Source organism: Podarcis muralis, chromosome 13 (assembly GCF_964188315.1).
Source record: "Podarcis muralis chromosome 13, rPodMur119.hap1.1, whole genome shotgun sequence".
Taxonomy (NCBI): Eukaryota; Metazoa; Chordata; class Lepidosauria; order Squamata; family Lacertidae; genus Podarcis; species Podarcis muralis.
In genome coordinates, this window is record NC_135667.1 from 6054218 (window position 1) to 6496660 (window position 442443).

The window sequence follows — 442443 nt, forward strand, 5'->3', positions numbered from 1 at the left end:
ATCTTGGCTGCCGCTCTGCATTCCCCGTGCGCAGGGTCCCACAACAACAGTCCCGTGACAGCCAGCCTAGATGGCTTTAGGGGGAGCTCTCAATAGCTGCCAGCCGCCATGTCTGTGCTTTGCCTACATGGTTGATGCCTCTGAACGCTGGTTGTCGGAAACCGCAGCAGTGGGAAAAGTGCTGCACCTTTGCTCAGCGCCGTGGACTGACTGAGTGCAGGGAGGGGCACCAGCTGGGTGCATAGCTGTCAGCTTTCAGATTTGAAAATAAGGGATCAGCAGCCTCACCTGTCCCGGGGACAGCCTACGGGATATCTAACAATCCAGGATAGCAGCGGGAAACGGCGCTGGAATAAGGGAATTTCCCGCAAAAAAAGGGAAGGTTGACAGCTATGGCCCCCAGGGGAAGAAGGCTAAGAGCCTGTGGAGCTGTGGTGGGACAATTGCGAGTGGTCAGCTGGACTGGTGGCTGGGAGCGGCCACCAAAAAACCACATAACACCGGTCCTGAAAGACCTACATTGGCCCTCAGTATGTTTCTGAGCACAATTCAAAGTGTTGGTGCTGACCTTGAAAGCCCTAAATGGCCTCAAAGGCCCAGTAGACCTGAAGGAGTCTCTCCGCCCCCATCATTTTGCCCAGATGCTGAAGTCCAGCGCCGAGGGCCTTCTGGCGGTTTCCTCGCTGTGAGAAGCAAAGCTACAGGGAACCAGGCAGAGGGCCTTCTCGGTGGTGGCGCCCGCCCTGTGGAACGCCCTCCCAGCAGATGTCAAGGAAAGAAACAACTATCTGACTTTTAGAAGACATCTCAAGGCAGCCCTGTTTAGGGAAGTTTTTAATGATTGATGTTTTGTCGTGTTTTTAATATATTTTGTTGGAAGACGCCCAGGATGGCTGGGGAGACCCAGCCAGATGGGCGGGGTATAAATAATAAATTATTATCATCATCAGAGGGAGCAAACTGGAAGGAGTAGGTTTAGGAAGCTGAACAGGGTTTAGCGAGTGGGGGGAGGCTGTGACGGAAAGCAGCCCAGAATCAGGAGGCTGGAGAGGACAAGGGCCCAGAGATGAATCAGGTTGCTGAAGAGTCCAGGGAGTCTTCCCCTCCTGCTGCAACCATCTCCCGTCCCACCCTGGTCTCCCAGAACCAGAAGAGGCATGAAAAGAGCAGAGCAAAGAGAGACAAGACGAAGGAGCCTTGGGTTGCTTGGGAAGGATCCGACAGAGGAGGAAATTTCAGGAGCAGTGGGAAGGCAGAGAACTTCAGCCCCCACAACGGCCTTATTGGGGCCAGACCTACTGGGAAAGAGTTGCTGTAATCACGAGGCCTGAGCTGTTTTGGTTTCTTTGAATAAAGAGTTAACTTCATGGACATTTTGGGAGTTATTGCTGCTTCTGACTGTCGTCACAACACTCGGGTCTCGCTTCAGGGTTTACCCATCACATAGCCCCTGTAAGAACAGGATGCTATTATTATTGTTGTTGTTGTTGTTTATTTATTGAATGTACAGTGGTACCTCGGGTTACAGAGCTTCAGGTTACAGACGCTTCAGGCTACAGACTTTGCTAACCCAGAAATAGTACCTCAGGTTAAGAACTTTGCTTCAGGATGAGAACAGAAATCGTGAGGCAGCAGCGGGAAGCCCCATTCGCTAAAGTGGTACCTCAGGTTAAGAGCAGTTTCAGGTTAAGAACAGACTTCCAGAACTAATTAAGTTCTAAACCCGAGGTACCACTGTATAAACCGCCCTATACCCGGGAGTCTCAAGGCAGTTCACAGAATAAAATCAAGACATAAAACCACAGAATACATAATTAAAACCAACAACTCAATAGCCCCCCCCCAAAAAAAAAAACCCCACACATTTTAAAAGGGCATACGATGTAAATCAGATCAACCAAAGGAACGTTTTAGTCTGGCGCCGAAAGGTGTATAAGTTCGCCAGGCAAACTTCCCTGAGGAGAGCGTTCCACAGATGGGGAGCCACTGCCAAGAAGGCCCCGTTCTCGTGTTGCCACCCTCGGGACCCCTCGAGGGGGAGGCACACGAAGGAGGGCCTCAGAAGATGGACTCGGGGTCCGGGTGGGTTCATATGGAAAGAGGCGGTCCTAGAGATATTGCAGTCCTGAGCCGTTTAAGGCTTTATTGGTGAAAACCAGCACTTTGAACAGATGGGCTGTTGGCTTGATCGAGCAAGTAATCGTTTTCCTTCTTTGTCCCGCTGTTGCTTCACTCGCCTCCCGCGGAAACTGTGACCCAGATGATGAGCGCATCATGCAACAGTTTGCCACATCTTCTGCACGAGGCTGTTTGCTAAGAGGCCTGTTTGTTGCATCTCAGGGGCACGTCATGGAGCAGCTTATTTTTCTGCAACAGCCGTGGGTTTCCCCTCCTCCCACAAGTTCTTAGGAAAGCCTCGCTTTCTTTTTTATTTTCAGTTTCTTCTCAATTGCATAATTGGCAGGACAGGACCTGCCACAAGGTACGTGCTGGGAGGAAAACAAAGTTTCCACTCTTGGCTCTGAGGCTTAAAATGAATCCCCCCCCCCGCCCCCGCTGCTGATTAATCAATTATTTGAGTTGATTAATCTGCCCATTTAAGGCCATCCTCACAGCATACATTCAAAGCACTATGATGGCGCTTTAAGCAGTCCTGGTTTCCCCCAAAGGATTCTGGGAGCTGTAGTTTGTTAAGGAGACCTCCAGTCCCCTTAGAACCATAGAGTCGGATGAAACTACGAGGAATCTTTTGCCCAATGTGGGAATTGAACCCGCAACCCTGAGATTAAGAGCTTCAGTTCCCAGAGTGGTGTAGACAATACTGAGTTAGATGGACCAAGGCTCTGATTCAGTATAAGGCATGTTCCTATGCTCAAGTGTCCCTTATTGCTTCCTTGGAATAAGTCAGAGGTCGTTCCCAGTGCCGGATTTACGTACAGTGGTACCTCGGGTTAAGTACTTAATTCGTTCCGGAGGTCCGTTCTTAATCTGAAACTGTTCTTAACCTGAAGCACCACTTTAGCTAATGGGGCCTCCTGCTGCCGCCGCGCGATTTCTGTTCTCATCCTGATGCAAAGTTCTTAACCTGAGGTACTATTTCTGGGTTAGCGGAGTCTGTAATCTGAAGCGTCTGTAACCCGAGGTACCACTGTATAAGCTAAACAAGCTATAGCTTAGGGCCCCGCTCTCTTGGGGCCCCCCCCCAAAAAAAAATTTACATTTCCAAAATATAAGATAAAAAACAAATAAAATAAAACCTACATACAGCAACAGTGTTTTGTGTTGTGTAGGCTCCTATGATGTAAGTCATGGGACCCACCTGCTCGCCTGCTCCCTAAGATATCACTGGTTTGCTCCTTTCTATATATAGGGTGCCTACATTCTGCATGGACTGGTTGCAGGGCAACATGGGCAAATGGCTTGAGATACCTATGAGGTCCATCAATTACCATATAGCATATATTCAACCCAAAAAACAGCAACAATTTGTTGTTGACAAAAGGACAGCTGGACATATAAAGGGCCCCATTACCTTCAGTAACTGAGGGCCTCATCAAACCTAAATCCGGCCCTGGTTGTTCCATATACTGCACAGTGGTACCTCAGGTTAAGTACTTAATTCGTTCCGGAGGTCCGTTCTTAACCTGAAACTGTTCTTAATCTGAAGCACCACTTTAGCTAATGGGGCCTCCTGCTGCCGCCGCGCCACCGGAGCACGATTTCTGTTCTCATCCTGAAGCAAAGTTCTTAACCCGAGGCACTATTTCTGGGTTAGCTCTCCTGGGTTTCAGACATAATATTTTCCTGCTCTACCTGTGGACACCAAGGATTGATCCTGGTTTGTGTGCCCACCACTGAACTGCAGCCCTTTCCTCCGTCTTTCCTTGGTTAGCAGTAATATGGGAGAATGACGACACTTCCTGGTCACCTACGGCGCTCCAAGTTCTCTTCCAGGCGACCAGCAAAGGAAGCATCACCAAATGCTTCCTTCCCGATTTTATTGCTAAATGATTAACACAAGAATGCCGGGAATGCAAACAGCGTAGTAAAAATTCCTGGGGACTAGTAACATTGGAGATTTAATTGCAAGGTTGACATGTTCAAAATACCTTTCTTCCTCCTGATACTTATCTATCCACAGTTGCAAGAAAATTATTAAGGGCTATTTTAGCAACTCAGTTTGAAAGAGGGATCGTTCCACGTTCTGGGTGTACGCCTCCCGTTTTCGCCTTGGGTCATGCAGTTTTTTTCGCAGATTTCTTTGCGGTGTTCCCCAGAAACCTGCCAATCCTGTCCGATCAGAGTTGACAGTGAGAAGAAAAGACTTGGGCTGCAGACTGAATCAGACCACCATCCATGCGGTTCATTATTCTCTATTCTTCGCTGATAGCTGCTCCCTGAGGATCCCACGATTTTTCACGCCCCATTACCTGAGATATCTTTCGGGTGTGCAAAATAAAATCCGGGCACATCTTCTCCCACTGAGCTGCAACTCTTTGTGACATGGGCAAGAAATACCACGTTAAATGTCCTTTAAAACTAGACTCCAACCCACCTCTCTCTGTTGCAGGTGCGCTGAACCGTCATTTGGCCCAGTGACCGCATTTGTAAACTGTAAAATGTCCTTCTTTTTTTAAAATAATAATTTTTATTAAGTTTTCCATTTTAACAATCCAATCATATCACATTAATTATTCCAAATTATACCAAGACATGTCATAAAGTCCAAATATTTTGCCAAATTATGAATTTTAGTTGGGGGTTCCCATGCTTTGAGTTCAGTGGGGTCCAATCATCTCATATTTCTGCTGCTTTCAGCGTTCACCAGTCCCATCTTTCAATTTTCTTGTTGTTATCCTTTTTCTTCTTAATAGCTTCTGAGTTGTTTCCACAGGCGAGTTAAAGTAAACAATATTATGCTTCTGTGTGAACTTTGTATGGCTCTCCCTTTTTTTAAAGCAGGTAAGTCTTTTGTTTGCAATAAATCCTCCCACGCTGTTATTTATGCCAAATCCATCCAAAAGTCCTCGGGTGGCAGACGCCATCTTTCTCAGTTCCGATGAAATAGAATCTAGGCGTTTGCTCATTAATTTTCCCAGACAAGTTGCACCATAAATTAGCCTTTCCAGGGAAAAATTGTAAAATTTCCAAAAGCTTACGAAGGGGAAGCCTAAAAAGTGTGCTGCGTATCTAGGCAAAGCCCGAATATGTGCACCATGAAAATCAGGAGCCCCCAACCCGTCCTTTTTTCGGGGGGGGGGGGAGACGCAGAGGTACGCATATCCCTAAACATTTTGTGAATCTTTGTACTTTTGTCCATTTACTGTATTTATTTTTCCCGATTTGAACTATAAAAGGGTGAGTTTGAGTCAAAATGAGAGTACCCTGAAATAAAAAAATTAAGGTCTTATATAAATATATCATAAATGTTCATAAATGCCCCAACCAAGCACGCACATCAATATATAAACCACATGTCTGAAACCCCACAGAAAGTCCTGAAACAATTTTGTCCCTCCCAAATTGACCTCAAACGTTTCTCTGCAAGGTGGAAGGAAAATGGAAAAGCCTCCCCATTGTCTCCTCCTTCACAGATCCTGTCTTAATGGTATGTCTGTGTATGAATAGGGTGAGCCTGTGACCTGGCTCAGGAACTAAATATTTGTCATTACAAAAGACTGGCCAGGTAATCCAATCAAGTGCCCATTAACAAGTAACCTGCCAGACAGGAGATAAACAATGCACTCAGATTTCTGTTGTAGACCGCCCTTTCTGTGATGTAGGTATGATGTATCTGAGGGGTGGTCTTGAGCTATACCCCTTCTGTGATGTATGTATGATGTTTCTGGGAGTGGTCTTGGACTCCAGGGCGGGCAATTTTAAATGTCTATATAAGGGCTTGTTTAACAAAGGTCCGTATAGTTAAAGCTATGGTTTTCCCAGTAGTGATGTATGGAAGTGAGAGCTGGACCATAAAGAAGGCTGATCACCAAAGAACTGATGCTTTTGAATTCTGGTGCTGGAGGAGACTCTTGAGAGTCCCGTGGACTGCAAGAAGATCCAACCTCTCCATTCTGAAGGAAATCAGCCCTGAGTGCTCACTGGAAGGACAGATCCTGAAGTTGAGGCTCCAAGACTTTGGCCACCTCATGAGAAGAGAAGACTCCTTGGAAAAGACCCTGATGCTGGGAAAGATGGAGGGCACAAGGAGAAGGGGACGACAGAGGACGAGATGGTGGGACAGTGTTCTTGAAGCTATCAGCTTGAGTTTGACCAAACTGCGGGAGGCAGTGGAAGACAGGAGTGCCTGGCGTGCTCTGGTCCATGGGGTCACGAAGAGTCGGACACAACTAAACGACTAAACAACAACAAATAAGGGCTTGCACACCAATGTTCTGGGTTCCTCTCCTCCCTGCGTGTGGGGAGTGGGGACCCTGTTGCAACAGTTCAATAAAGATCAGGCTTACTAGCGGCTTTGCTTCTCAATATTCTCTGGTTGGCCTCTGTTATTTTCTCCGACTGATGGAGAACCTGCAAAGGACTCTGTAAGGGCTCTTGTGTTCCCCCATAAGGGAATAAGGGCAGATTTTTCTTTATTACACCCCTAAACATGTTTATTTAGGGAAAAAGCACTGCTCCCAAACCTTCTGCCCTCCCATCTGCAACCTGAACCCCCAAATCCAAACCCAGACTGACTCCCTGCCCCCTCTCTCCTCGCCCCCCCCCATCCCAACCTGCTCTCCCTGACGCTATTCCGGTCCAGCCGGCTGATTAATTCCCCAGTCGGCGTGGCCTGGGTGGGGCACCCTTGGGAGAATTTCAGATTGAAGGAGATCCACGAGGCTCTTCTTCTCACTTCCTTTTCCTCTGCATTCTTCCCCTGCCCTCTCCCTGATCCAGAAGTCAAAACCAGCTCCTCCTTATGCGCACTGGGAGAGCTTGCGGGAACCTGTTCTGGAGTGAACCTGTTCTGGGAATGTTTTGCTTCCTTCTTCCACTTGAGTCAGGGGGTGATCAGCAGGGATCTCTCCGGATCCCTGGCCGCACCAAGCAGATCCTCCTCCCTCCATTTCCTCTTCCCTTCCAGATTTCAAGACCTGGGTCCATTTGGTGCCTGCCTCGCTTTTCAGATCTCCGGAAAGGGCTGAACTGCAGGCCGCAATTAGGCCCGCCATACTTTTTAAAGTGCATTTGATGTGCAATTTAAAGCACATGACTTCATCCAAGGGATCCTGGGACCTGTAGTTTTCCCCTCACAGAGCTACCATTTCCAGCACCATTAGCAAACTACAGTTCCCAAGATTCTTTGGGGGAAGTCATGTGAATTAAATGTGTGTTATATAATAATGATAATAATTCATTATTTATACCCCACCCATCTGGCTGGGCTTCCCCAGCCATTCCGGGCGGCTTCCAAAAAAATATTAAAATACTGTAATACATATACTGTTGGATATACTTTGCCTTATTATTATTATTATTATTATTATTATTATTATTATTATCAAACCCTTTTCTCCTCCAAGGCCCTCAAATTGGGGTACAGTCATACCTCAGGTTACAGATGCTTCAGGTTGAGTTTTTTCAGGTTACGGACTGCCGAAACTTGGAAGTACCAGAACAGGTTACTTCCAGGTTTCGCCGGTCACGTATGCACAGAAGCCCTAAAACGCGCTTTGCACATGTGCAGATGTGCCGAATTGTAACCTGTGTGTCTGCGCAGGCGCGCAGCTGCAGGTTGCGAACGCTGCAGGTTGCGAACTTGCATCCCGCACAGATCACATTCGTAGCCCGAGCGTCCGCTGTACATAGTTCTTCCCCTCATTTAATCCTCACAACATCCTTGTGAGGTAGGTTAGGCTGAGAGACAGGGACTGGCTCCCAAATCACCCAGTGAGCTCCATGACCAAATAGGAGATTTGAAGCCTCGCCGCTCCCAGCTCCTGGTCTGACACTCTAACCACTGGGCCACACTGCCTAAAAATTTCGCTTGCTTCTTTCATTCGTGAATCGCTTCCGATGCGGCACCCCACACCGATTCGCAACAGGATAAAAGCATGCCTTAAGCGGTTACCTGTATAAAAAACAGAGTCACTGCCTTTATGAAAACATTTTAAAAAGCAATTATCTGTATCTTCACCAACTGGGTGCTTTTCTGCCGGGTGGCGGCTGATAGGAGTTGTAGTTCAAACTGGCTGCAGGGCGCCGGGAAGGCGGAAACAACAACATCCATTCGAATCCAATACAGATACCAGCTGTGGATAAAGATCTCCCTTTGGGAGGCTTATGGAAAGAGGAGTGCCTTTAGAAGGTGCCGAAAACAAAACAGAGATGGCGCCCGTCTGGTGTGTAAAGGGAGGTAGCTCCAGTACTCTGCAGAAGTGTCTCTGTGTGTGGTTTGGGAGCTGCACGGCCAGGGAAAAAACAATGCTGTCCAGGGTTGTAAAGACTGCGGAGAGAATAATTGGGAGCACTCTTCCCACCTGGGATCAAATCTATGCTTCCAAGTGTCATAAGAAAGCTGCAGAGATAGCGCAGGATAGTGCGCACCCCGGAAATGATCTCTTTCAGCTTCTGCCTTCTGGAAGAAGGGACAGGGTTATAAAGACTAGGACTAGCCGCCTGAGAAACAGTTTCTACCCAAATGCGATTTTGGTTTTAAACACAGTGTAAGGAGTCCCTAGACAGCATCTTAAAAAGCAGAGACATCACCTTGCCAACAAAGGTCCGTATAGAAAAAGCTATGGTTTTCCCAGTAGTGATGTATGGAAGTGAGAGCTGGACCATAAAGAAGGCTGATCGCCGAAGAATGGATGCTTTTGAATTATGCTTTTGAATTTTGAATTATGCTTTTGAATTTTGAATTATGCTTTTGCTTTTGAATTCTGGTGCTGGAGGAGACTCTTGAGAGTCCCGTGGACTGCAAGAAGATCAAACCTCTCCATTCTGAAGGAAATCAGCCCTGAGTGCTCACTGGAAGGACAGATCCTGAAGCTGAGGCTCCAAGACTTTGGCCACCTCATGAGAAGAGAAGACTCCCTGGAAAAGACCCTGATGTTGGGAAAGATGGAGGGCCCAAGGAGAAGGGGACGATGGAGGATGAGATGGTTGGACAGTGTTCTCGAAGCTACCAATGTGAGTTTGACCAAACTGCGGGAGGCAGTGGAAGACAGGAGTGCCTGGCGTGCTCTGGTCCAGGGGGCCACGAAGAGTCAGACACGACTAAACAACTAAACAACAACTGACGGCGGCTGATTCAGGACACTTTCTCATCCATGTGATCATCTCGCCCCTCATTTATACCCAAGTGATCTTGTTCTGCGAGAGAGGTCCTCCTGGAGATAATGTCCGATAAGATAGTCTTCTGTACTGCTCCAGTCAGGTCTCTATGGGAGTATATTGTATTTTTTAAATGGGGTATCGGAGTTTTTAGGGGGCTAACCAGGTTGGGATAGCTGGGATAGCAGGCTTGTTGGCTTTTGAAGGTCTTATGTAGATTTGTTTTGTTTTTTCAATTTCATTGTTCTGTATGGGACAATGACAATAAAGATTATCGTATCGCAAGGGAAACTTAAGAACACGAGAAAAGATCTGCTGGATCCGGCCAGTGGCCCCTCTAGTCCAGCATCCTGTTCTCACAGTGGCCAGCCTGTGGGAAAGCCAGCAAGCAGGATTCGAACACAGGAGCCACTCTCCCCTCCTGTGGGTACCCCGAAGCATTGCTACCTCCAAATGTGGCGGCAAAGGATCAATAGCCCTCTCCTCTGTGAGTTTGCTTCTTTTAAAGCCATCCAAGTTTGTGCTTCCATGTGGGAGGGAGTTCCGCAGGCCCACTCTGCACTGTCTGAAGATGGACTTTCTTTTATCTCCCGGCATTCAGCTTCCTTGGACGTCCCCAGATTCTCGTGTTATGAAAGAGGGGGAAGAAACTTTTCTCTGTCCGCCTTTCTCTATTTATTTTTTTATAATAATTTTTATTAATTTTCAATTCAAATATACAATTATATCCAATTTTAACAAACTAATCCTTTTTTGACTTCCTTCGGCTGCTCTGACAATCATCCATATCAGTCTCTCTATTTCGCATTCCTTATTTTTGTATTGCCATTGTCTTCCCTCCCCCTTCTATTTCCTCTAAGCAATACATCTTATAACTCACAGTGCTTCTTGAAACCCCACTAGTGTTGTTTGCACATCACATATACTTTTCAGATAATCCACAAATTTTCCCCAATCATCAATAAATTTTTGGTCACGGAGATATCTAATTTTCCTAATTTTCTGTCCGCCTTTCTCTAAGCCAGGCATCATTTTATAATCCTCAGATATCTCAAGGGCTGTCACACAGAGGATGGAGCAAACTCGTCTTCTCCTGCTCCGGAGGGTAGGACTCGAACCCATGGCTTCAAGCTGTGAGGAAGGAGAGTTCAACGAAACATCAGGAAGGCTTTTCTGAAGGCAAGAGCCGTTCGCCAGAGGAACTTACTCCTCGTGAGGTGGACCATAAAGAAGGCTGATCGTCGAAGAATTGATGCTTTTGAATTCTGGTGCTGGAGGAGACTCTTGAGAGTCCCATGGACTGCAGTCCTGAGTGCTCCTTATGGTCCAGCTCTCACTTCCATACATCACTACTGGAAAAACCATAGCTTTAACTATACGGACCTTTGTCGGCAAGGTGATGTCTCTGCTTTTTAAAATGCTGTCTAGGTTTGTCATCGCCTTTCTCCCAAGGAGCAGGCGTCTTTTAATTCTGTGACTGCTGTCACCATCTGCAGTGATCATGGAGCCCAAGAAAGTAAAATCTCTCACTGCCTCCATTTCTTCCCCTTCTATTTGCCAGGAGGTGATGGGACCAGGGGCCATGATCTTCGTTTTTTTGATGTTGAGCTTCAGACCATATTTTGCGCTCTCCTCTTTCACCCTCAGTAAAAGGTTCTTTAATTCCTCCTCACTTTCTGCCCTTATTCTGATTGCCCCTGCTATGAACCTAGCAACCTTTGCTGTTATCTGCTCATTTTGATCTGATAGAAGAAAGGACATTGTGGCAGTGGTTGAGTGCCCTGGGACGGTTAGTACGAGTGGGGCGATGATCTCATTCCTCGGGTCTTTGTAGAGAGTACAAGACAGGAGGACGTGTGCCGCTGTTTCGGTGCTACCATCTCCACAGGGGCAAAGACGTTTCTCAGGCGGGATCTTTTGGAATCGACCCTCAAGTACCGCAGATGGCAAAACATCCAATCTTGCAAGTGTAAAAGCACGTCTGTATTTTGGGATAGTAAGTTTGTGCAGATACGGGGCCAGAGAATCAAAATGGAGAGGTGGAAACTGAACATACCAAGGGCAGAATTTCCTTATAGTGGCCAGGTTGTTCTGATGCTCAATATCTTTTAGACGTTGACCAGTTAGACTGTTTGCTTTAGTAGGGCCCATCGTGAGTAGGTGTTGTGGGGATAGGACACAAGAGTGAAGTTGTTGATAGACAGTTTTAGCACTGTGGGTTAAACCACAGAGCCTAGGACTTGCCGATCAGAAGGTCGGCGGTTCAAATCCCCGCGACGGGGTGAGCTCCCGTTGCTCGGTCCCAGCTCCTGCCAACCTAGCAGTTCGAAAGCACGTCAAAGTGCAAGTAGATAAAAAGGTACCCCTCCGGCGTGAAGGTCAACGGAGTTTCCGTGTGCTGCTCTGGTTCGCCAGAAGCGGCTTAGTCCTGCTGGCCACATGACCCAGAAGCTGTACACCGGCTCCCTCGGCCAATAAAGCGAGATGAGTGCCGCAACCCCAGAGTCAGCCACGACTGGACCTAATGGTCCCTTACCTTTACCTTTAAGCCAGGCACTTTTATAGGAGTCTTGAAGTACTGGGGAGAGTAAACCAGGGGGATTTGAGTTTAGGCGGAGCCAGAAGTTAAGAGTTCTTTGCCAAGTCCGTACTTCTACTGAAGGGAGACTTGCCTCCAGTCTCAATGATGCGTTTGGGACACATGGCGGTACAGAAAAAATCTGCCTTCGAAACTTTGATTGAACAGCTTCCAAAGTGCTAAGGTGGTTACCAGTCCAATGGATGAGAAAGTGTGTCACAGTGTAGCGGGCAGAGAGTCGGACTAGCATCTCGGAGAGCTGGGTTCGAATCCCCATTCACCCATGAAGCTCGCCAGGTCAGACACACTCTTCATGTAACCTACCTCACAGGGTTGCTGTCGCAAGGAGAAAATGAGAAGCGGGAGAGGCCTGTGCTTTTGCGCTCCGTCGGATCTAAGCGCAATTATAAGATTATGTAAGTGATAGGTAATATTTCTGCGTTTGTAGAAATGGCATGAGATTGACACATGTGGAATAAGCTGGACCTGTTGCCTTTCTGCCTGCTGGGCATCTGTTCCAGACACAGGAGCCTTCCTGGGAAGAAATTCATCATGGCATGTGATTGCAGCAATATTTTGGCAGGGAGAACGAGGGTGATTTAATCCATTCCAAAGCCAATCTCAGCTGTCAACGATGATGAAGTACAGAAGCCTCCTTGGGATCTGAAGTCTTTTTAATCCATTAGGGATTTCAGTGCAAATGTTCGCCTTCTGGAATGCCGCAAAGACAAAGTGCCTCTGAGCAGCTGCAGAGTGCCTTTTCAAAGAATCACAGAATTGTAATAATAAAAATAATATTATTTATTTATTTATACCCTGCCCAACAGCTCCCAGCAGAATATAATAATAAAAAAGCGATAAAACATCAAACATTAAAAATTTCCCTAAAGAGGGCTGCCTTCAGATGTCTTCTAAAAGTCAGATAGCTGTTTATTTCCTTGACATTTGATGGGAGGGTGTTCCACAGGGCAGGTGCCACCACCGAGAAGGCCCTCTGCCTGGTTCCCTGTAACCTCAGTTCTCGCAGGGAGGGAACCGCCAGAAGGCCCTCGGAGCTGCACCTCAGTGTCCGGGCTGGACGATGGGGGTGGAGACGCTCCTTCAGGTATACTGGGCCAAGGCCGTTTAGGGCTTTCAAGGTCAGCACCAACACTTTGAATTGTGCTCAGAAGCATTCTGGGAGCCAATGAAGGTCTTTCAAGACCGGTGTTATATGGTCTTGGTGGCCACTCCCAGTCACCCGTCTAGCTGCTGCATTCAGGATTAGTTGCAGTTTCCGGGTCACCTTCAAAGGTAGCCCCAAGTAGAGCGCATGGCAGTAGTCCAAGTAGGAGATAACCAGAGCATGCACCACTCTGGCAAGACAGTGCGCGGCCAGGGAGGGTCTCATCCTGCGTACCAGATGGAGCTGGGAGACAGCTGCCCTGGACAGAGAACTGAACTGCGCCTCCATGGACAGCGGTGAGTCCAGAATGACTCCCAGGCTGCGCACCTGGTCCTTCGGGGGCACAGTTACCCCATTCAGTACCCCAAGGTCATTTAGTCCACCCCCTTGCAACGCAGGGACCGTGTCTCAAAACGCTTGACGTGTACATCACCACGCTTTTTTGCCACACTTACAAGGACCCGCAGCTAAAGACACACACCCAGCAGATTGCATCGAGGCGTGGATTGCGTGTTCATTTCCCTATGGGATGATGCTTCCAAAGCCGAGGCTGAATCTGCCAAACTGTTTTCGTTGCTCGGAAACAACCCTGTTACTTTTTGAGCGAAGAGTGCCTCTGAGCAAGCGCAGAGAGTGATTTCCTCTCCACAGTGCAGCAAGGAATCATTCCCTGTAGCCACATCCATACATGTAGTGTATGGCTAGGTCTTGGGAACTCTAGTTTGTTAAAGGTGCCGTGAGCGGTAAGCTACGGTTCCTGGGATTATTTGGCAGAAGCTGAGTACAGTGGTACCTCAGGTTACAGACGCTTCAGGTTACAGACTCCGCTAACCCAGAAATAGTGCTTCAGGTTAAGAACTTTGCTTCAGGATGAGAAGAGAAATTGCGCTCCTGCGGTGCGGCAGCAGCAGGAGGCCCTATTAGCTAAAGTGGTGCTTCAGGTTAAGAACAGTTTCAGGTTAAGAACGGACCTCCGGAACGAATTAAGTACTTAACCCGAGGTACCACTGTATGTTCTTCAAATGTGCCTGAGGCTCACAAGGTTCCAGAAAAGGAGTCAATTCCAGGATTAAGCCCCAGCACATCTTCATTTCAAAAAATTTAAGCCCTGGTTAAATGTGCAAGAGTTGGAGAATATTCTGGAAGGGCTGAGGAAGTCCAGAGAGAAATAGTTTAGTTTTGCTGTTTCCAAGAGCAGAGACATCCCAGGCAGAAGGTCAGCTGGGCCAATGTCTCTCTCTCTCTTTCCTCACACACCACCCACTTTTTGGGTTCTGTGACAGGTAGAAATTCAACAGGGGCTGTTTTCACCCTTGCGATATCTCCACCTGTGATAGGTAGAAATTCAACAGGGGCTGTTTTCACCCTTGCAATAACTCCACCTGTGATAGGTAGAAATTCAACAGGGGCTGTTTTCACCCTTGCAATATCTCCACCTGTGATAGGTAGAAATTCAACAGGGGCTGTTTTCACCCTTGCAATAACTCCACCTGTGATAGGTAGAAATTCAACAGGGGCTGTTTTCACCCTTGCAATATCTCCACCTGTGATAGGTAGAAATTCAACAGGGGCTGTTTTCACCCTTGCAATAACTCCACCTGTGATAGGTAGAAATTCAGCAGGGGCTGTTTTCATCCTTGCAATATCTCCACCTGTGATAGGTAGAAATTCAACAGGGGCTGTTTTCACCCTTGCAATATCTCCACCTGTGATAGGTAGAAATTCAGCAGGGGCTGTTTTCACCCTTGCAATATCTCCACCTGTGATAGGTAGAAATTCAGCAGGGGTTGTTTTCACCCTTGCAATATCTCCACCTGTGATAGGTAGAAATTCAACAGGGGCTGTTTTCACCCTTGCAATATCTCCACCTGTGATAGGTAGAAATTCAGCAGGGGCTGTTTTCACCCTTGCAATATCTCCACCTGCGATAGGTAGAAATTCAACAGGGGCTGTTTTCACCCTTGCAATATCTCCACCTGTGATAGGTAGAAATTCAACAGGGGCTGTTTTCACCCTTGCAATATCTCCACCTGTGATAGGTAGAAATTCAACAGGGGCTGTTTTCACCCTTGCAATATCTCCACCTGTGATAGGTAGAAATTCAACAGGAGCTGTTTTCACCCTTGCAATATCTCCACCTGTGATAGGTAGAAATTCAGCAGGGGCTGTTTTCACCCTTGCGATATCTCCACCTGTGATAGGTAGAAATTCAACAGGGGCTGTTTTCACCCTTGCAATATCTCCGCCTGTGATAGGTAGAAATTCAACAGGGGCTGTTTTCACCTTCGCAGTATCTCCAACTCAGGGCTGTGAGGAACCTTTTGACAGAATGGAACTCCAACTCCCATCAGCCCCATACATATCCCCCCCCCCCCCAGTTTTTGCAAATCCTTTATTATTTGATTCACATAATATACATTATTTCCAACAAACAACTCCAAAATAAACAGAGAACTCCAGAATAAAATCATATGTAACAGAACCACAAGTCTCATGTTTTCGTTTCCACTGATCTCCTCTCTGATACCTTTACTTGATATTATCTTGCTGCTTTCTGCTTCCCTTATAGAATCTTTATAAAAATTTAAATCTCTTAAATCCTACACCAATCTTTAACAATTTCAGTTAATCCCTTCACCTCCTCCCTCACAGCCCAGTACTTTACCCATGTGCAATCTTCTTTACCTACTACAGTGATATCTCGGGTTACAGACGCTTCAGGTTACAGACTCCGCTAACCCAGAAATAGTACTTCAGGTTAAGAACTTTGCTTCAGGATGAGAACAGAAATTGTGCTCCGGCGGCACGGCGGCAGCAGGAGGCCCCATTAGCTAAAGTGGTGCTTCAGGTTAAGAACAGTTTCAGGTTAAGAACGGACCTCCGGAACGAATTAAGTACTTAACCCGAGGTACCACTGTATTATTTTTGTTATTGTTGTGTTATTCGCTTTATTTGTTATTCCATCCTTAATATATTATTATCCTATCTCCTTGCGCATTTTAAACTTTTACACATACATTTTTTGTCTGTGTGTTCTTGTTTTTATTATGTATTTTGCGTTTTCGTCTTGAATTTTTATGTTGTGGAGATGAAGGGTGGTGTGAAAACAAAATAAAATAAAAACTTTCTGCCCGGAAAAAAGCTCCGGCAGACTCCTCCATCTCCCCACAAACACCCTCCAACCCGCACAGGCCTTTGGAAAAGCTGTGCTTGTTTCACTAACCGCATAAATAGATGTCTCAGACACTTGCTGTCTCCGCCTAACCTACCTCAAAGGGTTGTTGTGAGGGAGAATTGTCATCATTATAGAAGAGGGGGACCAAGCAAACCACCCTGAAGCACCTGAGATGAAGGAGGAGATGCAAAAACAATGGATAAATAAGAATATTTAAAAGGCATCTGTGTGTGTGTGTGTGTGTGTGTGTGTGTGTGTGTGTGTGTATACGCACTGCACCAGTTGAATACCTGCCTGCTGAACCACTCTTAAAGGAGCCAGGGCCCAGCTGATCCTTCAACAAAAGGCTTGCTGCCCCACCTTTCTGTATCCCTCCTGCCCTGCGCTGCACCCTACCTCAACCTGCCCCAACACGCACCTCAGCTCCAACAGAAGCTGCCAACACCCCTAGGAACAATCTTTCTCCCAAATCGAGCTCCGCCTGGCCCGGACTCCTGGGTCCTAGCTTCAGCTGCAGAGCCGAGCGGGTTCCCATGGGCCAAAGAGGAACGTTCGGCCCCATACACACATGCCATATTCTCAAGAAAACAGCCACAACCACGCACTCAAAACAAATGAAATACAGTGGTACCTCGGGTTAAGTACTTAATTCGTCCCGGAGGTCCGTTCTTAACCTGAAGCTGTTCTTAACCTGAAGCACCACTTTAGCTAATGGGGCCTCCTGCTGCCGCTGCGCCGCCGGAGCCCGATTTCTGTTCTTATCCTGAAGCAAAGTTCTTAACCTGAAGTACTATTTCTGGGTTAGCGGCGTCTGTAACCTGAAGCGTATGCAACCTGAAGCGAATGTAACCCGAGGTACCACTGTACCGTGAAAATCCCTGAAATGAGAAGTAATCGACTAGAAATATGAATATGTTGGGGTTAAAACTCCCAACAATTCTGAAATATAATCCTAACTTCAGAATTTTTGGGAGTTTTAACCCCCCTTTTTTGAATTTTGGTCATTTAAGGTTTAGGATTTTTCTATTTCCTTCTGAGGAAACTGATTAGTTCAGAGAAACGAGGTTTGTAGCCGGCATCCCGTTAAGGCTTTGTACAATTCTAGGTTATTCTAATTTTTTCCTTAAACTTTTTGATTTTTATTATTTAGTTTATTTCTATAATATAATATTTCTAGTCGATGACTTCTCGTTTCAGGGATTTTCACGGTATTTCATTTGTTTTGTGTAATTTCTCGGTTCCGTGACTGTCCTTTTTTTACTACAACCACGCACTCAGCAAGCACCCTGGCGACTCTATCAATCAATCAATCAATCAATCAAATCTTTATTATGGTCATAGACCAGCATAAGAAGGGATTGGGGTGCAATCATTTAGAATCTTACAGATTCTGGAAAGCTAAAAAATATAAAAACAGAAGGTATATCTGAAAGACTGTAAGAATCTAAAAGAAACGGACAGAATCTAAAAGAAGGGTTAAGAACATTAGAGGGATACGGAAGAGCGTAAAAGGTTAGTATATAAAAGACTACAACTATCAGTTTAGAGAGCACTCTGATGGAGTGTTCATTCAATCTAGTTTGTGGCCCAGGTCATCATCTGACAGATTTTGAATGCTGGTGTGCAGAATCTGGCAACGTCGTATGTTGTAGCAGGATTGGTATCTGACAGCAGCAGGGAGGTATAAGATTGTTTTGTGTGCCCTGGGTCCTTATGGAATAGTGGGGAGATGAGGCTAATACACATTTTTCTATATCAGAATGAATGAATTTTATTATTACAGTCACAGACCAGTTCCGGCTCACTTACAATATCAGGGAAATAAAAAAATAAAAAACAGGAATACATTGAATTGCAATTGGGTATAACAGAGACAGGGACACGGGTGGCGCTGTGGGTTAAACCACAGAGCCTAGGACATGCCAATCAGAAGGTTGCGGTTCGAATCCCCACGACAGGGTGAGTTCCCGTTGCTCAGTCCCTGCTCCTGCCAACCTAGCAGTTCGAAAGCATGAAGTGCAAGTAGATAAATAGGTACCGCTCCGGCGGGAAGGTCAACGGCGTTTCCGTGTGCTGCTCTGGTTCGCCAGAAGCGGCTTAGTCATGCTGGCCACATGACCCGGAAGCTGTACGCCGGCTCCCTCAGCCAATAAAGCGAGATGAGCGCCGCAACCCCAGAGTCAGTCACGACTGGACCTAATGGCCAGGGGTCCCTTTACCTTTCCCTTATAACAGAGACAATACAGACACAGCGGCAGTTAAAAAAATATATTAAATCTTGATCACTAAAATATAACCTAAAATTATCATTTAAAACCTTAATCATTTTGGTAGTACAGCTTGTTCCCTTGGTTTTATGGCAGTCGCACGGAATTTGGCCACCCTTAGCGTGATCTCTAGATCCTTGTCCTCTACCCGGAGTTTTAGACATTGAAGTTCGGACCCATTTGGAGATTTTTGTATAACAGGAGTGATAAATACCGAGCGTATATCCCTGTAGAAACAGCAGCGTAACAAGACATGAGAGACAGTTTCTCTATATCGTATAGACACTGGAAAAGCACATGCTATTGTTTCTGTTTGAACCTGGTGGCTGTAGTTTGTTAAGGGTGCTGGGAATTGTAGCGTTGCAGAGCGTAAACTACAGTTCCCGTGGTTATTGGTGGAAAATGCGCTTTAAATGTACACAGCCTGGGAATGAGTTTAGTCCAGCGGGAGAAAAAGTTTTGCTCAGGACTCTTAGGTTCCATTCCCAGGCTGACGCTCCCCCAAATGATTTATTGGCATCCCTTTCCGCGTGGGATTCTAGGAACTCGCAACAAGTCTTACTGGGACAGTGACTCAGCCTCGCAAGAGTCGTCCTTGGGAAGGAGGAGGATTTATGAGGAGGGAGCAACTTTCGGGAGAAGCGAGGGTGACTTCATTCCGATGAGGCTCACAGTTCTGCGCGGGTCATGGCACCCCAGATTGGGCAACTGGCTGCGGCTCAGGAACGCAGCAGCCGCTCTGAGTGCAGAAGGAAGGCCCCAGGGTTCAATCCTGACTGGAGAACTGATGCCAGTCAGTGCAGACATTCCCTTCTGGGTGGGCCAGAAGCCGATGACAAACCTAGACAGCATCTTAAAAAGCAGAGACATCACCTTGCGGAAAAAGGTCCGTATAGTGAAAGCTCTGGTTTTCCCAGTTGTGATGTATGGAAGTGAGAGCTGGACCATAAAGAAGGCTGATGGCCAAAGAATGGGTGCTTTTGAATTCTGGTGCTGGAGGAGACTCTTGAGAGTCCCATGGACTGCAAGAAGATCAAACCTCTCCATTCTGAAGGAAATCAGCCCTGAGTGCTCACTGGAAGGACAGATCCTGAAGCTGAGGCTCCAAGACTTTGGCCACCTCATGAGAAGAGAAGACCCTGATGTTGGGAAAGATGGAGGGCACAAGGAGAAGGGAACGATGGAGGACGAGATGGTGGGACAGTGTTCTCGAAGCTACCAGCGTGAGTTTGACCAAACTGTGGGAGGCAGTGGAAGACAGGAGTGCCTGGCGTGCTCTGGTCCAGGGGGTCATGAAGAGGCGGACACGACTAAACAACTAAACAACAACAAGGCCCTGTTTGCACTACTACGCCTTTAAGGACTCTTCTTTCCCCTCAAAGTATTCTGGGTGCTGTAGTTCGTTAGAAGTCGCTGGGAGTTGTAACTCTCTGAGCAGGTGAACTACAGTGCCCAGAATTCTCTGAGGGGAGCAATGTACTCCGGATGCGTTTTAAAGGCACAGTGTTGTATTCACAGCCTGGTTTTCTGCACACACAAACACTTTTCTCTTATCCGCCCTCCAGGGAAGCAATAGGCTTTACGAGAATACGAAGGAACCTCCCAGCCAGATAAGCATCTTTCCACATTGTTGTTATTTACTTATTACCGACACTTCACCCAGGTCGCAACATTAACATACATTAAAAGCAGTTTAAAACGAGTTGCCTCCATAAAAACAAAGTAATGTTTATTGGATTTTATTGCGCTCGCCAGAGGCCAGGGCAACATATAAAGAAATCAATAGGAGGTTGAAAAAACCACAGCGGTCGCTACATATGCAGTGAAACTACGGTCAAATCCACCAAATATTTCTTATTACACAGAATAAAAATCAATTCTCAAATAAAATGTGCAAATTAGATCTCAGAGTCCCTTTTGTAAATGACCCATCCAGTTCTTTCTTCCTAGGTAAAGGTAAAGGGACCCCTGACCATTAGGTCCAGTCGTGGCCAACTCTGGGGTTGCAGCGCTCATCTTGCTTTATTGGCCGAGGGAGCCGGCGTACAGCTTCTGGGTCATGTGGCCAGCAGGACTAAGCCACTTCTGGCGAACCAGAGCAGTGCACGGAAACGCCGTTTACCTTCCCACCAGAGTGGTACCTATTTATCTACTTGCACTTTGACATGCTTACGAACTACTAGGCTGGCAGGAGCAGGGACCGAGCAACGGGAGCTCACCCCGTTGTGGAGATTCGAACCGCCGACCTTCTGATTGGCTCTGTGGTTTAACCCACAGCGCCACCCGCGTCCTAGGTAATGGCAAATGTCCTCTACGTGTGGTTGCCCACACAGACAGAATAAAAGGCAGGTATGAGGGAGATCTGGCTGGTTGATACAAAATAAGGTGAGTTAAAAAAACACCAGCAACATAGAATTGCAGAGTTGGAAGGGATCCTGGGGTCATCTAGTCCAACCCCCTGCAATGCAGGAATCTCAACTAAAGCATCCACAGCAGATGGCAGGGGCGCCAACTCCAGGTGGGCCGGGGGGTGGGCACCCACAATTTTTTTGTTGTGGGTGCCCAGCCTCCCCCCCTCTGCTGCCAGCTGGCTGCCGCCGCCTTGATAATTTTTGTTGCCCTTTTCTGAACGTTTTCCAGCTCAACGATATCCGCTTTCAGTTGAGGCGACCAGAACCCTACACGGTATTCCTGATGTTCTTATACTGTAGATTTGTATTTGCAGTTTTATTCAGCGGGTCTCCTCTCCGCCTCCCTAGGCTCAGCTTTTCTCACGTGCATGTGCAAAGTGTCGCCCGCTCTGGTGCCACTGCAGGAAATCTGGTTGCAATAGATGATTAGAAACCCAGAGGATTAGAGGGTCCCAAATTCAATCGCCGGCCTGACAGTTGACTTTCTATTTCTAATAATAAATGATTTTATTATGGTACTCTTATTATTTAGACACATCTTTGTACACAAGAGAGACTTCAGTGCCAGAACTCGCCTCTGAAGTCAAATCCACACCCACACACTGGAAATCCTGCGAACTGCAGTCCACCCCTCGCAGAGCTACAATTCCCAGCACCCTTAACAAACTACACTTCCCAAAATTATTTTTTGGGAAGGGTGGAGATGCGTTGTAGATCCATGATAGACTTGGGGGTTTTTTAAATGTTGTTTTAATTCTATTTGCGTTTGTGGCTTTTTTAAAAAAGCAACAACATGTTTTTAACTCGTTGAGTTTTTCTCTGCACGGTTTTAACTTCCTGGAGCAGCCTTTCTCAACCTGTGGGTCCCCAGATGTTGTTGAACTACAACTCCCATCACCCCCAGCTAGCAAGGCCGGAGCTCAGGGATGATGGGAGTTGTAGTCCAACAACATCTGGGGACCCACAGGTTGAGAACCGCTGGTGGAGGAAAGGCAGGATGCAAAATATGGATGAGGGCCGTGCGCGCATTTCTGGGGAAGCCTTGTACCCGCCACAAACACACCCCTTTCTCCTTGCAGACCCAGAGCAGGGGCAGCCAGTTCATCCCCTCCTGCTTGCCTCCCCCTTGACTCACCCTGGTGGGCACCGTGCCAGCTCCCCACATGCCCAGAGCAGAGGACGCTTCCCTCTTCCCCCGTGGTGCAAGAGGTGCCTTTCCCTCCCCGGATATTTCTCATAGTTGTGACACCCAACCCAGGCGGCTCCACCCCGCGCTCCTGACAGAAGACAGGCGCTGGCAGAGCCCTCTCCACTTCAGAGAGCTCCGGGGAGAGGCAGAGGCCAGACGGGAGCGGGTCGACCTCGGCTGCTGAGCGCCAGGTGGGTGCCAGTCCGGGTGCGCCCTCGGTGCCAAGGGGAGAGCGCGCCCTGGCCATGCGCAAAGGGGCGCCCAGGGGACCGCGGGTGGGCGCAAAGGATGGCTTCGCCGAGAGTTTGGAAGGAGGGCGCGCCAGGGGGCACGGGAAGGGTGTGGGTGCCAGGGGGCACGGATGGAGCCCCAGGGGTGATGGACCCTCTGGAGGGGCGTCCAGGGATCAGTGGAGGGAAGAGGGACTTTGTTGCGCATGCTGTGGGGGGGGGGGGGGTTGGGGGGGTGGCGAGAGTGCCGGTGTGGGTGTTGGTGCCAGGAGTGGTTGGGCTGTGGGGGTGCTTGGTCCGCGTCGCGGGGAGTTCCGCAGGTCAGTAGGGCGAAAGAGAGACCTAAAGTGTGCCTGCGCGTTTTAAAAACTCCGGAGAAGTTGGGATAGGTCTCTAGATCTTAAGCATTCATTTGAAAGATGTGGGGTTTTTTTTAAGGGGGGAGAGATGGCCTGGAAGATCAGTGATGGGGTGAACGGGGGGGGTCTAGTCGGGACAGGAGAGGACAGGGCAGTCACAGGTGCGAACGGAGAAATCTGCGGGTGGAGAAGGTTTTGGGGGGAGCTGAAGAAGAGTTGGAGAAAATGCCTGGAAAGAGACGGGCGTTTTTGGTAAGGCAGGTGGGGCGCGCGCATGGAAGACGGTTCAAGAGGGTCTCATGTCGGGGTGGGGGGCAGAATTAATGTCCGGGAGGTGTGGGTGCTGGAGAGTCGAGCAGTGAAAACATTTTGAGGGTTTGGAAGAGGTGACTTTCCCAGTGATGCAATGCTGGGGAGTTTTTTTGGGGGGTGGGGAGGAACTGGGATGGGGTCCAAATGTGTTAGATGACCAGCTCAGATCAGGACTTTTGGGACAGAGGTCTCTGGTCCCACTCAGCAGAATGGGCAGTGGGTCGCACCCCAAACAAGCGCAATACTGTAATTTGCATTCCTCTCTAATGAGGGACACCCCATAAGCCCATTAAGTTTAGAATCCAATCTTATCCAACCGCCCCACTGAGAGGAATTCCCCCCCTCCTTGTTATCCAGTAAGTTGGTTTTGAAAACAGGTGGGCGCCCATTTCAATAGGGAAGGGGGCTTTGAGCCAGAGTTGGGATTTGGGGAGGGGTCTCGAGGGCAGATCAAGGGCTCAGCTTTTTCTAAGATGCTGCCGGCCCGTGTGGACAACACAGGGCAGGATAGAGCGAGAATCTGACTCGATCTTAAGGACTTCCATCCCAGTTGAATGATGTCAGTTCTGGTTTGGTGGCCGTGATTCCCCGGTGAGGATTTGCAAGTTGTTAGAGACGGGTGAGCCTTGTTTGGGAGGGCGCCTCCCTCTTGATGGGTGCTAGGAAAAGGGCAGGGCAGCGGTGCCAAGGGGCAGAGGGTGCCAGGCGATGCAGATGAGCTGCGGGTGTTGGTGCGGCGAAGGAAATGAATGAGCTGCTAATCTCGGCTGGAGGAATTTGAGACAGAGGAGACATTGGGAAGCTGAGGGCTTTGAAGGTTGAAAACAGGGCTCCCCCCTCACCTCTCTCTCTCTTTTAAATAGATATTTCTTTCTGGTCCTGTAAGTCAGGGCAGGGCGGGTAAGGGGACACCGTCGCATTTTGCAAAGATTCCACAACGACAGCCCTGCAAGGCGAGTTTGGCCAAAATGGAGAGGGACTTGCCCACGGCATTTGGGGATTATTCCACGACTGAACAGGGGATTTCCTTTACAGGGGCCCTATAGAGGGAAGCTTTTAAATGTGTGGTGTTTTATTGTGTTTATGTTTCTATATCTATATCCCACCCTGTGGAACGCCCTCCCACCAGATGTCAAAGAGAACAACAACTGCCAGACTTTTAGAAGACATCTGGAGGCAGCCCTGTTTAGGGAAGCTTTTAATGTTTGATGCGTTACTGTATTTTAATATTTTGTTGGAAGCTGCCCAGAGTGGCTGGGGAAACCCAGCCAGATAGGCGGGGTATAAATAAATAAATATATTATTATTATTATTATTATTATTATTATTATTATTATTATTATTATTTTATCTGTTGGAAGCCGCTGCAGTGGCTGGGGCAACCCAATCAGATGGGTGAGGTATGATGATGATGATAATTATAATTTTTACTCTGCCCTGTTCTGGAGTGCGGCCCGAAAACAGGCAAAGGGGTGTTTTTGGTAATTTTGGGTATTGTTTATAATGGGATACTTCAAGAAGAGGGGTTTTTGGAACTGGATTTGCAACGGAGGCTGTTTGGAGAGATTCGGAGGCAGCAACATCCCAGAAACCAGGGCCGAATCATTCAGAAGGTCCTAGGAATAATAATAATAATATTATTATTATTATTATTATTATTATAACACTCTGGGCGGCTTCCAACAAAGTATTAAAATACAGTAGTCTGTTAAACGTTAAAAGCTTCCCTAAACAGGGCTGCCTTCAGATGTCTTCTAAAAGTCTGGTAGTTGTCCTTCTCTTTGACATCTAGTGGGAGGGCGTTCCACAGGGCAGGTGCCACCACCGAGAAGGCCCTCTGCCTGGTTCCCTGTAGGATGTTGCCCTGTCCTGAGTCAGATCATCGGGATCCACCATTGCCTGCTCGGGGTGGCAGCAGTGGCTCTCCAGAGTTTCAGATCAGGGTCTCTCCCAGCCCTCCAGGGATTAAGCCTAGTGGGACCTTCTGCACGGAAAGACGGGCGCTGCACCCCTGGGACACAGCCCCGTCACCCTGGTTACACGGCAAAGGGAAAGGGAATCCAGCAACAGGAGGGCCTGAGAGCTGATGCAAGCCTTAAGATCTAGAGATCTGGAAGGGGAACAGCTAAAGCAAATACAAATCCACAGCATAAGAACATCAGGAACACCCTGTAGGGTTCTGGTTGCCTCAACTGAAAACAGAGCTGGAAAATGTTCAGAAAAGGCCAACAAAAATTATTAAGGCGGTGGCAGCCAGCTGGCCGCGGAGGGGGGAGGCTGGGCACCCACAACAAAAAAATTGTGGGTGCCCGCCCCCCGGCCCCCCTGGAGTTGACGCCCCTGCCATCTGCCGTGGATGCTTTAGTTTAGATATCTGACTCAGTTGGTGGTGTAGGGGTTTTGGGGGTGCTGAGGAAGAGGACAAGCCGTTTTGGAGGAGGGGGCTCTCAGATAACCCCTGAGTTCTTGGGGTGCAGTATGTTGAGTTTCAGGAAGCTCCTTGCATATTATTATTTTTTAATGGTTCATTGCTGAATAGATGGGGCAGTTTCTAAGCTGCGGTTTCTGGCCTAAAAGCCCTCTCTGTCTGGTGTGATACCCTGCGTCGAAAGAAACGTACCGGTACTCTGTACACGCTCAGAAATGCTCTCTTCTTGGGTGAAGTTGCAGCCCTGTTTCTCTGCCGGGGTTTATTTCTTTATTTCTTCAGCGTGTGTGGATGTGTGGGCTCCTCCAACCGTCAATATTCACGCTTTATACCATATCTTATGCTGTTTTTTTGTAGCATCAATTAAGTTTGTTGTTAGCCGCCCTGAGCTCGGTTTTCTGAACCGAGAAGGGCGGGGTATAAATAAAAAATTATTATTATTATCTATATTATAATATAATATTTAAAAAATAATAAGGCAGCACCCAGACGAAAACGAGATCAGAGCATTTCCTTGGTCGACTTCCACTTTCTGTTCCTCTGTCCTGAGAGAAAAGGAGAGTTATTGGAAGGGGGCCTCAAAGTTTAGTCCAAAAGCAAGAGAACCACTTTGACCGGCATCCCTTCTAGCAGGGCTCCTGTGTGGCAGGCGGAAGTTCAACAGAGGCAGATTTTTTTTTCCCTCCCCAGCTGCACCTGTTGGATTTCTGCCTGTCTGTCCTTGTTCGAAGGCCTTGCGAGAGATGGGAGGGATATGGCAAACGTGGATCGAGGACCCTGGAGTTCTTTACGAACCTCCACCTGCTGTTGGGAAAAGGATTGCAAGCCGGGACTCCTGGGTTCCCAATTTTGGCCCCGGGGCTTGTTTAGCTGTTGCTTCATTACAGCAAATGGCCCAACCAGAAAGTCAGTTTCACCTGCTCCATCCAGCTGAACCGGCAAACCTCACCGTTCGCACACCTTGGCACCCTCATTAGCTGCACGGAGCCCGTCCCCATTGGCTACCTGGCCAGCAGGTGGGTGGGGCACCCTGGGAGATGAGCAACTTTTTCCTGGGAAGGGATATTCCCAAGTCTCCAGTCCTCCCAACGCACACGCAAGTCCCTCGCCTCAGCCGCGCCTCAGCTGCTTCCTGCATTCCAGGCCCTGAGGACGTCCACCTGTTCAGCCACCCGGATGAGAGAGGAAATTAATTCTCCGAATGTCGCCCAGCGCGCAAGAGGGCCCTTGAGCATGGGCAGAGTGCTTTTCTTCCCGTGCAGGGGAAACCCAACCTGCAGCAGCCCTTCTCCCCACCTCTTAAGACTCCTGGGCTTGGTGGGAACATTGGGAAGCTGCCTTATAACTAAACGGATTCATTAAGGGCAGTGCTGCCTGTTCTGGCTGGCAGCAGCACTGCAGGACTGCAGAGAGGGGGAATTGCAGGTGCCCAGCCACTGAGCCAGGGATGCGGGTGGCGCTGTGGGTTAAACCACAGAGCCTAGGACTTGCCGATCAGAAGGTCGGCGGTTCGAATCCCCACGACGGGGTGAGCTCCCGTTGCTCGGTCCCTGCTCCTGCCAACCTAGCAGTTCGAAAGCACACCAGTGCAAGTAGATAAATAGGTACCACTCCGGTGGGAAGGTAAACGGCGTTTCCATGCACTGCTCTGGTTCGCCAGAAGCAGCTTAGTCCTGCTGGCCACATGACCCGGAAGCTGTGCGCCAGCTCCCTCGGCCAATAAAGCGAGATGAGCGCCACAACCCCAGAGTCGGCCACGACTGGACCTAATGGTCAGGGGTCCCTTTACCTTTACCTAGCCACTGGGCCGCAGCCCTTGTTGAAGAAGACAAACACTGGGCTGCTGCTAAACGGACTTCCATCTTGATGCACCCCATAGTTGGAAGGGACCCCTAGGTTCATCTAGTCCACCCCCTGCGATGCAGGAATCTCAGCTAAAGCATCCGTGCTTAAAAACCTCCAAGGAAGGGCACAGACACAATTGGGCGCTTGGTTGCCACAACAACTCCCAGGTGCTTGAAACAGAGTCTAGCCCAGCACCTTAGGGAGTCTCTGAATTAATATCTTGCGAAATGCGTCTTTGGAGATAAGGATGTTAATATTTCTTCCCTGCCGACGTTCATCAAGGCTGCCACAAAATGTTTGTTAGCTCTCAGGTTGGCATAGGAAACCTTCGGCCAAGGACTCTGCGGTGTCACCCAAAGTGGCCTGGGCAGGATGTGTGCAAGGCAGAGGTATTTCAAGCATGCTAACTGGTGGTCATGGGAACAAGCTCTTAAAGATAGCGGCGTTCCCAGCCGGCTGAGTGGAGGTTTAGAGAAAAAGGGACGGGAGGGAATGAGAGAGGTGCGTAAAAATCACGGCGGAGAACGGAGAAAAGCTGTTCTCCCACAACGCCGAAACTCGAAGACATCCAGCAAAGCTGAATGTTGGGATCATCGGGCCTCACAAAGCAAAGTCTTTCTTCGCCCGGAGAGCAGTTTAGCTGCGGAACTCACTGCCACTTGACGCAGTGATGGCCACTCACTCGGATGGGCTTGAAAAGAGGATTGGCCAGAGAGAGAGAGAGAGAGAGAGAGAGAGAGAGAGAGAGAGAGAGCGCACTCAGGAATGGGGATCTGGCTGGCTGCTGCGAGGACAGAATGCTGGATACGTATTTATTTATTTCAGCCAAGAACCAGTTGAGATGCCGGACTCGATGGGCCTTTGGCCTGATCCAGACTCCAGACACTCTCCGTATATTAATTCTGAGCCTTCCCCATCCACTCCCATTGCCCCCAGTTGCGTGAACTGGACGTTCCATGCTGCCTAAGGCGTCATTTGAGAAATATTTGGCCACATCGTATGGAAAATAAGGCTACCGCCCTAGACAGCTATCCCAGATCGGAGGACAAAGGGTTCTGAATACTAGCCGTTGACCACGGAGCAGCAGAAATAACAGGTTATTGCTCTCACCGTCCTGCTGACGGGCTTCCCAGAGGCATCTAGGTGAGCCACTCTTTAGGCCTTTGGCTTGTTCCAGCAGATTGTAAGCTCCTTGGGGCAAGCTACTCTTGCGCTCAGCGAAGCTGATAATAGCCCTATGGAAACAAACAAGGATAAAGATGTAAATTCCTGCGTGTGCTGTCCTTAAAGGACCTAGGGCACCTTCTCCCTTGCTCCCAGGCTCATTGTGCTGGTTTTGAGTGAGGCATCCTTGATCCAGCCTTGCCCCAAATGGTGCAACCTCCAGAGGGACCACAACCCCCATCTTGAGGGCACCAGGTTGGGGGACGCTGTATTTCTCTCAGGAACCTGCCTGTTGATGGAGGTGAGCCCCCAGAAATCCGGTGCTTCCACCTCTGGAAAGCACCGGAAAGGAGCTTCCACCTTTGGAAGTGGGTGGCTCCCAGATGCGGGGCCTTCTTTGTGGTGGCACCCCAGCTATGAGTTCCACTAACACGCGCCTACGAGGGAAAGGTTGGAATGTTTCCTTAGTGCCGTCTCTGTTGCCTTTTGGGCGTCAGGAACAGTCTACGGTGTTTACACTTTCCAAAGCGAGTAAAGCTGTTTGCTTAATCATTATGGATATTGCTTTTTTAACGCCGCTTGAGCAGCAGGTTTTACGATGCCTCATTACGTTAACAGCCAACTGCGGTTTTAATTGTCAACAGGTTTATCATTTTTAGCTTTTCTCTGGGGTTGTGCCAGGTGCCCTGAAGGCAGCACGGAAGAGCAGAAAGGTCTAAAACGAATGAATAAAGTCCATTTCGGGGGGCAGGAATATTCCACCCAGACCCAAGCCTTGACCTTTCCGTGTGTGGATATTTTTCAGAAAAGGATAGACCGTGCAGCGTCAAAAAGCCGTGGCGAAAGGCAGACCCGCACTGGTAGAGCAAGAGACTCTTAACCTCAGGGTCGTGGGTTCGAGTCCAGCAATGGGCAAAATATTCTTGCATTGGAGGGAGCTAGACTAGATGACCCGTGGTGTCCCTTCCAGCTCTACAAATCCATGATCGCTGGGTGCAAAATAATAATAATAATAATGAATTTTATTTATATCCCGCCCTCCTCAGCCGAAGCCGGGCTCAGGGCGGCTAACAACAATAAAATAGTACAACATTCTAAAATCATTTCATTATAAAATTAATTCAACTCAAATTGATGGCAACCATTAGGCTAAAGTTCTGTGAAGATTGCCAAAGGAGGGAGTCAGGCTGTGCCCTGGCCAAAGGCCTGGTGGAACAGCTCTGTCTTGCAGGCCCTGCAGAAAGATGTCAAGTCCCGCAGGGCCCTAGTCTCTTGTGACAGAGCGTTCCACCAGATCGGGGCCACAGCTGAAAAAGCCCTGGCTCTGGTTGAGGCCACCCTGTGGCCAGGGACCTCCAAGATGTTATTATTTGCAGACCGTAAGGGTCCTCTGTGGGGCATACCAGGAGAGGCGGTCCCGTAGGTACGAGGGTCCTAGGCCATATAGGGCTTTAAAGGGGAAAAAACCAGCACCTTAAACCTGATCCTGTACTCCACCGGGAGCCAGTGCAGCTGGTATAGCACAGGTGAATGTGATTTCGCAGTGAGGACCCCGTAAGGAGTCTCGCCGCAGGAGTGGGTTTGTAAAAACAGCACTCGTTGCAGGATCAGCTTGCGACAATAAAAAGCAAGGCGTGTGTTGCGCAGGTGGCATCTCCACGAAAGGCTCGCAAAAGAAACCTTGTCCGAAACCGTAAAGAGCTGCTACCAGTCTGTGTAGACAGCACAGGACAGGGTGGATCAATGGCCCGACTTATCTAAGCATAGCGTGCTCGGACAGGCAGCAGCACCCCAAGCCCTCAGGCAGAGGCCTGTCACCACCCCTGGCTATCTGGTCCTCTGGATGTTGACCCACCCAACTCAGAACTGTTCGTGTTGTTCCTGTGAGGTTTATCGCCCACCTTTCCCCCTAAGCTATTATTCTTGGGAGCAGTATTTCAGACAGGCCCTTCCTGGAGATAACGGGGATTTCAACAGGGACCTTTCGCCCTTCCACTTTGCTGCGGCCTCTTCCCAAAGTCCTGTTTTCGACAGGCAGGGAAATACCCAAGGCTTCGAATGGAGCCAATTCCAGCTTTACGAAAGCGTTTCTGAATTGTTCTCTCTCTTTCGCCATCCCGGCTGGGCGAAAGGCCCTTCTGCCTCCTCTTCCCAACTCCTGACGTCCCTCCCTTCCTGCTTTGAAACATCTGTCCACATCTGGAGTGATGTCAGCTAGAGCAGAGGGCAGGCGGGCAGAGGTCGCCTGGTATGTTCTCGGGCGCCTGCCCAGCCCTATTTTTGACCCTCGGATTTCCACATCCAGAGATGGGAGCCCTCGTGTCCAAAGTCACCGGACAGCACCGCTGAGTCAGGAAATATTTGCACGCGGAAAGGGGAAGGGAGCCTGGAAAACAAAACAAAAACCCGAGGGATTAAGAGGTTGGGCACTGGATTTCAAGGAGGGAAATTCCAGGGTGTCTGGCTTTCTTTGGGGGCGGGGGGTCCGGGTCATCACAGCCAAGATTTCGGGTTTCCCCCTGGACACATTCTTGGAAATGAGGTGGAAGAAGGAGAGAGGGTCATAGCTCAGTGACTGAGCACCTTCAAAGCCGCTTGCTCCCTCCAAAGAATTCTGGAAACCGTGGTTTGCTGGGAACTGTAGCGCTGTGGCAGATAAACTACAGTTCCCAAGCTTCTTTGGAGGGGCGTTGCCTGCTTTAAATGTACACTGTGTCCACATCCTGTGAGCATTATAGCCAGGGCCCGTGGGATTCATAAAGCCAGGATCCTGCCATCTCCAACCTGGTGCTCTCCAGATATTTTAGTCCAGGGGTCCGCAACCCAAGGCCCATGGGCCACAAGCAGCCCACGGGGGTCATTTTACCGGCTCACGAGCCGCCCCCAAACTGAGCTGCCCGCTTGGCGAGTCCCCACGCGCTGCACAGATGCCAGAATCCGGTCCACGGAGGGGGCTCCGTGGCAGTGAACTGGCCCAGGCATGGTAAGCCTTGCCGACCCCTGTTTTAGTCTATAGCAGAGGTCAGCAAACTTTTTCAGCAGGGGGCCGGTCCACTGTCCCTCAGACCTTGTGGGGGGCTGGACTATATTTTGGGAAGGGAAAAAATGAACCAATTCCTTTGCCCCACAGATAACCCAGAGATGCATTTTAAATAAAAGCACATTGTCTACTCATGTAAAAACACCAGGCAGGCCCTACAAATAACCCAGAGATGCATTTTAAATAAAAGCACATCTTCTACTCATGTAAGAACACGCTGATTCCCCGACCGTCCACGGGCCGGATTGAGAAGGCAATTGGGCCGGATCCGGCCCCCGGGCCTTCGTTTGCCTACCCATGATCTATAGCAACCCCAGGCAGCATGGCCACAAGGGCTGTCCGGGGACTGGTCTCGGTCAAAAGAGAACGTCTGTCCTTCCGGTATCCTCATCCCAGAATGTTTAAGATGGCCTTGCCTAGCCTAGTCCCCATCCAGATGTTTCCAACTGCATCCCTGCTGGCTGGAGCTGATGGAAGTTGCAGTTGAGAACATCTGGGGAAGCGCCCGGTTGCCAAAAAACAGGTTGAGATCGAACAGGGAGACCGTGGTCTTGGATTCCAGAATCCTCTGGGACGGGAACTGTTGTTGTTTTTTGCAGATTAGAATGAGGCCAGAGATGGTTTAGAGGGCCGCCAATTTTGCCAATCCAGTGCTTTGCACTACAACTCCCATCAGCAACCCTCCGGGGAAAAAAACCGGGAGGGCACCAGGTTGGCAAACGTTGTGCTTGAACCAGCGGATCTCCAGTGTCAATAGACTCTGGGGCCACAGACACACCATATATTTAGAGCACCGTGACACCGCTTTAAACAGTCATGGCTTCCCTCAAAGAATTATGGGAGCTGGCGCCGAGAGTTGTCAGGAGACCCCCTCGCAAAACTACAATTCCCAGTGCTCCCTGTGAAGAGGAATTTTTAAAATAATTATATTTTATTCTTTTTTTGCCATATGGAATACGTTTAAAATTATATTCCAGTTCAACCAAACTAGTCACTTCCCACTCACCCAACATCGATTTTCATAACCCAAATTACATACGATTGTATTTTAAGGTTCTAATTTCCTCCTCTCCAGCGTGTTTCTTAATATCGTCTGCTATTTTCTTGCACTTCAAACCCAGTTGTGGCCTTCACGCACGGGAATTAACTTTTAATATAGACTAGGAAAGGTTCCCAGTCTTCTTTGAAAGACTTCAAATTTGTATATTCTTTCAGTGCCGTCAGTTTTGTCATCTCCCGTGAAGAGGGGTTGATTGTTTGTCCACTCTGGGAATTGTAGTTTGGGGTGTGAAGGGCGCTTTTAAATGTATGGCCTGACTGTGGCCTGGCTTTCACCAGCCAGTGGTCAGTGGTCAAGGATGACAGTCGGAGACAGGGTGGATTTGATTTAAATCACAATTTAAATCACTAGTCAGTAAGACTTGATTTAAATCATTTTTTTTTACAGAAAGACTCATTCTTGCTGGTATCATCTTAATATTTACAACCAGGTGAAGGTTTCATTTTCGGAATAATAAATTTTCAGAGTAGTATTTACAGTTATCTCAAAAATTACAGATTTGGTTATACTCTTACGAATGCATAGACCGATCATTATGAAATTATTGTGAGGTTTGATAAATTAACTGTTTATAGTTGAACAACTTTTCTGCTGCACCTTATTGGAAGGAGAAAAATAATAATTTCCTTAATAACAGTTTAAACAATTTATTTAACTAAAACAATAACATTATAGCATATGTGTTCATGTTTGTTAACTGATGTGGTTAAACAATTTTTTTAAAAAGAAACAACCTTAAGTTTTAGCAAACATGAAAAACTTGAAACAAATCCTTATTTCCTGATGAATAACCTTTGGACTATAATGTAACTTAAATAGAAAACTGTCTTTAGAAGAATGGCAGATGATGACAGAATATGCAGAATTGGTGAAGCTGACTGGGAAAATCTGAAACCAGAGTGATCAAGATTTCCAAAAAGACTGGAGTAAATTTGTACAATATTTGAAGGATAATTGTAAACATAGAACTACACTAGGTTGAATTAACAAGACTTTTAAATAGATATAATAAAAAGGTAATACTCATTAACATTACATCTATTTAAAATTTGGGATCATTAGAGAATGTGAAATGTAAATTGAAAGAGGCACAAATACTATAGCATAGAAATAAATTATGAAAACCACGAGACAGGAGGGAGGGAAGTCAATTAGCTCATAAGAGCAAGAAATAAAGTTAATAATAAGGTTTATTTAAATACTATAAAATGGAAATTAATATATATATATTATTTTAAAAAATAGAAATATTTTTCCTCCAAAAGCATTTTATTTTTTTAAAAAAACAATTTAAATAAAAAAATCCAATTTGTTAAAAAAAAATAAAAATCTTTGATTTTTAAAATCCACCTGGATTGGAGATCAATCACCGTGCAAGGGAAAGCTGTGAAATAAAGCCAAGAGAGCAGATTGGAACGCAGAGGGGAATATTGCTTTAAAGAAGGGATGGGCCCTTCAAATGACTCTCACCTGGGCAGCATCTTCTAGCCATATAATCCTAGGTTTTCAGAGGCTGGGGAGAACACCCACAGGAAGTGACAAAGGTGGCTTAAAAATGAATGGCAGAGCTGGTGTTTAGCAGCGTCCCAGCCCTGGATAAGAATGTAGAAAGAAGCCGGGCTTGATGATGGAAGAGGCTTTAGAGTGGAGTCATACTCTCACTCAATTTATTTGTGTACCAATCCGTTTCCCTGGCTGCCAGGAGGAAAGCGAGGCTTTGTGGTTTCGGCTGGTGGCAGCCTGGGGTGGTTGCCACCTTTTGCTTCTGGCACGGTTCCTGTGCTCTTGACAGAGGCGTGGCAGTCCCACATTCAACAGGCGGTGTGGCAAATTGGGGGAAACACCCCCTGTTGAATTCTGGAATTCCATGCCTTCCATTCAAGGTATGAGAACCGATTCCCCCCCCCCCCAGGCTGAGCCTTAGAAGTTTGAAAGCCAGGACTTCTGAGTTGTTTAAGCTGGGAGGGAGTCTTTGCAGGTGGAGCAAAGGGGAACTCTGATTCCAAAACTGCAAAAAGACTGCTATGTTTCTTCTGCAGATGGGAGGAAGTTTTATTCTCTGTTAATTAATATTAATTAACGATTTGGTTGACCATCTGATAAGGGACCTCGCCTGTCGAAACGGGAAAAGTTAATTCAATATGTGTGCAGGAACTGATGGATGGATGTTGCGATGTTCTGTAAGGTTTGAAGATAAACTAGAATTAATTGGGGAATATGATGGGGAACCATCTAGGAGGGCGTGCGGGAAGTCAGATTTGGGGGGGGGGGATGCTAAATTTGTTCCGATTTGGAAAAAACGTTAATTTTGTTTCGATTTAATTTGTTTTCATTAGTGACCAATTTGTTAAAAAAAATTGAAAATCAATAAAAAAAGATTTGCCAAGAGAACTCTGATTGCGAGTTTTGGCACCCCTTTCTAGTTTTGGAAGGGAAAATCTGGGGGGAAGCTGTGGGTTTCCCCCCCTGCTGACATGGCGGTTCTGTAGAATAAGTCCTGCCTCTGCCAAGGTGCTATCAGATAGTAAGGAAGACCCACCATCGCTGAAGGAGATACTGGGTTACTGTCCCAGGTACTGTGCCAGCCTCTGAGAGCCAGTGTGGTGTAGTGGTTAAGAGTGGTAGACATGTAATCTGGTGAACTGGGTTTGCTTCCCTGCTCCTCCACATGCAGCTGCTGGGTGACCTTGGGCCAGTCACACTTCTCTGAAGTCTCTCAGCCCCACTCACCTCACAGAGTGTTTGTTGTGGGGGAGGAAGGGAAAGGAGATTGTTAGCCGCTTTGAGACTCCTTCGGGTAGTGATAAAGCGAGATATCAAATCCAAACTCCTCTTCTTCTTCTCCTCTGTCCTGGGGCCTAGTAGTCAGCTACGGATGCGATGACTCTCCAGAATGCCCATTGCATGCTTCCCACACAGTTGCCAGCCTCCCAGCTGGGGAGAAATCGGGTTTTTCTGCTGCTAAAATGCATCTGTGTCTGGAATGAATAAAAAGAGCTGAGTACAGTGGTACCTTGGGTTACAGACGCTTCAGGTTACAGACGCTTCAGGTTACAGACTCCGCTAACCCAGAAATAGTACCTCAGGTTAAGAACTTTGCTTCAGGATGAGAACAGAAATTGTGCTCCGGTGGCGCAGCAGCAGCGGGAGACCCCATTAGCTAAAGTGGTGCTTCAGGTTAAGAACAGTTTCAGGTTAAGAATGGACCTCCGGAACGAATTAAGTACTTAACCTGAGGTACCACTGTAGTAAAAAAGGTAAAGGGACCCCTGACCGTTGGGTCCAGTCGTGGCTGACTCTGGGGTTGCAGCGCTCATCTCGCTTTATTGTCTGAGGGAGCCGGCGTACAGCTTCCGGGTCATGTGGCCAGCATGACTAAGCTGCTTCTGGCGAACCAGAGCAGAGCACGGAAACGCCGTTTACCTTCCCGCCGGAGTGGTATCCATTTATCTGCTTGCACTGGTGTGCTTTTGAACTGCTAGGTGGGCAGGAGCAGGGACCGAGCAACGGGAGCTCACCCCGTCGCGGGATTCGAACCGCCAACCTTCTGATCGGCAAGCCCTAGGCTCTGTGGTTTAACCTACAGCGCCACCCGCATCCTACCAATGTACAGTGGTACCTCGGGTTACATACGCTTCAGGTTACATACACTTCAGGTTACAGACTCCGCTAACCCAGAAATAGTGCTTCAGGTTAAGAACTTTGCTTCAGGATGAGAACAGAAATCGTGCTCCGGCGGCGCGGCAGCAGCGGGAGGCCCCATTAGCTAAAGTGGTGCTTCAGGTTAAGAACAGTTTCAGGTTAAGTGCGGACCTCCGGAACGAATTAAGTTCTTAACCCGAGGTACCACTGTAGTACAGACTCGAAATTCTGCCCCCCGGAGCTACAGTGCCCCTAGTGCCGGGAAACGGCGTTGCATTCACTGTTTCTTCTCTTCCTTCTCTGCAGACAAGATGCCGGTGGCAGATACTCGAGGGGACGCCGGTCGATGGACCAATGTTAGTTACCGCGTGCGGCAGCCCAACCAGCCGGAGACTGGGCCGAGGAGGAAGAAGAGGAATTGGTTCCACAAATGCTGCGCCTGCTGCTCAGGCCAGGGGGATGACGACTGGGGTCCCTCGCCCGGGGAGGTCCCAGGAGCACGGCGAGAGCCTGTCATCCGAGGTGAGCTTCTTGGGTGAGGGTGTGCGAGACACTTGCTAGGCGAGAGAGCCGGGGCGAAATCAGAAGGATGTACGGAGTGTGCAGACATGTTTATTTTTTTTTTCATATTAATTTTTCTTAATTTTTCAACAATAATTCAACATACTTTCATATCTTATACCATTTTTTTTTTACTTCCATCAATCACATCTGAAAATTTTCCAATCTATTCACTTAATATACTTTTCTTTTCTTTTTTTTACAAGATTTTTATTCATTTTTCATTTTCATTCCTTACATACATCTCAAATTCTTAACATTTACTATATATTCCTCCCTCCCCTCCAAAACTTCCCCAAACTTACATTTCTGGTTTGTTTCTATTTTCACCCGCTTTGCTATCGTTCAACAGAGAAAGTTATGAATAACATAACATCAAACCTTAAAAACATAAAATTAAAATTAAATACATCATCTTATTTCACTATCTTCCAAACATTTTCTGGTGCTAATAATGTGGATGTTTATTTAAATCCTGCCATCAAGTCTATTGCCTTTCTTTGTTTCTGCAAATATAATGTGAATGGTTCCCAATCTTTTTCAAAGTCTCTGTTGTCTTTTTCTCTTAGTCTTTCTGTCATTTTTGCCAGTTCTGCATAGTTCATCAACTTCTCTTGCCATTGTTCTTTAGTTGGTATTTCTCCAGTCTTCCAATTACATTTCTTACCTCCACTATTACATTTAAACCTCATAACTAATATCTCTATCCTTTCTGTGCTTTGCAACGTTTCATATATTTTTCCTTACAAAACTTCTGGTAGTCCTACTAGCTTAATTTGATGATTACAGTTGCTCTTCAAATAGTTCGTATATTTCTTCCAGTCTTCTGTGAATCTCTGGTCCCGCAGGTTTCGAATACTTCCTGTCATTTTATCTAATTCTGCGTAGTCCATTAATTTTGTCTGCCATTCTTCTTTCGTCGGGATTTCTTCTTGTTTCCGTTTCTGGGCTAACAATACTCTTGCCGCTGTTGTTGCATATAAAAACAATTTAACATCTTGCCTATTAATATCTGAGTGTGCAGACGTGTTTAAATCTTGTTCATCATCATCCCTTTTAATTTGTATGCCGTCTTTCTATCTTACAATACCCAAAGCGGTTTCCAAGCTGAAGAAACAAAGAATGTCCACCTTATAACAATCTAACTCAAGACAAAAATGTGATAATGAAATGTAACTTTAAAATAAGCAACCTACATCAAATAAATTAGCGTTCAACAATCATTAGAATAGCATAGAATAATAATATTAGCATATAAAAATTAAACCGAAATCCACTCTTAACAGTTACAACAAATAATTTCTAAACTACAATCATCAATAAGACAACGGCAAGCCACAGAGCATAAAATAATACAATCCAAATTGAGAAGCAGGGACTGGAGGGTGGGGCAAGGCAGGTGGGAAAAGGCCTTGCCTGATGAAGTCTCTCCCCTCCCCTTCTGCACTCTGGTGCAGCTGCACAGATTTTGGGCTTCTCTCGAACTTTTGAAATGGGAATTTGTAGGAAGGTGTTGATTTTGAAATTCAGCTTTGAGAGAGAGGCTTTAAAACACACGTGCTTACAAAAATAGAAGTTCATCTGGCTAAATCAGCCTTTACCAGCCCAGTGCCATCCAGGTGTATTGGACTACAACTCCCATGATGGGAGTTATAGCCCAGAACATCTGGACGGCGCCATCATGGGAGGTGCAGCACAGAACATCTGGACGGCGCCATCATGGGAGTTGTCGCCCAGAACATCTGGACGGCACCTTCATGGGAGTTGCAGCCCAGAACATCTGGACAGTGCCATCATGGGAGTTGCAGCCCAGAACATCTGGGTGGCTCTCTCTTCCCCAAATGGAGAAATCCGCTGGCGATCCTTCGGCAGAGTTGTACGCAATGCATCGGAATAAATTCTGTACCCTTCGATGGGTTTCTGCTGTACTCCTTCCATATGTTTTCAGGGCCTCCCTGTTTCCAACGGAGGAGTCTTGCCAGGCGAGATGTTGACATTGGTCAACGGTGTGATGCGGCAGCAGAAAAAGCTAACACAATTCTATGCTGCACCAGATCAGGGAAGTCATAGACCTGTTCTGTTCTGCCCTGGCCGGACCCCACCTGGAATATTGTGTCTGGTTCTGGGCGCCACAATTTAAGAAAGATATTGAGAAGCTGGAATTTCAGTTCCTTCCAGCTGACTCAATTTCACTGGCAGAGGTGGGGTGGACATCTGTCAGGGATTCTGTCTTCTTAATAAATGTAGTCTTTTTGATTTCCAATATATAAATTACAAAAGAGAGAGAAAGCTACAGAAACAAAACCCCAACTCTCTCCACTCCAGGACGGATCAATCTGTTATTGTTATTTTTAAATTTTTATTTATTTGGTTTTTCAACTTAAAATTTTACAGAGATATATCAAACGTAAATCATAAACACAAGATTCCAAGAAATCTCCTTCCATCCTCCCCTTTGTGGGTCCTATTATTAATCATTTCCTCCCACATCTTTTATGATCATCCGAACCCTTTACCTCTTCCGTTATGTCCAGAATTCAACTTTAAACTACAAGTGATATCCTACTAACAATTGTAACCATTCATCTAGTTAAGTTTGCCCAAGTCCAATCTGTGATTTCGGTAGCTGCCATTCTTTAGCATTGCCAGTAAAGTGTTTCACAAAAGGCTGCTGTGTTTCAACAAAATCGCCCGCATTATTTGTATTATTTGATGCGTGTATTCTCTTGGTTAATGTTAGCAGTACCAGATTTATGTATAAGCTAAACAGGCTATAGCTTAGGTCCTCACTCTCTTGGGGGGGGGCCCAAAAAAATTAAAGGAAAAAAAAAACCCTGGGTGTACATTTCCAAAATATAAGATATAAAACAAATAAAACAGGCGTAGGCAAACTCGGCCCTCCAGATGTTTTGGGACTACAATTCCCATCATCCCTGACCACAGGTCCTGTTAGCTAGGGATGATAGGAGTTGTAGTCCCAAAATATCTGGAGGGCCGAGTTTGCCTATGCCTGAAATAAAAACTACATGCAGCAACCGTGTTTTGTGTTGTGTAGGCTCCTATGATGTAAGTCATGGGACCCTCCTGCTCGCCTGCTCCCTAAAATATCACTGGTTTGCTCCTTTCTATGTATAGGGTGCCTCCATTCTGCATGGACTGGTTGCAGGGGAACATGGGCAAATGGCTTGAGATACCTATGAGGTCCATCAATTACCATATAGCATATATTCAACCCAAAAAACAGCGACAATTTGTTGTTGACAAAGCACAGCTGGACATATAAAGGGCCCCATTACCTTCCATAGCTTAGGGTCTCATCAAACCTAAATCCGGCCCTGAATGTCAAGGGGTTTTTTAGGCGGAGATTTCTGCATTGCAGGAGGTTGGACTAAACGAGCCTTAAGGGTCCCTTCCAACCATACACTGCTGGGATTCTAATAATAATAACAATAACAATTTAATATTTATACCCCGCCCATCTGGCTGGGCTTCCCCAGCCACTCTGGGCGGCTTCCAACAAAATATTAAAATACAGTAATGCATCAAACATTAATAGCTTCCCTAGGTTAAACCACAGAGCCTAGGACTTGCCAATCAGAAGGTTGGCGGTTATGAATCCCCGTGACGGGGTGAGCTCCTATTGCTCGGTCCCAGCTCCTGCCAACCTAGCAGTTCGAAAGCACGTCAAAGTGCAAGTAGATAAATAGGTACCGCTCCAGCGGGAAGGTAAATGGCGTTTCCATGCACTTCCTTGGTTTGCCAGAAGCAGCTTAGTCATGCTGGCCACATGACCCGGAAGCTGTACGCCGGCTCCCTCGGCCAATAAAGCGAGATGAGCGCCGCAACCCCAGAGTTGGTCACGACTGGACCTTATGGTCAGGGGTCCTTTTACCTTTACCTTACAAGTGTCTTAAAAAGCGGGTGGTGCTGTGGTCTAAACCTAGGGCTTGCTGATTGGAAGGTAGGCGGTTCAAATCCCCGCGATGGGGTGAGCTCCCGTTGCTCTGTCCCTGCTCCTGCCAACCTAGCCGTTCAAAAGCACGTCAAAGTGCAAGTAGATAAATAGGTACCGCTCCGGCGGGAAGGTAAACGGCTTTCCATGCACTTCCCTGGTTCGCCAGAAGCAGCTTAGTCATGCTGGCCACATGACCCGGAAGCTGTATGCCGGCTCCCTCGGCCAATAAAACGAGATGAGCGCCGCAACCCCAGAGTCGGCCACGACTGGACCTTATGGTCAGGGGTCCCTTTACCTTTACCTAAACAGGGCTGCCTTCAGATGTCTTCTAAAAGTCTGGCAGTTGTTGTTCTCTTTGACATCTTTTCCTTCCTCCCTTGAGCAGAGGGCATGCTGGTGGTCAGCGGCGTGGACTTGATGAGCGGCCGATCCAGTAGCAACCGCCGGGCCCACCACACGAATGAGTTTGAGTACGAGAATCTCATCCTCCGCCGCGGCCAGCCCTTCGACATGAAGCTCCAGTTCCGCCAGCCGTACGACCCCGAGGAGCACCGCATCTGCCTCGAGTTCCTTATCGGTGAGCGTGCCAAGAGATGGCGGGATATCCAGCCGTCAGTCGCGGGGGGGGGGGGAGTGGGGCAGGGGCCTTCGCTGCTTTTAAACAGAGCTTCTAGCCCTCGTGACGGAGCTGCTGAGTTTGGAGGAACTAGGCGAGACAGAAGCGGGCCAGAAATAGCCGCCCGATGTTCTTCAGCACACCTCAGTGTTGTTCAAGTAACTCCGCTTTTTCTCCCAGTTGCGGAATCCATTGCCACATTGTACAGCGGTTCCTTGGTTCTGAAACTTAATCTGTTCCGGAAGTCCGTTCCATAGCTGTCAACTTTTCCCTTTTCTTGCGAGGAATCCTATTCGGAATAAGGGAATTTCCCTTAAAAAATGGGAAAAGTTGACAGCTATGGTCTGTTCCAAAACCAAAGCGTTCCAAAACCAAAGCATGCTTTCCCGTAGAAAGTAATGCAAAACGGATTCATCCGTTCCAGACTTTTAAAAGCAACCCCTAAAACAGCAATTTAACATGAATTTTACTATCTAACGAGACCATTGATCCATAAAATGAAAGCAATGAACAATGTGCTGCAGTCACACAACCAATCCACCAGTAGCTGAACTGGGTTGCGCACAGACACAAGAGCAAAACAAAAAAGCCACAAAAACGCAAAATAAATAGCCAGAACAGACAGACCTCAGTAACACTCCAAACGGAAGCTTGGCACTCAAAATGGAGCACGTTCAGCTTCCGAAAAATGTTCGCAAACACTTACTTCCGGGTTTGCAGTGTTTGGGTTCCAAGTTGTTTGAGTACCAAGGCGTTTGAGAACCAAGGGACCACTGTATTATTATGGTCATTATGATTGTCATTCATTGATTCGTCAGCGGCCCCTTCAGCCCGAAGGCACCAGGGCAAGCTGCAAGATGGAAAAAAGTTCGCAAACCGGAGCACTTACTTCCCGGTTTGCAGTGTTTGGGTTCCAAGTTGTCTGAGTACCAAGGGACCACTGTATAGGGTTGATGCCTAGCTTAGGGAAGTTCGAAAATGCACAAGGGATGTGTCTAAATGGACCTCCTCCTTCTTGGGAAGTGAGGATGGGTGAGAGGGCTGTTGTTTTCGTTCCCCGATGATGGGCTTCCCAGAGGCATGTGTCTGAAAGTATAGAGGGGCTGATCTAGCATAAGGTTGCCAGACGTCCCCGTTTTCCAGGGACAGTCCCCGGATTCACAAATCAGTCCCCATACAAAATCTGTTGAAGTTGAAAAGTGTCCCCTGATTCATTGAAAAAAATCTGGTACCCTTAATCTAGCAGGCCTGCCCTGTTGCGTATTTTTTACAGGAGTTTGTACCCCTCTTTGCGCAAATAATATTCCGAGCAGAGAATGTAAGTTTCCCCTGGTGCAAATCACGATGTTTATGTTTTATGCCTAACACAAATAGCCTCAAAAGACTCAGGAGTGGGGTCTCCAGTGTGGGGTTCCAGGCTTGCACCGCGAGGGGGTCACTTTGGTGCTGCTACCTCAGCAAAAACAACGCAGGAGGCAGCAGCTAGGAGTTCTGGGTCTCTGCAGCTGCAGCAGGCGCTATGATTCTCCAATGGTTTGACTCCACCCTTGGAGGTGCACTCCATTGCCTCTCGAGACAGATATCAACGACGACTTCACACAGCCCAGCTTCCTGTGATTCTAAAGTGTGGTGTAGTGGTTAAGAGCGGTAGATTTGTAATCTGGGGAACCGGGTTCGATTCCCCGCTCCTCCACGTGCAGCTGCTGGGTGACCTTGGGCCAGTCACACTTCTCTGAAGTCTCTCAGCCCCACTCGCCTCACAGAGTGTTTGTTGTGGGGGAGGAAGGGAAAGGAGAACGTTAGCCGCTTTGAGACTCCTTAAGGGGAGTGATAAAGCGGGATATCAAATCCAAACTCTTCTTCTTCTTCTTGCAGGGCAGGGAGGGGGTCAAACTCAATGACCCTCTACCGTTCTGTTTTGCTGCGATCCTTCCCAAGGTTCAGAGATGAGCCAAAACGCTCAGCAGGGCTTTGCTCAGCTGCCTGAAGTGAAGCGAGGTTGCTTCTGAGCATGTGCAAAGTTCCTTTCCCTCTCCTGCCCATTCCCACCCACACCAAACATTTCTTGGTCAGAAAGTAACCATGACAGAGTTGAGATGCTTCTCAGCATCCCACAAATTTCACTGAGGCCACGGCTGCAGTGTTCCCTCCTGCCACGTAGTCGGCCGAAGCTGCAGGCAGAAATTCACCGGGTGAAGCTTGGTTCTCAGCCTGCCCTCTTGGATTTCTGCCTGCACAGTTGCACTGGGGCTCTGCAGCCAAGAGCTTTCGCTCCCAGAGGACGTTCCCCGTTTAGTGGCGGAACTGGTCTGTGCTCCTTATCTGCTCAAGTGGGCGAGGAATGTGGCTCTCAGCGTCCCGGGACGCGTTGCTAAACTTCGCTCGGGAGCGCAGGGTTTGGTAGTGGGGTTGGGCTGGCAGGCAGCCTGTTTTCTTGGCTTCCGGCCCAGCCGTTCCCATAATTAAGCACTCGTCTCCCCCCACCCCAACACCGCCGTTCTGTTCCTCCTTGCCCAAGATTAAAAAACAGAAAACATCCCACCCTCTGATTAGCTTGCAAGGCCAGCCGCCTCTGTAATTTCTTGGGTTTGGGGCCTTCTTCATTCCAAAGCATCTGCTGGGAGGGCTCCTTCGAACGGCCCACCCAGAATCACAATACGGCCCCTGCCCTCAGAGAGGGCGGACGTGGCGTTTTAGGAGAGGCACATTTTTGAAAAGAGGTAAGAGGTGGTTTGCAGAGGTCAAGCAACTGCTCTGCATGCAGAAGTCCTGGGTTCGTCCCCGTCATCCCCAGGTACAACTGCGGAAATAATAATAATAATAATAATAATAATAATAATAATAATAATAATAATTTATTTATACCCCACCCATCTGGCTGGGTTTCCCCACTCTGGGAAGCTCACAACAGAATACAGTGGTACCTCTGGTTACGTACTTAATTTGTTCCAGAGGTCCGTTCTTAACCTGAAACTGTTCTTAACCTGAAGCACCACTCTAGCTAATGGGGCCTCCCACTGCTACTGTTGCTGCCGCCGCCTGATTTCTGTTCTCATCCTGAAGCAAAGTTCTTAACCTGAGGTACTATTTCTGGGTCAGCAGAGTCTGTAACCTGAAGTGTATGTAACCCGAGGTACCACTGTATTAAAAACACGATAAAACATCAAACATTCAAACTTCCCTAAACATGGCTGCCTTCAGATGTCTTCTAAAAGTCAGATAGTTGCTTATTTCCTTGACATCTGGTGGGAGGGCGTTCCACAGGGTGGGCACCACCACCGAGAAGGCCCTCTGCCTGGCTCCCTGTAACCTCACTTCTCACAATGAGGGAACCGCCAGAAGGCCCTCTGCGCTGGACCTCAGTGTCCAGGCTGAACAATGGGGGTGGAGACGCTCCTTCGGGTATACTGGGCCGAGGCCGTTTAGGGCTTTCAAGGTAGCTGTTGGTTGGAAACCCAGGTCAGATATAATCAAAGAGTTGGGAGGGATCATTTAGTCCAACCCCCGCTAGGCAGGAAATTTTTGCCCGACGTGGGGCTTGAACCCACGACTTTAGAGTCTCATGTTCTATTGACCAAGCTATGGGCCAACGAGTGCACCATACCTTTAAATCACATAGCTCCCCCCCCCCGAGGAAACCTGGGAACTGTAGTTTACCTGTCGCAAAGCTACGAGTCCTAGCGCCTGGAACCAACAGCAGTTCCAAAGAATCCTTTGAAGAAAACCATGTGCTTTTTCTTAAAAGCAGAGGTTGGGTAGTGATCTGTCGGGGATTCTTTAGCTGACACTCCTGCAAGGTTGGACTAGATGGGGAGCCCTTCGAACCCCACAGTTCTCTGAGGCTATGAAATGAGCTTGGAGGGTTTGGCCTCTGTCAGAGGAGATGGCACTGGGCTGGATGGTCAAATAGTGAGACGTGATGTAAGATAGTTCCTACTTGGGGACTTCCCTGGCTTTTTTCTGGCCCACGTAGGACCAGTCTGGATAGTTAGCCTTAGTGAAGACGTTTTCGTCCGCCAAAATGTTTTTGAGTTTCTGCTGAAATGAGGCTGCATTTTAATGTTGTATTTTATTCTTGTTTTTAAGTTGTGTTTCAATCATTTGTTTCATATTTGTTGTTAGCCGCCCTGAGCCTGGTCTTGGTGTGGAGGGTGGGGTATTATTATTATTATTATTATTAATAATAATAATAATAATAATAATAATAATAATAATAATAATTCCTCAACCCCGTGCTCAGTTCCCAGGGAGCAGAGAAGGGGCACAATTTAGGGCAGGGGTCGCCAATGGGAGGGGGGCGTCCATTGACTACGGCCATCAACTACCCCTCTATTCTGTGTTGGTCAGGCCCCCGCCTGGAAAACTGTGTCTGATTCTGGGCGCCACAGTTTTAACAAGGATATTGACAAGCTGGAACGTGTGCAGAGGAAAGCGACCGAGACGATCGAGGGTCTGTGAAAACAAGCCTTATAAGGTCCGTTTGAGGGAGTTGGGGATGTTTAGCCTGAAAAAGAGTAGATATGATAGTCATCTTCTCAGGGGCTGTCACATGGAAGATGGAGCAAGCTTGGTTTTATTCCCTGCTCTGGAGGGCAGAACTCGAACCCAGGGCTTCAAGTGACAAGAAAAGAGATTCCGACTCAACATCAGGAATAAATTTCTGGCAGTTAAGAGCTGTTTGACAGGGGAACGGACTCCCTCGGGAGGTGGTGAATTCTCCTTCCTTGGAGGTTTTTAAGCGGAATCTGTTATGGATGCTTTAGCTGAGATTCCTGCATTGCAGGGGGTGGACTAGATGACTCTAGGGGTCTCTTCCAGCTCTGTGGTTCCTTCGGCCATTGCTTGGAGGTAATGTGAGTTGCTGGTCCCATCAAGAAGACACCTGCTTCTTGGGGGAAAGCAATGAGAAACCTAGACAGCATCTTAAAAAGCAGAGACATCACCTTGCCAACAAAGGTCCCTATAGTCAAAGCTATGGTTTTCCCAGTCGTGATGTATGGAAGTGAGAGCTGGACCATAAAGAAGGCTGATCGCCGAAGAATGGATGCTTTTGAATTCTGGTGCTGGAGGAGACTCTTGAGAGTCCCATGGACTGCAAGAAGATCAAACCTCTCCATTCTGAAGGAAATCAGCCCTGAGTGCTCATTGGAAGGACAGATCCTGAAGCTGAGGCTCCAAGGCTTTGGCCACCTCATGAGAAGAGAAGACTCCCTGGAAAAGACCCTGATGTTGGGGAAGATGGAGGGCACAAGGAGAGGGGGACGACAGAGGACGAGATGGTGGGACAGTGTTCTCGAAGCTACGAACATGAGTCTGACCAAACTGCGGGAGGCAGTGGAAGACAGGAGTGCCTGGCCTGCTCTGGTCCAGGGGGTCACGAAGAGGCGGACAAGACTAAAGGACTAAACAACAACAATGTGAGTTGCAGGCTGGCAAGACCTGAAAGGCATTGCATTGTCTGCCTCTGGATTGGAGAGATGGTTGGCTTTTGGATCAGTGGGGGAGCTTCTACTTTGCATACAGACAGTCCCAGATTCAATCCTAGGCATTGCCAGCTAGGCCTTGCCTGAAACCCCAGCGTGGTGCTGCCAGTCAGTGCAGGCATCTCTGAATTAGATGGGCTGGGGTTCTCACTGCACGAGGAAGGATTACTCTGTCCCTTCCTTTGATGGTGAAACACGGAGCGGCCCTGTTTTGCAGGTAGATCTGAGATTTAGTTTATGGTGTCACCGCTGCAGCCTGGAAGGCAGGAAGAGGGAGTCGGTGAAAGGGACCTCTGAGCAAATGCAGAGTTCTCTCACTGCTGGAGAGACTTCTCACCCCAAAGACCCCGGAGGGTCCCAGTTACTGGTAGAATAGATTGTCTGAGCTGATGATACAGTGGTACCTCGGGTTAAGTACTTAATTCGTTCCGGAGGTCCGTTCTAAACCTGAAACTGTTCTTAACCTGAAGCACCACTTTAGCTAATGGGGGCCTCCCACTGCCGGAGCACAATTTCTGTTCTCATCCTGAAGCAAAGTTCTTAACCTGAAGCACTATTTCTGGGTTAGAGGAGTTTGTAACCTGAAGTGTATGTAACCTGAGGTACCACTGTATTTGACAGCTTCATACATCCCTAGGAATTGGTGTTGGCGATGGAGGGCGATTGGCAGATCAAAAGGCGGTGTGCTCTTTTTGGAGAAATCAAGCATTGGGCAGGATGCGTTTAATAAGATAATTGAGGGCATTGGTCCCAGGGACCATCAACATCAAAGGGAAACCACAAAACTGCCCGATGCTTCAAGGACAATTGATGGGAACGGCTGCTCCTGCCCAAACGGCCCAATTTGGTGCCCACATAATTATTTGGCTGGAGGAAACGAGACCCAGCAGAATCCTTTATTCTCTGCCTGGCTAATCACACAGATCCTTACCAACCCTTATTTGAGGCTGCTTCCGGACAGCCCATTTCCTTGACCGTTCAATCTGATTTGCTTGCAGAGAGAGGAGATGACGTTTGCCATTTATGGAAGCATCCTTCCGCCCCGATTCGTTTGTGGGGAGGTTTGAGGTTTGATGGCGTCGGTGTCACACTTTCTGCCTCGTTTTCCTTATTACAAAAAAAGCACCCCATTTTGCCGAGGAGCGGGTTCGTTGCACCACTGGCGGTGCGCGATGGAGCCCCAAAATAGTGACAGTCTGGGAGCACTCTTTGTCTGGGAACTGAGCAGTCCTCCATGCACGCATCAAACTTGGTTTCTGGCCATAAAAGCATGAGTATTTTAGGATGTATTTGAATTGATTGCCTGATTTTATGTTAATGTGTTATACATTTGGTGTTAGCCGCTCTGAGCCGAGTTTTGGCTGGGGAGGGTGGGGTATTACTTCTTCTTCTTCTTCTTCTTCTTCTTCTTCTTCTTCTTCTTCTTCTTCTTCTTCTTCTTCTTCTTCTTATTGGTTCATTCATACATTAAGTTGTGTTGGGAGTGGATTGAGAATCCATGTTGTTGTCAACATCCCTTGTCCGAATGAGAGTCTGGGAAGATGTGTTGGCGTCGGGAAGGAGGCAGTTCATAATTAGGAAATGATAATGACTTGCGCAAGCCCAACGTTCCCAGTATGTGCTTGCATCCATCCTGCAAACTGCTGAGAATCTAGAGGCACTCCAGAGCTGCTTTTCATCCAGCTGTTTTGCACATCTGGAATTAAAGGGAGCTTCCAAGCCATTGGAGGGGGGAGTCCCTCAAATCCCAGAGCCTCTCATTCAGGAGGCCTAAAATGGGACCGCAGCAGCCACTGATGGTATCAGAAACCTGCCGGGCATTCGCCAGCTCAGATCTCCTTGGCGGTGTTGCTGGCAAACGGGTTGCCCCACCCCGATCCCTGGCAGGATTTGTGCATCAAGAGGATGTGGCCTGCTGCTGGACCGAAAGGTCCATCCGTCGTCGTGCCTTTCGTAGTGTGTCCACTACGTCCCTCCAGGAAGGCCTGCTAGGAGCAAGGGGATGCGTGAAGGCACTGGCTCTCTCCTGCTCTCTGGGCCCAAGCAGGTAGACTGCAGCTCTCCATGGAGTCTCCACGGCAGGATTAATGATAGCAGCCATCTTTCATCATGGTTGGAGGGGAGGTTAGATAATGATAATGATAATGATACGGTGGTACCGCTGGTTAAGAACTTAATTCATTCCAGAGGTCTGTTCTTAACCTGAAACTGTTCTTAACCTGAGGTACCACTTTAGCTAATGGTGTCTCCTAGTGCTGCCGCGCGATTTCTGTTCTCATCCTGAAGCAAAGTTCTTAACCCGAGGTACTATTTCTCGGTTAGTGGAGTCTGTAACCTGAAGCGTCTGTAACCCGAGGTACCACTGTAATGATAATTTATTATTTACACCCCGTCCACCTGGCTGGGTTTCCCCAGACACTCTGTGTGGCTTCCAACAAAAGATTAAAAACATGATAAAACATCAATCGTTAAAAACTTCCCTAAACAGGTCTTGCCTTCAGATGTCTTCTAAAAGTCAGATAGTTGTTTATTTCCTTGACATCTGGTGGGAGGGCATTCCACAGGGCAGGCGCCACCACCAAGAAGGCCCTCTGCCTGGTTCCCTGTAACCTCGCTTCTCACAGGGAGGGAACCGCCAGAAGGCCCTCGGAGCTGGACCTCAGGCTGAACGAAGGGAGTGGAGACGCTCCTTCAGGTATACCGGGCCTTTGAGGCCGTTTAGGGCTTTCAAAGTCAGCACCAACACTTTGAATTGTGCTCGGAAACATACAGTGGTACCTCGGGTTACATACGCTTCAGGTTACAGACTCCGCTAACCCAGAAATAGTGCTTCAGGTTAAGAACTTTGCTTCAGGATGAGAACAGAAATCGCGCTCTGGCGGCTCGGTGCCAGCGGGAGGCCCCATTAACTAAAATGGTGCTTCAGGTTAAGAACAGTTTCAGGTTAAGAACAGACCTCCGGAACAAATTAAGTACTTAACCCGAGGTACCACTGTACTGGGAGCCAATGTAGGTCTTTCAGGACCGGTGTTATGTGGTCTTGGCGGCCGCTCCCAGTCACCAGTCTGGCTGCCACATTCTGGATTAGTTGTAGTTTCCGGGTCATCTTCAAAGGCAGCCCCACGCAGAGCGCATGGCAGTAGTCCAAGCAGGAGATAACCAGAGCCTCTGCCTCACCCTCCCTGGTTAAGGCTATCCCGCAAAAGGGATCCGTGAGGAATTGCTTCCGTCCGACGCCCAGATGGGGGCTAGGGCCAGAGAACTCCTCCAGGGGAGACCCCTTAGGGATACACCAATTGGATGTAATCTCGTAGATGAGAAAGATCCAGATAATCTTCTTGGAAAGATCCTCTTGCCAAGTCTTCTGTCGAGCACATTAAAAGAAAGATGTTAATTATACTTTGAGTCTTTTCCTGTCCTGGAATGCCCTATCGGTCGGGTTTCATAGGCCTTCATCACAACTCTGCCCTCTGGAAGTTGTGCAACTCCCATCAGTCCCAGCTGGGACCAGTTTGGGGAAGGCTCTCCTCCAGAACGGGGGCACCATTTTGTGCACCCCTGTCCTCCTCTGTTGTTCCCCGCCGGCTGCCCCCTGGAAACCTTTAAAACGAATGTGTTTCCACCTACGGTTTAGCCACAGGTGGAAATCCACCAGGTGCAGCTTCTTCTAACAGTCCCAGGAGAAGAAACCCCACCAGTTGGATTTCTGCCCGCTGCACGGCTGCTTAAAGGCACGAGGCTTGCGCCACAGGGTGGGAAGGAGAGTCGTGGCGCGCCCACAGCCAGGGAGGAGAAGGGGAGACGCGGGTGACACAGCGATGGGACCTCTCGCCAGCTGCAAGCTCTCTGGGTGTAGGAGGGAGGAGAAAGGAGTCGATATGGAGGTGCCGCGCCCCACTTAAGAACAGGTTTGGCTTTTTCCTGCCCCAACCTGCTCGCTGGAGGCTGGGAGAGAACATGAGGAGGTTTGGGACACAACCTGTTCCCGATTGCCCTCCAAAGGACGCGAGGAGCCACCTCGGCCCAGCTGATGGGTGTGGGTCTACTCTGAGCAGGGAGTGAGCGTGCTTATCTCTCTGATGTGGTTCTTTTGCACAAGAGCCGAAGCAAGCTTTGTCGGCATACGCGCCGCAGTTCAACAGGTGCTGTGCAGGGCGCTCTTCTCCTTACCTCCAGAGCCCACCAACCAAATATTATTTTCGGATTGCGTGTGTTTTCCTCAGAGAAGCTCAAAGTGCAACGCCTGGTTCTCTCCCTCCCCACACAACAACCCCGCGAGGTAGACTCCTAGCTGTCCACTTTCCCCTTTTCTTGCGAGGAATCCTATTTGGAATAAGGGGAATTCCCTTAAAAAAAGGGAAATGTTGACAGCTATGGGTAGGCTAGTGGAGAGACGGGCAGGGACTGGGCCCAATGTCACACCTAGTGGGCTTCATGGCTGAGAGGGGATTCGAACTCAGGTCCTCCAGGCCGTGGTCTGACACTCTCTAACCCAGTGGTGTCCAAACTTTTTTCAAAGAGGGCCAGATTTGATGAAGTGAAGGGCCATGAGGGCCGACCAAAGGGCCAACCAAAGTTCTTAACCTTTTTTTTAGGATTGAGGTTGTTGAGATTTCTTTAGGATTGAAGTTGTTGAGGGTTTTTTAGGATTTTACCCCAGGAAATTAACTGCCACAGGGGCCGGATTAAACCGACCAGCGGGCCAGATTAGGCCCCCAAAATGGACTTTGGACATGCCTGCTCTAACCGCTACACCTCCCGGGTACTCGTGACTGTACTATATATCAAACTCAGTTACAAAAACCCCTCTGATACAAATACTTCTATCATTTTTCTCCTGTGCTCCTATCTTGAATCCTGCCCGCAGTTTTGTTTGTTTGCAATGCTTTTCCAAAAAGCCCCCCATTCTTCTGTTAAAAGCACCTTTCCATCTCTTAATAATGCTACCGACATTGCCATTTCCGCATAGCCCATTGGCTCTCTGTCCCCAAGCTTTTCGTTCGTCGCTCTGCCCATTTTCGCCTCTGGCCCTTCCCACCACCAGTTTGTGGCCCCCGGAAGGTCTTGCTCAGAAATAAATGTGGCCCTCAGGGCTAGGCGGGGGGGGGGGGGGACGGGACCCTCGCGAGAGTAGCCAACTTTCTCGGCACGCCTTGCTCCTGTGCCTCTCGCGAGCAACTCTGATCTGATTTTTCTGGTGGCCGAATATTTGTGAAAGGCAGAGGAGCAGCCTCGCTGGGCTTTGGGAGGGTCATTTGGCGATGTCCTCTGTTTACAGCGCAGCTGTGTTCTTTTTTGGTTATCTGTTCCCGCTTCTGCGGTCGGCCGAAATACATCTTTCTGAGGCGGTGATGGGTCAATACCTCTCAAAACACAGGCCCACCAAGGCTGCAGAGGTGGAGCACATTTTGTTTATGCTTTTCGGGCTACCTGAGGTGAAAACAGCCACATCCTTGGCTGCTCCCAGGCCTTGCTTGATAAAGCCAGCAGTTCCTGAAAACCTAATATCAACAAACAAAGGAAATTGAGCGAGAAAAGCAGCCAGGCCTGTGTTTTTTTGTGGAGAAATGGTCTGTGACCCAGCCAAAAAAAAAAGAAGACTCTGAGTTCTGGCTGTGTGCGGAGAGATGTATGTTTCTCATGCCCTTGAGGTTCAGGGTACCTCTGAGCATGAACAGAGCAGAAAATTTCTGCATTCAGATAGGTGCGTGGTTGCCACCTTTCCCTCCTGGGCAGAGCTCTTGCGCTCTAAAGAATTGGGTGGCAGGCAGAAATCTGTCCGTGGAAGCTTCGAAACAGGCTCCACCTGGTGGATTTCTGCCCAAAGCAAGTTATTCAAAGATGAACTGCTGTGCCTTAGAAATCCTGCTTTAAAAGTAATGAAAGAAATTGCCTGGGTTGCTTATCGGCGAGACGGCGCTTGCAATAAGTTGCACTTTGGCAAGAAGTATTAGCAAAGGCAGCGTGTTGCAAGAAATTATTTTATACGGGCTGCTTGTTCATAGAATTTGGCAAGGAGATCGGCAGCCCAGCGGTGCGTACGAAAAGGCATTGCACAAAAGGGGGGAGGCGGCTTTGCGAAGAAGGGGTGCCTTGGGCCGAGTTGCACACTGGACGTATATTGGGAGAAATTCGCACTGAGGACTCAGAACTCGCAAGCTGAATTTGAGATGAGAGAAGCGAGAGGCTGAAATGCACCGCGTTCGCCCCTCCCTCTCTGTGGGGCGGCAGCCCTGCCAGGCTGCCAAATCCAGGGCGAGGCACATTCCTGTAGGTAAGGCAAGCAGGTCCTGGGTTTGAAACCTGAGAAGGCAGCTCAGCGGAGGAGGGCAGCTGCCAGGGCTGAAAGGCAATGATCTGGACATTTTGCGGCGGGACGTCCCGGCTTGCTAGTGGGCCGGGGCAGCACTGCTCTGAGTTTTCTGCCCTCCGCACTGGAGACCAAGTTTCTCCCTTGAAATAGAACCAGTGCCAGAGTTTGCTTCTTTCCTCCTCCCTCCTCCCTCCCTTTTCCTTTAGTGTCGTATCTTTTACATTGCAAACCTGAGGGGCAAGAACTATAAGCCCTTCCTGGAGCCTTTTAGGGGGCAGGGAGTAGCTGCTGAAGAGCTACAATTAAAAAAAACCAGTAAAATTATTATTTTTATTATTAATTGAATTTATATACCGCCCTATACCCGGAGGTCTCAGAGAAGAACATGCTTGTTCAATCCTGGCTGTTCCTCTGCCCTCAGAGATTCTGGGAATGGCGGGTGGCAGGGCCTTCTCTGTGGTGGCCCCTGAACGGTTCGAATCCCCGCGGCGGGGTGAGCTCCTGTCTTTCGGTCCCAGCTCCTGCCCACCTAGCAGTTCGAAAGCACCCCTAAGTGCAAGTAGATAAATAGGTACCACTTTCTAACGGGAAGGTAAATGGCGTTTCCGTGTGCTGCGCTGGTGCCAGCTCGCCAGAGCAGCTTCATCACGCTGGCCACGTGACCCGGAAGTGTCTCCGGACAGCGCTGGCCCCCGGCCTCTTAAGTGAGATGGGCGCACAACCCTAGAGTCGGACACGACTGGCCCGTACGGGCAGGGGTACCTTTACCTTTACCTTTATTTAACTAAATAATCATTAAATTTAGTCCATTCTTCCTGATACTCCTCCTCCTTCTGGTCACGGACTCTTCCGGTTACGTCGGCTAGCTCCGAAAAATCCATCACCTTCATCTGCCATTCTTCCACTGTTGGTAATTCTTGTGCTTTGCGTGACTTTCTGTGGGAAAGCGTGCCTTGGTTTTGGAATGCTTTGGTTTTGGAACGGACTTCTGGAACGGATTAAGTTTGAGAACCAAGGTACCGCTTTAGTTGGTGGACACAGGAAGCAGGAGGTGGATCGCTTGGCGAAACGGTCTTGCGTTTGCTTCTCCCCGCTAATCTCTCTCTCTTTCTCTCCCCCCGCAGGTCCATCACCACAGACCTCAAAGGGGACGTACATTCTGGTTCCAGTGGGCAAGGCCATGGACGGAGGGCTCTGGTCAGCAGAGGTGACCGACACAGGCACAAACACCATATCCCTGCGGGTCAACACCTCGCCCAACGCCATTATTGGAAAGTACCAGTTTGGGGTCAAGACGCGGACCAAGGCGGGCGAGTACCAGATGCCCTTTGACCCCCGCTACGATATTTACCTCCTCTTCAATCCCTGGTGCAAACGTAAGTTGGCAGGCTTCCTTTTCTCTCTCCCCCTCTTTATGTGCATGTGTCAGTAGAGAACGAGGCTCCTAATCTTAGGGTTGTGGGTTCGAGACGCATCTTGAGCCAAAGATTCCCGCATCGCAGGGGGTTGAGCTAGATGACCTTTGGGTTCTCTTCCATCTCTATGATTCTATGAAGCTGCAGCGGTTTCTAATAGCCAGTAATTGGAAGTGTGCGCTGTCTCTGACAGGGGAGGCAGAAAATAGCCATTGGGGTCCGTGGCATCAATTTATTAGAAGAATTTCATTTATGAAAAGATAGAGTGAGGAAAAGAAAGAAAGAAAAGAGTGAGAGAGAACAGGGGGGGATGAAAAAAATACTGTTACATTACCATATATTAATATAAGGTAAAGGTAAAGGGACCCCTGACCCTTAGGTCCAGTCGTGACCGACTCTGGGGTTGCGGCGCTCATCTCGCTTTACTGGCCGAGGGAGCCGGCGTTTGTCCGCAGACAGTTTTTCCGGGTCATGTGGCCGGCATGACTAAGCCTCTTCTGGCGAAACAGAGCAGCGCACGGAAACGCCGTTTACCTTCCCGCTGGAGCGGTACCTATTTATCTACTTGCACTTTGACGTGCTTTTGAACTGCTAGGTGGGCAGGAGCAGGGACCGAGCAACGGGAGCTCACCCCGTCGTGGGGATTCGAACCGCCGACCTTCTGATCGGCAAGCCCAAGAGGCTCAGTGCTTTAACCCACAGCGCCACCCACGTCCCAATATATTAATACACAGATGTGTATATTATTGCCTTACTGTCCCAACACACATAATATATTCTGTGTAAACTCATTATGAATATCAGTGTCTTTATTTGCGCAGATAAACATATTCAAAGTAAAATAAAAGAAGTTTACTCACATCAGTTCACAGTTGGATTCCTGAAGGCAGATTTAGTTACCAATATGTACATGTGGATCTACCCCATATGGGGGAATAATCCCAGTGCTTCTGCTATCTGAGAGCTAGCAGAGCAGTCCTAGCTAGAAGCTGGTCAAACGCAGAAAGAAGAACAGTGGTACCTCGGGTTAAGTACTTAATTTGTTCCAGAGGTCCGTTCTTAACCTGAAACTGTTCTTAACCTGAAGCACCACTGTAGCTAATGGGGCCTCCCGCTGCTGCCGTGCCGCCGGAGCACGATTTCTGTTCTTATCCTGAAGCAAAGTTCTTAACCTGAAGCACTATTTCTGGGTTAGCAGAGTCTGTAATCTGAAGTGTATGTAACCTGAAGCGTATGTAAGCCGATGTACCACTGGAAAAAATAAAGAGGGAGGTGTGCTGCGTGACTCGTCCTTTTGTTACCTGGACAGGTTAGGCCACGCCCACCTTCCATCACATGCAAAGGGAAGGATGCTCCAGCCAAGAGGACCAGGAAGTTTTGACTGGCTGGACCAAACATCCCCTCGCATGTCTTCTCTATCTTTTCAAGGAATGTTGTAGTTGACTGACTCTCATGGATCACATCCCACATTTCAGGCCAGAGTCTTTCCCCGATTATACGGGAGGGTCTCGTTTTTCCTAGCCTCCTCGCTGCTGGGTCTGGCCAGCAAAAGCTTGTCCGGATGCCAAGAACCATGGGGAAACGGCCTTATCTCTGTCCCACGCACACACCCTGCACAAAAAATGGGAATGATCTGCGGGTGGGAGGGGTGGAGAAAGGAAAGCTTTTATCTCCAATGGAATATGTTGAATAAAGCACCAAAGAAAATAAATCTCTTGGCTCCGCATTGTAGACTTATACAAAGGCCAGCCGAGCAGAACATTCAGGGAGTGTCAGGATAAGGGATGAAAAATAACAAAAGGCACTCTGCGCATGCCTCTGGGACACGTTCCAGAATGTCCGGCGCTCATCAGGGGACGGCCAGCTCCCTTTCCCTCAAAAGGGAAGAGTCAAGGAACTTAAGTTGAGTTCACGAGAAGCAGAACTCCATTGCACTCCCGAGGCAGAGCTGGGTTTGGAAAACCCCAAGCAAAGGGTGCCTCTGAGCATACGTAGAGCACCCATTTTCCTTCCCGCTGAAAAAATGATTTCAAAACACACACACACACACCCAAAAAAAGAGTGACATATGTCATATAAAAGCATAAAAGCAATATAACTATATAAGCAATATAAAAAAATCAACAAGACTCACTCGGATGCTACTAGCCCAGAGATAGAAAGAAGAGTCGCTACCAGAGAAAAATGACAAACTAAACTGATGGATTACGCCGAAATGGCAAAGCTGTTTGGAAAGCTCAGGAACCAAAAGGACAAAAACTTTAAGAAAGAATGGGAAAGATTCATAATTGATTTAGGGGATCGCTAAGCAGATGAATAGGGACGCGGGTGGCGCTGTGGGTAAAACCTCAGCGCCTAGGGCTTGCTGATCGAAAGGTCGGTGGTTCGAATCCCCGCGGCGGGGTGCGCTCCCGTTGCTCGGTCCCAGCGCCTGCCAACCTAGCAGTTCGAAAGCACCCCCGGGTGCAAGTAGATAAATAGGGACCGCTTACCAGCGGGAAGGTAAACGGCGTTTCCGTGTGCGGCTCTGGCTCGCCAGAGCAGCGATGTCACGCTGACCACGTGACCTGGAAGTGTCTCCGGACAGCGCTGGCCCCCGGCCTCTTAAGTGAGATGGGCGCACAACCCTAGAGTCTGTCAAGACTGGCCCATACGGGCAGGGGTACCTTTACCTTTACCTTTAAGCAGATGAAAACATTACCAGGATTTTAATCACACTTGCAATGCAATAAATACGATGGACAATATGGATAGATATAAACAGTGGGGGTTTTTTCTGGGGGAAAGCAGGGGGACACATACCCCTAAAAAATTTGTGAATCTTTGTCCTTTTGTCCATTTACTGTATTTATTTATCCCGATTTGAACTACAAAATGGTGATTTTCTTGAGTCAAAATGAGAGTACCCCCTCAACATTTTTTTAAATAAAAAAAGCACTGGATATAAAATATAGATTATGATATGAAGTGGAAAACGTTGACATTAGGACCCCTGGAGAGGGGGGGGAGTCGTGAGATTCAGAGAAATCTCTATCTATGGAAATGTATTTGGTTTTGTTATAAATTTGTATTTGAAAAATCGGATAGAAAAGATGATCATAAAAAAAAAATCAACAAGAAAACACAATTAAGATGATAGGGAGTCAAAATATTCTCCTTCCATTGGTGATTTTTGCACACGCGTTCGGTGCTCTCTGTCCTCCCTTAAAAGACCTGTAATTTTGAAGCTCCTGAATTTGCCCTAAACTTCCCCTCTTCCATTTTTCCCCATTCAGAGGATCCTGTTTACCTGGACCAGACCGGTTGGCTGGACGAGTATGTGCTGAACGAGTCGGGGAGGATCTACTATGGGACCGAAACCCAGATTGGGGAACGCACGTGGAATTACGCCCAGGTAGGATGCGGTGGCGCTGTGGGTTAAACCACAGAGCCTAGGATTTGCCGATCAGAAGGTCAGCGGTTCGAATCCCCGCGACGGGGTGAGCTCCCGTTGCTCGGTCCCTGCTCCTGCCAACCTAGCAGTTCGAAAGCACGTCAAAGTGCAAGCAGATAAATGGGTACCACTCCGGCGGGAAGGTAAACGGCGTTTCCGTGTGCTGCTCTGGTTCGCCAGAAGCGGCTTAGTCATGCTGGCCACATGACCCGGAAGCTGTACGCCGGCTCCCTCAGCCAATAAAGCGAGATGAGCGCCGCAACCCCAGAGTCGGCCACGACTGGACCTAATGGTCAGGGCCCCCCTTTACCTTTACCCTTTAGGATGCAAAGTGGTCTAAGGTCTCAGGGTGCTCAGTACTGTTTACATCAGCCCTCAGAGATGAGGGTGTCCGCCACTACCAGCACCCCTGTGCAAGGTGAGAGGGGCCACAGGTTCATTGAACCTGCTTCTGGCTTCCACGACTTCTCCTAAACTTCCTTAAAAACTCTCGAATCGCCATTCAAGGCGGCCTTAACAGAGTGGAGAACTGGGCCCAAACCAACACAATGGATTTCACTGGGGACAAATCTCAGGTTCTGCACTTAGGCAGGAAGAACCGGCAAATAGAAGATGGGGGGACACTTGGCTTGGCTGTGTGAAAAGGATCTAGGGGTCTTGGTGGACCACAAACTGATCATGAGCCAACAGTGTGATGCAGCAGCAAGAAAGGCTAATGCTATTCTAGGCTGCATCAACAGAAGCATGGCGCCCAGGTCAAGGGAAGTGATAATATTGCTGTGTTGTGACTTGGTCAGTCTTGTGTCCAGTTCTGAGCAGCACAGTTTAAGAGGGATGTTGACAAGGTGGGACATTTGCAGAGGAGGCCAACTGAGATGATCGAGGGTCTGGAAACCAAGGCTTATGGGGGATGGATGAGGGACTTGGGTATGTTTAGCTCGGAGAAGGGATGAGACTGAGAGGAGATACGATAGCCATCTTCAAATATCTCAAGGACTGTTACACGGAAGATGGAGCAAACTTGTTTTGTAGGACCCGTGCCAATGGATTCAAGTTACCAAAAACGAGATTCCGACTAAAGTTGTGGGTTTTCCTTCCTTGGAGGTTTTTAAACAGAGGTTGGATGGCCATCTGTCAGGGATAATTTAGTTGAAATTCATGCCTTGCAAGGGGTTGGACTAGATGACCGTTGGGGCCCCTTGCAACTCTTTGATTCTATTAATTTTCCTCCTCTTTAGAATCATTTGCACCCCAGACTGTCAGACACCCATTTGGAGTGTTTAGCAGTGCCAACTATGTTTTTTTTTATAAAAATTAAATAAAATTAAAAAGTATGAAAAAACTGACATTTTCAGTTATTAATGTGTTGGGGATACACCCTGAGAAGCATGAAATGAAAGGAAATATGGATAAATGCCCCACAAGCAAACTGGGAGGCGTGAAGGATAAATGCTCATATAACCTCCCTGTGTGGGTTAAACCACAGAGCCTAGGGCTTGCCGATCAGAAGGTTGGCGGTTCGAATCCCCACAATGGGGTGAGCTCCCGTTGCTCGGTCCCTGCTCCTGCCAACCTAGCAGTTTGAAAGCATGTCAAAGTGCAAGTAGATCAATAGGTACCACTCCGGCGGGAAGGTAAACGGCGTTTCCGTGCGCTGCTCTGCTTCGCCAGAAGCGGCTTAGTCCTGCTGGCCACATGACCCGGAAGCTGTACGCCGGCTCCCTCGGCCAATAAAGCGAGATGAGCGCCGCAACCCCAGAGCCGGCCACGACTGGACCTAATGGTCAGGGGTCCCTTTACCTTTACCTTTAAGCAAATCAGAACAGACGCTCAATAAAGGCCAGATAAAATCTAACCCCCATGTTAGCTCTGGGCAAGCAAATCAGGATGATGGCCTATTATAGGCCTTCTGGAGGAGAACTAAAGGTCCCCTCTGACTTCTTTTGAAGACAACAGGGCAGCACTGAAGCGCCTTGTGTGGTTATTCTGGTTATCTGCCAGTAGGAGGCGCTGTTCCTTGCATGGTGGTGCTTTGCAGTTTTGTTTCGGCGGGAGCTCTTGACGGTGCCTTTACTGTAGGTACCCAGAGTAGTTTGGTGTGTGCATGTGAGAGATCTCTGAGTGTGTTCCCTTCTCCTCTCCCTCCCACAGTTTGACCAGGGTATCTTAGATGCCTGTCTCTACGTCCTGGACCGGCGTGGGATGCCGCACGCGAGTCGTGGAGACCCCATCATGGTTTCGCGGGTCGTCTCTGCCATGGTGAGCCCTTGGGACAGTTTCGGCTTCTTGCCCGACAAAACTTGCTTGCGCGTTTCCTTTTTTAAAAAATCGCCGTCTTACTTTCTGTCTTCAACTTGCACCCCTCTCTTCAGAAAGCTTGTAGCACCTGCCGTTCTGCATGGAGAAAGTCCGTTTGTTTATTGCATTCATATCATACCTTCATCTCCATGGAGCTAGAGTATGGGTAGGCAAACTAAGGCCTGGGGGCCAGATCCGGCCCAATCGCCTTCTCAGTCCGGACTGCGGAAAGTTTGGGAATCTGCATGTTTTTACATGAGTAGAATGTGTCCTTTTATTTAAAATGCATCTCTGGGTTATTTGTGGGGCATAGGAATTCATTAATTTTTTCCAAAATATAGTCCGCCCTCCCACAAGGTCTGAGGGACAGTGGATCAACCCCCTGTTGGAAAAGTTTGCTGATCCCTGAGCTAGAGGGTAGTTCTCTGCATCTTGTCATTTTATTCTTACAACAACAATGCGAGGGAGGTTAGCCTGAGAGGCAGGAACAAGGTCACCCTGCAAGCTTCATGGTTGGGTGGGGATTCGAACCCTAGTCTCCCAGGTCCAAGTCTAACCACTATACCGCCACAGTCTCCCTGGTAGAAACCCTAATATGCTTCCTGCCTTTGGCCAGTATACTCAAAGGAGCGTCTCCACCCCCCATTGTTCAGCCCGGACACTGAGGTCCAGCCCCAAGGGCCTTCTGGCGGTTCCCTCATTGTGAGAAGTGAGGTTACAGGGAACCAGGCAGAGGGCCTTCTCGGTGGTGGCACCCGCCCTGTGGTATGCCCTCCCCTCAGATGTCAAGGAAATAAGCAACTGTCGGACTTTCAGAAGACATCTGAAGGCAGCCCTGTTCAGGGAAGTTTTTAATGTTTGATTCTACAGTGGTACCTCAGTTTAAGAACAGCCCTGTTTACAAACTTTTCAGTTTACGGACTCCGCAAAACCGGAAGTAGTGTCCCGGTTTGCAAACTTTACCTCGGTCTAAGAACGGAAGCTGAGTGGTGGAAGGGCACCAGCGGCAGGAGGCCTCATTAGGGAAAATGTACCTCAGTTTAAGAAGGGTTTCAGTTTAAAAACGGACTTCTGGAATGGATTAAGTTCGTAAACCGAGGTACCACTGTACAGTTATAAAAAAGGGAAAAGGAAGACACCTGAAGGCAGCCCTTTTCAGGGAAGTTTTTAATGTTTGATGTTTTATTGTGCTTTTAATATTTTGTTGGGAGCTGCCCAGAGTGTCTGGGGATACCCAGCCAGATGGGCGGGGTATAAGTAATAAATTGTTGTTGTTATTGTTATTTATACCCCGCCCATCTGGCTGGGCTTCCCCAGCCACTCTGGGCGGCTTCCAACAAAATATTAAAATACAGTAATGCATCAAATATTAAAAGCTTCCCTAAACAGGGCTGCCTTCAGATGTCTTCTAACAGTCTGGTAGTTGTTGTTCTCTTTGACATCTGGTGGGAGGGCGTTCCACAGGGCGGGTGCCACCACTGAGAAGGCCCTCTGCCTGGTTCCCTGTAACTTGGCTTCTCGCAGTGAGGGAACCGCCAGAAGGCCCTCAGCGCTGGACCTCAGTGTCCGGGCAGAACAATGGGGATGGAGAGGCTCCTTCAGATATACTAGACCAAGTATATCTAGTAATAGTATTCCTATTGCCTACACACTTCGGATCCATATTTCTGCGGCACCACCAAGTGGACTAAGCGCCGTGGAACTTCTTAATCTTAGCACACCTCTCTCATTGTAGAAATGAACCGTTAGAGGTGCCGCCATAAAAGTAGCGTACTTGCAAAGCTAATCTGGAATCTGTACAGGGAACCATGAGCTAAGATTCCTGCATTGCAGAGGGTTGGACTAGAGGACCCCCGGGTCCCTTCCGACCCAACAATTCTATGACTCTACTAAAGGCGAAGCAACGAAACCTTGTGTCCCTCCATGGCTGACACGGCACTTGCTAACCTTGCTGATTCTCCCCACCTCTCTCTCTCTCTCTCTCTCTCTCTCTCTCTCTCAGGTGAACTCTCTGGACGACAACGGTGTGCTGGTCGGGAACTGGACAGGCGATTACTCACGCGGCACCAACCCTTCGGCCTGGGTGGGCAGCCGGGATATCTTGCTGAAGTACCACAAGACGGGCTACCCGGTTCTCTACGGGCAGTGCTGGGTGTTTGCTGGAGTCGTGACCACAGGTAGCTGCCGTCCGCGGGGAGGCGGGACGAGAGTGGGCTCTGGGGATGGGAGGGGAAGGGCATGGACAGAAGGAGGGCCTTGCAGGATCGGGTCCATGTGGTCCAGCACCCTGGTCCTCAAAGGAGCCGACCAGAGGCTTATCTCTCCCCGTTCCTCCTCCTCCTCCTTGTCCCTCCAGTCCTCCGGTGCCTGGGCATTCCAACGCGGACCGTCACCAACTACAACTCGGCGCACGATACGGACGTCAGCCTCACCATGGACATATACTTTGACGAGAACATGAAGCCGCTGGAGAACCTCAACGCCGACTCTGTTTGGTAAGTACGGCGACCCTGCCGCCTCCGTCTCAGGTTCCTATGTTCAGGAGGAAGGGCGAACTCAGGACGGCCGCCACCCAAATACCCTGCTTTTTTTTAAGAGAAACTCTTTATTTACCATACTTTTCTGTGTATAAGACTAGGTTTTTTTCTTTAAAAACTATGCTGAAAAGTGGTGTTCGTCTTATACATGGAGAGTGCATAGGGCGGACATTTGATTGGTTACTGCCGCGGCTGTCAGCGGCTATTGGGCGTGTTATTAGTTGCTGCGTCAAGGGCGGGTGTTGACTGGCTGACATTGGGGCAATTGTGCGGGTGATTGGCAGCTTCTGCTGGCGAGGGGACAGACGAGAGGCGGTTTTTGTGCTGGGTGCAGATGAGCGATTTTCAGCAATCCACCCTAAAAAAAAGCTCAACTCTGAGCCATCTCCCCCCATTTTCTTAAATTTGAGTCCCCCAAAATAGGGGGCGTCTTATACATGGGGGGGGGGGCTTATACATGGAAAAGTACGGTACACTTTTCAATTTTACACATTTCATTAGTTTTACAATCAAACATTTCAAAGTCTGACTTCCTTCCCCCTCTTTCTGCGGTTCTTTAAAAAAAAAATTATAATATCTTCTGCATATCCAAATTCATTTAATTTGCTTATTTAATTATCTACTTTAAATATATACTCTTATGTAACAACTGCGGGTTATTACAATAACCCTGCCAATGTTTTTTATCTGTTTGCAATTTATCTATAAACATTCAATAAACCATTTCCATTCTTTTATTTAAAAGTTTCTTATCTTGATTTCTTATTCTTCTGGTAAGTTTCGCCATTTCTGCATATTCCATAAGTTTTTGTCTCCATTCTTCCTTTGCTGGGACTTCTGCTTCTTTCCACTTCCAATTACCCCATTTTAATTCTTTTCTCCCCCCCCCCCCCCGTCCGGATGCAGGAATTTCCATGTCTGGAACGACTGCTGGATGAAACGGCCCGATTTGCCTTCAGGGTTTGATGGGTGGCAGGTTGTAGATGCGACGCCCCAAGAATCCAGCAGCGGTGAGTCAAGGAAAAGTTCCTGCACATAAAGACTCTGATGTCCAAAACACCTGGAGGACACCTGGCCAGCTTACAACTTTTGGGGTCGCAAACTAGGTGGAGTGGACCTTGGGCCACTATAACAGCTAGGGAGTGCCTGGGCTGATCTCCTTACTGCACTGACACACTAGCACTGCAGGTGGCTGGAGGCCGGTACTGCAGCCATCCGGCCAGTAGGGGTCAGGTGACTTTGTGAGCCAATCAGACTCTGCTTGGCCCCATAAAAGGTGCTTGAATCACTGGGGGAAACTCCTGAGTTCGAGTATTGAGGAAGAATCACCTGGTTGGGAGAACAATTTGCTTCGTGGTTTCATTTTTAAGCAACACCTGCCACGGTATGGACACCAGTTCAAATTGTGCAGGAAGGAGTTCCGCAGATTAACGCTGGAAGCCGTTGTCTGTTCTGGAAAAGGGGACTGGGACTTTGACACAGTGCGCCATCTCATCTCTCCCCTGCTTTCCTCAACAGGCATTTTCTGCTGCGGTCCCTGCTCCGTAGAGGCCATCAAGAACGGGCTGGTCTACATGAAATACGATGCCTCCTTCTGCTTTGCTGAGGTACTTGTTTCTGAATGATTTGGCATGTGCGAATGCTACTGAGAGATCCCCTAGTCATGTCACCACATCTCTGATTAAGGCTGGAACCTTCAGCACCAGGGAGAGCTCCCCAGGAATGCAGACGTCAATTCCATCAATAATAATAATAATAATAATAATAATAATAATAATAATAATAATAACAACAACAACAACAACAACAACAACAACAACAACAACAACAACAACAACAACAACAACAACAATAATAAAATTATTTGTACCCTGCCCTTCTGGCTGGGTTTCCCCAGCCACTCTGGGCGGCTTCCAACAAAGATTTAAAATACATCAAAATGTCACACATTAAAAACTTCCCTACACAGGGCTGCCTTCAGATGTCTTCTAAATGTCAGGTAGTTGTTTATCTCTTTGACATCTTGTGGGAGGGCGTTCCACAGGGCCCTCTGCCTGGTTCCCTGTAGCTTTGCTTCTTGCAGTGTGGGAAGGGCCAGAAAGCCCTTGGAGCTGGACCTCAGTGTCCGGGCAGAACGATGGGTGTGGAGACGCTCCAACATACAGTTGCAATTGAAATTATTTCACCCCCCCCCCCATTGCCAATCAGGTTTATTCTCAAAAAATTGCAGACTTTCAACGGTTTGCAAGGAACAAATTCAACAAAACAAATGGCAATAGCTCCACACAACGGGTGCGTCGAGTGGTTCCACCAAATTCAGCTGAAAATGCAACTTATAGTGAGACTGGAGAAGCCAGGATAAGTTTTCAGCTGAATCTCGCCGGATTTGCAACAGGGTGGAATAATTTCAGTTACAGCTGTGGATAAACAAAAGGTTAGAGCAACCTTCCCCAACTTCTGCCCTCCAGATTTTGCTGGACTCCAGCTCCCATCAGCCCCAGCTAACACAGTCACAGGTTGAAGGTGACGAAAGGTTTCAACAGCACCCGAAGACACAATCTGCAACACAATCATAATAATCCTTGTCATCACTAAACTGGTTTTCTGCTATAGCATCCAGTGAAATTGAAATGTCCATCTATCTATCTCGATGGGTAGATAGACATAGATACACAAGGTCTTTGCCACAGAAATGGGGATGAATACCTTATATCTCTCTCTTCAAAGTTTACCGTAGCAATTTTGAGCTGGCAACACTTTGCTGTGGACTGCTGGCCTGTTGAACTTGTTGTGACTTGACTTCTGGGTAAACCTTCTCTAGGGATCATGTAGCTAAAGAGGAGAAGCAATAATAATAATAATAATTTTATTATTTATACCTCACCCATCTGGCCGGGCCTCCCCAGGCACCCTGGGCAGCTCCCAACAGAATATTATAAACACGATAAAACATCAAACATTGAAGACTTCCCTAAACAGGGTTGCCTTCAGATGTCTTCTAAAAGTCAGATAGTTGCTTATTTCCTTGACATCTGACAGGAGGGCATTCCACAGGCCCTCTGCCTGGTTCATTAAGCGAGCTTCAGTTTTGGGGCAAGTTTAGCTCAGTTGGTAGAGCATCAGGCTGTGACCCACAGGGTTAGGGGTTCAAGCCCCACGTTCGGCAAAAAATTCCTCCATTGCAGGGGGTTGGACAAGATGGCCCTCGTGGTCCCTTCCAACCCTACAATTATGTGAAAAGACATGGGGCAGAGAGATGCCCCTCTACCCCCAAACAGAACCATGGGCAAACACAGGTGTTGGTTTTTACGGCGGCGGGCCTGCTGATGGTTTTCTCTGACCCACTTTCTGTCTCTCTCTCTGCAGGTGAACAGTGACAAGGTATATTGGCAGCGCCAGTCTGACGGCAGCTTCAAGATCGTCTATGTGGAGGAGAAGGCAATCGGTCACTTAATCAGTACCAAGGCAGTGGGCTCAAATCAGCGCCACGATGTCACCGACATTTACAAACATCCTGAAGGTAATGTGCTGTGTGGACAAGGGGGCAGACGGCTGGGATTCCTGAGGCAGGACGCACATAAATTAATAATAATAATAATTAATAATAATATTAATACAGTGGTACCTCGGGTTAAGTACTTAATTCGTTCCGGAGGTCCGTTCTTAACCTGAAACTGTTCTTAACCTGAAGCAACACTTTAGCTAATGGGGCCTCCTGATGCTGCTGCGCCGCCAGAGCACAATTTCTGTTCTCATCCTGAAGCAAAGTTCTTAACCCGAGGTACTATTTCTGGGTTAGCGGAGTCTGTAACCTGAAGCGTATGTAACCCAAGGTACCACTGTAATAATAATAATAATAATAATAATAATAATAATAATACAGTGGTACCTCAGGTTAAGCACTTAATTCGTTCTGGAGGTCCGTACTTAACCTGAAACTGTTCTTAACCTGAAGCACCACTTTAGCTAATGGGGCCTCCTGATGCTGCTGCGCCGCCGGAGCACAATTTCTGTTCTCATCCTGAAGCACTAATTCTAGGTTAGAATAGTCTGTAACCTGAAGCGTATGTAACCTGAAGCATATGTAACCCGAGGTACCACTGTAATAATAATAATAATTTATTTATACCCTGCCAATCTGCCTGGGGTTTCCCCAGCCACTCTGGGCGGCTCCCAACAGAATATTAAAAACACGATAAAACACCAAACATTAAAAACTTCCCTGAACAGGGCTGCCCAGATGTCTAATAAAAGTCAGATAGTTCTTTATTTCCTTGACATCTGATGGGAATAAAACCAAGATATAAAACCATAAAATACCTAATAAAAATAAAAACAAGAACTCAATAGCGCGCCCCTCCTCACAAAAAAACCACCACATTTTAAAAGGGCATAGGATGTAAATCGGATCAACCAAAGGCCTGGTTAGAAAGGAACGTTTTTGCTATAAAATATGCAGGGATTTGTGTTTTGCAAAACGAACCGTGGAAAGAGAAAAAGGGAAGCCGTTGGTATTTTAAGCCTGCTTGAATGAATACAGTGGTACCTCGGGTTAAGTACTTAATTCGTTCCGGAGGTCCATTCTTAACCTGAAACTGTTCTTAACCTGAAGCACCACTTTAGGTAATGGGGCCTCCTGCTGCTGCCGGAGCACGATTTCTGTTCTCATCCTGAAGCAAAGTTCTTAACCCGAGGTACTATTTCTGGGTTAGCGGAGTCTGTAACCCGAAGCGTATGTAACCCGAGGTACCACTGTATTCGAAAATGGAAAACGGAAAATTAAATTAAATTAGGGGGGGGGGGTAAATAAAAAGCACCATTCCAAGCAGTTTGGAATGAAACCATCTTTTCACCTGGGATCTTCACCTGCCTCCTTGGCTGCAGCAGCAGCAGCATCTGAGCATCTCTCTCCATCCTTCTCCCTCTTTTCCTCTCCCAGGCTCCGAAGCAGAGCGCAAAGCAGTTGAAACGGCCGCCAAGCACGGCACCAAGGCCCACATCTACACCAACAAGGAGTGGGGCGACGACATCTCCGTGACGGTGGACACCCAGGAGGCCTACACGGGCCAAGACATCTCCCTCAGGGTCATCCTGAAGAACCGCAGCTCCATGCCCCGCAGTGTCTCCCTCAACCTCTTCGTGGCCGTCATGTATTACACCGGCGTAACGGGCAGCAACTTCAAGCAGGAGAAGAGGGAGGTCCAGGTGCCGGCCAGCGGAAGTACGACACCTTATTTATTTGGTTGTTGTTTTTTCAAATTCGTATACCACCTTCTTCCAAGGATCTCAGGGTGGTGGGCAGTCTTCTCCACCTTTTCACCCTCACGACAGGCCTGTGAGGTAGGCCAGGCTAAGAGGTCCAAGGTCACCCCAGGGAACTTCATTATTATTATTATATATTGAATTTATATTCCGCCCTTATACAGTGGTGCCTCGCAAGACGAAAATAATCCGTTCCGCGAGTCTCTTCGTCTAGCGGTTTTTTCGTCTTGCGAAGCAACCCTATTAGCGGCTTAGCGGCTTAGCGCTATTAGCGGTTTAGCGGCTATTAAAGGCTTAGCGGCTTAGCGGCTAAAAGGCTCTTAGCGGCTTAGAAAAGGGGGGGAGCGAAAAAAATCGCAAGACTCGCAAGACGTTTCCGTCTTGCGAAGCAAGCCCATAGGGAAAATCGTCTTACGAAGTGCATCGAAAAACGGAAAACCCTTTCGTCTAGCGGGTTTTTCGTCTTGCGAGGCATTCGTCTTGTGGGGCACCACTGTACCCGGAGGTCTCATGGCAGTTCACAGAAAAGATCACAATATATAAAATCAAAATAAGAACAATAACCCAGTAAGGTAAAGGTAAAGGGGCCCCTGACTATTAGGTCCAGTCGTGGCCGACTCTGGGGTTGCGGCGCTCATCTCGCTTTATTGGCCGAGGGAGCCGGCGTACAGCTTCCGGGTCATGTGGCCACCATGACTAAGCCGCTTCTGGCGAACCAGAGCAGCGCACGGAAACGCCGTTTACTTTCCCGCTGGAGCAGTACCTATTGATCTACTTAAAGTGCAAGTGCTGGCAGTACCAAGGACCGAGCAATGGGAGCTCACCCCGTCGCAGGGATTCGAACCGCCGACCTTCTGATCGGCAAGTTCTAGGCTCTGTGGTTTAACCCACAGCACCACCCGCGATAACCCAGTAACACCCCCTCAAAAAGAGCCACATTTTAAAAGGGTATAGGTCGATGTCCATCAGGTCAACCAAAGGCCCGGTCAAAAAGGAACGTTTTTGCCTGGCACCTAAAGGTTTATAATAAGGGCAGGTGAACTTCCCCGGGGAGAGCATTCCGCAGATGGGGAGCCACTGCAGAAAAGGCCCTGTTCTCGTATTGCCACCCTCCAGACCTCTTGAGGAGGAGGCACATGAAGGAGGGCCTCAGAAGATGATCTCAGGATCTGGGCAGGTTCATATGGAAAGAGGCGGTCCTTGAGGTATTGCGGTCCTGAGCTTCATGGCTGAATGGGGATTCGAACCCGGCTCTCTCCCAGGTCCTGGTCCAAAACTCGAACTGCTACGCCACACTGGCTCTTGGTCACCTTAAATCACCGGGCCACATATCTGCTTGGGCCCCCTGTGTCACATCAAACAACCCCATTGCGAGGGGCCTCCCCATGGAGGGGAATAGTCAATGGACATGGCAAAACGGGTAGAGGCGGGACACTCTGCTCCCCGGGTGGAGCTGGGGGGGGGAGGAAATCCACGGCGCATGGTGCGTTCTCTGTAAGTCAGTGGTTCTTGAAGGAGAGGACAGCAAGTGTAGCAGGAAGAATCGAGGAAAAACAAAAGAAACAATTAAACATTTCAATGTAGTGCAGTAGTTTCAAAATAAGTTTTATGATTTGCAGAATACACATATTCTATGCTAAAAGCACTGCTCTGAGTTATAATCATCATCATTTGTTATTTATACCCCTCCCATCTGGCTGAGTTTCCCCAGCCACTCTGGGCGGCTTCCAACAAAGATTAAAAATACATTAAAATGTCAAACATTAAAAACTTCCCTAAACAGGGCTGCCTTCAGATGTCTTCTAAAAGCCAGATAGCTGCTTATTTCCTTGACATCTGGTGGGAGGGCGTTCCACAGGGCGGGCACCACCACCGAGAAGGCCCTCTGCCTAGTTCCCTGTAACTTTGCTTCTTGCAGTGAGGGAACTGCCAGAAGGTCCTCAGAGCTGGACCTCAGTGTCCAGGTAGAATGATGGGGGTGGAGACGCTCCTTCAGGTATACTGAGCCGTTTAGGGCTTTAAAGGTTAGCACCAACACTTTGAATTGAGCTCGGAAACATACTGGGGACCAATGTAGGTCTTTCAGGACTGGTGTTATGTGGTCTCGGCAGCCGCTCCCAGCCACCAGTCTGGCTGCCGCATTCTGGATTAGTTGTAGTTTCCGGGTCACCTTCAAAGGTAGCCCCATGTAGAGCGCATTGCCGTAGTCCAAGCAGGAGATAACCAGAGCATGCACCACTCTGGTGAGACTGTGGGCAGGGAGGGCCTCTGCGTACCAGATGGAGCTGCCCTGGACACAGAATTGTCCTGCGCCTCCATGGACAGCAGTGAGTCCAAAATGACTCCCAGGCTGCGCACCTGGTCCATCGGGGGCACAGTTACCCCATTCAGGACCAGGGAGTCCCCATATCTGCCTGTCCCCCCAAAAACAGTACTTCTGTCCTGTCAGGATTCAACCTCAATCTGTTAGCCGCCATCCATCCTCCAACCGCCTCCAGACACTCAGGGTTACCGCAGAGCGGGTTTCAGCGATCTTTGGAACTTGCCGAAGACTCTTCCGCAGACTGTGGCAATTGACTGAGTGTTTAAGGGATAAAGTAAATAATTACTAAAGCGGTCCGTCTCTCAGGGAACCTGGTCCTGAGCCACAGGTTGGGCCATAGAGCTTGTCGTGATTTTCGGTCCCAGTTTGCCTAACCCTTCCCCTGCCTTTCCCTTCCAGGCCAGTCTGTCCCCATGGTGGTCTCGTACGCGGAGTACAAGCCCCACCTGGTTGACCAGGGAGCCATGAAGCTGAGCATCTCAGGGAAAGTGGCCGAAACCGGCCAGGTGATCGCGAAGGAGCACACCTTCCGTTTGCGGACGCCGGACCTCACTCTGACGGTAGGGCACACGGGCTGTGGTTTAAAATCTGGGGTGAGGGAACTCTTGGGGGTGGGGGGCTTGAGGGCCGCATTTGCTTCTGGGCAGCCTTTGGAGGGCCAGATGCCATGGTGGGCGGGGCCAGCGACCAAAGTGGGTGGAGCAATGGATGTAAACATTGCCTTTGTGTGCACCGTATTTTTCGCTCCACAAGACGCACCTGACCATAAGACGCACCTAGTTTTTAGAGGAGGAAAGCAAGGAAAAAAATATTCTGCGCAGAGCATGTAAGCGGCTCTTGCTATTCTTGCTTTAAACCCTTCCGTCCCTCCTCCCGCTCAGCTGAGAAGCCAGCAGAGCAAGCTGCGCAGCTCTCGCTGAAGCTAGCAGAGCAAGAGCGATAGCTGCGCAGCGCCTCTTCTTCTGCTGGCTTCCCAGCAAAGCGGGATGAGGGACAAAAGGGAGCCATTACAAGGGAGTGATGAGCAGAGCCTGGCAGTGGCTCTTGCTGGCTTTTCCTCGAGGAGGGAGAAGGGACTGACGGGCTGCCCTTCTCCCTCCTCGGGGAAAAGCCCCCAAGAGCCGCACACAAGAGCCGCTCTTTAAAGGGAGCGCTGAGCAGAGCCTCCCGCCTGCATTCGCTCCATAAGACGCACACACATTTCCCCTTACTTTTTAGGAGGGGGAAAAGTATGTCTTATGGGGCGAAAAATACGGTAATTACCTCGCTGTCCTCCGTGTAAGCAAGCCAAAGGGAATTTGAGGGGTTTGAGGACAGATTTGAGGCGTGGAGCAGAACTAGCAAGCAGGAGTGTCCAGAGGAAAGTTTTGAGAGCCAGATAAAGAAACGTGGGGGGCCACAGAGATGAGGTCCCACACCCATGAAAACCAGGTGTTTGTAGTGGGGGTCCGGGGCCACAGGAATGCCAGTGGATCCCAGGCAGTTTTCAACACCCCAGTTGACTCGAATGGATCGTTAGCGAGCATTTTAGTCCTGTTAAAAAAAAAAAAACAAGAACTGCAAAGAATACACAAAATTTGAAAAAAAATATGATTATAAAAAGGGGAGATAAAGAAGAAAATACAGTAGTACCTCGGTTTAAGAACAGCCCTGTTTAAGAACTATTCGGTTTACGAACTCCACAAAACCGGAAGTAGTGTCCCGGTTTGTGAACTTTACCTCGGTCTACAAACAGAATCCAAACAGTGGAAGGGCACCGGTGGTGGGAGGCCTCATTAGGGAAAGCTTGCCTCAGTTTAAGAATGGTTTCGGTTTAAGAACAGACCTCCGGAATGAATTCAGTTTGTAAACCGAGGTGCCACTGTACAGTTATAAAAGGGGAAACCAGTGAAATTTATAAAACGTTAGTAGAAAGGGAAGATCAAGAAGACAAATTCAAAGAGAAAAGGAGGCAATGAGGCAGATGGGTGGTCAAAGCTGTGTGGGGAGGGGGAATGGAAGAATCATACATTGAAAATGTTGTCTATAAGAATAAAAGAAAATATGCTATATGGTCATTTATGGACCACATAGGTATCTCAAGCCATTTGCCCATGTTGCCCTGCGACCAGTCCGTGCAGAATGTAGGCACCCTCTATATAGAAAGGAACAAACCAGGGATATTTTGGGGAGCAGACTAGCAGGTCTTACATCATAGGAGCCTGCACAACACAAAACACTGTTGCTGCATGTAGGTTTTATTTGTTTTTATCTTATATTTTGGAAATGTACATCCAGTTGTTGTTTTTTTAGTTTTTTGGGGGGCCCCCAAGAGAGTGGGGCCCTAATCTATAGCTTGTTTAGCTTATACGTAAATCCGGAACGGCTCACCCTTGACAATGCTTTCTCTGTTCTCTCCTCTCTCTCCCCCCGACAACAGTTGCTGGGCCCAGCTATCGTTGGACAAGAAACCCAAGTCCAGATTCTCTTCAAGAACCCTCTTCCGGTGACGCTGACCGGGGCCATCTTCCATATGGAGGGCTCGGGGCTCTCCACCCCAAATACAATGACAGTGGGGTGAGTAAACCTACCTTTCCCAGGATTCTTTGGGACAGGGCTGCCATTTAAGTGTGTTATGCATCTGAAACAATAACCATCTTCCCTTCGTCGGAAGATTACCAGGTGCAAAAGCGTTCAGCAAAATTCACATCCGCGTAATACAGATGCCATTTTAAACACTCAACAAATCAGAGCTGAAAGGAGGAAAAGGGCATATGAAAAACTCCCCAAATTTGATTCAATCTACAGATCAAAATAATAATAATAATACATGATTATTGTAATATTCAGTGCTTTTTTCCTGGGGGGGGGGGGCGACACAGGGGTACGCATACCTCTAAACCAGGGGTGTCAAACTCAAATTCATCGGGGGCCGCATCAGCAGTTTGGTCACCCTCAAAGGGCCGGTTGTATCTGTAGGACTATGTGTCCACTCTTTATTATCATAAATTATTGTCACTGCATTCAATTATTACTGTTTTTTGTAATAATGTAAGTAATAACTAGCTCTGAAAGCAGAAACATAGTCAGAATAATGGATCTGTCACATCACAGGATGGCATGCGCTCAATATAAAAACAAGTGGAGGTTTCCTGAATGTGTGTAAAGTGGAGGTTTCCTGTGTAGAACAGCCGGCGCCGCTAGAGGGCAGACGTTCTCTGGCTTGTAGGCTGCCGCGCATGCGCTGAAGAGGCGGCTTTCTTGTGTCCAAAAAAAAAAAGCGAGAATAAAAGGTGAAGGCTGGCGGCCGGCGGCGGCTACACGGGCCACATGACGAGGTCTGGCGGGCCGAATTCGGCCCGCGAACCTTGTATTTGACACCCGTGCTCTAAACATTTTGTGAATCTAAATTCAGCCTCATTGAAGGGCAGTACTTCAATATGAGTAGGAAAATGAGAGTACCCCTAAACATTTTTTTAGGGGGGAGAAGCACTAGTAATATTTATACCCTGCCCATCTGTCTGGGTTGCCAGATGGCTCCCTAGTTTTCATTTTGTGCTTAATTCAGGAGTTGCTTATGACAGAGGCTTTGAGGTGGAAGCTGAAACCAAATTAGCGAAGAGTTGACCAAGTAAGGCAGAATGTTTCTAGTAAGAACCTGCAATTAGGTTCTCGCATACCCAGAATTGGAGGATTGGACTCCTCGAGCCCTGACACTGGACCAGAACGTTGGTGGCACTGTGGGTTAAACCACTGAGCCTCTTGGGCTTGCTGATCAGAAGGTCAGCGGTTCAAATCCCCGTGACGGGGTGAGCGCCCGTTGCTCTGTCCCAACTCCTGCCAACCTAGCAGTTCGAAAGCACACCAGTGCAAGTAGATAAATAGGTACCGTGTGGCGGGAAAGTAAACGGCGTTCCGTGTGCTCTGGTTTCTGTGATGGTGTCCCGTTGCGCCAGAAGCGGTTTAGTCCTGCTGGCCACATGACCCGGAAAGCTGTCTGTGGAGAAAGGCCAGTTCCCTCGGCCTGAAAGTGAGATGAGCGCCGAAACCCCATAGTCACCTTTGACTGGATTTAACCATCCAGGGGTCCTTTACCTTTTTACTTCTGAACTCTGGCCTTTCTGAAAACACAAGCTGGGGAACCTGACTCTCTCTTTCTCCCCCTTCTGCAGAAATATCGGCCCACACCAAACCGTGACGCTACGACAGACCTTCACACCTCTTCGTGCAGGCCAACGCCAGCTGGTAGCCAGCCTGGACAGCCCTCAGCTCTCCCAGGTCCACGGGGTGCTGACGATCGAGGTGACCCAGGGACCCCCACGAGGCCCCTCGTCGGCTTCTCCAGCCCCGGTTCGGGGGTCTCCGGCCCGCGGACGAGCTTCCCCGGCCCACGGGCGGGCTTCTCCGGCCCCCGCCCGAGCCTCGCCTGCACCTTCTCCCGCCCTCACCAGGGCGTCTCCGGCTCGCCAGCCGACAGGCCGCAGCAGCCCAGCCAATGCCCGCAGGTCTCCGGCCCGCCAGCCAGACCCTCGAGTCTCCCCCAATGTCCGTGGGTCGCCTGCCGTGCGGGCAGGGCGGGGGGTCTGAGGCAGACCTTTTTAGCTTTTTTTATTTTTAACGTGATGTACTGTGTGATGAATTGCATACGGTGCCAGCAGAACTGGGAGCAACATGAGTGGGGGCGTGCTATGAATGAGCCACAGGACCACAGCAGTTCTGCAGGATGCGGCCATGCCAAGGCCTCGATATTCGGTTGTCTCTCAGCCGTCCATCACCCATATACAGCCACCCTGCCCGTTATTTGCCATTGCCCAGTTATATCTCTGCTTCCCCCATCCCCTCACGCAGTTTGTTCTGTTCTTCCTTCCCCTTTTCCTTGCTCTCTGTCCCCGCTCCCCACAAAACTCGCGACTCTGAGCCCGTGTTGACCTGTCCCTCTCTGCCTGTCCGTCCATCTTCCGCCTGAATGTTTGCCATCCCCTCACATACCTGCACTGTCAATTTCACTCTCTCCCAAGCCCAAGGGCCGAGCGTTGCCAGCACCCTACAAACCCACTCCCTCTTTCTTGATCGCTGGGATCCCCCGAAATGTTTTTGTACTCGTTGTTCTCTTTTGCTCCTTCGCACACCTTTTGTTTTTAAATAATACACTGAACCTCACTCTCTTGCACAGGCACAACACTCGCTCCCCCAAAAAGGCAAGCAATGAGCTTCCGAAGGGAGAAGATACACAGGGTTTTTTTTAAGTCCTCCTAAGTAAATCCAGCTTGATCCCACCATATCCACTGGAAATTTAACGCCACATTTACATTAGATGAATCTTGCCACTTTCTCCTTGGGTCACCGGTACAAGGAGGTTATCATGCACTGGTTGTAGTGGGGGAAGGATTTTTCTCCCTGCCCTCCTAAAATGGTAACAGCAAGGAAGAGTAGGGAAACTGCTTGAGGAAGACTACTAGCCCACCGCAAAATGCATTAATTGGCCATTGGCTGCCTTGCCTCTGTTCACTTATTTAAATGTATGCAAACACCAAATGTCCACAATCTTCCTTAACTTTGCACTGAAGCCAAGCTGTGCGTGCTTTTAAAAAGAAAAGCCAAAATAACATGTTTGTAGCTAGCCAGAAGACATCTCTGTGATTATGTGAAGATATGATAAATTGTGCTACATTTAAACTACATGCAAACGAGTGAAGCCAAAGCCTGTTACTCTTATTTTTCACACTTAATATAGGTATTTATTTGAAAATAAATGATTTTTATCTCTAAACCTGGCTTTTTAAATGGCTCTGTGGGTTTCTTCTTTTCTTGGAGCACTGAACACGTCACAAACCCACATTAGCAGCTGTTGCAGTTTGTGGTATTGTCCAGGCTGACCTCCCCTCAAAGCCACATTGGCTTTTCCTTGCACATCCCCTCTCTCCTATATAGTATTTGTACTGGTCTGTCATCATGCTGTGATTATGACAGCCACTAGGGGGCACTTCTTCGGCGATCACTCATAGCCGAGTAAGATTGTCTTCCATAAACACAGTTTTAACAATGAGTCCATAACTGACTGTGGAGGCAAATTCTGGATCCACACATCTTTCCACAGTGGGGACATTGGTTTCCGGGCGGGAGTTGATCACAGTGAGGGTTTGCCAAGCGTGCCTTCCTCTTAGCACGTTCCTCCCTTGCGTCCTGAGTTCGAGTGTCTTCAAAGCCCACGACACCTTTGGTAAAGGCTGTTCGCCAACTGGAGCGCACGCAGGCAAATGTTTCCCAATTGTTGGTGTTTATACTACATTTTTAAAGATTTGCCTTGAGAGCCTTTAAACCTCTTTTGTTGACCACCAGCATTACGCTTTCCATTTTTATGTTCGGAATAGAGTAGTTGCTTTGGATGACGATAATCAATCACCCACACAACATATCCAGTCCAATGAAGTTGATGTTGAGGAATCATTGCTTCGACACTGGTGATCTTTGCTTCTTCCAGTACACGGGCATTAGTTCGCCTGTCTTCCCAAGCGATGCATACAATTTTTCGGAGATACCGTTGATGGAATCTTTCGAGGAGTTGGAGATGGCATTTATAAGTCGTCCATGTTTCACAAGCATACAGTAATTCACACCAGGCACGTGAATGGAGCCAAACCTGACCCTTTCAGGTATCCATTTGGGTCATTTCAGGAGGAGGAATATAGGAGAATTAGGGAGCAACATGTAGGGATGCGGGTGGCGCTGTGGGTTAAACCACAAAGCCTAGGACTTGCCAATCAGAAGGTCAGCAGTTCGAATCCCCACGACGGGGTGAGCTCCCGTTGCTCGGTCCCTGCTCCTGCCAACCTAGCAGTTCAAAAGCACGTCAAGTGCAAGTAGATAAATAGGTACCGCTTCGGTGGGAAGGTAAACGGCGTTTCCGTGCGCTGCTCTGGTTCGCCAGAAGGGGCTTAGTCATGCTGGCCACATGACCCGGAAGCTGTACGCCGGCTCCCTCTGCCAATAAAGCGAGATGAGTGCCGCAACCCCAGAGTTGGCCATGACTGGACCTAATGGTCAGGGGTCCCTTTACCTTACCTTTAAGGAGCAACATGACATGCTTGGGGTAGGGGGTGTCCTCCCTTTCTTTCTCCCTGGCCCCATGGGAGGCTTCCCCCACCCCACAGGCAAGAGAGCAAGCGAAGGGGATTTTTTGTGGGAAGCTGTGGGTGGAAGAGAGGGCTAGAGGAGCAGATATTTGACACTCTTGTAGGTTCAGAAGCTGAGAAAGAAATGTCCCATTATGGCATTGGGGAAGGGAAGGGAAGTGTGGGGAGGGGTGATGTGGTCAGGGAGAGGGAAAGGGAGAAGGGAAATCTGGTCTTGAGCCTGGGTAGGCAAACTAAGGCCCGGGGGCCGAATCCAGCCCAATCGCCTTCTAAATCCGCCCACGGACGGTCCAGGAATCCGCGTGTTTTTACATGAGTAGAATGTGTGCTTTTATTTAAAATGCATCTCTGGGTTATTTGTGGGGCATAGGAATTCGTTCTCCCCCCCAAAAATATAGTCCGGCCCCCCACAAGGTCTGAGGGACAGTGGACCGGCCCCCTGCTGATAAAGTTTGCTGACCCCTGGTCTTGAGAGTAAACTGAGGCAGGGAGAGAAGGGATGATGCTGTAATTCCGCAGAAGGAAACTCAGGGAAAGAAACTGAAGCAGAGTCATCCCTAATAGAGATATAAAAGGGGTAGTAGTGCCCTGCATCTCAGTGCTTGGATTAGCAATTTCCAGTTAAAGAGTTGAGGGGGTGAGAGAGACACAAATTTTAAACGTCACTGGATGAGAAGTGAATTTCCTTTGAAATGAGTAAGGCTGACAAACTCTGCTCCTATTTCCTTTTTGACAGTCACAGTCTGAATAAGGATGTCTCATATCGTACATCTACTAGACCGGGAGACAGCCCCCTTTGAGACATATCAGAATTAAGGTAAAGGTAAAGGTACCCCTGCCGGTACGGGCCAGTCGTGTCCGACTCTAGGGTTGTGCGCCCATCTCACTTAAGAGGCCGGGGGCCAGCGCTGTCCGGAGACACTTCTGGGTCACGTGGCCAGCGTGACGAAGCTGCTCTGGCGAGCCAGCACCAGAGCCGCACACGGAAACGCCATTTACCTTCCCGCTATAAAGCGATACCTATTTATCTACTTGCACCCGGGGGTGCTTTCGAACTGCTAGGTTGGCAGGCGCTGGGACCGAGCAACGGGAGCGCACCCCGCCGCGGGGATTCGAACCGCTGACCATGCGATTGACAAGTCCTAGGCACTGAGGTTTTACCCACAGCGCCACCCGCGTCCCTATATCAGAATTATCTCTGCTCAAAAGCTTTATTTTGGGGCATTGTAGAGGTGGAAGAAAGGCCGCACCCCTCTTCCTTCTGAGCTACTTGCTCCTATGACAATGCATCTGTACTTTACCAATTACAGCGGTACCTTGGTTCCCAAGCTTAATCCGTTCCGGAAGTCCGTTCCAAAACCAAAGCGTTTCAAAACCAAGGTGCGCTTTCCCATAGAAAGTAATGCAACATGGACTAATCTGTTCCAGACTTTTAAAAACAACCCCTAAAACAGCAATTTAACATGAAATTTACTAACGAGAGACCGTTGATCCATAAAATGAAAGCGATAATCAATATAGTGTAGTATAAAAAAAGGACAATATTGTAGATGATAAAAATTAAAATTTTTGCTTCTTCTTACCTGCATTGATGATAGTCATTGTTTGGATGGGGGGCTTTTATCCATTTCTGCAGTCACACAATCAGTCAGTAGCTGAACTGGGTCACAAAAATGGCCTAAACGGCCTCAGCTCAATATACCTGAAGGAGCGTCTCCACCCCCATCGTCCAGCCTGAGGTCCAGCGCTGAGGGCCTTCTAGCGGTTCCCTCCCTGCGAGGAGTGAGGTTACAGGGAACCAGGCAGAGGGCCTTCTCAGTAGTGGCGCCTGCCCTGTGGAACGCTCTCCCACCAGATGTTAAGGAAATAAACAACTATCTGACTTTTAGAAGACATCTGAAGGCAGCCCTGTTTAGAGAAGTTTTTAATGTCTAATTCTTCCCAAAAAAAATTATGTGCTGTATGCCACCCAGAGTGGCTGGGGAAACCCAGCCAGATAGGTGGGCTATAAATAATAAAATTATTATCATTATCATTATCATTATTATTATTATTACAAGATGTGTATTGGATGTTGCCTCTCTCATGTACAGTGGTACCTGTAGTTACGGACTCGATCCATTCCGGGGTGCCGTTTGCACCCCAAAAAGTCCATAACTAGAGCGCTGCTTCTGCGCATGCGCAATAGAGCGTTTCTGCACATGTGGTGAAAAAGACACAACATGACCCTAACGCAACACGAGGTATGACTGTACAGTGGTACCTCAGGTTACATACACTTCAGGTTACATACGCTTCTGGTTACAGACTCCGCTAACCCAGAAATAGTACCTTGGGTTAAGAACTTCAGGATGAGAACAGAAATCGTGCTCCGGCGGAGAGGTAGCTAAAGTGGTGCTTCAGGTTAAGAACAGCTTCAGGTTAAGAACGGACCTCCAGAACGAATTAAGTACTTAACCCGAGGTATACACAAGTTATACTGTATACCCGAGGTACCACTGTACACAAATCCCAGCCTGCAACAAAGCAGTAACACTGGACCACACTGCAGACTATATTCTTGCTCCCAGCACCGGTTCCCCGACGTGCAATATTAACCTCGGCCTACACTGCAGGGCTGGTGTGACACGCTAGGCCCCGCCCACCTCCACCTGGCCAGGTGAGCGCCCTGCCCTGAAATCTGCATAAACTCCTCTCTCCTCCCCCACCTCCTCGTTCCTGATTGGCTGCTTCTCTACGAGGCCGCGGTTCCCAGAATGACCGCCAGGGGCCGCTGTGCGGCTCATTTTGAGCGGCGGCGGTGTGGAAACCGCGCGTCTCCAAGGTTTCCACGGAACGCCAGCGGCTGTGACGAACGCGCCGGGGTGACGTCAGGCGCATCGCCATAGAAACGCGCCGGAAGTGCGGCGGGACATAAAAAAAACCGAAATGCCCGGGGTTAGCGGCAGAAGGAGGAGAACCGAGCGAGCGCCGGAGCTGCGAAGCGGCTCAAGGTCCCGCAAAAGCGGAGAGGGAAGAGTTAAAAGGGCGCATGCGCAGCCGGAAGTGAGGCCGCCGGAAGCCCGGCCGAGGGCTAACGGTTGCCAAGGGCAACGAAGAAGGGTATGACGCTTGGTTATTGGTTTATTTATTGCGCTTCTGTCGCGCTTTTCAGCCGCACAGGGAGCTGAAGGGGGCCGGGACGGTTCTTCTGCCCCCGCTCACCCCACAAGAAACCCCGCGAGGTGGGCTGGGCCGAGGGGAAGGTGGCAGGAATTATGCCTGGCATGGAGGGCGGTGGAGTTGGAAGGTACCCTCAAAGGTCATCTAGCCCAACCCCCTGAGATGCAGGAACCTGCCAAGGAAGGAGACCCCACCGCCTCCCGAGGGAGCCCGTTCCACTGTTTAATGGCTCTTCACTTTCAGGAAGGCGGAGAAAACGAAGGTCCTCCTTCACAGTTAACCTGCGGAACTCTCTCCCTCAGGAGGCAGCGATGGGTCAGATTAAATCAAATAAAGAAGGAATATTCGGTGTTACGTTGGAGGGGGGTGCCAGGAAACCTGGAATTACGTTCACATGTAGTGGGGGGCGTAAATACGTACAATTTTTCTGGCAAAAGGTGTTTAAGGAGATCACACACCAACTTTCACACCGACTTGGCCTGGGCCTACTGCTGTTTGTAGATCTCTCTGAATCAAAGCTGTTGGTCGCTGTACTGCTTCCAGACCTTGAATCTCCCTTCCTAGAGAAATTAGATTGGCTCCCTCCTTGTTGTCTCTCTGCCATTGGCCTTTTTATTCCGTCAGGCCTTTGGAAACTGACTTTTTAAGGCAAGGGCAGGTGCTGCAATGGTTTTCTTGTTGTTACAATCAGTATTTTTAATTGATTTCTTTATATTGTTTTCATTCCATTAGTGTTTAATTAATTGTTAATGGCTAACTTTTCTATGTTTTTTGCTTTTTCTGTTTTGCCTGCTCTTTTGTATTTTTATCTGTAAGCCGTCTTGAGTCTCAATCTGAGAAAAAGGCAGGGTATAAATACTAATACTAATAATAACAGGAATCACGGGATTAAAGCTGGCCGAAAGTCCAGAGGTAGCGTTATTATCGATTTACGATGGGGTGGAAGGTTTGCAAGCTAGGAAGGACTTGCTCGCAAATTTATTGACAGCTGCACAAATTGTGATAGCTAGGTTAATCTGCGGAACTCGCTCCCTCAGGAGGCAGCGATGGGCGCCAAGCCGGGTGGCTTGAGAATGAGGTGGGGCAAATCGATGGCTTCCAATGGCTACTAGCCACTTTGCCTCTGCTCAGTCTCCACAGTCCGGGGCAGCTTCCTGACACCAGTTGCTGGAAAGCTCAGGAGGGAGAGAGGGGCTCTTGGGCTCTGGGTCCTGTTTCTTGGTTTCCCACAGGATGCTGGACTAGAGGGGCCTCCGGCCTGATCCAGCTTCAGGGCTCTTCTTCTTACGTTCCTACGCCACCCAGGGAGCTTCACGGGCGAAGTGGAGATTTGAACCCTGGTCTCGCAGGTCTTATCAGTCTGACACTGAACCCTACTACACTGTGGTGGTGGTGGGAGCTGCCTTCATTGGAGGAAGGGGCACACAAAATGGAGGTGTGGTGGACAATGGAGTGGGGGCCTTGGGGAGCAGCTGGCGAATTAAGTTGGTGGGGTAAGAGTAGCCAAGTGGATGGAGCCTTATTCTGTGGAAAGCGTGGGGTCGGAAGGGGAGATGGGGCTGCTGCCTGAGTGCAGAGGAGGCTAGGAAGCTGTGGGTGTAAGAAGCTAGGCCAGGAATAGTCTTTCTGAGTCCTGGTTGTGGCATTTTTTCATTTACAGTGGTACCTCGGGTTACATACGCTTCAGGTTACAGGCTCCGCTAACCCAGAAATAGTACCTCGGGTTAAAAACTTTGCTTCAGGATGAGAACAGGAATTGCGCGGTGGCAGCAGAGGGAGGCCCCATTAGCTAAAGTGGTGCTTCAGGTTAAGAACAGTTTCAGGTTATGAACAGACTTCCGGAACAAATTAAATACTTAACCCGAGGTACCACTGTATTGCATTTCTATCTCAGCTTTTCCTCCAAGGGGCTCAAGCTGGAGTACATTGCTCTCCCCACCTCTTCCTAATTTAATCCCCACAACAACCTTGTGAGGTGGGTTTGGCTGAGAGGCAGCAAGTGGTGTCCAAGGTCAACCCATAAGATTCATGGCCGAGTAGGGATTTGAACCCTGGTCCGGCACTCCATCCGCTACACCACACTGTCTCTCGCAGTTGCCAACCTCCCACTGTCACTAACTTATTCTTTTCCTTCCATCCTTCTGCTTTTTCTCCCCTCAGGCGATGGCAGCCATGGAGGAGGAGGAGGCAGAAGCAATAGGAGGGGCGGCCCCTGATCCCTGCGTCGCGCTGCGGCTCGTGGCCGCTGCAGCCTGGCACGTGGTGCAGAAGCAGCAGGTCCACGACTTCCCCCGCGTCCTGGCGCTGCTGGCGGCCGTGAAGGAGGCGGCACCTGACTTGGTGCACTTCCGGCACTATGCCAAGCTGCGGTTGGGCCTGCAGGCAAAGGTGGGTCTCAGGTGAACGTTTTTCATGTGTGCAGATGTCATGCCGTGGCATTGGTGGGGTGAGGGGAGTTAAAAACGAAATAACCACTTTTCCGTTTCCGGCCGTCACCGCGAGAAGAAGGATTCTGCACTGGATCTGCAATGGATGATATTGCTCAATTGCTTGAGTTTCCTTATCAAAAGGAACAGGCAAATATATAGCACGGAACCAAACGACCTCAAAGCCCGCAACTCTTTCCGCTACAATGGACTGATTCATCGCAAGACTGTTGGGGTGGAACCTGCAGCTGATGGGAAGGGCATTGTTGTGGTCCTCAAGAAGCGTACAGGCCAGCGGAAGCCAGCCACCTCTTACGAGAAGATCACCATCAACTAAAATGCCCGTGCCACTCTTAGCAGCCTCCGCCACATCATCCGCAAGAACAACTACCGCAAAGACCTGCGCACGGCTGCTCTGCGTCGTGCCAGTGCAATTCTGCGCAGCCAGAAGCCGGTGGTGGTGAAGAAGAAGCGAACTCGGGCTACAAAGGCTACATAAAACAGTTGTCAGATTATCCAATAAAGGATTAGAACCAGGGGGGAAAAAACCGAAATAACCAGAATGTTTTTTCTTTTATCTACCACTTGACTTGGGTTGAGACGCTTCAAAGCAGTTCACAAAAAGAATAAAACAATAAAATTATCAGTAAAAAACCCAGCTTAAAGCACATGTCAACATTATAAATATCTGGGTAGGCTGGCCTAAACAAAGAAGAGTCAAGTGAAGGCGCCAGCCTAAGGTCCATATGTCTCAGTAGCCGGGTCAGTCTTTGCTGGTTTTCACTTATTATTACCAAATGGTTCTTTGATCCTTTCCTCCTATGCCTGTCCCACAAGTTCTCCCAGGTCACCATAGAGGAGATCAGCTCCCTTGACTTTCCTTTTTTTCCTCTTGCATCAGGTGATCATGAACATGCTTCAGGAGCAGCAGCCAAACGGGAAGATATACGACGCTCTAGATACGTTCTTTCCAGAGGGGGAGACTCAGCCCCACACCAAAGCTGTGAGTGTCTGCATATATGTTCAGCAGAAACAGACTGCCATCCCACTGTGCGTCCTTCCCTGCCATGCTCCTTCTAGGCTGCTCACCTTTCGTTAAGGATCAGCCATCCCTGCAATTGGTCCCTTTTCTCGCCCTGATCTGTCCACAGTGATCCATGTGACAGTCACCTCCAGGCTTGACTACTGTAATTTGCTCTACGCGGGGCTGCCCTTGAAGCTGTCCTATAAACTCCAGCGGGTGCAGAATGCTGCAGCGAGGCTCCTCACGGGGTCCCTGCCATGGGAGCATATCCACCCAGTGCTTTTCCAGCTGCACTGGCTCCCGGTGGAGTACAGGGTCACATTTAAGGTACTGGTTTTGACCTTTAAAGCCCTTCACGGCCTAGGACCCTCGTACCTACGGGACCGCTTCTCCCGGTATGCCCCACGGAGGACCTTAAGGTCCATAAATAGCAACACCCTAGAGGTCCCGGGCCCTAAGGAAGTCAGATTAGCCTCAACCAGAGCCAGGGCCTTTTCAGCCCTGGCTCCGGCCTGGTGGAACGCTCTGTCTCATGAGACAGAGATCTGATTTCTTTCCGCAGGGCTTGTAAGACAGAGTTGTTCCGCCTGGCCTTTGGATTGGAATCAACTTGATCCCCTCTCCCTATTTCCTTTTTCCTTCTGTGATGGAACTCCTATTTGGGGACTTCCCTGGAATTTTTCCTGGCCCACGTGGGACCAGTCTGGATAGTTGGCCTTGGTGAAGATTTGATGTTTTCATCCCCAAAAAGTTTATTATTTGAGTTTCTATTGAAATGAGGCTGCATTTTAATGTTGTATTTTAATCTTGTTTTTAAGTTGTATCTTAATCAATTGTTTTATATCTGGGGTTAGCCGCCCTGAGCCCGGTCTTGGCTGGGGAGGGCAGGGTATAAATAAAATTTATTATTATTATTATTATTTATTATTATTACTGTGGCCATCTTTTTCTTTCACCCCCAGACGCCTCAGGACTTGGAGATGGTGCGGGTGGCTCAGGAGAACTTCCGGGATCTGGTGTTTGGGTTGCTGAGTGACCGCAGGGAGAGGGAGAAGTATGTGCAGGTAAGGCTGGGGGACGAAGTTGAGAGGAAAGTCGGGCTGGGGGCTTCCAGGTGGAAAAATCAAAATTGGAAACAGAACTGTTAGATCCCAAAACTAAGACTTTGTCAAAGATGTATAACTTGCTGTTGAAATGGAATACTCAGGATGAAACGCTGAAATCTGCTATGATTAAATGGGCACAAGATGTTGGACATAACATTATGATGGCTGACTGGGAACAGTTATGGACCACAGGTATGAAGTTCACGGCATGTAATGCCTTAAGAGAGAATATTATGAAAATGATATACAGGTGGTACATGACACCAGGACACCAGTCAAGCTTGCAAAAATCTATCATTTGCCCGATAATAAGTGTTGGAAATGTAAAGAAACTGAAGGTACATTCTTTCACCTTTGGTGGACGTGCCCAAGGATTAAGGCTTTCTGGGAGATGATCTATAATGAAATGAAAAAGGTATTTAAATATACCTTCCTGAAGAAACCAGAGGCCTTTCTCCTGGGCATGGTCGGCCAATTGGTGCCAAAGAAGGATAGAACCTTCTTTATGTATACCACAACAGCAGCAAGAATACTTAACGCAAAGTATTGGAAGACACAAGATCTACCCACCCTGGAAGAATGAAGGGAGGGTTAACAAAGATGATGGTGATGACAGAATGGGACATGCTTTGCATACAGAACATCCTACATTTGATCGGGGCATCTTCAGTTAAGTTGAGAGATCGCGGGAAAATATTTTTTCTACCCAAGAGCCGCTTCAGGGATAAGCCCACCAGATCTTTGTGGTCTCCCAACTCCCATCAGCCCCAGCTACATGGTCAAATATCAGGGATACTGATCCTAGTGCCACGACTTCCGCAGGGCCCCACGGGCGCCCCACCCGGTAACAGAAAATGCTGGGGCAGGTGGAGGCAAATGGACAGTCTCATAGAAGGTCAGATCCCTATTCTGAGGATGGGTGTTGGAATCGATCCTCGGTTGGAGGTAGTTGCAAACGTCCTTGGATTTTTCCCCTTTTAGGAGCACCTGGAAAAGGATTACGGAGAAGCCTTTATGCAGGTGGTCGAAGAGCTCTTTCACGATTACCTGTGGCAACTGGAGAAAACCCTTCCTGAGCCCCATTTGCAGCAGGTACCAGGCAGCAGTAGCAGTAGTAGCAGTGGGGCATGGGCTGGAACCAAGCGGTGGAAGGGGCCCCGTGGCTCCAGGGTAGGGCACAGGCTTTATGGGCAGGCCTTGGCCCTCACTTTTGCCTCCCCTCTCCCCAGCTGCTGGACGCCGCCTGCCTCCAAGGGCCAAGCGGGACTCCCCAGCCGGACTCTAGCATCCTCTCGTGCTACCTCTCCGCCATGGGGCACCAGACCGCAGGTAGGTAACGAAGGCATTTGGCTTGCTTGGCCTTCCTTCCCTGTGCGTCCTTTGTTTGCAACCTCTTACCCTTCTTCCAGGACTACCTATGCACCCACCTTCTCCCCGCCTGTCAAGCACCCTAGTTCACAGTGAGGAGGAGGGGGAACATAGGACACTTGAGCCCTCCCAGGCGCACACATACAGGAGTAGTTCACCCTGCGCCCAGGAACAGTAAGTGTCTCCCTGTTCTCCTCCTCGTTTCCCCGATTCCCCTGCCCCTAAGCAGCTTGTTACCATATTTTTCGCTCTATAGGACGCACTTTTTCTCCTTCAAAAATGAAGGGGAAATGTGTGTGCGTCCTATGGAGCGAAGACGCCATAGCCCTGCGACCCTCTCCCAGCTGGAGAAGTGACGCGTGACTATGGCAGCAGCCTCTCCGCTGCTCCCTGACCTGCTCTTTGGGGCTGGTGGTGGGCTTCCCCCCGCCAGCCCCAAAGAGCAGGTCGAAAGGAACCTGAAGCCTGGAGAGCGAGAGGGGTCGGTGCGCACCGACCCCTCTCGCTCTCCAGGCTTCCAAGGTAGCCGCCTGAAGGCACCTTAAACGGCACCTTGTTTTAGAGCGGGAAAACAAGAGGGGGAAAATTCTCCCACTCTCTGCGCAGCACCTCCTGCCGCTTCACTGAAGGGGCGCTGGGCAGAGAGCGGAAGAATTTTTTCCCCTTGTTCTCCCCCCTCTAAAACAAGGTGCGTCCTATTGTCCGGTGCGTCCTATGGTGCGAAAAATACGGTATATCTTCTTCTTTTCTCTCCCTCCTTTAGGGATTCCCCCAGACGTCGATTGGGCAACCAGGGAATGGGTAGGTAATCCTGCTTCTATGAATCTCTCCCCACTATGTGGGCAAGTACAATTCTGGGAATTGAATGTATTCCCCCCCCCCCAATAGTTTACTCCAGCCTCCCTGCCTTGGTAACCTTACATTGGGCTATACTTCCCATCAGCCCCAGCCAGGGATTGTCATAATCCAAAAGCAGCTGGAGGCCAGCAGCTGAAGAAAAACCATATGAAGACTCACTGGGGGGGGGGGGGGTCCAGCATTTGGATTTTTTGCAGAACAAATGTGCAGATTTTACAGTAGAAAGCAGGGTTGGCCAACCAGGTTTTGAGGGCTGGCTGTTTTCCCTCCTCCGTGAGATGCCTGTCCCCTGCTCCCCAAATCACCCCGCATTTTCCCGTTCTGTGTTTCAGTCTCCTGTTTCTGGGAACATCTCTCAAGGAAGGGAGTGTATCAGGAGCAGACAGGGTGGAGGGGCTGTGGCATGGCGTAGGTTTGGAATGACCAGGGTTAGAGGAACTCAGCAGGGACCTCACGTTTCCCCACTACCACCACCACCCCTGCTAACTGCAGGGCCCTGACCTAATGGGCCTGCCCCCAATTTCCAAAGGAGGGTAGAAAAATCCTGAGATGACATTCTCCTTGCATGGACCTGGGGAGAAGACGCAGCCCTGGCTATGCAGGGGAGCAGTGAAGGATGTGCCGAGTACCCACAACCCCTTCCGTTCTCTTTCTAGAAGAAGTTGAGGATATTGTCCTGGATTCAAGCAGTGACGGATGCAGTTCCCCTTTCGTCAAGGTGAGGAGCGAGATACTCAGCATGCCATGGGGGGGGGCGTGGTTTGAGAGTGCAGGAGGTCAGGCCAGGGCCTTGGCTGGTGAGTGTTGCAGGAACAGCTGTGGGGCTTTTCTGAAGCCTTTGGCTCAGACCCATAATCCCCCCATCCCCGCCTGGAGCAGCCAGCTGGGGCTGGCGGGAGTTGTAGTCCAAAACCGAGGGCCCTCAGTTGCGAAAGGCTGCCGTGCTGTAACTGTAAGCAAGCTCAAGCAGGTGCAACTGAAACAGCAGCATCTTGCTTCCCTGTCAGATTTTAGATTGCAAGCTCCTCAGGGCAGGGACCTAGCGCTCTGCAAAGTACCGTGTGCACTGATATTTAAATAAGGCTGAAGGAGATGGGCTGAGTGTGTCCCTTCTTGAGCTTGAAGAGGAGGTGTGCCGGTACGATTTGAAGGGGCTCAGCCAGCCAAGGCCTCTTCTCCCTTTCTCCTCCAACAGGGAGACTACCAGTGCACCAGGCACAACACCCTCATCCCCACGTTGCAGCAGTACCTTAGCAACACCCAGGAATCAGTGAGTGGCTGCCCACCCCCTCCCTTGCCTAGGAAGGTGTTCTTTGCCACACCTGAACCTCTTTCTCTCCTCCTTCCCTTCCTCCAGGTGCGCTAGGTCTTCAGCCGCAGTGACATCCCATCTAACATGACATCCGCCCCGTTGGTCTCCTCTTCCAAACATGCCCGCACAAATCGACATTTTCAGAGCTTTATTTTTGGTTTCGGCAAAGTTTCTGGCGCTGTTCCACTGTTGTCTTTCCCAACCCGTCTTTGGCCTGGCCCACGGAAACCGCCTCCCCTGCTCCCTTTCGAGTTTGGTCTCGGGAAGGAAAGACGCAAATTGTGCAGCGCAGAAGCGGGACTGGCGTACAAATACTGGAATAAAATAATTACACAGACGCACGTCTCCTTTCTACACACAAGAGGAGGGCGGTCTGCCTATACTGGACTGAGCGAGGAATGCAGTGGAGGGGAGTAAGGAGTGCCAGCCTGGCGTCGGGCGCGAGGTGGATCTGGTCAGCGCCAGGCCTGGTGCTTGTAAACCCGCCAGCGCTCCACCTGTGCAAATACTCCCACTGGAGTGGCCCAGGAGCGGCCGCTGTCTCGTGGGGCGGAGGTCAGGGTTGGCTGGCCTCGCCGAAGATGGGGTTGGCTTGCTGGGTGACCCGGATGAAGGTGGTCCTGCGGCTGAGCTCCTTCAGCTTGGCAGCTCCCACGTACGTGCAGGTGGAGCGGATGCCGCCCATGATGTCCCGCAAGGTGTGCTCCACGTCGCCCTTGAATGGCACTTGCACCACCTTCCCCTCAGATGCCCTGCAGGGGGAGGAGGGAGATATTAGCAGCCGGGCAGGGGCTGACCAGCTCCCCCTCCTTGTACATTTAGCATGTATTACTGGAGTTGCAGAGAAGCTCTAGGCCACGGGTGTCAAACACAAGGTCCGCGGGCCGAATCCGGCCCGCCAGACCTCATCATGTGGCCCGTGTAGCTGCCGCCGGCCGCCAGCCTTCACCTTTTATTCTTTTTTTTTTCTTTTTTTTTTTTTTTTTTTTTGGACACAAGAAAGCCGCCTCTTCAGCGCATGTGCGGCAGCCTACAAGCCAGAGAACGTCTGCCCTCTAGCGGCGCCGGCCGTTCTACACAGGAAACCTCCACTTTACATGCATTCAGGAAACCTCCACTTGTTTTTATATTGAGCGCATTTGAATATCTACTTGCCATTATTTTATATTGAGCGCATTTGAATATCTACTTGCCATTATTTTATATTGAGCGCATTTGAATATCTACTTGCCATTATTTTATATTGAGTGCATTTGAATATCTACTTGCCATTATTCTGACTATGTTTCTGCTTTCAGAGCTAGTTATTACTTACATTATTACAAAAAACAGTAATAATTGAATGCAGTGACAATAATTTATGATAATTTTTTATGTCCACACATAGTCCTACAGATACAACCGTCCCTTTGAGGTTAACCAAACTGCTGATGCGGCCCCCGATGAATTTGAGTTTGGCACCCCTGCTCTAGGCCCTGGCCTCACCCAGCCGTTTGGGCGGAACCATCCCTCCCTCTCTTCCCAGGCTTGACATTCAAGCTGAGAGTTGAGCGTGCCCCTAAATCCTCCTTTGCTTGAACCTTCCAACACCATAATCCTCACTAGAAATAAAGGAGAGTTTGTGTGGCTAGAGCGGCAAAGAGGCATCTTGCCCCATCATTCCACTTCCTGCATTTCATTCTTTGATTCTGTGAGGAGCAACTCCCTTCATCTCTTGCTATTGGCCATGCCTGCTGTGGCTGATGGGAGCTGCCAGAGTTTTCCCACTCATGCATCACAGCAAGGATGCTTCTGGGTTAAAAATGCCACGGCAACTTGAGCCATGATCACAAGACTCCTTGCCTTCCTAATAATAATAATAATAATAATAATAATAATAATAATAATAATTTATTATTTGTACCCCGCCCATCTGGCTGGGTTTCCCCAGCCACTCTGGGCGGCTTCCAACAAAGATGAAAAATAAACTAAAATGTCACATATTAAAAACTTCCCTGAAGAGGGCTGCCTTAAGATGTCTTCTGAATGTCAGGTAGTTGTTTATCGCTTTGACATCTGGTGGGAGGGCGTTCCACAGGGCGGGCGCCACTACCGAGAAGGCCCTCTGCCTGGTTCCCTGTAACTTGGCCTCTCGTAGTGAGGGAACCACCAGAAGACTCTCGGAACTGTACCTCAGTGTCCGGGCAGAACGATGGGGGAGGAGACACTCCTTCAGATATACTGGACCAAGGCTTTTCCACCTGATGACTGCCTCCCTAGACCTTGTGAGGTCTCCTCCCAGCCTGGCTGACCCTTCCCTTTCCATCACAAAAGCTGTCCTGTGCTCTGTTACTGACATGCCCTTGCCTGGCTCTTAGCGATCAGATTTCCACCCAAGAGACTACAGTTGTGCTTTTGTTCCCTCTACAGTCCTGCCTTGGTTCTTGAACAGAATGCATTCCGGGAGTCGGACTCCCAGAACCGTTCGAAAACCAAGGTGTGGCTTCCAGTTGGCTGCGGGAGCGTCCTTCAGCCAGTCGGAAGCCGCGCCAGATGTTTGGCTTCCAAAAATAGTTCGAAAACTGGAACACTCCCAGGTTTCGATCGGGAGCCGATTTGTTCGGGAACTGAGGCGTTTGAGATCCAAGGTATGACTGTACTTCAGATGCTCAGGCATGAGGGTTGGTACTTACGTAGCCCAAACAGCAACACCTGCATGCAAGCAAGAGGTATTAGCAGACTCTCCCTGGCATAAATAGGAAAAATCTGGAGTGGGAAAATGTTCCACAGCTCACCACCATTGTGTGGGCCACAGCTACCAATGAGGACTGAATGTGCTTGGCGGCTGCGGAACATTGGCTGATTTTTATTTCAGGAAATTTATATCCCGCGTGATCATAAACAAAAAACGGTGGTTTACAAAACGAATAAAGTCATTGGTAAAAAAAGCTATTCAAAACATTCAAAAGCTAACGAAAATCAACAATACAAACATTAAAACTCATGTCAATGGTCTGCATACCCTGCGAGGCTTGCCTAAACAAAAATGTGTTCAGCAGGTGAGAAAAAGAGTACAGCGGAGGCAGCTGCCTGCTGTTCAAGAGGCAGGGAGTTCCAAAGATCCATTTCCTACCTACGCAGGTGTTAACGTGGTACCCGTAGCAGTGCCGGTTCTGCCGACAGAAGTGGTTGAGTGGGCGTAACGCTTTTTTGTGTTTTAATATTCTGTTGGCAGCCGCCAAGAGTGGCTGGGGCAACCCAGTCAGATGGCTGGCGTCTAAGGAATACCGTATTTTTCACTCCATAAGACCCAGGCTTCCCCCGCAAGCCCCGGGAGCGGAGGAAAGGCTGCGCGCAACCTCGCCGCCGCTCCCAGACCTGTTCTGGGGTCTGGAGATGCTCGGGCTTCCCCCGCTCCAGCCCCGCAACTAAAAAGGAAGCCACGACAGTGAGCAGGATCCATCCCGCTCGCTGACTTGGCTTCTGCCAAAGCCGCGCACAGCCTCTCCTGGCTGGAGAGGTTGCACGCAGCTAAAGAGGAAGCCAAGACAGCGAGCTGTGCCATAGCCGTGCGCAGCCCCTCCGGCCTGTCCGCTGCTCTCTGGGGCTGGGGGGGAAATAAGATTTTTTTCCCCTTGATTTCCCCCCCTAAAAACTAGGGGCGCCTTATGGTCTGGTGCACCTTATGGAGCGAAAAATACGGTAAATTATTATCTTATTGCCCTAGAATCGGAGTGCTTTGCTCTGCAACATTTTACACAGAGTAGTGAACGTGAACTGGGTAACAGAAGGGGGAAAGGAGCGAGCACAAACTCTTATTTCTTCCACCGTACCTGTATTCTGCCACGCCCCCGGCGTACTTCTTCATGGCTACCTCTGAGCTCATGCCGTAAAAGAGCTTGTACTGCTTGCCTTCCTTCTCAATGAGCTCCCCGCCGGATTCAGTGTGCCCTGCCAGCATCCCTCCCAGCATGACGAAGTCCGCTCCGGCACCTGCACCCACAACGGAATCGGGAGGCGTGTGAGACAGGCGGCATTAGCTGCGGGACCCTGAGAACCTCTCGGGGTTCTGCCGCCACCCTGACAGATGGACCCAGGGAAGTTGGAAGAATGGGAGTTTTAATTTTTACCAAAAGCCTTTGCAACGTCTCCTGGGCAGCTGCAGCCTCCGTCCTGCAGGAGAGAGGGCGGAAAGACAATCTCGGCATTCCTCGTTCAGTCTCCCTACGGCTGCCATCCTAAGCGCCTGCCTTCTCTTCGCAAAAGGCTTGGGCAAGCCTCATGGCTAGAAAGCCTCTGCTTAGAGATCGGAACCAGCGGCGCAGCTGTCCGAGAGTTCTTAAACCGGATCAAACCCTCTGCAGCGGTCAGGGCTGCCCTCCCAAGACCCCCTGCAAAACCGCGGCCAATTGAGGGGGCAGGGAAATGGGACGCTCGCCGTAGGGGCAGGAAAATGTGGGGTTTGCTTGGATGCTTTTTCATGGCACTGGGAAGGGGGAAAGTTTGATCCCAGGACAAATGTTTTCTTTTTGAAACAGGCCCTACAGGTGCTGCTAAGACTCCAGCTCCTTCAGCCCCCGCCAATACAGCCACAGGCAGGAATGATGGGAATAGTAGAATTGGGCAGAGCTCCAAAGGGGCTCCGGCATAGTTAAGGCTCCTGCCATCGCTTTGCCTACTGGACCTGGCAAGGGAGGAGACGGGCGTCTCACCGAGATAATGTGTCCATTGAGGCCATGGGCGGCGTCGGCACATTCCATGACAGCGCTGAGCTGGGGGTAGCCGACCCCCGTCTTCTTCCGCGTGGTACAAACCGAGCCTGGGAGGAGGAGACAAGGCAAGTGGTTTATATATATAATCTGTATTAACTTTTCTGTTTTGCAGTTTAAAATGCTCGTTTTACGTCCTTAAGATACCAATGACTTCCCTTCTTCTCTTTCCATGGTTCCCTTTACAGATCATAAATCGCTGCATATTTTGCAAAAACTATACCAATCAGTATTCCATTATTGCTTCCATCAAAACTTATTTACACTATTGAATTTATCTTCATGCTGCCAACGTTTTCAGATGCACACAGTTATTTAACATGTATTCAATAAACGTTTTCCAATCTTCTCTAAACGTATGTTCTTGTTCTCTGCGCATATTCTGTCAGCTTAAGTTGTCATTCTTCTTTAGTTGGGACCTCGCTCGTTTTCCATTTTGGGGCTAACAAAACACGGGCCACAGTTGTAGCATACAAAAATAACATTTTTTGACACCTGGGAATTTCAGTCTAAATTATCCCCAACAGAAAGGACTCGGGGGGGGGGGATTTTTTTCCAATTTATTATGGATCATTTCCCAATACACTTTTACCCTTTGCAAGTGGTTTAACGTAGTCAGCCTGCCCTTTCAGAGGGACGGAGAGGGTTGGAGCAGGACAGGACTTGAAAGACCTCCTGTCTTCCCTCGATTGAGATTCGACATGTGCCCCCACTCCCAGGACAGACGGCCACCCAGGCTGGTATCTTTAACAAAGAGCACAATTTAAAAGGAATGGTTGAGGCAGTTGGGTGTGTTTAGTCTGGAAAAGAGGAGACTGGGGAGAGAGATGATGGATATCTTCAAATATATCAAGGGCTGTCACATGGAAGATGGGGCAAGCTTGTTTTCTCCCACTCTGGAGGGCAGAACCCAAACCAATGGCACAGGAGGGGGCAATCCTGATAAAGATTTAGCTAGTGAGGTCAGAAAGATTCTCCACACCTGCCCTAAAGGACCACTTCTGCCTATCAACCTATCCAAACTTAAGAGCAAAATCAATGAATAAATAAGGGTCCCTTCAGTTTAACACAAGACTCCTGCCATAACCCCAAGAGGGATGGAACCCCAAAGTTCACCCATCCTTCTGTACTTACCTGGGCCAATCCCCACTTTGATTATATCAGCTCCTGATAAAATGAGCTCTTCCACCATCTCCCCTGTCACCACATTCCCAGCCTGGTGAAGAGAAAAAATAGTCTGACTTGTAGGAACAAAAAGCCTAGCTTGGGTGAAACATGCAATGGTGGGATATAGGGGTGAAATTCTGAAGGCTCCAAGACAAAGGCTACAGCATGGTGGGGAAATAATGTGAGGGATGTGGAAAAAATAGAGGGGCGTGGTGAGAAAACATATACAGCCTACAGTGGTACCTCGGGTTACATACGTTTCAGGTTAGAGACTCCACTAACCCAGAAATAGTACCTCTGGTTAAGAACTTTGCTTCAGGATGAGAACAGAAATTGGGCAGCCGCAGCACGGTAGCAGCGGGAGGCCCCATTAGCTAAAGGGGTCTTCAGGTTAAGAACAGTTTCAGGTTAAGAATGGACCTCCGGAACGAATTAAATACGTAACCGGAGGTACCACTGTAGTCCTATACAGTGGTACCTCGGGTTACAGACGCTTCAGGTTACAGACTCGGCTAACCCAGAAATAGTACCTCAGGTTAAGAACTTTGCTTCTGGGTGAGAACAGAAATCATGCTCCGGCGGCAGGAGGCCCCATTAGCTAAAGTGGTACCTCAGGTTAAGAACAGTTTCGGGTTAAGAACGGACCTCCAGAATGAATTAATCCTTAACCCGAGGTACCACTGTACGTTCTGGTAACCTCCCGTCTTGACTACTTCAATACACTCTACTTAGGGATACCCTTGAAGACTGTCCAGACATGGTAGAAATATCGGGAGTAAAATAAGGAAGAGCCTTGCAGGATTGGGCTGAAGGCCCATCAAGTTCCTATGGTGGCAAAGTGGATGCTGCAAAGGGAAGCCCAAGAAAGATGAAACGTACAATGATGGTGTGATCCGGAAACCGCTTGCGCACGTCCTTCAGGAACTGGACAAAGTGCTCCGAGTATCCGTTGGCCACGTCCAGGCAGATGTAGCGCACCTGCGGCACCGTCTCCAGGATCTGCTCCAGCTGCTCAAAGTCGGAGGGGCCAGTGCCTGAACTGGCTGCCACGTTCTGGGGAGAAGCACCAGGGCAGATTGTAAAGAACTAGGCAGGGAGGAGACGGGATTGCCCTATTCCCCAGGGCAAGGTGGCGTTGTGGGTTAAACCACAGAGCCTAGGACTTGCTGATCAGAAGGTCGGCGGTTCGAATCCCCGCGACAGGGTGAGCTCCCATTGCTCGGTCCCTGCTCCTGCCAACCTAGCAGTTCGAATGCACGTCAAAATGCAAGTAGATAAATAGGTACCACTCCGGCGGGAAGGTAAACGGCGTTTCCGTGCGCTGCTCTGGTTCGCCAGAAGCGGCTTAGTCATGCTGGCCACATGACCCGGAAACTGTACGGCCGGCTGTACGTCGACCAATAAAGCGAGGTGAGCGCCGCAACCCCAGAGTTGGCCACGACTGGACCTAATGGTCAGGGGTCCCTTTACCTTTAGGCAGGGAGGAGACGGGATTGCCCTATTCCCCAGGGCAATTTGAGACGTGAGGGCGATTCAATGGATGACCCAGGAGAGGAGCTAATGTCAAGTAGCCTGAAGCCCAAGCGAGGGTGACCACATTGACTCACCAGCAGGCATTCTGGGTTCTCTGCCGCAAACGCCTTCCACTGGTCCAGACTGTAGTGTTTGTGGATAGTGGTGAAGAGAGAGAACTGGGAAGAGAGATGGTGGGGAAACAGACAATGAGAAAAGCGAGGAAACAGCCCTAGGGCAGGCATCCTTCTACTCTGGGTGTCCTGGTGTTACTGAGACTGCAACTCCCATCATCCAGTCAGCTTGGGCCGATGGTCAGGGGAGTCCAGCATCTTCTGGAGGGCACCCAAGGCTGAAAAACATTGCCCTGCAGGTACCACCAAATGGGGATCAGGTATTACCTTTCCCGTCTCCCCTCTATCCACCTTTACTGCTGATCAGGTATACTCCAATAAGGAACCAGGTGAACCTGTGATTTCCCCGTGAACCACCCTGAGATATTCCAAGGAAAGGCGCTATACAAAATAAATAAATAAATAACCAGTGATCCCGAAGCTGACCACCTTGCCAGGGCTAGCAGGGAGCAGCGCCTCTGCCGAAGCGGGAAGCCCTTGCAGCACCCAGGTGACCAGGCCGCCTCGACAGCCACCGTACCTTGCAAAGGACCTTGGCCATCTCAAAGGTGCCCACCGTGTCCATGTTGGCAGCAATGATGGGGATCCCTGTGTACGTCTGCTTGGAGTTGCGGAATATGAAGGACCTCATGAGATCCACCTGGGAGGGAGGGAAACCAGGATAAAAGGTATAAGGCTGCAAGAGCGATGTGGCCTGGGAGTCACTGCTCCTAACTTCTGAGGTGTCACATGAAGATAGAAACTAGTGTCTCCCAGTTTGGAGCAGCAGGAGGGGGACCTGTTTCTCCCATCTTCTGTTGTGCCTTAAACCAAACGTCCTGTAGTACTCGCCCATCAGGAAGCAATCTGATAAATCGATGACTCAGCCAAGGCTTTACCTGCGGAAAGTGTTGTCCCTGATATCCCCAGTCCTCAGGATGGAGGACCGGGATGCAAATATCAGGTCCAAGCTAAGCATGAAGCATGAGGATGTTGATTAGAGGTCTTGGGGCCGAAACAATCTCAACCTATTCTCAAACTTTAAATGGGTAAGAAGCCCGGCTCGCTGGCGTGGAGCCGGGCAAGGTGGAATGCGAGCCGCCTAGTGGGCCACTTTGGGTAAGCAGAGTGGCGCAGTGGAAGCGTGCTTGGCCCATAACCTTGTTGTTGGGATACTGCCAGGGAGACAAAGTCCATCATGGCCCCACGTCGCCTCCGGACGTCCATCGATCTCCCGTAGACACGCAGTATCAGCAATTAGCGACACGAGCTCCAGAAATAGCTTGCCACATTCCAGAGCTGATGCACGCTCTTATCAACAGATAATGCACAGCAAAAGATGCACGCAGGAGAGCATTATTTAAGTTTATTCAGCGTTGGGCAGAACAAAGAAAAAACATGACCGCCTGCTTCAGTGTTCAGGCACCGAGAGAGAAACGAAAGCAATAGAAAACATAAACTTCCTGTGAACAGGAAGTACGCAGACTCACAAAGCCTGCTCCCTTTTAAGGTGGAACGGAAATATCCTAACATCGGGTGCCGATGTTTTTCATTCAAAAAGGTTACTAGCCCTCATAGCTTCAAAGCAAACATCTGTAACGTGACCCTGTGACAGGGAAGTGCCCCTAAGCCTGTTCCAGGCAGCAATTACAGCAAGTCCAGCCAGTGAGGGAAGGGCTTCAAATATCAGATTGGTCTCCATTTAAATGTTCTGGCTCCGTTCTGTGTCCCACACTTATGTCTCAGCAAACTGTAACATACAGGAAGGCATCGAAGCAGCATTCTCACCTCACTGCGAGACTTGAGTGTGCTCCGTTTCGGCCTCAAGAGGACATCCTTGAAGTCTAACTTAATGTCATTGTCGATGTGTGGCATCTTCGACCCCTTGGAAGGAAAGCAAAAAGGTCACACTCTGGGACACCAGGCAGAAAATCCTAGCCTATTCTACCTGAGCACAACTGTATAACAAACTCTTATCGGTCGTGTTGCCTGTTTTCTTTCAAAGCCAATTTTGTCCATATTGAAACTGAAAATGAAAAGACTTTCCTATAGCAACCAGCAGTGGTTTTTGGCATTAAAATACAAGTTATCTTACAGGCCGTGACTTGCGTTGCTTCCACGAACCACGGCTTGCTAACACTAACAGCCATTCACGACCTCTGCTTCTGCCTCAGTTTCTCGCAATGATTCCACGCATGCCACTCTGTGAAAAAACACTAGGCACATTGTATCTCTGTTCTCTACATCATCTCTGAGCCTCTGGTCACCAGTTGTTTGTCAAACTACAGTTCCATCTCCACCACCTCTTAGACCCTACCTCTTGGACTTCCAATAGCATTAACGATTAAGACACCCCACGACAGACTTCAGATCTGCCACAGCACCTGCCACATTAAAACCTCAACCATTGTCTCCCTCTATGGGCTTGTCACCAGTCTTCAAGGCCTAGGCGAACCTCATCCTGAGCTGTGGCATCCAAACCTACCAGCAGCTCTTATCGCCAAGGGAAGCGGAGACGATTACAGGCTTTTGCAAAGACTTTGCACCTCTTATCTTTCATTATCGCGCTGGTTCCAGGAACACCACCCCACATCCTAATGCTATAAATTGTCAGCAAGTTTTAATAATAATAATAATAATAATAGTAAATTTTATTTATACTCCGCCCTCCCCAGCCAAGGCCGGGCTCAGGGCGGCTAACAACCAATAATAAAAACAAGTTGAATGAAATACAACTTAAAAACAAGATTAAAATACAACATTAAAACATTAAAATGCAGCATCACAGGTGGAGAAAGGGGGGAAAAAAGAGGGGGAGGGAATCAAATTGACTCCAAGCCAAAGGCCAGGCGGAACAACTCTGTCTTACAGGCCCTGCGGAAAGAAATCAGATCCTGCAGGGCCCTGGTCTCATGAGACAGAGCGTTTCACCAAGCCGGAGCCAGTGTTGAAAAAGCCCTGGCTCTGGTTGAAGCTAATTTAACTTCCTTAGGGCCCGGGACCTCTAGGGTGTTGCTATTTATGGACCTTAAGGTCCTCCACGCGGCATACCGGGAGAGGCAGTCCCGTAGGTACGAGGGTCCTAGGCCATGAAGGGCTTTAAAGGTCAAAAGCAGCACCTTAAATCTGACCCTGTACTCCACCGGGAGCCAGTGCAGCTTGAAAAGCACTGGGTGAATATGCTCCCATGGCAGAGACCTCGTGAGGAGCCTTGCTACAGCATTCTGCACCCGCTGGAGTTTCTGGGACAGGTTCAAGGGCAGCCCCGCGTAGAGCGAATTACAGTAGTCAAGCCTGGAGGTGACCGTCACATGGATCACTGTGGCCAGGTCGGGGTGGGAAAGGTAAGGAACCAACTGTTTGATGCGGCGAAGGTGGAAAAATGTTGCCTTGGCTGTTGCTGTAACCTGCGCCTCCATGGAAAGGGAGGTGTCAAGGATTACACCCAAACACTTAACGGAAGGCAATGGCACTAATTGGGCCCCCGCAAGAGAAGGGAGTTGGTCCCTCATCCCCATGCCATCCCGACCTAGCCATAGGACCTCTGTCGTCCAAGGATTTAGTTTCAATCGGCTCCCACGAAACCATCCAGCCACAGCTTCCAAGCATCTGGTCAGTGTGTTCGGGGCCGAGGCGGTGTGGCGGTGTGGCCATCCATCAGCAGATAGAGCTGAGTGTCCTCAGCATATTGGTGACAACCCTGCCCAAAGCTCCGGATAATCTGGGCAAGGGGATGTTAAAAAGCATCGGGGAGAGGATTGCACCCTGCAGCACTCCACACACCAAGGGGTGGTGCGACGACATCTCCCTCCCTAGTGCCACCCTCTGTCCCCGACCAGAGATAAAAGATCACAGCCATTTACGGGCTATGCCCTGTATCCCCACGTCGGCGAGGCGGTGGTCCAGAAGATCATGATCGACCATGTCAAAGGCTGCTGACAAATCTAAAAGGATCAGCGGTCCTGACCCGCCACGATCCACTTGTCTACGGAGATCATCTGTTAGGGCAACCAGAGCCTTCTCTGTCCCGAAACCAGGACGGAACCTGGACTGAAATGGATCTAAAGCCGATGTTTCCTCCAGAAACCTACCCAGCTCTTCAGCAACCGCTCTCTCAATTACCTTACCCAGGTATGGAAGATTTGAAACTGGGCGGTAATTGGATAGGTCTAAAGGACCTAATGAAGTTTTCTTTAAGAATGGGCGCACCACTGCTTCCTTCACTTCCCCTGTAAAGGTAAAAGTACCCCTGCCCGTACGGGCCAGTCTTGACAGACTCTAGGGTTGTGCGCCCATCTCACTCTATAGGCCGGGGGGCAGCGCTGTCCGGAGACACATCCGGGTCACGTGGTCAGCGTGACATCGCTGCTCTGGCGAGCCAGAGCCGCACACGGAAACGCCGTTTACCTTCCCGCTAGTAAGCGGTCCCTATTTATCTACTTGCACCCGGAGGTGCTTTCGAACCGCTAGGTTGGCAGGCGCTGGGACCGAGCAACAGGAGCGCACCCCGCCGCGGGGATTCGAACCGCCGACCTTTCGATCGGCAAGTCCTAGGCGCTGTCACTTCCCCCGTACCAAGGGACAAATTGATAATTTCAACCAGGGGGGTCCACGCGACATCTGGACACGCCCTAATCAGCCAAGGGGGCGCATAAAGATGTTTAAAAGCATCAGGGAGAGTTTTGAAAGGGACGCACTTCCAGGGAATCGTCCGTATGACTGACCCCAGCATTTGAGCACGCCTGGGGGGCGGCCGACTCTCTCGAAACCAGTGGGGCGCCTCTGCCAGCATCCTGGGACAGGGGCGCAGATGACACAGAGCCATCAAACCCACCACCTGGCCCCTCCCCCACCAATGCACTGCCATGTTAGCAGGACTCATGCTAACTCCGCCTCGCTGCCCCGGACCCCAACCCCGCTCAGAGCGAAGGGGGCGCGGCTCACATCACGAATGTGGGGTTTGTTTTGGGGGGACAAGTGCGAGGGGCCGGGTTGAGCCCTACTTCCGGTTCACCCTTGGGCGCCCCCCACCACCACCGCGCGCACTTCCGGTTGCGGCTACCCGAGCTCAGAAGGCAGGAGTCAGCGCGAGGCTCTTTTCCACAACGGCGCGGTTCCACCCGGCTTCTCGCCACTCTACCACGCCCCCTTCCTCCTTCTGGACCTCATTGGCGCACTGCCTTGTGGACCTTGTAGTTTTCTCCCTCACTGCCTATAACGGCGCGTAGCGCTCGCCGGACTGCAACTCCCACAAACCAACGCGCCTGGAACCGCCCTCGGGAAACGTTTGCCTCCACCTGCGTGCGTGCGCGCGACGGCGAATCTAGCGCGAGCCAATCAAGAGCGGGGAAAAGACGGCTACACCCAGCGGGCGGGGCAACGGCGGAGATGGGTTTCTGCCGCAGTGCCTGACGGGAGATGTAGTCCGAATGAATTGAAGGCGGGGAGCTGGAAGCAGAAGTGAATGGCTGGAGAGCAATTAGGCAAGGCTGGAATTATAGTCCCGCCCATTAAGGCGACGGCTGCTGCGGCAGTATGGAACAAAATGCGCGGGAGACGTAGTTCGTAAAGGTTCACTTGTGTGAGAAGGACTCCATCTCCCATAGTGCACTGCGGGTCAGTCAGCGAAAGGGGTGTCGAAGAGGTGAATTCAAGCGGGGATTCAACCACGGAGCAACGCCGCCGTACGCTTTGTCTCGACCTCTAAACGTCTTTACTGGTTTCCTTTTCTAGAAAGGCAAAAAAAGACTGGAAGGCCTTTTGTGTGTAGGGAGGGGGGGGGCAAATACTCTGAAGCGGAAGTGACGTCAGATAAGCCGGAAGGAGCGCGGGAGTGTGAGGGGAAAAGCGCTCCTGTTCTGCTTCCGAGGTCAGAGGTCGCGCGGCTGACTGAAGAGGCTGGTCACGATGCTGATCAAAGTGAAGGTAAGAGAGGCTCTCGGCGGTTCCCCACTGGGGAGAGGGGTGGAAGAAGACCGGGGGGGGGGTCACCTCCTCGTGCCCCGGGGCATGACGGGATAGCTTTGCGGCTCCCCTCGCCCCTGCCGCGGTGCATTGTGGGGTACCTGCAGGCACACCCCCCCCTCCCGTCCAGCTCTGGTTGTGTTGCGGGTGGGGCTCCTCCCTTGGCCAAGCGCAGAAAGAGAGGCTCCTCCCACAGCTTCCTCCTGCAGGCAGGAGGTAAACAGGTAGAGCTCCCCCCCCCCCGTCTTTTCACTGTGCTGGGTCATCGCTTCACCTGCTGAATTTCCGCCTGCCATGGATCCTGACTCCCTCGCCTCCTCGTAGGTGCCTAGGCAGGCTATGGAAAGGCTGGTCCATGTCATTTCAGACTTCAAAACTAAGCTGGGTCGGGATAAAACATCACAGGAGAATAAAAATACAACTTTAATGCAATATTAAAAGGTCAAAATAGGGGAGAATCGCAAAGTTTGTACAGTAACCTACTTTTCTCTCTGGGTCAAAGCCTAATCAAAAATCCTCGTATGATAGCGGGGAGCTGATAGTCAGATATATAAGCCCTAGGAGATGCCCAAGTGACCAAATTGTACATAATAATTTTCTTTTGACCACTAGAGAACAGCAATTGGGTTGACACACATTTGGTCTTTGATTAAATTTGTTCTTATTTATTGGTCAGATAAGGATTTTGATCAGGCTTTGACCTGAATAGACAATTTGTTACTGTATTGTTTTGTGATTTTATTTGGACTGCATTTTTATATTGTTACATTGTATTAAAGTACATTATTTTCCTATTATATTTCAAAGTACCGTATTTTTCGCTCTATTGGACGCACCGGACCACAGGACGCACCTAGTTTTTAGAGGGGGAAATCAAGGAAAAAAATATTATCCCCCCCCCCCCAGCCCCAAAGAGCAACGGACAGGCTGCACGCAGCCTGTCCACTTCTCCCAGAGCTTCTTGGGGCTGCGGGGGAAGCCCCAAAGAGCAAAGAAGCCAAGACAGCGCACGGGGTCCATAGCCGCGCAACCTCTCCAGCCAGGAGCTAAACCTCTCCAGTGCAGCTAAAGAAGAAGACAAGGCAGCAAGCGCGATCCATCCCGCTCGCTGCCTTGGCTTCTTTGCTCTTTGGGGCTTCCCACAGCATCTTTAGTCTTGCGCAACGGGATGGATTGCACCCGCTGTCCACCAGGGCTGGACTAGATGACTCCTGGGGTTCCCTTCCAACCCTGCAATTCTATGACCTCGGAAGGTGTTTGGGGTCTCCACCACTGGAGGCTTTTAAGCAGTGGTTGGGGGACCATCTGCCTGGCGTTCTTTAGCTGTGATTCCTACATTGTGTGGAGGCTGGGCTAGATGACCCTTGGGTGGCCCTCCCAACTCTATACAGTCCTACAGTTCTGCGGCAGGAGATCCACAGCCACTTCACACAATGCTCACTCCCAATTTTCATCTAAGAGACATGTGGCTTCAGTGTCTAGGTAGGTACCCCCCTACCTGCCACACTTCCCCCACCCCACTTAAGCTGAGGGAATTCCTGCCCAGAGAAGCTCCCAGCAATCACGGAGCAGGAATCCGCTGCAGCTGTGAGCAGCGGAGGATCCATGGTCTCCTTCCTTCTCTCCTCCATAGTTGCTTTGAAGCAGGAAAGTGGGAGAGGAGCTGCTTACATGAGTGTAAGCTGCTTCCCTCCCACATTGCCGCTTCAAAGCAATCACGGAGGAGGGAATCCGCTGAAGCCTCCAGCAGCGGAGGATCCATGGTCCCCTTCCTTCCCTCCTCCATAGTTGCTTTGAAGGAAGAAAGTGGGAGAGGAGCTGCTTACACGAGTGTAAGCTGCCCCCCTCCCACTTTCCTGCTTCAAAGCAATCACGGAGGGGGGAATCCGCTGAAGCCTCCAGCAGCGGAGGATCCATGGTCCCCTTCCTTCCCTCCTCCGTAGTTGCTTTGAAGGAAGAAAGTGGGAGAGGAGCTGCTTACACGAGTGTAAGCTGCCCCCCTCCCACTTTCCTGCTTCAAAGCAATCACGGAGGGGGGAATCCGCTGAAGCCTCTAGCAGCGGAGGATCCATGGTCCCCTTCCTTCCCTCCTCCGTAGTTGCTTTGAAGGAATATTTTTCCCCCAGCCCCCAAACAGGCAGCTCTCTGCAAGCCATGGGAGCCCAGTGCTGGCTCCTGCTGCTTGCGGAGAGGTCCGCGAAGCCTGGACGCGCTGAGCTCAGTGCGCGCAGGCTTCAGCACGCAGGCAACTCTCCGCAAGCAGCGGGAGCGCTCCCGCTGCTTCTGGAGAGGTCCGCGAAGCCTGGACGCGCTGAGCTCAGCACGCGCAGGCTTCAGCGTGCAGGCAACTCTCCGCAAGCAGCGGGAGCCCAGCGCGGGCTTCTGCTGCTTGCGGAGACGTGCGCGAAGCCTGGAGAGCGAGAGGGGTCGGTGCGCACCGACCCCTCTCGCTCTCCAGGCTTCAGCAAAAGCCTGCATTCGCCCCATAGGACACACACACATTTCCCCTTCATTTTTGGAGGGGAAAAAGTGTGTCCTATAGAGCGAAAAATACGGTATCCTTTCATGTGTTGGTATATAGCATTCATGCAAATGGGAAATTTTAGATTTTAAAAAATATATATTTTAAAACAAGAATAAACAGAATAAATTATCCCTTTGCCCAAAATTTTGTATTTATGAATAAAATACACTAATTTGGTATATAAATTGTTTACAGGGCTGTCTTTTAAATAGCATTTTAATTCATTATTTAAGACTTTTTTTCCTCAGCTGGCCTACAAATGGGAAAAAAAGACTAGAATAAAACAACAGTTTCAAAGACAGCAGTATAGTGAGCCCATCAGAAGTTTAGATTCCATCGGAGACTAGGTTATAAACTATTGAATTGTGGGTGCTGGTCCAGAATTTGGTATTCAGCTCCACAGTTTAATGAGCAGCTCAAAGATGGTGCTGAAGAGCTCCACTAAGTGGTGAAACTGGAGGAAATCATTTTCAGCTGCAAACCCAACATTGAATTTTGGAGCTATTGCCCAAGGTACAATTTTTAAAGTATTTTGTCACTTAATACTGGGATCAAATAGAGCTCAGGAGTTCTGCTGGAACAGAGATGACAAGCTTTTTTTGGCATGACTGCTTCAAAGGTGGGAAAGGTGCCAGGGGAATTCAATGAACTGGGGTGCCACCACCCAGAAGGCTCTAGAGTAGGCTTCCCCAGACCTTGTGCGCTCTAGACATTTTGGACTACAACTCCCGCCAGCCCCAGCCAGCACAGGTGAGGGGACTTGTAGTTCAAAACATCTGAAGGACACTGGATTGTGGAAGACTGCCCATACATCTTATACCTTTCCTACAGTTGTTCATGTTGTAGAGGCACTCACAAAAGAGCTTCCTTGGGTGTTCTTGCTGCGTCGGGGGGGAGAGAATAAGCGGGAAGAGGTGCTCTGTTCAGATGGAGTTCTAGGCATTACCTTTAAGCATTTTTTCCTTTTGCTTTCTCCTCCTTGTTGGCAAACTTGCTGCCAAATGGGGAGCTACCTGATTTGCGTGTGAATCTCGAGGCTTGCTGATCATCAGGCCGCACCCCAGGAATCCCATTTCATGAAAAATGCTAACGCCACAGTCTTCTGTTGACTTGACCGGACTTGCTTCTGGGTTTCAGAGCCAGCAGCTGTGCAAAGGGAAATGGTTTTAACCCAATGTTTTAAATTTCCCCCAACTGCTTTGACATGCATTGGGATGCTGCCTGTCTCCCATTTCCTCTGGTGTTCAGAATGGAGATGGGTGGAAAGATTGCCTCCCATTTCAAATCTGAGTTGTGGATTGCCCCAGGGCAGAAATGGAATGAGCCGGGAATGCTGGAGTGAGGGGTTCTGGGATACTGTCTCTGGTTCATAGTGGAAGAAGAAAGCCGCAAGCTCCAGTTCTGAGCGTGATCAGAGAGAGGAAGGTTATAATGAATTGTGTCCGGGGAGATGGTGGGAGCTACGGACGCGGGTGGCGCTGTGGGTTAAACCACAGAAACTAGGACTTCCCGATCAGAAGGTCAGTGGTTCGAATCCCCGCGACGGGGTGAGCTCCCGTTGCTTGGTCCCTGCTCCTGCCAACCTAGCAGTTCGAAAGCACGTCAAAGTGCAAGTAGATAAATAGGTACCGCTCCGGCGGGAAGGTAAACGGCATTTCTGTGCGCTGCTCTGGTTCGCCAGAAGCGGCTTAGTCATGCTGGCCACGTGACCCGGAAGCTGTACGCCGGCTCCGTCGGCCAATAAAGCGAGATGAGTGCCGCAATCCCAGAGTCGGTTATGACTGGACCTAATGGTCAGGGGTCCCTTTACCTTTACAATCCTGATGCAGAATGAGAAGGGAGCTCTCAAAAAGCACCCAGCCCCACCTTTCTTTGGGAGCAGCAGGAGGAAAAAACATCTTGTCTTCTAGCCTTACTGCCTGAAGAGGTGGCTGAATCATTGTGGGGGAGATGGGTGGCTGCTGGTGGCTGAGGCCTCTCTCTTTTGTTGCAGACGCTCACCGGAAAAGAGATTGAGATTGACATAGAACCCACAGACAAGGTACCTCGGGGAAACAAACATGGCGGGCGGGGTGGTGGTGATGATAGCGGTGCCCTGCACCTACCAGGGGATCACCCGCTTGGTTTTTCCATATGGAGAGAGACATATTATTTGCCCTGGTGTGTGGGGCTGGTTTGCGTCACTGTGGGTCCTGCCCAGCCCCTCACACCAAGGCAAACAACATGTCTCTTCCTCAAGTCCAGTTTTGCAGAACTGGCTGAGATCAAACAGGCCCACTCCCTGTTGAACTTCCAGTGCTGGTGAAACTGGCATTTTAAGTGCCGCCCCCCCCCCCCGATCTTGGGTTCCTTTTTGCGATGTATGCTATATCCCCGCTGTACACCACTTAGAAACTGTGGCATTAAGTGGTACGTAAATTATACTCTGAAGATGAATGGATCGATCCAATTGTGGAGGGAAAGGGGGTTGGTCAGTTGGTACCCATGTCCTCTTTCTTCTGGCCCCCACCCACCCAGGCGTGGCCTGTTATCAGTCTGGCCAGGTGGTGGAGCTATTCCTCCTCTGCCCTCTTGCCCTCAGAAAGTGGGCAATAAGACATGTTTCCCAAGGGCGTCCCTCCGTCCTCTTGAAAGGGCAGCCAGGGCTTTTTCTGGGCAAGCGTGACATCTCCTTCATCAGCGCAACTGAACCACAATGCCCATCCGCCTCCCAGTCCCATTGGTCCCATGTGAGAAACATTTGAGAGGTTCATCAGATCCTTCTGGGCCACATTCAGGAGCTTTTGGGGCAGAGGCCACAAGGACATGGCTGTCAACTTTTCCCTTTTCTTGCGAGGAGTCCTATTCAGAATAAGGGAATTTCCCTTGAAAAAGGGAAATGTTGACAGCTATGCAAGGGTGGGGAGGCCCATATGTTCAGATGTTGCCCTTTGTGACAGCGAAACGGATTGAAAGAGTCAAGCAGGCTGTCCCCCCCCCCCCCCCGGGAAATGAGTTTTCCCTCCGTCAGCCTTGCCCACTAGTGTTGATGTGAGGTTGCAGCTAAAAACTGCTCTGGATAGACTGTGACCCATTTCTGTTCTCCTCTCTCTCTGCCCTCCTTCCCCCCAGGTGGAGAGAATAAAGGAGCGAGTGGAAGAAAAAGAGGGAATCCCGCCACAACAACAGCGACTCATCTACAGCGGCAAGCAGATGTGAGTCCACCGGCAGCGGTGGCTGCTTCCCAGTGTATTGTGGGGAAAGCCTGGCTCTTGTAGTGCTGCTAGGGTGGAAGCAGAGGCTGCCCTAGTGCATTGTGGGATAATTGTTTTATAGGGCGGTGGTCCTCGGGTCTCATCAGGCCAAGCCACAGCACCCGGCCCTACAGGTATGGGGCTGGTGAAAACCTGGCTTAGCCGTGGCAGGGGTTGCAAGCTTGGAAAACGCAGGGCAAAGTGCTGCAGCGCTTTGGAAAGGCATGGCAATAATAATAATAATAATAATAATAATAATAATAATAATAATAATAATAAACATTTATACCCCAGCCAGAGCCGGGCTCAGGGCGGCTAACACCAATAAAATTACAATAAAATGGGGCGGGGAGACAAACAAAAACCAGTTTATTAAAATACAGATTAAAATACCATTTAAAATGCAGCCTCATTTCAATAGTAGCCCATAAATCAAAACCATAAGGGGAGGGAAACGTAAGGGTCAGACTGAGTCCAAACCAAAGGCCAGGCTGAACAGCTCTGTCTTCCAGGCGGAAAGATGCAAGACCCAGATGATTTGTCAGCCCCTTTCAAAACGTTGCAGAGCGCTTCGCAAAGCATTTTACAAGGCTAGCGTGCGACAGAAAAGTCACCTGATGCTATTGTGGCATCAGGTGATTGGCAGGTGGTGGCCCCACGAGGGGTGGAGGAGATAACGATCTGGCCCACTGGCATTTCTGTGCTGCCTTTCCGTGAAAAAACACCCCCAAATCTAGATAGCGACAATAACAGCTGCAATATTTTATATATTAGATGTATATATATATATTTTAAAGCAATATTGCAAGAATGCCATATGAGCATGAGGGGCTAAGAGCAGAGAGAAAAAAGCCAGTTTAGAAACATAATTTCATTCAAAAGGCATATTTAAACACGATAGCAGCAGAAGGAAGCAGTTGAGGTCAAGTTAGCCAAACACCTGCTTTAAATGAAAAGGGTTTTCCCTACTAGAAGAGGGTCATCAGGAAGAGTGCTTCCTTCAGCAGGACGTTCCAAAGTTTGGGACCGGCCACTTCACTTGAAATTCCTGCACTGCAGGGGGTCAGACTAGATGACCCTTGAGGTCCATTCCAACTTTACGATTCTGCAAAAGCCCTTCTTCACGTCCCTGCCAAACACGTTCCATATATCAGTGGGAGAGAGACAAGATTAATAATAATAATAATAATAGTTTATTTGCATCCCGGCCGAGACCAGGCTCAGAGCGGCTAACATCATAAAAACACCACAATATGCATAAAAACAGACATCAATTACAGTGGTACCTCAGGTTAAGAACTTAATTCGTTCCGGAGGTCTGTTCTTAACCTGAAACTGTTCTTAACCTGAAGCACCACTTTAGCTACAGGGGCCTCCTGCTGCCGCCGCGCCGCCGGAGCACAATTTCTGTTCTCATCCTGAAGCAAAGTTCTTAACCCGAGGTAATATTTCTGGGTTAGCGGAGTCTGTAACCTGAAGCGTCTGTAACCTGAGGTACCACTGTAATTAAAATACATCTTAAAATTAATTCAGACAAGTTAAAATCTGGGCAGGTGGCAGTTATCGGGTTGGAGTTGAGAGTGGTTAATACCTGCCAGGACCAACTTTTTACACTGATCCTACAAGGACCTGTGGGTGAGTTGAGGGCCACCTTTGGGCTTGTTTTATACAAAGGAAAGTAAGTCAAACTGCATCCTGCCCAAAGGCCTGGCGGAACAGCTCCGTCTTGCAGGCCCTGTGGAAAGATGTCAAATCCCGCATTGTCTCCAGATTACGTCTCTGGAAATTACAAGCACCCCTGGCCACCTCAGGAGGACAGTTGCAATGTACCTGGGTGTATTCTGTGGCCGGTTGCTCGACTACACAATACATCCGTGGAGACCTTATCCCAGCCTTTGCAAATCTGGAGCCCTCCAGAGATTTGGCAAGTCTGTTGTAGGGGAACGCTGGGAAAGGAAATTATCTTGTCCAAAAATGTTTGCCTCAGTTAATAACGAATGAAATAGCATTATTATGGGCCAAGCCCATTTGCTTTCTTCAACGATATCTTACTGTTGGGGTATGAGCAGGGTAAAAATATTATTATTATTACAATGGTACCTTGGTTTACGAACTTAATCCGTTCTGGAAGTCCGTTCTTAAACCAAAGCGTTCTTAAACCAGGGCGTGCTTTCCCATAGCAGTGGGGGACTCAATTTACAAATGGAACACACTCAACAGGAAGCGAAACATGTTCTTATTCCAAAGCAAAGTTCACAAACCGAAACACCTACTTCCGGGTTTGCAGCGTTCTTAATCCAAGTTGTTCATAAACTAAGCTGTTCTTAAACCAAGGTACCACTGTACTGCTGCTTGGGAAGTGACAGCCATAATGTGTCGTGCTGTATTACATGCCAGTCTAGAGCCCCAGCCCCTGGGGCTTATGGGAGTTGTAGTCCAAAACATTTGTAGGACTCCAGCTTGGCCCTGGGCGCTCTAACTACTCCTGCCTTCTCCTCTTCCCAGGAACGACGAGAAAACGGCCGCCGACTACAAGATCCAGGGCGGCTCTGTGCTCCATTTGGTCTTGGCGCTACGAGGGGGAGGCCTGCGATGATGGCGCACCCGTCCCTCAGCACGTCCCCCTCTCCCTCCCCCCCTCCCCACAAAGGACAGATCTGCCGTTTGCGTGTGGGACACCGCCAGGCTGCGCATAGTTACTCTCCCAAACCCTTTCTTCCTCCCGGATCCAGGAAGAAAATGGCCGCCGCTGCCGCCCACCACTCCGGAGATCTTCCGCAAGCTGTCATTTGAGGGAGGTGCCATTTAGCAGGGGCATTGGGGGGGGGGGAGTCCATGGTTTGTTGCCTTCCTGGGGGATCCCGCATCCCGCCGGCCCCGATCCTCATGCATTTCCACCCCGGCGACTTCTCAAGTGTTGCCTATGCTCGTTGGCTGTGTTTTGCCTCCTCTCGTTCAAATGTCCTTCTCCCTGCCCACTCCCCCTTCCCGCAGTTGAAATGGCTGAATGTTAAATAAAGGTGTTTCACGTGGTTTCTCGAGTTGCAGGCTCGTGACTGTGTTCGACTCTGCTTACGATGTGCCTTTCTCACTAGGGTATTCGGGATCCTCAAGTCAAAAGTGGCTCAAAAGGCATTTCCTTTGGGATCTATAGCACATGGGTAGGCAAACTAAGGCCCGGGGGCCGGATCCGGCCCAATCGCCTTCTCAATCCGGCCTGCAGATGGTCCGGGAATCAGCATGTTTTTACATGAGTAGAATGTGTGCTCTTATTTAAAATGCATCTCTGGGTTATTTGTGGGGCATAGGAATTCGTTCATTATTATTTTTCAAAATATATAGTGTGGCCCCCCACAAGGTCTGAGGGACAGTGGACCGGCCCCCTGCTGAAAAAGTTTGCTGACCCCTGCTATAGCGTGTATGTTTGTACAGTGGTACTTCGGGTTACATACGCTTCAGGTTACAGACTCCGCTAACCCAGGAATAGTGCTTCAGGTTAAGAACTTTGCTTCAAGTTGAGAACAGAAATCGTGCTCTGGCAGTGGGAGGCCCCATTAGCTAAAGTTGTGCTTCAGGTTAAGAACAGTTTCAGGTTAAGAACGGACCTCTGGAACGAAGTAAGTACTTAACCCGAGGTACCACTGTATATGTATGCATAGGGAAACAAGGGCTAACAGAGCTGCTGTTCCCAGATTTTTTTGCGGCAGGAACCATGACAGTAGTGGATTTTCTTCAGTTAACCCCTCCCATTGCAATATTTAAGGCGGCTTTTATTGGGTCAGAACCACAGCGGGCCAAATAAATGTGGAGTCTGCCGGGCTATTAAGTATTAACACAGGCTTATAGAGAGACATTCCTTCGCCTCGGCTTTACACAGGCGTAGAAATTAAATTTCAGACGGAAAGCAGGGCTCTGTTAACAGAGCTGGATGCCTGACTCGGCGGGAAGAGTTTCTGCTACCTCTCTCTAACTCGTGGCGGAGCTTTCCTGTGCAAACATTCCTTGTACAGTCTGAGTAAGCGGATTCTCCTAGCAAAATCCTTCCGCAACAGCCTCTTTTTACATCTCTTCACACGTGCACTGCCTGTCCGTGTATACATCAGGACGTTCCCCCACTACATCATTTATACAAAAGGACGATGTTGGAAGGAGAGTGAGCTCCCCAAATGTTCATTTCATGTCGTGAAATTTCTGGGGTTTGTGAAGGTTTTTGCCTTATTGGGATGAGAGAAAGCGCTGGCGCCAGGGAGCTTGACTGCAGATCCTTGCTGTGTGACTTGATGTCGACCCAGGGGTAGCCAATGGCATTGCCTCTGGGTGTTGAACTACAACTCCCATCATCCCTGGCCATTGGCCGTTCTGCCTGGGCGCATGAGAGTTGGGAGTCCAACATCCAGACAGCACCACGTTGGCGCTCCCTGCCATAGGTAAAGGTAAAGGGACCCCTGACTGTTAGGTCCAGTCGTGACCGACTCGGGTTGTGGCACTCATCTCGCTTTATTGGCCGAGGGAGCCGGCGTACAGCTTTCGGGTCATGTGGCCAGCAGGACTAAGCCGCTTCTGGCGAACCAGAGCAGCGCACGGAAATGCCGTTTAGCTACCTGCTGGAGTGGTACCTATTTATCTACTTGCACTTTGACGTGCTTTCGAACTGCTTGGTTGGCAGGAGCTGGGACCGAGCAACGGGAGCTCACCCAGTCGCGGAGATTCGAACCACCGACCTTCTGATCGGCAAGTCCTAGGCTCTGTGGTTTAACCCACAGCGCCACCTGCGTCCCTCCGCTCCCTGCCATAGGCTGCGCCAAACTGCACCCTGTTTCCTCAAAACACTTTCCTTGTGTCTTAAACACAGGAGATGCCACATGGAAGATGTCACAGCTTGTTCCCAGAAATCAGCTGGGTTGACTGGTCCTGTACAATCCTAAATAGGTCTGCCCCACTCTTCCTCTGACATCTGAGGTTCATAGCTCTGGATGACTTTCTGAGACAGAGCTCTTCTTAACACTGTATCTAGCAAATCTGGATGCCACAGATGTATTTATTTAGGTGGTTTTAAGGCAAACTTCTATGTTTTGAAGAAAACAGCTCCGGCAGTTTATGATGTCCTAAAAACAGCTTGAAAGCCAAATATAAAACCTGCAGTAAAAAAATTCTTAAATCACTTCTGATATTCTGCTCTGTCCCCTTTAATCCCAACAGAAAGATCATTGTCGCATTATTTAAAGAGGTGCCTGAATTAGAAAAAAATATTTAGAGGTGCCCAAAATAAAACCCAAATTTACATTTTGTTTAAAGAGGTGCCCAAGTTTTGAATATATATTTATACAGAGCCCAAATTAACATTTTATATATTGCACCGAAATAATAATCCTTTAAAGAGCAGCTGCAATCAGAATTTTATTCAAAGCGTGCGCAAAATTATTACTTATTTCATGTCTATACCGCTTTATATTTTTAAGAAAAAATCCCAAAGCAGCTTACAGCATATTATTAAAACTTCAATAAAACAATCCAGAATCAAACATTTCTGAAGAAAATCAAATATAGAGTATACAGCCAAAGCAACATAATTAACAGAAAACTAAAATATTACCTTAAAGGATTTCAAAATAAAACATTACAAAGGAGGTCAACTACAGAAGACATGTTTGGAACAAAAACAAATCTTTAACATTTCAAAAGGAAAAAAAGAAACATGGCTAAATGAAGTCAAATATAACATACGCATTTAAAGAAGCATCATTAACAAAAGAAGGAAATATGATCGTAAGCATGACAAAAATCTACCACCCTCGCCTTTCCCTCGCTGCCAATTCCTGCAACAATCACAGCCCATCCTTTTTTAAATATAAAAGGGGGAAAAGCCCTGCTGTGTTGGCAATCTCCTGCCCTCGCCACAACCCCCCGGTACTGAAGGGGTTAACCCGGGGCCGGCCCTGGAACGCTCTCGCAGCCGCTGTTTGCATCCGGAATTTCCGCAGCAGCAGCAGCACGTGGCTCCTCGGCGATCAAGTGAAAGAGGAAGCGCCCGGGTGACAGGCAGCCTGTCATTCATCCGCCGCCGCCGCCGCCGATCTGCTAGTTCCTGGAGGGCCGGATTCTGCAGCTCCCGTTGCTCCTCGCAGGAAGAAAGCGGGGGCCTGATTCGCAGCTCCGCCGGCCCCTGATTGCCTCCTTTTTTTAAAAAAAGAGAGGAGCAAAAGTCTCTTTTTTCCCTAGAGTGCGACCCCTACTTTTCCTGTTTTTGCTTCCTGGAAATAGAAAGGAGATGAGCAAACGGCCGTCGCTGGTTGTGTTTGACTTGGGTAAGTTGCTCCGTCGTTGCTTTGGGGCTCATCCTGTGTGTGTGTGTGTGTGTGTGTGTGTCACCTTGGGCAGAACTTTCCTTCCTTGCACGGGGTTGGACTAGATGACCGCTGGGGTCCCTTCCAACTCGATAATTCTATACTCTTGCTTCATAACCTCCTGGAGTATTTCTGCCTGGTAATGTGTCCTTCAACTCTGGTAGTTGCCTAGATGAAGGGATAGCCAGGGGGTGTTGGGGTGAGAATGTAGAAACTAGCTCACTCTACAAAGGTAAAATTCGCACACTCGTTGCCCCATCCATTTCTGCCTCTGCCCGCTTTGCACATGTGGCCCCCAGAAAGTTGTCCGGCCCTCGGAGCTTAAAAATTAATATGCAAAAGTTTAAAAGGCGCAAGGAGATAGGATAATAATATACTAAGGATGGAATAACAAATAAAGTGAATAACGCAACAATAACAAAAATAATTGTTGGTAAAGAAGATCGCACACGGGTGGGCTGTGGGGGAGGAGGTGAAGGGATTAATGGAAATAGTTAAAGATTGGTATAGGATTTAAGAGATTTAAATTTTTATAAAGATTCTGTAAGGAAAGCAGAAAGCAGCAAGAAATATCAGAGAGTAGATCAGTGTAAATGAAAACATGAGACTTGTGGTTCTGTTACATGATTTTATTTTGGAGTTGTCTGTTTATTTTGGAGTTGTTTGTTGTAAAGAATGTATATTATGTGAATAAAATAATAAAGGAATCAGAAGGTTGTCTGGCCCTTGGGCCGAAGATCCCACCCCCCATAGATTCTGCCTTCAACAAGCAGAATCTGTGTAGTAAAAAGAGACAATTTGGGAAGAATGGGAATGAGTGAAGCAGGCGAAAAACATGAAATTTTATGCTTATGTTTTGGGGGTTAGGGGAATTCAAGGTCAACTGATCTCTCTCTTACAGATTACACCCTGTGGCCCTTCTGGGTAGACACCCACGTGGACCCCCCCTTCCAGAAAAGCAGGTGAGATCTTTAGATGAAGGGTGGAATACAAATTTAATAAACAATAATAATAATATGGAGTGTTTATAGGACTGGTAGTGTTTTTCTGCAGCATCTCATTAACCAGGCATAGGCAAACTCGGGACTACAATTCCCATCATCCCTGACCACTGGTCCTGTTAGCTAGGGATGATGGGAGTTGTAGTCCCAAAACATCTGGAGGGCCGAGTTTGCCTATGCCTGCCATTGACTCACACTAATGTGGCTTTTAATCTGTTTTTGGTTCATTTTCATTTCTCAAAAGTCTTAAATTATTATTGTTAATTCTTCTTGAATTGCATTGTTTTATCTTTTTCGCAAACCTCTTTGAGGGGTTGGTTGTTGGTTTTTTTACAATCAATTTTTACAAATTTTATGAAATAAATAGTGATGGATTTATACTGGGCGATCCGCACACATTGTACCGCTTATTTGATTCCCTGATGCGATTCTTCCCTAAGGTTACCATGTCTTTGTCATCCACATGGGCAACTGTTGTGCTGTAACGCAACGAAAGCGGGGCAAAATAAATACATAAACTAGAACGTTGTTTATATCTCCCTGGTCCTGAATGGAGTACCTGTGCCCCTGAAGGACCAGGTGCACAGCCTGGGAGTCATTCTGGACTCACAGCTGTTCATGGAGGCGTGGGTCAATTCTGTGTCCAGGGCAGCTGTTTATCAGCTCCATCTGGTACGCAGGATGAGACCCTCCCTGCCCGCAGACTGTGTTGCCAGAGTGGTACATGCTCTAGTTATCTCCCGCTTGGACTACTGTCATGCACTCTACATGGGGCTACCTTTGAAGGTGACCCAGGAACTACAACTAATCCAGAATGCGGCAGCTAGACTGGTGACTGGGAGCGGCTGCCGAGACCACATAACACCGGTCTTGAAAGACCTACATTGGCTCCCAGTACGTTTCCGAGCACAATTCAAAGTGTTGGTGCTGACCTTTAAAGCCCTAAACGGCCTCAGCCCAGTATACCTGAAGGAGCGTCTCCACCCCCATCGTTCAGCCCAGACACTGAGGTCCAGCGCAGAGGGCCTTCTGGCGGTTCCCTCACTGCGAGAAGCAAAGCTACAGGGAACCAGGCAGAGGGCCTTCTCGGTGGCGGTGCCCGCCCTGTGGAACGCCCTCCCATCAGATGTCAAAGCGATAAACAACTACCTGACATTCAGAAGACATCTTAAGGCAGCCCTCTTCAGGGAAGCTTTTAATGTGTGACATCTTAGTGTTTTTTGGGTCTTTGTGGAAGCCGCCCAGAGTGACTGGGGAAACTCAGCCAGATGGGTGGGGTACATATAATAAATTATTATTATTATTATTATTATTATTATTATTATTATTATTAAGAAGATGCAGGATTTCATCAGCAGGTTACGGGGCATGTGCCAATTGGGGTGTCCAAACCCCAAAACAATGTCAAACGGGAGTTCTGTGTCTAACTTCTCTGAAACCATCATGAGCACAAATTGTCACTAATGCACAATACAAAGGGCCTTTTGGGGAGCTGTTTCTTCCCCCCACATGGGGAGGAGACCCTGATGTTTGTTTTATGCTTATAGGACTCTGTGCCCCTAAACGCCATGCAGCAGGCAGGAAGCCAACAGGTGAAGCTCTCCTTTGTGTCCTGGGGGAAACTGTATCTGTTGGATTTCTGCCTGCCATGTTAAAAACACATATACCATCCCCACACTTTATTTTCTGTTTTAAAGGCCACAAACCTCACAACTCTTTTGTCAATGTTCCCCTCAGCGATGGCTCAATACAAGACCGCAACGGGCGACCCATAAATCTGTACCCCGAGGTGCCGGCTGTGCTGGAGCAGCTGCAAGCAGAGGGGATCCCTATGGCGGCTGCCTCACGGTGAGTCCAGATCCTGCGCCCATCCCTGCAGGCCCCAAACCGCCTCCATTTATTCTGGTTTACTTGGCTTGGCAGCCCTGTTTAGGGAAGTTTTTAATATTTAACATATTTAACTGTTTTTAACATTTGATTGGGAGCTGCCCAGAGTGGCTGGGGAACTCAGCCAGATGGGCGGGGTATAAATAATAAATTATTATTATTATTATTATTATTATTATTATTATTATTATTATTATTATTAGACTCCATGTCAACAGGGACATCCACACCATGTTTGCTGCTTGCCGACCAACTTAAAGTTCCGTGCTAAAGTTCCGCTGTGTGACTAGTCCCTATGAAGTCTTTTCAAATGTGTCTGTGGGACAGTTTACTGGCTTGCTTTTCTTTCTTGTCCTTGATTTCACTTTGCATTTTGTGTTCTCCTTTTGCGCTTCCGTGTTGCGAACTGCCCTGCGATCTTCGGATTGCGGTGCTATTTTCCTAGAAGAAAGAGGAACTCACCGTGAACGCCTCTCTTACAACGGCAGTGGCACCGACCTGAGAGGTGCTGGGACTTGAGTTCTGGCTGAGAAAAATCCCTGAGCTTACAAATTTAACCTTGTTTGACGATGGGAGACGATTGAAGAATGCGCCTTTGGGGGTGAGGTCAAGATGTTGCCTGCTGTTGCTGCAGAGACGATACGGGAGAGACATGTTTTGTTGCAGCTGGGGCAGAGTAAGGCATCCGGTTGCATCGTGGTACAGTGGTACCTCGGGTTAAGTGCTTAATTCATTCCGGAGGTCTGTTCTTAACCTGAAACTGTTCTTAACCTGAAGCACCACTTTAGCTAATGGGGCCTCCTGTTGCCGCCACGCCGCCAGAGCACAATTTCTGTTCTCATCCTGAAGCAAAGTTCTTAACCCAAGGTACTATTTCTGGGTTAGCAGAGTTTGTAACCTGAAGTGTATGTAACCCAAGGTACCACTGTATTTCTTCTCTCCGTTCTCCTCCCAGCAGTCATTTCTCCTCAGGTCCCTGCTACGGATGCACAACTTGACTGCCCGTCTCCAGGCACTGCGGTCGTCTGCAAGGGGTATTATTTAATAAACAAGACTTATAAGCGATCTCAAATATGAATCTCTCCACCCCTCCCTCTCTCTTCCTAGGACAGGTGAGATCCGAGGGGCTAATCAGCTGTTGGATCTCTTCAGCCTGAACCGCTTCATCCGCTACGCAGAGATCTACCCGGGCAGCAAAGTCACCCACTTTCAGAAGTAAGGGAAGACCTACATTGCGTTGGTTGGGGGCAGGTGGCTGTGAAAAGAGGAGCCTGGACAAGCCATTGGCTCTTTGTACGCCCTCACAGTGATGTCCCCCAAGTTCTGTCCGTTTCTTGGGCCTAATCCTGCCCGCTGGTTGGTTTATTTGAATTTTTTTATTATTACAGTCCAGTTCTGGCTCACTTACAATATCAGGAAAATACACATAAAACACAACAGGAATACATTGAATTGCAATTGGGTATAACAGAGACAGTTCAGATACAGTGGTACCTCGGGTTAAGTACTTAATTCGTTCCGGAGGTCCGTTCTTATCCTGAAACTGTTCTTAACCTGAAGCACCACTTTAGCTAACGGGGCCTCCTGCTGCTGCCGCGCTGCCGAAGCACGATTTCTGTTCTCATCCTGAAGCAAAGTTCTTAACCCGAGGTACTATTTCTGGGTTAGTGGAGTCTTTAACCTGAAGCATATGTAACCTGAGGTACCACTGTATAGTGGCAGTTAAAAATATATATTAAATCTTGATCACTAAAATATAACCTAGAATTGTCATTTAAAACCCTAATCATTTTGGTAGTACGGTTTAATCCGGCCCCTGTTTTGTAGTTTATTTCCTGGGGTAAAATCCTAAAAAAAAGCTCACCAACTTCAATCATTAAAAAAAAGGTTAACGACTTTGGTTGGCCCTTTGTTCTGCCCTCACGGCCCTTCACTTCATCAAATCTGGCCCCCTGTGAAAAAAGTTTGGACACCACTGACGGTTGGCACGCCATTGGCAAGGCTGTTCTATGGGAGCAACGGGACGACGAGTTCTAATTCTCCCCCTCGCTTGCTCCTCCTCAGGTTGTCTCAACAAACCGGGGTTCCCTTTTCACAGATGCTCTTCTTCGACGACGAAAGCCGCAACATTTACGACGTCAGCAAATTAGGTAACGGGGAGAAATGTGCCCGCTGCATGTGACCCCCTCGCCCCTAGGCGGCGGAGGCTGCTGTCTGTGGGGCAAAGGGGGCGCCCGCCTCACTCTTGGGAGCTGCTGTAGGTCAGTGGAGACAAGCCGGAGCTAAGCGGACCCCAAGGCTGACTCTGAATGTCACCTTCCTATGAAGGGGGGGGCAGGGATATGTGCAATCTATTTCCCCCCTATTTCGCTTCCACGTAGGAGTCACATGTATCCTCGTCCCCAATGGCATGAACCTGTCCCTCCTGAAACAGGGCCTAGAAGCCTTCGCTCGCTCCTGAGTGCCGCCTGCGGCTGACGCAAACCGGACCTCTCTCGTCATGTGTGGAGTGTGCTGGCGGGGGCGGGATTTTGACCCCGTGCAATAAACCCTCTACGTGTTTCCCTGCCGCGCATCTTTTTACACGCGTGTTAACAGCCTGGACTTACCTGATAGGCACCTTGCTGTAGCGTTCCCAAAGCAAAGGATTGGACTTTGATTAATAAAATACAGTGGTACCTTGAGTTAAGTACTTAATTCATTCCGGAGGTCTGTTCTTAACCTGAAACTGTTCTTAACCTGAAGCACCACTTTAGCTAATGGGGCCTCCCGCTGCTGCTGTACCGCCGGAGCCCGATTTCTGTTCTCATCCTGAAGCAAAGTTCTTAACCTGAAGGTACTATTTCTAGGTTAGCGGAGTCTCTAACCTGAAGCGTATGTAACCTGAGGTACCACTGTACACACGAGGCTTGGCCAGCAAGACTCTGGGGAGAGGTGCCAATAATAATGATAATAAACCCTCTCCACCCCTCAGCCCAGGTCGTTTTATTCACAAAAGGACATTTTACACAGTGTCCGTAAGAACCGATCAGATTTCCTCTGAGCGTTTCAAAAAACCCCACGTGGGACAAAGTCGGATCAGAAGAAATCCTGTTAACTACAAAGACTACTTTGAGCATGCATACATAAAAAGGTAAAGGTACCCCTGCCCGTACGGGCCAGTCTTGACAGACTCTAGGGTTGTGCGCCCATCTCACTCAAGAGGCCGGGGGCCAGCGCTGTCCGGAGACACTTCGGGTCACGTGGCCAGCGTGACATCGCTGCTCTGGCGAGCCTGAGAGTAAATAAAACAGGACTAGAGGAATGCATTCAGCAAAACCCCGGAGGTCATAAACAGGCAGGGAAGGAAGGAAGGATGGCAAGGAAAGAGTATTTACCATCTCCTTGTGAACTCTCTTCCTGGCCTTTAAAGGTAAAGGTAAAGGGACCCCTGACCACTAGGTCCAGTCGTGACCGACTCTGGGGTTGCGGCGCTCATCTCGCTTTACTGTACAGCTTCCGGGCCATGTGGCAAGCATGACTAAGCCGCTTCTGGCGAACCAGAGCAGCGCACGGAAACGCTGTTTACCTTCCCACCGGAGCGGTGCCTATTTATCTACTTGCACTTTGATGTGCTTTCGAACTGCTGGGTTGGCAGGAGCAGGGACCGAGCAACGGGAGCTCACCCCATCGCAGGGATTCGAACCACCGACCTTCTGATTGGCAAGTCCTAGACTCTGTGGTTTAACCCACAGCGCCACTCAAACTACATCAAAGAAGCTACCTACTATCTTTATGACCCAGGATGCCTGATGAAGCAACTGGCAACTGGTCTTGTCCAATAGAATATTAAAAACACGATAAAACATCAAACATTAAAAGCTTCCCTAAACAGAGCTGCCTTCAGATGTCTTCTAAAAGTCAGGTAGCTGTTTATTTCCTTGACATCTGATGGGAGGGCGTTCCACAGGGCGGCGCCACCACCGAGAAGGCCCTCTGCCTGGTTCCCTGTAACCTCACTTTTCGCAGGGAGGGAACTGCCAGAAGGCCCTCAGAGCTGGACCTCAGTGTCCGGGTTGAACGATGGGGGTGGAGACGCTCCTTCAGGTATACTGGGCCGAGGCCTTTTAGGGCTTTCAAGGTCAGCACCAACACTCTTAATTGTGCTCGGAAACGTCCTGGGAGCCAATGCAAGTCTTTTACGACTGGTGTTATATGGTCCCGGCAGCCACTCCCAGTCACCAGTTTAGCTGCCGCATTCTGGATTAGTTGTAGTTTCCGGGTCACCTTCAAAGGTAGCCCCACATAGAGCGCATTGCAGTAGTCCAAGCGGGAGATAACCAGAGCATGCACCACTCTGGCGAGACAGTCTGCGGGCAGGGAGGGTCTCATCCTGCATACCAGATGGAGCTAGTAGACAGCCACCCTGGATGCAGAATTAACCTGCGCCTCCATGGACAGCTGTGAGTCCAAAATGACTCCCAGCCTTTTCCAACTTTGCACCTTCCAGTTTTTTGGAATACAATGCTCCTTCGCTGGAGGTTTTTAAGCAGAGGTTGGGTGACCATCTGCCATGGATACTTCAGTTGAGATCCCTGCATTGCAGGGGGTTGGACTAGATGGCCCTCGGGTCCCTTCCAACTCGACAGTTCTATCATTCTGTGAACTCTGATGGGAGCCGCAGCCCAAGAACTGCCTGGTGGGTTGCTGGTTTCTAATTGGCTGAGGTAGGCAGGAGCAAGTTAAGGCTCACTTCCTCTCTCTTTCTCACTGTGGGATCAGACACTTATTTATCGCGTAAAATTGATATAACGTTTGTTAAGAACCAAGCGCAGAGAACAAAGGAATACACAGAAGAGTTGGCACAATTGTGCTTCTTGCAATATCTTTACTCTGCTCTTTCAAGCAGGCAATGCAATGCACCTCCTAAAAGTCATGAGTAGTGTGGGTTTGTTTTTGCTTTGTTTTTTATTTTTTTTTATAAAATATTTATTGAAAATTTTAGACATTATAATCACCCAGCACATATAGACCCATCACCAAGATACAGTAAACAAAGAAAGACATAAAAAAGAAAAAGTTAACACATAATACAAAAAACATAACCATATTTTCTTCACTTTTTGCACTTCCTCACATCTCTCGTTCCTGCGTTCCTAGTTTGTAAAATTTTAAACAGCAAATTATCACCTTGTTTCAGTTCTTATTTTATATTCTTCCAATATTCTGTCTCTAATTTTGAGTACTTTTATCAAAAACTTAAATACTTAATTTAGACGTAACATTACTCCAAAATTTATCCTCTTCTCTAGTCTCACCTATTCTCATGTTCCTTTCAGCTCGTTTGCTGGTGCCATGTTATTTTCAATCTTGCATCCTTCCTAGCACTCATACAATTTACAGTGTTTTTGTAAATAGTCCTTAAATTTGTTTTTTTAAAATTTGCTTTGTTTGTTTTTTAAAATGCAATATCCAGGATCAGGTCAGTTAGGCCCAATGCTTCCCCTCCCCTTTTTTATTATTAAAAGCAATGGCCAGGCCCTACAGTCTTTCACCCTCAATATGCTCACAGTGCTGAGCTGCAGTTACTACTGGGGAAGGTGTACTTTGCACATGGCCAGAGACATGCTTGTCTTTGTTGTAAACAAACATTTGCCCTTGTTCCCTTATGGGGTGTCCAAGAACCCATATAGAGTCTTTATGTAGGTTCCCTATTGGTAGGAGAAAATAACAGAGGCCAACCAGAGAATATTGAGAAGCAAAGCAGCTAGTATGCCTGATCTTTATTGATCTATTGCGACAGGGTGCTCCCCTCACCCGCAGGAGAGGAGGAGGAACCCAGAACAAAGGTGTGCCTGTCCTTATATAGACATTTTAAATTCCCTGCCCTGGAGCTCAAGACCACCCCTCAGATACATCATAGAAAAGGCGGTCTACAGCAGAAATCTGAGTGCGTTGTTTATCTCGTCTGACAGGTTACCTGTTAATGCTAACTTGATTGGATACCCTGGGGAGCCTGGCCAGTCTTTTGTAATGACAAATACTTAGTTCCTGAGCCAGGTCACAGGCTCACCCTATTCAAACACAGACATACCCTTAAGACAGGATTTGTGAAGGAAAAGACAATGGGGAGGCTTTTCCATTTTCCTTTGACCTTGCAGAGAAAACATTTGGTCAGCTTGGGAATCAAAAATGGTTTTAGGTTGGTCTTCCTCTGCTGATCTATGTACATGCTTGGTTGGTACATTTATGAACATTGATTATATATCTAAGACTTTAAAATTCTTATCACATCTTCAATTAGTTCATGTTTTATTTAAACAACAATAATACTTTAAGGAAAAGGTGTGAATGCCCAGAGCCAAGTGGGAAGAGACATGTCAGCCAGATTACAAAGAAGTGCTTTTAACATAGGGGACTCTAGATTTTTTTTTTGGTTTGTCAGCCTCAGCCAATAAAACAGGGATGATGGGAGATAGGAGTCTTAAAACAGAGGAGAGTCAATGGATCTCCATCTCTGGTATAGTAAACATGGACAATCAGTGTGAAAAGGAGGGGAGCCCCCACCCCTAATTCTTTCCACCACAGTGGAAGGCTATACCTGTTGGATTGTGAAATCTCCCGCAGCTTTTTAAAGATCAGGGGCGCTATTATGGGATGGGTGGGGCAGCTTGGGGTGGAGACCTTCAAACTGCAGGCAAAATGATTAATGTGGACACAGTCCCATAAAACCAGGCAGATCATATGGCCCCTGTACGAAATGGATCTTCATAATCTAATTTCGAGACTACAAAATTCTGTTTCAGGATTGGAAAGGGGTTCTGCGCGGCTCCTTTAAGAGAGGGAGGGGGAAGAGAGGGAGAGACATCACGTCATATGATTCCCTGCCCACGTTTTTGTCCCGTGCCCAGATTTGGTGCAAAGAGATACCATTAATTGGACGCTCACCGCAACCTCAACTTCCGGTTTCCATTTGTAAAACCACCTCCCATGTGCGGGGCAAGCGTGGTGGAGCGATGACGGAATCCATGGCTAAAAACCAGTCCCAATTGCCAAAATCCAAACAAGGCGAGAGCTTCTCCTTTCGTTGCTGCTCTTTGAAGCAGCCATAGTGTTTGTTTGTTTTTAATAAAAATTTTAAAAAATCACTGGGTTGGTCCCAGTCTTCTAGAGTAAGTTATTTGCACTAGATTCCAAATTAAATCAGTAGGACTTGGGCCACGATTAATTAGCCTCATTGGGAATGAACTGCAATTAATAAATGAGTCTCGGTCGAACCCATTTTTTAAAAAAATGCAATTCCACTCCCATTCCACATAAGAGGAGTGTAGCCAGTTCAAATTGGGAACCTGATGTCTCTATAGAGAACTAGGAAGACTGGTACCCCTTTGCCCTGGTCCTTCCCTATTGTCATGTGATAGGTGGGGGGGGGATGGAGGCGGTGTAAGGCTGGGAGGTGGATGAAGCCGGAAGAGGAAGTCCAGTGAATTACCAACCAGGCGAGATGAGTGGCTTGGGAAAGCTCTTCGGGAAGGGTGAGCCCCTACATTTACATTCCCCCACCCTGAAGGAGGGTGGTATCGCCCAATCGCCATAGGGGATCGCGGACAGCTGGGAGAAACCATTTGTGTCTGGGGGGGGGAGGAGGGAGGAGAGGAAAAGAATCTGGCTTGGTGGAGGGAGAAAAACAAAGGAGGGAAACGTATTGAAGGAAGGGGAAGGGTTCATTCCAAGCTTTTTCGGGGGGGGGGGGACTGGACTGTACCATATTTCCAAAAAGCTCTGTTTTGGGGGGTTAACTTCTCTTCTTCCCCAGTGATCAGTTTCTGGGTGTAGGGCGGCAGCTTCCCCCCCACCATTTTGAAGCAGGGCAAGAGAGTCATGGAGGAGAAGGATGGCTGCTGGGAAAAGCCCATAATTCACCTGGGGTGTCTCTTGGTGGGCTGACCAGGCTCCCTTTAGCACCATCCTTTCCAAGCAATGGTTCTAGTCCCTGTTGTTGTTGGCTCTCAAATAGGTTGGATTGATGCTGGAGGATTAATGGGCGTTCTGGCTCTCTCCCTTCTCTCCCTCCCCCCCCCCACCCTCTCTGGCCGGGGCCCTTTCCAGGTAAGAAGGCCAAAGCCCCTACCCCGCAGGAGGCCATCCAGAAGCTGCGGGAGACGGAGGAGGTGCTGGTCAAGAAACAAGAATTCCTGGAGCAAAAGATCCAGCAGGAGCTTCAGTCGGCCAAGAAACATGGGACGAAAAACAAAAGAGGTGAATGGAGCAGTGGAGGGAGATATGGGGAACGTGGGGTCCGGGAAGGGGGCCGGTTAAGGAAACAAAAATGGAAATTTCCTTCATCCCTAAAGCAGCAGCTTTGAAAGGGCTTTTCTTTCATAAGGACTAGAAACTTAGCAGTGTTAAAAGAAAAATAAAGAAAATACACCGCTTGTCGGTTAGCAAAAATATGTTATATAGAAAGTAAAATGTTACCAAAAAGTAAATGTCATATACAGTGGTGCCTCGCAAGACGAAAAACCCGCTAGACGAAAGGGTTTTCCGTTTTTGAGTTGCTTCGCAAGACGGTTTTCCCTATGGGCTTGCTTCGCAAGACGAAAACGTCTTGCGATTTTTTTCGCTCCCCCCCCCCCTTTTTCTAAGCCGCTAAGCCGCTAATAGCCTTTTAGCCGCTAAGCCTTTAACAGCCGCTAAACCGCTAAGCCGCTAATAGGGTTGCTTCGCAAGACGAAAAAACCGCTAGCCGAAGAGACTCGCGGAACGGATTATTTTCGTCTTGCGAGGCACCACTGTATAAATAAAATTAAGTGGTGTATTTTCTTTTTACTTTTGTGATGTGATATTTAAATTCAATTATACACACACACACACACACTAAAAAAAAGAAACTTAGCAGTGTCAAAATGAAAGCCGGGGGATTTTAGGGAGCTGTGTGCCTGCTTCCAGCACATCCTACATTTCTGAGGAATGGGACCCTGTAGCCTTAGGGGAGGAAATGGAGGGTTTGTAAAGTTTAAGTGGTGGGCTGTGTCAGAGAGTAAATGGAACTGATGATGATGATGATGATGATGATATGCCAGCCACTCTGGGCAGCTGTCAACTGAATATTAAAAACAGAATAACGCATTGCCTCTTTCCCTCCCTTCTCGAACCAGCTGCCCTGCAAGCCCTCAAGCGGAAGAAACGCTACGAGCAGCAGCTGGGGCAGATCGACGGGACCCTCTCCACCATCGAGTTCCAGCGCGAGGCTCTCGAGAACGCCACCACCAACACCGAAGTGCTCAAGACCATGTCGGACGCAGCCCGAGCCATGAAGGAAGCCCACCAGCACATGTGGGTCCCGAGGCTGTGGGGCCTTCAGGGCAGGCTCCTGTGCTGCCTGGAGGGGGGGGGGAGGGAGATGGGGTGCTTGCGTGGAGCCTGGAAAGGGCAAAAGAGAAGGCAGAGAGAGCAGCAAGCCCCAAGTGCGAAGGAGGAGATCATTTCCGGCCACGTGCATCTTCTCTATTTAAAACACAATGCTAGCAGTTGTGGCTTCCCGCAAAGAATCCTGGGAGCTGTAATAATAATAATAATAATAATAATAATTTATTATTTATACCCCGCCCATCTGGCTGGGTTTCCCCAGCCACTCTGGGCGGCTTCCAAAAGAATATTAAAATACTGTGATACATCAAACATTAAAAGCTTCCCTAAACAGGGCTGCCTTCAGATGTCTTCTAAAAGTCTGGTAGTTGTTGTTCTCTTTGACATCTGGTGGGAGGGCGTTCCACAGGGAGGGCGCCACTACCGAGAAGGCCCTCTGCTGTAGTCCAATAAGGGTGCTGAGAGACCCCATTATTCCCCTCACAAGAGCTATGGTTGTCGGGGCGGTTTAACAGCCACTTTCTCATCCCGGGGGATTCTGGGAATGGCTGCTCTGTGAGGAGGGAATAGGGCTCTCCTAGCGAGGCTCAGTGCCCTTACCAAACTACAGCTCCCAGAATCCTCTGCCCAGGCCACGCCCCTTGTTGGGCCATCTCTGAGCCCCCCTCCAGTAAGCTTACCTGGCAGTAAGCTTACCTGTCTGGTCTGTGTCTTTGACTGGGGTCAAACCAGGATGGAGAGGCTTGTGTGCGTCCAGACCTGTGGCCCCCAGAAAGGTGCCCTGGTGGGATTGCGGCCCTTGGCTAAAGAAAGGTTCCCCTTTCAAAGGCTGGCTCCATCCTTCTTAGTCCTGCCTTGTGGATTTTGCCTCGTGGCGGCTGCTCGCATTTTCGGACCTGGATCTCGGATTTGCTCGGTCTTCCAGCTCCTTTGGCCTCCCCCGCTTCCCTCGAGGTGGAGCTTTCCTGGTGCAACAGCAAAAGCAGCCCACCTGCCCCTTCCGCTGTGTCTCACCCTCTTCCCCCACCCCGTCTCTCCAGGGACATCGACAAAGTGGACGACCTGATGGCCGAGATCACAGAGCAGCAGGACATCGCGCAGCAGATCTCCGACGCCATCTCGAAGCCCGTCGGCTTTGGGGACGACGTAGATGAGGTAACGTCAAAAGCGGGGGACCCTCACTAAACATCTTCCAACACAATAATGCCCGCTTACACCACAAAGAACTCATAACCCACCTACTTTCAGCAGCCAGAAACACCATAACCAGACACTGGAGAGACCTGTCAGGCAGTAAGCATGGACCAAGGGTACCAAATAGTATGGGAAACAGCCCTGCTAGAAAAATTAACCAATAAACTGAAACTGACATGGGGACAAATAGAAGAAGACACCTTCACCCCGGTATGGCTCCCCTTTACACAGCCCAACAAGGCAGTGACAAAAATCCACCAACGGCATACAAATCAATATGGCTAACCTGATCCAAAACACACCCACCCACCCCACTCACACACGAAAACAAAGTTCAACACAGCCAATCACAAATGAACAACCACACCCTAGGCCATCCCCAAACTCTCTCACCACCAAAGGAACACAAGTGAAGAGCAAAGAACCTGCACAAGCGACACTGACACAAAACCCCACATAAAGTACAGTGGTACCTCGGGTTACATACGCTTCAGGTTACAGACTCCGCTAACCCAGAAATAGTGCTTCAGGTTAAGAACTTTGCTTCAGGATGAGAACAGAAATCGTGCTCCGGCGGCGCAGCAGCAGCAGGAGGCCCCAATAGCTAAAGTGGTGCTTCAGGTTAAGAACAGTTTCAGGTTAAGAACGGACCTCCGGAACAAATTAAATACTTAACCCAAGGTACCATTGTAGAAGCCTCGCCACCCGACCCCACCCCCACTCATCTCCCCCCCCCCCCCCGCCTCTTTCCCCCTTGTCTTCCCAATGTCTCAACAAATGAAACTGATTTGTAAAAATGTTGCATGGAAAAATATATATATATATGAGAGAGAGACATTGCACACACTTTTGTAAATCAAGAAAATATTTAATAATAATAATAAAAAGGGGAGGTCCTCTCCCTCATGAAAAGTGGAGGAGGGAGTTCGGTTATGGGTCTGCAGATCCGCCTTGGGGGTGGGGGGCTGAGCCCCAGAGGAGTGGGGCAGTGGGCATTGGGAGGGGGGGAGTGGCAATGGGTACCTGTTTTGTGTTTCTACTCATCCCCCTGCCTTTGCTTCCCTCAGGACGAGCTGTTAGCTGAGCTGGAGGAGATGGAGCAGGAAGACTTGGACAAGGAGCTGCTGAATGTTGGGGAACCGACCCCTGAGCTGCCCAGCGTGCCTGCCTCTCGCCTGCCCAGCGTGCCAGGTAAGGGGGTCTGGGGAGGCAGCGAGGTGGGCACAAGCCCCTGGGTCTTGGGATGGCGTCGCCTGCTGTTTCAGCTCCCCCCAAAGCCCTGGCTTTGCCAACCTGGGTCACTCCAAGTGTGACTGGACTACAACTCCCATCATGCCTCTGGCTGGTGTGGGGCGGCAGTCCCAAAAGGATCTGGAGAAAGTGAGTGGACGTAAAGTGGAAGCGTACAAAAATAAGCATCATTTTCCACCTGAATGTAGGTTCTGCTTCATTTCGAAAAATAAAATTTTATTTTACGGCTTATATTTTGAATTGGATAGGTATGGGGGCTCCAAAAGTTTTTAAGTGCTTAGGGTCTCCAAAGGTCTTAATCCAGCCTGGATATTGTGATATTTTTTTAAAGAGAAGGCCCTTTGTATGTGTGTGTGTGTTCTTCTTGCCGTAACCTTACACAAACCACTTTGTGACGTCTGCCTGAAAGCGCTACAGTCGTACCCTGGTTCTCGAACGCCTTGGTATGTGTACGTTTTGGCTCCTGAACGCCGCAAACCTGGAAGTAAGTGTTCCGGTTTGTGAACGTTCTTTGGAAGCCAAACATCTGACATGGCTTCCGATTGAGTGCAGGAAGCTCCTGCAGCTAATTGGAAGCTGTGCCTGGGTTTTCGGACTCCCGGAACGGATTAAGTTTGACAGCCAAGGTACCAGTGTATCTTCTTTGGCGATCACTCGTAGCCAAGTAAAATGGTCTTCCATAAACCACAGCTTTAACAGTGAGGCCGTAAGTGAGGCCAATTCTGGATCCACACATCCTTCCACAGTGGAGACATAGGTCTCCAGGCAGGAGCTGATCACAGTGAGGGTTTGCCAAGCGTGCCTTCCTCTGAGCACGTTTCTCCCTTGCGTCCTGAGTTCGAGTGTCTTCAAAGCCCATATAAATCCAGTAAATAAACAGTTACCCCGAGGCAAGGAGTTAAGTAAAGGCGGGAGCTCCAAGGACCGTTTGAAAGAGGGTTGAAGTTTTGGGGCGCCGTTGCTACATTTTGATTTGATTTCATCCTTTCCCTCCCTCCATTCAGGCAGCCCTGTTCAGGGAAGTTTTCAATGTGTGACATTTTAATGTACCGTATTTTTCGCTCTATAGGATGCACCAGACCACAAGACGCAGCTAGTTTTTGGAGGAGGAAAACAAGAAAAGAAATATTCTGAATCTCAGAAGCCAGAACAGCAAGAGGGATCGCTGCGCAGTGAAAGCAGCAATCCCTCTTGCTGTTCTGGCTTCTGGGATAGCTGCGCAGCCTGCATTCGCTCCATAAGATGCACACTTACTTTTTAGGAGGGAAAAAGTGAGTCTTATAGAGCAAAAAATACGGTCTTTTTAATCTTTGATGGAAGCCGCCAAGAGTGGCTGAGGAGACCCAGCCAGATGCGCAGGGTACAAATAATAAATTATTATTATTATTATTTTGCCAGCCTCAAAAGTGCCCGCCTCTGCCTCCGCGGTGGACGACGACGACGACGAAGAAATGAAGCAGCTCGCCGCCTGGGTGTCGTGATGCATTGTGGGAAATTCCCTTCCTTCCCTCCCTCCCCTTCCTTGGAGGGCTGGGAAGACGGGAGAGGACCTTCCCCCCCCCCTGCCTTCCTCCTTCAGTTCCAGATTCGGGGAGGGGTGGTGAACACCGACGCCCCCACCCCCTCCGCCCCGCCCCTGCCTGAAATAACCTTACGTGCCGAATGTAAAGAGTTTTATATAGACAGATTTATATATATGAAATATATATATATATATGAACAGATTGTATCGTGGGGAGGGGAAAGGGGGCTTGCCTTGGGAACGGGAGACCGGCCCCGCACCCCCCCGCGTTACCCCTCTGTAAAACTCGAGGACCAAACTTTGCAAGCGTATCTTGGTGCTTGGCCCTTCCCAAGCAAACCCGGGACCCTCTCCGCAGTTGTAAACATGTGAGGGGGCTTTGGTGGGGCAGGGAGGGCGAGTCCCCCCTCCCCAGAAATGAGGCAGAGGGGTTTCCACGGAGTTAAGTTCTCCCCCTGCACTCTCTGCGAGTGGGATTGGGGCCTGTGTCAAATTGTGGGGGTTCAGTGTTCCTTCGCTCCTCCTGTTTGCTGGGGGGGGGGGCTCCATGCCTCACGCCTTGGTCATTCTCCCCCCCCAGCCTCTTAACTTTACCAGTGCTACAGATTTTCTCCCCACCAGCATGTGAATTTAAAAAAATGATGATGATGAATGATGCCAACCCAGCAGGGTGGGTGGAACTGTGCCAAGAGGGTGGGGGGGTCTGATGCGAACAGGTACGTTCTCTCTTTCTCTTTCTCTGTTCCTATCGACAGCGTGTCTGTTTAAATGTGGCTTGGGGTGGCGTTTACATGTTATTTGCACTCGGATCTGTGCTAACCCGCTAACTTTTCGGAAACTTTTCTCTCTCTCTCGTCTTCGTCTCCGTCGTTAGTTTCTTCTTCTTCTTTTTGTATCTCCTCGTGGCCAAGAATTCGGAGGGGGAAGGGGAGGGATTTCCGCCCCAACCCGCACCCCCCCTCTCACGCGCACATGCTGCAGTGGCCTTTACGACGACAACTCTGAAAATAAACGTGGCCGGAAATTTTTCTGCTGTTTCGTTGTTCGAAGGACGGGGCTGGGGAGGGAAGCGGCGCTCTTCGAGTCCTCCCCTCCCCTCTTGGCTCTCTCTACGCCCTCCTGGATTGGACAGAGTGTCCCTCTGTTCTGCACGCTGCCCAATCAGATGTGCCCAACGAAGCCACTGCCCACCCTTCTTTGGCCCTCTCCCGTGCAATTAGAGGTAGACTGCTCTTGAGCTTGGAGGCTCTGCTCAGTTACTGCGGGTAAGAGCGACCGCCAGATCTCTGTTCCCATTCCTCACTGGAAGCTATCAGCACACATTGCTACATCTTAATTTAAACTATAGCACTTAGATTTTCTCATACTCTGAACCCGGCCTTCACTTTCATTGGTGTTTGCTGGGCGTGTTTGCTACTCACTTTGCATCATTTATAAGCTTCCCCACATACACTGCCCTGCCTGATTTTTAAGGTAAAGGGGCCCCTGACCATTAGGTCAAGTCACAGACTACTCCGGGGTTGCGGCACTCATTTCGCTTTATTGGCCGAGGGAGCCGGCGTACAGCTTCCGGGTCATGTGGCCAGCATGACTAAGCCGCTTCTGGTGAACCAGAGCAGCGCACGGAAACGCCGTTTACCTTCCCGCCAGAGCAGTACCTATTTATCTACTTGCACTTTGACGTGCTTTCGAACTGGTAGGTTGGCAGGAGCAGGGACTGAGGAACGGGAGCTCACCCCGTCGCGGGGATTCGAACTGCCAACCTTCTGATCGGCAAGTCCTAGACAGTGGCCACCCGCTAAAATGGCACCTTTTTCAAAGAGCCACGTGGGGCTGAAATGGTCTGCTTTCTGAAACACAGGAAGGCACTGCGGACTGTATAGCACGGACCAACGACTTTGTGTTTTGGTCCTCCGCTTCCTAGATCCTGCTGAAACCCTGCATGCTGTACGTTGCCACATTTGCTATTGCTAAGGTGGCTTTTCTGCAAACTCCCAATTTCCTCGCTGGGGAAGGAGCTGAGCTCAGGAACACAACAGAGGGTCATTCGCACTGCACTTGGCGAGCGGGCGGAGGCTGAGGGAGCCGGGAAAGGGCCCAGCCCAGCCTGGCACTCCTCTCAGTGGACGTCCGGGGAATCCAACCACCAAAGGCTGTGTCGGCCGGCTGTCGTCCCCCCATGTGGGCTGACAGGCAGCATAGCATAACTCAGAAGGGGGGGGGGGGCGCTCCAGGGGCGGCAGTGGCAAGGCCTGGGCTAGCACAGCAGGTTCTATTCGCCCTCTATGCCCTGGAGGCTGGCAAACTCTGCTACACCACTGATTCCAGCTAAACATCAGGAAGAATTTTCTCACGGGAAGAGCAGTTCGACAGTGAAACGGTCTCCCTCGGAAGCTAGCGGATCTCCTTCCTTGGAGGTTTTTAAGCAAGTGGTTGAGTGGCCACATGTTGTGGAGGGATCTGGTTGAGATTCCTGAGTCGCAGGGGGTTGGACTAGATGACACTCTGGGTCCCTTCCAGAGCTACCATTCTGCGAAATCGAGAATCGCAGCCTTGGCTCAGTAACCCCGGGGAATATATATACAGTGGTACCTCGGGTTACAAACGCTTCAGGTTACAGACTCCACTAACCCAGAAATAGCACCTCGGGTTAAGAACTTTGCTTCAGGATGAGAACAGAAATCGTGCGGCGGCAGCGGGAGGCCCCATTAGCTAAAGCATAGCTGTCAACGTTTCCCTTTTCAAAAGGGAAATTCCCTTATTCCGAATAGGATTCCTCGCAAGAAAAGGGAAAAGTTGACAGCTATGAGCTAAAGTGGTACCTCAGCTTAAGAACAGCTTCAGGTTAAGAACGGACCTCCGGAACGAATTAAGTTCTTAACCTGAGGTACCACTGTATATGATGGTTCATGGTTTGTTTTGTGGGTGCGCGTTAATAGAAGAAGAAATCCCAGTGAAAGGATGAGCGTAAAGGTCCGTTAACCACCTTCCCAAACTGACTTCCGAGAAACCCTAAAGGACTGTTCTGTTTTCGGTTTTAATCTCGCATTTCAGAGATGGCACCCAAACGTCATTTTCCGAAACCTGCTGCTGCTGTTGTTCCTTTAGGCCTGATGAAGAGAAGGGGCTGTGACGCTATTTCTGGCTGTTCCCTGCCCTCCTTTTCCCCCCTACGGTCCCTGTGCACACCCTAGACCACCCACCCCCTGGACTTTCACCCCCCCCCCCAAGAAAATATCACCCGGTCACTGCAGGTGAGAGACTCCAGCCTGAGATCTCCCCCCATCCCTTGTTCCAAGAGGTCTCCCCTCCTTCAGATGGGCTTCTCCTGGGTCTTAGTCCCCTTGATCTGCCCGGTGCTGCGGGTCCGGCTGGCGGCCTTCTTTTTGTCCGGCGTGAAGGTGAGGGAGCGGGACTTGGTGGTGCTGGGCGTGGTGGCGTTCTTGCTGGTGTCGGCTGCCCGGGGTCCGCAGATCGCTTCCAGGGCCTTGATCTCGGTGGTCGGCTTCTCAGCCAGGAACTTGAGCACCCAAGGGACTTTGAGCACCTCCAGGATGTTCAGCCGCTTGGAAGCAGGGCGCAGGATGCGGTGGACCAGTTCCTGCAGGGGAGAGACGGACAGGCGATTTAACCGCTGCAAAAGAGGAGCCTGCCGGATCAAGCCAGGTAAAGATAAAGGGACCCCTGACCATTAGGTCCAGTCGTGACTGACTCTGGGGTTGCAGCACTCATCTCGCTTTATTGGCCAAGGGAGCCGGCGTACAGCTTCCGGGTCATGTGGCTAGCATGACTAAGCCGCTTCTGGCGAACCAGAGCAGCGCACGGAAACGCCGTTTACCTTCCCGCCGGAGCGGTACCTATTTATCTACTTGCACTCTGAGGTGCTTTCGAACTGCTAGGTTGGCAGGAGCAGGGACTGAGCAACGGGAGCTCACTCCGTCACGGGGATTTGAACCGCCGACCTTCTGATTGGCAAGTCCTAGGCTCTGTGGCTTAACCCACAGCGCCGCTAAATTCGCCTGCCTGTTCTCCCAGGGGGCTTGTGGGAAACCTGCAAGCGGGATTCGAACACAAGGGCCCTCTCCCCTCCTGCGGTTTCCAGCAACTGGCATTCAGAAACATGGCTGTGGAGGCCGAGGCCAGCCGTCATGGCTGGTAAAAGGTAAAGGGACTCCTGACCATTAGGTCCAGTCATGGCCGACTCTGGGGTTGCGGCGCTCATCTCGCTTTATTGGCCGAGGGAGCCGGTGTACAGCTTCCGGGTCATGTGGCCAGCATGACTAAGCCGCTTCTGGCAAATCAGAGCAGCGCACGGAAACGCCGTTTAGCTTCCCGCCAGAGTGGTACCTATTTATCTACTTGCACTTTGACGTGCTTTTGAACTGCTATGTTGGCAGGAGCAGGGACTGAGCAACGGGAGCTCACCCCGTCGCGGGGATTCGAACCCCTAGGCTCTGTGGTTTAACCCACAGCACCACCCGTGTCGCGTCATGGCTGGTAGCCATCCACAAAACCATCCACAAAAAACTCTCAGCTAAAAAGATCTTCACTGTACGAGAGGCAACCGATTAAGCAACTGAATTTGCAACTGGGTGAAAACAATTGTTCCAAAGTGGAAAAGCAGGTTTGCTTTCGGTTTTGGATTATTCCCTTGTGCGTCGCAGGAGGCATCGTCTATAAAGAGGCCTTCGTTAGATCTGAGGTAGGAGGAAAGATGTGCCCTGCCAGGTCTTCTTGGACTCTAGATCTAAACATCTCCTGCCAGTGTGGCCAATGGTCTCAGGACAGCCGGCTGTTGTAGCCTTTACGATGAGCTGTTTGGCCACAACTTCCCCATCCCTGCTCAGGGAAAAAATTACGCCTGTCATTTACTTTCTTGGGCTCCATGATCACTGCAGATGGTGACAGCAGTCATGAAATTAAAAGACGCCTGCTTCTTGGGAGAAAAGCAATGACAAACCTAGACAGCATCTTAAAAAGCAGAGACATCACCTTGCGGACAAAGGTCCATATTGTCAAAACTAGGGGTTTTCCAGTAGTGATGTATGGAAGTGAGAGCTGGACCATAAAGAAGGCTGATCACCGAAGAATGGATGCTTTTGAATTCTGGTGCTGGAGGAGACTCTTGAGAGTCCCATGGACTGCAAGAAGATCAAACCTCTCCATTCTGAAGGAAATCAGCCCTGAGTGCTCACTGGAAGGACAGATCCTGAAGCTGAGGCTCCAATACTTTGGCCACTTCATGAGAAGAGAAGACTCCCTGGAAAAGACCCTGATGTTGTGAAAGATGGAGGGCACAAGGAAAAGGGGACGATGGAGGACGAGATGGTTGGACAGTGTTCTCAAAGCTACGAACATGAGTTTGACCAAACTGCGGGAGGCAGTGGAAGACAGGAGTGCCTGGCGTGCTCTGGTCCAGGGGGCCACGAAGAGTCGGACACGACTAAACAACAACAACAATCTTCGATTCTAGCAATAGATTTTTTTAGGGGGGTCAATTTGGATGATGCCCAGGGGTCCCGAACCTGCGCTCCTACACCTGCAAGGTTAGAATCTGCAAGAGGAAACCAGTTCCTTTGTTCAGGTAATGGTCTTGGTGGCCTCATCAGCATCTTAAGGCGTTAACTGGGAAGAGATGTGTTGCCATAGCGACTACTCAAGATGCTTCCAGGAAGGTGTAAGCACTTTCCGAACTCGCCTGGCTGGATGCCACATGATGCTAGGAAGGAGAACCAGGCAAGTTGGTTGTGAGTTTTGGATGATGCTGGAGAGACAGGGGCTTGTCTTGATGTGTGCTGGACTCGTAATCATGAACAGGCAAGATCTTCTGGAGTGTTAAGGCTGTATATCTGTGTAATATGTATAGCCTAAGGACACTGCAGTCTCCGCTGATCTTAATTTCCAAGGAAACGCAACCAAATTGCAGGTAAGCGCCGGAGTCTCTCGCTGCTCAGAGACCAAGGTGTGCACAACCGTCCTTTGCATTGAACAATACTTGAAACGGAAAAGCTTCTGTCTGGGACCTGGGGTAGCTCAGTCGGTAGAGCACGAGACCTTTAAATCTCAGGCTTGTGGGTTCGAGACCAACATGGGGCAAAAGATTACTGCATTGCAGGCAATTGGATTAGATGACTTGCAGGACACCTTCCAACTCTACAATTTTATGATTTAACTGGGATGGTCTTAGTAACAGGTTGTTTGAAGAAAAGAAAAAAACAATAGTTCATCTGGCCATGTTTCTCCGCCCCCCCCCCCCCAAAAGCCCCAATGAAAGCTACGTCTGTAGCAAAATCTAGCAAGGGTCTCAGTGAAGAGGAAGCGAGTTCTCCCTCCAATTTTTGGAGCTCTAATCCGCTTCTGAATTTACCCAAGTTCTCTCTCTCACAAACACACCTTAGCAACAGCCATCTCGCGGGGAAGACCGTAAACCGTAGAGGACGCAGTCTAACCTTTTTGTACTCCGCAAACCATCATGCATGTTGTTGCTGCTTAACGACTGATGCTAGAAAAATGCAACCTGTGCTGCAAATAGAAGTAGTACGACTCATGCAACACGTTGGCGACTAATATACACACAATAATTACCTCCCCCCCCAAAAAAAAATAGGGATGTGGGTGGCGCTGTGGGTTAAACCACAGAGCTTGCTGATCAGAAGGTTGGCGGTTCGAATCCCCGTGACGGGGTGAGCTCCCGTTGCTCGGTCCCTGCTCCTGCCAACCTAGCAGTTCGAAAGCACAAAGTGCAAGTAGATAAATAGGTACCGCTCCAGCGGGAAGGTAAACGGCATTTCCGTGCGCTGCTCTGGTTCGCCAGAAGTGGCTTAGTCTTGCTGGCCACATGACCCGGAAGCTGGACACTGGCTCCCTCGGCCAGTAAAGCGAGATGAGCGCCACAACCCCAGAGTCAGCCACGACTGGACCTAATGGTCAGGGGTCCCTTTACCTTTACCATTAATTACCAAAATAATTATACATTCTTTATTGATCGTCTGAGAAAAATACAAAACCTTGTGCAAAACCACAGAAACTTACCCAACCTAAGATGAACTTATAATGTCTAATTTCAATAGATTTTTCAAATGCTTGACTCAGTCTTTTGTTTTCTTTATCTCTTTAAGTAAGTTCATAAAGATACCAACAAAGGGTAAGTTTGGTGTTGTTCACAATACTGAGAGATGCTAGTGAAGTTGTAGATGAATGTTCATGAGGTTGTAGACAGGGTGCTGGCGTTTTGCACCTGTTTCGCCCTGGCAGTCCAAGTGAGGCCGCTGATTGCTAAGCAAATTGGTCTCTTAAGCTTAAGCCAAGAAATACTATTCATTATGAAATTGAATATCAATATACCGTATTTTTTGCTCTATAAGACTCACTTTTTCCCTCCTAAAAAGTAAGGGGAAATGTGTGTGCGTCTTATGGAGCGAATGCAGGCTGCGCAGCTATCCCAGAAGCCAGAACAGCAAGAGGGATTGCTGCTTTCACTGCGCAGCGATCCCTCTTGCTGTTCTGCCTTCTGAGATTCAGAATATATTTTTTCTTGTTTTCCTCCTTCAAAAACTAGGTGCGTCTTGTGGTCTGGTGCGTCTTATAGAGCGAAAAATACGGTACATATCAAGGCTTTGATATTAGACCACTGAAGAAGCCCAGAAAACGACCTTGGGAGTGTGTTACCTGCAAGCCCCAGTAAAAGAGCCCCATCGGGCCTTACATTCTTAAGGTTCGGGGAGTTGGCACATGATTCCGCACGCTGACCTAAGGAGGCGACAAAATCAGGCTCCCAGGAAGGAGGAGGGGAGTCACGGGAGTCGTGTTCATTTCCCTCCGGGATCAAACAACAAACTTTAACCTTTTGAGGCATCTTGCGGTCCTCCTAACCCAGGGGTCCTCAAACTACGGTCCGCAGGCCAGATCTGGCCCGCCCGGTCCTGAACCCGGCCTGCCCAGCAATTGCAGAACCCGCCGCTGTCTAATGGGTCTATGTCGAAAGGAAGTATGGCGTCCTGTGCCTGAGCATGACCTCTGCATCCAGCCTCCGTTGATACCGCAAGTAACTCTTGCGTGCAAGAGGAGGGATGATGCGATCCTGCACACACAGGCCGGTGCTTTTGCATTCTCTCCTTCTATGCTCTGTGGCTGAGAGTTTTCTGTTGACATTGAAACTGTCAGTCCGATTTACCAAATGGAATTGGCCGAACTACAAAATTGTGAAAGACACATTCAAATCAGGCAGCCTCACTAATTTTTATGCATCTCTCCCCTCTAAGACATATCTTAATCTCAGGAACCGTGCACTCAAAATCGCAACCATCTCTGGCAGCACCTATGTCTGTGAACAGGGACGCGGGTGGCGCTGTGGGTTAAACCACAGAGCCTAGGACTTGCCGATCAGAAGGTTGGCAGTTCAAATCCCCGCAACGGGGTGACCTCCCATTGCTCAATCCCTGCTCCTGCCAACCTAGCAGTTCAAAAGCATGACGTGCAAGTAGATAAATAGGTACCGCTCCAGGAGGAAGGTAAACGGAGTTTCCGTGCGCTGCTCTGGTTCGCCAGAAGCGGCTTAGTCATGCAGGCCACATGACCCGGAAGCTGTACACTGGCTCCCTCGGCCAATAAAGCGAGATGAGCGCCGCAACCCCAGAGTCGGGCACGACTGGACCTAATGGTCAGGGGTCCCTTTACCTTTACCTATGTCTGTGAACAGACTTTCCCCCGAATGAAACATGTGAAATCTCCAACCAGATCCAGACTAACTGATAAACACTTGCTACGACTAATGACATATATGAAACCGGATACTGACTATCTCAGGAGCCAAAAGCAAGTCCCATACTGAAATACTTAAAAGTTTATGTTGATTAAAACCGTTCTTCAATTTAAATATTGTATTGTTTTTCCTGTTTTTGTGCACTATAAATAAAATATGTGCCGTGTGCATAGGAATTCATTATTTTTTTCAAACTGTAGTCCGGCTCCCAACAGTGTCTGAGGGACAGTGAACTGGCCTCCTGTTTAAAAAGTTTGAGGACTCCTGTTCTAAACGATTTACAGTGGCATCTGGCTTTAGAGCTTGTTTCCTCAGATCTGGGTGACATATTTCTCCTGCCGCAGCCCGCAAGAGCCAACAAGGCCACCCCAAATTGGTGAGGAGCCCCGATAAATTTGGACTTCTGCCGTGGGCGGGAAAGAACCCTCCAACTCTGCCTGCGGCTGGTATTTTTTGCCCTCTTCTGAACTCCCAGGAGCTGGGCGCCCACCTCCTTGGTCAGTCATGTCTTGCCAATCACTGGAAGCTGCTGACGTCGGGAGAATGAAGGCTCCAGGAGGAAGGCGCCGTGAGAGTCGGGTAACAGCTCTTGTCCATGCTTAGAGGAAGCAGGTGATCAACCAGGGTGTAGCTGGCATTCCTGCCACCCCCGTGATACAGCCTCAGGGTGCTGGGTGGGTGGAGAGGTTCACGCAGGGCCAGCCTCACAGTAAGTACGCCTGCTGCAGTCGAGAGTATCGGCGCTGCAGCCAGGCTGACGTGTGAATGGCACTGGCTGGAAAAACCGCACCTGTTGGATTTCTGCCTGTTCCAACCCAGTTAAAGGCCCAAGGAGGAGATCTCAAAAGAGAAGATAGACAGGGACTGGAAGGTGTTTAAAGGATACTTGCAAAACCATATTGAAAAATCAGAACTCCTATTAGAATAAACAAGTTCCGTTTTAAATACTGGAATACTAAATAAGATGGATAACGATGTGCAATAGAAAAAGGAGCATGAAATTAGGTTAAAGGTGTGTGAAAGAAAGTAATAGAATGGAAAGAAATTGCAATTGAGTAGACTGGAAGTCTAACACAAAGGTGGGGTGAGGGGTGGTGGATGGGAAAAGGAATTATCTGTGGGATTGAGTGTAGGTATGTTTGAACATTTTTAAGGACTGTATGAAATGTATGTTTGTATATTCACAATATGTGTGTATTAATGTTGAATTATTTTAAGAATAAAAACTTTTTTTAAAAAAAAAGCCCAAGGAAGAGAAGCTGTGAGTTGAGGGCAAGGGGAGAGGAGACAACACCTCTTACATGAGGACCCCAGAGTGGCTTTTTAGGGGGCAGGCATAGAAGCACCACCGTCCCGCACCTGCCCCCTAGTGGCTTTTGAGGGTATTGATGTAGCACCCATGCAGCAGCACCCCCTAGTGGCATTTGAGGGTATGGACACCATTGCACAAGTACCCCATAGTGGATTTTGAGGGCCTGGATACAGCACTCCCACATCAGCAGCCCCTACTGGGGTATGGGCACCACACCGTTATCCCATGAGTAGGTAAAGGTAAAGGACACCTGGACGGTTAAGTCCAGTCAAAGGCGACGATGGGGTTGCGACGCTCATCTCACTTTTGGGCTTAGGGAGCCGGCGTTTGTCCACAGACAGCGTTCCGTGTCATGTGGCCAGCAGGACTAAACCGCTTTTGACGTGACGGAAACCAGAGCACACAGAAACGCCGTTTACCTTCCCACTGCAGTGGTACCTATTTATCTACTTGCACTGGTGTGCTTTCGCGCTGCTAGGTTGGCAGGAGCTGGCGCAGAGCAACGGGAGCTCACCCCGTTGCGGGGATTCGAACCACCGACCTTCTGATCAGCACACCCAAGAGGCTCAGTGGTTCAGACCACAGCGCCACCCGCGTCCCTAGTGGCACTCAGTGGTATTGGCACGGCGCCCCCTGGTGGCTTTTGTGGGTACGGCTCCTAGGTGTCGCGCCGCTCACCTTGATTTCCTCGTTGATCTGGAGGTGGCTGGGGAAGCTGACCTCCTTCTGCGTCTCCCGCAGCAGCTTCTTGAGGTTGGTGTCGTCGAAGGGCAGGTGGGCCACCACCAAGGTGTAGAGGATAACCCCCATGCTCCAGATGTCGGAGAGAAACGGGTTGTAGGGCAGGCCCAGCAAGATCTCCGGGCAAGCGTAGGCGAAGCTGCCGCAGTAGGTCTGGCTCAGGTGCGAGAAGCAGCTCATCATGCGGTAGGACGGCGTCGGGGGAGGCTGCGTCTGGGTGGACACCATCTTGGAGAAGCCAAAGTCTGAGATCTTGATGTTTTCGCGCTTGTCGAGGAGAAGGTTCTCGAGTTTCAGGTCCCTGCGGTCGGGAAAGGGCAGAGGGAGAAAAGGAAGGAGACAGGGATTTGGGTGGGGATCTTAGGGGAAGTGGGTTAAACCTGCAGAACTTTCTCATAGGGACATCCCAGCTTCAGACTCCAGTGTGGAAAGGATATTGCAGAGTTGGAGAAGAGGAGGAGTTTGGATTTGATATCACGCCTTTCAAAGCGGCTAACATTCTCCTTTCCCTTCCTTCCCCACAACAGTCTGTGAGGTGAGTGGGGCTGAGAGACTTCAGAGATGTGTGACTGGCCCAAGGTCACCCAGCAGCTGCACGTGGAGGAGTGGGGAATCGAACCCGGTTCACCAGATTACGAGACTACCGCTCTTAACCACTACACAGCACTGACTGAGAGACTTCAGAGAAGTGTGACTGGCCCAAGGTCACCCAGCAGCTGCATGTGGAAGAGCGGAGACGCGAACCCAGTTCCCCAGATTACGAGACTACCGCTCTTAACCACTACACCACACTGACTGAGAGACTTCAGAGAAGTATGACTGGCCCAAGGTCACTGCATGTGGAAGAGCGGAGACGCGAACCCAGTTCCCCAGATTACGAGACTACCGCTCTTAACCACTACACCACACTGGCTCTCTGGAGAAGGTTCAGAAAATGACAACCAGAGAGATATTATTTTTTTTGGGGGGGGGAATTCCACTACAAAGGAAGTCTGGAGCTCTGGGGACTACTCCTTCCCCCAAAACGGGGCTGGATAAAAGCAAGTGAGAAGAAAGAAGACAGACATTTATTAAATTAAGCAGGGCATAGAGGGAAGTTTCGCTCCCTCTCCCACAATGCTAGAACTCCTGAACATTGCACAAAGCTGAATGTTCAGGACAGATAAAAAGAAGGATGTTATAAGAATTCTAAGGTCTCAGATATAAAACAAATGTTTATAAATGTACAAAGCAAACACATAAGTATATAAGCCACGTGTCTGAAATAGTACAGGAGAACAATCCTGATGCCATTTTGACTCTCCCAAATTGACCTCAAATATTTCTCTGCAAGGAGGAAGGAAATGGGGAAAGCTTTCCAATTGTCTTTCGATTGTAGGGGCTTACACCTCTCTTTTCAAATACAGTCTGGCAAGTATCTGTTATCAATATGCATGAGAGATTCGGGAACTAAGTATTTACCATCTCAAAGGAATGGCCAGGCTACCCAGAAAAGGCAATCAAGTAAGGCATGATCAGGTATCCTGGCAGACAGGAGAGAAGCAACACTCTAATTTCTGCTGTAGACCACCTCCTTCTGTCATGGATGGATGTATGATTTTTTTTGGGGGGTGGTCTTGGGCTACAGGGCGGGCAATTTCAAAAGTCTATATAAGGGCTTGTTCTGTGTTTTCTCCTCCCTCCTGCGTGTGGTAAGTAGGGACCCTGTTGCAACAGTTTAATAAAGATCAGGCTTACTAGCTGCTTTGCTTCTCATAATTATCTGTTTGGCCAGTTATTTTCTCCTACTGATAGAGAACCTACATAAGGACTCTGTATGGCAGGGGTCAGTAACCTTTTTCAACCATGGGCCGGTCCACCGTCCCTCAGACCATGTGGTGGGCCAGACTATTTTTTTGGGGGGGGGGTGGATGAACGAATTCCTATGCCCCACAAATAACCCAGAGATGCATTTTAAATAAAAGTACAAATTCTACTCATGTAAAAACACCAAGCAGGCCCCACAAATAACCCAGATGCGCTTTTTAAATAAAAGGACACATTCTACTCATGTAAAAATAGGCCTATTCCTGAACTGTCCGTGAACTGGATTGATAAGGCAATTGGGCCTTATCTGGCCCACAGGCCTTAGGTTGCCTACCCCTGCTGTACGGGCTCTTGGGTACCCCATAAGGAAAAGGGAGCAGTTTTTTCTTATAACGATTTGGCGAGCCAGCCAGGAGTTGAGGGCTGTTGATGGCTACTAGCCAGGATGGCTGTTCTCATCCTCCAAGGAGCATAGCTGTCAACCGTCCCTTATTTGGCGGGAAACTCCCTTATCCCAGCGCCGTGTCCCGCTGCTGTCCCTTAATGATGATGTCCCTTAAATTTCCCGGGTTTCAAAGGAAGCAGCTCCTCTCCCTCCCTCCCTGCCAGCCAGGGAGGAGGGAGGCTCCAATTGTGTTGCTTGGCTGCGTTGCTCACCCAATAAGGAGTCTGAGAACGACTGGGGGGTGGAGCTTGCATGCCTTGTGCCAATCAAATCGGCTGCGTTGCCTGGGGACTCGCCTTTGCTCAGCGCTTCCCAGCGGAGAGGTGACGGTGGTTTCCCTTGCTGCATCCCCTTTGCCAGGTTGCTGCGCTGTGGGAACCTTTGGCTGCTGGCTGGGCTTTCTGCCTTTGGCTCGGAGGGGCTCAGAAGCTGAACATACCTGTGCCCGGAAAATCCCTTATTTTGGCTGCTGATCCCTTATTTTCGAGGCTGCTGGTCCCTTATTTTCAAATCTGTAAGTTGACAGCTACGCCAAGGAGGCAGACAGGAAGTGCTTCTCAGTGGCGTAGCGTGGGGGATGCAGGGGGGGCCGGCCGCACCGGGCACAACATCTGGGGGTTAGGGCAAATCCACGGGTTAGGGGGCGCAAATCCACGAGTTAGGGGGCGCAAATTACTTGCCTTGCCCCGGGTGCTGACAACCCACGCTACGCCACTGGTGCTTCTGAACACCGATCAGCTGTGTGTGCTTTGAATGTGACATGTGTACAGTAGATCTGGTGCACACACAGCCCAGGTCTTAAAAGTAGCTGCTTCTTGAGGCAGCTTTGAGGACTGCCTCTTTCCCCGGCCTATCAACATTTCCTCCATTTACTCACCGGTGCACGATGCCCTTGCCGTGCAGATAGGCGATCCCCAGAGACAGCTGAGAAAACCACTTCCCGGCCAGGGCCTCGGAGCAGGCGCCCGATTTCTGGATCCACTCCAGGACGTCGCCACAGGGTGCCAGCTCCATGATGATGTAGTGGCGAGAGGTGGTCTCGATAGCCTGGTAGAAACTGATCACGTATTTGTGGCGCAGGGTTTTCATCACCTGGAGGGCAAGGTGAAACATGCGCTTTGTCAGAAAGGATCCGGATTAAATTTGTTTCAGGAAAACCCTTGGTGTATGCAGGTGTTCGCATTATAAACGATGGACTAACAGATGGGAAATGGAAGCGGATCCTGCAAACTCTTATGGTCACAAAAAGAGTTATATTATGAGGCTGGAGGAATAAATATCCACTATCAACTACTCATTGGCTTGAAGATCTGTCTGCCTTCTCCATGTATATCTTGCAACCCTCAGTCTTGTTTCAATATCTATTTGGACATATGGGTTATGTTAATATACAGTCGTACCTTGGATCTTGAACGCCATGGCTCCCAAACAAATCGGCTCTCAAACAATCGAAACCCAGAAGTGAGTGTTCTGGTTTTCTAACAATTTTTGGAAGCCAAACGTCCAGTGCAGCTTCCGATTGGCTGCAGGACCTTCCTGCAGCCAAATGGAAGCCGTGCTTTGGTTTCTGAACATTTTGGAAGTCAAACGGTTTCTTCTGTTTCTTTTCCCCCCCAAGAACTACTCAAAGGGTAGACCTTCTATGGAGCTTAAATATTGAGGTGGACCTGAACTTTATTTGCTGTTGGTGCTAAGGGGCAAATCTGATTATTTTTTATGCTGATGGTTTCTTGCTTTTTTTTGTTGCTTTTGAGGGAAAGAGGGGGTTACCTGTTTTATTGCAAGCATAAAATAATACTTTCATATACACTGTGTTTCACACAATTTGTAAAACTACTCCACACTGAACTTTTAAAGTTTCCCCCCCAAAATTTCTATTTTTCCTGGGGGGAAACGGGGTTTGTGTGTGTGTGTGTTTTCCCCCCTTGTGGCTTTAAAATTTCCAGAAGTTTTTCATCTCTAGTCGTATGGGAGACAGGGGTTTAGGTTTTGTTTTTGATTATTGTTTTTGTGGTTTTATATTTTGATTTTATTCTGTAAACCGCCCTGAGACCTGCAGGTATAGGGCAGTATATAAATTCTAACAACAACAACAATAGGATTGTTTTTATGGTGTTGTTTGCTTCTTGTTATATGGGGGGAAATTGATTTGCCCACATCTGACACCACTGTGCCCCTTTCCACTCACTAGGCTCCTCCTGCCAGTTCTTGTGAAACTTTTTTTTATATATGCTACAAAGCTTTAGGCTGAACTATATTATGCCTAGGGACGCGGGTGGCGCTGTGGGTAAAAGCCTCAGCGCCTAGGGCTTGCCGATCGAAAGGTCGGCGGTTTGAATCCCCGCGGCAAGGTGCGCTCCCGTTGCTCGGTCCCAGCGCCTGCCAACCTAGCAGTTCGAAAGCATCCCCGGGTGCAAGTAGATAAATAGGGACCGCTTGCTGGCGGGAAGGTAAACGGCGTTTCCGTGTGCTGCGCTGGCTCGCCAGATGCAGCTTTGTCACGCTGGCCACGTGACCCGGAAGTGTCTCCGAACAGCGCTGGCCCCCGGCCTCTTAAGTGAGATGGGCACACAACCCCAGAGTCTGGCAAGACTGGCCCGTACGGGCAGGGGTACCTTTACCTTTACATTTATATTATGCCTGCTGAGGTTGTACAAATATTCCTTTATTTGCTTGGGGGATTCAGAGTTGCATGTTTCAACATTTATTCTTGGGGTTGCAACCCGTGCTAGTCAGGCAGGAAGTTTTATAGTAAAAAATGTTGACGCCCAACCATATTAGCTTTATATGCTTTTGTTGACGGAAGCAACTCAAAGTTGCCTCGGCAAAGACCTGATAATGTATTTTATGGTGGCTTGGCAAAGACCTGATAATATATTTTATGGTGGCAGTGAGACAATGAAACAGCAAATAGTAGAAAACTAAGGCTGGATTTTCCGTGAACAGATCGTGTGCCAACGTCTGGTGAAATGGATTAGCAGAAAAAGTTACGGACAGACTGAAACATGTCTGGGACCGATTCCCTTCACAGAACGACGATTCCCAGAGTTCCCGGGATCAATTGTTTAACCACTCTGAGAATTGTACCTCTCTGAGGGGGAGCAGGGATTACCTTAGAAATCTCTGTACCCAGAACAAACTACACTTCCCATAATTCTTTGGGGTGTGCTTTAAAACTATGTTGTGTACACTTAAGCCCTGCCTGCCCTATGCATTCAAAGCAGCCTCATAGCCCTTTAATAGTTCATGGTTTCCCCCAAAGAATCCTGGGAAATGTGGTATGCTAAAGGGGCTGAGAATTGTTGGGGGACCCTATTTCCCTCTCAGACCTACAATTTCCAGAGTTCTCATTGTTATGAGAATTATAAGGTCTAAGATATACTGTAAAATAAATGTTCATAAATGTACAAGGCAAACACACAAGCATAAGTATAGTGTCTGAAACAGTACAGGAGAGCAACCCTGGAGCCATTTTGACTCTCCCAAAATGACCTCAAATACAGTGTTACCTCAGGTTACATACGCTTCAGGTTACATACGCTTCAGGTTACAGACTCCGCTAACCCAGAAATATTGCGTCAGGTTAAGAACTTTGCTTCAGGATAAGAACAGAAATTGTGCTCTGGCGGCGCGGCAGCAGCAGGAGGCCCCATTAGCTAAAGTGGTGCTTCAGGTTAAGAACAGTTTCAGGTTAAGTACGGACCTCCGGAACGAATTAAGTACTTAACCCGAGGTACCACTGTATTTCCTTGCAAGGACGAAGGAAATGGGGAAAGCATCCATAAGCACATACAGTGGTATAATAATAATAATAATAATTTATTATTTATACCCCGCCCATCTGGCTGGGTTTCCCCAGCCACTCTGGGCGGCTTCCAACTGAATATTAAAAACAGTACAGCATCAAACATTAAAAACTTCCCTAAAGAGGGCTGCCTTCAGATGACTTTTAAAAGTAAAATAGTTGTTTATTGCTTTGACATCTGCTGGGAGGGCATTCCACAGGGCAGGAGCCACTACCGAGAAGGCCCTCTGCCTGGTTCCCTGTAACCTTACTTCTCGCAATGAGGGAACCGCCAGAAGGCCCTCGGAGTTGGATCTCAGTGTCCGGGCTGAACGATGGGGTACCTCTGGTTACGTACTTAATTCATTCCGGAGGTCTGTTCTTAACCTGAAACTGTTCTTAACCTGAAGAACCACTTTAGCTAATGGGGCCTCCTGCTGCCGCCGCGCCGCTGGAGCACGATTTCTGTTCTCATCCTGAAGCAAAGTTCTTAAGCCGAGGTACTATTTCTGGGTTAGCGGAGTCTGTAACCTGAAGCGTATGTAACCTGAGGTACCACTGTAATCCGCATGTCTGAAATAGTACAGGAGAGCACTCCAGAAATCATCTTGACTCTTAATGACCCCGAATATTTCTCTGCAGAAGGAAACATCTTGGAAAAACCTCTCCCAATAAGTTCTTTTCACTTACAAATCCAGCGAAAAGAGCACATTTTATGCACGAATAGGAGAGGTGTATGACAATGGTTTCGGAAACTCAAGTGTTCGTCATTTTAAAAGAATGTGAGTAAAACATTATCAGGTATCTTGACAGACAGGAGACAAGCCATGCACTCAGATTTCTGTTGCAAACCGCCTCTTTCTGTGAGGCTTGCATGATGCTTTTGGGTGGTCTTTGGCTAAGGGGTTGGGCAATTTCTAGTCTTTAAAAGCTGTTACACACCTTTGTTCTGGATCCTTGCAAGGGGGGAAGTGGGACTGTGATGCAACAGACAAACAAAGATCTCCCTTGCTTTCCTTCTACTGGTTCCTACCTCCACACATTTCCCCCTTGACCGAAAACAGACTTGGGGACACTGAAATCTCTCGATGCAGAGTTGGGTTGCAAAAGAATAACCCCAGTTTGTTCTATAACAATGTGCAGCGCAGATGGGATCTCAGACTCCGCTGCCCAGTTTCCCCATAGCTCCAGCAAATGGAAAACTATCCAGCCAGAGCCTTTTATTGACCTCTAGGATTGAAGGCACCCAGCATCTGCAAATAAGCAATGTTTGTTCTTCAAAAGGGGAAAGGAAATTAACATATGCAAAGCCATAAAGCCCAAAGTCAACATTACATTGAAGCCAGGGACAGCTGGGAAGGGTTTCTGATTTCAGATCTCCTGTGGCTCGCACTAGTAAGAATGTGGGGTTTATTCTGTTCTCTTGATAACAGAAATTTAGCACCGAGAAAAGATTGACATCTCGTGACTCCTCTGGTGTGTCCTCAAAATTGCAGTCCACAACTCTGCCCTTCCTCCAGTGGTCCACAAGCTTTGTTTAGGACTTTAGGTGGTCCGTGGCTTGTCTGCGGCCTTCGCAGCTGAAGACGGGAGACGGCACAGCCATCACACAAAATATTCATATGGATTTTTAACTGCATTTTTTAATCTCTCCGTTTCGTGTTGCAATTTGAATTCTACGGGGGCCAAAATGGTAAAACAGCAGAACAGGAAATGCTTAAGAAATAAAAGAATAACAATAAAAATCGTGCTGCATCTACCACACAGCTCATTACAACTGTTGCAAGAAGCAGGAAAACAATCATGTGGTCTGTGAGGAAGACCCTCCTCAATTTTAAAGTGGTCAATTGGGAAGCAAGTTTGGGAACCACTCTAAGATGTTACCATAAAAGTAGGTTGTCTTCCCCGCCAGTAGTTTATTTATAACTCGGTGCTGCTTGCACAAATTTTTCACAGTGTCCTCATCAAAACGCCATTCCATATTGCCCACCCCATTTAATCGGGATTTGCCATTTTGCTGTTCCTCCCACAAATCTCTTTGTGGAGGAATTAAAGAACCTTTTAATGAGGGTGAAAGAGGAGAGCGCAAAATATGGTCTGAAGCTCAACATAAAAAAAAAGAAGATCATGGCCACTGGTCCCATCACCTCCTGGCAAATAGAAGGGGAAGAGATGGAGGCAGTGAGAGATTTTACTTTCTTGGGCTCCATGATCACTGCAGATGGTGACAGCAGTCACGAAATTAAAAGACGCCTGCTTCTTGGGAGAAAAGCAATGACAAACCTAGACAGCATCTTAAAATAGCAGAGACATCACCTTGCCAACAAAGGTCCATATAGTGAAAGCTATGGTTTTCCCAGTAGTGATGTATGGAAGTGAGAGCTGGACCATAAAGAAGGCTGATCGCCGAAGAATGGATGCTTTTGAATTATGGTGCTGGAGGAGACTCTTGTGAGTCCCATGGACTGCAAGAAGATCAAACCTCTCCATTCTGAAGGAAATCAGCCCTGAGTGCTCACTGGAAGGACAGATCCTGAAGCTGAGACTCCAAGACTTTGGCCACCTCATGAGAAGAGAAGACTCCCTGGAAAAGACCCTGATGTTGGGAAAGATGGAGGGCACAAGGAGAAGGGGACGACGGAGGACGAGATGGTGGGACAGTGTTGTTGAAGCCACCAGCATGAGTTTGACCAAACTGTGGGAGGCAGTGGAAGACAGGAGTGCCTGGCGTGCTCTGGTCCATGGGGTCACGAAGAGTCGGACACAACTAAACGACTAAACAACAACAAACCCACAAATCTCTTAGATTTCCCAAGGGACACAACAAATCTGGATTAAACGGGGGCAAGAAATTCAGAGCAGCATTTGGACGGGGGTGACACCACGAGGATGCTCAAAACACACATGCCCGAGCCCATGGCAAAGCGCCCTGTGGAAAAGCTCAGGGCTGGAAGGGGTATCCACGCGGCACCATGAGAATAACAACCTGTATCTCCCTCGGCAGGAATTTGGTGAGGTAATCCTCCGAGGCCTTCTTCTTGGAGATGATTTTGATGGCCACCATCGTCTTCTGCTTGGCGAAATAGGCTTCGTAGACGGTCCCATAGGAACCATGGCCGATCACTTTGCCGACCTGGTAACCATACTGGTCCATCACAGAGACGTAGGGCGTGGAGGCCGAATGTTCAACCATGATTGAAGTCTTGTGTGCTGCCTCAAACCTCCTTCAACCAGCCAGTGGCTTCTTGCTTCAGCTCAAGGTCTACGGGGAAGGTGCTCAATACTGCAAAGAATTGTTAGGTCGGCGGTGTCTAATGGGAAGGCAATAGACCCAACCTGGTGTGGGAAGGCTGGCTGGTCAATTTCTCCCACTGAAAGGGAACTGGGTGGCACGTTTTTCTGCCTTAGCGATGGTGAGATCCAGTGGATCTCACCCTACTTGTGTCTGGGATGGGCGAATCCAAGTTGGCACCCTTCTTTGCGATAGCTTCAAAGGAGGTGAAAAGGTCCAGCCTTCCGGGCCCCCCGCCAACAACACCTTAACCCCCCGCCCTCCACCAACCTGGATTCCCCCCGGTATTCCGATGATGTCATAGCCGCGTCCCAACATTCCGCTCGTGCCCATTGGTCGGCAGGGTTCCGGTTCCTTGGCTGGCAATGGGGGATTGTCTCGAGACAAAGGGTGCAGGCGCTGCGTCAGGATCCCAGGCCCTCGCCTTGGACAAAAACGCAGTTGCCGAAAAATAATCTCGCAGCACTGCAGGGCCTTCAGCCGCAAACATGCGTTGAATGGAACTTCCAAATTGGGCTCAGGAAAGGAGTTGAGGACATATACATGGGGGTTAGCCAGGATTAAAGGGGAGATATTCGGACGCAGCTCCTTGAACCAAGGTCCGCATAAGGTCATGGGTCACCGAATTCAATGCAGCCCTCTGTCCATTTTGTGGTATGTCAGGTACTTACGACACACACCCCATTCCTTTTACTCAGGTATCTTGACAGACAGGAGACAAGCCATGCACTCAGATTTCTGTTGCAAACCGCCTCTTTCTGTGAGGCTTGCATGATGCTTTTGGGTGGTCTTTGGCTAAGGGGTTGGGCAATTTCTAGTCTTTAAAAGCTGTTACACACCTTTGTTCTGGGTCCTTGCAAGGGGGGAAGGGGGGGGCTGTGAGGCAACAGTCAAATAAATGTCTCCCTTGCTTTCTTTCCACTGGTTCCTACCTCCACACATTTCCCCCTTGACCGAAAACAGACTTAGGGGCACTGAAATCTCTCGATGCAGAGTTGGGTTGCAAAAGAATAACCCCAATTTGTTCTGTAACAATGTGCAGCACAGATGGGATCTCAGACTCCGCTGCCCAGTTTCCCCATAGCTCCAGCAAATGGAAAACACACCATCTTTTCAGGGATGCTATGTGATACAATACGATACCATAATCTTTATCATCAGAGCTGATGGGCTCCATTCAGCTTGTCTGGACATTATTTTTGGAGGCTTGATTTTGGAAAGAGAAGAGCGATAGGTCTGTGAGATTTGCAAACCAACCCCATGCACCCTGACCTCAAGGTAAACTAAATGTTCACAGAGTGTTACTCCTGGGGCCTCAGTCTCCATCGCCTAACATCAGCTTGTCAATGAGATTTATAGGCATTTCCTTTACAGTCACTGAGTGTCTATAAAGGTAAAGGGACCCCTGACCATTAGGTCCAGTTGTGGCCAACTCTGGGGTTGCGGCGCTCATCTCGCTTTACTGGCCGAGGGAGCGGGCCTACAGCTTCCGGGTCATGTGGCCAGCATGACTTAAGCCGCTTCTGGCAAACCAGAGCAGCGCACGGAAATGCCGTTTACCTTCCCGCCGGAGCGGTACCTATTGATCTACTTGCACTTTGACGTGCTTTTGAACTGCTAGGTTGGCAGGAGCAGGGACCGAGCAACGGGAGCTCACCCTGTCGCGGGGATTTGAACCACCGACCTTCTGATCGGCAAGTCCTAGGCTCTGTGGTTTAACCCACAGCGCCACCCGCGTCCCCTTGAGTGTCTATGGGATGCTGTTATATTGTATTCTGTTAATTATCCACCTTTCACCTTGGGTTCCCAGGGTGATTTGCAACATTAAAATAAAATCATAGAATCAAGGAATTGCAGAGTTGGAAAGAATTCTGAGGGCTCTCTAATTTGACACCCTCAAGACGTGCCTCCCCCATCCTATTTGAAACTGCTTAGCTTTGTCACCACGTTGTTGTTAACAATCAATTTGGCCTTTTGTTCTGAATAAATTGCACCTATTCCATTTTCAAAACCTTGACCAACCCCCATCCCCTGAAGATTTTTCTTTGGTGGACGTGCCCAAGGATTAAGGCTTTCTGGGAGATGATATATAATGAAATGAAAAAGGTATTTAAATATACCTTCCTGAAGAAACCAGAGGCCTTTCTCCTGGGCATGGTTGGCCAATTGGTGTTAAAGAAGGATAAAACTTTCTTTATGTACGCTACAACAGCAGCAAGAATACTCATCGCAAAGTATTGGAAGACACAAGATCTACCCACTCTGGAAGAATGGCAGATGAAGGTGATGGACTACATGGAACTGGCGGAAATGTCTGGCAGAATCCGAGACCAGGGAGAAGAGTTGGTGGAAGAAGATTGGAAGAAATTTAAAGACTATTTGCAGAAATATTGTAAAATTAATGAATGTTAAAATGATGTTGGATTGAAATGAAACGGCTTTAGCAATAAGGTCAAAAAGAATATGTTAAAATGGATTGATAATTAGATGAAAATACGAAGTTATAATATGTTAAGATAATAGAATTAAGATAAAAACAAAGAGGGAAAGGATTTGCTGAATTAACCATGTGAACTGGAATACAAAAAAGGGAGGTGTGAGGAGGTCAAGAAACAAGTAAATGAAATATAAGATATGAAAATATTGATTTGTTTTTAATTGTTTTTTCACTTTTTAGGTATTTTGTATTTTTTGTTGTTGCATGTTTGTACCTTTTATCTTTTTATTTTTATTTTTCCTTGTTACTTTGTTACTTGCTCCTTTTCAATTTTGTAATTCTTTTTTGTTTGTAAAATCTTAATAAATATCATTTTTTTAAAAAAGAAACTGCTTAGCTTTGCAAATGTGCTAGCATTTTGTTTTGCTTGCAATTACAAAAATAAGGTGGATCCAGAAATAAACACCTAGGTGTCAAAAGTGTCCCGGTTCCTTACTGCAGCATGAAGTCTTAATAATTCTCTCTCTCTCTTTTTAGGTAATAATACTTGAATTCTCACTTTCTACTGAACACACAGGCCTGCGAAGCTTTGGAAACAAGAACAGCCCTGGGCAGAAATGCTGTGAGGTGCCTCTGCTGCTAAGGCTACAGGGTAGCCCTGAAATTATTGCCATGCTCTTTTTTCCCCTAGTTGTGGCTGGTGGCGGCGGCGGCGGCGGAAATACCTCCCCCTGTTGGATTTCTGCCTGCTGCAAAGTAGGCAAACATCCAGCCACGCAATGAAAATGCACTCTTAGCATGCTCAGTGGAGTAGCATGGGCACTCCACTTGGGGGGAATTAAGGAGATCCGGCATCCCACCCCCGCCGTCTTTATTTCCTGCCTTAGTTTTGCCTTCTGGGAAATGGAGCCTTTAAGGCTCATCCCCCTTCCCTCCTCTCCCGGCCTGAATTCCCCTCCGCCGATCTCCAGCTCGCGCCTGCCCCTTTAACAGGTGGGCGGGGCAAGAGCGGAACAACCTCCTGCGCGCATGCGCGCGAGCCGGGGGGTTTGTGTGTTTTCTCGCCGTCTCTATGGAGTCTACGCTTCCCGCCGCCGTGTCCCTCAAACTCGGAATTACGTCACCGTGCGGGCAGCCAGGCCCCCCGCGCTCTTGCTGAGGGCGGAAGCAGCCGACGGACGTGGCCGGGCCTGCCCTCGGAGATCGCCTGAAGGACCCCGAGGCGCCGCGAACCTCCGGCCCCTCGAATGATCCGCCACAACCCTTAGCCGCCGCGCCTCCTCGTTGGCAGGGAGCCGGGGAAGAGCGGCCTTGGGAAGAGAGCGGGCTGGGAGCCGGGCTGAAGGGGGCAGTGGGGCCAGGCGCGGGCATGGGAAGCCCCTGGGACTGAGAGGCGCGCTCCCCCCCACCCTCGGCGCCTGGAGACCCCCGCTTCCTCTCCCCCCGCCCCCGGGCAGAAGGAGGTGCAAGACCCTCAGGCAGCGCCAAGGGCAGCCCCAGAGAGAGAGAGAGGTGAGGTCAGGTGAGGAGGGGGAGCCTGTGCTGCAGAGGCTTGGGGGGCATATGGGGTATTTTGGGGGGCGGCAGAGGGGCAGCTCCTCTGCTTAGGGTGGTGGGAAGCCCCGAAGCACCCAGGTTAGGCTTCTGGGGTGGGTGCAGGAGGGTCTTCCTAGGTTGCCATTGCTGCACCTGCAAAAGAACCCGCCCCCCCTAAGACTCACATAGCTCAGCCGGTAGAGCATGAGACTCTCTTTTTATATATATAATAATTTTTATTAATTTTTAAACATATCAATTGTCATACATACCACCTAACTTCACATCTTATACAATCTTTTTGGACTTCCATCGGCACCTCTGATGACCCCCCATTTTTGTCATTTCTTCTGCATTTCTTAAATTCATATTGCCTTTAATTATCTTAACTAACATCCTCCTCTATATCCATTTATGCAATCATTCAAATTATTCACCTCACAAAACTTCCTGCAAACCTACAGACGTAATCGGATCATCACAATTACTTTTCAAATAGTCCGTAAATTTACACCAGTCTTCTGCGAATCTCTGGTCCCGCCGGTTTCGAATTCTTCCTGTTAGTTTGTCTAATTCTGCACAGCCCACCAATTTCATCCTCCAGTCTTCTTTCGTCGGTAATTCTTCTTGCTTCCATTTTTTGTGCCGATAATATTCTTGCTGCCGTCGTTGCATGAGACTCTTAACTTGAGGGTCAAGGGTTCGAGTCCCACGCTGGGCAAAAAGATTTCTGCATCACAGGGGGTTGGACTAGATGACCCTTGGGTCCCTTCTTGCTCAGCAATTCTATGGTTCTATGACCATGAAGTACAGCCCCCCACCCCCGCAGTGTGGCATTCAGAGTGGGCATCCCCCAAACCGTGGACCTAATGGAATGGCCGCTTAAGGAAGGGTCCCCAGATTGCCGTGACCCGATATGGCACTTGTGTGTATGTGGATGAACGAAGGAATGCCTGTGGCTTGAGCCTCTCCCTCTCACCCCCCCCCCCAGGTCAAAACTGCATCTCTAAACCATCATTTGATAAGGAGCGTAAGAGTCGCCTGCTGGATCAGGCCGGTGGCCCAGCATCCAGATCGCAGCATCCTGTTCCCTTTGAGATATGCTCCCGTGGTTTCCAGCACAACTGGTGTTTGGAAGTGTTGCTGTCTCCAGCTGCATAGCACCTGTACCAAACTACAGCTCCAAAAATTCTTTGAGGGAAGCCATAGCTGTTTGCAGTTGTAATACAGTGATTTCAAAATGTGTGGGGTGAATGTGACCCAAGACCAAGACCTTAAGTTGGCATTGGCCAAGATAGTGTCCCCAAAACTATAAATATAATGTGATTCCAGAGAAATTGTACCTCGCTGAATAATGCTTTTCTGTTCTTCCTCCCAAAGCCCCGGCCCAGTTCCCACCCCCCTTTCTCCTGTTACCACCCCATGATGGCCTGCCCCCCGTTTCTTGTCCTCCTCCTCGTCTTCCTCCTTTCCCTCTTATCCACGGCCTCTTCAGAGACCCACTACCAGCGGGGGGACCCAGTGATGCTTTACGTCAACAAAGTGGGGCCTTACCACAACCCCCAGGAGACCTACCATTACTACCAGCTCCCCGTGTGCTCCCCGGAGAATATCCGCCACAAAAGCCTGACCTTGGGGGAGGTGCTGGATGGAGACCGCATGGCCGAGTCGATGTACGAGATCCGCTTCCGGGAGAACGTTGACAAGAAGGTCCTCTGCGAAATGAAGCTCACCCCTGAGCAGGTAAGCCCAGCCAGAAAAGCTTGGATTCCAAGGTCTGTTTCATGGAGCTGGTGTTTACCTCTTGGGTTCCTGGTTCTGCGGGACATACCTGAAGGAGCGTCTCCACCCCCATTGTTCTGCCCGGACGCTGAGGTCCAGCGCTGAGGGCCTTCTGGCGGTTCCCTCATTGCGAGAAGCCAAGTTATAGGGAACCAGGCAGAGGGCCTTCTCGGTGGTGGCACCCGCCCTGTGGAACGCCCTCCCATCAGATGTCAAAGAGATAAACAACTACATGACATTTAGAAGACACCTGAAGGCAGCCCTGTTCAGGGAAGTTTTTAATGTGTGACATTTTAGTGTGTTTTTGGTCTCTGTGGAAGCCGCTCAGAGTGGCTGGGGAAACCCAGCCAGATGGGCGGGGTACAAATAATTTATTATTATTATTATTATTATTATTATTATTATTATTATTATTATCCCTAATTTGGCTTTCATGTTTGACAGCCGATTCCTGTTATTGTTTTCAGAGTCTGGTATCTCAACACATGTTCCTCTTCTGGTCAGCTTGGGCTCCACGATATTGGGGTGGGTGGGTGTGCCTTATTCCTTTTTTTCTTTAATAATTTTTTATATTAACAATTTCCACATAGCAGTATATCAAAACATATCATATTCATTATTTCCCCCTCCTTTTTCCCCATTCCCCATCAACCCCCCCAAGACTCCTCTCTCTGATTTCTCAGCACATGTCACCCTCTGCATATTATAAAATTATTTCAAACCTTATATTATCTATCTACCATGTTAAAAGGTAAATGTAAAGGGACCCCTGACCATTAGGTCCAGTCGTCGCCGACTCTGGGGTTGCGGCGCTCATCTCGCTTTATTGGCCGAGGGAGCCGGCGTACAGCTTCCGGGTCATGTGGCCAGTATGACTAAGCCGCTTCTGGCGAACCAGAGCAGCGCACGGAAACGCCGTTTACCTTCCCGCCGGAGCGGTACCTATTTATCTACTTGCACTTTGACGTGCTTTCGAACTGCTAGGTTGGCAGGAGCAGGGACTGAGCAACGGGAGCTCACCCCATTGCAGGGATTCAAACTGCTGACCTTCTGATCAGCAAGTCCTAGGCTCTGCGGTTTAACCCACAGCGCCACCTGCTAAACACTAAATTTGTGTGTGTTTATTCAAAACCTGCCAAGGAGTCCAATTCATTTTGTTGTCTTTTTAAGTACTGTGTAAAAAGCTCCCATTCTTCTTTAAAGTCACAGTTAGCCAATTCTGCATAGTTCATCAATTTCTCTTGCCACTGTTCCTTTGTCGGGATTTCGTGTGTGTGTCTTATTCCTGGCTCTGAATCTAACCTGGACTTTGTTGGGTTAGAACATCAGACGTGTTCAGCCAGCATCCTGTTTTTAGCCTGGCAAACCAGAGGCCTATGGGAAGCCCCCACAACAGCACTCTAAATTCAGAGGCATCCTGTTTCTGACGGTGGAGATAGTAGACGTATGTAGCCTTCTCCTTCACAAATTTGTCAAATCCTCATTTAAAGCTGTCCGAGCTGGTTGCTGTCGCTACACCTCGTGGGCAGCAAATTCCATAGGTTCGGAAACTTCAGCTAGTGCAGAATTCAGTGGCCATGTTGCTCATCGGAGCAAGACGGTTTGAGCATCTTACACTGATCCTGGTGCAACTGCACTGGCCACCAGTTAGTTTCCGGGCCCAATTCAAAGTGCTGGTTTTGACCTATAAAGCCTTAAATGGCTCAGGACCACAATACCTCAAGGACCGCCTCTTTCCATATGAACCTATCCAGACCCTGAGATCATCTTCTGAGGCCCTTCTTCGTGTGTCTCCTCCTTGAGAGGTCCGGAGGGTGGCAACATGAGAACGGGGCCTTCTCTGCAGTGGCTCCCCATCGGTGGAATGCTCTCCCCAGGGAAGTTGGCCCGGTGCCTTCATTATACACCCTGAGGTGCCAGGCAAAAATGTTCCTTTTTAACCAGGCCTTTGGTTGATCTGATTTACATCCTATGCCCTTTTATAATGTGTTTTTTTCGGGGGGGGGTTATTTTTTTCGGGGGGTGTATGTATTGGGTTGCTGTTTTATTTTTATTAGGTGCTTTGTGGTTTTATATCTTGATTTTATTCTGTGAACCACCCTGAAACCCCCCAGGCGTAGGGCGGTACAGTGGTACCTCGGGTTAAGTACTTAATTCGTTCCGGAGGTCCGTAATTAACCTGAAACTGTTCTTAACCTGAAGCACCACTTTAGCTAATGGGGCCTCCTGCTGCTGCCGCGCCGCCGGAGCACGATTTCTGTTCTCATCCTGAAGCAGAGTTCTTAACCTGAAGCACGATTTCTGGGTTAGCGGAGTATGTAACCTGAAGCGTATGTAACCTGAAGCGCATGTAACCCGAGGTCCCACTGTATATAAAATCAATAAATGGAATAAAAATAAAAGAGTAGTTTATTTGTGCACTCTCAGATTAGAGGCAAATACTGAATCCCAGGCATCCTGGATCAGTTTCCTTGAATCTCTTCCTCGGGCTTTTGAAATCTCGGGGAAGAAAGCCATCGGTAAGACCAAGCTCAGTCAGTAGAGCATGAGTCTCATTTAACCTTGGCGTCCTGGGTTCGAGTCCCACGTTGGGTGAACAATTTCTGCATTGCAGGGGGTTGGATGTCCTTCAAGGTCCCTTCCATTTCTACAGTTCTACGACTCAAGCACCGTTCGGGGTGTGTTGGTTTCTTTCCCTTCTTTTTTAATAATATTTTTTATTCATTTTCAAATACAAATTTATATAACCAATATCAGAATTTATCACATAATCTTCTTCTTTTTAATTTTTACTTCCCCCGGTTTCTCTGCCAATCTTCCGTTTTGTTTATTTATTCACACATTTTCTAATTTTAATATTGCCTTTGAAATATAACCTCCCCAATCTTATTCCCTTTTTTTACAATATTCCTCATATTTTCACAGAACGTCTTGAAAACCTACAAGCGTTGTCTGTTCATCACATATACTTTTCAGATAATCTGTAAATTTCCCCCAGTCCTCGGTGAACTTCTGGTCTCGCAAATATCGAATCTTCCCCGTTAGTTTATCCAGTTCTGCAAAGTCCGTCAATTTCAATCTCCATTCTTCAACCGTCGGTAATTCTTCCTGTTTCCATTTTTGGGCCACGAGTATTCTCGCCGCTGTTACTGCGTATTGGAAAAGTTTACAATCTTTTTTACATATTTCATTTCCTACAATTCCTAAAAGAAAAGCCTCCGGTTTCTTAACAAATGTATATTTCAACAGCTTTTTCAGCTCATTATAAATCTTTCTTTCCCTTCTGTCCTGACGGTTCCCTTCCTCCCTGGCAGGTGGAGCATCTCCGGCAAGCCATTGAAGAGTTGTACTACTTTGAGTTTGTGGTGGACGACCTGCCTCTCCGCGGCTTTGTGGGGTACATGGAGGAAAGCGGCTTCCTGCCCCACACCCACAAGATCGGCCTCTGGACCCACCTGGACTTCCACCTGGAGTGGAACGGCGACCGCATCATCTACGCCAACGTCAGCGTCCGCAACGTCAAGCCCACCAGCCTGGACGACGTCCGCAGCGTCCTCCCCGTGGCCCACACCTACAGCGTCCGCTGGTCCGAGACGGCGCTGGAGCGGCGAGGCGACCGGCGAGGCAGCCGCAGCGGCGACGACGGCTTCTTCCCCCGCACCTTGGAGATCCACTGGCTCTCCATCATCAACTCCATGGTCTTGGTCTTCCTGCTGGTGGGCTTTGTCGTCGTCATCCTCATGAGGGTGCTCAAGAACGACCTGGCGCGCTACAACCTGGACGAGGAGGCCTCCACCTCCTCCTCGGGCGACGACTTCGACCAGGGCGACAACGGCTGGAAGATCATCCACACGGACGTCTTCCGCTTCCCGCCCTGCCGCAGCCTCCTCTGCGCCGTGCTGGGGGTGGGCAGCCAGTTCCTAGCCCTGGGCACGGGGATCATCGTCATGGCACTCCTGGGCATGTTCAACGTCCACCGGCACGGCGCCATCAACTCGGCCGCTATCCTTCTCTATGCCCTGACCTGCTGCATTTCTGGCTATGTCTCCAGCAACTTCTACCGCCAGATTGGAGGCGAGCGTTGGGTCTGGAACATCCTGCTCACCACCAGCCTTTTCTCCGGTGAGGCCAGGCTTCGTTTTTAGTCTTTGTGAGTCAGGGCAAACGTTGGGAGCGAGAGGAACCTGTCCTTGGAGGATAGAGGTCTTCGGCTTCCTCTCCTTTGCCCAGAGGATTGGGACAATCTGGTCCCTCTGTAGATCTTCCTTCTATACATTTGGGTCTTGCTAGTCCCTGCGGGTGGCGCTGTGGGTTAAACCATAGAGCCTAGGGCTTGCCAATCAGAAGGTCGGCGGTTTGAATCCCTGCAATGGGGTGAGCTTCCATTACTCGGTCCCTGCTCCTGCCAACCTAGCAGTTCGAAAGCACGTCAAATTGCAAGTAGATAAATAGGTACCGCTTTGGCGGGAAGGTAAACGGCGTTTCTGTGCGCTGCTCTGGTTCACCAGAAGTGGCTTAGTCATGGTGGCCACATGGCCCGGAAGCTGTCTGCGGACAAACGCTGGCTCCCTCGGCCTATAGAGCGAGATGAGCGCGCAACCCCAGAGTCGGCCACGACTGGACCTAATGGTCAGGGGTCCCTTTATCTTTACCTTTAGTCCCTGCTAGTGGCAGTCTTCACGAGTCTCCTCTATGTTCCCCACTCCTGTCGTCTTCTTTCTTTCTTTCTTCTCTGGCGATCACTCATAGCTAAGTAAGATTGTCTTCCATAAACACGGTCTTAACAGTAAGTGACTGTGGAGGCCAATTCTGGATCCACACGTCCTTCCACAGTGGGGGACATAGTTTTCCGGGTGGGAGTTGATCATGCTGAGGGTTTGCCAAGCGTGCCTTCCTCTTAGCACGTTTCTCCCTTGTGTCCTGAGTTCAAGTGTCTTCAAAGCCCATGACACCTTTGGTAAAGGCTGTTCTCCAATTGGAGCGCTCGCAGGCCAGTGTTTCCCAGTTGTCAGTGTTTATACCACCTTTTTAAAGATTTGCCTTGAGAGAGTCTTTAAACCTTTTTTGTTGGCCACCAGCATTACACTTTACATCTTTACGTTGGAAATAGAGTGCGTGGTACCTCGGGTTACATACGCTTCAGGTTACAGACTCCACTAACCCAGAAATAGTGCTTCAGGTTAAGAACTTTGCTTCAGGATGAGAACAGAAATCGTGCTCCAGCGGCGTGGCAGCAGCAGGAGGCCCCATTAGCTAAAGTGGTGCTTCAGGTTAAGAACAGTTTCAGGTTAAGAACGGACCTCCGGAACAAAGTAAGTTCTTAACCCGAGGTACCACTGTACTAACAAGACCACCACAAAGGAGCGTTTGGGGGGGGGCAGCGGCTCCAATTTGCCCGCTATTTGTTGCTGACGCTGCTGTGTGTGCTTCCTTCTCCCTTCCTCTGCCCAGCTCCCTTCTTCCTGACGTGGAGTGTCGTCAACTCGGTGCACTGGGCCAACGGGTCGACGCAGGCGCTGCCGGCTACCACCATCCTGCTGCTGCTGACGGTCTGGCTGCTGGTGGGCTTCCCTCTCACCGTCATCGGCGGCATCTTCGGCAAGAACCGGGCGGGGCCCTTTGACGCCCCCTGTCGCACCAAGAACATCGCCCGGGAAATCCCGCCCCAGCCTTGGTACAAGTCCACGCTGGTTCATATGACGATTGGGGGCTTCCTCCCCTTCAGGTGAGAGTTGGCGCAGAGCCTGGGTCTCCGGCTGCCTCCGTCCTTTTCTATCCCTCCTGGGCTCTGAGCTGCCCACTTTATTTTATTTTATTTATGTTATTTTTAGGTTTTCCATTATACAATTTAGTAAAAAAGAGAAATAATGCATAACAGAAAGGAAATACAGTGGTACCTCGGGTTACAGACGCTTCAGGTTACAGACTCCGCTAACCCAGAATTAGTACCTCGGGTTAAGAACTTTGCTTCAGGATGAGAACAGAAATCGTGCTCCAGCGGCACGGCAGCAGCGGGAGGCCCCATTAGCTAAAGTGGTGCTTCAGGTTAAGAACAGTTTCAGGTTAAGTACGAACCTCCGGAACGAATTAAGTTCTTAACCCGAGGTACCACTGTATTAAATCGTTATACATTAAATCATTATACAATATCCAAAAATGATATTGCTTTTGCTTTCTTTGTTTCCTTTTTCCTCTCTTCTTTCCTCTATCGTTCTTTTTTCCTTTGCTTCTTTTCCTTGCTTCTTTTATTATTGCGTGCGGTAGGGCAGGGCGGTGTCTGGTTTTCAACACCGTGATGCATCACCAGCTAAACACGGCAATATGCCGATATATCATGATGTCTGAAATAAGGATGAGGGTTTATGCAGAGTGCAGTCCCCCTACTCGGGGTTAAGGAGCGGCTAACATGCCGGTGAAGGGACGCGGGTGGCGCTGTGGGTTAAACCACAGAGCCTAGGACTTGCCAATCAGAAGGTCAGCGGTTCGAATCCCCGCAACAGGGTGAGCTCCCGTTGCTCAGTCCCTGCTCCTGCCAACCTAGCAGTTCAAAAGCACCTCAAAGTGCAAGTAGATAAATAGGTACGGCTCCAGCGGGCAGGTAAACGGCGTTTCCGTGCGCTGCTCTGGTTTGCCAGAAGCGGCTTAGTCATGCTGGCCACATGAAAGTTCGAAAGCACCTCAAAGTGCAAGTAGATAAATAGGTACCGCTCCGGCGGGAAGGTAAACAGCTTTTCCGTGCGCTGCTCTGGTTTGCCAGAAGCGGCTTAGTCATGCTGGCCACATGACCCAGAAGCTGTATGCCGGCTCCCTCGGCCAATAAAGCGAGATGAGTGCCGCAACCCCAGAGTCGGTCACGACTGGACCTAATGGTCAGGGGTCTCTTTACCTTTACCTTTAACATGCCGGTGAAGGTGATGCTTCATTGTTGAAGGGCCCTGCGTGAAAGGCGGGGAAGGGAAGATCTCCCAGGTTGGGAGAAGAAAGGGATGCTCTCAGGTGAGCTAGCAAAGTTCACCTTTTTTCTGTGTGGGCAAGTTAGGAGCTACCTGGAAAGGAGGACTTTATACTTCCCCCCCTTTTTTCTCTTTCTCTTTATTTTTTTGTTTTCATTTCGATTGGTTAACTCTTTTCTTGCGGATAAATAAATGAATAAAAGTGAAAAGTAAAGTAGGAGGTGAGCTGATAAAGGTTTGCAAAAGAGAGAGCGCTTAGAGAACGCTTTCTTATAACGCCGGAGCTCGTGGGCATCCCACGGAGCTCAACTTTGGAAGCCGCCCAGAGTGGCTGGTGCAACTCTATTTCTTTGGCTTTTAAATTTACGGTCGTACCTTGGAAGTCGAACGGAATCCGTTCCGGAAGTCCATTCGACTTCCAAAACATTTGGAAACCAAACCACAGCTTCTGATTGGCTGCAGGAAGCTCTTGCAGCCAATCAGAAGCCGCGGAAGCCCCATCAGACTTTGGGTTCCAAAAGAACGTTCGCAAACGGCGACAATCACTTCCGGGTTTGCGGCGTTCGGGAGCCAAAACGTCCCGAGTTCCAGGGCGTTTGGGGTCCAAGGTACGAGTGTATTTATTTGGTTTTTCGGATTAAAATTTTGCAGTGCTATAAAAACAAAGATTCCAAGGAATCTCCTGAACTTCCATCCTCCCCTTTGTGGGTCCTCTTCCTAATAATCTCCTCCTGTATCTTTTCTTCGTTCTGCCCGGACACTGAGGTCCAGCGCCGAGGGCCTTCTGGCGGTTCCCTCGCTGAGAGAAGCGAAGTTACAGGGAACCAGGCAGGGGGCCTTCTCGGTGGTGGCACCCACCCTGTGGAACGCCCTCCCACCAGATGTCAAAGAGAAAAACAGCTACCAGACTTTTAGAAGACATCTGAAGGCAGCCCTGTTTAGGGAAGCTTTTAATGTTTAGTAGGTTATTGTATTTTAGCGTTCTGTTGGAAGCCGCCCAGAGTAGCGGGGGAAACCCAGCCAGATGCGCGGGGTATAAATAATAAATTATTATTATTATTATGACCCAAATCTTTTACATCTCCATTGTGTCCAGAATTAGGGGTTCAACTCAGACGGGTGAGGTACAAATAAATAAATAAATTTTCTTTGTATCCCGCTCTCCCAAGCCAAAGCCAGGCTCAGAGCGGCTAACATCATATAAATAAGACAGTATGCATAATACAATATACAATATGCAAATAAAATAACATTCAACATTCATTAAAACAATATAGAATAATATTAAATATCGGCATTTTATAATTAAACAGAAATCCACTCAACAGTTACAATAAGTAATTTCTAAACTCTAAATTTCTAAACTTCTAAACTCCAATCAACGATAAGTAATTTCTAAACTCCAGTCAATAAAACAACAGCAAACCACAGAGTACAACATAATACAGTGGTGCCTCGCAAGACGAAAATAATCCGTTCCGTGAGTCTCTTCGTCTAGCGGTTTTTTCGTCTTGCGAAGCAACCCTATTAGCGGCTTAGCAGATTAGCGCGTTTAGTGGCTATTAAAGGCTTAGCGGCTAAAAGGCTATTAGCGGCTTAGCGGCTATTAAAGGCTTAGCGGCTTAGCGGCTAAAAGGCTATTAGCAGCTTAGCGGCTATTAAAGGCTTAGCGGCTTAGCGGCTAAAAGGCTATTAGCGGCTTAGCAGCTATTAAAGGCTATTAGCGCCTTAGCAGCTATTAAAGGCTTAGCGGCTTAGCAGCTAAAAGGCTATTAGCGGCTTAGCGGCTATTAAAGGCTTAGCGGCTTAGCGGCTAAAAGGCTATTAGCGGCTTAGCGGCTATTAAAGGCTTAGCGGCTAAAAGGCTATTAGCGGCTTAGAAAAAGGGGGGTGGAGCGAAAAAAATCACAAGACTCGCAAGACGTTTCCGTCTTGCGAAGCAAGCCCATAGGCAAAATCGTCTTGCGAAGCGCATCGAAAAACGGAAAACCCTTTCGTCTAGCGGGTTTTTCGTCTTGCGAGGCATTCGTCTTGCGGGGCACCACTGTACAATACAAAATGAGAAGCAGAGACTGGAGGGTGGGGCAAGGCAGGTGGAAGGAGGCCTTGCCTGATGGAGTCTCCCCCCTTACAGTTCTTCCTCCAGGCACAGCTTCCTCATGAGGAGACCCAGGGCTGGAGGGTGGGGCAAGGCAGGTGGAAAGACGCTTATTATTATCTTTATTCTCATTGGCAGCGCCATTTCTGTGGAGCTCTACTACATCTTTGCCACTGTGTGGGGCCGGGAGCAGTACACCCTATACGGAATCCTCTTCTTCGTCTTCGCCATCCTTCTCAGCGTCGGCGCCTGTATCTCCATCGCCCTCACCTACTTCCAGCTCTCGGGCGAGGACTACCGCTGGTGGTGGCGCTCCGTGCTCAGCGCGGGCTCCACTGGCCTCTTCATCTTCCTCTACTCTGTCTTCTACTACTCCCGCCGCTCCAACATGTCGGGCGCGGTGCAGACGGTGGAGTTCTTCGGCTACTCCCTCCTGACCGGCTACGTCTTCTTCCTCATGCTGGGCACCATCTCCTTCTTCGCCTCCCTCAAGTTCATCCGCTACATATACGTCAACCTCAAGATGGACTGAGCGCCCGCCCCCTCCCTGCGCTCTCGTTGGCCGCCGTCAAGCTCTGCTTCCCCATTGGCTAGGACAGGCGCCGTTCGAAGGAGGGGCCTCCCGGTTGGCTGGGAGATCGGCCCGAGCTCGGGGAAACCGGGCTTTTAAACGATCCGTCTCTCTCGTCAGCTGGGATCGGTTTCCGAGAGCTCCCCAGCTCACCGCAGTGGCGGTTGCTTGATCGCCGGGATTCTTTCTTTTATAAAAAAAAAATTGGTCGAAACTGCAGTTTGTGCGCTTTGGGGTGGGAATTATGGTTTGTTACTCCCTTTAAATGGGTTGAAATGTGACCAATCGGGTGAGCTCTCTTCCTATTGGCTGGGCGGCCTGGTCAGCTGACCAATGCCGGGCTCGGTTAGCCAATCACGCTCCTTCCCTTCCAAAGGGAAGTCGGGCTCTTGGCGGCTGACCAGCCGGGAAACGGGGAAGATTGTTCTGCCTCGATTCGCTTCCTTCAGAGCTTTTATGCAATCGGGTGACAGGTCCCAGCCAATCGTATTCGAAATAAAAACTGGCCCCTACGAGGACCGGCAGGGCCGGCCCTGGAGATGGAAATTGCCCCAGCCACCGGCACCACCTTGTCCCTCGGGGTTTCCCCCTTCACGGGATTCTTAATGCGGGAGAGAATTGGCGGGCTAAGGATTGGATAATGGTTTCCTCTGACCAGAGACCTTCCCGGGGGGCTAGGTTAAAATGGATCTCTCCATGTTGGAGGGGGAGAGAAAGAGTCTTATATTTCGCGGGCCTTCCCCTGAAGCTTTTTACGGATCCCCCTATTTGCACGTTGTGGGATAGGCTGCACCAGTGTTTGGGAATCCCCTATGTTGTTGGACTACAACTCCCATCATCCCCTGCCAGCTTCGCCAATGGTCATGGATGATGGGAGTTGTAGTCCAACATCTTCCGGCTTGGCGAACACTGGTCGACCCCTTCAGAAGGGGACCCAGCAAGGGATCCAGCCTCTTCAGTGGATTTGTTTCCGCCACCTCATGGACAAGGTAGTTCCCCTCCAGTCAGAGGCCTCTCTGCATTGCCAATACCTGTGCTCTCTCTCCCTCTCCTTCATTGCCTCCTTTGTTACTCCCAAGGTGCCTGGGGCTGTTATAGTCTGGGTGGGGGAAGAAGCTGTCTCTTCGCCTTCTGCCACAGTCAAGAAAATGCCTATAATTATATATGGAAATTATATATATGAGGAGTTATGTATATTTAGCAAGGATCGAAGCTAGGGGTTTGTTTTGGTTTTTTTTAATTTGATTTTTGTTTCGTTCCAGCCGTTTCTTTTTACAGATCTTGAAATGAAACTTTATTAATTAAAAAGAAAAACCAAAAAACCTGGCTGCAAGACTCTCTGGCTGTCTCTTTATTTCTTTCTTGCATTTATACCCCACCTTTTCCTTCAAGGATCGTCTCCACCCCCCATCGTTCAGCCTGGACACTGAGGTCCAGCGCCGAGGGCCTTCCGGCGGTTCCCTCCTTGCGAGAAGTGAGGTTACAGGGAACCAGGCAGAGGGCCTTTTCGGTGGTGGCGCCCACCCTGTGCAACACCCTCCCATCAGATGTCAAGGAAATAAGCAACTATCTGACTATTAGAAGACATCTGAAGGCAGCCCTGTTTAGGGAAGTTTGATGTTTTATCGTCTTTTTAATATCCTGTTGGGAGCTGCCCAGAGTGGCTGGAGAAACCCAGCCAGATGGGTGGGGTATAAATAAATTATTATTATTATCATCATCATCATCATTATTATCATTATTACCGTATATTATAAGGAGCTCAAAGTGGTGTGCTGTGCGTCTTATGGAGCTAATGCGTGGTCCCTGGAGCTGAATTGCCCAGGGGTGAAAAACAGATCATTATTTATGTTTTTTGAAAGAGGGAACTGAGTGTTGAAACAAAGCTGCTGATCGCAAGCGATCGGAAGCGAGATAAGGGACACTGGCAATAAAGGAGGCTGCCTGGGAGTGGGGAGGTAAAGACAGCAAACTTACAAGGAGAGGACACAGTAAGACTAAATCAATGCGAGAAATTAGAAGAAAAGGAGGAGCAAAAATCTGCTCCCGCTAAGGAAAAGTCACTAAGGCCAACAAGAGGGAAGGGAGTGTTGAAAGGAAGCAGCTGATTGGTGGGATTGGGAGAGAGATAAGGGAGGCTAGCGGAGGCTGCCTGGGAGGGGGGAGGTAAAAGCCCATGGATCCTCAGGATTTTTACATCGGGTCACCCCAAATTCACCATCAGATCACATAGCAGGTCCATGGCTACAGCCTGCACCAAAAAAATCACGCACCCACTGTTGCTTGGGGCCGCAATGGCACAAAAACGTTACAAAGCACGGTAGTTGATCTCTAAGGTGCTACTGGACATTTTTTTTAAAAAAAATTATTTCGACTGCATCAGACCAACACGGCTACCTACCTGAATCACCCTCCTTCTGAAAGCCTACAGAGCCGCCAGGAGAGGTAGAGAAATATCTTGGGGTAAAAAATGAACCATGGGCTGGAATTAGCAAGTATAAAAGTGAGGAAGATATCCAATGCTGGATGGAAGGATTTTGCTGGGCCATAGCTTTAACTATACGGACCTTTGTTGGCAAGGTGATGTCTCTGCTTTTTAAGATGCTGGCTAGGTTAGGATCCAAAATGCAGCAGTCTGATTGGTCCTAGAACAATAGGATTCAGAATGCAGCAGTCTGATTGGTCCTAGTACAATAGGATTCAGAATGCAGCAGTCTGATTGGTCCTAGAACAATAGGATTCAGAATGCAGCAGTCGGATTGGTCCTAGAACAATAGGATCCAGAATGCAGCAGTCTGATTGGTCCTAGAACAATAGGATCCAAAATGCAGCAGTCTGATTGGTCCTAGAACAATAGGATTCAGAAAGCAGCAGTCTGATTGGTCCTAGAACAATAGGATCCAGAATGCAGCAGTCTGATTGGTCCTAGAACAATAGGATCCAGAATGCAGCAGTCTGATTGGTCCTAGAACAATAGGATCCAGAATGCAGCAGTCTGATTGGTCCTAGAACAATAGGATCCAGAATGCAGCAGTCTGATTGGTCCTAGAACAATAGGATCCAGAATGCAGCAGTCTGATTGGTCCTAGAACAATAGGATCCAGAATGCAGCAGTCTGATTGGTCCTAGAACAATAGGATCCAGAATGCAGCAGTCTGATTGGCCCTAGAACAATAGGATCCAGAATGCAGCAGTCTGATTGGCCCTAGAACAATAGGATCCAGAATGCAGCAGTGTGGTCCGCAGGAGCCACCCAGTCCAACTCCAGGTGGAAGTGAACCTGCAACCTGATTGGCTTACAGGAGAATCCCAGAATTAGCCAATCAGTACAGTGGTACCTTGGGTTACATATGCTTCAGGTTACATACGCTTCAGGTTACAGACTCCGCTAACCCAGAAATAGTACCTCGGGTTAAGAACTTTGCTTCAGGATGAGAACAGAAATCGTGCTCCAGCAGCAGCAGGAGGCCCCATTAGCTAAAGTGGTGCTTCAGGTTCAGAACAGTTTCAGGTTAAGAACGGACCTCCGGAACGAATTAAGTACTTAACCCGAGGTACCACTGTATATAAAGCAGACATTTCGGAGGAACTCCCATACCTCACTGCTATGAGCTGAATAGAGAGCATGAAATCCATACTCGACTCCGAGCACATTTCATAAACAGAAACAGTTTAAACAAAAAAAATTCCTTCCAGTAGCACCTTAAAGACCAACTAAGTTAGTTCTTGGTATGAGCTTTCGTGTGCATGCACACTTCTTCAGATACACTGAAACAGAAGTTGCCAGATCCTTCTATATAGTGAGAAGTTTGGTAATAGACTGGAAAGAGAAGCTGCTGAATTGCAACTCATTACCAAACTTAAAACCATGGAGAGACCTGGTCTGAACAAAGACATTGGATTCTTATCTCATTATACATGACAAAGCCATTTTTCACCTTCTCACCCCTTGCTTTTTCCTGTAAGACCTATTGCAGTCGTTAAGAGTCGTCAACAGGCTCATCACAGCTATCTGCCAATCACCCATTCCCACCACCCTTCTGAGTAATACCCCTCCCCACCTTCTCACTATATAGAAGGATCTGGCAACTTCTGTTTCAGTGTATCTGAAGAAGTGTGCATGCACACGAAAGCTCATACCAAGAACTAACTTAGTTGGTCTTTAAGGTGCTACTGGAAGGAATTTTTTTTGTTTTGACTATGGCAGACCAACACGGCTACCTATCTGTAACAGAAACAGTTTAAAACAACGAGCGTAAAAAAACCAACCCACCCCCAGATCCAGAACAGAGGGTGGCCAGTAGGTCCTCCCAGGGCAGCAGGGGGAGCCCGAGGCGCCGGAAGCACGCGCGGCGGAGCCCCTCTGTCCCCCGGAAGCGGCCGCCTTGTCTGCTCCACATGTGCTGGGAGTTCTGTAACCAACAGCTACTTTGGGCTTCGCCTGGCAGCTGCCTCCCTGCGCCTGTGGGGCTGAGCCTTCTCCCCCCCATTTCTCTCTCTTTTTGGGGGGTGGGGGGGCCTGGTATCTCCTCTGTCCAGCCCTAGTGGGGCTTCCCCTCCCCATACAAGCCAGGGGTCTCCCTGCCCCACTTTTTCAGTGGGGCTCCTTTCCCCCTCTAACTTTATTATTTTTTATTTCCCCCCTCCCTCGGGTATATATATATCTATATATCTATATATCTATATACATATCCTTCGCCTCCCAGCGCAATGGCAACGGAGGAGCTGGAGAAGATCCTGTCAAATTTGCTGCAGCCTGACAACGCCGTCATCCAACAGGTAGAGTTGGGCAGGAAAGTGTGGGGCGGCTGGGTTTGAAACAGCATCAGGATCCAGCCATTTCAGGGGAAGTAGGATATGTGAAATCCAGGCGGGCATGTGAGTGGTCAGGGCTTGGGACAACCCAAGTCTTAGAAAATAAATTAAAAGTATTGATCTAGTGCAATTTATGAATCGCCTGTTATTATTTTTGCATCTCTGTCTCAAGGGGCCACCAAAATAATAGCCTTAGAAATAGGAAAGACCAGGAGGTGTCATTTTATTTTTTATAAATGTTTATTCATATTTGCACATATATACAGAAAAAACATAAACGAAAAATCCCACCACATACCTTATACAAATTATATCCACTTCACAAATCATAAATAAAATACATAACTGAGTTAGTCTCAACCGAGCCTTGGACTTCCCTCCACTCCTTTGGTAAGTATCGAATAAATTATATAGTCGCGTACTTTTTAACTCTTTTACATAGGCTTTTCCCGCTGTTAGAGTTATTTCAACCCCGCCAGTGTCACCTGAGATTTAGATTCCAAATACATTAAATATTTCTTCCAATTATCATGAAATTTCTGTTCGTCTTGGTCCCTTAATCTTCCTGATATTCTATCAAGCTCCGCATAATTTATCATTTTAACCTGCCAGTCACTTATTTTGGGTATTACTTCTAATTTCCAATTTTGTGCTAACATAATCCTTGCAGCTGTCGTAGCATATAGAAACAAGGTCTTATCTTCTTTTTTAATTTCTTTACCGACCATTCCTAACAAAAAAGCTTCTGGCTTTTTGGGAAATGTATATTTCAAGATTTTTTTAGGTTCATTATAAACCAATTCCCAAAAGCCTCTCACTTTGCAACACGACCACCACATATGGTAGAGGTCACCTTCTACCTCTCTACATTTCCAGCATCTTTTATCCTTCAATTTATAAATCTTCGCTAATTTCACTGGTGTGTGATACCACCTGTAGATCATTTCAGGAGGTGTCATTTTAAGAGCTATTGGGAAATGAACCCTGAGGGACCACCTCACCCGGCTGGGAAAACTCGTCCAGGCAAAAAACCAATTGAATGTTTTCAGATGTTTCTGGAAAGCACAGATAGTGGGCGCTGCTATGCAATCTCTAATGAGGTTTTAATTCGCATGCTTTGATTACGGATGTTTGTGCAACTGGTATCTGCGCTTGTAAGCTGCTTAGCAGACCATGTGGGCATAAATTATACCCTTTTAAAATGTGGCTCTTTTCCGGGGGGGGGCAGGGAGTGTTTTTGGGTTGTTGTTTTTATTCTGATTATATATGTTGTGATCTTCCCTGTTTAGGGAAGTTTTTTATGACTGGTGTTTTAATGTGTTTTTAATCTTTTGTGGGGCGCCACCCAGAGTGGCTGGGGAAACCCAGCCAGATGGGCAGGGTATAAATTAATTATTATTATTATTATTATTATTTATTTATTTATTTATTTATTATGTGAACAGCCCTGAGACCTTCGGGTATACGGCAGTATATAAACTCAATATTATTATTATTATTATTATTATTATTATTATTATTATTATTTGAACAGCCCTGAGATCTTCGGGTATACGGCAGTATATAAACTCCTTATTATTATTATTATTATTATTATTATTATTATTATGTGAACAGCCCTGAGACCTTCGGTATACGGTGGTATATAAACTCAATATTATTATTATTAATAATAATAATAATAAATTAAGCAGGATAGGAATGGAGGGAAATGCTAATAAATAGGGGAGGGCAAGGTTTTGGATTGGGAGTTGTACGTTGAGGTCCAGCAACATGCAGAGAACTGATTTGGGGGATGCGTAATAATGGCTCTACTGGATCAGACCAGCGGCCCATCGAGTCCAGCATCCCCTTCTCAAAGTGGCCAACTCGGATGCCTTAAATCCGCAAGCAGGATTTGAACGCAAGACACCGCTCTTCTCCTGCGGTTTCCAGCAACTGGCATTCGGAAGCCTTGCTGACTCTGACTGTGCCAGCAGAGCATAGCCACTGTGGCTAAGTAGCCCTTCTCTGCAAATTTGCCTCATCCTCTTTTAAATCCATCCAAGTTGGGGGCCATGACTGCCTCTTGTCTTGTGGGAGGGAGTTCCATTGTTCGCTGTGCAAAGAAGGATTTTATTTTATCTGTCCTGGATCTCCCTACATTCAACTTCCTTCAATTTAATTGTTCTGAGAGAGGCGTCTGAGATAGAGACTGGTCTTATTTTGGCGGGGGGCTGGCCCTCACAGGATATCCCAATTCTCCTTCTCCAAGTCGGTTAGTGTAATAGGCAGGAGAAACCCACCCCCCATAATCTTTATTAGTTTTCCGGTTACATACTCCACATACACATAATGTGTTGCATTTTACATTTACACTTGCTCCTAAGCGCTGACTTCCCTCCTTCCTTCTGTTTTTTTATAACACATATAATTTTATCGCCTTATTTTCATCCATTTTGTATATTGTTATTCATTTTCCATATTTGTCCATAGTATATCCATAAACAAATAAATCCTTTTGTCTATACAATTCTTGTTGTCTGTCTGTATTTATTTACAACTACTGTTACTTATATTAATCTCCTTATACATTTTGCTTCATATTATTTTCATTATCCATCACTTTTCTTAATCTTTCCCGTTATGAGGTTTATTTCCAATTTTACTGGTTTCACTATTTCATCTTATCTTTCCTATATACGACATAAATTTTTCCCACTCCTTTGAAAGAAATTTTGCTGGTGGGTAGCCTTACCTTACGGGACGCGGGTGGCGCTGTGGCTTAAACCACAGAGCCTAGGACTTGCCAATCAGAAGGTCGGCGGTTTGAATCCCCGCGACGGAGTGAGCTCCCGTTGCTCGGTCCCTGCTCCTGCCAACCTAGCAGTTCAAAAGCACGTCAAGTGCAAGTAGATAAATAGGTACGGCTCCGGTGGGAAGGTAAACGGCATTTCCATGCGCTGCTCTGGTTCGCCAGAAGTGGCTTAGTCATGCTGGCCACATGACCCGGAAGCTGTACGCCGGCTCCCTCGGCCAATAAAGCAAGATGAGCGCCGCAACCCCAGAGTCAGCCATGACTGGACCTTATGGTCAGGGGTCCCTTTACCTTTACAGTGGTGCCTCGGTTCCAAGAGTCTCTTCGTCTTGGGGTTTTTTTCGTCTTGCAAAGCACGGCTAATAGCGGCTTAGCGGCTATTAACGGCTTAGCGGCTATTAACGGCTTAGCGGCTTTAAGAAAAAGGAAACAAACTCGCAAGAACTTGCAAGACGTTTCGTCTTGCAAAGCAAGCCCATAGGGAAATTCATCTTGCGGAACGACTCAAAAAACGGAAAACCCTTTCGTCTAGCGAGTTTTTCGTCTTGCGAGGCATTCGTCTTGCGGGGCACCACTGTACTAGCCTTACCTTAGGACCCCTAGATCTGAAACCGCTCCTTGTCTATGGACTCACCTCAGTCATGCTCTTTGTAAAATGGCAAATCTGCCTCTTCGGAGCTGTTGTGAAATACAAATTCCTTTGCATGGAAGCCATTGATTTTTTAAAAAATAAAAATAAAACAAAAATAGGTTTTAGGACCAGTTTAGGGCATCCTGTCCCTCTGGGTATAGCAGAAACCCATGCTGCATGAGAAATAACACGGCATGGTTATTTATGTACGCCACTACTGCGCCCCATGTTTTGTTAGCCCCAAAATGGAAAACAAGTGAGGTCCCAACTAAAGAAGAATAGTAACTTAAGCTGATGGAATATGCTCAGCTTGCGGACTTATAAAATAAGAGCACGAGAACATACGATTAGAGAAGATTGGAAAACGTTTATTGAATATATTACTATATATTAAATTTGTATACCGCCCTGCACCCGGAGGTCTCAGGATATATGGCAAATAACTGTGTAAACTTGAAAACGTTGGCAGCATTAAGATAAACTCAACAGTGTAAATTAAGTTTTGATGGATGTAATCGTGGAATACTGAATGGTTTAGTTTACGTAAAATATGCAGGGGTTTGTGAGATGCAAAATGAACCACGGAAAGAGAAGGAGGGAAGTCACTGATATTTTAAGGATGCTTAAAGGAGTATGCTAAATTGTAAAACTGAAAATGTAATAAAAATTATATATATGAAAATAGAGAAACGGCGCAGCTATACTCTGCAGTGACTGAACTGAAGCTTTAGGTCGTGACGCAGTGGGTCAGTGCATCTGGTTGTTGACCAGAACTTTGGTGGTTGGAGTCCCCCAGGGACGGTGATGGGCAGGATTTTGGAGCGGGTTGGACTAGATGACCCTCAGGATCCCTTCCAACTCTGTCATTCTTTCTCCTCAGGCTACAGCCCAGTTGAAAGAGGCCCTGAAGCATCCTTTGGCAGTGTCCCACCTCTGTCAGGTGATGTCCAGCTCTCAGAATCCGCAGGTAAGACCCTGCAGGGCTTAGCCCAGGGATGGGAGATCTGGAGGTTCCTTCGTGGACTACAAACTCCCAACCTCCAGCCATTGGGCATGCTGGCTGGGGGTCATGGGAGTCCAACGACACCTGGAAGGCCACAGGTTAAGTACCGTATTTTTCGCCCCATAAGACGGACTTTTTCCCTCCTAAAAAGTAAGGGGAAATGTGTGTGCGTCTTATGGAGCGAATGCAGGCGGGAGGCTCTCCTCAGCGCTCCCTTTAAAGAGTGTGTGTGCTCTTGGGGGCTTTTCCCCCAAGGAGAGAGAAGGGCAGCCCGTCAGTCCTTGCAGAAAAGCCCCCAAGAGCCGCACACACACTCTGCGCAGCTCTTTACAGGGAGTGCGGCCCTTGGGGGCGAGCCAGTCTGCACACCTCACCGCCCTGCCTCCTGTGTCCTCACCGGCCTCTCACATTTGCCTCTTGTCTCCTCCACCCCCAGATCCGGCAGTTTGCCGCCGTGTTGGTGAGAAGGCGCCTAACCAAACACTGGCGGAAGATCAGTGCGTCCGACCAAGACATGTAAGTCTGGAGGAGGAAGGCATTCTGGGGAGTGTAGGAGGGAAAGACGGGTGTGGGGTTGACTTGGAGCAGCTCCTGGTTCACAACTCACTCCCACTCCCAAGCTAAAATTTAACCCCAACCCTGAAATCTCCTCTCTTCCAGGTTAAAGACGCTGGTGCTGTCCACCCTGCAGAAGGAAACAGAGTGAGTGTTCATGTATAATATAATAATTATTATACAGTGGTGCCTCGCAAGACGAAAATAATCCGTTCCGCGAGTCTCTTCGTCTAGCGGTTTTTTCGTCTTGCGAAGCAACCCTATTAGCGGCTTAGCGGATTAGCGCTATTAGCGGCTTAGGGGCTATTAAAGGCTTAGCGGCTTAGCGGCTAAAAGGCTATTAGCGGCTTAGCGGCTTACAAAAAGGGGGGGGAGCGGGAAAAAAAATCGCAAGACTAGCAAGACGTTTTCGTCTTGCAAAGCAAGCCCATAGGGAAAATCGTCTTGCGAAGCAACTGAAAAACGGAAAGCCCTTTCGTCTAGCGGGTTTTTCGTCTTGCGAGGCATTCGTCTTGCGGGGCACCACTGTAATTATAATTTATTATTTATTCCCCGCCCATCTGGCTGGGTTTCCCCAGCCACTCTGGGCGGCTTCCAACAAAATGTTAAAATACAATAGTCTGTTAAACATTAAAAGCTTCCCTAAACAGGGCTGCCTTCAGATGTCTTCTAAAAGTCTGGTAGTTGTTTTTCTCTTTGACATCTGGTGGGAGGGCATTCCACAGGGCAGGTGCCACTACCGAGAAGGCCCTCTGCCTGGTTCCCTGTAACTTTGCTTCTTGCAGTGAGGGAACCGCCAGAAGGCCCTCGAAGCTGGACCTCAGTGTCCAGGTTGAACGATGGGGGTGGGGACGCTCCTTCAGGTATACTGGGTCTTTGAGGCCGTATAGGGCTATCAAGGTCAGCAGCACCAACACTTTGAATTGTGCTCGGAAACGTCTTTGGAGCCAACGTAGGTCTTTCAGGATCGGTGTTATGTGGTCTCGGCGGCCGCTCCCAGTCCCCAGTCTGGCTGCCGCATTCTCAGCCTCTCTTCTCCCCTCCCTTTTCCAAATATCTTCTTTTCCAGCCATAAGGTCTCTCTAGGTCTGGCCCAGCTGGCTGCCGTCATTCTGAAGAACGAGAGGCTGGAGAAATGGCCGCAGATGCTCCAGCTCATTCAGCGGGGGGCGCGCTCGCAGGACCCCACCCAGTGCGAGGTACGGGGTGGGGGGCTTTCAAGGGGTCTTGCTTCCCTTCTCTCAGCTTCGGTCCCCCAGCTGTGGTTTGGACCTGGCGGAGACAGCCGTGGCTTGTAGGCTGGTTGTGCTCTGCTAACCTCTTTACCCTGGTTTATTTAACACAATTTGGGTGCCGCTTGGTCAAATGCAAGAGGTCTCTTAAGCGCTTTACAGAATACAGTCTAGAATATCGATTAGGAAAACCTATAAAAGCAAACATTAAAAACAAGTTGCATGTACAGTGGTACCTCGGGTTACACACGCTTCAGGTTACAGACTCCGCTAACCCAGAAATAGTACCTCGGGTGAAGAACTTTGCTTCAGGATGAGTACAGAAATCGTGCTCCGGCAGCGCAGCGGCAGCAGGAGGCCCCATTAGCTAAAGTGGTACCTCAGGTTAAGAACAGTTTCAGGTTAAGTATGGACCTCTGGAACGAATTAAGTACTTAACCCGAGGTACCACTGTATATGTATGTGAGTGTGGATGTAGATTGATAACTAGAAATAGGTTTGGGCTATGGGAAAACATTGGCACAGATTTAGTGGTGTTTTTTTTTAAAAATGGCATTTAAAATAAAATATGTACTTTATTGTTTCATAATTTTTTAAATTTAATGTTCTATGTGTCTTTTTTCCCTGTGGAGCTGCTTGGAGTGCTTCTGTTACAGGATGGCTATGAAAATGTAGTAAAAATAATAAGAATCAAGTATCCTTTGAGCGGAAAAAATTCCACCGTCGAATTTAGGCATTCCTAGCAGCTCTCAGATTTCCTTAAAATAATAATACCGTGTTTACTTGAATCTAACGCACACCTTCCGCCCCCCAAGTTATGCGAAAATTAAGGTGCGCATTCGGTTCGGCGGCACGTTTGCATTCACCAGCAAATACTTTTTTGGGGGTGGATTCAAGGTTCTGAAAACAGAGTCGCGCATTAGATGTGATGGCGCATGAGACTTGAGTAAATACGGTAATAAGCCCTTAAAAGGACTTTTGCACCCCCTTCTGGCCGCAGGTGGGATTGCTGCTTCTGCATTCCGCCCTGGAACTGGATCCCGAGGTGTTCGCTCCGCACTTCAAGGAACTCCTGCGCCTCTTTCACCAGACACTCAACCAGCGCACCCAGCCAGCCACCCTTTACTACTCCCTGCGAAGCCTCAGCACCATGGTTCCCGTACTGGGCTCCGACGAGATGGTGAGTCCCTCGCTATTTCTTCTTAAAAAAAAATAAATAATGATGCTTTTCAGATCTATCCATCTCACTAATTTTACAATCATTTTAACATTTCAAAACTCGACTTCCTTCCCCCTCTTTCTGCGGTTCCTTAAATTTATATTTAATATTTTCTGCATATCCTCATTCATTTAATTTGCTCATTTATTCATCTGCTTAAAATATATACTCTTATAAAACTTCAGGTTATTACAATAATGCTGCCAATATTCTTTTGCAGTTTATTTGTAAATAGTCAATAAACCATTTCCATTCTTTTATAAAAAGTTTGTTGTCTTGATTTCTTATTCTTCCCGTAAGTTTCACCATTTCTGTACATTCCACAAGTTTTTGTATCGATTCTTCCTTTGCTGGGACTTCTGCTTATTTCCATTTTGGGGCAAGTAGCATTCTTGCCACTGTAGTCGAGTACATGAATAAGTTTCTATACAGTTTCGGTAGTTCTGCCCCTATAATTCCCAAAAGGAAAGCTTCTGGGTTTTTTTTTACAAATGTTATTTTAAACATCCTTCCCAATTCATTATATATCATTTCCCAGTAAGCTTTAACCTTACTACAAGACTGCCGCATAGGATAAAAAGAACCTTCTTTCTCTTTACATTTCCAACACTTATTTGATTTGCATTGATTATTTACTCGGTGTTAGATATATCTTTTTCATATAATTTTCTCTTAGACCATAACGTGCTGTAAATTTTCTATCCATAATTCCACAATCGTTCCCATGCTTCCATGTCTATATTATGACCAAGATCTATTGCCAATGTATCACTAGGTCTGCTGCTATTTCTTTAGCTATTTTTCAGTGTCTAAGGATTCACTGTTTTGTTTCTTGATCGTCTCCTGCTCTTCCTTCCCCTCTCAGAATCTGATGTCTTCCATGATGCCCAAGGTGATTGCAGCCATCCGGGAACTGATCTCTGTTAATGAGGTGGGTGCTCTGTGTGTGTGTGTGTGTGTGTGTGTGTGTGTGTGTGAGAGAGAGAGAGAGAGAGAGAGAGAGAGAGAGAGAGAGAGAGAATCATAGAATCATAGAGGGAAGGGAAGGCTAGGAGGCAACGGCTGGGAATGATGAGCTCATGTGTGAATTGAACCAGGGCCTTTTAGAAATAGAATCATAGAATCATAGAGTTGGAATAGACCACAAGGGCCATCGAGTCCAACCCCCTGCCAAGCAGGAAACACCATCAGAGCACTCCTGACATATGGTTGTCAAGCCTCTGCTTAAAGACCTCCAAAGAAGGAGACTCCACCACACTCCTTGGCAGCAAATTCCACTGTCGAACAGAGAGGTGCACTTCTGAGCGGCTCCCAAAAGAAGAATAAAAACACGATAAAACATCAAACATTAAAAACTTCCCTACAACTTCTCAACAACTCTTTGGCTTCCTAATAATAATATTGTGTGTGTGTGTGTGTGTGTGTGTGTGTGAGAGAGAGAGAGAGAGAGAGAGAGAGAGACGCAATTTGCTGCTCTGTGTTTCAAAGATTATTATTTATACCCCGCCCATCTGGCTGAGTTTCCCCAGCCACTCTGGGCAGCTTCCAATCAAGTGTTAAAAACAATACAGCATTAAATATTAAAAACTTCCCTGAACAGGGCTGCCTTCAGATGTCTTTTAAAGAGAAGATAGCTGCTTATTTCCTTCACATATGAAGGGAGGGCGTTCCACAGGGCGGGTGCCACTACCGAGAAGGCCCTCTGCCTGGTTCCCTGTAACCTCACTTCTTGCAATGAGGGAACCGCCAGAAGGCCCTCGGTGCTGGACCTCAGTGTCCGGGCAGAACGATGGGAGTGGAGACGCTCCTTCAGGTATACAGGACCAAGGCCGTTTAGGGATTTCAAGGCCAGCACCAACACTTTGAATTGTGCTCGGAAACGTACTGGGAGCCAGTGCAGATCTCTCAGAACTGGTGTTATGTGGTCCTGGCGGCCACTCCCAGTCGCCAGTCTAGCTGCCTAAAAAAGGCTCAACAACTCTAGTCCATCGACAATGGGTATTGCCAGTTTTTTTATACAGTGGATGCTCAGGTTGAGAACGTGATCCGTGCAGGATGCACACTCGCAACCCGCAGCGGCACGTCTGCGCACGCACGGGTTGCAATTCAGCGCTTCTGCACATGCACAAAGCGCAGTTTAGCGCTTCTGTGCACGCGCAACCCCCCAAACCCGGAATTAACCCATTCCGGTACTTCCAGGTTTCGGTGGGTCCGTAACCCGAAAAAACACAACCTGAAGCGTCTGTAACCCAAGGTATGACTGTACTGTGAGGAGATTGCAGACTCGTGGGAGTTGACCGTCCCTGTTTTGTGTTTTCAGTATTCTATTGGGAGCCGCCCAGAGTGGGGTGGGCGGGGTATAAATAATTTCTTCTTCCTCCTCCTCCTCCTCCTCTTCTTCTCCTACTGGGATACTACCTGGACCCAGGGGTCTGACCCTGCGTAAGGCAGCTGAGCTCATCTCGTATATATGACCTGTGTACCAAAATTGTTTGCTTGCTTGTGTCTTACCTGCCCTTCATCCTCAGGTTGTGGCCATAAAGTGCAATACATATTGAAACAACGAGATGTCGGGCCTTGTGGCCTCCGTGTGTCCGTTTGGCATTCGATAGCTCTCTCATTTCTTTGTTTCTCTTCACTCCGCATCCTTTTTATTTTTATTTATTTGTATATAATTTTTATTTTCTGCTTTACACTTTAAAAGACTCATTTTAAATCCTCAAGATATCGATGACTCCCCTACCTTTTTAGACCCACGCTGGCGAAGTGATGGAGGTTTTTGACGAGCTCATGGAGACCGAAGTGTCCATCATCGTGCAGCATCTCTCGGCGGTCGTTGGCTTCTGCCTGGAGGTCAGTGAGCGGATGCGCTTGGTCTGGCTCCCCTTCCTCCCCTGTGCTCTGGCTCCCCCTTCAGGTTGGAGCCAGAACTGAGCTTCGGAACAAGGACCCAAATCTCTTTCCTCGCTCCCAGGTGGCCTCCAACCCATCACTGGGCGACAACCTCCGGGTGAAGGCTTTGTCCTGCATCAGCTTCCTCATCAAACTCAAGGGCAAGGTCAGTGCGAGCGAAAGAGTGGGGCGACTCTTCCTGGGTTGCCTGCTCCCTTTCCCCACCCGTGCGGGGGAACTTTTCCAGCAGATCTTTGCCTGCGCCCTGTGCCCTGACCCTGCAGTGGGCGGGAGTGGCACCCTGTCAATCTCCTGGCGTCATGGCGATACTGGGCGATTGACAGGAGGGTGGTCCCACCCACAGCTGGTCCATGGGCTCAGTCCTGCTTCCAGCCAGGGTGGATTTGGTTTAAATCAAATCGATTTACATTACAATTTAAATCACTCGTCAGTAAGACTTGATTTAAATCATTATTATTTTTACAGGAAGGCTCATTCCTGCTGGTATCTTCTTAATACCGTATGTTTTGCTCTATAAGACGCACCAGACGATAAGATGCACCTAGTTTTTGGAGGAGGAAAACAAGAAAAAAAATATTCTGAATCCCAGAAGCCAGAACAGCAAGAGGGATCCGGCTTCTGGGATAGCCTCTTGCTGTTCTGGCTTCTGGGATAGCCACCGAAACCTCTCCCGGGCAGCAGGATGAAGGCTCCCCATGCCAGGAAGAGGCTGCGCGCGGCTAAGCTGCCCTCTGTCCATCCCCCCACCTCCTGCAAAAGCCAGCCAAGAGCCGTGCGCTCTTTAAAGGGAGCGCGGCTCTTGCGGGCTTTTCTAGGAGGTGGGAGAAGGACAGCCTGTCAGTGACGGGCTGCCCTTCTCCCTCCTCGGGGAAAAGCCTGCAAGAGTCGTTCGGAGCGTGTGTGCGGCTCTTGGGGGCTTTTCCCGCCTGCCTCCCACCTGCATTCGCTCCATAGGACACACACACATTTCCCCTTACTTTTTAGGGTGGCGGGGAGTGTGTCTTATGGAGCGAAAAATACGATATTTACAACCAGGCGGAGGTTTCCTTTTTGGAATAATAAGTTTTCAGAGTAGTTTTTACAGCCACATCAAAAACGACTGATTCGGTTATTCTATTAGAAACACACAGACCGATAATTATGAAGTGATTGTGAGGTTTAATAGGTTAGCTGTTTATATTTGGACATCTTCTCTGCTGTACAGTGGTGCCTCCCAAGACGAAATTAATTCGTTCCGCGAGTTTTTTCGTCTTGCGAGTTTTTTCGTCTTGCGAAGCACGGTGTCGGAAAAGTTTTGGAAAAGCTTCAAAAATCACCGAAGTCTTTTAAAACCTCAGAAAAGGCTACCACACCGCGTTCTATGAGTTGCTCCTCGAAGTCAAGTCGCAACTGTATTAGCGGTGTTAAGAAAAAGGAAACAAACTTGCAAGACGTTTCCGTCTTGCGAAGCAAGCCCATAGGGAAAATCGTCTTGCGAAGCAGCTCAAAAAACCAAAAACCCTTTCATCTTGCGAGTTTTCCGTCTTGCGAGGCATTCGTCTTGCGAGGTACCACTGTACTTTATTGGAAGGAGGGGGGAAATCACTCTTTCCTCCTCTCTGCCCAGGCTATCCTGAAGCACAAGCTCCTCACTCCCATCCTGAATGCCCTCTTCCCCATCATGAGTGCGGAGCCGCCGCCGGGCCAGATGGACGCGGAGGACGAGCAGACGGAGGAGGACATCGAGGACAGGGCCGAAGTCCAGACTCCCAAGCACTTTGCAGCCCAGGTCCTCCGTGGGTGACGGCTTCTTCGGTCCCAGCATGATCCTGGCCTTGGCTCCTGAGCATAATATTTCCCTTTCTCCCTCGGCCCCCCTGTTTGGCCTTGTTTTGCTGCTGAGGTGTCCTGGTTGGGTGCAGAAGGATGGTGGGGGGTCACCAGCTGGGGAACCCCCCAAGGGAAGAAGACTCAGAGCCCAGGGAGCGGTGGTGGGACGACAATAATAATAATAATAATAATAATAATAATAATAATAATAATAATTTTTATTTATGCCCAGCCCTCACCAGCCAAGGCCGGGCTCAGGGCGGCTAACAAGCAATAATAATAACAAGCTGAATGAATACAACTTAAAAACAAGATTAAAATACAACATTGAAACATTAAAATATTAAAATTCAGCCTCATCACAGGAGGAGAAAGGAAAAAAGAAAGAGGGGGAGGGAATCAAATTGGCTCCAAGCCAATGATTACAACTTAAAAACAAAAATAAAATACAACATTAAAATAATGGAACATTAAAATACTAAAATGTAGCCTTATTGCAGGAGGAGAAGGAAAAGAAAAAAGAAAGAGAGGGAGGGAGGGAATCAAATTGGCTCCAAGCCAAAGGCCAGGCGGAACAACTCTGTCTTACAGGCCCTGCGGAAAGAAATCAGATCCCGCAGGGCCCTGGTCTCAGGAGGCAGAGCGTTCCACCAGGCCGGAGCCATCACTGAAAAGGCCCTGGCTCTGGTTGAGGCTAATCTGACTTCCTTAGGGCCCGGGACCTCTAGGGTGTTGCTATTTATGGACCTTGAGGCTTTCCATGGGGCATACCGGGAGAGGCGGTCCCGTAGGTACGAGGGTCCTAGGCCGTGAGAAGGGCTTTAAAAGTCAAAAGCAGCACCTTAAATCTGACCCTGTACTCCACCGGGAGCCATTGCAGGAGCCTCGCCGCAGCATTCTGCACCCGCTGGAGTTTCTGGGACAGGTTCAAGGGCAGCCCCACATAGAGTGAATTACAGTAGTCAAGCCTGGAGGTGACCGTCGCATGGATCACTGTGGCCAGGTTGGGGCGGGAAAGGTAAGGGACCAATGCGCGGTTATAGGGAAAAGAGGGAGCAGACTGGGAAGAGAAGGTGTTGGAAACAGAAGAGGCGACAGGGCTTAGTGATCTGGGAGAGTCTGTGGCAGAGAGAAGTCCAGAATCAGAGGTAGAAGCTGAAGCAGGAGAGGAAGGGAGGCCAAGAGGCAGAGATGGAACAGGCTGGTGAAGAGCCGTGGATGTCTCCGTCTCCTGCTGCAGCAAGCTTCCCTCCCCGATGGTCTCCCAGAACCAGAAGAGAGCTGAAATGGGCAGGGCAGTGGCAGGCCATAGTCTCAGATTGCTTGGAAAAAGCTCCAGAGATGAGGGCACTTAAGACGGCTGTGGGAAGGGGGGGATTTTCCGTCTCGGCAACGGATTCGTGAGACCATACCTCCTGGGGGAGTGCTGCTGTGCCCATTAGGCCTGACGCTCAGCCAAGCCTGCAAAGATTTATGTTTGCACACTGGTACCTTGGTTCTCTGGTCCATGGGGTCACGAAGAGTCGGACTAAACGACTAAACCTTGGTTCTCAAACTTAATCCGTTCTGGGAGTCAGATCGACTCCCGGAACTGTTGGAAAACCAAGACACGGCTTCCGTTCGGCTGCGGGAGCTTCCTGCACTCAAGCAGAAGTCGTGTCGGACATCCGGCTTCCCAAAAACGTTCGCAAACCGGAACACTCGCTTCCGGGTTTGCGGCGTTCGGGAGCCGATTTTTTCGGGAGCCAAGCCATTCGAGAACCAAGGAACCACTGCACTAACAATCTCCAACTTTGGCAATGTGATTTGCTGCCAGCTTTGACACGGGTGGCGCTGTGGGTTAAACCACGGAGCCTAGAGCTTGTCGATCAGAAGGTCGGCGGTTCGAATCCCTGCGACGGGGTGAGCTCCCGTTGCTCGGTCCCTGCTCCTGCCAACCTAGCAGTTCGAAAGCACGTCAAAATGCAAGTAGATAAATAGGTACCGCTCCGGCAGGAAGGTAAACGGCGTTTCCATATGCCGCTCTGGTTCGCCAGAAGCGGCTTAGTCCTGCTGGCCACATGACCCGGAAGCTGTACGCCGGCTCCCTCGGCCAGTAAAGCGAGGTGAGTGCTGCAACCCCAGAGTCGTCTGCGACTGAACCTAATGGTCAGGGGTCCCTAAGGGTCAGGGGTACCTTCTCTTTGATGAGGACGTGCCTCTTGGTTTCGGACCAAGTCCCAGCATGCCTTGGGATTCTCCCTTCAGTGGGCGGCATGCCTCTTCCATGTTCAATCCCAGAATTCCCTGGGCTCACTGGCCTCCCAGCATGCCTTGGGCTTCTCCCTTCAGTGGGCGGCATGCCTCTTCCACATTCAATCCCAGAATTCCCTGGGCTCGCTCTGGCCTCCCAGCATGCCTTGGGCTTCTCCCTTCAGTGGGCGGCATGCCTCTTCCACGTTCAATCCCAGAATTCCCTGGGTTCTCTCTGGCCTCCCAGCATGCCTTGGGCTTCTCCCTCCTGAGGCTGGTCCTGCCTTGCCCTCTCAGGAGAGACCCCTATTGGGGTCACCCCTTGCCCTCCTTTCTCTCCCAGCATCCCCCTCTTCTCATGTGGGTCTCTGTCTCTCCTCAAAACAGGTGGTGGACATGCTGGCATTGCACCTTCCCCCGGAGAAGCTGTTCCCCCAGCTGGTGAGTTGTTCCTGGCAACGTTAAGAGTGGAATTGGAAAACAAGGTGCCAACCACAAGGCTGGGCTGTGTTTTGGGTAATTTCGCAGATGGTAAAATACTTTCTCTTCATTCCAAGATGAGGATAATTAATCAAATACACGGTAAAAAAATAGGAATACTCAAACTGAAACCGTAATGAGGTGGAAGGAAGTCAACAACACAATAAACTGGAAAAGGATTCAACCCAAAACGAAAGTTCTAATGTACAAACAACACCAACATTGGTTTGAACTTCTTTTCTTAGATATTGCATTGTATAACTGCGTTAGTATATAAATCTTAAGATTTCTTAATAATTTCATTATACATAAGTCAAGATCTAGGTCAGTATAAGGACAATTATTGTAAGACAGAGATAGGCAAACACGCTCTCCAGAAGTTTTGAGACTACAATTCCCATCATCCCCGACCACTGGTCCTGTTAGCTAGGGATGATGGGAGTTGTAGTCCCAAAACATCTGGAGGGCCGAGTTTGCCTATGCCTGTTGTAAGACTACTTTATCTTTATTCTTTTCTTTTTAATGTATGCCTTTTATTTTTGTTTGTTATGTATGTTTTTGCTAATAATATATATATGGAGAGAGAGGAATTAGAAATAAAAAGGGCAGAATTTTGAGGCGGTATTTTTAAAACTCGCGTCTTCCTCCTCCCCAGACGCCTCTGATGGAGCCGGCACTTCTGAGCACGAACCCTTACCACCGCAAAGCTGGCCTCATGTGCTTGGCGGTCCTGGCCGAAGGCTGCGGGGACCACATCAGACACAAGTACGTACTGCGGGGTGACATTTTTTGGGGGTGCCTCGCCGCTGAGACGCCTGCTGGTTTCTTGCAGTGTGTTTGCTGTTCCCTCTCAAATGTTGGGGTTCGCCTGCCGGGCTTTTCGGTTTAGAGAAAAGGCGTGTTAAAAGAGATGGGATAGAGAGTTCTGTGAAAATTACTGTATTTTTTGCTCCATAAGACGCACTTTTTTCCTTCTAAAAAGAAAGGGGAAATGCCTGTGCATCTTATGGAGCGAATGCCATGGCTCCCGTCAGTCAAGCAAAGCGAGAGCCACTTCCAGGGCTTCAGTCCCGCTTTGCGCGGTTCTCCCTTTGCTTGCTTTACAGCGAGCCGGGAGGAGGCAGGCGATTCAGAGCCGGCAGGCACTTTTAAAAGCGGTGCCTAGCCACCAACAGCTGCAGCAGCCTCAGCTAGCAAAGGTCCGCGCGCTCCCTAAACGGAGCAATGAGGCTGCAGAGGGATGGCAGGGCACAGGAGGGGTTGGATCGGGAAGGATAAAATTTAAGCAGTCGGCAGCAAAAAAACCCCAACCTCGAGCTCTGAGCCACAAGCGCAGTGAAAGTCAGGAGGTAAAATAGGAAGGTTGCTGAGGATGGGAGGGCACAGGATGAGGGAGGGGGGAAAATTACGCAAATCCCCCAGCGTCTCAGCTGATCTGCTGGCTCCTTGAGCATGCACACTAAGCAAACTTGCAGCCCCTGTCCCTCTCAGTCTCACTCTGATATACTAATAATAATAATAATAATAATAATAATAATAATAATAATAATAATAATAATTTTTTATTTATACCCCGCCCTCCCCAGCCAAGGTCGGGCTCAGAGCGGCTTACAAGCAATAATAAAAACAAGATGAATGATTACAACTTAAAAACAAAAATAAAATACAACATTAAAATAATGGAACATTAAAATGTAGCCTCATTGCAGGAGGAGAAGGAAAAGAAAAAAGAAAGAGAGGGAGGGAGGGAATCAAATGGGCTCCAAGCCAAAGGCCAGGCGGAAAAACTCTGTCTTACCGGCCCTGCGGAAAGAGATCAGATCCCGCAGGGCCCTGGTCTCATGAGACAGAGCGTTCCACCGCCTCGCTGCAGCATTCTGTACCGTTTCAGTAGTTTATTAAGTAGTTTAGTACAGAATATTTTCCCCATTTTATGGAGCGAAAAATACAGTACACGTGGCGTACAGAGAGAGAGCGGGAAAGGAAGGAAGTTTTTCTCCCTCTCTCGTAACACGCTGGGCCCCCAGACAAAACTAAATGTTGGGGGCTTATCAGGACAGGCATTTAAAAGAAAGTACTTTTTTAATATATAAATACTTTTTAATTAAATTTTCTGTTTTACAATTTAGAATATTAATTTAAACAACCTTAAAATATCAGAAACTTCCCTTCTTCTCTTTCCATGGTTCATTTTGCATATCATAAATCTCTGCATATTGCATATAAACTAAACCATTCAGTTATCCATTATTACATCCATCAAAATTTATTTACACTGTTGAATTTATCTCAATGCTGCCAAAGTTTTAAAGTGTACATAATTTTTCCCCATATATTCAATAAACATTTTCCAATCTTCTTTAAATGTATGTTCGTCTTGTTCTCTTATTCTGTATGTTAAGTCTGCAAGCTGCGCATATTCCATCAGTTTAAGTTGCCATTCTTCTTTAGCTGGGACCTCTCTCATTTTCCATTTTTGGGTTAACAAAACACAGGCCGCAGTAGTGGCATACATATATATATTTTTTGGAAACCTGGGAATTTCCATCTGATCCCCAACAAAAAGGACTCTGGGGTTTGTTTGTTTTTTGGAAAAGTACTTTTAAATGTTTTCCCCCCAATTCATTATAAATTATTTCCCAATACTCTTTTACCCTTTTATGGGTCCACCCCATATGAAAGAACGGTACATATGCAACGGTTCACAAGAAAGTACTTCTTTACACAGTGCACAGCTAAACTGTGGAACTCACTGCCACTGTTAACAAACTACAGTTCCCAGGATTCTTTGGGGGGAGGGAATCGTGTGGTGGGGATTTAAGCTTCCTCTCACTCTTCCTCTGAAATGCAGATAGCCAGCCCTGTTTTAATGCTGTTCTGTCTGAATCTGGACTGCCACAGATCTCCCTGTTAGTATTCCTGCTCCGTGATTGCAGTCATGGGATTTTTGTCTATCACATGACGGTATATGTTTTGACTCCACAGAGTGGGAAGTGATGGAGACAGGAGGTTTGTGTTACTGTGTTCTGTGAAGTGGGACTATTGTCCTTTGTTCTTTCTCTCTTTGCTGTCTGATGCTAGAGAGAGAGGGAGCCATGTTGCAGTGCTCCGGGTGTGTTGATATGTCAATAAAGCAGATTAGCCAAAATGCTGAGTTGCTGAGGTCTGTCACGCGCATGATGCGCAAACTCTGCAGATCCCTAAATGTGCCGGTGTCGGTTGGCATCGGTCGCTGTGATGTTCGGGATGAAGAAAGCTTATGAAGCTCCCGAACGATCGACCAGGAGGGAGAGAACATGCCAGTCGGGCATGTGTCTCTACCAGGGTCCTACTGGAGAGTAGGCTGAACTCCTGACACTCCCATCTCTCTCTCTCTCTCTCTGTGTGTGTGTGTGTGTGTGTGTGCAGTGGTACCTCGGGTTACATATGCTTCAGGTTACAGACTCCGCTAACCCAGAAATAGTACCTTGGGTTAAGAACTTTGCTTCAGGTTGAGAACAGAAATCGTGCAGCGGCGGCACGGCAGCAACAGGAGGCCCCATTAGCTAAAGAGGTGCTTCAGGTTAAGAACAGATTCAGGTTAAGAACAGACCTCCGGAACGAATTAAGTTCTTAACCCGAGGTACCACTGTATTTGAGGCAGATCTCAGCTGACACTTGAGCAAACCAAGACTAACCTTGAGCTAACCGTCCCCTTGCAGGCACCTCCAGCCCATGCTACAAGTGGTGTGCCGGGCGCTGTCGGACGAGAGCCAGGTGGTGCGTAACGCGGCCCTTTTTGCCCTGGGCCAGTTCTCTGAGAACCTGCAGGTGAGTCACGTTCGGGGATCACTGGGTAGGGGGCCAGGATCGGAGGAGCTCGGGACAAGCAGGGCCCCACCAGTCTCCCTTGGCCTGTTAGGATATAGTTCCATTCCGCCTTAAAAGGGTCAGTCCTGACTGTTGTGCATCCCATGCCTGTTTACTTCCAGCGCAGTCTGCTGGGAACTTCCATTGCATGTTGCTTTTGCTATACAGTGGTACCTCGAGTTACATATGCTTCAGGTTACAGACTCCGCTAACCCAGAAATAGTACCTTGGGTTAAGAACTTTGCTTCAGGATGAGAACAGAAATCGTGCTCCGGCGGCACGGCGGCAGCAGGAGACCCCATTAGCTAAAGTGGTGCTTCAGGTTAAGAACCGTTTCAGGTTAAGAACAGACCTCCGGAACAAATTAAGTACTTAACCCGAGGTACCACAATATATGGATGTGAGTGCTTTACTGCTGTTTTGCTGGACACGAAGGGAAGCAGACATGTTTTCCTCTGTCCCTGAACAATGCTGAATAAAATGCTGTACATTATACTTACACATTTCTCTGTCCGCCTCTTCTACTGTGAGAAGATTTAAGCAGTCTGCTGACAGAGCATGCACGGGTCTCTAAATGTATCTGAGGCTCGTGTCGTTAATTGATGCTGTTCCAAGGCAGACCGGCTGCTGGCCAGTGCATAGCTGTCAAGCGTCCCTTATTTGGCAGGACAGTCCCTTATCCCAGCGCCGTGTCCCGCTGCCGTCCCTTATTGCTGATGTCCCTTAAATTTCCCGGGTTTCAAAGGAAGCAGCTCCTCTCCCTCCCTCCCTGCCAGCCAGGGAGGAGGGAGGCTCCAACTGTGTTGCTTGGCTGCGTTGCTCACCCAATAAGGTGTCTAAGAACGACTGGGGGGTGGAGCTTGCATGCCTTGTGCCGATCAAATCGGCCGCATTGCCTAGGGACTCACCTTTGCTCAGCGCTTCCCAGCGGAGAGGGGACGGTGGTTTTCCTTGAGGCTTGAGGCTTCGTTTGGCTGCTGGCTGGGCTTTCTGCCTTTGGCTCGGAGGGGCTCAGAAGTTGAACACACCTGTGCTTGGAAAATCCCTTATTTTGGCTGCTGATCCCTTAGTTTTGAGGCTGCTGGTCCCTTATTTTCAAATCCGTAAGTTGACAGCTATGGGCCGGAGGCTGGAGCTGGGGGCCTGCCTGATGCCCCCGTCTTCCCGGTAGTATCCCAACATGGCCAGGCCCCCACCTGCCAGCCTTCTTACTTCCAACCAGCCTGGCAAGTAGGGTGGGGGGTGGACCCTGTCTGCTCCTTCCCCCTTAGTCACCCTGTGGCTCTTGCGCAACTTGGCAGAGGGGAAGATGCGCCAAAAGGAGGGTTTATTGGCTCCACCTTGTGGAGGTCCGGTACACTTCCACTGCTCTCAGCTTCCCAGACTTGTAGCAGAGCGAGCACAGCTTGTGCTGCTTTGTGTGTAAGCATGCAGAAGCATAGCTGTGAACTTTCAGATTTGAAAATAAGGGATCAGCAGCCTCACCTGTCCTGCGGACAGTCTACGGGTTATCTAACAATCCAGGATAGCAGCGGGAAACGGCGCTGGAATAAGGGAATTTCCCACAAAAAAAGGGAAGGTTGACAGCTATGTGCAGAAGACAGAGTCCATACGCTGTTTGTCTAATCTAAACAGCTTTACTGTATGTAAAGCAAAAAAACAAACCATCGGAAGCAGCAGACATTTCTTCTTCCTTGTCTCAGCAGAAAAACAGGCCCTGCAATCTAGGTATTTTTCACACACCTGTCATTGGCTCTGGCTGTGCCCGTCAACGGCTCTTGCCCCGCCTCTGCTTGCCATTGGCAGTCTTCCTGCTTTCCGTCCCACCAGTTCCAATGGGCGGCAGCCCACTGCTGGTCAGGAAGAAATTTTACACACCCCCAAGACACCGTTAGGGACACGGGTGGCGCTGTGGGTTAAACCACAGAGCCTAGGACTTGCCGATCAGAAGGTTGGCGGTTCGAATCCCCGCGACTTGGTGAGCTCCCGTTGCTTGGTCCCTGCTCCTGCCAACCTAGCAGTTCGAAAGCACGTCAAAGTGCAAGTAGATAAATAGGTACCGCTCCGGCGGGAAGGTAAACGGCGTTTCCGTGTGCTGCTCTGGTTCGCTAGAAGTGGTTTAGTCCTGCTGGCCACATGACCCGGAAGCTGTACGCCGGCTCCCTCGGCCAATAAAGCAAGATGAGCGCCGCAACCCCAGAGTTGGTTACGACTGGACCTAATGGTCAGGGGTCCCTTTACCTTTTTAAGACACTGTTGGCATCTGTCTCTCTTTTGAGACAATGGAGTGTGCCTCCTGTCACCCATTCTTAAGAGGAAACTTTGCTCGGACGGTGGCAGAGCCCCATGCCCGCAAACTGGCAAATTCTAGCCCTGAGCCCATTTACAGTGGTACCTTGGTTGTCAGTTGGCTTGGCTCCCAAACGCCACAAACCCGGAAGTAAGTCTTCCGGTTTGCAGATGTTTTTTGGAAGCTGGATGTCTGACGCTGCTTCCGATTGAGTGCAGGAAGATCCTGCAGCCAGTCGGAAAGCAGTGTCTTGGTTTTTGAATGGTTCCGGGACTCGAACGGACTACCGGAACGGATTAAGTTCGACAACCAAGGTCCCACTGTATTGTGAAAACTCTTGACTGCAGCCTTGGCTGAAAAACTGAGAGGAAAGAGTAGATAAGCTTTTTATTTCATAGGTTGAGAGTTTGTGCTTCTGTATCCCAGCGATTTGCCGATGCTAAAAATGAAATAAAAACCACCCCAAATAAAAAAAATGCACTCTGCTTTTTGCAGTTTATCAGTGTGGTCAAATTTGTTGGAGATGCACAAAAACTAACCTTCCCCCTCACCCAGTTTTAAAGGAAAATTGTCAGGTTTCTGAGGTTACTGAGAGAACCAGTGTGTGTCTTTAAAAGGGGGGGGAAAGGAGCAACTTTTCCCTCTGTGTTTCCACTCCTGTCTCTCTCCCCCAAGCCTGACATCGCCCGCTACTCCGATGACATCATGCCTCTGCTTCTGCGCTACTTGGAAGGCGTCCAGTTGGCTCACACGAGTCACATGGCCAAAGCTTACTACGCCCTGGAGAACTTTGTGGAGAACCTGGGTGAGGATTCCTGACCGGTTGGGCCGGCTTTTTCCAACCCCACCCCCTCCGTTCCCGCCCTGAACCCTGAGCATGCAAATCCCATGACTTAGGCCACGTTCGCCCCTTGTGTTTAAAGCACTGCCGTGACACTTTAAACAGCCACAGCTTCCCCCAAAGAATTCTGGGAGCTGTAGTTTGCCAAGGGCGCTAAGGGAAGGCCCCCTATTCCCCTCGAGAGCTACAATTCCCGGGGGGGTTAATGATCAGTCCCTCGTGCCAGAGCACTCTGGGAATTGTAGTTCTGTGAGGGGAATTGTGGGGCAGGGACTCTCCGAACAGCTCTTGGGACCCTTAATGAACTACAGTTCCCAGGATTCTTTGAGGGGGGAACCAGGGCTGTTTAAAAGCGTGTTTTAGCCGGTCTTGGCTGGGGAGGGCGGGGTATAAACAAATTTTATTTTATTATTATTATTATTATTATTATTATTATTATTATTATTATTATTAATACAATTCTATGATTCTATGTTCCCCTATCACCCCATCACCATTTCTCTCTCTCTCTCTCTCTCTCTCTCACTCATATATCGGTCCTTTTTTCTTCCTTGCAGAAGGCAAGATCTCCCCCTACCTCCCGGCCCTGATGGAGCGGATGTTGGCTACCTTGAGCTCCCCTGGCAGCCCCCGCGTCAAGGAGCTGGCGGTTAGCGCCATCGGGGCCATAGGTATGCGCATGCCTGGAGGTGGACCCTTGGCCTTGAATCTTGGAGAAGACAGATCAGACACTGTATTATAATTGGGGGGGGGGGGTAGCGTCCCTGGAAGAAGGAAGCCCCATTCATTGTACCCACCACCAGCCAATGATCCTTGGGATCACGGAGGGGGTTGCTAGTGGGCTCACGAAGATGAAACCCTGAGCTTCGTCGGAAGGGCAGTCCCGGGCGCCATTTGTCGAGGCCTGTGGTGGTGCGGAAATGTCTGTTCCGCCCAGGTAGCAAGCAGAATTAATCGTCGCGGGAGCAGGTGATGGAGAGAGACCGCCAGGTGCATAAATTCCTACCAAATACACATTCTCCCCCGAAGTTTACCGTATTTTTCGCTCTATAGGAAGCACCGGACCATTGGAGGGGGAGAACAGGGGAAAAAAAATTCTCTCCCTCTCTGCTCAGCGCCCCTTCAGCGAAGCGGCAGGAGAAACGGAGCCCCTTCCATTTCTCCTCCCGCTTGGCTGAAGGGGCGCTGCGCAGAGAGGGAAAGCTGTTCAGCGCCTCTCCAGCGAAGCGAAGCCTGGAGAGCAAGAGGGATCGGTGTGCACCAACCCCTCTCACTCTCCAGGCTTCAGGCGGCTATCCACAAGCCTTTGGAGCGCGGCGGGAGTTTGCACTGTGCTCCAGGGGCTTCAGGCTTCAGACGGCCATCTGCAAGCCTTCAGAGCGCGGCGGGAACTCCTGCCGCACTCCGAAGGCTAGCGGATAGCTGCCTGAAGCCCCCGGAGTGCAGCAGGAGTTCCCTGCACTCTGGGGGCTTCAGGCAGCTTCAGCGAAAGCAGCGCGAAACCTCCAGCGTGCGGGGGGAGCTCTCCCTCTGCGCTTCGGAGGCTTCGCGTTGCTATCGCTGAAGCCGAGGAGCCTGCATTCACTCCATAGGACGCACACACATTTCCCCTTCATTTTTGGAGTGGAAAAAGTGCGTCCTATAGACCGAAAAATACGGTAGTTTGGACTATTAACATTCTCCCTTTTCTTGTCTTTGTTAATCAGTTTGGGCTCTAGTGCTGGTTTAATGTAAAAGACTACACCTCGTTTTTTGGTATCATCAGCAGTGATAAAATCCATCCCTAATTTTTTATTTATTAGGACTCTCTGATATTTTTTTGCTATATGTGTCTCTTGTAGGCAAATTACCGTATTTTTCGCTGCATAAGACACACTTTTTTCTTCCTAAAAAGTAAGGGGAAATGTCTGTGTGCCTTATGGAGCGAATGCGTGGTCCCTGGAGCCGAATTGCCCAGGGGCAAAAAGCAGATGGCGTTTGTTGTTTTTTTAAAAGAAGGAAGTGGGTGTTGAAACAAAGCCGCTGATCGGCAAGTGATTGGGAGGGAGATAAGGGACTCTAGCGATAAAGGAGGCTGCCTGGGAGGGGGGAGGTAAAGGCAGCGAACTTGCAAGGAGAGGAAACAGGAAGACTAAAGCAATAAGGAGAGAAATTAGAAGAAAAGGAGGAGCAAAAAACTGCTCCAGGTAAGGAAAGTCACTAAGGCAAACAAAAGGGAAGGGAGTGTTGAAAGGAAGCAGCTGATTGGTAAGGGATCGGGAGGGAGATAAGGGATGCTAGCGATAAAGGAGGCTGCCTGGGGGGGGGATGTAAAAGCCCATGGATCCTCAGGATTTTTACATCGGGTCACCCCAAATTCACCATCAGATCACATAGCATGTCCATGGCTGCAGCCTGCACCAAAAAAATCACGCGTCCACTGTTTCGTGGGGCCGCAATGGCACAAAAACGTGGTTACAAAGCACTGCACCTTTTTCTTCTTGTTGTGCTAACCGTTCCGTTGCCAGCCTTTGCTTTTCCAGAGGGGTATTTTGGGGCAGGTGCCTATCAGAATTAAGTGGGTGGCGCCTTGGCACACAAACACAGCCTAGATCTGGCAGGATCTGGAAATTCTGGGTCCGTTCCCTGGGCACAAAGCTTACCCTCCTCTCTCCAGCCCAGGCCGCCCGGGGATCCCTCTTGCCATACTTCCAAGCGATCATGGATCACCTGACAGCGTACCTGCTCACCACCCGGGAGGATCTCAGGCCGGTCCAGATCCAGTCTGTGGGTAAGCGAGATTTTCCCCCCACCCCCTTTCTCTCTTCAAAGTTTGTTGTTGTTTCATCGTTTAGTTGTGTCCAACTCTTCGTGACCCCCTGGACCAGAGCATGCCAGGCACTCCTGTCTTCTACTGCCTCCCGCAGTTTGCTCAAACTCATGCTGGTAGCTTCGAGAACACTGTCCCACCATCTCGTCCTCTGTCGTCCCCGTCTCCTTGTGCCCTCCATCTTTCCCAACATCAGGGTCTTTTCCGGGGAGTCTTCTCTTCTCATGAGGTGGCCAAAGTCTTGGAGCCTCAGCTTCACGATCTGTCCTTCCAGTGAGCACTCAGGGCTGATTTCCTTCAGAATGGAGAGAGAGGTTTGATCTTCTTGCAGTTCATGGGACTCTCAAGAGTCTCCTCCAGCACCAGAATTCAAAAGCATCCATTCTTCGGCCATCAGCCTTTTTTATGGTCCAGCTCTCACTTCCATACATTACTACTGGGAAAACCATAGCTTTAACTATATGGACCTTTATCCGCAAGGCGATGTCTCTGCTTTTTAAGATGCTGTCTAGGTTTGCCATTGCAATTTTGAGCTGGTCACACTTTGTGGTCCTGTTGAACTTGTTGTGACTGGCTTCTGAGCCAACCCGCTTTAGGGATCATGAAGGGAAAGAGAAATAAGCAAGGGTCTGTTTACAGGTTTAGCTCAGTCAATAGAGCCCAAGGCTTGGGCTTGGGTTTGAGCTTCACTTCAGGGGAAAGCTTCCCTCGTTGCAGGGAGTTGGACTCAATGACCCCTAGGGGTCCCTTCCAACTCGACAAATCTGTGCTCATTCTCTTTGCCCAAGAAGGGAGCGTTTTAAAGCTCCATTTAATTGCTGGCTCATTTCTGAGGTCTCCTCTGAGCGTTTGAAATCACCCTCAACAGGGTTTCTTAAGCAGCTACGTGATACGGAAATTCAACAGGCAGAGCTTCTTCCCAAGGAATAATAATAATAATAATAATAATTTTATTTATACCCCGCCCATCTGGCTGTGTCTCCCCAGCCACCGTGGGCGGCTTCCAACAAAGTATTAAAATACAGTGCTCTGTTAAACATTAAAAGCTTCCCTAAACAGGGCTGCCTTCAGAAAGCCTTCCCGGTTGAATTTCGGGTTGTTACGACACAGCTGCTAAAAATAACAAAGCCTGCCTTGAGAGTCAAGATGGCAAACCTGTCAAAGCGCCCACTTGGAATAGCTGGGTAATTTAGTTTTCCTCACGAACGCTGGCTCGATGGTCAGCAGGCACAGGGTTGGGTATAAACCGCTATAATTGCTATTAACGGGGGAATGCGGAGCAGGTGGGGAACGCTGCCATTTCCCAGAAGCCTCTGCTGCTCACGCCCCGCCCTCTGCTTCCCCCGCAGAGACACTGGCCGTCCTCGCCAGTGTCATGGACAGGGAGGTCTTTCTGCCGCTGGCCAACAAATGCTGCCAGCTCGGGCTGGAGCTGTGCGACAAAGTGGACGATCCGGACTTGAGGAGGTGCACGTAAGTCAAACCAGGCGGCGTCCGCTCCCGATGGGAATGTTAGGACCCAGCATCCTCCTCGCAGCTGACATTGGTGGAGATTTGTAGTGGAAGGTTTTTGGGGAAGGGGCCTGTTGCTTGAGAGTTGAATTCAGAATAATAATAATAATATAATTTATTATTTATACCCCGCCCATCTGGCTGGGTTTCCCCAGCCACTCTGGGCGGCTTCCAACAAAACACTAAAATACAATAACCTATTAAACATTAAAAGCTTCCCTAAACAGGGCTGCCTTCAGCTGTCTTCTAAAAGTTTGGTAGTTATTTTTCTCTTTGACATCTGGTGGGAGGGCGTTCCACAGGGCGGGTGCCACCACCGAGAAGGCCCTCTGCCCAGTTCCCTGTAACCTCACTTCTCACAGGGAGGGAACCGCCAGAAGGCCCTTGGTGCTGGACCTCAGTGTCCGGGCAGAACGATGGAGGTGGAGATGCTCCTTCAGGTATACTGGACCGAGGCCTTTTAGCATCAGAAAGCCACGGGTTCAATCCCCGTTATACGAAACTGTACTGCGCTGTTTGGTTGACTCAGTTATTTATCTGCCGCCTTTCCACAACGAGAGACAGCCAGAGCGTCGCTGACAGGCGCCCGCTTCTTATCAAAGTGCAAAACTTTGAAGGGCGGAGGGCAAAGAAGCAGTTTACAAAGCGGATCGAGGAATGCGAAGGAGAGCAAAAACAGGCGGTTTAGCAAGCATGGAATGAATCCAGCATTGCAGAAGATGTCATCTGGGCCACCTCCACGTCGTACGTTTGAAGCAAGATTATATCATGGCTGCCCTCCCCAAGAATTCTGGGAGCTGTAGTTTGCCAAGGGTGCTGAGAGTTGCTAGGAGATTCCTGCCCCCCCCCCCCCGTTCTCCTCGCACAACTACATTTCCCAGAGTTCCCTGCGCAAAGGGATTGATGGCTGAACCACTCTGGGAATTGTAGTTCTCTGAGGGGAACAGGCAAAAAGTTGAGGCTTAAATGGTTAAAGTGAGAGTGAAAGTTGGGGAAGAAGAAGAAGAATTTTATTATTTGTACCCCACCCATCTGGCTGGGTTTCCCCAGCCACGTGGGAAGACCACAAGAGCCAGGGTTATGTGATAAATGGCACAAGCCGGCCTTCACCTCAGATGTTTGGGACTACAACTCCCATCATCCCCCAGCCAGCACAGCTGGTGACTCCTGAGTTATAGATGCATTTATCCCCTTTTGGGAGAAGCCTCTCTGCCGCTATCGATCATACGCCCTTGGGATGTTGGGGGATGATTGGAGTCGTCGTAAAAATATATTGGAGGCTGGCAAAAAAGCAACACTCTTGGCAGTGAATTTTGGGGTTTCTGGCCAAGAGAGGCCTGCTTTGCATCTGCCACCTCAACCTGTTTTAAAATGGAGGCCAGTGAGATAATAATAATAATAATAATAATAATAATAATAATAATAATAATAATTTATTTATACCCTGCCCATCTGGCTGAGTCTCCCCAGCCACTCTGGGCGGCTCCCAATCAGTGTTAAAAACAGTACAGTGTTACATATTAAAAACTTCCCTGAACAGGGCTGCCTTAAGATGTCTTCTGAATGTCAGGTAGTTATTTATCGCTTTGACATGTGATGGGAGGGCGTTCCACAGGGCAGGCGCCACTACCGAGAAGGCCCTCTGCCTGGTTCCCTGTAGCTTTGCTTCTCGCAATGAGGGAACTGCCAGAAGGCCCTCGGCGCTGGATCTCAGTGTCTGGGCTGAACGATGGGGGTGGAGACGCTCCTTCAGGTATACTGGGCCTTTGAGGCCGTTTGAAATCGCCCTCAACAGGGTTTCTTAAGCAGCTACGTGATACGGAAATTCAACAGGCAGAGCTTCCTTCCAAGGAAAAATAATAATAATAATAATAATAATAATAAAAATAAAAATAAAATATATATATATTATTTATACCCCGCCCATCTGGCTGGGTCTCCCCAGCCACCGTGGGCAGCTTCCAACAAAGTATTAAAATACAGTGCTCTGTTAAACATTAAAAGCTTCCATAAACAGGGCTGCCTTCAGAAGACACACAGGAGCTCAAAAGAATCCTTTCTTGCTCCAGGTACAGCCTTTTTGGGTCTCTTGCGACCGTCTTGGAGGACGCCATTGAGCCGTACCTGCCTCGCATCACCACTCTTATGATCTATTCTCTCAAATCCACAGAGGGCGTTGAGGTGAGCATTTTGGCAGCTGCTTTCGTGGGCTGGGACTCCTGTCATCAGAAGTCGGTGTATACTCCCCCCACCCCATCCCATTTAATTTATTTTTTAAAAGTCAAAACAATAAGCTTCAAACAAATTTAAAGGGTATAACGCCACTTTGCCCATTGCTAGGTAAAGGTAAAGGGACCCCTGACCATTAGGTCCAGTCGTGACCGACTCTGGGGTTGCGGCGCTCATCTCGCTTTACTGGCCAAGGGAGCCAGCATACAGCTTCCGGGTCATGTGGCCAGCATGACTAAGCCACTTTGGTGAACCAGAACAGCGCACGGAAACGCCGTTTCCCTTCCCGCCGGAGCGGTACCGATTTATCTACCTGCACTTTGACGTGCTTTCGAACTGCTAGGCTGGCAGGAGCAGGGACCGAGCAACGGGAGCTCACCCCGTCACGGGGATTCGAACCGCCGACCTTCTGATCGGCAAGTCCTAGGCTCTGTGGTTTAACCCACAGCGCCACCCGCATCCACTGCCCATTGCTTCAATGCTGTAAAATGATCCCAATATGCATTATTAATACACATTACTGCCTTGCTGGCTCATTAAGTGTTTGCATGCTTAAAACCTAAATGTGTCCATATTCCTGGGGGCAGGGGAGGCATTGGAAACTGGTCTGTTGGGGCAAATGGACCACTTCCCCACTGATCCTGGCCTATTCCCCTGCCCCACCAGTCTACCTTCTTGCGTCCCCTGCCCTTTGTCTCCCTGCTTTCCACCCCACCGGTCCCAAGGGACACAAATGACCTGTGTTGTGTGCAAGAGAGAGAAGCTGTAAACTTTGAGACCTCAGTGCTGTGACGTGTAAGCAGAGAGGTTTGTGACGCTCAGTATCGCGGCGGCTGCCGCTGCCTAGTTTTCTAGCTTTTCTGGGCTTCCTGAGCTCCTGGGTGGCTGCAGAGTCGAACGCTGAGCATTGCAAGAGAGTTCATATTCTCCCGCATCTCAAAATGACACCTCTTGTGTCTCCTAATCGCCTCCTCGCCTCTCCCGCATTTGTCGTCTGCTCTGCCCAGTCTCACAGTGGAACTGGAAACTCCTTCCTCCTGTTTGACGATGAGGAAGAGGACGAGGCGGAGGTGGAAGGAGAGGAGAGCCTGGACGAAGACGAAGACGACATCTCTGAGCTTTCGGGGTAGGTGACCATTGTGGGAGGGATTTTAGGAAGGCCGGCATCTCCCTCGTTGAGAGAGGATGTTCCAGGTGAGAGGCACAAAGCCATATTTAAACGGTCCTCCCTCAGAAAAACAAAAAACCCTCTGGTTTCATAGCCTGGAGCAGGCCGCAGGATAAGTCCTTCGTGTTTCAGAATCCTTCCTTGGCATCCATGTGGACTGGAAACTTAACTCTTTAAATAAGCAAAGGTGGAAGTTTTTTAAAAGGCCATTTTGGTGGCATTTTTTTTTTGAAAAACCCTTTATGTAGATGTTAGCTCTCTGAAGACTGATGGAATTTGATTTGGGAGATTTTATGGGCCTGGAGCGATGGATTTAGGTGTAAAAGCTGAGAAATTCGTAACTTTGAGAGGCCATTTCTGAAGTCGCCGGCGGTGCTTGTCTGCTTGGTCTCTCTCTCCCCAAGATTGTGTAGCAACCTTTCTCCTGACACTAATTTTGCCTATGCAGTGGTTTTTATTTATTCGGGATCTTTTATTGTATGGAGGATCAACCCAACATGTGAGCCCCCCCAAAAAACAATCTATAAAATGGGGCACCTCAAATTCAGGTTGATCCCCTTCAGAATGGGTCCCAGGCTCCTTAAAAGCCACCTGAGTCCCTTATATCCCAGCCAGATCGCTGAAATCGTCCGGAGGAGCACTGTTGTCCTCAACCAAAAGTCAAGCATTTAGTGTCTCTACTCCCATGCTGTGGAGAGCTCTTTCAGCAGAGATTTGGTAAGCTCCCCTTGCTTTTGACTCCCAGGCGTCTCTTGAGAAAATTTTTGTGCCAACAGGCCTACGCAGCTGACATTTCTTCTTGAGCAGCATGTTCATTTTAGCTATCGTTTTGCATTTCTTTGAGAGGTTTTTACATTGCTGCCCACCGCCATGATGTCTTGCAAGACTGAGGGCAGGATGTAAGTACAGTGGTACCTCAGGTTAAGAACTTAATTCGTTCCGGAGGTCCGTTCTTAACCTGAAACTGTTGTTAACCTGAGGTACCACTTTAGCTAATGGGGCCTCCTGCTGCCGCCACCGTGCGATTTCTGTTCTCATCCTGAAGCAAAGTTCTTAACCCGAGGCACTATTTCTGGTTTAGCGGAGTCTGTAACCTGAAGCATATGTAACCTGAAGCATCTGTAACCCGAGGTACCACTGTAATTAAGTATAATTTAGGCCTTGGAGAATGCTCTAGGCGTGAGATTCTGTCTTGGGACTTGAATATCTGAGTTTGTCGTTTGTGAGGAGGCTGATCCCTAATTTCCTCTTCTCTCCCCCCCCTCCGCTTCCGGTTCTCTTGCAGGTTGAACGTGGAAAGTGCCTTCATGGATGAAAAGGACGACGCCTGTGTGGCTCTGGGAGAGATTGCCACTGGAGCCAGGTATGATCGTGTGTGTGTGTGTGTGTGTGTGTGTGAGAGAGAGAGAGAGAGAGAGAGAGAGAGAGAGAGAGAGAGACTCATTTTGTGCTGGAGTGGCTTGGAGACAACCAGTGTGACTGACCCATCAGTAACAGACCTTGGGGTATGCAAGGAAATGACAACAGGGGGAGAAGCTTCCGCCCTTTAAAAACCTGAAGAGCAGTTTTGCTTAAAATGTATGTAGGAAGTGCAGTGTAAGCAATGGAAGTCAATCAATGAAATTTTATTATTGAAATATTTGTAGAATAATTTTGGAAGAAATTTTTCCAATTTTTCTCCTTATTTTTTCTTTTTCTTTTTACTTTTCTTCCTTTTTTCTTTTTTGTTCTTTTTTATATATGTGTGCTTATCAAATACGTATGTATGTATGTATGTATGTATGTATGTATGTATTTGCAGTATTTTGCTTGTATTTTGTAATAATTATGCTAAATATTTTTTTTAAAAAAATCAATAAATAAATAAATAAAAAGTAAAAACCTGAAGAGCCCCTCTGGGGCAGTTGGTGGGAGGAGGGGGAGCAGCAGGGACAGCCACCCCTCCACCTTAAATAGTTTTAAGATTTTATATCCAGTCCAACAAAATTTCAAGAGGTAAACACACATCAGGGCGATCTGAAACTGGCTTGTGTTGACAAACAGAAGTGTGTTCAGTAGATGTTTGGAGCAGATCCCAGTTGGTGTCCTCAGGCGTCCAAAAAATCTGGTCTTGCTTATGTGATGACAGTAGGCTTAGAGGGGTCTGCCCAGGGAAGGGTGCTCCGTCAAGTATCCTCACATGGGCGCAGTTCCTTGAGCGCAGGGCAAAGCCATGTGTCTACCTGGGTCCACCACCCCTGCCCTTTGACCCTTGTGACTAGGGCTGATGGGAATCGGAGTCCAGCGGCATCGTCCGGTGAGGCAGATATTCCCCACCCCAGAGCCCTCCCCAAGTAGAGACGAGAGCTTAGATCTCACGCTAACCTTCCCCCCTTTCTTTTTGTCTCCATCTGTTCCCCCCTTTTTTGAGTTTTATTTATTTATTAACGTTCTTATGTTACATCGGTAAACATTATCATATTACATCACAAGGCTTATTATAATTTTCAGCATGTATACAAAGTTTATATACCTAAAGAAAAGACACAAGGACAAAAAACGATTCCAAAATCATATATATATACCAACACTTTGGATTTCCTGTCCATCCCGTTGTATATTCCTTTTTTACAAACAAATGTACTCTTATTATTGTATATTTCTTTACATTTTATCTAATACATCCCTATATCAATGTGTACCCTTGGCCTTATTTCTCAACTCAGTCTCTCCCCAGTGTCAATCAAATGCTAGCATAGATAGCAAACCTTTACAGTGGTGCCCCGCAAGACGAATGCCTCGCAAGACGGAAAACCCGCTAGACGAAAAGGTTTTCCGTTTTGGAGGTGCTTCGCAAAACGAATTTCCTATGGGCTTGCTTCGCAAGATGAAAATGTCTTGCGAGTTCCTGCAGGGTTTTTTCCCCTCCCCCCCCTTTTCCCAAGCCGCTAAGCCGCTTATCAGCTGATCCGCTAAGCCGCTTAACAGCTGATCGCTAAGCCGCTTAACAGCTGATCCACTAAGCCGCTTAACAGCTGATCCGCTAAGCCGCTTAACAGCTGATCCGCTAAGCCGCTTATCAGCTGATCCGCTAAGCCGCTAATAGCGCTAAGCCGCTAATGGGCTTGCTTCGCAAGGCGAAAAAACCGCAAGACGAAGAGACTCGCGGAACGGATTCTTTTCGTCTTGCGAGGCACCACTGTACTGTATTTTTGAACATATATCTATCCCACTTTTCCATAATTTTTTGTTTTGAATTGCCTCTCAGGCTATTTGTCAACTGCGCCATTTCAGCAAATTCTTGTAGCTTGTTATGCCAATCCGTTATTGTTGGGCCTTCTTCTTCCTTCCACCCCTTTGCCACCAAAGTCCGAGCTGCAGCCGTTGCATATAAAAATACTTCCCCAAAGGCATTTGGGATGTCCCTGCCAACAAAACTTAACTTAACTCTTTTTGTCTCCATCTCAGCGTGGTCTTCCTGCCTTTCTTGGAGAAATGCTTCCAGGAAGTCTTTGTGCTCTTGGAGGTAATGGGGGGGCCAGAGGGGGGGAGTATGTTTGGGGAAAGTGGGGCAGGGGGCAAACTTTGGCGGGGGGAAGGAGAGGCTTGGACCTGGAAAGAGGGGAGAGATGTTTTCTGGACACCTGTAGGGCAGCAGTCCCTTACAGAAGCTCCTTTATACTGAATCAGGCAGTGATAAACAGCTCTTGCTGTCAGAAAGTTCTTTCTGACGTTGAGTCGGAATTCCTTTCCGGCAACTTGAATCCACTGTTTTGGGAGCTAACATTTGGAGTGGAGAAAACAAGCTGGCTGCAGCTTCCATGTGGCTATCATATCTCTTTCTCAGCCTCCTCTTACCCAGCTGCCTCAACCGTTCCTCATCAGGCTTGGTTTCCAGACCCTTTATAGTCTTGGTTGCCCTTCTCTGCCCACCTGCCGGCTTGTCAATATCCTCCTTAAATTGTGGCGCCCAGAATTGGACACAGTATTCCAGGTGTGGTCTGGCCAAGGCAGAATAGAGTGAGACTTCCCTTGATCTGGGCATTATACTTCATTCATATACCGTATTTTTCGCTCTATAGGATGCACTTTTTCCTCTCCAAAAATGAAGGGGAAATGTGTGTGCGTCCTAAGGCTTGCGGATAGCAGCCTGCATCCTGAAGCCTGGGGCGTTCTGAGCAGCGCGCCCCGGGCTTCGGGCAGATATCTGCAAGCCTTGGGAGCCGGGCGGGAGTTCCCGCCGGGCTCCCAAGGCTTGCGGATAGCAGCCTCCAAACCCAACCTGGTTTGGAGGCTGGCGGTGGGGGAAAGCAGCGCTTCTCCCCACCGCCAGCCCCACAAGCTCGAGGGACAGTGGGGAGGCAGAGCGCCACCTTCCCGCTGTTCCCCGACCTGGTCTTTGGGACTGGCAGTGGGGGAAAGCAGCGCTCCCCCCCCCCCCGCCAGACCCAAAGAGCAGGTCGAAAGGAACCCAAAGCCTCCAGAGCCTAGTGGGAACTCCTGCTGGGCTCCGGAGAATTCGGGTGAGCGCACCTTGAACGCACAGAACGCATCTTGACTTAGAGGGGGAGAACAAGAAAAAAAAAATTTTCCCCTGTTCTCCCCCTCCTATGCTCCAGTGCGTCCTATGGTCCAGTGCGTCCAATAGAGCAAAAAATACGGTATATATAAATGAAAATATGTTATGAGAAGCCATATGTTATGTTATGAGAAGCTGTTATGCTCCTCATAACAGCTGGGAAGGAGGAACCCTCAGTCAAAGGCTATCTGCGGTGTGGCAGAGAAGAGCTTTTTTTTTTGTTTTGGCCAAAGTTGTTGTGAAATCTCAAAAAAAAAAAAAAAGTTTTTTAGGAAATTCGCCAAAAAACCAGCTTCTGACTGTCAGATTTTCCAAGACGTTTGAACTGATTTTGAAAACTTCTGCTTGGACACTATTTCTGGCAGACGAATCCTGGATACGTTCGGACATATGGCAGCCCTAAATTTAGGGACCTGGAATAAGTGCAAGTGGGTGGGTTATAATTCTTCACGGATGTATGACCCTCTGCTTTAATTTTGCACTCATCGCAGGATGATTTACAGCTGAAACGGGGTTGAAAAACAGTACCTCAAAAAGCTCCACAGCTTAAGAGCGGTACAAACGCAATACAGAGCAAGGGCACCAAAGGTGGATAACATTTTCACCCAGCTCAAAACAAAAATGCGCACTGTTGCTTCCGGACAGTGCCGCTAGGGGGCGCCTGTCGTATCTCAGTAGGGATGGTATTGTGCAGAACAGGGGCTGCCACCCTGGAGGCCCTGCTCTGTGTTAACCGTGGCACAAGCTTCTGATATTTTGGGGGGCTTTAAGGAGAAAGTCTCCTGCAGAGGGTCTGCAAGGGATGGATGCCGTCTCTCGGGTAGCCTGGTCCTCAGCTGTGCAGGACGTTTTCTTTGTTAGTGGTAGCAAAGCAGATATAAGGGCCACAGCAAAAGGCCTGACTCCTCCTTCTCTTCCCAGCATCCCAACATCAACGTCCGGAAATCTGCTTTCAACACCCTGGGACATTTCTGCATCTCCTTACACCGGGTTTGCGAGCGGGATCCGTCCGAACCTCACAGCGCCGGTGAGTGACCTCAGGGATGGTGTGTTTGTTTTTTAACTGTGTTGGTCCAAGAATGACCTTGAAGCACGACTTTGACGCAGGAAGAACCTACCTTAGCAAAAGGAGCAGAGGAGCCCGCAAATTAGGGATGGGACACAAACTGCAGAAGGCTCAGGCGGACAATATATAGCTTGGAAGGTTTACAGCAGCACAGAAAGTTGCCATGTGCAGAGCTAGACTGTTGATCTGTTATAACAAATAATAATAATAATAATAATAATAATAATAATAATAATAATAATAATAATAATAATTTATTATTTATACCCCGCCCATCTGGCTGGGTTTCCCCAGCCACTCTGGGCGGCTCCCAATCAAGTGTTAAAAAAACAGTACAGCGTTACATATTAAAAACTTCCCTGAACAGGGCTGCCTTAAGATGTCTTCTGAATGTCAGGTAGTTGTTTATTTCTTTGACATCTGATGGGAGGGTGTTTCACAGGCCGGGCGCCACTACCAAGAAGGCCCTCTGTCTGGTTCCCTGTAGCCTCACTTCTTGCAATGAGGGAACCGCCAGAAGGTGCTGGACCTCAGTGTCCGGGCTGAACAATGGGGGTGGAGACGCTCCTTCGGGTATTCAAGGTGCACATACATAGGGGCACACACTTCCCAGAAAACCAACCTTTCACCCTTCAAAAATTAGGAAATATTCCCTGGGGGGGGGATCACTGTATTTGAGCTCACAGAGCAATCCCAAAGCCACCTTGGCTCTCTTAATTTTCTCTGCAGTAGAAGAAAGTGTCTTGGAAAAACCTTTCTTTTCGCTTATAAATCCTGTAAACTGAGAAATTTACTGAAGTGAATTGGCCACTGTCCAGCAACTATCCTTCTGTGCGAGTCAAAAGAGCAGCTTTTATGTATGAATGAGGTTGATCCGTGAAATGGATTCATGAACCAAAGTAATTGCCATCTCAAAAGAATGGCCCAGACTGGCCAAGATAAGGCAACTGGCAAATATTATCAGGTATCTTGGAAGACAGGAGACAAGCCACACACTCAAATTTCTGCCTCTTTCCGTGACAGTCGTATGGTGCTTTTTGGTGCTCTTTGGGCTGGGCAATTTCTGAAGTCTTTGCACACCTTTGTTCTGGGTCCTCCCCTCCTTGCAAGCGTGGAGGGAACTCCGTGGCAACAGGGAAATTAAGACCTGCCTTGCTTTTTTCTGGATCCTGCCTCCATCCATTCTCCTCTGACCCATAATGGGCTTGGGAGTCCCTGCTGGGGAGCTGGGCTGTAAAAGCCAACCCCCAAATTTTATTATAACAAGTCCATCTTGTCTCACTTACCCTGACTGGCTGCTGCGGTTGTCCGGATATTCGGCTCAGCATCTTTCCCTGCCGTATGTGAAGGTGCCATCGGGTACTGAACCCGGGCCCTGCCATTGAATTAAGAATAAAACAAGATTCTAGTCTTCTTGGATCTGGAGAAAGGAGCTGGCATAAACAGTAACATAGGAAGCTGTCATCTATGAAGTCAGACCATATTGTCTGCACCAACTGCCAGGATTTCAGGCAGGGAATCTTTTTACCTGAAGTTGCCGTGGGGGGAATCGAACCTGGCGCCTTCTGCTCCACCGACCGAGCTCTGGCCCGTCTGCTTTTAAAAACACAGCTGCGTTCGTGCCCTCCTTCCAGGCGGGGCATCTGGTGGGGCCAGGATGCTGGATCCAGCCCCTCTTAGTCCTCATGAGCCAGTGTGGTGTAGTGGTTAAGAGCGGCGGACTCGTAATCTGATGAACCGGGTTCGATTCCCCGCTCCTCCACATGCAGCTGCTGGGTAACCTAGGGCCAGTCACACTTCTCTGAAGTCTCTCATCCCCACTCACCTCACAGAGTGTTTGTTGTGGGGGAGGAAGGGAAAGGAGAATGTTAGCCACTGAGACTCCTAAAGGTAAAGGGGCCCCATGACCATTAGGTCCAGTCGTGGCCGACTCTGGGGTTGCGGCGCTCATCTCGCTTTATTGGCCGAGGGAGCCAGCATACAGCTTCCGGGTCATGTGGCCAGCAGGACTAAGCCGCTTCTGGCGAACCAGAGCAGCGCACGGAAACGCCGTTTACCTTCCTGCGAGAGTGGTACCTATTTATCTACTTGTACTTTGACGTGCTTTCGAACTGCTAGGTTGACAGGAGCAGGGACCGAGCAACGGGAGCTCACCCCGTCACGGGGATTCGAACCGCCGACCTTCTGATCGGCAAGTCCTAGGCTCTGTGGTTTAACCCACAGCGCCACCCGCGTCCCCTTGAGACTCTTTAGGGTAGTGATAAAGCAGGATATCAAATTCAAACTCTCCTTCTCCTCCTTCTCCTTCTCCTTCTCCTTCTCCTCCTCCTCCCTTCCTTCCGCAGCTCGCCTCCAGCTGCTGTGCACCGTGCTGCCCGCTTACATCAAAGGGATCCGGGAAGACAAGGAGCGGCAGGTGGTGATGGAGATTTTGGAGAGCCTGGCGAGGGTGCTGAAGACCTGCCGGCAAGAGGCCCTCCGCGCACCCGGGCAGCTGACGGACCTGTGCCAAGTCATCCGGGAGGTCCTGGAGAAAAAAGTGAGTCTTCAGGTGGGGAGGCGGGAGGGGAGCTGTTCTTCAAAATACAGTGGTGCCCCGCAAGACGAATGCCTCGCAAGACGGAAAACCCACTAGACGAAAGGGTTTTCCGTTTTTGAGTTGCTTCGCAAGACGAATTTCCCTATGGGCTTGCTTCGCAAGACGAAAATGTCTTGAGAGTCTTGCCATTTCCCCCCCGCTTTCCCCCCCCTTTTCCTAAGCCGCTAATAGCCTTTTAGCCGCTAAGCCGCTAAGCCTTTAATAGCCGCTAAGCCGCTAATAGCGCTAAGCCGCTAATGGGGTTGCTTCGCAAGACGAAAAAACCGCTAGACGAAGAGAATCGCGGAACGGATTCTTTTCGTCTTGCGAGGCACCACTGTACCTGTGAGTGCTCCAGGTTGGCGAAGGCTGGGGCAGAGATTTCTACAGGGCTCTCCTCCTTTTTCCCCCCTCTTGGGGGGCCAGTCTTTTCCACCACTCAAGCTTGCCCTCGTGACTTCCACTGACCGGACTGTGAATCTGGCCGCTCCTGCCAGATTTGGCTTCGGGGGGGGGGGGGAGATGCACCCCCCAAAAAGCTTTATATGAGTACAGTGGTACCTTGGGTTACAGACACTTCAGGTTACAGGCGCTTCAGGTTACAGACTCTGCTAACTCAAAAATAGTACCTCGGGTTAAGAACTTTGCTTCAGGATGAGAATAGAAATTGTACTCCGGTGGCACAGCGGCAGCAGGAGGCCCCATTAGCTGAAGTGGTGCTTCAGGTTAAGAACAGTTTCAGGTTAAGTATGGACCTCCGGAATGAACCAAGTTCTTAACCCAAGGTACCACTGTATATAAAATTTCAAACTAGTGCAGTGCATTTTTGGGAAGCAGTGGGACATATACAAATGGGGTGGAAGTGGGACTTTTTTTTTTGGAGGGGTATTTAATAATAATAATAATAATAATAATAATAATAATAATAATAATAATAAATTTATTTATACCCCGCCCTCCCTGGCCAGAGCCGGGCTCAGGGTGGCTAACAGTAAAATTACAGTAAAAATATGGGGGGGTGCAATTTAAAATACAGGTTAAAATGCAATTTAAAATGCAGCCTCATTTTAAAAGTAGCCCATAGATCAAAACCCTAAGGGGAGGGAAACATAAGGGTCAGACTGAGTCCAAACCAAAGGCCAGGTGGAACAGCTCTGTCCTGCAGGCCCTGTGGAAAGATGTCAAGTCCCGCAGGGCCCTAGTCTCTTGTGGCAGAGCGTTCCACCAAGTCGGGGCCAGTACTGAAAAGGCCCTGGCCCTAGTTGAGACCAATCTAACCACCTTGCGACTTGGGGCCTCCAAAATGTTGTCATTTGTGGACCTTAAGGTCCTCCGCGGGGCATACCAGGAGAGGCGGTCCTGTAGGTACGTGGGTCCTAGGCCGCATTTAGGCCAGTATATGCCGCAATCCTGTTCAAAAACACTCTCTTCCTTGTGTTCCCTTTGCAGACAGTCTGTCAGGACCCCAGCCTGGATGAAGACGAGGATGAAGATTGTGATGAGGTGGTAAGTCCAGCAATCAGCAGCCTCAGACCCCAGAACCCCCTTTCTTCTTCTAAACTCTTATAATTTGTGGGCTTCTGAGAACAGACATGGCAGCCTGATATATATTTCCCTCACTAGCCCTTATGGTTTCAATAAATGCATTCCAAGTACAGTGGTACCTTGGTTCTCAAACTTAATCCGTTCCGGAAGTCTGTTCCAAAACCAAAGCGTTCCAAAACCAAGGCGTGCTTTCTCATAGAAAGTAATGCAAAACGGATTAATCCGTTCCAGACTTTTAAAAGCAACCCCTAAAACAGCAATTTAACATGTATTTTACTATCTAACGAGACCGTTGACCCATAAAATGAAAGCAATAAACAATGTACTGCAGTCACACAATCAATCAATCAATCAATCAATCAGTAGCTGAACCGGGTTCCACACAGTCACAAAAAAAGAACAAAAAGAGATGCAAAAAGAAAAATGCAAAATAAATAGCAAAAACAGACAGACCTCAGGGTAACACTCAAAACGGAAGTGTGGCACTCAAAACGGAGCACGTTCAGCTTCCAAAAAAAGTTCATAAACCTGAACACTTACTTCCAGGTCTGCAGTGTTTGGGTTCCAAGTTGTTTGAGTACCAAGGCGTTTGAGAACCAAGGTACCACTGTATCATTATACTTGTCCAATCTTCGTCTGAAAGCAATCCGTTCCTCCTTGAAAAACACACCTAGCCCGCAACTGAGGAAGACGGAGAACCTCGGCTCAATTCTTTTTCTCTCTATTTTTCTTTCCTACAAGAACACAAGGTAGATGCCCTGCCACTGAGCTATGGGCCTTGAAGTCTTTAAGATTGCAGTCCTCATGGTTCAGAGGAAGCAGCTGATGTAAACAGTAGCATAGGGACAAATCGTTGGTCCTCCTAGCTCAGCATTGTCTACCTGAACGGCAGCAGTGGCTCTCCAGGTTTTCAGACGGGCGTCTCTTTCTCTCCCAGCCCTGCCTGGAGATGCCCCCAGGATTTGAATTCGGGACCTTTGCCATGCAGAGCAGATTCCCTCCCGCTAAGTTTCAGCCTGCCCACTAAAACTCTGCTTCCTCCTCTCACTGCTCTGTGTCTCTCCTAGTGTGGTGCAGTGGTTAAGAGCGGTGGACTTGTAATCTGGGTAACCGGGTTCACGTCTCCGCTCCTCCACCTGCAGCTGCTGGGTGACCTTGGACTAGTCACACTTCTCTGAAGTCTCTCAGCCCCACTCACCTCACAGAGCGTTTGTTGTGGGAGAGGAAGGGAAAGGAGAATGTTAGCCGCTTTGAGACTCCTTCGGGTAGTGATAAAGCGGGATATCAAATCCAAACTCTTCTTCTTCTTCTCCCAAAACCAGGCAGAGTATGACTCCATGCTGATTGAGTATGCCGGTGAGGTGATCCCGGCTCTGGCCGAAGCGGCTGGCGGAGAAGCCTTCGCTCCGTACTTTGCCGGCTTCCTACCCCTGCTCCTGAATAAGATGGTGAGTGACGCCTGCCCCTTCCCTCTCCGGGACTTCCTTTGGCTTCCCATTTACTTTAGCCCGGGTCCCGGGACACCTCAGCCCTTATTTATCTACTTAAGGGCATTTGTGCCATGCTATTCAGCTTTAAAGTGAAAATTTTAAAATTCAGGCCTTGGGCCTGTCACTGTGTCTAGGCCAGGCATAGGCAACCTTCGGCCCTCCAGATAATTTTGGACTACAATTCCCATCATCCCTGAGCTCTGGCCTTGGTAGCTAGGGATCATGGGAGTTGTAGTCCAAAACATCCGGAGGGCCGAAGGTTGCCTATGCCTGGTCTAGGCCTAATCCAGCAGTTCGCCACCTGTGGGTCCCCCAGATGTTGTTGGACTACAACTCCCATCATCCCTGAGCTCTGGCCTTGCTAGCTAGGGGTGATGGGAGTTGTAGTTCAACATCTGGGGACCCACAGGTTGAGAAAGGCTGGCCTAACCATAGCTGTCAACTTTTCCCTTGCAAGGAAACCTATTTGGAATAAGGGAATTTCCTTTAAAAAAAGGGAGACCTTGACAACTATGGGCCTCACCCTACCTCACAGGGGTGGTTTTTTTTAGTTTGCTAAAGTATTTCCGTGCCGCCATATCTGACCCCTGCTTGCACCCTTGTAACGCTTTGCCATGACATTTCCCCCAGAGTTTACATGGCTTCCCACCTTCTCCCACAGCCCCAAAAGGTGGGGTGAGGCGTTCACAAAGTAAAGGAAGGATTGAACTCTGATTAATAAGAATATACACAGAGGCTTGAACCAGCAAGATTCTGGGAAGGGTGTGTGTAATAATCTCTACACAACATCTTAAAAAGTAGAGACATCACCTTACCAACAAAGGTCCGTAAAGTTAAAGCCATGGTTTTCCCAGTAGTGATGTATGGAAGTGAGAGCTGGACCATAAAGAGGGCTGATCGCCAAAGAATGGATGCTTTTGAATTATGGTGCTGGAGGAGACTCTTGAGAGTCCCATGGACTGCAAGAAGATCAAACGCATCTATTCTTAAGGAAATCAGCCCTGAGTGCTCACTGGAAGGACAGATCGTGAAGCTGAGGCTCCAATACTTTGGCCACCTCATGAGAAGAGAAGACTCCCTGGAAAAGACCCTGATGTTGGGAAAGACGGAGGGCACAAGGAGAAGGGGACGACAGAGGACGAGATGGTTGGACAGTGTTCTCGAAGCTACCAGCATGGGTTTGACCAAACTGCGGGAGGCAGTGGAAGACAGGAGTACCTGGCGTGCTCTGGTCCAGGGGGTCACGAAGAGTCGGACACGACTAAACGACTAAACAACAACAACAACAATCTCTCTTCCACCCCCTGGCCCAGGTCGTTTTATTCACAAAAGAACTTTTTACACAGTGTTTGTAAGAACCAATCAGATTTCCTCTGAGCATTTCAACAAACCCACGTGGGGACAAGTTAAACTACTAAAACTAATTAAGCACGCATATTTCTGGGGTAAACAAAACAGAACTACAAAGGAGTGCATTTGGCAACCCCTGAGGTCATCAACAAGCAATGTACATAAGGAGAATGGCCAGGAAGACAGCGATCATTATCACCTTCAGGTGAGACCTGTTTCCTGGCCATAAGATTAACATCCTAAGATTAACGTATCAGAAAAGCTACATCAAAGAAACTGCCCACTGTCTTTGATGACCCAGGATGCCTGCCTGGCGAAGCAACTGGGCTGTGTACGTGACGTGTGAAGCAGAGAGAAATGGGCAGTAGAGGAAATGGCCAGAGATGCAGAGGGTTGTGGGATTTGGTCAGAAATTATTGTCAATGTATCAAACCCAGTCAACACAATGCGTTCATCATGAACACAATGGCTTGATGCATATTTTGTAATTCCTCATAGTAATCCCACCTGACCCCACACTCTGGATATTTGCACTCCTACAGTGGGGCGGGGAGGGGGTCTTTTTCCTTCCTGTGGGTTTCTCCCTCATTTTTGCGCTTCCGCTTCATCCTGCCCCCTTCCTCCTCCCCGCAGAAGCCCAGCTGTTCCTCCACAGACAGGTCCTTCGCGGTGGGCACCATGGCGGAGGCGGTGCAGGGCCTGGGCCGCGCCTCGAGCGCCTTCGTGCCGCGCCTCCTGCCGGTGCTGATGGGGGCGGCGCGCGACGCCAACCGGGAGGTGCGCAGCAACGCCGTCTTCGGGCTGGGCGTGCTGGCGGAGCATGGCGGGGAAGCCATGCACGAGTATCCTTTGCTTCGTGAGGTGGAGGGGGCCGGGATCGGGTTCCCGGCGCGGCCCGCCAAGGAAGAGTCCGCACACATTCCGGAAGCTTCCTTCAATTCCCCACAGAAACGAAGAAAAGCCATTTATAGAAGCCTGGGCTGAAGTGAGCCAGAATCTGGAATCGTGTCACAGGTGAAACTCGAAAAATTAGAATATCGTGGAAAAGTTCATTTGTTTCAGGAATTCAACTTAAAAGGTGAAACTAATATATGATATAATTTGGGGTTTTCATCAGCTGTACGCCATAATCATCACAATTATAACAAATAAAGGCTTGATATATCTCGCTTTGCATGTCATGAGTCTATCTCATATATTAGTTTCACCTTTTAAGTTGAATTACTGAAATAAATGAACTTTTCCATGATATTCTAATTTTTTGAGTTTCACCTGTACCTTGAAGGCAAAATCAGAGGGGATTTCTCAAGGTGTTGGCAAAAAAAGGGACATTGACACACACACACACACACACACACACATATATATATATATATATATATATATATATATATATATATATATATATATATATATTTCCCAGCATTTTGTTGTGAAAGGCCCCCCTCAGGGACTACGAGAACGGCAATGCGCTGCTTAAATACTAAGCTATTAAAAACAAATTATATACCAATTGTGTATACCTAATCAAAATGAAAAGCAGCCTATATCTATCTATCTATCATCTATCTATCTATCTATCTATCTATCTATCTATCTATCTATCTATCTCAGGCTTCCTCAAACTTGGCCCTCCAGATGTTTTGGGACTACAACTCCCATCATCCCTAGCTAACAGGACCAGTGGTCAGGAATGATGGGAATTGTTGTCTCAAAATATCTGGAGGGCTGAGTTTGAGGAAGCCTGATCTATTTAATCTCCTAGCATGTTGTTGTGAAAGGCCCCACTCAGGGACTACAAGAAAGGCAATGCGTTGCTTAAATACTAAGCTATTAAAAACAAATTATGTATCAATTGTGTATGTGTAATCAAAATGAAAAGCAGCCTGCCGAGATCCCTGTGGTTTATTAATTCATTTAGTATATTGCCCTTCATCTGAAAATCACAGCATGAAAATACAAAGTGAAAACACCAAAGGGATAGGGTTATCACTTAGTCACTTAATTCATTTATTTCATAGAATTTATACACTGCTAGAGTGTGTGTGTGTGTGTGTGTGTGTGTGTGTGTGTGTGTGTGTGTGTGTAAAAAATACAGCAGAGTATAAATGTATAAATATAAACATAAATATAAATAAGTGTAGGCCGCTTTGAGGGTGGTGTGTGTGTGTATATATATATATATGTGTATGTGTGTGTGTGTGTGTGTGTGTGTGTGTGTGTATATATTGGTATAAATATATATATTTAAAAACCACCCTCAAAGCGGCCTACAAAGATAAAATGGCAAAACTGAGGCAGATTCAGAACCCTACTTTGAAACATGCAAAAGCTGCAATGCTGAAACAGATTAAATTTGCCTCAACGTTTTAAAGCGTCTGGGTGGGCATGTCTAAACAGGAATGTTTTTAGAGGGTGCCGAAAACGTAAAGCAGCGAAAACGCCTGCTTGATCTCAATCGGCAGGGAGTTCCTAAGTGCAGACGTTGCCACGCTAAACAACCGAGCTCTTACAGATGTGGAACGGTGATAGTGTGGCACCGGTCGTAATAATAATGCCAATTCTGTCGATCAAACCGGTCAAGTGAATCCATGACCAGCTTTTCCACGGACGGCCCCAGAGTTGTGGCCTGGTCTCTCCCCGATGAGACCCACCTGTTTAGACAAGCCTTTTCCTGACTATTGTTTTATTATATAACTTGACTGCGACCGTTTCAATGTTCCGATGAGATCGTTTTCTTGCATTTTGTTTCCGTTTGTATAGGAATTGGTTATATGTATTTAAAGCTGATTGGAAGCCATCTTGGCAGTTAAGCAGTGTATAATAACTCGACGCTGCTGGTCGTGGGAATCCAGCAAAATCCTTTGGGCTTTCTCGCTCGCTCTCCAATTCCTGGCAGCATGTCAGGCCCTCGCCCTCCCGACTCTTCCTTTTTCTCCTTAACTCCCTTGCTTGCTCTCCCACAGACACTACCCCAAGGTCCTGGGGCTTTTGTCCAACATAATCTCTCAGGAGCGTAACAACCGGGTGGCCGACAATGTATGCGGGGCCGTCGCAAGGATGGTGATGGCCAATCCTGGACGGGTCCCCATCGGACAGGTGAGAGCCGAGTGCGAATCCTGATCAGTATGCAAGGCCCCGTAGCGCAGGTGCGAATCGGGAATCTTCTGCCACCTTCTTAACATTGAAGGCACTAGCTTCAGCATGTACAGTGGTACCTCAGGTTAAGTACTTAATTCGTTCCGGAGGTCCATACTTAACCTGAAACTGTTCTTAACCTGAAGCACCACTTTAGCTAACGGGGCCTCATGCTGCTGCCGTGCCGCCGGAGCACAATTTGTGTTCTCATCCTGAAGGAAAGTTCTTAACCTGAAGCACTATTTCTGGGTTAGCGGAGTCTGTAACCTGAAGCGTATGTAACTCGAGGTACCACTGTATATGCTTTTGGAAGCAGTTAATCTTTGCCACCACTTCTTTTTTAATTCTGGCTTGGTTGATCTGGAATACCCACTTGCCATTCTGCTTATCCATTGGGTTTTGGCAATCAACTTTTATTAATTAAAAAAAAAAAAAGAGGTTTTTATTTCTGATAATCCAAATTGCCTGATCCTGAAACCCAGGCCCTTGATTGATTTCCGGCCATCACCATCACTATTATTTAATAAAGTAATATTTTATTATGTTTAGCATTTATGTTAAGTGCTTAGCATTTTTACGTGCTGCACAGAGAGATTCAAACCCTGTCCAGGGGCATTGCAATTTACTGTGCACGTCATGAAAGGAAAAAGGAATGGGGAGGGGAGAGGAAAGTGCTGTTGACTCGAATTCCCAGGAGCTTTCCAAGGTCTCAGGAGCAGCCCTGACTCTTTACGGTTGTTTTCAGCTGGAGATTAAACATGCAACCTTTGCTCTGCAAAGCATTTCCTTTACCACTGGGTTTTGCTCATTAGCTGCCTTCCTTTCTGAATGGTAGATTATCTTAACACGTTCTTTTTAACTGCTCCAGCAGAGTATGGGGAGGGGGAAGGAGAGGGGCAGACTTTCCCACACCCCGTGCTTCTGGGTGATGTGGGGAGTCCAATCCCCTTGGCCAAGGGGGGTGGAAGGGGGGTGGTCACCACTTTTCCCAACCCCGATTAACGAAGGAGTGTAATAAACAACAACAACAACAACAACAATTTATTATTTATACCCCCCATCTGGCTGGGCTTCCCCAGCCACTCTGGGCAGCTTCCAAAAAAATATTAAAATACTGTAATACATCAAACATTAAAAGCTTCCCTAAACAGGGCTGCCTTCAGATGTCTTCTAAGAGTCTGGTAGTTGTTGTTCTCTTTGACATCTGGTGGGAGGGCGTTCCACAGGGCAGGTGCCACCACCGAGAAGGCCCTCTGCCTGGTTCCCTGTAACTTGGCTTCTCGAAGCCAAGGAACCGCCAGAAGGCCCTCGGAGCTGGACCTCAGTGTCCAGGCAGAATGATGGGGGTGGAGATGCTCTTTCAGATATACTGGACCGAGGCCATTTAGGGCTTTAAAGGTCAGCACCAACACTTTGACTTGTGCTCGGAAACGTACTGGGAGCCAATGTAGGTCTTTCAAGACCGGTGTTATGTGGTCTTGGCGGCCGCTCCCAGTCACCAGTCTAGCTGCCGCCTTCTGGATTACTTGTAGTTTCTGGGTCACCTTCAAAGGTAGCCCCACGTGGAGCACATTGCAGTAGTCCAAGCGGGAGATAACCAGAGCATGCACCATTCTGGCGAGACAGTCCGCAGGCAGGGAGGGTCTCATCCTGCATACCAGATGGAGCTGGTAAACAGCTGCCCTGGACACAGAATTGACCTGCGCCTCCATGGACAGCTGTGAGTCCAAAATGACTCCCAGGCTGCGCACCTGGTCCTTCAGGGGCACAGTTACCCCATTCAGGACCAGGGAGTCCTCCACACCTGCCCACCCCCTGTCCCCCAAGAAGAGTACTTCTGTCTTGTCAGGATTCAACCTCAGTCTGTTAGCCACCATCCATCCTCCAATGTTTCGACCAGAATCGAGGACCCTTGCTCCGACCCCTGGGCCTCTTCTCTCTCTGCGTAGAAGAATCCCTTTGGGTCAGGCGGCTATGGTCAAATCTGTGGCTGTATAACCACCTCACGGCAACCAGGGACGGGCACAAAAGTTGGCACGCGTTTTACTTCAGTGCTGCTTTAAAAGGGGAGTAAAACACCCAGCTCTTCACCAACTCTGATTGAGAGTCTATAGGACAGACTGTGCCAACCTGGGGCCCTGCAGACGTTTTAGAGCAGCAAGGCCTACGATTAAGGACTTGGCGACCATCCTTCATCAAGCGTTTTTCCCTCCCGCCTTGTTTCACCCCCTTCCACAGATTTTCCCCGTCCTGATCCACAATCTCCCCCTGAAGGATGACTTGGAGGAATACAAAACGGTTTTCTGTTGCATCAACTTTATATATGAGCACGATCCCCGGCAGGTAGGCGCCCCAACCTCCCTCCCTCCCTCGCAACCCATCGCTTTGACCTGAGAGATTCCCCCCCCCCCAAGAAAAAACTCTGCCTTGGCAGAACTTTGTCTCTGGTGTTGCAGTCAGGGTGCCAGACCCAGGAGCCGGGAGAGGTGGCACAAGCGACTGAGCGCAGGGCTGCAAAAGGCACCCTCACGGTTTGTGCTGCATGTACCCATTTCCTTGCCCGCTACCAGAGTAGGCGGCAAGTCCTTCCCCGCCCAGGCGGACAGCCATTTTCTGTGCATTCGGATCCAGCAAGGCTTCCCTGTAACAAGAGGGGAGTTGAGAGATGCTATTTCTTTTAAAAAGGGACGCGGGAGGCGCTGTGGGTTAAACCACAGAGCCTAGGACTTGCCGATCAGAAGGTCGGCGGTTCGAATCCCCACGACGGGGTAAGCTCCCATAATAATAATAATAATAATAATAATAATAATAATAATAATAATAATTTATTTGTACCCCGCCCATCTGACTGGGTTTCCCCAGCCACTCTGGGCGGCTTCCAACAAAGATGAAAAATACACTAAAATGTCACATATTAAAAACTTCCCTGAACAGGGCTGCCTTCAGATGTCTTCTGAATGTCAGGTAGTTGTTTATTGCTTTGACATCTGATGGGAGGGCGTTCCACAGGGCGGGCGCCACTACCGAGAAGGCCCTCTGCCTGGTTCCCTGTAACTTGGCCTCTTGCAGTGAGGGAACCGCCAGAAGGCCCTCGGAGCTGGACCTCAGTGTCCAGGCAGAACGATGGGGGAGGAGACGCTCCTTCAGATATACTGGACCGAGGCCGTTTAGGGCTTTAAAGGTCAGCACCAACACTTTGAATTGTGCTCGGAAACGTAGATAAATAGGTACCGCTCCGGTGGGAAGGTAAACGGCGTTTCCGTGCGCTGCTCTGGTTTGCCAGAAGCGGCTTAGTCATGCTGGCCACATGACCCGGAAGCTGTACGCCGGCTCCCTCGGCCAATAAAGCCAGATGAGCGCCGCAACCCCAGAGTCGGCCACGACTGGACCTAATGGTCAGGGGTCCCTTGACCTTACTATCCACAACAACCCCACATGTTCCGTGTTTTGCTCCCCCCACACAAAAGGGGATTTGCCACGGCCCTGAGAAGGCCTTGTTCTCTTTCAGGTCCTGCAGCAGATTGGCGAACTTGTGCGAGTCAGCGGCAGCGTCCTGGCCAAGGAGAACATCCCCTCAGGTATGCGTCCTGGATAGGCAGCGGGCCTTCTTGGTTGGGCAGCCACCAGCTTCTCTTCCTCCTCTCCCCTGCTCATTTTTACTGCCCAACCACTTTGGGAGAGGGTGTTGGTGTTGAGAAGAACGCGACTTAGTTGTGCGATCAGTGCCACGTGGCATGTGGTGCCCTCGGAGTCACTGGGTGGTATTCATACCCAGGGTAGCTGACAACAATTCAAGTCATAACAATAACTATTCCTGATAACAGCAGCGTGGCGTAGTGGTTAGAGCGACGGGCTAGGACCTGGGTGTGTCGGGGATTGTAATGGTCACTAGGCCCCACAGCCCCTGCTGCCCCACGATCATCCGGCTGGCGGCTAGGGGGAAACTGAAAGGTTGAGCGAGGTATTGCCCAGCGGCCGAGACGTCACCGCCTCATCTCAGCCAGCTTAACCGCTCTATTCCTGTTTGTGTGTGTTCTCGTTGCTCAGAAGGCCGCAACTCCCTGGTCTCCCTGCTGCGCAATCTCTCCGCCCGATGCCCGTCCGAGTTCCAGGCGGTGGTGCGCTCGCTGCCTTCGGAAGCCGCTTCCTTGGTCAACGCGGCGGTCAGCTCTGTTTGAGGAGGGGCCACGCTCCCAACTTTGTGAAAGCGGAAGGGGACTTTGCTTGAGGCGACCCCCCCACCTCCCACCGGACACCCTTCTTGGCTCTGTATGGACTAACCCTTCCAAGTTTTTGCGGCCAACCTGCCCTCCACCCGTTGACACCAGGCGACTCTCCCTGCGGTTTCATTTCCCCGTTTCCCTTCAGGCTTCTCTTGCCTCACCGTCGTGCCCCCTACCTGTGACGGCTGTTCGTTTTTTGCCACACACGTCCCTTGGTGCTGAGGGGGGGTCTTGGGGGGCGGGCAGTCAGCCTTTTTTCACACCGCATCAGCAGGGGCATGAAGTATGTAGCACCCCAACTCCCCCAAACCTGTTTTATTCCTAGTCCTTTCCCCAAGGGAGGCTCTCTGCCTAACACCTTCAGGGACTGCAGCGGTTGCTCCATCCATCCGTTGGGGGCCTCAAAGTCCCTGCCGCCAAATTTTTGCCTTTTTTTGCTGCCCAGTTACGACGCCCTCAACCAGCACGCTTCATTTGCCAAGGGGCAACCGTCGTAGCCAGTTTTGCGCCGAGACAAGAGCCCAGCAGGATTGGGGGGGGGGGGCTGTGTTTTACAGGAGCCCCTTTTAGTAGGGCAGCAAGGAGGAAAGGATATTGGTGCAGTTGGGGGCGCTAGTCCACATGGTTTTCCCTTCTTCCTCGAGATGGACTTTGGAGGGCTGAGGAGTGCTTTCAGCGGCACTCGAGAACACCAGCAGTGTGGCATGTCATAAGCATGTAAACTGCCAAAAAACCTCATTCCTCAACCATTACAGGAAGAGGGAATGTGGGCTCGAGTTCGGCCTGTCCCTGTTGCTATAACCTCCCACCACCAGGAAATGTGTATTTTATCTTTCTTTGAAATCTAGGCAAAAACGAGGGCAGTGCGGGGAGGGAGTTTTAGTCATTGAGAGACCCACTTTCTGTTTGATCTCCAAGCCAAAGATTTCAGGTCGGGTCACACTTGAAAGTTCAGCAGTATTAAGTTTTCCTCAGATATATGCTGATGCGAGTCCTGCCATTAATGGAAGCCAAGACGCAGCCCCTTCCGATTATTTTCTTCCTCCTCCCGCGCAGTTTCTCATCTCTTTCCAACGGTTGTCGAGGGGGGCGGCTGTCTTTTGAGCCAAATTTGTCCTGCCTCCCTTTCGCTGTTGGGAGCGATTCTCAGCGCTTTTAAGTGCCGCCTCACTCCCGTTCTTTGCGGGGGGCTTATTCCAAATGAATTTTGTTTGCCAAAGTTCGTGTTTCCCCCAAACAGTCTCTGAGAGGATTTTGTGATAATTTATTTTCGCAAGGCTGCTGTAGGTTTTCACCCGGGCTCCTGCACCCATCGAACCAGCTGTTTCCCCTTCTAGTTTGTATTTAAGATTATATAACCAACTGGGTTTTGGTATTTTTCTGGAACGAAGAGATTATATTGTGTTATGTTATAATAAAAAAAAACACGTTGAAACTAACAGGTGTGTTTCCCTTGCAGAGAGGGTATGCTTATTAAGGGTAGCGTAAGAACAGGGTCTCCAAGCTCAGGCCAAAACCTCTTGCTTCAAATACTGGACACCCCCCCCCCCGAAGAAAGTTTTCCGAGCAAGAAGCAATCTGCCCCATCCTGTCAATATGCCTGCGCCAACTATTCCACAGCCCCTTAAAGCCTTAAGGAGCCTGCTAGCGGGTGGCGCTGTGGGTTAAACAACAGAGCCTAGGGCTTTCCGATCACAAGGTAGGCGGTTCGAATCCTCGTGACGGGGTGAGCTCCCGTTGCTCGGTCCCTGCTCCTGCCAACCTAGCAGTTTGAAAGCACACCAGTGTGAGCAGATAAACAGATACCGCTCCGGCGGGAAGGTAAACGGTGTTTCCGTGCGCTGCTCTGGTTCGCCAGAAGCGGCTTAGTCATGCTGGCTACATGACCCGGAAGCTGTACGCCGGCTCCCTCTGCCAATAAAGCGAGATGAGCGCCGCAACCCCAGAGTCGGCCACGACTGGACCTTATGGTCAGGGGTCCCTTTACCTTTACCTTAGATCAGGGTGGCTAGTCCATCCTATTCTCAGAGTGGCCAACTCACATGCCCCAGTGGGAAACTCGCACTCAGGACCCGAGCGCAAGAGGGGTTGATTGGACCGTTCTTGTTTTTATTATGCGTTTTGTGTTTTCATATTGCGATTTTAATGTTGTAACCGCCCCAAGACCTACGGGTATGGGCGGTACACAAATTTAAGCAGCAGCAGCAGCCCTCTCAACTCCTGCGGCTTCTAGCAACTGGCGTTCAGAAACAGAGGGCCAGCTCACTTTTAGAAAGCAGTGTAGGTACAGAAGGAAAGCAGCCCCCGTAATATTCAGAAAGTGCCCAGGTTTGATCCTCAACACCTCCAGCTGAAAGGCGCTGGGAACGATCCTGTCGCAGGCGAGGGGTGCTGCCCAGAATGTACCACCAGAGCATAGCTGTCAACTTTCCCCTTTTCTTGTGAGGAATCCTATTCGGAATAAGGGGATTTCCCTTTAAAAAAAGGGAACAGTTGACAGCTATGCGCCGGAGCAAGACAGACTCCCTCTTTTGGTCTTGAATCGGGAGCTCAGTTCAACGGCCATTGATTGGGGGGGGGGGCGTTTGCCAACTTAAGTTATTGCAACGTCCTGGATTTAGGAAACTTCATACGACTGGGATCATAGAATTGCAGAGTTGGGAGGGATCCTGTGCCCTGCAATGCAGGAAATTTCTGCCTAATAATAATAATAATAATAATAATATTTATACCACACCCATCTGACTGGGTTTTCCCAGCCACCCTGGGCGGCTTCCAACAGAATATTAAAATACAATAGTCTATGAAACATTAAAAGCTTCCCTAAACAGGGCTGCCTTCAGATGTCTTCTAAAAGTCTGGTAGTTGTTTTTGCACAACCCTGAGATTTAGGAGCCTCGTGCTCTACCCACTGAGCAATCCATCCATCCATCCAGTTCATTCAGCTCTCCAGGATTTTCAGGCAGAGTGGGGTCTCTCCCCCACCAATTACCTGGAGACACCAAGATTGAACCCGAGGCCAGCATGTGACACTTTGCGCTCTTACCGCTGACTTAAATCGAGAATGATTTTCACGTTAAATGCTGTTAAAAAAAACCAAAACACAATGGCTTTATTCAATTGGAAAACGAGGGTTTTGGCAACCGGGGCGTTAAAAAAACTGTACAACTGTTTGACAAAGGATGCAGTTCTCCAACTTCTAGAGGTGTGTTCCCCCACGTTGGGACACCAACAGCACCCTCCACAGGGCAAGATCCGTAGCAGGAACGACAGGGTCTCGCTAGCCTTGGTGGAAACGGGCTCCAGGTGTAATGACAATCCGTCCGTACGGTTCTGCTTGCTCCAGGTGTACAAACTGGGCTGCAGCCAGCACTGGGGAGGAGCGGAGGAAAAGAAAAGAAGTGGGTGTCGAGCAGTAACTCATTATTCTTTATTGCGTATGAACGTAAAAGGAGCCTTGCTGGATCAGGCCCAATGGCCCATTAAGCGTAACAGTGGCCAAACAGGCCTGGGTGAAATCCACCAGCAGGATCTGGCCACAAGAGCGCATACTCCCTTCCCCTCCTGCATTTTCCAGAAACATATGCAGAAGCACCGCTGCCTCCAGCCGTTGGTTCATAAATTTATTTTCGCCTCCGTTCCATCGCTTAAGCGCAAAATTTCCCAAGGCAATCGAAGATACAAAAAGAACATTACAGTCATACCTCATGTTACGTTTGTTTCAGGTTGCGGATTTTCAGGTTGCGTCCCACGGCCACCCGGAAGTACCGGAAAGGGTTACTTCCGGGTCTCGCCGCATGCGCAGACACACAAAATGATGTCATGCACAGAAGCGGCGAATTGCAACCCACGCAGATGCGGGTTGTGTTCTTTTCAGGTTGTGAACGGGCCTCCGGAACGGATCCCATTTGCAACCAGAGGTACCACTGTATTTACTTAGAAGTAATACAGTAAGAGGGGACGCGGGTGGCGCTGTGGGTTAAACCACAGAGCCTAGGGCTTGCCGATCAGAAGGTCAGCGGTTCGAATCCCCGCGACGGGGTGAGCTCCCGTTGCTCAGTCCCTGCTCCTGCCAACCTAGCAGTTCGAAAGCACGTCAAAGTGCAAGTAGATAAATAGGTACCGCTCCAGCGGGAAGGTAAACGGCGTTTCCATGCGCTGCTCTGGTTCGCCAGAAGCGGCTTAGTCCTGCTGGCCACATGACCCAGAAGCTGTACGCCGGATCCCTTGGCCAATAAAGCGAGATAAGTGCCGCAACCCCAGAGTCGGTCACAACTGGACCTAATGGTCAGGGGTCCCTTTACCTTTAATACAATAGGAAGGGGCGAATCCTACCTCACTCAGCTAAAAGATGAACACCCAATAAAGGCTCGATATGACATGACTCTACCCCCCACCCTAGTTAAGACCCAAATGCCTGCAAGGACAGGACCATCACACCAGTTTGAAAATATATAAGGTTGGGGGCTGGGAGTAGAGAAAGCGCTTCTGCCAAAGGAAGCGACTCTGCTCTCGACCCTCTTGCAGAAACTTGCAAGCCCAGTGTTGGCTGAGAGTTGTTAGGCAACCTGTTTGCCACCCATAGTGGTTTTAAAAGTCAATCCTTTATTTTCCCCAGGGAACTTTGGGAACTGCAGCTCTCTGAGGGGAATAGGAGTCTTTTAATACCGTATTTTTTGCTCTTTAAGACTCACTTTTTCCCTCCTAAAAAGTAAGGGGAAATGTGTGTGCGTCTTATGGAGCGAATGCAGGCTGCGCAGCTATCCCAGAAGCCAGAACAGCAAGAGGGATTGTTGCTTTCTCTGCGCAGCGATCCCTCTTGTTCTTCTGGCTTCTGAGATTCAGAATCCCCCCCTTGTTTTCCTCCTCCAAAAACTAGGTGCGTCTTGTGGTCTGGTGCGTCTTATAGAGTGAAAAATACAGTAAATCTCTGCACCCTTAACAAACTGCAGTTCACAGGATTCTCTGGGATAAGCCGTGATGCTTTAAAGTGGCATGATTCTGGCTTTAAATGTTATGGTGCAAGAAAACCCAAGATACACAGCAAAAAATCCAGACACTCTTCATCTGAGAAACTGGCCTTCCCCCCCCAACTCCCTTTTTGGTGTTTGGCTTTGCCCTCCCCGCTCCAGAAAAAGTTGTGTTTAAAAAGGACAGCCACATCTCTTGTACACACACATTGAATTCTTATTACCTACCCAAACATGTGAAGAAAAACCGGCTGGCGACACCCCGTGAAGCTGCCCGGGGCAAGAGCTGGTCAAATTCTGTGACTCCGGCCTGTTCTAGTTTGGCAGCGATCAACCTGCAAAATTGGAAACAGGAAGCATGACCATCGGGTGTCCCTTCTCTTACCAGGGAAATGGGAGCTGGACATTACCAAACCATTCACTGACAGACATACCACACACAGGCATCTCCCTGCATTTTCAGCTGTCAACCCTAATCCTCTAGTGTCAAAGAGAAAATAACAGCAACCTATTGACGGTTCAAATCCCCGTGACGGGGTGAGCTCCCGTTGCTTGGTCCCAGCTCCTGCCAACCTAGCAGTTCGAAAGCATGTCAAAGTGCAAGTAGATAAATAGGTACCGCTCCAGCAGGAAGGGAAATGGTGTTTCCATGCACTGCTCTGGTTTGCCAGAAGCGGCTTAGTCATGCTGGCCACATGACCCGGAATAATAAAGCGAGATGAGCGCTGCAACCCCAGAGTCGTCCGCGACTGGACTTAATGGTCAGGGGTCCCTTTACCTTTTTTTGCTTGGCAAAGAGGAAGGAAACAACTTCTGAGGCCTCACCTTCGCACGTAGTCCACCGTGATCATGTTCTTATCCAAAGGCAGCTCAAAACTTATTTCCGGGAGCTCAGGAACGATGGGCAGCGCTGCTTCCTCCGGTTCCAGGAGGACCCTGTGGGAAGAGGAAAGCGGGGAGTGGAAGAGAAGAGGGTCGCCCCTTCCCCACGGAGGCAGAGACTTGCCCAGGGAAGGAAAGCGAATAATAATAATAATAATAATAATAATAATAATAATAATAATAATAATAATAATAATTTATACCCCGCCCTCCCCAGCCAAGACCGGGCTAAGGGGAAGCTAACACCAAATATAAAACGATTGAAATACAGCTTAAAAACAAAATTAAAATACAACATTAAATGGTTTATGAAGTAATGATATTGGAAACTGCTATATATATATAATTACTAAGAAATTCAGATGGAAGAGGTATGAGGAAGCCAAATAATATGCTTATGAAGATGGATCTTAATTAATTAAGTGTTAGTCAAGTGATGATTTGTTGTATTGTATGTTTTATATTCTTTTTTCTTTTTCTCTTTTTCTGTTTCATTCTTTTTCCTTTATTATTGTCAACTTTTTCTTTTTTGTTATGTTTATGTATGGAAAATACTAAATATTATTGTAAAAAAAAAAAATACAACATTAAAACATTAAAATGCAGCCTCATTCCAGTGGAAACTCAATCAAAAACTTTTTTGGGGAAGAAGGACAACCAGGCCTCTCACCTCTCCTCTGCTACCACAAAACTCGGCCGAGATTCTTCTTCAGTCGTCTCGAGGGAAATCTCTGCAAGGGGAAACGGAAAGAGATAACCGGCAGCCACGTAATACCTGTTTCGCCTTTGCAAGGAGCCAGCCTTTGAGTGTGGCGGAACCTTTGGAACTCCCTGCCTATTGACATCCCTGTTGCAGCCTTTTTGGCGCCTGCTGAAAGCAGGTTTATTCAGACCGCTCTGCCCAGAAGCTTAGAAAAGCTGATGGGATCCGGCAGCTGATCCACTCCATCTCTGTTCAAGTGATCCGTCTGATGACTGGGGAGAGCAGAATTCGCACCCTGCACTGGGGCACCTGGCCGTCATGTCCAGTTTGACACCGTCGGAGCCCTGCTTCGCAGGGGGTTGGGCTAGATGACCCTTGTGCCCCTTCCAACTCTACAATCTCGTGGTTGTTTTTCTCGCCTTTTTGCCTCTGCCTTCAAAGCTGGAGGAGAGCGGAAGCACCTGTCTTTGCTCGCCTGCTCACCTGATGAGCCGACAGGTGGGATGCTTGGCTCCTCAGCTGCTCGAAGCTCCTGCAAAAGAGGGGAAATTGGAGCTGAGCCCCTGGGAGGCAGAGGTCTCCCCAACATACCGTATTTTTCGCTCTATAAGACGCACCAGACCACAAGACGCACCTAGTTTTTGGAGGAGGAAAACAAGAAAAAAATATTCTGAATCTCAGAAGCCAGAACAACAAGAGGGATCGCTGCGCAGTGAAAGCAGCGATCCCTCTTGCTCTTCTGGCTTCTGGGATAGCTGCGCAGCCTGCATTGGCTCCATAAGACGCACACACATTTCCCCTTACTTTTTAGGAGGGAAAAAGTGAGTCTTATACAGCAAAAAATACGGCATTTCCTTCTGCAGACAAATATTTGGAGTCATTAAGGTTTGCTCTCCTGCACTATTTAAAACAGAGGGACGCGGGTGGCACTGTGGGTTAAACCACAGAGCCTAGGACTTGCCAATCAGAAGGTCAGCGGTTTGAATCCCCGCGACAGGGTGAGCTCCTGTTGCTCGGTCCCTGCTCCTGCCAACCTAGCAGTTCGAAAGCACGTCAAAAGTGCAAGTAGATAAATAGGTACCGCTCCGGCGGGAAGGGAAACGGCGTTTCTGTGCGCTGCTCTGGTTCGCCAGAAGCGGCTTAGTCATGCTGGCCACATGACCCGGAAGCTGTACGCCAGCTCCCTCGGCCAGTAAAGCCAGATGAGCGCCGCAACCCCAGAGTCGGTCATGACTGGACCTAATGGTCAGGGGTCCCTTTACCTTTACTATTTAAAACATGTGGTCCATGTTCTTATTATGCATGTGTGTCTATCTCATGCACTTAAGAACATTCCTTTTATTTACGACACCTTAGAATTCTTATAACACTATTCTGAATAAAGCTTTTTATAGGGTGCAACTGGGGATGAGCTTATGGAACCAAGAGGGCGGCAGACCACAGAAGTTTATTTATTTGGTTTTTCAAATTTAAATTTTACAACATACATCGTAAAAAGAAGATTCCAAAGAACCTCCTGGATTTCTCTCCTCCCCTTTGTGGGTCCTATTGTGAGTCATTTAAGTTTTTTAATCTTTTTTAATAATCCAAATCTTTTATCTTTCTCCATTATATCCAAAATTCACCATTAAACGACAAGTGTTACTCCAATCCTACTAACGATTTTAACCATGGGTAGGCAAACTAAGGCCTGGGGGCCAGATGCGGCCCAATCGCCTTCTCAATCCGGCCCACAAATGGTCTAGGAATCAGCGTGTTTTTACATGAGTAGAATGTGTCCTTTTATTTAAAATGCATCTCTGGGTTATTTGTGGGGCATAGGAATTCGTTCATTCCCCCCCCCCCAAATATATAGTCCAGCCCCCTACAAGGTCTGAAAGACAGTGGACCGGCCCCCTGCTGAAAAAGTATGCTGACCCCTGATTTTAACTGTCTATATTGGTTTCTGAGATAAATTATAAATTGTCCCCATTCCTTATTAAAACGTTGGTCATCCTGATTTCTGATTCTTCCGGCCATTTTTGCCATTTCGGCATGATCCTTCAACTTGACCTGCCATTCATCTCTGGTCGGGAGTCTTAATGTTTTGCAACCGCCATCAAACGCCCCGTGGGTTTCCAGCAGCCCCAGACCCTTACCTCCAGTTCACTGGGAACCTCGGCCTTCTGCACTTCTTCCTCATCCTCCCTCCTCCTCCGCGTTTCCTCTGCTGCTTGCTTCCTGGCGTAGTCCACGCGCTGGCGGTTGGCGCAGCGGGCCCAGAGGCCCTGGAGGGTGGGGTGCATCCATCCTAGGACCAGGAAACGAGGGAGCGAAGGGAGCAGTTAAAATTTGGGAGGGGGTGTGTGGAAAGGGAGGTACTAAGCAGGGGTCTCTATCCTGCCTGAAAGCAGGGGCCCGTCTCGTGTTCTTATGCAGAGATAAACAGGTCGGTGGCAGCGGAAAAGCCTTTCCCAGTTTCTGCAAACAGCAGGCAAAGCCTTGGCCGGGGTGGGTGGGGTGGGGGGCTCCCAGAAGCCATTGCACACAGCCCCCACACAGCCTGGCCAATGGGTCAGGGATGACAAGAAGTACAGTGGTCCCTTGGTTCTCAAAAACGCCTTGGCACTCAGACAACTTGGAACCCAAACACTGCAAACCCAGAAGTAAGTGTTCCGGTTTGCAAACTTTTCTCGGAAGCCAAACGTGCTCCGTTTTGAGTGTTACGTTGGAGCCTGTCTATTTTTGCTATTTGTTTTGCCTTTTTGTTTTTGTGGCTCTTTTCGTGACTGCGTGGAACCCAGTTCAGCTACTGATTGATTGATTGTGTGACTGCAGTACATTGTTTATTGTGTTCATTTTATGGGCCAATGGTCTCGTTAGATAGTAAAATTCAAGTTTAAATTGCTGTTTTGGGGGTTGTTTTTAAAAGTCTGGAATGGATCGATCCAGTTTGCATTACAGTGGTACCTCGGGTTAAGTACTTAATTCATTCCGGAGGTCCGTTCTTAACCTGAAACTGTTCTTAACCTGAAGCAACACTTTAGCTAATAGGGGCCTCCTGCTGCCGCTGCACCACCGGAGCACAATTTCTGTTCTCATCCTGAAGCAAAGTTCTTAACCCGAGGTAATATTTCTGGGTTAGCGGAATCTGTAACCTGAAGTGTATGTAACATGAAGCGTATGTAACGTGAGGTACCACTGTACTTTCTATGGGAAGGCGAGCCTTGGTTCTGGAACGCTTTGGTTTGGGAATGGACTTCCGGAACGGGTTAAGTTTGAGAACCAAGGTACCACTGTATAGGGGGCATGTCCTGGTATCTGTTATCGAAAAAGGGCAAGGGATAAAAAAATTATCCAGCCTCTTCACGCTGTTTTTCACCTTTCGGGGTTAAAATCTGCTTTGTCCTTTGAGCCAGGAGGTGAGGAAGCATCAACGCACCTGGGTCAGATCCTCTGGGGAGGGGGATATGGGGGCAGAGAGGGGTCCTCACCGTAAGTTGGCGCTCCCAAGAGCTCCTCCGCAGTCTTCAACCTCTTCGGAGGCAGCAGCAGAGTCTCCTGAGAAAAGGAAAGCAGGAAATGGGATGGCAGGCGTCAATTAGGAGTGACCTGCCAAAGTCAAGTGCTGCTTTGTATCCTGGCAACAGTGAAGCCCCGCCCACCGCCCAGCACTGATTGGCCAGGACTGCTGTGATGCGGAATTATTGATTATCATTACGGTTATATAACAGATGGATAATGGTAAAAGGTGCAGCAAATTTGATCTTAAACCCATGGAGGGAGCGAAGGAGGTCCGAAGGTTCAAAAGAACCTTGTATTTTAATGTTTGAAATGGCTATGTTAAAACTAATAAAAACTAATAAAAAATTGAAAGGGGAAAAAAAAGGTTGCTGTGATGTCATGGAATGCCCACAAAGATTCCAACTTATCGGGGTTGGAACTGCCAGGCGTATTGCAGTCCATTCACAAAGCTGAAATTTTGAACAGTCCAATTTCAACTGCCTTGTCCATTATTATTATTATTATTATTATTATTATTATTATTATTATTATTATTATTATTATTATTGCACCAAGCCTCCAGTTTGCATACATAGCCTCGCTTTCCATAACTTGCTTTCCCCCTGCTTATTGTAGGGAGGGGCAAAGGGCTCTGTGGGGCACTGCAACCTGCCCTCCTGCCCACTGCAAGCCTCCCCCTCTCAGCCCCACACTTTTCCCGGGGACTTAACACTCGCAAGCCTGTCTTTGTAGTCTTGAGGGCTAGAAACCTGGTTTTTTTTTAAAAAAAAGGCAGCCTAGAATCACAGAGCTGTAGAGCTGGAAGGGACCTTTTATATGAAAAAGAGAAGTTATGTTGTATGAATGTTGGAATTAATATGTTAAAAAATTAATAAAAACATAACAAATCGGAGCTTGGTGGGCACCCCAACGTTCACCAATTCCAACACCTACCAGGGCCTGGCACTGTCCCTGCGGATCCAAGATCTGCTTCTGGAAATCTTCCCGGGAAATCTGGGTCACCGGATCCAGGAAGCGCAGCTGCCTCCGCCGCCTGCCGGGCTGCAGGAAGGATGGCTCGTACGCGGCCAGCTGGAGCTGGGGAAGCACAAGAGAAATTTCCGGATGTTCTGCCGCGGCTCGTTCCTAAACTCCCCAGGCTCTCGAGCGGCTGCCGCTTGGACCGACTCAGACCACTTGGCTCAGCGTTGCAGACACTGGCTGGCAGCATCTCTCCGGGGCTCTGCGCAGGAAGCCTTTCCCCAGCCCAACTTGGAAAGACTGAGATTTGAACCCAGAACCTCCCTGAAAGTGAGGGAGACGCTCTGCCAGTGAGCCGCAGCCTTTGTCTAAATTACGAATGTTATGTAATGAGTTGAATAGGATCCAAAAGGCAGCAGTCTGATTGGTCCTAGAACAATAGGATCCAAAAGGCAGCAGTCTGATTGGTCCTAGAACAATAGGATCCAAAAGGCAGCAGTCTGATTGGTCCTGGAACAATAGGATTCAGAATGCAGCAGTCTGATTGGTCCTAGAACAATAGGATTCAGAATGCAGCAGTCTGATTGGTCCTAGAACAATGCAACAGTATGATTGGTTGGCAGGAACCAGTGGCGTAGCGTGGGGGGTGCAGGGGGTGCCGGCCGCACCGGGCGCAACATCTGGGGTTAGGGCAAATCCACAGGTTAGGGGGCGCAAATCCATGGGTTAGGGGGCGCAAATTACTTGCCTTGCCCCGGGTGCTGACAACCCACGCTACGCCACTGGCAGGAACTACCCAATCATGCTCCAGATAGAAGTGAATCCACAACCTGATTGGCTTACAGTAGAATTCCGGAATTAGCCAATCATGTGCAGCCCATTGTGTAAATAATGTATATGAAGCAGATACTTTGAGGGGACATTCATTCATTCCTCCTCACCACTATGAGCTGAATAAAGAGCATGAAATCACTTTGCGACTCTGAGTATATTTCAACGAACCTATTGGGAAGGTGGGGGAAGCTGGCTTATAGTGAGTCAGATTTCTTGGTCCACCTAGATCAGTACAGTCCATACTGACAAATTAATCCAGAATGCGGCAGCTACACTGGTGACTAGGAGCAGCCGCCGGGACCACATAACACCAGTCCTGAGAGATCCGCATTGGCTCCCAGTACGTTTCCGAGCACAATTCAAAGTGTTGGTGCTGACCTTGAAAGCCCTAAACGGCCTCAGCCCAGTATACCTGAAGGAGCGTCTCCACCCCCATCGTTCAGCCCGGACACTGAGGTCCAGCACCGAGGGCCTTCTGGCGGTTCCCTCCCTGTGAGAAGTCAGGTTACAGGGAATCAGGCAGAGGGCCTTCTCGGTGGTGGCACCCGCCCTTCAGATGTAAAGGAAATAAGCAGCTATCTTATCTTTAATAGACATCTGAAGGCAGCCCTGTTCAGGGACGTTTTTAATATTTAAATATTGCTTTTAACACTTGATTTGGAGCTGCCCAGAGTGGCTGGGGAAACTCAGCCAGATGGGCGGGGTATAAATAAATGATGATGATGATGATGATGATAGGGTTTCAGATGCTGGGCTTGAACCCGAGGCGTTCTGCACTGAGCCAGAGGGTACCGGCCCCCTCCCGGTTCTCAGTTGGAAGGCTGGCCCCCCTTCCTCGCCTCCCTTCCTCTTACCTTGGGGCTCGGAGGGGAGCGCTGCTTCAGCTGGGGGCGGAGAGGGGTCCGTTGGGGAGAAGGCAGCAGCCTGGCTCCCTCTTGGAGGGGGGTCGCCTCTGCAGCAGAACCAGCAAGGGTTGGTGGTTAGAGAGAAGGGCAGGGAGAGGAGGGAAGAGGGTGCCAGATAACCAGCAGATTTCTCTGGCCTCGTCTCCCTCAATTGACCACCCCCCATTCCCTCAAGTGGCCTTGGCAGGAGAGATAGGGGAGGCAGGGCCGCTTGCTTCCCCTTTGCTGAGACGCCAGGCCCCTCCGGCCCCCAGCCGGTCATTATTAAGAACAAAGGTCTTAGAACTGGTCCCTGAGTTTGACTTCTTCCTCTTCCCTCCCTGATCCTTTTGCCTTGTGTGTCGTGTAAGCGCCCCTTTGTGTCTAGCCCAGCAGGGTCCTTGTGCTCTTGGCCAGCCTTCACCCGCTGCTCCCTCCCGTGCCCAGCGCCCCACTAACCCGAAGGCAGCAGAGGGGGTTCTCCTGGGAGCTGGATCTTGTCCGTCAACAGAGATTCTCCTGCTTCGCTCGCAGCAAGCGGCTCCTCCCCGACTCTGTGAAACAAGAAATATGGCCAGAGTTTCATTTTCGTTGACGGTGGCGGAAATTGTTTTTTTAAACTCCTCATGGCACAATTCACACACTGGATTGGGCACCACAAACTGCAAAGACTTGTGGGAAATGGCCTTTGTTAGAATCCAAGGGGCCACCACAGAAAGGACCCTGATGTGTTCATTGTCACCGATAGTCATGTGGGATGTCTATGATACATTACAGAGGGAGAAGCGTTTGTGGGGTGGGGGTGGGGAGGTCATTGCCCCAAGGAGACTGCAAACTAGATTTCAATGAGACACAGGGCATGGAGCTAAGGCAGGCAGGACAACAACTTCTCCTAGTCTGGGGATATTGCTAATATGGTGGAATCCTAACTCTTGTTATCCACAGATGACTTGGCCAATGGTCAGGGATGCTGGGAGTTTGGAACCCTTCCCTGTCATACGCACACACCCTTCTTGCATTCCAAATTTTGCCTCTGCTCAAACAGCTCCAGCAGTTTTTTTTTAAAGACTACCGTATTTTTCGCCCTATAAGACGCACTTTTCCCCCTCCAAAAATGAAGGGGAAATGTGTGTGCGTCTTATGGGGCGAATGCAGGCTTTCGCTGAAGCCTGGAGAGCGAGAGGTGTCGGTGCGCACCGACACCTCTCGCTCTCCAGGCTCCAGGAAGCTATCCGCAAGCCTTGCACGCCCGGGGGAACTCCCCCCAGGAGCGCAAGGCTTGCGGGCGGCAGCCTGCAGCGCGGAGCACGGGGCGCCCTTCGGAGGACGCCCCGCGCTTCACACAGCTGTCCGCAAGCCTTGCGCGCCCGGGGGAACTCCCCCCGGGTGTGCACGGCTTGCGGGCGGCAGCCAGCAGCGCGGAGCACGGGGCGCCCTCCGTAGGAGGCTCCGGAGGGTGGCGCGGAGCTGCCTGGGCTCCAGGGCTTCCTGCAGCTCTGCACCACCCTCTGGATCCAGGCGCGAAGCCGCGCGGGGCTGCGGAGGGTGGCGCGGAGCTGCCTGCGCTCCAGGGCTTCTTGCAGCTCTGCGCCACCCTCTGGATCCTGGCGCGAAGCCACGCGGGGCTCCGGAGGGTAGCGCAGAGCTGCCTGCACCCCGAAGCCTGGTGCGCGCTGAAGAGCGCCCCCGGGCTTCGCGCACCTCTCCGCAAGCCTGGGGAGACCAGTGTGGCTCCCTAGGCTTGCGGATATCAGGCTGTTCCGGGGGCTTGGGGTGGGGGAAGCTCAGTGATCCTTCTTCCAAACCAATTTTATTTAATGTTTACTTTTGTGGAGTTTCACACTTGAATTTTTATTTTATTTTTTGCTTTGAGTTACCTATTGAAAAGAGTAAAGTAACAAGCTAAACACCCTTCTCCAACTCTGCCGTTTTGCCCAACTTGAAGGCAGATTTCGGATCTAAATAATTATAGTAAAGTTTGTATAACCAAATGAGCACAATTATAATTCCCCTGCCCCTTTTTTTCTAAACCCAAAGCCCCACAATGTTGCATCTTCTCCCACTATGGGAGTTGTTCCACCCCGTCTTATGATGGTCTAGAGTTTGATGCTCTAGCAAAAAAATAAGGGTCGTGTACCTCTGCCTCCAACAGACCTCTGTGCCCCACCTGCCTGCCCCAGTCCATCTTCTTCACCCCGACACAAACATGAAGCTCAGAACCTGAGACCCAGAAGCCCAAAACCCCTCTCTTTATGTTATGTACTGAGTTGAACAGGATCCAAAATGCAGCAGTCTGATTGGTCCTAGAACAATAGGATCCAAAATGCAGCAGTCTGATTGGTCCTAGAACAATAGGATCCAAAATGCAGCAGTCTGATTGGTCCTAGAACAATAGGACCCAGAATGCAGCAGTCTGATTGGTCCTAGAACAATAGGATTAAGAATGCAGCAGTCTGATTGGTCCTAGAACAATAGGATTCAGAATGCAGCAGTCTGATTGGTCCACAGGAGCACCCAATCCAGCTCCAGGTGGAAGTGAATCAGCAACCTGATTGGCCTACAGGTAAATCCTGGAATTAGCCAATCACATGGGGCCCATTGTGTAAACAATGTATATAAAGCAGACATCCTGGGGAAACTTCCATTCCTAACCACTATGAGCTGAATAAAGAGCATGAAATCCACTCTTGACTCTGAGTATATTTCACTTTACCTTGTGGGAGGCGACAGCCCAGCGGAGACCAACAGCTCTTGTTCTCTGACTCCCTCGGCAGACTCTGGGAAAGGAGAGAGAGGCAAAAGTGGGGATGAGAGGCCTGTTGGGTCCAAAGAGGGAGAGAGGAAGCAAAGGGGGAAATCGGCTGGCTGTAACAGCCGGGGGCGTCCTCTGGGATCTGGCAGTGCCAAACACAGAGCTGGAAAATCAATGAGTGCCTTCTTCTATTTATCTCCCATAACTTTGGTTATGGAGGTGTTATAGGAATTCTAAGGCCTCTCATATAATTTTATATATATATATAAAATAAACGTTCACAAATGTACAAGGCAAGCGCATACCGTATTTTTTGCTGTATAAGACTCACTTTTTCCCTCCTAAAAAGTAAGGGGAAATGTGTGTGCTCTTATGGAGCGAATGCAGGCTGTGCAGCTATCGCTGAAGCCAGAACAGCAAGAGGGATTGCTGCTTTCACTGCGCAGCGATCCCTCTTCCTGTTCTGGCTTCAGCGAAAGCAACGCAAAGCCTCTTCAATTTGATTCAGAATATTTTTTTTCTTGTTTTCCTCCTCTAAAAACCAGGTGCGTCTTATATTGCGAAAAATACAGTACATAAGTATATAAACCATGTCTGAAATAGTACAGGAGAACAATCCTGAATACATTTTGACTCTTCCAGTAACCTTAAATATTCTCCCTGTTGTCTCTTTGCTCACAAAATCTGACCCTGTCTCTTGGCCTACCTCATCTCATTCTCCTTCTTCAGATTCTGCCTCTGATTCCGGACTTCTCTCTGTCACAGACTCTCCCCGCTCACAAAGTCCTGTTGCCTCTTCACCTCCTTCTCCTTCTGACCACTCATCGTCGTCCCACCACCATTCCCCGGGCTCTGAGCCTTCTTCCCTCCCCAACCCCCTATCATTTCTCCTCGTTCAACCAGTCCATGTCACTTAGTTGCCCCTTGCAGAACTCAGCAGGGAGGACGATGGGGACGAAAAATGAGAACCAGTTGGCTCTCTGGCTCCCGCTACTGTTGGCCTCCCTGCATTCTGACCAATGGGCACCAGCCACAATTAAACTCAGGGACTGAACCCTCCTGCCTGCAAATTGTGGGCTCTGCCACTGAGCTACAAACTCCCTATGGATCCCAGGGAGCGAAAGGGGCGACTAGAAGAGGAGAAGGAGATGATCCCTAAGGACAGACAGGTCTCTGGCCTTCCCTGTTTGCAGATTATAATGCATTTTGTCCTTGGAAGAGGACAGACACGCAGATCAGATCAGTCTGGCCTCTCCCTCGTCTGCTCACCTTCTTCTGCTCGCCTCTTTCTGGAGGAAACCCGGCGAGGCTTCTCTTCCCCGGACACCAGAAACTCCCCTTGATCCATCAGCATGTCGATTTCCTGGACTGTGATTTCAGGCAGGTCTCGCTCGCCCTGCGGAGGGTGGGGAAAAGGAAGACGGCGACACAGGTCTCGTGGATATAAACTCAAGGCCTCTGCTGTGTATCTGCCGCCCTCTAACCCAGGGGTGTGGGAACACTGATCGAGGGCCGGACAACCTTTCAGGGGCCACATGGTGGCAGTGGGCGGGGCCTGGGGAGAAAGTGGGTGGAGCGGCGAATATAATTTCGGCTAGTTTCTAGAGCAGTGTTTCCCAACCGGTGTTCCGCGGCACACTAGTGTGCCGCGAGACGTTGCCTGGTGTGCCGTGGGAGGGAGGCGGGGCGAGTCGGGCGACGAGAGGCGGGGCAGCGGCGGCGAGGAGAGGCCGCCCAGCACGGGGCTCTCGCCGTCTGCCTGCCTGGCTGCCTGCGTGGCGCTGACGTCACGGGACTGTAACGTGCCCCACATAGGCCATGCCCACATAGGACCATGCCCCGATGCCGGGCGGCAGCGCTGCCGCTGCTTGCGGAGAGGTCCGCGAAGCCTGGGCGCGCTGATCTCGGCGCGCCCAGGCTTCGGCATGCCGGCATCTCTCCGCAAGCAGCGGCAGCGCTGCCGCTGCTTGCGGAGAGGTCCGCGAAGCCTGGGCGCGCTGATCTCGGCGCGCCCAGGTTTCGGCATGCCGGCATCTGTCCGCAAGCAGCGGCAGCGCTGCCGCTGCGTGCGGAGAGGTCCGCGAAGCCTGGGCGCGCTGATCTCAGCGCGCCCAGGCTTCGGCATGCCGGCATCTCTCCGCAAGCAGCGGCAGCGCTGCCGCTGCTTGCGGAGAGGTCCGCGAAGCCTGGGCACGCTGATCTCGGCGCGCCCAGGCTTCGGCATGCTGGCAACTCTCCGCAAGCAGCGGCAGCTTGCTGCTTGCGGAGAGGTCCGCGAAGCCTGGGCGGACAGCTTTTGAAGGCAGGGGGGGGGAGCAAAGACTTTCGCCCCCCGCCAGCCTTCAGAAGAGGTCGGGGGACAGACTGTCCCCGGACCTGGTCTGAAGGCGGTTTCCCTAGGAACGCATTAATTGATTTTCAATGCATTCCTATGGGAAACCGTGCATCGCAAGACGAAAAACTCGCAAGAAGAAAAAACTTGCGGAACGAATTAATTTCGTCTTGCGAGGCACCACTGTAGTCAATATAGGCACAGAGTTAATTTTTTAAACATTTTCTAATGGTGGTGTGCCTCGAGATTTTTTTCATGAAACAAGTGTGCCTTTGCCCAAAAAAGGTTGGGAAACACTGTTCTAGAGACATACCCTTTGGGCTGCTACCATTCATATGGATAAGGGAGAGGCCTCATCAGAGTTACACATCCCGGCCAGGCAAAAAACAAGTTTTAAAAGGGCACCTCAGCACCTGATGAGATAGCCATCGTTAATGGCAGGCAGAGTATTCTTCTGCTCAGGAAATAAGTTTTGAAGGATGGGTTTTTACGTATTCAGAACCACCGAATCGTAGAACTGGAAGGGGAACGGAGGTTTAATCTAGTCCAGCCCCCTGTCCTGCACAGGGATCAAACCCACAAACTTGGCACTATCAGCTCAGTACTGAATTTAAAGCAGGATAATAATAATAATAATAATAATAATAATAATAATAATAATAATAATAATAATAAATAATTTTATTTATACCCCGCCCTCCCCAGCCAAGACCGGGCTGCGGGCGGCTAACACCCGATATAAAAACAAATTGATTGAAATGCAACTTAAAAACAAGATTAAAATACAAGATTACGGTAAACATTAAAATATTAAAATACTGCCTCATTTCAATGGGAACTCAGATCAAAAACTTTTTTGGGGGGATGAAAACGTCAAGTCTTCACCAAGGCTAACTTTCCAGACTGGTCCTACATGGGGCAGAAAAAAGCCAGGGAAGTCCCCAAATAGGAGTTCCGTCATAGGAGGAGAAAGGAAAAAAGAAAGAGGTGGAGGGGGAGGGGATCAAGTTGATTCCAAGCCGAAGGCCAGGCGGAACAACTCTGTCTTACAGCCCTGCAGAAAAAAATCAGATCCTGCAGGATCTGGTGAATGTGGAATAAATGAATGAAAATGAGTTTTATTCTTAGGGAAGGCGTGGTGAGGGTGACCATGCCTGCCTTAAGACTGATTCTGTGAAGAAAGAGGTTCAAAGGAGCCCTAAGGAGGGCCCCTTTGCAGAACTGTTTATCTGCATGTCTTGCAAACTGAGATGCCCAGACAAACCAAATGTTAGGACTCACAATCTTGACTCCCTAAGAGGCTCTTTTCCTGGCTAATGTTACAATTAAGTAAAGAATGTGTTAGAAGTAGATTGTTAGCCTTGAAAGAGAGATAGATTTATAGTTTAGAGGTGACCCGGGATAACAAGGAGAAATAGCAGGTGATAGTTTAAGAACTAGTAAAGGTAAAGGGTAAAGGGACCCCTGACCATTAGGTCCAGTCGTGGACGACTCTGGGGTTGCGGCGCTCATCTGGCTTTATTGGCCGAGGGAGCCGGCGTACAGCTTCCGGGACATGTGGCCAGCAGGACTAAGCTGCATCTGGCGAACCAGCGCAGCGCACGGAAATTGCCGTTTACCTTCCCGCTGGAGCGGTACCTATTTATCTACTTGCACTTTGACGTGCTTTCGAACTGCTAGGTTGGCAGGAGCAGGGACCGAGCAACGGGAGCTCACTCCGTCGCGGGGATTCGAACTGCCGACCTTCTGATTGGCAAGTCCTAGGCTCTGTGGTTTAACCCACAGCGCCACCCGCGTCCCTTTAAGAACTAGTACTCTTGCTCAAATGCTTCATGAATATTATAAAACACATCCCTGTTGTAAAAACTGCTAATCTGAATGGACATGGGATTTGTGTTATTGTTAGGGGTACATGTGGGTGGATCGGGAAGCCTGTAAACCACAATTTCTTAACCAATAGGAATTGTAGGAGGGATATTTGAACGGTCTTAGGGTAGAAATGATCTGTGATGTGAACGGGAATGTGAAATCCCCTCTTTCCAGCAGGAGCTGGGGCGGGGGGGGGGGGAGTCTTTGCCTACAGCACTGTGTCGACCAACAATAAATCTGCTTATCGTGGTGTAGACTCCTTCTTTCAAAGAGAAATTTGAACCCCTCTAGGAAAGATCCCTGGGACAGATTTGTCCAACGGTGAACAATGGGGTTCAGGTCGGAATTCAAGAGGACAGTCAGAAATAACAAAAATAAAGGATGGCACAAATGGGAAATTTGTGGCAGGTCATTCTGAGGTTATTGCTAAGCTGGCAATAATAATAATAATAATAATAGTAGTAATAATAATAATAATAATATTAATAATATATTATTTATACCCCGCCCATCTGGCTAGGCTTCCCCAGCCTCTCTGGGCGGCTTCCCAAAAAAATATTAAAATACTGTAATACATCAAACATTAAAAGCTTCCCTAAACAGGGCTGCCATCAGATGTCTTCTAAAAGTCTGGTGGTAGTTGTTGTTCTCTTTGACATCTGGTGGGAGGGCGTTCCACAGGGCGGGTGCCACCACCAAGAAGGCCCTCTGCCTGGTTCCCTGTAACTTGGCTTCTCGCAGTGAGGGAACCGCCAGAAGGCCCTCGGTGCTGGATATCTGAATCCAGGCCTGGTGGTGATGAATTTCTACAGAACCAAAAACGCTGCCCTTAAAAATATCCACTCCCACCTTCCTGCTCAACACCCCTGACCTCCCAAAAGACAAAAACCTACTTCAATCTGCAACAAGGTGATGGGTTCTGCCTCTTTGAGAGTGATGGTGTCCGGGGAGACTGTGATGGGCCGCTCTCCTTCGGGGCAAAAAGAATCGGGAGGCAATTAGTACCTTAATTAATTCGTGCCTTGCCTCTCGGCCAAAAGCAAGGTGCCAAAGCAGTGCAATGCAGAAACAAGACAATAGTGGAAACCCGCCTTTTAAAAGTGTCAAACAATAAAAACGCAGAAGCAATTCTTCTGAGCTGTCACGGCACCGTTTTGTGTCCGCTGCCCTTGACCCAGCTGCACAGGCAACCGAGACGGTTCTCTGACCTCAAGGAGCTTACAATCGAAAAGAGGCAACGAGGACACAGCACTCTTATTATTTATTAGAACTGTACACTGCCTGTTGTGTACTAAGTTGAATAGGATCCAGAATGCACCAGTCTGATTGGTCCTAGAACAATAGGATCCAAAATGCAGCAGTCTGATTGGTCCTAGAACAATAGGATCCAGAATGCAGCAGTCTGATTGGTCCTAGAACAATGCAGCAGTATGATTGGTCCGCAGGAGCCACCCAATCCAGCTCCAGGTGGAAGTGAATCCACAACCTGATTGGCCTACAGGAGAATTCCAGAATTAGCCAATCAGGTGCAGCCCATTGTGTAAATAATGTATATAAAGCAGATACTTTGGGGAAACTTTGATTCCTCCTTCCACAATGAGCTGAATAAAGAGCATGAAATTCACTCCCGACTCTGAGTATATTTCACTGCCCTTCATCCAAAGATCACAGAGAGGTTCCCAACATAAAAATGTAAAACGAGAGCACCAAATACATCTTACAAATACAAAAAAACTATCACAATGCCTGAGTTCTGTTCCAATGTATTATTATTTTTTTAAAGTAAAGCAGAGCACGAAACATCTTTTTCTCTCATTGCTTCGAGGTCCAAATAACTTTCAGGATTCGTTTTATACCTAATGCTAGTACACATCTACGTTTGCTTGCTTCCTTATTGTGGTTTGCCAAGGAAGAGTGAGAATGTGAGCAAATGATGTGCTACTTGCAGTTTTACTTTTTAATGCACCACTTTAAAAAGATTTTTGTTTTAAAAAACACATCAATAAGCAATAAATAAAATAATCTGCTGCTACACGTACTTAACACCTTGGGTTAGGGTTGGGGAACGAGGCTGAAGAGGAGAAATTGGAGGCCACAGAGAAAATGGGGATTGCATAGAATTCGGAGAGCTGGAAGCAACCCAGAGGTCATGTAGCCCAACCCCCTGAAATGTGGGAAAGGTGGCTAATTTAGAGACGCCATTTTGAGGAAGGGAGCAAGCAACCCATCTCGAAGGTACAAGGTGGGCTAACCAGGGCAGCAACTACCATATTTTTCGCTCTATAAGACGCACCAGACTTATAGACTTGGAGGAGGAAACAAGAAAAAAAATATTCTGAATCTCAGGAGCCAGAACAGCAAGAGGGATCGCTGCGCAGTGAAAGCAGCAATCCCTCTTGCTGTTCTGGCTCCTGGGATAGCTGCGCAGCCTGCATTCGCTCCATAAGATGCACACATATTTCCCCTTACTTTTTAGGAGGGAAAAAGTGAGTCTTATAGAGCAAAAAATACGGTGTTTTCTTAACAAATCACAAACACTGGTTTTGCCCCACAGAGAAGCCATACTCTCCACCTGGAAAGACGGGGTTCTGAAAGCATGAAATTTATCAGCGGTTCCCGGGCTCCCAGTTTCTGACCCACCTGGCCTCTGGTCCCAGGGAGATGGAGGAAGGCGCTGCAGGGGGCTTCTTTCAGGTGTGGCTGTTTCCAGAATGGATCGGACCTGGGAAAGACGGAGGGGGAAAAGGCGGAATCTGACCCCCTTCTCTCTGGTCCATCATTGCCTAGGAGCCGGGAGCCACCAGCTACAGCTGAGAGACACAGACCTCAGCCGGGAAGAGGAGGCTGGAGAGAGAACCAGGACTCTGGCGCCACCTACTGTCTGGCTCCCTGCCTTACGCCCTACCAGCAGCCTCCCCACCGCAGGACAAGAGCAGGGAGATGGGGGGAAAGGGTGCGAGGCTGTCTTACATAGGGAATGGACATAGGGCTGGGGAGCACCGGCTCCATCATCCCGAAAAATGGATCGGGAGCTTCCTCTAGGATTTCCATGATGGCCAGCTGGTTGGGGAGCAGCAACCCTGGCCTGCGGTTAGGAGAAGCAGAAAGAAAAGGTTAGATTTACTAAGAAGTAAGGGACTTCTCTGCCCAAGCCCCAACCTACTCTGATATTTTCCCTATATGCCTCATGTACTGGTATCTCAGTAGTTTTCTCCCCAACAATCCAAATAATAATAATAATAATAATAATAATAATAATAATAATAATAATAATTTATTTGTACCCATCTGGCTGGGTTTCCCCAGCCACTCTGGGCGGCTTCCATAAAGAGCAAAAATACACTAAAATGTCACACATTAAAAACTTCCCTGAACAGGGCTGCCTTAAGATGTCTTCTGAATGTCAGGTAGTTGTTTATCTCTTTGACATCTGGTGGGAGGACGTTCCACAGGGAGGGCGCCACTACCAAGAAGGCCCTCTGCCTGGTTCCCTGTAGCTTTGCTTCTTGCAATGAGGGAACCGCCAGAGGGGCCTCGGAGCTGGACCTCAGAGTCTGGGCAGAAAAATGGGAGTGGAGATGCTCCTTCAGGTATACTGGGCCGAGGCCATTTAGGGCTTTAAAGGTCAACACCTTGAATTGTGCTCGGAAAAATACTGGGAGCCAATGTAGGTCTTTCAAGACCAGTGTTATGTGGTCTCGGCGGAGATCTGCTCACCCAAGGATCACTCAGGAGTCCCAAGGCCAAGCAGATATGAAAACTCCGCAGCCGCCCCTAAACCCGCCCCGGGTGGCGAATGCGAATCACTCACTGCTCCAGGTCTGTCAGGTCAATGCGGATCTGCTGTCGGGCCCGGTTGAGGTGTTCCAAGATGTGCTGGATTTCCTCTGAAAATGGCAGGGTGGGGAGGCAGAAGGGGAGTCAGCCAGACTCGGGAGAACCACCTCTCCGCCCCCCCCAAGCCATTTATTTCGTTCATTCAAAGCCTTTGTGGCTTACTTTCTTTTTAGCCAGGAAAGCTCCGAGAGCAACTTACAAGCCAATATTATACGTAGCACACAGGCAGACCCTGCCCCTCAGGACTGCAATCCAAAAAAGCGATGGCACGGAAGGTAAGGAGGAGGGTGAGGGATGAGGAAAGCGAGCGCACTCACGCAGCCATTTCTTTCATATCGAAAGCCTGTTGTAATGTCAGTTGCTAAGGGGTTTGGGGTGTGTCCCCCTGACCTTTTGGTAGACTTGGGGGGGAAATGGACTGCGTATGGAGGGAATTAGGGACACGGGTAGCGCTGTGGGTTAAACCACTGAGCCTAGGACTTGCCGATCAGAAGGTCGGCGGTTTGAATCCCCGTGACGGGGTGAGCTCCCGTTGCTCGGTCCCTGCTCCTGCCAACCTAGCAGTTCGAAAGCACGGCAAAGTGCAAGTAGATCAATAGGTACCGCTCCGGCGGGAAGGTAAACGGCGTTTCCGTGCGCTGCTCTGGTTCGCCAGAAGCGGCTTAGTCATGCTGGCCACATGACCCGGAAGCTGTACGCCGGCTCCCTCGGCCAGTAAAGCGAGATGAGCGCTGCAACCCCAGAGTCGGCCACGACTGGACCTAATGGTCAGGGGTCCCGTTACCTTTATGGAGGGAATTATGTATGTATGTCATAGGTTTAGCTACGATTGAAGGGAGTTGGAACAGGTGACCCCCTTCCAACTGTACAATTCTGTGATTCTGCGGAATGCATTTGAAAATATAAAAGAGAGGAAAAGGTTCGGAAGAAGCAGCAGAAAGGGACGAACGGGGGGTGGGGGTTGGTTTGGGAAAGGTCATACCCACAAGGTACTGGCACTGACGGGTGTAGACGCGGACGACCCCAAACTGCAGCTGAGCGGAGAGGTAGAGCGAGAAGCGAGGTTTGGGGGCCCCGGGCATGGGAGGCGGGACCTGGACGAGGATGAAGGCTATGATCTCCTCGCTGAAACAGGAGGGAAATGAGAGGCGTCACCTGCACAGCACCCGCCTGGTCTGCATTCGGCTCAGGACGCAATGCACGCCCGCAGGATCAGGCCAATGGCCTGCCTCCTCCAGCATCCTTTCCTCCCTGCAGCCAGGCGGATGCCTCATATAGTATATCGCTATACAGTGGTACCTCGGTTTAAGAACAGCCCTATTTACGAACTACAGTGGTACCTCAGGTTACAGACGCTTCAGGTCACAGACTCTGCTAACCCAGAAATAGTACCTCGGGTTAAGAACTTTGCTTCAGGATGAGAACAGAAATCGCGCAGCGGCAGCGGGAGGCCCCATTAGCTAAAGTGGTACCTCAGGTTAAGAGCAGTTTCAGGTTAAGAACGGACCTCCGGAATGAATTAAGTTCTTAACCCGAGGTACCACTGCATTTGGTATATGAACTCCGCAAAACCGGAAGTAGTGTCCCGGTTTGCGAACTTTACCTCGGTCTAAGAACGGAAGCCGAACGGTGGAAGGGCACCGGCGACGGGAGGCCACATTAGGGAAAGTGTGCCTCGGTTTAAGAAGGGTTTCGGTTTAAGAACGGACTTCCGGAACGGATTAAGTTCGTAAACTGAGGTACCACTGTATATGCAGAGCAAGTGCCATTTCGTATATCAGTGTTATTATCACCCTAATACATATATGGATATTGATAACCTACTATATATTTTTTATAAACACGCTCCAAATAACATTGTTTGCACAACCCCTGCATCTGTAAGCATCCCGTTCATAAGCTGCGAGTGTTGCCGTATTTTCAATCTACAGTGGTACCTTGGTTCTCAAACCTAATCCGTTCCGGAAGCCCATTCCAAAACCAAAGCATTCCAAAACCAAGGCACGCTTTTCCCTTACAAAGTAGTGCAAAACGGATTAATCCGTTCCAGACTTTGGAACCCTAAAAAAGCAATTTAACATGAGTTTTCCAATCTAACGAGACCATTGATCCATAAAATGAAAGCAAGAAACAATGTGCTGCAGTCATACAATCAATCAATCAATCAATCAATCAATCAGTAGCTGAACCGGGCTCCACACAGTCACAAAAAAAGAACAAAAAGAGATGCAAAAACAAAAATGCAAAATAAATAGCAAAAACAGACAGACCTCAGCGTAACACTGAAAACGGAAGTGTGGCACTCAAAACGGAGTTTGCAGACCAGAACACTTCCTTCTGGGTTTGCAGTGCTTGTGTTCCAAGTTGTTTGAGTACCAAGGCATTTGAGAACCAAGGTATTGGCAGAAGTTTGCCACAGGTTTATCGTTCCACTGCCAAAAGACACCAGTCTTTTGGCCATAGCACAGGCACAACAAATCCTTTTACGTTTGTCCAGAGGCAGGCACCTGGCTGCCAACCCACCATCCTTTCACCAGTCCTAATTTATATACGCATTTTCACTGTTCCCAACCCTAATCCTGCATAAAATTAGATTTTAATTTGATCCTGACTTGTTTTTAGGAGGTAATTTAATTATTGTTTGATTTTATACCAATGTTATATATTTGATGTTAGCCGCCCTGAGCCCAGTCTCGGCCGGGGAGGGCGGGATACAAATAAAAGTTTGTCGTTGTTGTTCTTGTGTCTTCCATCCCTCATTTGTGCCTCTACTCACCAGGTTCTCGGGACATTGACTTTCAGGTACTCCCGCTTCAAGAGTTTGGCTGCCCCAGTTGCTGCCAACCTGGGAAAGAGATGGAGGAACCATAATAATAATAATAATATTTTATTATTTATACCCCGCCCATCTGGCTGGGCTTCCCCAGCCACTCCGGGCGGCTTCCAAAAGAATATTAAAATACTATAATACATCTAACATTAAAAGCTTCCCGAAACAGGGCTGCCTTCAGATGTCTTCTAAAAGCCTGGTAGTTGTTGTTCTCTTTGACATCTGGTGGGAGGGTTTCCACAGGGAAGGCGCCACTACCAAGAAGGCCCTCTGCCTGGTTCCCTGTAACTTGGCTTCTCGCAGTGAGGGAACTGCCAGAAGGCCCTCGGCACTGGACCTCAGTGTCCGGGCTGAACGAAGGGGGTGGAGACGCTCCTTCAGGTATACTGGGCCTTTGAGGCCGTTTAGGGCTTTAAAGGTAAGCACCAACACTTTGAATTGTGCTCGGAAACGTACTGGGAGCCAATGTAGGTCTTTCAAGACCGGTGTTATGTGGTCTCTGCGGCCACTCCTAGTCACCAGTCTAGCTGCCGCATTCTGGATTAGTTGTAGTTTCCGGGTCACCTTCAAAGGTAGCCCCACATAGAGTGCATTGCAGTAGTCCAAGCGGGAGATAACCAGAGCATGCACCACTCTGGCGAGACAGTCCGCAGGCAGGTAGGGTCTCAGCCTGCGTACCAGGTGAAGTTGGTAGACAGCTGCCCTGGATACAGAATTGACCTGCGCCTCCATGGACAGCTGTGAGTCCAAAATGACTCCCAGGCTGCGCACCTGGTCCTTCAGGGGCACAGTTACCCCATTCAGAACCAGGGAATCCTCCACACCTGCCCGCCTCCTGTCCCCCCAAAACAGTACTTCTGTCTTGTCAGGATTCAACCTCAATCAATTGGGGTGGGGGCAAGCAGGCAGCTGCCAGCACCTTACACTGCCCCCCAGCCACACTCTCAGAGCAAAGTCCTTACCAGATCGTAGCAAAACATCCCGTATGACGTTGCAACACGTTTGGGTAATAGAACATTTCAGAGAGTTTCCACTTTTCTAGTATTGAGGTTCTGAGATTTCTAGATACTCCTGATCTCTTGGGAGCTTTTCCTCTGCAAATTATCGCCCGGTTGTATATCTCAAGAGTAAAAGGACCCCCTTTCCCAATTTGTTAATGGCCCAAGTGAGCGGCAAAACGTTGAGAAATGCAGTCGATTCTTCAGACCTCACAAATTCAGTGACTCACCGCTGGAGGCAAAAGATTATGATGGGGCCTGTTCTTTCCTAAAACTAATTTGGGACAATTTTATCACAAAGCCAACGGCCGTGCCAGTTTGATTCCCCAATCTGATTAATTAAGGGAGATGAGATGGTAAGCAGCGAACTGCCAGGAATGAGAGCTGTGTTTGCTGGTGAGTTTAATGATGGTGAGTTTGATGACAAGAGAAAGATGAAGAAGAGAATATGCAGACAAAAAGATTTTAATCTATTAGAGGATGTGCCATTTAGCAGCAATATTCGTTCAAATGGTGAGTTGTGAGGTGTAATCTCAAAATTCTCTAGAAATCGATTAGTAAGTTCATACCAAATGTATAAAATGTATGGGTTGGGGGTGGGGGGAGGATAGTTAAATTCCCAACTGATCACACAGTTGAGAATATTTTTAATGGGAAGCAAATAAAGAATATTAGCTAGGAATACTAGCACAGATAATGATTAACCGGAACTGGAGAAATTAATAAGCAAATAACAAAGGTCACCTCCCAGACCATTAAATATTGAAGCAATAATTCATTGACCACTATTAAACATGTCTAATTATGGTAATCAGAACAGTTAAAACTAGGGTGATAAAAGAGAACCCAGAAATTAAAGAGGGTTTAGCCACCCTGTGTGCTTTTAATAAACAAGGTAGTCATAAAAATATTTCTGAGAGGCTAATTACAGAATGAGATGTGATTAATACTTATAGTAATTGGGCATGGATTGTTTTAAAAGTAACCACCGTACATATTGGTTCGGGGGGGATCAGGTGGGAAGAAAGGCTTGGGTTTTTTTGGTTTTGTCTGGCTAAGGTTGAACTTTTATTTTAAGAAATAGCTGTAAGAACTAAGAAATAGTGGCAATTATTAAATAATTCCTAGTGCTAGGAATTATTAAGATTCCTAGCACTAAATGAAGACCTAGTCAATTAATTGGGCTGCAAATAAAATAATTAAACAGGGGGTTACTTGGACTCAGAACCACTGGCTGCTACTATTAATAAAAGCCAATGATTCTAAAAGGCGAATGTGCTAAAAATTAGAAATAAAAACGGACAGTGTAAGCAGGCAGCCACCCCCAACCCTCTGCAGCCACTGGCCAGGAGCAAAGTGAGAGACGCAGGCAACAGCCTTGTCAACAAACGAAACACCTGCGACCAATCCCTGCCGTTTTCTGACGTTCTGACCAATGAAAACATCTCCCTCTTTTAACTATCTCGACCAATCACTGCAAGCGAAGCCACGTGAGAAAACTTCTCTCCAAGCTTGGAGACACGTTCTTCGCCTCTCTCCAGTTCCAACCAATCAAATCTCTTTGTTCCTCTTCCCTTGACCAGCCCTCCTCTTATTACGTTACAGAGTTCTAACCAATCAAATCGCTCCGCTGCACTTGGCCTGTTCAGATGCGCATCTCATTACCCCGTCCATGATCTCAATTCCTTGTACTGAACTGAGCTCGTCCAATGGGCAGGCTCCTCACGGAGTTCTAGCCAATAAGATCGACGCAAGGCCCGCCTCCTTTAAGAAACTGTTTACCTTGTTTCTTGAATTTTTCTTTGCCTGTCAACTCGCCTATTGCCCAAGCCTGGCCAATGAAATCAAGGCACGTGACCGGAATACTGTCCAATCATGGAGAAGGGGCAGTTTTCCCGCCAAATTAAGTTCTAGGTCCCTTTTCTCTTCAGAAATTCCAGACACAATTAATGTATCAGTTAATAGGAGCCTAGTAGTTTCCATATATGTCTCTGTATATACCAAAATCACTCACCCTAATACTGCAGAATTATCAGCAAATAAAGGCAATTAAAGCCCCAGGCAGGCCTCTTGGGCCCCTAATTCTCTCACAGCTTGACCTACCTTGCAAGGTTGTTGTGAGGGCAAAGGGGAACAAGAGGAAAACCAAGTTTAGTCACCCCAACACAGAAACAGGATGTAATAAATCACCAAGAGTTTTCTGGGTTCGGGGGATTTTGCATTTATTTATAGCTTAGTTTAACTCCCAGCCCAAAAAGAGTTTTGAACCCTTTACAAGAGTGTTCAAGCATCAATATTAGAGTGTATTCATCAGCACCAAAAATGGAACTGCGGCACAATATGTGTGAATGGATAATTAAAACGTAATGGTCACTAAACTGACAGGGGTTTTTTTTAAATTTGCAGATCAGTTGCCAGAAAAATAAGGGCAAGGTCGCCTCAACTATTTTAAGGTGATTTATTTATTTCACTTTCTGTTTTGTCCAGCTAGGGTAATGAAAGAAAGAGCAGCTGCAGATTACTGTTGGGTTTTTTTTTTTAAAGGCTCCTCATGCTTGTTGTTGTTTAGTCGTTTAGTCGTGTCCGACTCTTCGTGACCCCCTGGACCAGAGCACGCCAGGCACTCCTGTCTTCCACTGCCTCCTGCAGTTTGGCCAAACTCATACTGGTAGCTTCGAGAACACTGTCCCACCATCTCGTCCTCCGTCATCCCCTTCTCCTTGTGCCCTCCATCTTTCCCAACATCAGGGTCTTTTCCAGGGAGTCTTCTCTTCTCATGAGGCGGCCAAAGTATTGGAGCCTCAGCTTCAGGATCTGTCCTTCCAGTGAGCACTCAGGGCTGATTTCCTTCAGAATGGATCGGTTTGATCTTCTTGCAGTCCATGGGACTCTCCAGAGTCTCCTCCAGCACCAGAATTCAAAAGCATCCATTCTTGGGCGATCAGCCTTCTTTATGGTCCAGCTCTCACTTCCATACATCACTACTGGGAAAACCATGGCTTGAACTATACGGACCTCATGCTTACCATCTCTCAAACACAAAAGGACAATGGATTGATAGGGAGGAGGAAACAAGCAAACTGGGTTTCAAGTTTTTAGGTACAGATTGTTCTAATGGCCAGGCGGCTTCTTGCACTGCACTCCTGGCCTTGCCAAAAAACGAAAAAACTGCAGCAGCCGGAGAGGTGGGAAGGAGGGCCCATTCACTCTGCTGAGAGCAAATCCTCTCCTGAAAGTGCTTGTGCATCATACAGACCTCTGTTTATAACTTTAGGAACTGGTTCTTCCTCTCCCCCCCCCCCCGTCTTGCATTGTAGGGGGTTGGACTAGATGACCCCCAGGGTCCCTTCCAACTCTACAATTCCCTCCCCATCCTGTTTTCCTTTTGTGCCTTGCCTTTTGGGTTATCGTTTTAAGCGACTGTATGTTTTGCAATGACAAACCTAGACAGCATCTTAAAAAGCAGAGACATCACCTTGCCAACAAAGGTCCATATAGTCAAAGCTCTGGTTTCCCCAGTAGTGATGTATGGAAGTGAGAGCTGGACCATCAAGAAGGCTGATCGCTGAAGAATGGATGCTTTTGAATTCTGGTGCTGGAGGAGACTCTTGAGAGTCCCATGGACTGCAAGAAGATCAAACCTCTCCATTCTGAAGGAAATCAGCCCTGAGTGCTCACTGGAAGGACGGATCCTGAAGCTGAGGCTCCAAGACTTTGGCCACCTCATGAGAAGAGAAGACTCCCTGGAAGAGACCCTGATGTTGGGAAAGATGGAGGGCGCAAGGAGAAGGGGACAACAGAGGACGAGATGGTGGGACAGTGGTTGGACAGTGTTCTCGAAGCTACTAACATGAGATTGACCAAACTGCGGGAGGTAGTGGAGGACAGAGGTGCCTGACGTGCTCTGGTCCAGGGGGCCACGAAGAGTCGGACACAACTAAACAACTAAACAACAACAACAACATGGACTCAACAACAACAACACGGCTAGAATGGAATGAAAATACCCCAGATAAATAAGAAATACAACTTCAGCCCTCAAGTCCTGTTTGCAGACGTCCTGCTTGGGCGCTATGGAGAACAGGATGCCAGAACAGATAGGCTTTTGGTCTTGATCCAGCAGAGTTCTTATCTGAAACAAAAACTGCTGGCGCCCTTAGGATCCCATTTTTTTGTTTTGTCTTTAAATGGTGGAAGACACAAAACACTGGAAGCCTGGGGTAGCAATGAGAATGTAATAAACGAAAATCTGCCCTCATTCCCTTATGGGGGACACAAGAGCTCTTATAGAGTCCTTTGCAGGTTCTCCATCGGTCGGAGAAAATAACAGAGGCCAACCAGAGATTATTGAGAAGCAAAGCAACTAGTAAGCCTGATCTTTATTGAACTGTTGCAACAGGGTGCCCCCTTCACAAGCAGGAGGAGGACCCAGAACCCAGGTGTGCCCACCCTTATATAGACATTTTAAATTGCCAGCCCTGGAGTCCAAGACCACCCCCAGACACATCATACCTACATCACAGAAAGGGCGGTCTACAGCAGAAATCTGAGTGCGTTGTTTACCTCCTGTCTGGCAGGTTACCTGCTAATGCTTACTTGATTAGATACCCTGGGGAGCCTGGCTAGTATTATTATTATTATTATTATTATTATTAGTTCCTGAGCCAGGTCACAGGCTCACCCTATTCATACACAGACATACCCTTAAGACAGGATTTGTGAAGGAAAAGACAATGGGGAGGCTTTTCCATTTTCCTTGACCTTGCAGAGAAATCATTTGGTCAGTTTGGGAGTCAAAACGGTTTCAGGGCTGTTTTCCTGTGCTGCTTCAGACGTGGTATATTTATTTATGTACGTGTTTGCTTGGTACGTTTATGATGTTGAGGGAGGAGTTGTGGTGGTAACCTGAGTGTCCTGTCACCTGGCTGGTTCCCCCTTTCCCCCTCCCCATGAGTACTTTCCAGGTGACAAAGGGGAGCTTGCAGTTTCCTGCCCCCAGAGGGAAGATCTGATCATTGTCCTTTGTTCCAGTCCATGCTGAATCCACTCCTATATGCAAGTTCTTTGTGATCTTGATGGTCTTCTGTCTAGGACCACCAGGGTTGGCATAGCAACTGGGCAGGGCTCCTGTATGTGCTGGTATGCTCAAGGGATTATGGCTGACCAGAACCAAACCTTCCCCATTTTGTAGTCCTTCCTTCATGGAGTCAAATAAAAGTGGAACAGTGGAAATCCGATGTATGGTTGATTTTCTATGAATTTATAACAGAAGCATAGCGTATGTAGTGTGTGAGTGTGTGTGAAGTTTGCACAAACTGAATGACTGGGGGGGGGGGTTCCTGCAACAATAAACATTTATTATATATATAAGACCTTAATTTTTTTTATTTCAAGAGTAAACTGGTTATTCCCACCGAACAGCTTTTGCAGCTGTTGGTGACTGATGAGCACACATGCATGAATCAGCAAACAAGCAGAGTATCAGTTCAGGGAAACCACAGGGAAAATAATGGTGACTCATCAACCACATGTGAGGCTTAGAAGAGACCAGCGCCAGAGTTACATAACACAGAATCATACTCGTTTTTTAGGGAGCCCTTTACTTGGAATCTGACCAAACTGAATGAAATGTGCTTCCAAGTGAAGGATTATTAGGACTAAGGGGTGTAACTGGTCAATTCGGGCATGGATCTTCGGGTAGGTATTTGCTTTTTTGATGTGGGAACTGAATTAACTTCCCATTGTGAAAACTTCACTTTCACTTCCTATTGTGAAAACTTCAAGGTCTCAAAAGAGTAACTACAGCTTTTTGGGCTATCTCTGGAGAAGAGGGTGGTCTCTCCCTCTTTTTGTAAAGAACCTTTCCTCGTATTTCCAACAGAGACAGCATATAAAAAATGACAAGAACATAGTAAAAGAGAGGAACAAATTGGGGGGGGGGGGAGAGAGAACCATTTCAGAAACAAAATTAACCACTTACGCCTGTTCCTGGCATGCACACTGTGAAAACTCAAAGCAGTAAACGCCCAGATCAATATTGAAAAGCAAGAGATGGAAAGAAGAAACCCCGAGGATTCTGTTTGTTTTAAGTGAATTTCCATTATCGTTTTTGAATTTGGGGAAAAGGCTGCAGAGTTCAATTCAGTGAAAGGAAAATGCTTAATTGATGCCTATGAGAGTGTTCCCTGGGATGTGTTACTTGAGAACACAATGGAATCTGTCTAGGGGGCCCCTCTCTGGTTGCATTCTGGATAAAATGGCTTTTTAAGGTGCCTATAGCGTCCTTATAGGTCAGGATGACCTGAGATTCAGGATTCAAGCGGACAAAAAATAAAGAAAAAAACACTACCTCACAAAACGTGAAATCTGTGGGATTCTCTGCCGCATGATTCAAAACTCCCACACCAGATTCCAGCGTCCATTTCCAATAAAACTTTATTATTTAAACAAATATCTTCAGATCCACACAGCAAGCATCAAAGACAGTCTAAGCGCACATTTTCCTAGATGCTAATAAAGTGCAAGAAGGCATGAGCTCAGTAGGCACGGGAACGAGGGAGGCGAAAAAAGGGGGATTTTCCCCCACAAGGTTATGTATTACTTCCCAGCCTTATGTATTACTTCCCTAAGCTCCTCCTACTCCTTTTCTCAGCTGGGAAAAGGAGTAGGAGGAGCTTATCGCTGCTAATTAGGAGAGGAAAAGCCCTCACTCTCATCTCAGGATATCACCAGGAAATAATTCTGCTCTAGTGTTTCACACTTTTTCTTCATAATGCCAAGTTCACAGGTAGAAGTTGTTCCGACGTGCAGGAATGAGTAAAGTAGGAAGTGCCGCTCCGAGGAACTGTTCAAGATCCCGGATGGGTCTGTACCACAAGCAGGTCAGCAGCCCCCAAAATCAGAGGGACCGGACAGGTGATTTCTTTGCCATCTCAGCATTCGGGTGCCCCGGGAGCATCCCATTTCCCAGCAGAGGCCTCCGAAACGACCAAGAGGACTTGGGGAGAAGTTGCTTGTACCACGGGAGGAGAGACTGCAGCCGAAGCAAATATCTGCTCCATCTGCGGGCGGAGAAGAGGGGGAAAGAACCGTTGAAATGACTCCAGAAATTTTGAACGACTGCATAGGCCGCTCACCGTTTTGACCAGCGTCCTTCCCATCACTCGCTTCTGAAAACCCGCCGCTGTTTACCAGCCATGTCTTGCACCACAATCGACTGCGCATGCTGGTCTTGAATCCTGTTCCGCTCCAACTTCTGCCTACTACCCATGCTGTGATTTCCTCCAAATACGACTTATCCACGTCCCGGAGGCCATAACGCACGTCTGCCCCATCTACCCAGCTTGCGTCTCTGCTGCGATTTCCCCATACACTACGCAGAATGAGCCTCTGCCCCCAATGCTTAGAAAACTGGCAGAATAAATAGGTTTACTTTGGCGTCCGGTGCCCCCTCCCCTGCACTCGCAATGTGTTTCCGCCCTTCTCCCTAGCATTGTTTGCCCAAGATGCATTTATTTCTTACATTCCCTGCATGGCATGTCTTGTGTCTCCACCCTTGGCAGGCTTCTTCTCAACCATTCATTCATTCATTCATTCATTCATTCATTCATACCCCACCCATATCTGGCTGGGTTTCCCCAGCCACTCTGGGCGGCTCACAATCGAGTGTTAAAAACAATACAGCATTAAATATTAAAAACTTCCCTAAGCAGGGCTGCCTTCACATGTCTTTTAAAGAGAAGATAGCTGCTTATTTCCTTCACATCTGCTGGGAGGGTGTTCCACAGGGCGGGTGCCACCACCGAGAAGGCCCTCTGCCTGGTTCCCTGTAACCTCACTTCTCGCAATGAGGGAACCGCCAGAAGGCCCTCGGAGCTGGATCTCAGTGTCCGGGCTGAACGATGGGAGTGGAGACGCTCCTTCGCGTATACAGGACCGAGGCGGTTTAGGGCTTTCAAGGTCAGCACCAACACTTTGAACTGAACAATGCACGTCCGCCTTGCTGACGCTTAATAAATCTCACCTGGATGACGATTCTCTTGCTGTCCACGCAGTCCTGCCCCAATTCCTCCCCGACACAGAGAGTGACTTGGTGCTCAGGCTTAGGCCCACGGCCCTGGTAGTATTCCTGGAGTGCTGTTGGCGGAAAACGAAAAGAGAGCGGCATGATACAGCAGGAAGCACCAGAACCAAATCGGGCTTTGTCAAATGAATACGGCAATAGACATGCTACAGCCAGAGGCGTAGGAAGGTCAGGCGGTACCTGGTGCGGAAAAATTATTGTCACCCCCCCCACACACACACATTGATTTCTTTTTTTGCCTGCAGAAATAGTTTTGCATTATGGAATGATGGGAACCAGGCAGAGGGCCTTCTCGGTGGTGGCGCCCGCCCTGTGGAACGCCCTCCCATCAGATGTCAAAGCGATAAACAACTACCTGACATTCAGAAGACATCTTAAAGCAGCCCTGTTCAGGGAAGTTTTTAATGTGTGATATTTTAGTGTATTTTTGGTCTCTGTGGAAGCCGCTCAGAGTGGCTGGGGAAACCCAGCCAGATGGGCGGGGTACAAATAATAAATTATTATTATTATTATTATTATTATTATTATTATTATTATTAGGAGCACCTTCTGCAAGAGCGGAGGTGGGGAAGCCCTGGGTCTACAGACCCCATCAGCCCCACGGAGATGGGAGTCAGGTGTGCTGCAACACAGCAACACCTGCCGTGGCCTTCTTGCCAACCGCCTGTGGCTCACCTGAGTTAAATGCCTTGGTGCTGAACAACTGAAGGAAGGCGTTGCTGGGCAGCTTCCGGTGGGGCTGGGTGCCCCCCGGACCACGCAAGAAGATGCTGGCTCGGCCCCGGCACTGAACGAAAATCCCCTCCGCGTTGCTGGCCGCCATGACGCCCTTCTCCAGGTCCTTCAGCAGCCGGCGGACGTCGGCCTCCTTCTGGGCGTCCTCGAGACTGGAGGCGGGCGGCAGCACGACCCGGAGCATACTGTTGTCGGACATTCCCAGAGGGGCTGCGGCGGAAGTGACCAGGAACTCTCCCTCTGGCAGCAAATCTTTCTTGACCAACCTGCCGCCGTAGGAGACGGACAGGATGACGAAGAAGTTGCCTGGACTGCCTGGGAGACGAGAAGAAGGAAATTGAGAGGCTCAGCTACTGCCTCCCCAAACAGGATGCGTACAGATAATAAGGATTATGAAAGCTGTTATAGGGTTTTTTTTGGGGGGTGTCAGTCTGCACAATATCCCCGGGGCCTTTCCCACCCGGCCTGTTTCTGTGAGGGTAGAATCCGTAAGAGGATAATAATAATAATAATAATAATAATAATAATAATAATAATAATAATATTTATACCCCGCCCATCTGGCTGGGTTTCCCCAGCCACTCTGGGCTGCTCCCAATAGAATATTAAAAACACGATAAAACATCAAATATTAAAAGCTTCCCTAAACAGGGCAGCCTTCAGATGTCTTCTAAAAGTTTGTTTCCTTGACATCTGCTGGGAGGGCGTTCCACAGGGCGGGCGCCACCACCGAGAAGGCCCTCTGCCTGGTTCCCTGTAACCTCACTCCCCAGAGGGAGGGAACCACCAGAAGGTCCTCGGAGCTGCACCTCAGTGTCCGGGCTGGACGATGGGGGTGGAGACGCTCCTTCAGGTATACTGGGCCGAGGCCTTTTAGGGCTTTCAAGGTCAGCACCAACACTTTGAATTGTGCTTGGAAACATCCTGGGAGCCAATGTAGGTCTTTCAGGACTGGTGTTATGTGGTCTTGGTGGCCGCTCCTAGTCACCAGTTTAGCTGCCGCATTCTGGATTAGTTGCAGTTTCCGGGTCACCTTTAAAGGTAGCCCCACGTAGAGCGCATTGCAGTAGTCCAAGCGGGAGATAACCAGAGCATGCACCACTCTGGCCAGACAGTGCGCGGGCAGGGAGAGTCTCATCCTGCGTACCAGATGGAGCTGGTAGACAGCTGCCCTGGACACAGAACTGACCTGCGCCTCCATGGACAGCGGTGAGTCCAAAATGACTCCCAGGCTGTGCACCTGCTCCTTCAGGGGCACAGTTGCCCCATTCAGGACTAGGGGAGTCCTCCACACCCGCCCACCCCCCCCCATCCCTGAAAAACTCATCCCACTGAAGGGGACTGCCCACAACATCATTTGCATAGCCCCGCCTCCAATAAAAGCAGGAGGAGTTAACCTCCGACACACTGAAGTAAAATATTATTTATCGCCTAAATTCAGAGACCGTCACAGGCATGGCCAAACTCGGCCCTCCAGACGTTTTGGGACTACAATTCCCATCATCCCTGACCACTGGTCCTGTTAGCTAGGGATGATGGGAGTTGTCCAAAACATCTGGAGGGCCGAGTTTGGCCATGCCTGGAACTCTATTGCAGCGGTTCTCAACCTGTGGGTCCCCAGATGTTGTTGGACTACAACTCCCATCATCCCTGAGCTCTGGCATTGCTAGCTGGGGTGATGGGAGTTGTAGTTCAACAACATCTGGGGACCCACAGGTTGAGAAAGGCTGCTCTATTGTCTCTTAACAGTGACTCCAGGGATGCTGCAGCAGAATATCATTTTAAAAAACAATGATCAACATTTTTAAAAGCACAGGGAATTGAAGGAGCAGGCTAATATTGCATACAATGTGATTATTACAAGAACGGAGCCCTGTGCCTTCTTTACAGACCCTTTCCAAGGCAGCTGCACAGCTAAGACACCAGCTTCCGTCATCTCACCTCTAACATTCTCTGAAATGGGCACAGCTTGGTCGGCTTCTGGCTTCTGGTGGAAGGCAGCAATCTCATTCACAGCCAGCGCTAGTGTAAAGAAGCAGAAAAGAGAGGAAATGAGGAACCAGACTTTCCACAGAATAAAGGAATCATTTCCTAAGACATTAACACAAAAATGGTCTTTCCCCCATGCCAAGATGCCCACACCATGGGGACCACACCACGGGGACGGGAGCGTTCAATGGCCCCAGTTGGCACATTTTTCTGGAATCAATGGCAGTGTCTATTTTATGGTTACCAGATTTTTTTCAATGAATCTGGGAACCCCCCCCCTTTTTTTTTTTAAGCTGAGTAGCAACAGGGAGTCAGGAGCGGGGATGGTGAGGCAAAAGACCCTGGGCCCATTTTATTTCGGTTCTGGAGGTGCTGCTGAATATGATCAGAAATGACCAGCAGGTCAAAGGTGTACAGGTCGGAGCTAAACATTACAAGTTAAGAGCATTTGCAGATGACTTAGTTTTGACCCTGCAAGAGCCAAACACTAGTACGAAAAAGGTCTTAGAAATAATTCAACAGTTTGGCCAGGTAGCCGGATTCAAGTTGAATAAACAAAAAACTAAAGTTTTAGGAAAAAATTTGACAGATATGGAGAAGGAGAAATTCCAAGAGGAGACAGGGTTGACGGTGGTTAAGAAGGTGAAATATCTAGGGGTGTATCTGACATCTAAAAATTTGAATTTGTATAAGGATAACTATGAAAAATGTTGGTTAGAAATCAAAAAAGATCTAGAAATATGGTCAAATTTGAAATTGTCAATGTTAGGCCGAATTGCAGTGATTAAGATGAATGTATTGCCTAGAATGTTATTTTTGTTTCAAACTTTGCAGATTCTTGACAAGATGGATTGTTTCAAGAGGTGGCAGAAAGATATCTCAAAATTTGTCTGGCAGGGCAAAAAGCCCAGAATTAAGTTTAAAATATTGACAGATGCCAAGGAAAGAGGGGGATTTGCCCTGCCGGACTTAAAATTGTATTATGAAGCAGCAGCGTTTTGCTGGCTGAAAGAGTGGATGCTCCTCGAGAACACAGACATTTTGGATTTGGAAGGGTTTAATAATGCATTTGGTTGGCATGCATATCTATGGTATGATAAAATCAAGGTGCATAGGGCCTTTAAAAACCATATTGTTAGAAAAGCATTGTTTAATGTTTGGATAAGATATAAAGATCTGTTGGAAAACAAAACCCCTAGATGGTTGTCATCCTTGGAGGCTAAGGCTTTCAAGAAACTCAATATGGAGGTTGGATGGCCGAAGTATTGGGAAATTTTGGAACAGGAGGGTGATAAACTGAAATTACAAAGTTATGAGAAATTGAAGTCTAAAGTACCAGACTGGTTTCAATATTACCAAATAATGGAGATTTTCAAACAGGACAGGAAAATTGGCTTTCAGGTGGAAAAATCAAAATTAGAGACTGAATTGCTAGATCCCAACACTAAGAATTTGTCAAGAATGTATAACTTGTTGCTGAAATGGAATACACAAGATGAAACAGTTAAATCAGCTATGATTAAGTGGGCACAGGACATTGGTCATAACATTATGTTTGCTGACTGGGAGTGGTTGTGGAACACCGGTATTAAATTCACGGCATGTAATGCCTTAAAGGAAAACATTATGAAAATGACTTACAGGTGGTACATGACCCCAGTCAAGTTAGCAAAAATCTACCATTTGCCTGACAATAAGTGTTGGAAATGTAAAGAGACTGAAGGTACTTTCTATCACCTTTGGTGGACATGCCCGAAGATTAAGGCTTTCTGGGAAATGATCTATAATGAAATGAAAAAGGTACTTAAATGTACTTTTCCTAAAAAACCAGAGGCCTTCCTCTTAGGCATCGTCGGCCAATTGGTGTTAAAGAGGGATAGAACTTTCTTTATGTATGCTACAACAGCAGCAAGAATACTCATCGCAAAGTATTGGAAGACACAAGATCTACCCACTCTGGAAGAATGGCAGATGAAAGTGATGGACTATATGACATTGGCTGAGATGACTGGCAGAATCTGTGATCAGGGAAAAGAGACGGCGGAAGAAGAATGGAGAAAATTTAAAAGCTACCTTAAGGACTACTATAAACTTAATGAATGTTAGTATGTCGAGGTTTTTAGAAAAAAAAGGGATACAGTGATATAAGATTAGATTATAGAAGAGATTAAGATGACAGAAGTTGGAAAGGAATATTTAGAAGTTGTTAAAAAATCATGGGCATTGGGATGCAGAAAGGGGGGGTATGGGGGAGTCACGGAAAAGAGGTTCATGAAAAAATGTTATGAAACTATACGTGTTTGTATGTCTTTTTAAGTGTTTGTTTGCCTTTAAAAATTGTTGTAAAACTAATAAAAATTTTATAAAAAAAAAAAAAAAGACCCTGGGCCCAAGCACACATGCATATTGTATAAAGGTGCAAAGCCCTTCTTTCGCACCCTGTGAAGCTCTGAGTTTTTTTAAAAAACTGGGCAAAAAGTGGCTGTCCGCCCGTGACACCTGAGCCTCCCCCGATCTCCTGCCCCCTTCCCACTTTGTTTTGTCTGATGAGGGCAGGCTTGGGAGTTGCGGCCGGCCGGCCATTGCCCAGTTTTTTAACAGTGTGCAAAAGAAGGGCTTTGCACCTTGCCTGGCAGAGAAACTGCATGCCTTGCGCCCCTCCTGGGCAATGCCTGCAACTCCTGAGCCTCCCCCAATCTGTCAAAACAAAGGGAGAAGGAGATCTGTACCGCTGGACGTCCCTTGTTCCCCCTCGGCAGTGGCGGCGGCAGCAAGCAGCTCCTTAAGCCAGCCAGAGCCAACTGCGCTACCAGGCTGGCTCCGGGCTGCTGAGGCTGCCGCTGCCACATTTCCCAGGGACAGATTTGCAAATCTGCGGACATTCCGGGGACGGAATTTGTCCGGGGACAGATTTGCAAATCCAGGGACTGTCCCCGGGAACCCTAGTCTATTTGGGGGCTTGCAATAACTACAGATTGCTTGTACCGAAAGGACTGGGGGACAGAATTACTTGAGAAATGGACACATGTTTAAGATTACGTAGAAATCGTTTGCTTTTGGCAAATGTGGCATTATTTTGTTTTTTTTAGGAACATGGCTAGCACTTCTTCGCCTGTGGGTTTTTATGAACAAGGAGGAAAAAAAAGATTTAAAATTATAATGGTCTTAGTACCTTGACAGCCCACCACAGTTCCTCAGTACTTGACATCACCTATTTTCCTTCATAACTGCTCTGATTATTCCTTGCTTGTGTGCTTTTGTTTTTTAAAGCATTTTCAAATTTGAGAGAGAAGCAGGCTTTGTTGAAATTGCAACATTTAATAAAAATGTGTGTGTGCGGGGGTAATATTTGGAAAAAGTAGAAAGTTAACGAGGAAGAGTATGCCTGTAATCAGATGTACACCACAGCCAGTTCCCCGTACACACCTGGAATTAAGACAGCAGCAATGAGGACTAGCGCCTTAGAAATGAACAAATGGCGCCATAATCCATTGCCTACCTTTCTGGACCCTCTGCAATTAATTTGTAAGAAGACCAGGGAAAGGAGGGGGAAAGTAGGCCAGTCTGTAAGCCCTATTCCATAATTCCTGTTGCCAGGAGCTGGGAAGGGCGATACCTATTAAACTCAATTCCTCTCCCCCAGGGGACTCTGGGAACTGTAGCTCTGTGAGCACCCTGAACAAACTACACATCCCAGAATTCTCCGGGGGAAGCAGCGGCTGTTTAAAGTGGTACAAACATTGCATTAAATGCATGCTTCTTTGGTGCATCAAACATTTCGGCACACTGTTTTCTTTCCATAGCGCGAGAGGCCGAACGTCTTCTCTTGGATCATGCGAACACTTATTTTCCAGGAAGCAGGTCAGAAGAGATCTCCTGTTCTGTGAGGTTTCGTTAAGAACAGATCACTTCCTGGTGGGGGGCGGGAAACAAGGGGCGGTGGCCCCTGTGTGGGTGAACAGGGAGAGAAATGGGGATCTCCTCGCGCCGCGACCAGAGCCACAAAACAGAGGGAAATGCGAAGTGCCCCACCTGACTCCATGGACTCAGGTTTCATCTCCCCCTTTGGGATGACCAAAGCGGTGAATGCGTTTGGGGCCTGGCTAGCGATGGCTTCGAACGTGGAGCTGGATTCCTGGAGGGGAAGAAGAGATATTAGGGTGTGTTCATACACACACGCCGCACTGTGGTATACAGTAGCACCTTGGTTTTCAAACTTAATCCGTTCCGGAAGTCCGTTCCAAAACCAAAGCGTTCCAAAACCAAGGCGCGCTTTCCCATAGAAAGTAATGCAAAGTGGATCAATTCGTTCCAGACGTTGGAAAACAACCCCTAAAACAGCCATTTAACATAAATTTCACTATCAAACGAGATCATTGATCCATAAAATGAAAGTAATAATCAATGTACAGTGGTTATGTACTTAATTCGTTCCGGAGGTCTGTTCTTAACCTGAAACTGTTCTTAACCTGAAGCACCACTTTAGCTAATGGGGCCTCCTGCTGCCGCCGCGCGATTTCTGTTCTCATCCTGAAGCAAAGTTCTTAACCCGAGGTCCTATTTCTGAGTTAGAGGAGTCTGTAACCTGAAGCGTCTGTAACCTGAGGTACCACTGTACTGCTGTCACACAATCAATCAGTCAGTAGCTGAACTGGGCTCCACACAGTCACAAAAACAGAACAAAAAGAGCCGCAAAAACAAAAAGGCAAAATAAATAGCAAAAACAGACAGACCTCAGTGTAACGCTCAAAACGGAAGCGTGGCACTCAAATCGGAAGCGCAACACTCAAAACGGAGCACGTTCGGCTTCCGAAAAAAGTTCGCAAACCGGAACACTTCCAAGTTTGCAGTGTTTGGGTTCCAAGTTGTTTGGGAACCAAGGTACCACTGTATTGTTCCCCTGTCCTTTTTAATACGGACCCAAGCACCCCACTAATACCACAATTTGCTTCAAGCAGCGGGGTGCAGAACACCGGGGGGGTCTATAATCTAGCTGCCCCTATATCGATGCAGCAGTTTCCAGCTCCTCTCTTCCAAAATATTGCTGATACATTTTATAAAGGCCTGCTTCCGATGTTCCTGTCATGTCTAATCTTTTCATATCTCCTGGAATAGCTCCGTCAGCAGAGCACAGGGCTTTTTTGATCTCAGGGTCACGGGTTTGAGCTCCACGTCGTGCAAATGATTTCTGCGTGGCTGGGGTTGGGCTGGATGACCCTTGGAGGTCCCCGTCCCACTCTATAATTCTATGATCTTGCACTCAAAGCGCTGTCCGGGGCTTAAGGGAATTGCAAGTTGGCCAAGGCTCACCTAAGAGAATAGGGGAAATAATAGTGTGAAGACTGCGAATGGGGGAGAGTGGGATAGCAGCCAGGAAGTTAAAAATAAAAATTATGAGATTTTGCTTCAGTGGAAATGGCGGAAATTGATCAGAGGAGACCCTGCTGGAAGTCTGAGGGGTACAAACCTCTGGGAGGCAATTTTTTTGGGGGAGTGGGGTGGGGTGGCACCAACCCCTATCAAAACCCACCAGAAACAGATTTGGGAAGTTTTAAACTTTGATGGGAAATTCCTTCATTTGCCTAGGCTTACTTTGATATACAGTGGTACCTCGGATTAAGTACTTAATTCGTTCTGGAGGTCCGTTCTTAACCTGAAACTGTTCTTAACCTGAAGCACCACTTTAGCTCATGGGGCCTCCTGCTGCCGCCGCGCCGCCAGAGCACGATTTCTGTTCTCATCCTGAAGCAAAGTTCTTAACCCGAGGCACTATTTCTGGGTTAGCGGAGTCTGTAACCTGAAGTGTCTGTAACCTGAGGTACCACTGTATTCTCATTGACTGCATTATTCTAAATGACAGAATTTCAGCACTGTGGTTTTTTTAAAAAGTTGATTTTGATATGCAATATTCTATTGCGTTCACGGCGTTTTGTTCCTTTCCGCTTGTAACCACTGTGAACCACTTTTTGGGGGGGAAGGTCTGCAGTTTGGAGCAGAGAGCCTCTACTCTGCATGCGGCATGTTCCGCGTTCGAATCCTGGCGGCATCTCCAGATGCCAGCGTTCCTATTGCTTCTCATCCTTTCGCTCCTTTGGCACTCACCATCTTGAAGACGGCGGCTTGAGGCTGAGGGAGGGTGCTATCAGGATCGCCATTCTCCTTCTCCGAGGACCCGCTGGAAGATTCCGGCCTGGGCGCTTTTGGCTTCCTTGGTTTGGGCTGGGTCCCTTGAAATCGATTGAAATCACAAGTCAGTAAGACTTGACTTAAGTCTTTTTCTTTTTCTTTTTACAGAAAGACTCATTCTTGCCGTTATCATCTTAATATTTACAACCAGATGAATGTTTCATTTTTGGAAGAATAAAATTTTCAGAGTCGTTTTTACAGTTACATCAAAAATCACTGATCTGGTTATACTACTGGGAATACACAGACAGATACAGTGGTGCCCCGCAAGACGAATGCCTCGCAAGACGGAAAACCCGCTAGACGAAAGGGTTTTCCGTTTTTGAGTTGCTTCGCAAGACGAATTTCCCTATGGGCTTGCTTCGCAAGACGAAAATGTCTTGCGAGTCTTGCCATTTCCCCCCCGCTCCCCCCCCCCCCTTTTCTAAGCTGCTAAGCCGCTAATAGCCTTTTAGCAGCTAAGCCGCTAAGCCTTTAATAGCCGCTAAGCCGCTAATAGCGCTAATCCGCTAATGGGGTTGCTTCGCAAGACGAAAAAACCGCTAGATGAAGAGAATCGCGGAACGGATTCTTTTCGTCTTGCGAGGCACCACTGTAATAATGAAATTATTGTGAGGTTTAATAAGTGAATCCACCCCGCTGGGAACTGTAGTTCGATAAAGGTGCTGAGAATTAGGGGACCCCCATTCCCCTCAGAGCGCTAAAACTCCCATCGTTCCCTGGGAAGAGGGTTCGGTTGTTAAACCTGGGGAGGAGGGACCCCCACTTCAGACGGCGTATGAATCTCCTTCCTCTAGGAAAAGGTGGGCTTATATGGGGCGCCCCCTCACATTACCCCACAGGGAAACGCAGTTTTTGGGGGCGCAGAATGTATAGAAACTTCAAGGACATGGAGGCCAATGTCCTTACCCAGGCCCTGCTCGGGCAGCGGCACCAGGCGGTACACCTTGTAGGGCTCAGCGGTCCCCAGCTTGGAGCGTTCCGGCACCTCCTCGAACTCGGGACTCTTGGAGAAAGCGCAGCGGATGCGCGTCTTCCACGTGGCAGGTTCGAGGGGCTCGCCCGGCCTGTACTTTCCTTTAAAGACGGCCCAGGCCTGGGAAAGAGAGACAGAGACGCAGGGTCAAGCCTCCTTGCAACTGCATCTCTTTTTAAAATAATTTTTATTAAGTACAAATTAGAAAACATACATATTTACAACAAAAGAAAATACAAAGGAAAAAGAAAATACGTATAACCAAGAAAAAAAAATTAAGAGAATACTTTGCCTCTTTTCATATTTACAGTTATTTATACCTCTATAAAATGCTATTCACAATAAAGGAGTGAAATGAAAGATATCAGAAAAAAAAGAAAAAAGAACAAGGAAAAAATATAGCAGTAAACGAAAAGGATCATAGGTGAAAAATTTTAAAAGTAGACAAGTATTCACTATACATAGCCATTTCCCATCTATATTTATGTTCAATTGTATAATTTCATCCTGTCCTTATCTACCTTAAAAAGTGTTGTTGTTTTTTAAAAGACTTCCACCGTTTACCTCACGCGTTTTTAATAATCCGTTCGTCAAATCCTCTGTTCTTCATATTTTCCCTTTGGATTTCCTTAATGTCTCACTTTGTGTTTTTTTATATTGTGCACAATATTATTCTAAACACAACCAGATTTTTATAGTCGAGCCCTGGATTTGTAAATAATCATTTAAGAACTCCCATTGCTTCATAACCATAGTTTTGGATTTTCTCCTTATTATATCCATCAGTTTTGCTAGTTCCAGGTACTCGCAAAGTTTCCCCAACCATTCTCTTTTTGTTGGGATGTTGTCTTCTTTCCAATAGCTAGCAATCAAAATTCTTGCCGCTGTTGTCGCGTATAGAAATAAGTTACGTTTTATCTTTTGGGATATCTTTATCTAAAATTCCTAGCAGATATGCCTCTGCCTTTTTTTGTGTGTGATGTCCTTATCAATTTTTTTATTTCGTCGTGGATCATGTCCCAAAAGGTTTTAATCTTTGGGCAAGTCCACCACATGTGTTATAACGTACCTTTTGTTCTGTTACATTTACAACTGCATCTCAACCACAACGCTCCTCTGCAACCCACACTTCTCCCTGAGAGGCTTATTTTCTACCTGCGGGGATTCCCACCCAACTCCCGCCGTGACGGGAGCACGCCCCATCACAGTCCAAAACAGCGCAGGCTGGACGTAGGTTTGCAACCTTGACGAGAACCGCAACTCAGAAGCGTGATATTTTGCAGCGCTTTGGCCGATCCCATTAGAAGTTCTGGAACTTGGAGCGGAGAATTTTGAAAGGTTGCTTTGCAACGTGGTTTTGGATGGAGAGCTCCAAAAGTGTTCATCGTCTCAATGCTATCAATGAGCCGTCTAGCCCACGCCATGCCCAGGCAGGGTGGCGGGCTCTCCAAATTTGCCCAAAATTTTGAGCCACACAATTAACAGACGGCTTTGTGCCATGTTTTAAGACACAAACCTTCACATTTTGACAACAATTTGTACCATTTCATTATCTGTATTTCAACAGATTTGTTTTGCATCTTGTTTCAATTCTATTAGAGATCAGTTAAAGGTAAAGGTAAAGGTACCCCTGCCCGTACGGGCCAGTCTTGACAGACTCTAGGGTTGTGCGCCCATCTCACTCAAGAGGCCAGGGGCCAGCGCTGTCCGGAGACACTTCCGGGTCACGTGGCCAGCGTGACATCGCTGCTCTGGCGAGCCAGCGCAGCACACGGAACGCCGTTTACCTTCCTGCTAGAAAGCGGTACCTATTTATCTACTTGCACCCGGGAGTGCTTTCGAACTGCTAGGTTGGCAGGCGCTGGGACCGAGCAACGGGAGCGCACCCCGCCGCGGGGATTCGAACTGCCGACCTTTCGATCGGCAAGCCCTAGGCGCTGAGGCTTTTACCCACAGCGCCACCCACGTCCCTAGAGATCAGTTACTTTTTGACAATTAGCTTTCATATGATTTTTAGCTGCTTGCATTTCATCTGCGTTGTTTTAATTTGCGTATGCTACCTTGAGTCTATGGGGGGGGGCAGAATATAAATCAATATATTTATCGTTAAGAATAATTCCCTTGGTGCCTGGTTTGGACCTTGCACTTCGCGCAGAACGCTGCAGCAAAATTGCTGACAGGTCTGAGACTCAACCAGAACCACACACAGTGCTTCAGCCCTGCTCTCGATTTGCACAACGTCTTTATGAAACCATTTTATTTTATTTTCAATTCCTGAGGATCCCTAGCATGGAATCGGCGCTCCTTCACGCTGGGACAATGCCTTCGTCCAGCTATCTCCTATGACCCCCAAGTCTCGTTCCTGGTCAGCCCCTTGCCAGATCAGACCCCAAACGTATTATAACCGAGAGGCAGCAGTGTGGAGCAGTGGTTAGGAACACCAAAGGGTTCAAACCCTCGCCCGGCCGCAAATCTCGCCGGGGGACCCCTGCGCTAGCCACTGCCCCTCTCTTCCTTACCTTACCTCACAGGACTGCGAGGAGCGGCCAAATCGTGCTTTCCACACAGGACACGAAATCAATAAATAGATCGACAAATGAACCAGGAAGAAGGGGAGGCAGAATGCCACAAATGCTTCTGAATGATCTTCACACTGCCGGCAAATCTCTGCCTTCCCCACTAATGCCGCCCCATTCTCAGAATCACAGAGCTGCAGGACGGGGAAGGACCCTCAAAGGTCATCCAGCTCAACCCGCCGAAACGCAGGTACAGTGAAGGAATGAAGGTGAGGACAGGGGACCCCACATAGGCCCGAAGTCACCCCCCCCCCAAAGCAGGCTCAAAGCTTCTCAAAGCTTTTCAAAATCATTTTCTCAGCAGCTGAGCATCAGAAACCTTCCGCTCTGCTGTAACAAAGGTAGAGAACAGTCCATTGTTTCTCAGGCCTTTCTCATGCCTTCTGGTCTTGCTAAAGAACCACATTGCAACTTGCTTTCTGTCCGGGAACCATGCCAAAGCACAAGAATGAAACAACTGGAACACACTGAAACCCCCTCACCCCCTTTCCTGCCAAGAGTAATAATAATAATAATAATAATAATAATAATAATAATACAGTGGTGCCCCGCAAGACGAATGCCTCGCAAGACGAAAAACCCGCTAGACGAAAGGGTTTTCCGTTTTTGAGTTGCTTTGCAAGACGATTTTCCCTATGGGCTTGCTTCGCAAGACGAAAACGTCTTGCGATTTTTTCCCGCTCCCCCCCCCTTTTCTAAGCCGCTAAGCCGCTAATAGCCTTTTAGCCGCTAATCCGCTAAGCCTTTAATAGCCGCTAATCCGCTAAACCGCTAATAGCGCTAATCTGCTAAGCCGCTAATAGGGTTGCTTCGCAAGACGAAAAAACCGCTAGACGAAGAGACTCGTCTTGCGAGGGACCACTGTAATAATAATAATTTATTATTTGTACCCCGCCCATCTGACTGGGTTTCCCCAGCCACTCTGGGCGGCTTCCAACAAAGATGAAAGATACACTAAAATGTCACATATTAAAAACTTCCCTGAACAGGGCTGCCTTCAGATGTCTTCTGAATGTCAGGTAGATGTTTATCTCTTTGACATCTGCTGGAAGGGCGTTCCACAGGGCGGGCGCCACCACCGAGAAGGCCCTCTGCCTGGTTCCCTGTAACTTGGCCTCTCGCAGTGAGGGAACCACCAGAAGGCCCTCGGCGCTGGACCTCAGTGTCCGGGCAGAACAATGGGGGTGGAGACGCTCCTTCAGGTATACTGGACCGAGGCCGTTTAGGGCTTTCAAGGTCACCACCAACACTTTGAATTGTGCTCGGAAACGTACTGGGAGCCAATGTAGGTCTTTCAAGGCCGGTGTTATATGGTCTCGGCGGCCACAATAGAGTCCACAATAGCTCCAAGACAGCTTTCTGTACATGCTCAGGGGAACACATCATGGGGCAGGACTCCTGAGGGAGGAGAAAGGATGAGGGAACTAGAAAGGGGTATATATGTTTGTGCACATGATTGTGAACTCGTGCATGCTTTTTGTGACTTATCACACTTGCTCCTTCTACCAGTTCATGGATGGTAGAAATAAAAAGCCTTTTCTCCGAAACTATTCCTTGAGTGTCTGCTGACTCCCACTTCCCTTTCCCGGGCGCAATATTTTTCCCACCCGAGGGCAAAGCCTCATAAGGCTACAACAGTACCTTGAAAAAGCCGGCGTCCTCCTCGTGCCGGAATTCCTGCTTCCCCGCGTGTTTCCACGGGATGCGGAACATGGTCTTGTGCGGAGGGTCGTCCCAGACCACCCCCGGGAACTGTCCGCTTTCCACCTGCTCCACGGTCCACTGGCGCAGCTTGCGCGTCCTTCGAACCCCGCGCCGAGACGTCGCCATCCTTGACGGGGAGGGAGAGACGGAATACAGAGATCAGCCGCAGGTGGGGAGGAGGGATCGCCTGGAAGGTGTGAGGGGAGAGTCTAATTCTGATACCTCGTTTGGAAAAAATTAAAGGGTTGGGGCAGGGGGCAGCAAACTTTTTCAGCCGGGGGCCGGTCCGCTGTCCCTCAGACCTTGTGGGGGGCCGGACTATATTTTGAAGGGAAAAAATGAACGAATTCCTATGCCCCACAAATAACCCAGAGATGCATTTTAAATAAAAGGACACATTTCTACTCATGCTGATTCCCGGACCGTCTGCGGGCCAGATTTAGAAGGCGATTGGGCCGGATCCGGCCCCCGGGCCTTAGTTTGCCTACCCATGGGTTGGGACGGGCTTCCTCAACCTCGGCCCTCCAGATGTTTTTGGCCTACAACTCCCATGATCCTTAGCTAGCAAGACCAGCGGTCAGGGATGATGGGAATTGTAGTCTCAAAACATCTGGAGGGCCGAGGTTGAGGAAGCCTGGGTTGGGGGATCTTTTGGAATCCTTATTGGTTCCCACCACTGCGGACCTGGCTTTGGCTAGTGGGTGGGGCAGCCGCCTGCCAACTGCCTGATATCGCAAGTCCCACCCACCTATTTTAACCCGCCGCTCTTAATGGCAGCATTTTGAAATTCCAAAAATGGCCTTTATGGAAGAAGGTACCTCGTCCCAGCAAGATGAGCAGGCCTAAAGCCGGCTCTTGCCAAAAGTAATTTTTTTTGGGGGGGGAGTGCAGGCTGTGTACACGCCGCACAAAGGACCCCCCCAAAAAAGAGAAACCTGGGAACTGTAGTTTGCTGAGGGCGCCGGGAATTGTAGCTCTGCGAAGAGCTCTGGGAACGGAGCGCGAGAATCGAGGTTCATACAAAACAATTGGCACTTGGTTTTGGCTGACAAACCCACGCAACACTGTAATGCGATATGTGGCAAAACCCACAAAGACACTTTCGAGGCCTATTGTTTCGTGTTTACTTCGTGCATTAACTCTGTAAGGGCGCCGACGACTCTTTCCGCCTGCGTGGCTACACTTGTAATACCGAAACCGCTTTTGTGCCCATTGACTGACACCCGTGGTTTTTGCTGGTGCTGTTTTGTGTCATTCTGAATGGGGCGGGTGGGACAAAAACCAGCGGGTGCAAACTCCTGCCAGGTATCTGCTACAAGGAAGTCTGATCGTTTAAAATAAAAATTAAAAAGGCTTCCGTGAGCTTTGGAAGAGGAGACACCTGTTTGGGGGAAAAGGGGCATCTGTAAAAGCAGAAGAGAGAAAGGAAAAAATGGCGAAGGGTCGGTTCCATAGCTGAAGATCTGGGCAGCGAAGGAACATCTCAGGTGTGGCCTTTGACCCTCGGTTCTCAGCCTGTGGGTTGGAATACAACTCCCATCATCCCTGAGCTCTGGCCTTGCTAGCTAGAGGGGATGGGAGTTGTAGTCCAACCAGATGTTGTTAGACTACAACTCCCATCATCCCTGAGCTCTGGCCTTGCTAGCTAGAGGGGATGGGAGTTATAGTCCAACCAGATGTTGTTAGACTACAACTCCCATCATCCCTGAGCTCTGGCCTTGCTAGCTAGAGGGGATGGGAGTTATAGTCCAACCAGATATTGTTAGACTACAACTCCCATCATCCCTGAGCTCTGGCCTTGCTAGCTAGAGGGGATGGGAGTTGTAGTCCAACCAGATGTTGTTAGACTACAATTCCCATCATCCCTGAGCTCTGGCCTTGCTAGCTAGAGGGGATGGGAGTTGTAGTCCAACCAGATGTTGTTAGACTACAACTCCCATCATCCCTGAGCTCTGGCCTTGCTAGCTAGAGGGGATGGGAGTTGCAGTCCAACCAGATGTTGTTAGACTACAACTCCCATCATCCCTGAGCTCTGGCCTTGCTAGCTAGAGGGGATGGGAGTTGTAGTTCAACAACATCTGGGGACCCACAGGTTGAGAAAGGCTGCTCTGGATGTTGCTGTACTACAACTCCCATGATCCTTGCGCTCCTGTCCACGCTCGCTGGGGCTGATGGGGCCTTGCCGCGGGTTGGACTAGAACCCAAGGGCCTCACTCTGAACAAGACTGCTTTCCTGCAGTCCTCCGTAAGTTGGAAAACATCTCAGAAACACTTAAGAGGCACGCACACTCCAAAACAGCTTCCCTTACACTGCACAGATTATTTGCAATTATCATCTTATCGTGTGTGGCTTCGGGAAAAGAAAGCGTGTCCGTCGGGTGGGAAACAAACCTTTTCGTTATTACATTAACAACGTCAAACTGCAGAATGAAATATTGCAGCAAGGCGGGACGATAGCAGAAAGGGGAGAGTAAATGGATCCTGGCAGCCGCCTTAATAATAATTCTGGCACACTCGCCCAGTTTGCTACCGTCCTAAGGGAGGCTGACTGGTTGCTGTCGATAGCTGGCCTCCTAGGAGGCTGGGAAATCGACGAAACTCTCACCGCCAACGCCCCAAGCTAAAGGATGATGTGATCCAGGCGGCTGGGAGGGTGAATTGCGAAGGCGGCTTGAGGCAGACTGAGAGAGGGTCTTTGTAAACATCGAAATTTAGGAAGCTGCCCTGTACTGGGTCAGATTCTACCAGGCTTAGAATTTCTGCCTTGACTGGCAGAAATGGCTCTACAGGGTTTCAGGCAGGGCGTTTCTCGAACCCAGGACCTTCTTCTGCATGCAAGGCAGCTGCTACTACAGTGGTACCTCAGGTTACATGCGCTTCAGGTTACAGACTCTGCTAACCCAGAAATAGTGCTTCAGGTTAAGAACTTTGCTTCAGGATGAGAACAGAAATCGTGATCCGGCAGCGCAGTGGCAGTGGGAGGCCCCATTAGCTAAAGTGGTGCTTCAGGTTAAGAACAGTTTCAGGTTAAGTACGGACCTCCAGAAAGAATTAAGTACTTAACCTGAGGTACCACTGTACCTCTGAATTGCAACCTTTTCGCTTTGTCCCTGGAGGCCAGAAGGACAAGCATCTGGGAGCGTTTAAGCTGTGTGCGTCCCATCTAGGCCCAACCTGTCCATTTGTAAATAGGGATAACAACATTGTGTTTTCCTAGTGTCAGGTAAGGTAAAGGTAAAGGTACCCCTGCCCGTACGGGCCAGTCTTGACAGACTCTGGGGTTGTGCGCCCATCTCACTCAAGAGGCCGGGGGCCAGCGCTGTCTGGAGACACTTCCGGGTCACGTGGCCAGCGTGACAAAGCTGCATCTGGCGAGCCAGCGCAGCACACGGAAACGCCGTTTACCTTCCCGCTGGTAAGCGGTCCCTATTTATCTACTTGCACCCGGGGGTGCTTTCGAACTGCTAGGTTGGCAGGCGCTGGGACCGAACGACGGGAGCGCACCCTGTTGCGGGGATTCAAACCGTCGACCTTTCGATCGGCAAGCCCTAGGCGCTGAGGCTTTTACCCACAGCGCCACCCTCAGAGAGAGGTATAAATAGTGCTACTGTCACTCACAGCAACAGCCCAGGCCTAATCCCTATGCATATTTTGGGAGCTCGTGATTCTGCCTAAATCTACAACCCTGCGCTCCTCAAACTGCAGTCCCCTAGAGGCTTTTGGATCTTTCGCCTCCCTAAAATTAGAGATTCCCTAGGCAATCAAAGCAGCTCCCCGATTCGTCTTCAAAGGGGCTTGCTTCAGAGTAGACCAGCGTAGGTAAAGGTAAAGGGGCCCCTGACCATTAGCTCCAGTCGTGGCCGACTCTGGGGTTGCGGTGCTCATCTCGTTTTATTGGCCGAGGGAGCCGGCGTACAGCTTCCGGGTCATGTGGCCAGCATGACTAAGCCGCTTCTGGCGAACCAGAGCAGCGCACGGAAACACCGTTTACCTTCCCGCCAGAGTGGTACCTATTTATCTACTTGCACTTTGACGTGCTTTCGAACTGCTAGCTTGGCAGGAGCAGGGACCGAGCAACGGGAGCTCACCCCGTCGTGGGGATTTGAACCGCCGACCTTCTGATCGGCAAGTCCTAGGCTCTGTGGTTTAACCCACGTCCCTAGACCAGCGTAGGACCACTCCGCAAATCTACAAAAGTTTGCTCGGATAATGCGGACAACACCAGATCCTTCGGGATCTGTGATTACACCACCGCCATCCCCCAGGTGTACACGCACGCACACGCCATTTAATAATAATCTTGCACCACTTTAGGCCTGTTTAATGGTGCGGTTTTTTTAATTTGTTTTCTGTAGCCGGGGAGAACGAGAGACATAGGAAAGGCACCCCCAGGGGGAGGACAAAACAGCCAAGGAAAATAAAAGACTAAAGCATATTAGTATTGCAGGAAAGAAACAAGCTGCGCGCATTAAAAAGGAAAGAGAGAAGGAAGGAGTTAGCATGAGAGAGATGCAAACAGGAAACGAAGGCAGGGTGGTGCAATGGTTCGAGCGTCGGACTAAGGCCTGGGAGACCAAAGTTCAAATCCCCCCTCAGACATGGAGCTCAGTGGAGTCAGCCGCCGCCTCTCAGCCTAACCTACCTCGCAGGGGCGTTGTAAGGGCAAAAGGGAGGGGGAGAGGAGGACCACATGAACCACCTTCAGCTTCTAGCAGGAAAGGTGGGGCGCAAATGGGGAAAAGAAAAGGGAAACCGTCTTAAAGCGAGGACATCAAGGAATCTTCCAACATGCATCACCTTCTTGCGCAACGGTCTTAAGTCGTGCCGCATTACAGATTTCTTCCAAACGGCCATTTTGTGCGGGTAGCTATCTGAACATCTCGATGGCATATATTGAATTTTATTGTTGTGAGGGTTTTATTTTGGGGGGGTTAGCCTGAGTCCCTCCTAATTCCTGGATCCGGCAAGGATTCAATGGCTGGAAAAAGCCGGGGGGGGGGGGGCAGGGGGAAGTTTCTTGGTAAGGGCCTGCTAAGTATGGCGCCTTAAGGGAACAAAGGAAGTGGCTCTGTGCGAATGGATTGGTCCCCCTCTCTCAACTGTCTGTTACTTAGAAAGGCAAAAGCCAGAGCTGTGCCAGAAGGCAGCTGGCCAGCTGAGAGAGCCATCAATGCCTGATCTCTCCTGGGATCCAAGCCTGTTGACGCAAGATCCTCTGGGATCTGCCAGTGCTGTGAACCCCTCCATCGTAGGCTCAGGATGTATATATAGATGTGTGTACCTGGAACCCCTGGACTCTTGCACTTAATTTAAACATGTTTAAATTAAGATAGATGGACCACTGGCTATTGATTGCCTTTTCACAGAATCATAGAGTTGGAAGGGAACCCAGGGGGTCATCTAGTCCAACCCCCGGCAGTGCAGGAATATTTTGCCCAAAGTAGGATTCGAACTCTGCACCCTGAGATTAAGAGATTGGTCTGACAGCAGAGGGTGTCCTTCTCTATTATCATCCCTTCTTTTCTCCCCCCTCTCTTTTTCCTTATTCTGCCTTGGTTAGTTTTGTTAATAAAAACAATAATTTTAATAACAAAGAGATTCTTCCAACACCACAAGGACCGGGCAAACCCGAGCGCCTTCCCTTGCCCAGAAAGCTTCGCAGAACGCAAATAACAGCGGCGCGCAGGATTGCTCAGTAAAGGCAATCCAGACCTCGCCTCCCTCGGAACTTAAAAGTTGGCGATGGCTCCCGTTAAGCCCCGTCGATTGCAATGGGCCTCCTTGAAAGTAAGACAAATAAAATAAAATAAAATAAAATAAAATAAAATAAAATTCGGCTCCAACACCCGGATTCCGGCACGATCAGTACCAATAATAGCAAGAATACTGGTTATTATATAAAGCACTTTTAGGTGCTGCAAAAACTCTTATCTGGCCGTGGTCTCTGCAGCAGCGGAGTAGCGAGGAAGGCTGCGATCCTCCGCCAGCACTTTTGCACGGGAGTAAAGCCCCACTGCACTCAACGGGGGCTTACTTCCGAGTAAACGCGCTCGGAGAGGCGGCAGGAGAAAATTAAGGCAGGAAAGTCCAATGATAAAGGAAAGGAAAATATTATTTTATATATATATATATAAGGTGATATATATATGTCCCACCTCTGATCTCCAAGTCTCCCTCCTGCAGCGAAGTCCTCTTCGCAAAACACAACCGAGTAGCGCTTTCCCCTTCCAGCTGAGCTGGGCTACGCCACGCCCCCTCTGGGCTTCGCCACGCCCACTTTCCTTCTGCCCCGCCCTCCCTCGCCCATTTCTCCCGGCTCCGCTTCTTTTCCCGTAAATCACGTGACTGCCGCCGCCGCCGCCGCCGCTCCGGCCTCCAGGGGGCAGCAGAGAGGAGGGCGCTCGGGTTTCAGGCTCCGCCGGCGCCAAAACAAACAGGGGAAAAGCAAAACAAAAAAAATTCCTTCCAGTAGCACCTTAAAGACCAACTAAGTTAGTTCTTGGTATGAGCTTTCGTGTGCATGCACACGAAATGTATCTGAAGAAGTGTGCATGCACACGAAAGCTCATACCAAGAACTAACTTAGTTGGTCTTTAAGGTGCTACTGGAAGGAATTTTTTTTGTTTTGACTATGGCAGAGCAACACGGCTACCTATCTGCAAGGGGGAAAGCAGATATAGATTCATGACGTTGATCTCTGGGAGAGGTCTCTAGTTATCGAGAGACGAAGAGATCCATGAGAGAGGGAACGTGCACACCCCCAAATTTAAAAAGCACCCTTACAGCAAATGCCTCCCCCTGTTCCAGAAAAGTGAATAAATTGTGTGGGAACTATAGTTCACCCCACCCAGTTAAGATAATAATAATAATAATAATAATAATAATAATAATAATAATAATAATAATAATAATAATAATAATATCTTTATTGTCATTACCCCCTCCCGGGGACAACGAAATTACTTGACTGCTCCATAAAAACACTAATTTTTATGGATCCTCAGCACCTCTGACAAACTACAGCTCCCAGGATTATTGGGGGGGGGGGGAGAGAGATAATCTGTTTTAAATGCATGGCGGTGGATAACAACAACAACAATTTATTATTTATACCCCGCCCATCTGGCTGAGTTTCCCCAGCCACTCTGGGCAGCTCCCAATCAAGTCTTGAAAACAGTACAGCGTTAAATATTAAAAACTTCCCTGAACAGGGCCGCCTTCAGATGTCTTTTAAAGATAGGATAGCTGCTTATTTCCTTCACATCTGAAGGGTGTTCCACAGGGTGGGCGCCACCACCAAGAAGACCCTCTGTCTGGTTCCCTGTAACCTCACTTCTCGGAATGAGGGAACCGCCAGAAGTCCCTTGGAGCTGGACCTCAGTGTCTGGGCTGAACGATGGGGGTGGAGACGCTCCTTCAGGTATGCTGGGCCTTTGAGGCCGTTTAGGGCTTTCAAGGTCAGCACCAACACTTTGAATTGTGCTCGGAAACGTACTGGGAGCCAATGTAGGTCTTTCAAGACCGGTGTTATATGGTCTCGGCGGCCGCCCCCAGTCACCAGTCTAGCTGCCGCATTCTGGATTAGTTGTAGTTTCCGGGTCACCTTCAAAGGTAGCCCCATGTAGAGTGCATTGCAGCAGTCCAAGCGGGAGATAACCAGAGCATGCACCACTCTGGCAAGACAGTCCGCAGGCAGGTAGGGTCTCAGCCTGCGTACCAGGTGGAGCTGGTAGACAGCTGCCCTGGATACAGAATTGACCTGCGCCTCCATGGACAGCTGTGAGTCCAAAATGACTCCCAGGCTGCGCACCTGGTCCTTCAGGGGCACAGTTGCCCCATTCAGGACCAGGGAGTCCCCCACACCCACCAGCCTCCTGTCCCCCCAAAACAGTACTTCTGTCTTGTCAGGATTCAACCTCAATCTGTTAGCCACCATCCATCCTCCAACCACCTCCAGACACTCACACAGGACCTTCACCGCCTTCACTGGTTCTGATTTAAGGAGAGGTAGAGCTGGGTGTCCATCTGCATATTGATGAACACCCAGTCCAAACCCCCTGATGATCTCTCCCAGCAGCTTCATATAGATATTAATGGATGGAGTTTGAATGACCGCTAAAGCACTCTGGGAATTGTAGCTCAGCACCTGTAACAAAACTACAGTTCCCAGGATTCGATGGGGGGTGGCGGGATCCATAGCTCTTGAATGTTGTATAACATTGCTTCGAATGTCCTTTGGCCAAAGTTAGCGGCCACCCCAACAGCTTGTGGTAGGGAATTGCACCAGTTAACATTGTGTGTGTACAGGTGAAACTTGGAAAATTAGAATATTGTGGAAAAGTAATTGATGCAAAAGGGGCCCAAACCAAGTACTGAGTACATATGCATGCTTCTACTTCTCAGAGGTCCAATATTGCTCCAATATTGCTCTATTTGTGATCCTTGTTTTGCTGATTTCATTTAATATTCTAATTTTCTGAGATTGCCAATTTGGGGTTTTCATTAGCTGTACGCCATGATCATCACAATTATAACAAATAAAGGCTTGACATATCTCACTTTGCATCTCATGAGTCTATCTCACATATTAGTTTCGCCTTTTAAGTTGAATTACTGAAATAAATGAACTTTTCCACGATATTCTAATTATCCGAGTTTCACCTGTAGATTTGTGTGTGTGTGAACAAGTTCTGCTTTTTGTCTCCCTTTACTCTTCCAACACTGATCTTCACTGGATGACCCCAATGAATCTCAAAACTATGAGAGAAAAATACCTCTTTAGCCACTTTCACTGAACCATATTTTATGTCCCTCTGTCATGTTCCCCCTCCCCTTAAATGAATCTTTCCTAAGCCTCCATACACACTGTACATTGAAAGCACATAACTTCCGCCAAAGAATCTTGGGAACTGTAGTTCGATATGGGTGCTGGGAATTGTAGCTCTGTGAGGGGCAAATGACAGTTCCCACAATTTTTTTTTGGGGGGGGGGCATGTGCCTTAAATGTATTTAGCTTTTAACATTGTTTAACATAGCTTTTAACGATGTTAAGAGATTTAGGTATTTGAGGTAATAATTTTGTGTGTGTTTAGTTTATTGTCTTTGTTGTGTGTTTTTGCTTTTTCTTGTGTGAAAAATGTGGAAAATCAATAAAAAGATTTGGGGAAAAAACGTATTTAGCTTCAGCTAAAAAGTGCCAAATGTTATCATCTTTCCTCAGGGAGGAGTCGCTTCCAGCCCCTTGATCAATTTGTAGCTCTGTACCATCCCAGCTCTGTGATATCTGAACCCTTCCCAGCTCTGTAATATCCTTATTGAAGTGCGGCAACCGGAATGATACCGTTTCCGAGACTGTCCTGTTCTTGAGACCCTCCTTCCGAATACCAAACCGACCCTCTAGAAACACAGGACAGAGCTTCCTCGAGCGTCGGGGGCCAATAAATAGTGAAATCTACCTCCCCTGTCAGAGACAGTGCTTCTGAAAATCAGTTGCTGTCTCAGAGGGAGAGACAGACCAGTTCTGTCAGGTGCCTTCTGTCCCTGAACTGTGGCGGCTGCCCTTTATAAGAACGGTTGTTTTAAGAATCAGGGACCAAGTTTGATTTGTTTTCCTCTTCCCTCCCTGTCCGTTTTTCCTTGCATGTCGTGGTTTCTCAGATTTTCAGGGACCCTCTTGTCTCTACTGACTGTGCATAAGCTGCTCTGGGACATAGCTGTCAACTTTTCCCTTTTCTTGCGAGGAATCCTATTTGGAATAAAGGAATTTCCCTTTAAAAAAGGGAAACATTGACAGCTATGCTCTGGGAACCTTGTTTGGGCCGAAGAGCGATGTATGAATGCTATAAAGCAGGCACGTCCAACAGGTCGATCGCGATCTACCGATTGCTTGTGGGGCGACCCTGAGCGATCATCCCAAGAAATGAAAAAAAAAACCACCTCAAGAACTTTGGTTCCCCTTAAAAAAAAGGAAATGTTAGAAAAAGTTTAAACTATGATATAGAAGAATATTAATAAGAAACTGTATTAAAAAAATGAATGCAAAATAGGACAATGGGTTTAGTCGAGTTTCTTTTACTGTTTTTTATTCTATATGTAATTAAGTTCTTTTTTCTTTTAGAATTCTTGTACTGTATGTTTGTTTTGTGTGTATTTTAAGATTGTTTTAAAAAACTTTATTAAGCAAGAAAATCAGCTCAGCAACTTTGCCTCCCCCCAAAAACAGCTCAGCAAGTTTGCCTGGCAAGGACAATGGGGAGATCGCAGCCAGGATTTGAGCACTGTGAGTAGATTGCTATCTTTTGGGAGTTGGATGTGCTGCTCTAAAGGAATAGTAAATACCGTATTTTTTGCTCTATAGGACGCACCAGACCATAAGATGCACCTAGTTTTTGGAGGAGGAAAACAAGAAAAAAAATATTCTGAATCTCAGAAGCCAGAACAACAAGAGGGATCGCTGCGCAGCGAAAGCAGCAATCCCTCTTGCTCTTCTGGCTTCTGGGGTAGCTGCGCAGCCTGCATTCACTCCATAAGACACACACACATTTCCCCTTACTTTTTAGGAGGGAAAAAGTGAGTCCTATAGAGCAAAAAATACGGTACATAAACTACGGGAACTGGGAAAGCATTAAGGATGGGACTGAGGCGGGCAGTGCCCGAATCGGCAAAAAAAAGGAGCGTCACACTGCGGTTGTTCTTTTAAAACACAGAACGGTTTATTCGGAGTCACGATGGGGGAGAGAAGGAAAGAATGGGAAGGGGTCGGGTCTCGGACCACAACGAGACGCGGCCGGTCCCATCCCTGAGCAGTAGGAAGACAGCGTTGAGAAAGGCACCTCGGAAACTCCAAATAAAAAGACTTTTAAGAAATATTAACATTGCTCCTCCTGCCCAGTGAGGAGGCTTTTCCTGAAGACGCAAGGCCTGCTTCCGGTCAGCTTTTCCCAGACAAACTCTCCCCCAAAGGGAGCCAGACTGCAGCCGCACGCCTCCCAATTCCTCTCAGCGCCGGCAAAGGCCGCCTACTTCCTTCGGCGTGGGATTTGGGGCCCCAGAGGCTCCTGATCCATCAGAATCTGTAGCAGGTTGGAAACAAAAGGGAAGGGAGGTTAGGTAAAGGAGCCCCTAAGTTGTGGGGCTCTCTCCCCACAGAGGTGGGTCTGGAAACTTGGCGACGCAGGGCTCACCCTATCCTGGCACCCAAGTTCTTTGCCCTGGCCTTTGGCGCTTTAGATGTACCGGGTTCGAGTTCATGGCATAACGATTAGTATCTAAAGTCGATTGGGACCGGTTTCCCTCTGAGATTGCCGAACCCCAATATTCCCACTAAACGGCTTCGATCTGCAGAACCGGCAAGTGCCACACAATACCCGCTCCTCGTTTGTAAGAAATCGATTTCATGTGTGGCAGCTGGAACTCCCTGCCTGTTGACATTTCTGCACTGCAGCGGGGTGGACTAGATGACCCCCCGGGTCCCTTCCCAACTCTTAATTTTTTTGGGGGGGAGGGAGGTAATTCTAATATATTTTTATGAAAGATTTATTGGTTTACAAAAGTATGTGCAATGTCTCTTTTTTCAAGTTACATTTTTTACAGATCAGTTTCGTTTGTTGAGACATTAGTGTTACGTTAGGAAGAGAAGGGGGAATGAGGTGGAGGGGGGAATTGTGGGGTGGCCATGCTTCTATTCTACTTAGTGTAGTTTTGCGTCAGCATCACTTGTGTGGGTTCTCTTTACTATTTGCTCGTTTTCCTTTGGTGCTGAGAGAGGCTGGAATTGGCCAAGGGTGTGGTTGGCTGTCTTTGTTCGGCTGTACTGAAATTTGTTCTCATGTGCGAGTGGGGTGTGTGTGTGTGTGTTATTGGATCAGGTTAGACCAGGGGTCTGCAACCTGCGGCTTCGGAGCTGCATGTGGCTCTTTTACACCTTTGCCGCGGCTCCGGGGCGGATACTAGCGAGGGGAGGAGGCGCATTGTGCGCCCCGACACTCCCCACTGTGGCGGGCGCTGTACTGGCTGTGACGTCGCATAGGGGCGGTGCGTGCGTTAGTCACGCACCGTCCCGATGTCACCTTCCCGCCCGCTGTCAGATCGCGGCTCCGGAGATATATTTGTTTTAAATGTCGCAATGGTTTTGCGGCTCCCAGTTTTTTCCCCCCTTCGGAAACGGGTCCAAGTGGCTCTTTTTGTCTTAAAGGTTGCAGACCCCTGGGTTAGACAGACTGATTTGAATGCTGTTGGTAGGTTCTTGTTGTTGTCTTGTTGGCCAGCTCTACATTTCTGTAAGTCTATGACATCACGAAGACGCCATCACTGTGTTACTTTCTCAGCGCCTGCTAAAAAACTTTTTGTTTACAAGTACAAATCTGTTAGTGAGCACTTTATGGCAATTTGGAAGTTGAGTGAATCCAATGTGAGCCCCCAAATATGTAGGCGATCCTGACAAGCTACCTCTTGTATTATCCCAGAACTTCTCTCTTAGTGCAAAAGAGGTGGGAGCAGCCTTCTTCGGTGGGGGGGGGGGGGGACCTATATTAAAACCCAAGAGATGCAGCCCCCACACCTAGGAGCATTTTGTTCCATTCAGGTAGGCAAGATGTTGATGCAAACTAGGTTGCATTGACACCGGAAATTCAATTCTCCCTGCCAGCAAGTTTTCACAGTATTCAAAAAGAAAGTATGTGTTTATACATTCTATACATTCCATTCCGATCCTTACAGTCAAGAAAAGAAGTGCTTCTTGGAGGTGGAGAAGATACTTTAGATAACCGGAGTATCATTTAAAACTATTGGAACCTTTTCCTTTTCATCTTAAGATTGTACAAAGAGAACATTGCTTAAGATCTCCTAAATGGACACGCAGCACAGATTTTGCAAAAGCCTCAGTCAGGTATAATATGACAGTGTAGCCAAATTCGAAAGCGAAGGAGGTATGATGGTTAAACTTCCATTTAAGATAAAGTAAAATAAAACTGCACCAGATTTTTTTTTGCAAAGGATAACGAGGGTTTAAGATGACTATAAACTGGGATTTCTGCCAAGAGAAAACAACTGAGAAGAGTGTTTTCCTGCTGGTAAAAAACTTTTTGTTTAGACTAGCCTACCTAGACACGTAAGGGATGCGGGTGGCGCTGTGGGCTAAACCACAGAGCCTAGGACTTTCTGATCAGAAGGTCGGCGGTTTGAATCCCCGCGACGGGGTGAGCTCCCGTTGCTCGGTCCCTGCTCCTGCCCACCTAGCAGTTCGAAAGCACCTCAAAGTGCAAGTAGATAAATAGGTACCGCTCCGGCGGGAAGGTAAACGGCGTTTCCGTGCGCTGCTCTGGTTCGCCAGAAGCGGCTTAGTCATGCTGGCCACATGACCCGGAAGCTGTACGCCGGCTCCCTCGGCCAATAAAGTGAGATGAGCGCCACAACCCCAGAGTCGTCTGCGACTGGACCTAACGGTTAGGGGTCCCTTTACCTTTTACCTAGACATAGAATGCTTAAGTGTGTTTTAATGTGCTTTTACCTTATCATGGATCTTATTTATTTATTTGGAATATATTAAATAGTTGGCTCATAATTATTTTTTACTGATCATTTTATTCTTTTTCTCAATGGCACTGAGGTTTATATTCTTTTTATATCCCTGAGATTAAGAGTCTACCGACTGAGCTGGAACAGTCTCCCTCGGGATGTGGTGGACTCTTGTTCCGTGGAGGTTTTCAATTAATAATAACAATTAATGAAACCATATCAATTCTTATTTTCATTTATACTCTATACCCCACCCATCTGGTTAGGTTTCCCCAGCCTCTCTGGGCGGCTCCCAACAGAATATTAAAAACACGATAAAACATCAAACATTAAAAGCTTCCCTAAACAGGGCTGCCTTCAGATGTTTTTAAGCAGAGGTCGGACGGCCATCTGCCATGGATGATCTACAGTGGTACCTCTGGTTAAGAACTTAATTCATTCCAGAGGTCTGTTCTTAACCTGAAACTGTTCTTAACCTGAAGCACCACTTTAGCTAATGGGGCCTCCTGCTGCTGCCCCGCCACCGGAGCACGATTTCTGTTCTCATCCTGAAGCAAAGTTCTTAACCCGAGGTACTATTTCTGGGTTAGCGGAGTCTGTGACCTGAAGCGTATGTAACCCGAGGTACCACTGTAGTAGACATTCCTGCACTGCAAGGGGTTGGCCTAGAATAACCTGGACGTCCCTTCGAACCCTATAATTCTGATAATCAAGTGGGATATAATTTTACAAATACAGTGGTACCTCGGGTTGCATACGCTTCAGGTTACATACGCTTCAGGTTACATACGCTTCAAGTTACACACTCCGCTAACCCGGAAATAGTGCTTCAGGTTAAGAACTTTGCTTCAGGATAAGAACAGAAATTGTGCTCTTGCGGCGCGGCAGTAGCAGGAGGCCCCATTAGCTAAAGTGGTGCTTCAGGTTAAGAACAGTTTCAGGTTAAGAACGGACCTCCGGAACGAATTAAGTACTTAACCTGAGGTACCACTGTAATAAAAATGAGTCAGTTACAGCAAGAAAGGAACTCTCAAGCTTTTCCCAGCACAAACTCCAGGGATCTCCACCCCTCCCAGCCTCAGATAATTTCCTTTCACCTTGACCAAACGCCCTCGATAAGCTTCGTCATCCTCGGCCGGCGCCCGAGGTGGCAGGATCGCAGCAGGGGAGTGTCGCCGGCAGACATTCTCTACTTCTTGCAAGGTGTAGAGGACGGCTGGGTCCAGGGAGTGGCTGTTGATGAGGCTGACCAGGTACTCCTTGTAATGAGCCCTAGGAGCAGGGGGGACATCAATCAGTGTGGCGCTCCTGCCACCTTAACGCCGCACAATAAATCGGCCCCTTTCTCTCTGCCACACCACCCCTCCGTGTCCACACACCCCAAGTCTCTCGGCGATCACGTAACACGGGAACTGGGAACGTCAATGCTTACGATCTTCTCTATTTGGCCCTGAGAACTCCCCCCCCAGGTCACACCGCCTCACTTTGGGCCCAAAATGTGAATTAATCTGTCCGTGGGACTGTGGCAAGTCCTCTCACTTGTCCAGACGGAGGATAAGAGAGGGACGTTGTTGGCATCCGTCTGTCTCGAGAGACAATGGAGTATGCCTCCAGGGGTGAAGTCAAAATAATAATAATAATAATAATAATAATAATAATAATAATAATAAATTTATTTATACCCCACCCTCGCCAGCCAATACTGGGCTCAGGGCGGCTAATACCAGATATAAAAACAATTACCGTATTTTTTGCTCTATAAGACTCACTTTTTCCCTCCTAAAAAGTAAGGGGAAATGTGTGTGCGTCTTATGGAGCGAATGCAGGCTGCGCAGCTATCCCAGAAGCCAGAACAGCAAGAGGGATTGCTGCTTTCACTGCGCAGCGATCCCTCTTGCTGTTCTGGCTTCTGAGATTCAGAATATTTTTTTTCTTGTCTTCCTCCTCCAAAAACTAGGTGCGTCTTGTGGTCTGGTGCATCTTATAGAGCGAAAAATACGGTAATTAAAATACAACTTAAAAACAACTTAAAAGGCTGCGTTAGCAGCAACAAAGTGACCTCCTTGGGGCGCAAGCCTGGGCAGTGTGTCTGGAGGACCTGGGCTGCCAGATGAGAAGGCCCTGCTCTTGGCTTGGCTGATGTGGACCAAAGGAAAACAGAGCAAGACGTCTGGCACCAGATTGGCTGCAGGAGTTGCCGGAATGAGACGTACAAGGAGCCATCCAACCATCTTTGGGACTCCACTCCTAATTTGTGCAGCGTTTACTCCTGAGCCTTTTCTTCTCCCAAAGATATCCCACAAGACAGCGGAGGTTTAGGATCAGAGCCTTCCTTCTCCTAGATAAACTACCTTCCCAGATGGACGAGTCCCATCTGCCCCTCACTTTCCTCTACATCAGGCTTCCTCAACCTCGGCCCTCCAGCTGCTTTGAGACTACAATTCCCATCATCCCTGACCACTGGTCCTGCTAGCTAAGGATGATGGGAGTTGTAGGCCAAAAAACATCTGGAGGGCCGAGGCTGAGGAAGCCTGCTGTATGTGCAGAAACGGCCATCTTGACCGTTAGACCCAATCTCCCAGAGCCTGTCTTTGCGTGCAGGGGAAGCCCCTAACTCCCCGAGGGTTTGAGACCCACCGGCTCCCCACATCTGGTTTAGCTGGCCAGTCGAAGCCGTTCCAGGGGTGCGGCCGCTGTCGCATCCTGATAGCTTCTAGGAGCCACAGGTGAGAGCCGAGAGCAGGGTGAGGACCAAAGGTGGACAAAATATCCCAAAAGGAGCACCATGTGTCCCCCCCACTAGAGGGACTACCCCCCCAACACCCCACACATTCCCAGAGAGGGATGTGCAACTACAGAAACCAGCCTACACTTTCCCACAAATACGGCGTCACTCACTGGCAAAGGCCAGCGTAGCCAGCTTGGGTTTCTTTCCCGCACGGCTCGTCCTTCAGCCCGTTCATGGTCTCCTTCTGCTCCATCACACGACATCCGCCTGAAATTCGAGGAGGGGGAAGACGGTATCGCCGTATTAAGTTTGTTTGTCCATCCCTGCCATTTCGCAGAAATAACCAAGGGGGCTTACACCGAAAACAACGTGTAAGCGATACAGGAGAAAATGAGATTCAGGAGTTAAAAAAAAACAAAAAGAACCCCAAACTAAGAAGCAAAATATAACGGGAGTTAAAAACTCACACCAAGAGAAAACTAATAATAATAATAATAATAATAATAGTTTTTATTTATATCCCGCCCTCCCCAGCCGAAGCCGGGCTCAGAGTGGCTAACAACAATGAAAGTAACACAGTTTACATAAAATCAATTAATTGAAGTGCATTCTAAAATCAATTCAAAATCAAATCAATGGCAACCATTGGGCTAGAGTTCTGTAAGGATCACCAAAGGAGGGGGTCAGACTGTGCCTTGGCCAAAGGCCTGGTGGAACAGCTCCGTCTTGCAGGCCCTGCGGAAAGATGTCAAGTCCTTCAGGGCCCTAGTCTCTTGTGAAAGAGCGTTCCACCAGATCGGGGCCACGGCCGAAAAAGCCCTGGCTCTGGTTGAGGCCAGCCTAACCTCCCTGTGGCCCAGGACCTCCAAGATGTTTTTATTTGAAGATCGTAAAGTCCTCCGTGGGACATACCAGTTAAAAACAAAGGTTCTGAAAAACCCGGCTTAAATAAAACTGCCCTCGCTGCTCGTCCAAAAGTAGGGCTATACCCAATTTAAGTACTGTTTTATTTATTTCGAAGCGTTATAAAGCGCTCAGTATTTTTAAAATGTTTCTAATTTTTGTGGTTCATACAACTTTTGAGGAGTTTGGGATCCCCAACAATGAACTCTTAGCACCCTAAAAACACAAAATCCTACAAATCCCAGGATCCTCAGCGTGGAAGCCATGACGGTTAAGCTCGTCTTTGTGACACAAAGACGGACCGTTAAAAGAGGAAAGGAAAGGCCGTCCGCCACACAGGAAACCACTTCCCTCCTTGACGTGCCACATTACCCAAAAACCTTTGCAACCCCCCCCCCAGCAAATTAGGTTATCAAAAAATCTATTGATCAGCAAGTTAGGACAGGGAACGGAGACATGCTCTCGGCAAGTCAGGCTTCCCTATGAGTCAGAGAAACTATAGAGTTGGAAGGGACCCCTGGCGGCTATCTAGTCCAACCGCCCGCAACGCAGGAGCCCTTTAGCACTCACCTCCCGGGGTAGCGCGGGTCCCGGCCGGAGGATCTGTGTTGAACACGATGTTGTTGTCCTGGGATGGGGAGATGTCAAGCGTGAACACCAAAGGGACACCTCGCGCGGCCTTCGCCACCCACAAATATTCCCCCCGCCCTCTGCTTCTCCCTCCTGCGCCCTACCCATCATGCCTTGCTCTTACACCGACCTGTAAGAGGCGCTGCAGGCGAGGCACGTCCCAGTCGCGGAGGTAGAAGAGGCAGTCGCGAGGGTGGTGGCCGTGGAGGGACCGCCTTATAGGGCACTCGGCGATGGGGCATTTCTGCTGGAGACGGGAGGGCGAGAGAAAGCGAGTTGTTGAGACACCCTAAGATGTTTCCTTCACCCTGGTCCTCTAACAAGGACGAGCGTTTGGGTCCAGGGGATCGGCAACCATAAGCCCGTGAGCCGAATCCGGCCTCCTGTCAAGCGCCGCCTGCTTTCCCCCCAGTTGGCAGCCCCTCGACAGGCGCCCTTCGGCGCTCCCTTACGTTCATGGCATAGAATGCGCTGTAGCAGCCGCTGCAGAAGTGATGTCTGCACTGGGAGCACTGGAAATGCATGCAGCCTCCGCGGGCCAAAGCGTAGGAGAACTTGCATTTCGGACACGCTGGAAGGAGGGAGAGAGGGAAGGAGGAGGGTTAGGAGGAAGAGAGAAATGGAGGAGATTTGCTGCTCTCGTCCCTTCTGCTGAGGGTCGCCACAATTATGATGTCTTTTATCGAGGACTAGACACGGGTGACGCTGTGGGTTAAACCACAGAGCCTAGGACTTGCCGATCTGAAGGTCGGCGGTTCGAATCCCCGTGATGGGGTGAGCTCCCGTTGCTCGGTCCCTGCTCCTGCCAACCTAGCAGTTCGAAAGCACGTCAAAGTGAAAGTAGATAAATAGGTACCGCTCCAGCGGGAAGGTAAACGGCGTTTCCGTGCGCTGCTCTGGTTCGCCAGAAGCGGCTTAGTCATGCTGGCCACATGACCCGGAAGCTGTACGCCGGCTCCCTCGGCCAATAAAGCGAGATGAGCGCCGCAACCCCGGAGTCGGCCACGACTAGACCTAATTCGCTTTATTAGACTTTATTCGCTCTCCTTCTGCCAGCCGGCGGGTTTTTTGGGCGATAACGAAAGGCTCTGCCCCTGCCAGGACGCAGCAACCAAAACTCTTAATCCCAGGGTTGTGGGTTCAAGTCCCACGTTGGGCAAAGGATTCCTGAATCGCAAGGGGTTGGGCTAGATGACCCACACGGTCCCTTCCGATTCTATGATTCTGATCTACTGATACATGCCACTCCGATCTCCAAGCGGTGGGAGACTCTAGGGCTTCCTAGTGCTTTGGTTTCCTCAGAATGAAGGAATCCTGCCCACAGCTGCCCCTGGGTGGGCTTGAACCGCCAACCTTCTGGTAAACAGGAACCCTTACCAATTCCATTCTCCTGCAGGTAGACCGCCAAGCCCTGGGCCTGGTACTCGGGGTCGTTGGTCCGCTTCCACTCCAGGAAGTCGTCGCAAGTTAGGCCTTGGTGCTGAGGCTCCCACTGGCCCGGGAAAGGGGAAAAGAGGAGAAAGAATTGAGGAGGGCGCCAACATTTGCCCTCTCTTCCTTAATAACAATAAATAACATTTTATTTATATCCCGCCCTCCCCAGCCAAAGCTGGGCTCAGAGCGGCTAACAGCAATAAAAGTAACACAGCATTCTAAAATCAATTCAGAATCAAATTAATGGCAACCACTGGGCTAGAGTTCTATGAGGATTACAGAAGGAGAGAGGGGATCAGACTGTGCCCTGGCCAAAGGCCTGGTGGAACAGCTCCGTCTTGCAGGCCCTGCGGAAAGATGTCAAGTCCCGCAGGGCCCTAGTCTCTTGTGACAGAGCGTTCCACCAGATCGGGGCCACAGCCGAAAAAGCCCTGGCTCTGGCTGAGGCCAGCCTAACCTCCCTGTGGCCCGGGACCTCCAAGATGTTTTTGTTTGAAGACCGTAAGGTCCTCCGTGGGACGTACCAGGAGAGGCGGTCCTGTAGGTACGAGGGTCCTAGGCCATATAGGGCTTTAAAGGTCAAAACCAGCACCTTAAACCTGATCCTGTACTCCACCGGGAGCCAGTGCCGCTGGTATAGCACCGGGTGAATGTGATCCTGCGGCAAGGACCCCATAAGGAGTCTCGCCGCGGCATTCTGCACCCGCTGGAGTTTCTGGGTCAGTCTCAAGGGCAGCCCCACGTAGAGTGAGAAGCAAAGGAGATAAAAGGGGGGCTGGGCAGGCACTGGGTTCATCTCCAGAAGCCTCTCCTCCTCCTCCAGCTGCCATCGCAAGGAAGGGCCTTCTCGGTGGTGGCACCCCTGCAAAGGATATCCTCTCCACAGGACCCTCAGTATGGCAATACCTTTTCAGCACCAGTTTGCAATCTGTGTACAGTGGTGCCCCGCAAGACGAATGCCTCGCAAGACGGAAAACCCGCTAGATGAAAGGGTTTTCCGTTTCTGAGTTGCTTCGCAAGACGATTTTCCCTATGGGCTTGCTTCGCAAGACGAAACGTCTTGCTAGTCTTCCGATTTTTCCCCCGCTCCCCCCTACCTTTTTCTAAGCCGCTAAGCCGCTAATAGCCTTTTAGCAGCTAATCCGCTAAGCCTTTAATAGCCGCTAAACCGCTAATCCGCTAAGCTGCTAATAGGGTTGCTTCGCAAGACAAAAAAAACGCTAGACGAAGAGAATCACGGAACGGATTCTTTTCGTCTTGCGAGGCACCACTGTATTTATCAAGCAATCAGTTTCCCCAAGGACAGAATCGCAGCACTGTCACGCCGGCATGTGACCAAGAGACGGCGCCTAGCACAGGGCTGTGCAGAGACATTCAGTGGCCCTTGGGGGTTAAACTCGAGGAAGGAAGCAGAGGGAACCCCCATCCCTAAGGTACCCCCTGTTTAACTAACAATCAATGACACCAAGTGATGTTGCCCTCACTGATTACTGTGTTTGTGTATTTTGTGTGTGTGTGTGTGTGTGCGCACGCTATGTATTTTGAAACACTGTTTGCTGTCCGGGCATTTGGACACCTCAGAAGATGTGAGGCGTGATTGGTTTGGGAGGTCAAAGAGAAGGTTTCCATCTACGCCTGGATACAACTGGCCGCCATCTTGAAACAAGATGGCGGCTCGAACTTTTCAAAATGGCACCGACTTTAACCCCTGATCTTTCTAAGTCTGGGCTTGGGCCAGGCAAAAGATACAGTCAGGCAAAGAATCATAGACACCGAGAGACAACAGGATTGCTCAAGGTGCCCCGACTATAAAATTGGAGAAATCGAGAGAGATATAGCCGCACCGGCAGCATATCTCTTCTTTCTCGTATCCAAAAATGCAAGAAGGGCTTTTACACTCGCCAGAAGCTCGGCTCTGCCCTTGCCGGTCCTGGAAGGATCCTTTAAAAAAGTCCCATGTGCTCAGAGACTTTGCGCCTGTTCATTGGGGGATACAGGAAGCCCAGAGCACTTGTTCTTTAGATGTCCCTTTTATGAAGAGGCACGTAGTGAGAACATTGAGCCCCTGCTGGTGAGGCTCACTGACCTCCCGGAAAAGCAAAAATTCGACCTTTTCCCTGTTAGGCAAAGATCATAAGACGACCAGGATGGTTGCCAGATTCTGTGTACAGATCTGTAGGCGCAGACCATCCCCCGACCCAAACTAGTTCGTTAAGAAAATCCCCAAACTCGGTTCCATGGGCAACTCTGGGTCATCTCTCTGCGGTAGCTTATCTTAAAGTTTTAAGTGTCTATACGCTTATTGCATTTATAAATTTTAAATTTACAGTGGTACCTCAGGTTAAGTACTTAATTCGTTCCAGAGGTCTGTTCTTAACCTGAAACTGTTCTTAACCTGAAGCATCACTTTAGCTAATGGGGCCTCCTGCTGCTGCTGCGACGCCGGAGCACGATTTCTGTTCTCATCCTGAAGCAAAGTTCTTAACCCGAGGTAATATTTCTGGGTTAGCGGAGTCTGTAACCTGAAGCGCCTGTAGCCTGAAGCGTATGTAACCCGAGGTACCACTGTATTGTTGTACATTGTCTTAAATGTTCGTTTTCCTTCTGGAATTGTACCCCCAAGTGTGTTTTATAAGCTGGTCTCCGACCGTAATAAATTATCTACCTACCTACCTACCTACCTACCTACCTACCTACCTACCTACCTAACCCCTGATCTCAACAATGGACTGGCTTCTTGGGTTTCTGGGAAGAACAAAGCAACAACGAGGCTTCGAGAGAGAGAGAGCGTGTTTGTGTGAGAGACATCTAGGGACCCAAATGGCTACCCCAAGGCTCCTCGCAAGACACAGCCGCTCCCAGCACGATGGCAGCCCCTTCGCTGCTCCACAACCACCCCGCAGGAAGCAGCCTCACCTACCTGACGCTTGCACTGGACGCAGAAGCTCTTGCGGCACTGCGGACATTTGGCCTCCAGTTGCTCAGACTCATAGATGAAGCCAAAGGAGCACTAGAGAGAGGAGGAAAAGAAAGGGAGGAGCGAAGGGGAGAAGCGATCGCAGGGCATCCTGGGCGTCCCTTCTCCTGACCCCAGGCTCTTAAAAGAGCCGGACGCTTGTCACAATTGAGGAGGAGGTGACAGGTGGGGAATAAACAAGCCTATTACAGTCATACCTCATGTTACGTTCTTTCAGGATACGCCTCGTGGCGATGCGGAATAATAATATAATAATAATTTATTATTTATACCCCGCCCACCTGGCTGGGTTTCCCCAGCCACTCTGGGCAGCTCCCAATCAAGTGTTAAAAACAGTACAGCGTTAAATATTAAAAACTTCCCTGAACAGGGCTGCCTTCAGATGTCTTTTAAAGATAAGATAGCTGCTTATTTCCTTCACATCTGAAGGGAGGGCGTTCCACAGGGCGGGTGCCACCACCAAGAAGGCCCTCTGTCTGGTTCCCTGTAACCTCACTTCTTGCAATGATGGAACTGCCAGAAGGCCCTTGGAGCTGGATCTCAGTGTCCGGGCAGAACGATGGGAGTGGAGACGCTCCTTCAGGTATACAGGACCGAGGCCGTTTAGGGCTTTCAAGGTCAGCACCAACACTTTGAATTGTGCTCGGAAACATACTGGGAGCCAATGCAGATCTCTCAGAACTGGTGTTATGTGGTCCCGGCGGCCGATCCCAGTCACCAGTCTAGCTGCCGCATTCTGGATTAATTGCACTTTCCGGGTCACCTTCAAAGGTAGCCCCAGGTAGAGCGCGTTGCAGTAGTTACTTCCGGGTTTCGCCGCTCGCACATGCGCAGAAGCGCAAAACGACGTCACGCGCATGCGCAGAAGCGGTGAATCGCAACCCGTACATGCGCAAACGCGCCACTGCGGGTTGCGTTCTTTTCATCTTGCGAACGGGCCTCCGGAATGGATCCCGCTCGCAACCAGAGGTACCACTGGAGTGAGAAGGGTCGTAGTTCTGGGGTAGAACAATCTGCTCTGCGCCCAGAATGTTCCGGGTTCAAATCCTGCCATCTCCAGGTAGGGCTGGGAGAAACTCCCTGACCCAAATCCTGGAGAGGTGCTGCCGGTCTGTGCAGGCAGTCCTGCGCTAGACGGCTCAAAGGCCTCGCTCGGAGTTAGGCAGTTTCTTGTAACTAAGAATAGCTGAGCACCTCATCTTCAGCACCGCAGAGGTGGGCGAGACCTAAATGCAGAAAAATGAACTCGCAGGGTGGGGAGGGGGACAGGTTTTCAGCGATTTCACCTCTCCCTTAAGGCACCTCCAAAGCCCCGCCTCATCTCCCAGTCGCGCTAGAGTGTGACCAAGGCGGCAGACTTTTTATATATGAATCACGTCGACTCGTTTCGAAGTCCAGACGAATCATCGTTTGTCTTTCGGGAGGAGGCCCCCTTTGCATCCAGCCTCTCCCTCCCTGATAAACTCTTCCCCTCCCCAAAACAGTCCTTTACTCACATGCGTGCACCACTGAAACTTGGAATCGCGCATGAGAACGCGCTCCATCAGCTTCTTGTTGAAGAGCTCATAGGTCTCGGGGTCCAGGCAACCACGCAGCTGTGGGGAGGTAAAGGAAGCAGAATATGGGAAAGAGACAAATGGTGTTTCCTTTTTTATTTTATTTTATGGGAGGGATAGAACAAACGGTCCCTTCAGGTGCAGTCAAGACCGGATACGAAACAGCAGGGCTGGCCTTGAAGACAACAGAGGCGGGGCTTGTTCGGCCACTGAGCTAAACTGTCCATCTTATAAAATACTGACTTTTATGAGGGTGTGGCATCCTTCCTTCCTTCCTTCCTGAAGTCCAAGATGCTCTCACCTAAAAATCTCTCTTCTGCATAGCTGTCATTTCCCTTTTTTTAAAGGGAAATTCCCTTATTCCGAATGGGATTCCTCGCAAGAAAAGGGAAAATCTGACAGCTATGCTTCTGTACATGTAACATGTTGGATTGGCTATACAATTTTTATTTCCTAGTTTGTGTTTACAGCCCTCCCTTTCTCTTCCTTTGGCCAACTTTTCTCCCCAATAAAATTCTTTCTGTTTTGACATTCAGTCTGTGTGGTCGGTAGTGAGGTGGATGGGCCTATGGTCTGATTCTGTACATGTAAACTACAGTGGTACCTCAGGTTACATACGCTTCAGGTTACAGACTCTGCTAACCCAGAAATATTACCTCGGGTTAAGAACTTTGCTTCAGGATGAGAACAGAAATTGTGCTCGGTCGGCGCTGCGGCAGCAGGAGGCCCCATTAGCTAAAGTGGTGCTTCAGGTTAAGAACAGTTTCAGGTTAAGAACGGACCTCCGGAACGAATTAAGTACTTAACCTGAGGTACCACTGTATTTTCCCCCTAGAGGTGGGCTGGAAGGAAGGTTCTTTGAAAACGGGGCTCAGGAACTCCCTTTCCTAGGTGGGCCCTAGAGGAGACCCTTACATGAAAAGGAGGGCTAGCAAGTAAGGAAAGGTCAGCCCTCCTCCAGTTCAATCTGCACTTTTCCTCCCTTCCTTGCTTTCCTTCCCGATTTCCCGAAATTAAAAGGGGCACTGAGGACCTGTTAAAAGGGACGTCGCCATTTGTTAAAACGCAGATTGCGTTTCTACGGAGATGCAGATGTTAGCACGGAGTGGAAAATTGGCATTTGGGGAATGTATCTAGGATGCCTGTTGTCTTTGTTCATGGAGTTTTCTTGGCAGGGATACTGGAGTGGCTTGCCGGTTCCTGCTCCAGCTGGACCATAAAGAAGGCTGATTGCCGAAGAATTGATGCTTTTGAATTCTGGTGCTGGAGGAGACTCTTGAGAGTCCCATGGACTGCAAGAAGATCAAACCTCTCCATTCTGAAGGAAATCAGCCCTGAGTGCTCACTGGAAGGACAGATCCTGAAGCTGAGGCTCCAAGATTTTGGCCACCTCATGAGAAGAGAAGACTCCCTGGAAAAGACCCTGATGTTGGGAAAGATGGAGGGCACAAGGAGAAGGGGACGACGGAGGACGAGATGGTGGGACAGTGTTCTCGAAGCTACCAGCATGAGTTTGACCAAACTGCGGGTGGCAGTGGAAGACAGGAGTGCCTGGTGTGCTCTGGTCCACGGGGTCACGAAGAGTCGGACACAACTAAACGACTCAACAACAACAACAATCCAGGATGTAGGAGCGTGCAGAGAGGACATGCCTGGATATCGAGGGTGGAGAAGTAGTTGATGAGCTCCCCTTCGTCGCTGATCTCAGGCTCGGAGCAGGCCGGACACACCAGGTCTGTGATGTGCTTCTCCTTCACGGCGATGGTGAAGTGCAGGGCAAAGCATTCCGGGCAAATCGTGCACTCGCACGACGTCAGCGACTGCATCTGAAAACACACACACAAGAACAGCCCGGCTGAGTGAGAGTCTACTGTGCGCATCCCACAAAGGTGAACGAAGGAAGACTCGGGACCGATGAAAGAAATTACTTCTTGACGCAAGTGTTTAGTTAAACTGCGGAACTCTCTGCCACAGGAGACAGGGGTGGCCACTGATTTGGACGGCTTTAAAAGAGGACTGGGCAAAAATCCTGGAGGGGAAGAGGGCTATTGATGGTGATTATCTACAGTGGCTGTGCTCTGACTCCACAGCTAGAGACAGGGCCGCATTTAGGTTTGATGAGGCCCTAAACTACTGAAGCGAATGGGGCCCTTTATATGTCCAGCTGTCCTTTGTCGACAACAAATTGTCACCGTTTTTGTGTGTTGAATATATGCTATATGCTCACTTACGGACCTCATAGGTTTCTAAAGCCATTTGCCCATGTTGCCATGCAAGCAGTCCATGCAGAATGTAGGCACCCTCTATATAGAAAGGAGCAAACCAGTGACTTTTTAAGGAGCAGACTAGCAGGCGGGGCCCATGACTTACATCATAGGAGCCTACACAACACAAAACACTGTTGCTGTATGTAGGTTTTATTTTACAGTGGAACCTCGAGTTGTGAACGTGATCCGTGCAGGAGGCACGTTCGCAACCCACACTGTTCGCAACCCGCAGCACCGCAACTGCGGACGCGCGGGTCGCGATTCAGCGCTTCTGCACATGCACAAAGCATGATTTAGTGCTTCTGCGCATGCGCCGAATCCCAGAAGTAACCCGCTCCAGTACTTACGGGTTTGGCGCGGTGCGCAACCCGAAATCACGTAACCTGAAGCGTCTGTAACCCGAGGTACCACTGTATTTGTTTTTTATCTTATATTTTGGAAATGTACATCCAGGTTATTTTTTCTTTACATTTTTTGGGGGCCCCAAGAGAGTGGGGCCCTAAGCTATAGCTTGTTTAGCTTATACGTAAATCTGGCATGGCCTGATCCTGCAGGCTCTTTTTATGTGCTTATGAGACTAATAAAGGTAAAGGTACCCCTGCCTATACGGGCCAGTCTTGACAGACTCTAGGGTTGTGTGCCCATCTCACTTAAGAGGCCGGGGGCCAGCGCTGTCCGGAGACACTTCCGAGTCACGTGGCCAGCGTGACAAGCTGCATCTGGCGAGCCAGAGCCGCACACGGAAACGCCGTTTACCTTCCCGCTAGTAAGCGGTCCCTATTTATCTACTTGCACCCGGGGGTGCTTTCGAACTGCTAGGTTGGCAGGCGCTGTGACCGAGCAACGGGAGCGCACCCCGCCGCGGGGATTCGAACCGCCGACCTGTCGATCGGCAAGTCCTAGGCGCTGAGGCTTTTACCCACAGCGCCACCCGCGTCCCCTATGAGACTATGACTCTTATGAGACTAATATTTAGCATTATTCACGGGCAATTTATACACTGCTTATGTTTAAACAAACCTCTAGCGGTTTACAGCACATGTTAAACAGGAAACAGTACCCCAAAAAGCCAGGGAATTTCTGCATTCTACAAAACACAACCGACAACTAAACAGAGCGCCATCCTCTTTCGGATAAAAATTACCCGCTGCACGCAAAAGCCAGTAGCAAAAATACAAAGAAAATTAATAACAAACATAGTAAAAAATTAAACGAAATATCCTCCGAGCCCCAGGAAGTAAAATACTGCAAATGAAAATTACCGTATTTTGCGCCCCATAGGACGCACTGCCCCATAAGACACACCTAGTTTTTTTGGGGGGGAAATAAAGAAAAAAAAAATATTTTCCCCCCAGGCGTGGGGCTGGCGCGGGGGAAGCCCGAGCTTCCCCCCGACCCAAGCCCCCAGAACAGGCCTTTGCCTGCAAGCCTTGCGAGCCCGGCGGGACCTCCCGCTGGTCGTGGAAGGCTTGCGGACACCTTCCCGAAGCACGGGGCGTCCTCCGGAGGGTGCCCCATGCTTCGGGATGCAGGCTGCCGCCCCAAGCCTCGCGCGCCTGGCGGGACATCCCGCCAGGCACGGGAGGCTTGCAGACACCTTCCCGAAGCACGGGGCGTCCTCTGGAGGGCGCCCCGTGCTCCGGGCTGCAGGCTGCTGCCCGTAAGCCTTGCGAGCCCGCGGGAACTCCCCCGGACTCGCAAGGCTTGCGGATAGCTTCCTGATGCCTGGAGAGCGAGAGGGGTCGGTGCGCACCGATGCCCCTTGCTCTCCAGGCTTCAGCGAAAGCCTGCATTCGCCCCATAGGACGCACACACATTTCCCCTTCATTTTTGGAGGTGAAAAACTGCGTCCTATAGGGCAAAAAATACGGTAACTAAACAGGACAAATTCGATGTCTTTAAGTAACGTGGCTGACAATTAAGACCCCCAACCCTCTCCAAAAGCATCAAAGAATTTCCCAGTTGCCCTACATAAGTCTATTATACCAGACTTAAACAGACCAATCCAATTAAAATTAAGTACTGCAGCTGCAACTGACACCCCCGCTCACTTGGCACAGGCAATGGGAGATCATCTCAGAGCAGATGATCCACACAAACAAAGGGGCAGCTTTTATTTCTGCAGAAATAAGAACGTCTCAGGCTAGTTGACCTGACCTTGACTAAAGAGAAACAGTTAACGCCAGACAGAATGTCCTGCCTCCACAGATAAGCAAGCTGGGAGGATTTCTAAAACTCAAGGTCTCCTAAACCAGAGCCAAATATAAAATCCCATTACATTCCAAAGACGCATACCAGAAAGTACAAATTAATCAGCAACCGAGGTTTTGAGAATGACTGTTTGATTTTTATCCCAATATGCTTTGTTTGCATTTGATCTCTTTTGATAGCTATTGCAAAAACTGCGCTACTTTGATGACATAAATGCAAGTTTAACCAAAATCTATTGCAGGCTGTTGCATTAATTATAACTAAGCTGGAACATAAGAGAGAGAAACGATAAGGCTTTACCTTACTGTTATAAAAGGATACACAAATTGCCAATATAAAGGTGAGGCTTTCTTTACGCTTGCATGACAGTAGATCTGGTAAGCCATCACAGTTTGAAGAACGATTCTTATATTTCACTGTATTTTGGAAAGTCTGTCTCTCTCTGTATCTGAACACCTCTTAAGGTACCATAACCAAATTTTGCATGGCGGTTCCTGAGATCAAGGAGGTTTTAGTTTATGCTAGGACACAACCGGACGCAAGATGCCGGAGTGAACCTTTGAAAACCACACCGATTTTTTTGGTCCCCAACCAGAGCCAGGCAGCAGGCTGCTATTAAGCCACAATTATGACAAGCTTTGCTATTAAGATGTAATCAAGGTTCTGATGCTCTGTGATTGTATACCAACTTTATTTTGTGCTCTGTATTTCAGACCCTGGAATACAGTGGTACCTTGGTTCTCAAACGCCAAAAACCTGGAAATAAGTCTTCCGGTTTTCGAACGTTTTTCAGAAGCCGAACGGCCAATGTGGCTGTTGGCTATTGTTTCCGGGGCACCTGCACCAATCAGAAGCTGAGCCTTGGTTTTTGGACATTTCGGAAGTCAAATGGACTTCCGGAACGGGTTAAGTTAGGTGCTTTTGTTTATGTTGTTTATTTTGTGTTTCTGCTTTTGAGGCTTTTTCAGTTTATTTGTTGTTGTGACTATGTGGAACCCAGTTCAGTTACGGATTGATTGATTGATTGATTGATTGATTGTGTGACTGCAGAAATGGATAAAAGCCTCTCATACAAACAATGACTATCATCAGTGCAGGTAAGAAATTTATTTATTTTTAATTTTTATTATCTACAATACAGTGGTACCTTGGGTTACAGACGCTTCAGGTTACAGACTCCGCTAACCCAGAAATAGTACCTCGGGTTAAGAACTTTGCTTCAGGATGAGAACAGGAATCATGCGGTGGCAGCAATAGGCCCCATTATCTAAGGTTAAGAACAGTTTCAGGTTAAGAACGGACCTCCAGAACGAATTAAGTTCTTAACCCGAGGTACCACTGTACTGTATTATTTATTTTATAGTACAGTACATTGATTATTGTACAGTACACCTTGCCAACAAAGGTCCGTATAGTTAAAGCCATGGTTTTCCCAGTAGTGATGTATGGAAGTGAGAGCTGGACCATCAAGAAGGCTGGTCGCCGAAGAATTGATGCTTTTGAATTATGGTGCTGGAGGAGACTCTTGAGAGTCCCATGGACTGCAAGAAGATCAAACGCATCCATTCTTAAGGAAATCAGCCCTGAGTGCTCACTGGAAGGACAGATCCTGAAGCTGAGGCTCCAAGACTTTGGCCCCCTCATGAGAAGAGAAGACTCCCTGGAGAAGACACTGATGCTTGGAAAGATGGAGGGCACAAGGAGAAGGGGGCGACAGAGGACGAGATGGTTGGATAGTGTTTTCGAGGTTACCAGCATGAGTTTGACCAAACTGCGGGAGGTAGTGGAGGACAGGAGTGCCTGGCGTGCTCTGGTCCAGTGGGTCACGAAGAGTCGGACACGACTAAACGACTAAACTGTTCAGTTTCTGTTTCAGTTTCTGTTAATTGGTTCTCGTGGGAAACTTGCAGATTCTAGCTTCGCACAATTAACTCAGGCTGGTGTCAATTTACTCTTGGCAGAAAGCCCAGGTCTGCTTGACCTAGAAACTACTCACTCTGATTGGTTAACGACCAGCACTCTGCTCTGTTATCAAGGGATTGCTAGCTCAGTTTGAGGTGAGGTGTTGTTAGGAGTAGAAGTGCTGTGTATGGTTTTGAGAGAGAGAGAAAGAGAGGGTTTATTTTGCTTTGATTTGTATGCAGAAACTCTGCTGGTTTTATTTTTCCTTTTTAATAAATCCTGTAAATAGTTATTCTGAGTCTAGCTGACTAGTCATTACTGCCGCAACTAGCTTCCTCGCTGTGCAGGAAAACTCTGCTACGTTTGGGCTAAAGCCAATAGGGCTATGCCTGACACTTCAAAGTTCCATGAGGTTATGGGTATTGTGCTGCCAGCCTGAGTTGCGGTGGTGTCAGCATCAACGGCGTTGGTTCCAGTAGTTCCAGAAGTTGTTGTTCCTGCTGGTGCAGCAGATGGACTCTGGCTGGTTCCTGACTGTGGTGAGCTGGTGACGCAGCGGACACAAGGACAACAGCTGCAGCGTGCGAGTGCTGGGTGCTGTAGTTCCTGTTTTCTCTCTCGGTGGTCGTGAGTAGCTGGTTCCGGGTTCCAGGGACATCGCTCTCAAGATGGCCTCACAACCAGTTCAGATGGCTTTTGAGCGTCTGAATGACTCCAATTACTTGCTGTGGTCGGAACGCATGCAGGCAGTGCTGCAGAGGGATCGTCTCTGGCAAGTGGTGAGTAAGTTTCCTGCGAAGCCTGATGATGAAGACCTCGATAAAGACCAAAGAGCAAGGGCCACAATTGTCTTGGGGCTGGAAGATTCCCAGTTGCCGTATGTGAGGGGAATCAAGACAGCTAGAGGTCTGTGGCAAGCACTTAAAGAACTCCATGTGCGTGAGACAGCGGTTTCCAAGCTGTTCATTCGCAAGGCATTGTACAAGGCAATGTTACAGCCTGGGGTTACAATGCAGGAACACCTACACAGTTTACAGTTAAAGTTTGCAGCGCTACAGGAAAGAGACTGTGCATTAGACCAGCAGGAGAAGGTGGCTATTATTTTGAGTTCTCTCCCGGAAAGCTGGGATAATTTAGTTTTGTCTCTAGAAGGCATGCAGGAGCATGATTTATCAGTCAGTTACGTTACTGGGCGTTTGATTGAAGAATGGCAGAAGAGGCAAGAAAGGTCGTTGGCTGCAGAGGCTTCTACAGGCGGGCGGTTTGGAAGGAGTTCTCATGCCGTGCCAGAGGTGGAGCGAAAGCAGCGTACCAGTGAGGAGTCAGCGTTTGCTGTTAGGCGTTGTTTCCGATGTGGGTCCTCAGCGCATCTAAAACGACAATGTCCGGAGTTGGTCAAGTCTCAGTTGCCGGTGCAGGAGCAGAGACGAGATCAGCAGCAGCAGCAGCGTAAAAAGAAATTCTTCAAACGAAAACAGTCGGCTCAGCTGGTGACCGGCGAGGTCAAGATTGCTGATGAGAAACAAGCGGTCTGGGTGGTCGATTCGGGAGCATCTCGCCACATCGTAAATTCAGATGAATTGTTTGTTTCCAAGAACTCAGCACAGCGCAGCCAGGTGGCTCTAGCAGACGGAAGTACTTCCGAAGTGATTTCGGGGGGTGCAGTTTTTGTTCCTTGTCTTCGTGAATGCCTGCAAAATGTACTTTGTGTGCCGTCATTAAGGAGCAATCTGATGTCTGTAGATTGTTTGCTAAAAGCTGGGTTTAAAGTGCATTTTGAAGGAGACAGTTGCATTATTAAGAAGGCTGGTGAGATTTTAGGCACTGCTAAGTCAGAGGGAGGCTTGTTTTGGCTTAAAGCAGGATCTCAAGTTGCAGCAGTAGTCAGTAAATCTCAGCCTGCAGTGAATAACAAAGCTATACATGACAACTGTGTGCACTTATTGCATAGGAAAATGGGGCATGCTTGCTGGAAAAGTGTACTAAAAATGTCTGAATTGGCTGATGGGGGTAATTTAAAGAGTTGTAACAAGTACCTTGATTGTAATGTTTGTAAAAAGGTTAAAACCCACAGAGTCTCTTACCCCAGAAGCGACAGAGTTAGTGAGGCACCGCTACAGCTGGTTCACATGGACGTAATTGGTCCATTTGCTGTAAGCAGGGGTGGATCGCGCTTTTCACTAACAATTGTGGATGACGCCACGCGTTACTCCTGGGTTTTCCCCATGAAGAATAAGGGTGACGTGTTCACTAAGTTTAAAGGCTGGGTGGCATCTGTGGAAAGATTTCTGTCCATTAAACTCAAAAGGATTCAGACGGACAGAGGTGGCGAATTTATGTCAAATGCCTTTAAAGATTGGTTACAAAAGCGTGGCATTGGGCATAGAAAAACGAACGTTTTTTCCCCAGAGGAGAATGGCGTTGCAGAGCGGAAAAACAGATCTTTACAAGATATGATGTTTGCCATGCTTGACGATGCTGATTTGCCCATGTCTTATTGGGGGGAGAGCATGCTCACCGCGTGTTATCTCCAAAACAGGCTCTTTCATCAAACAATAGGTACAACCCCGTACTTTAAATTGTTTCAGAAAAAACCCAAAATTGACCATTTGCATGTGTTTGGATCAAAAGCCTGGGTATTAATTCCAAAACAAATGAGAAAGAAGGGAGATCCTAAGACCAAACAGTTAGTGTTTGTGGGTTACCAGGAGCTGGGAAAAGGTTTCCGTTTTGCTGAAGGGACAAATGGCATTGTGATCTCCAGGAATGCCAGTTTTTGTGAACATAGTGGCTGGGAGAGACTACATGCCAATACTGAGGTTTGGTTTGAACCTTGCCAGGAGCTTCATGACTCTGAAGGTAAACACAGGGAGTCAGAGTCTGAGGGGGAGGAAAGTTCAGATAAGAGCTCTCAAGAAAGTGGTGTTAGCCAAAGACCAGTTGCTAAGCAACAAAAGAGAGGTCGTAGTTCTGAGGAGGAAAGTGGGTCAGAAGAAAAATTTTCTCCCAGAAGATCTAAAAGACAAAACAAAGGAGTGCCTCCAGTGCGTTTTTCTCCTGATACTGCAAATGTGTTTAGTGTGATTGCAGAACCCAAGAGTTTTCAGGAAGTGTTAAAGTTACCAAAAGAGGAGGCAGAGCTCTGGAAACAGGCTGCAAGATCTTGGAACAAATGTTTCCATGAGGCCTTAGTGTCATTTGGTTTCAAGCAGAGTACAGTTGACAATTGTGTTTATGTACGTGGTACAGGCAGTGATCAAGAGTTTTGTCTGATTTATGTAGATGATGTGTTGTATGCCTGCAAAACAGATAAACAAACTAAAAGGTTTGCCAAACAATTGTCCAGTAAGTTCAAAGTGAAAGACTTAGGCCCGGTTAGGACATATCTAGGGTTGGAAGTGTGCTGGGCCCAAGATGGCAGCTGCCTAATTAGTCAGCAGAACAAAGTTAAACAACTACTGACTACATACAGGATGCAGGATTGCAAAGGGGCAGTGGTGCCTATGGATCCAGGTTTCATAAAAACACTTCATATAGATGAGAGTCCTGAATTTGAACATCCTGATGTATATCACTCTGTAATTGGAAGTTTATTGTATCTAGCACAGTGGTCCAGACCTGATATTAGCTATGCAGTAGGCATATTAAGTAGATTGGTCTCAAAACCCACACTAAATGCCTGGAAAGGGGTAAAACAAGTTCTGAGGTATCTCAAACAGACAATTGGCTATATGTTACAATTAAATTCTTCAGAGGATGAAATGTTGAGTTGCTACTGTGATAGTGACTGGGGAAATTTGCCGGATAGAAAATCTGTCACAGGACTAGTCATAATGGTCGGTGGAGCTTTAATCAGCTGGCGGTCACGCAAGCAAGACGTTGTAAGTGTGTCATCAACGGAATCAGAGTACGCCGCATTGAGTGAATTGTGCAACGAGGTGATTTATTTCAAGCATTTGTTAGCAGATTTAAATGTAAATTGTGGAGAACCAGTACAAGTTTACATTGATAATCAAGCTTGTATAACATTAAGTAAAACAGAGGGTTTCAAATCGCGTTCCAAACATATCTCTGTAAAATACCAAAATGTACGTTGCTGTGTACAAGACAATATAATCACCTGTACTTATGTATCAAGTGAAGAAAATGTAGCAGATGTGTTAACTAAACCATTGGCAAAGATAAAGAACAAGCGAATGTGCAAGGGTTTAGGTTTGCTGGAAAAATAATCTCCTACATAGGTGTATTTGGTGTTAATTGTTCAGCAGAATCTGTGAGGGGGTGTTCAGTTTCTGTTTCAGTTTCTGTTAATTGGTTCTCGTGGGAAACTTGCAGATTCTAGCTTCGCACAATTAACTCAGGCTGGTGTCAATTTACTCTTGGCAGAAAGCCCAGGTCTGCTTGACCTAGAAACTACTCACTCTGATTGGTTAACGACCAGCACTCTGCTCTGTTATCAAGGGATTGCTAGCTCAGTTTGAGGTGAGGTGTTGTTAGGAGTAGAAGTGCTGTGTATGGTTTTGAGAGAGAGAGAAAGAGAGGGTTTATTTTGCTTTGATTTGTATGCAGAAACTCTGCTGGTTTTATTTTTCCTTTTTAATAAATCCTGTAAATAGTTATTCTGAGTCTAGCTGACTAGTCATTACTGCCGCAACTAGCTTCCTCGCTGTGCAGGAAAACTCTGCTACGTTTGGGCTAAAGCCAATAGGGCTATGCCTGACACTTCAAAGTTCCAACAACATTGATTATTGCTTTCATTTTATGGGTCAATGGTCTCGTTAGATAGCAAAATTCATCTTAAGTTGGTGTTTTAGGGGTTTAAGTCTGGAAAGGATTAATCCATTTTGCATTACTTTTGATGGGAAAACACGCTTTGGTTTTGGAACGGACTTCCGGAACGGATTAAGTTTAAGAACCAAGGTACCACTGTAATTCCTAAAGAGCAACACCGACTGAGCTGCAGGATGAGTGAGTGAACCTTCTGGTACCTTGTTCCGAGGCAAGGCCAGGCTGCAGACGGCGCACTCCCAGCTCAACAGGCGCTTGATGAAGTCCCGGCTAGGCGAAGCCTTGACGGCCTCCACAATGTCGGCCAGCTCCCATCCGCCTTCACTCGGCTGCTCAAGCATCAAGGAGACCACCAGCTCCGCTCGGCCCCAGCTGGGCAGGGAAAGGGAGGCCAGGAGGCGTCGGAGGAGAGCCTGAAAGGAGGAGAAAGAGTCAGACAGCGCAACAGGAAGGATAATGGCGGCGTCCCCCCTCCAGCCACCTCCGAAAGACCATAATCCAGGCAAGTCCAAAGTCCATTTTGGGGGGCCTAATCCGGACTGCTGGTCGATTTAATCTGGCCCCTGTGGCAATGTATGCACACAAAACCATGGCTAAAAAAGCCACCTCTATTGGTCTGTCACCCCCCAAACTGTATTACCTGGGTTATGAAGGCACCTTAAAGACGTTAAAGCAAAGATTATGGGATAATGCACACTGTGACTTGTGATCTCGATCACACCCAGTCTGTAGTCCGCTGGCAGTAGGAGTACAATATGGGCATGTCACGTGAGCGAAATGATCAAACATCCAGCAATAAGGGACCATGGGAGAGGTTTCTCTCCAGCTAACTATCTGTCAGGTCTTCAGGTACCCAAATACAGACGGTCTTTTACCCTCGCCAGATTTAACGTTCTCCCTTCTGCCTTACTTCAGGGCAGATTTGAGGGTAAACCATACACAGCACGGGTCTGTCCTTGTGGCTCGTTGGAAGTTGAAACTGCTTCACATGTATTATTACGTTGCCGTCTTTATGAGGATATACGTTTGACTTTTATTACACCTGTTTTGCATAAGTCCAGGAAAGAATCGGAATACCATAGTTTAAAACTACTGCTAGAGGACAAGAATCCTAAGACTACATTAAATGTAGCTAAATTCTGTGCGTCTGCAATCAATCGCAGGAAGCAAGTGGTATCCCATAATGACCAAACCCCTAAATGTTAATTACAGGGGGCACGCTAACAATTAATTTTAATTTTTATATTTAAATCCTTGTTATATTCATATTGTCCCTTGTATTTCTGATATTTTTTATGATCTGTGATATTGTGTGTGTTGACGCTGGTCTGTGACCGTATTAATAAATTCATTCATTCAATATGGGCATGTCTTCTTTAAGTTAACATCTTACATTAAAAACCTGACAGTACCAAATTATCGAATGCTTTTCTCCAAAGCCAGACTCAACGTCTTTCCTTCTGCAGTGTTGGGTGGCAGGTTGAGAGGAGTTCCCTACCAGGACAGAATTTGCTCGTGTGCTCAAGACATCAATTCCATAAACATATTTTGTTGCACTGCGCAAAATATGAGCAGGCCAGGGCTGAACTGATATTACCCTTGCTGGTACCTTTCCCGGGAAAATCAGAGGCTCACTATGTCAGGTTCCTATTGGAAGACCGGAGAAATGCCAGAACATTAGCAGTGGCAAAGTTTTTATCGGTAGTTGCAAGAGCCAATGATCCCTATATTCTGAACGAAATGCTTGTTTAACCTGGAGGTAGGCTGTATGAATTGTGTATTGCTTTGTAACGATTTGTTGAGTCTCTGGACCGTAATAAAGGTTGATGATGAAGAATATATGTGCTGGGGATTGAAGCAACTTCAATCCTAAAATAAGCTCAACAACACTGAAGTAAAATTGTAAAAAAAGCTCTGCGGTCAGCCCTCACGCATGTTCACTTCTTCAAATCTGGCCCTCTTTGGAAAAAGTTGGGGCATTCCTGACTTAATCTCTCTCTCTCTCACCTGTCGGTCGGGGCTGTGGAAGTCGAAGGGAGGGTCTTCGTATTCCCACATGCGCTGAAGAAAGGGCTCCAACCGCTGGCACTGCAGCTGCGTCAAGGCTCGCCACAGATCCCCGTTGTTTTGGTACAGGGCCTGCAGCACGGGGCCACGCTCCTCAAAGCCCAGCGCCTTCAGCTCCCGCAACTGCACAGAAAGAGGGCGTATTCAGCCGGATCCCAGCCTTCCGGTGGCCCGCAGCGCAGAGCTCGACTTCCAAAAGCACTCTGCATGTGCTCAGAGGAGCTCTTTTACCATTTTTTTCCTGGAGGGGCACATCCAGGGACTGAGACTGAGGGAGCTCAAATAAAGCTTTGCCTCAAGCACATCCAGTCCAGCAGCCCGTTCCCTTTCCAAACTCAGCACAGCTCCCCTCCTTCTTTCCTTTCTCACCCGCAAATCGTTCCTATTCTTCATGAATCCCAGGCTCCTTCACTGCCCTCTCCTCAGTCGGCTGCCCATTTCTCATTGGCTCAGGTGCGAATTCTGCCCCGAGGCCCCACCCACAAAATATAGGCCCCCTCCCATTCCCCCCAATATTTTATTAATTTTCCAAATTTATAACAAACATAAAAGAAAAACAATAGAATATAAAAAAAGACAAACGAACAAACATATATCCTACCCGCTAAAATCCCAATTTAATTACCATTATTAAATCACTTCCTCGAATCGCCCCCCAGGTGAGTTTCCACAGAACTCATTGTAGCAGTTTTCCAATAAAATTAACTTATTCAATTAACATCTTTCTTTCTTCTCTTAATGTTTTCAATCCATAATGTTATACAATTCAACCTATCTTACTCCTAGGCCAGTTTGGTACTGACAAGTAATTCTGCTTATATTATCTTAGAATATCTAGCTAAATTATCCTTGAATTTCTTCCATTCTTCTTGCTGCTCCTCCTCTTTCTGTTCCCAGGTTCTTCAAGTCAGGTCGGCCAGCTCCAAAAAGTCCATCATCTCCTCCCATTCCCCCAATTCACAAGCACCTCCCCTTTCTCCAGAAGCTATCCTGATTGGCTGACCTGGCCCCGCCCACTTCCCAGACCATCCTTTAAGTCCGCCCCCATTTTCCAAGCTCCGCCCACGTCCTGGAACGACCCTCGACAGCCCATGCTGTGTTCTCCCAAAATATTTCCCCCCTACAACACAACCCCTTTCTCCAGAGGCCCGCCCCGTCCCGGCTGACCTTCCTGCGCCGTGCGCTGAGGCATCGGCTGACGGCTTCGTCCACGTCCCCCAGGCTCTCTGTCCAAGCCGCCTGGACTTCCTGGCGGGTCAAGACCCCCAGGCCTCCGCCGGGCTCCTGCTCCCCTCGCTGCGTGGCCAGCTCAGCCACGCCTTCCAGCACCCCAGGGAGCTCCGAATTCAGCCACGCCAGGGGAAGTTCTGCCCCAGAGTAGCGCAAGGCGGCCGCCACCAATTCGGGGGCCACGCCGACTTTTTCCGCTTCCTGAGGGGGGAAAAGGAGGGAAGGGTTCGAGGCCCGGGTCCCAAATCGCATGAGGTCCAAGCCTGGGTCAAATCCAGCAAGGGGCTTTTCAAGCTGGTCGGCAACTCTCTCGGCCGGGTCAGGAGGGAGAAGGAAGGCCTGATATTTGCGCCGGAAAAAGGGGTCTCCACAGCCACCCCCTGCAATTCTGATCTCTCCTCCTCCCAGCCCCAAATTCGGTCACGCTAACAGAAAATGCTGAAAAGGAGGTTCCCAAAGCTTTTAGGCCCCAGGGGGAACCTAAGACATGCCCATTTTGCAGAAGAAAAACCGACGATTCTCAGAAACAAGCCCACCTCGCAAGTAAAACGCTTCAAAATAAATAAATCAAGGCAGGGGGAAGGAGGCAACTGCCCCTCCTCAAATGAACAACTACATCCACACACAAAAATCTGAATAAATAAAGGTTCTTGGACTTTGAGGGGCAAACAAAGGGGTCTGAGAGCACTGTGGTGCCCTCAGTTGCCGCCTTGGGGATCTCAGCTGAAAGAGGGGGACGCACGCAGAACCCCCATTCGGTGTGCCCACTCCCCATTCCTCAGCTGAAAATACACACACACACAAAACTGCTTTGCCTTGTACCAAAAAGTCCTTCAAAAAGCACTCTGAATTATTCTCTCTCTGTGTGTGTGAAATTAAACACGGCTTTCTGGAATACACCCTCCCTGCTCCCCACTCAAATGTATCATGGTGTAAAAATAATATGCCGTTTTGAAGCTGAAAATGCAGAATGCCATTTTAGAATTAGGGCAGAGAGGTAGAAGCATTTTGGTCAGAGATGCTGACATTTAGACCATCTAAACCAGGAGTAAAGGTAAAGGGACCCCTGACCATTAGGTCCAGTCGTGGACGACTCTGGGGTTGCGGCGCTCATCTCGCTTTATTGGCTGAGGGAGCCGGCGTACAGCTTCCGGGTCATGTGGCCAGCATGACTAAGCCGCTTCTGGCGAACCAGATCAGTGCACGGAAACGCCCTTTACCTTCCCACCTGAGCGGTACCTATTTATCTACTTGCACTTTGACGTGCTTTCGAACTGCTAGGTTGGCAGGAGCAGGGACCGAGCAACGGGAGCTCAGCCCGTCACAGGGATTCGAACCGCCGACCTTCTGATCGGCAAGCTCTGTGGTTTATCCCACAGGGAGCGGAGAAGCCTTATTTTCAGCCTGGGGGGAAAGTTCCCTTCTTCCCAGGGGCAAAAAGTGGGCGGAGCATCACATGTAAATAAGGGTGTGAGGGGTGTGGCCTGAGGAGAGGGACAGGCAGGGAGTCTTGCAGGTCCACTTGACCCAGCCACCCCTTGCAAGCCTGATTGCCTGTGGACAGTCAGATGAGTCCTGCCCCCCCACCGGCAAATTCTCACCCGGATCATGGCCACCATCTTCTGCCCGTCCTCCCGCAGTTTCTCCTGCCTCCGCTGCTCCGCCTCCTCCTGGGAGATGGGCAGAGCCTTCCGCAGACTCCTCAGATCAGCTTTGACCTCCGCCGTCCCCTTCCTCGACCTTTCGTCATCCTCCTTCTCTGGCTTGGCGTGGGGCCGCGAGGGCTCGGGACCCCCTCGCTGGCTGGTGCAGTTGCACATCTCGCACACCCGCCCGGGGCACTTGTTCCAGAAGGTGCAGTGCTCACACTGCCAACCAGAGGCCTGGAGGAGAAGGAATCGTAGAATCGTAGAGCTGGGACCCCGAGGGTCATCTAGTCCAACCCCCGGAAATGCAGGATCCTTCTGCCCGACGTGGGGCTCAAACCCACGGCCCTAAGGTTAAGATGCAGATCGACACGCAGCACCACCCCGTCAGCAGATGGGCAGAAGAGCGAAAGCTGGCTGGGATCGGTTGCGAGAGGAAATTCCCTGCACAGAACCCGCTTCGTGAGAAAAATTTACACCGGGGGCTTAGTTTGGTCAGAATTGAGTGTACGCTTCCAGAGGGAACACTAAATACATCGTCTCTGGTAAATAGCTGCTAGAGGACCATAAAAATCTGTGTCCTGGGCTTTTTAGACTCATCTACCCATGTACCAGGGGCGCAGGTGGCGCTGTGGGTTAAACCACAGAGCCTAGCACGTGCCGATCAGAAGGTCGGCGGTTCAAATCCCCTCAACGGGGTGAGCTCCCATTGCTCTGTCCCTGCTCCTGCCAACCCAGCAGTTTGAAAGCACGTCAAAGTGCAAGTAGATAAATGGGTACCGCTCTGGCGGGAAAGTAAACAGTGTTTCCGTGCACTGCTCTGGTTCACCAGAAGCGGCTTAGTCATGCTGGCCACATGACCCGGAAGCTGTACGCCGGCTCCCTCGGCCAATAAAGCGAGATGAGCGCCGCAACACCAGAGTTGGCCACGACTGGACCTAATGGTCAGGGTTCCCTTTACCTTTACCCATGTACCAGGTAGGTAAAAAGGTAAAGGACTCCTGGACAGTTATGTCCATTCTATGATGTTACGGCGCTCATCTTGCTTCAGGCTGAAGGAGCCGGCGTTTGTCCACAGACAGCTTTCCAGGTCATGTGGCCACCTTGACTAAACCGCTTCTGGCGCAACAGGGCACCATGACGGAAACCAGAGTGCACGGAAACGCCATTTACCTTCCCGCTGCAGCGGTACCTATTTATCTACTTGCACTGGCGTGCTTTCGAACTGCTACACTGGCAGAGCAACGGGAGCTCACCCCGTTGCAGGGATTCAAACCGCCGACCTTCCGATCAGCAAGCCCAAGAGGCTCAGTGGTTTAGACCACAGCGCTACCTGCATCTCCTACCCATGTACTATCTGAAACCCACATTGGTTGCCGGATGTGAAATACATTGGCATGATTGTCAGCTCTCCTACCCAGCTAAAGAAATGTATCCGTAATAAATATATGGTGTGGCGCAAGTTGGTTTTAAGCCAGCAACCCGAGGGAAAGCGCCGCCAAAGGACTCTAGGAATCCCAAATCGCCCTCCATAATATTGAATTGGATGCATGGTATGAATTATGGAATGTAAATATGAAATTTACGGCATGTACGGCTTTAAAAGAGAACTTAATGAAAATGACATATACGTGGCATCTAACACCGGTATAGCTGGCAAAAATGTATAGGGTGAAGGACAAAAAATGTTGGAAATGCAAAGAGGTGGATGGAGACTTTTACCACACGTGGTGGACTTGTGATAAAGTTAATTTGGGAGTTAATTTACAATGAACTTAAGAAAATATTCAAATACACTTTCCCCCCAAAAACCAGAAGCCTTTTTGTTGGGGTTGATGGGGAAGGAAATTAAGAAAGTGGATCAAAGATTTTTCATGTACGCCACAGCTGCAACAAGAAATACGCTTCCCCAAACTGGAAATTGCAAGAAGTTCCCACTATTGCGGAGTGGCAGACGAAAATGATGAGTTATGCAGAGTTAGCCAAACTGATGGGAAAAATTGGGGACCAGGACGATCAGAGGTTTCAAGAAAGTAGGAGGGAATTTATGGTGTATATAAAAGACAATTGTAAAACTTTAAAGACACTGGCAGGACTGAAATAGCTCTTACAATGTATGGCAGATATAAGGTTAAATAAATAGAATACGCGATATAAGAAAATAAGAGATATTCGCTGAAGGGGTGGAGGGAAGTTGCAAGCTCGGCAGAGCTAAAGTATTTATGTGATTTACTGTAAGGTAAAGGTAAAGGTACCCCTTCCCGTACGGGCCAGTCTTGACAGACTCTAGGGTTGTGCGCCCATCTCACTCTAGAGGCCGGGGGCCAGCGCTGTCCGGAGACACTTCCGGGTCACGTGGCCAGCGTGACATCGCTGCTCTGGCAAGCCAGAGCCGCACACGGAAACGCTGTTTACCTTCCCGCTAGTAAGCGGTCCCTGTTTATCTACTTGCACCCGGGGGTGCTTTTGAACTGCTAGGTGGGCAGGAGAAGGGACCGAGCAACGGGAGCGCACCCCGCCGCGGGGATTCGAACCGCCAACCTTTCAATCGGCAAGCCCTAGGCGCTGAGGCTTTTACCCACAGCGCCACCCGCGTCCCTTGTGTGATTTACTGTACTGCATTGTAAAAGTATGTATAAGGAAAATAATAAAAAAATATTTTTTTTTTAAAAAAAGGAATCCCAAATTGCACGCTTACGTCTTCCTGTTGTGGCCCCGGCTCTTTCCCCCAGGCGATGAGGGGCTTTGCGTCTCCCGTTCCGGGCTTCCCCGCCAGGCGGGGTCTGTCGCACATGGCGCACAGGACTGTGGCCGGCTCGTTCTCGAAGGTGCACGACTGGCAGGCCCAGCGTCCCCGTGCCAGCTGCCCCAAGCTGGCCGGCTCGTCCTCGGACGAGGGGTTGACAGGCGTCTTGCAGCCGCGGGGCCGGTCGCAGGCCACGCACAGGACGGAGCGGGCGTCGTTGTTCGTGCGGCAGGCGGCGCAGCACCAAGGGAGCCGCTGGGTGGTCAGGCTGTGCCAGGGCGGCATCAAGGGCTCCGTCGGAGGCCTCAGGGACCCGGCGTCGGAGGTCACCAGGGTCACGCTGAAAAAAGAGCAGAAACCGAGGCAAAAGAGAAGCGCTGGTGAGGCATTTTTGTTGGGGATTGTAGGCAAAGACCTGCCAAAACAGCTGAAAAACATCTTCATGTATGCGACAACGGCCGTGAGAGTTTTAATAGCACAAGGATGGAAGACGGAAGAAACCCCAACTAAAGAATCATGGCAAGAAAAATTGACGGACTATGCAGAACTGGCAAAACCGACACACAAGCTACGGGACAAGGATAACTGTGACTTTAAGGATGAATGGGAACCCTTTACAAAGTATCTGAAGAGGCAACAAAGCGAACTGGACTCCTTGGCAGGTTTTGAATAAACATTCACAAACTTTTCATTGATAATAATCAGCGAAATAGTTTGAGGAGCTATACAACATGCAGAAAACAGCAGTCTCAGAGAAACCAAAGACTGGAACTGAGGGAAGTTGGGGGGTGGGGTGGGTTTTGTGTGGAAGGGAGGAAAAATGGGGGGGAAACAAGGATGATATGTTTTTGGATAATATGTCTTGTTTTAATTTTGAATAAAAAAACTTTTTTTTAAAAAAAGAGAAGCGCTGGTCAGCAGCGAGCGAAACATATGCTGCGGACCGCCCAGATGCAGGCCGGCCCGCAAATTAAAAAATGACCCAACGAGTCGCCTCGGGGGATGGCGCCGTTTTCTGTTTTGCCCTGGCGGGGGCAAAATAGCTCAGGCCAGCCCTGTAAACTATCGATGCAATTTGTTCCTTTTGAGTCAGAAGAGTTGCGCAGAAAGTCTTCCAGAATCTTCTTATACCTGAAGGAGCGTCTCCACCCCCATCGTTCAGCCGGACACTGAGGTCCAGCTCCAAGGGCCTTCTGGCGGTTCCCTCCCTGCGATAAGTGAGGTTACAGGGAACCAGGCAGAGGGCCTTCTTGGTGGTGGCACCCGCCCTGTGGAACGCCCTCCCACCAGATGTCAAAGAGAACAACAACTACCAGACTTTTAGAAGACACCTGAAGGCAGCCCTGTTCAGGGAAGTTTTTAATGTTTGATGTTTTATCGTGTTTTTAATACTCCATTGGGAGCCGCCGAGAGTGGCTGGGGAAACCCAGCCAGATGGGTGGGGTATGAATAATAAATTTATTATTATTATTATTTCATAGTTCAGCTCATCTGTGGGCGAATTCCCACATGGGAATAAGGTAAAGGTAAAGGCAAATGACCCCTGGACATCCCGTTCCAGTTATGCTTAAAGTATTTATTGAAGACTTAACATGACAGCTACTGTTGTCTAAGGCAGTGTTTCCCAACCGGTGTTCCGCGGCACACTAGTGTGCCGCGAGATGTTGCCTGGTGTGCCGCGAGCGAGTCCAAAAAAGGTTGGGAAACACTGGTTTCTCTTTCAAAAAGGAAACGTGGGTTAAAGCGGCGGCGGCGCCTCCCACTCACTTTCCTGCTCTGGCTTCCCTAACAGTTTTCCGAGTTGCGTCACTGGATCCAGCCCCCTTTTCCACATTTGACACGGGGCTGGAGGGAGGGAAAGAGGGCTTTACGTCGCGCACAAAGGCAGCCTCCTAGAAGCGCTCTGGGCCGGCGCCGTTTCGCCGAAGGCGCCGGAGGACCCCCACCCTCAGCTCCTTCAGAAAGGAAGCCCCGTCCCTCGGCTCCCTACGCCGCCAGGCAGCTCAGCTGACTGACGAGAACGTTCTGCGGCGGCGGCCGCCGCACAACCACCACAGTTGCTGGCAGCGTCCGCAGTGCAATAAGTAACAGCGCCTGGTGCTGCCAACTCTTTCTCTCTCTCTCCCGCCCCGCCCCCAAGCTCTCGCGTGCCCCGCGTCAACATTGCCGCGCGCAGCTTCCCGAGCTCGAGGCCAGCCGCTGCACGCACGCGCCGGCTCGTCATCGGCTCCGGTTGTTGCCTTTCTTCCGTCATGTGTTGGAAGAGAGAGAAATGAAAGAAACATGAAAGAAACAGGACACGAAATTAATTTTGCAGATTCCAAATTGCTCTCTAACATGGAACATCACCACAAGAGAATAATCATGGAAGCCATCGAGATAGAGAAACACCCTCACAACATGAACAAGCGTGACGACACATCCCGCTTGCCAGACATCTGGAAATTAGCCCTCCCCACAAAAACTGACACCAGATCCAGAGGCACACAGAACGCCATCACCAATCAACCACACCAGACCCAAACCCAGACCCTCTCCACAGATAAATTACAGACACCATCCAGTAGCCAAACCATGGTGGCACCTCCGGATGCTGCACCCCCCTGCAATCCCTACACAGATCTGGCTGGCACAGGCCACAAAACCACAGCTCGCCCCTATACACGAAGCCAAGCCAGAGCACAACTAAATGTAGTACACCCATCTTCTCAGAAAAACTCTTCACAAAGTTCAAGAGGTCAAGACACAAAGGCTTTAGCAACTAATCCACACCTAATGACCCACCTAAGTGGTACTCAGGATATCACTCAAGAAATCACTCAAGATATCCCTCAAGCAATTAAGGAACAAAAGAAGAAAAGGCACACTAGCCTGGGAACTTCCTCTCTGCCCAGAACATTGGAGGCCACACCTCCTCAACAGTATTTATAGGAACTCAAACACTGAGATCCTGCTCTGTTCCAGTAACAAGAAGCCGAAAGCACCTGCCTGAAGATGACGAGACCTCGTCGAAACGTCGCCTAGACACCCCAACTTTTACACGGGAAGATACCCGAGGACACCAAAACCTGCATTCCTGTACCCGTGAAAATCTACGAAAGCAAATATATATATATATATATATATATATATATATATATATATATATATATTATTATTATTATTATTATTATTATTATTATTATTATTTCAGAACTGTGAGGGAAACGGTCAAGGGTTGCCCACCAGAAATAAAACTACCGCTTCCTTGACTAAAAACACAAAGTGAATTTAGGACACCCCGACACGTCCAATACCATTTCCTCCTCATGAAGCAAGCAGAACAGAGGCAGGAAATGTCCGCCCCGAGTAAAACCGTCCCAGGAAAGGGGCCAAATCGTTTGCCTTTGTGAACGCAGCTTGGGGGTAGAAAGATTGAAAGGAGTCAAAGTGGGGGGTCGATTGTGCTAACCTGGGTGCCGGGGGGCTACGCCATACTTGCTCCTTCATGGGCACCCGGCAGTGATGGGTCCGCGAGGGGTGCTTGTGGAAGAGGCGGTCACAGTCCGGGCACAGAGACTGGGCACAAGCGGGGCAGTGTAGCAATGGGGGCTCCAAACCACACAGCAAGCAGGATTCTGGGGGCAGGTAACCTGGGTGGGAGAGGGAGAGAGAATCAGGAACACCCCTCTGTCTTTTAGGCCAAGAAAATCTGAATTTTACAGGCTAAGTAAACTAAAAAGGTAAAGGTAAAGGACCCCTGACAGCTAAGTCCAGTCGCGAACGACTCTGGGGTTGTGGCACTCATCTCGCTTTACTGGCCGAGGGATCCAGCGTTTGTCCACAGACTGTTTTTCCGGGTCATGTGGCCAGCATGAATAAGCCGCTTCTGGCGAAACCAGAGCAGCGCACGGAAATACCATTTACCATATTTTTTGCTCTGTAAGACTCACTTTTTCCCTCCTAAAAAGTAAGAGGAAATGTGTGTGCGTCTTATGGAGCGAATGCAGGCTGCGCAGCTATCCCAGAAACCAGAACAGCAAGAGGGATTGCTGCTTTCATTGCGCAGCGATCCCTCTTGCTGTTCTGGCTTCTGGGATTCAGAATATTTTTTTCTTGTTTTCCTCCTCCAAAAACTAGGTGCGTCTTGTGGTCTGGTGCGTCTTATAGAGCGAAAAATATGGTGCCTTCCTGCCAGAGTGGTACCTATTTATCTACTTGCACTTTTAAGTGCTTTCGAACTGCTAGGTTGGCAGGAGCAGGGACCGAGCAACGGGAGCTCACCCCGTCGCGGGCATTCGAACTGCCAACCTTCTGATCGGCAAGCCCTAGGCTCTGTGGTTTAACCCACAGCGCCACCCGTATCCCCTAAGTAAACTACCCCCCCCCCAAAAAGACACCAATCAATATATATGCCTGCACAATCTGCTATATCTCTACTAGACCTGAGGAGGAGACAAAAGCACCATTTCACACGGCGGATGCTTCCCTCTACAGCCACAAGCTCTAGAAATACGCTTATTACAGTGGAACCTCGGTTGTCAAACGTAATCTGTTCCAGAAGACTGTTTGACTTCCGAAACGTTCAACAACTGAGGCTCCATGGGTGATCGGCAAATTCTATTGAGAAAATGAGAGAAACACGCCTCAGAAGCCGTCCGAAAACAAAAGCATTCACTTCCGGGTTTTTGGCGTTTGGGTTCCAAATCGTTCAGCTTCCGAGACGCTCGGAAAAAACCGAGGTTCCACTGTATTATTCTTTTGTTAACATCTTGAACGCCGGGTTTTCAGGACGCTAAAGAACCTGCAACGACTCATTCCACCTGCCTATTTCATGCTTTTGCCCGAGGGAGACTGTTCCACTGTCGGAACAGCTCTTACTGTGAGAAAGTTCTTTCTGATGTTTCGTCACAAACCCATTTCTTAAAACTTGAAGCCATTGGTTCGAGTCCTACCCTCCAGAGAAGGACAGGACTCGAACCAATGGCAGGGGCATAACCATCTTCTCTGTTCCATGCATGTTACAAAACGAAAACTACTTTACAGAACAAATAAAGATTGTGAGCCAAATTCATGCACCGCAGAACAATCACATCGATGCCTGACAGGCAGGTATTCAACTGGAAAAGCCCCATGCTATTTCAACCGCCAACCTCCTGGTACCCCTTTACCTGTGGGCGATAATGCCGAAACGGCGCGTGGCGGGATCGCTTCTTGAACAGGGAAGGCGTCTGCGATGAGGCCAGCCTGGGAAAGAGAAAAGGACATTGTGCCATCGTGACCTCAAGGACACACCGTAATACGTTCCACCTGCAGCTGCCTCCGAGGAAAGCTGCGAAGCTGTCGCGAGTGCGAATTTCGGGCACCCATCTCCATCTCCCCCCCCCCCCCCATTGTGGATTGAATAGCCATTGGATAGAGAAAAATATCCCCTGTCCAGTCCTAAATGGTTGTGGAACTATGATTTCAGACCCATGGTAGAAGGAAGGTCCAGATCCGTCAGCTTTTTGACATTCTAATTAAAAAGCTGACGGACCTGCCTGAAGCATTTTTGTTAGGGATTGTAGGAAAAGACCTGCCAAGGAAATTGAAAAACATCTTCACGTACGTGACAACGGCGGCAAGAGTCTTAATAGCACAAGGATGGAAGAATGAAGAAATCTCGACCAAAGAACTGTGGCAAGAGAAACAGGTGGACCACGCGGAATTGGCAAAATTGACACGCAAACGACGTGACTAGGGCAACTGTGACTTTAAAGAAGAACGGGAACCTTTCACAAAGTACTAAAAGAAACAACAAAACGAACTGGACTCCTTGGCAGGTTTTGAATAAACACACACAAACTTTTTATTGATAATATATAGATAGAGAAATTAAGGATCTTTACAATTTTATAATATGCAGAGAATAACACGTGCTGAGAGACCAGAGAGAGGAGCTGAGGGAAGTCTGGGGTGGGAGTAGAAGGGGGGGGTTCCTTTTTGGGGAGGGGGGAGGGAAAAAATGGGGGGGGATGAGGATGATGTGTATCTGATAAATTGTGTTGAAATTCCTAATAAAAAAATTTCCAAAAAAAAGCTGGCGGATCTGGACCTTTCTTCTACCATCTGTGACTGGGTTAAAGACTTTTTGAGGGATCGGACACAAGGAGAGGACTGGGACTGTTACATCTACCTCCCTGAAGCTTAGCACCAGCACCCCACAGGAATGTGTGCTAAGTCCCTACCTGTACTCATTGTACACATATGACTGCATATCATCTGATCCATCTACAGGAATTATTAAGTTTGCAGATGATACTACCATAACGGGCCTAATTGCAGGCGGAGATGAAACAGCGTACAGGGGTGAGGTTCAAAAAGTATCTACATGGTGCTTAGAGAATAACTTGCACCTAAATATTAGTAAGACAAAGGAGATGGTGTTGGACTACCAGAGGAAGAGAGGGGAACCTGCCCGTTGAATATTGGGGGGGGGACTGTGTGGAGAGAGTCTCCGCCTTTAAATTCCTGCGAGTTTACCTTAGTGAGGACCTCACTTGGAAAATCAACATAACTCAGGTGGTCAGAAAGGCCCAACAGAGACTCCATGTCCTCAGGGTCTTGCGAAAGAATAATGTGAAACAACAATTGATGAACTCCTTTTACCGGTCCACTATAGAAAGTGTCCTTTCATATTGTATCATGGTGTGGTATGCTGGCCTGACAGCCACGGACAGAAAGTCTCTCTACAGAGGGTGGTGAATACAGCACATGATATCACGGGCTGTCCCTTGAGTCCGCTAGGTGACATCGCAAGGGATCGTTGCCTTAGGAGAGCGAGAAAAATCTTCAGGGATGACACTCACCCCGGCCAGCGCCTCTTTAATCTTCTACAGTGGATCCTCGGGTTGCGAACGTGATCCATGCGGGATGCACGCTCGCAACCCGCGGCGGCACGTCTGCGCACGCGCAGGTTGCGATTCGGCACTTCTGTGCATGCGTGACTGCTGAAACCCAGTTTCGGCGGTCTGCAACCCGAAAAAACGCAACCTCCAGCATCTGTAACCCGAGGTATGACTGTACCCTGGGCAGGAGATATAGAAGTATAATCAGCCATACCAACAGGCTAAAAAATAGCTTCTATCCATGGGCTGTTAGGCTGTTGGAACGGAAAATAACATAGCGAAATTGACTTGCGAGGTGGTGTGTTGTTTGATAAGAGATTGAGTGTTTGGGGGGGGAGGCTCCTTTAATTGATTTGTACACAGGTTGTACAATGATAATAAAGGTATTATTATTATTATTATTATTATTATTATTAGCTCCCATCACCTGGCTGGGGTGTCAGGGGACAGGTATTTTGTCCACCTTTGGTTCTCTCCCCCCCCATTGCACTCAGCTCTCACCTGTGGCTCCTAGCTGTCAGCATGCAACAGTGGCCACATCCTGGGAACAGGATGAGGCCAGGGTAATCTGAGGATTGCTGTCAGAACCACAGCAGAGGAAATGATATAGAATCATAGAATCCTAGAGTTGGAAGAGACCACAAGGGCCATCGAGTCCAACCCCCTGCCAAGCAGGAAACACCATCAGAGCACTCCTGACATATGGTTGTCAAGCCTCTGCTTAAAGACCTCCAAAGAAGGAGACTCCACCACACTCCTTGGCAGCAAATTCCACTGTCGAACAGCTCTTACTGTCAGGAAGTTCTTCCTAATGTTTAGGCGGAATCTTCTTTCTTGTAGTTTGGATCCATTGCTCCGTGTCCGCTTCTCTGGAGCAGCAGAAAACAACCTTTCTCCCTCCTCTATGTGACATCCTTTTATATATTTGAACATGGCTATCATATCACCCCTTAACCTCCTCTTCTCCAGGCTAAACATACACACACGCACACAAACGGTTTTGAGGCAGCCAGTGGGGCTGGGGTGGCCCCACGGGCATCATTAACGCCCACCTGAAACTCAAATGGACGAAAACACAAAGATCTTCTCAGCTCACTCTCTGCTAGTTAAGCTCCTGGGGCTTTTATGTCCCCTCACCTGACTCACCTGTAAGTTGTCCCCGCCCTGCATTAGTTCCCTCAACACCTGAGGATTGGGGTGGTTGTCCTAAAAAGGGAAAAAAAGAACCATGAGGGTATGTGGCATGAGGAATTTATAATAATAATAATTTATTATTTATATCCCGCCCATCTGGCTGGGTTTCCCCAGCCACTCTGGGCGGCTCCCAGCAGAATATTAAGAACACGATAAAACATCAAACATTAAAAGCTTCCCTCAACAAGGCTGCCTTCAGATGTCTTCTAAAAGTCAGGTTTATTTCCTTGACATCTGGTGGGAGGGCGTTCCACAGGGCGGGTGCCACCACTGAGAAGGCCCTCTGCCTGGTTTTTTTTCTCCCAACTTTCCAATTCCGAAAAGGAGGGGTGCTAAACAGCTGCAACATGACTATGGAATTCAAAATATATTAGGTTACATTAATATAATTTAAGCTTTGCTTGATAGGATGTGTGCAAAATTGTATGGAATTCGTTAAATATGATTGCCAAGTACTTGCCGTTGTATTATATTGCTACTTATTTGTTTATAATTAGCGCTAACTTTCCAGAAGTTAAAATTCTTTGATTTTCCAAAAGCAGTTTAGGAGCTTCTTTATTAAATGTAGACTTACCAGGCTAAATGTTGTCCAGTCACAAAATTTGAATTCCTCACATATTTTAAAGACTGCTCACTGAATAAATTTGCAGAAATTAAGTGTCACTGTCTAAAATGACATGCCCTATTATTTTGTGTCCTGGGGTGTTTTGTTGAAGTGAGGACTGATGTAAGAAAACTGCTGAGTGATGTTGGGGTTGTGTAGACTTCCTTTGTGTAGTGTGAACATGGAAGTGAATGGTGTTTTTCGGTGGTTGTATTATTGGGTGTTTTAAGATTTATGATTTTAAAAAATGATATATAGTAGTTATGTTGCATTTTGATGTATCCCAATATATTTCAGCGCTTTGCATATTATTTGGGTGTTTTGCTCACGTCTAGAGAGATTTAATTCTGCTACTTAAAACGTGGAATTACGATTATCATTAGCAGCAGTAGCAACATAAGGTTTCACATGCGCAGTTCATACTTTTTGTTGCTTGTATGGATTCCTTTTCGCTGCAATCTATAAGCCGCTTAGAGATTTCTGTTGACAAACGAACTGACCAAATTAAACATAAATGAAAAAACTCATTCTCAGCTGGGAACCCGAAGCTCATCCATCACTATCTTTCTGAATGGGACAACTGTGCCCCCGAAGGACCAGGTGCGCAGCCTGGGAGTAATTTGGGGCTCACAGCTGTCCACGGAGGCACAGGTAAATTCTGTGTCCAGGGCAGCTGTCTACCAGCTCCATCTGGTACACAGTATGAGACCCTCCCTGCCCACAGACTGTCTCTCCAGAGTGGTGCATGCTAGTTATCTCCCGCTTGGACTACTGCAATGCGCTCTACGTGGGGCTACCTTTGAAGGTGACCTGGAAACTGCAATTAATCCAGAATGCGGCAGCTAGACTGGTGACTGGGAACAGCCGCTGAGACCACCTAACACCGGTCCTGAAAGACCTACATTGGCTCCCAGTACGTTTCCAAGCACAATTCAAAGTGTTGGTGCTGACCTTTAAAGCCCTAAAGGGCCTTGGTCTCCCATTTCGACCACTGCAGTGTGCTCTACATGGGGCTGCCTTTGAAGGTGACCTGGAAACTACAACTAATCCAGAATGTGGCAGCTAGACTGGTGACTGGGAGTGGTTGCTGGGACCATATAACACCAGTCGTAAAAGACTTGCATTGACTCACAATTCAAAGTGTTGGTGTCGATCTTTAAAGCCCTAAACGGCCTCGGCTCAGTATACTGTACCTGAAGGAACGTCTCCACCCCCATCGTTCAGCCCGGACACTGAGGTCCAGCGCCGAGGGCCTTCTGGCGGTTCACTCCCTGTGAGAAGTGAGGTTACAGGGAACCAGGCAGAGGGCCTTCTCGGTGGTGGCACCCGCCTTGTGAAACGCCCTCTCGTCAGTTGTCAAGGAAATAAACAAATACACAACTTTCCGAAGACATCTGAAGACAACCCTGTATGGGGAACCTATTACAGTGGTGCCTCGCAAGACGAACGCCTCGCAAAACGAAAAACTCGCAAGACGAAAGAGTTTTCCATTTTTGAGTCGTTCCGCAAGACGAATTTCCCTATGGGCTTGCTTCGCAAGAAGAAAGCCCATAGGGAAATCTCCGGGGACCTCTTTTAAATGCTGGCGGTGGGGAGCAAAGCCTTTCGCCCCCCTCCGGCCTTCAGAAGAGGTCCAGGAAGGCCGGCGGGGGCCGAAAGGCTTTGCTCCCCACCGCCGGCATTTTAAAAGCGGTCCGGGATAGCAGGGAAGCGCGCTGTGCTTTCCTGCTATCCCGGACCGCTTTTAAAATGCTGGCCGTCGGGAGCAAAGACTTTCGCCCACCGCCGGCCTTCAGAAGAGGTCCTGGACCTCTTCTGAAGGCCGGCGGGGGGCAAAAGTCTTTGCTCCCCCCCGCCTGCCTTCCCGGGATAGCGGAGAAGCGCAGCGCGTTTCTCCGCTATCCCGGACGGCTTTTGAAGGCAGGTGGGGGGGAGCAAAGACATTCGCCCACCGCTGGCCTTCAGAAGACCTCCGCTGTCCCGGGGGCTTTTAAAATGCTGGCGGTCGGCAGCAAAGCCCTCCTGTCCCCGGAGCTTGCGGGGCGGGAGGTGGGGAGAAGGGCTTTTCTTCCCACCGCCAGCCTTCAGAACAGCCTTCTGAAGGCTGGCAGTGGGAAGAAAAGCCCTTGTCCCCCCCCCCCCAGCCTTCAGAAGAGGTTGGGGGACAGACTGTTTGATTGATTTTCAATGCATTCCTATGGGAAACCATGCTTCGCAAGACGAAAAACTCGCAAGAAGAAAAAACTTGTGGAACGAATTAATTTCGTCTTGCGAGGCACCACTGTAATGCCTGATGTATATATGTGTTCTTTTATATTCTGTTGGAAGCCACCCAGAGTGGCTGGGGAAACCCAGTCAGATGGGTGGGGTACAAGTAATAAGTTGTTCTTTTTCTTGTTATTTCTCCCCCACATCAAAGTGCTCCCGGGTCTCATGGTTCCACCATACCGAAATAAGGAGATTCAGTTCAGCCCGTAACACCATGACATCGACCGTGATCGAGGCCACGTGAGGGATATCTGGCTCCAGCAGATGCTCCGGGAAGCAAAGTCCGTCCGTCTGTTCCTCCGAATATCCGTAGAGGCGAAGGACGTCCCGCCCGCCCTGCCAGGAACGTGGGGCACACAATAAATGGGTTGGGGTGACAACAGGAGGAGGGGCTCAGCTGGGACACAGCTTAGCTCGGCCTCTGCTAGGAACAGGGCCTTATCTGTGTGGGGCCCCTTCTCAATGGAATATTTTTCACCAGGCTCCTGCTATTAGTTGTAAAGAAAATAAAAATAGAAACTCAGAAGGATATAAGAGCAGGGAAGAGCCGAGTGATTGACCCTGGTGCTGAAAAGATACCAAAGGACATAGCTGTCAACTGTCCCTTATTTGGCGGGAAAATCCCTTATCCCAGCGCCGTGTCCCGCTGCCGTCCCTTATTGATGATGTCCCTTAAATTTCCCGGGTTTCAAAGGAAGCAGCTCCTCTCCCTCCCTCCCTGCCGGCCAGAGAGGAGGGAGGCTCCAACTGGGTTGCTTGGCTGCGTTGCTCACCCAATAAGGAGTCTAAGAACAACTAGGGGGGTAGAGCTTGCATGCCTTGCGCCAATCAAATTGGCCGCATTGCCTGGGGACTCGCCTTTGCTCAGCGCTTCCCAGCAGAGAGGCGACGGTGGTTTTCCTTGCTGCATCCCCTTTGCTGGGTTACTGCGCTGTGGGAACCACCGCTTGAGGCTTCGTTTGGCTGCTGGCTGGGCTTTCTGCCTTTGGCTCGGAGGGGCTCAGAAGCTGAACATACCTGTGCCCAGAAAATCCCTTATTTGGGTTGCTGATCCCTTATTTTTGAGGCTGCTGGTCCCTTATTCTCAAATCTGTAAATTGACAGCTATGCCAAAGGAAGGGGTGGGCAGACAGGCAAGGAATGCTTCTCTCACCTGGATGGTGTCCACCGTGTCCCGGAAAACGGGGTTATTGAACTTGACGGTCCTCCAGAAGCGGGGCTTGTGTGGGTTCAACAGGTTGCGCCCATATTTCTCCAAGATGTTCAGGGCAGTGGAGATGGTACGAAGGTCCTTTTGAGGCTGGGGAAGGGTTCGGAAATTGCCATTGTCTCTTTGCACGTTGGTACCTAAACCCCAATCTCCAAATCGCACGAGGCTGTACAGTGGTACCTCGGGTTACAGACGCTTCAGGTTACACACTCCGCTAACCCAGAAATAGTGCTTCAGGTTAAGAACTTTGCTTCAGGATGAGAACAGAAATCGTGCTCTGGCGCCGTGGTGGCAGCAGGAGGCCCCATTAGCTAAAGTGGTGCTTCAGGTTAAGAACAGTTTCAGGTTAAGTATGGACCTCTAGAACGAATTAAGTACTTAACCCGAGGTACCACTGTACTAAACTCTTCTAAGGACCCCCTTCCTTTGGGGTTTCTGTTTGCTATGTTCTGACCCTCCCAGACCCCAGTTGGCACTGCCATATCTCAAGCGTTCAGAGGGACGAGCAGGGTTCACGGTGCATTCACACCCCTTAGACACATCACGAACTTTACCTCTTATCTTAGGGACTAGAACCTTGTTCCTGGGGCGCCTTTTTAAATAAACAGTGGAGACCCTGAGGATTCCGAGGCAGGGACTATTCAATTCTGCATCGGTGCGAGGGAATCGCACTGCAAAACGATAAACGCCACCGTGACCCAGCCCCGCTACTAGGCGAAATCCCAGCGCCCCAAAGCAAAACTTTGTGTTTACTAAGCTCAATCTACATAACAACTAGTTTTGCCGACGCACCTAGAAAAGGGCTTGTTTCCTTTCCAACCCCCCTTCCTTGTGGGGAAGCCGCATTGCAGGAAGACATTCCACAGGTGAAGCTCCCAGCTGCCCATAGCATCAGAGCTCTTGCAGGGAGAGACACACACTAGTTTTGCCTGCCTTGTAGCGTTCCCAAAACAAGGAAGGATTGGACTCTGATTAATAGAAAACACACGAGGCTTGACCAGCAAGACTCTGGGAGGAGTGTGTATAATAATTCCTGACCACCCCTTGGCCCAGGTCGTTTTATTCACAAAAGAACTTTTTACACAGAGGAATCAGATTTCCTCTGAGCATTTCAAAAACCCCACGTGGGACAAAGTCGGATCAGAAGATATTCTTTTAACTACAAAGAAACTATTATAAACCAAGCAGTAAACATGAGAGGAAGGATGGCAAGGAAAGATTAGGCATCTTTATCACCTCCATGTGAAACTATTTCCTGGCCCTAAGATTAACAAAACCAAGAAAGGGTACATCAAAGCTAACTACAGTGGTACCTCGCAAGACGAATGCCTCGCTAGACGAAAGGGTTTTTCGTTTTTTGCGTTGCTTCGCAAGACGATTTTCCCTATGGGCTTGCTTCGCAAGACGAAAACGTCTTGCGAGTTTGTTTCCTTTTTTCTTAAAGCCGCTTGAAGAGGTGCAGTTGCGACGGACCGTGCTTCGCAAGACGAAAAACTGCGCAAGACGAAAAGACTCGCGGAACAAATTAATTTCGTCTTGCGAGGCACCACTGTATCATCTTTATGACCCAGGATGCCTGATGAAGCAACTGGCCTGTGTATTTAGAATGCTGATACGTGCCTGCCAGGCGTAGAGAAAGAAAATGGCAGAGCTGTAGAGGCTTGTGGGATTTGATCAGAAATTATTGTCAATGAATCAAACCCAGTTAACGCTATGCTTTCATTGCGGACACAATGGCCTGCTTCATTTTTCATAATTCCTCATAGCAATCCCACCTGACCCCCACACTCTGGATATTTGCACCCCTACACTGCCTGATTTCTGAATCTCCATCTTTCCTCCCCAAGTTTCAATCCCCACCCCGGTTTTCCAGACCCCCACCCCATCCCCGCCATTGAACACACACACACACACACACACACACACACACACACACACCACTGTCCCCTTACCTGCCCCTGGGTATTGGCTCGTATAATACCCTTGGCATCTATCTCCAGGTATTTCTGAGCCGGGGAAAATGGCATCTCTAGTAGACGCTGTACAGTCTCTGGGTTCTGCTCTAAGGGATTCTCGATCAAAGCAGCTACCAGTTCGTCCCGGAGAGCCATGAATTTGCGCTCCACTTCTTCCATGGCTGCTACCTAAGGAAGAGAAGGAAATAGGCAAGAGAAAAGAAAGATTCTCTCCTACGAGAGCTGTTGGGTTTAACCAAGTATTCCCGTCACCCACCAAAGGGGGAAAATAACCTCAGATCAGGGCGAAAAATGTATTTATTTTTATTCATGCACGCATTACCAGAACTTTCCTTCAAGGAACTAAAGGCAGAGTTCATGGCGGGGAGAGGGAAAAATCTGTTTTGTCTTCACAAAAAGCCCTGAGATGTAGGATAAGGTCGCTGCTGAGAATTTAATCAAAGTCAAATTATCTATCCTACCACACCATCACGATGTTATTTCTTTTTTAAAAAAGTCCCCCCCCCCCAATTAGTATTCCATTTTACAACGTAGATGTCAGGGGCTCAGGAGCAGAGGCACAGGAAAGGGAAGAAATAGAGAGCGAGGGGGAGGAATCCGAAGGAAATGTTAGCGATGACAGAGGTCCGAGGTCTCTGAGTCTTTCCAGCGAATCGGAGGATTCACAGAAAGGGGCTCCCATGCTCAGAGCAAGGGGGGTGCCGAGGGGGACACCCCAGGAAAAGGGGGCCAGAGGGGATTCAGAGAGCAGCAGTTGGAAATCAGGACCAGCTTCCCCACCAGAGAGCAGTAGGGGGGAGGAGTCCCAGGTATCGGGAGCAGGCGGCTCACCGCCAGAGGGAGGACATGAGTCAGGATTGGCCACGCCTCCATCGGGGAGCGAGGAAACGGTCAAGAGGAAGGTCGAAAGCTGGGCGCGCGCGCCAAGTTCAAATGTACAGGAGGGCGGCGCAGTTGGCAGCCCGGATAGGGAGCCAGGTCCCAAAGCCCGCCGAAAAGAGGGGGAGGAGTCAGGGGGGTCAGCGTCAGAAGAGTCCAGAAAGGAGGAGACCCCGGGGGGCAGAAGGACCCAGAGGAGAAAGGAGAGACGGAAAAGGTGGAGTAAGATTAGAGCCTTAAGTTGGTGTACAGGGGGTGGAGACTCAGATGGAGCTTCGCCGGTCTAGCCTCTCAGACGTAGAGCTGGGCATTGCGGCTTGGAAATGGAAACTGTATTTCAATAAAGACTTTTGTACATTACTACCGGCTAGCGTGGGTCCTCTGTGAGCTGGGACCTGGAGCCAGCCCTGACAGTATATAAAACAGAGAAAACAATTTTAGCAACAGGCAAAAAGCGAAAGGTGAAAAACAAAACAATAAAACAGGCATGTAGAATTGAATATTTGCACGGGAGTTAAAATATCAAAGTCCAAGCAAAGATTATCAACTTTATCGTATCGTCAAGTATAGTTCCAGGCTTGTGACGAAGGCTGTCTTGAAAATGATGGTTCTGCTGTATATGTCATAAAGGAATGGCAAATCATACACAAAGCGTTTGGAAGTTTTAGTCCTTGTCGAAATCTCAAATTATCCGCAATTTTCTCCATCGCAGCTATATTCCAGAGTGAGCAGTTACCAAGAGACATGTTAATTCTTGACCTGCCTATTCTTTCTGTTGCTGGATGCAGCTCAGAAAAATATGAGGAAGTATATATACAAACTTAATCTTGTTTTGACAATGCCTTTTGAGGGCAGATGAAGAGTTATGAGGAGATCAGGAGATCATTTCCTCCATCCTGACCTTTTAACACCCGCTTTTAGAATTCTTTTACAATACGGTTCACTTTTATGCGCTTTTCAATTGCCATTTTAAAAAAAAAATTCTTGTGAGTCAGCTTGGGCATATTTTAAGAAGAAGTTGTCACTGAATTAAGAGGGTTTTGGTTTTGGTTTTGAAAAAGAAAGAACTGCTATCCATTTGGCCATGAATAAAGACATCGGTTCCCTCTCCTACAAGTGTTTAATTTAGCAAAACCATGTTAGGATTATTGTTAGGGCTGTTATGAAGGATTGTGGTGTGAATTTTGAATACAAATAAACTTCAATACTGAACTGTCATAGGCTGCCTTTTGAAAATTTCACCGGCCTCTAACCTTGACACCTTCCAGATTTTTCTCTCCCCTCTACAATTTGCGTTATATGGATATATAATTGTCAGTTTGAGGGTAATTCTTCACACATCCAAGGGAGCAAGGCTCTAGTCCCCAAGACACCTTACCCCACCACAGACTTGCTAATATTTCACAGTAAAATCCTACTCAGAAGCAGGCAAACCCCACTTAGCAAAGCTGTATAAAACTGCTGCCACATTCAGGCGCCGCATGAATACTTTTGTTGGATTAAATTATGAATTAAATGCCTACAAGTGATCAGGGTGAGAAAGAGTGGGGGGGGCAGCTGGAGTTCCTTAAAGCTAAGAAATCCACAAAGAATGGATCCTAACCACCAGCCTGGCATCAAGGATAATCTCTTGTAGAGTAATAGTAGTAATAATAATTTTAACATTTACCCACCATCAGATTGCACACACAAACCCTCATGGTATTAAGTATCGTATATTTTTCTTTGCTGTAAGTCACTTGGAGACATTCGGGTGACAAGTGACTCATAAGTTTAACTAACTAAATAATAATAATAATAATAATGGCAGACACCAAGAGGTGGTGGAAGTTTTTAAGCAGAGGCTTGATGGCTGTTATAAGAAAAATATCGCTCCCTTTCCTTTATGGGGTATCTGGCCACCCGCCATGTTTTTGATTTGATCCCATAATAATAATAATAATAATAATAATAATAATAATAATAACAACAACAACAACAACAACAACAACAGCTTTTTATTTGTACCCCGCCCTCCCCGGCCGGAGCCAGGCTAACATAATAAAACTAACACAGCATACAAAACACATAAGAACATAAAAATGTCCCGCTTTTCCTTTGGACGTCCCTCTTTTCATTGGAGGGTATGGAATTATGCACCCCCGAGCCAAAGAGGCAAGTAATCACACAGCCTTTAGAAGGCAACCCTGTATAAGGAAATTTTTAAAAATGTTTTGTTATGTTTTTATTTATGTGGGAAGCCGCCCAGAGCAGCCCAGTCAGATGGCTGGGGTACAAATAATAAAATCATCATCATCATCATCATCATCATTATTATTATTATTATGGAATAGGACATCCCCATTTTCATCCGAAAATTGTTGGAGGGTATTCTTCCGATGCTACGATTTTGTGGGAAACCTTACCTTTCTCAGAAGCTTGCAAATCGAAAGCAAAAAAAAGAAAGAAAGAGTGGGGGGCAGCCCTCCAACCCCCGTTCGCAAGCAGCGTTTCGCATGGTGCAAGCTGACCCGGGAGAAAGCCCCTCCGATTTCAGTGGGGCTGGCGCAGGGGGTCATGGCGGGTGCAGGATCTCAGATTTTTGGGGGGGGTCTGGGAGCGGATCATTTGCAGCTTCCACTTTTGCACAAGCCTGACTTCCTCCCCAACCTTGGAGGGGGGGAAGTAAAAGTTGCAAAGGGGGGGTTGCGGGTTGGGTTTCAAGGGGATCCTCCTGCCCCCTTGGAAAGTGTGGGGGGGAGGAAAGTGGGGGGAGCAGGATCTTACCTTGTTTGGGGGGCGGCGGGGGGAGGAGGGAGAAATCCAGGCGCGTCACTCACTTGTCATGCGAAACCCCAACAGCTGGTTGCAGAGGAGGAAGGCGGAGGAGAGCAGGAAACGAGGCAGGGCTTGTGGGCAAAGGGAAGGCCGAGAGGAGCCGAGGGGGACCCCAGGAGAGCGGGAGGAAGAACTACAAGCCGCCTTTCTCCAGGAATTGCAAAAGAAAAAAGAATAACCAGCGTGCCTCTGAGCATCTGCAGAGCGCCTCTGGCCAACCAACAGCCTGCCCCGCCTCTCTGAACGGAGAAATCTGAAGGCTCCCTTGGACAAAAACCAAGGACACCAGCCAGGAATAGCAGAGCAAAACAGCAGCCAGTAGGCTTGGTCTTGATTGAAGGCTGTCGCGACAGGACTCCCACCTGCCACCAGGTGGAACAAGATGGAAGCCCCAAACAAAAGAGAACCCAAACTTTTATTAGCTGCTAATCCCCATGTTACACCCCCCCCAAACTACATCATGGTTACATCATGAAAGGGGAGGTCTGGTGGCAGGAATCTGAGCATCCTGGACCCTGCCCCATGGTTCCCCTTGCCCTCCACCAAACACCCATCAAGTGGAACAAAGAGATATTTACATTTCCCTGTTTCCCAGCCAAGTTAGTTGTTGTTGAGTCGTTTAGTTGTGTCCGAATCTTTGTGACCCCCTGGACCAGAGCAGGCCAGGCACTCCTGTCTTCCACTGCCTCCCGCAGTTTGGTCAAACTAATGCTAGTAGCTTCAAGAACACTGTCCAACCATCTCGTCCTCTGTCGTCCCCTTCTCCTTGCGCCCTCCATCTTTCCCAACATCAAGGTCTTTTCCAGGGAGTCTCCTCTTCTCATGAGGTGGCCAAAGTACTGGAGCCTCAGCTTCAGGATCTGTCCTTCCAATGAGCACTCAGGGCTGATTTCCTTCAGAATGGAGAGGTTTGATCTTCTTGCAGTCCATGGGACTCTCCAGAGTCTCCTCCAGCACCAGAATTCAAAAGCATCAATTCTTCGGCGATCAGCCTTCTTTATGGTCCAGCTCTCACTTCCATACATCACTACAGGGAAAACCATGGCTTGAACCATACGGACCTTTGTTGGCAAGGTGACGTCTCTGCTTTTTAAGATGCTGAATGTTTAATAGGTTATTGTATTTTATTGTTTTGTTTTGTTGGAGGCCGCCCAGAGTGGCTGGGGGGACCCAGCCAGATGGGCGGGGTATAAATAATAAATTATTATTATTATTATTATTATTATTATTATTATTATTATTATTAGGCTCCCGTGGACAAAAAAAACCCAAGGACACCAGCCAGGAATACCAGAGCAAAACAGCAGCCAGTAGGCTTGGCCTTTATTGAAGACTGTCATGGCAGGATTCCCACCTGCCACAAGGTGGAACAAGATGGAACAAAAGAGAATCCAAACTTTTATTAGCTGCTAATCCCCATGTTAGGGACGTGGGTGGCGCTGTGGGTTAAACCACAGAGTTTACTGATCAGAAAGTCGGCGGTTCAAATCCCCACGACGGGGTGAGCTCCTGTTGCTCGGTCCCTGCTCCTGCCAACCTAGCAGTTCAAAAGCATGAAGTGCAAGTAGATAAATAGGTACCACTCCAGCGGGAAGCTAAACGGCATTTCCGTGCGCTGCTCTGGTTCGCCAGAAGCGGCTTAGTCATGCAGGTCACATGACCCGGAAGCTGTATGCCGGCTCCCTCGGCCAATAAAGCGAGATGAGCGCCGCAACCCCAGAGTCGGTCACGACTGGACCTAATGGTCAGGGGTCCCTTTACCTTTACCTTAATCCCCATGTTACACCTCCCCAAACTACATCACTCATTCATCTGGGTTTGTTATTTCTGGAATGGCTACCTGTCTGGCACTCAGGTACCAGGATGCCAGGGATTATCACTCAGGCAGAGGGGCTGCTGAGGAGCTGAGCTCACATATCTATATGAATTTCTGAAGTTTTCCCAGTGAGCCAGTACAGAGATACATTTATCAGTGAATTCTTACATTTGGTATCGTGCAGCAAAGTGTTTTGTGGGGACAAATCACCGAAGTCACAAAAGCGATTGTGCTGATTTCGGTAGTGGGCTGCATGTGCATGATATCTGCTGAAGGGGCAACACCCCCCCCCAACCTATACATAAATTCCTGCAACAGCCTCTTAGCTGGGATTTGCCCCCCCCCCAAGTTTGTAGGATTATTTTGCTAGTGTTGTAACCAAAATCTGCCCTTTTTCCCTTGTGGGGTATCAAAGAGCCCATATAGAGTCCTGGCTTGAGTTCCCTATTGGTAGGAGAAAATAACAGAGGCCAACCAGAGGATATTGAGAAGCAAAGCTGCTAGTATGCCTGATCTTTATTGATCTGTTGCAACAGGGTGCTCCCCTCACACGCAGGAACGGAGGACCCAGAACCAAGGTGTGCCTGCCCTTATTTTAAATATTAAATTCCTTGCCCTGGAGCTCCAGATCACCCCTCCATATATCATGCATACATCACAGAAGGGGTGTAACCCAAGACCACCCCCCACAAACATCATCCCTACATCACAGAAAAGGTGGTCTACAACAGAAATTTGAATGTTGTTGTTTTTCCTGTCTGCCAGGTTATCTGATAATGCCTTATCTGATTGCCTTTCCTGGTAGTCTGTCCACTCCTTTGAAATGGTGTTTACTAAATTCCTGTAACAAGGAAGGGGTTTTTTTTCACTTCCTCCCTCCTTGCAGAGAAACGTTTGGTCAGCTTGGGAGTCAAAATGGTTTCAGGACTGTCTTCCTGCACTGCTCCAGACATGTGGTTTATATATTTATGTACGTGTTTGCTTGGTACGTTTAGGAACATTTATTATCTATCTAAGACCTTAAAATTCTTTTTTTTTAAAAAGATTTCTTATTTAATTAATTTTTATTAAATACAAAAAAAAATCAAATAATAAAGAAACAAATCTCACACATATACACATGAACATAATTATTTATACATCTGTAAAGCAATATTCGAAAAGAAGAGGAAAAAAGAGAATAAAAGAAGAAAGAAAAGTTAAAAATAGAAATTTAGAAAATAGAAGTGTTCACCATAAACAACAATTTCAGATCTATACTTGCATACAATTTTATGTTTCCATCTTGCAAAATATCAGTCTTAATTAAAATGTTTTAAAAGACTTCCACCGTTTACGCCACACGTCTTTTATACTTCTTATACTTCTTCTTATTACACTAGGGGATTTTTTTTAAAAGTGGGGGTGTCGCGATGCAGGGCTACGTGGCTGCGAGGGCGCCGTCGACCCTGCAAAGTTCTTTTTCTTTCTTTTTCTTTCTTGCGAAATGTTCACATTCCTTGGGAAATTGTGTTTCGTCCCTACCGGGGCTATTTCTGTGCAAGGCGACCCCGTCGATGCGTCGGGGGCGGGGGAGGGAAAGGGAAAGGGGGCGGCCGCGGGGGCGGAACGTGTGAATGCGAAAGCGAAAGTGAAGGTGCGGAGCTGAGCTGCTTGCAGGAAGGGGCGGTCGGCGAGGCTGTTTTCCGCTTCTTCTGTTCGGATTCTTTCCCTCCCTGCCTCAACAAGACCCCCCCGACAACGCCACGATGGCCAAATCCTGCACCATCCAAGTCAGCAAGGAGTCCCGTGAAAAGGTGCGGAGTTTGGGGGGGGGGTGGAACTGGGTGCAAATCGGGGTCAAGTCTGGCAGGGGGTCAAATGGAAGGTGCTCTAAAAATAGGGTGCGGGGACTAAGGTCCTTGCCCGGATCTGGTGGCTTCTGAGAAACGAGAGTGCCTCTGAGCATGTGCTGAGGGTTAGTTATAACTAAGCAGCCCTTTCCTCCCACCACCATTGCTCGCTTTCAGGCACGGACCAACCGGGGAACCGACCTGCAATTCCTACAAATGCATTTATTTGCTTCGATCCTATGCCACCCTTTTCAGCCAGGAGCTCAAGGTGGGGTTATGTGGTTCTTCTCCCCCTCCTCGTTTAATCCCCCACAACAACCCTGCGAGGTAGGTAGGTTAGGCTGAGCGAAGTGGTGACTGGCCCAAGGCCACACTCCATGGCTGAGCGGGGATTCGAACCCAGCTCTGACAGGTTCTCGTTTGACACTTAACCACTAGGCCACACTCCCTCTCTCTTATCCCAGATTTGGAGGGGCCCTCCTCTGCTTACTGCTGGGCGGAAAGGCACTCTGCACATGCTTGGGGGCATCTTCAGTTATATTCCCCAAAAGGCAGGCTTTGAAAGGGCGCAAGGCCACACCCAGTGGCTGAGTGGGGATTCGAACCCGGCTCTGACAGGTTCTCATTTGACACTTAACCACTAGGCCAGGAAGGTATTTCCTTCTCCTCCTGCAAGGAGGCTACATTTTAATATTTTAATGTTTCAATATTTTAATGTTGTGTTTTAATTTTTTTTAAGTTGTAATCATTCAACTTGTTATTATTATTGCTTGTAAACCGCTCTGAGCCCGTCCTTGGCTGAGGTATAAATAAAAATTATTATTATTATTATTTCCCCACCCCAGTATGGTCTGTGGGGACTTACGCCTAGGAAAGCAAGACTTAGGGCTGTATTCCCGTTGACATTGGTGGGGTTAGCTTTCAAATCAGCAGGCTGAAGACTGCGGGCTTATTTCCATTATTTTCAGTTTATGAGTCAGTTATAATTTATAGCTATGTTGTCAGAGACTTGATAGCTGAGTTGGTAGAGCATGAGATTTATAATCTCAGGGCTGTGGGTCCGAGACGCACATTGGACAAAAGATTCACGCATTGCAGACACATGGGGGTCCCTTGCAAATACAGTGGTACCTCGGTTTAAGTACTTAATTCGTTCTGGAGGTCCGTTCTTCACCTGGAACTGTTCTTAACCTGAAGCACCACTTTAGTTAATGGGGCTTCCTGCTGCGCCACCAGAGCACGATTTCTGTTCTCATCCTGAAGCAAAGTTCTTAACCTGAAGCACTATTCCTGGGTTAGCGGAGAGTGTAACCTGAAGCGCATGTAATCTGAAGCGTATGTAACCTGAGGTACCACTGTATACAATTCTGTGTGCCTCCTGGGACGTATAGGAATCCAGTAATAGGAGAGGAATCTATTGGCACCATAATAATAATAATAAATTTATTATTTATACCCCACCCATCTGGCTGGGTTTCTCCAGCCACTCTGGGCGGCTTCCAACAAAATATTAAAATACAGTGGTCTGTTAAACATTAAAAGTTTCCCTAAACAGGGCTGCCTTCAGATGTCTTCTAAAAGTTTGGTGGTTGTTTTTCTCTTTGACATCTGGTGGGCGGCGTTCCTGTCCTTCTGTATTTTATTTCAGCCTCCACCCCTGCTACAGAAATCCCCTGTTTATTCTTAGACGGACGTGTCTGCACTTCTGCTAATTATTTACCTCAGGCATGGCTAACGGTGGCTTTCAGCCTCGAGGGCCAGATTCCAAAATGTTCAGGGGCCACATGGCGAAAATGGGTCTGGCCACACATACACATGCCCTCTCACATAATTATTATCATAGTAATTATTTTTATTTTTGTTTCATTTTATTTATACCCCGCCCATCTGGCTAGGTTTCCATGCACAAAAGCAAACAGCCCCTTTGATGATCTGTGCAGGTGGAATCTGTTTTGGAAAACCCGCCGTGTCTACATTTAATTCTGCCCCCCCTTTTCGTTGATGCCCAAATCTTGGATCTTGGGGAACGGCAGAAAAGGGAACCCACTTGGTGGCGGATCAGAGAGGGTTAGCCACACCTGATTTACATAGACTGCTATTTTATTTGGGCTACGTATAGACCATAAATGGGACGCGGGTGGCGCTGTGGGTAAAACCTCAGTGCCTAGGACTTGCCGATTGCATGGTCGGCGGTTCGAATCCCCGCGGCGGGGTGAGCTCCCGTCTTTCGGTCCCAGCTCCTGCCCACCTAGCAGTTCGAAAGCACCCTTAAAAAGTGCAAGTAGATAAATAGGGACCGCTTTATAGCGGGAAGGTAAACGGCGTTTCCGTGTGCGGCTCTGGCTCGCCAGATGCAGCTTGTCACACTGGCCACGTGACCCGGAAGTGTCTGCGGACGGCGCCGGCTCACGGCCTCTAGAGTGAGATGAGCGCACAACCCTAGAGTTGGTCACGACTGGCCCGTACGGGCAGGGGTACCTTTACCTTTTAAGACACCCCGCTCCTCAAGAATCCTGGGAAATGAAGTTTGTTCAGGGTGCTGGGAATCATAGCTCTGTTTGTGGTGGTGGGGAAACTAAAATTCCCAAGTTTCTCGGATGTACAGTATATGGTTTAAATGAATGTTGTTGGGTTTTTTTTTTTTTAAAAAAAAAAGCTTGCATGAAACATGTTGAAGTCAACATTAAAACATATTTGGACATATCTGTAGAGATGGGGTCTATTCACTGCTTTGTGGAATTTTTCTGGCAGGATTCCTAAAATATGGACTTTTTTTATCCAGGGAAACATTGCTATTCCAGAGAACTTGTGTGTTATGTGCTGCTGTTCTGTAACATTCGTGCTGAGTCCCAGAAGCGGTTAGGGTTTCACAATCTCTCTTTCTCTCCCTTAGATGGCTGTTTTCAGAGCATCCCTTTTGCAAGAGGTAAGCCTCTTTCGCTTTATAATCCCGCCCCTCAAATCTCTCCAAATACAGTGGTGCCTCGCAAGACGAAAATAATCCGTTCCGCGAGTCTCTTCGTCTAGCGGTTTTTTCGTCTTGCGAAGCAACCCTATTAGTGGATTAGCGCTATTAGCGGTTTAGCGGCTATTAAAGGCTTAGCGGCTAAAAGGCTATTAGCGGCTTAGAAAAAGGGGGGGGAGCGGAAAAAAATCGCAAGACTCGCAAGACGTTTTCGTCTTGCGAAGCAAGCCCATAGGGAAAATCGTCTTGCGAAGCAACTCAAAAACGGAAAACCCTTTCGTCTAGCGGGTTTTTCGTCTTGCGAGGCATTCGTCTTGCGGGGCACCACTGTACCCCTCTCCCAAAAGGTAATTTGTTTCTTTTAATTCCCCCCCCCCCCATCTTGCAGGGCGAAGAATTTCTGTGCTCGTTTTTGCCCAGGAAAATACTGCAATTGGATCAGTTTCTCAAGGTAAGAGAACACCAGCAGGACCCCTCAGGGTGGCCAAATCCTTTTTCGGAGACGAATTTATATAACTCCCCCTTTATCTTTTTTTTAAAAAAAATAATTTTAATAAAATGTACCACAAAACTTATCACTTATACAATCTTTTTGGACTTCCATCAGCACCTCTGATGATCCACCGTTTTCACCACTTCTTATGCATTTCTTAACTTTATATTGCCTTTACATCTCTTAACAAATCATCCTTCCCCTTCTCCATTTTGGCAATACTTTCAATAAGACTCCTCACAAAACTTCTTGCAAACCTACAAAAGCCGTCTGATCTTCACAAATACTTTTCAAATAGTCTGTAAATTTATTTCTGGTCCCGCCGGTTTTGAATCCTTCCTGTTAGTTTATCTAATTCTGCATAGTCCATTAACTTCATCCTCCATTCTTCAATCGTCGGTAATTCTTCTTGCTTCCATTTTTGGGCCAGTAATATTCTTGCTGCTGTTATTGCATATAAAAAGAGCTTACCTTCCTTTCTATTTATATCACTCCCAACAATGCCCAGTAAAAATGCTTCTGGTTTCTTTATAAATGTATATTTCCACATTTTTTTCATCTCATTATATATCATCTCCCAGAAGCATTTCACCTTTTTACATTCCCACCACATGTGATAAAATGTTCCCTCTTTTTCTTTACATTTCCAACATTTATTACTGACTTTATACATTTTCGCTAACTTCTTTCTCCCTTTATCTTGATCCCTGTCCCCTTATTTATTTTCTTGCTTACATTTGCACTTAAAAAGTTATATTTACACCCCACCCCGTCCATGTTTTTTCTCCTTTCCTCATTATAACCTCACAACAACCCCGTGAGGTATAGGCCACACTGAGAGTCTGTGTCTGGTCCGAGGTTGTCCAGTGAGCTTCATAGCTGTGTGAGGACTTGAAACTCAAACTCCCAGGTCCTAATGCAATATTTGAGCCACACGGATTTTTTTCCTGTTTCCCTTTCTTTCTCTAAAACCAATTCCTTCCTTCCTATTCCCCTCGGAGAACTACAAGTCCCAGAGTTCCTTGGGGAGAGGGATCAATTGTTTAACCCCTCTGCAGATTGCAGCTCTGGGTCTCCTAACAATTTTCAGCAGCGCCCTTAATAAATTACAGCTCCCGTAATTTCTCTTGGGGTGAAACCACGACTCTGGGGTGAAACCAGAGGCTGCTTCAGATCTGTAGTGCAGATTAGGCCCCAGGGAGCAGTTATGGGGCCTTCCCAAGTCCTAGTCCGGTGCTCCAACCACTATACCACACTGCCTTTACATAGCTGCCCTATAACAATAGTTCTCTTTTCAGGAAGGGGCGCTGAACGTTAAAGATTTGACCACCCTCCGTGCCCCGCTGGACATCCCCATTCCAGACCCCCCTCCCAAAGATGATGAGGTGAGTTGTTTGAGGGGTCTTCTTCTCTACCCCCCCCCCCCAAGAAAACCCAAAATCCACCTGCAAGGATAAGGATCAGGGCCGGATTTAGGTTTGATGAGGCCCTCAGCTACTGATGGCAATGGGGCCCTTTATACGTCCAGCTGTCCTTTGTCAACAACAAACTGTCGCTGTTTTGGGGGTTGAGTATATGCCATATGGTCATTTATGGACCTCATAGGTATCTAAAGCCATTTGCACATAACAAATAGGAGCCTACACAACACAAAACACTGTTGCTGTATGTATATTTTATTTTATTTGTTTTTTATCTTATATTTTGGAAATACACATCCAGGTGGTTTTCCCCCTTTAAATTTTTGGGGGGCCCCCAAGAGAGTGGGGCCCTAAGCTATAGCTTGTTTAGCTTATACATAAATCCAGCACTGATTAAGGATGTAACAGCATTTGCTGGTGTTTGTTTTTATCATACAGATGGAGACAGAGAAGGACAAGGACAAGGAAGGTGAGAGAGGGGTCTTCAGTTGGAAGGAAGGGAAATAAGATTTTGGGATGAGCGCAAATAATATTCCATTGCATTTTGGGGACTGACTTTCACTTTCTGCCCCCTGTAGCTCCGAAATGCGGCTACCTTAAGTCCAACGAAGCAATCATTTCGCTTTTGGATCGCGTCAAACCCGAAGTCCGGGAGTTCAAAGAGAAATGCCTACTGGTAAATATTTTGTTCCCCTTTTCCTTTTTTACGACATGCACAACGCAGAAAGCGCGGTCCTAGCGATGGGCGGAAATTAAAACGTAAAAAGCGAAACTCTAAAATTACGTCGGTTGGGGAAAGCTTGTAAAAAGACGAAATTTTTAAAAAACCGGCGCTTACCTGTGGCTTAAGCAACGGAAAGCCCAGATTGTGAAAGGAAGGGAAGAGGTGAGGATAAAAAGGGTCTTCAGATAGAATATCAGCGTTATTTGGTTGCCACGGCTAGTTCAAGATTTGCAAGGCTTGTCTTGCGGAAGGTATGCGTAACGAAGGAAGGGCCAAATTGTATAAAAAGTGCCTAGAGGCTGTAGTCTGTTAAAAATCTTAAATTATGTGTGGTTTTTCTCAGATGTGCATTTGGCCTAGCTGGCAAAAATGAGCCCTTCGTTCGATGCTCCCTCAGTTTTCTTTCTCCACGTTCCCCTCAGGTGACAACCTGGATTCAGTACATGATTCCCAAAATTGAGGACGGCAACGATTTTGGCGTGGCGGTTCAGGTAAGAGGAAGCGAGGCGCTCGGAGAATCCGCCCCTCGCCTGCCGCCGATCCACAGCCTGCCCCCCCCATCGAACACAGCAAGGCAACCCAACTCCCACTGACAATTATGTCCCTAAAGGTAAAGGGACCCCTGACCATTAGGTCCAGTCGTGACCGACTCTGGGGTTGCGGCGCTCGTCTCGCTTTATTGGCCGAGGGAGCCGGCGTACAGCTTCCGGGTCATGTGGCCACCATGACTAAGCCGCTTCTGGCGAACCAGAGCAGCGCACAGAAACGCCGTTTACCTTCCCGCTGGAGCGGTACCTATTTATCTACTTGCACTTTGACGTGCTTTCGAACTGCTAGGTTGGCAGGAGCAGGGAGCGAGCAACGGGAGCTCACCCCGTCGTGAGGATTCGAACCGCCGACCTTCTGATCGGCAAGTCCTAGGCTCTGTGGTTTAACCCACAGTACCACCCGCGTCCTTAGACATCCTCAAAAGCCTTTGATTGCTTAGAATGGCAATACCTATTAGCAGTATTAACTAGCATGAAATTTGGCCCCAACTTCCTACAAATCATCAGAGAAATATACTCCCAAGCCTCAGCAAAATGCAGAACTAACGATATGGACTATAGCAATCCAAACAGGCACAAAACAAGGATGTCCACTCTCCCTTCTTACTTATTTGAATTGATTTTAAAATGAATTGATTTTAGAATGCTTTGTTACTTTTATTGTTGTTAGCCGCTCTGAGCCCGGCTTCAGCTGGGGAGGGTGGGATATAAATAAATTATTATCAGTATCATTATTATCCTGCCTCTGGAACCCTTAGCAATCCAAATCCAAGCAGCCACAGACATCAAGGGAGTGGAAATAGAAGGCAGAACCTATAAATTAGGGCTCTTTGCAGACGACCTAATGGTCACAACACCAGACCCCATAAGCACAGCAACCTCCCTAACTGGAGAACTCAACACATTTGCAATGGTGTCGGGCCTGCAGGTAAATTTTGCAAAGTCAGAAGCTATGTGCTTCAACACCCCTCCTCACACCCAAAAATAATTCACTAATGTCACCAAGATAAAACTTTGCCACACCAAGTTCAGATACCATGGGGTACAAATAACCAGAAACCTCAATAAATTATACCTCCACAACTACAAGCCCCTGTGGCGACAAATTAACAAAGACCTAAAGAGATGGAACAACATGATAGATAGATAAGATAGATAGATAGATAGATAGATAGATAGATAGATAATACTTTATTCGGCTATAAGCCCACAAGGTAAAACCAATCAATAAATAAAATAGCATTTTATATTCTAAAATATCAACTAAAATATTTCAACGCATAATCTCCTTCACGTTACATACAATCTCTAGATGTACCATATTGTGGCCTTGAATATAAAGATGGTGGATAGAGTTTACTAGATTTTTAATAGTCATGCAGCATTCCATGAAGTCTTTTATATGAGAGAACTGAATTCAGGAATCTGGCAACCTGTAATGATCTATAAGAGTCAATGTCCTGGATTAGATAGGCTAGATGTAATTCAGGTGGTTTAGCAGCAGTTTCCAAAATGATTGAACTCAGAATCCTTGATCGGGGAACAATATATAAAGGACAATTAAACAAGATATGATAAAGGGATTCTATTGATTTGTTGTCACATGCGCATAAAACAGAGGTTTTACCGTTAGAAAATCTATTACTCAGCACATTTGAGGGGAACACATTAAATCTGGCTCTAACAAAAGCGAATCTATGCGACACAACCGATAAAGTAGACAGATATCGAGGTATCTGGGACATAAATGTAATGCCCTGATTTATCGGGGAACATGTACCTCCACCTGTAGTAAGATTTTGTTGCAAATCAACCTCCTCCATGACATGAATTTCACTCTCTCAGACAAAATAGTCACGCTCAAAATGATCACAGCCCGCCCCTTGCCACCCCAAAAGCACAACTCGTCTTGTTTTTTTCCTCTTGACAGGAGAAGGTTCTCGAACGGATCACAGTCCTGAAGACCAAGGCAGAGGCTTTCCAGACCACTATTGCCAAGTAAGTTGAAAGGATGGGAGGGTAACCACAGGGAATTCTGGGTAATTTGTCCTCAGGACTGTTCTGCGCATTAGCACTTTGTTCTGGAGCACTTTTGGTTTCATTTCACTTTGAGTCTGTTCTGGGTGACAGTCTAGCAGTAGAGCAGGTAACACACATTCTGACCATCAGCATCATTCTTCATTCCAGGTACTTTTTAGAGCGTGGAGATGCCGTCGCAAAGGCTTCCAAGGATACCCATGTGGTGAGTAACAGAATAACAGAAGTCCTTCCACTCAGACTTTGGGGGATCGGTTGAGGAGCGTCAGAGAGTTAATAGAATTGTAGAGTTGGAAGGGACCCTGAGGATCAGTTAGTCCAACCCCCTGCAATGGAGGAATATGCATCCGTCCCATATGGGGATTAAACTGTAACCCTGGCATTATCAGCACCACGCTCTAACCTGTTGGAATTTTTAAGGCAAACAAAACTCCTTTCCTTGGGTCCAAGTACTGGGGCCCCTTTTTTTTAGCAGATTAATGCACAGCTTCCAAGTGTGTAGGGACGCGGGTGGCGCTGTGGGTTAAACCACAGAGCCTAGGACTTGCCGATCAGAAGGTCAGCAGTTCGAATCCCCGCGACGGGGTGAGCTCCCGTTGCTCGGTCCCTGCTCCTGCCAACCTAGCAGTTTGAAAGCACGTCAAAGTGCGAGTAGATAAGTAGGTACCGCTCCGGCGGGAAGGTAAATGGCGTTTCTGTGCTCTGCTCTGGTTCGCCAGAAGCGGCTTAGTCATGCTGGCCACATGACCCGGAAGCTGTCTGCGGACAAATGCCGGCTCCCTCAGCCTATAGAGCGAGATGAGTGCGCAACCCCAGAGTCGGTTACGACTGGACCTAATGATCAGGGGTCCTTTTACCTTTACCTCCAAGTGTGTAGGAGTCCCAAGTCTTGCATGGCATGTAGAAATCAATCGCAGGAAGTGTTTTGTTACAACAGGAGTCTTTACTGTCATTCTTAAGCGTCACGGTTACAAACTCTACATGCATTTATCAGATCCCTGATGGAGGTTCAGCTTCATCTTAACGCTCTGGGCCTGACCCGAAAAGCTGCCAAACCAATCTCTTTACATCTTCCCACTGTGATAGCAGGGTTGAGACTAAACATCTCTCTCTGTCCAGCCCGGACGCAGCACATGTGTAGAAATCATTCTTCAGAATGGTCTTGTACCTGTTGTAAACAACTTAGCTTCTCGCAGCTTCACATATTGTTGTTTCTGAGAATGAATGACTCTCACCCAACATAACCAGCTGAGCTCTTCAGGCTGAGTGATTTAAGCCTTCCTTTAGGCTTTTTCAGAGGGACGTGGGTGGCGCTGTGGGTTAAACCACAGAGTCTAGGACTTGCCGATCAGAAGGTCGGTGGTTCAAATCCCCACGACAGGGTGAGCTTCTGTTGCTCGGTCCCTGCTCCTGCCAACCTAGAAGTTCGAAAGCACACCAAAGTGCAAGTAGATAAATAGGTACCACTCCAGCGGGAAGGTAAACACTGTTTCCGTGCGCTGCTCTGGTTCGCCAGAAGCGGCTTAGTCATGCTGGCCACAGGACCCGGAAGCTGTACACCGGCTCCCTCGGCCAATAAAGTGAGATGAGCGCCGCAACCCCAGAGTGGCCACAACTGAACCTAATGGTCAGGGGTCCCTTTACCTTAGGCTTTTTCGGCCTTGAAAGGGTTCAAGCTCAAGAACTCGATCTTGGCCAGGAGAAACTTTTTAACGTCCTTGAAATGGTGTCCCTGGTTGTGATCTGACTTATCCCCTTGCAGATGGATTACCGGTGTCTCGTTCATGAGCGGGATGAGGCCGTGTACAGGGAAATCCAGATGATGTTGCTCGATATCCGTGGGTTCTATGTGAGTATGCTAGGAGGGAGGTGACGGGTTAGTACAGCAGTCGAAAAAGAGAGGGAAATAGCGGAGCGCAACCGAGAAAAATCTCTTAGCGCTTACAAGTGTTCTGCCATCCGCTGCAGGCTGAGCTCTACCACATCTTGAGCAAAAACCTGGAGAAACTGACCAACCCCAAAGGTGAAGAGAAGCCATCCATGTACTGATTCTGGAATCTGTGACAACCACCTCTGCCAACTTCTCCTATCTTTCTTTGGGTGTTTTGCTGTCATGTGGAAAGCAGAGCAATATGGGGTAAAAAGGAAAGGATTTTTTGGGAATGGAGAGAGAGTCTAAAAGTGGATTCACAAATGTCTGTGGCTGAGTATGAATAATGCCTTAATGTGTGGCCTTTTCTTTCTTACAAAAGTTCTGTGAAATGAAACATAATAAGAGCTGGAGAAATCCAAGTTTTCACTAGCTATGTTTTTTTTAATTGCTTGAATCTAGAACCACTGTGAACCCTCTCACTTTAGCACAGCCACCCCCAAGCTGGTTTCCCTCCAGATCTTGTGAACTACAACTCCCATCACCCACTACAAACGTGCTGCCTGAGGCTGATGGGAGTTGTAGTCCAAAAGGTCTGGAGAGCACCAAGTTCTCGCTTTGTAATCAGATTAATTTAGCCTGCTCCAGCCTCTGTTAAGATCATCACACTCATCTAAGAAATCCATACAGCAGAGACTTTAAACAATATTTTTCATTTTTGTGCTCTGAATTTCTGTGCCTGGCGGCTGTTTTCTGCCATTTGGAAGCTTGTGATACTTTGGAAATAACTACTTTGTCTCATAATAATAATAATAAAAACATGTCTTGTTTATTTTTCTGTCTGCTTCTCTTTCTTTGGGACTTGGGCCGTATGGGCCTGGGAAATTAAAACCAGCTTCTCCGCAGTTTGATCCTGGAACTGAATCGGAGGCAAAACAGTAATTGAGTGGCCAATCCTTGATATGATCTCCCGGTTTTATTTTATTCCCATTAAAGCAGCTACTGGGTGTTCCAGTTTTGATGGGATGTCTAAACCTTCCCCATAGGCTGTTGTTTTACCCCCAATCTGAATGCTTCCCCAGGTGCTAATAGCCCTGCTTTTAATAACCCCCGTTTCCTGGCCCAAGATCACCCAGTAAGGTTCATGGCTACGTGGGGATTTGAACCCAGGCGTTCCCGACACCACAACGCCAAACTGGTTCCCTTTGGTGTTACACCTGAACATAATGGATCAGTAATAATAATAATAATAATAAAATTTTATTTATATCCCGCCCTCCCCAGCCGAAGCCGGGCTCAGAGCGGCTAACAACAGTAAAATTATACAACATTCTAAAATCATTTCATTATAAAATCAGTTCAAATCAGATTAATGGCAACCATTGGGCTAGAGTTCTGTGAGGATTGCCAAAGGAGGGGGTCAGGCTGTGCCGTGGCCAAAGGCCTGGTGGAACAGCTCTGTCTTGCAGGCCCTGCGGAAAGATGTCAAGTCCCACAGGGCCCTAGTCTCTTGTGACAGAGTGTTCCACCAGATCGGAGCCACAGCCGAAAAAGCCCTGGCTCTGGTTGCGGCCAGCCTAACCTCCCTGTGGCCTGGGACCTCCAAGATGTTTTTGTTTGAAGGGTCCTCCGTGGGACATACTAGGAGAGGCGGTCCCGCAGGTACGAGGGTCCTAGGCCGTAAAGGGCTTTAAAGGTTAAAACCAGCACCTTAAACCTGATCCTGTACCCCACCGGGAGCCAGTGCAGCTGGTATAGCACCGGGTGAATGTGATTCTGCGGCAAGGACCCCGTAAGGAGTCTCGCCGCGGCATTCTGCACCCGCTGGAGTTTCTGGGTCAGTCTCAAGGGCAGCCCCACATAGCGCGAGTTACAATAATTCAGTCTGGGGGTGACCGTCGCGTGGATCACAGTGGCTAGGTCAGGGCGAGAGAGGTAAGGAGCCAACTGCTTAGCTTGGTAGAGATGAAAAAATGCTGCCTTTGTTATAGCTGCAATCTGCTCCATGGAAAGGGAGGTATCGAAGATTACACCCAAACTCTTAACAGACGGTGCTGGCACTAACTGCGCCCCCACAAGAGATGGGAGTTGCCCCCTCAATCCCATATCATCCTGATCCAGCCACAGGACCTCTGTCTTCGAAGGATTTAACTTCAACCGGCTCCCACGTAACCATCAGTATTTCTCTAGGAGCTGCTAGAAACTCAGCAGGTGCAGCTTTTCCTAGTTTGGTGGTACTGATGGGAAAGCTGCATCTGTTGAGTTTCTAACTGTGTACTATTAAAGGCATAGGCTGTCTATAGGGATGGGGGGGGGGAGAGGCAGCTTTGTATGTGACCCCCTATAATATATTTTAGGCTAATAATAATAATAATAATAATAATAAATCTTATTTATATCCCGCCCTCCCCAGCCGAAGCCGGGCTCAGGGCGGCTAACAACAATAAAACAGTACAAAAGTACAACATAAACAACATTCTAAAATCATTCATTATAAAAATTAATTAATTCAAGCCACTGGCAACCATTGGGCCAGAGCTCCGCAAAGATTGCCGAGGGAGGGAGTCAGGCTGTGCCCTGGCCAAAGGCCTGGTGGAACAGCTCTGTCTTGCAGGCCCTGCGGAAAGATGTCAAGTCCCGCAGGGCCCTAGTCTCTTGTGGCAGAGGGTTCCACCAGAGAATACTACTTTATGTCCAACTTCCGGGTTTGGGGAGTGCAGGAACCACTCTAGCATATTATTTTATGATCCTGGGAAAGCGAGATCACTGAAGCCAGCAAAAGCCTAGAGAGGCACAAACCGAGTTTCTGGTAAAGGCTGAAAGCCGCCATTGGGCATCATTCTCTATGGGCGAGGGACGGCGACGCTCTAGAAACCGTGGTAACTCTGTGGTTGGCAGCCCCTCTGCATTGGAAATCACGGGAGAGGGCGGAACCATAGAGGCGCGATTTGCCGAAAGGCGGGAGAGGCCTAGTTCGACACGAGACCGGAAGCGCCCTATTAGGCTGCTGTGGGGGAAGGAAGCCAGCTGATTTCACAAGACGCCGAGTGGGAGGAGTTTAGTTTAGCTCCCCCCCTAATTCAGGAAAAAAACCTGGCCAATGGGAACGCACTCGCCCGAGGGCGGCGACCAATCGGAAGCGTAGAAGTGGACGTAGGCGAAGAGCGCGCGGTGATTGGTCGCGGGCGCGGCCAATGGCGGAGCTTGGAATGGATGGGGTGTTGTAGGAGGGGGTCTTTGAGCAGCAACCGCCTGGGCAGGCATGGAAAGGTGGGTGAAGAGGGGCTCGCGGGGCTGGTGGGGGGCGCAGGGGGGGGCGCCCTCCCAGGGGTCGCCTTCCTCCCCACACTTTATTCCTCCGAGGCTCCTCGCAGTCTGAGGGGCAGCCCTGGGGAAGTGGGGCTCAGGGGTCGGGGCTGGAGGGAAGCTGCGCAGGGGTTGAGGGCGCTCAGAGAAGGGGGCCTGGGGGTTATGGGGCTGCTGAGGGGAGCAGGGCAGGGTCAGGCCCCCGGAGACACGGTTTTGGAGGCTGGGGCAGAGGGAGCAGTGGAGACCGACGACACAGGCTCAGTGATCATCATTATTCGGATTATTGCATTTATGCCCCACTTTTATGGGACGCGGGCGGCGCTGTGGGTTAAACCACAGAGCCTAGGGCTTGCCGATCAGAAGGTTGGCAGTTCGAATCCCCGCGACAGGGTGAGCTCCCGTTGCTCGGTCCCTGCTCCTGCCAACCTAGCAGCTCGAAAGCATGAAGTGCAAGTAGATAAATAGGTACCACTCCAGGGGGAAGGTAAACGGCGTTTCCATGCGCTGCTCTGGTTCACCAGAAGCGGCTTAGTCATGCTGACCACATGATCTGGAAGCTGTATGGCGGCTCCCTCGGCCAATAAAGCGAGATGAGCGCCGCAACCCCAGAGTCGGTCACGACTGGACCTAATGGTCAGGGGTCCCTTAACCTTTTACCCCACTTTTACTCCCAAAGGGCTCTAGGTGGTGGATATGATTCTTCTCCCCCACCCACATTTAATCCCCACAACAGCCCTGCATGGCAGGCTAGGCTGAGAGGCAAGGACCGGACTCCAGCGAGTTGCACGGTCAGAGCTTTCCAAACTTTTCATGTTTTTAGACGCGCATCATTTCGCGAAACAGCGATTCAGTTTTACCAGCAAACCGGAGGTTCAAGTAACCCCTTTCCAGCCCCGGGAGGAGCATGATGTGTGTTTGCACAACACACACCTACGCACTGCAGCTGACACGTTGACGTGTCGTGACACGCATTTTGGAAAGCTCTACTCTAGGTCCCAGTCTGACACTCTCAAGCTTGGGTCCCCAGCTGTTGTTGGACTACAAATCCCATCATTCTTGGCTAGCAGGACCAGTTCTCAGGGACGATGAGAGTTGTAGTAGTACAACAGCAGCTGGGGTTCTCACTTGCATCAGGATGCCTTTGTCAGAGATTTCCGGGGGGCACAGGTGGAGAGTCTCTGTGCCCCCAGGTGTTGCTGAGGCTCTATATCAACTCCAGCCAGCACAGCCAATTATCAGGTCTCTCTTCTCCAGGTTGACATCATTTTGTGGCAGAGGGAGCTTGCCCTCCCCAGCCTCCCACTTTCCTCTAGCGCTTGTGTGTGTGACATGTTGCGTTTGCCAGAACTTCCACTAGGCTTTTCTGAAAGGTACAGGCCCCTGCCCTCTGCGGGGAAGAAATACAGTGGTGCCTCGCAAGACGAAAAGAATCCGTTCCACGATTCTCTTCGTCTAGTGGTTTTTTCGTCTTGCGAAGCAACCCCATTAGCGGCTAAGTGGATTAGCACTATTAGCGATTTAGCAGCTCAGCGGCTATTAAAGGATTAGCGGCTAAGCTGCTAAAAGGCTATTAGTGGCTTAGCGGCTTTGAAAAAGGGGGAAAAACGCGGGGGGGGGGAATGGCGAGACTCGCAAGACGTTTTCGTCTTGCGAAGCAAGCCCATAGGGAAATTCGTCTTGCGAAGCAGCTCAAAAACGGAAAACCCTTTCGTCTAGCGGGTTTTCCGTCTTGCGAGGCATTCGTCTAGCGGGGCACCACTGTATCGGGGTTTGGGAGGGCATCGGGGTGTGTGGATGGGAGATGATTGGGGAGGGGCAGGATCTGGATGTTGCGGGTAGCAGGGAGCTGTTGTCAAGCTGAAGGAAGGGTAGATGAGATCCTCAGATATTGTGGGAGAAGGCAATGAATGGAGAAAAAAACAGTTTCTGGGATAATGGTTATTAGGGAGCACCTGTTTTTCAGGATGCGGAACTGACGGCTCCTTTGCTTGGCAGGATGGGTGAAGTGGAGATCTCTGCCCGGGCGTATGTCAAGATGTGTCTCCATGCTGCCCGCTACCCCCACGCCGCTGTCAACGGGCTGCTTTTGGCTCAGAGACGCCAGGCAACAGCCAGCCAGCCAGAATGCCTCTGTATTACAGACTGCATCCCCCTCTTCCACAACCACCTGTCGCTCACGGTTATGCTGGAGGTGGCTCTGAATCAGGTATGTCCTTGGAGGGACGCAGATAGCAGAGGGGGGACCAGCAGGACACTTTAACCAAGGAATGAACCAACCGGGCAACCCAGGGGTCGGGAACCTCTATTTGTCCAGATTTTCTGGGTTACAACTCCCCTCATTCCTGATCAGAAGCCATGCTGGCTGGGACTGGCGGGTGTTGAACCTAGCAACACTAGAAGGCCATAGGTCTCTCCCCGCCCCCCCTCCCCCCCGGTGTAACCTCACACTAAATATCTCCCCCCCCAAAAAAATCATTAAATCATTAACTGGTGGGTATGATGTAAGGTAGGGACACGGGTGGCGCTGTGGGTTAAACCACAGAGCCTAGGACTTGCCGATCAGAAGGTCGGCGGTTCGAATCCCCGCGACGGGGTGAGCTCCCGTTGCTCGGTCCCTGCTCCTGCCAACCTAGCAGTTCGAAAGCATGTCAAAGTGCAAGTAGATAAATAGGTACCGCTCCGGCGGGGAGGTAAACGGCGTTTCCGTGCGCTGCTCTGGTTTCACCAGAAGCGGCTTAGTCATGCTGGCCACATGACCCGGAAGCTGTACTCCCTCAGCCAGTAAAGCGAGATGAGCGCCGCAACTCCAGAGTCGTCCGCAATGGGACCTAATGGTCAGGGGTCCCTTTACCTTTTTATGATGTAAGGTCATAGAACTGGCTTCTTTTTTCTTTCCATCTTGCCTTTCAGGACAATTTTTTTAAAAAAGCGATTGAATCTCAGGTCTGCAATGAGGAGTAGTTCTAGCTCAGATGAAAAAAGAGAGAATCAAAGAGGGTTGCAAGAGACCAAAGCAACTGTTTATTCTTAGAAGCAAAAGATGTCTTGCACTTATAGGAGACGCAATCCGCTTTCCCCCAGGTCCCAATTTGTACCTTTATAGAATGGTGCAATATGCACAATGCTTAAATGGGATGTTAGCTAATTAAAAGCAAAGTACCAGAGTGCTACTCATTTTTGGAACAGATCCATTGAAATGAAAGGACACAGTTACCTTAGGTCCATTAATTGTGCTAGGTGGACCCCAATGGTTTGAACAGCTTCCCGTGTTCCTATGAATTTATATGTCTTTTGCAGGTTGACATCTGGAGTTCGGAGCTGAACTTGCTCCTTGCTGGCTATTACCAAGCCAACTCTGGGCTGGACGACAAGAGGTAAATCTGGGGAGCAGAGTTTCGTTTATTAGTTATTAATTAGTTACACCCTGTCCATCTGGCCAGGCCTCCCCAGCCACTCTGGGCGGCTCCCAACACGATAAAACACCAATTATAAACTTCCCTAAACAGAGCTGTCTTCAGATGTCTTCCAAAAGTCATAGTTGTTTATTTCCTTGACATCTGATGGGAGGGTGTTCCACAGGGCGGGCACCACCACCGAGAAGGCCCTCTGCCCGGTTCCCTGTAGCTGCACTTCTCGCAATGAGGGAACCGCTAGAAGGCCCTCGGAGCTGGACCTCAGTGTCTGGGCTGAACGATGGGGGTGGAGACGCTCCTTCAGGTATACTGGGCCTTTGAGGCCGTTTAGGGCTTTCAAGATCAGCACCAACACTTTGAATTGTGCTCGGAAACGTGCTGGTTAGAGGCATCTCTCCTCCTTTAACCTGTCCTCTCCCTCCTTTCTGTGTTCCCCCGAAGCGCTTCTTTCCTCGCACAAAAGACTGTCGGACGCATTGCTGAACTATATGAGGGCGCCGTTCTTATCATGGTGAGAGCTGGGATCGGGGCTAATTGGGTCTGGACTATGTAGTGCAGAGGTGGGCAATCTGTGTGTCCCCCCCCCCCCACCCCACCAGATGCCCCTTTCAAAATTTCTAGACTTTCCCATCTGTATCCAGCACTCCTTTCACATCCTGCCTCTTACCACCTAGCTTTACTTAAAGACAAGGCAGGGGTGTCTTTCCCCAGAGCTACAGAAACCTGACTGCTTTCGCCATCTGCTTACTGCCCCCAGTTGGATAACCGCAAGTTCACGATAAACCCCCGGGTCCCTCCAGTGATCGTTCTGGAGCAGAAGGATCGGCAGTGGATCCCCAAAGACAAGAACCTGTGAGTTAACCGCTGCCTGCAATTTCCCTTCTTTGCAAAAACCTCGTCACCATTTCGGGACGCGGGTGGCGCTGTGGGTAAAAGCCTCAGCGCCTAGGGCTTGCTGATTGAAAGGTCGGCGGTTCGAATCCCCGCGGCGGGGAGCGCTCCCGTTGCTCAGTCCCAGCGCCTGCCAACCTAGCAGTTCGAAAGCACCCCTGGGTGCAAGTAGATAAATAGGGACCGCTTACCAGCGGGAAGGTAAACGGCGTTTCCGTGTGCTGCGCTGGCTCGCCAGATGCAGCTTGTCACGCTGGCCACGTGACCCGGAAGTGTCTCCGGACAGCGCTGGCTCCCGGCCTCTTGAGTGAGATGGGCGCACAACCCTAGAATCTGTCAAGACTGGCCCGTACGGGCAGGGGTTCCTTTACCTTTACCATCACCATTTCGGTTTGCATTTCCCCTCCCAAAACAAGCTGGTTGCTATTATTTCCACCTTACGATTTGGGAATGAGCTTGCAGGGACAGCGACATGCCCAAGTCCGGAGGAGGAATCGTTGGCAGAGGTGGGACAGGATCTCACCGACTGTCTGTGCAAAGACACTGGCTCTCCTCAGCTCTTTACCCGAAGCGTCAGCGAGAGAGAATTGTCTGTATTGAGATTTTTAATGCCCTTCTTTTGCTGGTTTCTAGGGTCATGTGGAGCGACTGGGAATCCTCTCGCCACATCTGCAAGACCCTCCTAGAAGACAAAGCTTACTCCCAGTTGGTGGATTTTGATGCCCACCTGGATGACATCAGAGAGGACTGGACCAATCAGCAGCTGAACACAAAAATTGCCCAGTTGGTATCAGTGGCCAATGGCAGTGCGTGAAGGAATCATAGCTCACCCGCAGCAGTTAAGAGAAGGGCCCTCGGATGATCAGAGGCTAATCTCAGACTGTTTTCGAGACTGCTGTAAAGAAACTGGATTTGCAGCTGGTGGGGTTTTTGAAATTCCTGCAGAAAAGGACCTGGCCAAAAACATTCACGGTTGTGCAAAAAAAAAAGGGGGGGGGGGAAGGACTCAAACCTTCTTTTTTTTTTTTTTTTTTTGTCCAATTGATAATTTTGGAAACATGTTGCTTCTAGATACAGACCTGGATTTATCCCCACCCCCTTTGAGAGATCCTGCACTTGTAGGAGATGAAAAGTTGTTGCTGCATTTATTTAGTTTCATAACATAATAAATTTAAAAAAACAAACACTTGTCAAATTTGAAAACCTCTTTATTTCGAAAGTGAATTGAAGCTGGTTGGCAGGAAGTTCCAGTTAACTGGATATCATTTAGAGCATTTAAAAAAACAACAACAAACCCAGAACAGCTTGTGTGAAATCAAGGCTGTTCTTGGTGAAAGGAGTTGTTTTTTTTCCTTCTTCCAGCCTGATCCTGGTGAGTTGGCTTAGTAGATCATTCCTTTGTTGTCATCGCGAGGCTTCTTAATCTTCTCGTAGTTCTTCAGGGTGATGTCATAGACCACAGCCTAGGAAGGGCAAAGAAAGAGAGATCTTTTGAAACCTAGTATTTGGGGGTGGGGGGCGAACAGCCTACTTCAGCTGCATGAGGTGCGTAAAACTAAGGAGCAGGTACATGAAGCTGAAGAGGAGGTAGACATTTGAGCACACCCAGCCAAAAACTCCTTCCCCACTAGCACATTCTCCGGATCCAGGAAAGCAGGTGCAACAGGAATTTGCTATACAGTGGACCCTATGGATACGAATTAAATTTGTTTCGGGGGTCCATCCGCAGCCCGAAAAGTCCGTAGGCAGAGGTGCCGCTTCTGCGCTTGGCACAATTGAGCGCTTCTGAACGCGCACGTGGCGAAACACGGAACTGTAGACTTCCGGGTTTGCCACGTTCGTAACCTGAAAGTTACGTATCCAGAGCGGTACATAACTAGAGGGTCCACTGTATTGCAATTCCGTATTTGTAAATAAATCGCTAGACTCAAATTACCATTAAGTCAAAAGTTAGCCACTGCAGAACCTTAACACAGAGCAAACAGGAGCACAACTTCATCGGAGGTGCTGTTAACCTCTGGAACTCAGAGTCACAGGATACGCCTGTCTTTTTAAAGAAATGTGATTTGTCGTCCATGGGACGCGGGTGGCGCTGTGGGTTAAACCACAGAGCCTAGGACTTGCCGATCAGAAGGTTGGCGGTTCGAATCCCCGCGACGGACTGAGCTCCCGTTGCTCGGTCCCTGCTCCTGCCAACCTAGCAGTTTGAAAGCACGTCAAAGTGCAAGTAGATAAATAGGTACCGCCCCAGCGGGAATGTAAACGGCATTTCCGTGCGCTGCTCTGGTTCGCCAGAAGCGGCTTAGTCATGCTGGCCACATGACCCAGAAGCTGTACGCTGGCTCCCTCGGCCAGTAAAGTGAGATGAGCGCCTCAACCCCAGAGTCGGCCACGACTGGACCTAATGGTCAGGGGTCCCTTTACCTTTTTACCATGGGAGATGAGCACAAGAAGGGGGCTGGAACTATTTGTGCTGAAGCCTGCCCAGACTTTTTGATGGAGACAGGTTGCGTGGAGAGCAGGCTAGCTGGTGCCTACTCGCCTATCGTGAGTCAGCCTGTACAACGCAATGAATCGAGCGTTGCACATTCATGTTCCTGTGCATCGTTGCTCTGCTTATTCCTTGGATACAGATGGCAAAAAGCCCAGCAGCAACACAGATGTCTCCCTTTGCCCCATAGTCCTGCAGCACCATCACTCACGTAGATGTTTCTCAGCTCATTGATCATGTATCGGATTTCGGCATATTCCGCCTCGTCGATTTCGTGCACGAGTTGGCGGTAGTCGCCCTGCGAGCGACAGGAGGGAAAGTCAACGCGAGAGATTCAGAGAACATTCCCAAATACCAGTAGCGAGGGAGGGAGAGGGCGTTCTCGTGCTCAGGTCCTGCCCGAGGGTCTCCCGCAGGCTACTGTGAGGACACGAGGCTGGACTAGATGGGGCATTAGCCGGATCCCAACGGCCTCTTCCCACATTACATAACCCTTGAGCTGTTCCTGCCACATGACTAAAGCAGGAAGGAACTTACCACGTGTGGACTTTTGGCTGCCTTTGACACCGCGTCGCCCCGTTCAGAGTAATACCTGGGAAACAGAAAGAAGGCAGAGCAGGAATGAGTTGATACAGATCATAAAGGTCTCTCTCAAGGCTAGGACCAAAACCAATGTCAACAACAACAACAACAATAATAAATTTATTATTTATACCCCGCCCATCTGGCTGGGTTTACCCAGCCACTCTGGGCGGCTTCCAACAAAACACCAAAACCCAAGAGAGAACTGGATCTGGCCAGCAGCCCAAAATCTTATCCCCACCCTACCCCTGCTTGCTGTGGACTATGGTTGCTGCAGTTTCCAGCAACTACTCCTCAGAAGCATCTCATTTCCCACACAAGGTGGGATAGTTTGGGGGGGGGTTTTGCTCCAAAGTTGCAGAAAGAGTCACCCCCTTTCATTTGGCTGTTAACGGTGGCTTTCGATTCACCGACGGAAGTAAATTTCAATTTACTGCTTTATGAGTGCGGTAGGAAATCCCCACCCCCCCACCCCAGAACTGACCAACTGCAAGAGAGGCCAAATTTCACAGGTCACCTTCCCTGCCCTGAAGCCCGGATCACTTTTCAGGTCTCCTTTAAGTCCTCCCCGTCCTGATCCTCAGGCCTTTCTAGGTCATATGCTATCAATCTCCCAAAATCACAAGCTCAGGGCAACCTCGCCTCCCCAAGGCAAAACCACTGCTTTCCAATTTGCTAAGATAAATCGGCGGACGGAACGAAGAGAATTTGCAGAGAAAGGGCACACAAGGGAAATTCATCATTCCCTTTTTAAAGGTAACAAAGAATGGCGGGGCGACAGGAATCAGAAGGACTTTTTGGGTGAAAAAATTATACTCACTCGAAATTAACATGTACGTGCTGAAAGAAAACCCCAACCCCCCCAGGACAAGAAACGCAAATGGACTGACCAAAATCCCTCCCCCCCCCCCGACAACTTGGTGCAATTTTCCATCACAGCACCTATTCCCAAAAACCAATGATTTGAAACACCTGTTTATACACCTGTTTCCCTGTGGTGTTGACAGCGCACAGCTCCAGGTGTGTGTGAGAGGGAGGTGGCACCCGTGAAAAGGTTTGGGGGGAGGAGAGAAAGTTAGCGAGGGTGTTGGAAAGCCAAACAGGTGGAAACTTTCAATTAAAACTTTTCAAATCGGTACGCTAGGGAGCACCGAAAGATTTCTGTTGCTTCTCGGGTCTCAAACAAAAAACCTCAATTATGCATTGCATGGATTGTCCGCAGCCTTGTGACCTACTTTTTGAATTAACGAGTTCTGGGTGTGTTCGCATCCACGCTCTCCATGCTCACTCACACCCCTGCTGAGCAACCAACCAATTTAGGGCATCCAGGCAAAGTCCACAGTGCGAGTTCTTGCGCCACTCCCACATTTACAGGCTGAGTTCACCTTTGCTTTCTCTGCCCAGCTGCCAGAAAGCTGCTCAGATCCGCAGCAATTAGCTGCATCCAATACACCTTACAGTTAAATCACAATCTCTCTCCACCCCCCAACCACCAGGGAACTATAGTGTACCCCTCGGAGCACTACAATTCCCAGCAGCCTTAACAAACTGCCAACTAGGAGCAGGGCAGATGGCCCCCAATTCAGTCCTCAACATCTCCAGCTGAAAGGAACATCAGGAGACGGGAAAGGTCTCTGCGTAAGACCCGGGCGAACAGATGAAGGCGGCTTCATCTGAACATTTCGGTCATTTTATACATAGCAAAACAAGGTCAGCGTTTTAGGCCCGGCAAGAGCAGCCAAGATGCCGCCTCGTTTTCCGGCACAGCTTCCCCGTCTTCAGGAGGGGCAGGCAGAAATCCAACACGTGAAGCTTTCCCCATCGCAACACACACACACACACACACACACACACACTGTGCCATAAAATACTGTATTTTTTGCTCTATAAGACTCACTTTTCCCCTCCTAAAAAGTAAGGGGAAATCTGTGTGCGTCTTATGGAGCGAATGCAGGCTGCGCAGCTATCCCAGAAGCCAGAACAGCAAGAGGGGTTGCTGCTTTCACTGCACAGCGATCCCTCTTGCTGTTCTGGCTTCTGAGATTCAGAATATTATTTTCTTGTTTTCCTCCTCCAAAAACTAGGTGCGTCTTGTGGTCTGGTGCGTCTTATAGAGCGAAAAATACGGTGCCTTCCTGCCAGAGTGGTACCTATTTATCTACTTGCACTTTGACGTGCTTTCGAGCTGCTAGGTTGGCAGGAGCAGGGACCGAGCAACGGGAGCTCACCCCATCGCGGGCATTCGAACTGCCGACCTTCTGATCGGCAAGCCCTAGGCTCTGTGGTTTAACCCACAGCGCCACCCGCATCCCCTAAGTATGGAGCGAATGCAGGCTGCGCAGCTATCCCTTGCTGTTCTGGTTTCTGGGATTCAGAATATTTTTTTCCTTGTTTTCCTCCTCCAAAAACTAGGTGCGTCTTGTGGTCTGGTGCGTCTTATAGAGCGAAAAATAGGGTAACTAGCAAAAGGATGAATTTTCGCCCTTTGTGAAGCCCTGTGTGTGAGATGGAAAGAGCCGCCTCCTCTTCTCCTCCCCACAAGCACCTCCTTAAGGACCAGCTGTTGCTTAGAGGACCTGATTCACCTGGGAGGGACCTGTGCAATCTTTGGATCTCGGGTCAGGGAGCTTAAGCTGCGTGGAAGAGGAATTAGTTTCTTCTGAAGCGTCAGATGGGGGAGGGAAGGAGGAAACCAACTTGCCTCAGCAGTAAAATGAGTTCCCTCAGCGAGCCTCTTTAGCTGGCCCAGGCCGCTGACCCGTGTGGCCTGCTTTCAATTGATAATCTTATTATTTATTACAATACGCTCAGAGGTTTTACTACAACTGAGCACTATAGAAATGCTGTTCAATAAGAAGCTAATGGTGGATCCATCAATTTGTCCAATCCCCTTTTTAAGCCATCCATTTTGGCAGCCATCGTTGATTCATGTGGCAGGGAGTTCCGCAGTTTAACTACATCCTGTGTGAATAAGTCCTTTCTTTAATCTGCCCCCAAACTTCCAACACTCAGCTTGATTGGCTGTCCAAGATTTCTAGCCAAATTGGGGGGGGGGGGGCAATTTCCCCCCTATCTACTTTTTGTATTCCATGCATAATCTTACAAGCCATCTCTTACATTTTGCTTAAACTTTAAAAGACCCCAAATGCTGCAACCTTTTCTCCTAGGGGAATCAATCTGTCCCCTTCATGATGATAATAAAGAAATAAATCAGTCCCTCTCAGGTCTAGGGTGTGAGGGGAGTTTCAGCCTGAAACATATAGGAAGTACAACATTCTATGATCTATGGTCTTATGGTCTGTGTGTGTGGTTTGGGAAAATACAATGCCGTCCAGGGTGGTAAAGACTGCGGAGAGAATAATTGGGTGCACTCTTCCCACCTTGGATCAAATCTATGCTTCCAGGTGCCATAAGAAAGCTGCAGAGATAGTGCAGGATAGTGCGCACCCCGGAAATGATCTCTTTCAGCTTCTGCCTTCTGGAAGAAGGGACAGGGTTATAAAGACTAGGACTAGCCGCCTGAGAAACAGGTTCTATTCAAATGTGATTTGGGTTTTTAAAAGCAGCGTAAGGTGGTCTCTATGGGAGTTGTTGTTGTTGTTTAGTCGTTTAGTCGTGTCCGACTCTTCGTGACCCCATGGACCAGAGCACGCCAGGGCTCTATGGGAGTATATTGTATATAATTATGGGGTATCAGAGTTTTTAGGGGGCTAACCAGGCTGGGATAGCAGGTGGCTTGGTTTTTGAATGTCTGATGTAGATTTTTTCAATTTCGTTGTTCTGTATGGGACACTGACAATAAAGATCGTATCGTCTTACCTTGTTTTAAAAGCATTTTTAAAAAGCGTCAAGAATGTTCTGCAGCTGTGAATTTTGCGGCCGTGTGGATGACGGTACGTTGTATTCTCGCCTTCCTTGTCCTAGGCTACTGGACAAGTTTTGTAGTCCAAAACTTCAGACAAGCACCAGCAGCCTGTGTGGTGTTGTGGTTGGAGCAGGCTTCCTCAACCTCGGCCCTCCAGATGTTTTGAGACTACAATTCCCATCATCCCTGACCACTGGTCCTGCTAGCTAGGGATGATGGGAGCTGTACGTCAAAAACATCTGGAGGGCCGAGGTTGAGGACGCCTGGGTTAGAGTGTCTGACCAGGACCTGGGAGACCAGGGTTCGAATCCCCACTCAGCCATGAAGAAGAGTTTGGATTTGATATCCCGCTTTATCACTACCCTAAGGAGTCTCAAAGCAGCTAACATTCTCCTTTCCCTTCCTCTCCCACAACAAACACTCTGTGAGGTGAGCGGGGCTGAGAGACTTCAGAGAAGTGGGACTGGCCCAAGGTCACCCAGCTGCATGTGGAGGAGCGGAGACGCGGACCCGGTTCCCCAGATTACGAGTCCACCGCTCTTAACCACTACACCACACTGGCACTCACGGGGTGAACTTGGGCCAGTCACAGCCTCTCAGTCTACCTTGCTGGGTTGTTGTGTGGATTGAGTGAGGAGCTCTTTGGAGAAAATTCACCGAATTTCCCTCTTCCCCAGTATTTTTTTCCTTTTAAACCAAATATAAGGAAAAGGGGAAGTTGGAAGTGCTCTGCCTCCAATTTCAAACTCACTTGGCAATCTGAGTCTGGAAAGTTTCCAGCTTTGTCCGAGCCGAGGTCAGCAGTTCGTACACTTTTTCCTGGAAGAGGAGAGAAAGACGAAGGTTATAACGCAGGAAGTTCCCAGTGCGATGACAGGGTCCAAGGAAAACGGAACGGGAAACATGGCGAGGAAGTCTTGGCTGAACAGTAATAATTTCTCGGCCCCAAACAGATTGAACGTCTGCGTGACATCTCTGCTAGCAAAGTGGCTCCTCTTAATCCCGGGTGTAGCTGCTGTTAACGGAGGAGGAGGGCAATGCACTCTGCACATGCTCGGTGGCACACACCACCGCTTTCAGATTCTCCCAATGATCTCTTGGGGTACGTGGTGCACCAAACGCCAGCTCTCTTGATAGTGCAGAAGATGAGCTGGGAGCATTTTTCTTCCTATGAAGGAAAATCATTTGGGGGCTGTACTCCCTAGCAGGTAGAGTCAAAGCCAGTGGTGGGTGGAAGCAGAGCTGAAGGACGGCAGGGTCTCTTTTGCGCTCTCTCTTTTTCTGGACTTACGAATCAGGTGTGTCAAAAAGAGTCCGAATGGCACAATGCAATCCAGGGCCCCAAATCTGGTTTAGAGGGAACTTTGATTGAGTTTCCACTGAAATGAGGCTGCATTTTAATGTTGTATTTTAATCTTGTTTTTTAAGCTGTATTTCAATCAATTGTTTTTATATTTGGTGTTAGACGCCCTGAGCCCGGTCCTGGCTGGGGAGGGCGGGGTATAAATAAAATGTATTATTATTATTAAATCATTTGGGGCGACACTGCTGAGGTCTGCCACCAAAAACCCCTTTCCATAGCTATACACCAGTGTGCCTATACTAAAACTAAGACCTGACTGTAATACTGAGGAGTTGCGAGATGTGCTAGAGGCATAGCTGTCAACCGTCCCTTATTTGGCGGGAAAGTCCCTTATCCCAGCGCCGTGTCCCGCTGCCGTCCCTTATTGATGATGTCCCTTAAATTTCCCGGCTTTCAAAGGAAGCAACTCCTCTCCCTCCCTCCCTGCCGGCCAGGGAGGAGGGAGGCTCCAACTGTGTTGCTTGGCTGCGTTGCTCACCCAATAAGGAGTCTAAGAACGACTAGGGGGGTGGAGCTTGCATGCCTTGTGCCGATCAAATCGGCCGCGTTGCCTGGGGACTCGCCTTTGCTCAGCGCTTCCCAGCGGAGAGGTGACGGTGGTTTCCCTTGCTGCATCCCCTTTGCCGGGTTGCTGCGCTGTGGGAACCACCGCTTGAGGCTTCGTTTGGCTGCTGGCTGGGCTTTCTGCCTTTGGCTCAGAGGGGCTCCAAAGTTGAACCTACCTGTGCTCTGAAAATCCCTTATTTTGGCTGCTGATCCCTTATTTTCGAGGCTGCTGGTCCCTGATTTTCAAATCTGTAAGTTGACAGCTATGGCTAGAGGTACTATCCCATTTGGGCCAAGAAAAGTCCACTAGGCCACACAAACATAAGAACCTCCTGTTCTCACAGCAGCCAAACAGATTCCCGTTCTGTGAGACCCATAAGTGGGACCCGAAAACAAGAACACTCTCCTCTCCTGCAGTTTCCAGAAACTGGTCTTCAGAAGAATCATCATCATTGTATTATTGGTACCCTGGCCGTCTCCTCCTCCATGGACCTGTCTATTCCTGTTACAACACTGTCAACACGCACACACACACACACACAGAAAAGGTGTTCAGGGAGAGCTGGGAGACCTGTGAGCCAAAACTCACCTGGACTGCAACCCCGAAATTATTGCCGTCCTCAATGCGCGGCACCAGAAGTTGTAGCCACAGCGAGATCTGGGGAGAGAGGGAGGGAAGAGAGAATGAGACTCTTAATCTCTTTTTTTATATATATACATTTTTATTATTTTTTTACCACATCAATTCCAACAGTCATACAACATATCTTCTCATCTTATACAATGTTTTAGACTTCCGTCAACACCTCTTGACGATTTTCCGTTCTTTATCACTTATTCTGCGTTTTTAATTTCTATATTGCATTTAATTGTCCTTAACTGATCATTCTTTTCATAGTCTTTCTTGTAATATTCCAGATAATCCACCTTAGAAAACGTCTGGCAGACCTACTAGCGTAGCCTGTTCATCACAGTTACTTTTCAAATAGTTCATACATTTACTCCAGTCCTCTAAGAATCTCTGATCCCGCAGGTTTCGAATCCTTCCTGTTAATTTATCTAGACTCTTAATCTCAGGGTTGTGGGTTCGAGCCCAGCGCTGGGCAAAAGATTCCTGCATTGAAGGGGTTGTTTAGGGAAGCTTTTCATGTTTAATAGGTTATTGTATTTTAATATTCTGTTGGAAGCCGCCCAGAGTGGCTGGAGAAACCCAGCCAGATGGGCGGGGTATAAATAATAAATTATTATTAATTTAATAATTAAGGTTTAAGGTGCTGCTTTTGACCTTTAAAGCCCTTCACGGCCTAGGGCCCTCATACCTACGGGACTGCCTCTCCCGGTATGCCCCATGGAGAGCCTCAAGGTCCATAAATAGCAACACCCTAGTGGTCCCAGGCCCTAAGGAAGTTAGATTAGCTTCAACCAGAGCCAGGGCCTTTTCAACACTGGCCCCGGCCTGGTGGAATGCTCTGCCTCATGAGACCAGGGTCCTGCAGGATCTGATTTCTTTCCGCAGGGCCTGTAAGACAGAGTTGTTCCGCCTGGCCTTTGGCTTGGAGCCAATTTGATTCCCTCTCCCTCTTTTTCCTTTCTCCTCCTGCGATGAGGAGGATGCATTTTAATATTTTAATGTTTCGATATTTTAATGTTGTATTTTAATCTTGTTTTTAAGTTGTATTCATTCAACTTGTTTTTATTATTGCTTGTTAGCCGCCCTGAGCCTGGCCTTGGCTGGGGAGGGTGGGGTATAAATAAAAATTATTATTATTATTATTATTATTATTATTATTTGCTGAAGTTCTCACCCTGGGCCAGCAGGGGGATACTGTAAATAGTTCAGGTCCACATATGCAAATAAGGGACTGAAAGTGACGTTCAGTGATTGGATAGTTTTAGAAAGTTGTTACAGTTACGTTCTAGTGGAGCTCTATATAAGCAGGCTGGCTGAACCCTTCAGTTCAGTTCTGTTCTGGCCTGTGAATAAACAAGAGCTGTTTGAAGAATCGCTGTGTCGTCTGATATGTTCACCCACAACTTAACAATTATTATTAATATTAGGCTGGATGACCCTTGGGGTCCCTTGCAACACTAAGCAGGGCGCTAGGTCTAGTTGTGCAAAGGGGCAAGAATGAGACCCATTTCCTCCGAACCCCTCACCAAGTTCAGCTTCTCCTTCGTGCCCTGGATTTCGGGCTTCACGCGGTTCAGCAGGGCGGTGATCTTCTCGTTGTGGCAAACTGGACCGCAGGGGGGCGCTGGGGGGAGAAGGAGGAAGAGGAGGAGAACGTCAGAGGCATCACACCCTCAAGGTGGCACTTGGCACATATGCCAACGGACGCCATCTTAGAAGAGAGGAAAGCATGCAAAGAAGGCCTCCTCTCTCAAGCAGTAGCAGAAGAGGCATTTCCCCTTGTGTAAAAAAGAAATGGGGACGGGCGGAGCTCTTCCAAGATGGCTGGCTGCCATGAGAAATTGAATTTTATTTATTTTTAAATAAATTTCTGCCGAATTTTATTTATTTTTAAATAAATTTCAGGCCTGCTCAGCTGGTAACTGTGGCTTGTGGCCAACCAAGTTCTCCGCTGAAGTGAATGAAGCTATGCCAGCCATGCCAATTCATTTCAACGGGTTGACTTGGATACAATCCAGTTATCTTTCCTTAGACTCGTCTTTCTTTCTTTCTTTTTATTTATTATTATTATTCTTTACTGATTAAAAATTTACATATCTATACGAACATTATGTGCTATATATATATGAAGATAAAGAAAATTAGGTAGTAAATGGAAAATTTATAAAGTAATAAAAAAGGAAAAGGAAAAAAATAAATAACAAAGCTCTGAAATAAAAAAATCAAAAGAAGACAAGATAACATTATTTACACAATAAATGTGTTCATCGACACAATCCTTCCCATCATACTGTAATATATACATTTTTTTAATCCTTAGGCTCATCTTTCAACGGAGGCCTATTGTCCAAGGCCACCGCCTCTGTTTGATAAAATAGCAAATTTAATGAATAAAATAAATTTAAAAACATTTCCCTCAGAGAGCTGCTATTTCCCAGAGTTCTCTGGGAAGGTGGGTTGACCGTGAAACCCCTCTGTGAAGGGGAACGGGGGCTCCTAAGCGCCCTGAACAAACTACAGTTCCCAGAATCCTTTGCGGCTGTTCAAAGTGGGGCGACACTGCTTTAAACGCACAGTGCGGACGGGGCCTGGCTAGTAAAACATTGCAGAATGCGGCCTGCTGGGACAAGTCAAGGCGGGACACCTCTCATTTCACCACCCCATTTCCACGGAAAGGCTTCGAAACGTCTCCTTGCCAGACGTCACAGAGAATCCTGCGTACCTTTATCCTCATCCTCCGACTTTTTCGAGTCCTTCTCTTCCTTTTTGGAATCCTTCTCTTCTTTCTGCGCGGGAATAAAGGAACGCGATCACAAAAATGCAGAAGGGGAAGGCAGAAAGAGAGCCGCCCACCGGTACACAAAGCATTGGAAGGGATCCTGAGGGTCATCCAGTCCAACCCCCTGCGACGGAGGAATAATTTGTCCGACACGGGATTCGAACCCGTGACCCCAAAGTTAAGAGACTCGCGCTGCACCGACTGAGCTACCCCAGCATAGAGGGGTGACTTTTTACAGCCTGAAGGCTACATTCCCTTGCAAGAAACGCCAGAGGTTGCAGGTTGACACGTTAAGAGCTGTACCAAACTGTCATGGCTCCCCTCCCAAAGAATTCTGGGAGTTGTAGTCTGCTAAGGGCGTTGAGAGCTGTTAGAAGACACACACCCCATTCCCCTCACAGAACTACAATTCCCAGAGTTCCTTGTGAAGAGCGACAGACTGGGAATTGCAGCTGTGCATGGGAAACAGGAGTCGCTCAGCACCCTTAACAAACCCCAAACAAACTACAACTCCCAGAATGCTTTGGGGGAAGCCATGGCTGTGATACCACAGTGCATGGTGCGAATGTGGCCACAGAAACTGAACTTCCTCCTTCTTTTTAGCAACAGAACGGAGAGAAAAGGTCCTTCTCCAGCCCATCACAGGTTGCGGAATCCGAACCCATCACCCGCCAGTCCACAACTGTTTCCCTGTTGCCTGAGAGTTTACTGATTTCCTTGGGTGGAAGAAAGAAAAGGGAAAAGGAAATATATCCCTCTCTTTCTCAAGAACACGTCCCAACTGTAATGTTTGATGTATTTACAGTATTTTAATATTTTGTTGGGAAGCCCAGCCAGATGGGCGGGGTATAAATAATAAATTATTATTATTATAAATTATTATAACTTCCCTTCGGATTGCCTGAACAGAGAACGACAGCGTTGGCAGAAGCAAAAAATCTTAATTTAAGCCCAGCAACAAAGGGGATGTCACTAACACACACTAGAAGACCCCCAAAGAAACGTAATTACAGGGATGGTTGATCTACCTAGAGATTATGCTCTTCGTGACAAAAGGAATGGGGAAGGCAGAGATATAAATACCCCCACAGCCCCTGGGGCAGGGAGGACTAAATTCAAAGCACTGCTTAGCAAGGAAGGAAGGAATTGCAGCTGTTAAGACCGGCTCCTTCCAGTCCTCCGGGCAAGAGAGGAAGGTACGAATTAAAGGAGAGGCGTAATATTGAGGTCACCCACCCACAACCGCCCTCTCAACTGGGATAGTCCAGTTGCGCAAAAAAATAAAATATAATCTGGATGTGTGAAACTAGGGCGAAAGGTTGCGCCACCTCTGGAGATGAAGGATCGAGGTTGATCAGCCTCACAGGGTTGTTGTGAGAGCAAGAAAAACGGAGGCAGGGAGGCGAAGGTTTGAGACACGTAGGTTTTGAACGCAGTAAAAATACTGCTCACGGAAAGAGCTTCCGTGTAGGACCAGAAACGGGGGGAATCTGTGATTTGCCGGGATCTGATCTGTTGCTGCCCCCAGTGGCGTAGCGTGGGTTGTCAGCACCCGGGGCAAGGCAAGTAATTTGCGCCCCCTAACCCGTGGATTTGCGCCCCCTAACCTGTGGATTTGCCCTAACCCCAGATGTTGCGCCCGGTGCGGCCGGCCCCCCCCTGCACCCCCCACGCTACGCCACTGGCTGCCCCACAATCTCGAGGTCCAGACCCCCAACCCAAATCATAGCTGTCAACTTACAAATTTGAAAATAAGGGGCCAGCAGCCTCGAAAATAAGGGATCAGCAGCCAAAATAAGGGATTTTCCAAGCACAGGTAGGTTCAACTTCTGAGCCCCTCCGAGCCAAAGGCAGAAAGCCCAGCCAGCAGCCAAACGAAGCCTCAAGCCGTGGTTCCCACAGCGCAGCAACCCGGCAAAGGGGATGCAGCAAGGAAAACCACCGTCGCCTCTCCGCTGGGAAGCGCTGAGCAAATGCGAGTCCCCAGGCAACACGGCCGATTTGATTGGCACAAGGCATGCAAGCTCCACCCCCCAGTCGTTCTTAGACTCCTTATTGGGTGAGCAATGCAGCCAAGCAACCCAGTTGGAGCCTCCCTCCTCCCTGGCCGGCAGTGAGGGAGGGAGAGGAGCTGCTTCCTTTGAAACCCGGGAAACGTAAAGGACATCGTCAATAAGGGACAGCAGTGGGACACAGCGCTGGGATAAGGGACTTTCCCGCCAAATAAGGGACAGTTGACAGATATGACCCAAATCCCCTGCCCCACTCGCCTCCCGCTGCTTGCGACGCTCCTCGTCCTTCTTGGGGTCAGGGATAGGGATGTCCAACTCGACGCGAAGCGAAATCAGGTCCGAGACATTCAGTTCGGGGGACTGGGGGGGGGGGGGAGAGAGAGAGAGAGAGATGAAGGAACAGGCTTTGCAATTCCCCACTTCTCGTTGCTGCCCCTAATATCCGAGTCTTGGAGCGGGGTGTTCCTTAGATATTACTATTATTATTATTATTATTATTATATAATTTTTATTGATTTTAACATATAGATTATAAAATGTACCACAAAACTTATCACTTATACAATCTTTTTAGACTTCCATCAGCACCTCTGATGATCCACCGTTTTAACCACTTCTTATGCGTTTCTTAACTTTATATTGCCTTTACATCTCTTAACAAATCATCCTTCCCCTTCTCCATTTTGGCAATACTTCCAATAATACTCCTCACAAAACTTTCTGGGATTGGTCTTGATCTACAGGATGGGAATTTCAAAAGTCTTTATAAGGCCTTGCACGCCATTTTTGTGGATCCTCCTCCTTTCCTGCGTGTGAGGGGAGCACCCTGTTGCAACAGATCAATAAAGATCAAGCTTACTAGCTACTTTGCTTCTCAATATTCTCTGGCTGGCCTCTGTTATTTTCTCCTACCAATAGGGAACTCAAGCCAGGACTCTATATGGGCTTTTGGATACCCCATAAGGGAAAAGGGCAATTTTTGTTTACAACAAAAGCATGTCTAGAATTGCAACCTGGAGTCAATTTAAGCCCCGCCTTTCAGTAGCAAGCATTCCTCCGTTCGAAATATTAGTTTTGATCCCTTCATAAAATTATAGAACACCATTCTGATTTTTTTCCTTGTCTTCCCTCACATTATTCCAATCCAAGCCCTTTAGATTTCAGAACCGTTAACTCTGTAGTGTCCAAAATCGCATTTGGTTCTCCCAAATCTTGGGGGGGAAATCTCAGCTGATCATTTGCAACAATTCCCTTTGCAATTTCCTATTTTTCTTTTAAATGCTGGCTGCAGAAAACCATTTGCAACCCCTGTGCTGCCTGCATTCCAAAACCCGCAAGGAAGTTTTTACCTTGAGAAAATTACTGAGCTCCACAATCTTTTCTGGGAAGCGTCTGGCAACAAGTTCTTCAGCCTTGGGGAAGATAAGAGATTGTGGAGGAGTGAGAAAAAGGCCTTAGACAAGAGAAATATCGGAGGACAAGGGGAATGAAAACTCTGGCAGATTAAAAGAGAAGCGGGGAGGGAAACAGATGCACATTCGCACAACCGTCCAAAATAAAATAAAATGCAAAGTCACAGGAAGCAGCTCCACTCTGTGGAGGCCTAAAATCTTAGCAGCAAAGCTTATTATATCCAATATTATGGTGGCCAATCTCTGTTTACTCAAAAGGAACTAGAATCTTGTGCAGTTTTGTGGCAAAATCCAAAGCAGAACCGTTCGGGAATCGAAACGTACCAAAGATGGTTTTAGCTCCTTCTTCTGCTTTAATTCTATGTTAAACCACTGAAAATCAATTTAAAATATTTTTCAAAAATGGAATGTGAAATGAAAGATATGGCAGCGGGACTCAGAACTTGCCTAGAGGTTACAGACTTTGAAACGGGAATGTGGCCCCCAAAATCCCAAGCGTGTGGGAATTGCACTCTGCACATGCTCAGTGGCTAAGTGAGGGGTTCGACCATGTCAGCAGAGAGGTAGGCACTGGGGCAGAGATCCAGTTTGGTTTAGTTTTACCTATTCCACTTCCTAAAGGAATAAGCTTTGGGGGTGCCTCTGTAGGAAAAGCCACAGGGTTTTGGGGGTGCTGGAGGGGAATAGTAAAGAAAACAAGACGCTTGAGAGCCTCTTACCTGGGTACACAGCTCCTTCTTGAAGGAGTTCACCTGCACAGCGGAAAAAGAGAAAAAAATGAAACTATGGATCAAAAAAATGTACAGTCAGGACAATGGCCAGAGGCGTCTGGGCCCCACGCCAGGCCCTCTGGGGCAGCGTCACCCGATCTCCCTGCGCACCTGTTGGCCTCACCGCTCGGTCTGCCGCCTGACGAGGCAGAAAACAGGGTGCCGGGGGAATTTAAGGACTATTTGAATAAATATTGTAATATAAAAAATTAGAAATTACTTGAAAGAAACAAATCGGGCTAGGATTAAACGACGTTATAATGAAATAAATGGGATTTAGAACGTTCAGGAAAGTGAATAAGATGGGCTATCATTGGAAATGGTTTTGGTTTAATAATGATATTGGAAAGCTGTTACTTTTAATTACAAGGAAACTCAGAAGGGAGGGATTTGAGGAAGTCAACCAAGATTGGTTGGATTGGTGAAGAATTAAGTTTGTTGTTATTGTTTATCTGTTTATTGTTTTTTTTCCTTTTTCGGTTTTTGTGTATCATTTTGCTTTGTGGTTTGTGTTATCTTTGTGGAAAATATAATAACAAATTTATTAAAAAATAAAAGAAAAAAACTGGGTGCCGGTTCCCGCACAGGTGCCCAGCACCCCCATCCAGACCAACCCGCCTTTCCCCCTTCCTCCAAAGCTGCCGTCCTGCGTGTTGTTCCGGGACAGGACTCAATTCGGATTTTAAGTACCCCCAAATCTCTCCCCCCCTGCGCTCCCCATTTCAGGCAACCCCCCTAGAGCCCCCCCCCCCGGTCTCCATTAGACAGGGCAAAGGTGTCATTGCCTAAGAAGGGCAGGTTAGAAACCCCAACTGAGAACTTTCTCCCTTCCCAGGCCTCCCCCGCAAAAAAGCGAAAGTGAGGGGGGGGGAACCTGTTGGATTTCCGCCTGCCGCGTTCTGAAAAGCGACAGGAGGCTTCCTGCGGGCGGATTCTGCCTCTGCTCTTGTAGTCCCCCCTTTTAAAAAACACACCCCTAAAACTGAGACCCCCACAAACACACCAGCCTCTCCAGGACACCCCCCCCCAATTTATTCCACTTTACCTTCGCCTCGCACTCCGGGGAAACCTCCAAAGTAGCCATGGCGTCGGGTTCAGGCTGCGCAAAACCGGAGTGGCGAGTGGCGGCTTTTGGGGTTGCAACAGCGAAGGGCCGAACCCCGAAAAAACACCCGGGAGGCGAAGTTGCAAAGTGGCGCGGGAGGCTGGGAGCGGCCGGGGCAAGTCGTGCATCAAAGCGAAAATGAAAGGGAAGGGGAGGAGAAGAGAAATGGGGAGATGCAACCCGCGCGGAGGAGGAGGAGGCAGGGACTTCCCAACGTTGGGAGGGGAGGCGCGGGAGGGTCCGGCAGGCAGCCATTCAACAGGGGCAGCTTCTCCCTCTTCTCAAGCAGCGCTGCCTGTTGCATCTCCGGCCCGCAAGGCTCGTTTTGGGGAAAGCCACCCTGATGGGCGGGGTATTGTTGTAAACAAAAACTGCCCTTTTCCCTTATGGGGTATCCAAGAGCCCATATAGAGTCCTTACATAGGTTCCCTATTGGTAGGAGAGAATAAGAGGCCAACCAGAGGATATTGAGAAGCAAAGCTGCGAGTAAGCTTGATCTTTATTGGTCTGTTGCAACAGGGTGCTCCCCTCACCTGCAGGAGGGAGGAGGGACCCAGAAAAATGGTGTGCAAGGCCTTATAAAGACTTTTGAAATTCCCATCCTGTAGATCAAGACCAACCCCAGAAACATCATACATACATCACAGAAAGGGTGTAACCTAAGACCACCCCCAGATACATCACACCTACATCACAGAAAAGGCGGTCTAAAACAGAAATTGTCCTTGTTTATCTCCTGTCTGGCAGGTTACTTGATTGGATTTCCTGGGTAGCCTGGCCAGTCTTTTGTAATGATAAATACTTAGTTCCTGGGCCAGGTCACAGGCTCACACCCTATTCAAACACAGACAGGATTTGTGAAAACAAAAAAAATTCCTTCCAGTAGCACCTTAAAGACCAACTAAGTTAGTTCTTGGTATGAGCTTTCGTGTGCATGCACACTTGGTATCTGAAGAAGTGTGCATGCACACGAAAGCTCATACCAAGAACTAACTTAGTTGGTCTTTATGGTGCTACTGGAAGGAATTTTTTTTGTTTTGACTGTGGCAGACCAACACGGCTACCTATCTGTAACAGGATTTGTGAAGGAAAAGACAATGGGGAGGCTTTTCCACTTTGACCTTGCAGAGAAAAGATTTGATCAGTTTAGGAATCAAAATGGTTCCAGGTTGGCCTTCCTGTGTTGATCTATGTATGTGCTTGGTTGGTACACTTATGAACATTACCATATATCTAAGACCATAAAATTCCTATTACAGTATAAATACTGTAGTAAAATTATAATAATAATATTATTGGAGCATCTGCTAGGCATGCAGGTGGACCCCTGAAGTTCAGTCGTCAACTCAAACCCTGAGATGCTACCAGCCACTGCAAGCAATGCTCGCTGGGCTAATATACATATATATTTAATACAATGTCTTAAAAGGGGGTGAGGGTGGGGCGCAGAACTTGCCTAGAGGTTGCACTGTGAAACGGGAAGGTGCCCCCCCAAAAAAATCCTGTGTAAGAATGCCAGGAGGGAATATATTTTACGCTTTTAAAAAAATGACTTTTTCATATACCTACATGCACCCGCAAGGAGTTCAGGCTGGCAAACATGGTTCTTCTGTCTCCTGCTTTCATTTGATCCTCACTGCAGCCCTGTGAGGTAGGTTAGCCCGAACGAGGAGGACTGGAAGGTGCGGGGTTTGAATCTGTTTCTCCGGCCGTTTGGCACAGCCCGATCCGACCACTAGCCCACACTGCCTCCCGAGGATAGGGCTCCCCTTTGCTTCTATGCGGCACGCACCAATTTCTGCAGCTGTCTAATGCACCTCAAACTTTGTGCAGAGTTTTCCAGCTGATGTTGCTTTTCAAAATGAGAGGTTGTGGAGTGCGTTTGTCCCGCCTCCATGAAGTTTAGGGGGGTTTTCTGCACCCCATTATCCTCACAGCCACTGTCTGGAGTATGCTAGGCCAGAAGATGATGATGATGATGCCGATGCCCTGCCCATCTGACAGGGAGTATAATTTCTGACTCAAGATAATCCAATCGGCCAAGGAAGGGAAAACAAACAACCCATTTAAAGAATAGAATTATTATTATTATTATTATTATTATTATTATTATTATTATGGTGGTGGTATAGGACCTGCCTTTCCCCCTCTGCTTGTGAATGAGCACCAGCTGCCTTAAAAATTGCCACGCTGGGACCTTCCACTTTCAGCCAGTGTCTTTTCCCAGCAGTAGAGAGAGAGAGAAGGCTTGATTTCTGATAAACAACACAGCTGTCTTGAACTAGCAGGGACTGTGCTTTTCAGCCGGTTGTGGGACATTAGCCACCAACATTAAAACAATGTATATCGCGGGCTGGGTTTTCTTAAAAAAAAATTAAAGCCCAATTATGCTAACACTGAACAACATCCTGGTACACCGAGTTCCACAGGCTGTGTGTGCATTGTGTGAAATTGGTACAACTTAGCCAAGTCAGCTTTTAAGACACAGGCAGACTCTTAGCAGGTTGACGTGGTTTTCAGAGCGCATCGCTCCAGGTCTGGCATTTCCACCATTTATTAAAATGGTGGAAACTGGATCACTGGGAAGCAAATGGGACTCTGTATATGCTCAGAAACTACTCGATCATATACACTGTGCAGTGGAAACACTGGAAATGGAGGGCTGACAGGGATCTAGACCTCAGTGAGGTGGTAGAAGAGCATAGGATTAAGAACTCCGATTAAAGACATATGCTCACGCGCACAAAATTTATTCCTGAGCCTAGATTTTCTCCTCACACGCCAGTTTCCTTTCCTGCTCTACACTATACAGTGGTACCTCAGGTTAAGTACTTAATTCATTCTGGAGGTCTGTTCTGAACCTGAAACTGTTCTTAACCTGAAGCACCACTTTAGCTAATGGGGCCTCCTGCTGCCGCCGCACCACCGGAGCACGATTTCTGTTCTCATCCTGAAGCAAAGTTCATAACCCGAGGTACTATTTCTGGGTTAGCCTGGGTAACCTGAAGCGTCTGTAACCCGAGGTACTACTGTATTAAAAACAAATCTAAACAATCATGTAGCATACAAAAAAGGAAAACTATTTTAGATGTAACGGGGGGAACTATTTGAAGCTGGGATAGGTCAGCAGAACATGAGACTCCTACATCTCAGGGCTGTGGGTTCGAGTCCCAAAAAATCCTGCATTGGAGGGGGTTGGACTAGATGACCCCGGGCTCCCATCCGATTCTACGACACTTTTAAACACTCAAATCATGGGAAGTGGTACAATTTGGGTCTGCCACCTGCACACAGGATTAAGTCTTGAAACTTGAGCACCCGCTACATTGGTTGGGGTGCGCTGTGGGTTAAACCACAGAGCCTAGGGCTTGCCGATCAGAAGGTTGGCGGTTCGAATCCCCGCGACGGGGTGAGCTCCTGTTGCTCAGTCCCTGCTCCTGCCAACCTAGCAGTTCCAAAGCATGTCAAAGTGCAAGTAGATAAATAGGTACCACTCCGGCGGGAAGGTAAACGGCGTTTCCGTGCGCTGCTCCGGTTTGCCAGAAGCGGCTTAGTCATGCTGGCCACATGACCCAGAAGCTGTACGCCGGCTCCCTTGGCCAATAAAGCGAGATGAGCACCGCAACCCCAGAGTCGGCCACGACTGGACCTAATGATCAGGGGTCCCTTTACCTTACATCGGTAGTCTGAATTTCAAGCCCCCCCCCCCCCAAAAAAAAACCACACACAGGACAACGAATATAGAACAGAGCAGGCCTCATCTTTATTTGTCTCTAGGGGGGAGACGAAACCCCTTGGTTGTTCTCCTTTGCCTTCTGGGGTGGGGGAGTGGGGAGCCCTCAGTTCCGTTTCTTGGCCTCCCCGGGGGTCCCCTTGACAAAGAGGCCCGTTCCCGGCCGGCCGGGAGACCAGCGCCACCGGTACCAGCCGCGGTAGGTGAGGAACCAGCAGAGGGTGGCGATGGCGGCGCCCACCACCTTGTGGCTGTAGTCGTAGAGGTAGACCACCGTGCAGGCCAGGAGGAAGTTCCACAGGGCGAGGAGGAAGACGTTGAGGAGGAAGATGAGGCGCAAGGGGACGCCGGCCGGGTGTCCCTGGGCCAGGTAGCGGCGGAAGACGGAGGTCTCCTCCACCATCAGGAGGCAGCAGAAGGTCAGCAGGAAAGTGTGGCCCGAGACGTCGTAGCCGTGCCACGTGTGGCCCTCGTGTAGACACGTCCACTTGTCCGGGAGGTTGTTCACCAGGATGCCCTCGGGCACGGGGTCAAAACAGTAGCCGGTGAGGTTTTCGATGAGGAGGAAGGTCTCTGTGGCCCCCAGCCAGAGCCCGGCCCCCACACCTAGGCGACTGAGGTGCCTCAAGGTGAGCAAAACCCGGTGGGTCGCCAGGTAAACCACCGAAAGGATGAAGCCGCCCAAGAAAATGCACGTCCAGCCCCAGGCCGACCGGACAAACTTTCTGCGAGGGAAGAAGAACGGAGGAAAGTTAGCAGGGTGGGGCAGGAAGGCGGTCCGCTGCCCCAATGCAGGATTTGGCCCAAATTGGGGAGAGCAGAGGAGCAAAAGGTGAAGCACTTCAAAAAGCGGAACCCCAAGCTGTGGGCCATGGAGGAAGGCAGGAGAACTGGCCCCCAAAATAGGGCCACCAAGGAAACAGATGGGCAAGACCCCAAATACATCAAACATCCTGCGTACGAAGCATAACCCGCCTGAGGAAAGTGAACGGGGGGGGGGGGGGGGGATACAGAATATTTTTCCAATACGTGGCCACAGGGGAGAAAGGTGAACATGAACATGGATGGGAAAATGCTATTTCCCAATACGGAGGAATGGCAATGGGAACTAACGGATAACTAATAACCGATAGTAACAATTGGGGATTCCCTCTTGGGCTTCTCGTGGGATGAAGAAATGGAGAGCACTGTGACATTTTGGCTAAAAAGAAATCTGGCTTAGCAGAAAGCAGAGAAGATAGAGACTGAATGTCTTAAATAATCATTTTCTAATGACGGAAAATCAGAAGTTTCCCCCCTTTATATTTAATGTTTCTCTCTCTGTTCTTTTCCTGTCTCCTTTTCTTGTACCCTTTCTCTCTATCCTCTCATCTTTTTTATTCTATCTGTTCCAGATAATATTGTATCGTGAAAACTTGAACAAAAATAATTAAAAATGAGTAGTGGGATATGAATCTTTTTAGAGATGTCTGGGACCTGTCAGCCATTCCGATATACCGTGACGCATTTGACCCCCAAACTAACAGTTGCGGAAACTTTGCTATGCTGAGCTCCGAACGCACGACTTGTTTTTCAACCGGCGCTCAAAAGCACTGGGGATAATAGCGCCTGGTGTGATAGTATTCTGCCCTTGGGAAGAGATTCCCTGCAACTCAAGTCAACGGCTGCATTTGGCCGTCGGAGATCGGATGCCATCACTTGACCCCAGGATATTCGGTGTGGATGAACCAGGGATTTATCGCTGCTATACAAAGCCTTGTTTTCTGCCAAGCCGGTCTCCCGCCCGCCTCCCCCTTGCACGCAACCACAAACATGTTTTAAGACCCCCCGAGATCACTCACATGTTGAAGAAGTTATGGTGGTTGGCAAAGATGGCTCGGGGGTTCACGTAGAACTGCAACAGCGGCCCAAAAATGACCACGGCTGCCAACCAGAGGTGGTAAGCTCGCCGGAGACAGGGCACCCCCAGCAGCCAGGCATACTGGTTGCTCCAGAAACAAACCAGGCCACGGCAAAGGGCTTGGGCCCAGCCGGCCGCCTTGGCCAGCAGGGAGGTCTTCTTGGCCCCTGATCCCTCTGCCATCCCCCCCCACCTGCACAGCCAGAGATGCCAGAGGAGTCCCGTCCCTCCTGGGCTTTGGGACGACCCGAGGTGGGTGGGTGGGGGGTGGAAAGAGTCAAAACTCTTGCGGAGAAAAACGTCGTCCAGAGTTGATCCTCGACGACAGGTGTGGGGATCAAATCCAAGTTTGGCGTGAGCAGCTGACAGGGAGTAGGAGGGGAGAGAAAGCAGACTGGAAAAATTGGGGTGGGGAGGGGGGGTGTCGCTGCGCCAATGCACACTGAAGAAAAAACAAAGACCCAACCTCCCCCTCTTTTTAAAAACCGAAACCAAGAGAAAGAAAATTTCAACGGCTTTTATTGACGGCAATTGCAGTTTGCACAGACACCCGTGTTGGATGGAAGTGTGCAGACATTTCAGGAAAGAGATTCTTCTCCCCACCCCCACCCCGTGATGTACAAGCCTCCCCCTTCTATGCTGGGGGAGTGGGTTTCCGGAAAAAACAGCTCCTCTCTTTAACCAGAGAGAGAGATTGAATCAGGGTTCAAACTACTTAAAACAAAAAACCTCCAGATATTTTATTGTTTCAAAACAAAACAAAACAAACCTTACCATCACCATTCGGGCATCAGAGGCGCAGCTGATGGGAGACCTCCCCCCCAAATGGGAGAAGAGCAGGAAGTATCCCAAAGGGGGAGCCAATGGGCAGAAAGGGAGCCTCCTGGCACATCCAGCTCCCCAGGCAAACGGGGAAATACAGTTTGGGGAAGGGATGTAGAAGAGGATTTCTGCCCGCCTCCCTTTTCAAGCCACCTGCCGCTTGCGGAGACTAAAAGAAAGGCCGGGGGGGGGGGGGGGAGTAGAGGCAATGGGGGAGATCTGGGAGGCAGGGGCCAGGCTGACCACACAGCATCTTCCAGGGGCAAAGACCCCGCCCCGCAAAATATCAAGCCCTGCTATGACCCCTACGCTGTCATTTCTCAGACAAATGGCGAAGGGTCCCCAGAAGCAGTGTCCCAGGAAGGAATGTGCCCTGTGCGTTCTAGAAAGGGAAGAGGGAGCCTTCATTATCTGCTGCTGGGTGAGAGACGGAGGGCACGTCCCCTCGCACTCTGCCAACATCCGCCGTGGCAGAGGAAAAGGGGGGGGGGCTTGCTGTATCCCTCGCCCCTGGAAGGAGGGAGTAAGGGCCTCACATCCCAGTCTCTGATACATCTCAGCTCTCAACATGGCACCTGGAAGGAATTAAAGAACACAAAGCCCTCTTTTCTAACCTCTGTGGAAGGCTGATCAGTCAATCACACAATCACACACACACTGGGGGGTGGCATGGGGAAGGAGGGAGGAAGGAAGGAAGGAAGGAAGGAAGGAAGGAAGGAAGGAAGGAAGGGGTCTACAAGCTGTTGTTCCCCAGAGCCAACTAAATCCCAGAGTTGTTAGGATATGATCCATGATTTTGCCTTCCAATAATTCAAATTAAAAAGGACAGACCAGGAAGAGGGTGGGACTGTAAATTTCAATCCCACGGAACCCTAAAGCGACGCTATAAACTAAACTAGCCTGTTGTTCAGATTAACAATTCCTTACCTAAATGTCCCCCCTTTGCAGCCGGTCATCCGATTCTGGCTCTTCCCAAGAGCCGTGTTCGAGACGCTGCCCATCTCCCCGAGACCCGTTTACATTTCACTTAGCAGACCGCCCGCAACGAAGTTTGCCCGCCCTCCCACCCAAATGTCCCAAGGCCACAGGCAGCGCGAGGTCTGGTTTGCCCCCCCCCCACTCCCTCGACCGTGTGGCGAGTCCAAAACTGGAGAATGGTGGCGAGCAGAGATAGAAAAGGCTACTGATCAGAAGCTCCTGAGGGTCTGGGGCGCAGCTCTCGGGCGGTAGGGGGCCTCCGAGGATCTTCGTCGTATTCCGTCTGGTGGTACTCCCAAAGCCGGATGTTCCCGTCCCACTGCCGATCAAAGAGAAAGACAGTTATAGTCATTGCTTCTAAAGCATCCTTGAGTGTACCAAATGCTTTGGAATTCACTAGGCATGCATGCATGCATAAACAAATAAATAAAGGAACTTGCTAAGCAAGTCCCACGTATCCTGACAGAAAGCTCAAAGCCATTGACAGGTGTACAGTGGTACCTCAGGTTAAGTACTTAATTCGTTCTGGAGGTCCGTACTTAACCTGAAACTGTCCTTAACCTGAAGCACCACTTTAGCTAATGGGGCCTCCTGCTGCCACCGCGCCGCCGGAGCACAATTTCTGTTCTCATCCTGAAGCAAAGTTCTTAACCTGAAGCACTATTTCTGGGTTAGCGGAGTCTGTAACCTGAAGTGTATGTAACCTGAAGCATATGTAACCCGAGGTACCACTGTACAACCAACCAGTTCCTCTACTGAACATCTTTCTCCCAGCCCAAATTGAGGGGCTGAATTTCATCTGCAAAACTCTCGGTCTTGCAGCCCAGATACTTCGTAAGGGCTCTTACCCCCAAACAGGAACCCACCTTGCAATCCAAGTTCAGCTGAACAACAGATCCCGTTTTAAGTGCTCTCTTATCTCGCTATACTGTATTTGCACTAGATCGCTGTGCCAATGTTGGCTGCACTGCCAACGTAAAATACACCTGGGCAATCTCCGCAGAGGTTGCTGCTTATTCCCCAATTGAGATTACGGCAGCATGGGCTGGCAGGTACGGAAACGGCATAAGAGAGGCCTTCCCCTTCTGGTACCTTCCAGATGTTTGGGGTTACAGCTCTCCCCATCCCAAACGTCTTGCAGCCAGGCTGGCTGGCTGGCGCTGATAGGAGTCTCAATCCAAAACATTTGGAAGGCAGCAAGCTGGGGAAGGCTGGTTGACATTTTGCTCTGGCTACTGGCTTTTGTTTCGTTTCCTGGGTTTAGTTACTTATTTATTTTTCAAAGGGAATGCTGTTATTTTGGGTCCCAAACCAGTTTCAAAAACAATGGGCAGCAAACACATTTTGCACCATGTCATTAAATGCTGGGGGGGGGGGGGCAGGGAAGATGGCAGCTCCTCCCACATGTGAACGCCAATGGGTTTGCCTACGACCCAGCAGACTGCAAATGTTACACTTTGCCATTACAGTGGTACCTCGGGTTAAGTACTTAATTCATTCTGGAGGTCCGTTCTTAACCTGAAACTGTTCTTAACCTGAAGCACCACTTTAACTAATGGGGCCTCCTGCTGCTGCTGTGCCACCGGAGCACGATTTCTGTTCTCAACCTGAAGCAAAGTGCTTAACCTGAGGTACTATTTCTGGGTTAGCGGAGTCTGTAACCTGAAGCATATGTAACCCAAAGCGTATGTAACCAGAGGAACCACTGTACTTATTTCAACATCTCTCTTCTAAGGATTCTCAAGGCGGCTCACAACTACAATTCATAAAATGCAAAATCATAAATATAACCCAATGTCAAAAAGCCACGGTTAACACACCAGAGGCTGATTAATGCTTGCTGGAATAAAAGCCAAGTCTTCGCCAGCCACTGAAATTGATCAAGCGCACTTTCTGGGTGTGTTGTTCTTCAGTCTGGGCACCCCAGTCAGAAGACCCCCTTCTCCTTTGGGATCGCCCACCACGCCTCAAACTGCAAGGGAGGGGGCCCCTATCTAGTCAAGCGGCGCTGCCAGATGGGTTTGTTGAGAAGGAAAAGACGAGCAGCAACAACCACAGAAAAGGGCAGAGAAGGAGAAGAATTTCATCCTTGCCATCACAACCTTATTGGCAGGGAAGACACACAAGTTCCTGGGCAAGAGGAAAGCGGTGGCAGCAATTCATCTTAACCACACAAGCACCTCACCCCACCACTCCCTCGCTCCCAGTACTTGCCGAGCTGCTGACGATCTTCTCCTCGTAGGGGTGCCAGCAGACATCACGGACACAAGCCTTGTGATTGGTCAGTTTTGTCACGATCAGGCCGCTCAGGAGGTCGTATACTGGAGGAAGGGAAAGGAGCACAGGGTAGCACAGAGAAGCTTTTGCAACACACTGGCCCCATGACACCCACTCCTCCCATGGCAGTGGGGAAGTATCAAAAGGGCTATCTATCCTCTCTTGCGGCCAGAATTGATGCTCCAGATACCACTATTTCTCCCTTAAAGGACCCCTGACCATTAGGTCCAGTCGTGGCCGACTCTGGGCTTGCGGCGCTCATCTCGCTTTACTGGCTGGAGGGAGCCGACATACAGCTTCCGGGTCATGTGGCCAGCATGACTAAGCTGCTTCTGGCAAACCAGAGCAGCGTACGGAAACGCTGTTTACCTTCCCGTCAGAGCGGTACCTATTTATCTACTTGCACTTTGACGTGCTTTCGAACTGCTAGGTTGGCAGGAGCAGGGACCGAGCAACGGGAGCTCACCCCGTCGCGGGGATTCGAACCGCTGACCTTCTGATCGGCAAGTCCTAGGCTCTGTGGTTTAACCCACAGCGCCACCCACGTCCCATTTATCCCTTAGATGTCAGCATTGGACCTGCCCACACTTTGTATTATTGATTATTTTTATAGTGCCATTTAGGTCCCTGCCCCAAGGAGCTTGCAAGTCTTCAAGTTAACACACGGGGGTGTGACTGAGTGAAAATTTAAAGGGCACAGCATACAGTCGGAACAATGGGAGGCTCCCAAGATTCCTCTAGGAAACAGGTAGGGAACTAGACATCTCCATGAGAACAAGTGAAGAGTTTCCCTTTGCAGACCAGACTGACGATGGTCTGCAAAGCAATCCCCCCCCCCCCCCTGCACAGATCAGATTGAAACCCCTGTCAACTCTGCCAACTGTTCCTTTGCATTTGCAGTTTTACCTGCCCCACAGTTAGCACTGTATGAAGCCAAGTGTGGATTGGGTGGTCGTGGCTGGGGGGGAAATCGTCTTGCAGGTCAAAGTAACCCTAGCCAGGGCAAATTTGGCTCATGGACCAAAGGCTGCTGCAGCAGCAGCTTCTTAACAACAACAACAACAACAACAACAACAACAACAACAACAACAACAATTTATTTATTTATACCCCACCCATCCGACTGGGTTGCCCCAGCCACTCTGGGCAGCTTCCTCATGCGCCAACCATTCAGTTCTGCCGTGTTTTCCTTCCCCTTGGGTTTATTATCCAACTCACCATCCAAGCATATTGACACAGCCTGACCCCTCTTTGCTTTCATCCTCTCCCTTGAGTCCTCCAAACCAAAAGGGAAGGGATTTTCAAGCAACATTCACGTGCGTGCGGACGTGCATCTTAAGAGATTTCTCCCCCACCCGCCAGCAAGAGATCGAATCCTGCACCCAAGCAAAACGCCGCGCTCCTTCAAAAAGGCAAAGCTTAACCCCTCTGACTGCTGCCCACATGGCACTGCCCTTCCAGTTCCGGACGGCGTGGCACTGCCCTGGCCGATCCCTGCCACCCGCATCCCGAGTCCACTCACCCACCACCTTCCCCGTGGAGCAGCCACTGTAGATGTACTGTTGTCCGGTACTATGAAGCGGCGAGAAACGGCAGCGGATCAGCGTGTGGAGCACTCCGTGGCCGCGGTACGTCATGAGGGAGGTGTCACCTGGAAGCTTCGACTTCCGCCGTGCTGGGAGAAGGAGAAAGGAGAGGAGAGAGGAAGGGTTAGAGGAGAGTAAGACCTGCTTCCCCAGCGCTTTAGGTCCCCCCTCCTTCCCCATCCTCTAAGACTCACCTTTTTTGGGTACCTGCTGCCAGCGATAATCCCAGTTCTGCTGAGTGACGGCTTGGCGGGAGGCTTCCAGCCCTTCGCGGCCTGAGAACTTCCGCATGTCCCAGAGCTTTATCGTCTGGTCCTTGGAGTTTGAGATGAGGTATCGGGCGTCCCCCTGGGAGGAGGAGGAGTGGGGAGCAATGGTTTAAAGGAATATTTCACACTCTATAGTCTCCAAGGACATTTCCCATCCGTAGTACAGACGTCCCACAGCAGAAGACTCACTCTCTAATGGAAACTTAATCTAGCTCTCTCAGCCTCTCCCCAACATGGGAATCCTGTATAAATGACATTAAAGGAATGCATGGCCAAATATATAGGAGCTCATCAGCTACTGTGTTTTCACTTGGACTGCTGTGGGCTTAGGTGGAGGTGAACCAGGCAGATCTTTCTTTAAGACAGTATCAACACCAATTAGCTACTGGGCCCAATTCAAAGTGCTGATTTTGATCTATAAAGGCTTAAACGGCTCAGGACCACAATACCTCAAGGGCTGCCTCTTTCCATATGAACCTACCCAGACCCTGAGATCAACTTCTGAGGCCCTTCTTCGTGTGCCTCCTCAAGAGGTTTGGAGGGTGGCAACACAAGAACAGGCCTTCTCTGCAGTGGCTCCCTATCTGTGGCATGCTCTCCCCAGGGAAGTTCGCCTGGCGCCTTCATTATACACTGTTAGGCGCCAGGCAAAAACGTTCCTTTTTAACCAGGCCTTTGGTTGATCTGATTTATATCCCATGCCCTTTTAAAATGTGTTTTTTTTGGGGGGGGAGGGCTATTGGGTTGTTGTTTTTATTTTTATTATGCATTTTGTGGTTTTATATCTTGACTTTAGTCTGTTAACCACCCTAAGACTCCCAGGTATAGGGAGGTAAATAAATTCAAATAATAATAATAATAATAATAATAATAATAATAAACAATAACCAGGCCTTTGGCTGATTAATAGGAGTTTGTGGGAGTAGGGGCTATTTTCTTGTTATTTTTGTTTAAACTATTTGTGTTTTTATCCTGCATTTTTATCTTGTGAACTGCCTCGAGATCTTTTGATGAAGGGTGGTAAATAAATCTAATGAATAAAATTAAAAAAAAAACAAGCAGATCATGCAGAACATGTTGCGAATGAGATCCCGAAAAAGCTTTTCTTGAAGGGGGCAGTTTTCAAGGTTGTTTGCCTAATTAAGCTTTCCAATCCCATCAGACTCCACCTCCTGCCCTCTGCGATGACATAGAGAGAAAAGGATGCCTTACTTTGCTGTCTATGAAGGTGATGCCATCCTGATGGCCAGCCAGGATGCCCACAGGCCGGGGGTCGTCCTCTCTCATGGTGCGCCGGTCCCACACTTTGCAGATGGCATCGTCCCCCCCGGAGAACAAGATGTGGGAACTGGTGTCGGCAAAGGCCACGGCATTCACGTCGTCTTCGTGGGACTCGATCTGGAGGAAGGCAGAGGACTCAGCGCAAGAGGGAGGAGCAGGATTTTCCATGGGAGAGCTAGGAGTGGGACGCGGGTGGCGCTGTGGGTTAAACCACAGAGCCCAGGACTTGCCGATCAGAAGGTCGGCGGTTCGAATCCCTGCAACGGGGTGAGCGCCCGTTGCTCGGTCCCTGTTCCTGCCAACCTAGCAGTTTGAAAATGCAAGTAGACAAATAGGTACCACTCCGGCGGGAAGGTAAACAGCATTTCTGTGCGCTGCTCTGGTTCGCCAGAAGCGGCTTAGTCATGACCCAGAAGCTGTACGCTGGCTCCCTCGGCCAATAAAGCGAGATGAGTGCCACAACCCCAGAGTCGGTCACGACTGGACCTAATGGTCAGGGGTCCCTTTACCTTTACCTAGGCTGGCTGTAGCATGCCAGGCCCCAGTGTGCACTGGGATGCCGTGGGGGCACCGAAATGGTATTTTAATGTACTGCAAGAGACAAGGGCTGGAGAGCCACGAGAGATCGAAAGCTCCTGGGCTCAAGGGGAGCTCAGGGCCTGGGCTCCTGCTTCCCAAATTTAAACCCTGGCATCTCTGGTTTGAACAAGGAGCAGTTGATGGGGCGACAGGAAAGACCCTCTTTCTGCCAGCCCAAGTGGGGAACGCTGACCTAGATGGACAACCAGTCTGGCCTGGTAAATGGCAACTTGCCCAAAGAACCAAGCCCCTTTGTTAGGGGGCTGGCTGTCGCCGGGCTCAGCTGAAGCCAAGTCATTTAGTGCAGGCACGTTCAACAGGTAGATGATCTACCAGCAGATAACAGGATGTCTGTGGTAGATCACTGGCTCCCCCCAAAGAAACTCAACAACTTCAAACCCCTAAAAACCAGGCCTTCCTCCTTCCTAAAAATTGCTCCACAACTTTGACCTGAACTCCACAAAAGGGGGTAGATCACTGCTAGTCTCGTGAGTAGATCGCAGTCTCTTGGGAGTTGGTCACCCCTGATTTAGTGCATTTCTGCATCGACGGAATGTGATTGACCAAGGCAACCATTCTCAATGGCGATGCAGCAGAATCACACGCTGACACACACAAGCACAGCCCACCTTGGAGAAGCACGGCACGCTACAGAGAAATGGGGAAGGGGATGAGGCAGAATGGGCAGTGGGACGCTCAAGGAAAGACATCTAGAACAGTCTTCCCCAAGCTGGGGTCCGCCAGATATTTTGAACTACAACCACACTGCTGGGGGAGGGGACTGATGGGAGTTGTATACCAAAACGTCTGGAGAGTCCCAGCTTGGAAGGGCTGATCTACAACATCCCAGGGATCCCTATGGCTTTGGGGCGGAAAAATTCCAGACAGCCAGACTGATGCTTTGCTTTACTGCTCCCCTCAATCTTTTATCTGCATCGGGATACCGTGGAAGGAACCGCCACTGTCCCATGTGCTACAAAATGGCCCAGAACCTTCCAACACTAGCTAAACGATTATTGCTAGCAACGAAAGGAGCTGCAATGAATTACAGTGGTACCTCGCAAGACGAATGCCTCGCAAGACAAAAAACTCGCTAGACGAAAGGGTTTTTGGTTTTTTGAGCTGCTTCGCAAGACGATTTTCCCTATGGGCTTGCTTCGCAAGACGGAAACGTCTTGCAAGTTTGTTTCCTTTTTCTTAACACCGTTAATACAGTTGCGACTTGACTTCGAGGAGCAACTCATAGCACGCGGTGTGGTAGCCTTTTTTGAGGTTTTTAAAGACTTTGGTGATTTTTGAAGCTTTTCCAAAACTTTCCTGACACTGTGCTTCGCAAGACGGAAAAAATCGCAAGACGACAAAACTCGCAGAACGAATTAATTTCGTCTTGCGAGGCACCACTGTAGTGGCTGAAACATTAGGCTAAGGACTAGAGTGGAAATACAAAGGGACAACACGTATTCACAGAGAGGAGATATTGTTAGGTTTGCTCAAGGATAAATATAGACTTGGTATTCATCCTTATCGTTTAAGTTCATTCAAGTCATTGGGCAATTATTGCTATGATTATGACTATGAAATTGCTTCTAATTTCACCGTCTTTGGCTTTTCTTCCATTTGCAGAGAGAAATCTTGAAAGGGCCGGAAAGGAAACAAGGCTGTGTGTGTGTGTGTGTGTGTGTGTGTGTGTGTGTGTGTGTGTGTGTGTATACGCACACAGACACACACAAATATAACAGCCACACTTTCTAAAACCCAGGGAGAGAGGAACAGGAAGTGGGTGAGGCCAGAGGCACGGAACAGAGAGGCCCGGCAGAGGAGTGGCAGGGTCCAAAACGTAAGTACCTTGAGCGTCCGCTTATTCTGCTCCATGTCGTACACGTAGACACAGCCATAGTTGGCCCTAGGTTTAAAACCAAAACTGAGTGGGTGGAAGAACAGACATAAACACAAGGAAGGAGGGGTGGGAAGAGACACTGAAGCCACACTGGTCAATGGACCCTAAGGCAGCACCTTGACAGGAGAAAGGCATGTCTCTCAAGCATTTCCAACACTTCACCCTTGAATTGGAGTATTTCTACCCCGACTTTCACCTTTTAAAAAGCCCCCAAGGCAGCTTACAAAATGAAACATTGCACAACTTAGGTCCGTGTTGCTTCCTTTGGCACTGACAGGGAAGGGGGGGGGCAGCTGGCCCCAGCCAGGCTGATGGGAGGGGCTTCACCGCCTTTTGCTCCACAGGGGCCACATGGAATGGGAGCCACATGGCACAGCAAGCCCAGAATCCTCTTGGCCAAAAAGACCAGTATCAGACAGCCCTCCCCTCCCTGCTAAGCTTCAGGCACATGACAGAGATGTTTCTATTCCGGGAGGAATTTTCAAGAAGTTTCCTCAGGGGTTTTTTTACAATTACTTTTAATTGATTTTACCCACTATATGCTTTTTAATATTTTTTTTCTGTACACCGCTTAGAAACTTTGCCAATTAAATGGTACACAAATAGCAGAAATAAATAAATAAGGGATGGGAGAGAGGGCAGAAGATCTGTGTTTTAGAAGAACCCAAATCTTGTCTGCCTAGGCAAAGTCCAGGTGTTGCGAATGTCACGGGTAGGTAACTTCAGGCACAATGGCCAAATGTGGCCCCTGGACTCTCTATCTGGCCCTCAGAAAGCCACCCCTCATGGCTCTAATTCCCCACCACCACCAAAGTGCTTTGCTCCTGACTGGAATGTCTTCTTGAATGTGGGATGTTGGAGTTTAAGTAGCCTGCTGTACAAAGGTAACAGTTGCCGCTTCGTTGCTGTTTGCCTCTGGCCCCATCTGCAGATGGCAAGTGGCCCTTGGAAGGTTGTCCAGAAAGGAATGTGGCCCCCTGCAGGTTTGTTTGCTCTTAAAAATAAAGGTTCCACACCCCTGGATAAAATGTTAACCAGTGCTATGCATTGTGGGTAAAGGGACTGGGCCAGGGGTCTGCAACCTTTAAGACAAAAAGAGCCACTTGGACCCGTTTCCAAAGGAAAAAAAAACTGGGAGCCGCAAAACTCGTCATTATAAAAATAACTTTTTTGTCCCTTTTTTATTATTTCTTTGTTTGACCCCTCAGAATTACTCCTCCTCATAGAAATAAATGTTAAATTTACAAGTTACCTTTTTGTGTGTGTGTGTTCTTCACTCCCCTTTCAATGCAGTGACCAGCGTACATGCCCCTTACAATGTAGCGGGTGGGTGGGTGGGAAGGTGACATCGGGACGGTGTGTGACTAACGCACGCACCGCCCCCATGCGGTGTCACAGCCAGTACAGCGCCCGCCACAGTGGGGAGTGTCGGGGCGCACAATGCGCCTCCTCCCCTCGCTAGTATCCGCCCCGGAGCCGCGGCAAAGGTGTAAAAGAGCCACATGTGGCTCCGGAGCCGCGGGTTGCAGACCCCTGGACTGGGGAAAAGGCTAACGTACCCGCCAAGCACTTCCCTTCCATCTGAGGAGACTGCGAGGGAAAAAACGGCAAAGCGACGCTCGTCAGGCCTGTGGAGAGGAAGAGAGAGTTAGAAACCACTCCGGGAGTCTGTTTAGTCAAATAGGGTGGCTGCTGGGTGCCCTCCTTACCTCAGATCCAGTGCTGTGTGGGTATCACATTCGCCATAGATGTTGCAGATGTGAACTGTGAGGAGAGGGGGAGGGAAGGTCAAGGGCATCAGAGTTAACACTTCCTGCGGGGTCAAGGACTGTCATGTGACACCCCCACCCCCACCCTTCCCAGAAGCCAACCCCACTCACTGTAATCTGACCAGCTGGAGTAGAGGAAATGGGCTCCGTCGGGAGTGAAGGCAACATCCAGGACACTCCAGCCTACATCCCGGGCTTTGATGCTCCGGAACTTCCGGAAGCCTCCGTAAGTGCAGTCATATAAGCGGATTGTCTGATCTGAAGTTGGGGGTGGGGTGGTTTGGAAGCATGGGAAAAGGAACAGAGAAAACGTGCTAATTGTACCATGTATCAATGTGTCCTCATCTACTAGGACCTTTAACACAGAGGCAAAATCACCAAAGTGTTAAGCTTGCATCAGGGATGGGAAACCTGTGGAACCCCCCAAGACTTCAACTCCCAGCAGCAGCCGGCATGGTGTCTGGTCAGGGATGATGGGAGTTGTAGTCCAACCCAATGTGGTGGAAGGGACACACTTTCCCCATTTGCAAGACTTTCTTTGTTGAGCTACAGCTGCTGTTGGAAAACAGAACGCAGCCTTTTAAGCCTTTGATCTTGGCAACGGGAATCTGGGATTAGTAAGAGATGGGAGGGCACCCCTGTAAAAATGCAAATCATCCAGATCAACCCATCTGAAGGACCCAACTACTAGGACATTCGACACTGTCCTGTCCAATGGGATAAGAGGATTTCTTTTCTTCTTCCTTGGAACAGCAATACTAACTAAGCAGCAATGGTGTTTTTGCATGAATAAATAAATCACGCTACGCTTGGGTATCTGGGGATTAGAAGCTCCACAGGATCTTACGGAGGACTAAGAGGTTTTGCAGAAAGGCCCACCCACAATGCCACTTGTCTGTTTCCCAAAATGCAAAGAAATCATCAAACACTTGCGCTACAGGAAATTTCAAGACAAGAGAATTCCAGGATGCCCTCAGTGCCAAGGACGGAAGCTGATCTGATGCAGGGATTGTTTAAAAACCAACTGCTACAGTAATATTAATTTACATATGTCTTACATTTATGTTATTTTTCCTTCTTATTATCCTGTATATGACAATAATACAGTATGCGTTGATACAACAAAACAGAAAAGCAAAACAAAAACAAAAAAGCCAAATACTATGATGTGTTACGAAGTACCTTGACAAGCAGACATAAAAAGCTTTCCATCACGGGAATAAATCCCACAGAACGCCTTCTGGGAGTAGGAATCGGTGAAGGACAAGTGGTTGGGGAGAAAGCTGGAAGAAGAGCAAAGTCTGAGTTATTAAAGGGTTCTTCCCCTAAAATCATTATCTCACCCACCTCACTAGGCCTTCTCTTCCAAATACTCACTGTGACGCCACTCGGGAGCATTCCCCACGAGAGAAGCTGCTGTTGTGGCAGAGGCCGCGCTCCCTCTGCGGTGGAAGGAAGGAAGGAAAAGAAAAGGAGTAAGTAATTCAACAAGGCTCTGCCTGCAGTTTTCATACACTGAAAGATCTGCTCTCCAGACAGCCCCACCCTCAAGTGGATTTCTGCGTCTTTAAGCTACGAGAACCTCTTGTTTTCCTAGCCCAGGGGTCTGCAACCTTTAAGACAAAAAGAGCCACTTGGACCCGTTTCCGAAGAAAAAAAAACTGGGAGCCGCAAAACTCGTCATTATAAAAATAACGTTTTTGTCACTTTTTTTTATTATTTCTTTGTTTGACCCCTCAGAATTACTCCTCCTCATAGAAATAAACGTTAAATTAACAAGTTACCTTTTTTTTGTGTGTGTGTTCTTCACTCCCCTTCAAAACAGTGACCAGCGTACATGCCCCTTACAATGTAGCGGGCGGGAAGGTGACGTTGGGACGGTGCGTGACTAACGCACGCACCGCCCCTATGCGACGTCACAGCCAGTACAGCGCCCGCCACAGTGGGGAGTGTCGGGGCGCACAATGCGCCTCCTCCCCTCGCTAGTATCCGCCCCGGAGCCGCGGCAAAGGTGTAAAAGAGCCACATGCGGCTCCGGAGCCACAGGTTGCAGACCCCTGTCCTAGCCTAATATTGGCATCCCCAAGAAGGGAACAGGAACCTTGCAAAGCAGTCGAGGGATGCTATGCTCAGTCTGTCCCGAGCCCAGCCTGCCTGTTGCCAACTGGATGTGTGTTTTGATCTCGTTGCACTCCAGGTCGTGAGTGTCTGGCGTCAAATCCACTGCAAGTAAAAGAAAGAGAGGAAGATCGGACAGGTTGAGAACGAGACCCCCAATTGCCCTGTTGCCCGATAAACTCAGATGGCACCCTCACATGTTCCACAGGCTCTCTTACGTTAAAACAAGTTACCGGCCAGTACCTGGAGGTTTGTAGTGATTTCCAAGTCGCCCTTCCCAGGCACTGTCATTGTCGTCGTCCGAGTCCGAGAGCGTCTGGACCAGACGGACACTGGCTGCTCCCCCGCCCTGCATCAAGTGAAATTGTCCTCTGGAGAGAAAAATTGGAAGTTTTAGGAATTACAAATCCGTTTTGCCCCTCCCCACATCACAACTCAGAGAGAGGTTATGGAGAGAGGCAGCCCCCAAATTTATTTGTTTCCTGTTCTCTGAAGGTGCCCACGAAGCAGCTTCTGAAGTTTTAATACAACAGCCAAGGAATGATTTCAACTGACGCCTACCCAGCTCAGGATCAGCTTAGGGTGCACCAACTAAGAGAGATGGGAACAGAGATGCAAATTTTAAACATAAACTATGGAGAGAATATCCTGCTATCTAAGGCTCCTACATCACTGTCCAACGATAGGGTCAATCTTGAGTAGATGACAGGATCCAAAAACAATCCAAAGGCTAAAAAGTTCAGGAAACAAGACTGGCATGAGAACATAAGTGCCCTGTTGGATCACACCAAAGGCCCATCTAGTCCAGCATCCTGTTCTTACAATGGCCAACCAGATGCCCCAATGGGAAACCCACAAGCAGAACTTGAGCCCAACAGCATCCTCACCTCCTGCGGTTTCCAGCAACTGGTATTCAGAGGCACAAGGCCTCCCAAAGTAGTACTACAACACAGGCTTTAGGCTAGTGGCCATTAACAGCCTCAAATTCATTTAAAGCCACACAAATTGGTGACCAGCACCGCCTCTTGTGGGACAGAATTACATAATCGTGAAGAAGTTGTTTGCCCTGAATCTTCTGACATTCAGTTCATTGGATGCCTCTGGATTGTAGTATTATTCATCACACCATACATAATTGTATACACATCTATCACGTCCCCAGCTTGCTTACTTTTAATCACAGGTGAATTGCTCCAACTCCAGAATCACTTTGCTTGCCCCTTTCTGAAGCTTTTCCAGCTCTACAGTATCCTTTCTGAGGTGAGCGAACTGTACACAGAATTCTAAGAGTGGTCATTACAGATATTGGCAGCCTTATTTTCAATTCCTTTCCAAACAATCCCTAACATGCAATCGCCTTTTTCACAGCAGTCACACTCTGGGCCAACGTTTTCACCAAACTATCCACTACGACCCACTGTCTCCTCGATAGTCACCAGAAGCTCAAACTTCCTAACTGTATATGTGAAGATGTGATTTTTTTGCCCCAACGTGCATCACTTATACTTGTGTGCATTGAATTGCACACTTATACTTGTGTGCAGTGAATTTTACTGCCCATTCATTCACCTATTTTAGAGGGGTACTTTTGGAGCACTTCTCAATCTCTTTTCGTCTTAACCACGCAAAAAACTTGCTATCAAAACAGTATCAGGAATCTCTTTTGTATATGCATAGCTGGCCAAAGCCAACCAGAATATTTAGTGTAGAGTTGGCTATAAATATTTTTAAAGTATTCCAAAGTGTTTTGTGGCCTACCTAAGGTGACATCAGAAACAGGGATAAAGAAGCCACAGATGAGGAAACCTTCACTTTTCTTGAATAAATTTCTAAAACTATGATGTTATGCGTCAAAACTTTGGATATCTCATCCTGCGCAATAGGTAGACAACTGAGAATTTTAACATCATGAGCATACGAAGAAGTATGGCCCTGAACAACTTCTGCACAAGAAAATACAAAAACCCCTCTACTCTTAGAAAAGCAGCCATGGCACATGATGAGATCCAGCAAAACACAATTAAATTCTGGTACGACCCCCTTACAACTGAGACTGCATCCCGGCTGATTTGTAAAACATAAACCTGGACTGTGACCCTTATTTCCACACTTCCAAACTATTTGGCTTCTGTGTTTTTTAACAAAGCGTCAAGGAAGTCTGTACACTCAGTTATGCTCCCTGGATCCTTAATCATCATCCCATCTCCTTGAATCCATGCATGAATTCATTCCCCGACACACATATCTTCAAAATCCTAGCTCTGTGAGAAATCAGCTGAGAATGGATTTTCCAGTAGGGTCTCATGAGTCTCCACGCCAGCAGATTCCACTTACTGAGAGGACTGAGTTATCGTTGTCCAGATTAATAGACCAGACAGAAAAGGCATAACAAATTCCCTTCCTCTTCCTGCCTTGAGATTCTGCACGAGTCTGAAACAGCATCCGCTGCCAGAGGCATCCCTCGTATCCCTAATTTGACTAAAAAGTGGGGCGGGGGTGTGAGTTACCTGCGCAGTAGATATGCCAATACCTGGGCCAGATCCACATCCTCGTCGTCTTCTTCCTCGCTGCGCAGTATCCCCGAGTCCCTTCGAGACCAGCTCCCCTGGTTATCCCGGCCCCCCGAGCCAGCGTTGCTACTACTGCGGGAGCCCATGTCTTAAGGCATTCTTCACGGTTTGTGTCCGGTGTGTTCTTCACTTCCTGGAGCTCAGGAACCAAACGGAGGGAGCAAGTCCTTCCTGAAAAGGAAAATCCTGAGCCACTAATTGCAGAACTTTGTACGCAGTACGGGGGGGGGGGGCGAAGCGGGAGAGAGAGCAGCGTTCGTTCTTCTTCACATGAAGGATTCCCTGCCTCTTACCAATCAAATCTATCCTCACTCAGAAGTAATAATAATAATAATAATAATAATAATAATAATAATAATAATTTATTATCTATACCCCGCCCATCTGGCTGAGTTTCCCCAGCCACTCTGGGCGGCTCCCAATCAAATGTTAAAAGCAGTACAGCATTAAATATTTTAAAAAGTATTGCTCTTTAAAAAATTAAAATTGTACCACAGCTTCTCACTATAGCAGACTTTAACCCCACATCCAGAAGCCAAACATTCCCCTCATTTGTTTCCATGGGGCGCCCACTGCTTCCCATAGCCATACGCCCCCCCCCCCCAAAAAAATTCACCCCCTTTTCATCTTCACCAATCACAGCCTCCAATACTGAAAGGGCTCCTCAGCTCCCATATCGAGGTGCCCTTATCTAGACGTCAGCCAGCCACCCACCCCGTCCTCTACGTGACTATAACCACAGCCCCAGGCAACCAATAAAGGGCTCGTAGACCTGCCGAACCCATTAAAGTACTTTTTTCAGACACCTGGGTCCTCTCCACCAATGGGCACGGCCGTTGCTCACGGCTCCTCCAATCAACAGACGCCATAGAGCAGGGACACTCTTGCTCAGTTGCCGCCGCCGCCGCCGCCCCCCGCAACGTTCTGTCCCAACTGCCCTCTCGTCACAACCAATCAGGACGCCTTTCGCATTTAACCTTGGCTCTTACCGAACTGCTCCCCCCCCTCCCGTCGCGCGCCCACCTTATCCAATCAAAAGCCTGCCCCCCACCTTTTCCGGGAGCGCGAGACCCTCCTCACCCTCTAACGGCCGCTGCGCGAGGCCTTGTTTACATCTTAAGGCGACAGCCGCCTCTAACCGGAGTGGAGAAGTGAGATAGGGCGGGCCGCGCCGGCTGAGAATTGATTGGCCACCGTTCACCACCCCACGTGGGTTAGAGTGCGGGGCTTTAAAAAGACTTGCTCTTCCTTGATTGGCTGCTGAGGCTCCTTCCTCGCTTAAGACGAGGGGCAGGGACAGAACCGTTAAGCGATAAACTAGGCAATAAGGTGAATGGGCCGCCGATTGGACAGAGCGAGCGGATGACTCGTAAGAAAGGCGGGCAGCTGGCCGAAGGGGCGCTCTCGGATTGGTTCCCGGTAAGCTTGATCGATTGCTCGGGCTAGTTGCGTAACCTCCGCCATTATCGTCAGAGCAGGATGATTGACGTCTCGGGTTAGAGGCGGGCTCCTGGGGGGCGGGGCAGTGGCTTACTCTCTGATTGGACAGTGGTGAAATGATTGACGTTGCTAAGGCAGGTTACGAGTTCTATAGTGTAAACGCAGGTGTTTCAAAATCAAATAGCTTCGGTTTGTAGACCGGCTACCCCCGTCTTTAATCAGAGCCTTTTGTTGCCCTGCCCTCATGCAAAATGTGCTGCTTCTCTTGTGCGCCTTAAGTATCTCTTGACCCACAAAACGTATTCACGCGTTTCCTGCACGTGTGAATGCTCTAACTCCTTTGGAATCCTGCCAAACTCGGTGTGCAGAAGCCTAGTGACGCTTTCAGCTAAAAACCCTACCACTCCGTGCCCCAGCCATTGGCTACTTCCTTCCCTGTTCCCTTCATATATTGGCCCCCTATCTCAACTTTTAAATTGTAAGCTCTTCAGGGCAGGGACCTTGCCCTCTCGTGCTCCTTAAAGCACCACACATACTGATGGTGCTGTATTCAGACTATGGCTGTGTACATGGCAGCAGCTTAAAACACAGCAAGGTTGACTCTCATTTGTACACTGCCTTGCACACTGGATATGAAATTCATTCTGGGCATGCTCAGCAGCTGCCTCCGATGTACACACCTCCGCTTACCTGCAAAGTGAACACAACGTTCGTTCTCAATTGGATGTGACCCGGTTTGAGGGACAGTGCGTCAAACAAGTATTTCTCAAGATACTGCAGGATCGATATGGATTGAGGCTAACATCATCATCATCATAATTTATTTGTACCCCACCCACGGCCCAAGGGAAATTGGCTTGCAAGTTAAACAGGGCTAGGAACCAAGTTTTATCAGCCGGCCTTATGTAAACCTCTGCAATTGTCATTTAAAGATACAGTAACCTTATTGCAGAAAATATAAGAAGCTGAAGTATAGTGTTCACCCTGTCGTGCCTTTATATTTTAGAATAATGTGTTGTTAATTTTGTTTAATTATAAAAGTGTGCCTGACTGGTTCTGCGCCACGTCAATAATACTGCAGCTACTAACTCAGCATTTCATACTGGTTTGATGTTGGTGTTGTGGACGTGTCTGCAACACACTTTGAAAATTCATCGTACATGGTAGATACACACCAACCTACTGAATACTCTCCATTAGCATGGGACCTTGCACATGCCATTGATTTAAAACGCTCATTTCCATTTATTTGTTGATATTTTTATTCTCATTCGTGTTTGTTATTAACAGAATAATGTGCATTTGATTTGATTGGGTGTGTGTTAAAAAATAAAAAATTAAGCTGCAGTCAAATAGCGAGCTCACACTCCAAGTTTCTTTCCAGTTGCTGCCTCACTTCTGGTTGAAATTCCACCAGTAAAAGTGTAGCCATACCTAATTTTCCTTCTTTTCTGCCCTCCTTGCTTACTTTCCCCAACACCCCCCTGAAAGACTGTCACTTCTACCAGGGATGGAGGGGAAGAAATATAAAACCCCATTAATCATTTGCATATGTTAATTCCCTGAAATGTAAGCAAAGTGTATTCAGAACAGAGGGGGTGATTCTCCCAACTGTAACCCACATATAGGAATGTAAAGAAGAGGGGGAAAATTAAAATTATAACACTGAGCACCAGTTAAAACAACAACAACCACCCACCATATCTGATAACCAGCAGGCGGAATTATTTGCTGTAACAGACTCACATGGCTGTTTGGTGAGTGAGGACTCACGTCATGTAACTCACTTCTCTCATCAGACATCCCAATATGTGTAATAGGCGAAAAGCTGCCTTGTTGCGTGCAAAAACCTCCTCTAGCTATTGGCTGCACTGCTGTGATGTCACTCAATGTTCACGGAAATTCTAAATGCTCCGGTGGGGAATGTTAGCAATCGAATGTTGAGACAGACAGAGCAGGTTAGGTAAACAGTGTCCTAGCTGAATTCTGAAGAAGGTCGATGGTGGAGTAATGGCCACGGGGAACCGAAACCTTGACCAAATATAAAACCAAAGGCGGGCAACAAGTTTAACTTGAGTAGCATATTTTAGCCCACAAAGGATGCTGTTCTTATCTCACGTGTCCTAACAACAGCCCTGCGGGGTAGGTGAGGCTGAGAGTAGTTTTATCCAAGGCTCTGGCATGAGCAACGTAATGAAGGAAAGATTCGATTCAGCGTCTCCCCAGTCCAGGACCAGAACTCTCTCTGGCTGGTGTCTGATGGGTGGGTGAACTATAAAGTTTGACTCTGAGTTGTTAATTTACCCAAAAGCCAACATGGGCGTACAGTATAAGTCTTCTGGAGAAGGCTGACTTGTTTGCTCGGGAATTTAATTGTCCCACACCTACTTGGCAGACAACTACTTTCTGGGGAACGAGCAAATCTGAAGTTGGGTAGAACCATTTTTTTTGGTATGGAACGGTTGCTGTGCTGGAGATGATGGTGGAGATTGAGTAATAAGGCTCGTTGGGCTTTCAGAAAACGGACTGGGCCGAGTTGCCATCATGCCGTGAAACGTTCTGACTTCGCAGCCCCCAGAACACACACAGAGAGAGGATCCAAGCTCCAAATGGGTGTTGCCCGCTTCAGTTACAAAATTTGAAAGGCAGGCAACGAAATTATGGTTTTGGGAATGAGCTTGATGGTTTAGTCGCATTCCGCCTCACACACCCCATTCGCAGGTTTGAAGCTAGATAAGTGTGGGGATCAGAGGCTGAGTGTACAAAGTGCAACTCTGGTAAACTTGGAACCGAAACAGCAATTGGCGTCTTGGGCTAAAAAAAAAAAAAACCCAGAGGAGGGGAGGGTACTCCTGCTTGTGGATCCCGCCCACCACAGGGCCATCTGATTGGCTGCTGTGAGAACAGGATGCTGGAGGAGATCAGCCACTGGCGTGATCCAGCAGGCTCTCCTTACATTCTTGTGGACATTTGAAGTGCAAAAATTTGCTCTCCAGCGCGGAAGAACCCTCGAAACCTTTCCCCCCATTTCCTGATTTACAAACCATAAATCCAGCGGGAAGCACCACATATTGGGTGGTTAAAGTATGATGTTGTCAAATGCCCTACAATATCTTACGGGCCTCATGAGATTGGTCCCTTATGTGTGATGTTCAAGTAAGCCAATGTAAAGGAGGTCCGAAAGAGGGGGAAATGTGGGTTTAAACAGCCAAGGGGTTTTGGGGAGGAAGGGCAGGCGTTGGCATGAAACCTCACGCCAGCTAAAAAGATCGCGGAACGGATTCCCGAGGGAGCATAGTACATTCATAGGAGCCACGTAAGCTCAGTGGCGTGTGTGCTAAGAGGTCCCCGGGATGAATCCTGGCATCCCTCGCTGATCAGCAAAGGCTTCTCTCCAAGGGCTCTCAAAAGCAACTAACTGTCGGTGGATAAGATAAGGCTAACGGGTCAGACTAAGGCAGCATCATAAGTTTGTTTATCAACCGAAAGAAATAGGAGGAGAGGCTAGGCAAATTCATGGATGTGGCCTCCGCTGTGTTCCAGTTGGTGTCAAGTGTTAGCAATGGCCTAGAAGCAATGGATTAGCACTTACTTGTTCAGGTCTCTCACTGGAGGCTTCTAAGTAGTTTGGATGGCTATCTGTCAGGGATTTTGAGCTGGGACTCCTGCGTTGCAGGGGGGTTGGACTAGATGACCCTTGGGGTCCCTACAGTTCTCTGATTCAGTTAGAGCTACCATCTAGGAAGGCTGGTCCTGAGGTTCTACTAAGGCAGGGGTGGCGAAAGGGGAGCCACTTCAGACATTGCAGGACCCCAACCCCCATAAGCCGCAGCCGGTGTGACCAATGGCCAGGGATGATGGGAGTTGTAGTCCAGCAAAATTTGAAGGGGCAAAAGCTTCTCAGCGTTAAAGACATGACTTCTCCTTTGAAGACCTATTGGCAGTACAGCTTCCGCTGCACCCTGGCTGGCGAACAACTGGTTCCACATCCGTAACCCAAAGCTGCGTTAGAGGCAGCAAGTTAAGATTTGAGGACGTGCCGCAAGCTAGCCTGGGGTGTCCCTTTCCCCAAAAGGCTTTCCATCATCTTTTTTTGCAATGTAAAAGTCTTTCTCTAGAAGGAGGGAAAGGCATTCTACGCAAGGTCAAGAGCCATTCGAGAAGAAAGATGGCACACAGACACGGAACGTAGACCCAAACGAGAAGCAACGGGCAGCTGGTGGAACAAGATGGCGGGTCACTTCCACCCTACAACCAGAGGAGGATAGTGGCAAAGGAAAGGGGAAGCAAAGCAGATCAAGAAAATAAAGAAAGCAGTATGCGCGGCTCATGTTTCCTAGGAGGCAAGATGGCCGCCTCATGGCCAAGGAAACAAGATGGCCGTCTCCTGAATGGCCAGAGAGGCGTAGCTGGAAAGAAGTGGGGAAGGGACATTTTGTAAACAAGCTCCCTGTCATCTCCTCCATCTCCCACAGGAGGTGCAGGGTGTGTGTCTTTGGTCTCTTTTTCCCCGGAGAGCAGGTGTGTTCCCTTTCCAGGTGCCTCACATCTTCTTCACCCGGGCTTCCAAGGCTTCCAGTTCCTTCATCACTTCCTTGGGCAGGTCCTCGTTCACTTGTTCCGTCAGGTACTGCCTCACTTCCCTCACTTCTTGTTCCCAGAATTCCTTGGGCAGTGAGAAAAGCTCCTGGTAGTTCACCTTGCTGAGGCCTGTCAGGTCTAAGGCGCCATCTTTGGGGACGTAGCCAATGGGCGTCTCCTTGGCGCTCTCCTCTCCGTCGACGCGGCGGAAGATCCAGTCGAGGACCCGGGAGTTCTCCCCGAAGCCCGGCCACAAGAAGTTCCCGGCCGCATCCTTCCGGAACCAGTTGACATGGAAGATCTTGGGAAGGCGGACTCCCTTATGGCCCTCCATGCTCAGCCAGTGCTCCAGATAGCGGCCAAAGTTGTAGCCGAAGAACGGGCGCATGGCGAAGGGGTCGTGCATGATGACCTTGCCTGGAACGATTTGGGGAGGGAGGGGAGCAGGGATAGGATACCTTAAACAAGTGTGCATACGCCTCAGGTTATACTAAGCTTCGTAAAGCTGTCTCTGAAGTAAAACTTCCCTGTTTCCATATATTTTACTCCTCAGGGTACATATCTCGCTGCTCCTTCGTAATAGACGGCTGCTGGTTTTATTATTGTTAGTAATACAGTGGTACCTCAGTTTTCGATCATCTCTGTTGATGAATGATTTGGAACCCGAACGCTGAAAATCCGGAAATAAATGCTTCCGTTTTCGAACACGCCTCGGAAGTTGAACGGCTTCCGCTGAGCTTTCTTTCAATTTTCTCCATTGAATTTGCAGGCCGAACTTTGCGCCTCGAATGTTTCGGAAATCAAACGGTCTTCCGGAACGGATTACGTTCGAAAACCGAGATACCACTGTAATTGATGGCACTGAAAATGCTTGCTATATTTGATATGAAATGAACTCAGTGAATTATTTGGATTGTCATACTGAAACCATCTGGCGCTCGAATGTTGCTACGTTTTTGTTGTGTTGTGAACCGCCCCAGGGCATATTTCTACGGAAAAGCAGTATACAAGTTGAATATATGAATAAAAAAATAATAAGTATCTCTCAGCTCTGGAGCAATGCTCAAGCATGGGGTCATCCATGTGCCCTGCTGATGTTGTGAACTCCCATCTGCCTGGCCAATGGTCAGGGTGATGGGAATTGTGATGCAGGGACATCTGGCAGATTGGCTACACCTGTTTTAGGCTACCTGCTTGCTGTCTTTGCCTTGTACCTCAGCCTGTACCTCAGCCTGTGCTCTGACACCTCGCCTTTCGGTTTAGACTTGGACCGTGCACCTATCATAGGCCCACTACTGCCAGTCTGCCAGTCTCTGGCTCCACCAATTACAAAGGTTTAAAGCCGGAGTTGAGAATATTCAGGCCTCTCTATCTGGCCCTCAGACTCTCCCTATAATAATCCTAATAATTTCTTTCTTATACCCTGCCCGTCTGGAATGCGTTGCCCCAGCTACTATGAGCGGCTTCCAGCCAAAATGCAGAAAAAGTCACACATTAAAATCTTCCGGAAACAGGGCTGCCTTCAGATGTCTACCGAAAATTACATTGACATCTGACGGGAGGGCAGTTCCACAGGGAGGCGCCACTACAAAGGTACATTTCTCAGTTGTTGCTCGTCTGGCCTTGCCAATTACTGGTGCAAAGGCCCCAGAATCCTGCCTGGGTGGGAATGTCTCCCTTTTGCTGAAAAATTATCCCCACCCTTCATTTAAACGTACAGTGGTACCTTGGTTTAAGTACTTAATTCGTTCCGGAGGTCTGTTCTTAACCTGAAACTGTTCTTAACCTGAAGCACCACTTTAGGTAATGGGGCCTCCTGCTGCTGCCGTGCCGCCAGAACACGGTTTCTGTTCTCATCCTGAAGCAAAGTTCTTAACCCGAGGTACTATTTCTGGGTTAGTGGAGCCTGTAACCTGAAGCGTATGTAACCCGAGGTACCACTATACAATGGCCTTGGTTCCATTACCCAAGGTGGGCAGGCAGGTCTTCCCTGGACTTTAGCCCTTGAGATGCAACCAGATCTAAATAGAAAACAGATCCACCAAGGTCCAGAGAGTCCTCACCTTTGTGTTCAGCGGCTGCGGTGGATTCCGATCTCATTGCGCTGCCCACGAAGACGCCGTGACGCCAGTTGAAGGCTTCATACACCAGGGGCACGCCTGTGGGGGAAATCAGTTTAGCGGGTGGGGTCCCTCAGAGAGGAGGGTCGCTCAGTGGGTGCCCACACTCTGGGAGGAGGAGCAGGAGGCTAGGGAGCTTACCTGCAGGTCTCCTGCCCCCAAAGATGATGGCATCGATAGGGACCCCCTTGGGGGACTCCCAGTCCGGGTCCATGATAGGGCACTGGCGTGCTGGCGCGCAGAAGCGTGAGTTAGGGTGGGCAGCCGGCCCCGCGTCACCTTGGCAGGAAGAGAAGGGGAAAGTTCAGGTTACCGGGCCCCATGCGCTCCCCATTCCCCGCTTTGTTCTGCGCGGCTACCCAGAATCCTTTGCAAACAAGCCGCCCATCCTTGCCTGGTTTCCAAGGCTTGCCCTGCCAGGTGCTGATGGTCACCCCCGCGGGGATCATCTGGTCGATGCCCTCCCAGTAGACTCCCCCTTCGCTGGTCTCGGCCACGTTGGTGAAAATGGTGTTCCGCTGGATGGTGTGCATGGCGTTGGGGTTGGTTCTGGTGGACGTGCCGGGCGCCACCCCAAAAAAGCCGTTCTCGGGGTTGATGGCCCGCAAGCGGCCTACGCGTGAGAGGGGAGAAGATAATGAGCCGCAGAAAATTCTGCTCCGGATCCCAGGGCCTCTTCTTGAGCCTCTATTTCCCCAGGCTTCCTTCTCTCCTTCACACGAGGAGCCGCTGTCTCTGCACAAGCTTCTCTCTTTCCACCCACCAAATCCGCCATTCCTGAAGGAGCATCTCCACCTCCATTGTTCTGCCCGGACACTGAGGTCCAGTGCCGAGGGCCTTCTGGCGGTTCCCTTGCTGCGAGAAGCCAAGTTGCAGGGAACCAGGCAGAGGGCCTTCTCGGTGGTGGCGCCCTCCCTGTGGAACGCCCTCCCATCAGATGTCAAGGAAATAAACAACTACCTGACTTTTAGAAGGCATCTGAAGGCAGCCCTGTTTAGGGAAGCTTTTAATGTTTAATAGACTATTGTATTTTAATATTCTGTTGGAAGCCGCCTAGAGAGGCTGGGGAAACCCAGATGGGTGGGGTATAAATAATAAATAAATTATTATTGTTATTATTATTATTATTATTCCCCTTTGAGCCATCTTAAGACTGGGGAGGTTGGGTGATCTGACCTCCCCATCTGCAGACAGGATGAGCGACAGACTACCTGGGAAATTAGGGGTGGCAGTACCTCAATCCTGGGGGCCAAATAGGCTTTCTGCCTGGCCCTCTTTAGGCCACACCCTCTCTCAGCTGGCCACACCTCTTACCAGCTTGCTATGCCCTCAGAGCGGTTTAACTGTCCTGACAGTAGCTTTGTAGCTTTGTGACATTGACCTCCTACTGCCTCTCAGCACCCTTAGCAAAACGACAGTTCCCATAATTCTTTGGGGAGAAGCCATGATGGTTTGAACTACTTTAAATGTCGGGTGTGAAGGTGGCCAAGGCCCACAACCTGGAGTTAGTACCTTTTCTGTGTACTTTTCCAACCTGAGGGGCCACATTCTCCTCTGAGCAACCGCACAAGGGCCACCTGCCCGTGGTGGGCGGGGCCAGGGGCAAAAGTAGGCGGAGCACCAGATGTAAATATCACCTTGGAAGCCAGAGGTGTTGTCAGTCGGCCTGAAGAGATGTGTGTATGCCCTGGGGATAGTTCCAAGGGCCACACAGCGATGCCTGAAGGGCCACATTCTCACCCTTACGAAGCGTATTTATTTTTTCCCATTTTTATCCCACTCTTCAAGGAACTCGGGAGAGGGTATACCAGCTCCCAGTCCCGTAACTTTTATCCATACAACCCTGTGTGGTAGGGTTAGTCACAGAGAGAGGGGGAGAGAGTGAAACTGGACAAAGGTCATTCAGTGATCTTTGCAGGCGAGCGGAGATTTGAACGCAAGTCCCCTCATTCCGGCAAGCTAACCACTGCACCGTACTGCCTCTCGTGACACAGCAAGCATGCTGAGCCCTGCTCCTCTCATTTGGATCCAAACTCACCGTCATTGTCGAACTTCATCCACGCAATGTCGTCCCCCACGCACTCCACCCTCCAGCCGGGAAGTGTGGGGTTCATCATGGCCAAGTTGGTCTTTCCGCAGGCGCTGGGAAAGGCTGCGGCCACATACTTCTTCTTCCCCTCTGGGTTTGTGAGTCCCAGGATCTGGAAGGGGGAAATCAGCAACACGTAAATGTCTCAGGAGACGCACAGGGAGAGGAAGGTGATGCGCAGACGCCCAAACACCAGAGACCTACGCACTGGCAACGGAACCCAAATTTTAGACGAGTTTCTTGTTTTAAGAAATCTAAGCCAACTTTAGGATACAGTGGTGCCTCGCAAGACGAAATTAATTCGTTCTGCGAGTTTTTTCGTCTTGCGATTTTTTTCGTCTTGCAAAGCACGGTTTCGGGAAAGTTTTGGAAAAGCTTCAAAAATCACCAAAGTCTTCAAAAACCTCAAAAAAGGCTACCACACCGCATTCTGAGTTGCTCCTCGAAGTCAAGTCGCAACTGTATTAACGGTGTTAAGAAAAAGGAAACAAACTTGCAAGACGTTTCCGTCTTGCGAAGCAAGCCCATAGGGAAAATCGTCTTGCGAAGCAGCTCAAAAAAACCTTTCGTCTTGCCATTTTTTTGTCTTGCGAGGCATTCGTCTTGCGAGGTACCACTGTACATGCAATCAGATATTTGCAGTGAAGGCTGTTTGCGTCATAAAGCCTAGTGTGGTTTAAACTTTAATGAGACATTTCCATGTGCTCTTTCCTAGTTTTCTGGCGCAGCAGGTCAGGAAATTCAACAGATGATGCTTTTATAGCACAGAGAGGCAGCAGGGGTAGATCGTCATCTGTTGAATTTCTGCCTGTCACACAATGTCTAAACACAGAGAAGCCTCCCCCCCCCTTTTTTTTTAAGGAAGGAACTTTGGTTTCGCAATGAAACATAAAAGTAACAGAATGCATTGTAATAAATGCCAATCCAAAGCCATTATTTTACACTAGCCTTCCCCCATCCTGGTTGGGGCTTTTGTAGTCCAAAGGATCTGGAGAGCACCAGGTCGGGGGAAGCTGTTTGTCTAAACACCTGCCGAGTCTTTGATAAGAGGGTTATCCGAAGCAACTCTTTAAAATGGCTCAACCAGAAGCAATGGATTGTTAGGGCCATTTTTAAAAATAATGAAACCTTCACTCAACGCACAAAGGTAAACTGCTCTTCTGGAGAGTTAATGGCGTCCCCCAAATTACCCACGATGCTTTGGAGGCTGTTTAAGCCATGAACACTTATTTTGCAGCAAAAATCCTCACAAGTTTTCCCACAAGGCTTTGCACTTACACACCCGCCGTCGTGGGTCCCCTCGACTGCCCTTCCACCTGGGCCAATGCCCTCTGGGTCCTGACGAAAGACCTAAAAAATTCACCTCCGCCCCCCCCCTTCCCTTCCATGCGTCAGACCCATCCTCGCACATTTGGGATTTCAGCAGTCCTCTGCCACTCATTAACCAATTAATATTTGCTCGTTAAATATCCCCCTGAGGCAATGTAAACACCCCGCTGTCCTTTGGCCTTGCTCCCAAGCCCCACATCCCTTCCCCAGTCTTGGCTATCAAGCCCCGGCTGAACCCAAACTGAATAATATCCCAGGCTCCCAGAACCCTTTGCAGGAAATCCATTGCGCCACTGCCACCCGGCATGCGAGACTGAACCCGCAAAGTCAGGATACGGCCCCGGGGCTCCGTAAAGAGGAGCCAAGAGTGCCTCTGAGCATGTACAGACAATGAAACTGTGGAGGGAATTTAGCCACTGACTCCCGGTTCCCCTCATCCTTCCCCGCCAGGCCTGCCTCTTCACAAACTATCTTCACCAGCTCTGTTCACAAACCATCCCTCTCACCAGCATATGCTCTGCCAGCCAGCCCTCGTCTTTGGCAATGCAAGAGGCGATGCGCAAGGCAAAACATTTCTTGCCCAGGAGGGAGTTGCCCCCGTAGCCGCTGCCGAAGGAGACAATTTCTCGGCGTTCTGGGACATGCGCTATGAGGGTCTTCTCGGGGTTGCATGGCCAGTTGTTCACCAATTCATCTGCATTTGGAGGAGAAAAACCAACGTTGGCAATCTTATGGAAGAATTCCGCACCTGCCTCTGAACAACAGGACTTGGAGGGTGTCCCAGCAGCTGTACTGGGGAGGGGAGTTACTGGTTTGTTTTGTTCCGGTTTTTATTCTGCATTTCGTGGTTTTATCTTGCGGTTTTATGCTGTGAACCGCCCTGAAATCTATGGATAAAGGACGCTATACAAATTTAATACTAATAATAATACTGTAGGAAACTAAGGCCGCATCCACACCCTACATTTAAAGCATTACTATATCCCTTTAATTCTTAAGGAAATCAGCCCTGAGTGCTGATTTTGAATGGATGCTTTTGAATTCTGGTGCTGGAGGAGACTCTTGAGAGTCCCATGGACTGCAAGAAGATCAAACCTCTCCATTCTGAAGGAAATCAGCCCTGAGTGCTCACTGGAAGGACAGGTCCTGAAGCTGAGGCTCCAATACTTTGGCCACCTCATGAGAAGAGAAGACTCCCCGGAAAAGACCCTGATGTTGGGAAAGGTGGAGGGCACAAGGAGAAGGGGACGACAGAGGACAAGATGGTGGGACAGTGTTCTCAAAGCTACCAGCATGAGTTTGACCCAACTGCGGGAGGCAGTGGAAGACAGGAGTGCCTGGCGTGCTCTAGTCCAGGGGGTCACGAAGAGTCGGACACGACTAAACGACTCAACAACATATCGCTTTAAACAGCCATGGCTTCGCCCGGAGAATCCTGGGAGCTGTAGTTTGTCATGGTGCTCTCAGATCAGCCTTCTTCAAATAGTTCTGGATCACAACTCCCATCATCCCTGACCATTGACTAAGGACGGTGGGAATTGTAGTCTGACAAGGCCTGGGGACGCAAGGTTTGAAGTGCGCTGTCTTGGGAGACCCCTTCACAGAGCTACAATTCCCAGAGCTCCCTGTCAAGGGGGTTTGATTGTTAAACCACTCTGGGAACCGTAGCCATGAGAGGGGAATGTGTGTCTCCGAAAGACTCTTAACAAACTACATCTCCCAGAATTCCTTGGGGGGAGCCATGACAGTTCAAAGAGCTATCACAGAGCTTTAAAATGTCTGGTGCCAATGTGACCACACTAAAGCTCCGACTCTTCAAGGATCTTTGTTAGAGCTAAACAAGGATCTCAAAAGAGAAGATAGACAAGGACTGGGAGGTGTTTAAAGGATACTTGCATAACCATATTGAAAAATCAGAACTCCTATTAGAATAAACAAGTTCTGTTATAAATACTGAAATACTAAATAAGATGGATAACAATGTGTAACAGACAAAGAAGTAGAAAATTGGTTTAAAAGTGTGTGAAAGAAAGTAATAGAAGTGGAAAGAAATTGCAATTGAGTAGATTGGAAGTCTAACACAAGGGTGGGGTGAGGGATGGTGGTGGGATAAGGAAGTATCTGTGGGATTGAGTGTGGATATGTATGAATATTTTTAAGGATTGTATGACATGTGTGTTTGTATATTTGTAACATGTATGTATTAATGTTGAATTATTTTAATAATAATAAAAATATTTAAATTAAAAAGAAAATGTGTATCCAAACTGGCCTTTCCCCACACTATCTCTCTCTGCTACTAATAATTTAAGCAGAAGGAAGTCTTTGGCAGAGTTTTTGCACTTCCAGAGGATCTACCGTATTTTTCGCTCTATAAGACGCACCAGACCATAAGACGCACCTAGTTTTTGGAGGAGGAAAACAAGAAAAAAAATATTCTGAATCTCAGAAGCCAGAACGGCAAGAGGGATCGCTGCGCAGTGAAAGCAGCAATCCCTCTTGCTGTTCTGGCTCCTGGGATAGCTGCGCAGCCTGCATTCGCGCCATAAGACGCACAGACATTTTCCCTTACTTTTTAGGAGGGGAAAAGTGAGTCTTATAGAGCAAAAAATACGGTATTCTGCAGGGCTGTCAGCCTAAGGACCCTGCCCCTAATTCCCGCATGGCAGGGGGTTAGACCACATGAACTGGTCCCTCCCAACTCTACAATCCCATGATTTTCATTCCGCTAGCAGCCATTGCAAAACTGACCAAGGCTCAGTGGGGGGAAGCAAGCGGCTGCTTCGAAACCCGAGCCTCGTCCCTAACCATCGGGGGGTCCCGAGAGGGGTGCCCCCCCCACTTCCGAAACCCCAAAGAGGACCCTCTCACCTTCCAGGGGTAAAGGTCGCCCCACCGAATGTAAGCACTTGACAAACTCCCCGTCGCCGAGTGTGCGGAGAGCGGCGGTGCCCATCCGGGTCATGATCCGCATGCTGGCGACCACGTAGGCCGAGTCCGTGAGCTGGATGCCGATCTTGGAGAGGGGCGAGCCGATGGGCCCCATGCTGTAGGGGATGACGTACATGGTGCGGCCTGCGGGAGAGGAGTCACAAAGGAGTCACAGGCGGCAAGGTTACCGATTGCCAAAAATTGGGAAAGCAACAGCATCCCAGCTGAAACAGACTGGTTTCCCAAAATGATGGAATACTTCCATATTGCCGAGCTGACAGGGAGGATAAGAGGAGACATGGTACAAAAAGTGAATAAGGAGTGGACTATGCTGTGGGTTAAACCACATAGCCTAAGACTTGCCAATCAGAAAGTCAGCGGTTCGAATCCCCGCGATGGGGTGAGCTCCCGTTGCTCGGTCCCTGCTCCTGCCAACCTAGCAGTTCGAAAGCACGTCAAAGTGCAAGTAGATAAATAGGTACCGCTCTGGCGGGAAGGTAAACTGCGCTTCCATGCGCTGCTCTAGTTTGCCAGAAGTGGCTTAGTCATGCTGGCCACATGACCCGGAAGCTGTACGCCGGCTCCCTCGGCCAATAAAGTGAGATGAGTGCCGCAATCCCAGAGTTGACCACGACTGGACCTAATGGTCAGGGGTCCCTTTACCTTTTTATCTTTAAGGAATACATCAAAATTTATGTGGAAAAAGTAGAATTTCTGACAGATACGGAGTTGACCCAGAAAATGATTAGAGTGAAAGGAGAGTAAAGTTAAGATAAGAGATTAAAGAAATAATGAAATGCGTTTAAGCTAGTTGGAAAAATAAAGTAGCAGAACAAGAACGGCTGGAAGTCAAGTCACTTGGTGGGTGTCCGTATGGGGCAGGTGTGCAGGTATGTTGATATGTATAGTATAGGTAGGCATTACATAGAGTAGTGTAGGTATGTTTTGGGTTATGAAAATTAGGTAGTGTGTTGCGTACGTGTATTATGTAAATGTATATGCATGTGTTTTATATGTTAATAAAATAAAATATAAAAACAAAAAAACCCAAAGGAGTCATAGGAGGGGAAGGCGCAGGCAGGGGCTCAAACAGAGGCGGGGGCATGGCTCAAGGAAGAGCCATTGGGTCACTGAAGGACGGTTTCGTGGGTGGAGCAAAAGGACAGGCCTATGGACGGCTAGAGGAAAAATAAACTAGGTCCAGGAGGAATTTAGCCCCATTGCTCCACCCAGACACTGAGGTCCAGCTCCAAGGTCCTTCTGGGAGTTCCCTCATTGCGAGAAGTGAGGTTACAGGGAACCAGGCACAGGGCCTTCTCGGTGGTGGCGCCTGCCCTCCCAGCAGATGTCAAGGAGATAAAGAATGACACTTTTAGAAGACACCTGAAGGCAGTTTTTAATGTTTGATGTTTTATTGTGTTTTTATATCTGTTGGGAGCCTCCCAGAGTGGCTGGAGCAATCCTGACAGACGGGAATAATAATAATAATAATAATTTAGCCCAACTCTTCTCAGAAAGCCTCCCTGTCCTATCCACTGTCTATTCTCTCTTTACCTTTCATGCAGCCAGGAAAACGCTCGTCCACTGCTCCCTTGAATGTTTGGGGGTTCATCCAGTTGCCCAGCTGCCCTTTGACCCCCGGCGCAGGAATGGGCACTGTGTCCCTCTGGTTTTCCGTCACAATGACCGTACGGCTCTCCACTCGTGCCACATCCTTGGGGTCGGTCTTGGCTAGCCAGCTACGTGAGAAGACAGAGGGGGAAAGCGAGGTTCGTTCTGTCCCCCCAAAACCTGTGTGTGGCGTAGCCGACCAATGGCAGGATTGTGGCTGCAGTGCCCACATCCCCCGGCCAGTGGCCCCGCAGAGCCACCTCCCAGGATGCTCTGCAGGACATGCGCTGGCCATGCGCTTCCGGGGGCAGCCACCTCCCGCCCTCCAATGCGCTCACCAGTTCTCGTATTTCCCCAATGGCTTGATGACGCCTTCGGACTCCAGGTAGTTCAAGATTTTGACGTTCTCCTTCTCAGTGCCGTCGCAGATGTGGACGCTGTCCGGCTGGCAGAGTCGCACCCCGTGGTCCACAAACTCCTTCACCTGGCTCGAAAGTTTGCCCAGGTCCCCGTGGAGCACCCGTGGGGCATGCGCCCAGCGCACTGGGGCTACAGACCAACATCTGAGAGAGGAGGCTCCAAGGCTGCAAGAAACAGACGCACACAAACAGAGAGAGAGAGAGATCAAGCATGGAGCCACATGACCAGAAGAAAATAAAAAGGAGTGGAGATGGAGGAAACATAGATGGGCATCTCAATTTTCCCAGGACTCTTGTTTTGCCCAGGCCTCTCCCGAGTCCTTATCAGAGCGTTTAAATCGTGCAGAAATAGGTAGAGAGATTCCCCCGGGGGCACCCACAGCCTTCCAAAATGTGCAAATTGTACGCAAGCTTGGGCAGGCAAAAACCGGTGCGTGCGCGACCCGTGAACATGTGTGCCGGAGTTTATGCGCAAAGCCAGACACCTGCGTTCCCCAGAAACTTTAGATGCCGCTGCACAACAGCGCGGGCGCATTTCCGCACAAGAGGCCCCGGCGCCTTCTTCGTTGTTTTCAAATCTGTGCAATAAACAACACATTGGGAATGCAAGATTGGGGTGCGCTTATCTCTACGCGGCCCACGTTTATATGCAAAGTCCCCCCAAAAGTCAGCGTCCCCCCCAAAAAAGCTACCTCCGCCTCAAGGTTGAAACCAAACGTGTTAGACAGGCTGGAACCACACGAGAAAAATGAGGACGTGGAACGAAACAGCTCCATCACCAAAATGAGCGATAATGGGAGTCTAACTTAAATTGCCTTTTGAGAATGGAGAAAAGGTATAGCATAAACGCTGGCAGATTTCCCCACAATGCACAACAGCACCTGGGGCAGGTGAGGAACACTGAGATGAATACTTGTGATGGGTGAAAATCTGAAGGTACCGTATTTTTTGCTCTGTAAGACTCACTTTTCCCCTCCTAAAAAGTAAGGGGAGATGTGTGTGCGTCTTATGGAGCGAATGCAGGCTGCGCAGCTATCCCAGAAGCCAGAACAGCAAGAGGGATTGCTGCTTTCACTGCGCAGCGATCCCTCTTGCTGTTCTGGCTTCTGAGATTCAGAATATTTTTTTTCTTGTTTTCCCCCTCCAAAAACCAGGTGCGTCTTGTGATCTGGGGCGTCTTCTAGAGCGAAAAATACGGTACCTTTCCCTGAGTCAGACCATCGATCCACCTTGCTCCTTATCGTTTACACCGGACAAAAGTGGCTTTCCAGAATTCCAGGCAGGGCTAGAAACTCAGATACATAAACTAGGCAGCGAATGGATCCTTGAATCAGGATTACAGTCGCCAAAACCGAAGATCCATTTGCCATTTTGGGGCTGGACGGCTCTGAAGTCGTATTTCCCAGCATGGCTTTTTGGTTCCCGAAATTCATTCTGATTGTGCAGATAAAACATCGCGGCTGTAATTCGACAGGATGTGTTGCTGGTGCGAGAAAACAAGGCATATCCAAGGGTCCCCAGGCACAGGGGGAGAAGTCAGGCAGCATCCTGGCACCTGGGCATATTCACTCGGCCAGAAGTGGCCAGTAGCCGGGTGCAAAATGCGGCTGGCGAATTTTGAACGCTGGTTTTGGGCAGGGAGTCTTACCTGGAAGGATAGAACCTGGGGTTTTCTGGATGCTCTACCAATGAGCTACGGCCTGTCCCCTATGTGCAAAGCAGCAGGTTGCGGACGGGAGAGGGTGGCACGCATGCCGCCTTGCTGGCAAGCTCCCCTCTCGAAGCGTATTTTCTTTTTAAAAATAAAATGTGGTGTTTGCAAGTTATCAGGAGGTTTGCTCAAGGGTGAAACAACAAGCAGGTGCCCAAACGCCTTTGTCGCCAAGGCAAGCAGGCAAATCCCACTGGCAAAGCCCAGCTCCGTGCCTAACACGAATGTACCATGTGCCACAAAACTCCGTGTGCATGCTCGTGAACTTGCGTGCGTGCGACCAGGGTGACTCTCCTTTCCTCGGCCATTTTTAAGCAGAGGTTGGGCGGCCATTTGTCACGGCTGCTTTTGTCGAGATTCCTGCATCGCGGTGGGTTGGACTAGATGACCCCTGGGTCCCTTCCACCCATAGCTGTCCACTTTTCTCTTTTCTTGCAAGGAATCCTATTCGGAATAAGGGAATTTCCCTTTTAAAAAAGGGGAAACGTTGACAGCTATGCTTCCACCTCTCAGATTCTAGGACAGGCTTCCTCAACCTTCGGCCCTCCAGGTGTTTGGAGACTACAATTCCCATCATCCCTCACCACTGGTCCTGCTAGCTAGGGATCATGGGAGTTGTAGTCCAAAAAAAAAACCACAAAAAAACATCTGAAGGGCTGATGTTGAGGACGCCTGTCCTAGGACAATATCGACAGGTGTGGATCTGTGGACCCTAGACTGTTTGTGAGCATGTACGCACCTCGCTGACCCTTGCACGGGAGATCTGGGGGAAAGGGTTTGCTTCTCTCCCCCCCCCCCGCCCCGGGATTGGCAGAGGACCCACAGCGAGGAACCTTGGCTGGGCTCCAGGCGGCAGGGCAAAGGGCAAAGGGCCAGGCCACACGGTGGCGTGGACTTTCACCCGAGCCAAGGCTCCCGGCGGAGCGGGGGGGGGAGGTCCCGGCCAGGCCCCCAGGTCGGAGGCCTGCCTGCGTGCGGGAACATGTTGTTCCCAGATAGAGGCGCAGGCCCTCCCCGCCTTGCCCCACAGCTCCTATGTGGCATCTCCCCTCTGCCACGGGGAGTTGTCTTAATTAAAAAAGAAAGGGGGGGAGGCAAGCCTAGATCAGATCACAAAAAGTGTGCCACTTTGTCTGCAACTTTGCACGGGGCGGGGGGGGGGGAGAATGAAGGAGACTGGATCCTGCTTCGATCAACCAACAACCTCAGAGGAGAACTCCGGCCCCTAACAGGGGTTTGAACCCGAGACCTTGTGCATGCCCTACCTGTGAGCTACAGCAATTCCTCTCCCCCACTGATTTCCTCCCCAGCCGCTTTGACCCCGACGCTCCGGGGACCAACAGAGTCGTTCTGATTCAATCGGAGAAGGTTCAGCTTTTGCACCTTTCCACCTACCTAACTGCTCGGCCTCTGACAGTACACTTAAAAAAAAAACCAACCCACTGGCCTCAGTTTTCCATCTGTAAAATGGGAACGCTTGATGTGTGTGGCGGGGAAGAAGGGCTGTCTGGCAGACAGGCTACAAGACGTCACAATGGATTGTTCTTGCAGAACACTCCATTCATTGTCTTGTTTTGTTTTGTTTAAAAAAGTGGACACACACCACAAGAATCCTGCGGTGTCGTTTTCCTCTTCCCCCCTGTACCTTTTCCCTTGTGTGTCATGTTTTTCCCCCCCTTTGGGGAGGGGGTTAAATTATAAGCCTGTGGGTAGCGACTGTCTTGTTTTGATTGTATGTAAGCCACCCTGAAGAGCGGGGCGCAAACGCTCTAAATAAACCAACCATGACGGAATATTGCTCCCATTTTACAGGTAAAGGAACTGAGGCACGGAGCAAGAGAGAGAGAGAATGTGACTGACCCAAGGCCACAAAATGACCCTGTGGCAGAGATGGGGCTGGAAGCCGTGCGTGCGACATCCCCACGTTTTAAAATGTGCGTATTCGCTTTACGGCCACCCCCTAGCTGTCGCCGCTGCTCCCCTTTTACAGAGCGGCCCTGTGTGTGTTTTGTTTGTGTGTCCAAAGGCTAAAGAAGGTAGCCAAGGTGAGGTAATCTGGAGCCGGGAGATTGACAGCCATAAAACGGGATGAGTTCAAGCTGGAGGCTTGCACGGAGAGGATGAGACCCAGTGCTGCAACTGGAGATTGCAGCGTGTGTGTGTGTGTGTTTGTTTGCAGGGAGAGAGATCTTCCTGCAACTCTTTAGTACCCGGATTAGTGTCCCAGCCTTGGTTTATCTGGAGGAGGGCAATCGAAGAGGAAATATTAAGAGCTGTTAAAACAAAGCGGAGGTGATTGGGCTCCGGAGGTTTGCTGTTTCCTCTTATGGGTAAAAGGTTGTAGTGGAAGGGTGGGGGGAGGGTGTTTGTGGGTGACGTGGAGAGCAAGAAGCAGGAGGCCGAGGCGGAGGAGAGCCTAACAAACAAGGGTGGCGTTGCCAGAGCACAAGGACCCATCTGTGTCCCCTGGGTGCAAACACTCTGCCTGCAAAGGAAGCAGGGCACCCAAAATTTAGAAGCTCCTTCGCACAATGGGGGTGGGTACAGTTTTAGAGTTCTAACCTCAGAAGGGGGTCCACATTTGCATCTTAGACAGGGGCACAGACAAGGAAGGGAGACAGACAGAATAAAGAGAGGGGGGGCATCTCTAAAGGAGATACAGGCAGGATCATCAAATCTCAAGAAATGGAAGGGACGCGGGGGGGGGGGCAGTGTGATCTTGTCCAAACCCCTTGCAATATTCAGCTATGTGTCAGGAAGGGATACCTGAGCACAGTTGGGAAGGGACAGGAGGCCTCGCTTGACGGAAGCAAACGGCTCCCAACGTCTTATACCCATTTCACAGAACGTGCAAACTGAGGCTGGACTTCTCTTCACCCCCAGGGAGACAGTCCCGTTCTTACCCCAGTCACATGAAGTAAGCGGAGCTTTGCGTTGCATTTTTTCTGAATGGCATCACGTTATTCTAAAAATCACATGCAGATTATTATGGAATATAAACACACCAGGGAGGAGGGGCATGTTTGTTCGCTTTTTGCAAGGGTATTTGTCTCCCCATATTCTGCCCGCCCGCCTGCCCCCCAATTAAGCGAACCCCTCTCCTCCAGGACCACCCCAAAGAAGAGTAGGGTGCAAAGCAATCGCTATGGGGTGGGCGGAAGGCTGAGACCTCCAACACCCTTCGAAGCGAAGGTCATTCCCTTGAACCCCATGAGATCTGCCGAAAAGATTGAAGCAGGAGTTGGGGGGCCAAGGATGGGATGGGGGGTGGAAAGAGAGAGAGGGTTGGAGAGGCGAGATCGCGGAGGCTGGAGACTGGGGAAGAAAGGGGAAGGGGGTTCAGCGTTGCACTGAAACGGGGGTGGGGGGTCAGGGAGAGTCAGAAGTGGGGTGCAGGCAGAGGGAGTCGAGGGGGCCACGGCGTGCTCACCCCAGGATCCGCGTGTAAGGCGCCGGCATCGCGTCCCCCCTTCCCGCAGCCCCCTCGCAGCGCAGGGTGGACCCAGGCGTCCGGGCGCCCGATTTAAAGAGGAAGGGGGAGGAGACCCACGTCCTGGCCCGCCCCATAGGCTGCTGGGGGACGGGCCCCCCGCCCGCCCCGCTCCTCCTCCTCCTCCGTCCTCCTCTCCACGTTGCCGCCGCCTGCAAACGGGCATGATGTAAGAGCCGCCCGCAATTGCCAGGAAGGGCCGCGGAGGGAGAGACAGCGCTTGACTCCAAGCCCTGCAACGGGGAGTCAGGGCACGAAGGGGTTAAGAGCGCGGAGGAAGCTGCCAGGCCAGGCGCGACTAGGTCACGCCCCCTCCCCCCCCCAAAAAAAAGGAAAATCAGGGCTTTCTGTTTTATTTTTGCAGTCCGCCCTCTGAGATCATCATGGACTTGGAAGGGAGCCGAGGGTCATCTAGTCCAACCCCGTGCAATGCAAGAATTCTGCCCAAAAGCTGGCCCTGCCTGGGCTCGAACCGCCAGCCTTCTGGTTGACAGCCAGGCACACTGACCCAATGGGCCTCAGAGGTCTGAACTTTGCTCCGGCTCAGACCATGAAAGTGGCTCACAAGGCGTTTTTGTGTCTCTAGAACTGGGTTTCCGGAATTCGGGTCTCCGGTTGTTTTTGGACTGCAAGTCCCATCACCCTGACCACTGGTCTTGCTAGTTGGGGATGATGGGAGTTGTAGTCCGAAAACAGTTGGAGACGCAAAGTTGGGGAAACCTGCTCTGGACTAATAACTCTGTTGTTGTTGTTTAGTCGTTTAGTCGTGTCCGACTCTTCGTGACCCCCTGGACTAGAGCACGCCAGGCACTCCTGTCTTCCACTGCCTCCCGCAGTTTGGTCAAACTCATGCTGGTAGCTTCGAGAACACTGTCCAGCCATCTCGTCCTCTGTTGTCCCCTTCTCCTTGGGCCCTCCATCTTTCCCAGCATCAGGGTCTCTTCCAGGGAGTCTTCTCTTCTCATGAGGTGGCCAAAGTCTTGGAGCCTCAGCTTCACGATCTGTCCTTCCAGTGAGCACTCAGGGCTGATTTCCTTCAGAATGGAGAGGTTTGATCTTCTTGCAGTCCATGGGACTATCAAGAGTCTCCTCCAGCACCATAATTCAAAAGCATCAATTCTTCGGCGATCAGCCTTCTTTATGGTCCAGCTCTCACTTCCATACATCACTACTGGGAAAACCATAGCTTTGACTATACGGACCTTTGTTGGCAAGGTGATGTCTCTGCTTTTTAAGATGCTGTCTAGGTTTGTCATTGCTTTTCTCCCAAGAAGCAGGCGCCTTTTAATTTCGTGACTGCTGTCACCATCTGCAGTGATCAGGGAGCCCAAGAAAGTAAAATCTCTCACTGCCTCCATTTCTTGCCCTTCTATTTGCCAGGAGGTGATGGGACCAGTGGCCATGATCTTGGTTTTTTTGATGTTAAGCTTCAAACCATATATTGCGCTCTCCTCTTTCACCCTCTTTAATTCTTTAATTCCTCCTCACTTTCTGCCATCAAGGTTGTGTCATCTGCATATCTGAGACTGTTGATATTTCTTCCGGCAATCCTAATTCCAGTTTGGGATTCATCCAGCCTAGCCTTTCGCATGATGAATTCAGCATATAAGTTAAATAAGCAGGGAGACAATATACAGCCTTGTCGTACTCCTTTCCCAATTTTGAACCAATCAGTTGTTCCACTTAGGTACATTTAAACTCGTTTCTGTAACCGCAATGGGTTGAACTAGATGACCCTCCCAACTCTACAATTCTATGCTGCTAAGTTTTCTGCCTCAGTTTTCTTGCTGCTGTATAGAGCAGCACAGGAATCTGACCTTTGAGAAGTTTTGTAAGTAAAACCATCTTCACCACACCACAGGTGTGGTATCTTTTTGTACAGAAGAACAGAGGAACTTTGGAAGAGCTTGGAAGGGGCTGTTTTAAAGGTCTAGCAGCCCATGTTCCCACACTTTGCTGTGGGTTTTGTGATTTTAAATCCCTGCTGGGGCTATTGCACCAAAGAGTACTCGCCCCTAGATCCAGATCTCCACCAGGGAGGCACTGAGAATATAAATCCATCAGTGGACAGCTGTCTTTAAATTGCAAATGGTGATTCTCATAAAGATTTGTGGGATGAAGGTAAACCCAAATGCACTAGTGTGTTAATTGCACCACTGAGAGAAGCACCAGGAGGATAGATTTAATCTATGTACTATGTATGTGGCCCACTTGAAGTTCCCTCTCTAGGGAAAAATAAGTACATACTCATTTTCCGGGGCGATTTCTCAAGGTACTGTGTTGTATACTTTCTCCACAGTAAGCGTGAGTGTTCTGTGCAGGGTCAGGCCCGGACTCTTGATCTTGTGGCCCCGGCCCTTTTTGAACCACGCCCACTAGGCAATACCACCTTCCATGCTCCCACTTTTATGGAGCCTGAGCTGGGGTCATGTTATAGGTACAGTGGATGCTTAGGTTGCGAACGTGATCCGTGCGGGATGCACGTTCACAACCCGCAGCGGCGCGCCTGCGCACGTGCAGGTTGCGATTCAGCACTTATGCGCAAAGCACGATTTAGCGCTTCTGCGCATGTGCGACCGCTGAAACCCAGAAGTTATCCGTTCCCGTTCCGGTACATCCGGGTTTCGGCGGGTCCGTTACCCGAAAAAACGCATCCTGAAGCGTCTGTAACCGGAGGCATGACTGTACTTGTTTTCTGCCTGCAGATAATTTTTATTTATTTTTATCTCATAGAATGGCAGAGATGGAAGGGGTCCCACGGGTGCTCTAGTCTGACCCCACTGCAATGCAGAAATCTCAGCTAAAGCATCCATGACAGATGGCCCTCCAACCTCTGCTTGTCCTACCCTCCAGAGCAGGAGAAAACAGCCCCTGAGGTATTTGAAGATGGCTATCATCTCTCCTCTCAGTCTCCTCTTTTCCAGGCTGAACATACCCAGCTCCTTCAACCATTCCTCATCAGGCTTGGTTTCCAGGCCATTGATCATTTGGTCAGCCTCCTCTGGAGCTTGTCAATATCCTTCTTAAATTGTGGTGCCCAGAACTAGACACAGTATTCCGGGTGTGGCCTGACCAAGACAGAATAGAGTGAGACTATGACTTCCCTTGACCAGGACACCATACTACTGTTCATGCAGCCTAGAATGTCATTAGCCTAAACGGCCTCGGTCCAGTATATCTGAAGGAGCGTCCCCACCTCCATCGCTCTGCCCGGACACTGAGGTCCAGCTCCGAGGGCCTTCTGGCGGTTCCCTCACTGCGAGAGGCCAAGTTACAGGGAACCAGGCAGAGGGCCTTCTCGGTAGTGGCACCCGTCCTGTGGAACGCCCTCCCATCAGATGTCAAAGCGATAAACAACTACCTGACATTCAGAAGACATCTGTTCAGGGAAGTTTTTAATATGTGACATTTTTGTGTATTTTTCATCTTTTTTGGAAGCCGCCCAGAGTGGCTGGGGAAACCCAGTCAGATGGGCGGGGTACAAATAATAAATTATTATTATTATTATTATTATTATTATTATTATTATTATTATTATTATTTGCTGCTGCATCACACTGTGGACATGCTCAGCTCGTGAACATGACAAAAATGTGTCGGTCTGCCTGCTAACATATAGACTGATGGAGGCCTCTGAGGAATAACAGGAACAATCTTCTGTAAAACTTCCTCTGCGTGGTCGCCTAGAGGCAGTTTCCGCTCACCTCTGGTGACTTAGTGGCTCTTTAGAAAGTTGGTCTGAAGAGTGACAGCCGTCCGTCTCTTCCAGCTGTCAGGCTTCCACACAACAGACCACGGGTGGGTTAGGGTCATTGGTGGGAAGAATGTAGAAGGAGCCTCTGAGCACATGCAAAGAGCAGTGAGAAATAATTAATCTTCAAAATTGGAGGAATGCTCTACAGTGGCGCCTTGGTTCTCAAACTTAATTGGTTCCGGAAGTCCGTTGCAAAACCAAAGCGTTCCAAAACCAAGGCGCGCTTTCCCATAGACAGTAATGCAAAACGGATTAATCCATTCCAGAGTTTTAAAAGCAACCCCTAAAACAGCAATTTAACATGAATTTTACTATCTAGCGAGACCACTGATCCATAAAATGAAAGCAATAAACAATGTACTGTACTATAAAATAAATAAGAGTATTATAGATGATAAAAATTAAAATTAACTTTTTTTCTTACCTGCCCTGATGAATAGTCATTGTTTGGATGGGGGGCTTTTATCCATTTCCATAGTCACACAATCAATCAGTCGGTAGCTGAACTGGGTTCCACACAGTCAGAACAACAAATTAACCAAAAAAGCCTCAAAAGCAAAAATGCAAAATAAATAGCAAAAACAAAAGCGCCAAACTTAATCCGTTCCGGAAGTCCATTTGACTTCTGAAATGTTTGAAAACCAAGGTGCGGCTTCCGACTGGTGCAGGCACCCCGGAAACAATAGCCGACAGCTGCATTGGATGTTCGGCTTCTGAAAAACGTTCAAAAACTGATACGGAAGGAACAGGGGGGGGGGTACCCATCCTTCCCTACCGCTCCCTGAAGGGGTCCGAGGCGATGGCCCCTGCAGTGCCCAGCCGGCCTCGAACCCTCAGCCCCCGCACCATTGCATAGGCACCACACTGTACCCCTGCCTTGTAAATAAAAGGCTCTCTTTCCTGTCTTCACGCGGGCGGAATAAGCCCCATCTTTCCTATGCCTTTCTCTCGCCCTATTCCTAACGTGAGTCTGGAAAATTGATATAAAATCAACCACAACTCCGATTTTCTCCATCCTGGTGACATTCAACTCAGTTGCCTCTGGACTCCATGTTGCTACCCCTACCTCCATAATCTTCAAGACGACAAGTCACGTACACAGGAACTTCTTAATCCTGTCAGATCGTCCTGCCTAACCCTTCCTCCGGGCAATACCAGGTGGCAGACGATGCATATCACTGTCCCATTGTCCTGCCACCACCGGTACTCAAGAAATGTTTATTTATGTATATCCCTCACTCTGCACATTCCCCCCTCCCTTGTCTTAAATGTTAATCAGTGTAACCCCACCTCTCTGTAAACATATTCACGACGTGTGTAATATATTCATGATGTAATCCATGAAACCCAACCTTCCCAAAATGTATTCATGATGTTTCGTGCACTGTATTCTGGGACTTGGAGGGAACTTTTAAAAGTCTATGTCGCCCCATTCTCGGGGTTCAATCTCGCCTTGAACCTGTTGCGCAATAAACTTGGATCTTCTACAGTTTGCTCCTGCGTCCGGCTGAGCTCATTTTCTTCCGCAGGGACCCACGGACTTAGTCCGATGAGCTGGGTGGCAGAGCAGCCTCGCACCCAGATTTTTTCCGTAACAAAAACCAAAACACTTCCGGGTTTTCGGCGTTTGAGAACCAAGGTACACTGTATATCAGACAGCCCTGTATGATCTCTTTCTGTGCTGTGCTGACTCTGGCCACCAGGTGGCACTGCCTGCCTAGGGAAAAAAACACATTTTTACTCTAGAGCCTGTTTAGTTTTGTCCAGGAGATCACTAGCTTTCCTGGGGAGGAAGGAAATCCAGATATGCTCTCCATTGGAAGGCTTCCATTCACAAGCTGCAATATCTTATCACTGGAGGAAAACACAAATCCAGCTGTTCCTAGTGTATCGTTTGCAATGGTCAGCTGGTCACTAGGGCAAGATGGGTCAGAGCCCTTCGGATATATTTACTCCTGCATTGCTTAAATGTCCAGCTAAGACATCTCTGTAAGAGAGGAGGCTGGGGAGAGAATAAAAAACAAGATCCTCCTTGGCCACCCCCACTAGGGCCAGAGGTTAGCAGCTGCTCCCATCAGCACCTATTGGCTAGTGCCCGTGACGTCGCTGGCGACTACTGTTTAATCCAGGATTGGGGGGCCCTCTTACCCTGGAGGATGCAGGCTGTGAAAGACAGGAAGCTGCCTTCTGCTGAGCCAGACCCCCTCACAGTTCTCAGGACCCTTAACAAACTACAGTTCCCAGAATTCTTTGGGGCAGTGCCAATGCATGTGATGCTTCCAACTGATTTATTATTACATGTATATCTCTGAAGCCACTGGGCCCCTCACCTCCTGGCAAATAGAAGGGGAAGAAATGGAGGCAGTGAGAGATTTTACTTTCTTGGGCTCCATGATCACTGCAGATGGTGACAGCAGCCAGGAAATCAAAAGACGCCTGCTTCTTGGGAGAAAAGCAATGACAAATCTAGACAACATCTTAAAAAGCAGAGACATCACCTTGCCAACAAAGGTCCGTATAGTTAAAGCTCTGGTTTTCCCGGTAGTGATGTATGGAAGTGAGAGCTGGACCATAAAGAAGGCCGATCGCCGAAGAATGGATGCTTTTGAATTCTGGTGCTGGAGGAGACTCTTGGGAGTCCCATGGACTGCAAGAAGATCAAACCTCTCCATTCTGAAGGAAATCAGCCCTGAGTGCTCACTGGAAGGACAGATCCTGAAGCTGAGGCTCCAAGAATTTGGCCACCTCATGAGAAGAGAAGACTCCCTGGAAAAGACCCTGATGCTGGGAAAGATGGAGGGCACAAGGAGAAGGGGACAACAGAGGACGAGATGGTGGGACAGTGTTTTCAAGGTTACCAGCATGAGTCTGACCAAACTGCGGGAGGCAGTGGAAGACAGGAGTGCCTGGCGTGCTCTGGTCCAGGGGGTCACGAAGAGGCGGACACGACTAAACGATGAAACAACTAAACAACAACAACAACATATCTCTGAGGAGCTCAAGGGGGCATCCATGGCGCTCCCCCGCTTCTTCTGTCCTCACAACAACCCTGTGGTGCAGGTTAGGCTGAAAGATTGTTACTGGTGGCTCAAGGTCAAGCAGAGGCGTCTTACCCATAGGCCCAAGGGGTGCAGGGCACCTGGGCTCTGGGCTCTCAGGGGCGCCAGGCCAAGAGTCCGGGGCCCAAGAATTGAGTCCGGGGAAGAGTTCACCTGTCGGTCGGAGCGCTGCAGCGGGTTCTTCTGCTGTGGGCGGCTCTGCGCCGCGAGTACGGGGGTGACCGAGCCCATGAGACGCCGAGGCGGGCGGGCGAATCTGCCCTCCTGTGCACCTGGGACTGGGCAACCGGGCAGATCTTTGCACCCTGGCGCCATGTTTAGGGAAGCTTTTAATGTTTAACAGACCACTGTATTTTAATATTTTGTTGGAAGCCGCCCAGAGTGGCTGGGGAATGATTGAATGAATGAATGAATGAATGAATGAATGAATAAATTTATTATTATTATTATTATTATTATTATTATTATTATTATTATTACTACAGTGGTACCTCGGGTTACATTCGCTTCAGGTTACAAACTCTGCTAACCCAGAAATAGTGCTTCAGGTTAAGAACTTTGCTTCAGGGTGAGAACAGAAATTGTGCTCTGGTGGCGCAGCGGCAGCAGGAGACCCCATTAGCGAAAGTGGTGCTTCAGGTTAAGAACAGTTTCAGGTTAAGAATGGACCTCTGGAACGAATTAAGTACTTAACCCGAGGTACCACTGTATTATTATTATTGTTTGCTTAAGACAGCCCTGAAGTCAACAGCAAGCAGATGGTGGAATTGAACCCGAGTCTCCAAAGTCCTAGTCCAGTGCTCTAACCGCTGCACCACGCTGCCTTTCTCTGGCATCTGGTTGGCAACAGAGGGTTGGTCTGGAGAGGATTCTGCCTGTGCTTATGAAACATGGAGGCCAAGATCATAACACATTGGTTGATTGATTGAATCTTTTAATTTTGACACAATATATTGAAAATACAGTCAAACCTCGGTTCCTGAATGCCTCTGTTTTGGAACGTTTCAGCTCCTGAACGCTGGAAACCCAGAAATAACTGCTCTGGTTTTCAAACGACTTTCGAGCCACGTTTTTCTTTTTATTTTACATTGACTTTGCAGCCAGCCCATTGATCCTCGGTATTTGAACTTTTTGGAAGCTGAACGGCCTTCCGGAATGGATTAAGTTCGAAAACCGAGGTTCCACTGTACAGGATCTCTAAATAGTGTGCAGAAAACTGAAGCAACAACAGACAACTTTACATCTTACAAATGCACACCGTTACGTATAAAAAAGTTACATTAATACAAAGTTACTAGTATATAAACATTAATATTGATTCATTTTTCCCCTTTGATACATAATCTCAGTCTCCGAATTCTAACTCAGGGTCCAAACAAACTCTCAGCTCACCCACAGAAGTCTCACGAGAAGAGTTATTGGAAACAGTGGGCAGCACCCTGGTCTCTCATTCATATTTTCATGGGCAGGCCTCAAGTGGATGGGAGTTCCTCAGGCTGCCCACATTCAGTTGCACTCTCTCCACCCAGGTACAGCCAACTTGTTGTGTTTCCTGGGGGGGGGGGGGAAGGATGGGGAAAGGGACCCCCTGAACGTACAGCTTTTTCTTTTTTAAAAAAAAATATATATATGTGTATTTATCAGTTTCCCCAATAAACCAACAAACCCAAATTGCACAATGTTTTTCCATTAGCATTCCATTAGTGTGCGACTTCCCCTCCACCCTTCCATAGTTTCACCAATTTTCCTAATACAGCTGCATATTATAATTATTCTATAAGTTCTCTCCTCCATCATATTCTCTGTGAGAAGATTCGGAGCAGATAGAATGCTCATGCACATTCCATGACGTCACAGCAGCCCGGCCAATGGGGGGCGGGCGGACGCAAGCTTTGCAGCCAGTGCCTGCATAATATGCAGGCCTCTCCCAGATTACATACACTGCTGAGAGCTTTCCGTAATAGGATTCTCTCGTTCTCCTCTGCTGATCGGGGATCTGGTGTGTTTGCGTTGCTACTGCTGCCCTTAGAGAATAGGCACTTTTCTTCGTGAAGGTTCCTTTGCCACACAGCTTTGGCAGAGGAGCTCTCAAGACTTTTATCTGCTTGCTTCCTCACTTTCCTGACTCTCTCTCTTTCTTTCTTTCTCTGAGGCAAGTTCCTCATTTGGGGCTGCTGACTGGTGCAAGAAACTTGCTTCACCCCTTCTCTGCTGAGGTCATCCCATCTCTGGAGGAGAGATCACGAGTGGGTCAGATGAGCTGACTGGACAATATGACTCTCCCCCCCCCCTTCCCCAAACTCCCACATTCACCTCCAGATGCCTCACGTTTTCGAACAGATGGCGAACCCCGTTTGCTGAACCTTCTGCAACTGGAGAAGTGACCTTACTCCTTAATTCTGTCTCTGTTTTGCAAAAAAAATTCCAGATTCTTCCAGGGCAATCCAGTAGCAACAGCAGCCGACGCCTCGCCTAGATTATTTCTGCAGATCTGGACTTCCGACGCTGATGGGGCTGCGCACTGTAACTTCTAAAGCACATCCGATGCCCATCCTTTCCCTCAAAGAATTCTGGGTACTGTAGTTTGTTGCTGGGAATTGTCACTCTGTGAGGGGTGAACTCCAGTACCCATAATTCTTTGAGGGGAAGAAGGCACTTTGAAAGTGCTTTAGTGTGTACACAGACTCTGACAGGGACAGGCCTTGAAAACTTGTTTTTAAAATTGTACAAGGCAGGCTTAGGCAGTATGTGGACAAAAAAATCCCAGAAGTGCAAGCCAGATTTCGAAGGGGCAGAGGAACCAGAGACCAAATTGCAAACATGCGCTGGATTATGGAGAAAGCTAGAGAGTGTCCGACTCTTTGTGGCCCCCTGGACCAGAGCACGCCAGCCACTCCTGTCTTCCACTGCCTCCTGCAGTTTGGTCAAACTCATGTTCATAGCTTCGAGAACAATGTCCCACCATCTCGTCCTCTGTCGTCCCCTTCTCCTTGTGCCCTCCATCTTTCCCAACATCAGGGTCTTCTCTTCTCATGAGGAGGCCAAAGTCTTGGAGCCTCAGCTTCAGGATCTGTCCTTCCAGTGAGCACTCAGGTATGATTTCCTTCAGAATGGAGAGGTTTGATCTTCTTGCAGTCCATGGGACTCTCAAGAGTCTCCTCCAGCACCAGAATTCAAAAGCATCCATTCTTCGGCGATCAGCTGTCCCTCAGACCTTGTGGGGGGCCAGACTATATTTTTTGGGGGAAATGAACGAATTCCTATGTCCCCCATTAACCCAGAGATGCATTTTAAATAAAAGGACACATTCTACTCATGTAAAAACATGCTGATTCCCGGACCGTTTGCGGGCCGGATTTAGAAGGCGATTGGGCTGGATCTGGTCCCTGGGCCTTAGTTTGCCTACCTAAAGCCTCAGGAATAACTGGCTCCTTTCCCCCCAAGTCAGTTGCACACTGACACATTGCTCCTTCTTAAAATACAGCTGCTTTGGTGTTGCTAATAAGCTCATCCAGGGCAGACAGTTAAACTGTGGAACTCCCTCCCACAGGAAAAATTCATAGAGGAGAAGGCCATCAGCGGTTCTTAGCCACAATGGCTTCGCTCTGGCTGCATGCTTGAGGCAACAATGCTTCTGAATACCAGTTGCTGGAAACCGCAGGAATGGAGGTGGGTCTTGCGTTCGAATCCTGCTTGTGGTTTGGCCCTCGTGAGGCCAGGATGTTAAATTAGATGGGCCCCTGGCTCTGATCCGACAATCTCTTCTTACGGTCATGAAAAGAGAATAGTCTCCCTACAGCCGATTGCTTTGCGCTGAGTCAGGGTCGCCGGAGTTGCGAAGATGCGCTGAGTCACTTTTTGCTCCCCGCTGGTTCCTCTCTCAGCCGCCGCCGGTTTCTCCTCCGCACCCAGCTTTCATCCTGTCATGCCTCTCTCTCAAGGCCCCAAAATAGCAGCTACGGAAACCACAGCAAGAGGGAGGGTGAAGGGAATGCAATCCATTGCCTTAACCTCAGAGTCACGGCTAGCACCCCAGAATTTAAAAAATATATATTTTTAGGACCCATATCCAGAGTTGATATCAACAACCTCAGATATGCAGATGACACAACCTTGATGGCAGAAAGTGAGGAGGAATTAAAGAGCCTTTTAATGAGGGTGGAAGAGGAGAGCACAAAATATGGTCTGAAGCTCAACATCAAAAAAACAAAGATCATGGCCACTGGTCCCATCACCTCCTGGCAAATAGAAGGGGAAGAAATGGAGGCAGTGAGAGATTTTACTTTCTTGGGCTCCATGATCACTGCAGATGGTGACAGCAGTCAGGAAATTAAAAGACGCCTGCTTCTTGGGAGAAAAGCGATGACAAACCTAGACAGCATCTTAAAAAAGCAGAGACATCGCCTTGCCAACAAAGGTCCGTCTAGTTAAAGCTATGGTTTTCCCAGTCGTGATGTATGGAAGTGAGAGCTGGACCATAAAGAAGGCTGATCGCCGAAGAATGGATGCTTTTGAATTCTGGTGCTGGAGGAGACTCTTGAGAGTCCCATGAACTGCAAGAAGATCAAACCGATCCATTCTGAAGGAAATCAGCCCTGAGTGCTCACTGGAAGGACAGATCCTAAAGCTGAGGCTCCAATACTTTGGCCCCCTCATGAGAAGAGAAGACTCCCTGGAAAAGACCCTGATGTTGGGCAAGATGGAGGGCCCAAGGAGAAGGGGACGACAGAGGACGAGATGGTGGGACAGTGTTCTCGAAGCTACCAGCATGCGTTTGACCAAACTGCGGGAGGCAGTAGAAGACAGAAGTGCCTGGCGTGCTCTGGTCCAGGGGGTCACGAAGAGCCGGACACGACGAAACGACTAAACAACAACAATCCAGAGTTGAATACATGTCAAGAGTCGCTGGGGCTTAGCCTCCTTTTTCAGAACTTTGGAGCCTGTAAAGAAACAGAGAGCGTCTGAACATACACAGAGTGCCTTTGCCTTGCCACTGTGCAATTCCAGCCGGTCTCCAGACATCCGGATTTGGGATTAAAGCTTTCCAAGACGGAAGAGTGTATTGGTTTAGGGAGGGGTGCAGACCCTGCTTTTTGCAGAAGAAGCTGAAAGTTGTTTCACTGTATACTAGTATTCAGCCATTGCACCCCCTAATTCCATGTGCTGTTCTTGCGCCCCCCCAATTTGCACCCTCCCGTGGCGAGACCAAAGGGGTCCAGATGGCTATAAGGGGAGAAACGACTGTCAGTGAGGGTCTAGGAATTGTCTGTTCTTGCCCTCCCTCCTCTGCAAAAAGGCAGAATGGTTTGTGATCTTGAGCATATCTTCCTATATACATAAGAATGAAGGCTGTCGACAGGTTGTGCAGTTTGCAAGATCGCCAACCGGCGGCCATGGACAACTGCGTTGTGAGAAACGACTGGTTCAGGCAAGCTGTTTAATGCACTCTGAAGCACCCCCCTCTGCTCAATACACCTGCAGCAAAATCTACCGTATTTTCCGTGTATAAGACGACCCCATGTATAAGATGGCCCCTATTTTTTGGGACGCAACAAAAAATTGCCCAAAGTTGTTGAGCTTTTTTTTGGGGGGGGGGGGCAGGAGATTGCGACCACACCTCGACACTGCCTATTATCTCTAAGGAAAAAATATTTTCTTATACATGGAAGAATACAGTAATTTTTATAGGGTGGGAGGCTCTTCAGACAGCATTTTATTTCCCCCCCCCAAAAAAGTTAATAGTTTTCTCTTATAACACACAGACAAAAACACAAAAGAAAAACGTTACATTTAACACAACATAAAAACTTAACAACAATAAAAACACACAAAATAAAATTTTTCTTCATATTCCCTGGTGTATTTACATTGCTAAAAGACTTCCTCGACACCCTCCAATCTGAATTTCATCATGTCACATATTTAGCAGTTCCCAATTTCATATTTATAACATCAATATCTTCTTTCTTTACATACTTCTTAACCTTACTTCCAATTGTAATCCACAATAATCTTTATTATCAATCTTTTTCTATCCCTTAGCCTAATCTGTTACTTCTAGGGATTTCTTAATTATCTTATATTACAATATCTCACTAAATATTCCTTAAATTTCTTCCCGTCTTCTTGTGTTTCCTCCTCTTTCTGGTCGCGGATTCTTCCAGTCAGGTCAGCCAGCTCCGAAAAGTCCATCATCTTCATCTGCCATTCTTCTATTGTCGGTATTTCTTGCGATTTCCAATTTTTGGCTAATAAAAGTCTTGCTGCTGTAGTGGCAGACAAAAACAGTCTAACATCCTTCTTGGGCAATTCCGGTCCTGTTATTCCAAGGAGAAAGGCTTCTGGTTTCTTAATAAATGTATTTTTCAACATTTTTTTCTGCAAAATTCCTGCCTCTCCTTAAAAAGCGAACGGGGAGGTTCCTAGAGTATGCGTACTACCTTAATATACCACCTTTTCCTCCAAGGAGCTGAAGGTGCTATACACAGCCCTCCAACCCCCCATTTCATTCTCACAACAACCCTATGAGGTAGGCTAGGCCGAGAGACAGTGACTGGCCAAGATCACTCAGTGAGCTTCAGGGCTGAGTCGGGATTCGAACCCTAGCCTCCAAGGTCCAACACTCTAACCAGTACACCATGCTGGCTCTCAATAGATATATGCTAGGTTGTGGGTGAACATATCAGACGACATAGCAATTCTTCAAACAGCTCTTGTTTATTCACAGGCCAGAACAGAACAGAACTGAAGTCTTCAGCCAGCCTGCTTATATAGAGCTCCATTACAACGCAACTGTAACAACTTTCTGCAACTATCCAATCACTGAAGGTCACTTTCAATCCCTCATTTGCATATGTGGACCTGAGTGAAAACTATCTACAGTACCCCCCTGCTGGCCCAGGGTGAGAACTTCAGTACATAACAATATACAGTGGTACCTCAGGTTACATAGGCTTCAGGTTACAGACTCTGCTAACCCAGAAATAGTGCTTCAGGTTAAGAACTTTGCTTCAGGTTGAGAACAGAAATCGTGCTCCGGCGGCGCGGCAGCAGTAGAAGGCCCCATTAGCTAAAGTGGTGTTTCAGGTTAAGTACAGACCTCCGGAACGAATTAAGTACTTAACCCGAGGTACCACTGTATACAGTTTGCCTCCACAGTACATGGCTTGACTCGCTTGCTTGAGTCATTCGCTGCCACCTTCCAGGGCCATGTCCATTCACATTGGCACTTGTGGCGATGGTGGCAAAGCTCTAATTTTTCTCCATCTTTGTGCATGTTAACAACAACAGTGGACACACACAAATTTGTGTGTCGCAGGTCGGGTTGCTAGGAGGCAGCGATTTCCATCATGTCATGCGTCCGTCTCAATCTGCGATGTTTCTGTTCTGCTACAGTTCAGCTTCTGCTAAAACCTACGATATCCGTCTCACTATCCCCTATAAATGTAGTTTATTGTGTATTTAATTGTAGGATTAACTTTAGTACACCTCAGTGGAAGGGAAATATCAAAAAGTAGGTGGGAAATGGCCGACTTGTTTATGTAATTATTTATGAATCGTGGCAAAACCTACTCCAATTTCCGTTTCCGACAGAATTCTCCGACATCCCTAGTTATGGAACTTTTTGGACTTTCCCACGTGTTTCTAAGCATAGTTTTGCCACCACGAGGCCTAGAAACTCGCTGAGAAGGAGTCAAAGGAGACAGGGAAGGATAAGAAGAGGAAGAAATGGAATAAAAGAGAGAAGTCAGGGTTCCTGGAAAGCTGATGAACACACTATCCCAACAAGAAGTGTACGCAGAAATACAAAGGAACCCAAAGCCAGAGTTCCTCCTAAAATGAAGGCGCAATTAGTATATTATTATTATTATTATTATTATTATTATTATTATTATTATTATTATTATTATTATTATTATTATTATGTTGCTTCTGTTGGCTCCGCAAATCAACACAGACTGTGGAAACTTCACACTGGACTTCAAGCATCTGGCATTGTGTGCCTCCCCGTTCTTCCTCCAGACTCTGGGTCCTTGGTTTCCAAATGAGATGCAAAAGCTGCTCTCATCAGAAAAGAGATTTGGGGGGCCATGTCATCAGCTGGTGTTGGTCCACTGTGCTCCATTAAGTCCAGGGTCAACGCAGCCGTCTACAGGAGATTTTGGAGCACTTCATGCTTCCTTCCGCAGACGAGCTTTATGGGGATGCTGACTTCATTTTCCAGCAGGACTTTGTCACCTGCCAACACTGCCAAAAGTACCAAAACCTGGTTCAATGCCCATGGGATTACTGTGCTTGATTGGCCAGCAAACTCACCTGACCTGAACCCCATAGAGAATCTATGGGGCATTGCCAAGAGAAAGATGAGAGACATGAGACCGAGCAATGCAGAAGAGCTGAAGGCTGCTATTGAAGCATCCTGGTCTTCCATAACACCTCAGCAGTGCCACAGGCTGATAGCATCCATGCCACGCCGCATTGAGGCAATAATTGATGCAAAAGGGGCCCAAACCAAGTACTGAGTCCATATGCATGCTTCTACTTCTCAGAGGTCCAATATTGCTCTATTTGCAGTCCTTGTTTTGCTGATTTCATTTCATATTCTAATTTTCTGCGATTGTTAATTTGGGGTTTTCATCAGCTGTACGCCATAAACATCACAATTATAACAAATAAAGGCTTGACATATCTCGCTTTGCATGTCATGAGTCTATGTCATATATTAGTTTTGCCTTTTAAGTTGAATTACTGAAATAAATGAACTTTTCCACAATATTCTAATTTTCCGAGTTTCACCTGTATAACTGCAGCCTGGCAGCATAAATGTAAGAAGTGAAGCCTCCCCCCCACTTGCCAGGAAGATAAACTTCACCTGCTGAATTTCTGCCTGCAGCTGTGAAAGGCCCAGAAAGCATATAAGGGGGGAAAAAAGGGGGGGGGGGGAATGGGATCAGTTCAGAAGTGAACAGATGTACCCAACAGGGAAGAGAGAGACAGGTGTCTGGCTTAGGAGAGATATGGCCACCCCCCCCCCTTGACCCCACGTTCCAGCTTTTAGCAGAGGTGGAGACACCTGACGAGGGGCCATAAAAATAACTAAACCTGTTATGAGCCGATTAGCGATAATCGCCGTCCTCCACCCTCACCTGTGGAAAGGGATCAGAGGCAGCAAAGGGGGGATGATTTGTTAGCGACCCTGGGAGGAGACCGGACCCAGGAGTTCTGGGTTCGAGTCCCAGATGCTTCCCCACTTTGACTCCTCTGACTCCCCCCTTTCTCCTTGCAGAGGACCCAGGTATCCTGGCTCCCCCAGGCCCCCCCCCCCACTAGGCCTTACTGCCTGCCCCAGAGTGTTAAGAAATCTGCCCTGTCTAATCCTGACGTGAGTGGCACCTTTAATGAGATCAGATCTCCCCTCCACAACAAAGCCGATTCGTCCCCCCCCCTCCTTCTTCCACCCATTCCTTGATCCCAGGCAAAAACAAACAAAGGGATTAGCTGCCTTGGGGAGACTTTTAATGGGATCGCTGGCCCAGAGGGGACCGATTTCTCCTGCTGTGGTTCGGTCAGGGTTCCAGAGGGGTTAAACTTTTAACCCCAATAATCTCCCCATAGGTATGGAATGGGGGCAGGGGGCAGGAGTGAGTCTGTAGGTCCGGAAAGAGGGGGTTAAAAACTTGTCGGTCTGGGTTATACATTAAGATGCCTAGGTGCCTGGTGTTGACTCAGAATCTCCTTTTTTGTAACTTGAAGCCATGGGTTCGAGTCCTACCCTCCAGAGCAGGAGAAAACAAGTCTGCTCCACCCTCCATGTAACAGCCCTTGAGATATTTGAAGATGGCTATCGTATCTCTTCTCAGTCTCCTCTTTTCCAGGCTAACGATACCCAGCTCCTTCAACCATTCCTCATCAGGCTTGGTTTCCAGGCCACTGATCATCCTGGTCACCCTCCTTATCCGTCTTAAATTGTGGTGCCCAGAACTGGACATGATATTCTGGGTGTGGTCTGACCAAGGCAGAATAGAGTGAGACTATGACTTCCCTTGATGGGACGCGGGTGGCGCTGTGGGTTAAACCACAGAGCCTAGGACTTGCCGATCAGAAGGCTGGCGGTTCGAATCCCCGCAACGGGGTGAGCTCCCGTTGCTCGGTCCCTGCTCCTGCCAACCTAGCAGTTCAAAAGCACCTCAAAGTGCAAGTTGATAAATAGGTATCGCTCCGGCGGGAAGGTAAACGGCGTTTCTGTGCACTGCTCTGGTTTGCCAGAAGCGGCTAAGTCCTGCTGGCCACATGACCAGTGTTACAGGAAAAATCCGAGGGCTCTCTTGGACAAAAACAAAGACACCAACCAGGATAACTTGGAGCAAAACAGCAGCCTGTAGGCTTGGCCTTTATTGAACTGATGCATCAGGGTGTTCCCCTCACTTGCAGGAGAGAGGAAAAACCCAGAAAAATAGTGTGCAAGGTCTTATAAAAACTTTTGAAATTCCCCTCCTCTAGGTCAAGCCCACCCCCAGAAACATCATGCATACATTACAGAAAGGAGGGGTTGAGGGAGGAGTTGGTGGTAACCTGAGTGTCTTGTCACCTGGCTGGTTCCTCCTTTCCCCCCTCCCCATGAGTCACTTCCAGGAGACAAAGGGGAGTTTGCAGTTTCCTGCCCCCTGAGGGAAGATCTGATCATTGTCCTTTGTTTCAGTCCGTGTTGAATCCACTCCCATATGCAAGTTCTTTGTGGCCTTGATTGTCTTCTGTCTGGGATCATCTGGGCAGGGCTCCTGCAGATGTGCTGAGATGTGCTGAGATGGTGGAGGGATTATGGCTGACCAGGAATAAGTCACCCCCCTTTGTTAGTTCTTGTCATATGGAGTAAAATAAAAATGGAACAGTGCACATCCGATGTATGGTTGATTTTCTATGAATTTATAACAGAAATGTGGCGTATGTAGTGTGTGAGTGTGTGTGTGTGTGTGAAGTTTGTACAAGCAGAATGATTGGGGTGGGGGGGTTCCTGCTACAGTTCCCCCCTTCGGAGATAAGATTGCAAAGGTGGCTACTTTGCAATCCTTTTCTCCGCACAATTTAAGGTGGTAAATATTAACCTGCTATTTCTCCGTGTGTCCATGTGAACGTGAAAGGGACTTGGATGTCATGCTTCTTAAGGATATTTGCATAGAAATATAATGGTGTAACAGTGCACATAGTTAGACATAGGATATCATGTAAAATTAATATTTTGTTGCTCAGTTACTTGTGGCATTCTAGTACCTTGGAAGAGATATTTTCTCAATAGTGACGTATGCTTTACATTTAGCAGGAAGGTCCACTAATGACTGACAAATGCAGTTTGCTTTGTCCCCCGCCATTTTTGTGTTCTCAGGTGTCAAGGTAGCTCTTCTGTGGTCTCACATCGGCATGGTGTCGCAGTAGTGGCAATCCCTGGTGAATCCACTTAGGGCTTTCATATTTATCATGTAGCCTGGCACCCACCACAGCTGGCACAGGTTTCGGACACATCCTGAGAGAAATGCCTTTGCCTTGGCCAAAATCCATGGGATTTCTTATTATTATTACAGGCTCTGGTCTTGCATCCTGGGAAGTTGCTCACTTGCACTTAAAGGACCAAAAGCTAATTGCAGCCTGGATACACTTGCCCAATTCAAACTGAGTCCAATTTGAATTTATCTTGCCCCATGGTTCTCAACTTTTCGAACCAATCTGTTAAAACAAACCCATTCTTAAAGGGCACTTGTCCAAATAAGTCAATTTAACTCTATAAGGGATTATTCCTACTAAACCAAAGCATATCCACCTTCATGTATCTTAGAAGCTTCTCATTAGTAAAGCGAGTTTTAGCACATTTTTTTTAAATGGGTAGGGAAGGTTGGCATAGTGCCAGGTAGAACAACGAAATATGGTTATAAATTTATCTAATTCTAAACATTGGACTACATAATAGCCTGGTCTCTTAAAAGGCATAAAATGTATGAGAATCCTCCACTGGGTTGTAAGGAATAAGACATTAAACATAAAAACAATTACACACACAAATAGCCCCCCCCCCCTTTTGGAAATAACACACTGTCAGACACATTTCAACATTCCTACGTAATAACACATAATACAAAACAAACTAATTAAATATCAGTTGCATATCTTGAGATAATTGTGATCTTCTCAATCCTGGAGCACAGTCTTTAAGGTTCAAAAATGAGAAAATGTCCTTGCAATGCAACTCCACCCCCCTTTGTCAGCCCCACTCCCCCGTCAGTTTATATCCTTTGAAAGAGATAGCTGTGGGCACTTTGAAACTTTGGTGTCTGTTGTTGCTGCAGCTGGTGGCTTTTTCATCATAGGTCTGTAGTAACACATCTGTAGAAGTGACATCCTGTAAGGGGGCAGGGTTTTTAGGGACTTAAAAGACAGTTAGAAAAAGAAGGGGCAAAAGCCCCCTCCCCAAGAAAATCTCCTTGAGTTATTAGCTGCAAATAATAAAATCTTAGCATGTTAAGCATTTTACTCATTTTAATATTATTACCACATTTTCATATAATTACTGTTATTATCTGCTAAGTTTGTTTGCTTTCCTTCATTTTGTTTTTTTCTCTCCATATTATTAAATAAAAAATTACTCCACGTGTAGAGAAAGAGAACTGTAAAAAAATACAAGAAAGTTTAAAAAATAAAAAGAAAGCAAAAAATTAGATTACCATTCAGATGAAAACGAACTTGACACAAAGACATCAGATTCAGAAAAGAATTATTATTAAATAATACAAAGATTTTATCAAAACCACAGATTTCTACTGGACTAAAAAAATGGGAAAACAATGGAAAAAGGCTTCAAATTCAGCATGTGCTATCTGATAAGTAGAACTTGATGAAAATGACTTTCAACATGTGATGGACATGTCCCCAAAGTAAAACACACACAATGACCTATGAGGAACCAAAAATAAATAAATGCTAAGACACACAATTTGTTTTTTTTGTTTGTTTGTTTGTTTGTTTGTTTTTAACCTGAAGTCACCTGAAGTAACTTGTTTTGGCATTCTAACAACCCAATGAAAAACTGATTAATAAATAAAAAAAAAGATTATTTGTAACCTAAAAAAGTGTCAGAGATAGAGGAAAATCAACTAATATAGCAGGGATTCAGACTTGTTTTGCTGAACAGAAAGAAAGTGACTGTTTGGCTTTAAGGGAAGAAAGACAAAAGAAATACAAATGCAATTACTTTTATAGAGTATTTAAATCACTGTTTGCATCCCCTCATTATCATTTGTGCTGTGGGAGAAAAGAAGGGACAAACACTTTGTTAATGGGGTTCACATATCCTGTTAAAAGGGGAAATTATTTCATGTGAGAAGTCTGTCAGGAAATGCTGTTCCTAAAATGCATAGGCATATACACACACACAAAAAAAAACTGTTATAAAATTTAAATCCCATTGGGGAGGCAAACTACTCAAGAGAGGAACTCACAGTGGGAGTGCTTTGATATTTACCTGTGAAAAGAAATCGGCATGTCAAGACCTGAAACCTGGCAACCTCTTGACCCTTGATGGTCCAGTACCCAACCCCTTTGTCTTAATTAGCCCCTGGAGCAAAAGACACATCAAGGATGATCTCCCCCAATGGTTCCAAGTTCTTTTCATAAGGAAATTTGGATAAGCTTCTCCCTGCAGGCAAGCTCTCAAAACCTCTTCTCTCCACCCTACAGTTCCCCCTCCTTCCTCTCTCTCTCTCTTTTTTTTTTTTGACTGATCTAGCCTCTGTGTATGTGCAGAGTTCATGTCTCAGCAAACCTTTTATACTATTGAAAATGTTGCATCCTTTGGCTAAATTACCATTTGAATAAGGGAAGGAAAGGGTAAGGAGTAGATTTTAAAAATAGGGTTAGATCTTAAAACAAAAAGGGGAAACTCAGCAATTCAAGTATTCACCAAAGCTAGCAATTGCAGCCCAGGCAAAGGACTGCTTCCTTTATGTACAGGAAAGGGCTAATATCCCTCTGGTATTCACCAAAGCTAGCAATTGCAGCCCAAGCAAAGGACTGCTTCCTTTATGTACAGGAAAGGGCTAATATCCCTCTGGCTATTCGTGGAACAATGCCACGCCCTTATATATGGGGGAAATGGCCAGAGAGTCAGAATTCATAGGATTTTATTATTATTATTATTATTATTTTAAATATTCTTCTAAACATTTCAGCCTCACCATTTGCAGACAAAAATTTTTTTCTGCCCTTTATTTACAGGATTGGTCAAGGCCCCCATATGTATTTGTATGTGCTTAAACTTTGAATTGACTTTTAAGTCTGATTCCCCCCCCCCCCAATGATAAACACTGTAATCAGCTTGATATTACCAGTTGTGCTTCAAAACATCACAGCTTCACCTCTCACCTTTTAAGACTAAAGAGCAAAGCTAGGCTGAATTTCAACTCCATCAGCACGCCAGAATTTAAGAATTACCCTCCAATGCTTGCAGACACATGTTCCTTCCACACAGCCACAAATTGGGAGAGTTGAAAGAGACCCTGGGGTCATCTAGTCCAACCCTCCAAATATAGAGTTCACAGCAAGATTTCACAGCAGGATTTGTACTATCAAAGAGACATACACATTTAAGTACAGATTTACAACTGGGAAAGGAAACATCTATGCTCCTATCATGTACTAAGGAAGAGGAAAATAAAAGTACCCAACTTTACACAGAACCCCTTTTAGCAGATCTTGAGATAGTTTGAGTGAGTTTGCTTCCTTAGACTAAAGAATGCAAGTTCTTAGAGAAATTATCTTTAAAGGAAGATTGAAGTGAACATTTTTCCTAAGATAGGGAGAGGATCTCTTATAAAGCAAAGTTAATTCAATTGATATAACCACTCACAAATAATTAAAACAGCCATAGATTTGATTTAAAGGGAACACAAAAGTGAATAGGAAAGTGAGATGCAGGGTACCTTGGGAAAGATTGCTCCCCCCTCTTTGCAGTTTCCTTTAAAGGAAGCTTACTCGGGAGTAAATTTACCTGGCACAGAAGTAAGAAGGGAGGAAAAAACTGAAACAGATAGAATGAAACAAAGGGGGGGGGGCATTTTCTGAGAAAAGAGGCCAGGAAGTCTTATAGAGACTGATATTTGGACTGGACTCATAGAATTTTGCTGGCCATGGAAGCCTCTACATTTAATAACAATTTTCTTAGAAAGAACACCATCCTTTCATAGGCATGTGCTTAATGAAATACATACACTGCATTTTAGCTTGAGAGAGCAGTTGGCTCAACTAGGCTTTTGCAGCAGAAACATTAGGGTTTTTTCACAGCACATTTCAAAATACTGAAACAAAAGACTGGAACACGGATGTAGACTCACAAACTCAAAAGTTACAACAAAACATCATTTACCACTAGACTTAAAATCACCCTCCTCTTTTAAACTAGTGGAAGGAGGGGAGGTAATCCTCCTTTCAGAACACAGGTAGCATGTATACAGGATTTTACCACTTGGGAGGAAAACTCTTTTTTAAGAGCTTTTCTCAAATAACAAACATTTGCACACTTCATATGTAAATACAAACCCTTGGAATATTTCTAAATCCTTGAGTACATCTCTTATTCATTTATTATTATTATTTTAATAACTAAGATCTCTACTGCGTGGGCTCTCAAGCTGGGCTGTTATTATATCTACTGCCTTCTGAGCACCATTAAGTTTTCGTTTTATGTTCTAGCTTTAGGTCATAGTTTAACAACACAAATTTGATGTTTTCAACTCTCCCTATGGGTTCACACCCTGATTTTGTTGAAGGATCCCTGAGGTGGCTGCTGTGCTCTGGGTTCCAGGTGGTGAGCTTAGCCACCCACTAAAAGTTACAACGGTCTCATACTTTGTACTTGAAAGACCATTTTGCCCCTTTATTATTTTTTTTTTTTCCAATTGGAGATGACAAGCTGGAGGGGCATATTAGAATCCTCTCTGGGGCAAAAGGCTTCATGGAAGCTTTGTTGCCAGGAGGAGTCCAGCTAGGGTGTTTTAGTGAGCTCCCATTCTCTCATATGTCATTATTGGGCTTTTTTCGTTAACGAAGTACACTAAAGACAGAAAGAGTGGAAACACACACACAAGGGAGGAGGACAATGGGAAGAAAGGGGTAGAAGAAAGATTCTTTCAGTATTTGGAGTATCCTTGACCTAACACATTCCCTACTTATTTCTTGACCACAAATTATTTGCTGAAAACGTCAAGCCTGAACGGAAACCTAAACCACGGGTCTCTGCCCGGAAACCTTAACCACGGGTCTCTGCCCGGAAACCTTAACCACGGGTCTCTGCCCGGAAACCTAAACCACGGGTCTCTGCCCGGAAACCTTAACCACGGGTCTCTGCCCGGAAACCTAAACCACGGGTCTCTGCCCGGAAACCTAAACCACGGGTCTCTGCCCGGAAACCTAAACCACGGGTCTCTGCCCGGAAACCTTAACCACGGGTCTCTGCCCGGAAACCTTAACCACGGGTCTCTGCCCGGAAACCTTAACCACGGGTCTCTGCCCGGAAACCTTAACCACGGGTCTCTGCCCGGAAACCTAAACCACGGGTCTCTGCCCGGAAACCTTAACCACGGGTCTCTGCCCGGAAACCTAAACCACGGGTCTCTGCCCGGAAACCTAAACCACGGGTCTCTGCCCGGAAACCTAAACCACGGGTCTCTGCCCGGAAACCTTAACCACGGGTCTCTGCCCGGAAACCTTAACCACGGGTCTCTGCCCGGAAACCTTAACCACGGGTCTCTGCCCGGAAACCTAAACCACGGGTCTCTGCCCGGAAACCTTAACCACGGGTCTCTGCCCGGAAACCTAAACCACGGGTCTCTGCCCGGAAACCTAAACCACGGGTCTCTGCCCGGAAACCTAAACCACGGGTCTCTGCCCGGAAACCTTAACCACGGGTCTCTGCCCGGAAACCTTAACCACGGGTCTCTGCCCGGAAACCTTAACCACGGGTCTCTGCCCGGAAACCTAAACCACGGGTCTCTGCCCGGAAACCTTAACCACGGGTCTCTGCCCGGAAACCTTAACCACAGCACTGTTTTTTTTCAAGACTAACCCTAGTGTGGGGCCCCAATTGTGAACCTCCCCTTTACCTTCCACAACAGCCTCCTGCCTAGCCTTTGGACTAAGTTCGGATTCCTTACTGAACGCCTGCGCAGTGCAGTGCCAGATCAGGACCCGAGAAAACAAAGTTTTGAAAGGAAACAAATGACCTTGCGTTCTCACGTACCCGGGTCATCCCTAACGAAGGTCGCTGGGCAGGAGGGGCAGCTTCATTTGCATAAACAGGGAAAGCAGAGAGAGGTTTGTAGGGACGCCCCTGGACGACTCCGAAAAAGGACGTCAGAAAAACAATAAGCACCACGTTCTCCTGGCCACACTCCGAGAGGAAAACGGGGGAGAAAAAGGAGAGAGAGATTTGTAGGGGACGCCTCTGGCCGACTCCGAAAAAGGACGTCAGAAAAACAATAAGCACCACGTTCTCCTGGCCACACTCCGAGAGGAAAACGGGGGAGAAAAAGGAGAGAGAGATTTGTAGGGGACGCCTCTGGCCGACTCCGAAAAAGGACGTCAGAAAAACAATAAGCACCACGTTCTCCTGGCCACACTCCGAGAGGAAAACGGGGGAGAAAAAGGAGAGAGAGATTTGTAGGGGACGCCTCTGGCCGACTCCGAAAAAGGACGTCAGAAAAACAATAAACACCACGTTTTCCTGGCCACACTCCGAGAGGAAAACGGAGAGAGAGAGAAAAGGAGATTCAGGATTTGTAGGTGTAACGTTGGAAATAAAGGAGAAAAGTCCGGCTGTTGTGGAGACGTTACTTTCCACCCCCCTCCCAATGTATTTTCTTCAGAACCATACTCACGTTCGAAGATGTCCCCCGTGGATCCCGGGATCCTTTTCTTTTAGCCGGCTTGACCTCGCCTTTGCTCCCCTGGTTGAGCTTTTGGTGACGATTGATTACCGCCCGCAAAGAGGAGGCAGGGAGAGGAAGAAGGATCCCTGGGCTAAGGTTGCCCAGTGGCGCCTGATCCCCTCTATCTCCCCTCTCACCTTTGCAGGAGAACCAAGTGTCCCTTTGTGGTCGCCAACTGTTACAGGAAAAATCCGAGGGCTCTCTTGGACAAAAACAAAGACACCAACCAGGATAACTTGGAGCAAAACAGCAGCCTGTAGGCTTGGCCTTTATTGAACTGATGCATCAGGGTGTTCCCCTCACTTGCAGGAGAGAGGAAAACCCCAGAAAAATAGTGTGCAAGGTCTTATAAAAACTTTTGAAATTCCCCTCCTCTAGGTCAAGCCCACCCCCAGAAACATCATGCATACATTACAGAAAGGAGGGGTTGAGGGAGGAGTTGGTGGTAACCTGAGTGTCTTGTCACCTGGCTGGTTCCTCCTTTCCCCCCTCCCCATGAGTCACTTCCAGGAGACAAAGGGGAGTTTGCAGTTTCCTGCCCCCTGAGGGAAGATCTGATCATTGTCCTTTGTTTCAGTCCGTGTTGAATCCACTCCCATATGCAAGTTCTTTGTGGCCTTGATTGTCTTCTGTCTGGGATCATCTGGGCAGGGCTCCTGCAGATGTGCTGAGATGTGCTGAGATGGTGGAGGGATTATGGCTGACCAGGAATAAGTCACCCCCCTTTGTTAGTTCTTGTCATATGGAGTAAAATAAAAATGGAACAGTGCACATCCGATGTATGGTTGATTTTCTATGAATTTATAACAGAAATGTGGCGTATGTAGTGTGTGAGTGTGTGTGTGTGTGTGAAGTTTGTACAAGCAGAATGATTGGGGTGGGGGGGTTCCTGCTACACCAGGAAGCTGTACGCCGGCTCCCTCGGCCAGTAAAGCGAGATGAGCACTGCAACTCCTGAGTCGTCTGTGACTGGACCTAATGGTCAGGGATCCCTTTGTGTAGTGGTTAAGAGTGATAGACTCGTTATCTGGGGAACCGGGTTCGAGTCTCCGCTCCTCCACATACAGCTGCTGGGTGACCTTGGGCCAGTCACACTTCTTTGAAGTCTCTCAGCCCCACTCACCTCACAGAGTGTTTGTTGTGGGGGAGGAAGGGAAAGGAGAATGTTAGCCGCTTTGAGACTCCTTAAAAGGGAGTGAAAGGCGGGATCTCAAATCCAAACTCTTCTTTACCATATACCATTCAGAATTCCATTATTGCATCCATCAAAACTTGTTTACACTGTTGAATTTATCTTAATGCTGCCAGCATTTTCAGCTGTACACAATTATTTCCCATATATTCAATAAACGTTTTCCAACCTTCTCTAAACGTATGTTCTTCCTGTTCGCTTATTCTATATGTTAAGTCTGCAAGTTGTGTATATTCTGTTAACTTAAGTTGCCATTCTTCTTTAGTTGGGACCTCACTTGTTTCCCATTTTGGGGCTAACAAAACACAGGCCGCAGTAGTGGCATACATAAATAACCTTTTCTTTTTTGACCCCTGGGAATTTCAGTCTGAATTATTCCCACCAGAAAGGTATGGGGGGGGGGGAAGTACTATTAAAACCCTTTTCCCCCAATTCATTATGGATCATTTCCCAATTTGTTAAATACATTGGTACCTCGGGTTACATACGCTTCAGGTTACATATGCTTCAGGTTACAGACTCCGCTAACCCAAAATAGTGCCTCAGGTTAAGAACTTTGCTTCAGGATGAGAACAGAAATCGCACGGCGGTGGCAGCAGGAGGCCCCATTAGCTAAAGTGGTGCTTCAGGTTAAGAACAGTTTCAGGTTAAGAACGGACCTCCAGAATGAATTAAGTACTTAACCAGAGGTACCACTGTATGAATTTTGGATCCCCTCCAAGCCCATGTCAAAGTTTTGCAGCAAAACCCCCTCATTTTGCGGCGCACCACAGTCTGAGCAATTGTTACATCAAACCTGGGTTCCCAAACCCCAACACTGTCCACAAAATTTGGCGATAGTTTTGCAGGTGTTTTTAAGGGAGAGGCTATCTCTGCCTGGCCTTGCTGTTCTTCGCTGCCTCCATATCTGTGTCTATTTTTAGGAAGTTCCTTCTGTTAGTCACAGATGAAGCCAACCGCTTACGTTAACAGTTATGCTCTACCCTGGACTGATAAAAAGTGGGCTATCGTTTCCCGCAAAGTAGGTAATGAATAAATAGTAAGCAACCACGCTTGTCTCTCTGTTTATGGGGAAGGGCTGTGGCTCAGTGGTTAGAACAGCTGCCTTGCATGTAGAACGCCTTGGGTTCAAGTCCCTTCCTGCAACCCTGGAAAGCCCTTGGCTCAATTCACTATCACTACTGCTGCAACAATGACACGCCGCAGAATTCAGCAGTCCGGGGCTGATGGGAGACTCAGAATCCTGACCCTGAGAACTTCGTCTCCGAGGGAAATGGAGGAATCCCAGTGCCCTGTTCCAGCTTCATCAACGACGGACCCCAAAATTTGGGATCCCCTCTGTTATGTACTGAAGTTCTCACCCTGGGCCAGCAGGGGGATACTGTAGATAGTTATGCAAATGAAGGATCAAAAGTGACGTTCAGTGATTGGATAGTTTGTATGCAAATGACGGATCGAAAGTGACGTTCAGTGATTGGCTAGCTACAGAAAATGGTTACTGTTGCATTCTAGTGGAGCTCTATATAAGCAGGCTGACTGAGCTCCTCAGTTCAGTTCTGTTCCAGCTTACAAATAAAGACCTGCTTTGGAAGAATCGCTGTGTTGTCTGATATGTTCGCCCCCAACTTAACACCCTCCAAGCTAAGGTTACCAGGCGTCCCTGTTTCCTGGGGACAGTCGCCGGATTTAAAAATCAGTCCCCATACAAAATCCATTGAAGTTGAAAAATGTCCCCGGATTCATTGAAAAAAATCTGGTAACCTTACTCCGAGCCTGTGAGAAGAGTTTTGCAGTCGTTTTGCACTGAAAACCCTGTGTCCTGCTAACAAAGCACAGTGGTACCTCGGGTTACAGACGCTTCAGGTTACGGACTCCGCTAACCCAGAAATAGTACCTCGGGTTAAGAACTTTGCTTCAGGATGAGAACAGAAATTGCACGGCAGTGGCATGGCAGCAGCGGGAGGCCCCATTAGCTAAAGTGGTGCTTCAGGTTAAGAACAGTTTCAGGTTAAGAACAGACCTTCAGAACGAATTAAGTTCTTAACCCGAGGTACCTCAGTTCTTGAAAGTAATCCGTTCCGGAAGACCGTTCAAGTTCCGAAACGATGGAAAGCCGAGGCGCAAAGGAAGGGCTGTCCGCAAATTTAATCGGGAAGATTGAAAAACACGCAGCGGGAGCTGTTCAAAAACAGAAGCGTTTCCTTCCGGGTTTTTGGAGTTCGGGTTCCATAACGTTCGTTGACAGTGACGTTCGAGAACCGAGGTAGTGCTGTGATGGATACCCCAAGCCGGAGGTTGTAACTAACACCCAGAAATCCGACTTTTGTCAGAATCCCTTAAAAGTTTGGCAATAGTTTTGCTGCGAAAACCCTGCGTTTTGTAGCGTCCCCAATGTTTGAGGTTTGGAAGGAGGGGTTCTCATATTTTGGGGTTTGTAGTGAAAGAAGCTCCAGTCAGCCAACTGATTCAACCCTTCCTTCTCTCTCTCCCCCCCCCCCAGCACCTTTCACCTGGCTCCCTGCCCAGCACCCAATGGTTTAACCCCTGGCACCCTGGAGAGATAATCTCCCCTTCCTTATCTGAAGTTGGAGGAGGCGGTGGAGGCTGGGGTTAAAAGTTTAACCCCTGGCTGATCCGGCAGGAGAAATCTTCCCTTCTGGCCCACTCCCACTAGATCCCATTAAAAGTCTCCCCATTCTGCTAATCCGCCTGTTTGTTTGCCGGGATCAAGGCAGGGGGCATTGGATCGGCTTGGCTGGAATGGTGTGGTCAGGATTAGTCAGGGGAGAATGTGGGTCAGCGAGGTCGAGACACGAGAGCGGGGCAGGGAGAAGGGGCCGAGGGGGGCGGCGGGGGTGGGAGATAATAGAAAGATTGGCCAATTAAACAGAGAATATACCCTGATGCGATTAGGAGAGCTCAGTTTTATTTACAGACATCTGGAGAATCTGGTTATCGAGAAGGCTAGGACCGTGGTCTTTCTTCAAGGGGTCAGTCAGCATTTTGTATGTGATAAAACACACTATACAATGAGCAAAAATCATCACAACTATTATTTATTCAGTCTCCATACAGTCCTTCCTAGAGGAGCCAGAGTGGCGAGCATCAAAAATGTAAAAGAATGCGATTTTTAAAAGTATTCAAGAGGAATTTTAAAACCACCTGAAAACATTTCAAAACACTGAGAGTGTCTGAACGCATTTAACAGCTTTTTAAAAAACCAAAGCAATGTTATGGACAATCCTGGTGGATAGAAGCCTAGCTGTGTTCGTGTGGGAAGAAAATGGCTTTTCGGCTCTTGAAGAGGTCAGGGGTCAGCTGTGAAAAACATATGTGGCACAGCAGAACCAGATTCACTCCATGCTATGCGCTGCGAGCTTTTTTCACAGAGCACTGCAGAACAATGACAACCATCTTTGCCTCCTGTCTCGTTGGGCATTTGGGATATGTGGCCAACCTGAAAACTGCACCGATATTTACATCCTTTCTTCCCATTCTATTGTCATGTTTTGTATTTTAATTTTAGGGATTTTTTATTTTCTAAACTTTCCACTTATCTGAAAACCAAATAAATAAACTTGTCATGCAGCCCTTCATCCGCAGATCTTCGGGCGGTTTGCAACATAAAATCACAATAATCCACAAAAGGCATAGTAAATGAATAAATAAATAAAATAACAAAACAGGACAGCCATCTTTTCCCCCTGGGTAAG

The 442443-nt window shown here is 48.6% G+C and overlaps 17 protein-coding genes and 1 pseudogene across 39 annotated transcripts; 9 read left to right on the top strand and 9 right to left on the bottom strand.

Moving 5' to 3' along the window:
- Nucleotides 1–22064: 22064 nt before the first annotated feature.
- On the top strand, nt 22065–75649 carry TGM1 (transglutaminase 1). Its single transcript, XM_028703552.2, has 15 exons — nt 22065–22255; nt 36451–36666; nt 41046–41237; nt 54197–54448; nt 57763–57881; nt 60072–60179; nt 62221–62395; nt 62575–62713; nt 63662–63765; nt 64274–64362; nt 66122–66275; nt 67695–67976; nt 70740–70900; nt 72760–72896; nt 74492–75649. Exons 2-15 carry the CDS (start codon nt 36456–36458, stop codon nt 74904–74906), a joined length of 2538 nt encoding a protein of 845 aa, XP_028559385.2. The 5' UTR covers nt 22065–22255; nt 36451–36455; the 3' UTR covers nt 74907–75649.
- Nucleotides 75650–80302: 4653 nt separating this feature from the next.
- On the top strand, nt 80303–89045 carry TINF2 (TERF1 interacting nuclear factor 2). 9 transcript variants are annotated; one of them, XM_028703368.2, is made up of 11 exons: nt 80306–80554; nt 82775–83002; nt 83942–84043; nt 85027–85128; nt 86152–86262; nt 86400–86499; nt 86580–86712; nt 87302–87339; nt 88056–88114; nt 88592–88666; nt 88754–89045. In XM_028703368.2, exons 1-11 carry the CDS (start codon nt 80381–80383, stop codon nt 88760–88762), a joined length of 1131 nt encoding a protein of 376 aa, XP_028559201.2. In that variant the 5' UTR covers nt 80306–80380; the 3' UTR covers nt 88763–89045. The 9 variants fall into 9 exon arrangements, with proteins under 9 accessions (XP_028559205.2, XP_028559204.2, XP_028559210.2 ...); XM_028703367.2 differs by having other exon boundaries at nt 80311–80554; nt 88053–88114; XM_028703372.2 differs by lacking the exon at nt 86580–86712 and having other exon boundaries at nt 80303–80554.
- LOC114590011 (large ribosomal subunit protein eL28 pseudogene) lies at nt 83037–83577 on the top strand (annotated as a pseudogene).
- Nucleotides 88842–101466, bottom strand: GMPR2 (guanosine monophosphate reductase 2). Of its 3 annotated transcripts, none has more exons than XM_028703379.2 (10): nt 101311–101466; nt 98037–98132; nt 96790–96909; nt 96231–96314; nt 95503–95676; nt 94591–94672; nt 93400–93506; nt 92818–92860; nt 92521–92680; nt 88842–89460 (listed from the first exon to the last, which is right to left on the bottom strand). In XM_028703379.2, exons 2-10 carry the CDS (start codon nt 98121–98123, stop codon nt 89265–89267), a joined length of 1053 nt encoding a protein of 350 aa, XP_028559212.1. In that variant the 5' UTR covers nt 98124–98132; nt 101311–101466; the 3' UTR covers nt 88842–89264. The 3 variants fall into 3 exon arrangements, with proteins under 3 accessions (XP_028559212.1, XP_028559213.1, XP_028559214.1); XM_028703380.2 differs by lacking the exon at nt 101311–101466 and adding an exon at nt 101193–101270; XM_028703381.2 differs by lacking the exon at nt 101311–101466 and adding an exon at nt 100973–101124.
- Nucleotides 101467–101716: 250 nt separating this feature from the next.
- On the top strand, nt 101717–111002 carry NEDD8 (NEDD8 ubiquitin like modifier). Its single transcript, XM_028703384.2, has 4 exons — nt 101717–102173; nt 106730–106777; nt 107848–107930; nt 110475–111002. The coding sequence occupies exons 1-4, from the start codon at nt 102156–102158 to the stop codon at nt 110563–110565; spliced, it is 240 nt and encodes a 79-aa protein (XP_028559217.1). The 5' UTR covers nt 101717–102155; the 3' UTR covers nt 110566–111002.
- Nucleotides 111003–113954: 2952 nt separating this feature from the next.
- On the top strand, nt 113955–119765 carry MDP1 (magnesium dependent phosphatase 1). Its single transcript, XM_028716541.2, has 6 exons — nt 113955–114274; nt 115215–115275; nt 117052–117162; nt 118309–118416; nt 119266–119351; nt 119583–119765. Exons 1-6 carry the CDS (start codon nt 114238–114240, stop codon nt 119660–119662), a joined length of 483 nt encoding a protein of 160 aa, XP_028572374.2. The 5' UTR covers nt 113955–114237; the 3' UTR covers nt 119663–119765.
- Nucleotides 119766–124585: 4820 nt separating this feature from the next.
- TM9SF1 (transmembrane 9 superfamily member 1) lies at nt 124586–166209 on the top strand. Its single transcript, XM_077917813.1, has 16 exons — nt 124586–124715; nt 125290–125439; nt 126339–126516; nt 127590–127704; nt 128811–128934; nt 130393–130472; nt 133834–134182; nt 135181–135218; nt 139881–140038; nt 141252–141492; nt 153786–153850; nt 154345–154606; nt 156011–156373; nt 159727–160534; nt 161864–162137; nt 165602–166209. The coding sequence occupies exons 1-16, from the start codon at nt 124685–124687 to the stop codon at nt 165993–165995; spliced, it is 3630 nt and encodes a 1209-aa protein (XP_077773939.1). The 5' UTR covers nt 124586–124684; the 3' UTR covers nt 165996–166209.
- Nucleotides 133155–152591, bottom strand: TSSK4 (testis specific serine kinase 4). Its single transcript, XM_028703378.2, has 4 exons — nt 150352–152591; nt 144459–144673; nt 141268–141631; nt 133155–134117 (listed from the first exon to the last, which is right to left on the bottom strand). The coding sequence occupies exons 1-4, from the start codon at nt 150556–150558 to the stop codon at nt 133830–133832; spliced, it is 1074 nt and encodes a 357-aa protein (XP_028559211.2). The 5' UTR covers nt 150559–152591; the 3' UTR covers nt 133155–133829.
- A 4202-nt stretch (nt 166210–170411) lies between the features above and the next one.
- IPO4 (importin 4) lies at nt 170412–221805 on the top strand. The gene is made up of 30 exons (XM_028702102.2): nt 170412–170813; nt 175158–175244; nt 175717–175796; nt 175941–175982; nt 176905–177034; nt 178068–178247; nt 179152–179217; nt 181038–181139; nt 181261–181344; nt 182806–182967; nt 185628–185681; nt 186376–186485; nt 189422–189530; nt 192535–192664; nt 193258–193371; nt 195357–195470; nt 196859–196982; nt 199091–199202; nt 200258–200376; nt 201704–201781; nt 203866–203923; nt 205898–206003; nt 208388–208581; nt 210070–210126; nt 211488–211613; nt 213639–213847; nt 215972–216104; nt 218382–218486; nt 219652–219721; nt 220191–221805. The coding sequence occupies exons 1-30, from the start codon at nt 170745–170747 to the stop codon at nt 220319–220321; spliced, it is 3255 nt and encodes a 1084-aa protein (XP_028557935.2). The 5' UTR covers nt 170412–170744; the 3' UTR covers nt 220322–221805.
- Nucleotides 221806–223452: 1647 nt separating this feature from the next.
- REC8 (REC8 meiotic recombination protein) lies at nt 223453–247813 on the bottom strand. Its single transcript, XM_028703572.2, has 19 exons — nt 247686–247813; nt 246670–246738; nt 244876–245018; nt 243868–243943; nt 243027–243141; nt 242697–242778; nt 240950–241026; nt 237125–237251; nt 235817–235880; nt 233563–233657; nt 233074–233171; nt 231359–231502; nt 230395–230461; nt 229060–229211; nt 227405–227453; nt 226889–226949; nt 226162–226272; nt 225565–225671; nt 223453–223738 (listed from the first exon to the last, which is right to left on the bottom strand). The coding sequence occupies exons 1-19, from the start codon at nt 247739–247741 to the stop codon at nt 223647–223649; spliced, it is 1785 nt and encodes a 594-aa protein (XP_028559405.2). The 5' UTR covers nt 247742–247813; the 3' UTR covers nt 223453–223646.
- Nucleotides 247814–254138: 6325 nt separating this feature from the next.
- Nucleotides 254139–276241, bottom strand: IRF9 (interferon regulatory factor 9). Its single transcript, XM_077916885.1, has 9 exons — nt 276126–276241; nt 269908–270097; nt 265624–265810; nt 264625–264755; nt 262561–262663; nt 258481–258561; nt 256480–256854; nt 255745–255857; nt 254139–254782 (listed from the first exon to the last, which is right to left on the bottom strand). The coding sequence occupies exons 2-9, from the start codon at nt 270094–270096 to the stop codon at nt 254654–254656; spliced, it is 1308 nt and encodes a 435-aa protein (XP_077773011.1). The 5' UTR covers nt 270097; nt 276126–276241; the 3' UTR covers nt 254139–254653.
- Nucleotides 276242–280657: 4416 nt separating this feature from the next.
- On the bottom strand, nt 280658–330499 carry RNF31 (ring finger protein 31). Of its 4 annotated transcripts, none has more exons than XM_077916887.1 (22): nt 330387–330499; nt 326665–326856; nt 324656–324802; nt 323683–323838; nt 320583–320642; nt 317721–317796; nt 316022–316202; nt 312523–312910; nt 309780–310061; nt 308116–308379; nt 306889–307071; nt 305082–305294; nt 295366–295539; nt 293654–293752; nt 292101–292190; nt 289124–289238; nt 288199–288317; nt 287877–287993; nt 287687–287744; nt 286384–286480; nt 284583–284757; nt 280658–281042 (listed from the first exon to the last, which is right to left on the bottom strand). In XM_077916887.1, exons 2-22 carry the CDS (start codon nt 326845–326847, stop codon nt 280989–280991), a joined length of 3231 nt encoding a protein of 1076 aa, XP_077773013.1. In that variant the 5' UTR covers nt 326848–326856; nt 330387–330499; the 3' UTR covers nt 280658–280988. The 4 variants fall into 4 exon arrangements, with proteins under 4 accessions (XP_077773013.1, XP_077773015.1, XP_077773012.1 ...); XM_077916889.1 differs by having other exon boundaries at nt 287877–287990; nt 330334–330460; XM_077916886.1 differs by having other exon boundaries at nt 330334–330460.
- Nucleotides 330500–333811: 3312 nt separating this feature from the next.
- PSME2 (proteasome activator subunit 2) lies at nt 333812–344922 on the top strand. Its single transcript, XM_028703354.2, has 11 exons — nt 333812–333996; nt 336926–336958; nt 337386–337448; nt 338789–338875; nt 339350–339380; nt 339490–339587; nt 340058–340126; nt 342114–342181; nt 342371–342425; nt 343983–344069; nt 344189–344922. Exons 1-11 carry the CDS (start codon nt 333949–333951, stop codon nt 344267–344269), a joined length of 720 nt encoding a protein of 239 aa, XP_028559187.2. The 5' UTR covers nt 333812–333948; the 3' UTR covers nt 344270–344922.
- A 2286-nt stretch (nt 344923–347208) lies between these two features.
- EMC9 (ER membrane protein complex subunit 9) lies at nt 347209–352997 on the top strand. Of its 3 annotated transcripts, none has more exons than XM_028702946.2 (6): nt 347209–347360; nt 349395–349605; nt 350697–350773; nt 351254–351323; nt 351570–351664; nt 352337–352997. In XM_028702946.2, the coding sequence occupies exons 1-6, from the start codon at nt 347353–347355 to the stop codon at nt 352515–352517; spliced, it is 642 nt and encodes a 213-aa protein (XP_028558779.1). In that variant the 5' UTR covers nt 347209–347352; the 3' UTR covers nt 352518–352997. The 3 variants fall into 3 exon arrangements, with proteins under 3 accessions (XP_028558779.1, XP_028558776.1, XP_028558778.1); XM_028702943.2 differs by having other exon boundaries at nt 347267–347360; nt 349363–349605; XM_028702945.2 differs by lacking the exon at nt 347209–347360 and adding an exon at nt 348654–348769.
- Nucleotides 352891–369644, bottom strand: PSME1 (proteasome activator subunit 1). Its single transcript, XM_028702942.2, has 11 exons — nt 369200–369644; nt 368104–368136; nt 367322–367384; nt 366231–366332; nt 363904–363967; nt 362708–362805; nt 361140–361208; nt 359393–359460; nt 354732–354786; nt 354406–354492; nt 352891–353166 (listed from the first exon to the last, which is right to left on the bottom strand). The coding sequence occupies exons 1-11, from the start codon at nt 369512–369514 to the stop codon at nt 353086–353088; spliced, it is 1035 nt and encodes a 344-aa protein (XP_028558775.2). The 5' UTR covers nt 369515–369644; the 3' UTR covers nt 352891–353085.
- A 3354-nt stretch (nt 369645–372998) lies between these two features.
- Nucleotides 372999–375327, bottom strand: FITM1 (fat storage inducing transmembrane protein 1). The gene is made up of 2 exons (XM_028703836.2): nt 374834–375327; nt 372999–373717 (listed from the first exon to the last, which is right to left on the bottom strand). Exons 1-2 carry the CDS (start codon nt 375073–375075, stop codon nt 373099–373101), a joined length of 861 nt encoding a protein of 286 aa, XP_028559669.2. The 5' UTR covers nt 375076–375327; the 3' UTR covers nt 372999–373098.
- Nucleotides 375328–375646: 319 nt separating this feature from the next.
- On the bottom strand, nt 375647–392320 carry DCAF11 (DDB1 and CUL4 associated factor 11). 8 transcript variants are annotated; one of them, XM_077916891.1, is made up of 15 exons: nt 392119–392320; nt 390976–391224; nt 388712–388839; nt 388452–388573; nt 387728–387792; nt 387533–387633; nt 386462–386608; nt 386291–386345; nt 386141–386209; nt 384530–384587; nt 382037–382222; nt 380750–380903; nt 380492–380644; nt 378907–379013; nt 375647–377011 (listed from the first exon to the last, which is right to left on the bottom strand). In XM_077916891.1, the coding sequence occupies exons 2-15, from the start codon at nt 391122–391124 to the stop codon at nt 376895–376897; spliced, it is 1611 nt and encodes a 536-aa protein (XP_077773017.1). In that variant the 5' UTR covers nt 391125–391224; nt 392119–392320; the 3' UTR covers nt 375647–376894. The 8 variants fall into 8 exon arrangements, with proteins under 8 accessions (XP_077773017.1, XP_077773016.1, XP_028559661.2 ...); XM_077916890.1 differs by having other exon boundaries at nt 390976–391209; nt 392028–392320; XM_028703828.2 differs by having other exon boundaries at nt 390976–391209; nt 392119–392319.
- Nucleotides 392321–393722: 1402 nt separating this feature from the next.
- Nucleotides 393723–412837, bottom strand: PCK2 (phosphoenolpyruvate carboxykinase 2, mitochondrial). The gene is made up of 10 exons (XM_028703826.2): nt 412700–412837; nt 407478–407723; nt 407083–407267; nt 405469–405672; nt 403104–403291; nt 401218–401380; nt 399574–399792; nt 399321–399458; nt 399123–399218; nt 393723–397476 (listed from the first exon to the last, which is right to left on the bottom strand). The coding sequence occupies exons 1-10, from the start codon at nt 412834–412836 to the stop codon at nt 397022–397024; spliced, it is 2031 nt and encodes a 676-aa protein (XP_028559659.2). The 5' UTR covers nt 412837; the 3' UTR covers nt 393723–397021.
- Nucleotides 412838–442443: the final 29606 nt, after the last annotated feature.

Bases quoted from the DNA above. Each gene is read 5' to 3' on its own strand.
- TGM1 (XM_028703552.2), top strand. From the start codon at position 36,456: ATGCCGGTGGCAGATACTCGAGGGGACGCCGGTCGATGGACCAATGTT. The intron at 36,667-41,045 runs GTGAGCTTCTTG...TCCCTTGAGCAG, and splicing joins GCGAGAGCCTGTCATCCGAG to AGGGCATGCTGGTGGTCAGC. The intron at 60,180-62,220 runs GTGAGCCCTTGG...TCTCTCTCTCAG, and splicing joins CGCGGGTCGTCTCTGCCATG to GTGAACTCTCTGGACGACAA.
- TINF2 (XM_028703367.2), top strand. From the start codon at position 80,381: ATGCCCGGGGTTAGCGGCAGAAGGAGGAGAACCGAGCGAGCGCCGGAG. The intron at 84,044-85,026 runs GTGAGTGTCTGC...TTTCACCCCCAG, and splicing joins CTCAGCCCCACACCAAAGCT to ACGCCTCAGGACTTGGAGAT. The intron at 86,713-87,301 runs GTAAGTGTCTCC...TCCCTCCTTTAG, and splicing joins TCACCCTGCGCCCAGGAACA to GGATTCCCCCAGACGTCGAT.
- GMPR2 (XM_028703379.2), bottom strand. From the start codon at position 98,123: ATGCCACACATCGACAATGACATTAAGTTAGACTTCAAGGATGTCCTC. The intron at 95,677-96,230 runs GTGAGTCAATGT...GCTTCTCCCCAG, and splicing joins AGAACCCAGAATGCCTGCTG to AACGTGGCAGCCAGTTCAGG. The intron at 92,681-92,817 runs GTAAAAATTAAA...TTGTGGGTGCAG, and splicing joins AGACGTTGCAAAGGCTTTTG to GTGCCGGAGCGGACTTCGTC.
- NEDD8 (XM_028703384.2), top strand. The intron at 106,778-107,847 runs GTACCTCGGGGA...CCTTCCCCCCAG, and splicing joins ACATAGAACCCACAGACAAG to GTGGAGAGAATAAAGGAGCG. The intron at 107,931-110,474 runs GTGAGTCCACCG...TCCTCTTCCCAG, and splicing joins ATCTACAGCGGCAAGCAGAT to GAACGACGAGAAAACGGCCG.
- MDP1 (XM_028716541.2), top strand. From the start codon at position 114,238: ATGAGCAAACGGCCGTCGCTGGTTGTGTTTGACTTGG. The intron at 114,275-115,214 runs GTAAGTTGCTCC...TCTCTCTTACAG, and splicing joins GCTGGTTGTGTTTGACTTGG to ATTACACCCTGTGGCCCTTC. The intron at 118,417-119,265 runs GTAAGGGAAGAC...GCTCCTCCTCAG, and splicing joins AAAGTCACCCACTTTCAGAA to GTTGTCTCAACAAACCGGGG.
- TM9SF1 (XM_077917813.1), top strand. From the start codon at position 124,685: ATGAGTGGCTTGGGAAAGCTCTTCGGGAAGG. The intron at 130,473-133,833 runs TGATGCATTGTG...CCCCTCCTTCAG, and splicing joins AGCTCGCCGCCTGGGTGTCG to ATGGGCTTCTCCTGGGTCTT. The intron at 134,183-135,180 runs GTAAAGATAAAG...TGTGCGTCGCAG, and splicing joins AGCCTGCCGGATCAAGCCAG to GAGGCATCGTCTATAAAGAG.
- TSSK4 (XM_028703378.2), bottom strand. From the start codon at position 150,558: ATGGTTGAACATTCGGCCTCCACGCCCTACGTCTCTGTGATGGACCAG. The intron at 141,632-144,458 runs GTGAGTAAATGG...TCCCGACCGCAG, and splicing joins GGCAAGGGCATCGTGCACCG to GGACCTGAAACTCGAGAACC. The intron at 134,118-141,267 runs GTGAGCGGCGCG...TCTCCCCTGCAG, and splicing joins AGATCAACGAGGAAATCAAG to GAACTGGTCCACCGCATCCT.
- IPO4 (XM_028702102.2), top strand. From the start codon at position 170,745: ATGGCAACGGAGGAGCTGGAGAAGATCCTGTCAAATTTGCTGCAGCCT. The intron at 175,983-176,904 runs GTGAGTGTTCAT...CTTCTTTTCCAG, and splicing joins ACCCTGCAGAAGGAAACAGA to CCATAAGGTCTCTCTAGGTC. The intron at 201,782-203,865 runs GTATGATCGTGT...TCTCCATCTCAG, and splicing joins GAGATTGCCACTGGAGCCAG to CGTGGTCTTCCTGCCTTTCT.
- REC8 (XM_028703572.2), bottom strand. From the start codon at position 247,741: ATGTTCTATTACCCAAACGTGTTGCAACGTCATACGGGATGTTTTGCT. The intron at 243,142-243,867 runs GTGAGTGATTCG...TCCTAACCGCAG, and splicing joins GACCTGACAGACCTGGAGCA to GCCAGGGTTGCTGCTCCCCA. The intron at 235,881-237,124 runs GTGAGCAGACGA...CTCCTTTCCCAG, and splicing joins AAAGAGGCGAGCAGAAGAAG to AGTCTGCCGAGGGAGTCAGA.
- IRF9 (XM_077916885.1), bottom strand. From the start codon at position 270,096: ATGGCGACGTCTCGGCGCGGGGTTCGAAGGACGCGCAAGCTGCGCCAG. The intron at 265,811-269,907 runs GTACTGTTGTAG...TCTCTTTCCCAG, and splicing joins AGGACGCCGGCTTTTTCAAG to GCCTGGGCCGTCTTTAAAGG. The intron at 258,562-262,560 runs GTGGGGCACTTC...TCTTTACACTAG, and splicing joins ACCTGAGTCCATGGAGTCAG to CGCTGGCTGTGAATGAGATT.
- RNF31 (XM_077916887.1), bottom strand. From the start codon at position 326,847: ATGGAAGAAGTGGAGCGCAAATTCATGGCTCTCCGGGACGAACTGGTA. The intron at 320,643-323,682 runs GTATGGTGGAAC...TTCCCTTTTTAG, and splicing joins AACTGAATCTCCTTATTTCG to GACAACCACCCCAATCCTCA. The intron at 287,745-287,876 runs GTCGGTGTAAGA...TCCCCATCCCAG, and splicing joins GCCTGCAGCGCCTCTTACAG to GACAACAACATCGTGTTCAA.
- PSME2 (XM_028703354.2), top strand. From the start codon at position 333,949: ATGGCCAAATCCTGCACCATCCAAGTCAGCAAGGAGTCCCGTGAAAAG. The intron at 333,997-336,925 runs GTGCGGAGTTTG...TCTCTCCCTTAG, and splicing joins GCAAGGAGTCCCGTGAAAAG to ATGGCTGTTTTCAGAGCATC. The intron at 339,588-340,057 runs GTAAATATTTTG...CGTTCCCCTCAG, and splicing joins TCAAAGAGAAATGCCTACTG to GTGACAACCTGGATTCAGTA.
- EMC9 (XM_028702943.2), top strand. From the start codon at position 347,304: ATGGGGTGTTGTAGGAGGGGGTCTTTGAGCAGCAACCGCCTGGGCAGG. The intron at 351,324-351,569 runs GTGAGAGCTGGG...TACTGCCCCCAG, and splicing joins AGGGCGCCGTTCTTATCATG to TTGGATAACCGCAAGTTCAC. The intron at 351,665-352,336 runs GTGAGTTAACCG...GCTGGTTTCTAG, and splicing joins ATCCCCAAAGACAAGAACCT to GGTCATGTGGAGCGACTGGG.
- PSME1 (XM_028702942.2), bottom strand. From the start codon at position 369,514: ATGGCTGCCTGCCGGACCCTCCCGCGCCTCCCCTCCCAACGTTGGGAA. The intron at 359,461-361,139 runs GTGAGTTTTGGC...CTCCTCTTCCAG, and splicing joins ATTTCGGGGTTGCAGTCCAG to GAAAAAGTGTACGAACTGCT. The intron at 353,167-354,405 runs GTGAGTGATGGT...TGCCCTTCCTAG, and splicing joins ATGAGCTGAGAAACATCTAC to GCTGTGGTCTATGACATCAC.
- FITM1 (XM_028703836.2), bottom strand. From the start codon at position 375,075: ATGGCAGAGGGATCAGGGGCCAAGAAGACCTCCCTGCTGGCCAAGGCG. The intron at 373,718-374,833 runs GTGAGTGATCTC...CTTCCCTCGCAG, and splicing joins CACCATAACTTCTTCAACAT to AAAGTTTGTCCGGTCGGCCT.
- DCAF11 (XM_028703827.2), bottom strand. From the start codon at position 391,907: ATGGCGTCTGTTGATTGGAGGAGCCGTGAGCAACGGCCGTGCCCATTG. The intron at 386,346-386,461 runs GTGAGTGGGGTT...CTCTCCTCACAG, and splicing joins CTCCAGCTGGTCAGATTACA to TTCACATCTGCAACATCTAT. The intron at 379,014-380,491 runs GTGAGTGGACTC...CCCTTCCTCCAG, and splicing joins CTCCACGGGGAAGGTGGTGG to TATACGACCTCCTGAGCGGC.
- PCK2 (XM_028703826.2), bottom strand. From the start codon at position 412,836: ATGGGGCGGGCCAGGACGTGGGTCTCCTCCCCCTTCCTCTTTAAATCG. The intron at 403,292-405,468 runs GTGAGAGGGTCC...CTCCAAATGCAG, and splicing joins GCGACCTTTACCCCTGGAAG to ATGAATTGGTGAACAACTGG. The intron at 399,459-399,573 runs GCAAGGATGGGC...CTTCCTGCCAAG, and splicing joins GGGCAAGCCTTGGAAACCAG to GTGACGCGGGGCCGGCTGCC.